General features: G+C 39.2%; 3 protein-coding genes, 1 non-coding gene and 1 pseudogene across 33 annotated transcripts in view; 2 read left to right on the plus strand and 3 right to left on the minus strand.

The window, feature by feature from the left end:
* Positions 1–7,341: 7,341 nt before the first annotated feature.
* On the minus strand, positions 7,342–8,347 carry LOC120862273 (WAS/WASL-interacting protein family member 3-like). Its single transcript, XM_040238376.1, has 2 exons — positions 7,842–8,347; positions 7,342–7,729 (listed from the first exon to the last, which is right to left on the minus strand). Exons 1-2 carry the CDS (start codon positions 8,345–8,347, stop codon positions 7,342–7,344), a joined length of 894 nt encoding a protein of 297 aa, XP_040094310.1.
* CAMK2D (calcium/calmodulin dependent protein kinase II delta) lies at positions 8,065–323,345 on the plus strand. 20 transcript variants are annotated; one of them, XM_040237411.1, is made up of 21 exons: positions 8,175–8,707; positions 10,320–10,414; positions 109,950–110,009; positions 168,683–168,737; positions 241,077–241,142; positions 244,580–244,652; positions 255,059–255,161; positions 262,601–262,684; positions 270,537–270,631; positions 273,279–273,401; positions 273,646–273,729; positions 274,278–274,320; positions 277,660–277,697; positions 281,936–281,995; positions 284,188–284,229; positions 286,668–286,716; positions 312,525–312,600; positions 316,170–316,264; positions 318,124–318,352; positions 320,054–320,149; positions 321,290–323,345. In XM_040237411.1, the coding sequence occupies exons 1-20, from the start codon at positions 8,643–8,645 to the stop codon at positions 320,118–320,120; spliced, it is 1,602 nt and encodes a 533-aa protein (XP_040093345.1). In that variant the 5' UTR covers positions 8,175–8,642; the 3' UTR covers positions 320,121–320,149; positions 321,290–323,345. The 20 variants fall into 20 exon arrangements, with proteins under 20 accessions (XP_040093348.1, XP_040093345.1, XP_040093361.1 ...); XM_040237412.1 differs by having other exon boundaries at positions 8,270–8,707; positions 277,663–277,697; XM_040237414.1 differs by lacking the exon at positions 281,936–281,995 and having other exon boundaries at positions 8,065–8,707; positions 277,663–277,697.
* A 31,008-nt stretch (positions 323,346–354,353) lies between these two features.
* LOC120862274 lies at positions 354,354–356,387 on the plus strand (annotated as a pseudogene).
* Positions 356,388–436,180: 79,793 nt separating this feature from the next.
* ANK2 (ankyrin 2) overlaps positions 436,181–518,540 on the minus strand; it is a 251,354-nt gene continuing 168,994 nt past the window's right edge. For 2 of the 11 annotated variants that reach the window (XM_040237434.1, XM_040237432.1), the window contains 29 exons: positions 517,889–517,961; positions 516,627–516,680; positions 507,296–507,440; positions 500,736–500,838; positions 499,942–500,045; positions 495,695–495,730; positions 488,857–489,081; positions 487,051–487,149; positions 485,893–486,047; positions 481,939–482,150; positions 481,439–481,643; positions 479,063–479,159; positions 475,736–475,964; positions 474,080–474,205; positions 471,799–471,921; positions 469,176–469,208; positions 467,246–467,267; positions 458,085–464,333; positions 456,458–456,532; positions 453,855–453,986; positions 452,767–452,910; positions 449,331–449,613; positions 447,297–447,588; positions 444,847–444,939; positions 444,268–444,351; positions 443,992–444,156; positions 442,793–442,975; positions 441,028–441,119; positions 436,181–438,438 (listed from right to left, as the gene is read on the minus strand). In XM_040237434.1, the coding sequence (XP_040093368.1) occupies positions 438,255–438,438; positions 441,028–441,119; positions 442,793–442,975; positions 443,992–444,156; positions 444,268–444,351; positions 444,847–444,939; positions 447,297–447,588; positions 449,331–449,613; positions 452,767–452,910; positions 453,855–453,986; positions 456,458–456,532; positions 458,085–464,333; positions 467,246–467,267; positions 469,176–469,208; positions 471,799–471,921; positions 474,080–474,205; positions 475,736–475,964; positions 479,063–479,159; positions 481,439–481,643; positions 481,939–482,150; positions 485,893–486,047; positions 487,051–487,149; positions 488,857–489,081; positions 495,695–495,730; positions 499,942–500,045; positions 500,736–500,838; positions 507,296–507,440; positions 516,627–516,680; positions 517,889–517,961 (10,017 nt within the window). In that variant the 3' untranslated portion in view covers positions 436,181–438,254. Of the gene's footprint in view, positions 438,439–441,027; positions 441,120–442,792; positions 442,976–443,991; positions 444,157–444,267; positions 444,352–444,846; positions 444,940–447,296; positions 447,589–449,330; positions 449,614–452,766; positions 452,911–453,854; positions 453,987–456,457; positions 456,533–458,084; positions 464,334–467,245; positions 467,268–469,175; positions 469,209–471,798; positions 471,922–474,079; positions 474,206–475,735; positions 475,965–479,062; positions 479,160–481,438; positions 481,644–481,938; positions 482,151–485,892; positions 486,048–487,050; positions 487,150–488,856; positions 489,082–495,694; positions 495,731–499,941; positions 500,046–500,735; positions 500,839–504,989; positions 505,002–507,295; positions 507,441–516,626; positions 516,681–517,888; positions 517,962–518,540 lie in introns of all 11 variants that reach the window. The other 9 variants (XM_040237437.1, XM_040237442.1, XM_040237433.1 and 6 more) reach the window with 8 other exon arrangements.
* On the minus strand, positions 474,375–474,447 carry TRNAY-AUA. Its single transcript has one exon. It is a non-coding gene; the product is annotated as a tRNA-Tyr (tRNA).

Consider the following 518,540-nt stretch of genomic DNA (forward strand, 5'->3'; position numbering starts at 1 on the left):
CGGTCTTGTTTTTGCTGACTGTATAGAGCTTCTCCATCTTTGGCAGCAAAGAATATAATCAATCTGATTTCGGTGTTGACCATCTGGTGATGTCCATGTGTAGAGTCTTCTCTTGTGCTGTTGGAAGAGGGTGTTCTCTTGGCAAAACTCTATTAGCCTTTGCCCTGCTTCATTCCATGTTCCAAGGCCAAATTTGCCTGTTACTCCAGGTGTTTCTTAACTTCCTACTTTTGCATTCCAGTCCCCTATAATGAAAAGGACATCTTTTTTGGGTGTTAGTTCTAAAAGGTCTTGTAGGTCTTTATAGAACCATTCAACTTCAGCTTCTTCAGTGTTACTGGTTGGGGCATAGACTTGATTTACTGTGATATTGAATGGTTTGCCTTGGAAATGAACAGAGATCATTCTGTCGTTTTTGAGATTGCATCCAAGTGAAGGAGTGAAAAGAATCCACTAATACAGCAACAAAGATGACTCATAATACTATATTAAAGATTGAGGATTTTTAATACCTTGGAAGACAAAGACTACTGATAACATATACTCATTTTTGAAAAGAAAAGTGTTTTTGAGCATCTATTAAGGTACCAGTCCTGTATTAGTGCTGTGGCGAGGAACGGAATAGCTGTTCCTTACCATTACTCTAACTGGCAGAGTGGTAAGTGTTGCAATAGTAGTAAGTGAGTCATTACCAGTGCAGACTGATGCTGAAAGCTTGGCCTCTGTGCACTGGTGCTGAATTAAATCTTGGAGACAGATTTTTGGGCGAAGAAGAAAAGAATAGCTTTATTGTTTTTCCAGAGAAAGGAGCACACAGGCTCCTGCCCTGAAAAATTATGTGTCCCATCCCGGGAGGATTTGATGAGGTATTTCATAGCAATGATTCCAGGGTGGGGATGCTGATATGATGAGGGTGTGTGCAGGGCCTGCACTCCTCTCAGCTATTCTCAGTAATCTTCTCGATTGGGCTTCCCTATTGGCTCAACAGTAAAGAATGGGGTTTGATCCCTGGGTCAGGAAGATCCCCTGGAGAAGGAAATGACAACTTGCTCTGGTATTCTCACCTGGCAAATCCCAGGGATAGAGGAGCCTGAGCAACTAAATAACAACAAATCTTCTTGATGAGCTTCTCTGGTTCCTTTAATGTAGCCTCAGGTGGCTTCTTGGCAACTCCTTCCTTGATCAGCAGTTGTTCGCATCTGCCCTTTGAAACTCAGGGAAAGTCATGGAAGCTGAAGTCCATTCTCTACAAACAAGAAAATGAGGGACAGAAAGGCTCCCGAGTTTAGGAACCCCACAGGGTCCTGCTCTGTTTCAAGAGGAAGACAGCATCTGCTAATTTTTGTTTGTTAATGACTTCACCTTCACCAATGACTCCAGTTATTTCAGTTTACCCATTGTATTTAATACAATTTCTTACTACAATTCTTTTAACAGTGATAGGTATGCATATCTGGAGAAAGCAATGGCACCCCACTCCAATACTCTTGCCTGGAAAATCCCATGGATGGAGGAGGCTGGTAGGCTGCAGTCCATGGGGTCACTAAGAGTCAGACACGACTGAGCGACTTCACTTTCACTTTCCACTTTCATGCATTGGAGAAGGAGATGGCAACCCACTCCAGTGTTCTTGCCTGGAGAATCCCAGGGACAGTGGAGCCTGGTAGGCTGCCGTCTATGGGGTCGCACAGAGTCGGACACGACTGAAGCGACTTAGCAGCAGCAGCAGCAGGTATGCATATATGTTGACAAAGCATCAAGTATACTGGTTAGTATACTTGAAAGTGATGGGAAAGAGCTACTTTTTGGATATTGCTTATTTTCTTGTTTAGTTGCGCATTTATGTTTATTTTTAGTAAAAAAAAAAAAAGCACATTTCTGTTACTATCTTTTGTTTCATAAATAGTTAATTTCATCTGCAAGTTTATCTTGCATAAATGGATGTTAGGGTGAATAGAAAATCCACTCACTTGTAGACTATTTGTGTCTGACTCTATGTGGTTATTGTACCTTAGGAAGACTAACTGAAAAAAGCAGAAGCAGATTGCTTTAACAGAAAAAAAAGCAACAGTGAGTTGCTTTTTCCCCCTTGACTCTAAACCTACTGAGTGGCTTACAATACAGAGCCTGCTAAAATTCTCACAGAAATCTACCTATTACAGATGGATTCTGCTTTTGAGGGAGCTGTGGAAATAGTCATCATTCCATTGTTTCCTACATGCAACTTTGTAGCAAGGGGAAATCAATACCTGTGAATATCCACTTTGCTCATTTAAGTATTAGAAACTTATCCCTTCCTAGTAGGGCTACTGAAGTCTTGCAATGTTTAATTACAAGATTTCTATCCTTTATTCTCATTTTGTATTTGTATATGGTGATCATTTTCAGGTCTTCTATCTCTTTGCTACTGTTCGTCAGCTGATGCTATCACAAAAAAGGGATGGGATACATTTACAGCAAGATTTCCTTTTCCTCTTGGCACTGATATGATTTCATGTGATTGAAGTCTAGCAATCCAGGTAGTGTCAGGGCTCTGCTTACTATTACTTTTCAAACCTACAGTTGTCCAACCATCCACCACCCCATACCCCTTCTCCTTTATTTGCTGTTATTGCCTTTCCAGTATTAATGGGTGAATTTTAAAAGATGATAAAATTATGAATACTTTGCTTCCACCTTAAGCAAAGTAGAAATCTAGAAGCTGGAAGCAATTCACCAAGTGATCTCAATTTTTGTGTGATTAAACCAATTGAGAAACCAAACAAGCTACTATTTAGAAATTTTTTGTCCATTTTGCACATGAAAAGTTCATTTCAAGCCACATTTTTCACTTCTTTACATTGACTTTTGTCTTCACAATGAGATCTAGTTATTTAAAACTTTTGGCACTGACTTTTATTACAATATAAAATTTAGTAAGGCCAATATATTTAAGGAAACACGTTCCTTCTTCCTTGACAAGTAAATTAGTACTACATTCTTTCCCTCGCTGTCAATTATTATTGTATTTTAAAAATCCATTTCTGTGCGTAAACACTTTTAATGATGGGATACTGTGACCACTTTGAAAATGATCACCCTTATAGTAAGAAGTCTTGAATTATCAACTTCTGACCTTAATATAAAACCTGTGATTAATCTGAACCCCCAAATAATTAATTTATCCATTCAACAAAGTTCATCAAGCAGCTATTATGTGCCAGAAACTGTTTTAGTCGCTAGAAATAGTGCCGTGAACAAAACAGCCAGTAATTCATGCCCCTGGGGAGCTTAAATTCTAGTTAGGAAGTATAAACAATTAACAAGAAAAAATGTGTAGTACTGTAGGTGGTAATAAGTATTGAGGGGAAAAATAAAGCAAAGAATGGGACCCGAAATCATGTCTGAAAGAGCCGCAGTAATTGCTAGAACAGCCAGGGAAGGCCACCCCGATAAGACAATATTTGAGAAAATATTGGAAGTAGGTGAAGAAATGAGATAGGACAACTAAGAATGAACATTCTGGGAAGCAGAGAACAGCAAATGCGAAGTCCCTACTCCAGGAACAGTAGTAGGCAGTGTGGCCAGAGGAGAGTGAGCCAGGGCACCAACTGAGGTAAGAAGGCTAGTGGAGTAGGGGTGGAGGAGAGATCCTCTAAGGCCTTATAAGTCATTTTTAGAATTTTGTTTTTCATCCAGTTGAGATGGTGTGAAGCCTTCAGCAGGTTTTGAGCATAAGCATGGTTTGTTTCAAGAGGATCATTCCGGCTCTAGAAGGCGAGGAGGCGAGGGCAGAAGCCAGAGACCAGGAAGGAGGCAAGAGAAGATAATCCATGTGGACTTCAAGTGTAAGAAACCTCAGAAGGATTATTGTTGTAGGTGGTTCAAGCACTAGACATATCCTCAGTTTTTTATTATTCTTGCCTAGAGAATCCTGTGGATAGAGGAGCCTGGTCGGCTGCTGTCCATAGGGTCCCACAAAGTCGGACATGACTGAAGCGACTTATCATGCATGCATGCATTGGAGAAAGACATGGCAACCCACTCCAGTGTTCTTGCCTGGAGAATCCCAGGGACGGGGGGAGCCTGGTGGGCTGCCGTCCATGGGGTCACACCGAGCTGGACATGACTGAAGTGACTTAGCAGCAGCAGCAGCAGCAGCAGCAGCAGTTTTTGATAAATAAGAGATATACTTTAAGTAATACAAAATATAGATCAGGGAACAGTGAAAATATATATTAAGCAGTGTATGCTTTAAAAGCACACTTTTATTGTCTAGTAATGTATCAGTATTAAAACTAGGTTATGTTTGTTTTATTGTATCACAATTATTGTAACCATTTACAATTGTGGGTAGTTTAAATAACTGAGATAAATATAGTAATTACGTAGGCCTATTTACTTGAATATTTAAAAAACAATTTTCTTCTTAAGTTGTAAAATTCTATCTTTATTTATTGTTTTAATTTTACTTCTGTTTAATTTTTAGATTCAGAGAAGAACATTAAATTATTACAGTATAACTTTTGGAACCATGTTGATAAATATTTAAGGTATATATTAAAAATGTTTAGCCTAGACCACATTGATTTTATTCATCATTCTAGCCAAATTTTTAATAGACACCTTGTTTCTTTTCTTCATATAGTTTTTGGTATCATCTTGTATTGCTCATTTTACACAGCATTTGCTTTTTATGATTCAGTTCAGTTCAGTTCAGTCCAGTCCCTCAGTCATGTCCGACTCTTTGCAACCCCATGAATTGCAGCACGCCAGGCCTCCCTGTCCATCACCAACTCCCGGACTTCACTCAGACTCATGTCCATCGAGTCAGTGATGCCATCCAGCCATCTTATCCTCTGTTGTCCCCTTCTCCTCCTGCCCCCAATCCCTCCCAGCATCAGAGTCTTTTCCAATGAGTCAACTCTTCCCATGAGGTGGCCAAAGGACTGGAGTTTCAGCTTTAGCATCATTCCTTCCAAAGAAATCCCAGGGCTGATCTCCTTCAGAATGGACTGGTTGGATCTCCTTGCAGTCCAAGGGACTCTCAAGAGTCTTCTCCAACACCACAGTTCAAAAGCATCAATTCTTCAGCGCTCAGCCTTCTTCACAGTCCAACTCTCACATCCATACATGACCACAGGTAAAACCATAGCCTTGACTAGATGGACCTTAGTCGGCAAAGTAATGTCTCTGCTTTTGAATATACTATCTAGGTTGCTCATAACTTTTCTTCCAAGGAGTAAGTGTCTTTTAATTTCATGGCTGCAGTCACCATCTGCAGTGATTTTGGAGCCCCAAAAAATAAAGTCCGAAACTGTTTCTACTGTTTCCTCATCTATTTCCCATGAAGTGATGGGACCAGATGCCATGATCTTCGTCTTCTGAATATTGAGTTTTAAGCCAACTTTTTCGCTCTCCTCTTTCACTCTCATCAAGAGGCTTTTTAGCTCCTCTTCACTTTCTGCCATAAGGGTGGTGTCATCTGCATATCTGAGGTTATTGATATTTCTCCCAGCAATCTTGATTCCAGCTTGTGTTTCTTCCAGTCCAGCATTTCTCATGATATACTCTGCATAGAAGTTAAATAAGCAGGGTGACAATATACAGCCTTGACGGACTCCTTTTCCTATTTGGAACCAGTCTGCTGTTCCGTGTCCAGTTCTAACTGTTGCTTCCTGACCTGCATACAGATTTCTCAAGAGGCAGGTTAGGTGGTCTGGTATGCCCAATCTCTTTCAGAATTTTCCACAGTTTATTGTGATCCACACAGTCAAAGGCTTTGACATAGTCAATAAAGCAGAAATAGAAGTTTTTCTGGAACTCTCTTGCTTTTTCCATGATTCAGCAGATGTTGGCAATTTGAGCTCTGGTTCCTCTGCTTTTTCTAAAACCAGCTTGAACATCAGGGAGTTCACGGTTCACGTATTGCTGAAGCCTGGCTTGGAGAATTTGGAGCATTACTTTACTAGCATGTGAGATGAGTGCAATTGTGTTGTAGTTTAAGCATTCCTTTGCATTGCCTTTCTTTGGAATTGCAATGAAAACTGAGCTTTTCCAGTCCTGTGGCCACTGCTGAGTTTTCCAAATTTGCTGGCATATTGAGTGCAGCACTTTCACAGCATCATCTTTCAGGAGTTGAAACAGCTCAACTGGAATTCCATCACCTCCACTAGCTTTGTTCATAGTGATGCTTTCTAAGGCCCACTTGACTTCACATTCCAAGATATCTGGCTCTAGATTAATGATCACATTATCATGATTATCTGGGTCGTACAGTTCTTCTGTGTATTCTTGCCACCTCTTCTTAATATCATCTGCTTCTGTTAGGTCCATACCATTTCTGTCCTTTATCAAGCCCATCTTTGCATGAAATGTTCCCTTGGTATCTCTAATTTTCTTGACGAGATCATCAAAATATGTACAAATTTCAATTTTGTTATAAGCATTAAAAACTGTAAACATTTTGAGAACTCTAGTAAAATTTGTTATTGACAGAATAGCATTCCTCAGACCAGGAAATGGATTTAAGATATGTGTGACCGTGGACAAATTCACTAGTTAAAAGCAACCTTTGGGAGCAAGCAGTAAGTAACTCCTTTCAATCTTAGACTCTCTGTACCTCCTAGTTATGGTTCACCTTTCAGCTGTGAAATTTTGAGTTCCTGACATAATGCTGAGGATGAACAAACAGCAATAGAGTTGCAAGGTTTTTAGTTTCCTCATGCTATAAACAAAAAGCAGTAATTTGGAGAAGACTTCTTGTTTTGGTCTGCCCTTTATTAAAGACACAGGACTGGAAGGAAGGCCCATGGGTAGTTTCGGCTATCAGCAATTCATCTATTTTAAATGTAATGGATAATACTTTTGTCGTGTTTACTGTAAACAGTGACAGATATGCTGATGAGTAAGATGTGTTCCTGGACTGCTCCGTGCTTTTTCAAACAGCCATGTACAGAGTATAGCCAGGTGTCACTATCCGATCAGATCTTTGAGCACACAAGCAGAGCACATGCAACCTCTCCTTTCCCTTTTTCCTTTTGCAAAGCGAAAGGTACTAGACTTGTTCACATGATGCGAGTGACGTCAGCCCCTACTAGGTCGCGTGACCGGCATCTAACCTTCCCACTACCCCGCCCCCGCCGCCAGAGCAGGAAATCTCGCGAGAAACCGCCTTACTATCAGAACTTCGGGAGGTTACCGGGGAGTTACTCAGGAGGGAAGGTGTGGCTCGGCGGCGGAGTGCTCGCTTTCGTTCTGTTCACGTTCATGGCCCAAGCAGAGGCTTTTGGGGATTGCCAGAGTCTGAGCAACCCTGTCTAGAAAACGGCGGCGGAGGTGTAGAGTGAGGCGGCCGTCATATCAGAAGTGAAACGTGGCGCGGCGGGCGTCGCCCCTCGCTGAAGAGGCCGCGGGGGAGGGAGGCACCCCGCGCAGAGCGCCCGAGCGCGGGCGCAGTGGCTTCTGCCGGGGCGGGCGCACCATCCTCGGGGCTTGGGGGAGGCCGGGACCCTTCTCTGGAAGCAGCCTTTTGCCCACATCCGGCCCCCACTGTGTCAACACCGACTCAAGCCGAGACGAAGCGCCTGCACCTCTGGCCCTACCAGGGCACCGCGGCTCGGGGGGCGGTCCCTGGTGCCCGGCGTCCACACCCAGCCTGGGGGCCCCCGCGACCCCCGGCCGCAGTTTCCGCAGTCCACGAGTTACCCCGCTTCTTCCCGCTAAATCGGCCCCACGTTCCGGCAGAAGCCTAATTGCGGGTTTAACTGTAATTTTCCTGTCTCGCCTCCTTCACCTACACCCTCTCCAGGCGTCTCCCCCGCACATCCTCCTCCACCCACCTGGTCTCTCCCTAGACGGGCGTGCGCGCGTGTGACACCCGGGGAGGGAGGGAAGGAGGAATCCGCGGAGGGACCGGGTGAGAGTCGCTAGCGGGAGGGATAGGATCGGCACGAGGGGGCTTCGGGAAGGAGGGGGTACTGGCAGGCGGAGGGAGCGGCGGGAGGAGGCGCTGGGGAGGAGGCGGAGGCCCGGGGACGACGGACGAGGCTTCGCCCGAGCGGAGCGCTCTGTCTTTCGCCGCGCAGTCTCCGAGCCGCCGCGGGCTCGTGTGGAGCGCGAGGCCGCCGCGGTGCGGGCGGGAGGGAGGCCGGCTCCGGCGCGCCCCGCGCCCGCGCCCGCTGACAGCTGCAGCTGGGCTCCCGCCGTCCGCTCCCGGCTCCGCGGCCTCCGCCCCCTCGGGCTCCCTCCCCTCCGCCTCTACCCCTCCTGCCCCGGTGCGGATCGTTTCGCAACTGCTCGCCTCTCGCCCCGTGCCCGGCTGTTTTCCATTTCCCGGCCCCTCTTCTTGAGTACTTTGCGCCTGCATCTGGGGAGAGGGTCTAGAAAGGGGTCGGAGGGAGCGTCGGGAGAAGAAGGAAGCGAGGCCCGGAGGAGGAGGAGGATCGGCGGACAGCAGGGAGGAGACCCCACGCCACCCTCTCTGGTCATCTCCCCTCCCGCCCCGCCCCTGCGCACACTCCCTCGCCGGCGAGCTACTTTCGGACGAGGAAAGTGAGGGCGGCCCTGGGTGACAGCGCCGCGGGGCGAGTCCCGGGGAAGCCGCGCGTCTGCTTTCGTCTGGTCCGCCGCGCTCCCAGCCAGGGGGACAGCCCGGACCGAGGATGGCTTCGACTACAACCTGCACCAGGTTCACGGACGAGTATCAGCTTTTCGAGGAGCTCGGAAAGTAAGCGCCTTTGCCTGGTACTCGCACGTCCCATTTCCAGCAGAGGGCGGGTCGCGTTACCCCCGACCCACGGGCCTCCCGCGTGGGGCGAGCGAGTCGGGAGACGGGAGGAGAGGGAGGAGGGCCCCCGGTGTGTCGGCTCGGAGGAAGGTGGTGTCTTAGTAAGAGGAGGGGACGAGGAAGGTGAAAGACCTTCCACCCGGCTGTGGCCCTTTCTGATAATCCTTAGCCCACCTTCTCTCGCTCCCCCACCCTCTTGCACTAGAGACTTAGTGGATTTACGATCCCTGCAGTTGTAGCTGTCATCCTGAGAAGTGTGCGAGCGCGCGCGCGCGTGCGCGTGTGTGTATGAAGAGGAAACAAGAACCCATGTAAAATGCAACATAGATCACGTTTTCTGTAAATAGAGATGCCGCCGGGTTCGCCGGCGAATCAGCCATACGACCCACGTTCAGATGAGAACTCACTGCCCCAGACGGTGCCATATTTATCGATGCCGAAAGTTCAACTTGGCGTAGAGTCTGTTTCGCATCCAGTAGTTGTTCTGTCCAGGAAAAGAGCCTCCCAAAGGAACTCGACCCCCTGTCCCATATCCCCTATTATTCCTTGCACTAGATTAATCGCTTATCATCACCCTTCCTAGGATTTACATGAACATCTTCGAGTTCTCTGGGAGGATTTATTTACACAGGCAGTGGAAAAGCCCTCTGGAGACTGGGAGAGTGCTTCCCAGCGGTAACCTAACGTTGTATGTTGTTTGAAAACGACCTTCTACACCTGACCGACAGGACTACTTGGCAATGTTAAGGAAGGAGACAGGAGACCTACTGAGAACCTGTGCAAAAAGAACCTAGGGGCCGAGCCGTGAACGTTAATTTATGTAGCATCAAACCCAACCCTAGTTCCTCTATCGCTAATGTCGAACATTACTTAGAGGTGCATTTACGTGTATGCTGTTGTTTTCCACAGTTGAATTAAAGGACGCGTAAATATCTTTTAAATGTAATGAAGATCATATCCTTATATATTTATGTTGTCTGCTGTTAAAACATGGAGAATATGTCGGAAGAGCAGCTTAATTCAAATCTCTCCCCTCCCCCAGTCCAAAACAGGGCAGAGAGAAATCACCACAGCAGGATTTGTTAAACCACACACCAATGTTCCTAAGATTTATTTTAATGAAAACAATCGCCATATTTACTTACTTGGAGCCACATTAATTTTTTTTTCCTACCAGAATAAATAGGCAGCAGATTTTTGCTGCTCCTCTTCAGCTCTTTGCAGGATTTTTTCCTCAGAGCATTTGGTGCTGTGTGAGTGTGAATTGTAAAATGTTTTCAAATTTCATGTGCAAACAAGAGTCGTCATTATTGGCAGTTCCTTTCATTTTGTTGATTAATAATGTGTGCTCCCAGTTAAGTAAAATTTATTTTTGTTCTTCAACGTTAAAGAAGGTCTGAGTTTCCAGGAAGAATTGTTCGTTTTCTAGTTATTACTATATGGTGCACTGATATTTGACAGTTCACTAAATTCAATAAAAATACTCAGATGTAAGTTTTTAATAGAATATCAAGCTGATTATATTGATGACCTGCTAATTATTGGTTTTCAGGGGGGCATTCTCAGTGGTGAGAAGATGTATGAAAATCCCTACTGGACAAGAATATGCTGCCAAAATTATCAACACCAAAAAGCTTTCTGCTAGGGGTGGGTATTTTCAACCACATATATGTTACTTGTGCATTCGTCATGTTGGTTATTGGTTCTGTTGTACGTTGGTTGTGTTCTGTGTAAATAAGTCATTTAGTTATAATTGTAGCTGTAGGTATCATATTACCTTTTGAGATTATTTCCTTCCTGAGTGCTTCTTGGTTTGTGCAGTTTAAAAATGTGACAAAATACAATTGTTACTTGATAAATTGTTATTAAAATCTTGCCTTTTCTGTGGGTAATAACATAACTAACTATATTTTAAAGCAAATAAATGTCACTAAATGCAATTTGCCTTTAGCTCCACTGTGAAATAACTTTCAGAAAAACCCTGGAATGGAAAAATGTAAGTCTCACAACTGTCATTATTCCCTTTTGCTTTTGAGAGGAAAAATAGGTCATAACTCAGTTAAATCATATATTTCAATTGTAGTTACACTTGAACTTAATTCATTAAGGTATATTTAACAGTAATGGCTTTGGGAGGAACATTTTATGGTTGCTATATTCCAGGAAATTCAGCTTGATTTTGATGTTTCTGAGTGCAGTTTAGACCTTTACTTGATCATCTGCAGTTAGACTTCTCACTCATGTAATGTATTTTACACATGCTTTATAACTGCAAAGATAATTCATACTCATAAAATAGCTGTTGACATAAGCAAAAAACTTGGAGGGGTCTCATTGCATTCTTTTTATTTTGTTGAACTCATGCAAAAGTACTTATACCAAAAGGTTCGGCATTCCAATTATCGTGAGCACGTGTCTAAGGTATTAATATTTTCATGGGAATTTATGGTTTGATGAAATTAAAATGAAGAAAATGCCATAGTGTAAGCCCCTTTCAGTGACCTGATTTAAGTAATGAGAAAAGAAATCCCATCAGGGTTGCTTTTCCTTCTTTAATTTGTCTTCTAAAAAGTGTTGCTTCCTAGTATCTGGTATCATTGTGTCTGGTCTCTGCCATAATTTTTTTTTTTTTTTCCTCCTCTTTGTTGCAGATTCTGCTTTTACTGTGTAATTTAGGTTGACATTTCAGTTTATTCATTTAAGTGAAACTTTGTATTTCTTTCACCTGATTTTAATGAGTCTGAGGACCATCTTACATGTAAAAGTAACCAGCACCATAGATTCAGGACTGGAGGACTAATAGGATACAGGTTATGCTCAATTATGTTCTCTCTTTCCACTTCTGTCTACTCCACAGGAAGATTTTTAATGGTAAAAAGGAGTTGCTATTGGACATGACAGTTTAGTGTAGAAAAGAAAAATGCAAAAATGTAGTCAGATTCTTTCAGTGCTTATATAATTCTTTCCTGTATGCTTGATACTTTTGGCAAGAGTGGGGTTATCAGTTCTTTTAGAGGTGTTAAAACACCTATCCCCTATCTTTCTGTGGCTTTAACATTTTCTCTTAAAATAAATGTCTTGTGTTTCATTTTTACTAATTTCTTAATTAGAATTGTCCCTTTTCATCCACCACCTTTCATACTGGCTACACCAGGGTGGTAAACACCCCTGTCTCTGCTCACATACGTTTCATTTTACTTTTGCTTCAAACGTATGAAGATAAGTCTTCTCTAGGCTGCTGAAACGCTTTTCTGCTTTTCTGCTGATGTTCCTCACTTGTTCAAATTCTGCTTTCAACAACAATGTACCCCACAGCTACCTTGCCCCTTCTGGATTTAATGATCTTAATTGTTCCAGTTATATTTAGGGAAAATAGTTAGGGCTAAAATACTTGCTTCATGTTCTCCCTTTGCAATTTTCTTGTGACTTTGAGCAAGTTTCTTAACCTGCTGAAGAATGAGGTGAAGAAGGTGACTCTGAAACTAGATGCCCTGGATTTAAGTTAAGATTCCTCTACCTGTGATTTGTGTGATCTTGTGCAGTTTACATACTTTCCATGAGCCTCATTTTTCTCATCTGTAAAATTGAGTAATAGCTCTTTTATAGGGTTTTTGTGACAATTAAGTGACTTAAGATGCATTCCATGAACATTAGCTGCTATTATCTCATTGGGTTGTTGTAAAGATTAAATTAAATTGTGACAATTTAAATTATAAATCTAGTTGGCAGCCTTGATTTAGCTGTGAGAACCCAATTTGAATCTTGGCTCTATTACTAGTGTACTCAGTATGTAAATTTGGTTCTGTCACATAACTTTTTTGACCTCAGGTTGTTCTTCAGTAAAGTGGGCGAAAAAAATCCCCGTATGGTGTCATGGGTGGTTTTGAAGATTCAGTGAATTTTATGAGAATCACTTCTAAAATGCAAAATGCTGTGTCAATTTTACCTGTTACTGCTCACTTATAAGATATTGCTGTACTTTTCCTTCAAAATGTTCAATTTATTTTGTATTGTCATGCTGATTAGAGTAGTTTATAAAATATTTGTACCTATGCATGTATACATTTGTTAAACCTCTACTCAAGCTATAAAGTCTTAATGGAAAAACACTATGCTTTCATTTTTTTTTTTTACTATAACATTTCTACCCCATCGAGGATGTTAGGAGGGGCTCAGTACAGAGTAACTAGAATCACACGTGGCTGTTAGGTGGTTTGTAAAGGAGTTAGATACCTAGTTCATTCCTAAGAATAAGCAAATACAGGATGTAAAGAAGTCTGTAAGGTTGTATACTAAGAGCTCATGGTTAAAAATATGAATTCTCCTTTCAGAGCACTCCCTTCCCAGATTATGATTTTAAAAAATTTCTTTTTCAGAAAAAAAATTTTAATTAAGGGGAAATGTAGAATAAAATGCAAAATAACATTTTCACCCCAAGATAATGAAAAAAAAATTTTTTTGGTTACACATGGCAGATTTTGTGAAGCATGTAAATTTTTTGTACAAATTTTTGTTTGTATTTGAAATGCCATGCCTTTTGTAAATCCCAATTTTACGCCTGTTTGTTTCAAAGACCAAGCAGGTCTTCCAACTCCATGTTCTTTAAGTGTAACATTACAGCTGAAAAAAAAAAAGGCCATTGTCTGTACATCTTAAGACCATTAGAGAATTGCCAAAAATTTGGCTACATTCCTGGACAAATTTGTACCTCCAGCTATACTGTCACTTATGCATTTTTCTGTGCCTTGAACTTAGTGGATTTCGAGCAAACAATTTCAGTCACTTTACCTCCCAGCTGTTAGTCACATACATCGTGTTTGGGAGACTCAGTGTTGAAGAAATTCTTTCCTTTTGCATTAACACATTCAAAGAGCATTCGTTATACAATGGATCAGATAGAGAGGCACATTACAATATAGTTGACTTGTTTTTAAAAGAAAAAATAGTGTAGATATGTTTCAAGCATCTGATATTTTATATGTAACTTCTGTCCTCTAAAATTTTTTGTTAGCTTGCTAACATTTACTAAGAAGACATGCTTAGTAAATAGTGGGTAGTGATAATAGAATTGTCTCATATTATTAGGATGAGAATTAGAAATTATCATTTTGATCAGTTAGGTTAGTAGTTAACAAATGCTAATTTGCCTTGCTGTTTTGATTTTTTTGTCTATGTTAATGTTCTTATAACTAAGTTATTGTCAGATTATGAAAAGTCCATGAAGGACTGTGATCATAGTTCAGAATCCAATGGATTGAAGCTTCTGAACGTTAGATTTTCTTATTTTAAAACTTGTGGTAAACGATTTTTTATGGCACTACTGATTTCTTGCCATTCATCTCCTGATGAATTTTTTGATCTTTAGAAACCATTTCTTATTATATAGTCTGTGATACACTATGTTGTTGTTTTGTAAAATATTAAAAAGTACAGTAGAAGCTTGAAATAATGTTATTACAAGTATATTTTACCTCTATTGCTGAAGTTAAAAAGGGGTTGGTTTCATTTTATATTTATGTAAAATTTCAGATACAATGCAAGTGGATAATTTTGATCTTTGCTGGTTTTGTTAATTCCTAGATTGATATTACTAGAACATGAATCAGGATTTTATGAACTGTTGGATCATGTACACAAAATTAAGTCTCAGCTATGAAATCTGAATTCTGCATTTATGTTCCTAAGTAAGGATATCAACTCAATATAAAAATTAAAATATAGTAATTACTTTGAGTTTTTTCCATAATGAATTATCGTAAAGCACATAATAGGATTTTCTTGGACATTTAACTTATTTTGTTAACTAGAATCTTAATTTGTAAGTCTTTTCCTTAGGCTGATACAGAGGCAGGCCAACTCCTAGTGTCTCTAGGGCTGGGTTGGTGTTTTGTTTTTGTTTTTTTTTTTTAAGATATCTGACCCTTCTCATTTATTAGAGTATGGTGTGTACAGTGTTTTTTTTTTTCATAAATTATTGACAGTTAATTGCCAGTTAGTTAATTGATGGTTTACATGGAAAGCTGTGTTAAAGCTTTTAAGTCATAATAGTATCATTTAGTGAACTGTACGGTGATATATTAAATGGGAGTCTTAGCAAAATATTTTTACTCTGAAATATACCTTTATATTTTATTACTTTTAGATTACTAAGCACCTTCACAAAGGTGACCTCATTTTATGTTTTTATTTGATAAATATTTAATGATTAAAATGGGCAGAATGTTAGGAATAATAAGGCCATCTACACAAATAGACATCATAGAAGACATAAGTGGTGTTTTAAGTCTAGTGTGAATAAAGTGCTGTGGAATTTCCAAGGAGGGAAAGATTGTTTCTGTCAAGGGAGATGAAGGAAGGCTTTTATATAATATAAATTTAAATATTTAAAACCATAATGCAGACGGGTTCAAGTACCAAAGTCTAAATAAACAATTTGGAGAGTGTTCAAAATGGTTTAGATATCTGATTATAATGAAAGTTATTTTATTCATATGGTACTTTTGCTAAAACTATCAGTAAAAAGTTATTTTTGTTGTAGGAAATTTTTAGGTTACGATTTCTAGGTTATAACTGGTTATGATTCCAGTTAAAGTAGGTATCTCAATACTTCTTAAGGTGAACTTGTAGACCTTTCACCTGCTGTAACCTCTTTCTTTAGGATAGGGAAAAAGCTGATAGGTTTGGAGGAGGGAGAACACAGCTCTGTTGTTTGGTTTGATTTTCAAATCAACTATTCTTGTTTATGGGGCTTCCTAGGTGGCGCTAGTGGTAGACAACCCACCTTGCCAATGCAGGAAACGGAAGTGGGTTTGATCCCTGGGTCCTGGAAGATTTCCTCCAATATATTGCATGGCAGCTCACTCCAGTATTGTTGCCTGGAGAGTCCCATGGACAGTGGAGCCTGGCAGGCTACTGTCCATAGGGTTGCAAAGAGTCAGACATGACTGAAGTGACTTAGCACGCATTGTTATTTATACACAATCATGGAACATTATAATTGATTTTTTTTTTTTTTAGTTAGGTGAACCCCTTTTCTAATACTGTCTCATGTTAACAACATATGAGATTGCTTGTTACTACCAAAATCAATAACTAATAATAAACTAATAGAAATGTTATAGCCATTATTTAAAGAACACCTTCTAAGTGACATGTATATATTTATGACATTTTATTGAATCCACACTGCAGCCTTTAGAGAGGCAATATTATCTCCATTTATAAATAGTTACTAAGAGTTACTTTTACTAAATGGCAGAGTCAAGAATTTCAGCCCAGGTTTCTGTCTCTCTAAAGCCTGAATCTTGCCATCACACATCCTGTTCCTTGCTGTTACAGAAAACAACCTTTCTGTATTGATCTGTATGTGCTTGACTCATCTGCCTGCTAAACTTCAGATTCCTTTATAAAAAGGACTATTTCTTTATAAAAAGTCTTACACATTTTACATTTCCAACGCAATGTATGGAATTGATTGTTCGGGTTTCCAACTTGTGAGAGAAGATAGTCTTTTAATTGCTGCAGTAACATAAGATCAAATTGAAATTTCAAAAGGCGTCCCCATGCTAATTTGTGAAAGGAAAACAATGTAGTGAAAAATCTTATTAAAATGGTAGAAAATGATTACAGAAGAATGAGATACTTTGGTGAACTTAATATGTTAACTGATTAAAAATATCTTAATATACAATGAGTTCTTAGGATTACTTCTTCTAAATGATTTACTTGTTGCTCAAAAAAAGCACTCAGCCCTTAACCAAAGCCCAGAGAAACCTGCTGATAAAGGCATTCTCCTTCTCTGGCTCGCTTTGTTTGATCAGTGAAGAATGGAAGACAGATGTTTCTTGCATTGTTTCTTCTTGGACAACACTGTTATGTGTGCCAGTTCGCACGGAAGTGTAGCAAATGAAAGAAAAATACAAAACTGTAAAATTTTTTATTGTTGGAAAAATAACTCTTAGGTATAGCAAGTAGTGCGTGCTAAGTTGCTTCAGTCGTGTTCAACTCTTTGCGACCCCATGGATTATAGCCTGATAGGCAAGATGGGCACAATAAAGGACAGAAATGGTAGGAACTTAACAGAGACAGAAGATATTAAAAAGAGGTGGCAACAATACACAGGAGAACTATACAAAAAGTATCATAATGACCCAGATACCACGATGGTGTAATCACCCATCTAGAGCCAGACATCCTGGAATGTGAAGTCAAGTGGGCCTTAGGAAGCATCACTACAAAGGTAGTGGAAGTGATGGAATTCTAGTTGAGCTATTTCAAATCCTGAAAGATGATGATGTGAAAATGCTGCACTCAATATGCCAGCAAATATGGAAAATTCAACAGTGGCCACAGGATTGGAAAAGGTGAGTTTTCATTCCAATCCCAAAGAAGGGCAATGCTAAAGAATGTTCAAACTACCACACAATTACACTTATCTCACAAGCTAGCAAAGTAATGCTCAAAATTCTCCAAGCCAGGCTTCAACAATATGTGAACTATGAACTTCCAGATATTCAAGCTGGATTTAGAAAAGGTAGAGGAACCAGAGATCAAATTGCCATCATCTGTTGGATCATCAAAAAAGCAAGAGAGTTCCAGAAAAACATGTACTTCTGTTTTATTCACTATGCCAAAGCCTTTGACTGTGTGGATCATGACAAACTGTGGAAAATTCTGAAAGAGATGGGAATACCAGACCACCTTTCCTGCCTCCTGAGAAATCTGTATGCAGGTCAGGAAGCAACAGTTAGAACTGAACATGGAACGACAGACTGGCTCCAAATAGGGAAAGGAGTACATCAAGGCTGTATATTGTCACCCTGCTTATTTAACTTATATGCAGAGTACATCATGAGAAATGCTGGGCTGGATGAAACACAAGCTGGAATTAAGATTGCTGGGAAAAATATCAATAACCTTAGATATGCATATGACACCACCCTTATGGCAGAAAGTGAAGAGGAACTAATTCTCGTGATGAAAGTGAAAAAGTTGGCTTAAAGCCCAACATTCAGAAAACTAAGATCATGGCATCTGGTTCCATCACTTCATGGCAAATAGATGGGAAACAATGGAAACAGAGACTTTATTTTGGGGGGCTCCAAAATTACTGCAGATTGTGACTGCATCCATTAAATTAGAAGATGCTTATTCCTTGGAAGAAAAGTTATGACCAACCTACACAGCATATTACAAAGCAGAGGCAATTCTGCCAACAAAGATCTGTCTAGTCAAAGCTATGGCTTTTTCAGTAGTCCTGTATGGATGCGAGAGTTGGACTGTAAAGAAAGCTGAGCACTGAAGAATTGATGCTTTTGAACTGCGGTGCTGAAGAAGACTCTTGAGAGCCCCTGGGACTGCGAGGAGATACAGCCAGTCCATGCTAAAGGAGATCAGTTCTGAGTGTTCATTGAAAGGACTGATGCTAAAACTGAAGCTCCAATACTTAGGCTACCTATTGTGAAGAACCGACTCATTGAAAAGACCTGATGCTGGGAAAGATTGAAGGCAGGAGGAGAAGCGGGTGACAGAGGATGAGATGCTTGGATGGCATCACCAACTCGATAGACATGAGTTTGAGCAAGCTCTGGGAGTTGGTGATGGACAGGGAAGCCTGGCGTGCTGCAGTCCATGGGGTCACAAAGAGTCGGACACGACTGAGTGACTGAACTGAGCTGAGGCTTCTCTGTCTATGGGATTCTCCAGGCAAGAATACTGGAGTGGGTTGCCAATCCCTTCTCCAGAGGATCTTCCCAACCTAGGGATCAAACACACAAAGAGTATAAAGGTATGAAGGAAATGGAACCAACTCCAATATTCTTGCCTGGGAAATCCCATGGACAGAGGAGCCTGAATCTGATATGATTGATAAATATAGTGCCCGTAGCTTTTAAGGGCTCTACTAGAGATATTCACAGGGCCTTCCGTGTATAAATAGATATGGTATAGACTGGATTTCCTGAAGAGATTTATGGGTGAGATTGTGTTTGGAATGGTAAATGGGCCTGACAGAAGAGGGAGAAATGGTTGGCCAGGTAGAGTAAAGCAGCCTGTTCAAAGGCAGAGAGAAAGTCCTGAGCTACCTTGCAGATGCAGTGAGGACACCTGGTGCTGTTGGAATCCTTTCTCCTTTAAGACCCAGTTCAGGCGTTGCCTCCCCAGTGAAGCTGTCTCTGACTTCTCCACACCTCCTTTGCTTCTTTAGACATATATGATTATTTTTCTCATCCTCTGAATAGCTTCTTCATGTTTCTTTAGGAGCTTGTCACACTTCCCCCCTTATATTATGGTTATTTATGTTGTAACTTTCAAGCATTTTGTGGACATTCTAAAATTTATCTTTGGATCTGTGCCTGGCACAGTAATTACAGTGTTGAATATACTTGTAAATGTTTGTTGAATGGGTAAAAAATAAGATTCTGACTCTTGAAATAGACCTATGATTAACAAAGACTGTGACATATGAAATAAATGAAAATTGACCTGAGGCTTCATGTCAGGTGGCATTCATTAACTGAATGAATTAATTCCCAATTATTCACAATTTTCTAATTATTCCATTAGTTTTCAGATGACAGATTATCCTTTGTTGGAGTTTTGTATAATTCCGTAAATTTGGGGGCAACTGTGTACAAATTCTTACTGCATTTTCTTTTCTTAAAAGTGAAGTGATTCAGTAATACGGGGTAACATTTTCATTGTGTGTCCATCAGTACCTCTTCAGTAATGCCAAATTCATGGCATTATTACATTTAAAAAAAGGGTTTTAAAATTTTCGATTTGTTCTCCAAAGGTAGTTACTTTTTCACTTTTCTTTTAACAGAGCTCACTTTAAAAAGCATTTTGGTGATATTTTATGAGTTTTGGATATGCGAATCATGGGTATTATTTGCTTAGAGTGATTATTGGATATTTTAATAAAAGCAGTTAGAGGCCTCAGCATCTATCAGTTCTGAAACTTGGTAAAAGGACTGGGAAGTTTACTTGTTTCAATATTAGGAAAGGGAACACATCTTAAAGCATATATTTGTGTTTCCTCTTCAGGGACCTTTTTCTTGTGTGATACGTAATAGGAAATTGGGAATTTCACAATTCTGTAACTTTGTAATTTTGTTATATATTTTAGAAAATACGTTCTTTTCATGAAAGCATTTTGATCATATTTTTAAATGGCAGTTTAAAGGTCAGACGTGGCAGAAGTGATTTGTAAAATTCATTCTGGCAATTTTGTAGAAACTATTTATGATGAATTTTTTATTTTAATAGAACAAATTGTATATGCTTTTATATCAAAGATTTACATATATAAAGATTATAAAGGTCATATTTGTTGCAGAGAGACTTGTACACTTTGGATAAACCTCTAAAATCCAGTTCTTATTATTTGTTACCAATTTAGATAAAAATATTTTAAAATATTATAAAAATGTTACCGAATTTGGGAAATACAGAAAAACAGAAAGAAAACACATTCAAAGTTAAGTTACCCCAAACATTACAGTAAAGATTTTGTTTCTTTCTTTCTTAGTTTGTCAGAGTACTGGACATAAATACACAGTTTTTGTCCTGTCTTTTGACTTAATTTTACAGTCTACCTATCTGACTACAAATACTTTGAATTACATTTCACTAAGTAAAACATTAGTTTAGTATTGCTGGGGTTTTTTTGATTATTATTCTTTGCTATGATAAATGACAATAGTAAACATTGTTTTGTAAAACTTTTTCATATTTCTAATTCTTTTCTTCGGGAGTATCCATAAAGGAGAACTAATGAGTTAAAGGGTGGAATTATCAAAATTCTTGATAAATGTTGCCAGATTGCATTTTCCAAGCTTTGTACGTTTCTGCCAATAATACTTAAATTTGCTAGTAAAACTGAACTTTGGGGAACATGATTCTTAATTTCAATGTAGCAAAAGGACAGTTACCTTGTTCTACACCCCTGCTAGATAAACAAAGATACAAAGATAAAGGTCCTTCATTTCAAGGTAAAATAGATATGGAGTCAAATATGTTATCAAGGCATGTTGATAAGTGAGACAGTGCAAATGTTTACTCATTCTGGGGTGTAGGGAGGTAACTGTTGTTTGAAAGGAAAGGGAGAACTTCAGAGGAGGTGATCTTGGAACTGTGTTATGAAAATGACCACTTTTGAATTTAAAGAGAGATAGAAAAGATACAATACTTTTTGTAGTATTGTATTGTATTGTAGTATTGTATTGTAAAAGAAACAAGGACATCAGTAAGTTCTAATAAAGAGAGAACTGGAAAACAGATAAATTTTTTTAACCCTGGGTGATCAACTTACGGTTTATAAAGTTTCGTGAAAGCATGCAAACACTGATGAAAAGAGGTGCAATTTTTTTCTTTCAGTGAATCATTTAAGTGCAACAAAATCTGTGGGAAGGTATTAAGTAAAGTGGGTTTCTGGGATTTTACAGCCCTGAGTCATTAGGTATAAACAGCTGATAAGAGAGAAATAACTACTTCTTATCTACCTTACATTTTGTTTTATGTAGCTTTGGGGCAAATACAAAAAAAAAAAAAAGTGACTAAGTGAAAGAAAAAGGACAGGAGGATAATTAGAGTGGATTTTTTAAAAAGTTAACCAATATTAAAATTGCCCTAAGTAATCCCATTTGTATTTATGAACAAGAAAAGGTAGATAGTTTCTGCAGTTGTGATATTGGATTGATAATTGTTTTTAAAATGTAGGTTTTCGTTTAAAACCAAAGGTAAGTAAGGTGTCTAAAAGTGGTATTGACATTCACTGCCTGAATTTCCAGTGTCTAGAATAGTGCCTGGCACCCTTCACACATATTTATTGAATAAATGTGTGTGTTAGTCGCTCAGTCGTGTGACTCTTTGTGACCCTATGGACTGCAGCCCACCAGGCTCCTCTATCCATGAGATTTTCCAGGCAAGGATATTGGAGTGGGTTACCATTTCCTTCTCCAGGGGATCTTCCCAACCCAGGGATTGAACCCGGGTGTCCTGCACTGCAGGCAGATTCTTTACCGACTGAGCTACAAGGGAAGCAACTCATTTACTGAATAAATGAATGAATAAATAACTTCTAAACCTATATCATATCATGGTAAATGAATGCATATTTAGAGACCCAGAATTTTTTAGATTTGTGTACATTATATTGTTTCAAGTAAAGCTCAAAATTAGCAGATTAATTCTGATATGGTATATAATTCAGCACAAGCTGATGGCTGAAAAATAGTCATTTATTCCCTTCATTTACATAATGGGAAAAAACTCACATTTATCAAGAAGATAACTTGAAGTTAACCTCCCTAGCTATGCTTAACTGTGCAATATTTCCCTCCTATTATTACAGGGAAATGTATTATAGCATCTATAAAACATTTTAATTTGTAAGATCTCTCCAGTTTTGTTTTAAGTACTATATTACTTGCTTAAGGGGGATAATATTGTTTTACTCAATGTGTGTCTATGTGTGTGTATATATATATACACACACATATATATAATTTAGAGTAGAATTTTTTTGTGTTGACATAGGAGCTTTGTCGAGGAGGAAGCCTTCTTTGACTTCAAAAGCAGTGACTCAAGGTTGATATAGTTGTTAGAAAGTAGGGTGGGAAAAATCCGAATTCCAGATTGTCAGCAGGATTTCAAGGTCAAAGTCTACTCCTGTTATCTGAGCATAGAGCTCCTGATTTCTGGCCAGTTTTCATTCTAGTAGAATTAGAGAAGGGAAAAAGTGTCAGGGTATTATTTGACTTCTGTATAAATAGGATTAAGACCTACTTTCACTGATATTTATGTGCTTTGCACATAATTATCTTTAGGAAAAAAATATTCTTTGGATTGACTTTGCCCCCTGCTGCTTATGTATTTATGATCAGGAACAGGGGAAATAAAAATTGTTAACCTTAAGTCTATTTGAACGAAAATATATGTCTCACCTTGACAGAGAACCAATTATTGCAGAACTTACAGCACTGTGTGCTCCATTTGGTGCTCATAGTCACAGTATATGTTATCTGCCAGTGACAGTGTAAAGAGAAAGCACTTCAGACATGGACAGGAATGGCCAAAGTATCACTGAGATACTTGATCTTTTAAAGTAATAATGATTTTATAAGATGAAATAAGTATGTGTTGACCTTTTACAAACTTTGAGAGACTATTTTAGGTAGGAGACTATTTTAGGTAGAGACTTTTATGTTTAACCTAAACCAGCTAAATCCAAATTTAGAGATACCAGGGTTAGAAATACACTGTGAACATACAAAGGGTGAGTTTTAAAAATAGCACTTAGCTTTGAGAGGATAATTTCTCCTCCATCCTGGATGTAAGTGTTTCATTCATACTGTCTGTAGCAAGCTTTGGGGGAGGAAGGGTGGAGGGAAGTGAGAAATGTCTTTTGAAAAATTCCTGTGGCTCATACCAATGCTTATTTAGCATCTCTGCTTCTGGGATTTCAGACATTCCCTAACTAGGTCCCACAGTACTTTTAGGGTGTGCGTACGGGACCCTCGGGATTCTTGTGCCTAGCGCTGTGAGACCTGTTCTCCTGGGTGGCATGTTGCAGCTGTTTCACAGAGCACATCACATTCCCACCCGGGCTAGGGAGTGGGGGAGCCAGCATACCCAGCTGAAATAGCAGAGGGATCTAGGGAGCAAGGCATGAATTACCTGGACTGGTATTTGGCTAGGTCTCTGAGTCAATGGGCTCCCCTGATAGCTCAGCTGCTAACGAATCCGCCTGCAATGCAGGAGACCCCAGTTCAATTCCTGGATTGGGAAGATCTGCTGGAGAAGGGATAGGTTACCCACTCCAGTATTCTTGGGCTTCCCTTGTGGCTCAGCTGGTAAAGAATTCATGTTGCAATGTGGAAGACCTGGGTTTGATCCCTGGGTTGGGAAGATCCCCCTGGAGAAGGGAAAGGCTACTCACTCCAGTTTTCTGGCCTGGAGAATTCTATGGACTGTAAGTCCATGGGATTGCAAAGAATCGGACACGACTGAGAGACTTTCATTTTCTGAGTCAATAGCCCTAATTCCTATAAAAATATTCTACCATTAAAACATTTTATATCCGCTTTGGGCTTCCCTGTCAGACCTCTCCACCATGACCCGCCCGCCTTGGGTTGCCCCGCAGGCATGGCTTAGTTTCATTGAGTTAGACAAGGCTGTGGTCCTAGTGTGATTGGATTGACTAGTTTTCTGTGAGTATGGTTTCAGTGTGTCTGCCCTCTGATGCCCTCTTGCAACACCTACCATCTTACTTGGGTTTCTCTTACCTTGGGCGTGGGGTATCTCTTCACGGCTGCTCCAGCAAAAGCACAGCCGCCGCTCCTTACTTTGGATGAGGGGTATCTCCTCACCGCCGCCCTTCCTGACCTTCAATGTGGGATGGCTCCTCCAGGCCCTCCTGCGCCCACGCAGCCACCACTCCTTGGACTTGGGGTTGCTCCTCCTGGCCACCACCCCTGACCTTAGACACAGGGTAGCTCCTCTCGGCTGTTCCTGCACCGTCACAGCCTGGCATTTTAGGCCGCTGCCCTTGACCTCAGACGTGGGGTAACTCCTCTTGGCTGCTGCCCTTCAGGCATGGGGTCCTCCTGGCTTCTCCCCTGGACCTTGGCCGTGGAGAAATATCAATCACCTCAGATATGCAGATGACACCACCCTTATGGCAGAAAGTGAAGAGGAGCTAAAAAGCCTCTTGATGAAAGTGAAAGAGGAGAGTGAAAAAGTTGGCTTAAAGCTCAACATTAAGAAAACGAAGATCATGGCATCCCGTCCCATCATTTCATGGGAAATAGATGGGGAAACAGTGTCAGACTTTATTTTTTGGGCTCCAAAATCACTGCAGATGGTGACTGCAGCCATGAAATTAAAAGACGCTTACTCCTTGGAAGAAAAGTTATGACCAACCTAGATAGCGTATTCAAAAGCAGAGACATTACTTTGCCGACTAAGGTCTGTCTAGTCAAGGCTATGGTTTTTCCAGTAGTCATGTATGGATGTGAGAGTTGGGCTGTGAAGAAGGCTGAGTGCTGAAGAATTGATGCTTTTGATCTGTGGTGTTGGAGAAGACTCTTGAGCTTCCTTTGGACTGTAAGGAGATCCAACCAGTCCATTCTGAAGGAGATAAGCCCTGGGATTTCTTTGGAAGGAATGATGCTAAAGCTGAAACTCCAGTCCTTTGGCCACCTCATGTGAAGAGTTGACTCATTGGAAAAGACTCTGATGCTGGGAGGGATTGGGGGCAGGAGAAGGGGACAATAGAGGATGAGATGGCTGGATGGCATCACTAACTCGATGGACGTGAATCTGAGTGAACTCCGGGAGATGGTGATGGACAGGGAGGCCTAGCGTGCTGCGATTCATGGGGTCGTAAAGAGTTGGACACGACTGAGCAACTGAACTGAACTGGGCTTCCCTGGTCGCTCAATGGTAAAGAATCTTTCTGCAGTACAGGAGATGCGAGTTCGATCCCTGGGTGGGGAAGATCCCCTCAGGAGGAAATGGCAACCCAGTCCAGTATTCTTGCCTGAAGAATCTCATGGACAGAGGAGCCCGTGTGGTTGCAAAGGGTCAGACACAACTGGGCAACTGAGCACGTACACATACCCTGCTTTATCCCCAGGGAAGTAAAGTCGGCCTCTTTTCCTCTGTAAGGTTTTGTACCTTTGGGAGCTTCACACTTAATAATGAGGAATACTGTGGCCTATATATATTACTGGTGAGGAAGGAAAGCAAGGTTAGCATTTTCCCTAAAAGATGTCAGAGCAGCACCATTTGTTATGCCTGTAAAGAAGCAACCTGTAGGCAGCATGAAAATAACAGAATATGCTCAGTTCCCACAAAAAATAACTTAGAGCTTGGTTTGGAGAATAGGAGATACACATGATTATAGGAGAGAGGAAGATAAGTAGCAGCAGAATGTAGTATACTCATTGGACCTAGTAGAGAGATTTAGTTGTGGAAGCAGGAGTAGTAACGTTGAGGAAGTAAACGTTAAGATGGATGGATGGAAGAAAGGAAGAAGGATAAAGGACACAGATGCAGAAAATCATGTAATGCTTGGGCAAAAGATAGAGGATCTGTGGGATATTAGGGGGAAAAAGTTTGAAAACATGAAGGTCTCTGCCAAGTTGATAACATTGTCTAAAATACAATGGAGACACTTGAAAGAGGGCATGTAAGACATTACTTGGCAGCAGTGAGTAAGCAGGATAGATTAGCATAGAGCGTAAGATATTGAAATTCTGAAACCTTAAGATAATAAAGGATAAGGCTGACTGGGGTTTCAAGTTGAATCGTGGGGAAAATTGTAATTTTCATAAAGCACATTGAGAAATCAAAATCAAGGACTGATTCTGATGAGGGACGATGATGGTTCAGCATGTGTTTAACCTGTGTGTGCTAAATCGCTTCAGTCATATCCAGCTGTGCAACCCTTGGGCTGTATTCTCCAGGCAAGAATACAGGAGTGGGTTTGCCATGCCCTCCTCCAGGGGATCTTCCCAACCCAGAGATGGAACCCGCCTCTCTTCACTCTCCTGCATTGGCAGGTGGGTTCTTTACCACCAGTGTCACCTGTAAGCCCCCAATCTATTTGCAGGTAGAAATACCTAAAGAACCATTGAAAATTGAGTGGAGTCCTTGAGAAAGAGCCACATGAAACAGTGCAGTGTACTCGATAGGTTAAGAGCATCTACTCTGAGAGTTGGACTGTGAAGAAGGCTGAGCGCTGAAGAGTTGATGCTTTTGAACTGTGGTGTTGGAGAAGACTCTTGAGAGTCCCTTGGACTCCAAGGAGATCCAACCAGTCCATTCTGAAGGAGATCAGAATGGGATTTCTTTGGAAGGAATGATGCTAAAGCTGAAACTCCAGTCCTTTGGCCGCCTCATGCGAAGAGTTGACTCATTGGAAAAGACTCTGATGCTGGGAGGGATTGGGGGCAGGCGGAGAAGGGGACGACAGAGGATGAGATGGCTGGATGGCATCACGGACTCGATGGACGTGAGTCTGAGTGAACTCCTGGAGTTGGTGATGGACAGGGAGGCCTGGCGTGCTGCGATTCGTGGGGTTGCAAAGAGTCGGACACAACTGAGCGACTGAACTGAACTGAACTCTGAAATCAGATTTTCAAGGTTCAGGACTTGTCTTTACCACTTCCTAGTTTTGTGATCTTGGGTTAACTTCCTAACCTCTCCAAACCTGTTTTTTGTTTGTTTTTAATCTGTAGTAAACTACAGTAATCAATTTAGCTGCTATTTGTGACTTGTCTGCCCAGAGATGATGATAAAAGATATACTGGTAGAAAAGATCACAAAGGAGAGAAGATAGAAAGGAAAGAGAAGAGAGAATAGGACCGTGGTTGGGGGAATACCTTCATTTTAATAGATGAAAGGAGGAAGTAGACTTAGTTCAAAAGAAGTGAAAGGATATGTCAGAAAAGGAAAATGCAGTGCTTTGAACTCTGAGAGAGTTTTTGCAAAGGAGGGGATGGCTAGTCATGTTCGATGGAAAGAAATGAAGACTGAGAAAAGGCCTTGGTTTTCCAGATGGCAGAATTTCAGTCGTGTGAAAGAAGCAGTCATGAGGATCAGGCTAGTCTGTTATTCATCTTTACCTCCTCCTAAATGAGCATATTGTGTGAAATGCAATTGGTATTTAATAAATATTTCCCAAATGGATAAAGAAAAGGCTATTTCTTTGGATTAAAGAGTAAATGGAGATAACATGTAAAACCTGCTGCTTTAATAAAACAGGAAGATAGACACAGACACATGCTAAGGGGTGATTTCAGGGATTAACCAGGTCAAGGGAATTAACTTTGGTGATAAATAAAACTGAAGCTTATTTGAAGGAAGAGGAAAAAGAATCCCTGGAAAATAATAATATTAGGAAAGAGGGTAAAATGTATGGGGTGGAGTCGTGGAGGGTTTTGGGCGTATGTGGGGTAAGGACATTCTTTCTCAAGGAGCAAGATGTTGGGAGTGGAGAAGACGGCTGCAGTTCAGCTGACAATAGGAGAAATGGAAGCAAGATCGAGAGAACAGATTTGAGATGGCCCTTGGGGGTTGTAGTGAGGGGTCCCCCCAAAGCAGTGTGCAGTAGATCATTAGCAGGTACAGTGAACGTGGCCTTGAATCTAGCCCCAGACTACTTAGGGCTCCACAGGGTCAGGCGACTGAGATGCTGACACTTTTTAAACATTTAAAGGGGAAAGTTTTGCTTCCTTTAAAAAACAAAAAAAAAAGAACCCACATTAATTTGTACAGCCAGTAAGAATAGAATAGCTAGAATTTAAATCCAACCCTGAAAATGAAAGTGTTAAGTCACTCAGTCATGTCTGACTCTTTGTGACCCCATGGACTGTAGCCCACCAGGCTCCTGTGTCCATGGGATTCTCCAGGCAAGAATACTGGAGTGGGTAACCATTTCCTTCTTCAGGGGGTCTTCCAGACCCATGGATCAAACCCAGGTCTCTTACATTGCAGATTCTTTACCATCTGAGCCACCAGAGAACCCTCAGTAAAGCAAAAGCCCTTGTTGTTGTCATTCTGTTCTTTCTAGGATGGATCTGGAAGGACAGAGGAGGTGTGGAGGAAGTCAGAAAGCAGAAAATTGGGAAGAAAATTTTATTCTACAGGAATGACAGCCAGAATTATACCATTTTGGAATGTTTGGTAGCAGATTTCTTTTCCTACCTGAAAGGGAAGCTGGGGAATCTTCAGTTCACAATCTAAATCAGCTATTTCTATCAGTTTTATTCAATTTCTCTAAATAAACAAAACACTCTGCAGGCAGCTTTTACTGTTTGAGATGAATATCATTTCATCAGCAGGAAACCGCTGCTTATGGAGAAAAATTATTATAGATCAGGAATATGAAATATTGTGAAGACATAAGCTAGTTTGCCAGCAAAAACCTTTGCCAACAAAAGTCTGTCTAGTTAAGGCTGTGGTTTTTCTAGTAGTCATGTATGGATGTGAGAGAGTTGGACTATAAAGAAAGCTGAGTGCCAAAGAATTAATGCTTTTGAACTGTGGTGTTGGAGAAGACTCTTGAGCTTCCTTTGGACTGCAAGGAGACCCAACCAGTCCATCGTAAAGGAGATCGGTCCTAAATATTCATTGGAAGGACTGATGTTGAAGCTGAAACTCCAATAGTTTGGCCACCTGATATGAAGAGCTGACTCATTTGAAAAGACCCTGATGCTGGGAAAGATTAAAGGTGGGAGGAGAAGGGGACGACAGAGGATGAGATAGTTGGATGGCATTACGGACTCAATGGACGTGAGTTTGAGTAAACTCTGGGAGTTGGTAATGGACAGGGAGGCCTGACGTGCTGCCGTCCATGGGTCGCAAAGAGTTGGACAAGACTGAGCAACTGAACTGATAAGCTAGTTCATCCTGGCTGTTTTATTGGCAACCTTTAATAAGGTTTATTATCACAAACACTGGATTTTATGTGCCTTTGCTTACTTTCCTATCTGCATACCTCTGGTTCATTGATTGTAATGATGAGGACTTTTGGTTAGATAAGTTGTTTTATTTTAATGGGAGGATAATTGTCACACAACACTGTTGGTTTTTGCCATACACCAACATGAATCAGTCACAGGTATATACTTGTTCCCTCCCTCCTGAACCGCCCCCATCTCCCACCGCCTCCCCCTCCGGGTTAGATAAGATTTCCCTGAAGCATTGACATGCTGCTGCTGCTAAGTCGCTTCAGTCGTGTCCGACTCTGTGCGACCCCATAGACAGCAGCCCATCAGGCTCCCCCGCCCCTGGGATTCTCTAGGCAAGAACACTGGAGTGGGTTGTCATTTCCTTCTCCAATGCATGAAAGTGAAAAGTGAAAGTGAAGTCGCTCAGTCGTGTCTGACCCTTAGCAACCCCATGGACTGCAGCCTCCCAGGCTCCTCTGTCCATGGGATTAGTGACTAATTTTCTTAAAAGTTTGTGTCATGTTTCAGTTTTTCTAAGTTCACTACAGAGGCAGTGAACCCAAAGATTGTTGTAGAGGTAGACGTGATCAGAATGTGTTTCTTTTTTCCTTTTTACAGAAAATATTTTCCCACACCTGTATTCATTCCCTGTTCTTTCTCCCTTTGCTGTTACTATTGATGTTTAGTATCTAATTAGCCCTACTTTTCTCTTCCTTTACCACCTGATTTCCCACAAACAACATTGTGTCTTGAGTTCTCACTTCTGACTTCTAAGCTCTAGAAGCCATCTTTACACCATTCTGGAAATTTGGTATGTTTTATGCTGAATTTTTTGATGCCCTGGATGTTGTTTCTCTAGTTCCCAAGGGGTCTCATGTCTAACTTGACCCCATTATATCAGTCCTCATTCATTTACTCATTTATTGAACACAAATTTGCTGAGCAGCTCCTATGAGTGGGCACAGTTCTAGATTCTAAAAATATAGATGTGAGCAAACTTGGTATGAGAGAGGCTGGAGGAGCCATTTGTATAGATAAGTGCTATGCAGTAAATAAAACAGGGCTGTGTGTTAGACAGTGAGTTCAAGTGGGGTTAGTTTGGAGAGGCCTCTCTGAGGATGTTCACATTTGAGCTGAGACATTAATCATGAGAAGAAGCAAAAGATGAGAAAATACGAGAGAGGGACATTCTAAGTCAAAAGACCAAGGTGACAGTGAGCTTGCATAAGAGTAGGAAGAAAGTCATTACATCTAGAGTGTAGTTAGGAGGAGAGAAGTGCACAGTGATCTTTGGGAGGTGGGCAGAGGGCAGATTGGGTAGAGTCTTTCAGCCAGTATCAAAGAGTTCGAATCTTATTTTAAAGCAGTGGTAACTCAACATTCAGAAAACTAAGATCATGACATTTGGTCCCATCACTTCATGGCAAATAGATGGAGAAACAATGGAAACAGTGAGAGACTTTATTTTGGGGGGCTCCAAAATCACTGCAGATGGTGACTGTGGCCATGAAATTACAAGATGCTTGCTCCTTGGAAGAAAAGCTATGATCAACCTAGACAGCATATTAAAAAGTAGAGACATTACTTTGCCAACAAAGGTCTGTCTAGTCAAAGCTATGGTTTTTCCAGCGGTCATGTATGGATGTGAGAGTTGGACTGTAAAGAAAGCTGAATGCCAAAGAATTGATACATTTGAACTGTGGTGTTGGAGAAGACTCTTGAGAGTCCCTTGGACTGCAAGGAGATCCAACCAGTCCATTCTAAAGGAGATCAGTCCTGGGATTTCTTTGGAAGGAATGATGCTGAAGCTGAAACTTCAATACTTTAGCCACCTAATGTGAAGAACTGACTTCTTGGAAAAGACCCTGATGCTGAGAAAGATTGAAGGCAGGAGGAGAAGGGGACGACAGAGGATGAGATGGCTGGATGGCATCACCGACTCGATGGTCATGAGTTTGAGTGAACTCCGGGAGTTGGTAATGGACAGGGAAGCCTGGCGTGCTGCAGTCCGTGGGGTTGCAAAGAGTCAGACACGACTAAGTGAACTGCACTGACTGACTGACTGAAGCCATATTGAGGATTAGCAGGGAAGTGATATGACTAGATTTTGTCTGAAAAATCTCTCTCTGGCCACCATATGGGAAAAAAAAATTGGATGTGTAAGTGAAAAAAAAGACTAGTTAGAAGACTCTTGAAGCCTATGAGGGAAGGGAAAGTGGCAGTAGATACAGTAAGAAGGATGCATTTTGGAAGGAGAAAATATAGGACTTGTTGATGGAAAGATTATGAAGTGTGAAGGAAAGGGGAGAGACATGGCTACTAGATTTATAGCCAGATCAACTTTCCATGGATGGCGCTGTTAACTGAGATGGGCAGTAGTGGAATAGAATTAGATTGGGGTGGGAAATCGAGAGTTTAGGTTTTTGATACATTAAATGTAAGATTCCTCATCCAGCAGAGAAACCTCTTACCTCTTAGCAACTTATTCCCCATTCCCACCTCCCTTCTTTCCCCTGCCAACTCCAGCCACTAGTCTACTTTCTGTTTCTATAGATTTTTTTTATTTTAGGAACTTTATAAATGTATGCGTGCTCACTTGCTTCAGTTGTGTCCAACTCTTTCCAACCCCATGGACTGTAGCCCGCTAGGCTCCTCTGTCCATGGGATTCTCCAGGCAAGAATACTGGAGTGGGTTGCTATGCTCTCTTCCAGGGGATCTTCCCAACCCAAGAATCGAACCTGCATTTCCTGCACTGCAGGCAGATTCTTTACTGCTGAGCCGCTGGGGAAGCCCAGTAGACATATAGTCATACATTATATAGTCTGTTATGACTGGCTTCTTTCATTTCATGTGATATTTTCAGAGTTCATGTATGTTGTAGCATGTTTTATTGTTGAATAATGTTCTGTTGTTTGGATCTACCACAATATGTTTATCCATTCATCAGTTAATGAGTACTTGGGTTGCTTCCACTTTTTGACTATTAGTATAAGTAATACTTCCTTGAACATTTGTGTTTAAGTTTCCTGTAAACCTGTGTTTTTACTTATCTTCTGTATGTGCCTAGGAGTGGAAAAAATTATACACACACACAGAATACATACATTCAAGGAATAAAAAATAAAGGATTTGTGAAAAAAGCAGTTCCCTAGGGTATAGTATAGAAATTGATTACTAACCTGATAATTTTCATTATAAACTATGTACATGTAACACATGAGTAAGAAAATATTGTAACTTAGACATTTTGATGTGTGAAAAAGAAATAGAGTTTCAAAGGAAGAAAGTGAATTATGACCATCTTCCTTTATGTATGAGGAATAGACATCACACCAAGTAAGATGGTCTTTGTTTTATCATTATTTTAAATTAGCTGTGCCCAGAGTTGAAAGGAACATCTGTTTCATGTCAAAAAATCATCAGTCCAACCTGTCTATTCCTGTATGATCTCCTTACTCACCTCAACTGTTACTAGAAAGAATTTGACATGGGGATCTCTATTTTCATCATGGATTTTTTAGAATATTGATGCAAATATGTATTCTTCTTTTGAATGGGATGGGTGGTAATATTCTTTTACTAGCCCCACCCCTTCTTGTCACCCCTTTGTAGGAAAGAAGTCTGTTTCTGCCCATTACTTGCCAGGCTGTGGTGAATACCCACAGTCTGTGGACAGTGGACAAAATAACTTGCTAGATATTTTGCTTTTGTGGTGGGGAGCTATTTGGGAAAATGATTGGGGGATTGGGGGCTGCTGAGAAGTGGACTGAAGTTATCTTTCACTAAATTTCCAGATTAACTTTGATTTTCAGTGAAAGGTTTCCATTTTCATCTTTTAATTGAAGACTGAATTTAGGATACACTAAAGGCCCAAGAATGTTGCCTTTCTCATGAAATTTGAGTAATGAATTTCAGTTCTTTTTTGCAGCAATGCATTGATATTTTCTTGATCTGGCAACATAAGATTAACCCATTTGCACCTGTATTGTACTTCTAAGTGCTAAAAAAGAACTAAGGAACTTTTTTTTAAGGGCTATTCTAATTCAGTTAATATTTGTTTACAACATTAAAACTCACTTTGTATTAATGTCAAGACATATGTTGAATGGATTCTATATTGTCATGTATGTTTACTATTTGATGGATATTTCCAAGAGAATTGATAAGCATTGTTCTCCACATGACATCTTTCCTAAAATGATTTAATTATTGAGTAGTTTTGGAAACTATAGGTTGGATGAATTGGCTTTCAGATTTGACTATCTTCAATAAATTTTTAGTGACGTGCAGAAATTCATACTGGAAAATCTTGCTTTAATATTTGAAATGGTTAATATCTGCTGATGTTATTTTATTATGTATTTTAGTATTTTCATTCAAACCAGGTAGATAGCCAGCCAGATGGACGGGATTCCCAAGGAAGAAATACAAGGATTGAGTAAGGTACCAGATATATTTGCCAGAATCTAAAGGGGAAGACAACACATAAAAGATTTTTTTTTTTGCATTCACCCATGGTGCAACATTGTATTTTTTATTAAATAAAATCAGGTTGGTAAGTCAACTAGAAATATGAGACTGGTTAACTTTCCCACACATTCTTTTCTCCCTTGTGGGTTTTTATATGGTTATATTTAAACAGCCTCATGAAACCATTATTTATGGAGGATATTGGAAGGGAACATGTACAGACCGTTTTGTATCATATTCAGATCTAATTTAGGAAGAACTATCAGAAAACAAAGTGCAGTAGTTTCATAGATAGTAGTTTAATTCATTGATTCATCTAACTTAATTGTCTGCCTTGCAGTAGTGATTTTCAGAGAGATACTTGATTCTTCACTTGTTTTTATGAGTCTGCAGTATCTGAAAGTTGTGATGTCAGTTCTTTGATAGAGAGTTGGAAACTTTGATTTCTCAATCAGCAAGATAACCTTAGGTAATTTGCTGAACTGTTCATGATTTGAAAGGCTAATCTGGAGTTGTGAAAAATAATGAGGGAACCTACAAGGCACATTGTTGTAGGTATGTATATTCCATATGACTGTAGTTTCTCAGGAGAGGGTACATTGCAACTATGACCCAAAGGTGATCTTCCTTCCACTCTTTCTCAGTGCATGTTCTCATTTATTATTGAGCTAAATGCTTTGTTTTGGACCTATTTCCAAGTTTAATTATTAATGTAAAGAATATATTCATTAACTAGATGACACAAAATGTTTACTAAAGAATTATGGAAATGCTATTAATTCCTTAGCAAAAACATTAAAGAGAGACAAGGACAGATGTAATTAGTAGGTTATTATAAGATATACATAACATGAAATCTACCATTTTAACTATTTTTAATTGTACAGTTCAATGCTGTCAGGAACAGTCATATTGTTGTGCAACCATACCACTATCCATTTCCAGAAATTTATCATCTTCCCTAACTGAAATTCTGTGCCTATTAAATAACTCTCCATTTCCCCTCCCCTTTAGCTCCGGACAACCATTTGATTTTCTGTCCCCATGAATTTGACTCTTCTGTGTATTTCCTTGCAACCCATAGTGAACTAATTCAATACTTGTACCTTTGTGACTGGCTTATGACACTTAGCGTAATGTCCTCAAGGTCCATCCATGTTGTAGCATGTGTCAGAATTTCCTTCCTTTTTACAGCTGAATGATACCCCATTATGGATATATACCACATTTTGTTTAGTCGTTAATCTGTTGAACAGTTAGGTTACTTCCATTTTTTTGGCAGTTGTGAACATAGTAGGGATTTTTAACAGTCTATCCAAAAGGCTATATGACCATTAAATTGAACATCCTAATTGGGTGAAAAACAAAGGAATAGAACGTGTTTATAATTTTGATTTCTGTATTGTACATGGTAATGTGTGGGGTCATTTTATTCAAGGATATTATTTCATAAGCTATTTACCATGAATATTCTACTACATGGAGTGTTGCAGTATATATCATGATGTATATTTATTTACCTGAAGGCAAAAATGTCATTCTTAATAATATATATGTTTGGCATTATGATAGGGTTGGTCAATTCTAAACTCTCATTTCTTTTTTGACTTTTCTAGTGTATGATAATATCATAATGAGTCAAGAGAAGTGAGGGGGATTTTTTGACATTTTTTTTTAACTCTTTACCTTTGCAGTTTATAAAGTTTTTTTCTCTAGCCTTTGACCTGGCTTTTGTAATTAATTTTCATTTGACTAGTTTTATCATATTAAGTTTAGTATGAATGAAGGACCATACTATTTATGTTTTCAAATCTAAATGCCATTATTAATTGTAGTAATACTTTGAAAAATTGTGGTTTATTGAGTACCTCATTGCAGTGATATGGAGTGCTGTCTGTGCCCTAGGCTTGCAAGGTGTCTGCAAACTTTATTAAAAGAAAGTATATGCCATTGTATTGCCTGCTTCTTTTGTTTCACTTGTTTTAAAACAAATACGAAACAAACTTTGATTAAATCCCATTATTAACTTTTGTAGTGAATTGCCTTTCTAAATCAGTATCTTTTAAGTGCTAGGGTGTATTGAAGTATGATATGCAATGTTGTTTTCTGGGACTAATCTAGGTGGAGAGTTTAAGGTTTAAAATACTTTGTTGTACATTTAATGTCTAATACTAGATACAATAAAACTGTATTTAAAATATGTCAGTATCAAGTAGCAGCATCTAAAATTCCTTTGAAATAAATTGGATGACTTGGAAGATCTGATTGCCTGTGAATATTTCAAAGAGACATATTAAGTGGGAAAGAAAGCCTCTTTAAACATGTCAATCTATGCCAAAACCAATACAGAATTGTAAAGTAAAAATTAAAAATAAATTAAAAAAAAGAAAAAAAAAGTATTCTTCAAGTTTGCTATGTTAGTTTTTATTTTTGTATCTTTAAAATGATTTATTGGACCAAATGATCAGATCCTAACTCCATTGCTTCTAAGTGATAGATTTGTTATTAAAAGATATTTTAGTGATGAATCAGTGGACTTTTCATTCAATATAAGATATAAATGAGGAGATACTTTTTCCTAAATGATCTCTCTATATATTCTTGAGTAGTTATATAAAGCTGGTGGAGTCTTTAAAAATCTGTCCTAACAAAGAAAGTAAAAGGATAGTTTGCATTTTTATTATTTCTGATACTCTAAATTTTAGCCATTTTATTTGTAGGAAGTTATGGGAACTCATATTCTGTTGCTGTTAGCAGAGGTGATATGCTAATATATTATGTAAATATACTTTCTTTAATGTCATGCGGTTTTATATGTCTACTTGTCTCCCTTTTGTTTTTCCTCCTAATTGTTTTATCTTCAGTGTAAAAATTTTCTCAGCCACCTTTTTGTTTCTTAGAAAATTGCTGTTTATTAAGTTACTGCAACTATACTTTAACCTTATTGAGCATCTTTACTATTAGAACAGGAATTAATAGCCCTTGTCTTGAGTCTCTCTCAGGGTTATTGTGAAAATCAAACAATTTAATGTGAAACATTCCGCAAATTGTGAAGCACCCCTATACATTTTATTTATGTCTATAAAGGCAGAATTTTAGGTATGTCCCCTGTTATTCTGCCTTAGGCTCCTATATGCTATTGGTGTTACAGTTTCTCTAATAGGCAGGAATTTCATTGTCAAGAGTGTGTGTGTGTGTGTGTGTGTGTGTGTGTGTTCTTATGTGTTGTGGATCATTTTCAGAATCTACTTTATTAATTTGACTGTACATTATAACCTGGAAGTTTGTCATATAAAAGAATAAAAAATCTTGGTTCATTTAAGTTGATTTTTTTCTGCCTTTTTTTTTTTTTTTGAGACATTAAAAAAAAAGTGGGGTGTTCACATTTTATTCTTGTTTTCCCTTTGTATTAACTTGAATGTATATATTGCATTTAGAGAAATATAACTGTGTCCACAGTAAAACATGTTTTCACATTAGCTTTCCAAATTTGTTGTATCTTGTTGATTATAAAGGTGTTGTCACTTTAATAACCAGTCTTTCCAGACTGTCAGCTAGTTCTTGAAATAGTGAAGCTGCTTTGTCATTAATGCTTGGACTTCCCACTCTCTTATTGTCAGTAGGTAAGATTGAACAATTGGAGCTATTTGGTTTGCATACTCATTAAGTGCTTTGTATATATGCTATCTACTTGGAAAACTTATTTTTGAGAAGGTTAAATCTAATAGGTCAATGAAAAAGAGCAATATTCTATATTATATTCTAATTAGTATGCCCTGCAGTATATTAGAATATAGTACAATATTATTCTGGAAATTTGTTAGTTGTGATTTAGTAGGAGGTTCTATGACTTTTCTTTCAGTTATCAAGTCTGAATTAAATCAGGTAAAAATCATCACAGGTTTTCCATGCCCGTATACTGCTCCATTTTAGAAAGAACTAAGACAAAAGAAATAAGGAACTTTAAACAACTGGACTAATCTCTTACAACCAACATCTAGAATAGGGCTTTTATATTACTCTTGATCTTCTGTGTTTCATAGGGATTTTGTGTGTTAAGATTTTTATACCCTCAGCTGAAAGATAAAACACATCAATTACCCTTATTTAAAAAAAAATTGCTAAGCATGAGAATTTCAAACAAAATTCCCATTTTTTCATTCTATTATAGAAGTCAGGTGGAAATGTTATATTTTAAAAATAAAAGTTGTTTTTTCCTTAAATTTTTTTTTTTCTCTTGTCAGTTCTGTTGAAAGGCAGAATGGAAACTTGTTCTCATTTGTACATATTTGGCTTACTCTTTGGCTTACCAGTGGTTGAGTCATGAACACAGTTACTTTGTGCTATGTGTTTTAAAAGGCAGATGTCAAGTAATCACCTTATGAAAAGGCCTATTATAATTATATGTATGCATCAGAGTTTACTCATGAAGAAAATGACACTTATATAATTTCATACTTTAAAAACTACATGCTTGAGCAGAGCGTATATTTCTATATTTAAGAAGTGAAATGGTCCTTTACCTTTAAGTAAAAACATGTTTAGAAACTCTATTTTTTTCCTCTGTCTCTGCTTTTAGAGTGATAGTCGAACTTTCAACAGAGTGGCAAATTAACTTTTGGTAATTTCAACGTTATGGAAATTGTATTTAAATTTATGATTTTCCCTGATCCCTTGACTCTTATTCTCTTTACTTGTGGATTTTTAGCTCATTTAACTCATTTAAAAGTAGCTGAAAAAAGTAGGAATAAAACTGATGTTCAGTTTGGCCATTAAGAAAGATAGATACTTGCTGAGAACAGTTTTTTTTAAACCAGACCAGCATTTAGTGTCCTCTTTGATCTCTTATTTGTGGTGTTCATGCCTAGACGTTTTAAAGCTAACCAAAGAGAAAACGCTTTTGCAGGAGAAAAGACACCGAGGACTGAGACTCCTTTCCATAAATATAGTGAAAGTGAAAGTTGCTCAGTTGTGTCCAACTCTTTGCGACCCCATGGACCCATGTAATTCTCTAGGCCAGAATACTGGAGTGGGTAGCCTAACCCTTCTCCAGTGGATCTTCCTGACCCAGGATCAAACTGGAGTCTCCTGCATTGCTGGCAGATTCTTTACCAACTGAGCTATCAGGGAAGCTCCTCCCATAATGATTAGGCAACCGCTGATACAGGTGTACAAGGGAGAGTTACAAATATTTCTTTTGGAAATGTCCAGAAGCCTCAAGAGATGGTGCTTTTCTTAACGCTGCTTTGCTGAATAACCAGGAGTCATTCACACGCTGCTCTGTCATTTCAGTCTGTCTCTCTGCACATACAACTCTAACGATCTGAAGCCTCTTTCTCATGCCTCTCCCCTAAGCTACCTGTGTTTCCCTTCAAAATTTGTACATGCTTTAGTGGGCATAGCTTTGGTAAATCTGTCCTACATGGGCTCCTTTACTTTATTACCTGTTGTTATCAATTTTGTCCTTTGTTTGAGATTACCTGGAAATTAGGGAATAGCTGCTCATACGTCTTTTTCATGTGTATTGCCTAGTACTTCTCATAGAGCATGATTTCCTGACATGCATTTTTTAACACAGCGTGCTATATGGGCAAGGTACGACTGTTTTAAAGAAATAGGCACGCATACGGGGTTATCGTTACCACCTTTCTAAATTCCATATAGATGTGTTAGTATACTGAATTGGTGTTTTTCTTTCTGGCTTACTTCACTCTGTATAATAGGGTCCAGTTTTGTCCGCCTCATTAGAACTGATTCAAATGTATTCTTTTTTAATGGCTGAGTAATACTCCATTGTATCCAATTAACAGAAATAAATTTATATTAAAAAAAAAGAAATAGGCACGGACTCTTCAAGGAGGAGTCATAGTGACTAATAAAAACTCAAATTTCGTTCCTTTTGCTTGAATATTGTGTAAAAAGTCACATTTGAAAGATGGCCAAAGAAAGCTATAGAAAGAAGCATTTTCAAGTCTTTAAAAAGGGATATATTAAGAAGTATTCAGAAGAGCTAGCATTTGCTTTAACTCATTAACTTACCCTGTAAGTGTTGCTGAAATTTTGGCTGTGAATATAGATAACTGTGTCTTTTAACTTATGTTCCCTCCTTTGTATAGGATCATCACACAGGGCACAGGGCAGGATGGGGGAGTTCTTAAAGGTCTTCTAGTTCAAAAGTTCCCATATCGCAGGCCCAGGGCCCTTGTCATTGAATTACTTCTCGAGGTCTTTGTATCCATGTGTACTGGTTAACCTGTGTGAAGATACGTGAAGTCCCATACTGTGACAACATTGTGAATGAGTGCCATTTTGATTAAAGGCAAATTCATTTAAAAGTCTTACTGAATCCATACAAGCTCACCAATAATACTAGGGCCTCCACCACTGTCACGTGATAGTTGGGTGTTTTGACTTTGGAAGGTGGATGCTGATGCCTCAGGAGCCGAGGCGCCACTGCAGGAGTGCAGTTGCCTGCTTTTACAGATGAGGAAGCTGGGCCCAGGAGGGGAAATGACCCATCTGACAGTACAGTGGAGAGTATCAGGGCTCAGATGGGAGTACAACTCTCGTGTCTGTGGCTCTAGAATCACATAGAACCATGAATTTATTACAGTATCAGGTGGTGTGGTGGTAAAGAATCTGCCTGGCAACGGGTTTGGTCCCTGGGCTGGGAAGATCCCCTGGAGTAGGAAATGACAACCCACTCCAGTATTCTTGCCTGGAAAATCCTGTTGACAGAGGAGCCTGGCAGGCTACAATTCATGGGGTCTCAAAGAGTCCAACATGTCTGAGCACAGCATAACAATAACAATGAGCCTAACAAAGAGGAATGGAATTTGTGAGAAGGAGTGATATAAAGAGAGCAGTAACTTTTTCTTAGATTGCTTTAAATGTTTTGAAGTGTTTTTGTTTTTTACCACTGTAGAGTAAGAGGCAAGGGATAACTTGATTAGGGAAGATACTGTTATATAGTGTTTATGGAAATTGTTTCTGTTACACTGTTAACTTTTTAACTCCTTGGAAACTTACTAGTGATACAAGAATCATCATTTTGATAATACTCAAACTTTTTGAAGTAATTTTTATAAATATAATTTTATATCTTTATAAAGTCTGAGAAACAGACTTTAGGGAGGGTTTGATGAGCTCTTTTAAGACTTGGGAATGCTGTTAAACAGAGAAATGAATGGCCTATGGTCTCTTAGATTTTGAGTCTATATCTCTTAATCTTCAGTTTTATTTTATGTCCATTGTCTATATTTTAATTTTGTGGCATGTTTTTGCTTTCCTGTGTTTCTTCAGTGAGGGAGCATATTTATAGGAAAGAAATTGAAATGCCAGTCAGTCTGTTTTGATTTTTGTAGCATGTCTTAAAGAATCAATTGGTGAATGCATTGAAATTGATGACTTAATGTCCAAGGGTTATATATGTTGTATTTTTTCAAGTCAGTGACTTGAAATATGTGATACCACAGTAGCTGCTAAATACGTGACTTTCTGATAAGACTTTACCAGTTCAGTAGTAACTCTGAAATGTCATGTAAGTTGGCAAGAGAAGGTGTAAATTGGTGCATTCTACATTGTCTGTGTGAGTGGCATAAGATAACATAAGATTAGAAAAAGCTCAGTTATGCATTCACTCTGCAGAAGAAGGGTCAAGTCAGTGAGCTGAATTGGAGACCCAGTAGAGGAAAGTTGCTCTGAGGAAAGTGATTTAAATAGCAGTCCTTTCGATCCTTTCTGTAGCCAGGTAAGGGAATTACAGTAAGGCCCAGAATTCTATGAATTTCAGTAAGGTAATGTCATATAAATAAAAAAGGGACCTCAGTTACAGGCCTGGTTCTGTTAATGTTGCAGTTTTGGTCCCTCTGTAATTGAGTCCTTGATGAACGTATTCAAGGTAACAGTTCCTCTGCAATCTGTGTTTGTACTTTATGGAAGAGGTTTCTATAGTAAATGAAACAAAGGATATGGCCAGTATCACTCGTGAGTGTCTTAGTGAAGTATCTCTAAGAAATAGGAAATACTTTATGCCTTTATATGAAATTCTTTCATTTCAGGAGACCTTGCCTTCATCATTTTAATTCAATTTGTCACTTAGAACAAACTACTACCCAGACAAAAGACATGAGACTAAGAAGTTAACAGAACCTTTAAAAAATGAACTTAGAAAAAAGTTCACAATGAGTGTGTTGTGGAGGTGAATTTGCTGTTAGTACTAGCTGAAAAGTTACGAAAAAATTAGAGTCACCCTTATGGATTCATTAATATATCAATTCTGCATTGAACAGTTACTGCTGTGAGAGACTCAGGATGCTGGGTGAAAATGAGAGTTTCTGTTCTCATGAAGCTTGTAGTCTAGTGGTGAGAGATACCTCCATTGTGTGCAGGAGTTTATAAGTGTTATCAAGGGTCTGTGATAGAAACTGATCCCGGAAAGCCAGCTTTACACAGAGTGGCCAGGAAAGGTTTCTCTGAGGATGAGACCATGGAATTGAGGCTTACAGGAAGAGGAGAAGTTGAGCATAAGTATATGAAGTGAAAGAAATGGCAAGTGAAAAAGCCAGGAGATAAAACAGGATTTGGCATGCTGGAAGGACAGAAAGGTCATTCACATGCAGTTAGGAAGAGTGGAGGGGGCTGACTACAGATGGACAGGTAAGAAAGAATTCCATTGTGGAGGGTCCTTGCGGTCCATGGAGAGTCTTACCGATTTTATTTTGAGAGCATTGCTTAGCCGTTGAAGTAACTTAAGCAGGGGATGACATGGTCTAAATTATGTTTATAAAACAATCACTCTGGCTTCTGTAGGGTAGCAGATTGAGAAAACATCCAAGAATAGAAGCTTCAAGACTAGTTAGAAGACTATTTGAAATAGTGCAGGAAGGGATGATGATTTGAATATGGGTTGAAGGTTTTGGGGTGTTTTCTGTAATCTACAGTTATTATTGCTGCAAATTCAATCCTGTGTTTCTCTATTGTCCATTGGAAAGCAATTTTACAATAATCAGTGTTTTTTAATCAAAACTATAATACCATAAGAGGCTTTTTGTTGTAACTTACTGTGGCAAGAAATTAGTTTTAGATGGAAAACTCTGTATGTCTTTACCTATGATTGTATTAGGCATGCTCTTTGGAAAGTTTTGATTAATAATGAATTAATTACAATTGTGCAGGTTTTTTTAGCCGACTTTTATTTCAGGTACTTCATTAAGTATTTTCTAATCCACTATCTCATTTAATCTTCACAATAATCCTGTGATGGACATAGGTACTTACTGCTGTCATCTGCATATTCAAAGTTAGGAAACCAAGGGATTTAGAAGTTAAGAAACTTTTCCAAGGTCATGCAGAGAAGAAGCGTGCAATTCGAATTTGAACCTAGTTCTCCCTGATACCACAGCTAAAATAGTTTTTTTTTATTAATAAAAAAACTAACATAGTCTGAGTGAACTCCGGGAGTTGGTGATGGACAGGGAGTGCTGCGATTCATGGGGTCACAAAGAACTGGACACGACTGAGCAACTGAACTGAACATACCTTTTATTAAGAAACAATTTAAGCCTAGTAAAATACGCAGATCCTGTGTGTCCTTTGATGAATTTTGGCAGTTGTGTCCATCTGTGTAGACACTTTCCCAAACAAAATACAGATTTCTGTCACTACATAATGTTTCTTATATCCCTTCCAGTCAGTTCCCACCCCCATAAACAACTATTTTTTCTGGCCTCCATCACCATGTATTGTTTTTGCCTCTTCTTGGACTTCGTGTGAATAAACAGACACTGTGTATTGTTTTGTGTCTGGCTTCGTTCACCCAGCATAACATTCTGGAGACTCACGTATGTTGTTGCTCATTCTTTTTTATTGCCAAGGAACACTATATCGACTGTATCAGTGTATGAACCCATTTACTTGTTCAGGGATTTAAGTTTTTCTAGTTCTTTGCTAGTTTGTGAATAAAACTGCTGTGAGCATTTCTGTACAAGAATATCTGTTCATTTCTGTTGTGTAAATACTTAGAAGTAGGGTTGCTGGTTCATAGGTAAGATGTATATTTACCTTTTTAAAAGCTGCCAAACAGTTCTCCGAGGTGGTTGTAGAACTTCGAGTAGAAGAATTCCCTGAGCTATACAGCAGAGTGCCTACTGGCACTCTGTATGAAAATTGCAGTTGCTATATATTCTACATCAATGTTTAGTACTGTCAGTGTTTTAATTTTAGCCATTCTATTCAGTGTGACGGAGAAGGCAATGGCACCCCTCTCCAGTACTCTTACCTGGAAAATCCCATGGACGAAGGAGCCTGGTAGGCTACGGTCCATGGGGTCGCTGAGTCAGACACAATTGAGCGACTTCACTTTCACATTCCTGCACTGGAGAAGGAAATGGCAATACTCCAGTATCCTTGCCTGGAGAATCTCAGGGACGGGGGAGCCTGGTGGGCTGCCGTCTATGGGGTCGCACAGAGTCGGACACAACTGAAGCGACTTAGCAGTGGCAATCAGTGTGAAGTGGTATCTCATGGTTTTAGTGTGTATTTCCCTAATGATTAATGATGTTGAGCACCTTTTGGTGTATCTATTGACCATTTGTACATTTTTTCTGTTGTTGCTTTGAGTGTTTAGGGATTTTGTTCTTTAAATATTTTTGATATTTCTGTTTTCTCCCAGATTGTAGTTTGCTCACTTATTTCCCTAGTAGTCTTTTGATAAGCAGAAATGTTTAATCCTGATGAAAATTTATCAGTTTATCAGTTTTGTCTTTCATAGTTACTGTTCTGTGTCTTATGAAATCTTTGCTTCACAAAGGTGTTTTCTCCTAGAAGATTTATCTTAGCTTTAGAATTCAGTCTCTGATCCCTTTAGAATTTATTTTTGTATATGGTATGTGGTAAAGGGCAGGGTTCATCTTTTTCATGTTTATCTCATTGTTCCAGCACCTTTATTGAAAAGACTTTTCCCCACTGAATTGCCTTGGCACCTTTGTCAAGTCAATTGACCGTATATGTGAGGGTCAGTTCTGGACAGTAGCCTGATTGATTTGTCTGTTTTTATACCAATACCACAATGTCTTGTTTATAGCTTAATTAGATAGTGTATGTTGTCTAAGTTTGTTCTTTTTCAAACTAGTTTTGTTTCTCCTAGGTTCTTTTATTTTTTTACATAGCTTTTAGAAATGACTTGTCAATTTTTCTTACAAAAATAACCCACCAGGATGTTTATTTGAATGGTGTTGAACTTGTATATAAATTTTGTGAGAATTGACCTATTAACATTGTCTTCCAAGCTGCATACATGGTTTTACCATGTATACATGGTTTTACCTCTCCATTTATTTCATAGGACAGACTATATGATCACTTTACTCTAGTAGAGCTAGGGAATTCTCTCTTAAGTCTAATATAACACCAATTCTTAGACAACATACATTTCATGTTAGAAGAGTCTGTCTCACAAAAGACTATGTCTCATTACATCGTGAGGAGTAGTTAAAAATTCCTCATGTATTTGGTTCTGAAGAGACTTTACTTTCCCCCCAAAACTGGTCTTTTACTACTAATTTCTGTTTTGCACTAATGAAAGTATGATCTCTCATGGTTTAATTCAATTACCTAATAAGTTGGTCTGTGATAACTAGTATTCTCATGAAATATTGCAAATGGTGCAATTTATTTTATGTGGAGGCAGTCAGAAAGTCTCTCAAAGTAATGAATATGGCTACATTTTCTAAGTTTAGGAGAAATATGTTTGCCTTATAAATAATGAAAGTAATAGAGCTCTTCCAGTAGAATTCCCTGAGCTATACAGCAGTTTCTCATTAGTTATCTATCTTATACATAGTATCAGTACTGTGTATATATTAATCCCAACTTCCTAATTCCTTATACCCACCCCTTCCTACCTGGACCTAGGGATTGTCAAACTTCTATCTCCTTATTTATATCCTTTTTTTTAATAAATTTTTAAAAATATTTGTTTGGCCGTGTCAGACTTTGGTTGCATTATGCTGGTCTTTTGTTGCAGCACACAGACTCTAGCTGTGGTGTACATATCAGTTGTGGCACACATACTCAGTTGCCCCATGGCATGTGGGATCCTAGTTCCATGACTAGCGATTGAACCCAGGTCCTTTGCGTTGCAGGGTAGACTCAGCCACTGAACTACCAGGGAAGTCCCTCTTTATCTATATCTTGATCCAGGACAAGCTCTAGGTGTAGGCATTCAAACTGTTGAATCTCTTGTGCTTTTGCTTTAGAGTGCTATCATAGATCTTAGAGTTCAGATTCTTTGTAAATGTGCTGCTTTTTTCAAATATTAATTTGGTTTTGGATCTTGCCTGCCAATCAAGTAAACTATACCATTGTTGTCCTTCAGTTGTGACTGGCACTTTGCGATCCCATGGACTTTAGCTCGCCAGGCTCCTCTGTCCTTGGGATTTCCCAGGCAAGAATACTGGAGCGTGTTGCCATTTCCTTTCCAGGGGATCTTCCCAACCCAAGGATCGAACCTATGTCTCCTGCATTGTAGGCAAATTCTTTACCTCTGAGCCATTGGGGGAAGCCTATGAGTGTGTGTGTATGTGTGTGTGTGTATCACTGTCCATTTTATTTGAAGGATTTTTTTTTTTATTGCTAATGTATTGGAATGAAACTCCATCAGTTTTTTTTTGTGTCCAGTGGTAGTGGTTAATTTATGGTCTCATGGCATTTGTTATTACCTTAGCACTAGATATGTATTATTTTTGACTTTTAATTCCTACATAATAGCTGGATTTTACCATATTCATCTGTAAGATATTACATCACATCATCTTTTATGGTGTCATTTGGAATGTGGAGCTAATTGGTATAAGTTAGCTACAGACATAAAAGACTTTAAATGTAGATATTAGCTATCGGTATAAGTCTGAGATGGAATAGGGAGGGTGGAAAGGAGAAAGGAATACATTGGAATATAGTTTAGTGCTTTTTGTCTAATACTTAGGCTAACAGGTGATTTTTAACATTTTTGAAAATGGAATCTCACTAGACTCAGATTTATGAGTCCCTTTTCCCCCCCGTGACTAGGATATGAATGTGTGTCTGTGTGCTGTGAATTTATATCTATATCTCTAAATCTATTTGTATAAATTTAAGTACTATGAAGATTAAATAGGACCTCTCATCTTTGGCAGTGTGCCCAAGAAACTCAGAGACTATCTCCAAATCCTAAATTGACGTTTAAGTGAATATATGTCACACAGTTCAAAGTTGAAAAGATACCTGTGAGGACAGAGATTGTTTCATTTGAAATATTGTTTCCTGATTGGAGTGTTTCATTGCAATACACCCTCCCACCCCAAGGCAGATTGCAGCTGGCCAGAAGGGTGATGTTTCCTATGTCCAGATCAGCTGGCCAGTGATAGAAGTGATCATGTTTTCTAGAGATTTTAATAAATACCTATTTGGAAAAATATGATAGAATTCTAAATTTTAAATATCTTTTAAACAAATAGCTCCATGAAATCTCCTAACAAACATGCCTATTAAAATATTCAACAATCCACTTGAACTCACTTATCCTACTTATTAGTATAATAAATAGGTTTATTTATTATATGTATGTTTATTATTTTATTTATTTATATTTATTAAATATATTTTTATTTATTATATTTATTAACCTACCTAATAAAGTAGGTTCTTTATTTCTTATATTTTTGGTTTTGGCTATGTAAGCATAGCTTAATTTTAATTTTTATAGTTGTTTTAGTATAAAGATTTTAAGAAAACAGTTGGTACAAATAAATTAGATAATAAAATCAGATTCATTACAATTTGAATATTAAAAGCCAGATATGATGGTTCAAGCTCAAAGAACATGTGTAACTTTAGGTATTTCTGAGGAAAATGATCTAAATGAATTGCTTCTTAGCATGCTTAATGTGTTAGGCTCTGATATGAAAATAATTGCATTTTTAAAATGAGCAATAATCAACTTTTCATATTATTACACCTTCCTTGGAGAGTAAAAAGTTCTTGTTAAGGTGATAGTTCGTTATTTCTACCAAATAAAGCTAAGTGATTAAATATATTGATCAACTAAAGCTTTCCCCCCCTTCACTGGAAAATAAAAAGGAAAGGATACTATATATGTGTGTGGGGGGGGGGTATGGTGAGCCTATCTATGTTCATATGTATTACTGAAATTGCTTTGAAATACAGTAAGTGTTCAGAATAAATTCTTCAAGTCTTAAGAAGTAATATGTCACGTTTTCTGCATGTGTGTGTATCAGAACCAAAGCAGTGGGGTGTTTCATCTGAGAATGTGCTATTATTATCAGTAGTATTTGAGAAAACAGAACTCAGTGGACTGAATACAGTTTTCTTTACAAGTTTCTTTGAAGTGTTAGGATTCATTTTATTAATATAAATTGTGAGGCTATATACAAAATTCTGGGAGTGTTGTGTATGATGTTATTGCAGAAAGGCAGTTTTTTAATTTTAAAACCTATCTGTGTCCATAAGATGTATGTTTATTTATCCATCTATTTGTCCACTTTATTTTTTTAGAGCAGTTAGGTTTTCTATATATTTCCTGCCCCAGTGTGGACCTCTCAGCAACCATCAACATGCTGTACCACTTGTACGTTGGTTGCAATTGATGAACCTACACTGACACATCATAGTCACCCAAAGCCCATAGTTTACATGAGGAGTCCCTTTTGGTGATGTACGTTCTGTGGGTATGGACGCATGTATAATGACATGTACTCGTCTTTATGGTTTCCTACAGAGTAGTTTCACTGCCCTAAAAATCTTCTGTGCTCTGCTTATTCATCCCTCCCTCCTCACCGCAAACCCTGGAAACCACTGATCTTTTTACTGTCTCCACAGTTTTGCCTTTTAGACTGTCTTACAGTTGGAATCACACAGTCCGTAACCTTTTCAGATGGGCTTCCCTGGTGGCTCAGGGGGTAAAGAATCTGCCTGCATTGCAGGAGAGCTGGGTTCAGTCCCTTGCTCTGGAAGATCCCCTGGAGAAGGAAATGGCAACCCACTTCAGTATTCTTGCCTGAAGAATTCCATGGACAGAGGAGCCTGGCAGTCCATTGGGCTGGAGTCGGACACGACAGTGACTAAGACACGTGTTTACTCTGTGGCTTTTCCTGGCTTGATAGTTCATTTCATTTTAGCATTGAAGACTCTGGCATTCTCTGGATGAACCATAGTTTGTTTATCCATTCACCTACTGAAGGATGTCTTGATTGCTTCTAGATTTTGGAAATTATTAATAAAGCTGCTATAAAATGTATGTGCAGATTTTTGTTTGGATTTTTCAACTCTTTAAGGAGTACAATTGCTGGATCATGTGGTAAAAGTATGCTTGTTTTTATAAGAAACCACCAAACTAACTTCCAGAGTGGCTGTACTCTTTTGAATCCTCATTTCCAGTGAATGAGAGTTCCTGTTGTTTCACATCCTTACCAGCATTTGGTGGTGTATTTTTGGAGTTTGATCATTCCCATAGGTGCATGGTGTATTTCATTGTTGTTTTCATTTGCAGTTTACTGATGATACCTGATGTTGAGCATCTTTTCATGTTTATTTGCCAGTTGTGTATCTTTTTTGGTGAGATATCTGTTCATATCTTTTGCCCATTTTTAAGTAAGATTGTTCATTTTATTGTTGAATAGTAAGAGTTCTTAGTGTATTTTGGATGTACCGTTTTCTCGTTAGACTATTTGTTTTTTACTCTTGAGTTTGAGAGTTCTTTGTATATTGTACAGTAATTACTAATATTTTGTTAGGTAAAAGTTTGCAAATATATTCTTTTGCCTTTATAGCATGTTTTGTCATCTTTTTAACAGCAGGGAGGGTCTTGTACAGAGTGAAAGTTTTTAATCTGATGAGATTCTATTTATCACTCTTTTATAGGTTATGTATTTGGTATCAAGTCTAAAACATTTTGTTTAGACTTTTTGTCTAGCTTTAGATCCTGAAAATGTTCTCTTAATTTTTGAAGTTTTCGTTTTGAGTTAATTTTTTGTTTAAGAGGTTTAGATTGAGGCTTTTTTTTTTTGCCTTTGTGTATCTAATTGCTCAAGCACCTTTTGTTGAAGAGAGGCTATCCTTCTTCCATGGAATTGCTTTCATACCTTTTTCAAAAATCAGTTGACCATATTGTATGGATCTATTTTTGGGTTATTTATCCTGTTACACTGATTCATATGTCTGACTCTTCTCCAGTACTACATTTTCTGACCTACTGTCCATTTTAATGTCATTTAGAATTATTCTTCCAACTTTATTTTCTTTTTCAAAATTATTTTTGCTAGCCTCCTCCTTTGAATTTCCATATATATTTTAAAATCTCTTGTCTAATATCTACAAAAATAATCTTACTGGAATTTTAATAGGAACTAAATTTGTAGATCAATTTGAGGAGAATTAACGTCTTTTTTGAGTTTTTCAGTCTATGACTATGTCTCTCCCTTTATTTAGATCTGTGACTTCTTTTATCACTGTTTTGTAATTTCAGCATGCCAATCCTATACATGTTTTGTTATATTTGTACTAGGGAATCCACTTTCTTTATTTTTAGCAATTATAAGTGGTATTTTTAAAATTTCAGTTTCTACACCTTCATTGTTGGCATATGGAAATATGGTTGCATTTTGTCTGTTGATCTTGTATCCTATACCTTTTTTTGGTATATTCTCTGGGATTTTCTATGAGCTACATATTTTTAAAAGATCACTCCGGCTATTGTGTGAAACGTAAGTTATACTAGAGAAGAGCATAAACAATCGGCATAGTCAAGAAGTGATCGATATAATCCAAGCAAGAGATAATGCTTTTGTGTAGGATAGTTAGTTATTCAGTAGTGAGAAATGGTTGGATTTTTGATAGACCTGGAAGACAGCACTCATGGGAGTCTTCAGTGAGAGAAAGAGAGAAATTAAATTTTCTCCAACCAACCAAATCAAGGTATACTTATGATTATACAAAATGTCTTCTACAGAGGTGGGAAGACATAGGTGTGTATATACGTTGAAGGATGTAAGGAGATAGTCTTCCCGATGTTTATAATTTGTTTTTGGCTGTGCTGGGTCTTAGTTGCTCACGGGCTTTCCTCTAGTGGCAAGCGAGGGCCATTCTCACGTGGCTGTGCGTGGGCTCCTCGTTGCAGTGGCTGCTCTTGTTGCAGAGCATGGGCTCTAGGGTGCCAGCGCTTCAGCAGCGGTGGCTCGTGGGCTCAGGAGTTGGGGCTTCCAGCCTCTAGAGCACAGGGTCAGTAGTTGCGGTGCACAGGCTTAGCTGCTCCACTGCATGTGGGATCTTCCTGGATCAGGGATCAGCTCTGTGTCTCTTGCATTGGCAGGTGGATTCTTTATTACTAAGCCACCAGGGAAGCCCATCTTTTAGTTTTTTAAGAGTGTTTAGGAAAATCCCATGGACGGAGGAGCATGGGAGGCTGCAGTCCATGGGGTCGCTAGGAGTCAGGCACAATTGAGCAACTTCACTTTCACGAATTGGAGAAGGAAATGGCAACCCACTCCAGTGTTCTTGCCTGGAGAATCCCAGAGACAGTGGGCTCCCGTCTATGGGGTTGCGCAGAGTTGGACACGACTGAAGCGACTTAGCAGCAGCAGCAGCAGCAGGATCACTATAAAAGAATTAAGTTATGCACAGTTAAGGTGGCCAAACTGTATACAGTGCTTTATAGTCACCCCAGATATGTTTGCTGGTGATAAATTTTAAAGTGATTTGTTTTAAGCAAATTAGTCCTATTAGTAGCTACTTGTGAACTATTTAGGGCCAGACTGCTTTACTTCATGTTAGTGGCTTAGAAAGGCATAAAGACTTGTTCCTTTTTAGGCAAAGTAAATTTGATTCAGAGGAAAGAGTTGGCATATACTTATTTTAAAATAGCATTTTATATTATTTAAGTAATTTACCTTTATGAATAAAAACTAAATAGCCAAGAGTTACAGTGAAAACATAGATTCTTCATCAAATTCTGCCTCTGCTTTGCAGAAATGATCCCTGTTTATCTATGAAAGCTTCCAGAAATGTGATGTGCCTTTACCTTCTTAGCCATTCATCTTTCTTAAAAAACGTAGTTAGATTTACATAGGATTTAGGTACTACTCATTTGAGGCTCTTTCTCTCATTTTCTATCTTCAGAATTCTTACCTGCTCTAATTTTCATTTGATATGATTCATTCTTAATCCTACATCTTAAGTTTATTAAAGAGGATTTTGATGCATTTAAAATATCTTTTTTCAGAGATTGATCTTTTGGAAATTAGAAAGCTTGATGAGGAAAACATATATTTTTAAAATGCACAATTGGATCAAATGGGTGGAAAACAGATTTAGCATGTCAAAGTCTGAAAAAGTCAATGTTTTTAACATTTCATTGAAAAGAAAAATAAATTTTAAAACCAGAGGAATTACATCAATAGAAGGATAATACATTGATCAAAGATGTTATAAAAAGAAAAACTCTCATAGTATTAGCTAAATTTAGTATTTGAACTAGATATTTAAAACAAGAACAAGAATATTAGAGATTTCTTTCTCCCTTATTCGTCTCAAGGGTGGCCTTAAAATTTTGGAGTTGGCGTGCTCAATTTTATAAACTCTATTTAGTTCTATATGAGTTGTGTTGCCTTTCATCCCGTTTCAGACTAATGCTGGGAGGATTAATGGATATAATATTCTAGGAGATTAAAAGATGACAGGTGTACAAGGCTGTATAATCATTTTAATTGTTCATAAGCAGTTTGCATTTATCCTGTATTCTGTTATCACGCCGCTTCTTGGACGAGGATAATAGTTTGCATATACTTTTCTTAAATTGTTACCTGTTCTTTTTACTCATTTAGGTCTTTACCAGCTTTTCTTAATGTTTAATGTTATTTAGTTTTCTTTCTAAAATTAAATAATTTGTCATTAAGTGCTTTTGTCTAAAATTGTATTGTGTCTATCTTTTGTCTCCATTTTGCTTGAAAAATAATTCTTACATATTTGCTAAAAGTATGTCTTTTCCAAGTTATGTCCCTTAACAAGTTCATTTTATTGAAGACTTTTGAAAAAAGCTAATGGAAGCTCAAAGGCAAGATATAATATTTAAAGGTTATCAGCTTAAATAACCATGATATATAAGATATAATTCTCTTAGTTTTGCAATATAACTGAGGTCAGTGGTCTGAATATAACTTTAATATTGCCTTATGACTATAAGATGTTATTTAATATTATTCCAGAAGGAAATAATGATAATAATAAGGATATGAATGGTTTTCTATCCAATAATCAAATATTTTAGGAATGCAAATTAAATCCCCCCTCTCACTGCCTTTGTGATTTAAAATTAGAACATGGAAAGTTAATGAAATCATTTCAAGATGCGTTCACACACACACACACACACAATTTTGTTTTATCTCAACACTTAGTTTTAGAGATAAAGATTTGTTTTTCTTTTACTTGTGTGCGTAATAAAAGTAACAATGAAAGAGAATTTTATAGCATCAGTTTCAAGTACTATCAAGTCCTTGAAAATTTTGAGAACTTAATTGAGTACACTCATAAAACTCATTATACTAAATTCTCCAAGAGGTTTCTATAAAATTTTAAAATCATTTATTTTACCATCCTTATTTTTAAAATTCATATTGTATAGAGACTAGCCAAGACAGTTTTTCTGCCAGCAAGGTGGGATTTTTGTCTCTTACATTTTGTTTTTATAAACATTTTTTTTCGTTATTGATACTATTTCTAAGTGATCTTAAAAATGAATAGAAAAGATAGACAGTGCTGGAAACTATGAGCTACTTATAAATTAGAATTTATTGCTTTCTGAGATGTTTGCCTTTCCTTCTTAATTTGTGACAATGAGTGCCATTCTGAGAGAGACGGGGAAGACGTATCCCAGTGGCTTATTCAGCAAAATGCCAGAAGAGAACACTTTTTAAAGTTAGACAAGGTAAAATAGGGTGGAAAAATTTATTCTTTTACAGGAATCCTTTCAAACTTCTAATTCTAGAAAAATGAAAATAATGGGAACTTTATGAACTCTGTTTACTTGTTCACTTTTATGTGTTCATAGCAGTATCATTGGGTTATTTTTCTTTTTGTTCTCAAAATACTTCTAAGTAGAACCAAGCATGAGTTTGTAGGGATTTAGTTTTAGGAACACATGAAACTGAACATTTTGTTCTTTAGTGAGTGTCCTTACTTATTTCACTGGTACACTTTGTTGGATGTCGTTTGTTTTATGCAATCACTTTATTAAATATCTAAAAGGAAAGATTTTAGCTTGGAGGTGAGTTCTTATGATTTGTTCAACATTCATCAAATGACAAGGCAGTGTCAAATAACAGACCATTTCTTCGTGCCATGTAATAGGATGGTATTCTGCCCTTCAAATTCATGTTTTTATTCCTAAAAGCCAAAGACTTAGTTTGAAGTGTAGACTGAGTTTAGTACAACAGGTTCATCTGTGATCCATATTTTCACTATGCCACAGAAAACGACTGAGGCGGAACAATTGCAATACACACTTAGAGGCTTTTTGTCAATACCTGAGGCAATCTGGGAACAAACTCTTTGGTAACTTTAGACTTGTGAGGTGACAAGAGTATGGCCTTTTCTCTGAGCTTTGAGTTTTTCAGAGAAAAATAATGGTGAAAGCTGTGTGTGTGTGTGTGTGTCTGTGTGTCTGTGTGTTTCTATGTGTGTGTGTGTGAAGCTTAATGACTTTCAAAATTACTCCAAAGCAAGATCTCCCAACCAGTGTTTTGGGGTGCAGTGATGCTCTGGAAATCGCAGTCTAAGAAAAGAGAGTTATTTGTCCAGGTGAATTTGGGAAACTTTTGTTAGATATTTAAATATATATATATTTTTTTACTCTAGGATATCTCAGAATCAGTATGTAGGGACATCATTGTGTATTTCTAAGAAGGAGGTGACAGTTCATTTTCCAAAGCCGTTTTATCACGGAAACTACTATAGTGTCTGAGATGGTAGTGCTCCATAGGAATCACGGATAGTTCCTAAGAACATGAATTTCTTTCCTTTCTTGAAGCAAAATATATTGAAAACAAACGTGGCGAAATGTTAATGTTGGTTTAAATGTGTGGGAATGGGTAAAATTTTTTGTTATTATTTTCTATGTAATAGAATTAAAAATTAAAAAGTATTCACAGAGAGTTGAGCTTTTGCAGTTTTAGAATTAGAGAAACATAGAAGGAGGAGCCTTTTGCTATTACTAGAAAGGTAGCTAGTGTCTTAGTGCTACTTGAGTGCACCCTCAAATTGTCTATTATGTTCAAATTGTCTAATTTGAGGTAAAAGAAGTAATGGCATATAGCCTTTGCCAGCAGTTGTATTTAAGAAGCATTGTAGTCTTTAAATAGAAGTGTACTTGTACAGTATCTAGTTTAGCATCCAGTTTAGAAAACACTGTTTTTCTTATCAGCTTTAAAATATAACCCTATGAACTTGAAGCTAACTCTAAAGATAACGAGTAATTTACAATAACGGCTAACGAATGCAGTCCTCCTGGCTTGGTCTTGGGCATGTTTTCAAGTAGGTCAGTTAATTGTTGGCCACCTCATGTGTTACTCATGGTTGCCTCTGTTCCTCAGGAATTGGTGACTGTATCCTTTACTGAAAAGTTTACTGTCATGAGTTGATAAATTCACACACAGTCAAGGGTAAGTGTGTGAGGATGAATAATGAGATTCCTTTCCAGATAATACTTGCGTTTTGAGGATGTTCAAAAACTTAAGCAAAATAATGAATTTATAAAAGTATAATAGAAGTTAAGACTTCCTTCTGTAGAGTGGGGGTAGATATTTTGACAAGGCCTTCAAATGACATCTTAAATCTGTCATACCTAGAAAGTATATGCTATACTTAGGAAATGAAGGAACACTTCTTTTTAAATAGGAAAATAAAATGAGGGAAAAGTATATTTAGTGGAAGTGATAGTTTTTTTAAATTCCAACTAGCAACAAATAAGAAATCACACCTTGAAAAATATTTAATATTCAGATATTCTTCATATGCAAAGAATGAAGTATATATAGGCTAAAGAGATGACATAGTGGAGAGTTAGTGAAGGCCCAGTGATTAGCTTCTAATAAGCTGACTGTAGGGTTCATTTCACTGTGATAGCCATTAAAAATAAATTGCTAGATCGTTTATTTTCATAGATCAACTCAAAGGCTAGTTTCAAGCTGATATGAATCTTTGGGGAATAACCACTACATTGTAAATCAATATTATTATATTATTTCAATTTAGTTTTGCAGTTGCCTTGAGGCCAAACTTTCATCAACTCAGTTTTTAGCTCAAATAGGCCCAAAGTCTTAAGTAGAAATATGTTCACACCTATATAGGTAGATATTTTACCTTGAGCATAGAGTTTGAATTCCTCAGTATTTTAAGTTTGTTACAGCTTCCATTGAAACACTTTATGTAAAAATGGGAGACTTAGTGGCATTATGCATGGGCATGTTAGTGTTTTTAAAGTGTATTGCAAAGGATAAGTTGGGAAACTCTAAAATATATATTCATTATTATACATACATATATATATGTTCAACTTTATATGATACAATAGATAGATATGTATATTTATATATTTATAAATGTTAGATGTAGAAATGTTAACATATATTAAATCAAGTAAAATTTTTGTAAATTCATCAGAGTCTAAAATCTCAAATAGATATTAAGAAGCTAAAACTACTATAAACAAATTACTAAGACTTCCCAGGTGGTGCCAGTGGTAAAGAATCTGCCTGCTTATGCAGAAGCCACAAGAGACAGGGATTCTAACTCTGGGTTGGGAAGATCCTCTGCAGAAGGAAATGGCAACCCACTGCAGTATTCTTGCCTGGGAAATCCCATGGACAGAGGAGCCTGGCGGGCTCTAGTCCCTGGGGTCGCAGAGTCAGACATGACTGAGCGCACACACACACAGAGACATTAAAACTACTATAAACCAAACTTCTGGCCATTCCACAGGATTTAGATCTCAAAGAGTATTTGCTGGAAAGTATTTATATGGAGAGCACACTTCAGAATTAATCCAGAAAAAGACATACATTAGAGAAATGTTCGATCTCTTCCTGTAGGAGTTGTACTCTTGGATCGATAGCCCTACTGCTTATGTGGGCAGTTTCCCATTTCTCAGAATGAATCTAGCATACCTTAAGCCAGCAGTCTTTGATACTGTATTTTCTCTGAAAATAGAACAAATTTGCCTTCCCTGTCTTTTGTCTCCTCATCTAGCTTCTGAAATTATAGTGGCAGCAGCAGCTGAGATGGCAGTGACAGGCAAGTAGAAACAGTCCATGGGGATGGGACTGCAGCCGCCCAAGGCCTTAAGGCTTGCTTCAGCTTTGGTTACTAAGGCACATGCTGTCAAGGCTGTTTGCTGTACCAATTACAATATTTATCCCTTAATTATAAGCCCTCTATTTTCATTTCCCACAATAGATGAAGAAAAGAAATAAGTGACACTTGGGAGTGATGTGTGTGTGTGTTCAGATGTTTTGAATAGTAATTTCAGGTAAGTGCCAAAGAGTAAGGTGTTTCTTGTCTTCTTCAAGTGGAGCAGAAACATACGGCCTCAGAGTCCTGGGAGCTTAGGATATCTCTGTATTTACAGCTTTAGTTCCTTGGCTTTTGTTCCTCCAGCCTTAAAGAACCATTTGCACATCTTGAGTTTGTGCCAGAGGCCTGATGGGAATCAAAACCCAGCCCAGGACTTATGAGTTATCAATGCCCTGTCCTCTTAAGTTCTAGAATTGTCCTCTTTCATCAGTTGAGTTGATGAGTTCCTAGCTTATGTCCTGTATCCTAGTAAATAAATACAGCTTAGTTTATTTCTGCTTTATTGACTATACCAAAGCCTTTGACTGTGTGGATCACAATAAACTGTGGAAAATTCTGAAAGAGATGGGAATACCAGACCGCCTGACCTACCTCTTGAGAAATCTGTATGCAGATCAGGAAGCAACAGTTAGAACTGGACATGGAACAACAGACTGGCTCCAAATAGGAAAAGGAGTACGTCAAGGCTGTATATTGTCACCCTGCTTATTTAACTTCTATGCAGAGTACATCATGAGAAACGCTGGACTGGAAGAAACACAAGCTGGAATCAAGATTGCCAGGAGAAATATCAATAACCTCAGATATGCAGATGACATCACCCTTATGGCAGAAAGTGAAGAGGAACTCAAAAGCCTCTTGATGAAAGTGAAAGAGGAGAGGGAAAAAGTTGGCTTAAAGCTCAACATTAAGAAAACGAAGATCATGGCATCCAGTCCCATCACTTCATGGGAAATAGATGGGGAAACAGTGGAAACAGTGACAGACTTTATTTTGGGGGGCTCCAAAATCATTGCAGATGGTGACTGCAGCCATGAAATTAAAAGACGCTTACTCCTTGGAAGAAAAGTTATGACCAACCTAGATAGTATATTCAAAAGCAGAGACATTACTTTGCCAACTAAGGTCCATCTAGTCAAGGCTGTGGTTTTTCCTGTGGTCATGTATGGATGTGAGAGTTGGACTGTGAAGAAGGCTGAGCACCGAAGAATTGATGCTTTTGAACTGTGGTGTTGGAGAAGACTCTTGAGAGTCCCTTGGACTGCAAGGAGATCCAACCAGTCCATTCAGAAGAAGATCAGCCCTGGGATTTCTTTGGAAGGAATGATGCTAAAGCTGAAACTCCAGTAGTTTGGCCACCTCATGGGAAGAGTTGACTCATTGGAAAAGACTGTGGTGCTGGGAGGGATTGGGGGCAGGAGGAGAAGGGGACAACAGAGGATGAGATGGCTGGATGGCATCACTGACTCGATGGACGTGAGTCTGAGTGAAGTCCGGGAGTTGGTGATGGACAGGGAGGCCTGGCGTGCTGTGATTCATGGGGTTGCAAAGAGTCAGACACGACTGAGCAACTGAACTGAACTGAAATCTGTTTTAGTCTACATATATGTCATTGAAATCTTTTGACCTTTTAAAAGATGACAGATTTATTCACGAATATGTGAATGTGTTGTCAAAGTATACTAATTTTTAAAATATCCTGAAATGTCTCTGCAAATCTGTAATTCTGAGATCTGGTATACCAAAAAAGGTTGGAGCTTTAAACTGTTGCCTTCTGAATACTCTAATTTCTTTCTATATTTTACTTCTCATATCAACATGAGACTATGGAAATAGTTAAAGATAAAAGTGCAGGTTTGCCCTTCTCCCCTCATGGCATTAAAGTAAAAATAAGTGCCATACCAAAACCCATGTGAAAAGTTAATTCCTCTTTATATTCTGGGATGTTTATGTTCATTGATGAGAATTCTCTTGTATATGCCTCTCTCTCATAGCTGTAACTTTTTACTTATATGTCACAGGCAAAGGCCTTCTTGAAAGAGAGCAGGTTGCACTTCATCTATCTATGTAGACAGATACCCTGTGGCATTTGGGTCATTCAGACACTTTGGATCCAGGGTGCAGGACATTTGCAAGACATCAAACCACAGTGATTCTTTGGTGCACTCTACTTAGGTTCATTCAGTCAGCTCCCAGTTAAATCATTCCAACCTGTATCTCTCACCTTTTATCTTTGACCATATCCAGTTTTTCTTCTCTACTAGTTCTTCTGCCTGTCCTGCATTCTAATTGAATTGGAATAGAGAACCAATATTTTAAGCACTTCTTTCAGTTCTGAGCTTGATAAAATTCAGTGAACAATTAATGTATTTAAATGTATAAAAACTGCATTCTTACACTGCATAGAAATGATCACTGATCTTAATTTCTCTGGAATCAAAAAAATATTTTTGACTACATGTAAAATTTTTCTAACAAAAAGCTGGATCATAATACTAGTTGCTTAGAGAAATAAGATGATTTTTGAGAGAATGGAATTTGTTCTACAGATGATGGGATGATTTATTCATAAAAATAGACAGGAAAACAATTTCCTGTGTTTATAGCCAAATCAGCTGACTGTATCAATATTTTCCTGTCCTTAAAATTTTTTGTACTTTGGTTCCATTAAAAAAAAAAAAAAAACCACAAAACCCAAAACTCTTTTTTATTTTGAAGGGAATAAAACATACTCAATTTGATAACATGTTTTTTTATGGGTAGGCTATAGACTCAGAAAGGTTTAACTTTTTAAAAAGATTATCCCTAAAGCTGTGAAGAAAACTTTCTCCCACTCTTGATTTGAAAGTCACCAGGTGAACTGCATGCTCGAATAATTTTACTGTAGCATCTGTGAAGTGATCAGAGTGCAGAAGTAACCCTAGTTACCAAGCAACAAGATAACAAGGCTAAAAGATGTGAGCTGTAATTCTTCTTTTATTTAATTTAAGTAGAGACTCTCCAGTCAGGCAGCATAGGTCCTGCGGTTGTTTGCAGAGTTAGTTGTTCCTGGAGAATCTCTCCAAATTGTGTTTTCTGAATGCTCAAACACCTCAGAAGCCTTCAGATTATACCAGCATTGACCTTGTCATGGACCACTTGAAAAATGAACGGTGAAGGCCTGAAACGGAAAATGTGGATTCCTTTCGGTTTATCACAATTGCCTATACTATAGTAATATGATATTCAAAATAAGACTCAGACCTGTGAACTCCAGAGAAAAAGTGAGAGATAGGAAGAGGAAAGAATAAGAAAAGTTATAGAATGGAGAGAAAGTCTTTTTTGACTGCTGGTACTTGTACTTTGCTACTTTTTGGTTCTGTGACTAACATGAACAACAACAACAAAAATTCAGGTGAGTTTCATGGTATATATGTTTATTCCTTTTGGAAAATCCAAAACTGTATATATTGCATCTAAGGGAGTGAAAGAGAACTAACATAACCTGAGCATCTAATATGTCTAAGAGTTGAATCAGATCAGTTACACGGATTTTTTTTTTTTTTTTAATCAGCACAGTACTTTTACAAGGTGAATACTGTTACAGTCCCTTTCTGGTGATGAATAGTTCCACAAAACTGGAGAATCCTGTGGTTAAAAATCTTGTCCAGTGTCTCACATTACGGTTTAATCCCAAGCGATTTTCATTGCCTTCTATAATTCAGAATATTTGACTGTGTTCAATGATATCTAATAGTTCTGTATGCATTTTAATATGTCTTGATAAAGTTATGTAGAAATTAGCATTTAAAAGAGTCTTGGAAATCAGATTGTAGTTCTCACTCCTCTATGTTAACCACCTTAGGTCATTAAATATCTGTCTAGTTTTAAATAATTCTGGAAAAGACTTCACAATTTCCCTTAGTAACCCAAATCTGTCACTGATTTGATTTAAGCCATTTTCTTCTGGTTTGCCCTAAATAGAGATGGGGAACAGCTGGTTACCATTGTCAATATAATGGTCCTTATATTTCAAGGACATTAAAAAGTATCCCCTCAGCTCTTTCTTCCCAGCCTGCATACTTCTATCCTTTGGGTCTTTCTTCTTTTTCCAACCCTTTCATCATCTGTGTGGGCTTCCTTCCCTTTTATTTCTCTGCATTCCCTTTCAGATGTGGAGATCATAACTGGGCATGGATATCCAGCATGAGTCAAGCAGTGAAGAGTAAAATAAGAAGCTTACCTCAGAGTTTCTAAACTAATTTTCTATTTATGAACCCCTGTAATGTGCCTGCTTAAAACACAGCAAGAATGGTGGCCTGTTATCACATTCCCCTTGTAGGTCTGCTATGGTACAGGATTTTATTTTCCTCTGCTGTATTTTACTTATTTCACGTGGCCCAACTATCTGTGTATGCTGTGTTTTGTATTCCACATCCTGTTGTATGGCAAAACGACAGAAAATACTTGCATAAGTATAAAGACTACTATGATAGAAATTTTTAAAAAAAAATTTTAAGTGTTCAAAGTAATTAAGAATACTTTGAAAAAAAAAAAGAATACTTTGTTCTTTATATTCAATGGGGCCTTGAAACATTTCATACATACCCGAATATACCTTTGCCTCAATCATTTAATAACATATGGGTTTTCTAGTATACCAGCTGCATTTATGAGTTGCATCAAGGTTCTGTCTTTAGTTCTGGCTTATTCTCTGAGAACTCAAGAAGCTTGCTCTCTATTACACTGTTTTACTAAGGAAATATTAAATGCTACTAAATAACAAGCCAAGTTTAAGTCATGCTGTTTTTTTAAACTCACTCTAAGGTATCCATTTTGTTAAAATAGTCAGCCTTTGTCCTTCCCACATAAGAACATTTGTCATTTATAAAAATCACTTTGTTTCTTGGGAGGTGTTATTATTTTAGTGCATTTTCAATTTTTGATTTGCTTATTTTGCTAGGCTTCCCTGTTGGCTCAGTTGGTAAAGAATCTGTCTATAATGCAGAAGACCCAGGTTTGATCCCTGGGTCGGAAAGATCCCCTGGAGAGGGAAATGGCAACCCACTCCAGTACTCTTGCCTGGAGAACTCCATGGATAGAGGGAGCTGGGCAGGGATCAGAAAGAGTCGGACACGACTGTACAACTTTCACTGTTTTGCTCAATTTCATGCTATTACTTCACCTTTCCTCTACATGCTTTATTGAGTTTACTTAAAAGTTTATGTTCACTCAGTGAGTGCTATGTAAAGTGCTTGAGAGGATGTTCATCACTGATTCAGTAACAGTAAATCAATTCTTGGTAAAAGTTAGCTTCTTTCTAGAAAATGCATGCCTATTATAAGCTATTTTGTGTATAAAAAGAGCTTGTGACTCAGTGAAGCTATTGTAAAATCATTTCAACATCACTTAATGTCTTAGCAGTTGATTAGCATCTGCTTTACTTATGAATGACCCATTAAATCTGACAGTTTTTTTCAAACGTAGCAGTTTCTTCTCGTTAGCCTCGATCTTGACAGGAGAGGGGCTGCCTGTGTCTCCCACCGCCACAGGCAGGAGTGGGCCGCATGACACAGCTACACGTGGCCCTTCCTGACAACTCTGCCGGTGCACCTGTGCTGCGAGAATGCTTTGTTCGGAGACTGATAGCATGGTTTCCTTTGAATTCTTTCTTTACTTTTGAAAATATGTTGGGGACTCTCACTTTGAAGCCAGATGTAATATTTCTTTCCTTTAAATCCCATCCACCATCAATTTTTAAGAAAACTCAGTCCCCAGCCTGTGTAGGTCTATGGAGCAAACAAACACTACTACTGAGTAATCTCTCGGAAGAACTCCTTTGTTAGAACTTTTTATTTTGAAATAATCTGACATTTACCAGAGAGTTGCCAAGTTAGTGCAGAATATCCTCATATACCCATCACTTAGTCCAAAGCTGCAACTTTTGAAGGCAGAGCAGCTTACAGTATCTCCTACTTAAAGTCCAGATCCTGGCCACATTTTAAAGGTGCAAAGCCTGCCTTTTAAACAAAGCATCCTTCAGATGGCTGACGGTCTTCCGATGGAGGTAGTGTGGAGTAGCTGCTGGCCCTGACACGAGCAGGAGGGAGAGGAACTGAAGCGTCTGAAAACGCTTTTGAAGCAGAGAGAGCTAGGCTTCATCTACTGCTTTTTAAGAAGGGAGTGGTTATTTCTGGCACTTTCCCTAGGTCTGATCAATACAGCGTGGTAACAATGACTGAGTGTCAGAGAATCTGCTCAGAATCTGCTCATCATCCTTTGTTTTACCTGTTGTGGCTTGATGCCTGCTGTAACTTTTGAACATTCTTCTTTTATTGAGGCAGCTTATTCTTATGCAACATTAACTTGCAGTACTATAAAAAGACTCATCGACGATACTTTCTTGCTTAATTTCAGTACTTTGTTCTTCATCAGTAAATTTGGTCTACTTTTTAATAGAAAGGGTCTTAGCTTGGAGTAAATGAACTTTTATGGATTCCTTATGAGCCTATAGTGTGTATGAAAATTTGAATTTTTCTAAGAAGAGGATTTATAGATTTTATGAGTTTTTTTTTTTAACCAGTGTCTATAACTACTCCCTGCTTTCCCCCAGCTTAGTAACTTTTCTGCTCCATTGTGAGAAAGATAGCATAGGAAATGTCAAGCAAATTAGGCTGACATTCAACATTACAAATAAGATTTTAAAAGTATATTTATTCTCTTTCAGTATGTATTAGAATATTCATGTTTCTATTATGAATAAAATTTAGTTATGAACTTGCTTTAAATATGGTTACTTTAGGTTAATAAAGTTTAAATGCTAACAGGAAAATTAATTACCCCCTTTTCTTATAACAGTGAAGTTCATTTTTTACAGTTAGTCACATATACCAGAATATCCCAGTATAATGAAATAGCTTATAACCATTAAATTTCAGTAGGCACAAAGAATAAAAATTACAGGTTATGTTACTTTCATGCTAGAAGTGTTAAGGACAAAATGCCTGGGAACCTGGTTAGATTATTGGGGGAAAAACTTGATGGGAATGCTTATCTTAGATTTTTATAGAAGTTGAAAGTTATTAGCCGCTCAGTCATGTCTGACTCTTTGTGACCTCAGGGGACTGTAGCCCACCAGGCTCCTCTTATCCATGGAATTCTCTAAGCAATAATACTGGAATGGCTTGCCATTCCCTTCTCCAGGGATTTTCCCGACTCAGGGATCGAACCCGGATCTCCTGCACTGCAAGCATATTCTTTACAATCTGAGCCACCAGGGAATCTGATATTTATAAAAGATATTCAGATTTTATTTTTGTCTGTCTGACTCCTAGGTAAACACCGTAGAGAAAATGGGCCCTATTTTATCTCTTCAGGAATAATACTGTATTTCTAAGGCTTTCTTATATCAATTGTATTTTGGGGGAATAATAAAATTTGATTGCACAAAAATGAGAAGAAAAGCTTTTCAACTATTTGAAATTTCAGAAGGCATAATTTTGCCACTTGAAGTGCCTGGTCCTTTTAAAAAAAAGTTATGAGAAATAGAAAGATGCACCTGTGGTAGAAATTTGAAATATATTTTCAAAAATACATTTTTGAAATAATACATTCCATTTTATGCCTTCTATAAAATGGAATGATCATGAGAGGTTATGTACTTCTTACCCAGCTGTGGTAGAGTTCTGTTGCATACGAAATTAATTTCCCTCTTGAAAGTGAAACTGAAAGTTGCTCAGTTGTCCGACTCTGTGACAGTCCATGGAATTCTCCAGGCCAGAATACTAGAGCGGATAGCCTTTCCCTTCTCCAGGGGATCTTCCCAAGCCAGGGATCTAACCCAAGTCTCCCACATTGCAGGCAGATTCTCTACCACCTGAGCTACCAGGGAAACCCAAATTTCCCTCATACAGAGGGTGTTTAAGGAGAAAAAAATTACTTTTTAAAGTCTGAATTATTTTAACTTAAAAAATTATGATGTTAAAGAATCTATAGTGCATTGAAGAAGTTCTCACAGATTTGGTGCCCAATTGAAATCTAACTCCTTTTCTTTAAATTTGCTGTAGCACTTTCTGTAGACTACTACCATATCACAGTGTTATTTTATCATGTTTTATCCTTCATTGAACTCTGGGCTGTTTAAGGGCAAAAACTGACTCTTATTTAATCTATATTCTCATATTTAGCACAAACCATTCTGTATTCTCAATGGCTAGAACACAGTAAATGCCCTTTAAATAAACCAACTCGCAGTCATCAAAAACACCATCCTTTGTATTGCTTGGTGTTACTGTCCTGTGTGGTAACCACAAGCTTTTTGTGGCTAATGAGCACTTGAAATGTGACTGGTCTGAATTGAAATATGATGTAAATATAAAGTACACACTAGGTTTCAAAGACTTAGAATGTAAAATAGCTCCTTGATATTTTCATGTTGAGTCCATATTGAAATAATATTTTAATATTTTTGATTAAAGCATTAAGTTCACAGATTTCTTTTTGCTTGTTTAATGTAGCATACAATTTAACATTACATATGTGGTTTGCATTTGTGACTTGCATAAAATTGCCGCTTGACAGTATTGTTCTGAAGCAAAAGTTGGTAACTGATACCCTGTGGGCCACATCTGACCTATATATAAATGGCCTATCAGCTGAGAAAGGTTTTTACATTTTTTAAAAGTCATGTTTTTTTTTTTTAAAGTATTCCACAGAGACCATATGTGATGTGCAAAACCTAGAACATTTACTATCTGGCCTTTAATATAAACAATGTGCTTATCCCTGTTCTAAACAAGTTCTCAGGATACATAACTCATGGTTTTTTCCCTCCAGCAACCTGTATAGTTTAGGGAAATACTATTTTTGAAGTATTACATAACACAAAGTTTCATGAAGTGTTCGTAGTATGTGTTCAGGGGCTGTATGATGTAGAATTGGACTAGAGGCGAGCCTTAACAGATGAGATGATTGGGGCAGGGAGAGTGGTGTGTATGGTGAGGTCGCCCTTTCCAGAAGGTCTTACTGTCTCAGCTACTGGGATGTTATCAGCCCTTCAGGGGTCGCCTCTGTAGGGCCACATCACCAGAGGTCACACCCTTCCATGGCGGCCGACATGCAGAGAGTGATCGGGGGAGAATACAAAGGCCTCACCATTTCAGCAAAGCTGAGCCAGCTCCGCAAGGCCACTTTAGCCACAGATATCCTCAGAGTGTTGGCTGAGGCTGCCGGAGCTGTGTCATCGCTCAGCTTCCCCCTCTACCCAGCTCCATATCCTTCCTCTCCTTTCCTCAGGTTTTGATACTAAGGCACTCTCTAATACATGTTTGGATTACTGAACTCCATCTCAGTCGGCTGCCCAGAGAATCCAGCCTGCTTCAGGCAAAAAGGTGAACAGTATTCCACTTGTTATGAGTTGTGGGAACAAAGGAGCAGGAGCAAGAATAGATAAAAGCTCTGTTTGGGGACAGTGAAATTAATTACCTGGTTAGTGTAGAGTGTTTATGTTTGAAATGACAGACAGTAAAATTGCCAAAAGGGCCTTGCCCTAGGGAGAAGAGCAGGGGTGTGACACAAAGAAAACAGTGCAGCAGGGGGATTTGTCTCAAGAGAATTGTGGGTTATAGGAAACAGAATTATTACAGAACGATATATCCATTCCTATGCTGATTTTCCATCAGTGCCTGATCTTGTGAGTGGCCAGTCAGTGCTGATGGAAGACGTCGTTTAACTAGAACCTTATTAATTGAGATTTAAGAACTTGAAATTATGCTGGCAATGTATTCTTTTGGATCTTTTCCGAGGCTAGATCCGGTTTCCTGCCTTTAGTCTATTCCTGAAGAGGGTAGGAAGGGTGCCCTTCTAGAGTGTCCTGGGCTCATCCAAGGGTTGCCTGGCATTTTACCTTCTCCAGTTTTTCCAAATACCAGCTGACACAGCTGAGCCTACTCTTGCCAGTTGAGTTTGCTCTGACTGCTCTCTCTGCTCTTCGACAGGGAAACGTTGCCCACAGCTAGAACCAGGCGAGGAAAGCTGAACTGAGTGGGCTTCCTGGATAGGTAGATGGCCCAGTTTGTTCGGGGCCCCGTGTGTTTCCTTCACAATTTTACATCTCTCTGTTTGGTTTGGAGGGAGGTGTTTTTACTTCTGTGATTGTTTCTTCTGAAGGGGTCAGTTATCTGATGCTATTTAGAGCCAAAGAGAAGAAGCATTTGTTAGCAGGGCTGGGAAGTATGGCATAAGCCTCGGCTTTGGAATTATGCAGACAGAGCCAGTATCCGTGACTGCTCTGGAGTTGAAATAGCTGACTTTCTTTTCAGTGCTGTAGCTCCACCAAGAACCAGGAGGGAAAAGAAATACTATATTCTGTATATAGTAATTTTCTCAACCAAAGGGTTTATCCTCCCTTGGCCTTTATTATGAATTGGTGGAATTTACTTAAACTTCATTGACAAAAACAAAGATGGGCACCATACAATTATGAGCTTATTAAAAATAACCCTTTGACAGGGCAGTGAAATGGCTGCCTGTTTAAAGCTGGCAGAATTTCTCAGGGTGTTTTATAAAAAGTAGTAGCTTCAGTTTTGGCGGTCTTTGGTTAGTACCTCTGAAATCAATTCAGTTTCATTTGCCCTTTGAATATTATATGCTTGTGTTTCCACAGAAACAATTTTGTAAAATTTGATATTCAGAAAGTACCAGATGGAGATGTTATGGACAAGCAGAAATGTAGGATGCTTAAGTACATAGTCATTTGAAATGAAATAAACAAATAGAACTAGTTTCTTAACATGACTCATAATTTCCCAGCAGCATTTGTATTATGAAAGCATCTGATAATTTTAAGACTGTCTCTTCTTCATGAATCTGTTCCTAAAAGTTGGTGCCTTTGGTTTATCAAAACACAAGTTAAGATGTGTATATTTTAGTCAATAGATGCATAGAAAAGAGTTTCTTAATTTAAATTTGTATTGGAACGATTTGGTCTCTAGATTCAAAATATTTTGTGTATACTCTCTGTGTAACTATATTGGCGTTCCCAAAGTGTGGTTTGTTTTATGTAGGGCTAATTTTTTTGTTTCCTATAGGTCTTATTATCTTTGTTGGGGATGGGAATAAGATGATTATGGATTACGTAAATCTCTTTTTAGGCATGAAGGGAGATTGGAATGTGGGGCAGAATGGGAGGGAGAACGAATGTGGTTATGTTACTGTCTCTCCAACTTGTAGACTGTGGATTTAGGTCAGGGTTAACTGCTGGATAAACCTTAGCTTGTATCCTTGAGTATCCAAAACATACTGTTAAAAGGTATTTACACCACCTAAATATGTCAGTGTTTTTCTGAGACTGTGTTGTCTGAAAAGTAGTATCGTGGTAGTGAAATTATGCAAGTGGTGTTATGAACAATAAGACAAAGATAGCAGATAAGCAGAATAAAAGTAGCATTTTACATGATGGTTTTTTTATTTTAATTCCGTGGTGTATAACAGAGTGCTACCTCCAGTATTTCCCAGAAAAGATCTTCTGTGCTTCTGGTCTGTTCAGGCTGATTCCTTAATCTCCTGTAACTACCTGTACCAGTAGATAAGCACAGGGATCAAGCTGCTGGAGTCCATGTATTTCTATCCATATTAGATTAATGTAATCTTTAAGACTTCAAAAGTGTACCACTGAGGTATATAATTTCCTAGAGACAGTCTGGCAGTTGTATAATAAGATATTAACTATATTTCAATTACTAATTGAAATATAAATATAGCCATTAATCCAGCAAATGTACTTCAGATTGATAAAAATCACCAAAATGTGTAACAACACATATAAATATTTATTGAAGCATTGTTTGTTAATAGTAAAAACTGGACACACCTCCATGTCTATCAGTTGGAGACCAATTAAATAAATTGTGGTGCCAAGTGCGTACAAATTAACTGCTGTGTTAAAAAAATACAAACATATAGAATGTGTACAAGATATATCATCAGATGAAAGGAGAACAGATTGCAGAACAGTTTTTGTAATGCGATCTGATATATGTAAATTAAAGTATCCAGGTATATAGTTACATTTCCTGATGCAAAATATGTCTGGAAGGACATACAGACAATGATACTTTTGGAGAGGAGAATTAAGGGAGCCAGAGGTGATAATGACAGGATTTTCATCTTGACTTTTTCTCTTTTGTACTGTTTGAATCATTTTAGCAGCAAATGACATTTGTAAAATATTTTTGAATTTTAAATATAAACCACTGATAGAAAAATAAAGATGTGTACAGTGGTGACAATGATGAAATCTAGTATTTGAGAGTTTACAGTGGGCCAGCATTATTGTACCCATGTGGCATATTTAATCATTAAATGATCCCCAGAAACCCAACCAGGTAGCTCTGTTGTGATTCTGTTTTGTGGATGGTGGATATGAGGCACAGAGATCTGTGGTTATGTGACCAGGTCAGTGTATTAGGAAAGAGTCAAATAAAAGCATTGGGTATAGGTATTGAATGAATATTGACATTTATAAATGATTTTTCCTTTGTGATCTAGTGACTTGCTAGTTTTGTGAGCAGGAAGGAAAGGGAAGGTGGGTTCTTTTACCCTGTGCCTTCTACCATGGTTCTTAGGAGTTTAATTAGAGGAGAAAATGAGTTATTTGATCAATTCCAAGGACTTCTATTTGAGAAAGTCATTTCCGGGGGTGGGAAGGGGGGAGTGGGGAAGAAAACCAGCAATGTTTTGTTATTTTTTGTAGGTATTTCAAAACAGAGAGGTATTATTTATATGAGTCATCTCTCATAAGAACTGGCATAGTATACTAAGAAAAAATCCCTTTCATATTTTCCAGAATTATTAGTGGGTTGAGAGATGCTAACAAATGATTGTCTCTCTTGCAATAGTTGTCCAAGTGCATAAAAGAGAAAAATAGTGACCAGGCCAGGGCTTTGAATGCATTTTACACTTGTGACATTTCATTCAATGGATGTTTATTTTGTATGTCAGAAATCTACAGCTAATATTAATATATTTTTACAACCAAATTCAAACTCCTCTGACCCTCAAAATCCTCCATAATCTCTTCCCTTTTTATCTGCTAACTTCTTCCCTCACTGTTCTCCAGAAAACTCGCTCTGCATCTTCTGGCCTGTTCAGGCTGGCTTTTTAATCGTTCCTCCATAACTGCCTTTGTTAGAAGATGAACTCCTTAAGCACAGGAATCGTCTGTTCCTTGTGTCCCTGATGGGTGTAACAGTGTTCGTAGCACTGGGAGCTTATACTGTTGAACAAATGAGTGAATGAAAGCACTTGTTTCTGTCTCCATGCTCTTGCATATATCTATATTCCATACATAGATTTTTGCCTTCCTTTTCTTTCCTCAGCCTTTTCCAAACCTTTGTTCCAGTCAGTCCCCTTCTGCAGAGACTGTCAGTCAGTATCACCGAGTTCCTGACTCAGGTGCAGTGGGGCCCCCTTGCCTCCCGTACCAGGTCTGACACCTTTGAGGTTGGGAACGTTGTGCTCCCTTGCACATCCAAGTGTCAGCTTTCATTAGGCTGTTTGTTGGACCACCCCAAAGCGCACTCACACGTTACCTTCCCAGTTCTGCACGAGGGGAGCGTCTTTCTGTTAGATGCAGGTGGGGAAAAATGGCATTTGGATGATGCAAACTCAGATCCTTATTCTTTCACTTCCTAGCTATGATAAAATTTGTAAAGCCTCCTTTTTTCCCTTCTTTTCTTCCAATCTTTTTTGAGCTGTGATTGACATATAACATTATGTAAGTGTAAGGTGTACAATGTGAAGATTTGATATATATAGCAAAATGTTTATAATAAATTTTAATATTTCCATCACCTCAGGTAATTACCTTACCTCAGGTAATTACCTTACCTCACCTCAGGTAATTACCTTACCTTTTTTTGTGGTAAGAACACTTAAGATGTACTCTTAGCAACTTTCAGGCATACAAAATGGTATTTTTAACATAGTCACATCTTGTGCATTAGATCCCCAGAGCTTATTCACTTTATAACTAGAAGTTTTACCATTTGACTAAAATCTCCCTCCTTCCCTCCCTCAGCTTCTGGCAACTACTTGTCTACTCGCAGTTTTTATGAATTTGGGATATGAGTGAATATATATCTGTATAGCTCACATTTTCCTTATTCACACATCCATCAGTAGATACTCCAACCTACAACAGTAGGTTGTCTCCATGGTTTGATTATTATAAATAATGCTGCAGTGAACATAGGTGTGAAGCTGTCTCTTCAAGACAATAATTTCATTTCCTTTGAATACCCAGAAGTGAAATTGCTGGATCATATGGTAGTTTAGTTTTTTAAAGTCGCTATGCTTCAGTTTCTTCCTCTAAATAAGAAATATGTGTCTTAGAATACTGTGAGGATTGAATAACGTATTAAAGTGCTTAACACAGTGCCTGCTATATTGTAAGCACTCAATAAGAATTAACTTCTGTGATTGGTTTGCTTATATTTTGTCTCATCTCTGATGGAGATGAGAAGATCACAGCTGCCTCTGGACCACACAAATACAGTTAAACTTAATAGCTGCTCTTAATAGAGAATTAGTGATGGATGGACTACTAGTAATGATGGATGATTATAGTACTCAAGAGTGCAAGGGAGATGACTGCAATCCATCCTGAGCGAGTATGTGGACAGTATTTCTCTCTTGCTTCTTAGCGGTCCACTTATTTATTAAACAAATAATTACTGATTGCTTACCATGTATCAGGTACCTTTCTAGGTCCTGGTGATACAGCAGAAATCAAAATAGAAGAAAATACCTACCTTCATGGAGGTAACATTTTAGTTATAAATCCAAGTATTAATATAATAGTTGGTAATAAGGGCCATGAAAAAAAAATGAAGAGAAGGGGGCTAAGGAGTATGTCTGTATAGGTGTGGGTATGTGTATCTGTTGAGGTGTGTGAAATGTAATTTAAAATAGGATGGTTAGGAAAGACCTCACTTAGTATGGCATATTTATGAAAAGTTCTGAAAGAGGTAATGGAATAAGCACATAAATACCTGTGGGGAGAGCTTTCTGAGCAGAGGAATCAGGAGGTTCAGGGGTCCTGATTCAGTAGCATACCTAATATGTTCAAGGAACAGCAAGGAGGCCGATGTGTTTGGAGCCAGGGAGAGAAAGATGAGATTAAGAGTGTGTGTGTGAGTGGGGAGTTGTTGGAGTGGGAGCTGGGGCACAGATCACGCCGGACAGGGTAAATCATAACAACACCTGTGTCTTTTATGCTGCGTGAGATGGGGAACCTTTGGAAGGTTTTGTGTGCAGGGGGTAATATTTATCTGACTTAGGGATCATTCTGGCTTCTGTGTTGAACATAGATTGACGGGAACCAGGGTAGGAGCAGGAAGACAAACTGGAGGCTATTCTGGTGTTCCAGGTGAGACATAATGTTGGCTTGGACCTGGGTGCTTAGAGTGGCTGGGTTCTGATTATATTTTGAAAGCAGAGCCAGTGGGAGACGCCAACAGTTTGATATAGGATATGTGGGAAAGAGAGATGTCGAGGATAAAACTTTTGGCCTGAGCAATTTAGAAGGCTGGAGGTATTATTTATTGAGATGGGGAAAACTGATTTCTCAGGTGGTGCTAATGGTAAAGAACCCATCCGCCAATGCAGGAGACATAAGAGATGCAAGTTTGATCCCTGGGTCAGGAAGATCTCCTGAAGGAGGGGATGGCAACCCACTCCAGTACTCTTGCCTGAAGAATCCCATGGACAGAGGAGCCTGGTGGGGTTTATAGTCCATAGCGTTGCAAAGAGTCGACTAAAATGACTTAGCATGCAAAAATGGGGAAAGCTGAAGGGACTGTAGGTTGGAAGGGAAAGAACAAGAGCTAAGTTTGGACATGTTAAATGGGCATTTTTCAGATGTGTGAACAGAAATAAGAACTGACCCTTAGCTAACATCTGGAGTTCAGGGGACAGGTCAGGGTTGGAGGTAAAAAGTTGTATTTGTCAATATATAGATGGTAAGTTCCCCCTGACCTCCCCACACCCCTTTTCACTTAGTTTCTCTATTTATTCTACTCATTTTAACCCATCTTCATATCCCCAAAAGTCCAAAATGGCAGTACTATTGACAGTTATCATCCAGCTCTGGGGAGGTGAAGGAATATCTACTTTGCTCATTTTGAGATATAGCCAGAATAAACACTTATTTCAGTAATATGAAGGGCTCTCTTGATGAGTCCACCTATGATCAGATCATGTTCTAAATAGAAAGTTGGACACTTGCTTTCATGTTCCTTTTGTTAGCAATATTCATTTTTGCATCAGCTGTGCTAATCAAGGGCTACCCATCTGTGAATCATCCTATAAACATGTATAGAACACTGGGTACCTGTGCTGTGGATGATAGAAGTGTTGTTAAGAGTTTCTGGCTTTAAGAAATTTGGCAGTCAGTTGAGAGCCTAGACTCACACAGGTGAACCAATTAGAGCACAATGTCAGGCAATATTTAGTCGTACCTTAGGTTGTGTAGTTTAGTAGTAAAATTAAAATTAAGCTTTTGAATCTTTTGATGTTTTTGACAATATTCTGATAAATTGTTTTCATTCCATCATATGTGATGAATTAGAGCACAGGGCAAGAGGGCATGCAGTGTAAAGGGTTCTGTCCTTCTCTGTCTGTCCTGCATCCCACAGACCATGGTGATGCCTGCAAGAAGTATTAAAGAAGTATTAGAGTCAAAGCTGTTTGCCCCTTCTCACTAAGTTAATGAACATGTGACCCACATTCCCAAGTAAATCCCTCTTGTAAACCCAGAAGTTGACTTTTCATTCATAGAAACACTTACTTTTTGAGAGAGACATAAAACATTCTTTCTTGTTCTTTTCTTATTCTTGACTGTTCTCAAAATGTAAACATATGGATGGCACATGGGGAACAGCTTCACTGCAAGAACTAAGAGCATTAGTGAGAGCTTGTATTAATGCCGCATTAATAAGTCAGCAGTGGGTCAGAAACTAGATCTTTCTTTTCCTGAAGACTTTAATGTATGTCCATGCTCCATTAGTCAAGGAGTCAGGAAACTCCTAAAGTTTGAGGTCAGATGATATCATATGGTATTTCCATTCTCTGGACAGATTGGCTGTTTCTTACACCCCTGGATTAATCCATTTACCTCCAGAAAAGCTAGTTGGTTAACATGGATAATGAATGAGTCTTTTATTTTCATAAAAGATATTTAAAGACTGAAAAACAGGAGAGGTTTGTACATGGAGGGGGAAAATTGTGGTTTTTGCTTGGTGATCTACTGTAGCATAAATAAATGAGAGAGAATGGATACATTAAACTCATTTTCATTTAGCTTTGGAATGCTTAAAGAATGGTTTTATAGCAGATAAAGTCTTCTTAGTTGGGTTCATTTTAGTAGATTTTAAAATTAGAAAATATTATTTAGGTAGTATAAGAAAGTCTAAAATGTTTCCTTTAGTTAACCCCCCAAAAGAGATAATCTAGACAAGTGAAAACATTTTTATTGATATCATTTTATTTTTGTAGTTATATTTGTTTATAGCTATATTTGACCTCAGAATTTACAGAAATGTTTTTAAGTTCTTAGGACCTGAACAAAAATTTCCAATAGCGCCCCATTAACCTTTCAAAAATCAAACATTTCCATCCCAGTTGGAATGCAAGGAATATGAGTAACTAATAGACCCAAGGAGAAGGGAAATAGGGCATTAATTCTTTCTGCTCTGCTGCTTGCTGTCTCTACTTGATGTTTCCATTTTCTGTATAACGATCAGCAGAGGAGTATTTGAGTCTAAGGAAATGAGAAGCTGATTTTTAGCAAGGGCTTAACTGAAGCTACCAATGAAAGACAATATTTTATTGGGAAATCTCCAAATACTTTACACTAAAAAAATCTTTAACAGATCTGTTAACATTTTGGAATTTAGCCGAGCTAGCTAAGTCTTTTTTTGGTTTTCTTGACTTGCAGGCTCCTAGGAATTTTTTTATGGGAGTTTTGGTGCCCATAAATTTTATAGATATTGCTTCTGACAACATAATGAAAACCACATCAGAAATTCCAGAATGCTACCTGAGGACGTTATTTAGGATTGGCTTTCTCATCCAACCCCTTACTCAGAATTATTCTTGCCTATCCTAGTGGCTCAGTGGTAAAGACTCTGCCCTCCAATATAGAAGACATGGGTTCAATCTCTGGGTCGGGAAGATCCCCTGGAGAAGGGAATGGTAACTCACTCCAGTATTCTTGCCTGGAGAATCCCATGGACAGAGGAGCCTGTTGGGCTACAGTCCATGGGCTCACAAAGAGTTGGACATGACTAAACAATGACAGTTGTTCTGTTCTGTGGATGGTATCTATCAGGAAGGTTAGCTCAGAGTCAGTTTTTAGCCAGTTTTTTAACCAGTCTGCTACAGACTGGTTTTATTTACTTTTCACATCTCCTGTAGACACGACTGAGCGACTCCACTTTCACTTTTCACTTTCATGCATTGGAGAAGGAAATGGCAACCCACTCCAGTGTTCTTGGCTGGAGAATCCCAGGGACGGGGGAGCCTGGTGGGCTGCTGTCTGTGGGGTCGCCCAGAGTCGGACACGACTGAAGTGACTTAGCAGCAGCAGCAGCAGCACATCTCCTGTGGGTCAGAGGGAGTATAAAGGACTTCCTATGGGTTTGTAATTGAATAAGGAATTAAAAACTTTCATGAATACTGTGCTTTATGAAAGCCATTATAAGCAGTTCTGAAAATTATATTAATAGAACTTGAAAACAAAATTCATCTTAAATGATAGTCAGTAAAGATAATATTCCTAAGAATGATGTAAAATTCATACACCCATGTTCATGAAATATACTATATAACAAAAATATTTTATGCAAGCATGTTTTCTATAAAGGAAAAGGAATTAACTGTATATATAAATCATTTGTTGCAAAAAGAATTAACTCTCTATGTAAATCATCAAAAATAATATTACTCAAAAAGTTCACAAACTGAAGATTATGGATGTACTTTTATTTAGTGAATGATGTTACCAAATTGATATTATACTCATTTTAAATCTATTTTATCAGGAGGAGTGGGGATACCTGTTTTTATCCTCTTCAGATGAATTGGTATTTTCCTGTATGAATGAAAATAAATAAGGCTAGCAGAGAACTCTTGTGCAGGGACAAGGCACCTGGAATTCATGAAGAACTTTTGAGTGCTGGAGATAATCTTTTCTTAGAGAAAAAGAGGTTGAAGATTGAATAATTTGCATCCTTGCTAAGAATCTCAGTGATTTCCTCAGTAGCATTTTAAGTCATGCTTATGGAATTGTTTCATGGCTGACTTTATTTTTCTCATGTATTGCTTATTTTTCTGTCCTTTTCTCAGGAGTAGAAAGAAAATTTCATCAAACACAAAACAGAACCCAAGAGTCATTGTGTGACTTGGCCATTTTCCCACATCACCCATTTAAGCAGTGTGGTGAATGTAATTAGGATTTCCCCTGTCTGATTTTGGGAACATTGATTAATCTTTTAAAATGTAGATGTAGCTATTGAATATAGCCCAGGAAAATCTACGAAACCTGATGCCATTGCTTTTAGTCCCATCATCAGACTGTGTACTTCTTTCAACCAGTTTTCCGATTTAGGATGCATAATTAGCTTTAATATTCTAAAGAGTATATGCTTTCATGTTCCAAATTATTAGTGGAGCAGATATGGTACCTAAGTCTAGGACTCTATGCAGAGCAAGCAGTGTTTTCAGTCTTCCAGTTTTTGAAAATGTTGTGATGGATAATCCTTGTACTTTTAATTTTAATGGAGAGTGTTCCATTTTTTAAGAGTCCTTTTTATGACAGTAATGACAATGAATGCCTTAATGCACTTGGAGTGTTGTGAAGGCAGAAAATTTTATATTAAGGAATACTTTGTGTTGTATATCGCAAGACAATCATGAATTTTAATTATTCTGTGCTTGTGATAATACATTCTCTAGTGTTGTAAAATATTCTTATTTTGTGTCTAAGAATTTTAGGCCTCAGAGCATTCACAAACAAGCCCTTTCATATTTCCTATGTGATTTATTACCAGTATCAGTAGAGCAGTATTCAGAGAGAGAAATTGGCTCAAGATTGAAGAGCAACTAATATCATATATAGAACTGCTGTTCATGAATTTCAGTCTTATAGTAGCTTAGTGCAAAACACAGTGCACAATGAAATCTGAATATGTGTTGAATACGTTTAAAGCCTGCCTAGGATCAATCTGGAAATCATTCAACATTTTAGGAAAATATAGATATTTTAAAGTGGGACAGAGGTCCAGTCATCATCATACATGGCAAAAGGTGAAGGCAGTTGCAGGGAACTGCTTAATAATGTGGAGAAGGCAATGGCACCCCACTCCAGTACTCTTGCCTGGAAAATCCCATGGATGGAGGAGCCTGGTGGGCTGCAGTCCATGGGGTTGCTAAGAGTTGGACACGACTGAGCAACTTCACTTTCACTTTTCACTTTCATGCATTGGAGAAGGAAATGGCAACCCATTCCAGTGTTCTTGCCTGGAGAATCCCAGGGACGGGGGAGCCTGGTGGGCTGCCGTCTATGGGGTCGCACAGAGTCAGACACGACTGAAGCGACTTAGCAGCAGCAGCAGCAGCTTAATAATGTGGAAATCATTCAATAGACATTTTGAAAGATATAACCTTGGTTATTAAAATGAACATCATAACAACATTTCCATTATTTTTTTTCCTTAGTTTCTCCAAGGTAATAATTGTTTACAGACTTATATATAAGACCACAATTAGGATGGGCACAGATCTGCTAGGAGGACCTTTCACATCTTGGAGCTCATTTTGCTTTATTTCATATCACATCCTTAACATTATGGAATCTTTCTCTCTAGATTTCTTGCTGGAAGCCTAAGGAATTAGATGAGATGTTCTTTTGGCCAGGGTGGTAGGGGTTATAGACCTGTGACTTTTTGTTCTCCTCTCACAGTTTTATCAATACCTGCACCAGTGTGAATTCAGGAATGAGCACCCACTATGTGCCTGGCACTTTGCTAGACTTTGGAGAAACACTAATGAACACACAGATCCTTGCCTTCAAGAAGTTAATATTTTAGTGGGAGTGGGAGAATGGTAGGAGATGGAAACAGATTTATTCTAAGGAAGTAATAAACACATATGATCATTTCAGATTGTGTTGAATGTTATGAAGGGAATAAAGAGGGTGATGTGATTCAGATTAATAGGATTAGAGTGGAGCTGCTTGGGAAAGAGTAATAAGAGGTGTGGCAGTAACATTTGAGCAGAGGCCTGAATGATGAGATTGAGCTTCCCATGGAAAAACCCAGAGGAAGAATATTTAAGCCAGAGAGAAAAAAGACAAAAATAAAAGCCACCGAAACAAGAATAAGAAAGACAGATGGAGGAAAAGAAAGGCCATTAGTGTATCTGGACTGTAATGATCAAAACTGAGAGTGGATTGAAATGAGGTTGGAAAGATTGGGAGTGATTGGCTTAGATAGGAACTTAGAGGCCTTATATCTTAGGTTCTCAGGAAACAAACTCTGGGATGGAGATTTACAGGAAGAAAAGTCCCAGGGAAGTTATCTAGTCACACTTGGATCAGCATCTCTGAGGCAGTGAAAACGAAGGACTGGGCAGTGTTAAAACTGGGACTGTAATGCACCCCAGGAAAGGCCTTAGTGTATTCTGCAGTGGAGCCTAGAGTGGGACTGACCCTTCAAAACTGTCCCACGTTAGCTAAGGAGGTTGAATGTTTAAACCTGTCCATGGAGCCTCAGTAGGTGCCATTCACAGTCCCTGGAGAAGGACTCGGCTGAGAGGCAGCCACCTCCAACGATCCCAGCAACTAAGGAATGAGCGCCTGGGTCCCGAAGCGGGGTACCACTGCATTTTATCACATTCAATATTGATGATTCAGCTTGTTATACAAAATAATTTACATATGTCTTAAAATACATTTGACGCTTGAACACTGTGGGGGCTAGGATGGCAGTCCTCTGTGTGCAGTCGAAAATCTGACTATAAATTATAGTTGGCCCATAGTGTCTGCAGTTCCTCTGTATGTGTGGTTCTGTATCCGTGGATTCAGTCAACTATGGATCATGTGGAACTACAGTACTTAGTACTGAAAAACGTGTGCATGTAAGTGCATTCAAACCCATGTGTGTTATCCAAGGGTCAGCTGTACTTCGTAAAAACTGAGATGAAAGCAGACCTAGTTATACACACATGTAGAATTATGCATGTGTATGTGAAGTGCTCTCGTTAACATATACGTACACCTGTGAGTTTTAAGGTCAGAACGCGGAATGGAGGGCATTCAGCAGCAAACAGCTTTGTTCTAGTTCAGAGTGAGGCTGAGCAGGGCAGGAAGAGTGATAGGGATTAAGGAAGAATCTCCCGTCTTCTCCCCTCCCTTCTTGTTCTAGTAGTATAGTGTTCATCGCTCAGTCACGTCCAGCTCTTTGTGACCCCATGGACTGTAGCCCACCAGGCCGCTCTGTCCATGGGATTCTCTAGGCAAGAACAGGAGTAGGTTGCCATTTCCTTCTCCAGGGGATCTTCCCAACCCAGGGATCGAACCTGGGTCTTCTGCATTGGAGGAAGATTCTTTACCATCTGAGCTACATATTCTAGTTTGTTCTAATTTATCCTTTTAACTATTTTTTTTTCCAAATGTGTTCATTCCTCTCTTTGTATGTTAACCTGTTTTTGCTCTTTTTTCTTTCATTGTCACTTTTTGGTATAAGATCAAAAGAAACTGAATGGCAGGGTTATAAACCCAGACAGGAAGCAATGACAATGTGGCTTAGGGCAGTGGAAATGGAACATGAGATGGATATGGGTTGGATTTGACAGTTCAGGGTCAGAAAGTTGACAGCTGAACAGTGGGACTGAATACACTGATGAAGCAAAGTCAGAAGTGAAAGGGGACAAAGCAAGTCTAGGCAACAGGAGCCGGAAGAGGAGGAGTTCCAGTCTGTGAAGGATGTTTCAGAAGCCCCTGGAGGACAGCCTTGTGAAGATGGACACCTGGCAGCTGGAGATGTTTGGGAATCAGAACAGAGACCATGCTAGAGTCACGAATTTCAGAAACATCTACATGGAGAAAGCTGATTGTGTAAATAGATGGTTTACTATGCTGTTTCTAATGGCAAGTACATATAACGGAAACCATGTCATTTAACTGGAAAATAGTGGGAAGATGTTTTATTTTCACATATTTAAAGACTGGGCATGGTTAGAAAAGAGACTCCTTCCTCCTTCTCCACAGGGCATCTAAGCTCTTTTGAACAAGGTTGTTTTAGGGATGCATTTCTGAGAACAGACGTCCTCGTGAAGGGCACGGGTTTGATAGATACATGATATAAAGGAGAAGTTTACTTACTTTGCCTCATGATGCTTTTGGATGGTAAAAGTTTTGGACCCTCATTGCAGTAGACATGGTTTTGATGGCTAACGTTGGAGTGCAGAATCTTCTGGAAGACTTGTCAGCAACTAGAGAAATCAGTCATCATTTAGTAATTAAGAGAGTTGTTTTTCTTTTGCTTAGCCTGATCCACCTAATGGTTTTGTTTGATAAGATGTGAAGCTTTTTTTTTCCTCTTGTGTGTGTGTTTCAGTTTAAAAATGTCAACATTATTCTTTCTATTTTAAGTTTTAATTCATATATAATTTTGTAACAAAGAACTGTTTGAAAATTATAAAATTTGTATGAGATTCTCTGTGATAATTGAACCAAGAAAGGGTGTAGGAAACAGACAAGAGTGCCTGATGATTTACTATTTTATGTTAAGAGTAAAGGGAGAATAAAAATATCTCATTTGTGTTTGGCTACTCTCGTGTTATTGACAAGAACAGTCAAAAGCTACCCGTTTTCAGCTGGTGGGTGGGTGTCTAAGGAATTAAGTTTCTTATTTTTATAAAGTATATGCCAGATAAAAAGCTTTGGAGACTGAAGATTTCCTTGTTTAGCCTAAGACAAACCTGAGGCTTACTTGTAGCAGACAGTTTTATTGTCCTTTGTCTGGCTTTATGGTTAATTCTAAATGCCCATCAGTCCATTTTGGTCATTGGTGCCCCTGATAAAGGGACTCACAGCTTTTTAGGCTATCCATTTTTCCATCCTAGTTGGCTAAACTACTTGAATTGGATTTGATTGATGACCTGACTTGCCCTTAAGAAGATGGTTTGTGACCACAGGCCACGTAAAATGGCATCTAAGACCAGTTGATATTTATATGGTCAATAAACATTTATATTGATATATCACACATTTGTGTGGATATTGTACTGCTAGGGGGTTGTTACTGTTGATCACATCTAAGCAATGATTTATAACTGATTACCTAGGAACATAGGAAATGGTTACTTACTGTGTGCTCTAAAATGTTTTTTCCTCCCCTTCAGTAGCACACAGCTTAAAATTTAACATCAACTTATTTCCCTAAAATGCAGAAAGGGGGAAAAAAATAGGGGAGGATTGTTGATAATTTACTGTGCTCCATTTAGGAAAAGACACAATACACAGATTCAAAGAAGAGAACATAAGTGCTCCTGGCTAGTTCCCAGGTGAATTTTGTGAACTAAGAAACTTGTATCTCCGTTAATATTGAATTTTTGTATTGTGAAACTATTATTTGAGCAATCTAATGTGTTTATATGTGCATACATGTATTTAAAATAAGAAAGGAGTTTACTATGTTGGTATTAAGACCTGTGGGATAAACTTACACTAACCAGGATGGATAAGAATGGTTCTCTTACTGAGAAATCAGGACTGAAAGCTTTTTTTCCCTCAATGATCATATTAAAAATAAATCTTTGTTGTTGTTCGTTTGCTCAGTCGTGTCCTACTCTTTGTGACTCCATAGACTGCAGCATGCCAGGCTTCCCTGTTCTTCACCATATCCTGGAGCTTGCTCAAACTCATGTTCGTTGAGTCAGTGATGCCATCCAACCATCTCATTCTCTCTCATCCGCTTTTCCTCCTGCCTTCAATCTTTCCCAGCATCAGAGTCTTTCTAGTGAGTCAGTTCCTTGCATCAGGTGGCCAAAGTATTGGAGCTTCAGCCTCAGCATCATTCCCTCCATAGAATATTCAAGATTGATTGCCTTTGGGATTGACTTGTTTGATCTCATTGCAGTCCAAGTGATTCTCAAGAGTCTTCTCCAATACCACAGTTCTAAAGCATCAATTACATCCAGAGCATTACAAGACTCCAAATACTTGGCTTGTGGCTGATTTTTTTTTTTTTTGGCAAATTTAATTCCCCAAATTTCTAATTACTTGGGAAAAAAGTGGTTTCAGAACTAAGATGTGTACTTCCTTCTTAAATTTAAAGGTCAGTACATCAAGGGTCTAATAAAAATCCTTCTTTAGCAAGATGAGATCTCCCCAAATGTGCAAATCATGGCATTTAGAAAAATAACTTAAGATTTTGTTGTTGGGAAGATAGGATAAATAAAATGTTCCTTTTAGTACCATTGCTTATGAATATTTTTACAAAGATTTGAGAAAAGGTACAAGGGCTGATGGGATACTACCAGCTACTATCAGCTACCTTAGTGGCTCAGTGGTAAAGAATCCACCTGCCAATGCAGAAGACGTGAGTTCAGTCCCTGAATCAGAAAGATCCTCTGGAGGAGGAAATGGCAACCCACTCCAGTATTCTTGCCTGGGAAATCCCAGAGGAGCCTGGTGGGCTGCAGTGCATGGGGTCTCGAAGAGTTGGACACAACTGAGTGACTAAACAACAACAGAGACTGATACTACAGAGGTGTACCAGAGGGTACTTTTTCATATAAGTACATCTCAATTATTTGGACTTGCTTTTCTGAAAATATTTTGATAAATTCTTCCCATTACCTTTGAGATAAAAATTTATTTAAATTTTAGTGTCAAGGATGTTACTTAGAATCAAGTACATTGTAGTGACTTGCCATTCATTCATTCTTCATTTTTTTTTACTTTATCTTTTAATTGTATTTTTCATGGAAAAGAATTAGGAAATAGTAACTAAATGTTTCTCTCTTCTGGTTCTCAAAAATGCCTATGTATTCTAATAATTTTCGTGATTATATTGACATAAAATTAAAACGTCCCTGAAAAGTGAAAGTGTTAGTTGCTAACTCATGTCCAACTCTTCGTTAACCCGTGTACTGCAGCCCGCCAGGCTCCTCTGTCCATGGAATTCTCCAAGCAATAATATTGGAGTGGGCAGCCATTCTCTTCTCCAGGATCTTCTCGACCCAGGGATTGAACCTGGGTCTCCTGCATTGCAGGCGAATTCTTTACTGTCTGAGCCACAAAGGAAGCCTCACATTGCCTATTTTTGTTTATTTTCATAGTTGATAGATGTATTTTACTGTCCTCTATAAGCTCATGAGTTTCCTTTTTGAAATCTGAATGTAAGTTATATATGTATCTGTTCAAATCATGTAAGATGGTATCAGGGGCTCTTACACAGGATAGCGGGCCCTGGACATTTACAGGATTCTGGGAGATGGGCTCAGTTGCCATTTGGAAAAGCTACTGTATTTGAAGGGTCTGTCCTTTCATTGGTGTGCTCTCTCCGGGTGCGCCTTACTGAAGGCAGTCAAACAGAGTGAAGGACTTGGCTCAGCCTCTGCTGTCTCTGAGGCCTGTCCGGTTCTCTGCTGCTGGTTCTCTGCAGGTGTGTGCATCAGAGACGAGGACGAGCAGGTTTGTCCTTTCAGGGAGCCCACCGCCTCCAGTGGGACGCCGTGGGGCCACAGCTTCTAAAGCTGCTGCAGCACAGTATTTGAAACTGACCTCAAGATTTTGATCTGCTCGGTTTATTTTTAGAAGTAATGACAGTATAGCACTTTGAGGCCTGGATGTTATTTCTAGACTGAAGAGAAATATTATTTTTCTGAGAAGTAGAATTTTGGGATTTTAAATGGATTTTTGGTAAGGATTTCTGAAGCTTTTCCAGTAAATGGGACTTGCTAGCCAAAAAGGATAGTTGGGAACCCATATGTTTACCCTCTTCCTGCTGAATTTCGTCTCCAATCCTGGGCCTGGGAGATGTCTCAGAGAGGATGTGTAATCTTCTTTCCCCTCATTCTTAGCGAATATCAGATGCACAAAGAAAGAAGCATTCATTCTTTTCTGCTTTCCAAGTTACTAAATTTTAAATTACATTTATACATAAAATACCTACTAGGTTGACTATAGGGAGTATATTTATAACTTGTAACATGAAATATCTGTTAGTTTGCCTAGGAATTTGGAGACACACATGCATTTATTTGTGTCTCATTTGGAATGAATGAACAGTAACTTTTTATGTATATGTGTATATATATTTTGGACTGATTATATGTTAATTTATATGATACATGATTATTCTGTTTGGAGAAATGTCTTCATGAATTTTAATTTTTGCAGATACAATATTCATTAGTCTCCTAATTGAAATCCTTGCCTATAATCAATCTTTTTTTCTTTGATTTCAAACTCTATAATACCATCAACTTGATTTTTCTACAATAATACCAGCACTTTGGTACTGCTCACTGTATGCCAGTCACTGTTCTGTTCTTATATAAAAATCTCTCTACAACTGCATGAAGTTGGTACTATTAATATCCTCATTTTTTATAAGAAGAAACTGAGGCACAAAGAGGTCAAAGCACTTACCCCAGGTCACAAACCTTGTGGTAAGTGGATGAGCTGCTATTTGAACCCAGGCAGTCTAACTCTGGAGAAGGCAATGCCACCCCACTCCAGTACTCTTGCCTGGAAAATCCCATGGACGGAGGAGCCTAGTGGGCTGCAGTCCATGGGGTCGCTAAGAGTCCGACGCGACCGTGACTTCACTTTCACTTTCATGCACTGGAGAAGGAAATAGCAACCCACTCCAGTGTTCTTGCCTGGAGAATCCCAGGGACAGGGGAGCCTGGTGGGCTGCCATCTATGGGGTTACGCAGAGTCGAACACCACTGAAGTGACTTAGCAGCAGCAGCAGCAGTCTAACTCTAGAATGTCTGTACATAACCACTGTATTATACTTCCTCGCAAAAAAAAAAAAAAAACCTGTTAGTTCACCCTTGTTAGTTCACCCTTCTAATTAAAGCCCACATTCTCTGCAGCATGGTTCCCATCTTCCCAGTATTGGATTGCAGTTAACCCTTCAACAGCATAAGGGGGTTAGAGACGCCTACCTTGTGTGCATGACAATCTCTGTGTGAGTTACAGTCCTTCTGTGTCTTGAGGTTCCTCCACATCCGTGGATAGAACAAATGGCAAATTGTATATTGCTGTAATATTTACTACTGAGAAAAAAATCAGTATATATAAGTGGACTAATACAGTTCAAACCTGTGTTGTTCAGTGGTCAACTGTAATTTGTCAGCTCTTTAAGGTTCTCCCTCGCTCATGTTTGAGTTCTTTGTTCACAGCAAGTATATTAAACTATTTGCTCTTCTCCAAACATTCCGAATACTTTTTTGCTGACTCTGTAGTGTTAGTCATGCGACGCTTTTTGTCTAGAATCTGCTTCATCATTGTCTCACTGGAAAACCCATACTTATTCTTCGAAGCTCAGATGGGACTTCACCTCTTTTTCTCTCACCTATTGTTCCCACAGTACTTAATGTGTAACTCTGCTTGGGTGCTTCCCTCATGGTATGGTGCTGTTTATCTTTGTTTTTCCTTCTTGACCTGCAGGGCTTCTTGAGGTCTAGGATCCATTTTTCTTGTCTTTGTATCCTCAGCGCACCTAGCATAGAGCCAGATTCATGGGTGGCACTCAAGAAATATTGTCAGTATTTGATGAAATGAAACGTTGAATCAGGTTGCTTCCTAGAATTGCAAGAAGGTCAAGGCAACCAGAATCTGGCAGCAGCCTCTACTAGGAGGAAAACATGTCAGGTGCTGGGAGTACCAGGCCCCCTGCTGATCTCGTGTGACCATCTCCTAAGCAGACTCAGCCCTCAGGCCCACTGCCATGTCCTGGGTACTGCGCTCTCAGAGTTTCCTGTGCAGGTGGTGGAGGATTTTGAAATGCCTGAAACCAAACCATTACACCCACTTAAAATAGTTTCTCTTGTCTGGGTATGATAAGAGGTGGGTGGGAAAAAAATAGTGCACACAGCCCATTTCTTGGGAGTTGAGGTTGCCAATTAAATGTCATGAATGGAATAAAATAGCACATACAAGTTGTGTTTAAAATATTTTGCTTCTTATTTTTCTATTCACTTTAATTTAGAAAGTCAGTTTCCAGATGTTGGATGAGCATTGACTAATTCCTCAGTACCCTCTTTCATTCTGTTTTCTTGATTATAGATCATCTGACTCAAGTACATTTAGAGAAACTGGCAGATGATTAAATATGGTGAAACTAAGAGCCTTTTATTTCTCTAAAGAAGTGAATTCAGTGACGTTTATTACAGTCACAGAGCACCATGTACTTTAACCCTTCTTTGATCCAGCAAAACTTTGATGACTATTTTGACTTTAATTGAAGAATGTTTGAATTGAAACATTTAATAAAAATAGTGGAGGAGCACTTTTCTTTACTAAACATTAAAGATGACATTATTTCTAATTGACAATAAAAGCCAAATTAAAGGTCTTCGCATGGTTTCACTAGAACAGAGGGTTAGAGAGATGGAGATTTTTTGAGAATTCTAGGCATTTGGGATGTAGTAGAGAAGGAAATGGCAACCCACTCCAGTGTTCTTGCCTGGAGAATCCCAGGGATGGCGGAGCCTGGTGGGCTGCCATCTCTGGGGTCACACAGGGTCGGACACGACTGAAGCGACTTAGCATCAGCAGCAGCAGCAGAGAGGGAAAAATTAAGAACAAAAAAGTGGCCTACTCATAATAGTGCTATAATTTTAGTCAGTGTTGGACTAGAAATTAAAGTCTGAATGATGCTGCAATAAGTTAGGGATTTGAATTGTTAAAGACTTACAAATTTTAAAAATGAACCTAAATGAAAATACTTTGCACTTTAGAAAAATTAAGGGACCTAATATTTTTAAATCAATTTATAAAGATCTCTGTAGTTTTCTCATTTACCTATTCTCTTTTTAAAGTAGTTCATATTTAGGAATTATTAAGCAAAGATCTAATGTATTGTTCTTCCCATATCAAAACAGCTAAAACATTGATCTCATGTTCTGTGATGGAAGTTTCCATGCATGCAATCTAATTTAAGTCTCTCAGTTGTCCTATAAAGCATTTTCATCTTCCATCATGTAAGCACAGAAAAGGAAGCTCAGCCATGGCCCCAGAAAGTAAGGGCCGGATTCCAATTCGGGTCCACAGTTCCTGCATCTCCTGCTTCCTTTCACTGGATTGAGCATTTCAGTTTCAGAAATATGCCTTGTCTAGGAAATGGCACCCCACTCCAGTACTCTTGCCTGGAAAATCCCATGGGCGGAGGAGCCTGGTAGGCTGCAGTCCATGGGGTTGCTAAGAGTCAGACACGACTGAGTGACTTCACTTTCACTTTTCACTTTCATGCACTGGAGAAGGAAATGGCAACCCACTCTAGTGTTCTTGCCTGGAGAATACCAGGGACGGGGGAGCCTGGTGGGCAGCTGTCTATGGGGTCACACAGAGTTGGACACCTGTTAGCAGGGAAACAAACATGCTGAAATTACAAAACTAATTGAATAGCAAATTTTAAATGGAAAGGCCATTTTTTTATATGGGGTATATCATTTGGTATATTTTAAATGGAAGCCATCTGTCTAAATATTTCATTTTGCATTTATTTAAATCTTAATATAGGATTTGATTAAATGGTGGACTAACCAGGTATTAACGTATGATTTTTAACTCTTGATATGATCACTCATATGGTCTTCCCTGATAGCTGAGCTGGTGAAGAATCCGCCTGTAATGCAGGAAACTCCAGTTTGATTGCTGGGTTGGGAAGATCCCCTAGAGAAGAGATAGCATACCTACTCCAGCATTCTTGGGCTTCCCTGGTAGCTCAACCGGTAAAGAATTCACCTGCAATGCAGGAGACCTGGGTTCGATCCCTGGGTTGGGAAGATCCCCTGGAGGAGGCCATGGCAACCCACTCCAGTATTCTTGCCTGGAGAATCCCATGGACACAGGAGCCTGGTGGGCTACAGTCCATGAGGTCACAAAGAGCTGGACACAACTGAGCGAATAAGCACACATGATCCTTGTACATGTAGCTTGGAATGAACTTGGGATAAAATTTAAGGTCAGATTTTATTTCTCAGAACAGCTTTGGAGTTTTCTGTGGCTATTGAATGACCTGCTGGGATTGGTCATATCACTATCTTTGCAATGAAAATTGAATGTACAGTTTATCTCGTTTTTCATTTTTTATGTAGAAGTATCATCTATGATAGATGGGAGGAAGGAAAGGAGAAGAAATAGCTTCAACTTAAATACAGCTTGCAGTACAGCTGTTGTATTTGCCTTGGAAAATGTGGTCAGCAGGGAGCTGATACCTGATCTTCCACTGGTGCTTCCTTAATTTACTGGATGATTAAAGGGAAACTACAAGAACCCTTTTTGTATTTCATTCTCAGTGGCTCTTAATTTAGGGTTATGCTCTTTGTAACCTACCTATCTCACAGGGAGATGGTGAAGATTAATTATACCATGCCGGCCAGTTGCCCAGCACTGCTCCAGAGAAAGGGGCAGACCTGTCATTAGAAGGCCTTCCCTTGTCTTACGTCCCGGCACAGGATGGTGCCATCACTCCGTATCCTAAGGGGAGGTCGCCTCCATTCAGGCCAAGGACAGGTTTTCCCACGACACAGAGAACATTTTCCCTTCTGGTTCCGTGTGACCAGGCAGATTGCCATCTCTGCAGACCTCAGTGACCTCATCTGTGAAAGCAGCAGCCCTCAGCCTCGTGACTCCTAAAGGGAATTACCCTGGAGTTGCTCTCATTTTGTCCTTTCGCTTCTCTCGTCTCACCCAGTTTCTTGAACCTATTAAGCTTTTTTTAAGCTCATGTGCTGTTAAGGAAGTATGGCAGATGCTGGGGTAGGCCTTGCTGGAGGGGGGCCTTGCTGGGCGGAGGAAGGGGGCAGGCGTTAGCTTCAGCTGCAGAGATCTCTTGTCCTGGGTCCAGTGAGCCCAGGCCTGTTGGCCTTGCCTAACGGTTTCACGTCTCGCTCTGTCTGGTCTTCCTTCCTTCCCCTTTCTTTTATGAGACTGATCTCTCTAAATAGCTTCTGGTTCCATTTCCACAGAACTTGGTCAGTGAGAAGAACTTAAGCATGTGAAAACAGGACTAGTAGAAGGAATTTCCTCAAGTCACAAATGAATACACTTTTTAATAATAAGCTGTGTCATATTCTGTAATGTATTAATTTGGAAGTAATATTTTCATATTAAATGAAGATACCCAAAAAAGAAAAGTTCAGTCACTATTAGATTTGTGATTTTCATATAGATTAACTGTATAGGATTTTTTTTTTTTACTGGACATGAGCGAAGCCTTTGACAAGTAAAGTCCTTAGTTCTTTTAGTGATATTTGTAGTAAGTCGTAGCTTTAAAATCACCATTCTTTATCCCTAAATACATCTTCATTAAGTTTTTTTTTGTATAATTAACTGTTAGTCCTTGCAAAGAAACAAACAGCAAATATTACAGCTTTTTCCTGTGTGCATTAGAGATATTTAAAGTGTTCTTTAGCTATTCTTCAAATACATCATTTTGGGTATAACTGAGGCCTTCTCTTTTCTCCTTTCTTCCTTCTCTCTTTTTCTTTATTCCTTCCTCAGTGGTTTGGGTATTGTTATCTTTGACTTAAAAACAAAAAACAGTGAGTCTGACAGCTACTATGGAATTGATCTTATTATGAAGAATATGTGCTGGGCATTTTTAAGAAATTCAATTTTATATTGTAATGGGGGAGTTGATGTCTCCTTTCTTGTGCTTTAATTTCAAATTTGCATTTAGAGATTTGTCTTTTTTATATTTTGAATTTTATATTTTTTCATATTTTGAGAGTTGTCAAAACTCAATGTAGCTTTTAAAAAAATTGATTTCTCCCTATCTGTGGTTAAAGGATATGACTCAGTATTTCTGTTTTCTTTCAGGTGTTATTGTTGATTTTTCTTTTCTTTTTTTGTTCACAGTCCACAGCTTGTGGAATCTTAGTTTCCAACCAGGGGTTGAACCTGAGCCCTCAGCCCTGAAAGCGCGGAGTCCTAACCCCTGGACTACCAGGGGATTCCTGATTATTTTTGTTTTTTTAACTTAGAGCAAAGAAGCAGAGACTGAGAAAAATGTAACTAGTCTCCATGGCAGACATATAGAGAAGAGTTTAAAGAAAAGGGGCTTGGAGAAGGAAGCATTTAAATGACAATAGCATGTATCAGAAGAGAAGAGGATAAGAGACTGAATTCTGACATACGTGTGTTTAGTAAATACAAGCTGCTTTTGATTTTGTTCACTATTTATTTATGTTGTGGATAGAAAGTAAATTATGTCAGTGACGTCAGGCCATTGAAAGTTTACCTCTGTAACATTAACTGACCTTCATATTTCCTTATTTGTTTTTGCATCTGCTCATTCATCCATTTTAACAAGCTTTCAGCTCTTAATGGTATTGCTAACATCAGACCCCAGAATAGTATTACATGAATGGAATGTATTCCAGGTGTAAAATACCAAAGCACAATGCATACCATGGTATTCCTTTTATGTAAAGGACAAAAGCACACTAATCTATGTGATTTGAAATCAGGATAGTGGTTACTGTGGTGTGGGAGATGGCGTCTGGGAGTATCAGAGGGTTCTGGGTACTGATTAGGTTCTGTTTTTTTATCTGGATGCTGGTTTCATGGGTGTGTTCATTGTGCGAAACATCATTGTACAATATACTTATGGCATATGTAGTTTTCTGTTTGTATTTTATACTTAAACATATTTTTAAAAATATCAGGCTAGGGAAATTTCCTTGGGCTAGATGTACTTTGCCTCTACCTAGACTTCTAAGAATCACATATCCAAAAAACAAAGAAACAAACTCAAACCACAAACAACAAGAAACAATCCCAGAATTAGTACAGAATCACACAAATGGAAAAAATCTTCATCTAGCCCACCGACATCATGAGACTAAAAGACTTTGGAGTCTTGCATGCGTCCTGTGGTACTGTGATTTCACTTCTTACAGCCAAGGGGACTGGTGTTCAGAGAGGCCCAGTAAGTTGCCCAGGGACCTCCCCCCGCCCCCCACCCCCGCCCAAATCTGCTGGAGAGCACCCTGATCCACCTGCTGCCTCTGCATGAATTGTACTGGTCTGCTGCTAAAAGCAGCTCCTCCGCAGGACTCTATTACAAAAACTTGTAATGACAACTCAAGCAGAAAGCGTTTCTTTCATTTAACCCTCAGGTAACCTGATTTTCAGCTGCCCAGAACTATCAAATTATGAAGGATTCCATTTGTTTGAAAGTTTACCAAGTGATAGCTGTCCTGTCACTTAGCTATTATTTTCATGGTTGTTTTAAAAAAGAGCTTTGGAAGATCTTTGAATCTGAGTCAAGATACTCTTTTATGCATATTTATACATATTTCCCACATAAATAACCTTGTAAGAGATCTCCTTTAGATTTTTGTTTTCTGACACCATGAAAGACACTTTTTTCTCTGTACACATGGGGCTATTTCTACTTGAATGATAACTCTCCTTAATTTATGACATACAATTTGTATATAGATACATATATGTATGTTTGTGTATATATATACATATGTATGTGTGTGTACAGATATATAAACTAAACTCAATCGTAGCTTTCTTATAATCTAATGAGTATCCCCATCTTAATCCAACAAGCATTGCATTTTCTAGACTCTATGTTCATTTCTCACCCCGTGGCCAGTGCTGACACAGGGCTTTCTTACTCAGAGTCTTGTCTGACTCTTCTAACAGCTTCTGGATATACTGACTATGTTATTGTAATATCTCTGTGGCCACCTGGAGAAGGAAGTAAGCCAAGTTGTATCAGGAGCAGTCTCTATTCTTATTTTTATTTCTGTTTTCCTGTTTGTTCTATATTATTTTTCCCTGTTTATTCACAAATTCATTCAGTAAAATTTCATTGCTTATTTTCTATGTGCCAGACACTGTCTTAGATGTAGGGTATAGAATGGTGAACAAAAGTCGACATATCCTGCTTTATTGGATCTTACCGTTTGTTGCAGAGAGATCATTAAAAAAAAAAAAAAAGATCTTACAACTAAATAAAAAATCAACTGTGGCAAATAACTATGAAGTGGAATTTTTGCTATGTGTGAGCAATAATAAGGAATTGCAACCTGTTAGAAAAATGCTTCCTTGAAGAGAAAATACTTGTTTTAGTATGTGGAGAATAACCAAATATAAATCAAACAGAGGTGGAGTGAGTTTCCAGCAGGTGGGATACCTGCGCAAAAATCCTGAGGCAGGAGAATTCATGGCATTTATGAAGAACTCAAAGAAGGTCAGCCCGTATGGCTGGAGTAGAGTGCAGAGGAATATGGAGGAAAGTAAATGACGGATTAGGAAAAGTAGAGGACTTGGTGACCTCGTTTTCCTGATGGTTTGAGAAGAGTTACCTAGGAAACATTGAATGAACATTTTGGAAAGTGAGTAGTTGGTGGTTAGAGATTCGAATTTTTACCTTCCTGATTCCGGAGGAGGATGGCCAAGTTTCAGGGACTGACTGCACGAGTGGCAACCAGACTGGAGTGGAGGTGAAGATCACTGGATGGAGAGGCCAAGGAAACAGAAGCCTGTGACTGGTTGTCCACGTGTGTGTTGAAGTAGCCTGCCATGTTGTGAGGACAGACTCTGGGTGAAGTAGAAGACGGGCTAGGTGCCAAGTCTTTAATAAATAAAATAGACTGAATTATTGGGGCAGGGGGAACCACTTAATTCAAGGAAACATTTCATAAGATCTGAATAATTCATTTTCTTCTGTTTATGTGAGAACTTGACCTTTGATGCAAGTATTGTGTTGGCCAAAAAGGTCATTTGAGCTTTTCCATAACATCTTATGGAAAACCATAACGAACTTTCCTGGCTGACTCAGTATTTTGAGGAGCCAATTAGTCACATCATTTTGACAGATACTGTACAGAGGGGTACACAATGGTCTAGTTGGGATGTATTTTATCTGGAAGGGATATTCCCTCTCCCCAAATTCTGGTTTGTAGGCTTTTATCATTCATCTAACCAGTCAGTCAGTAACACCTCTGTTCTAAAGCAATTGCCTCGGGGGCCAGTCTACAAAAGAACGATTTTTAAATCATCCTTTATACACTACTCTTTTCCTTTGCTTATACATAACTTTAAGTCATATTTAGGTATATGCAAAGGGAAAGAGTTGGAGAAGGAAATGGCAACCCACTCCAGTGTTCTTGCCTGGAGAATCCCAGGGACGGGGGCGAGCCTGGTGGGCTGCCGTCTATGAGGTCACACAGAGTCGGACACGACTGAAGTGACTTAGCAGCAAAAGAAAAGAGTAGCAAGGAGTGCATCAAAATGTAAACAGTGGCATATCTGGGCAGGGTGGAGTTTTTGTTCATTCGTGTTTTGTTTTGGCCGTGCCTCATGGCCCGTGGAATCTCAGTTCCCCAACCAGAGATTGAATCCAGGCTATAAAGTGCCGAATCCTAACCACTAGACCACCCAGAAACTCCCTGGGTAGTAGAATTTTAACAGATTTTGTCCTATAAATATAATTTTCCAAAAAACGAAAAGATACCAAAGTTGCTTAGAGAAATGGCTGACTCCAGGGTTGGAACAGGGAGAGAACAAGAGAACCCTGGAACATTTTGAGAGTCTATCATTTTTATAATAAGATTTTTTAGAAAAATAATATTAGAGTGAAAGAAATGAGGATGGTGACAAGTCAGAAATAATTAGGCTAGGTGGAAAAGAGAAAAGGTTTGTTGTGGAGGAGATGCATGAGTTGGCAAGATTGGGATCTGCAGGGTGGACTGTGGCCGTGTGCTGGCTTCTACCGCAAGAGCTCATGCAGAATGCTCTCTTTTGGCCTCTGGTCACAGCTCTGCATTTCCAGGTCACTTGGCAGAATTCCTGGAGTCTCAGGTTTTAAAGGAGCAATTGGTATGGGTTTCTCCCTAGTGCCTCTGGTGTTTCATTCCCTGAGGAGAGGTTTAGCTGTTGATTTCTTTTAACTGTGATGCAGAAAACCTCAGCAAGCTCCTGGGGTTTCCCCTGCTCCCCTGTATAGCTGTTAGGGAGCTGTGCTTTGATTCTGATAATACCTGTGGATTAACACAGATCAGAAATTGTTTTCAGGGTCACTCTGTCTACAGCAGCTGGGCAGTGGGTCTGTTCATTTACATGGAAGTGGCTGTTAACTTCACATGTCAGCCCAGGACAATTTTTTGCCTGACAGCTTTAAAGTTCACCACACAGAGACCGAAATTTTCCTCTTTCAGAGTTTAGAAGTCACCAGAGTCAGTTGAGGTGGCATTTAATATGCCTCCTTATAAACTGTGGGCATTGGGCCAGGCAGGGTTGCAAAAGCTCTTGCTTTAGAGCTGGCCTGGTTTGTAATGCCATGCCAATGCCAAACCCACGTCCTAAACGATGCAGCACTTACTTGAGACGGAGCATTCTAGGTAAAAGAGAAATGTTCATTCCTGATGGATGACGAAGACTTATATCTAGAATGACGATGGGTTCAGACTGCCTGCCACTCATCTTAAGTCCAGGGAACGCTGTCCTACAAGTTCAGGATCAGAAAGAATAAGATGGTACGTTTTTAAAGTGTACGTTACCTAGAAAAATTTGAGGTAATTGGAAAGTATGCATGAAATGCTGTCATGTAATGAGAACCTAGACTATTCTTCATAACTCTGTTTCCAAAGGAAACTAAACATGGTACTCTGAAAGGAGAGGAGTGGACGATGTGAAGGAAATGACTGTGACAATATTATTAGTAAATTGTAGTAGTTATAGTATATTTATATTATATATATGTGTATGTTGGGCTTCCCTGGTGGCTCAGATGGTAAAGCATCTGCCTACAATGCAGGAGACCTGGGTTCGGGGAATTTCCCCTGGAGAAGGAAATGGCAACCCACTCCAGTACTCTTACCTGGAAAATCCCATGGATGGAGGAGCCTGGTAAGATGTAGTCCATGGGGTTGCAAAGAGTCGGACACGACTGAGCCACTTCACTTCACTTCATAGTATATTTAGTATTATAGTAATATAATATTTATAATATTATAGTAAATCCAAGCTCTGGATGGTTGCAGATTTTTTTAAAGAAAATATTTATAATCTAAATCAGATCATTTGTCTCCCACTGAAACTACCCTTTCTCAGCTCCTGCAAACCCATGTACATATTCACTTTTGTCCTTGATGAACTCTTGGTTAGATTTCAGAGCTTTGCCGTTCCTTTTAGTCACAAGAACAGTCTCATTTCAGAAATGTAGAAGTCCTGACCAGTGTCGTATTTAAAACTTGTCCCCTCTCTCATATTTGGGTTAATGGCTCAGTGGGTGAAAAATCCACCTGCAGTGCAGGAGACACAGGTTCAGTCCCTGGGTCAGTAAGATCTCCTGGAGAAGGAAATGGCAACCCGTTCCAGTATTCTTGCCTGGGAAATCCCATGGACAGAGGAGCATAGCGGGTTACAGTCCAGGGGGCCAATTAAGAGCACACCCACCCACCCACTCTACTTCTCAAGTCAAGCTTGTTTCATACTTGAGAGCCTTCATGGACCAGGGAAGGGGTGTGATACCTAACACTTTTTTTCTTTAACCTTATTTCCCCTTCTAGTCACTGATGGCTGTTTGTGGCCCTTGGGGACAGAGCTGTAAGGAGCCACACAAGTCTCATTCCAGTGGTGCAGTTGTAATATGCATTGCTACTATCTGATGGATGCAAGATTGCCAACTAGCTTTCAAGGCACGTCTTTGTGGGCTTTTGAACAATTCCTCTTAGGGACCTCTGGGAATAGTTATGCTGATGATGGCCATGCTTCCCCTGGCAGGATGTTTGAGTTGTTTTCAGCTGTCTTTCCTGCCTCTGGGCTTCCGGCATTCCACCCCACTGTTAGGATCACAGTGCCTCCCTGGGTAACCTCTTCAGTATCCTCTGTTAGAAAACAATCAGTCCCTCCTATGGGCTCACGATCTGTTTTCATAGAAACAAAGTCTTAGCGTTGTGGAAGTATCACCTGATGATAGACCTCTTTGCTTTACAATTCCAGGGGTAGCTGTTCTTATTTCTCTCAAAATCAAAGGCCCGCGCCTCCTCTGATATTTCTGAGCCACCCTTCTTTCCTTAATCTGGTGCCTTTGGGTAAGCTCCATTCCAGCGTTGGGTAGGAGGAGATGCAAGGTGTTCTGGTGACTCTCTCTGGAGCAGTCCTCCATAGTCATCGTCTTACCTGCTCCAGTTCAGCTGGAAATGAGCAGCGGGCTCCTGACTGAGAATGGCTTCAGCTGACCTCTCATCAAGTCCTGAATATATGCTCAGTGCCCTGTAACCAACAGCTGCCTTTAGCTTTCAGGATTTCAGCTAAAACTGAGACACTTTCATTTTAATATCTTATCATAATAGTGTTTTTAAAACTCTCAGTTAGATGGTTACATTAAAGCTCATATTTGTGCAGTCTAGTAAATAAAGTACCTGTTAGTGGTAAACTAGGAATATCTGATTAAAATATGTAGTGGCAAGATCTTAAGGTGCCTTGAATTTTTTTACTTGGGGTGTACACTAATAAATGATAGTGTCACTTCTCCAATTTGGTGGGTATTTTTATTATTAAAACCAATAATTTCTAGTTTAATTTGAAGTTCATGAGTAGCTAGACTGTAATAAGTTACTTTACCTTCAAAACATCATTCAGAGTCTTGTGTCTGCTTAATAAATATGCTTAAGTACCACATCTGACATAGGGATCTCCCCCCAACTGTAAAGATAAGTTATCTCAAATCTGTGGTATTCTGCTAGGATAGAAAGGAATAAGTATAGCTTTTTACAGATATAAGATGTGCTGAATTTTGCCCTTATTCCTGGCAGAGCCTCTACTGTGAAAGCCATTTTTTTTTTCCTCCTAATTTTCTACTTGGTGATCTTTTCACTGTGGTTTGTCACTCATGATTAATATATATATGACTTTTTAATGACCACTTTTAGTAATAGAAATGAGTTTATACTTATATAAAAGAGAAAGTTCATATACATTTTGTGAAGTATTTTATTTGTGGTTGTTTTACGTTTAGAATTTAAACAATAATTTATCTTCCCTTTTTTTAATAAGTATAAGAAGGAGTGAGGATTCAGGATTAGTAGGGTCTGCAGCTTATGCAGTTTGGAAATTCTCTCTAAGGAAAAGAAAACAAAATTACAAACACAAAATTAAACTCAAAAGAAAATCTATATTTAAAATAAAAATAGTCATAAGAAATTATAAATTTTAAAGCTGACAGGTACTACAAAGCACAACAAAATCTAGAAAAACAGAAAAAAGAAACCTTGCTCTCCCTTCTCTGTGTCCTTACTTGTGGGGTGAATGGCAGTATCATGATGCCTCTTCTGGGGTGTCCCGTCATCTCACGCCCGGCTGGATGCGGATGTATTCCTGGTAGCAGCCCTGCACTGGGATGACTAGCAAGAACATAACTATACCCAGAAGTGACTGGGAACCATGTAAATGTATCATTAAATCCAAATAAAACTATATCTTCAACTCAGCTTCCCCTTAGCTAGATCTCAAAACAGTTCATGCCCATTTCAGTATCACTCAATGCAAGGAGAAGTGTGATGGAGCAGAAGAAGGTGTGGAAAGAAAGAATGATCCTAACTGATGATGTTCAAACATCTTGTTTGGCAAGTTTTATGAAAACATACGATTGCGTTGTTAAGATGCTTTTGGTGGCCAGTGCATCTGCAAGGCTCTGAGGTTTAAGTTTTGTTAGCTTCTGTTACTTCTGAGGGGAAAATGTGAGTAACTGAATATTCCAGATGCTTAAAGGAACCATAAGAATCCATGTTTCTTACATTTTTTTTTACATTCTTCTAAATTACTATCCAAACTCATTCTTTCATGTTTTTAATGTTAACATTAAACTAGATAAAGGAAAAATGTGTAAATATTTTATACTTTTCATGTTTTGAATAAATTGTGTACTTAATTATTAGAAAAACATATTCCAGCTCAGTTCAGTCGTTCAGTCATGTCTGACTCTTTGCAACCCCATGGACTGCAGCACAACAGGCCTCCCTGTCCATCACCAGTTCCCGGAGTTTACTCAAACTCAAATTCATTGAGTCGGTGATGCCATCCAACCATTACATCCTCTGTCGTTCCCTTCTCCCACCTTCAGTCTTTCCCAGCACCAGAGTCTTTTCCAGTGAGTCAGCTCTTTGCATCGGGTGGCCAGAGTATTGGAGTTTCAGCTTCAGCATCAGTCCTTCCAATGAATATCAGGACTGATTTCCTTTAGGATGGACTGGTTGAATCTCTTTGCAGTCTAAGGGACTCTCTAAGTCCTCTCCAACACTATAGTTCAAAAGCATCAATTCTTTGGCACTCAGCTTTCTTTATAGTTCAACTCTCACATCCATACATGACTACTGGAAAACCCATAGCTTTGACTAGACAGACCTTTGTTGGCAAAGTAATGTCTCTACCTTTTAATATGCTGTCTAGGTTGGTCATAACTTTTCTTCCAAGGAGCAAGTGTCTTTTAATTTCATGGCTGCAGTCACCATCTGCCATGATTTTGGAGCCCCCACAAAAATAAAGTCTGTCACTGTTTCCACTTTTTCCCCATCTATTTGCCATGAAGTGATGGGACTAGATGCCATGATCTTAGTTTTCTGAATGTTGAGTTTTAAGCCAACTTTTCACTCTCCTCTTTCACTTTCATCAAAAGACTCTTCAGGTCCTCTTCTCTTTCTGCCATAAGGGTGGTGTCATCTGCATGCTGCTGCTGCTGCTAAGTCACTTCAGTCATATCTGACTCTGTGTGACCCCAGAGATGGCAGCCCATCAGGCTCCCCCATCCCTGGGATTCTCCAGGCAAGAACACTGGAGTGGGTTGCCATTTCCCTCTCCATATCTGAGGTTATTGCTATTTCTCCAAGCAATCTTGATTCCAGCTTGTGTTTCATCCAGTCCAGCATTTCTCATGATGTATTCAGCATATATTTTTTCCTGGGCTCCAGAATCACTGCAGATGGTGACTGCAGCCATGACATTAAAAGACACTTGCTTCTTAGAAGAAAAGTTATGACCAACCTAGACAACATATTAAAAAGCAGAGACATTACTTTGCCAGCAAAGATCTAGCTAGTCAAAGATATGGTTTTTCCAGTAGTTATGTATGGATGTGAGAATTGGTCTATAAAGAAAGCTGAGCACCAAGGAGTTGATGCTTTTGAACTGTGGTGTTGGAGAGAGTCCTTGAGAGTCCCTTGGACTGCAAGGAGATCCAACCAGTCCATCCTAAAGGAAATCAGTCCTGAATATTCATTGGAAGAACTGATGCTGAAGCTGAAACTCCAATACTTTGGCCACCTGATGTAAAGAACTGACTCATTGGAAAAGACCCTGATTCTGGGGAAGATTGAAGGCGGGAGGAAAAGGGTACGACAGAGGATGAGATGGTTGGAGGGCATCACTGACTCAATGGACATGAGTTTGAGTAAACTCCGGGAGTTGGTGATAGACAGGGAGGCCTGGCATGCTGCAGTCCATGGGGTCGCAAAGAGTCGGACATGACTGAGCGACTGAACTGAACTTTGTATATTTAAATAGGCAGGGTGACAATATACAGCCTTGACGTACTCCTTTCCCAATTTGGAACCAGTCTGTTGTTCCATGTCCAGTTCTAACTGTTGCTTCTTGACCTGCCAACAGATTTCTCAGGAGGCAGGTCAGGTGGTCTGGTATTCCCATCTCTTTCAGAATTTTCCACAGTTTGTTGTGATCCACATAGTCAAAGGCTTTGGTGTAGTGAATAAAGCAGATATAGATGTTTTTCTGGAAGTCTCTTGCTTTTTCAGTGATCCAACGGATGTTGGAAAAACATATTTAAGGACAGCAAAATATGTTGACCACAATAAGAAAAGCTAAAAATGAACAGCACATCCATGATGTAAATGCTCTCTTGTTTTACTGTGCATCTGCCTGTAAATCATCTGGGCCAGTGGAAAAAAATGGTACAGTGTGGACTGCATATGTTTTGTTTCCCTTCTGGGTCCATTTAGTCTCTAGGTAGTAAGTTTGAAAGATTTAATGCAACATGTCTCAAGTGATTTAACTGTTTCCTAAACAGGAAATTGGAATTGTGCAGCAACTCCTTCCAAAACAAGTAGAATTGCACCTGGGGCGAGTGCCGTGGTCTCGACCAACTTGTGGAAACTGAAGGCAGAATGACATAGAAAATTTATCTCATTGCCTCTTTCCAGGAGTATAATTAGAATATTTTTTTAAAAAAACTTGGATGGATTAAATTATTGGTGTATAAGTAATATAGAGATACATGAAAATATCTTTAATTATTTATATGTTCTGAATAGTACCCTCATAACTTGTTTCTATAGGGATTCGTCTTTTATATTAACAATCACTTAAGACATAATAGTTTAAAAATGGTACCGTTGACAGGCAGCCGTATGTTGTGTGTGAGCTCTGACACCTCGTGTCCTAAATGTGTCACCTTGGCACATTTTGCTCTCCTCCTGTGGACGAGTCCTGATCGTTGCCTTCTGTGGGGACTTTTCCTGGCTATCTGCCTGTTCTGGATACCACCCTTCTTTTCTTAGGCTTCTGGTTTGCTTTTCCTGATGGACTCCTGGCGACCCTTGCAGTACTAGACCGATGCCCTAGAACACGCGGCGAGTGATACTGCCATTTTAGCAGAACGGTGGACACGCAGGCAGGCAGGGGCTCCCCCTTGAGAGGGAGACGGCAGCGCCATCAGAGCTTGTGGACTTCGGAGGAGAGCTGGCTGAGTTCACTTAGTGCTCTAAGGGCGCCATCGGGGCTTCCTGTCCACCCTCTTATCATCTGGAGGAAATCCACACTCCAGCCACAGTCTCCTGTTTAGAGCCCTGTGTCTGGGTTCTACACAGTTACACTCCCACTTCCCGTCCCAAGGGATAACAGCTCAGTTCAAATTCCTCAGCTGATTGGTTACCCACACCTAGTGAGAGGCTTACTAAGAGACTCCCCTAAGACTTCTGTTAGGTCTGATTGGAGTGTTCCCATCTCCTCACTATATTTTTGGTGGCTATGTAGATATTCTGTATAATCAGATATTAAACATTTATATGAAAATATTTTGTGTAACTTAATGTTTACTATTTGCAATTTTAAAAGTTCTGTAACATTGTATTCTCATTTAAATTGCTGCTGAACAGAAGCCTGATAAGGAATTTTTTCTTGTCTTACATTTGCATAATTTTGTTTAAAGCATTATTTTCATAGCAGATAGAACGTCATGTCTCTGAATGAATGCCATTATTGTGGTGGAAGAGGGAAGTTTCTTTTCCTGCAGGGCAGCATTAGAATGGTTGTATCAGATTTCACTATTTATTCCTTTACAGATATAGCAAATAGGCCAAATATATCATCTACCAACTCCCTCTAAAATAATAATATATGATAAATTATTTATCAGAACAGCATTTATTTTGGATGTGTGAAATGGATGAAAGAATATCATTAGTTTATATGTAACTGGTTAACTTGTTTAAAAGTTTTACATTTATGCAAATAAAAAATTTTCTTTGATTCTTTTTGTTGTTCAGTTGCTCAGTCATGTCTGACTCTTTGCGACCCCGTGAACTGCACATGCCAAGCTTCTCTGTCCTTCACCATCTCTCAGAGGTTGCTCAAGCTCATGTCCATCGAATCAGTGATGCCACTGACTGTATTCTTTATTTTGAGCTATTTAAAGTACACCATGAGATTGAATAACTATGAGTTTTTGTCCATATTTGATTTTGTCTCTGTCTGACCATTGATATCAGTGGTTCTCTCACTATTTCAGTTATCAATGGCCTGAATAGCATAATCATATGATTTTATGGAAAATCAATTTTTATGTTAAAATGCATGTAGAATGAATAATATTGGATGGAATTAGTATACTTTTCATATATCTTTTAGAAATCTAGTTCTTTTAAAGTTGGACAGATTTTTTTTTTAAAATAATGATGCTATAATTTATTGATGTCCTACTTTTTTTTTCCAGATACTGTACCTGATGCTAGATATTTTATGCCCATTTGATAAATTATTTTTTGAGAGGTCTGGGAACTTTGACATCCAGTTGATAATAAGTGAAAGAACCAGAGAGCAATTCTTGTCTGCTCTGCTCTAAAACCTGAGATCTTCCTCTCCCTCCAGGATATTAGTGGGCACAGAACTGATGGAGGGTGACCAATACCTGATGTCAGAAAGAATCTAGGTCAAGTGCAGAGTTTAAAAAATCAGTTTTATGGTGTGGATTAAAAATAGTTCAAAATAAAAGAGTGATGTGGAAGTATAATGTTTAATTATGAGTTTAAAAATCCTTTTGTTGAATGAATATGACAGCTTCAAATCCATATACATCATGTTCAGGTTTTGTAATGAAGTGAACCGTTAAATAGTTCCTTTTAACTTACAGTGCAGTTTTAAATATGACCTACTTAAATGGACAGAATTTATTTTTCTACCAGAGGAAGGCCTCATTTAACGAGAAGTAATCTCTCTAACAAGAAAAATATATTCAGAATGTAATTCCAGAACCTCCAGGAATAAGACTTCTATCTAAGTAACCACATAATAGTGTTCCAGAATCTGATTATTACAGTCCATCTTTTATTCAGAGAAGATCTCTTCACATTCTTACTGCCAGGTTATTTGTGATTACTTTATATTTTCATATCCTTGTTGGAGAAACTCAAAGCAATAAGAAATGGCAACAACAACAACAAAAACTGTGAAGAAATAGAAAAACTATAATAAACAGATGCAGAGGTATACACTGTGCAGTAGTTCACGTAACATGTTTAATCCACCTTCTTCTGAGAATGGATAGCCAGTCAGGTTTCGTTTTAGAAGGAGAATAGGAGAGTCTCTTATTTGAGGCTGTAGTTTCTTACAAACTGAACAAATGTGAAAAAAGTTGAGAATCAGGTTGGGCTGGTTGTAGTGCAGAAGCCAGAGAAGCAGGATTAAATGGACAGATCTGAGGCTCTGGTCTCCCACTGGAGCTCAGGGCCAAGGAAGAACAAGGAAACAGGAGGAGTGCAAGCTGCAGCTTAGGGTGGGAGCCCCGAAGGCCAGCAGAACAGAAAGGAGTGATGGAGCTGGATTTTAAACTTCCCATTTTCCTGGGCTTCAGGGGTGACCCCTGCTTAATTTCCATATAAGGTTGTTTTAAGAGTGATGATCTCTTTGTAAGGAGAACGAACTGGAAGAGTTAAACCTTGGGCGTAGCAGATCCATGCCTTCCTTAGGCTGTAGGTTTACACTCGTATGTGTGTACGTGTGTGTGCCTGTGTGTGGTGGTGGGTGCGTTTGGGGAAGGAGGTGGTAAGTGACTGATGATTAGAGACTGAGCTCAACCCACTGCCCAAACCATCCTTTGGCTTTGCCCATGCTGCAGCATGATTGCACACAGAGGGACCGGGCAGACAAGCATACAGGGCAGCTACCTGTGGCTTCTCACACCTCATCAGGCCTCTGAGGATGTCGCTTAAATACAGCAGAATAATAACTAAAGCTAAAATGGTGACCCTGTGGTGTCAAAGATATTAAATTGTGTATCCTCAGTGTAAAAGACTAACCCCCCCCCAAAAGAGGTTTACCTTTTAAAACTTTGTCATTTTTGTGGGACAGTTACTTTTGAAATTTACTTTCTGATAAAAACTCATTCCCTGATGCTACCAGATAAGTAAGCTGTTGCTCTGTGTAGCTTTAGTAATACTCCTGTTGCTTTGTGAAGGTGATTCAAGGATAGCACTTTAAGTTCACTTGTGATCAGTTATTTTGCATAGAGCTTAAAATTTGATTTGAAACAGGAGTGAAGGATGTATTTCATTAAGTCCAAATTCAAATTTTTGACCTCACTTGAAATAAAATATCTGAAGTCAAAGTATTAAAAAGTACCTTAAAACTGGGAAGAAACAACTACATTTTCTCAAAATTCTCAGAAACTTTTGTAATATCTAGAGTTCTCTGTTCTGGATAATACTAGTCCCCACTTATTCTGTGTCTAAACTGGACAATGTTATATTTTCCTTACGGCATTTTTATGTGATAGGTCTTCAACCATATATTGCTAACAGCATGTACCTTGTCACACCTGACAAGATTGCAGCCTGAAGGGCTGTACGTTTATTCGTATTGTGGACTTGAGCTTCCAAAGAAGAATAAAGCCAAACTATTATAGGTTGAGTACTTTAATAAATATTAAATGATAAATGAAGCTGGTTCTGCACTATCTGCAGGGTGTGTGGATAATAAAAGAAAATCTTCAAATGGTGATATGTAGTATTATGGATATCTTTCTTGCCTTTTTTGATCTGTTTTTGCCTCTTGCCATCGTAGTTGTAATTGCTGGGAATGAGGAGGTAGGGTGTATAATTATTGTTGCCCCCTGAATGAAAAGTAAAGGAAATGTTAAATGTAACACTAATTCTTCTCTTTAGCAGGATGAATACAGAAGTGTGCTTTTGGTAATAATAGGTGCTTAATAACTCCTCCTCACCTACCTACTCCCTCGAAAGTCATGAACTTGATGTTGAATGTGGAGCACGCCAGGCAGTACACATTCCCATTTAATGAAAACTGTAGTTCTGTCATCATGTCTGAGATGTCACAACATCCCCCCACAGAAGAGTGCAGAATGCCTTGTGACTCATGGGAGATCTCTAAGTTATGTGATTGTATGGAAGAAAAAGTACGTGAACCCGGGTATCAGAAAGAGACTCATGAAACCTCAGTCCTCGTAGTCAGAGGTGGCACGCAGCCTCTAAGGTGATCTTGACAATCCTTACTTCCTGCTGTTCCTGCTCTTGTGTAACTATTTCCCCTTAAAAAGTAAGCCAGCTTAGTGACTGACTGCTTTTTTTTTTTTTTTAATTGGAGGCTAATTACTTTACAATATTGTAGTGTTTTTTTTGCCATACATTGACATGGATCTGCCACGGTTGTACACGTGTTCCCCATCCTGAACCCCCCTCCCTCCTCCATCCCCATTTCATCCCTCTGGGTCATCCCAGTGCACCAGCCCCAAGCACCCTGTCTCATGCATTGAACCTGGACTGGTGATCTGTTTCACAAAGGATAATATACACGTTTCAATGCTACCCTCTTAAATCATCCCACACTTGCCTTCTCCCACAGAGTCCAAAAGACTGTTCTTTACATCTGTGTCTTTTTGCTGTTTCACATATAGGGTCATTGTTACCATCTTTCTAAATTCCATATATATGCGTTAGTATACGGTACTGGTATTTTTCTTTCTGGCTTGCTTCACTCTGTAGGCTCCAGTTTCATCCACCTCATTAGAACTGATTCGAATGTATTCTTTTTAATGGCTGAGTAATACTCCATTGTGTATGTGTACCAGAGCTTTCTTATCCATTCATCTGCTGATGGACATCTAGGTTGTTTCCATGTCCTGGCTATTATAAACAGTGCTGCAGTGAACATTGGGGTACATGTGTCTCTTTCAATTCTGATTTCCTCTGTGTGTATGCCCGGAAGTGGAATTGCTGGGGACAGGGAGGCCTGGTGTGCTGCGATTCATGGCCTCGCAAAGAGTCAGACACAACTGAGCGACTGAACTGAACTGAACTGAATGGCAGTTCTATGTCCAGTTTTTTAAGGAATCTCCACACTGTTCTCCATAGTGGCTGTACTAGTTTGCATTCCCACCAACAGTGTAAGAGGGTTCCTTTTTCTACACACCCTCTCTAGCATTTATTGCTTGTAGACTTTTGGATCGCAGCCATTCTGACCGGCGTGAAATGGTACCTCATTGTGGTTTTGATTAGCATTTCTCTGATAATGAGTGATGCTGAGCATCTTTTCATGTGTTTGTTAGCCATCTGTATGTCTTCTTTGGAGAAATGTGTTTAGTTCTTTGGCTCATTTTTTGATTGGGTCATTTATTTTTCTGGAATTGAGTTGCAGGAGCTGCTTGTATATTTTTGAGATTAATTCTTTGTCAGTTGCTCCGTTTGCTATTATTTTCTCCCATTCTGAAGGCTGTCTTTTCACCTTGCTTATAGTTTCCTTCGTTGTGCGAAAGCTTTTAAGTTTAATTAGGTCCCATTTGTTTATTTTTGCTTTTATTTCCATTACTCTGGAAGGTAGGTCATAGAGGATCCTGCTGTGATTTATGTCAGAGAGAGTTTTGCCTATGTTCTCCTCTAGGAGTTTTATAGTTTCTGGTCTTACATTTAGATCTTTAATCCATTTTGAGTTTATTTTTGTGGATGGTGTTAGAAAGTGTTCTAGTTTCATTCTTTTACAAGTGGTTGACCAGTTTTCCCAGCACCACTTGTTAAAGAGAGTGTCTTTTCTCCACTGTGTATTCTTGCCTCCTTTGTCAAAGATAAGGTGCATGGGTTTATCTCTGGGCTTTCGTGGCAAGTGTGGTGGTTGTCACTTCATGATTAGGCTAGACAAATAGGGACTTCCTTTTGCTAGCAGTTTCTTTCCTTTGGTGGCTTTGATGAAGCAAGTTGCCATGTTGGCATGTGGCAAGAAAGTGAGGGCAGCCTCCAGTCAGTGGCCAGCTAGGAAGCTGAGGCCCTCAGCTCAGCAGCTCTTGGGGAACTAAATACTACCCCCAGCTAGGGGCTCAGAAGCAGATCCTGCCCAGTCAAGATTCTCGATGGTACCCCAACCCTGGCTGATACCTTCATGGCATCTTGTGAGAAACCCTAAAACAAAGGGCTCACTTAAAATATGCCCATGTTCCAGATGCACAGAAAATTCAAGATTAAAAATACATATTGTTTTAAGCTTCTAAGTTTGTAGTACTTGGTTTTATAGTGATGGAAAGCTGATACTTCTGTCTGTTAGTTAGCTAGAGGCTGCCATAACAAAGTGCCACAGACTAAGCCTGAATGATAGAAATTTGTTTACTCAAATTATAGAGGCCTCTTTGTGGTTTGTAGATGTCCATCTTCTCCCTGTGACTTCACGTGGTCTTCCCTCTTGGCACATCTGTGTCCTAAACTCCTTTTCCTTTAAGAACACCAGTCATATTGCATTAGGGTCCACCCTTAATTACCTCATTTTAACTTAATTATTCCCTTTAAAAACAATACCTCCAAATACAGTCCCATTCTAAGGTACTAGAGGTTAGGAGTTCAACATAGAAAATTTACAGGGACACAGTCCATAAGAATAGGCTATATAAAATTCTATGTTTATCTCTACAGCTAAAACTTGATACCACTCACTTATTGTCCATAAAGGTCTTTTGCTACCTTCTTGTTCATTTTCACTTAATTGTAGGTGTATCAGATGATGTATAGCTCACATGGTTTAGCATATATGTTTGCATTTTCCTGTCTCCATTACAAAAATTATAATTCCTATAAGTATATGCTTTCCATATGCTTCATGTGTATTACTTCTGCAGTATTTAAGATGGTGTTAGATGCGTCTTTAAAATCTAGTTTAACATTTTGTGTTCGTTTGTATATGCTGGAGTTGGAAAATCAGCACTTAAGCGTCTATTGTTACCAAAAGCACAGCAAATTAAAGATTGGTTCAGGCAAGAGTTATCACTGAATGCTAAATGAAGAGGGAAATTTTTATGAAAAGCAAGATGTTTTCATGATCTTAAAATCATGAAAAAAAGATCTAAAAATTCTTCCCACATACTTTTTAGTTACAAAAGAAAATTAAAAAGATAATTAAAGAAATTCAGCAGCACCTTGACCTGGTTATCATTACTTTTGAGGAGTGGTTGGACAGTGTGTACATACACATGTGAGAGCCTGAGAAGGATAATGTTCTAGCTGAGAACACATAGCCTTAATCATATCATGAGCGATCGTTTGACAAAACCAAAAACCAAAATGAGAAATATTCTCTTTGAAAAATAGACATGATGGTATTCTTCAGAAATGTCAGGTCACAAAAGATAAAGGGAAACTGTGGAAATATTCCAGACTAAAGGAGCTAAAGAGAAATGACAACTAAATGCCGTATTTGACCCTAGACTGGACCTTGCAATAAAGGGAAAAAAATGCTATAAGGGACATCCTTGGGTTAAATCGACAAAATGGGAGTGTGAATGGTAAATTATTGTCTTATTGTTAAATTTGTGGAAGTTGATAACATACTGTGATTGTAAGAGAATATTCACAGTTCTTGGTAATGCACACTGAAATTTTAGGGGTAAAGGACCTTAATGTTTATTAACTTACCTTCAAATGGTTCTTTTGTTTATAAACATACATATATATTTGTATACACATGTGTCAATTAGGTAAATATGTATAGATACACATGATCATATACATGGAGGACACGTAAAATTGTGTAAAAAATGGGTAAAATGTTAATAATATATCTGAATAAACAGTACCTAGGATTTGGGGGAACTATTCTTGGTCCTTCAGTTTTCTGTAAGTTTCAGTTATTTCCTAATAAATGTTTAAAAATTAAACACAGTCACTTATGTTAATATAATAGGTTCATTATTAAGTGAATTTATAAATATCTGTTAAAGTTTATCTCAGTTTTATTTCTAATAAGCATTAATAGATCTAATCGACGTAATCAAAAGCTTTGTTGGGGGGTTCCCAGATACTTTATGAGTGTGAAGGGGTTCTGAGCCCAGAGTGTGAGGACAATTGGCATAAACTGTGTGGGGTGGTTAGGTAGATGGCCCCCTCGGTCTCTTGAGGCCGTGACACTAGTTAGTAAGAGCAGATTGGTAGATGGCAGTAACTAATTTTATGATCTTAACCTTTCTCTGCCTTAGTTTTTGTTCTTGTAAAGTAGGGATAATAAGATTGCCTATCTTAGAGGGCTGTTGTAAGGTTTAAATCAGGTCTTTGATGTAAGGACTTTCAGGTCTTTCAATAAGGAGCACTCTACAACACTATTCTTACTGGCAACATGTGTTTCTGCTATGTTTTTACTTCTCTCTCTGTTACTTGTTTTGTGCTTTGGCTAGTGATTTTGGTTATAATTATGTGCATATGAACTACTATAAAGAAACCAAAGGAGAGTATCAGATAGTTTTTAAAATGCAAGTTTACAGTAATCTCTGTGCCCCTTCAAAGAAATGGTTAGGGATATGGAGAAGGGTGGAGACGAGCAAGCAGTTTCGTGTTTGGAGTCCATGATACATGGAAAAGTATCGTACGCCTAGGAAGCTGAACCAGAAATTGTGTGGAGTAGTTGATAGAAAATATGTCTGGACAGGAAACACTTTGTTGTTAGGAATAAATTGTTACTAACCCTGTTTAGCACTGGTTCCATTGGCATTCTGATTGCTAGATAGATATCCTTTGTTTAAATGTGTATGTCCATATTGGCTAACGTTGTTTTAACAGTATATACCCAGGGTAAACATAAGAAAGAATGTTATCGTTTTGTGCCATTTTTACTGTTTTCCCCAGCTCAAATCTAAATTCAACCCTGTTCTATACTGCAATCAAACTTCAAAAAAATATTTAGATTATTAAATTATTGTGTTCACCTAATTCCCAACTTAAATGACTTAAAAGATAAATACATGTAAAGTCTTCATGTCATTTTAATATGTTGTTTATCATTGCTTCATCTTTTGGCTAAATGTAATTTATTTATTTATTTATTTATTTTAATTAGATCATCAGAAACTGGAAAGGGAAGCTAGAATCTGCCGTCTTTTGAAGCACCCCAATATTGGTAAGGAAATGTTTTCAGCGTGTTTTAAATATTAATTAAAATTTTACATAACATAATTTTACACAACTTAAGATATTTAATAAACTAGAATATTATTTGTAATTATTAACTAATAGGTTCCTAACTTTTGATATTAGTTACATTGATTCTTCAGAGTTTTTGAAAGTTTTTCAAGAGGTAGCAGTTCTTTCTTACAAGCACGTTAGAAATAATATAAGATATCTTAGTGGAATAGTGCTTTTATGTATCTAACGATTCTTCAACTGCTGATACTGAAGTATGGAGAGACAGAACTTAAGCCATTATGTTAGTCAGCTAAGTTACTTTTCACCTGTAGTGTAAAGTGTTTACTTTGTAATCATTGATTCTATTCTAGAAACTACTAGACCTATTTCAGAATATTATCCCTCATGAATATATTAGCATGATAATGTTCAAAATTGAAAAATAATTGTGAATGGAAGAGAAATAGAGGAAAGAAACAAAGGAAAGGAAAAGAAAATGCTACATTCTGTGACAGTAGTTTTGATTATTTTTGAAAAATGTTACTGTCCTACTCTGTTAGTTTTACTGTCAGCCAGAATGTTTCTGATGTAGGCAGAGGGAAAGAGGGAGCGGCAGTGCAGTAAAAATAACAAATCATTCATTGACAGGATCTAAGTTTCTCTATTTTTATGTATAAAGCCATTCTGGTTCTATTCCTTCCTTGAAGTTTTTAGTATCCTTCAATTTGTAGGTACTTCTTAGGTTCTTGAGTCAATAGACACTAACAAGTAAATCTGAAGCATTAACAAATTAGTGGCTGTCTAATAAAAGCCTTCTGGTTACAGAGAGAACAAAACAACTTCTGAAACGTAAATATGCCTCTTTCTAAGTATTTTACCCTGATAAAAGTCTATGGTATTTCTTAATTGGCTGGATTATTTTGCTAGGACTGTCATAACACCAAGTTCCACAGACTGGGTAACTTAAAAGAGAGAAATATCTTTTGTCACAATTCTGGAAACAAAAAGTCTGAGATCAAGGTGTGGGGAGGCATGGATCCTTCTGAGACCTCCCTCCTTGGCTTGTTGGTGGCCATCCTCTTAGGTTTTTACATGATCTTCCTTCTGTATAATGTCTCTATTTTCATTTATTCTTTAAGGGCACTGATCACATTGGATTAAGATTCCTCCTAAAACCTCAATTACTCTTTTAAAGACCCTAGCTCCAAATATCCTCCCATTCTGGGAAACTGGGAGTTGGGACTTCAACATGAATTTTGGAGAGACACAATTCAGCTCATAATATTAACTAAAGAGGACTTATACAGTACAAACTGATTATAGTTCAAAGACTGTTTTTCTCACTCAGGTTTAAGGTAAATGAAATTGTAGTTTACTGAACTTGTTATTCATATGAAAGAAAGTTGTTTTTGCTCATTTGTTTTTAATAGGGATCCTTCTATGAAACTCAGCTTCTGTAGATAATGAAAGCAGATGCCTCCGTTTCCTTTAGCAGACCAAAGTCGAACCAAAGAAACCCAAAGTAAAACAAGAATGATTTTCGTTTTGACTCCCGTACAGAATAGCCTTACCCAAAAAGGGGAAGCTCTACGCTGGGGAAAGTTCTAAAGTCTTGTGACATTGCACCATCAACACGGTCTGACACAAAATAGCGTTTTGTCAAGGGTCCGTGGCAGCCAGTGTCCTTGGTTGCTGCACTTGAGGTTTTCTCTCTCTCAGGTCTTTTGAACTTTCAGACCCATTTCTAACCACAAGAGAGATTTCTAGTAATCCTGTACTTTAGTGTATAAATCATAGGTATATTAAACTTCTAAGACATGATCTCAAATCATTATAGAGTAGCAAATTCACTCATATCATTCAACAAATTAATATTTGGGGAATATAGTGAGAATACAGCAGTCTAATATTCCTCCCTTTGTGGAGCTTGCATTACTGGGGTAGACCGACCACACATAGTGGACGTTAGGCTGTGTTAATTATTGGGAGAGAAAGCAGGGGAAAGGAAATTGGGTATGATGGGGGATTATATTTTAAAGGACTGATCAGGATGACTTTATTGAGAATGAAATTTGAGTGAAAACCTAAGAAACAGGAGGAGGCAAGTCTGCGGGAAGAGACTCTCTGGGGAAAGAAAGCTCTACAGGCAGAGGGAACAAACTGCCTTTGCAAACAGGCCCTGAGGCAGGCACTTGCTCCGTGGACTCCACCAAAGCTTTTTTTCCCCAATTGGAGAAATGAGGATGAGTCGTTTTTACTTTTTCTTAAGCGATGGAGCTCCATGCCATGTAATGTGACAATGTTGTATTTATTCATGTAATGACAAATGATGAAACAACAAGGACCGCAGTAATATAAAATGGTCAGCCACCACAGACAAAGGTGTGCTTGACAGATAGTTGCTACCATGGACATCTGCTGGTGGACGGGCAGGTAGTCCTGTTGAGATCATTAACAGCTTCACAGGGGTCTGTTGCTTACTTCCTACTCATTCAGGAAGGGTTTTGTTTTTTTCTTTTTTTAATGTGTTTATGTATTTCTGTGGTTGTGCTGGGTCATAGTGGCTGTATGCAGGATCTTCATTCTTCATTGTGGCATATGGGATCTCTTTTTAGTTGCAGCCTGTGGAATCTAGTTCCTCTACCAGGGCTTGAACCCAGGCCCCCAGCATTGGGAGCATGGAGTCTTAGCCACTGAACTAACAGGCAAGTCACAGCATTTGGTCTTGATTTCCTTGAAATAATCTGGTATATAAAGAATATGAGATTCTTATCCTCCTCTACTTCCTCTGTTCTATTATTTGCTTGGTTTTCTTAAATCTGTCAGGTTTTTTGAACTTCAAGGAAGGAAATACTATTTCTGACAATTTTTTCCCCTGTGAAAATTGGCTTGGTGCATTTTTATTTTTGTGTATCTTTCTCTTGGCATAGAATCGATAATCTGAGGATTTACAGCAACTGAAATGTTGCTCCCGAAGAAACATATTAAACCAACTAAAAGTGGTCATTCACTAAACCACTTTTTCTTCAGCAGTTTTTTTTTTTTTCAGCAGTTTTTTTTTTTTTCATGTTTTTCTGATTTTCAAAGTAATACACACATTTAGTGGAGAATTTGGAAAATACAATTATATAGGAAGAAGAAACCAGAGAGAACAACTTTTTAGTATTTGTTCATGTCTGCCTTTTTATAATGAATCTTCTGTATATGCTAATTTCCAGCATTCTCTTGTATACATTTTCATTCCCCTTTAGACAAACCATGAAAATATTTTTAATTGTAAACAAAGTTTATTGAGTATGTAGCTATCACCAGCCCATGTTCTAGGCTTAACATACTGGTAATGAAACAGTGATCAAGAAAGATAGTATCCCTGCTTTCCCCCAGCCTTGGAACCTCATGGAAGGAGAAAGGCTGTAAACAAATAAACCTTGGGAATAATGTCATGAGAACTGGTTCTCTGCAGAGAATTAAATTAGGGTAATTTTATACCAGGGCATTGGGTGGCTACTGTCAAAGAGAGACACAGAACACACAGTTAAAGTCAGCAGACAGATTTGATTCAGTATTAACTGCAGTAGAAGAAAGAGCTGAGCTAAATTCTGATTTTAGCAAAGACAGCTGGAGATTTTATGGCCAAGGAGCAGAATGAGGGGTCAATGAGTGGAAAGTTATTAAGAAGAGCTATCAAAAGTAGGGGGGATTCTTGCTAAAATGGCCTAGAATAACAAAATTCTTATTAAAGGCAGAATGAAGACTTAGATATCAAGGTTAGATGGTGAAGAACTTGATCAGATTTCAAGGGTAAGCAAATATCAAAGGTGGGAGGATGACTTCCCGGGATTCTTTGCTAAATCTCACTCAGGTAGTTTGAGAACAGGACCTCAAAGGACATGACCTAGTTGAAAAGATGGCTTGCTGCTGCTGCTAAGTCGCTTCAGTCATGTCTGACTCTGTGCGACTGCAGAGACGGCAGCCCACCAGGCTCCCCCGTCCCTGGGATTCTCCAGGCAAGAACACTGGAGTGGGTGGCCATTTCCTTCTCCAATGCATGAAAGTGAAAAGTGAAAATGAAGTCGCTCAGTCGTGTCTGACTCCTAGTGACCCCATGGACTCCAGCCTACCAGGCTCCTCCGTCCATGGGATTTTCCAGGCAAGAGTACTGGAGTGGGGTGCCATTGCCTTCTCCGGAAAAGAGGGCTTAGATGAGCCTAAAGCTGGGTCGAGGAAAGAGTCTCTGTCATTACTTTAGAGTGGCTTGTCTGGCACAGTATGTATGTGGAGGTCACATTTAAAGTTATATTTCTATGACAGGAAGAAGCCATCATGGAAAAGCTCAGAGAGGAAGGACTATGAGCAGAGGAGCTCTTATTAGGGGGGGAGTCAGGCTCCAGCGTGTGCCCTGCCTTGAGGGAACGGGAGGTACCCTTAGATGAGTCAGGATAGTAGTACCTGGTAGGAGGGCTTTTAAACCAGGTTAGAGGGTTTGGGTTTTATTCTAAGTGCAATGGGAAGCCAAGTGAGAGGAGTCTGTCACAGACCGATCTGCTCTGTCTGCAGTGTGTGAAATGGGTTGTAGTCACCTAAGCAGAGTCAGGAATAATAGTGCTCCTCCAGTTCACCAAAATCCAGTTTTTATCACTCTAATGCCCTTGGCTCCATTGTCTTGGGTAAGAATTGAAATAGCTCCAGTGTGGCGCCCTTCGCTGTGTGGACCGTGTAGTCTCTGAAAAGCACCATGCATGCTTTGACACCACTAATTTGAAAGTAGAGGCAATTTCCTCAGTAGCCCCATCATTTTTCTGTCCTTGGAGCAGCGCATCAGTTTTGTTTGAACAAACTGGAAGGATTATATTGATGGCTAACTCTAAACTGGCACCACAGCGTTGATGAAATTTGGAGAGATTGTCTGACCTCATGCTTCTGTTAATTAGCTTGTTTTCGATTGTTCATCTCTTATTTGAATAAAATGGCTTATTTTCTCTTGAGGTATGAAAAGATTTGTGGTAAGCCAGATAGTTTGAGCTACATGTCAACATATTTACTAAACCAGGGGAAAATGCCATTAAGGTAGTGAAATAAAATATTGATGCTTAAGGTAATAGCTAAATCGTTCTCAAAATGATTCTGTATTTCCATTGCTTTTGTGCTTGATCTTTGATCAGCATTCTTACTGAGAAATTTATTGAAACCTGTAGTGAAGCCCAAATAATTAAAAACAGTAAGGGAAAACTAGGAAGAGAAGCAATATACTCATTAAATTCAGCTATATGAATCTGAAAAGAACTGGACTAGGGAAAGAAAAGAGAAAATATCAAGAGCTTTGATCTGACAGATTTGATGCCCTCAGTGAGAAAATGCCTACTAACAATCCTTTTCCGAGGAGATCAGTATTTGAGACAACTTTGCAGTTAGTGTTATGAAAAGATTTTGTTACTGGGTTATCCCATTCTCTAAGGACTCGAATTTACCCTTTTTGTAGATGTTGGAAAGTGCAAGACAAGTTTTTGAAAGTTTGAAGGAACGTTTCTATTTGTAGAAGATCAGCATCACCTTTTAAGGGGAGCCTTTACTGATGAGGCTTAGCGAAGCCCAGTAGCCAGAGAGTCAATGGAAGGGATATGTGGCCTTTTCCAATCTAGTCTGTAGTAGAGCCCTGGGACCCCACCTACAATGAGTTAACCTTCCTGAGATCATAATCTCTTCATGATTACATCCTTTTTATTATCTCTAGAACACATAAACACAGTCACTCATACGTCGTTATAAAGTGCAATAGAAAATTAAAGATGTAGTATTAATGGAAAACTCTGTAGACTTGTGGACCCCGCTTTATTCTGCTTCTGATGCTGGTCTGTTCTGTGACCTGCCAAAGCACATTCTGTCTGCTCACTAACTTCTAGCTGTTCTCCTTGTAAAGAAGAGAAGATTTTGATCTTTTTATTTCCTTCTGAGAATTATTAGAATTAAATAATGCATCTTGTCATTTTGGTGAGGAGTTAATAAACTTTAGAAGCTATTTAATGTAGATAAACAACTGAATAAATTATTACAGAACATTACTTACCAGAAACTACCTAATCATTTTATTTTTTAATTGAGGTATAGTTTACCATGTTGTTTTAGGTGTACAACGTAGTGATTCACTTTTTAAAGGTTATATTCCATTTATAGTTACAATCATTTCTTAACGTTTAGTAATTTCTTCCTGAGAGGTATATGTACTTAATAGTGGGAAAATATATTTCAGAATCTATTGTGTATTATTTGTATGATATAAACTGTCTGTATATATATATCATATTATATATAATATACATATTATAAATAATATACATATTATAAATAATCAGAATCAGTATTGCAGTGAAAGAGATCTCATAGATTATCTGGTACAAACTTATTTTTATCAACCATTAAGGAAACGTTTTCTGAATCTATATGACTCATCCAAGTCACAGTTCTTTAATGACATTGACAAACCTAAATTGTTAATACCCTCTATGTACAGAGGTATTGGTGTTTAAGAACCTGATTTGTAGAAATATGCTTGAAAAGTCATTGTTATTTGTGTTTTCCTTTATAGGAGAAGTTTGATGATGTTTTTGGTTCAAATAAGTCTTCCTTTCATATAGGGTAAACATTAAGTTTAAAAACTACCAATACTAATACAAGAAAAGAAAATTCTGTAAGTTTTGGTGAATATAAGTTATACCTTATATATATACCCTGGTTGAATCAGAAAGATGCTCTGATTGAATGAGTTTTGTAATTTGACATATATAACAGTACATGAAATTACATTCAATGACAGGTAGAAATTAAAGAATATATATAGACATTTCTTTCTATATAAGCAGTTTTCCCATGCCTGCGAGTGATAATTTATGGCATTGAGGGTATGTATAATTTCCTTTTCCTAAAATATAAAACTGGAAGAGTCCTTAGGAATTATCTAAGCCCAATATAGAGTCTACAGATAGAGAGTGGAAGTTTTAGTAGGGAAATATGCCCAAGGTCACTCACAGCTCTCTAAAGAGATGATAAATATACAACTTGCTTATAACCTCATTGTGCATGTACTATCTCTTCTTTTACTTGATCTTGGAGGTATGGTATCATACTGTAAAAGTAATATGTTAACCTCATTTTTAGATCTCCCTAGTCTTGTCAAAAATTTGTTGGGTCAACTATCATCCTTCTAATTTTTACAAGATAAAATTAATAATTACATGTTCTTATGTTTCTAACAAAATTTTACCTTTATATCTGCATGCAGCTTTCAGGTTTCTATAATTTATAAGAAACCAATACAATCACATTTTGTATAAGGTTAAATTCAGTAAATATTAATCTTTTAAAAAATATTTATTTATTTGTCTGTGGGAGGTCTGGTCTATATGTGGGATCTGGTTCCCTGACCAGGGATCTAACCCCAGCCCCCTGTATTGGGAGCTTGGAGTTTTAGCCACAGGACCACTAGGGAAGTCCCAGCAAATACTAATCGTAGACATTCTCAGTAGTTATCAGATGATTAAATTGCCTTACATGGCTATTGCTACAAGATTTTGGTTTTGAACCCTTTAAAGAGTCACATGGGGAAACAGCTCATGTAAGTAAATGTTCATTGCTGTGCTGAGAAGACAAAATTAATGTTTTTGTGAATGACAGTCAAAAGTTTTCCTCAGTATTGTGAGAAATTCAGGATGTTCCAAGCACATAACACTTAAATAGTTTTTCTCTATGACCTCCTTCATTATTGGCAGTTAGGCCTAATATTCATGTTTGCAGTTACTCAAGAATGTATCATTTGTATTGTGAAACAACTTTCTCCAGTGACTCTCCAATAGATAAAAGGTAATTTCACACTATTCAGTAATAAAAACCAAAGTACTCTTGGTTTATCTTCACCTTTTATTTGATTAGATCTCACTTCTTTTGCTTGATTATTTGGTGTGAAGGCTAAGTTACTTTTTATAATGTCTGCAGAATTGATAATCCTCTTCTAACAAATGTAGCGCAAACTTTTTTTTCTCCCACCCAGTAAATATTTTCAAAAATACTCATTATTTATTAGCTTTTCCTCCATCCTTGCCTCCTTTCCTTCCTTTCTTCCTTTTTGTTTATTTAATATGGCCAGTAATGTACACTGTATAATTTTTGGTTGAAAGTTAAATTCACAATCTCTAAAAGTAGACATCTTATTTAGTAGAAAGGTAAAATACTGGTGTAAAAACTGTAGATTCAAGATAATATTTTAGATTCTCTTTTGATTAGTGAGTTTGGATCTGAGTCCATTTGTTATTGGTTCCTTTGTAAGTTATTTTTCCCATCCATCAAATGAAAAAAACCAGCTCCTGAGTTACACTAGGAGTAGCTGGATTATGTAGGAAATGACAGAAAAGACGGTCCTGTTACCCATGAAGGCCAGTTTGTGATTGAGACTTCCTGGGTAGTACCTGTTGATCTATCAATGCATGTTGTTTACCTGAACTCATCTCCTGATTTTTTTACTAAACCTATTTTGTCTCCTCCTTGTCCCATCTTCCCTAGTTTCAGGGTAGACTCCCCTAACAGAGTGCCAGAAGTTTGTGTTAGTTTCTCAGGCTCAGAACTAGACCCCAAACTAAAACTTGGAAGAAAAATAATTCCAAGTATTACTTGCACCTTTTTCTTTGTTTGTTTTCCTGGGACTTGAGGTGGTTGGAATCGTCTCCTCTCTCTACCCTCACCACAGGCAATAACAGTAGTCAGGAAGCCATGAAAAGAGCTCAGGAATCTTTTAATCACTTAAAAATCATTGCTGTACTCCCTGTCTTCTGATAGCTTCGATAATAAAAATAAATTGAGGTATAGAAAGCTATTGTGTTAAGATTTGAAGATGGGCTGAATGAAAAGAAACATTCCAATAAACTCTGTCACCAGAGTTACTAACAGAACTGTGAGCTGTGCTATCAGACAATGGTCTGAGTACTCTCCATGCTCATAGTCGTTTAATCCACAGTGCAAACACATGCTCTTCTTATCTCCATTTTACAGACCAGGAATCTAAAACCCAAAGAGATTACACAGTTTACCAAAGTTATACAGCTGTAAGTGGTCAAGCTGGAATTCAAGCCTGTAGATGGTACTGATACTTTCACAGTCCATGCTCTAACTTTGGATTACTCAAACTGTTGTTTAATAAGTAGAGAAAAGAAGCTCCAAGTTTTGTGAAGATTGATTAAAATAACAGTAGACTAAGACCCCTTCCTAGAGATATTATGTAACTTTACTATTTATCTTTGTTTCTAACCACAGAGGGGAAATATCATCATGAGATAATTGAAACACTCATAGCAGATACAGATATTATGGAAATAATTTGATTTTCAGTTCAGTTGCTCAGTCATGTCCAACTCTTTGCGACCCCATGAATCACAGCACGCCAGAGCTCCCTGTTCATCACCAACTCCCAGAGTTCACTCAGACTCATGTCCATCGAGTCAGTGATACCATCCAGCCATCTCATCCTCTGTCGTCCCCTTCTCCTCCTGCCCCCAAACCCTCCCAGCATCAGAGTCTTTTCCAGTGAGTCAACTCATCGCATGAGGTGGCCAAAGTACTGGAGTTTCAGCTTTAGCATCATTCCTTCCAAAGAACACCCAGGACTGATCTCCTTTAGAATGGACTGGTTGGATCTCCTTGCAGTCCAAGGGATTCTCGAGTCTTCTCCAAAACCACAGTTCAAAAGCATCAATTCTTTGGCGCTCAGCTTTCTTTATAGTCCAACTCTCACATCCATACCTGACCACAGGAAAAACCATAGCCTTGACTAGATGGACCTTTGTTGGCAAAGTAATGTCTCTGCTTTGAATATGCTATCTAGGTTGGTCATAACTTTCCTTCCAAGGAGTAAGCGTCTTTTAATTTCATGGCTGCAATCACCATCTGCAGTGATTTTGGAGTCCCCAAAATTAAAGTCTGACACTGTTTCCCCATCTATTTCCCCTGAAGTGATGGCACCAGATGCCATGATCTTCATTTTCTGAATATTGAGCTTTAAGCCAACTTTTTCACTCTCCTCTTTTACTTTCATCAAGAGGCTTTCTAGTTCCTCTTCACTTTCTGCCATAAGTGTGGTGTTATCCTCATATCTGAGGTTATTGATATTTCTCCCGGCAGTCTTGATTCCAGCTTGTGCTTCCTCCAGCCCAGCGTTTCTCATGATGTCCTCTGTGTAGAAGTTAAATAAGCAGGGTGACAGTATACATCCCTGACACACTCCTTTTTCTATTTGGAACCAGTCTGTATAGAAAATCTTGTCTTTCATTCATTCTGTTCAGAAAATGAATAATTTTACTTTCAGATATTTAACTGGGAATTTTATGTAACCAGTTACCCTGTAGAGAGAGTCATAATTATGATTCCCTTGAGTATCAGTGGTTTTGCATATTCAAATAACTTTGGGTTAGATTATTTGTAAAAATAAATAAAACAATGCTTTGTTGATCTATTTTGTATTAAAAGCAAAGCTCTTTAAAATCAAAGTGATGGAACAGTATTTTATACTTTGATTAGCTCTGAAAATATTTTAACTTTAAAAATACTATTTAAAGATACTGATTTATATGGCACTTAAAATCCTGAAAGGCAACAGAGATGAATGAGACCTAGTCCTTAAACACAAGGAATTTACAGTTTAGGATGGCAGATAGTGATATATGCAATTAAAATAAAATGTGGTTATATACTATAATGAAGCAATTACTAAGTGCCATGAGAACACTAAGGAATAAGCTAAAACGTTTAACTGAAATACATTGCGTAATGAACAGAATTTTGCCATAAAGAAGTAAGGATCAGACTCTAATAGCATTACAGAAAGGACATCAAAGGCAAAGATCAGATATAAGTGTGATTATCACACTTGAGGAATGATAGAAACTCTGGAATGATTAGAGTGTAACTAAATGAAATCCCTTATGATTATACAGTGGAAGTGAGAAATAGATTTAAGGGCCTAGATCTGATAGATAGAGTGCCTGATGAACTATGGAATGAGGTTCATGGCATTGTACAGGAGACGAGGATCAAGACCATCCCCATGGAAAAGAAATGAAAAAAAGCAAAATGGCTGTCTGGGGAGGCCTTACAAATAGCTGTGAAAAGAAGAGAGGCGAAAAGCAAAGGAGAAAAAGAAAGAGAAAGCATCTGAGTGCAGAGTTCCAGAGAATAGCAAGGAGAGATAAGAAAGCCTTCCTCGGTGATCAATGCAAAGAAATAGAGGAAAACAACAGAATGGGAAAGACTAGAGATCTCTTCAAGAAAATTAGAGATACCAAGGGAACATTTCATGCAAAGATGGGCTCAATAAAGGACAGAAATGGTATGGACCTAACAGAAGCAGAAGATATTAAGAAAAGGTGGTAAGAATACACAGAAGAACTGTACAAAAAAGATTCTTCACGACCAGGATAGTCACGATGGTGTGATCACTCACCTAGAGCCAGACATCCTGGAATGTGAAGTCAAGTGGGTCTTAGAAAGCATCACTACGAACAAAGCTAGTGGGGGTGATGGAATTCCAGTTGAGCTGTTTCAAATCCTGAAAGATGATGCTGTGAAAGTGCTGCACTCAATATGCCAGCAAATTTGGAAAACTCAGCAGTGTCCACAGGACTGGAAAAGGTCAGTTTTCATTCCAATCCCAAAGAAAGGCAATGCAAGAGAATGCTCAAACTTCCGCACAATTGCACTCATCTCATATGCTAGTAAAGTAATGCTCAAAATTCTCCAAGCTAGGCTTAAGCAATACGTGAACTGTGAACTTCCTGATGTTAAAGCTGGTTTTAGGAAAGGCACAGGAACCAGAGATCAAATTGCCAACATCCACTGGATCGTGGAAAAAGCAAGAGAGTTCCAGAAAAACATGTATTTCTGGTTTCTTGACTATGCCAAAGCCTTTGACTGTGTGGATCACAATAAACTGTGGAAAATTCTGAAAGAAATGGGAATACCAGATCACCTGACCTGCCTCTTGAGAAATCTGTATGTAGGTCAGGAAGCAACAGTTGGAACTGGACATGGAACAACAGACTGCTTCCAAATAGGAAAAGGAGTACGTCAAGGCTGTATATTGTCACCCTGCTTATTTAACTTCTATGCAGAGTACATCATGAGAAACGCTAGACTGGAAGAAACCCAAGCTGGAATCAAGATTTCCAGGAGAAATATCAACAACCTCAGATATGCAGATGACACCACCCTTATGGCAGAATGTGAAGAGAAACTAAAAAGCCTCTTGATGAAAGTGAAAGAGGAGAGTGAAAAAGTTGGCTTAAAACTCAACATTAAGAAAACGAAGATCATGGCATCTGGTCCCATCACTTCATGGCCAATAGATGGGGAAACAGTGTCAGACTTTATGTTTTGGGCTCCAAAATCACTGCAGATGGTGATTGCAGCCATGAAATTAAAAGACGCTTACTCCTTGGAAGAAAAGTTATGACCAACCTAGATAGCATATTCAAAAGCAGAGACATTACTTTGCTGACTAAGTTCCATCTAGTCAAGGCTATTGGAGAAGGCAATGGCACCCCACTCCAGTACTCTTGCCTGGAAAATCCTATGGACAGGTGAGCCTGGAAGGCTGCAGTCCATGGGGTCGCTAAGAGTTGGATACGACTGAGCGACTTCACTTTCACTTTTCACTTTCATGCATTGGAGAAGGAAGTGGCAACCCACTCCAGTGTTCTTGCCTGGAGAATCCCAGGGACGGGGGAGCCTGGTGGGCTGCTGTCTATAGGGTCGCACAGAGTCGGACACGACTGAAGTGACTTCGCAGCAGCAGTCAAGGCTCTGGTTTTTCCAGTGGTCATGTGTGGATGTGAGAGTTGGACTGTGAAGAAGGCTGAGCGCCAAAGAATTGATGCTTTTGAACTATGGTGTTGGAGAAGACTCTTGAGAGTCCCTTGGACTGCAAGGAGATCCAACCAGTCCATTCTGAAGGAGATCAGCCCTGGGATTTCTTTGGAAGGAATGATGCTTAAGCTGAAACTCTAGTACTTTGGCCACCTCATGCGAAGAGTTGACTCATTGGAAAAGACTGTGATGCTGGGAGGGATTGGGGGCAGGAGGAGAAGGGGACGACAGAGGATGAGATGGCTGGATGGCATCACTGACTCGATGGACGTTGACTCTGAATGAACTCCGGGAGTTGGTGATGGACAGGGAGGCCTGGTGTGCAGCGATTCATGAGATCACAAAGAGTCGGACATGACTGAGCGACTGAACTGAACTGAACTGTGTGTTGGTTGTAAAGATTGATTGGGAGTAATAATGGAGAGTCTTGACTTTCTATGCCAAGGAATTTAATCACTGATCTATAGAAAATAGGAAATTATTAAAGATTTGTTTAGTGGACACACATGATTATATCAGTTTTCCCCAAAAGACAAATTTGGTAATAATAAACAATTGTTTAGTGTCAGGAGAAATGTGTTGATAAGCATTTAAGAGTCTTTTGAATTAATGTATGTATAAGATATGATGAGTTCCTGAACCATGGTAGAGGGGTCTAGTCTGGGTTACTAGAGAGATGTTGGACCCTTTAATAATAGGGAACAAAGCAAGAAAAGAAAGTTGGGACAGATTAGAAATTTAGTTGAATTTGAGAATATGAAATTATTTTTTTAATGGTTGGAAAGTATCTCCTTTGAGGGACCATGGACCAAAAAAAAAAAAAAAATTGAGACTAGAAAGAGCACACAAGACCACCTAAAACCTGATCCCTTTTTGCCAGAAAGTGTAAGCCTCTCACCACTTGGGCACTCCTCTTCAGGACGGAAGTGATTGACAGTGATTATGATCATCCCGCCTAGAACAGTGCATGACTATAGCTAGATTCTTGGTTTTTGGTCTTTTGTTTTTATGGAGGAAGTCAAACCAGTCAAGCGTTCTCAAAGTGTTCTGAACAAGGAAAATAGTTTCTGTCCACTCTGTCGCTTAACTGTGTGGTTCAGCATTTCTAGGATGTTCTTCGTCCCATATCTCTCAACGAGGCTCATTTCTCACTAGTCCCTCAAGCCTCAGCCAAACACGTATCTTTTATTGACTCAGGACTTTAATTATTTTAATTCGGATATATCTTATCTGACTTACACGTGAGACATGACAGAGGGCTCTAGAAAATGTGAATATGTATTTGGAGACATTTACATGTAGGGAATGGCAACCCACTCCAGTATTCTTGCCTGGAGAATTCCATGGACAGAGGAGCCTGGCGGGCTACAGTCCATGGGGTCACAGAGAGTCGGACATGGCTTTGCCTGCATGTACTGAACTGAACATATAGGGGATAGGCTTTCCAGGAGGCGCTAGTGGTAAAGAACCCTCCTGCCAGTGCAGGAGACATAAGAGATGCGGGTTTGATCCCTGGATTGGGAAGATCCTCTGGAGAAGGAAATGACAACCCACTCAGTATTCTTGCATGGAGAATCCCATGGACAAAGGAGCCTGGCAGGCTACAGTCCATAGGTTTGCAAAGAGTTGGACACAACTGAAGCAACTTAGCATGAACACACATGTAGGGGATAGTGAGAGTGGATAAACACACTCAGTGGTATGAGGATTATGAAGGGGCCAAAGACAGATGATAACAAATCCCTACTTGTAAAGGGCATGAAAAACTTCTTTTCAAAAGAGTTTTAACAGTGACTATCTTTATTCTCAATGTGCTTTAAGAAAATGTTTATATAAAATAACTAAAATTTCCTAAATAAATAAAAGGAAATTATATTTGGGGGCAACATATTTAGAAGTATACAAGAAAGTAATATTGACTTCATTTTTAGCAATAGTAGCTCAAAGGTGTTGATTTTAGGTAGACTTACATCAATTTACTCTTGTGAGTACCAAGACTGTGTTTTATTAACAGGCTTAAATTTATTGAAGCTGTAATGAAGTTACAATATTGAAGATCATATTTTTTTCTTTAGCCAATTTCCATTCCCCAAACAATTTCTCATTTAGAAGCTGGTAATTCCAATTATATATTTAAATTTATTTGTTAGGAACTTTCTAAAAGAACTCTGACAAAACATGGTTTTCAAAACATATGTCATTCTTTTTTTTTTTTAACATATGTCATTCTTATATGTGTAGATTATTTCACTGATTTTTCTTTTGATATTCCTTGTCTAAATCTGCCTTTCAAATTACATCTCCTGGTCACTTTCTAATAACCCATTCATAATATGGGCAAGAGAAATAAAACAAGGCCTTTTCCCCCTCAGAAAGCCAAAGAATCAGTGATTTAAAATCGTTGATTATTAGCCTGGAGTGATTTTGTCCCCTTCTCTCTCTCCTTGTCCTGGAGCTATTTAGCAGTATGTGTTTTGGTTGTCACGGTTGAGGGTGTCCCATATGGCATCAATTGAGTAGAAGTCACAAATGCTGCTAAATATCCCACAGTTCAAAAGACAGCCCCTCATAATAATGGATTATGTGGTCTAAAATGTTAATAGATAGCTAATGGAAATTTGCTGTATGACTCAGGGATCTATGACTGGGGCTATGAAATAACCTAGAGGGGTGGGAGAAGGTGGGAGGTCGGGGGGAGATTCAAGAGGGAGGGGATATATTTTCCTATGATTCATTCATATTAATGTATGACAGAAATCGAACCAATATTGTATATCAGTCTTCAATCAATTAAAAATAAATAAATATTTAATATTTTTAAACTTAAATTGAGTAGATTGGAAAACTCGAGTTTAAAGTAAGAATGACAACATTAACAATAAGGCAAATAGACTAGCTATAACTCTGGATACTTGCAGTTTCCCTACATTAAAAAAGTTTAATCAATGTATCCCCTTAAATAAAGGACAAGTAGGCCATGGTACTTGCCTAGAATATCCTGCAAGCAAAAGTTTCTAAAATATTTCATTTTAACAACAAAGTAGAAAACTAGTTTAAATGTCAATCGTAAATAAGATGAAATACTGATTAGGATTTTGTTTTTTCTAAGTTTTTTTTTTTTTTAAAGAAGGGTATTGTATAATGAAATGTTTATTTAAAACAAAGTGAAAACTATATGTCAGTAGCCCCCAAGAATCAGATAAATGGAGATTAAAAAGAAATATAATTCTCTAGTGAAATAATTTTATCTTCATTGTGAGTCATTTAGAACAGTGGTTCTTACCACTTTTGGATCTTGAACCTCCTTTGGATAAATTTCTATAGGTTATAGATTCTCTTCACAAATTAACATATTGATGTCAAAATTTTCATATAGTTTGGAGTATTTACAGAGATCAATAGAGCCTAAATATGGGCCTTTGGACCATAGATTTCATAAAACAAAATTATTTCGAAGAAATTTCCTTTTATGCTTAAACGTAACTCTCATGTTATTCTTAATGATCTTGTAATTCACATAAAAAGATTTGCACAGTTCTCTCCACCTCAACTCCCATCATAATAAAGCATGCATTTTGAGATGGGGCTGCAGCCCATGAAAAGGAGAAACACCACCCAGTTGATTTGGGAAATAAACCCCTAGACAGGAACTAAGCTGATCTCACATTTATTTATGCCTATTTGTACTTTTACATTATTAATCCCCCCAAAGAATTTGTTAAGAAAATGAATAATGTAAGATTTTAGGTCTGTATCTAGTGAAGAGAATAAACTGCTATTGAAACAATTCAGAAGTATCTAATTAAAGTGAAGCCTAGAACTTGCAATGTAAGCAGAAGCCAATGTACCAGAGACTGGTGCTGACATGTGCTAATTGCAGTCCTTTAAAAATCTGCTCATGAAAACAAGTTTTATTAGGCAACCTTGGCAAACCTGATTCCTTACTTCACATACCAAAGGGTAATGAAATTTGTTTAAATAAAATAGAATAATTCTGCCCTCTAACTAATTTTGACAGGTCCTGTTCCCATTTAATCTGAATCAGTGATGCATTCGGAGAAGGCAATGGCAACCCACTCCAGTACTCTTGCCTGGAAAATCCCATGGGTGGAGGAGCCTAGTAGGCTGTAGTCCATGGGGTCTCGAAGAGTCTGACACGACTGAGCGACTTCACTTTCACTTTTCACTTTCATGCGTTGGAGAAGGAAATGGCAACCCACTCCAGCATTCTTGCCTGGAGAATCCCAGGGACGGGGGAGCCTGGTGGGCTGCTGTCTGTGGGGTCGCACAGAGTTGGACACGACTGAAGCAACTTAGCAGCAGTGATGCATTACTATGATGTAACAGTTGCAAAGCATCTCCCAATAAAACAGAAATAAATGTAACTCTCTCCTGAGGTCTTCCCATAAACTGGAAAATGTTATTGATTTTTTTTTTTTTTTTTTGAGACTAAATGAATGGAATGTTGTGTTGCAGTGAGTTGTTTTTAATTTGGGAACATTTTCATGTTTCAATAGTGAATTTTACCAGGATTACGCTGTCTGCTGTGGGTCTGACCATGTCTGTCCTCTGCTCAGAAACTGCTCAGCAGCTTCTCAGGGAACAAGCCCTAGAGCCCTCTTGATGGCCTGAGCCTCTGCACGGGGATCACCAGCCGCTTTCCCTTCCTCACCATAGCTCAGCTCCACTTGTTGCCCCAACACCTGGGCTGGTCTGCTCCACCCACCTTGGGCTTCTTGGTTCCTCACCTGTGCCCTGTGTTCCTTCTGAGGATGCTGCCTCCACTAGCCCCCCAGTAGTCCTGCAGGCTGCTTCTCTCGGACCTCTGCTCAACCATCACCTCATAAGGAGGCCTTCCCAACAGCTCTGCATAAAAGGGTAGCCTCCTCCCCACATGCCCACCACACACAGGCCTGCCTTCTTTGCTTTCCCTTTTCTCCTTCACACTTAGCACTATACTGTATGCTTAGTTATAGTTTTGATTATTTCCTTCCCATGGCTTCCCTGGTGGCTCAGTAGGTGAAAATTCCGCCTGCAATGCGGGAGCCCTGAGTTCAATCCCTGGGTTGGGAAGATCCCCTGGAGGAGGGCATGGCAACCCACTCCAGTATTCTTGCCTGGAGAATCCCCAAGGACAGAGGAGCCTGGCGGGCTGCAGTCCATGGGGTCACAAAGAGTCGGACACGACTGAGCGACTAAGCACAGCACAGCATTTAAAACCCCACAGAGACAGGGACTTTGCTTTTTAACCATTATATCCCTTTGTACCTAAAATAGCCTCTGACATAGAGTCTGTGCTCAGTAAATGTTGCAGGGATTAAACAATGCATGGGTGCATATATTCTTAAGTTTAGATCATCTAGAGGGGAACACACACCCTTCTATTAATATGGTGGTGGTGGTTTAGTCACTAAGTCATGTACAACTCTTGCGACCCCATGAACTGTAGCCTGCCAGGCTCCTCTGTCCATGGGATTCTCCAGGCAAGAATATTGGAGTGGGTTGCCATTTTCTTCTCCAGGGGATCTTCCCAACCCAGGGATCTAACCCAAATCTCCTGCATTGCAGGCAGATTCTCTACCAACTGAGCTTCGAGGAAGGATTTCTATTAATATAAGAAAAACATAAATTTCAATTTATGATGTAGTTATTTTATTCAAGCACAGAGTTCATCTATAGAATTTTGGAATCCTTCTGGCTAAAGTAATATCAGTGGCTTAGGGCAAGACCACAGCAAGTTCAGTTCAGTCACTCAGTCGTGTCTGACTCTTTGCGACCCCATGAATTGCAGCACGCCAGGCCTTTTTCCAGTGGTCATGTATGGATGTGAGAGTTGGACTGTGAAGAAAGCTGAGCGCCAAAGAATTGATGCTTTTGAACTGTGGTGTTGGAGAAGACTCTTGAGAGTCCCTTGGACTGCAAGGAGATCAGCCCTGGGATTTCTTTGGAGGGAATGCTGCTAAAGCTGAAACTCCAGTACTTTGGCCACCTCATGCGAAGAGTTGACTCATTGGAAAAGACTCTGATGCTGGGAGGGATTGGGGGCAGGAGGAGAAGGGGACGACCGAGGATGAGATGGCTGGATGGCATCACCGACTCGATGGACGCGAGTCTGAGTGAACTCCAGGAGTTGGTGATGGACAGGGAGGTCTGGCGTGCTGCAATCCATGGGGTCGCAAAGAGTCAACAGAGACTTTAAAACCAGAGAGCAAACTTAAGATTTCTATCTCGTTGGGCAGATCAAAACACCGTAAGGCAGCATACCTCTTTTTCCTGCCTTTTCTTCCTAAATAATCCCTTGTCGCTTAGTGTGAAATCCCCACCCTGTGGCCTAGAATCTTGGCCCATACCCCTCTTGGTGACATTTGAAGTATTTCCAGTGCAGCATGGAGAATCTTAGGTATCTTTGTTGGAGTTTCAGGGTCTCCCTGGCAGACCTACAACTGCTGACTGCTTCCCCATCTTCCTGGGGGGGCATTCTGTTGATGCCCCAGGAAGCAGAACTGTTCCAGCAATAAATGCCACCAATGTCCCCCTTTGCCAGACCACATGCTGATCTGGTTGTGAACCTCATTCTTAGACGTGTATGGGCTACCCCTTAATTTGACCACTTCACTCTTCAAAGCAAAAGCCTACTTTTCAGATGGAATTGCCAAACTGCTGTGTAAAGAAAGAGGGTTGGTTGTTTTTCTTACTATTGCTTCTGTAATAGGCTTGTCCTGTCCTCAGTGATTCTTTTGAGGGCCTCTGGGAACCCTTCTCTGGAGCAAGGATTGCCAAACTTTTTCTGTGAAGCACCCAATAGGAAATATTTTAGACTTTGCTGGCCATGCATTCTCTTGTCCTAACTGTTCTGACTTTGCCGTTGTAATGCGAAGCAGCCATTTGTTGTTTTTCAGTATCTAAGTCATGTCCTTATCTTTGCGACCCCATGGACTGTAGCAGGCCAGGCTTCCCTGTCCTTCACCATCTCCCAGAGTTTGCTCAAACTCATGACCATTGAGTCTGTGATGCCATCCAAGCATCTCATCCTGTCACCCCTTCTCCTTTTGCCCTCCGTCTTTCCCAACATCAGGGCCTTTTCCAATAAGTCAGCTCTTCACATCAGTTGGCCAAAATATTGGAGCTTTAGCAGCAGTCCTTCCAATGAATATTCAAGGTTGATTTCATTTAGGATTTACTGGTTTGATCTCCTTGCTGTCCAAGCAGCCATAGATACTTCCTAAATGAATAGGCATGACTGTGCTCCAGTAAAACTTGATTTACAGGCACTGAAAGCTGACATTTATTTTTATATGTCATAAAATTATTCTTCTTTTGACATTTTTTTTGCAACCATTAAAAAAACAAAACAAAAAAACCCTATTTTCGGTTTATAGACCATTCAAAACTAGGCACCGGGCTTGATTTGGTCTCTGGGCTGTAGTTTTCTAAGCCCTACTCTGGAGTCTAGGAGATCTTCCTGGGTGGGTTGCTTGGACTTCAGATATCTGCTTGACTCCCCAGTGCTTTCTTTCCTGGGCCTAGGAAACAGCTTCATCTTGATTTCTTGGCCAGCTTGTATATTCTGAATCTCAGAGGACAGAAGCTAAAACATCTCAGTGCAATAATGACTTGTATGGCTTTCCATATCTGACTTCCTCTAATTCCAGAAAACAGTTGCATTTCAAGTCTGGTCCTTGATGTGGTGCTTTTCCAGACTCTTGGTCTGTCTGTTCTTGAGATAGGAAAAGCCTTGACTCTGTTGCTCAGTTTCTTGTCAGACTTGCTATTGATCTTGCTGTTACCTTTGCCCCTAATTGACTCTTGCCTGGATTTCTTGCCCTGCAGTGAGGTTCTAGATAGTTGTTCACCAATGTCCACCTTGCCCACCAACTATCACACCTAGGTAACCTGTCAGTGCTGGATTTGGTTTAAAGGTTGGGCTGACATAACTCCCAGCTTACCTGTATTCCTTTTTTACTTGAAACATGATTGTCTGTTTCAGATTACCTCTGTATTTACACATACAAGTACTATTTCTGAAACAATTTTGACCCCTCACTTCTTTTTTTCATCTTTCTAAACTTTTGGATTACACAGAACCCAGGCCAGCTTTGTCCGTATTTGACAGATTCACTGCCTTCTCGGATGTGACTCTGACAGGAGATTATTTTTTCTGTTTTTTTCTGTATATTTTTGAGGTGTTTTTCTTTATGAATCTAATCTTTCCCCCATCCTTCCCCAAATATCCTGAGTCTACTAGAATCTGCCTCTTATAAAATGGAAGGAGGAGCAGCCTCAGTGAGAGCTTGCCTTTCTTAATAACACAAAACATATAATGAACTAATTTTGTTAAAATAGAGGACTGCTTCTCTGAGAGTACAGAAGAGAGCATCTTATATTCATCTTCATGTGCAGAGATATCAGGAGGGAATCCCCTGTATCCTTTGGACCTGTATCCTTTGTGAAATGGACCTGCATTCCCCTAAACACTCTGCTAGGTTACTCAGAATGGGGCAGGGTAGCATGAGCGCCAAGAGGGTCTGGTATTGCTCAGGGAGGGAGGGTGATACCTCCTGAACACGCTGGCCTTTCAGGTAGAGCACAAGGGTCCCTGGCAAGGGAAATGAGCAAACCTCGCCTCGGCCCCGAGCCATTCCTGCAGGTTATCAGATGGGCAGTGGACGGGAATTCTGCTGGTTTCTGCTGTGGGAAATACTGACCTGCTCTCCTTGTAAATGCAGACTGCAAGCTGCCAGCAGCGGTCAACAATTCTTTCTTTGTGTGTCGACAACTTATCTGAATTCCCTGACTTATCTGAATTCCCTGGCCTCAAAAGACCATTCGCGCAGTCCCAGACCCTGTTCTGCCTCAGGTGATTGATAACTGCTGCATGGCTCTTGGTTTTGACTCGCTCTTCCTGGGCCCCGGACCATGTGTTCTACACACTTGAAGTCTGGGCTTATGAGCCCCTGGGCATGACTTTGCAGATAGCCCTATTTGTGACCTGAAACTGGGATAACTGTCTCTGGCATCCAGCTTCCATTGTTCCGACTCTCCACACCTTTGTCCTTGTTCCTGTCCCTGCTTGACCTTTCTACCCTGTCTGCCTCTGATATCCTGGGAGACAAAATTATTCATTTCCATTGAAACATCACATTTTAAAGCAGATATTTGAATAGATACAGACTGAAGAAATATAACTAGTTTTCTGAGAAAGATTTTCACTTTTGGGGATTTATCTGGTATTTTGATTACTTTCTAGTTCTTAAGTTATATAACATAGAGATTATTCCTGCTCCGTGTATGTGTGTGTATGTCTGTATAACAATTGATCCTTGAACAACTTAGGTTTGAGCTTTGTGCATCCACTTATAGGCATATCTTTTTCAGTAAGTATGTATTACTTACCCAGTCTGAGGTTGACTGACTGTGCAGATATGAAACGACAGATATGGAGGGCCAACTGTAGAATTATATAGCAATTTTGACTGCAAGAAGGGTTGGTATTCCTTACCCCTGTTCAGTGGGTGAAGTTCAAGGGTCAGTTGTATACATGTGTGCATGTATGTACATATGTATGTATATATGCATTTATATATAGTTTTCTCCTTGTTCTTGATTTAAGTTGTGTGTCTCATTTCAGAGATATATTTTCACCTTTAGCCCTATGTTCATTTTGCAAATTGAGAACTTGAATAATCACCATGAGTGGTCCATTACTTAGCCTAGCACAAATTGTATCATGATTTTTATCAAGTTATCAATAGTGAATTTACTGTGTTTATGTTTTCTACTATTATTCAAGACTCCTGACAGCATTTTATTTCTAAAGATGATACTCTTTCTAAGAGGTATCTTGGGAGAGTATAAAAATCATTCATAGAGTGTTTCAATATCACATGACATTCAAATGGTTATATTGGCAAATGACTGGGTAACTTTGGGGTCTAAAAGGCTACTAATAACTCTCTGAGTGAAGAACTGAAGAAACAGATGCATTTGAACTGTAGTATTGGAGAAGACTCTTGAGAGTCCCTTGGACAGCAAGGAGATCCAACCAGTCCATCCTAAAGGAAATCAGTCCTGAATATTCATCGGAAGGACTGATGCTGAACCTGCTGAAACTCCAGTGCTTTGGCCAGCCACTTGATGTGAAGAACTGACTCATTGGAAAAGACCCTGATGCTGGGAAGGATTGAAGGCGGGAGGAGAAGGGGACGACAGAGGATGAGATGGTTGGATGGCATCACCGATCCAATGGACGTGAGTTTGAGTAGGCTCCAGGAGTTGGTGATAGACAGGGAAGCCTGGCACGCTGCAGTCCATGGGGTCGCAAAGAGTGGGACATGACTGAGCAACTGAACTGAACTGAAAATATACATTCCAATAAGTGATACTTTATTAATCTAATCTTCTAATCTGTATCAGCTAATTAAGTTCCTTTTGCTGCCATGGGTTGTCTCACCAAATGGATGATCCTTTTCATCAGAGATCAGGAAGAGGGATCTGGCTTCCAGCTGTATCTAGGGTCAGGAAATCTTCCCATGCCCTTTGTGAAAGGAAGATCTCTCTTAGCTTCACCAGCTCCCAGAGACAGCTGAGGAAAGTTCTGGTTTCACAACCTCTTTGTGGAAAAGAAAATAAGTCTTTAGCTGAATGGTGAACACTGCACAGAAGAGAAAGATAAATAGGCCCATTCCCTCTGCCACACCTGACCCAGAAAGATTCTGGAGATTCTGAGGGAAGTTCCCTTCTGAGTATGGACATCATCCATTTGGGTTTAATTCAGCCTGAGCTGTTCATTTATCTGCTTCTGATGGTGTTTGCATGTTTGGGAGGCAGGAGAGTGAAGGTTGTGATGATGACCAGATGCTCCTTGATTTGCTGCAACTCCAAAGGTTGTAGTTCTGTGTTCTTCATATCCATCCCTCTACCTCTCACCCCTCTTGAAGATTCTGGCTTCTTTGAGGTAAAAGGAACTCTGTAGAGCTCTACAGAATCCTGGTAGGAATCCTAATGAATAATTCAAAACCACAAAACTGAACTTGTTTCCTGGTATTATTGGAACACAGTGTCAGGGGTGAGCTGGACTGCTAGTGGGTGGTTCTAAAATACTCCTTGGATAAAAGTGCATATTTGTAGGCTTCACTATCACAGATTAACCAGGGGTGGGCTCTTGGAATTTGCCATTTATTTACTTGCTTACTTTTTTGGTTTATTTACTTATTGCTTAAGTCAAGCACCAAGTGTTTCTGATACAGATTTCCAGGGACCACCATTTACAAATGGTATTATTCTAGAGGTGATGTTACAAAGAGCTAAATCCCCAGTAAAACTTTGGGCCAGTAAGCTTGTATTCAACTGGTGAATCACCAGACAGACTGTTTGTCTTCTTTCTTTTCCATATTGAGTCTAGAGAATGCTGTCATTAAGAAAGATTCTTAGGTAGTGATAACCTGAAACCTATTGTGTCTAAACACTTAGTATGCTCACCTTATTTCATTTTTTCAACAGTTGCTCTGCAGGTATTAATATTACCTCCATTGTTTGAGTGACTCTGATAAATACTGAGCACTATATTCCTGAAGAGGTTGAGTATCAAAGGGATTGATTCATTTGCCCGAGGCTACTTAGTTTATGAAGGGTGGAACCAGGATTCAAATACATTTGTTTGATTCCAAAGTTCAGGTTTCTACTGCACAAGCCTTCTGTTCACTTCCTCCTCTGCTTGAAGCCATGAGAGCTCTCTGTGCAGCTCTATTACTTTCTTATTTATTTAAATAAAGCACTAGAGTGTGACCAGTGCGGTACCGAATATTGTTGACATGGAAGGGGTTTCCTACTTGTGCAGGAAGTTGGGACATTTCCACAAGAAAATACTTAACATTTCAAGGGAGCGTGAAATTACGTGCCCAAATTAGATACATAGAGAAGAGAGAGGCTCCCGTGTTGTATGTGAAATGTTTTATGCAGGATATTGGACAGACTTGAATATCTTGAAGGACACATTTAAGGGCCTGGGAGCAATGTTGCCCCCACATCATAGAAGTTGAAATGAGTCCATTCTGGGGGTAATGCTGGGTAATCACCCTTCATATGGTCATCACAAGAAAGGCTGCGTGCGTGCTAAGTACTTCAGTTGTGGCTGACTCTTTGTGACCTCATTGGCTGTACCCCGCCGCTCCTCTGTCCATGGGATTCTCCAGAAAGAATACTGGAACGGGTTGTCATTTCCTTCTCCAGGGGATCTTCCTGACCCAGGGGTCGAAACCATGCCTCTTATGTATCCTGCATTGGCAGGTGGGTTCTTTACAACTAGTGCCACCTGGAAAATCCCTAAAGAAGGATGAGCACCAAAAACTTGATGTTTTCGAATTGTGGTGTTGGAGAAGACCCTTGGGAGTCCCCTTGGACTGCAAGGAGATCAAATCAGTCAATCTTTAAGGAAATCAGCCCTGTCTATTCATTGGAAGGACTGATGCTGAAACTCCAATATTTTTGCTATCTGACGTGAAGAGCCAACTCATTGGAAAAAACCCTGATGCTGGGAAAGATTGAAGGCTAAAGCAGAAGAGAGCAGCAGAGGATGAGATAGTTAGATGGCATCACTGACCCAACTACATGAATTTGAGCAAAGTCCAGGAGATAGTGAAGGACAGAGGAGCCTGGTGTGCTGCAGTCCTTGAGGCTCCAAAAGAGTCAGACATGTTCAGTCTTAGTGACTGAACAATAACAAGAGTCAACCTTCTACAATTTAGAGGTTATTAACACCCATTTATCTGTGTAATTAATTCCCCCTTGTTTCCTTCTCGTTGACTACTTTGTGAAGAAGTAGCACTCTTTCCATTCCATCAGCCTTGTATTCAGGCCTCGTGTGTTCCAATGGAATTGCTCTCATCATGATTATCAGTTGCCTCCTTATTCCCAAGTCCAGTGGAACCTTTGAGTTTCTGGTCTTACTTGATGTCTCTCTACAGTTGAAAGCGTGAGTCACCTGCTTTGGCTTTTGTAACACTAGTGTTCTCTGGATGTCTTCTTTGTCTTTAACAATTCATTCTCAGTTTCCTTCCCGAGTTCCTCCACCTTTGTCTATCCCTTGAATCTGCCCAGGGCATCTCAATCATAGGTGTTTATCCCCAAATCTATTTTTTATAGCCTAGCATTTCTCTCCGAAACACTTCCCACTACATACTGGAATGTTCCCTCGGATGTTGTACTGGTGCCCTACTGGTGAAACACTGCGTCTGAACGGGGCCTTGTTTTCTAGCCCTGCTCCACCTGCCCCCACCCAGACTTGCTCCTCTGCTTACAGCCTCGCCTAATCCAGAAACCTAGTGCCATCTGGTCTACCTCTGTTTCCTTTGCCAACTTACATAATCACCTAGCAGTGCCTCTCACTTCAGCTTCCTTAATGGTTCTTAGGTCTCTCCCCCTCTTTTTACCCACATCCCACGGGCCAAGCTCAAATAAGCATTTCTCTCCTCCATTCTTCACCTTGCTTCTGAGAAAGGTACTTTTAAAATGCAAATCCTATCTATCTGCCATCCCTTTCCTTACAGTCTTTTCATGGCTCCCTAGTTTCTAAGCCTAAATTCTAAAATCCTGACTCTGCCGAAACTGGTATATTTCGGCTCTCTCCGTTGTCCTCTGCTCTCTAGGCACATAGACCACTTCCTCTCGTTCAACCCCAGTTTCTGGTTTTCCATTCTTTCTCTCTCTCTTTTTAAATTTTATTCATCTTTTTGCTGTGCTGAGTCTTCTTTGCGGCGTGGGCTTTTCTGTAGCCGCGGCCAGCAGGGCTGCTCTCCGGCTGAGGTGTGCGGCTTCTCACTGCAGCCGCTTCCCCTGCTGCTGATCACAGGCTGTAGTGTGACAGGGCCCAGTAGCTGTGGCTCACGGGCGTAGTTGCTTTGCAGCATGTGAGATCTTCCTGGACTGGGACTGGACCCATGTTTCCTCTGTTGGCAGGTGGACTCCTTACCACTAAGCCACCAGGGAAGCCTTTCCATTTCTCTTGATGCCTCTTCATTTATCCTCTTGGTGGGAAATGCTCTTTCTTTCTCCTCCTTTGTCCGGATACTTCCCTCCTTTTTCTGCAGGCCTTGTCTCTGAACGGAGCCCTCAAGCCTCCCTTGACCCCTCGCTGATCCTCTGAGGAAGGTCACTCAGTGGACAGAAGTGCCCAGTGGAAGGGGTGCGTTAGGACTGGTGCAAGCCTGCCTTTCCTTAGTGTGCACGGAAGTGCTGTGCTGGCCAGAACAGCTCTGGCTCCATGGTGCCAGTTACCCAGATCCCCATCAGGACAGCTTCTAGGCCTTAGGAACCTCAGTCACATTTCATCTTCAGAGACTAGCACATACATTGTCATTGACCTAGCCAAACTGGGACATGTAATCATGGCTGTTCATGAATATTGCTTTCACAATTTACTGTGGATTTTAAAAATTAATCCATGAATTTTTGATTCACAATAAGCCTGAATCCTTAGCCACCTGGGAAAGGAATGAAGTCAACTAAAATGTTACTTTTTACTTTACCTGGGAAGCCCTGCCCTTACCACCATTCTCTCCCTAACAGCACACTTCGGATCGTCCCTGTGTTTTTCTGAGTCTTTTCTTCCTTGTTGGCTGTATTGAGTTGGGAGCAGATTTGGGAGATGTTTGAATAGTACTTTCTCTAGAGCTGCTCCAGGGTGAACTGGACAGGGGCACAGTCCTGATGTTTGCTTTATGGAAGCAGGTATATGCGTAGCAAACTTTCTTTATTTTCTTACATCTCTCTTGGCTGAGGTCCTAAATTGGTCCAGTTGCCTCCGACCTCTCACAAGCTCCAAACTGTTCTCCTAAATGTGCATCTGAAAAAACTGAGAGAACGTTGTAAACATGCTGAACCTTTCAAGTACTTCACCTTCCCCCCGAGAAAGAGGGCATCTGTAGGAATCACACCTCAGAAGAGAGAAGAGGGTACTTCCTGTTTAGCTCTCTGATCCTCAGTCACATTCTCTGACACCTACCTCATTTTTCTTCTGGTACTCTAGAGGTCCTCACCCTGGCTCTCATAGTCTCTCTCTCTCTCTCTCTCTCTGCTCTTTTTTCTTTATTTTGGTCCACAAACTGCTGCAGAGCCTAGTTGACCAGTTCAGAGACTTGATATCTGACTTGATTTCTGAAGATTTAGGATTTATTATTACTTTAAGAGCATTTCAACTCTGTTTGTCCAGGTAGCCTAGGCTTACATAGTAAAGGCCTAGAAATCAACCTGCAGACAAAGAAATTGCACTTTCGGTTTCTGAAGAAAAGAAAAAAAATTCAGGTTACATCTTACTTGATAGATGTTTTCTAGCAATTTGCCTTCAAATTGTATCCCACAGTAGGTCTGTAGACTAGTTTTCAGAGGAATCTTCTGAATAGCCAGATTATGTCTTGCTTGCTGCTAAAGATTGTTATCTGCCCAAGCGAAAACAAAAGAATGCATTTAGCTTTTTCAGTGAGGATTTCTGAAATCAAACATGAATGAAACCAAAGATAAGGGCTCACAAGTTTATGAAACTTGCTAATGGGATTTTAAATAACTCCCTTTAACACTTTACTCTCCCTCAGCTCTCTTCAGAGAAGGCAAATGGCACCCCACTCCAGTACTCTTGCTTGGAAAATCCCATGGATGGAGAAGCCTGGTAGGCTGTAGTCCATGGGGTTGCTAAGAGTCGGACACGACTGAGTGACTTCACTTTCACTTTTCAGTTTCATGCATTGGAGAAGGAAATGGCAACCCACTCCAGTGTTCTTGCCTGGAGAATCCCAGGGATGGGGGAGCCTGGTGGGCTGCCGTCTATGGAGTCGCACAGAGTCGGACACAACTGAAGCGACTTAGCAGCAGCAGCAGCAGCAGCTCTCTTATTCTGCTTGGTGTACTTTATTTTACGTTCTTTTGAAAAATGAAACACTTGAGAATATACTCGATTTTGGATGTAGAACTATTTCAAGAATTGTAGGGAAATCCTTGTAGCTTTGGAATTATACTTGGCCTGCAGAATCAGCCTCATTCATTTTTTTTTTCATCTATATAGCAGATATTTAAAAAAATATTACAACAGTGAACAAAGCTGACAAAAATCCCTTGCCTACCGCTTATACTCAGGAGCAGGGCTGGGGATAAACAAACAAAGCCTGTGAGTGGTCAGACTGTGATAAGTTGGCCAAGCCCAAGAGGAAATGGGAGAACAGGCTTTGCAACACCCAAAGGAAGAGCCTTTCGGGGCATGTGAGCTGGAAGCGTGCCCGGTGTAGCTGAGAATAACACAGGCCAGTGTGGCATGGCATGACGTGGCGTGAGGGGACGGCGAGTTGTAGCGCCGCCACCAGAAGAGTGATGGGAGCGTGGAGAGCGTGGTGAGGCCTCCACTTTGCCTGCTAGTGAGCACGTGCTGTGGACTGTGTTAGAGCTGACTAAGACTGATGGGAGGTCTGTGAGAGTTCCGAGAAGAGGAGGGAGCTGATCTGACCTGTTTTGAGAGCCTCACTCTGGCTTCCACATCCCTGGAGGACTGCAAGGGCAAAAGCTGAGGCTGGGAGACCTGTGAGGAAGCAGTGACTGTAATCAGTGAGTTGCACAGGGACAACAGAGGTGGAGATGGAATCTTACACCATGGTAAGATTCAGAATTGTTTTGAAGGTGCTGGTTGTTGTTACTCAGTCGCGTCCGACTCCCCATGGAGTCGGATTGCAATCCATGCAACCCCATGGATTGCAGCACGCTAAGCTTCCCTATCCATCACTATCTCCTGGAGTTTGCTCAAACTCATGTCCATCAAGTCGATGATGCCATCCAACCATCTCATCCTCTGTTGCCCTCTTATCTTCCTACCTTCAATCTTTCCCAGCATCAGGGTCTTTTCCGGTGAGTCAGCTCTTTGCATCAGGTAGCCAAAGTATTGGTTTCAACTTCAGCATCAGTCCTTCCAATGAATATTCAGGATTGATTTCCTTAAGGATGGACTGGTGTGATCTCCTTGCAGTATAAGGGACTCTCAGAAGTCTTCTCCAGCACCACATTTTGAAAGCATCAATTCTTTGGTGCTCAGCCTTCTTTATGGTCCAGCTCTCACATCCATACATGACTACTGGAAAAACCATACCTTTGACTATCTGAATATATTGAGGGCTGGATTTGAGTTGTCCCAGGCAGAGGGGTGTCAATGATCAATCCTGAGAAGCTGGAACAATGGAGTTGCCCCAGGTAGAGATGGGCGTGACTCAGGTGGGAACTTGTTATGAAGGAAGATGAGAGGATTAATTATTGGCACGTAGATTTTAAAATGCCTGTGAGACTTCCAAGTGGAGATGTCACATAGTCATTAGATATGAGTCTGAAGTTCAGTGGGAGGTCAGGGCTGGAAATATAAAATCAGGAGTTGCCAGCATGCAACTTGGAATGATACTTAGAACACTTTAACTACTAGTATGAACTGAGTACCAACCAACCAGTTAAGACAGGTGCCAGGCTTAACAATAGACATAGCTATACAGCTCCCTATCAGCAGAATATCAGCCTAACAAATGGTTGCATTTGACAAAGACATACCTTTCCACTTGGCCCTTCTGTCTTTATAGATAAACAATAAACTTTACAGACACCCCATAAATATACATTTCCCATAAAAATAAAAGTATGAGCAGAGTACATTTATTTTCTCACTTCTCCACTCCCTGATTCATATTATATGCATTCTGTTTTCCTTTAGGAATTGGTTAAATAGAAACATTTAATGTATTAACACATTTTTGAAGACTAGTTTGAAAGTACTGGCTTTTGAATACAACCAACCAGTACTTGGAATCCTGTATCTTCTATTCTACAACCTATGTTTGCAGAAACAAGCTCCTTTTCCTTCCTTTTACTGAAAGCAAAATCTGTGAAACTGAAAATAAGATTATCTCACTAAATGTAAAGGACCTATCAGAGTGCCCATTATTTACGATACAGTTTCCTACCGATCTCGTAAGATTTGAAGGGACCTTACCTTCTCTTGTGTTCTTCATGATAACTAGTGCATCGTTATTAGCAATACTCATACCACCAAAGTTGGATTTAGAACCTAACCTACATTCAGAAGTTTTGGGGCTTATATTTACTCACATTTGTCCACCCATATTCACTGAAAGGAAATATCGGTGGTTATCAGAGGAAAGACCTTTATTTTGATTAGTTCTTTCTCATGAATCAGGCTTGAAAAGGTGCTTTCTCTTTCTGTGTAAACTTTCAGTTATAGCTTTATGTAAATATTTGCTTGTCCCAGCATTCGCCCAGTGATTGTAAATGAGTCCCCTTTGCTGATAAACTCCTATGAGGTATAAGAACGTGGATTGTATTTCTTTCTTGCTCTGAGTTTTCAGGGCCCAGTGCAGCGCACCATGCTGCGTGCATGCTCAGCCACTTCAGTTGTGTCTGACTCTGTGCAACCCCAGGGACTGGAGCCCGCCAGGCTCCTCTGTCCTTGGGATTCTCCAGGCCAGAATACTGGAGTGGGCTGCCATGCCCTTCTCCAGGGGATCCTCCCGACCCAGGGGTGGAACACACGTCACGCCTCCTGCGCTGGCAGGCAGGTTCTTTACCACTAGTGCCGCCTGGGAAGCCCTGCAGTACCCCATTGGAGAGGCTAATTACAGGGCCAGGTACATGTGTGTGTTGAGTAGGAGAGGGTCTGGATTTCTAAGTTTCTTAAGATCCTGTGCATTCTAGTCCTTAATGCCACTTTGTTCTGGGGAAAGGTGGGGAGAATGCCTTGGCTGCCTTCCCAGATGGGTGAAATTGATTCCTCAATATCTAGAAAGTTTCCTAACACAAACTGAAGCAAAGCATACAATCAGTAGCTATTGTACCTCACTGTCGTGTGGAATTTTGAGGGAGGCAGGCTCCAAGTGAGTATCTCATTTTTGTGCGTGCAGCTTCTGACTTACAAATGGCATTATTTGGAGCGGTGACTGCCACTGTTGACTGTCTTGTTGCACTGAGTGTTCTGTTTTTTTCCTCTCGTCATTAAGATTATGAACTTTACTTACTTTTCTCCCTCATAAATGAGGTAAAGAAAATACTGTCCTCTCCATTTTATTACTGAGTCACTGTTAATTGTTCAGTTCTCTCTTCTCTTGGAAAGATTTCTCTCCTTGAAGAGACTTATAGGCCCTCTTTAAAGTAGATCTCATTTCTAATTGGTCAGACAAGCCTAAATAAAAATATCAGAGCCCAACAGTGGACATAGCGATGATTGATTCAGACCACCTCTTCTCCACAATATGTATGTGGAAATGTGGACAGATATAGAGCCTCAGAAAAGGGAGAGAAGAACAGAAAAACCTTGGGGGCAGCTGTTTTGCAAATAGCACTCTGGAAGGCTGTGAAGGATTTTCAGTGTTTGTAGGACTCTGTTAGGGATCATAGTATGCCTTCTTCTGTGCATTTTGTCCTGTTTTTAAAAACAAAGGCTTTCTCCAGAAAGGTTTCTTAATAAACTATGTACAATATCCTGGCCTTTCCAACTGTTAGTGATTGTAAATTCTTTGAACCCAATTCTTGAAATCATAACAGCTGTTCGAAATGCATTGAGTGTATGTCATGTGTCAGGCGTTGTGCCAAATACGCTGTATACATTGTCTTGTGTAATACTCATGCTCGATACGTTGGTATGTTATTATGTTCAGTTTTAACAAATGAGGGAAAGTGTTCAGGCCTACAAGCACCTTGTACACACAGTTGCCCAGCAAGTGGTCAAGCCTGGGACTGCAGGCTGGCATTGTGCCTGCAGAGCCCACACTCACCTCTGCACTGGGTCTCTCAGTGGTGGCGGTGGAGGCTTGGGATTACTTTGTTTATCCTGTTGGACGGTTGCAGTAGTAATATACTGTGACATTAATTTCCCTTGGAAGTGTGATTTGATTATGCTTGGTTAAACTGAATGAGCATCTGATTTCTATGAATGCAGCTTTTAATTGATTTACAAGTGACAGTGTTTGGAGCCGTGACTGCTGGTATGGGGCTCGGTGTCCTGTTGCAGTCGATACTCTGGCCTTTTCCCCTCTCCACGTTGGCAATGTTTTCTATGTTCGGCTATTTTAATCATGTCCTTTGAAAGTAGCCTTCATAAGTAACTAAGTAAATGTGGCAACTCTGGTGATAGAGCCTTCAGATGGAAATAGGCAGTACCCACATGCAGTGGGAATTGTATTTTGGTTGTTCCCCTGTGCACGCCAAAAACGGTAGAGATGGACAAATGAATTAGATGACTAGAAAAAATTTATTCTTGTGTATATATAATCTTATAACCATGAAAACTTCTATTGTGGGTACCTTTTACTGCCTAGATTGGGTTTCCTCATACCAGCTTGCTTGTGAAATCCCTAATATCGTCTTCGGTGGAATTTACTTTGTAGTTTTATGGCCAGATTTCCTCACTTTGGTGTTTGCACGAGAAGGCAACAAGTTTTTCCACATAGAGCAGATGGTTGTAGGAAATGAGCTACCTTTTGAAAACTGTATATACCTTACACCTTGGAAAAGATTATTTCCCCGTCCTAAGGAAGTATGCATTGAACATTACTTTGTGATACTTTTCTTTGCCACTCTTGTCACATTCCATCAAAGCTGAGAAGGACCTAGGTATTGGGGCCTGAAATTATCTAGATTTTATTGCTTTTCTTCCTAAAAGCATTTTTCAGTGTTTACAGTGTTTGAAACTGAGACCTAGCAGGAGAAGTACCGTTGAGTGGCCACATTATGGCAGGATGATGACTCACAGCTCATATGAGTATTTTATAGCTCTCTGTACCTCCTGTAGATTTTGGGGGGGGGGCTGTAGGGTGGGGAGTGTATTTGGCTGTCTATTTTCATATTGAAAATATTCCAAAATGTTTTGAAGTTGTACATTTATGATCAGAACCTGTAAATGTGTGAATTAAGTTACTACAAGTTAAAGATTCTAATTCTGAGTCAGGGAGCATGAAAGTTTATGCTAACACAGAGAATAATGGATGATAGATTGTTTCCTTTTTTGCTGTGAGTTGTCTCTATTTAGAAATAAGCCCAGCCTTAATGTCCCATTGGGGTTCATGCTCCAGTTAATAGCGGAGAAAAAGATCTGAGAACCAGAGAGAAACACGAGGATACTTAGTGTCAAGAATGAAAGGGAAGCTGCAAGAAGTTTGATAAGAAATTTATAGGTTTGGGGAAATTTTTCAATTTGCTCAGGAACCTCTTTGTTTACCTCATAGAAATTTTGGATAAAAATGATAACCACTATAGTTATTCCATAACTTACTATGCCAAAGCTCCTGAGAAAGGATCACAAACATATGCTTATTATCCTCCCAGTTGTACATCATAATGCTTCAAACTAACAAAAGTAGGCTTTAGCTGCAGTTTTATCATTGGAGTCCTCTTTGTGCATTTTCCTTAAAAACTTTGAAATTAAATAGAACTCTGTACTGATACTCTCACTTCACCATCATAGGAGGAAACCACGACCACCATCTAGAACACTTGCTGCTTTCCTCACTGTGTGCATATACTCAGTTTTCTAAATTACTTTTCAGATCCTCTTGCTAATGGCAAGCAGGCTCCAGGCACTGCAGTTTCACCTCCATCCTCCCCTGACTCATCTCCCTGAAGCTGCAGCCCAGTTCCAACCTAATGAAAGGCAAATAGATGCCAAAGACAGTATTTACCCAATTAACATATTGTTTTTGTTCCAGACCATCCCTCTGAGTCATTTCACGTGTTGTTTTGTATGTTGGTGAGTAGGGGGAGTAGAAGTATTCCAGGAGGCCTCTAACTCCTCGGCAACAACTCACAAAATCACTGGCTAGCAGAGTCTCTCAGCTGAGGGCCGTGTTAGTTGGATGTTGGAGGTATCAACTGAAACCAGTCTGGATACTGTTTAAAATCAAATATACCACCTTCAACATAATTCCCGGTGTTTTCAGTTGAGCCATGATCTACTCACAGATAGTGCCAGGGGAAAGTAAGAGAAGATTTTTGAATGAAAGTGTTATTTGCTCAGTTGTGTCTGACTTTTTTGTGAACCCATGACTGGGCTCCTTTGTCCATGGGACTCTCCAGGCAAGAATGCTGGAGTGGGTGGCCATTCCCTTCTCCAGGGGATCTTCCCAATCCAGGGATCAAGCCCCAGCCTTCTGCATTGCAGGTAGATTCTTCATCTGAGCCACCAGGGAAGCCCAGATTTTTGAATGGTCAAATGCAGATTTATCATCTGCTTCGGAATAACTGTGTGTGGCTCTGATTTAAATGGATTAAAAAAACACCCTAGACTCCATTTGAACAACAAAGGGCTAGATTCTGGTTGACTTTTAAGGTCTCTGTAAGGTCTAAAATTCTAGGACTTGATTTTTAAAAAATACTTTGTGTTAACAGTATGTTACACAAAATACATGTGTGGTGGACAGCTACCATATCCCGTGGTCTTTTGAGCAGCCTTTCTAAAGTTGTGAAATGACAGCATTATGAGTCCCATCTTACCAATGTGGCAGTCAAAAATCAAATTCCCAGCTTCCCTTGCAACTGGGCTGCAGGCATGACTCCGAGGTATGTCTAATCTGACAGATTTTTGCCATACTGAAATTGGAGGATTGATACTGGAAAACAAACACTGCACACATCTTCCATTTGTCAGTGAGTGTAGTATTAGACAGCTCTGATTTGAGGTGTCAGCTGTGTAATATTTAATTCTTGGTACAGAATCGACATTCATCCTGGAGGCATCCGCAGTTACAGTACATTAGTATGAATGGTGGCAGGTAGAGTGGCAGCTGTCTTCTCATATGAGCCAGTTCTGGAGCCTGGTTTGGGAATTTTTTTCCCCTGGAACCTTAGTCCTGAGCCCTCTCAACAATCCTGGAAGCTACCTTAATAAATTTCTTAGATTGAGCGCATCCAGATGTTTCTAGTTAGTAGTCTTAAGAACCCTAATTGAATAAACGTGTTGTCATTTTTCTTTAAGACCACATATCTTACATCTGATAATTTAGTACTGATCATTTTAGTGTGAATGAATAATGAACAGACTATAAAAGGTGACATAAGTATGTATTTGTGAGACCTCTGACTGAAAGCACTACAGAACATATGTTGATAATGCTTTCCAAGACAGTTTTACACCAACACAAAACTGCCTCTGCTTTGTTCTCTGTCCCCTCCCACCCCAACTCTATGTAAACATTTCTTTCCATTGAAAATAACACTCATTTTTTGCTACCCAACAAATGGCTGTTTAGCACAGTATTTTAAATTAGATGTGAATAGGAAGAAAGATGAAGGTGAGCCTAGGTAAAGTGTTGAATTTATGTCTGAATTGTCTGGATTATAGATAACAAGGGTCTGATTCATCATGCTTCCAGATTAAATTGCTCTTCTAAGTCAATATCCCAAATTTCTACCGAAGAGCTTTTTTAACATGGTGAATTCTACCTAATTTCCTTCATGTAAGTGTGCCTGAGGGAAGTTGCACTTGAACACTATCAAAGTAAAATGGCAGAATGGAGAATTTGTTTCTCCATCCTTTCTGGTTTTTACTAAGAACACAATCTAATTGACAAGGGTAAATTCATATGACATATATTAATATTGCCATCTAAGGAAGTTTGGAAGAGATGAAATTCTTTTTCACTCTTAAGGCAATTTACTACTAGCATTGAGGCTCCAAACAAGGAAAGAGATGACAAATAACGGTTGTCCAGCATGTTTTGAGCAGCACATCACTGACAGCTGTGCTGTGCTGCGATTAGTTGCTCAGTTGTCTCCGACTCTTTGCAATCCCAGTAGCCCGCCAGGCTCCTCTGTCCATGGGATTCTCTAAGCAAGAATACTGGAGTCAGTTGCCACAACCCTCCTCAGGAGTTTTCCCAACCCAGAGATCCAGCCCAGGTCTCCCACATTGTAGGCAGATTCTTGACCATCTGAGCCACCAGGGAAGCAACTGGATGTAATGAAATAAACAGATAATTGACAGCAGAGTGTATTACATACAGTAAGGTTAAGTGTCATTTTGTGTGTAGGAGTATGCATTTCTGTGTATATATGTACTATATAAAATGTAACTTTTTCTGTCATTACTTACTGAAAAAAGTTTAAAAGACCAAAAGCTTACTTTTAATTAGTTAAGATTATCTATATAGTTCCTTTAAAAGCAAAATTATTAAAATTCTTTGAGTTCATTTTTGGTTTTCAAAATTGACCATGGCACAAATGTTCACAACAGAAATTATTACCCTACTAGGTTCTAGGAATTTCTGCTACAAACTTATTTATTCAGATGATTCAGTTACATCAGCAGTATATAAAAGCTTTTCTAGCCTCAGCCCATTGGGTAGCTCTGTTCAGTCTGGCAGTGAGCACAGTTTCTTCCTCACTGTTTTTTGTGTTTACTGAATTATGTAATTGAAAGAATATGTTCGAAATTAAAAACATTAGTCCTTTAATTCCAGTATACTATTGATTTCCAAGATTTTTTTTTTTTTTTTACTATTTAGATTTTTTTTCATCCAGTTCTAGAAATATAGGACTTTTTAGGTTGGTGGATATGGCTTTCCAACCATGCCTGACATTGCTGGATGCCGTTGTGCTTTGTGTTACTCTAACTTGAAGCACGAGGACCAGATACAGCTGCCCTTTTTTTCTGTTCTCAAATTGTGCATATAAGCCTTCAGCCTGGTTTTAAAAGCCTTTCTGTTTAGGAGATAATAAGAATTGTAACTTCTCAAAAATGATGCTGAGATAACATTTTATTTTCTAAGATTTCACTGCCCTTAAAAAAGGAAAAAAATGAAAATAATAAGGCAATTCACCTTTACCAGAATTACCTCCCTTTTTAAAAAATTATATAATATACCTTTCTTTTCTACTCTCTTTATTCATATGCATCCTCTTTAGAGAGTTGTTTTTGCCAGGGAGCCCCAAATATGTCATGAAATGATGAATAATTTTAAAGCTCAAAGGCTTTGTAGCAAGAAAGATAAGTCCTTTGAGAGGGATCAGAGAAGGTGATGGATATCAAGCTCTCTTCAGATGGCACTGTTCTACGGCAGGAATCCAGGAGAAAGGTCACCTAGACTTCTGATTTTACTGCTCTTTTTTAAGTGTAATTTTCACACTTTAGTGTTATTCATAGATCATATTAATCTTAAAGATGGCTTTTTAAAATTAACCAGGCTGTGTATCTTACCCCTTTGCTCTTTCTTCTGTTTCCTGAATGGAAGCCAATCTGTTAGTAGTTTATAAACTGCAGTGTAAGTTGCTAATGTGGCATCTAACAAGCGTCATTATACATAGCCAGTCTTTTGATAGTGTTTATGATTATACATAAAAAAATGAAGTATTTAGGAAGATTCTTTTCTGGAAAATGGAAGCTTATAAAGTAGATTGATCTGATGATAATTGATGTCTAAAAAAGTTTTAATTTATAAATGGTTAACTACATAGGTTTAATGTACTCATAAATAATTGTTTGTATTTATTAATAACACTCAATTATAATGCTAAAGAGCAGATAAATATAATAAAAGAGCTGAGATCCGTGATCGATTAAAGTTGCATAAAGAAATAAACTTCCGTGGTGACTCAGTCGGTGAAGAGTCCTTCAGCAATGTAGGAGATGTGAGTTCAATCCCAGGGTTGGGGAGATCCCCTGGAGAAGGAAATGGCAACCCACTCCAGTATTCTTCCCAGTGAAATCCGGTGGACAGAGGAGCCTGGCAGGCTACAGTCCATGGGGTTGCAAGAGTCGGACACTACTTAGCAACTACACCACCAAGGAAATAAACAAATTGGTTATTTTTGCAGTTTCCGTATCTGTGAATTCACCTCCTTGGTAAAATTTATTTGTAATTTTATCAGTACCTAGGGTGGTTTCATGTTCGTTCTCAGACCTTCACAGATAACCTGAGCAGCAAAGAGTTGGAGCCGCCCAGTGTGCCTGGCAGTCCCAACTGAGGACTCACAGGGGACACTCTGCCTTCTTGTGTTAGTTCTCAGACTGAAGCCAGGAGTCCTTGTCGCCACCTCTGTAGTGCCTGGTTTTGCTGTTTAAAATGGCCTGAAAGGATAGGGCTGAAGGGCTGTCTAGCGTTCCTGAGCTCGGAAAGGCTGTGATGTGCCTTATGGAGAAGAGTTGAGGGAATACATGTCTTAGACAAGCTTTATACAGCAGCTGCTTTAAGGCATGAGTTATAGTGCTGTTGGCCATGAGTTCAATGTTAATAAATCAGAAATATGTACTCAGTAAGATGTCTTTCAATAGAAACATCCATAAGGCAAGGTCCTGTATTAGCTGTCCAAAATGTTGTGACTGGAAGCTTACAGGAAGCTAGGCCTATTATTTCACCTAGGAGCAGTGATTCAGTATTTGCTAACTCAATGTTCGCGATAACTTTGTAGAACACACCTGCCTCAAACAATGAAAACTGACTGTACTAAGCAATCTAAAATTTGTTGTAGTGAAAATTTATGGAAAACTGGTTTGAAATGAAAGAATCACTTTTAAGGGAATGCATTTCTACACAGAACAAACAGCATAATTATTTGAAAAGTATTCTTTTCTACTTCCTTGAGTTTCAAAGAGAGCATCTTTTGGCAATTAATAATTTAAGGAAAATAAGGGAAAGTTTCCAGGTGATAATCTGCTGCCTTATTCATGGGTAGAAATAAGCCTATTATTTTAAAACGTTTAAAAAATAAATTTCCATAGAAAAGCTTAAATCTCCCTTTCTATAATCAGTGTTATGGGAAGTAGTTCTTAAAGTTAGATGCTGGTAGATTGTTCTAGCTGAAGGAAACAGCTCCCCATCTATCCACATATCTGAGGTTGTTGATATTTCTCCTGGCAATCTTGATTCCAGCTTGTAACTCATCCAGCCCAATATTTCATGTGACATGCTCTGAGTATAAGTTAAATAAACAAGGTGACAATAAACAGCCTTGTCATACTCCTTTCTCAATCCTGAACCAGTCAGTTGTTCCATACAGGAGTCTAACTGTTGCTTCTTGACCCACATACATGTTTCTCAGAGATAGGTAAGATGGTCTGGTTTTCCCATCTCTTTAAGAGCTTTCCACATTTTGTTGTGATGCACACAGTCAGAGGCTTTAGTATAGTCAGTGAAACAGAGGTAGATGTTTTTCTGGAATTCCTTGCTTTCTCTTTGATCTAGCAAATGTTGGCAACTTCATACTATACACCAATTAAAGCATTACATGTCTATCTGTAATATCAAAGATTCACTTAACTAATCAGTAAGGGAACTAGCAGGATGTCAAAGATGATAGTTCAAAAACATGTAGAAATAACACAAAATATTTATAGTCATGGAAAGAAAGAATTCTGGAATGAGACCGCTACAGTACTAAAATGATTATTGGTCTACAGGCAATAATACTATAACCTTTGTGAATCCCTTTACATTAATATATCACAACACTCATTTGCATGGCCATCAGATAAGAGTCATTCCTACAGACATCCATTTTGACACGCAAAATACACTAATCCACAGAATGTCAAATTTTCAGTACAGTAGTAAATATTTTAGGCTTTGTGGGCCACATAAGTTCTCCCATATCATCTGGGTTTTGTTTTGTTCTTACAGTCACTTAAAAATGTAAAAACTGTTTTTATCTCGTGGGCTGTACAAAAACAAGCTGCTTGTCCTAGAGTTTACAGACTCTTGATTAAGGCCTTACAAATACTAAATAATAAAACAGAACAAAGATATCGGTACTGTCTTAGAGAGTTAGATAATCCTTGGGTGAGCCAGTTAGACAATGTCCTGTTATATTCAAGGGGATTTGTCCTTTTGGATGGATTTGTCCTTTTGTCTATTTAGAGTATATATATTTTCATGACAGATGTCTGATGCTATGAAAGTATTTCTTAGAGCACATTAATCTAGTCATCTGAGGGGATGACTTTAGCGGAAAAGACAATGTTAGTCAAGGGACCCTGTGATCAAAGATACCATTGCAAGTGTGACCAGTCCCATGAAAGAGAGATGGGCAGTGCTGAGGGCTTCTTTGGGAGCCAGAGGGGACTTTCCTGATAAAGTAATGCTTAAAATACCTTGTGAAGGATAGATAAGGATTTATAACGTAGAGAGGAGGAAAGAGAATGCCAAGCTTCAGAGTTCCCAGTGAAGATGTGAGTTATTACAGGAGGAAACTGAGACGAGTCTGAGCTGAAAGATGACCTCTGTCCCTGGAGGGAAAGAATGAGAGAAGTTGAAGAGGGAGAGGCTTCTGGGTGGGTGACCGGGCTAACCTCTTTTCCAGGGCCGTCCTGGTTTACTGATGTGACAATTAATCACCCTCTTTCATTCTCAAAGTGTCCCAGTTTGGATGATAAATTATATGATAAATGGGTCATGTCAAGAAGTTTGTTCCTTAACATCAAATCAAATGGCTGCGTAGCCATTGAGGAATTTTAAGTTGGGCAAAGATGATATAATCAGATTTGCATTTTGAAATGATGGCTGCCTTGTGGATATGGATTTGGTAAGTCACAGGGGATGTTAAATTGATGTTTACTAGGAAATGTGTCTTTCAGGTTAAATGACTTGTTTTCTCAATAGCAAGGCAATTCAGGGAAAAAGAAAAATCAGGGAGATATGTTTGATGAAATCAATTGGTCACTGGATAAAAAATTGTTGTTCTAGTAGCCTGGTATAGATGGAGACATTCTATAGTGCACTTAGTTAGAGCCCTTGGCCTGTTTAGATGTGTTTGCCACGTAGTAACATGTTGATATGCTGCCATGGGTGTGGGCAATGAGGTGGCCATAAAATGAGACTATTGGGGTATGCTTTAGTTGTGACTCTGATCGTCTAGAATTAGAGTCACAAAATTAGCAAGACAGTTTTGTCCCAAAGACTGAAAATTGTATGAGGGTCAGGCCACCACTGACTTGTTGCCAGTTACATCCCCAGCTTGCAGTTTCAGGAGTCGGCTGAACAGCTGAAGGAATGAACTCCTCCCCTCTACAAAGAACATTGTTTCCTAAAAATCTTAGCTACAACCTTCATAAAACTGCTTGAACATTTATCCCATTGGCTTAGAGTTTCTGAATAAAGACTATGGTCAAGATTATAGAGGTAAAAATATTTATCAATAAATCTGGAAATGTATTGAATGTTTCAAATATATATATATATATATATTTTTGCTCAGGATTAAAGGTCAGTGTGACACAACATTTTGCTTAGGAGAATAGATGACAGCCATGCAGTTTTCATTGAGAACAAATTTAAAGCTGTATCTTCAAATTGCCAGCTTTAATGCCTTTTGTTGGCTTTCCTTTTCCCCTTATTGATAAAATAACAAATCTGTGTTGTAATCTTTGCCAGGTGGCCTCTGGATGCTCATTTCTTCTTGTGCTCACTGTCATCTGGCTTTCTCCTGTGTGTGTTGTGTGCTGGAAAGTGTAGGCTGTTTTCTGTGTCCACCATGTACCTGTGAACCTGGGGGTTCATAGGTGTTCTCTTGCTCTTCACTGCTTTTGCAAAACCACTGTTAATGCCTCCTCCGCTCCAGCACCCCATCATTGAACATGTTTTCTCAGATTACATTTTATACTTCTCAATGCCACGGTTTCCTGCCCTTGTCTGTTCCCCTCCCATCCCCATTTATTGTATCTTATGTGTGTGTGCATGCTCAGTCGTGTATGACTCTTTGTGACTCCATGGACTATAGCCCACCAGGCTCCTCTGTCCATGGGATTTTCCAGGCAAGAATACTGGAGTGGGTGGCCATTTCCTTCTCCAGGGAATTGTATCATATAGAAGCTAACTTACTATGCTCTCTCCTTCCCCACTGCTAACCATCGTTGTTGGCAGCTTTAATTAGTCATGGAGATTGTGCCACACCCTGGCTTCTCACAAGCTATCTTCTCCTTTTCAACATTTTTTTTCCTTCCACTCAGGAATCAGCAGACTGTTTCCTCTAAGGGGCCAAATAGACATATGTTCATTTTCATCGCTATAGGGTCTTTGTTGCAGCTACTAAACATCACGGTCCTAGCTTGAAAACACCTTTGATAATATATAAACAAATGTGTTCCAATGAAACTTTATTTACAAAAACAGGTGAAAAGCTGAATAGGGACTTGAAAGAAGTGGGATAGTGAGCCACAGCTGGGGAGAAAGAGTTCCAGGCCAAGGAAACGGCAACTGCGAAGACTAAGACAGGACTCTGCCCTGAATTCTTTCTGCAAAAGCAACAAAGAGGCCACTGTGGAGGGAGTGCAGTGAGCCCGCGGAGGGGTGGTGGTGCAAATGCCAGACAGATAGTGTGGGAACGGATCTGGACTTTGGGGGACCTTATAGGCTGTAGGATTTTGGCTTTTATTCAGAGGCAGTTGGAGAGCTATTGGAAGATTCTGAGCAGTGGGCAGTTAATCAGATTTAAGCCTTAATAGGTTTATTCTCTGCACACCAGGACCCAGAGATCCCACAGAGACTGAGGCAGGACTGTATTTGAGTGTCTCCTGTGGAGGTCTGGGTCAGCAGTGGCCTGCTGCAGGGGCAGGGGCTCTGGGTGCAGTAGCCCTGGGTATGGCATACGCCCTCTTGGAGGAGGTCGCCATTAACCTCACCATAGATGTGCCAGAACCTACACAGGACTGGGGAAGCAGACTCTTGGAGGGCACAAACAGAACCTTGTGCACACCAGGACCCAGGAGATAGGAGCAGTGACCCCACAAGACACTGACCCAGACTTTCCCATGAGTGGCCAGGAGTCTCCAGCAGAGGTGTGGGTTGGTGGTGGCCTGGTGCAGGGCTGGGGACACTGAGTATAGTAGTGCATGCATGGGACTTTTTCAAAGAGATCTCCATTATCTTCATTACCTCCACCATTGTTTGGCCCCACTTCAAATAACAGGGAAGGAACACAACCCCACCCATCAACAGAAAATTGGATTAAAGATTTATTGAGCATGGCCCCGCCCATCAGAACAAGACCCAGGTTCCCTCTCAGTCAGTCTCTCCCATCAGGAAGCTTCCATAAATTGTTATCCTTCTCCATCAGAGGACAGACAGACTGAAAAACACAGTCACAGAAAACTAATCTGATCACATGGACCACAGCCATGTCTAACTCATTGAAATGGTGTGTAGGGCTATGGTGTGTAGGGCCATACCGTGTAGGGCCACCCAAGACAGACGGGTCATAGTGGAGAGTTCTCACAAAATGTGGCCCACTGGAGAAGGGAATGGCAAACCACTTCAGTGTTCTTGCCTTGAGAATCCCATTAACAGTATGAAAAGGCAAAAAGATAGTATACTGAAAAATGAACTCCCCCAGTCGGTGGGTGCCCAATATGCTACTGGAAATCAGTGGAGAAATAACTCCAGAAAGAATGAAGAGACAGAGCCAAAGCAAAAGCAACACCCAGTTCTGGATGTGATTGGTGATGTAAATAAAGTCTGATGCTGTAAAGAGCAGTATTGCGTGAATATTAGGTCTATGAATCAAGGCAAATTGGAAGTGGTCAAACAGGAGATGGCAAGAGTGAAGATAGACATTTTAGGAATCAGCAAACTAAAATGGACTGGAATGGGTGAATTTAACTCAGATGACCATTATATCTACTACTGTGGGCAGGAATCCCTTAGAAGAAATAGAGTAGCCATCACAGTCAACAAAAGAGTCTGAAATGCAGTACTTGGATGGAATCTCAAAAACAACAGAATGATCTCTGTTCATTTCCAAGGCAAACCATTCAATATCACAGTAATCCAAGGCTGTGCCCCAACCAGTAATGCTGAACAAGCTTAAGTTGAATGGTTCAATGAAGACCTACAAGATCTTTTAGAACTAACACCCCAAAAAAGATGTCCTTTGCATTATAAGGGACTGGATGCAAAAGTAGGAAGTCAAGAAACACCTGGAGTAAACAGGCAAATTTGGCTTTGGAGTAAAGAATGAAGAGGGGCAAAGGCTAATAGAGTTTTGCCAAGAGAACACACTGGTCATAACAAACACCCTCTTCCAACAACACAAGAGAAGACTCTGCATATGGACATCACCAGATGGTCAATACTGAAATCAGATTAATTATATTCTTTGCAGCCAAAGAAGGAGAAGCTCTATACAGTCAACAAAAACAAGACAAGGAGCTGACTGTGGCTCAGATCATGAACTCAGACTCTTTGCGACCCCGTGGACTGTAGCAACCAGGCTCCTCCATCCATGGGATTCTCCAGGCAAGAATACTGGAGTGGGTTGCCATTTCCTTCTCCAGGGAAATCAGACTTAAATTGAAGAAAGTAGGGAAAACCACTAGATCATTCAGGTATGACCTAAATCAAATCCCTTACGATTATACAGTGGAAGTGACAAATAGATTTAAGGGATTAGATCTAATAGAGTGCCTGAAAAACTATGCACAGAGGTTTGTGACATTGTACAGGAGTCAGGGATTGAGACCATCCCCAAGAAAAAGAAATGCAAAAAGGCAAAATGGTTGAGAAAAGTTATAACCAACCTAGATAGTATATTCAAAAGCAGAGACATTACTTTGCTGACTAAGGTCCATCTAGTCAAGGCTATGGTTTTTCCTGTGGTCATGTATGGATGTGAGAGTTGGACTGTGAAGAAGGCTGAGTGCCGAAGAATTGATGCTTTTGAACTGTGGTGTTGGAGAAGACTCTGGAGAGTCCCTTGGACTGCAAGGAGATCAACCCTGGGATTTCTTTGGAAGGAATGATGCTAAAGCTGAAGGTCCAGTACTTTGGCCACCTCATGCGAAGAGTTGATTCATTGGAAAAGACTCTGATGCTGGGAGGGATTGGGGGCAGGAGGAGAAGGGGACGACAGAGGATCAGATGGCTACATGACATCACAGACTCGATGGACGTGAGTCTGAGTGAACTCCGGGAGATGGTGATGGACAGGGAGGCCTGGCGTGCTGTGATTCATGGGGTCGTAAAGAGTCGGACATGACTGAGTGACTGAACTGAACTGAACTGAACTGAGGAGGCCTTACAAATAGCTGTGAGAAGAAGAGAAGTAAAAAGCAAAGGACAGAAGGAAGGATATAAGCATCTGAATGCAGATTTCCAAAGAATAGCAAGGAGAGATAAGAAAGCCTTCCTCATGTCAATCTATGCCAAAACCAATACAGAATTGTAAAGTAAAAATTAAAAATAAATAAATAAATAAGTAAATAAATAAAAAAAAAGAAATAGGAAAACAATAGAATGGGAAAGACTAGAGATCTCTTCAAGAAAATTAGAGATACCAAGGGAACATTTCATGCAAAGATGGGCACAATAAAGGTCAGAAATGGTATGGATCTAACAGAAGCAGAAGATATTAAGAAGAGGTGGCAAGAATACACAGAACTATACAGAAAAGATCTTTACGACCCAGATAATCATGATGGTGTGATCACTCACCTAGAGACAGACATCCTGGAATGTGAAGTCAAGTTGGCCTTAGGAAGCATCACTATGAACAAAGCTAGTGGAGGTGATGGAATTCCAGTTGAGCTGTTTCAAATCCTGAAAGATGATGCTGTGAAAGTGCTGCACTTAATGTGCCAACAAATCTGGAAAACTCAGCAGTGGCCACAGGACTGGAAAAGGTCAGTTTTCATTCCAATCCCAAAGAAAGGCAATTCCAAAGAACGCTCAAACTACCGCACAATTGCACTCATCTCACACGCTAGTAAAGTAATGCTCAAAATTCTCCAAGCCAGACTTCAACAGTCCATGAACTGTGAAATTCCAGATGTTCAAGCTGGATTTAGAAAAGGCAAAGGAACCAGAAATCAAATTGCCAGCATCTGTTGGATCATCAAAAAAGCAAAAACGTTCCAGAAAAACATCTATTTCTGCTTTATTGACTATGCCAAAGTCTTTAACTGTGTAAATCACAATAAACTGTGGGAAATTCTTAAAGAGATGGGAATACCAGACCACCTGGCCTGCCTCCTGAAAAATCTGTATGCAGATCAAGAAGCAGCAGTTAGAACTGGAACATGGAACAACAGACTGGTTCCAAATCAGGGAAGGAGTATGTCAAGGCTGTATATTGTCACCCTGCTTACTTAACTTATATGCAGAGAACATCATGCAAAATGCTGGCTGGATGAAGCACAAGCTGGAATCAAGGTTGGCTGGAGAAATAGCAATAACCTCAGATATGCAGAGGATACCACCCTTATGACAGAAAGCAAAGAACTACAGAGCCTCTTGATGAAAGTGAAAGAGGAGAGTGAAAAAGCTGGCTTAAAACTTAACATTCAGAAAACTAAGATAATGGCATCTGGTCCTATCAATTCATGGCAAATAGATGGGGAAACAATGGAAACAGTGACAGACTTTATTTTGGGGGGCTCCAAAATCACTGCAGATGGTGACTGCAGCCATGAAATTAAAAGGCACTTGCTCCCTGGAAAAAGTTATGACCAACCTGGACAGTATATTGAAAAGCAGAGACATTACTTTGCCAACAAAGGTCTAATGAAAGCTGTGGTTTTTCCAGTAGTCATGTATGGATGTGAGACTTGGACTATACAGAAAGCTGAGCACCGAAGAATGGATGCTTTTGAACTGTGGTATTGAAGAAGACGCTTGAGAGTCCTTGGACAGGAAGGAGATCGAACCAGTCATCCTAAAGGAAATAAATCCTGCATATTCATTGGAAGGACTGATGGTGAAGCTGAAACTCCAGTACTTTGGGCACCTGATGTGAAGAACTGACTCATTTGAAAAGACCCTGATGCTGGGGAAGGTCGAAGGTGGGAAGAGAAGGGGATAACAGAGAATGAGATGGTTGAATGGCATCACCGACTCGATGGACATGAGTTTGAGTAAACTCCAGGAGCTGGTAATGGACAGGGAGGCCTGGCATGCTACAGTCCATGGGGTCACGAAGAGTTGGACATGACTGAGCCACTGAACTGAGCTGAGTTTTCTTCTGGCTGCTGTGCTAAGGACAGTGAGGGGGCAGGACTGAAACCTAGCTTTTTTTTTTTGCTTTTTCCACATATGTTTTGAAGGATTTGCTTTCAGATTGGATATTGGGACTCAGGGAAATGAGTCAAAAATACATTGAGGATTTTTATCCTGAGTAACGGGGAAGATATGGAAGACACTGAATAGAGCAGGATTTAGGGAAAAGATCATGTGTAAGTTCCTTGAGCTTGTTTGATATGAGATGTGTATGAGGCAGGCAAATGCACCAGATGTTTGCGATGTCTGACACTTGTTATAACTTCCTTAATTGTATGATAAAGGGGCAATTTTTTAAAGAAAAAATTATTGACCTAGGTGAACTAGCTGTTCCATTGAATGCTTAACCAAAAATATATTGACAGGTACCTGGTGCTTTTTTAGAAGGGCATGGCAACCCACTCCAGTATTCTTGCCTGGAGAATTCCATAGACAGAGGGAGGAGTCTGGCGGGCTACGTTCCATGGGGTCACAAAGAGGAGGACACGACTGAGCAACTAAACACTTTCACACTTTCACCTGGTGCTTACTGGCACTGATTAGCATACCAGTGCCTGTGGCTATATATATGGATATTCCTTATTATTACGATGATATCTAACTCTTGAGTAAATTCATAAATAATTTTCATGTTTTCCCTCACTTTTGAACCTAAAATTAGAGAATGTTCTTTTTCATGTGCCTTGTGTTTTGCGTATATTATCCAGAGGAGATAGACTGATATCTTTAAGTACTTTCAGCATAAAAGTAGTTATAGAAAAATATTGAAATAACATAATATAGATACAGTTTTACATTGCACTTTTTTATAATTTTAGTAGAATTTTAAACTCATGTATTTCCTGCTTCAGTTCATTTCAGTCGCTCAGTCATGTCCGACTCTTTGAGACTCCATGGATTGTAGCACACCAGGCCTCCCTGTCCATTACCAACTCCCAGAGTTTACTCAAACTCATGTCCATTGAGTCGGTGATGCCATCCAAGTATCTCATCCTCTGTCGTCCCCTTCTCTTCCCATCTTCAATGTCTCCCAGCATCAGGGTCTTTTCAAGTGAGTCAGTTCTTCTTATCAGGTAGCCAAAGTATTGGAGCTTCAGATTCAGCATCAGTCCTTCCAATGAACATTCAGGACTGATTTCCTTTAGGATGGACTGGTTGGATCTCCTTGCAGTCCAAGGGACTCTCAAGGACTCTCTCCAACACCACAGTTCAAAAGCATCATTTCTTCGGCACTCAGCTTTCTTTATAATCCAACTCTCACATCCATACATGACTACTGGAAAAACCATAGCCTTGACTAGACCTTGACTAGACAGACCATTTCCTGCTTATGGAGTGAATAAAATGTGGAAAAATACTTTATTCAAGAAATGAATTTCAGAAAGGGGTTTGAAAGATGAGAGCATTTGGGCTGGTGAATCTCTAGGGAAAAGTCAGTTGCAAGTATTAAGATAATATGGTATTAAGTTGCAAAGAGAGGATGAGTTATAATAGTAAGTTTTCCATTTATTCTGTTCTCCAAGGGATATTATCAGAAAAGCAATGCATCTGCTCAGTACATTTTTGAAAAGGACTTAATTTTAATTGGTTGCAAGAAATGTTTTAAGTTTTTCTCTCTGGTTATTTATTAAAACAGATCTAAAATGTAGTATTTTTAATTTTTTAAAAGTTTTTAATTGGAGGATAATTGCTTTACACGGTTGCCTTGGTTTCTGCCGTGCCGCAAGTGTGTGTATATACGTGTGTGTGTGTGTGTGTGTATATATACTCTGCCTCTTGATCCTCTTTCCCACTGCACCCCTGTCCCACTCCTCCAGGTCGTCACAGAGCACTGAGCTGAGCCCCCTGCGTTCTGTAGCTGCTTCCCGCTAGCCATCTGTTTCAGGTATGGTAGTGTGTGTGTCAGTGCTACTCGCAATTCCTTCAAATTGGAGTATGTTTTGAATTTAAATGTGTTGAATGTTGGAGAAGGAAAAGCCTTAAATGTTGGTGATTGTCTTCAACCTTGTATTGGTAATGAATGTATTGCTTCTTTCCCATATTGTTTATTCACTATAATCATGTTGAGATGGAGACATTTAGGGCTGGAAAGAACCTTATGGGATCCTCCTTTAGGCTCAGGTGCATGCGTGTGCTCGGTCGCTGTCACGTCTGACTCTTTGTGACTCCAAGGACTGTCGCCCACCAGTCTCCTCTGTCCATGGAGTTTTCCAGGCGAGAATGCTGGAGTGGGTTGCCATTTCCTCCTCCAGGGGACCTTCCTGACCCAGGGATCAAACCCATGCCTCCTGTATCTCCTGCATTGGCCGGGGGAAGCCCAATAGAATCATGTAACCCAGTTCTAATCAAGCATCTTTCTGTGACCTGTAGTTATTTTTTAAAGTATATAAAATATATATAACTCAAGCACAAGTTTCCCAAAGCTTAAGTGGTTACCTTTAAATGTGAAACACACTTCAGTATATTTTATTCTTATTTTAAATACTGCCTTGATCTGAACTTTTGAAAAAAAAAAGAGGGGGTGGATCTTTATCTGGTCTATTCTTTGGCATGATGCAGAATCCTTCGAGTGTAATATCCCTAGTTTATCATAAATAGCATAGCTCTTGTTTAATCTTAAATGTAGCTTAGTACTGTAATACTTTAAGAGATTTGATGTGTTGGTGTCTTGCTGATTAAATATGGAGCCCCCTGAGCAGCCTAGTGGGCAGTTACCAGCAATAGGGCTTCTCTTTTTGACCCAGATTATAGCAGGCTGAGAGGTAGCTCAGTACTGGGCTCTGCAATGGGAATTACAGCGATGCTCTTCAGGTACTTAGAACAGAGGAATTGCACATGGCCAATTTTTGTTCTTCACCAGACATTCTTACCCATTTAATACATAGTAGATAGGTGTGTACATTTTGTACAAATCCATCAGAAATACAGTATTAACTCAAGCCTCTGTTAACACCTTATAATTGAAGTGTAATATGAAAGTGCACTATCTTGAGATTTCTTTAATATGCAAGTCATCTGATGACAATAACTTCTTTTCTTTTTAATATTCCTGTTATTTGAAGAGATACATGAATGATCTCATTAGCTTTGCATAAGTATTAGAAGGTGGAATAGCAGAAAAATAAGGCAAGAAGAAAGTGAAGAAAGTTGGAATCACTTATTTAGATGCATAAACTGATAATATTGATGCAGAATTGAAAGAGGGAAGATTTTTTTTAAATACAAGAAATATGAATTGATGACTGACTATTCCAAGAAGTGACTATGTACAACCAGATAATCTCAAGTTATTCTTCAAAGAAAACAAAGAATATTTCCCGATATTACTCAGTTTAACAGTGTCTGTAACTTCTTCTCACATATATAATTTATTTTAAAAATGAGCATGAACCGATATTAAAAGAACTATCCATTTGTCTGTTTCATTAAACATCTCTGAAATTCTGTTCTTTCATGCAAAAGAATTGTTCTCTCTGGCCTTTTGATGTCATGTGATCAGTGTAGCTGGTGACCATATGGTTTATAGTTATTGGTCATTTCTCCTCACTTTTACCATCTTCCCAGACTGTAATTCTTTGACCAGCCAGAAGCTCCTTTGCATAATGTGAGCTTGTAACTTGATCTGAACTCTTAGAAGACACTGTGATTTCCTCTAGTCAGCCCTGAATATTACTAACCTGATCCTATAGATATTGAAGCTAATCTAAACTTGACTTTAGATTAGCTTTGGGAAATCAGATGGGAATTTGAGAATAAGGATGCAGATCATGGTCAACAGAGTTGATATGCTCTGACTCTCAAGGATGGATCTTGTGTTCCAATGGGTTTTTGTGTGTACAAATAGAACACTTTTAAAATTAACATGGATGGCATTCCCCATTGAATTTTCATGTAATAATTATATCTACTTTTCTCAATAAGTCCTTAATTGTAGTTCCTTTGTCTTAAGTATTAGTGATGAATTGCTTTTAAATACAATATAATGTTAATTGTTGTTGTTTAGTCCCTAAGACATGTCTGACTCTTTTGCAACCCTGTAGACTACAGCCTGCATGGCTCCTTTGTCCATGGGATTTCCCAGGCAAGAATACTGGGGTGGGTTGCCATTTCCTTCTCCAGGGGATCTTCTTGACCAAGGGATCAAACCCACATCTCCTGCATTGACAGGCAGATTCTTTACCACTGAACCACCAACGAATCCCTAAATGTTAATTAATGCTAAGTTTACAAAGATTTTCTTGTCACTTCAGAAAAAAAATTGAAATTTTATTAAAATAAATTTTGAGAGACTTCCCCTGGCAGTCCAGTGGCTAAGCCTCTGTGCTCCTAATGTAGCAGGTACTAGTTTGAGCCCTTAGATCCTGCATGCTAATACACAGTAAGCAGCCAAAAAAAATTTTTTTTTAATTTCTGGTTTTAAAGTTATTTTACTTTTGAGTACTGAACAGTGGCTTATTTTGCTTTTATTAAGGAGGCATATTGCTCAGAATATTGTCTAAATATATAACTCAAGCAACCTTAGAAATTTATGTGTCCAGTATCTAAAATTAGAATAAACTGTAGTTTGCGTCTGATCAGTTTGTTTGCCTTTGACAGCTAAATCAAATCTCCAAATGTTTTATAACCAAACTTTTAAAGTTTCTTGTTAAGACAAGTGGAAAAAAAATAAGTTTATGAATGGTATATGACTATTGACTTTGACAATAATAACAAAAGAAATATCTGTATATCTTTATCTGCTTTCCTTTTTTACTTAATTTAAAATAAAATAAACTATATATACATGGATTCATATTTCAAAGAAATAGTGTGTGTATTTTTCAAATCCATACAACCTAAATTAATATTTTTATCCTGGGGCGATTTTTAAAATAATGCTGTTTTCACAAGTGCTGGGGAAGATGCAGAGTAACTGGATCACTCATACATTGTTGGTGGGAATGTAAAGGGGTCCAGCAACTCTGGGAAACAGTTTGGTAGTTTCTTCAGAAATCAAATATGCAACTGTCATATAAACCAACAATTAAAATTATAATCCTGGGCATTTATCCTATAGAACTGAAGATTTAGGGTCACACCAAACATACACACAAATTTTCACAACAGTTCTTCACAAAAAACCAAAAACTTAAGAGGAAAAAAAAGCCCATATGTCCTTCTATGGTTGACTAACCATGGCATATCCATATAATGAGCAGTAAAAAGGGATGAGCTGTGGATGGACAGAGCAACCAGAAAGTGAAAGTGGCTCAGTCGTGTCCGACTCTTTCTGACCCCATGGACTATACAATCCATGGAATTCTCCAGGCCAGAATACTGGAGTAGGTAGCCTTTCCCTTCTTCAGGGGATCTTTGCAACCCAGGGATCGAACCCAGGTCTCCTACATTGCGGGTACATTCTTTACCAGCTGAGCCACAAGGGAAGCCCAAGAATATTAGAGTGGGTAGCCTATCCCTTCTCCAGTGGATCTTCCAGAAACAGGAATCGAACCAGGGGACAACAACCAGAGAATTATGCTAAATGAAAATGACAGTCCCAGAAAGTTACATACATTATTTCACTTTTGTTTCATTCCTGAAATGATTAAACAGTACAAATGGGAAAGAGATTAGTGATTGGCTGGGATTAGAGAAGGCAATGGCACCCCACCCCAGTACTCTTGCCTGGAAAATCCCATGGACAGAGAAGCCTGGTGGGCTGCAGTCCATGGGGTTGCTAAGAGTCCAGCACGACTGAGCGACTTCACTTTCACTTTTCACTTTCATGCATTGGAGAAGGAAATGGCGGCCCACTCCAGTATTCTTGCCTGGAGAATCCCAGGGACGGGGGAGCCTGGTGGGCTGCCGTCTGTGGGTTTGCACAGAGTTGGACACGACTGAAGCGACTTAGCAGCAGCAGCAGGAGGGCCTGAAGAGAGCAACAGGAGTGATCTTTAAAGTTGTTTCTGTATCCTGACTGGATCCATGTCAACATCCTGGGTGTGATATTGTGCTATAGTTTTGCAAAACGTTACCTTTGGTACATAGGAACGAAAGCTAACATAATTTACATGGCAAATTGTCTAAAAGTAAAATTTAATTATAAAATTTAAAAATGGTGTTTTATTAAATGTATTACTCGTGTTATAAGAAAGATTAAGAAAAACAAAGCATTTATGCAGATTTGCCTTCAGTGTTCTAGAAATGTTGCTTTTATTTTGCGTTTGGTTTTCAGTGCTTTGTTTTGTATTTGTGAAGTTGGCTCTCTAGAAATGACAAGCTTTGCCACAAGAGCCAAGAGTAATGGTTGAGCTAAAATTTCCTTCTGGAGTAGTGCCATTTGACTGTTATAATGTCTGAGACTAATAAATATGTTTTAAAATTAACAAATGAGCTAAATATTGGCATCCCTGTTTTTGATAGGGGCTTCCCTGATAGTTCAGTTGGTTAAGAATCCTCCTGCAATCCAGGAGACCTGGGTTTGATCCCTGGGTTGGGAAGATCCCCTGGAGAATGGAAAGACTACTCACTCCAGTATTCTGGCCTGGAGAATTCCATGGACTATACAGTCGGACAGAGTCACAGAGTCGGACATGACTGAGCTACTTTAACTTCAAACTTTCACTTTTTTGAGAAGGCTTGGTGCCTTGCATGGCCGGACTTAGCTAATGCTTGCTCTAGTCATGAAATATATGTAATTAACTGCCAGTGAGACTATAAAAAGTATCTGACTAACAAGCTGTCATTTTTGCACCCCAGTATGTGAGACAAATCTATAACCTCAACCCTCGCAACAGAGAAAACTAAAAATGCAGAACTCCCCTCATTTATAACCAGGACTGTTGCTCAGAACTGACAAACAGTGACTACGAGGATGCAGTGCAGTCTGTTCTGTATGAATGACTCTTTTAGTATTATGGTAACATTGGCAGTATTGCCCTAATATGTTTAGTTTTAATTTAATCTTGAATGATTTATAATATCATTCAAGAGAGAGAGGAAAAGTAATAGGCTTTGGGCCAGCTAAATATGGAAACATTTTAGCCTCAGAAGCACCTTTTCCACCTTTATAGATCTCCTACTTAATGCCTTAGAATTTAAATGTTTATCCTGGATAACTATTACACTTGTTTTTACCTCTGAGCAAACTTCACAAAGGGTTCCCCAGGTGGCTCAGTGGTAAAGAGCCCACTTGCCAGTGCAGGAGATGCAGGTTCAATCCCTGGGTCAGGAGGATGCCCTGGAGGAGGAAATGGCAACCCACTCCAGTGTTCTTGCCAGGACTAAATGCACACACACACTCTCTCTCTGTCAAGGAAAGAAAGACTGCTGAAGGAATGATTATAACCTTTTTTCTCAAATGCTTTTCTCACTAACTTCTTTAAAGTGTCTTTCTAAAGGCATCTTAGGGCTGAGCGTAATTAGGTTAGCTGTGTGCGCCCATCCGTGCCGCCTGTGGCGATAGCGTAGAGCGGTCACAGCAAGAACCTGGGGCAGCTTGCCTCCTCGTGCGGCAGCTGCGGTGCTCTCACGGCTGGCTCTGCAGTCAGTCTGCGTTGCCAGCTGTGGTGAACAGAACATCCCATAATTCCTCTGGTGTGAAAAGGAATTGGGTTATTTATGTAAGCTTTTATAAAAGTAAATACGATTTTCAACCCAAGAGGAAAAAAGGATAAAAGAATGGATACTTTGACCGACAGAGAAGGCTTGAGAGAAAGAGAAATGTCTGACTGTGCAAAACACCATCTCCAGGCTCTCAAACATATCGTCAATAACAAGAGACTAATAGTTGAAGAGCTAGAAGTTTTAAAAGGAGCAAAGCCTTCCTCATAGCAGTTGTACACATATGGCACATCCATGTGAAGACTGTATGACATAGTTTGGTTAATAAATGAAAATTATAATTTCATTTAGTTATGTGTTTTTAATTCTTTATTTTTAAAAGACAGTAGAAGGAAGGAAGGAAAATCATAAGGAAGAAATAAAGGAAGGAATAAAGAAAATGTGTATTTATCCCATGTAAAGATAATGCTAGTTTTTTTTTATGCTGTATCACTAGCAGAAATCATTCACAATTAATCTCACCTGGTCAAATGGCTGGTTAGAAACAGTAGAGATTATTTTAGAGTTGTGTGATGCAAAACGATTAAACTTTATCACATGGTTTATTTTTAACCATTATCATGTGCTTCCTGACAAAATGCTTTGGTGAAACTGGTTTTGACCCTATATAATGTAAGTTTGATGATCAGGCTTGAGCAACTCTTGACTTGTTCAAAAAGTTATTCACTTCCAAATGATAATTATATCCAGGTATTAATAAGGTAGTGGTAATCTAAAATTTTATTCCAGATATAACCAGAAATTAGTATTGCTTCTCCACTTGTACCTGAAATTTCTACCTCTGTAGCCATACCATTATTTGAATGTACCCGTGGAACTCTGTTCAGTGTTATATGACCGCCTGAATGGGGGGGAATTGGGGGGAGAATGGATACATCTATGTGTATGGCTGACTCCCTTTGCTGTTTACTTGAAACTCTCACAACATTGCTAACTGGGCATACCGAAATAAAAAAATTTTGAAAGTTTTTAAAAATTAAATATAAAAAGCCCCACATATTGTGTTATAGCTACTCAATGAGGTATCTATGCAACTGTGTCAAATAAGAAAATCAATGAGTTATCACCCATGGTGTGGCTTTCCTCACTGTGCTGAATGACTGTGAGTGGAAGACTCATCATTGAGCCAAACTTTTGATTTTCTTTGGCAGAATAAATTTAAGCAAAGGTAGCAGGCAAATTAAAAACAGATGACTGAGATGTAAGCACTCAGCAGTCTTCATCTCCTTATCTTTGTCACTCCGAATTTATGGATGAAGCTTGTGATCTCTGATATTGCCAAAGTTACAAGAGAATTGCACATTAGTCGTTTTGTTTCAGACATATATAGGTATACTGAGCTTTGATGATTTTGTTTTAGATACTTATAGGTATACTGAGCTTTGATGAAAATGTTTATCCAAAAAGTGGGAAGAATGCCTAGCATGTGGCATAGTAAATGCTCAAAACCAAGTTTAAGAAAGACCATCTACTATTTGCCAAGTCTGTGCGGGATGCAAAGACTTTTTAAAATATGGTTCCTGTTTGGTAGTGTTGATGAGAAAGAAATTCTGTGTACTAGAGAGAGGACAGATAGTCAAGTTTGTTAACAAAAATAAAATAGGCTGCATCCTTAAATTCAAAGGTGACACTATGAGAAACCAGGTAAGAGGGGCGCTCCAGCGTGTTTACATTCCATGTGCTCGAGAGACAGACAGAGGAGCTGAGCTGAGCTGAAGTGGCCACACTCCCAGGTGCCTGTCATGTGGGCCCCCTTCTCATGTTCGTGATAACAGAAAAATCCACGTTTTACAAATGATAACCCACGATTATGGGGGAATAAATGCCTCTCTTTCTCTACTTTGGAGAAATTTCTGGAGAGGGATTCAGAATAGACTTTAATAGTGGGCCAAGGATGATATCTTCAGGGGATGAAATTGGATTGTAAAGAATGGCTTGGGAGTTTCATGAGTACTCCAGACTCCCTCTGTGGCTTACTGTAGCTTGGGTGACAATGTGTGTCCTACTGAAACCACATTTTCCATATGGCGGTCATCACTGCACCAGGATCATACTAAGGACAAGTCACAATCTTAATAGATGTCCTGATCCTTTTGTGGTGACTTTTGAAAAGCATTGTGTCCTGAGGTGGTTGCTTTTCCTGGCCTCTGTTGCTCTCAGTGAAAGCCAAGCTACCCTAAGTGATTGTATAAATAGGAAGAATTTACCATCTATGGGGGTGAGTTGGGGGAGTCAGGGGGCTTATTTGAAATAAATAGAAGGAAGAACAGTACGGGAGTTTTACATGTGTGGTTATCTTGCAGTAAACAATGAGCACATTTAAATTCAAAAGAGAGAAACTTTGGTTTCTCTCTGAATGTTTAGCTCTCTGAAAAATTTAAAGTATTAATTTGAGGAACTAGTAGATTATCTTATTAAAAGTTCTAGCTGTACATTGTTTTAAAACTTTAAACTTTTCCTTTTGTATTAGAGTATAGGCGATTAACAATGTTGTGGTAGTTTCAGGTGAACAGCGAAGGGACTCGGCCATACATGTACATGTATTCATTCTGCCCCATCTAGCTTTACAATTTTGACTGATGACTTGTTAAATGGATTTTGGTGACTTGACTTTAGAAGTAGCGTAATTTAAAAAAAACTGTTTTGACAGGTTAGCTGGGAGTGCTATATAGAAATTCCCCAGGAAAAAAAAGGGTGAGCAGAGGCAAAGAGACCACCCACTAGTCTTCTGAAGACCTGAACTAGGATGATAGCAAAGGGAATGGCAAGGAAGAGGCTCTCAGAGGTCGAATGGCCTAAAGCCTGTTAACTTTGGACATATGGAGATATAGCAGTTATTAACGTTTAGTTTTCATATGGCAATATGCAAATTGCTTTACCTTTATTTAATATGCTCAACCTTTCTGTAAAGTATAGGTATTGTTATCTTTGCAAGTTGATTAATTTGCTTAAGATCACACAGTTAATAATTTTCAGAATCAGAACTTAAACCTAGGATCTGTATGAATGCAAGCCCTGCTAATAAAGGATTCTGATTCATGAGAGGCTAAAATAGTGTTGCTCACATTTTAATTTAGGAGACAGATGCCTATTCAATGCCTGGCTTAAAGTTGATTGTTGGCATACATATAACACAAACTGTCTTCTCTTTTCCTGTTTTCTTCTGTTTTAGTGCGACTTCATGACAGCATATCAGAAGAGGGCTTCCATTACTTGGTGTTTGATTTGTAAGTACAGCATACTTTGTGTTTGGGTTTTTTTGCTATTTATTTGAAGATTTTGAGTTAAAGATCATTTTTTCTCCAAGTAGGAGTCCAAATTAATGACCTGATAATATTTTCAAATGTAATTCTTTAGAAAAAAGGTGAATACTCAGCATCATTTTTTTTTTAAATTTAAGCTAATCTTCCTAAGGGAAATAGTTATGAGTGTTTGCTTTGGGATTGTTCATTGTGATCTCATAAGTAGTTCTCAGTTTACAATGTACAATATAAGCCAAGTGTACAATGATGCACCTCAGTGTACATAAACATAATTTTCCATTGAATTTTTAAAAGTATTTGTAACTATCTTACATAAAAAGAACACTCAAGAACCCTTGAGATGTGTTACTTCAGGGGTTCAACAACATCATCAAACTCCCATCTTTTACCCCAGCTCACTGTCTTTGTTCTCAGACTGGCATGGTTCAACTTCCTACATGCAGACATGGTAATTTATCCTGGAAGATATTGTACCGTATTTTTTTTTTTTTAGAATGAACAATTCATCTAGTAAACCTTCCATTTTTCACCTCATGGGCCAGGACTAGTTACATGCCTGCCCCTCACCAGTCACTGGCAAGAAGAATGGAAACACCAAAATTTACTTACACTAAGAATTGGAGACCAAGGTTCTATCAATAAGAATAAAGGGAAAACCATGCTCTTGGGGAGCAGTCCATAGCATCCCACCTGGCTGAATGGGATGTAGTGAGACAGGCCACACACAATACTTCTCAGGGTTAAATAAGAACACACTTTCTGAAAATCAGATTGATACTCCAAATCAAAAATGTCCATATTGTATAACTTAGTAATTTTGGTTCTTGGAACAATGTCCATGGAAACTGATACTCTAAATTCAGATAAAGCTTGAAAGATGTTTATGCATTGTTCTTTATAGGAGGCTGGGAGGAGGGGGAAGAAAACCAACTTAAGGATCCAATAATGGAGAATCCGCTTCCTTAATTACAGTGCATTCATATGATGGACTACTCTCTAGCATTTATTGTGATATTTGGGGAATAGATAAGAAAAAAATATTATTTCATCTACAATATGTCTAATGACAGGTTAATACTAGGTTTGGTTAATTCAGTCCTCCAATGATGTCTTTAAGAAACCAAGTTCATTCCATCTTTCAGTCTGTTCCTTGTAGTTTGTGGGTTTATCCTCACTCTCAGATACCTCTTACGTTCTCACATTTGGTGCCTCATTTCAGGTATCATGGTGACTTGCGAAGGCAGGGGAAAAGGAATATTAATCCCATTCATATATTTTTATTTATAGGGAAAACCTTTCCCAGCAGTCCCTCAGAAGATATCTGATAGTGCATTATTGTTTAGAATTGCTTCTGATGCACATATCTGAACCAAGTAGTAGTAAAGGGGATAGAATAACAGCAATTGGCATTGACCAACTAACTGTAAGGTCAGTCCATAGCAGGAAGGGAAGTCTTGCTCATTGGGGATAGGAAACCAGACATGTCTGCTGTTACTATGAAATGTGTTGCAATTATTCTTCAATGTTTAAAGTTTAAGAGGAGAGTTATCAACAATTCCCATCAAAATGCTTTTCCAGTAAGTGAGATTAATAAACTAGTTAAACACAGTCCAGTAAGTAGCATCGAGCTTTAGAGACAATTGGAAAACAATAGTTAAAAGTATAGATGTTCAGTGAGTAAAAAGAGATTATAACAGATATAAATAAATAATCCTCTGTTTAACTGTGGTGGTATTCTAGGGAGAAGAAAAGTAAGTAGCTTTAGAAAAATATACATTTAAAACATAGTTAAGAAAAGTATGATCTTAAAGACATCAATGAAATACTTATGGAAAAAACTGGAAGTTACTTTGCCAATCAGTTCCAAGATAAAATAACTACTTAAATTCCTAAAGATGGAATGTTCTCTGTGTTTGTCCTTTTGATGATGGTTTTGGCAGTGTGGTACTTGTGCATACTTCCTGTGGAATGTCAGCTATTCAGAATCTAATGGGAAGTTCTATTTTTATAGGTGTGTTGAGGCTTCTTCTAGTGGAATACTTTTCTAAAAAGCAGAACAGAAAGGGCCATGAGTTCTTAGTTTCTTTTTGCTATTATTAATTTACATTTTTTATTCAAGTATTTGTCCACAGTTTCCAACTACAAAGTATTAATAGTTCAGTTTTGCAAATAGACTCAGGAATCAGTGGGAAAGGGCTTCATGCAAGTGAAGATATCTTCACAGCAAAAACTTAACTGCTTGATTTTTTTAGAATCATATTCCTCAAGGTCTGTCCCTGGCATGATTTTTAGGCATACCTCAGCAACTCTAGGAGGCAAGAGATGTGGCTTTATCTGAAATCTAAGGGAAGGTAAGACAGTGGAATAATGGAGCTAGAACTCTAGTCCTCAGGGAGAGGCCTACAGGCAGAGCCATCAGCCTTAGGAAATAGAGCAGATCCAGTCCATTTCTAGGACTGATGGCTAATAAGGCTTTGACAAGGGCAGTCATTTGAATATGACTTCTATATTTCAGGGACTGCATGTCAGAAAAGATCTGTATGGTGTGTTTTGTGGGTGAATATACACAATGAAGTATAGAAACATCACACTCTTAAGTAAATATTGCAAGAGAATAATTACATTAAGGCTTACTGGAAAGCCTGCTGACCCAGAATGGAAAGATTTAAGTTTCAGGCTCAGAGCTACCTGGGGCTAAACATTTTACATTCTTTTCTCTAAGCTTCATTTTTCTCAAATAGAATGAGGCCATGGGACCAGATGAAAAACTTGTTAGACATTTCTTAAGTTCTTTTCTATTCTATGAAGCCAGAATGCTTTTTGCATCCATTTGAGATTTCTGGTAGAATTAATGGAACTCCTCATGCCATTTATAAATATTAGAAAGTTTCTTACGAGTCTTAACTATTGGAGAAAAATGGTATCACTGTGTCTTTAAAAAGAACAATTTTTTCCCCTAGCAAACACACATCTTGGTATGTGAAGTACTTTTTTCCCTCTGTTTTAAAGCATTTGTGTTTTTGGCCCCAGATAAGAAATTCTATTTATTAAATATGTGATAGATGCCTGCTAAGAGCAAGATACTTTGTCTAATGCTTTAGAGAGGAAGAAAGCAGTGTTTTTGTGCATTTTAAAATAAATGCCCCATTTAGATAAATTCAAAAAGAAATACTCTGAGAGAATCTGCTGTGCCTCCTCCTCCTGCCCCGTTTTATCATATACGTACTCGTCCGAAGTCCTGGTCAAGTTGCATGTTTTGTGGTTGTTAGGAAAACGTGTATATTTTTCATTTTTACAAATTTCAAATTACAGTGCTAAAATTTTTCAAAGTACACTCCTTATAGTGGGGAGCTGAATGAACGTTTGGTATGTAGTCACTCTGCACCAGGTACTGCAGATGAGCTGATTGAAGGGAAGGTGAATGACCACTTTTCGCCTTCAAAAAGCATAGCTACATATTCTAGCGTTTTATCACAAACTAGAGTATTTTGGTTATATAACCAACAGGTCAGCAGAATTTACAACACACACACAAATATAACGAGTTTTATAGTGTCTGTTAAAACATCTGGTATGTGCTCCTACTCACTGGGTCATTTTTATGGTAATTTGGTAAAATTGTATTATGCTGATAATACTGTCCAGTATTTCACAAGGCGTATATTTTCCATTGATTATTACTTCTTTTGGAAGGTGGAGGGCTAGTTTAAAATTTTTTTTTCTGAATACCTTTTGTTTTTATTCACAGAAAATTGTATCTGCCTTAAAAGCTACTCAGCATAACATTTCCTTTCATTTACATCTCTAGAACACTGTAGATAACAAACAATAGCAGCAAAATAATTTCACACTCAGATCAAAATGTGAAAGCAAACTATGGAAGACTATTTTCTGTTGTAAAACAGTACTTGAGAACAAGTCTCTAGGTTAAAGTCCTGTCAAGATAAAGAAAATAAATCAATAATTATAGCATAGGATGCCTTGTGCCATGATATTGTGCTGTGTACACAGATTGAAGAAAAGAGTGAAAGTGTTGAACCCTGGTCTACTAACATCCAGGTAGATGATAGTAAGTCCCTGAAATATGTAAGGTGTTGGTAGGAATAAAGTAAAAAGGGACTGTGGGCCCTCCATATCCTAAGGTTCAACGTCCACAAATTTAACCAATCTTAGATCAAAAAGCAAAACTTGAATTTATTGCAGCTGGCAACTGTAAGTATTTGCATTTTATTAGGTATTATAAGTAATCAAGAGATGGTTTAAAGTATAACGGGAAATATATGTATATCATGACACTTCCCGGGTGGTGCTATTGGTACAGAATCCGCCTGCCAATGCAGGAGGTAAAAGAGACGTGGGTACACAAGAGACACAGGTTCAGTCTCTGGGTCGGGAAGATCCCCTGGAGTAGGAAATGGCACCCCACTCCAGTGCTCTTGCCTGGAAAATCCCACGGGTAGAGGAGCCGGGCAGGCCACAGTCCACGGGCCGCAAAGAGTCGGATGCGACTGAGCACACGCACCTAGTATAAGATCACTCTGTATCGTTTTATGAGGGGCTTCCCTGGTGGCTCAGACAGGGAAGAAGCGGCCTGCAATTCAGGAGACCTGGGTTTGATCCCTGTGTTGGGAAGATCTCCTGGAGAAGGGCATGGCAACCCACTCCAGTATTCTTGTCTGGGAAATTTCCGTGGACAGAGGAGCCTGGCAGGCTACAGTCCATGGGGTTAGAGTTGGACATGACTGAGCAGCTGACACAAGGAAAAGTAAGATACCATTTTATGTAAGAGACTTGAACATCCTCAGATTTTGGTATCTGCTGGGGATTCCCACAGATCTTGACGATGACTGTAAAATCTGTCTGAAAATATTTTTTAGAACAAAGTTGAGTCTATGGAATTTTGCTTTTAGTTGGCAGTTTATATGCAAGAAACAGTCAGTCAACTTAAAATGGAGGGTATTTTAATGACAAAGAAACTCTGGATGCTGTAAGTTATTGCATTTCTTATTTGTTTTCAAAAACAGAATTGTGTTTAAATCAAAACATATTGGCTATTATTAAAATGAAATTTAATGTCCGTTCCAGCAGAAAGCTATAATTCTAGAACTGTAGAAGTTCAGTGATGGGAAAATACAGGTTTCACAAGGTTATACTAAATAATTTCAGTGTTCTATTTCTTGGAGAATTAATAAAATGGTAATGATTTTGTTCCAAGCATACCCTGCGTTATTACTTTGCTTTATTGTGCTTCACAGAAAGTGCATTTTTTACAAATTGAAGATTTATGTAGCCCTGCATCCAGCAAGTTCATCAGTCCCATTTTTTTCAAACAACATTTGTTTACTTTATATATCTGTGCTACGTTTTGATAATTCTCACAATATTTCAAAACCTTCCACTAGCAAAAAAATTATGTCTTGATGAAGGCTCGGGTTAGCATTTTTAAGCAATAAAGTATTTTTTAACTAAGGTATGCACTTTCTTTTAGGACGTAATGCTGTTGGACACTTAAAAGACTACAGGATAATACAAACATAACTTTTACATGCACTAGAAAACCAAAAAACTCATGTGACTTGCTTTACTGTGATATTCGCATTATCACAGGTGGTCTGAAACAGAGTCTGCAGTATCTCAGGTGGTATGCCTGTGCATTTTTTAGGAAAAAACAAAAAACATTTTAAATGACTGACCTCCTGTACTTTCAATAGAAAGGGGTAGGGACACTCATATCCTTTTGATTCCTTTCTGAATAAAAGGCTAAAAACTAACACTCAACTTTTCTCATGTATTATGGTGCTGCTCCAAGGTGGCAAACTCACCCCTTTCACCACACATCATAATTCTTTAATGTTAGCAGACACTGTGAGTTTGTGTGGGATAAGATGCAACCTCGTTTCATGAGTACTTTTTAGTTGACAACGTACAGGAGGATGGAGGCTCTTCAAATGAATATCATCTGATGCTTCTGTAGAATTATTGTCAGGGATAATTATGTTAAATTCCAAAGGACTAATCGCTGTTTCATTTGTTCGCTGTAGTTAATTTTTATTCTTTAATGTAAATCTGGATTTTCTTGAGACTATATCAATTCCCATATTTGTCTTTATAAAGTAGGAGAAAACATTATGCAATTTAGGACTTTTGGAAACTTTTAACTATTACACTTTTATAAGATGTCTTTTTAGAGGAGTTTTGGATTCAAAGCAGAAATGAGCAGAAGTTTCTGAAAATTCCCAAATACCCCTATCTCCAAACATGTATAACACTGTTGACTTCCCACGCACAGTGGTGTATTTGTTGCAGTTGAGGGCTCTACAGTGACACATCATTATTACCCAAAGTCCATAGTTTTCATTGGGGTTTACTCTTGGTATTGCACGCTGACTGGGTTTTGGTTTTTTTTTTTTTTTGGTAGTTTAATGCAGAATAATTTCATTGTCTTAAAAATCCTTTGTGCTCCAACTATTCATGTCACCCTTCTCTCTGCCTAGAAACAACTAATTGTTATATTGTCTCCATAGTTTTGCCTTGACTAGAAAGTCATAGTTGGAATCATATAGCATGTAACCTTTTCAGATTGGCTTCTTCCACTTAGCTGTATATATTTATGTTTCCTCCATGTTTTTTCATGTCTTGATAGTTCATATCTTTTTAGCACTGAATAATAATTCCCGGGATGAGCTGCAGATTGTTTATCCAGCTCCCTGCTGAAGGACATCTTGGTTGTTTCTGAGTTTTGGCAGTTATGAATAAACTTGCTGTAATCATCCATGCGCAGGTTTTTGTGTGGACTTAAGTTTTCAGCTCCTTTGGGTAAATACCAAGGAAAACAATTACTGGATTATATGGTAAGAATATGTTTAGTTATATACAAAACTGCCAAACTGTCTTTTAAAGTGAATGTATCATTTTGATCAGAGAAGGAAATGACAACCCACTCCAGTATTCTTGCCTAGAGAATCCTGTGGACAGAGGAGCCTGGTGGGCTGCTGTCTATGGGGTCACACAGAGTCGGACATAACTGAAGTGACTTAGCATGCATGAATACATTGGAGAAAGCAAAGGCAACCCACTCCAGTATTCTTGCCTGGAGAATCCCAGGGACAGAGGAGCCTGGTGGGCTGCCGTCTGTGGGGTCACACAGAGTCAGACACGACTGAAGCGACTTAGCGTGCATGAATATATTGGAGAAGGAAATGGCAACCCACTCCAGTGTTCTTGCCTGGAGAATCCCAGGGACAGAGGAGCCTGGTGGGCTGCTGTCTGTGGGGTCGCACAGAGTCGGACACGACTGAAGTGACGCAGCAGCAGCAGTATTAGTTTGCATTCCCATCAGCAATGAATGAAGAGTTCCTGCTGCTCCATATCCTGCCAGAACTTGATGTTGTCATTGTTTTGGACTTTGGCCACACTAATGGATGTGTAGTGGGTATCTTGTTTTAATTTGCAAGTGCCTAGTGACACGTGGTGTGGAGCATCTCTTCATATCTTATTTTCCATCTGCATATCTTCTTTGGTGAGGTGTCCTTCAGATCTTTTGCCAGTTTTTAAGTCAGATTATTCATTTTCTTATTGTTCAGTTTTAAGAATTCTTGGTGTAGTTGGATAACAGTCCTTCGTCAGATGTTTTCATAAATATTTTTCCCAGTCTATAACTTGTCTTCTCATTTCTTGACAGTGTCTTCTGCAGAGCAGAATTTTAAAATTTTTAATCAAGTTCACCTTATCAATTGTTTCTCTCATGGATCATGCCTTTGATGTTGTATCTAAAAGCCATCCCCGTGTCTAAGGTCAGCCAGATATTCTAGGTTATCTTCCAGGATTTTTATAGATTTATTTATGGAGTTACAGTTTTACATTTAGGTCTGTGACTCATTTTGAGTTAATTTTTGTGAAGGGTGTAAGGTCTAGATTTAGGTTTTTCTTTCTTCTTTTTTTTTTAATATGTGTCTGCTCCAGCATCATTTGTTCAAGAGTCTCTTTTCCCTGATGTATTGCCTTTGCTCTTTTGTCAAAGATGAGAGACTACATTTATATATGTTCATTTCTGGGCTTTATTTTCTTATAATCTGTGCTTATTCTTTCATTAATACCACACTTTCTTTATTACGGTAGCTTTATTGTAAGTCTTCAAGTCGGTGGTGTGAGTCCGTCATCTTTGTTCTTCTCTTTAACTATTACATTGATTATGCTTGGTCTTTTGGCTTGCCACATAAACTTTAAAATCAAGTTTTTGATATCAACAAAAGGACTTGCAGGATTAAGTTGGGGAAAACTGTCATCTTGACCTCCTACTCACCTACAAGGAATATCTCTTCATTTATTTATTTATTTTTTCTTTCATTAGAGTTTTGTAGTTTCCTCATAAAAATCTTTTACATATTTTGTTAGACTTATACCAAAGTATTTCACTCTTAGGGAGTATAATGTAAATGCTAAAGTGTTTTTAATATAAATTTCACTTGGTCATTTCTGGCACATAGGAAAGCTATAGATTTTTGCATGTTAACCTTGTATCCTGCTTATATTAGTTCAGGAATTTTGTTGTCAATTCTTTAGGATATTTCTCCATAGACAATCATGTCATCTGTGAATAAAGACCATTTTGTTTCTTCCTTCCCAGTTTGTATACCATTTGTTTCCTTTTCTTATCTGATTATATTAGCGAGAACTTCTACTCTGATGTTGGAAAGGGATGATGAAAGAGGACATCTTTGCCTTGTTCCTGATCTTAGTGGGAAAACTTCATGTTTCACACTGTTAAATATGATGTTGCTGCTGCTGCGTCACCTCAGTCGTGTCTGACTGTGCGACCCCAGAGACGGCAGCCCACCAGGCTTCGCCATCCCTTGGATTCTCCAGGCAAGAACACTGGAGTGGGTTGCCATTTCCTTCTCCAATACATGAAAGTGAAAAGTGAAAGCGAAGGCGCTCAGTCGTGTCCGACTCTTCGTGACCCCATGGACTGCAGCCTACCAGGCTCCTCCATCCATGGGATTTTCCAGGCAAGAGTACTAGAGTGGGGTACCATCACCTTCTCCAAAATATGATGTTAGCTTGTGGTATTTTTAAAATGTTTTTTATGAAGTTGGGGAACTGTTGCTAGTTTACTAATAATTATTGTCATGAATGGATGCTGAATTTTGTCAGATGCTTTTTCTGCATCAACTGATATGATTATGTGATTTTGCTGTTCTTGCCTGTTGATGTGATTGATGGATAACATTGATTTTCGAATGTTAAACCAGCCTTGCATATTTGAAATAAATTTCTTTTGCTTGTGGTGAATAATTCTTTTTATTCATTGTTGTATTAAGTTTGTTAATATTTTGTTGAGGATCTTTATATCTGTGTTCATGAGGGATATCGGTCTAAATTTTTCCTCCTTGTATAAGTTATATCTGATTTTGATATTTAGAGTAATGGTGGCCTTATAGAATGTGTTGCAGTGTGTTCACTCTGCTTCTGTTTTCTGGAACAAATTATAAAGAAATAGTTTCATTTCTTCCTTTAAGTGTTCTGTATAACTTAGCAGTGAATACGTCTGCTTTCTGTTTTGGAAGGTTATTAATTATTAATTCAATTTCCTTATTAGATAAGACTATTCAGATTGTCTATTGTCTATTTCTTCTTGTGCACTTTTGGCTGATTGTGTCTTTCAAAGAATTGATCCATTTCATCTGGGGTATTGAATATGTGGGCATAGAGTTATTCATAATATTCCTTTATTATTCTTTTAATAATTGTGGTATCTATAGTAATGTCTCCTCCTTCATTTCTCATATTAATAATTTATGTCTTCTCTCTTTTGATCATAGTCTGGCTGTAAACTCATCTGTTGCATTGATCTTTTCAAAGAACTAGCTTTTTTGCTATTGTTGATTTCCTCTGTTGAATTCTTACTTTCAAGTCTATTGATTTCTGGTCCAATTTGTATTTTTACTTCATCTTACTTTGGATTTAATTTTCTCTTCTTTGTCTTATTTCCTAGTGGAAGCTTAGAGTATTAATTTTATGTCTTCCCCTCTAAAGTTGCATTCAGTGTTATAAATTCCCCTATATATAGTTCATCCCACAAATTTTGATAAGTTCTATTTTTCATTTGCATTTAATTCAAAATATTTTAAACCCTCTCTTGTGATTTCTTCTTTGACTTATGTGTTTTTTAATCTCCTAGTATTTGGATCATTCAGTTTTCTTTCTGTTACTGTTTTCTAGTTTAATTCCATGTACTCTGAGAACAGACCTTGTGTGCTTACTAACCTTCTAAACTTGTTAAGGTGTGTTTTATGACCCAGGATGTCATCTGTCTTGGTGAATGCTCCATATGGGCTGGAAAAGAATGTGTATTATACTGTTGTTAGATGAAGTAGTCTATACATCTCAATTATATCCAGTTGATTTATGGTGCTCTTGAGTTCAGCTATGATCTTAATGATTTTCTGTCTGCTGGGTCAGTCCATTTCTGATAGACAAGTGTTAAAATCTCCAACTGCAGTAGTGGATTCACCAGTTTTTTCTTACAGTTCTATCAGTGTTTGTCAAAAGCTAAGAGAATTCAGCACCACCAAACCAGCCTTACAACAAAAGCCAAAAGAACTTCTCTAGCAGGAAAAAATAAGAGAAGACCCACAAAAACAAATCCTAAATGATTAAGAAAATGGCAGTAGAAACGTATATATCAATAACTACCTTAAATGTAAATGGATTAAAAGCCCCAACCGAAAGACACAGACTGGCTAAACGGATACAGAGATGAGACCTGTGCATATTCTACCTACAAGTGACACACTTCAAACCTAAGGACACATACATACCGAAAGTTCAGCTCAGTCAGTTCAGTCTCTCAGTCATGTCCGACTCTTTGCTGTCCCATGAACTGCAGCACACCAGGCCTCCCTGACCATTGCCAACTCCTGGAGTCTACTCAGACTCATGTCCATTGAGTTGCTGATGCCATCCAACCATCTCATCCTCTGTTGTCCCCTTCTCCTCCTGCCCTCTATCTTTCCCAGCATCAGGGTATTTTCAGATGAGTCAGCTCTTCGCTCAGGTGGCCAAAGTATTGCAGTTTCAGCTTCCACGTCAGCCCTTCCAATGAATATTCAGGACTGATTTCTTTTAGGATTGACTGGTTGGATCACCTTGCAAAGTTAGGGGATGGAAAAAGATATTCCATGCAAATGGGAAGCAAAAGAAAGCAGGAATAGTAATACTCGTGTAAGTGTTTGTCATATATTTTGGTGTTGTATTGTTAGGCTTATGCACATTAAGAATTGTTACATATTCTTGGAATGTTGACCCCTTTGTCTTTAAGCGATGCCCCTCTTTTTCTCTGATAATTTTCCTTGCCTGAAAGTCTACTCTAATTTTGATATAAATATTCTCACTTTCTTTTGAGTAGTGTTAGCATGACATATAATTCTCCATTGTTTTAGTCATAATCTGTATGTGTCTTTATAATCACAGTGAATTGCTTACTGACTGGATATTTGTGCCTCTTTTTGAACCACTCTGACAGTCTCTTTTCATGTATTTGGAAAGTGATTATTGATATATTTGGATTAATATGTACCATATTGGTTACTGTTTCTTCCCATATTCTTACTGTTATCCTCTATATTTTTTTCTTCTTTTGGAAGTTTCTATTGTCATTTCCCCAAACAGAGAGTCTATCCTCAACTGGGTCCAGTTTACTAATGAGTTCATCAGTGGTATTCTTCATTATTGTTACAATGTTTTCTTTTTTATCCTGGTGTTTCTTTTTTGTTCTCAGAATTTTCATCTCTCTGCTTACATTACCCATATATTCTTGCACGTTGTCTACTTTTTTCCATTAATGTCTTTAACATATGAATTATAGTTTTTAAAATTTCTGGTCTTTTAATTCTAACATTGCTGCCACATCTGATTTTGGCTCTGATTCTTGTTAGCTTTTTGCATGTGTGCATGGTTAGTTGCTTAGTCGTGTCCAGCTCTTAGCAGCCCATGGATTGTAGCCTACCAGTTTCCCCTGTCCATGGGATTCTGCAGGCAAGAATACTGGGGTGGGTAGCCATTCCCTCCTCCAGGGGATCTTCCTGACCCAGGGATTGCACCTGGGTCTCCTGCATTGCAAGCCAATTCTTTTTTTTTTTTTATTAATTTATTTATTTATTTTACTTTACATTATTGTATTGGTTTTGCCATACATTGATTTGAATCTGCCATGAGTGTACATGTGTTCCCCATCCTGAACCCTTCTCCCACCTCCCTCCCCATGCCATCCCTCTGGGTCATCCCAGTGCACCAACCCTGAGCTCCCTGTATCATGCATCAAACCTAGACTGGCAATTCATTTCACATATGATATTTTACATGTTTCAGTGCCATTCTCCCTTATCATCCCACCCTCGCCCTCTCCCACAGAGTCCAAAAGACTGTTCAGTACATCTGTGTCTCTTTTGCTGTCTCGCATACAGGGTTATTGTTACCTTCTTTCTAAATTCCATATATATGTATTAGTATACTGTATTGCTGTTTTTCTTTCTGGGTTACTTCACTCTGTATAATAGGCTCCAGTTTTATCCACTTCATTAGAACTGATTCAAATGTATTCTTTTTAATGGCTGAGTAATACTCCATTGTGTATATGTACCACAGCTTTCTTATCCATTCGTCTGCTGATGGACATCTAGGTTGCTTCCATGTCCTGGCTATTAAAAACAGTGCTGCGATGAACATTGGGGTACACGTGTCTCTTTCGATTCTGGTTTCCTCAGTGTGTATGCCCAGCAGTGGGATTGCTGGGCCATAAGGCAGTTCTATTTCCAGTTTTTTAAGGAATCTCCACCCTGTTCTCCATAGTGGCTGTACTAGTTTGCCTTCCCACCAACAGTGTAAGAGGGTTCCCTTTTCTCCACACCCTCTCCAGCATTTATTGCTTGTAGACTTTTGGATCGCAGCCATTCTGACTGGTGTGAAATGGTACCTCATTGTGGTTTTGATTTGCATTTCTCTGATAATGAGTGATGTTGAGCATCTTTTTGTGTGTTTGTTAGCCATCTGTATGTCTTCTTTGGAGAAATGTCTGTTTAGTTCTTCGGCCCACTTTTTGATTGGATCTTTTATTTTTCTGGAATTGAGCTGCAGGAGTTGCTGCAAGCTGATTCTTTACCATCTGAGCTACTGGGGAAGTTTCTTAAGTGTGCTTTTTGCCCTTTGGTATGTCTTGTAATTTTTTGTTGGGAGATGGATGTGATGTATTGCGTAAAAGGAATTGTGGTTAGTGGACCTTTAGTGATGCATTGGTAAGGTGTTAGGGGAGGGAAAGTGTTCTATAGTCCTGTGATTAGGTCTTAGGTGAGCCTTATCTCTTAGACTGTTAACTTCACCAGTGCTTCTCGGTTTTACTTTATTCCCCTATCCTTTAGAGAATGCTGGAGTTGAATGTCTCCCTTCTTCCATTTGCATTGCTCCCTGAGTCAGTCAGACTCTGGTAAGATCTCCTCATTCAGTTCAGCGTCGCTCAGTCATGTCCAACTCTGTGACCCATGGACTGCAGCACGCCAGGCTTCCCTCACCAGCTCCATCACTAACTCCCAGAGCTCAGACTCATGTCCATCAAGTCGGTGATGCCAGCCTATCTTCTCATCTTCTCGTCCCCTTCTCCCCCTGCCTTCAGTCTTTCCCAGCATCAGGGTCTTTTCAAATGAGTCAGTTATTCACATCAGGTGGCCAAAGTATTGAAGCTTCAACTTCAGCATCAGTCCTTCCAATGAGTATTAAGGACTGGTTTCCTTTAGGATTGACTGGTTTGATCTCCTTGCAGTCCAAGGGATTCTTTTCCAACACCACAGTTCAAAAGCCTCAGTTCTTCGGCACTCAGCCTTCATTAACGGTCCAGCTCTCGCATCCATACATGACTACTGGAAAAACAATAGCTTTGACTAGATGGATATTTGTCGGCAAAATAATGTCTCTGATTTTTAATGTGCTGTCTAAGTTGTCATAGCTTTTCTTCCAAGGAGCGAGTGTCTTTTAATTTCATGGCTGCAGTCACCATCTGCAGTGATTTTGGAGTCCAGGAAAATTAAGGCAGCCCTTATTGAAACGAACAGAATGCTCTGCCATATTTCGAAATGGTTCCTTTTTCCATCTCCCTGCTGGAAGCACAGGAAGATTTTTTCTCCAGTATTCACGGTGACAACCTGATAGAACTCCTCGAGGTCCACCTTTCAATAACTGGGGGCCTCCCATGCCCCTGGTGTTTTATCTTCCAGCCTCATCCACCCTGAGCCATCAGCATTTTGTCAATAATAGTTCAGATTTTCCTACTATGACACTGGTTCCCACAGAGGTTTCTGTTTCAGTAAGTTGTGATTTTCTGTATGTGCCTGTCAGTTTCTTCAGTTTTGGGGGTAGCAGTCTGCCTTGTGACCTTATTTGACAGGTCTATGAAGCATTGTTAATTTTTTTAGTTTTTATAACTTTTTACTTGTTTTCAGAACAAAGTGACAATTTCTGAGTTCTTTACATACCAGACCAGAAACCAGAAAACCCTACACTTAAAAAAAAAAAAAAAAAAAAACCTTGAATATTTTATAAAATTAGTTAAAAACTCCTAAATTGTTTGGAATTGAAATGACAAGCAAGACATAGTCATTTATCAGCTGGAGGTCAGAAATCAAGGCTAGAAATTTTTAGACATGTTTTAAGATTTTTAGAGGTCTGAGCTATGTGTTTCTCATATGCTATAAGCCACCAAGATTTATTATTTATTGATAGAATAAACAACTGAAAACTATTCTTAATCACACTTCATTGGAAATTGTTGCCCAAAGGCATTAAAGAGATTTACTGCCTTTTTTGTTCATCCAGATTTTGAAAGCACAGTTTTCTCAAAAAGTTTGTTAAACAAAAATCTTGGATGCTTATTAAAGTGTTGCCTTCTTAATAAATGCCCTTCAGCTCCTGAGTCAGATGCTTCTCCTTGGACAAAGCTGCAATTGCTATCTTGGGTATTAATTGTCATTTTAAAGACAGCACCTCTGGACTGTCAGTGACATTCTGCTACGTAAGATAATCTGGAAAAGTGACAATTTAAAAGATGTTGGACTAAGTTGAGCAGTCAGCTTCTTCAGGATGTGATGATATTTTCTGCCATGCTCTCATCCAGTCCGTCTCCCAGCCTGGACTCTGTAGGCAGGAAGCCCAGGTCCCACTTGATCCCTGCTTACTTTTCACTTCTGCTTGAGACACCCAGGCGTGGCAGGTGCTGCTGTTGGCTTGCTGTTAGTTTTCCCCCAAGCTTCGGTACATTAGACATTTTCTGTAAATAGATTTGCTATTATCATACATTCATCCAATGACTAGAATACTGATTGGGTGCTAATTATATGCCAAGCACTTTGCTAAATACTAGAGTTAAAACCATGAATAAGACATAGTCCCTGCCCACTAGGAGCTTAGAGCCTAATGAGGAAGAGAGGCAATAAACTACAATGAGCCCTGAGATGCAGTGAGCTCATAGGAAACAGTGGTGCCTAATGATCGCAGGGATGAGAGGAGGTGACTCTGTGCAGAGACTTACAGGATAAAGAGAGTTTAGTCAGCCACAGACTTTGTCTCCTTTCTGCAGTGTCAAGAGGAATGGCATGTGTAGTGCCCCAGAGGGAAGAGACTGTAGACAGCTGTAGATGTGTGCCTCCGTCTGGATGAGCCATTGACCTGAGGGGAGAAAGCTCCATGAGGCTGTGAGACTCAAGAAACAGGCAGAGGCCAGTGCTCAAAGCCCGTTTCTCATTTTCATTCCTTGAACTCAAGCCTGATTTCTAAAAGGGAGAATGAAAGGGAATGACATAATGAGGTATTTTCGGAAAGTCATCCCAGATACAAGTTGGGAAACACTAGCATCCTAACATGAGATACTAGTTTCTGGAGCTAAGTAGTGCAGTGGGAATGCAGAACGTGGAAAGCTGCTTTGAGTGTAATTTAAGAGATAGAAGTAATATATGGTGACTAATTGGACCTGAATCTCTTCTATTGAAGCCTACTGTTGGTTTGAAAATTCCGTTTCTAAAATAATTACAGTAATCTGATTAGAGAAAAGGATATTTTAATCTCTTTAATGCATTGACTAGCTAATTGATAGCTGTATAATTGAGAACAGTTAAAACAATGACCACCTGACCTGCCTCTTGAGAAACCTACATGCAGGTCAGGAAGCAACAGTTAGAACTGGACGTGGAACAACAGACTGGTTCCAAATAGGGAAAGGAGTACGTCAAGGCTGTATATTTTCACTCTGCTTATTTGACTTATATGCAGAGTACATCATGAGAAACGCTGGGCTGGAAGAAACAAGCTGGAATCAAGATTGCCGGGAGAAATATCAATAACCTCAGATATGCAGATGACACCACCCTTATGGCAGAAAGTGAAGAGGAACTAAAAAGCCTCTTGATGAAAGTGAAAGAAGAGAGTGAAAAAGTTGACTTAAAACTCAACATTCAGAAAACGAAGATCATGGCATCCAGTCCCATCACTTCATGGGAAATAGATGGGGAAACAGTGGAAACAGAGTCAGACTTTATTTTGGGGGGCTCCAAAATCAGTGCAGATGTTGATTGCAGCCATGAAATTAAAAGACACTTACTCCTTGGAAGGAAGTTATGACCAACATAGACAGCATATTGAAAAGCGGAAACATTACTTTGCCAACAAAGGTCTGTCTAGTCAAGGCTATGGTTTTTCCAGTGGTCATGTATGGATATGAGAGTTGGACTGTGAAGAAAGCTGAGCACTGAAGAATTGATGCTTTTGAACTGTGGTGTTGAAGAAGACTCTTGAGAGTCCCTTGGACTGCAAGGAGATCCAGCCAGTCCAGTCCTGGGTGATCTGTCCTGGGTGTTCTTTGGAAGGACTGATGCTAAAGCTGAAACTCCAATACTTTGGCTACCTCATACAAAGAGTTGACTCATTGGAAAAGACTCTGATGCTAGGAGGGATTGGGGGCAGGAAGAGAAGGGGATGACTGAGTATGAGATGGCTGGATGGCATCACTGACTCGATGGACATGAGTTTAGGTGAACTCTGGGAGTTGGTGATGGACAGGGAGGCCTGGCATGCTGAGATTCATGGGGTCGCAAAGAGTCGGACACGACTGAGCGACTGAACTGAACTGAAAACAATGACTTTCTGTTAAAAGACACTTAGCAGACTCAGAAATAGTTACCAGTTCAGTGTTTTGGAATTTTGACTATGTAAATAAAATAAGTAAAACATCTAAAAGTATGTAACTTTTGACAAACAAGCACATTTTGAAAAAAAAAAAATCCTGTCTTTACCAACCTAAGCAAGGATATAGACAGTACTGAAACATAGTAGGGACTCAGTAAATGTTTATTGGATAAATGACTTGAATATTTGACATTTTAAGTAAGTAAAAAATATAGAAGCAGTTATCAAATATGTTATTTCAGTTGCATATATTCTTTATTGATGTATACGTATATAGTGGGTTGTACCAGTTCTGTGAAGGGATCAGGGCAGATATCTACTTGAACAGAGTTACTCTTTCTCAGTAGTATGGATAAAGCTTACATAAATTATCAGTTTGCTAATTGATTTAATTTAGAAAAGTAGAACTGAAATATTTAAAATGGCCACTCATGATTTAGTAATAATTCTGTGGATAATATTTGACTAATAATATAATTTCAGTATGAGTATTTAGACATTTATTATGTCTGTGTATCTGTCTGTCTTTCAGCCCAGCTTGCTTCCTGTTTAACCACCAAACTCTCTAGCCATATAGCAAGCCATTTGTTTGTGTGCATCTGTTATGTACAGTATGTATTTCATATGTGTTGGTGTGGCTATTAATTTGTTAAAATGTTGGCAGACAAAAATAATTGTTTCAAGGAAGATATCTCTTTTGTTTAAAAAAAAAATTTAAAAGAGAAATAGTCTGATTTTTCACAAATGCATTTGAATTTTTTGAATTCCAAATCAGTAACCTGACAATTAGGGCCATTATTGAACCCTCAAAAAAAAAATTCAACATAAATTTTGATGAAAATTATTATAATTCATGATCTTGTTCATTTTTCTTCTTTGCTCTTTTAGTGTAGTGATAGGATTTTTGAAAAATTTTATATATGGATTAATATCTTGAATTAAGTTTTTCTGTCCATTGACTTTCACTGTAATTTCTCAAGTATCTTGCTAAAATGGAAAGTAGGGAATCAGATCTTAACAAATATGTTATTTAAAGGGAGATCTCTTATTCCCTTTAAAGAATATACTATTTTTATCCATACCTGATATGTTTATGTTTATTAGCTTTGTGCTGCCCTGGGCAAGAAATTAAACCAGTTTACTATCAACTTAACCCATCTGTCTTCTCTGTCAGACAGGTGTCTATTTACATATCTTTCTTTCTCAGTGTCTTGCTCAATTTCTGAAACTAGAAAGTGTTTGGAAATATTTGTTGAGTTCAACTGAACCGTCAAAATCCTGAATTCACTTATTCATTCAACAAATATGTTTGGTGTTTACTTTATAGTTGATATTGTACTGATCCTTATGGCCCACAATGGGTTAGATTTTGTCCCTCTCCTGAAGGCATTTGAAGCTTTCTTTAGATATTCTTAAAGCAACATGCATGTGTTCAAAACACCTTAGAGGTAATTCAGATGTATCGCATAGGAAATTTTGTTCTGTCCTGTGTCTTCTTTGCTGGTTCTTCCTCATCTCCTAGATAAGTGATCCAAGAACATATTCTTTAGGCATCTTACATTTCTGTTTATACTCTCATTCCGTTTCATGGCTTTCAGTTTCATCTATAAACTAAGCAGCTTAGCCTCGACCTGAATTCCAGACATATGCTGTTACCTAATTATCATCTCCATTTGGATATCTAACTATCATTTCAAATTTAAAATCTCTAAAACTGACTTCCTCATCCTACTGCCAAACTCACTCCTACCAGTTAGTGGCAACTCCATCTTTGCAGTTGCTTAGGCCAAAAGAAGGCAATGGCACCCCACTCCAGTACTCTTGCCTGGAAAATCCCATGGATAGAGGAACCTGGTAGGCTGCAGTCCATGGGTTGCTAAGAGTTGGGCATGACTGAGCGACTTCACTTTCACTTTTCACTCTCATGCATTGGAGAAGGAAATGGCAACCCACTCCAGTGTTCTTGCCTGGAGAATCCCAGGGATGGGAGATCCTGGTGGGCTGCCATCTATGGGGTCACACAGAGTCGGACACGACTGAAGCGACTTAGCAGTAGCAGCGGCAGGCCAAAAGCATTGTAGTAATTATTGACTCATTTCTTTTTCTTAAATATTGTATCTGATTTGTCAGTGACTCCTGTTGGTTTTAAAATTAATTCAGAATTTGGTAACTCATCACCATGTCGGTGGGCCTCACCATGGCTCTGGTACCACCTTGGCCCAAACCACTGTCATCTCTTGCCTGGATCACTGTAAAGGCATCCTGACTAGTCTCCCTGTTTCTGCATCTCCACTCAACACAGCTCAGAGCATTCCGTTGTCCCATGGATTTACCCCTCTCTTCCTGCCTTCTCAGCTCCAGCCACACTGCCTTCATCATAGCCTAGGACAAACTAGCCATTTATTCTTCCTGTTTCCTTGGCTCTGAGTGTTCTTCTTCTAGCATAGCCTACCTCTCCCTCTCTTCAGGACTCTGCTGATAGGTCTCTTTCTCAAGGAGACCTTCCTTGTGTCCCTAAATGTCACCCTTCTTTCTTTACCAACTCTTCCCAACTCCTTGGCTCCCCACCCGCCTTCCTTAACACTCATCACTGCCTAACCTGTCAAAAACTAACCTTAATCTATCTAGTCAAATTTTCTGCATCACCCACAAGAGTGCTCCATGAATACAGGGACTTTTTCTCTTTTTTATTTTACCCCCAATGCTGAGAATAGTTCTTGCACACAGTAGGTATTCAATAATTATCTTTGCATGAGAGCATATGAGGAAGCTTCTGGAAAGAATACCAGATTATTTTGTAAAGAGTTTAGAGAGTTTAAAGTGAATATTTTAGGTTCCCATTCATTTACTTTGCTACTTTGGGTATATATGGTGCCACAGTGCTAGTTATTTGAACATCTTCTTGCCTTAATATGGGCTTCTGTGGTGCCTCAGTGGTAACGAATCTGCCTGCAAGGCAGGAGTTGTGGGTTTGATCCATAGGTAGGAAGATACCCTGGAGGAGGAAATGCCAACCCACTCCAGTATTCTTGCCTGGGAAAGCCCATGGCAGAGGAGCCTGGTGGGCTGCAGTCTAGGGGGTTGCAAAGAGTTGGACACAACTGAGCATGCATGCTCTTGCCTAAATACTAGTTGGCAAACTCAGAATCATAGAGATGGATTTTTAACTAAAACTAAAATTGGAGATTTTGTTTAGCCGAGTATCTACTTTGGAGCAAATGTGACATCACGCACACACGTTTTAAGAAACGTGAAGTAGTTAAGGGTCTGTGATCAAAGTGGATGTAATGTTCTCCAGCATGATGATTATGATGTACTTAACTTTTCTTGATTGTTATGATGCTTAATTAATTGATATTTACCATCTACCTTGACGTTTTCTTGGGAACATTTTGGTTACTTATTTTTAGCCAGCAAGCAAAGTAAGATATTCAGTTATCCTGGGAGCCTGATGTTAGTGGCTGTAATTATTTAGACATTTGAAGTCACTGTCATTCTCTTTCTCAGACCTGCAAGGTGCCGAGAATGAAACATGCAATGTGTTCATGGCCTAACATATTTCTTCAGTGGTCACATTCTTCACTGGAGTCTGAGGAAAGAAAGCCTCTTTTGTTTGCTTTTTTAATCTCTTATTTTGGAATTTGAAAACTCTTTAGTCCTTTCCAGAAACGTTGACCCAACTGGGGCATTTACATGGGCAGTAAGAAATCCTTTTTTCCTTCTCTTACTTAAACAAAGAGGCTACTGATCTGGATGATCTACATCACCAGCATTTGGTTTCTGGTCCTAGAATGAGTGATAATATGGACTTTTACTAAGGGCATGCCTGGCTGACAGTCATAAAACCCGAAACACTTGGGGATTATGAATAGAGTGGAATGATGAATAGATAAGGCATAGTGCCTTAGGACTTGCAATATTTAGACTCTTGAAATTTATCCCTGGAGTTTGCAAAAAACTTGTAAGTGATAGTTGCTGATAGGCTAGAGGAGGAAAAACACATTTCTTATGTGCTCAGACTTAAAGCTTTGCCTCTGTAACTCCGTGCTTCAGCATTAACTTTCTCTTATTGGACACATCAATGTGGAGATTCTCTTTGGTTGTTCATATAATCTCTTTACCTACAGAAGCAAAAAGGGATTTAAAACAAAAGGCACACTTTTCAGTGTTGCAGTGTAAAGAGAGTTGTAGGGACAACTATGATGTTGACTTGGTCTCTGCTGATTTGAAGCATTCATTGTTTATATGAAACAAAGTTACAGAGTGTGTGACTCTGCAACTTCAATTAATAAATATGCAAGTAAAATTTGCCTAAATGAGCATTGTTGAACTGCCCTTATCAATGCATTCTATTACTGGAAAATCATTTGGGTTTTGAAAATGAATGTCTGACTTAATTAGAACTAATATGTGTTGAGCTATATGAACCCCCTTTCCCAAAACGTGTTGTTACATGTTGTCTCCTTTATTCTGCACAGTAAATCTAAGAGGTATATAGTATTATTTACTTCTTTACAGGGAAGGAAATTGGGACATTTACTTCTTTACAGGGAAGGAAATTGGGACACTAAAGATTAATTGCTTTGTCCAAGGTTACAGAGTAAGTGACTATACTATGACTTAAACTCGGATTTTTTGACACTGAAGACAATGTTATGAGCTACTGTGAAATATTGCTCTGTACTTAACAAAGCTTAAATGGTGGAGTATCATATACTTGCACCTGTTTTGGATGATTTGTTTTTATCTTCTCCCCCTTTAGTCCATATATTAATGTGGGACCTTCTGAAGTCTGCTCTACTTGTACACTCCTCTTACACTACATAGATGTGTGCTTTTAACTTCATGCCCTGAACATGGAGCTAAGAGAATGTTTTTCATCCTCAACCCTACCCCTGCTTTTTTTTTTTTTAACTATGACTAGGAAGTGTTCATAGAAAAGAGGATTTTCTGTAAGCTTCTGAATGTTATAACCCTCAATCAATAGTATTAGAGATATTTCATTCATGGAATACAGAGGTAAACCCTAGGTTTATGACAGTTGGACCTATCTGAACTAAATCCAAGTACACATAACTAGAAGATGCCTGAGTAAAGAGGAATTGAGCTGATCCTCACATCCTAAGGTTGTTTTCTGTTGAGAGAAGTGGGAACAAAGCCATGAGAGCTAGGATGGGAGAATTTCACCACAAAGTAATGACAGTAAGTTGTGAAAGTAAATCTGGTTTCAAATGTGGCTCAAAAGTAACCCAAGTTCAGCTAGTCCCAGTTTTTTCTGGTTGATTGTTCAAGCACATTCTCCCAATATGGTGGCCCTCGGAATTCCAGGCTTAGATTTTTCTTATAGTATTAACTCTCATTGGAAATAAAGCCTCTATTTCCGTTTAATTCCAACAGTTGTACCAAAATTGAGTTGTGTTGTACATCCCTGAACCAATTATTCTGACTAAGGTAATGACACAGTAGCCTTTGGAACTGAAAAGGGAGGGTGGTCAAGCCAGATTACTGAAAGGGAAAAGGGGTATAGTTAACAGAGAAGAAATAATAGCAGGTAGGCAAAAAACAAGAGATCCACAGCAGGCAGATAAAGAGAAGAGGTGGACAGGAACCAAACCAAAGAGGGAAATGCCTTTGAAGAAGACAGTGGTCTGGGAGATGAGAGCAAGGCTTGCTCCATGCCAGTTGACATCCTCTTAAACACAGTGGCTTCCAGTTTAATACTGGAGGCAATATTTTAAAAGTTCTCTTTGCAGAACAGGAAATGAATATTTTAAAATTGCTTTTATGTTTTTAGGCGTAAAGGTCTATAGACTAAATCATACTGGGAATTTAAAATCTTTCATATTTAGTTTGAAAGTGAGTTTCTCAGTCTTGTCTGACTCTTTGTGATCCCATGGACTATACAGTCCATGGAATTCTCCAGGCCAGAATACTGGAGTGGGTAGCCTTTCCCTTCTCCAGGGGATCTTCCCAGCCCAGGGATGGAGTCCAGGTTTCCCGGATTGCAGGGAGATTCTTGACCAGCTGAGCCACAAGGGAAGCCCAAGAATACTGGAGTGGGTAGGCTGTCCCTTCTCCAGCAGATCTTCCTGACTCAGGAATCAAACTGGGGTCTCCTGCATTGCAGGCAGATTCTTTACCAACTAAGCTATCAGGGAAGCCCCCATATTTAGTTTACACAGTGTTAGATAAACTAAAATGACTTTATGGATTTCTGCTTAATGCATTTTCCTCTCATCATATGACTTTCTGATTCAAAATGTCAAAGAATGAAGATGTATAAAGTAACATAAAAATTTATGAAATCAGAGAATACCTGTGAATTATCTTGGGTCTGTTGTATACTTTTTATTGTATAGCATATCTGTATACACATATATATGTACATATATGTGCATCTGTATGGGTTCCCCAAGTGGGTCAGTGGTAAGGAGTCTGCCTGCCAGTGCAGGAGACATGGGTTCGATCCCTATGTCGGAAGATCCCATGGAGTAGGAAGTGGCAGCCCACTCCAGTATTCTTACTGGAATAATCCTACGGACAGAGGAGCCTGGCGGCTACAGTCCATGGGGTCGCAAAGAGTCGGACCACTGCGTGAGTGAGCACACATGTGCATCTACATATATACATGTATGCATGTATGTTTGTATGTGCATATATGCACAAAAGGGGGGGTAGAGATTCAGTGAGACATAGGGAAAAAATCACTTTAAAGGTTCATCTTTAAGCCTGAAATTTCATACTGATTATAACAAAATATAGTATGTTTTGTTAATTTTAAATTGTATTCCTCAGTTTGAGTTTGAAATCCAAGCATTTCTTGGTCTTATTTTAATCTATAGATAATTCAGTCAACAAATAGGTCACATTTCTAGCCTGTGTTGTTTCCTCTCCTTGAGTGAAAAAGTTGTGGAGACACTTAAGAAGCTGAAAACATCACATTTAACTAACATGATGCCACTATAATAAGCTAGGAAGTCCCTAGTTATGTTTGATCTACAGTGATGTTGATGAGAAAGGCCTGCAGGCCAGTATGGGACCCAGAAAACCAGCAGCAGTGACTCAGCCTGGGGCTCCATCTTCTGTAGAGACCTGTGAGTAGTGAATAAGGCTGTGGCTCCTTAGGTAATAATGGATAGAGACCTAAAGAACATTTCTTTTTTTTAAGTTAAAAGATGGGCATCATGAATACCTTTTGCTTTTGTTGTGCAGCATCTCTTCTGCCCTTTTTCTTTTCTTTTTCTTTTTTTTTTTTTTGGTAAATACCACAGTTTAACTGTGTGACCAACCCTTCTGCATTATATAGTTATTTCTCAGTATCTATAGGGGGTTGGTTCCAGAATTCTCTTTGAATACCAAAATCCACAGATAGATACTCAGGTCCCTTATATAAGATGGTATGGTTTGCGCATGTAACCTACGCATATTCTCCTGTACACTGCAAATCACCTCTAGATTACTTATAATGCCTGCTGCTGCTGCTGCTGCTGCTAAGTCACTTCAGTCGTGTCCAACTCTGTGCGACCCCAGAGATGGCAGCCCACCAGGCTCCCCTGTCCCTGGGATCCCCCAAGCAAGAACACTGGAGAGTGGGTTGCCATTTCCTTCTCCAATGCATGAGAGTGAAAAGTGAAAGTGAAGTCGGTCAGTCGTGTCCGACTCTTAGCAACCCCATGGACTGCAGCCTACCAGGCCCCTCTGTCCATGGGATTTTCCAGGCAAGAGTACTGGAGTAGGGTGCCATTGCCTTCTCTGCTTATAATGTCTAATACAATGTAAATGCTGTGTAAATAGTTGTAAACAGTGTAAACACTGTGTAAACGCTGCCAGGCACAGTAAATTCAAGGTTTCTTTATGGAACTTTCTGGAATTTTTCTTTTTTCCTGAATATTTTTGAGTCTCCATTGGTTTGAATTTGCAAATGTGGAATCTGTGAGTGTAGAGGGCCAACTGTTTCTAGCCTTGTGGTTCTGTTCTAGAAGGTGTCTTGCTCTCCTTCAGTTAAGGGTGGGGGTGCATGACCTGAGTTAGACTTGTCAGGTGCTTCCCCTTCTCTCTGCAGTCTGAAACCTGGGCCAATAACTAAAAGACAAAAAATGGTTTAGGAGTGGACTTACGATGGTTTAGGAGTGCAGCCTAGGAGAGAAGCTGCAGTTCTGGTGGCCTGGGAAGGGGAAGGCACCCAGGTTCTGGACTCCTGACCCTGCTTCTTCAGGCCTCCCTTTGATTCTGTGAGCTGCTCCATATCCTGCCAGTGGAGCCCTTTCCTGCCTACAGAAGCCAGTTGCTTTCTGTGGCCTTCAACCAGAAGAGCCTAGTTGAAACAGAAGGAAATGCAAAGGGAATAAGATAGAATAGAAAGGAAAAGCAAAGAAGAGAATAATCAAATTGAGAAAAATGAAGAAAAATGATCCCTCAACCTGTCTAGGCTTAAGGAGCTATCTTTCATCTTTTCTTCAGAAATAACACTTTTGCCTCTAGCTCTGTCCTTAGTCCACCAAGCAGACTGTGAATTAAGTACAGGTTAGGTACAGACCTCCAGAGTCTTGGCACCAACTTGACCAGACCCTGGCTCTGCTGGTTACTTCCTGTCTGACTGTGAACAATTTGTTTAACCTCTCAGAGCCTCAGTTGTTACACAGAAATAGCAACACCGTGTGACTTCTGAGACTTCTGTGAGAATCAAATGATTTGATTGATACAAAACTTCCAGAATAGAGCAGAACTTGACAGGGTCTGCACTTAGTAGGCGTTACCTGTGACTGTCAGTCTGAGCTCTGTGTAGGGAAAAGGTTTCTATTGCATCTACCTCATTGTGTCAGTCAGCAAATGTTTATTGAGCACCTAATGCGTGATGTTACTGTGCTCACTGGTGTAGGGAATACAAATGATAGCACTGTTTCTGCCATCAAATTGCGCAGAATATGATTTTGGTAGTAGATGTAGTAATATATCGAAGAAGGCAATGGCACCCCACTCCAGTACTCTTGCCTGGAAAATCCCATGGATGGAGGAGCCTGGTAGGCTGCAGTCCGTGAGGTCACTAAGAGTCAGACAAGACTGAGCGACTTCACTTTCACTCTTCACTTTCATGCATTGGAGAAGGAAATGGCAACCCACTCCAGTGTTCTTGCCTGAAGAATCCCAGGGACGGGGGAGCCTGGTGGGTTGGTGTCTATGGGGTTGCACAGAGTAAGACACGACTGACGTGACTTAGCAGCAGTAGCAGTAGTAATATATAACACATGATAGAAAGATTCCATAAGAAATGTATAAGAGGTGACCATGAAGTTTGGAGAAAACCTTTTTTTAAAACTAGAGGATTAAAAAGCATTACCTATATATGATCTTGAATTCTAGTCAGAGATCAATTTGAGCCAGAGTGAGAATTGATGTGTATTTCATTTGGGTGACAATAAATAGATTTGTCCAAAGAGGCCTTTTAACCCCATTCATCTGGAGTCAGGAGGAGGCCTGCCAGCAAAGACCCCATCATCATCAGGGGTATAGAGGAGGCCCAGGAATCTCCCCTGGCCATATCCTACAATACACACAACCCTGGTGCTTTGAATCCACTTGCACTCACTTTATTATGCCCTTCTTTAGCCCTGCTTTTGGCAACCACTAGACTCCCAGGTTCCTCCTCATCTTCCACACTGTATTCCCCATGAGGTTTTACACAGCCTTACCAAACTGTGATGCTGAGAACATGAAATTCCAGAAGATGCATTCCTCTGAGCTATGAAAGACTATGGCAACTCTTGACCCACTATAGATAAGGAACTCCTTTCTGCTGACCGTGGAGAGAGATTGCTGGAAATACCTGAAATACTCACGTAAACTGCATTCCACTGGACCTTATAATGCAGATACAAGAATCAGATTTCACCATGGCCCAACTTAATGATTAGATTTCACTGACGAATACCTTAGGTTTTTCAAGTCTGTAAAGGCATGTGTTCAGTTCAGTTCAGTTGCTCAGTTATTTCAGATTCTCTGCGACCAAATAGACTGCATCACATCAGGCCTCCCTGTCTTTCACCAAATCTCAGAGCTTGTTCAAACTCATGTCCATTGAGTAGGTGATGCCATCCAACCATCTCATCTTCTGTCATCCCCTTCTCCTGCCTTTAGTCTTTTCCAGCATCAGGGTCTTTTCCAGTGAGTCAGCTCTTCACCTCAGGTTGCCAAAGTATTGGAGTTTCAGCTTCAGCATCAGTCCTTTCAATGAATATTCAGGACTGATTTCCTTTAGGTTGCACTGGTTGGATCTCCTTGCAGTCCAAGGGACTCCCCGAGAGTCTTCTCCAACACCACAGTTCAAAAGCATCTATTCTTTCTCACTCAGCCTTCATTAATGGTCCAACTCTCACATCCGTACATGACTGCTGGAAAAACCATAGCTTTGATTAGACATACCTTTGTTGGGAAAGTAATGTATCTGCTGTTTAATATGCTGTCTAAGTTGGCCATAGCTTTTCTTCCAAGGAGCGAGTGTCTTTTAATTTCATGGCTGCAGTCACCGTCTGCAGTGATTTTGGAGCCCCCAAAATAAAGTCTGTCACTGTTTCCATTGTTTCCCCATCTATTTGCCATGAATTGATGGGACCCGATGCCATGATCTTCGTTTTCTGAATGTTGAGCTTTAAGCCAACTTTTTCACTCTCCTCTTTCACTTTCATCAAGAGGGTCTTTAGTTCACTTTCTGCCATAAGGGTGGTGTCATCTGCATATCTGAGGTTATTGATTTTTCTCCCGGCAGTCTTGATTCCAGCTTGCTCTTCATCCAGCCCGGCATTTTACATGATGTACTCTGCATATAAGTTATATAAGCAGGGTGACAATATACAGCCTTGACATACTCCTTTCCTGATTTAGAACCAGTCTGTTGTTCAATGTCTAGTTCTAACTGTTGCTTCCTGACCTGCATCCAGATTTCTCAGGAAGCAAGTAAAGTGGTCTGGTATGCCCATCTCTTGAAGAATTTTCCACAGTTGATTGTAATCCACACAGTCAAAGGCTTTGGCATAGCCAATAAAGCAGAAATTGATGTTTTCCTGGAACTCTCTTGCTTTTTCGATGATCCAGTAGATGTTGGCAATTTGATTTCTGGTTCCTCTGCCTTTTCTAAAACCAGCTTGAACGTCTGGAAGTTCATGGTTCATATATTGCTGAAGCCTGGCTTGGAGAATTTTGAGCATTACTTTGCTAGTGTATGAAGTGAAGTGAAGTGGCTTAGTTGTGTCCGACTCTTTGTGACCCCATGGACTGTAGCCTATTAGGGTCCTCTGTCCATGGGATTTTCCAGGCAAGAGTGCTGGAGTGGATTGCCATTTCCTTCTCCAGGGGATCTTCCTGACCCAGGAATCAAACCTGGGTCTCCCACATTGCAGGCAGACGCTTTACCATCTGAGCCACCAGGGAAGCTACCAGGATGAGTGCAATTGTGCAGTAGTTTGAGCATTCTTTGGCATTGCCTTTCTGAGAGATTGGAATGAAAACTGACCTTTTCCAGTCCTGTGGGCACTGCCTGGTTTTCCCAGTTTGCTGGCATATTGAGTGCAGCACTTTCACAGCATCATCTTTTAGGATTTGAAATAGCTTAACTGGAATTCCATCACCTCCACTAGCTTTGTTTGTAGTGATGCTTCCTAAGGCCCACCTGACTTCACATTCCAGGATACTTGGCTCTAGGTGAGGAGTCACATCATCATGGATATTCTGGGTCATGAAGATCTTTTTTGTATATTTCTTCTGTGTATTCTTGCCAGCTCGTCTTAATATCTCCCGCTTCTGTTAGGTCCATACCAGGCATGTGTAGCATGCCACCTCAGAGTGATTTTGGCCCTGATTCAGGCATTTTAATTTGTCTACACTGTACACTGAGCCACTGGGAGGTTTGTCCACAATTGGAATAAAATGCATGCTCAAGTGAGGTAAATCTGTGTGCTGGACTCTGAATTCTGTAACATGTGAAAAAAAAATTGGGTAGCTGATTGTATGAACTATGTCTCTTGGACTATATTTTGATTGTACTGTTGTCTTTAGTAAGTTTAGCTGTAGCAAATAAAACTGGAAATTTCATTTTCTCTTAAATGATTCCTTGGTTTCAGGTCATAAATACTTTAATGGTAAGTATCAACTGAATTTTCCCACTGGCAGTAGTACTGGAGACATGTTAGTTCTGAGCAAAGTTATCCTGAGGAATCTTGCAGCCTTGCCTTTTAGAGGGGTTGAGTTTCCTATCATGTGATATTACTCCTTTTTACCAATTGAGTCCAAGTAGCAACCCATAACACTGCTGCAATGCACTTCTAAATAGCATTTAAATAGGACCTCTAATGGACCCCTAGGAAACGGTGGTATTTGTGAATTTCTTCCTAGCGGATTCTCTTATCACAGTGCTATCAGCAGAGGTGAGCATTTTCGTAAGTTAACTTATGTATACTAATGATATATATTCAAAATAGGTATATAAGGCTTTCATTCAAATTCTTAATCATCTTGTATTGCTTTGTATCCCATGCAGGCTGTGCATTAAACAATAAAGACTGAAATCCACAGTCCTGGGAAATTCTTGTCTAAAACCAGGGTTTGATCTGAACAAACTGGGTGGAGACTCAGAGAGATATTCAAGATGAAATTTAGCATGGCAGCAATTTAAAATTAGAAGCCCTTGGTGAAAGATGAGACTTGTTTTAGGTCACTTGGTGAGCCCCACCTTTTAAAGGCAGGATTTGACTCTGCTAAAGGGCTGAGCAGTCACTGGAGGACACACTGTCTCTGTCCCAATAGGGAATGCTTGTCTTCCTGTTTGGTGTGTGATGATGTTAAATAAAGCTATGACCTTTGATTATCTCCCAAGCTTTTCTACCTCTCCACTGGCAGAGTGCCATGGGATAGTGTATATTTGTCAGCAAGCTGTAGTCTAAATTCAGACATTGTCTAAACTTATAACAATAAGTACTATGTATACCAGAGAGAAACTTTACCTGAGAGTCAAGTCAGTCAATCCCCAGAGAGTGGGACCTCCTACACATTGTGTTTCATGAAGTCTTAAGGTAGTTTCTTCAGTATTTATGTAAATAACAGCCTGAAGTAGGCTATGAGTAGAAATAGCCTATGTTTTGTTTTACTTCTGATCCAATCACTTGAGTCCCAGTATCAATATATACAATTTTTATCTCATTCCTTAAAGACTAAATTGTTTGGATGAAAGCCCTAAGTAATAGCTGCTTATTGGCTTGTTTCTTAAAAGGAAGAAAGATTCTTGATTTTGAGAATTTTTAGATAAAAGTGAATGATGGAAACTTTCTCTGTCCAAATCACATGGAATGGTTACAGGACTATATGCGTTTATCAAAAATTATAGAACTGTACACTAAAAAGGATGAATTTTGCCATATGCAAATTATAACTTGATAAATGCAGGTCAGAGAGATAGCTATACTAAATGGAAGCATGTGTCCTAGATTTAAATGCTTTATGTGTTTATATGGTTTATATACAAATTTCCTTCCTACTCTTATCCTATTCTTGGAGAACAAATCCTCCCTATACCTCAGCATCAGCCCCTGTTCATGCCACATGCTTCTGTCTTTTTGGACACAGTTTACTGGAGCTAGGTCAACCTGAATTTGGAGCCAAGACAGACCAGAGTCTGAAAACTGTCAATTTTTATAGATTTGGGGCCAGAGTCAGTATTTGCACTTTAAAAGTCATTGGGCAAGTGGGTGTGCCTAGGAGCAAGGGTGAGTTCTGGTTTTTATATAATGAAGTAAAGTGAGAGTGTTGGTCACTCAGTCATATCTGATTCTCTGTGACCCCATGGACTGTAGCCCACCAGGCTCCTCTGTCCATGGAATTCTCCAGGCAAGAATACTGGAGTGAGTAGCTCTTCCCTTCTCCAGGGGATCTGCCCAACCCCTGGGTCTAATGCATTGCAGGCAGATTCTCTACAGTCTGAGCCACCAGGGAAGTTCCAAGCTTTTTATATAATGAACAGAAAATTACCCAATTACACATGATATTCTCCATCCAAAAGTATAGACAAACACCAGTTTTTGATAAAATACCACTTACAGTTCTGAAATAAATGTCTCTGGTAGTAGGAAAGAAGAATTTTGCATAAGTCTGGGCTGTTTGTGTCAGCTCAGTTTTCATTTGGAAATTTCAAACTTTTTTTTAAGTCAAGTATCTTTTCTTTTCTGGAAAGTTATTTAGATACAAAAATGTAAAAGAGAGTCACAGTGATTGATTTTAGCCGTTTTTAATAAAATTCTCTTTGTGAGAAAACCATTTTACCTCTGCTTTCACACAGGGTTTTTGCTGACTGATATATTTTTTGAAAACAAAAAAGATTAAAAAAAAAAAAAAACTTTTCTGTAGAGATTGGAATGTAGCTTTAACAGTTAATAATAACCAACTTGAGTTAAGTGCCTAATATGTGCTAGCCACTCCACTCAGTGCCTTGAATATATAGATTGCATTTCATTCTCCTAACAGTTTGATGAAGCGGTTGCTGTTATCATTATTTTACAGATAATGAGCCTTAGTGAAGTTAAGTAAGTTATTTATAGCTTTACAGTAGTAAGTTTTAACACCTGAATTTTAGCCCAAACAGATCTTCTTCTAACGTCTTAACCACAACAAAAAGTATGTTAGTGTATTAGAGACAAGGAAGAAATTATCAGGTCATTTAAAATTTTTAATTATTTTTCTGAATCTCTTGTTTAACTAGAGAGAAGGTTATATCCATGTTTAAAAAGATGTATTGTAGTCAGTCTCACAACTAGTAATTATTATAAAACCAGTGCTAAATTTATTATTTTATCTTTTATGGTATGCTGGTATGTTACAGAAATTAATGAACATGCCCTGAAAGACCATTTCTATATATGTTCAACTGTGTTTATAAATTATATTTTTAGATAATATTTATCAACTATGACATTATAGAATATCTCAAATGTTAAAGAATCAAAAAAAAGAGCATTAGATTATTCATTAGGGCATCAAAGATGTCATCCTCTGTTGCTACTGCTGCTGCTAAGTCGCTTCAGTCGTGTCCGACTCAGTGTGACCCCATAGACGGCAGCCCACCAGGCTCCCCCGTCCCTGGGACTCTCCAGGCAAGAACACTGGAGTGGGTTGCCATTTCCTTCTCCAGTGCATGAAAGTGAAAAGTGAAAGTGAAGTCATTCAGTCATATCTGACTCTTAGCGACCCCATGGACTGCAGCCTACCAGGCTCCTCCGTCCATGGGATTTTCCAGGCAAGAGTACTGGAGTGGGGTGCCATTGCCTTCTCCAATGTCATCCTCTACTGCTTTTTAAATTGGCTAAGTATGTCAAATTTGAATGCAAAAAAGTTTAGTAAAGGGTCATGGTATTTGGCCTTGAAATAAAACAAAATGATCAGGAGATTATGCCCTTGTTTTGGAAAATAAAATAGTGTCTTTCATTATGGATCCTGGGACCTAGAGGAAGAGGAAACCCAACAGTTATTTAAGCAGCTCCGTTATCAAGTATGGCCTTAAATGTGTGTGAGGATAAGAAACTTGGGATGAAAAAAAACTCTTCTGTGCTGTCAGCTGGGAGTCTTAGGAAGAGGAACCTAGAGTTTGGGAAGTTGACTTTTTAAAGTATTTTAATGAAATATTTCATTAAATAAATATTTTTCAGTAAATATTTTAATGAAAAATTTTGTTTTCTTTGTTTACATTTGAAAATGTCAGACTGTTTCCAAAATGCTGACTTGATAGCGGCAAAGTAAAAGGGAGAGCTTGATGTTGCTTCGAAAATGGGTGTGCTGACAGAGAAAAGCGCCCCCAGAAGGGCAACGCCGCAGCGGTGCTAGGGCCTGTTGTATGCCACTGTGTAGATTCCTGCCCACAGAGGAGACTCTCTGCAGCACTCCTGTGTCTAGAAACATTCCATAGAATAATATATTTTTTAACTGACCTAGATAAGCAGTTGGCACACAAAACTCAGACCTGTGTTCTAATTTATACAGTGTGCTTTTTGTCCTTTGCTTTCATAGTTAAACCTAAGAGGAGCTCCCTACTTATGAGAGAATGGGAGGTTTGTTTTTGTTTTTTTTGAATTTGTTTATTTGACGGCTCCGGGGCTTAGTTGCCCCGTGCAGGATCTTCCGTCTTCATTGTGGCGGGTGGGCTCTTTGGTTGTGGCCTGTGGGACCTAGTTCCCTGACCAGGAATCTAATCTGGGCCCCCAGCATTGGGAGCATGGAGTCTTAGCCCCCTGGGCCACCAGGGAAGTTCCAGGGAGTTGTTATTTTCTAAGATTTGTTTTTAAAAATTAGTTTTCATCCTTCAGATAAGCTCAGCTTTACTGTATGATGATTGCAGTGCTAACCCAATCATCATTTAACAGTGGTAGCAAACTATAGCTCCATGTTGCTTTCTGTGAAAGGCAAGGACAGACCTCTTCAAATTATTCTTCACTACTTTGGAAGATGTGGATTGACATGAAAATAGCCTTTTAACTCTTATTTCCTTTTAAATTTCTCAGTTAAAAACATAAGCTTTTTTTTTTTTGAACACTAAGAAAAATGAAGAAAAAACAAAACACTTTGGATTCATCTTTCTATTTTTAAATTCTCTCTTTAGCTCTATGAAAAATTCTTCTGTTACATGATTAAATTTTCTAGCCTAAGGTATAGTATTGAAACTACAGCATAAAATCTAACTGCCCCTTCTCCCTCAATACCTATGAAGTAAGCAAAACGAGTTAAACATTTTTTTTTAAACTAACATGAATCAATAACTAATGAGCTGTGTGTGTGTATGTTAGCTGCTCAGTCGTGTCTGACTCTTTGAGACGCCATGGACTGTAGTCCACCAGGCTCCTCTATCCATGGGATTTCCCAGGCAGGAATACTGGAGTGGGGTGCCATTTCCTTCTCCAGGGGATCTTCTGGACCCAGAGGTCGAACCCGGTCTCCCGCATTGTAGGCAGATTCTTTACTGACTGATTTATACCAGGGAAGCCATAATAAGCCATACCTTAAAGCAACTTTTGGAAACTCTTGTCTCCAGTTAAAAAACAAACAGCTCTGAATTGGGGCAGAGAAGTATAGTGCTGCTTAGTTCTTAAACCCGCTCTGTACTTCTAGAGTTGCACCACTGAGTTGACTCAGTTCTGATACTTCTCACAAATACTCGTTTGTAGAGAAATACACTTTGTGGGTCCTTATCTTTCTGTTCTTTTGACTAAGCACTAGAAGCAGAGACCTACTAGAAATGAATGAAAGGGGAGATGTGGATAAGAATTTAATGGGCATTTTACTGCTGGGAAAATAATCCAAAGTATGAGGATATCTTTCCACAGAAACAGAGTATGTTTCCCCAGTGAGGTGGGTGGGACTCTGGTAGAAAGCATCTACTTAGAGTAGAGCCCAAGTATTATTCTACTAAAGAATACCCACCACATAGCCAAACTTCATCCCTCTTCTCCCAAGCTATGGAAAGATGGTAAGATTGTGAGGCACCAAAATCAGCCATCAGTTACTAGCTCAGAGTGGGGGGAAAAGCGTACCAGTCTTATTAATGGTGGTGGTGGTTTAGTCACTAAGTCATGTGTCTGACTCTTGCAACCCCAGGGACTGTAGCCCACCAGGCTCCTCTGTCCATGGGGTTTCCCAGGCAAGAATACTGGAGTGGGTTGCCATTTCCTTCTCCAGGGATCTTCCTGACCCAGAGGATCAAGCCCAGGTCTCCTGCATTTCAGGAAGATTCTTTTTTTTTTTTCCTTCAATTAATTTATTTTAATTGGAGGCTAATTACTTCACAATATTATGGTGGGTTTTGCCATACATTGACATGAATCAGCCACGGGTTTACAGCAGGCAGATTGTCTTAGTGACATAGTAAAATCACTTGTGATAATGATAGTGTATATGAATGAAACAGATGAGAATAAAGTAGCTTTTGAGAATCTTACAACAGGTATGGAACACAGCTAAAGTTAATTCAACATAAGTGTAATTTGTGTCCCTGAATGGAAGACCCAAAATATGGAATAAATAATATAATACAGGAGGAATTCTTTAAAATGAAGCCTTGAATCTGTGTATTTAAAAAAACACGGTATATTTCAGGAAATTTATAATCAGAACATGAATTTGACATGTGTCCTAGATAAGCTGATACACTTGTAAGAAAAATAATTCTTTAGACATTCAGGCAGCAAGATGATATCAAAGGGAAAAGACAGTAATAAAGATTGTCAACATCAAAAATAATCCAAAAATACAAAATTCACTGAACTCTTACTGGGTATGTGTTTAAGGATGTGACGGGGTTTGCAGAGCTGGAGGAATTGCTGAAAAAATTAAAATTCAGTAAATCAATCAAAATGAAGAATTCATGAATGAAAAAACTGTGTAAAAGATGTGGCTGTGAGCGTTAATCCTCTCTGAGATGATGTGAATGGTAAACAATTTGGGGAATAATTGACAACCAAGAGAGTGTAAATATATAAATCCAGACAATTTAAAAATTGTAATATAATTAACAAAATAGCAAAGTTATAGAGGAGAATTTGGAAGAAGCATGAGAATGCTAATACCCTCTTCCCTCACTGAGACCAGGGAGTTAGTTGATGCCAACTAAACTAAACATGTAGTTAGAAATTATTCTAGTCTTAGTTTTTTTCAAAATTTTCTTTTTAAAAAAAATTGATCTTTTAAGAAATATACCTGCTAACAGTTTTTAAGATTCAATTTGAGGAATCTCCACACTGTTCTCCATAGTGGCTGTACTAGTTTGCATTCCCACCAACAGTGCAAGAGGGTTCCCTTTTCTCCACACCCTCTCCAGCATTTATTGCTTGCAGACTTTTGGATCGCAGCCATTCTGACTGGTGTGACATGGTACCTCATTGTGGTCTCGATTTGCATTTCTCTAATAATGAGTGATATTGAGATCTTTTCATGTGTTTGTTAGTCATCTGTATGTCTTCTTTGGAGAAATGTCTATTTAGTTCTTTGGCCCATTTTTTGATTGAGTTGTTTATTTTTCTGGAATTGAGCTGCATAAGTTGCTTGTATATTTTTGAGATTAGTTGTCAGTTGCTTCATTTGCTATTATTTTCTCCCATTCAGAAGGCTGTCTTTTCACTTTGCTTATAGTTTCCTTTGTTGTGCAGAAGCTTTTAATTTTAATTAGATCCCATTTGTTTATTTTTGCTTTTATTTCAAGAATTCTGGGAGGTGGATCATAGAGGATTCTGCTGTGATTTATGTCGGAGAGTGTTTTGCCTATGTTCTCCTCTAGGAGTTTTATAGTTTCTGGTCTTACGTTTAGATCTTTAATCCATTTTGAGTTTATTTTTGTGTGCGGTGTTAGAAAGTGATCTAGTTTCATTCTTTTACAAGTGGTTGACCAGTTTTCCCAGCACCACTTGTTAAAGAGATTGTCTTTACTCCATTGTATATTCTTGCCTTCTTTGTCAAAGATAAGATGTCCATATGTGTGTGGATTTATCTCTGGGCTTTCTATTCTGTTCCATTGGTCTATATTTCTGTCTTTGTGCCAGTGCCATACTGTGGATGAAATGGAGCCGATTATACAGAGTGAAGTAAGCCAGAAAGAAAAACACCAATACAGTATACTAACACATAAATATGGAATTTAGAAAGATGGTAATGATGACCCTGTATGTGAGACAGCAAAAGAGACACAAATGTGTAGAGTGGACTTTTAGACTCTGAAGGAGAGGGAGAGGGTGGGATGATTTGGGAGAATGGCATTGAAACATGTGTACTATCATGTAAGAAACAAATCGCCAGTCTGTGTTTGATGCAGGATACAGGATGCTTGGGGCTGGTGCATGGGGATGATCCAGAGAGATGATATGGGGTGGGAGGTGGGAGGGGAGTTCATGTTTGGGAACTCATGTACACCCGTGGCGGATTCATGTCAATGTATGGCAAAACCAATACAGTATTGTAAAGCTAAATAAAGTAAAAATAAAAATGTAAAAAATAAAATAAATAAAACAAACAAAAAGATTCAATTTGATTACTGCTGTTCATTTCAAATTTAATTAAGTGGTATTCTATAAATTAAGATTAATAAGCAGATGAGTCCCATTTTTTAAAATGTCTTTGTGTTCATCAGTTTATCTTCTTCCACATATACACACGTACATGGCCCTCACACATATGCAATTTCTAGTTTGTGGGTTTGAAATAACTTTTCCTTCTTTTTACTTTTATTTTGTATTTTTCTGCATTGTTTTAATTCTCTGTACTGAGCATATCTAGCTCTTCTGAAAATCAGTTCAGTTCAGTTCAGTTCGGTTCAGTTGCTCCATCACGTCCGACTTTGCAACCCCATGGACTGCAGCATGCCAGGCCTCTCTGTCCATCACCAGCTTACTCAAACCCATTCTGCTGAGTGAGTTCTGAAAATAATCAGCAATTATTATTTTCTTTAAAAAATAAAGACAGAGTGAAAATAGGTTGAAAGCAAATGTGTCAATATGTTAAGGTGTTACCACAATTAAACTTTGGGAAGCTGTGAATGTAGGTTTTTATTCCATTCTGTATATTTTTTTAAGTCAAAAGTTAAAATATTAAAAGGACTTAGTAGCTGATGTCTAGATATCGTCTTACTTTAGTTAGAAGATACTTATTAGAGACCTGCAAGGCTTCTCAGAAATAAAAGCCATAGTTTATGTTTCATATTCCCATGTATTAGGAAGTCAGTAAGCAAGAAAAATATTTAATGTGACCAAAATTTTTGTCAAAAAGCATAGGCACTAAAATGCATGCAGTCTTTTCCTATAACGAATCTTAGATTTTCCATCAGAACATATTGACTTTTATATATTTTAACAGGTTTTATAATGTAATACCCAAATCCTCTGATAATTAAAAGCTAGAAATTGGACGGGAGAAGTACAGACCAAAGAGTAATAGGTGGTAGAGTGACTGCAGTAACGAGAATAAAAAGAGCTGACTGCCTAACTGAGCAAGAAGTAAGCATATTATAAATGAGGAAAAAATAAAAAACAGAGATACAAGAGCCAGAACATCATCATGGTTTGAGAGGACTGAGTGCAGGAGTAAATTTTTCTGCTCACCTCTGTAGTTCTTAAGCACCACATACTGTAGAGAACACAGAATTCCATAATCCTAATTATGATCCTGAGTCATTAAAAGATCATGTGTTATATATTTAAAATAGGGACTTCCCTGGTGGCTCAGTGGTAAAGAATCCACCTGCCAATGTGAGTGACATGGGTTCAGTTCCGATTGGAAAGATCCACTGGAGAAGGAAACGGCTACCCACTCCAGTATTCTTGCCTGGAAAATTCTGTGGACAGAGGAGCCTGGAGGGCTTCAGTCCAGGGGTCACAAAGAGTCAGATATGACTTAGCAGCTGAACAATAACAGAAATATTTAAATTAAGAACTCAGAGATATTTAAATAATCATTTTGGAACTTAAAGGAGTAATTTTTTTTATTATTTGGAAAAATAACTTGAATATCCCCACGCCTAATGATGCTGAATAAATGAGGCATTTCTCTAATTATTGTTTTACATTTTGTTGCATGAAAACAATGCAATTAGCATACAGGCACATAGCATTAGTTTTGTCTATTCTCTTTCTAAGTAATGGATGGTAATCTTCAAATAAATAATTGCCCTTCTTTTTAAGTTCCTTAAGACAGAAAATGTATAGAATATACCCCTTTACTTCATAGTTTAATAACCTACATTCTCCAGAAGGGAAAAATGAGTACATTTATTACCTGAATTTTGTGAGGCTATAAATATTACCGTAGAAAACCTAATTGTCTGTTAAAACTGGAAAAAGTGAGTGCACAGATGCTCCATTTATTTTTTTCTTCAAATCCTTCCACCTATGTATCACGCCATATGCTGTTGACAAAGGAAGACATATCCTGGTAGAACTGGGCTTGTAAAAACCTTTGTGAAGTTCTCAAATCTAATGATGGTGAATGACAGCATCTTTCTGCTGCTTATCAGGTTATTATTTCCATTTACAATGTTCTCTAGCCATTTTTGAATGCAAATTTAACAGAATTTGAGAGCTGGCAAGTAGTCTCAGTGATTTTCCATTGACATCAACGGAGAGAAGAAAGATTGTTCTCAATGAGATTTGTCTAGTGACAACACGTTTGTCAAAACCTTCCTAAGATCCAAGCACTTAACAGTTGGTGCTCAGTCATACCTGACTCTTTTGTGACCCCATGGACTGTAGCCCACCAGGCTTCTCTGTCCGTGGAATTTTCCAGGCAAGAATACTGGAGTAGGTTGCCATTTCCTTCTCCAGGGGATCTTCCCAATCCAGGGATTGAACCCACATCTCTTGAGTCTCCTGCTTGGCAGACGGATTCTTTACCACTGTGCCACCTGATTGCATTCTATTTAAAGTGAGAAAGAAGTGTCTCAACTTATAAACTAAGACTCGGTCTTGGAAATAAGCTTTAATATGTTTGCAGTGAGGAATCAGGATGTTTGAGCTCTAACAGAGATTTCTTAGTGATTAGAAATATTACGCCTCTGTTCTTACTAGAACAGATGATCTCAATAGCCCTTTCTGGACTCTAAAACTTTATAATTTATTCACAGGCAATTCATGGAATCTAACATGGTCATGCTGCTTTTTAAAACAGTTAACTATAACAGAAATGTGGAGAATGTATTTGTAGAAGGTAGAGATGAATTTAGAGATAAAAGGCTGTCTGCTAGTCTGCGTGAGACACAGTGAAGCTGTAACTTTGGGACGGGGTAGAGAGGAGAGGATCAAGTCCAGAGGTGTTTTGGAACTAGAAGTGAGCAGAACATAGTAAACCACTGAATGCTGTGGTAGGAAAGAAACTGGAATTTGGCTTGACTGCAGTGGGGTCTATGTAAATAGTAGGTCCATTATGAGGATGTAGATTAAAATGAATAAATGTATGTACAGTATGAAATGTCCTTGAGACATTGGCTGGAGCTAGTTAAAAGATGAGAGAGTAATAATGGGAGAAAAACTGAGAGTAGACAGATTTGGTTAGAAGACTCATTATAGGTTAATTAGGAGTCAGTGAAGATAGGGATATTGAAGACCAGGAAAAAAGAGGTGAGAATCAAGGGAAACTCAAGAGTAAGATTCAGAAGGAAAAAGTGGGAATAAACTAATACATTTGAAGCCTCTAATTTTGAAAGGAGGGAGACTTCTTTGCCTGAGGGTAGGAGGGAAGAATGAGTTTGGGTTTACATCAGTTCAGAGGTGGGAGTTAGAAAATGTATACAGTTCTACAAAGCCTCTCTATTATCTGGAAGCTTCTGGTTGCTTAAGCGTACAGTGGTTGCTTAAGTGTACAGTGTCTAAAGTTTATACTTGGAATCACTGTCCATTATGTGGCTGAGCCAACGTAATGTTGCCCTGACTCTCACCAGCAGGTTCTTCAGAGTCTTAGTGTGTTTTATTGTAATATCCAAGATATGCCAAGAGGGGAAGAGTTCAGCTGAGGAAATGGTTAGTAACTCCTTCAAGCCCTCATATCCTGTGTTTTTCCGAAAAGAAGAGAATTGAAGTCAATACTAAAATGCTCAGGAAAATCAAGAAACATAATTATAGTTTCTGAACAAATTAGTATTCCAAGCATCACCTCAGACTATCCAGTTCCCTTTTATAAAATCAATTTAATTAGTGTGTGTGCATTTTAATAAAAAATTTATCTCAACCTACCAGATTGAAATTGCTACCAGTAAACATTTTATGCATCCTCTTCTTTGTCTGAGTTACAACCACTTTGCTATGCTTTTTGAATCTTTTAAATGGTTTCAGAGAGCTTTCATTGTAAAAGTAAGCGTTGAAGTTCAACCAGTCCTTGTCAACTAATGATGTGTTTTCAGGCACTTTTTCCTTTACCTGCCAACATTCAGAGTAAAACAGTTCATATATAAACGTATCTGGTTTAGCAAGCCATCCTGTGGAGAGGAAGAAAGCACCATCTCTTAAAGGATACCAGAGCCAAAGATTTTTTAAAATAATAATGGATATTGAGACTGTTACTTATATTTTCTAATTTAAGGACTGTTTGATGGTCCTGGTTTTCACCTGTTTTGAAGTAAAATCATTTTGTTGCAATTGGGGACAACATGTCTCTCCACCTAAGGAAGTTTAATGTGGTCTCTTGAAGTTTTTTGAGTATATATTTTTAGTTAATTGAATTTATTGCATCCAGATGGGTTTTCCCACTTCTTGAGTGCAGCCTGTGTTCTGTTAATAACATTATGAAACTAACATCTCCATAGAAAAAGTGTCATATAGATAACTAGACTGATAGACGCACATAAGTATGTATGTCTACATGCATATCTGGAGAAGGCACTGGCACCCCACTCCAGCACTCTCGCCTGGAAAATCCCATGGACGGAGGAGCCTGGTGGGCTGCAGTCCATGGGGTCGCTGAGGGTCAGACATGACTGAGCGACTTCACTTTCACTTTTCACTTTCACGCATTGGAGAAGAAATGGCAACCCACTCCAGTGTTCTTGTCCGGAGAATCCCAGGGGTTGGGGAGCCTGGTGGGCTGCCGTCTATGGGGTCGCACAGAGTCGGACGCGACTGAAGCGGCTTAGCAGCAGCAGCAGCACATGCATATCACAAGACACCATTACATAGATTTTATGAAAAGAAATCAGAAACCTATCCATAAATAACATTTGAAATATTAAAGTGATTTTTTTTTAAACTTGTCATTTCTGCTTTTGTGACTGCCATTGGGAAACGTAATCATTTGGTTTAACTTCATGTAGTTTCAGGACTTTTTTATTAACTTATTATGAACATGTACAGATTGAGTTTTCTAATTCCCTGTCACTTTAGATGATGAACTGTTAGCAATTTTGAACTCTGTACTTAAAAGAATAAATTTAATAAAGGAAAGGATTTTAGTGTAAATCATAAACTTCTAATGAATGTACTCTTCCTATTATTATGAGCCTTTTTAAAGTTGGTGCTCTTTATGTTAATATTCAGAGGCTAGATCTCAGAACAGTTAGTTTTGTTTGTTCATATGTACAAAAGTGCAAAGTATATCTTTATTTTTATTTCTATAAGGATTTTAATCTGAAATATTTTCAGTTATCTGACGTACTTTCTCCAAGGCAACTTTGAAGCAACCTGACCTACAAGTTTCTTAGGTCTTAAATATGCCTTTCTTTGAAGATCTTAGGGGACTAATACAGGTTGCAGAGAATAAAGACCTGTTGTATGTACAGAGTCACTGGGCCTGAAGCCCCTTTGAAACCTAGATGCTTTCCCAGTCAGAAGGTGGGATGCAGAAGAGATAGTGTTGAAGTGTCAACCTAAGCCTCAAAGGCAAAACACCCATAGTTCAGTCTGAGCAGTCACCTTTACATGTCCATTTATCAAAACTAAATTCCCTCCTGAAACATGAGCAAAGCTATATAGGACTCTTGTTTACAGCAAAACTCTGATAATTACTTTCTGATTTTTCTTCTTCAGACATTGAAATTTTATTTTTGGCATTGGCTCAATCTTTCAAGATAAATGTCTGTTATAATGTCTCTGCCTAATGTTCATTTTAGAGTTCACAATTGTTTCATTTTTATTATTTTATATATTCTTTCTAGTGTCAAATATAACTTATAGTTGATATAAAATAAGTTTTAGATATAATATGGCCCAGATTAAGAACCCATGCCTAGGAATATGGTGAAAACTGAGTAGATTCATAGTAGGATGCAATAAGCATTGGTTATGAGCTTGCTACATAAATTAAGATCCATTTATTGGTCCCAGGTCAGCTATGTCATTTTCTGCAACTTACCTGCACCAGACTTCATGTTTTTTTTATCTCTAAAATAGGTCAAATATTATTTTCTTCATAAGATGCTTGAACAGAGTAAGAAAATGTTCACAAAGTACCCAAGAAAGCCAAGTGTTTAATAAACTTTATCTGTGTCTTTAAATGTTGGCTGTTATGGCAAAATACCCTCAGAGCGTAAAGTCACATTCGATAGTTGGCTACCAGCTCAGTTCCTCACCTGTAGGAGCAGAAGTATGTATATTTCCCATAAGGACACAGAAAGTGGGCCAAAACAAGCAAGTCTAGGCTGGTCTTTCAAAAGACCTCAGGTATTTGGTTGTTTTGAGCCATTCAAGCTGCTTGTCTCTCGGCAGCTGATAGGTCTAACAAAAACAAAAGAACATAATGAGAAAGAGGTATCTAGATACACATATGTAGTTTTGGATACAAAAAATATTGTAGCAATGTTGGGACCAAGGAAAGATGAAATTCTTGTGCTATGAAGTAATGTATTTATAATTACCAAGCTTGGATACCCATTTATAAGTTTCTGTATTGATGGATCTCTGGGGATACAGATATTTGCATTTTAAACTTCTTTTATTGTGATAATCTGACCAGAAAGAGTGAAATTTTGAAATCTTGAGATTATAATAAGTTTGCTTACTATAAATATATAGCCAATTTGTATGTCCTTGGATACACCATCTTTTCTCTGTATCATAGTGTCTCTGGCTAAAGAAGGCAAATGGAATAAATTATAGACCAGGTAAAAGTTCTAAAAATGTATGGTTCTTTGTATTTTTATTTAGAACAAGATATCATATTCTTTTCAAATCTTTCCTTTGCACAAATTTATTCTATTTGGTTTATAAATAAGCTTTTTTATTGTAAATCTCTATTCATGCATCTAGAATAGAAGCAAGAGGTAATGATGGTTGACACAGAAAAAGTCCATGCTTTTCTACATTGTAATAATAATAAAAATAGATAACATTGTTGAGCTCTTACTATATGCAAAGTAGTTTCCTGTGTATATTAATAAGCTTTATCATATGTAAACCCAAAATAACTATTGACCTACAAATGATAGCGTGGTTGAGAACAATAAATGGTAGCGCAAACATTCAACCAACTCTAACTTGCACCCTGTGGATGACAAACTTTTCCGAATGCTACTCAGGGTATCTAAATCTTATTACTGGATTATTTCTAGGTGGTATTCATCTTTATATTTTCTGTTCATTTCTTCCTTATACTTATTTGTGCTCTTCTAAATATGAATGCCTTTCTCCTAGTTGATAGCATTGCTTCTTATAAAACATCTCAAAATGGATTTGATTGTTTTGTCTTTCTATAGGAGGATTATTAATACTTAAAGTCTTTTCATAAAAAAGAATGATATTATTTCCCTAAAATTAATTTGATTATAGTGAATAAAACACCATAGCCGTATTTTTGTAATACTTGAATGTCCTATAGTGATGAATGGATAGAAACTTGAAGATTTCTTAGCACATGTGTGCGTACTCAGTTGTGTCCGACTCTTTGTGACCCCATGCACTGTAACCCGCCAGACTCCTCTGACCGTGGAATTTTCCAGGCAAGAATGCTGGAGTTGGTTACCATTTGCTACTCCAGGGGATCTTCCCAACCCAGGAATTGAACCCACGTCTCCTGCATTGACAGGTGGATTCTTTACCACAGAGCCACCTGAGAATCTTTATAGACATATAAAAATTGTAATCGCCTTTCAATCATTTTCCTATGGCATACCAGAATTATTAGAGCCTATCTAGATATCTACAATGTAAAATAATGAAGTTGGACCCTTACCTTACACTATATATAAAAATGAATTCAAAATGTATCAAGGACTTGATACATTAAGAGCTAAAACAATAAAACACTTAGGAGAAAATATAGGGTAAAATCTTAATGACATTGGATTTAGTATTCCTGGAAGATATACAGGTGGTCAATAATTACATGAAAAGGATGCTCCGCATTTCTAATTTTTAGGGGAAATACAAATCAGAATGCCGTGAGTCACTACTTCATACCAATTAAAATGGCTCTATGAGAAACAACAGACAAGAGAAAATAGCAAGTGTTGTCAGGGCCATTGAGAATTAGGGAGCCTGTGTGTTACTAGCAGAAATGTAAAGTGCTACCACCACTGTGGAAAACGATCTGGTAGTTCCTCAAAAATGAAGCATAGAGTTGCCATATGATCCAGCAGTGAACTTCTCAGTATTTATCCAAAAGAATTAAAAGCAGAGACTCAGATACTGGTTTATAGCAGTATTATTAGCGATAAAATCAAGGTTTATAGCAGTATTATTAGCTATAAAATAGAAAGAACTCAGGTGTCCAACATCAAACAAACAGATGGATAAAGTATGTTATATACTTAAAATGGAATATTATTCAGCCTAAAAAATAAATGAAATTTTGAAGGATGAACTTTGAAAATGTTATTCTAAGTGAAGTAAGCCAGACTCAAAAGGAAAAATAGTTTTCTATATAGTTCCACATACACAAAGTAGCTAAAATAGGCAGATTCATAGGAGGAGAATGTGGACTGGAGGTTGTCGTGGCCCAAAGGAGAGAAGGCAGTAGGGAGATTTTGTTTCATGGATACAGAGTTCCAGTACCCATTAAACAAACAAAAAACAGCATCCCCCCAAAAAAAGCTTCTCCAATGGATGGTAGTGATGGCCACATATTGTGAATGCACTTCATACCAATAGATTGTACCCTTGAAAATACTTGAAAGACTAGCCTTTTTGTTATGCATATTTTATCACCATGAAAAATCACTTTACTGTAAAAAAAAAAAGTTAAGAGACATCTATCCACAATATACGGATATATTCTATTTATAAACCTTGTACTTTAAGTATCAATCTGCTGTTAAGTACTTCTACATTTGAATTTATAAACTTATAATACCCATACAATGATGCCTAGTTATGTGGTTGCTGTATAGTAACCAAAGTGGAACCAGAGATCAAATTCCCAACATGCCTTGGATCATCGAAAAAGCAAGAGAGTTCCAGAAAAACATCTACTTCTGCTTTATGATTACGCCAAAGCCTTTGACTGTGTGGATCACAATCAACTGTGGAAAATTCTTAAAGAGATGGGAATACCAGACCACCTGACCTGCCTCCTGAGAAATCTGTATGCAGGTCAAGAAGCAACAGTTGTTTATACTTTGCATAAAAGTTTGGTTACAAGGCATATTATCTTAACAAAACTAAAGATTTATTCTTTGATTTGACTTGATCCAGATAATTTGTTGCTTAATTCATAGATTAGCAAATTAATGTAATTCTTCTTAAATTATTTTCATTACTGTAATTTACTTCTTTTTTTGTACAAAGTATACTTTGTATAAACAATTATAATAATTATAAGATATTGCTATTAAAGATTATAAGAATTAGAACAAAAAAAAGAATAATGGGGTGAAATTTATTTATGTTGATAATGTCACTTTGAGAGATACAAACTATTGAAGACAATATTTTAAGCAGAAAAAGTGTGTTCTATGAGGCTATAAATTAAATTCTTAAAAATATATAATTTTAAAAAATTAAAAAAAAAAAAAGAAGCAACAGTTAGAACTGGACATGGAACAACAGACTGGTTCCAAATCAGGAAAAGAGTACATCAAGGCTATTATTGTCACCCTGCTTATTTAACTTATGTGTAGAGTACATCATGCAAAATGCCAGACTAGATGAAGCACAAGTGGGAATCAAGATTGCTGGGAGAAATATCAGTAACCTCAGATATGCAGATGACACCACCCTTATGGCAGAAAGTGAAGAAGAACTAAAGAGCCTCTTGATGAAAGTGAAAGAGGAAATTGAAAAAGTTGGCTTAAAATGCAGCCTTCAGAAAACTAAGATCATGGCATCTGGTCACATCACTTCATGGCAAATAGATGGGGAAACAATGGAAACTGAGAGACTTTAATTTCCTTGGGCTCCAAAATCACTGCAGATGGTGACTGCATCCATGAAATAAAAAGATGCTTGCTCCTTGGAAGAAAAGCTGTGACTGACCTAGACAGCATATTGAAACGCAGAGACATTACTTTGCCAAAAGGGTTCGTCTAGTTAAAGCTATGGTTTTTCCAGTTGTCACGTATGGATGTGAGAGTCGGACTATAAAGAAAGCTGAGGGCCAAAGAATTGATGCTTTTGAACTGTGGTGTTGGAGAAGACTCTTGAGAGTCCCTTGGACTGCAAGGAGATCCAACCAGTCCATCCTAAAGGAAATCAGTCCTGAATATTCATTGAAAGGACTGATGGTGAACCTGAAACTCCAATACTTTGGTCACCTGAAGTGAAGACGTGACTCATTGGAAAAGACCCTGATGCTGGGAAAGATTGAAGGTGGGAGGAGAAGGGACGACAGAGGATGAGATGGTTAGATAGTATCACCGACTCGATGGACATGAGTATGAGCAAGCTCCGGAAGTTGGTGATGGACAGGGAATCCTGGCGTGCTGCAGTCCATGGGGTCACAAAGAGTCAGACACAACTGAGCGACTGAACTGAACTGAACAAAAGTGGACATACTATATTGAAATGATAATTATTATAGCTAATGTTCATTGGGTACCTGATACTGTTTGTTTTCTTCAACTACTTTAACTCCTTAATGCTTACATCAGTAGTACTAGGGACTTTTTTTGGTGGGGGGGTCATTTTATAGGTAAAGACACCAAAGCTCAGAGAGGTTAAGTAACTTTCCTAAATCACAGAGATAGCTAAGTAGCAGACCTGCAATTGTAACACAAGATGGCTAGCTTCTAAGCTTGTCATTTTAACCAATTTCAATTCCATCCAGTATTTGCTATAATGTACATTCTTTGGCTCTGATTTTTTTTTCTCATTGACCAATCTTAATGCCAATGAATCTGATTAATCATTAATTAATTCAGTGAAAAGATTTCATACTTGCTATATGTGTATGTTCTTCCTAGCCCTGAAAATACAGTGATGGAAGAGACAGAACCTATGTTGTAGTGGTTGAGGAAAGAGGAAATAGATAATAAGTAAATAAGCAAGTAAAGCCAGTAAGATAATCTTTGTGACCCCATGGACTGCAGCACACCAGGCTTCCCTGTCCTTCACTATCTCCCAGAGCTTGCTCAAACTCATGTCCATTGAGTCGGTGATGCCATCCAACCATCTCGTCCTCTGTCATCCCTTTCTCCTCTTGCCCTCAATCTTTCCGAGCATCAGGGTCTTTTCCAAAGAGTTGGTTCTTCGCATCAGGTGGCCAAAGTGTTGGAGCTTCAGCTTAAGCATCAGTCCTTCCAATGAATATTCAGGGTTGATTTCCTTAAGGATTGACTGGTTTGCTCTCTCTGCTGTCCAAGGGACTCTCAAGAGTCTTCTCCAGCACCACAGTTCAAAGTAGACCCGCTGTTGTGCTGTGTGCTGTGAGAAACCATTGGAAAGCTTAGAGCTGGGATGTTAAGGATCTGTTTCTCTCACAGTAGTGTGGTGAAGCAGTTATAGGAGGCGAGATGGAAGCAGAGGAAATGGATACTGCAGGAGTTCAACAACAGCAATAAAAAGATAGTGATTTAAGTAAGGGCAACGTGAGAAAAAAAAACTTCGGTGTCATCTTGAGAAGGTAAATTGGACTTTTTGGAATGAACTATATATATATATTACTATATATATGTATTTATATAGTAAACGTATAAAGAACATTCAGAGCTTAGAAAAGGACAGGAATTTAAAAGAATGGGATTCCTGCTCCTTTTACTGGGGCAGAACTGCAGAGCAAATTTCTCACTCATAACATAGCATCTTCAGCTCATTTTCCCTGGGGAGAACCTTCCCTTCCATCCATCCTTCCCTCTTCTGACGGAGTCTCTGTCTTAGTCCTAACTGAAGATAAAATTGAAAGGAAAATGTGACCACCTCACAGGATAACTGGAAGAGCTTAAAACATTTTACAATGAGGAAAGTGTATAGAAACTCTGGTATTTCAGAATATCAGATAACACAACACAATCTTCCAGAGGTACATCCAGGAACCCTTACTAGCCTATGTTAAATTTTTCTGTTCTGCAGGAAGTCAAGCTCTTGAGTTCAGAAAAGCTCCTTCTCTACTGTTTGTTCAGCATTCCCAGAAGTGATTCAGATTAAATGAATCTGTTCTCTGGGTGGCAGAGATCATGTCCAGTGGCATTTGTCTCCATGCACACATTCATTTGTTCATCTATCATATCACTTCTGTGTTAAAGGTATTCTGCCAAATACTTGGCAACCAAAAAAAAAACAACAAATTGCATTACCCTTCTAAATTTGAGTAAATTTATCAGACCACGACCCTATCTAATCACCAACCCCGTACCCTGTTGATTCTCCTTTGCCAACCAGCACACTGTGGCACTGGCTGAAAACAGTTTTAATTATAGGCTTATCTGCATCTAGTGACCTAGTGGTAAGATATTTGTGGTCTGATTGGGGAGTGACCACATCCTGTGGTTTAATGTTGTGTGTTTTTTTCTTTTTTTGAAGATTCTAAACTTAACTGTTTTCATTTCATGTTTCCACTGACTTATTTATAGTAATAGCTAAGCATTTATGCTTCAAAAATTTGAATTGATAAATTTTTACATACCACATGGGTGTTTGGTTATATTGTACTTGATGATGTCCTTCTATGTTATATATTTTCTAGTTTTTTAAGGTTAGGGATCATCATATCCATCCACTAGTATATGTCTCATGCATAGACATTTTGTAAATACTTGTTTTAGAAAAATAAATGTGCAAGTGACTGGAAAGACAGAAGTTTTATATCCCCTCTTTAAAGGAAAATTTTAATAACAGAAATTCTCCATACTTCCACTTCTCTGTTTTAAATGATTTCATGTTTGCATTTACTCTTTCCCAGTAATGTTTATTAAGCTACTTCTTTTTCAAGTAATGTTTTTGAGCTACTAATATGTCTCAGGCATTCTGTTAGACCTTGGTGTTACTCTGTGTTTGGGGATATCTCATAGGAGATACAAAAAAAATGAATAAGACATGGTCTTTGCCATTCCTGATCTTGAGATACAGTTAGGGATTTCGGTGTAGAGCAGGTGGTCTCAGTGCCACGTGTAATTTAAATCAAACAAGCACAGTGTGGTGTTGGTGGGTTTTAGGGAAGCCTTCCTGGAAAAGCCTTGGGCTTCTTTCTTGAAGAGTGTAAACTGAAAGAAAACAGAATATAGGCCATCTAGGCATTATCAGCAGGGAATCATTAAAAACACATGGAGATACAATGCATGTAGCTGAAGTCTAAGGCAATTTATGTGAAATAAAAATAACTCTGCAAAAGAGCCACCCCATGAGGTCTGTGTATGCAATGGTAAGGTCTTGAAACTATATGCTACAGATGCTTTTGAACTGTGGTGTTGGAGAAGACTCTTGAGAGTCCCTTGGACTGCAAGGAGATCCAACCAGTCCATCCTAAAGGAAATCAGTCCTGAATATTCACTGGAAGGACTGACGCTGAAGCTGAAACTCCAATACTTTGGCCACCTGATGCGAAGAACTGACTCATTGGAGAAGACCATGATGCTGGGAAAGGTTGAAGGTGGGAGGAGAAGGGGACGACAGAAGATGAGATGGTCGGATGGCATCACTGACATGATGGACATGAGTTTGAATAGGCACCGGGAGTTGGTAATGGACAGGGAGGCCTGGCATGCTGCAGTCCATGGGGTCACAAAGAGCCAGACATGACTGAGTGACTGAACTGAACTGAATAAGTCTTAGCTTTAGGGAAGAAGGTCAGTGATGCCTTGACATAGCTCTTGAGGCCCATATGTGCAAAACGCCCCTAGTAAGAAGACATAGAGAATGGGTAGCCATGGGAGAGCTTGTAGCAGGGAAGTCACAGGATCATATTTGCTTTTTTTGGCAGATCGTGCTGGTTGCAATGTGGGACAAGGTAAAAATGGAAGAGGGTGACCAGTCACAAATCTGATCTGTTTCTTGGGTTCAGAGATTATGTGAGCTTGGCAGCAGTAGGAAGAATGAAAAAATATTAGAGTGAATCAAGAAATATTTAGAAGGCAAAATTAACAGAGCTTATTAACTGATAGAGAAAAAAGGATAAAGTTAGTCAAGCGTAATTAGCCAGGTTGTTGGCTTGGTTAACTTCATTGTACTATTTAATGAGATTTGGGATATGAGAGGAGAAGCAGGTCTTGTTGTAAAGACAATACAGTTAATTGAATTTAAGGTGCTTTGGAGACATCCAAGCTCCATATTCACTGTCATGCATAGCCAGTTTGAATCATAGGAAGTATCATTTTCACAAAAGATCATCTTATTCCATGTCAAAATTTAAAGAGGTGACTGCTAGGAAAACAAAGGAGTGTTTATGAATGAGACAGGAAATTCCTAGAAGCAGACTCTCATGGAAACAAGAAAATATGGAACTATTGGTGAGGAGTGCTAAAAGCAGTGCAGACCCACTGTAAGGTGCCGAGTGACATAAATGAGATGTGAGAGTGCTGATGAGTGTTCTGGCAACACCCCCTCAGTGTGGCCTGGACGACGAGATCACTGAGATCAGGAGGGGGCTTGGAGGAGTCAAGACGCAGGGATGCTTCTTCTTATGTTTTACTGGAGCATAGTTGATTAACAATGTTGTGTTGGTTATGGGTATACAGCAAAGTGATTCTCTTATACATCTACAAATATTTATTCTTTTTCAAATTCTTTTCCCATTTAAGTTATTACAAAATATTGAACAGAGCCCTTGCGCTAAAGAGTAGGTCCTTGTTGGTAATCTATTTTAAATATGTACGTGTCAGTCCAAACTCGCTAATTATCTCTCCCTACCACCATTTCTTCCTGGTAACTGTAAGTTCATCCTTTAAGTCTGTGAGTCTGTTTCTGTTTTGTAAGTAAGTACATTTGTATCTTTTTTTTTTTTTTTTTTAGATTCCCCATAGAAGCGATACCATGGTATTTGTCTTTCTCTGTCTGACTCACTTCACTTAGTATTCAACATGGTCGTCTCCAGGTCCATCCACGTTGCTGCAAATGGCATTATTTCCTTCTTTTCCAAAGGCTGAGTAATATTGTGCTGTATATAGCACCACATCTTCTTTCTCCGTTCATCTGCTGATGAACACTTAGGATGCTTCCACATTTGGCTATTGTAAAACTGCAGTGAACGCTGAGGTGCATGCATCCTTTCCAACCGTGTTTTTCTCTGGATATATAATCAGGGGATTCCTGGATCACATGGTAACTCTATCTTTAGTTTTTTAAGGAACCTCCATTACTGTTCTCCATAGACTCTGTACCAATTTGCATTCCCACCAACAGTGTAGGAGGGTTCCGTTTTCTCCACACCCTCTCTAGCATTTATTGTTTGTAGACTTTTTGATGATGGTGATTATGACTGGTGTGAGCTGATACCTTATTATAGTTTTGATCTTCATTTCTCTGATATAATTAGAGATGTTGAGCATCTTTTCATGTGCCTCTTGGCCATCTGTAGGCCTTCTTTGGAGAAATATCTCTTTAGGTCTTCTGCCCATTTTTTTGATTGGGTTGATTATTTTTTGATAGTGAATCACAAGCATTCTTTGTGAAGTTTGGAGGCTAATTCCATGTCGATCATACTGTTCACAAATATTTTCTCCCATTCTGTGAGTTGTCTTTTTGTTTTGTTTATGGTTTCCTTTGATGTGCAAAAGCTTTTGAGTTTAATTAGGTCCCGTTTGTTTACTTTTATTTTTATTTCCATTGATAAAAGAAATGGATCAAAAAAGATTTATGTCAGAGTTTTCTGCTTATATTCTCCTCTAAGAGTTTTATAATATCTGGTCTTATACTTAGGACTTTACTCCATTTCAAGTTTATTTTTGTGTATAGTATTTAATAAAGAGTGTATGGTATTTAAAGAATGTTCTAATTTCTCTCTTTTTTTTTTTTTTTTGCATGTAGCTTTCCGGTTTTCCGAGCATAATTTGCTGAAGAAACTATTTTCTCCACTGTATATTCTTGCCTCCTTTGTTATAGATAAGGTGACCATAGGAGTATGGATTTATCTCTGGGCTTTCTTTTCTGTTCCATGGATCTGTATTTCTGGTTTTGTGCCAGAGCCATACTGTCTTGATTACTGTAGCTTTGTAGTATAGTCTGAAGTCAGGGAGCCTGATCTGATTCCTCCTGCTATGTTTTTTCTTTCTCATGATTGCTTTGTCTATTTGGGATCGCTGTGTTTCTATACAAAGTGTAAAGTTTTTTGTTACAATTCTGTGAAAAATGCCATTGGTAATTTGATAGGGATTGCATTGAATCTGTAGATCACTGTGGGTAGTATACTCATTTTCACAATATTGGTTCTTCCCATCCAAGAACATGTATATCTTTCTATCTGTTTATGTCATCTTGATTTCTTTCATCAGTATCTTATAGTTTTCTGAGTACAGATCTTTTGCCTCCTTCAGTTCAGTTCCGTCGCTCAGTTGTGTCCGACTTTTTGCGACTCCGTAAATGGCAGCACGCCAGGCCTCCCTGTCCGTCACCAGCTCCCGGAGTTCACTGAAACTCATGTCCATTGACTCGGTGATGCCATCCAGCCATCTCATTCTCTGTCATCCCCTTCTCCTCCTGCCCCCAATCCTTCCCAGCATCACAGTCTTTTCCAATGAGTCAACTCTTCGCATCAGGTGGCCAAAGTACTGGAATTTCAGCTTTAGCATCATTCCTTCCAAAGAAATCCCAGGACTGATCTCCTTCAGAATGGACTGGTTGGAGTTCCTTGCAGCTCAAGGGACTCTCAAGAGTCTTCTCCAACACCACAGCTCAAAAGCATCAATTCTTCAGCGCTCACCCTTCTTCACAGTCCAACTCTCACATCCATACATGACCACTGGAAAAACCATAGCCTTGACTATATGGACCTTAGTTGGCAAAGTAATGTCTCTGCTTTTTAATATGCTATCTAGGTTGGTCATAACTTTCCTTCCAAGGAGTAAGCGTCTTTTAATTTCATGGCAGCAGTCACCATCTTCAGTGATTTTAGAGCCCCCCCAAAATAAAGTCTGACACTGTTTCCACTGTTTCCCCATCTACTTCCCATGAAGTGATGGGACCAGATGCCATGATCTTCGTTTTCTGAATGTTGAGCTTTAAGCCAACCTTTCACTCTCCTCTTTCACTTTCATCAAGAGGCTCTTTAGTTCCTCTTCACTTTCTGCCCTAAGGGTGGTGTCATCTGTATATCTGAAGTGAAGTGAAGTGAAGTTTCTCAGTTGTGTCCGACTCTTTGTGACCCCATTGACTGTAGCCTACCAGGCTGCTCCCTCCATGGGATTCTCCAGGCAAGAGTACTGGAGTGGGTTGCCATTTCCTTCTTCCAGCAATCTTGATTCCAGCTTGTGCTTCTTCCAGCCCAGTGTTTCTCATGATGTGCTTTGCCTCCTTAGATAGATTAATTCCTAGGTATTTTATTCTTTTTGTCTCAGTGGTAAATTGGATTGTTTTCTTAATTTCTCTTTCTGTTCTTTCATTGTTAGTGTATAGGAATCCAAGAGATTTCTTTGCATTAATTTTGTATTCTGGAACTTTACCAATTTCATTGATTAACTCTAGTAGTTTTCTGGTGGTATCTTTAGGGTTTTCTATATAGTAGTATCCTGCCATCTACAGTGGCAGTTGTACTTCTTTTCCAATTTTTATTCCTTTTATTCCGTTTTCTTCTCTAATTACCATGGCTTGGACTTAAAAAACTATGGTGGATAAAAGTTGGGACTAGGATTCTTTTTGAGGAAAAATCACAGGCCATGGTCACAAACTCTGATATGAGTATAGAGTATAAGTTTATACTTTAAACTTATGTTAGCTATTCCGGTCCTTGCCTGCATCTTTGACCTTGTCATACCCAGAATTGCTTCAAGGAGCTCAAAGGGTAGAGTGAGGGAAGGGCTAAGTAGACAGTTAAGTCAATGAAAATAATAAATGGAGGGCATGTGTGGGAGGGGGTGGAGGTGACCATATATAAGTGATATGGGTAACAGTTGAGGGGATGATAGATAGTAATACGGCACATGGCATAAACCCCAGAGGAGTAGGGTTTTCTACAAGTAAATGAAAGAAACATATATATTTACATTTTTACAACAATATGCATGTACTGAGTTATTCTGCTACTTTCCCTGATACTATAAACACATTTTTTGTTCATATATCACCTTCATTGTTATAAATTTAGTGTTAGTGTAATACCATATTGTTGCATGATAATTATTAACCTATTCTTGCAAAGATGGTCCTTTAGGGTGTTTCTATGATTTTGTTGTTAGTGATAATACTACATTAAATAGCTCCTCTTACCTAGTTTTGAAATTCTTAATTTAATTCAGATGCTTCTAAGTTTAATGATTTTGTAGCTTTCAAGCAGCATAAAATGCAAATTCCTAATGGGAGAACCTAGCAGTCACCCAGAATTCCTTTTGTAAATGTAATAGTACTATTTTAATCTAACAAATTATAATCTAAGTATAGTATACCTCAGGTCAAAGACTCAAGGATGATGGCAAGAATAAAGGACACAGAGAAGGAATTATGCCCAGAGTAAATAATTGGAATATTTCAAATTCAAAGAATGAAGGAAAAAAGATATTGTTCTTAAAAGGACAGTGATAATTTATATATATGTAAAAGTCTTCCCATTTGATGCTCATTTATTTCAGTTTGGGTGTCAGGCAGTTATGTAGCTTTAGTGTAAATAATTAATATAAGGTAACATTTTATAAATGGGAAAGTAGATATTTAATAATACAAATGGAAGTTTAAAAGAAGCATGAGTGTTTATTTCATAGATTTCACTAAGAGATTATTAAATTCTAAGGCTAGCTTCCTTTTACACCATCACAGTCTATATTTTTCACTAAATTCTTCCCTCCTCTTTTTCCAAGGACTGCTAATGTTAAAATTTGCTTAAGCAAAACACAAATTTTAACATTGACTAATATTTAGGGGATTTACGACACTATGCTGAATTTCCTTGCTCCTTCTTGTTCTTTTTTTAATTGGAGGATAATTGCTTTGTAATGTTGTGGTGGTCTCTACTGCATATCATCACGAATCAGTCATAATTATATATAAATCCCCACTTACTTGTTCTTTATACAGAGTTGAATATAGGTACACTGCAGACTTGAATTAACTAAAATAGAATTCCATGTGTTAGACTTGAAATCTCGGGTTCAGAGCGTCTGTGGTTTTCATTTGGCATCATGCTAAAGTTGATTAGCATTATGCTTACTTAGCATTTATATTCCAGGGATTATGTGTTATCACTAATAAGTCCTACAAATACAGTGTTTAATATGTACGTAAGAATATATTTCATCTTTAAATCCACATCTAAAGATCATGTTGTCTTCTTAATGACTAGTGATAAAACTACTACTAACTGTGAATTAGGAATTTGTAGTTCTGCAGTAATTAATTAAACCTTATATTCCTGAGAAGCTAATTGTATATTTTAGAAAAAAACCTATTAAACCAAATGATTAAACCAATAAATTAAGCATTAACACAGCAGCTTGTACATAATAAGCAACAAATATTTTTTACTCAGTGAACAACTAATTATTAAATTTAAGCACCTGTCTTACTGAGCTATTGTGATAAAAATGGAGCCAACCTAAGATTGGGTAGATTCTAGTAGGTAGCAATTAAGTACAAATTTGTTACTCCTTTTGTACGTTAGCTTGAATAAGAAACATTAGTACATGCAGTTAGAGTTCAGGTGAGAAAATTTGATAATTTAGGTAATTTGACAGATAATAAGCTGATTTACATCCCTTTTGGAAGGTAGTATAGGTAATACACAAATACACAAATAGGTGATTCATTTTTTTAAATTGACAGTAATTGAATGATCTAGCTCTTTCTATTCTAGATAAACAACATGCTAAGAAAGTAGTTATAAATGAGATTTCAAATAAGTACTTAACACAATAATTTGCCTGTAGCATTTTGATGTAAGATTCTTAGCTATTTCTTAAGGGAATTCTGACAAAGAAGTTACCAGACCAGAGGAGTTGCTTCTCATTTGCAGAGGACAAAGAAGGTTCTATTCCATTTTATCTAAAAGAAATGTAGTTTCCTTTCCTTAGGGGAAAAAAAATCCATATTTTAGAAATGTGGCTATTCAGCTAATTATTCTGAATTCCTATAGCTTTACTATGATTCTCATTTTTTAAAATTCACTGAGCATTGTATAGCCAATACAAAGTTAGATAAAATTACCATAGCAAATGGAACTCTGTGTTTTTCTCACTTATGAAGTAAATGCGTGTGTGTGCAAGTGTGTGCATACTCATGTGCAATAAATCATTGTAGTATTCCAGAGACCCAAATAAAAAATACAAAGTAAAAAAATACGAAATCCATTGTCCAATAATAAGTGCAGTGCATTGGCAATAGAGTCTTCAAGCTGAAACGTGAAGAATAATTTGTGAGGATGAATGCTAAACCTAGAAACAGGTACTAAATTCCTAATTTGCTATTGACTAAATCAAAACATTGGGAATATAACCAAGACTAATTCTTGGTATATTTGTAAAAATAAGATTACTATCCCAGGCATCCCTTCAAGAACCATTATTTCTGTAACCTGTGTGAAAATTAATCCAGCATTATATTTTGAAAAAACACACTATAGATTCTAGTTTGAGTCTTTGTTCATGTATTTGGGGAAATGTTGTGATATTAGAAATTAATTTATGACTAGTTTCCAATGTGAATTCATGACCGCTAGAGCATACCAAAAGGAATGTTGTTAAAAGTAGGAAGTTTTTTAGCATCTGGAAATCCCTTTAATAAGGTATATACGGAGTATTCATTATGACAAAAGATGGAAACAATGTAGAGACCCAATAAGAAGACTGAGATTCCTGTTTCCAATCCTTTTGACCCTTTTCTCTCTCCGTCTTTCTCCAGCTAAACTCCCATCTCTGCCTTGACATTACTGTCCCGTGCTTCCTCCTGGCCTGCTCTTCCTCATTTGTGTGTTAATACATCCCTTCTCCAACAACCTCTCAGTCTTGAAGGTTTCTCTGACCCCCAGGAAGAATTTTAATTCTCTCTTCTGTGACTTGATTACCCCCTCCTGTCGTTCCACTTTTCCTATATACAAAGATTGTGACTTCTTGAATTCATATAGCAGTAGTGTAAAGCCCTCTGTGAAAATGGAGAAAGTGGCAGGAATTGTTTATAAGCTCCATAAGGTGACAGGCTATGAAAGGACCCCCAGTGTTACTGATATTGGGCATCCATCAGTGTATTATTCCAGGGTGGATGGTACTTGTTAATCAGTGAGCTCTTAACAGAGTCCACATTCATGCTAATTTTTCTTCATCACACCAAAAAGATGAGTATTGGATAAAACATTTTTTACTTACAGGTGCACGTGGTTCCTATGTAAATGAGAAGATTTTCTAGTTACTAGGATTTACTAGGTCTTAAGGATTTAAAAACAGACCTATGCTTTTCCACAGAAAGATAATTTTCAATTTATTAGTGTGCTTTTTCCAGTAGAACAAATGCTTGATGATAAAACTTACAGTTTGATTCTTTATATTCCTATCTGTTGGTATGGACAAGCCTCGTACATATCAGGGATACAGTTCAGTAATATTTGTAGAATTAGCTTGTAAAAGATTCTGAGGTATAGGTGACAAGCCTAACTCCTCATAGTTATTTATACTATCAGGAAGAAAAAGTTAGAACACATCTGTCTCTAACTGGAGAACTTAGTGGGGAAATTCCTATTATTCCCTGAATTCACAAAACAATAAACACCTGTAAACAGCTTGCAGCCACATAAGCTTGAGTCCTTCCTTTGTAAACATTTGCACACCCAGAGGCATCAGTGTTTTAGAGCATTGTCTTACAAGGGTGAATCATTGAATCACTAGGCTCCCTCATCTGTCATCTCTAGTCCAGGAGTCTTTCTGGAGTAATGTTGGTCAGAAATATGTTAGAATTTAGGTTTGGGGGTATAAATTCACCCATCATTTGCAGTCGCTTTCCTGCTTTCGTAAGGTGATCCAAGCATTTTGTGGCTAAATATAGGCCCGTTCTTCTGGTGGCTAAAGCCAACTTTTAGATGAATCACTGAGATAAACAAACTGTTTCAGTCCAGTTAACTTGTGAAACCAAACGTAGCTGCAGTAATATTTTCAGTCAAAGGCAGTTGTCTTGGCATTAACAATGAAAATAGGAATTGACAGGAAAATCCAGTAGAACCTCAGAAGCAGTCCTTGGCTGGTTCTGTATATGTAAAAAGATTAATGATTTGTAGTTTATGAGGTGATGATGATCACTTAGTAACATTCATCAGAGTGTTAATGGCAGAATCTTTTTTCTTAAGTGATTATCATTTTTCTCTGGTTATCCAGGCATAATAAATAACAAAATATGGGCAAAAATGGTGGTATTGCAAGAGATTATTTAATGGCAGTGATTTTAATATGAAGCTAAATTTATAATGGGCTTCTCAGGTGGGGCTAGTGGTAAAGAACCCACTTGTCAGTGCAGGAGATGTAAGAGAGAGACATGGGTTTGATCCCTGGGTCAGGAAGATCCCCTGGAGGAGGGCATGGTAACCCACTCCAGTATTCTTGCCTGGAGAATCCCATGGACAGAGGATCCTGGCGGGCTACAATCTGTAGGGTTGCAAAGAGTTGGACATGACTGAAGATTTAGACATCTGCAGATTTAGAGTAATCTTGTCCATGTTGTAGTGCTTGAAACTTAGTCTAGTAAATGACAAGGCATAGCAAAGTATCAAGACTTTAGTTTATCTTTTATGTAGCAGTACTTCTGATAACTTTACTGAATTCCAGTTGTGCAGTTAATAGATAATTTCTCCACAGTACTCAAACTGTTTCTAATCAGGTAGATTTTTACACTCTTCTAAAAACATAAAGTGAAGTGAAGCCGCTCAGTCGTGTCCGACTCTTTGCAGTCCCATGAACTGTAGCCTACCAGGCTCTGAGGAACCTTTCAGTCCATGGAATTTTCCAGGCAGGAGTACTGGAGTGGGTTGCCATTTCCTTCTCCAGAAGATCTTCCCAACCCAGGGATCGAACCCGGGTCTCCTGCATTGCGGGCAGACGTTTTACCGTCTGAGCCATGAGGGAAGCCTTTGTATATTTTCTCTTATGATTCTTCAGAATATCTATAGGATATGTAAATGCATAAATGGTGATTGCTTTCATTCTTGTTTTTGGTTTTTATTTTATGCACATTAGAGTATTGCCTATCAAGTACGTTGTAAATACATCTTGATCATACATGTATGATATGTTAGAAATCTCATTTCTTAAAATGAGAATCTATATATTTTTTTATAAGGGGGACATTATACACATATATGGGCTTCCCTGGTGGCTCAGTGGTAAAGAATCTGCCCACCAGTGCAGAAGTCATGCGTTTGATCCTTAGGTTGGAAAGATCCCCTGGAGAAGGAAATGGCAGCCCACTGTAGTATTCTCGCCTGGGAAATCCCATGAACAGAGGAGCCTTGCAGGCTATAGTCCACAAAGCCACAGAAGAGTCAGACATGACTTAGCAACAAACAGCTAAAATGTGTGTATACATGTGATATATGCAAAACTAATATATATAATTTATAGATTACTAAAAATATTGATGTCATAAAATATCAATGACTATTTTTTTAAAAAAACTTGCTATAAATATATAAATTGACTTCTTTTTAAAATGTGACTAGGATATGCAGTTAGCTTGGATAGGTGAAGCAGAATGGAATTTTTCTCTCTATGATTTATTTATACTGCAAATTACCTGAGTGTTGAAAAACATTTCTCCTTTGCTCTTGTATCTTCAACTGAAGATTATTGTTCCCAAACTGGGGGGTCCAGGCTGTAACCAACTCCCTTCAGCCAGATCCCTCACCTCCAAGAATGTGTTACATATTTGTGTTTGGGCCCAGCTTCAGCTCCAAGGACTGGAAATCTAAGGAACCAGAGCCCCTGCTTGGCAAGGAAGCCTGATGCCTCAGTAGGGCTCTCACCACATCTGCCTGGATGGATTGTCAGTTATGTCAGTTTTTTTTTTCTTTTCTTTTTAGATAGGCACGGGCACTGTGATGTCCATTATTGTGTCTTCTTCTGGAGATGTGAGTGTATTATTATGCAGCTCATCCATCCTCAGAAAATACATTCAGGTGCCAAATGGGATTTTGGTGAACTAAGACTGCACTGGTGCAAATGGTGTAATTGCGAGTCATCAGTTGCCAAAGAGACAGTCTGCCCCTGAGTATGCCAGGGCGCTTCCCTGGTGGCCAGATAGTAGAGAGTCTGCCTACAGTGCAGGAGACCCGGGCTCCATCCCTAGGTCAGGACCCTCAATATACCAACCCCAAGTCAAAAAAGGTATGTTCTATGATAAGACATGAGAGGGGCAAACGGTTCTGCTGATCTCCAAAGACAGCTTGCACAGCCTTAAATTTCAGTTTTAAGATTTCCATTAGGACTTACAAAGGATTGTAGAAACGGCTCACACAGACGTTGAAGAAAGACCATTTACTTTCACATTGGATATTACCAGGATGCAAACACTTTGTGTGCCTCACTGGCTGTCTTTGGGCATTCTAAAGAGGCTCTAGGGTCGTGGTGGTCATGTCTTGATGAGGAGGGGATAATATGAACGGAATTACTCATGGAACTTTGTCAAATATGGAGACTGTTGCTGTTTCTGTGCCATTCGGAGAAAACTCCGGGTACGGGCACTCTGCTTAGAGTAGAAGAAGGCTGGGCCAGAGCTCTCCTTTTGCTCCCTTGGCTTGTGCCTTTGTGTAGAGCACAAATTGTAACAGCCCTTATCTCATGGCTCTGAATAGGGGGAAAAATGCTGTATTTCTCTTTGCATTTTATGAATAGGCAAAATACAGCACACAAAAATCTTGGCCTGACCTGACCTCACACAGTTGGCTAATAACAAGCCAGTTATTATGTTGAATCTGCTTCATTCTCATGAGCATGCTGCCTAAAGTGAAAAGTAACAGTGGAACAAATTATCACTTTTAACAACTAGCTGATACAGAACTTTTCATTAGCACTCAAGATTATGGTATGGATAACTTTCTAAATCTCTCTGGAACTCATAAAGGAATAGGAAATAGCAATATTATTTAGTCTTCATCACATTGTACTTTTTCGTTGTCCTCATATTATTATCATCAAATAATTTGTTTTGATTAAAAATTTTTTTTTGTAAAATACACATAACATAAAAATTGCTGAACCATTTCTGTGTCCAGTTAAGTGGCATTAAGCACATGTACATTGTTGGACAACCATCCATCTGTGGAACTCTTTTTATTGTGCAGGACTGCAACTCTACATCCACTATATAATAACTCCCCATTCTTCCCTCTCCTCTGTTCCTGGCGATCACCATTCTACTTGCTGTCTCTCTGATTTGGACTACTCTAAGTACCTCGTGTAAGTGAAATTATCAGTATCTGGTTTTTTTGACTGACTTATTTCACTTAGCATGATGTCCTCAGGATTCACCCATGTTGTAGCATGTGTCAAAACTTACTTCCTTTTTAGGTTCATTGACGGCATTTACCACATTTTGCTTATCCTCTTATCAGCCAATGAACATGTTTTAACCATTGTGAATAGTACAGTTATGAACATGGGAGTGCAGATATCTTTTCAAGAACCAGTTCTTTTGGGTGCATAATGAAAGGTAGAATTGCTGGCTCATATGGTAATCCTATTTAAACGTTTTTGTAACTGTCTTACTGTTTTCCACAGCACCTGTACCATTTTGGATTTCCACCAATGGTGTACAAGTGTTCAATTTTTCTACATCCTCACCAACACTTATTATTTTCTGTTTTTTTCTTTTTTTGTGTGTGTGGTAACCATACTAGTGGCTGTGAGTTGGTATCTCACATTGTGATTTTAATTTGCATCAAACTTTTTTTTAATGCATAGAATTACAGTCTATTTCTTGCCTTCAGGAAGTATTCATTTTGATATATACATCTTTGCAATACATTGCCTGAGCATTTAATTAGTCTTAGATTAAGGCACCTTATTAAACCACACACACACTAATATAATAAGCTTAGTGGCTGATTTGCTTACTTGAAGAAGTCTGTGATAGTAACAGAACGAAAATAACCTATCTCATTTTTACTTTTGCTTTATTCCATGTGCCCTTAATTGTGGTTAGCAGTGCTGTTTTTCAGAGAAGGCAATGGCACCCCACTCCAGTACTCTTGCCTGGAAAATCCCATGGACAGAGGAGCCTGGTAGGCTACGGTCCATGGGGTCGCGAAGAGTCAGACACAACTGAGCGACTTCCCTTTCACTTTTCACTTTCATGCATTGGAGAAGGAAATGGCAACCCAATCCAGTGTTCTTGCCTGGAGAATCCCAGGGACGGGGGAGCCTGGTGGGCTGCCATCTATGGGGTCACACAGAGTCGGACACGACTGAAGTGACTTAGCAGCAGCAGCAGTAGTGCTGTTTTTATTCATGCTTTTTCTTGTTCATCAAAGAGGAAAAGCAACTTTAAGAATATGAACTTTTTGATTGTGCACCTGCATTTGTGAAAGATGGAATGAGAAGGGGATTGTAAAGTAGAACTGGAATGAGTTTTACAACTGAGAGAGATTTCAGAAATCCAGAATGATATTGAAAGGGTAGATTCAGCCACCAGAGGTTAGACAGAAAATCAGGAGTGAAGGAAGCTCTCCTTTGAAGAGTTTAGGATCCTGCCACTCCACGCCACTTCTCCACTCTGCGTGAGACTTCAGGCTGGACAGTGTCCATGGACGCAGTCCTACTGCTAATATCCCTCATGGGGCCTCCTCCAGCACAGCACCTTTCCTCCTGGCCTGATTTGGGTTTGTATGAAACCCTTCCAATGGCTTGTCTCAGTTTTATCATCTTGATTCTAACTCTTAGTATGACTCAGCAAATCTGTCTCCATCCGAATCAATAAACTCTTTGGACTTTCTATTAAAGCAACTCTCCACCTCTTTTGATTTCTGTAATACAATTTGGAATTCATTCAGAAAAACACTTCTGGACAACCTCAAATAATCTACTACTTAAGAGGTATTATCAAATACTGGGTATTCAGCTAGAAAATAACTTAGAGTAAATTGATCTTAGCTTTAAAAAAAAAAAAAAGATGGATACTAATAATGGCATTAGCAGTGAACCAGAGTTGTGTTTTGTGTCAGCCACCCCCATGCCCACCATTGCCACTCTATCAGAACTGTCTGACACATCTGATTGTGCTTGGTCATGGCCACACCACTCAACTCATCTTAAAACGCATCATTCAGCAAGAATTCTGAACGTTTCTGAGCATATGAGAGAGGCATAATGTCAAATAGAATTTGAACATACAGATGTTCCTGGTCTGTTTACTCAGTTATAGTAAATAAAGACATATACGGGTTCAGTTCTTCAAAAAATGAAATATAAACATAGCTAGTTATCTTGCTCAATCTCTACGATACATGCCACGTACATGCCTTTATAATTAATTCAACAAATACTTCTTGCATTTGTGATCAGACATGATTAGTTCACAGACAAACTCTGTCTTATGGGAAAGATACTATAGGTCCAAACCTGAAATATGTGGTTTCTAGGGAAAAACTGCCTGAGAGATCCCTGCTTTCTTATAAAACGTAATGGTAAGTGATACGATGTCAGGAATATCAACATAATGGCATTGATATGTGATCATCCCACATATCTGGCTGTCCGTGAAATATAAAACTCTGGGCTCATTCACTTAATAAGCATTTAATGTGCTTGTCACAGGCACTGTGAGTCAGCACTTTATGTTTTATAGTGGAAAAGCAGGAGCAAATTTACCCTCCCAGAGCAACCACACAGGTAGAGAGACAAACATTAAACAAAGACAAGCACAAACGAATACATAATGATAAGTATTGGTGATAGGTGTTATGGAGAATAAAACAGGGTTCTCAGGCAATAAGATAACTTAGATGAGTAGAGGCCTGGGGATAAGAAATTTAAGCCAAATTTTGAAGGATAAGAGGAATTTACTCAATGAATATAGAGAGTAAGGGAAAGTTCTAGAAGAGAAACAAGCACATGAAAAGGCTCAGGGGTGAGAAGGAGCTTGGTGTGTTTAAGGAACTGGAGGAAGGCCAGTGTGGTCGGAGCAGCATGGAGAGGGGTGCCAGGGAGGCTCAGGAGACAGGCAGGGTACTGTGAGGAGTTTGCCTGAAGGAGCACTGGGCAGGTATGTAAGAGCATCCTGTAGGCATGAGATAAAATTCAACATGCATTTAAAGCTGCTATCTGGATAACTGATGGCACGGGGGCAAGAGAGGTCATGGTGTGACTTAGGAGGCCGTTGCAGTGGTTGGACCAGTGACCTTGTGGTGGAGATGGAAAGAAATCTTGCTCTGTTTTAGAGATAAAGTCAGCAGGATTTGTCTAGAGATTGGTAGATAAATAACATGAAAGGTACTTGGGCCTCTTCCCCTCAGATCCTACCTTAAGTACAGGTTAAACTGTAAAGTTGTGGACAGCTGCATATGTCTTCATTAATCCATTGGATTATTTAATAGTTTATTTACCCAGCAAAAATTCATGACGCTCTTTCTGTCTGCCAGGCAGTACTTCTGTAAGGCACTGAAGATACATTGTTCCATCATAGATGTCTGCCCAAAAGGCCCTTGAACCATTGATTGGCTTGAAAGGTGAAAGTGACAGTGAAAGTCGCTCAGTCGTGTCCAACTCTTTGCGACCCCATGGACTATACAGTCCATGGAATTCTCCAGGCCAGAATACTGGAGTGGGTAGCCATTCCCTTCTCTGGGGGATACTCCAAACCAGAGATTGAACCCAGGTCTCCCGCATTACAGGCGGATTCTTTACCAGCAGAGCCACCAGGAAAGCCCATTGATTGGCTTGTTTGACTGTATATGTTAGATGTGTTAAGAAGGCCTAACTTTTCAGTTGTATTCCATAGACTTTGTTCCCTTAGCTCAGTGGTTCTCATCAAGGGGGCCTCGGGGGAACCTTGGGTGACTGGTGGAAGCAGTGGGGTCAACACACTGACAAGGTAGTGTCACTGGCACCTGCTGTGTGGCCTGGTGCCAATAGTCTTGGCATTCAAGGGACATTCCACATGGTGAAGGATTGTCTGGCCGAAAAAGCCAGTAACGCTCCTGTAAATAAACCCTGATCAGCTTCACTCTGACCAGCCCTTCCCAGCATCTGGTCTGACTTTAATCCAGGATTTAAGAGAGATATAAGTGGGAATGCCTTTATGTCACTGTGATTCCCAGTCTTTTCACGTGATCCTTTGGGCTCTCCAGACATCTTTGACCTGCCCTCTCCTGCCCTCCAGGTTGTGTCTAAGGGCAACGATTAGGGCAGCACAGTGAGAACTCGCAAACCTTTTTCTCTCATGTTGTGCTCTCGGAAAAAGCCCTTAACCTCCACTGCTTCAGTGTCCTCATGTGTAAAAATGGAAATGCTTGTATCTGCCTCATGAGGTTGTTGGGTTAGAACCCGAAGAGACTTAGAACAGTACTTGGGCACCCAGTGGATGTTTGTTGTTATTGTTCAACAGTGTGAAAAGCAGTGTGCCAGGCACCTTGCGGGTAACACATACAAACACGTCGGCGTCACAGCTTCTACCCTGGAGATCACTGGAGCACACACCCATCACCTAGATGCAAGGGAGCACGTGGAATGTTTTGGGACAGGCAGGCAAACATCTGACCCTGGTGATTCTTTGCTAACATGACTCCTGCCGGCTCTGCTCACAGCCTTGGGTTTCAGGTCTGGTGGCCTCTGCTCATTGGGTTTGTTCTTCAGCTCTATACTTAAGAGTTCCAGAGGGAATTACTCCTTTTTTCCCTTAGAGATACTCCTGGCCCTGCCTTGGAGACATTGCCTCCTCACCGTGCATCTGCCATGCCCTGCTCTGGGCTCCTGTTTCCCAGTGTGACTGCAGCCTGAGCTCCCTAGGTTTTGCCCTGCCACCTCAGGCAACAGTCCCGTCTCTACATCAGTGCTGGCTCCTGACTCAGTGTGGCCCCGTTTTCCCTCCCAAAGCCCAGTCTTGGACATCTTGGACTCCAGCTGCTGCTCAGTGTCATAGTCAAAGCTATAATCCTTGTGAAATTTAATGTTCTATTTAAGATGAAACTACTTTTAAGCATTTCTGATATAACTCACAAATATACTAGGAGCACAAATCATTCTTGCTGGATAACAGAGAATGATTCAGCATCTCAATAAATAACAAAAGCAACAACAAAAATATTCATCTCTAAGATACATGGAGCCTCATCTTTTCATATTTCCAGAATTATCTTTTTTTCCTGTAAGCTCTAATGTTCTGGAGGTTCATAAATGATAGTTAATGATTCAAATATATAATTGATAAACCTCATGTCATACAGATCCCTAACATCAATTTATTTACAAAATCTCTAATTAATTTAACAATTTATTCATCAGACTGATTTAATTTGTGAATTTTATGAAACATGACACACTAAAAATTTCCCAAAATCTGTAATAACTCCTGCTTAATTTTGTGCTCCATTAAACAAGTAATGTGAGTATAGAAAAAAGTATAGTCGTTTCTTTTTAAGGCGTTGTGTTCTATTAGAACTCCATTTTTGCCTTCTCAGACGTTTGTCATACATATAGTCAAAATGATAAAATGGCTTCACTGCACAAGGATATTTTTAAATAATGAGAAAAATGAATGCTAGAAAATGAGAAAGAGTACTCTGAGACAGTTGACTACTTAATCTCCAACTCAATATAGAACTCTATACCCCTTATATTTATGTGTTTAATAGTTATACCAGATTTTTCAGTATTCTTCTTTAGATATGAACCCTCAAGAAATAAAACCTATTATCATGTGTAGCTAAATTTTAGTGGGATTTATTTTTTCTTTTTAAGCTCATGTAAATTCTAAACTTGTAATAGTAGATGGGTAGCATAGTTTTCTGACGTGGTTAATTCCTTTGATCATTATTTCAGTACTCATTAATTGAATTAATGTTATGTCTTAGTTGCTAGGGTAGGTACTAAGGTAACAAAGATCAGTAAGTCCTGATCCTAGTATTAATAATTTAGGATCCAACAGTTCTCATGGAGCAGATAATCTATTTAAGGAGCTGCTATATATACAGCAGCAATTTGATTAATGACAGTAGACTTTTTAATTAATATTTGTTAAGCACGTTAATAATCCAAGATTGTATGTAATATATACAGATTTTCTTGGTACCTGTGGTCAGAAACAAGGATAAATGTGAGTATGCCTCATATTTATGTTGGTCACATTCAAAGAAAGAAATCTCACAAAACTGTTATCATCATTATAGAGACAGTAGATTTGTTGGAAGTACTTTCTCTCTAATATTTAATTACTTTGTATTATAATTTGTCTAGGGCACAAATTATCATAGATTATAACTGGGAGGAAAGCTTAGCTGTGCCAGTAAATGCAGTTTTATGTATATGTAGCCATAGTTTTCATAACAAGCTCCTGTGACGCTTTTTTGTTGTACAGGAATTTTTTTTTCTGTTTTCCTTGTGTTTATTTTTTAATTGGAGGAAACTTGCTTTACAGTGTTGTGTTGGTTTCTGCCCTACGACAATGGCATAGCTATCTATCTATCTATCTCTCTATCTCCCCTCTGTCTCGAGCCCCCCACATCCCCGCCTCTCACCCCTCTGGGTGGCCACAGAGCCCCAGGCTGGGCTCCCTGTGTCATGCAGCAGCTTCCCGCTAGCTGTGCTACACGTGGTAGTGTATATATGTCAGGGCTACTTTCTCAACTCCTGCCACCCTCTCCTTCCCCCACTGGGTCCACAAGTCTGTTTTCTACATTGCACCTATCAAGCTTCAAATAATTGTAGGTGTCCATTTTATATCTAAAAATAATAGAATCAAAAGTTGTAACTTCACCATTAAAGAACTTACAAATATCCATAATGCAATGGAACTGGGGGAAAGTTACATAAACTTGCAAATCTATAGTTTTTAGTATCACATCTTTACATTTAGGAGAGGAAAATACAGAAGAGAATAATAACTGGTGATCTCTAGAAAATGTTTTCATTTGATGTTTCAGAATTTATTAAGAAAAAAAAAAAAGAACAGCGACAAAAAGCCAATTTTAGGGTAATTTTATCTCACACTTGCATACAGCAAGCCTTATACCTTCACCCTATGCTTGACCAAATGACTCATCCCTTCTAAACCTCTGGAAAGATGGACAGTGTGATGACTGGAAAAGCTGTACTGTGTAGTGATGCCGAGTGTGGGCTGTGGCATGGATGGCCCGCCTGTGCCACGCAGGGCTGTGTAAAATTGGGCAAGTTACTTAACTTCTCTGTACTTCCATTTTCTCATCAATAAACTGGGCTAGTAGTAAAACCATCATAAATTATGAGAATTTCTCAATGAATTTAAAGCTTAGCACACTGTGTGGCACATGGTAAGCACGTAACAAATGTTAGCTATTTTAAGATTAAACTCCAAAACACAAATTTTCTTTTAAAATCAAGTCAGATCATAATAAGAAAGGAAGAATAACTGACAAATACATAAGAAAATGATTCATTTCACTCGTAATAAAATTCCTATTAACATGAGCTAACTTTTCCCCAATTAGATAGGCATTTTTTTAATTGACCATAACCATCATTAGTTATATTGGGGGCCTGTCAGTACTTTCACAGTATTGGAGGTGCAACGATTTGGGAGGATAATGTGCCTTCCCAACAAAGTTGGGATAGTTTGTCTTCCCAACAAAAGTTTAAATGTGGCCACTCTTTGACGCAGTAATTTTACTTATAAGAATTTATCTTTTAGAAATACTCTCAAAGATGCACACGGTCATGCACGCATGCACACGCACTGCTTAGTTTAATAGGGGGAAATTGCTTCTGACATGAAAGAGTGCCCATGATTTAATGTAAAATGAAGAACACAATTAACCTAATTTTTGTGATTGCAAAATTGCACTTTAGTGAGATAAGTGTTCCTTGTGTGCGTTTGAAGAGGGAGAAGTATAAATGTCAAAAGACATACAAAAAATTGAAAGGACACCCATAAAGTTAAAATTAGTTTATTCTGGAGAGTGGAATTGGGATCAAGAGATAGGAGAGGACTTGGTATGTTTCCATATATTTTAAATTTTACTACAAAGTTTTGTGACTTTAAACTTTAAAATCATTGTTTAAGCAGGGAGAAAAAAAAAAGTGTAAGACAGAGAATCACCACTTAAGGAATTCTGGCCCCAAATCATTATGTCTGTCAGACCTGGAAAAAAAATGAATCCCAAAGAGAGTTACATCGCCTTCACTAGAGAGCCTGGAAGTCCATGATTTGAATGAACTTCCTAGAGTAACCAAATCCAGTTGCTGAGCTGTGGGAAAGTCTTCACTTTATTAAAGAGGGCAGACAGATAGACTCCTTCCGAGTTGGAAAGGGATCACCGCTGACTCCCAGGACATTGCCAAAGCCTGAGTCTTAGTTTATTGGTGAAGACTTGGACCCTATAAGGAGATCAGGGTGTTTTTACATGGAAAAGTGAGCACTCAGCCCCCGAGTGACATGCATTTTGGAAGGCCACCTCTAGCCCACAAAGACGTGTTCATTGCAGTTTAAAAAAACAATATCCTCCAAAGAAATACAGCCTGCAAATTCACACTTTACATCCATGATATGTATCATCTTCTCTTTCTGTTCAGAATATACTCCTGAATGGTTGCACACACTTTGTCAGACCTTAGTTAATATTTAGAGAATTGATGAATTTCAGAGAAACCACTTTCTATGAGAGATGTGTCTGAATATTTTTATGGTGTATAGAAAAGTGTGTGCCCAGGATCTGGTGATGTGTAAGCAAATAGGAAAATGTTTAGATGAATATAAATCAGCCATTATGGAGTCTTTTGTGTGTGGATCACAATAAACTGTGGAAAATTCTGAAAGAGATGGGAATACCAGACCACCTGACCTGCCTCTTGAGAAACCTATATGCAGGTCAAGAAGCAACAGTTAGAACTGGACATGAAACAACAGACTGGTTCCAAATAGGAAAAGGAGTACATTAAGGCTGTATATTGTCACCCTGCTTATTTAACTTCTATGCAGAGTACATCATGAGAAACGCTGGACTGGAAGAAGCACAAGCTGGAATCAAGATTGCTGGGAGAAATATCAATAACCTCAGATATGCAGATGACACCACCCTTATGGGAGAAAGTGAAGAAGAACTAAAGAGCCTCTTGATGAAAGTAAAAGAGGAGAGTGAAAAAGTTGGCTTAAAGCTCAACATTCAGAAAAAGAAGATCATGGCATCTGGTCCCATCACTTCATGGGAAATAGATGGGGAAACAGTGGAAACAGTGGCAGACTTTATTTTTGGGGTTTCAAAATCACTGCAGATGGTGACTGCAGCCATGAAATAAAATGACACTTACTCCTTGGAAGGAAAGTTATGACCAACCTAGATAGTATATTGAAAAGCAGAGACATTACTTTGCCAACAAAGGTCCGTCTAGTCAAGGCTATGGTTTTTCCTGTGGTCATGTATGGATGTGAGAGTTGGACAATAAAGAAAGCTGAGCACTGAAGAATTGACGCTTTTGAACTGTGGTATTGGAGAAGACTCTTGAGAGTCCCTTGGACTGCAAGGAGATCCAGCTAGTCCATTGTAAAGGAAACCAGTCCTGAATGTTCATTGGAAGGACTGATGTTGAAGCTGAAACTCCAGTATTTTGGCCACCTGATGCAACGAGCTGACTCATTGGAAAAGACCCCGATGCTGGGAAAGATTGAAGGCAAGAGGAGAAGGGGACAACAGAAGATGAGATGGTTGGATAGCATCACTGACTCAATGGACATGAGTTTGAGTAAATTCCGGGAGTTAGTGATGGACAGGAAGGCCTGGTGTGCAGCAATTTATGGTGTTGCAAAGAGTCAGACGCAACTGAGCGACTGAACTGAACTGATGGAGTCTTATTTTAATATACTTTATGTTTTTATAATAATTTATTATACTTTATGCTATATAATATGAAAACCAATATTCTATATGAACATTGGTGCAAATCTATTGATGCCTAGTTTTTTCTTCTTTTTTAATGTAATCTTGTCTTCACAGAGTTACTGGAGGTGAACTGTTTGAAGACATAGTGGCAAGAGAATATTACAGTGAAGCTGATGCCAGGTAAGTGACTTGTCCTGAACAAGACAGAAGACTCAGCACTCATATGATGGTTGTTCAGTATATCTCTACAAACATATCATGGTACTTAGGGTTATGAGAATCTCATAATATCGTCTTGGACTTTTCGCAAGTTCTCTCTCTCATAAGGATTTTCAAGATGGTTCTTTGGGGGAAAAAAAAAACAACTATGAATCTGATGTAAACTTTACTTTTAACTAGTATCTATAGTTAGAATATAATTTATTTTTTTAAAGCCTAACTGGAATGACTTCTGATAAAGAAATATACTTTTTATCAAAGTTATGTGAATAAAAAAGAATTGAAACCCTCTGGTCTCTAGATGCTAGGCTTCCCAGCATGATAACCACTAGTCACATATGACTGTTTTTTAAAAAATTTATTTTATTGAAGTATAGTTGATTTACAGTGTTATATTAATTTCTGCAATACTTTGCAATACAGCAAAGTGATTTTTTGTATTCTTTTCTACCTTAGTTTATTACAAGATATAGTTGGAATGAATATGAATTTTTTAATATTGAATATGGTTAGATAGCATCACTGACTCAATAGACATGAATTTGAGCAGACTCTGGGGATTGTGAAGGACAAAGAAGCCTGGAGTGCTGCAGTCCAAGGGGTTGCAAAGAGTCAGACACGACTTAACAATTGAATAACAGCAGCAATTGAATATAGTTCCTTATGCTATACAATAGGGCTTTGTTGTTTATACATATGACTTTTAATTTCAGATTCAGTTACTTTAAAAAGTTCAGTTCCTCAGTTGCACTAGCCCCATTTCAAGTGCTTAATTACATGAGTGCCTAGTGCCAACTGACTGGATATAGCAAATATAAAGCATTTCCCTCATCACAGAAAATTCCATGAATAGCCCACGTCCAATCAGAGATCATGAACAGCAACAGACTCCAAAATCCCCAGTGGTCTCCTTAAAACATTATGAACTATTTAACTCTTTGGAGATTTCATTAAAGTCCTTGGAACTCTCACTTGAAAAAATAATTACTCAGGTACTTCAGAGGGTTCAAGATTTCCCAATCTTGTTAATTGGCAACATTTTTACAAAAGTTAAAAATGGCTAACATTTTGTCTCATTTGAGACTTCCTAGGCTATACAAAGGCAATGTTTTTGGAGTGAAGTAACATTAATTTACTTGCTGAGACATTACTTAGACTGCATGGTGTTAATTTCCTTGGCATTTCTTATATATTCTGTAGTTAGTACTCATTTTGAAAAATCTGGCCTGAGTGGTTAGCTCCTTACTAGCCATGTAATGAGAGGTTATGTGTATTCAGTTACGGTGGTCTGTGCCTGCCTGTCCTGTCCGTGCTCTCAGAGCTTCCCAAGGCTGCTGCCTCCCTGGTAGCCTGGCCCAGGGCATCAGTCAGCCGGTAGCAGGCCCCCGTCCCTCCAAAGTAACACATGCATACCCAGGCTCTGCTGAACTTCCCATTCACCTTCTTGGTTTAATGTTACTGTTCATGACATTTTGTGAATCTTATCTGTACCTGACTACACTCTTTAATTTTTTTAATGGAATTTCTACTGCCAAAGTCAAATCGAAAGTTCCATGTCACTTAAGATGAGTGAATCATCACTTGTTCAGTTTAAGCCAAATCCTCCCATTAGGCCTCTGAAAAGCACTTCAGAATAGCCTTGGAAGTAACTATTTTCCCACTTGCCAAGAGAATAATGTTTTTTATGAAGGTAATAAAAAAAAAGTTAAGAAATTTCCTTTATTTTGCTTTTCAAAGTTATTTTAAACAGGTTGTTATTGTGTTTCAAAATACTGGTTGAAATTAGAGACTATTTTCAGCCCTAAGATAACAGGGTAGACCCTAAGTCTTGGATCATTTAATATACATGCTTATATTAAATTTTGAAATTTACTATAGGATACAGTTTAGGGTAGGTCTCACACATAATGAAGGAGAAGAAACATTCTCTTGTCAACCATATGCATAAAGAGCAAGTAACTTGTAGAAATCTGTTTAGTACTAGCCCTCAAGAAGTTAAGAATTGAATTCATTCTCACTAGTCACATATGGTGAAGCTTATTTAATATTAATTATTGTTTACTTCTCTATTTTCTGTTATTCATTAGGACTAAAAACTTATACCAATGGCTTGAGATGAAAGAGTAAATTATTCCTAACAAGAAGTATAATGTGAATATTACTATAGAAGGAAGAAAAGCTATATGATTAGCAAATAATTACCAACAGTCCAGGAAGCTGTATAGTCAAAAACAACCAATCTCAAGCTCTTTTAGTGGTACCTTAAATCGAGTGAGAGCTAGAAAATCACAATCATGATCATTGTGACACTTAATTTTAATAAATCAGATAGATGATGATTACTTTTTTTAATTCAGTAATTTACTTTGGAGTAGTAGTATTTTATACATTAAATGATTGAAAATGTCCTCGCTAAAGTGTTTGCTTAATCCTTGACTGAGTGAATGTAGTTCTGTAATACACCTGTGTTTGAATCACACAGTGAACTTGTACAGAATTCATCAGTGTGATATGTCCTATGTTACTGTATGTCAGATGACAGCTCATGGGACCTTATCGATGCCCATCAATGATGTCTCCCCTCTAATTTAGTTAGCAGTCTATTTGCCGTAGCATAAATTGTACATTTTAACATAGGAATAAAAGTTTTCTCTCATTGAGGTGATGGAAATGTGTCAAACAACCACCAGTGCTCCAGGGGATTGAAAATTTTATTTTTACTTTTTAAGTTTTTATTCCTTCCCCAAAGTATGGCTATACTAAAGAGCGGTTTTTTTAATACCATGGATTTACTTTAAATTCTCCTTCTGTTACTGGAGATGTGCATTAGTTTTCCTATTATGTATTATATAAGCAGCACCATTTGTAAGTCAAAATGGTAAATGTCTCCCTCCATTATTTTTAACCCTTGTCTCACCTGCCACTTCATTTGTGTTACCCTCTTGTTTCAACACCTATGTTTAATTGTGACCTCAGATTTTAAACAGTTTAGATGTGTATAAGAAATACCCATAAATTTTATTTCACTAAAGAATTTTCCCAGAACATTGTGGGAATTATTTACAAAATTTCCTAGAATTATTTATAAAAATTTTCTCCCTGAATATGGAAATTTTGACTTCAATAAACAAATGATTAATAGAGTTGCAATGAAAGAAAACACAGCTCAAATTGTTTTGTCTGAACATGTCACAAATTCTGTGTTGGATGTCATTTTTGTTACTGCCAGAATTAGCTTTATCCAGCATTATTTAATTCCAGTGTAAAGCTAAAAAATGTGGAAAATATAATTTTCGTTCATTGTGTGTTTCGTTCAGATTTTCATTTTATTTTGTATTCAGTGTGATTCTGTGCCTTTAAAATGTTCTCCCTTCCATTCTGCCCTTGTATCTTTGCAGTCATTGTATACAGCAGATTCTAGAAAGTGTAAATCATTGTCACCTAAATGGCATAGTGCACAGGGATCTGAAGGTCAGTATATGGAGTCCGTACATCTGAATCAGAGGAAGTGTTTTTTTGTTTTTTTTCTGGGGCAAGGGCAGAGGGTGGGTGCTGTACAATTGTTCCCTTGCCTTTCCCAGTTTTCCCTTAAAATGATTAAATGATGATATTGCATGACGCCTCTTTCAGTTTGCTCATCTACAGGCTAAATATACATCATAGCAAAAAGGGAAGGACAGCACTGGAAACACAGCTCTTAAGGTTCCGAGGAATTAACCACAGAGACGGTTTGGGGGCAGGCTTTCCTGAGATGTCCAGCATTGGCCTGGAAATAACCCTGGCCTGTGATGTATGTCCGCCTGTAGAGCTAAACACCACTTCTGTTCTGAGACCATGGGTTGCTGTAGCAGAACAACTGGTTCCTCATTGCTCCATTTGAGTCTGATGAACCCTCAGGCAAGAGATAATAATTGCCAGCTAAATTAAAGCATGCGAAGTTAATGATTTATCAAAAATTCATTACGTATCCTAATTTAACCTTAATGGAGCCTTGACTGCTAATGTGACAGCTTTCAAATGATACGAGAAAAATGGGAGAGAAGAGGAAACCACTTTTTTTGTGTGGAGTGAAGGTGGAACACAAAATCTATAAAAACTATACTTGTGTTCCAGTTCATTTCCTGTGAGGATTTATCACCAGGAAAAGAGGTCCTGAATTGAATGTTTTTAAGATGGATTTTTCTAGAACAAGTGAACCTACATTTTGGCCCACATCTGGCAAGATCCTGATTGTCCTGAGGTAGTAGTCACTCGACTCGAGCGTATGTTTACGTGACTGAAGATGTTTAAACACAACCCCAGTTGTCTGCTAGTTTTGCACTGTAACCCAGTCTCTCTGAGGGTATACAGACAGTGAGTGTAAGCTTGGAACTAACACACGCCCCCTGGTGTTTGCATGCAGTCATTGCATTCAGCAGATCCTGGAGGCTGTGCTACACTGCCATCAGATGGGCGTAGTCCATCGGGACCTGAAGGTGAGTAATGCCCTCGGAGAAGACAAACCGCCACACGACTCTAATGACTGTTCAGCTGCAGTTACGCCTGTGAAGGCAAAAACATGAGCCATAAAGCTGTGCGGACTCTTTCCAACACATAATGAAAACACTTTCCCTCGCCACAGTTCTCTAATGCACAGTTGAGACTTATACAAATCCCATTTCATCCAGAGAGAAATCATTTCCTAACATTTACAATAAGCAGGTTATATTTTCTTTCTCCAAAGACAGGATACAGCATATAATGTGACTTTGAGCAGGACTGATGATCTCCTCTTCTCTTTAAACTTGTTCTGTGAACGTTTGGCATGTTTGTTGATCAAACTCATACTTTATGTACCTATATTTTGTAAGTGGTTATCAAAATTATAAAGTAAATAGAGATGAATGTATTAGGTAGATTTCTGGCCCATGAGATTGGTGCTAAAGGCCTCCATTATGGGTAGTAAAGTCTTTTTCCCTTAACATTAGTCCCAGGAATTCTGAGGACATTGAGTCTTCCTGTTTTTTATTTATTTATATTTCTAAGGGTCAGGATACTATTGTGTTTTAAAACAGATGGAAAAAGGGTAAAACAAATCTTATTATCAAATAGTATATATGTAACATATAGCTACATACTAGTACTTTTAAGACTTGACTCAGTTTCTGATAACCATTGAGAATGAGAAATGTTTAGATCATTTAGAAATTAAACATTTCAAAGATGACTCTCTTGTTCTTAATTCTCTGACCTCTTCTCTCAGCATTCTAGCTTTACTGATGACATTTCAGAGAAATTGTGAACACTTAGAAATTTAAATGGAGGAAAAATCCTGGGTGGGCAACATAGCGCATGGGATCACCGTGTAGCTGCGATTTTGCATTTGAAACCTCAGCCTTTTCCGGGCTTCAGTACAAAGGTGGCGAAGGGTAAGTCAGAATGTCTTAAACTGTGACGTGTGCAGGACCTAGGCATACTGCCTTTGTCACAGTGCTTTCCACTCATTTTCTGTGTTCCAGAAGACTATTTCTTCAGGGATTCACAGAAAGTTGCTTGAAGATGTGATCTGTAAGCAAAACATTGCCTTTTCTAGAACCTTCCTTTGATTTCAGTTTGAGTCTGAGAGCTTGTTCTTCTGGAGAGCCGAGGTAGAATTGTGTCCATCTGCTAACACTTACCAAATTCACCCATCAGGAAAAAGGAAACATAATGTGTTCCTTTGAAAATTCATATGTATGGCAATCACCTCAAAACCTGCTTAGGAGCCACGTAAAGACAGTGCCTCTTTTTGTTACTTCTTAGAACTCACAGTGCTGCTTTCCTTTTTAAGTGACTGTGTGTAGGCATACAGCTTGTTTGTGCTATTCTTATTGTTTAATAAATTTATCATTTGAGATATTGTACTTCATTTTATGTAATTATAAGTATACTCTAAAAGCCATGAGGAGGACTTTCGAAATATATTTTTTGAGGTCTTGATATTGCACTTCTGTAAATGTCCAAACCCAGCTGAGTCCTTCAAAGACTGGAACTTTTATCAGAGATGGCAGTGAGCCTAGGCTGTGGAATGGGAAGAAAAAGATATTTTCTGACATATGAGCTAAAATCACTAGTTAAAAACTCAGGCAGGTGATTTCCAGAGAGGCTACTACTGAAAGAAATTAGCCTGCTGCATCACCCCACAGATTTCTTTCAAGGGAGAAAAGTGTTTTTGCTTTCCATTCTTACTCTGATTTAAGGAGAGGATAGAGATGGACTTCTGATGAAGCTTGTTATAATTTCTGTAATTGTTGTCTTAGTTTCTGTCAAATTGCTGACTTGGATAAACCTCAGTTGAGTCTAGTTCTTAATAGGCCATGGCATAAACTTACTAACAGAGGCCCGAACCTGTGTGCAAGGGGCAGCTTAAGTGTGTTCTGTCGCTGGCTTTGACTTGTGGCTTTTATACCCACGATGCATAATCTGATAAGTATACCACTTGTAACAGCACATTTACCAATATATTAAAATGAAAAGGATCAGCTGCTGAAATCTATTATCAGGCTTTAAGCAAAAAGGTTGCCCTTACAATTATTAGGCCATATATTTTTGCTTCTGGAGCAAGATTCATATGTTAGTTCATGTCCAATAGACACAGTTTAATTTGTCCACATCAGTGAGATAAAGACACAGGATGTATTATACTTATCATCATCATCGTCATCATAGGCACCTGTGAGCACAGGAGTACTGTACAGGTTGTCTATAAACCCCTCTGAGGATAATAGCCATTTGTGTTCCTTTCCAGTACCTAACGTGGGACCTTGTCCCTAGTTAACACTTGCAGCATAGTCCTTCAATTCAGGAATGAATAAAGTTCAACCCAAAGTACACTTGTCACTTAAAAGCCAATACTGAGTAAAACAGGCTGTTGTGACATATTAATTAATGTTGAATAAAAGAGGAAAAGCATATCCTCTTTGATTCGGTGGTAACATGAAGATCTCTTTTTAATATTTTAATAATTTCCACTTTGAGGGGCTCTTTAGACAGTAGACTCCACCAGATGGAACCTTACCAGGACCTAGAGACAAGGCCAGGGCCCAGCAGGCAACTTGAGGGTGTCCCAGAGACAACAGCAGGTCAGGGTAGTGAGACGCTGGAGGCGCTTCAGGCCGCCCCAGGCAGCATCCGTGGGCCACAAGCTTTTGTCTAAGGTATATTCAGTGTCAGGCCAGTGGATGCAGATCTGCTAGGGAGGTCCAGCAGTGGTGACATAGTTATAGGACTCTAGTTCAGGGATACGAGAGGGTTTGGATCAAGGCAGAACCTTAATAAAAAAATAAAAGGACTGTAGCTGCCATTTATCAAGCAGTTGCTCTATACCCTGCCCTGTATTATCATACGAATATTCAGAGTAACCTCATGAGGAAGGTACCATGATTGTCTCCATGTTACCTAAGAGGAGATTAGCAACCATGAGGTAAAGGACTTGTTCAGATTTGCATAGCTGGTAAGACAGGATTTGTGCCCAAGCAGCTGGGCTCCAGGGTCTGCAAGCTTAATCCCCACCACTTCTCAGTTCAGTTAGATGAATGAGTTGAAAACCCTTATAGAGACCAAAGAAGAGTTCAAACAGTGATGGGAAACTAATTTTACCAGTAACATTCAGAGTTATTTGGGGAAATGGGTCTAAGTTTAGTGAATCAAGAGATTAAAATAATCCCCATCTGTGGCTTTTCAGAACTATACAAAATTTGTATCATTAGGAATAAGAGAATATGGTATAGTTAAGACATAATATAGAGTAGGAGGACAGCATAAATTTTGACAAAAGACTAGTGTAGAAAGTGAAAATGTTCTGTTTAGGAAATCAGTAAGGTGGCATTGTCCACAGCCTTTAGAAAATGAGACACTGAGAAGAATGAAATGGATTTGCCACATTTAATTTAGGCCACATCAAGACAATCAGTTTGGAGTCCTTAAGAAATAGATCATTTATGAAGAGAGGATTACTGTAACGTGGTGGGATATTTGGGTGAACTGATAACTTAAAATTCAGGTATCAGAAGAGAAGAACAAACATTAATCAAGTATTTCTCGAACACTTACTAAGGCCCTGTCTTAGCTTTAGGCATATATTACACAGCAAAACAAACACAAACCTTGTATACGTGGAACATAAGGCCGGTGAGTTAAAGATCACTTAAACATAAGTGGAAGATGTATCAATGCTGCTCCTCACAGAAAGACGGAAGTGCATCAGACAGGCACCGCCTCCAGAAATATACTAGAGCCAAAAGAGGCTGCAGTAAGAAGCGACAGCTCTCGATGTCACAGGAAATAAAGGAATATCAAGTCAGATGCGTTCTCACGTGAGAGCCTGGAGAATACAATGTCTGTGAATCAGTTGACAGAAGGAAGGCAGGCAAAAGAGACAGTTATATAGCTGTACTTTTTCAAATAACCATTTTTCACACAAAGTAGTAAAATTTCTTCAGCTCAAAGTGTATCAGAAGTGGTTGCTAAACTGCCTCATGAGCAGCTCTCTGGATAAGAGGCTGCATACATACAACTGAATCTTTTAGCAACAAATAGGCACTGGTGAATTGCCTTGGTAGAAAGTATTGTCTTCTTAAAGCCTATCTCCTGAAGAACAGTGTTATTTAATGGAAAAATCATTAGATGGGTAGATGAATATAAGATTGGTAGGTAGGTAGATAGATAGAAGGATATATTTTAGTGAAGATAGTAATTCTGGAAATTTGGGAGGATTTTTAAGACTTTCATAGACACAAAATTAAACGTATGAGCAGAAAAGAAAGAAATTCATTTTCTGGAAATGTGACAAGCCTTCAGTAAGTCCTTGTCACCATGGGTAGCTATGTCAAATAGTGATTTCTGCGTTTTCCTTGATTACAAAATCACAAGTATTTCACTTTCCACAGAATCATCTTTAAAAATAAAAGCTTAAAGACTATATCATAGCCGTTAATGTACATCTAGATACATTGCAAACTACATGACAAATTCCATAATTCATTTAGTCATTCCCCCCCGTTCCTTTATGAAGTACTTGGTGTATGTCAGGCTGCAGAGAAACAGTAGGGGATTGGTGACATCCCACTGTGGTTACAGTCTAGTTCTTTCAATCTACTTGAGAGTGTGTGCTGATAATTAATGTTAGAACTACATCAAGAAGCAGGGGTGTAGTACAGAGTAATTCTTTTGAACTTGCTCATATATGCACAGTGATAGAAATAGAACTTCCTCATCACACACTTACAGCGCATTCCTCAGCTAGAAAGTCCCCATGCCTGGGTCCATAAATTCAGGCATCCACCATGTGAAAAAGCAAAGCGGAATCAAAGCAAAAGTTGCTTATACCATATGCACCAAAGGACCTCCACCATATGTGGGAAAAAGCCTGACATGCAGGCTTTTCAGTTCATGCAAGATTTCATTTAGCTGAATTTTAGGAGCTTTGTTCATACCTTCTTTGGGAAAGAAGTGACTGAAAACACACCAAAGCACTGACTGATTAACTTCATATTGGAATATTGATACTTTCCACTAGAGGAAAGAAATTTTAAAAGACTGTTTCACTTCTTAAAAGCCAATATCCAGGGGGGGTGTAAGAATCAAATCATATAGAATAATAAAACTCATAGCTTGCTGTTTTATAATATTCATAAAGAGCAAAACATTTAAAGAAAGTAAAATGCACATGATTTCACTAAACATAAGATCCATGTTTGAGTTTACTGGCTAGTTACCATGTATGTGCACGGATAAATCAGTCTTGTGACTGATGCTGAAGATGATCATCACCTCTGCTGAATCAGGTCTTTAATCAACATCATGCTAATCTAGAAATCCTCGTGGTATGTTTGTGACATTTTTAAGAAGCAAAGATTAAATTACGCCTTTTTCATCAGTTTTCCCATGTTTTATTTGAATATCGGTAGTAAATATTTTTGAGTACTTTAGATTATTCTTAAAAAATAGCTACTGAATGGATTACCATTTGAAAATGAATGATTTTTATAGCTCAGAATCATATCTTTAAAAGCAAGGGATCAGGAAATCTAACCTGAAGCCCTTACTTCATCTTTTTGAACCTCCCTACCTCATTTAGAAAAAGAGCAATTTGAATTAGTTTATCTTCCAAGTCTCTTGCAATTCTGAAAGTGATTCCAGAAACTTGCCTCAGTACTTTGAGATGCTTGAACAGTTTCAAGAAAACCCCAAATCGTGATGAAAGAAGTTGCCATTGTATCCATATGGAAGTACAGAACAAAACTTGCAAACAGTTGCTGCTCATTACAGCTGATATGCTATAAATGGTTGTTGACAGTAAGACCAGATGTCGTGGAAAATCCTGCATCATTAGGAAGCAATGGGGTGGGGAAGGAACCTGTGTGTGAGAATGTCAGTAGAATCTATTTAAAAACCGATCTAAACAGTGATGCATTATAAGAATCTAGGGGTAATCTCAATGTGTAAGTATTAACATAATAGATTGCACTTACTTTAGAAATGCAGACATTTTTCAAGTCATGAGCATTCATTACAGATATTCAGTGTTCTGCACATTTGAAATGGCCAGCTGCACTGGACTGTAATAGCTGATCACTAATGCATATAATGTCCCTTACAGAGGACAAACCCCTGTGATAAAATCCAATGGGGTTTTATAACTTTATACATACTGTTATAAGATTTTAAAATATATATATTTGTAATGTTCATTTGCAAGGTGAAGAACTAGTTAATTAGCTTCAAAGGTCTGACTAGCCCAAATCCACATAGTTAATAAGAATCAGTCCCAGGACATAAATCCATGTCTTCCTTTTCTGTCTAGATCATAGTGCTGTGCCCCCATGTTCAAACATAGTTGTGTTGGAAGACTGGAGTTTCTGATCTCACCTTTCTGATTTGTTTTAGAAGGTCAGAATAGCAGAATATTAGCAATTAATAGTGTAATGGTGACCCTTCCTTAAGGAAGTAGCCACTAATTCGGTGAGAGATTCTATTTCAACTTTTGTGGAATATAACCACAAATTATCTTACTTTCTGTAGACATTCATAATCTAAATTTATCTACTTGCCAATGAACTTTTGTAGTGCAATATGTTCTTAAGTTGGAAGCTATCTGAATGGTAGCAATTAAAATCAGGATAAATGTGTACTGCCCTGGTTTAAATGCTGCTTTAGAAAATCTTGGTGATTAAGTCTCCTGTATCCTTGCAGAACATGATAAAAAGATTATTCAAACAAACATATTCCAAAGAGTTGACTATAAATCAAAAGTATGTGATATTTTTAATGTTTCTTTGATGCTGGCCATTATTGGAAGCAATCTTACGATAAAATATTTTATAAAGCAGTAATAAAGGCAGTAATAATCCTCATTTTTTCAGTTTGTATTCCATAATTCTATATTTTAGGTTTGCCTAAAAGATATGCTTAAACATGAAGTCATTTCAGTCTATTAATATTTGAATCTATACAGTAACCTTGAAATAGCCATGCCTTTTCCTGTGCATAACTGCAGCTGAACAGTCTTCTTGGGTGTAAGGTGAAACACTGATCCAGATGGACTTATTATTTCCTGGATAAGTCACAGGGCACTACAGAGAGGTCTTAGAGATCACCTCTAGGCATGAGTATTTGCCTCAGTCATTCCGAGACTGGGCATCAGGAAACTCCAAGGCGCTCCCTTTCTTCTGCATTGGCAGATACTTGGTGTACAAGGGCACAGTGCACCCAGCACTGCCCAGAACTTTTTGATTTATTGATAAGAATAAAAGCACGTTGAATTGTTTATAAGTTTATTCATTGATGGCACTGGCATTTGGTCAACAAACTTAAATACCACTTGAAATTGAAAAGACCTAAAATGATTGCGATTTCTAAAGCAATTGGAACTCTTTCCCTAAATGAGTCTGTGCTTGACAAATTAAGACAAATGGGTATTAGCAGAGATCTCTGATGTCTCAATGCTTTTGAATATGATGGTCACAGAGAAATAAACTATTACTTATTGTTTGTGTTTTCTTCCAAGGTATTTATTCCATGAATTAATAGCTGGCAATCACTTCTTGATTAAATGAGAAGGTACATAAATGCAGTGACCATATGTTTTAGGTGTGAAAATAAAATGTTAAATATTAATCATATAGCATACTATAGTGTTAAATATTAATCATATAGATACTATAGTGTAGTGACAGATAAACAAGAATTCCAAGTAATTTCGAATGTTAGATTTTATTGAAAGTTATTTTAGCATGGAGATCTTTCATATTCTTAAGACATGTTCATCCCAACATCCAAATTAAGTTTTCATGTTTTTAGCGTTTAGGTAGAAACCCTGTCAGCCCTAAAACATTATAAAGTTTTCCTTAAAATTACCATTTGTCATAACAGTGGTGAATCTGATGGCAGTGAGCAGCAGTAGCCCGAAGAAGTCTGGTACTCGATTAAAACTTACTTGCCTACACTTCAGTTCTTGTAGACTTAAGCTAATTTCTTCTGAGCTCTGGTTATGAGTCTTTGCTAATTTGCATGGCTGGCTTAATTAATAAGTTAAATATTGGTTTAGGCTGTGTTTACACAAGGTCAAAACAACAACAGAATTGACTAATTCAGTAAGGAAAAAAAGTAGCAAATTTCATGAAAAAAAAAACAAATCAGTTGTTTGTTAACATAAAAACAAAATCAATTTGATTAACAGAATGTTTAAATGTTTCAGACAGTTGTTTTGGCATTTGGAGAGTCCATTGTTTCCCAACTTTTTTCAGTCTGAGACACCTCTAAATTTGCTGAGTTTTAGCCCAAGGTTAGAAGATGTTGAACCACTCTCCCAAATACACGTACCAATCCAGACAGACATTCATCCGGATACCTAAGGATCTAAGGATGATAGATTTACATTATGCATTAATCAGCCTCCTTTTTCTGACCAGCTTTTCCCTTCATTTCTTAAAACCCACAAAGGCTGTCCAGGGAAAGTCAAGAATTTGTCATGGTACTTATTTTCAAAGTACCAATGTGTCTCAATGACCCAGTTGGGAAACAGTGGTGTAGACACAGCCTTATTCCAGGATTGAGTTATCAGTCCTTGAGTGTCCTTGAGTAATGATAAATACCTGAGAAAATTAAAATGTGTCTCTCTTATAGTATTCTGAGATGTGAAAATAAATATATAAGTAATATTTTAATCACACTTTGAAGACATATACATTATGTTTTTAAAAACTAGCTTATGAAAAAAAAAGCCAACTATAACATTTGGCACATAAGAGTAGACTCTTTCTGCCTTTAAGAATAAACAGATTCTTAAAGACAGCAATTTTAATACATAATCAGAATAAGACTCCAAAATTTGTACAGAAAATGTTTGGAAACAGTGAGGAATGAAAATCACTACATTTGGGTCCAAACTCTTGAAGTCAACTAGGATTTAATTTGCACAGTTTCATTTGCCAAATGTCTGTAGATTGGTCCAACTCTTGTTATCATTTTGCCAAGTTCCCTTCTGCTGAAAAATGTCTGTGCTCTGAAAGGCTTCTAAGCCAATGTCCGTGGCCAAGTCTGGACCTCAAGCAGCACTTGGAAGCATGTGAGCAGGTCAAGACAGGTGCTCCCATTCATTTGCACTCTCCCCAAGTGTATCCTCTCTTCAACCCAGTATCTCTCCAGGACGTACATGCATCTGTCCGAAGCCTGCACACATGATCGCTTGTAATCATTTTCTAACCGTATTTTCCCTGGGATTTAGGAATGACAGTCTCCGGGAGAGAGGACAGTGCATGACTTTTTTTTTTTTTTCTCCTAATCTTACAAAATGTTAGTTTTGAAGAGTCACTTAAAATAGATTCTCACATCAGTCTCTCTTTTCTTTCTAAATAAAGCCTGAGAATTTGCTTTTAGCTAGCAAATCCAAGGGAGCAGCTGTGAAGCTCGCCGACTTTGGCTTAGCCATAGAAGTCCAAGGAGACCAGCAGGCGTGGTTTGGTGAGTAGGGCCTCTCCCCGTCATGCTGTTTTCACTCTCTGGGCTGCGGTCCCATCCCACTTACAAGCCACAACAAAACGGAAATGTTCATTCTGACAACTTGGCTAGCCTTAAGATAGTGGACTTTTATAAGTACCTAATTTTAGTGACATTAAAAAAGTATAAGTTAAAAAATAAGGGAAAATATAATAGAAGAGCAGTAACACAGACTTTTTTTCTTAAAGAACTGATGAAAAATGGGTGCTGTATTAATTAATAGGAGGATTGTAGTATTCAAAGAGTATTGGAGAGAAAATTGATTGTCCAAATACAGCCTCACTTGATGCTGAAATCTCCTATGTAACTAGGTACATATTTGTACAATATTTTGCATATTTTGTGATTAGCAATATTAAGTTTTAAAAACATTACAAAGTATATAGAGAGAAATTTACATAATACATGGTATTATGTATCTATATATGTGTGTGTGAGTTTCATCAAAGTGCCAGTTTCTGCTCTACAATTTTGAAATTTCTATATGACGAAATTTCTGTTTCCTTGCAAGTAAGGACAAGATTAACTCTAAACAAATTTAAATTATATATAGTATTAAATATTTCTGGATTATAGTATTTCAAGTTTATGAATTGTTTTGATAAATAAATTATTGTACCCACTGAATTTCTCATGCTTCTTTTTCTGCCATTTCCGAGTATTAATCCATTTTTCAGGTGGTGTCCTAAAATATAACCTCTCCACAAGCTTCAACCTTACTTCTGTTCTCACTTCCAGTGTATTGAGATTAGAATTGGAATATAGTTGATGTGGCTCAGAGGGTAAAGTGTCTGCCTGCAATGTAGGAGACACGGGTTCGATCCCTGGGTCAGGAAGATCCCCTGGAGCAGGAAATGACAACCCACTCCAGTACTCTTGCATGGAAAATCACATGGACAGAGAAGCCTTGTAGGCTGCAGTCCATTGGGTCGCAAAGAGTCAGACACTACTGAGTGCCTTTACTTTCACTTTCACTTTCATAGTTGATTTAAAATATTGTATTAGTTTCAGATGTACAGCAAAGTGAACCAACTATACGTATATGTATATCCACTCTTTTTTTAGATGCTCTTCCCCTATAGGCCATTACAGAATATTGAGTAGAGTTCCTTGTGCTATACAGTAGGTCCTTACTAGTTATCTATTTTATAAATAGCAGTGTGTATGTGCGTGCATGCTAAGTCACCTCAGTCAGGTCTGACTCTTTGTGACCCCATGGACTGTAGCCTGCCAGGCTCCTCTGGCCATGGGATTCTCCAGGCAAGAATACTGGAGTGGGTTGCTCTGCCCTCCTCCCGGGGATCTTCCTGACCCAAGGGTCAAACCCCTGTCTCTTATGTCTCCTGCATTTGCAGGCAGATTCTTTACCACTAGCGCCACAGTCGTGTGTATATATCACACTACTTTACCCCCAATTTATGTTTGTTTTCTACGTCTGTGACTCCTCTTTTGTAAAAAAGTTCATTTGTACCTTTTAGACTACACATAGAAGCTATATCATATGATATTTGTCTTTGTCTGACTCACTTCACCCAATATGACAGTCTCTAGGTCCATCGATGTTGTGGCCAGTGGCAAAATGCCCTTCAGTTTGAATTGCTTAGCCTCTAAACAATAACAACAAATAGAAAGAGAGCTCAAGAAATGCTTAATTCTTTTGTTTTCTATACAAGTAGTTTTCTGTATCGCTAAACCTACAGATATACTGCAAAGTACACAGATCTCCCAGGATTCACCATCTCTCTCTCATCTGCCCCAGCCACTTAACGGGAGTGGCTGGTGGGGCAGCCTTATCCACCTCCTCTGAAGGCAGCCTAATTCAGGATGTCATTTTGTGCAGCCGGTCCTGTTTCAGTGGTGCCTGACCATTATCCTTGTCTCTAATACCTCTGTTGAATACTGCCTTTTACATTAAGGTTGTCCTTACTTACCAGGTGAACTTAATACCTCCAAATTTGTCATTTGTTGTGTCATATTTTGTCATATAACTGGACAAAGCTATTCCATTAACTGCAAACTGAAAAGGGGTAGGACCTAGAATTAGTGCTGTAAATTTGAGATTCAGAGACATCATTTTATCCTAGTAAGGAGCGTAATTGACCCTGATAAAGAACATACAGTTACAGGAGTTGGGGTCCAATAGGAAGTAGTGGGGCTATCACAGAGATGGGCAGAGCAAATCACTGGAGATATAGAAATGAATTAGAAGGTCCTGACCTTCAAAATACTCATACTTGCGTATCAATAAGTATTTAGCAGGCAGCATGGGAGCACCTTTAACAGAAGCAAGTGTAAGGGGCTCTGGAGCACAAGAGAAGAAAAATTGTGGAAATTTCAGTGACTGGGACAAGGCTTCCCCCTTTCTGGTGGCTGAATGGGAGTTTTATTCACTGGCATGCAAGGAGATAAAGGCATTCCAGACAGAGGGATCAACACATTCAAAATTTCAGAAGCATAAAACAATTTTTTTTCTATTTCAGGAATAACAATAAGGTTGATTACAGCTAAAGTAGAAGGTATACTAAGATGGGGAGCTGATGAAGTAGGAAAGGATTTTATGTTCTTGTGAAGGATTTAGCATTTATCTTAGAGGTTTCAGGAATCTGGTGAAAATTTTAGAGCAGAGGAGGATATAAGTGGGTTTCTGTTAAGTAAGGATTTGGTAGGAGGGTGGCTTTAAGGATAGCCTTCAGGCAAGGGGCCAGTTAAGATAAGGCAGGCGTTCAAAGTACGCATGAGGACAGCTTGAGCTAAGGAGTGCACAGGAGCAAGCAAGCGCCAGGTGACAAGCAGAAAGGACAGGAACCCTGAATTTTAAGGGAATCTGTGTAGAGGAAGTCAGAATCCTGCAAGTTGGGTTCCAAGACAGAACTCTAGTCATTTCTAGAACAAAGCAGGACCCCACTTTACAAGATACCAAAAAAGGGACTTAGGCTCAGGGATGTGATTGCCAGAACTATGTACAAGATGATAATTGGATATCGGGAATAAGCCAGAAGCCTTATTACGGAGCCAAGGATCAAATTTAACACTGACAACTTGGATGATGCTTATAAAAGTATTGAAGTTGAGCTCCTGAAATCTCACTTGTTTGGGTGAGATTTCATCTCTTCTGCTAGATCACAAGCTGTTTGAAGGACTGTGTGTAGTACAAAGTTTCTGCTTTTTGAATTAAAATACTGCAGCTGATATCCTGGCTCTGATTCTTAACAACTGCATAATATTAGGCAAGTCGCTTTAACTCTGTGAGGTCAGTGTCCTTTTTGCAGATGGAAATAATAAACACTCTTTCATGAGGCTGTTATGAGACGAGTAAAGTAGACCATTGGAATATGCCTGGGTTTTCAAAGCTATTCAGTAAGTTTTCAAAACTGTCTTGGAATGAAACATGTCACAGAACCAGCCTACACAGTAAAAGTTGTTGAGTGAATAACTAAATATCAGGCTAGTGAAAGCAATAGCATCCATATAAAAGTATACAAATTTTCAAATTGTGATAATTCAGTTCTCAAGGCAAGCTGGTCTCAGAGAAACAATGACAGATGGGAAGTAAAATTCCCACTTTTTCTTCAGTATGGTGATAACCAGCTAAGTTCCTACTAAGATGCCTATTAGGGTAATGACTTTTAAAAGATGCATTTTAAGGTCTAAGAAAATCCATCATTTTAAAAGTATAAAAAAACATAGTTTCTAAGCTTGGGAGAATACTTTTTTTTTAGCTTTCTTTTAAAGTTTGTTTGTTTGTTTTTTAATGGGTTGCAAAGAGTCAGCCATAACTGAGCAACTGAACACATTCAACTCAAATTAAGTGAACGACATGTGATGTACTGCCTTTCTTTTGGGGATATTGCCTGATATATTTTAGGTTTTAGGAGGAAAGGCATGTTTTAGTATGAATGATTTGTTTTGATAGTTATTCAGTTTTCTGCCATAGTCTCATGTATTTGACTGATTAATTTTACATTTTAAAAGATGTAAAGGTTTTGAGTAGGGAAACGTTTATTTTAATAAGGAAAAAGCAGAACTCTTTCTTCATTACGTGTAATGCCAGAGTTTTGAGCTTTTACAGAGTTTTGTTTTAATAAGTTTGAGGTCTACTCCAAATAAGAAAAATTATTCAAGCCACTCTAGAAGCTCTCTTGTGTTCGGTTATTTTTTCCCGTATTTTCAAGTTCAGATACCTGTTTTGCCCATGTGACTTCTTCGGTCTTTTTTGTATAGAGCCAAAAAGGCTAGAAGTAGTAGCACCCTGTAACACTCGTGTGAGGTAAACTAGGAGATTTACCAAAGAGAACAATCTGTTTCTCCCGTGGGATTGGAAATGCTGTTTGCAATCCATTTCTTTCTTTTTTTTTCTTTTTTTTTTTTTTGCTACTAGGAAAAAAGGATAACTACCATGATCTATTTCTTATGGAAGAATTATTTTGCTTGGTTGCTATTATGTTATTATGTCTGTTGTTTAAATATTAAGGGTTTTTTAACAGCAGTATGTTGCAGTGGATTCTGTATGTAAGTAATTCTGTTTTCTCTTTGATCCTTTCTGGTATTCCTACTGGTTTTTCAGAATGAGAAACATACCCTGTCTCTAAAGAAGGCAAGCTCCCATTAAATTCCCGTTGATAGTATATATCATAATAAACTAGATTTTTAGGAGTTCAGTCTCATGCTAAAGAAAATCTAGTTTGTCTTACCCTCAGTGTTTCTGTATTCATGAGAACACATTGTAAAGTGCACTGTTTTAACATCTGTGCGTTGTAGATGTAGGCTGCACTATTCTTAAGGGTAAGGACCCCTAACTGCTCAAATGATAGTTGTGCCAAATAGGAGCAAGTGTCTCTTAGCATTTTAGTCTCCAGACGAGGTTTGTAATAATTTACACTTAGGATTATCACTTCATTTCTTGCACAGTGGTTATTTCTTTATCTTTTCTACCTCAATGAAGTGTTAACATTTCCTGCTCCAGGCATGTATTCTACCGAGTTATTTAAGACATACATTAAAGTTTACCAATTCTAGATAGGAGGTTACAGATTGCATATAAAAGGGTAGTCAAAATTCAGAGAAAGAAAGGACCACTGAGAACTGTAGGAGATGGAAGTAATTTAGAGTCACCGTATATTAGAGAAAAAGTACTCCCTCCCACACATACACCAAAAAAATCGAGGGTTCAAGAAACAGAAAAAGCATCGTTAAGGGTGAAAATGGAAAGTTTATTTTCAAGAAATCTTAAAGAGATTTTTTAGGTTAAGCGCTCAGAAGTAGAAAGATATTATGTTGACTGAATGAAGGGGAAGTGGTAGGTAGGACCAGATGACAAAGTATCTTAAAATGCCAGGTGGGACCTCAGTCTTTAATCTGGTCTTTGGAGTCTGTTTCCCACTGGATTCCCCTTGTGTCTCAACATTGGGAGGAGATGGAAAGGAATGGTCAGAATGAGAGAGCAGATATGGCAGTGAGAAACCCTGGAAAGCTCTTGGAAACTAGTGTGCCTGTCTCTACCTTAGGATAGCGACCTTCCACATTACTCCTTCAGGTAATCCTTCAACTTCAGCCAGGGGAACCAGCACTGTTGCTCAATAATTCTTTCCAGCTCACAACTACCAAACAAACATTTCTATCAAATAAAGTTTGAGGTAGAGGTGGATCCACTGTGGTCCATGTACAGTTTAAACTATAACATACAGGTCTTTTCTTGAAGTTCTTTCTCACTGTCCTCCTCATCCTCCTCTAAAGCAAACAGAGGAGAGGACAGGCAGTGAAAATGGGGGGAAAAGTGAAATCCAAAATCCTTTGCCTCAAAATGTAATTTTGTTGTAACTGTGTTATTACATATATGTTTGTTTCTAAGTACAGATTTGTTTTGGAGGTGGGGAAAAGCTCCTTTCTTGGATGCTTTGCATCCCAGTAAATACATAATGTGCTTCATCACTGATTTGTAGTCAGAGGAATTCCTGATTCCATATCCTTTTAAAGAACACTTTCCAATTTCTGTATGCATTTAAAGAAAATTTCCAAATAGCAATAGCTATTTTTGGTAATTTTTAAAGTAAATATTTTTTATTTGAAAACCATTATTTTTATAAATAAGTATTTTACTCTAGATGCTAGCTATTAATTATCATTTAAGTATACCTTCTTGGAAGTACTGATTTATCTAATAGGAAACTTTCTTTAGCCATCTAGTTTTGCATACCTAATCTTTTAAAAATCTAGCTGATACTTGTTCAGTAGTGACTCATCTAAATATTCCTGAGTCTTCTCTTCAGTTGCCACTTATAAGTACACAGTGATTATTTATTAGTACAGAGTGAACTCTTTGATATATTATGAGTGCATTTCTTCTCCTAGTGAGTTCTTCAGTTACTCTCAGCCCCATCCCTCTCCCATAGACTACCTCACTGTCAAAAGTATTTACTGAAAATTTGCTTTAAATTTATCCCCAGGATCTATGTTTTGGGTCCTTATACTTTGTAGATAAGTGTTAGTCACTCAGTCATATCAACTCTTTGCAACCACATGGGCTGTAGCCTACCAGGCTCCTCTGTTCATGGGATTCTCCAGCAAGAATATTGGAGTGAGTAGCCATTCCCTTCTCCAGGGGCTCTTCCTGATCCAGGGATCGGAAATAGGTCTCCTGCATTGCAGGCAGTTTCTTTACCATCTGAGCCACCAGGCAGTCCCCACTTTATAGGTAAATATTCCTCATAATAATGCTTCCCTGGTGGCTTAGCGATAAAGAATCCTCCTGCAATGTGAGAGACACAGGTTCGATCCCTGGGTCAGGAAGAGCCCCTAGAGAAGGAAATGGCAACACACACCAGTATTCTTGCTTGGGAAATCCCATGGACGGAAGAGCCTGGCGGGCTACAGTCTGTGGGGTCTCAAAGAATCAGACATGACTTAGCAACTCAACAACAGCAACAACCTCTCATAATATATTATGTAGGCATCATGATAAGTATCACCTTCTGCAGTTTTCTCCTGATTTCTTCCCAGATATAGGGTAGCATGTTCTGACCCTCTCACAGGTTTAGTTTTAACTTCCACATGAACAGGAATCAGAACTGCTGACCAAGTAGTCTGAAGTATATACACTGACTGTGCAGCACCGTAGAAAGGTTTTTCTATCTGTGTGTGTGTGTGGTGGGGTGGGGGTGGGGGGGGTTGAGGTGGGGGAGGGGAGATGTGTTTCTTCTAATTAGCTACAATGTGGGACAGATTGATGTTAAGACTGCTACAGAGAGAAACTCATCCAGGTTATTTTATTTCCCTCAGAGCCTTGTCTTATCTTGACAAGCAGATCAACAGATACAGAGGCCCAAAGAAGTTTTTCTTCCTTCCTTTGCCATTTCATATTGGTTTTGCCAAGTTGGTTTTCATTCATTAACATCTGTTTTCTGTAGGTTTTGCTGGTACACCTGGATATCTTTCTCCAGAAGTTTTACGTAAAGATCCTTATGGAAAGCCAGTGGATATGTGGGCGTGCGGTAAGGAATCATCTTCATGCAAATTTTGCAGTGCACCACTATTGTTATAATGAAAATAGTATCTGTCAAATCTGAGGTTGATGCTCTCTAGCAATCAACTTAAGAGTTACGTTCTCAGACTTTAGCCTACAACAGAGTCGCCTGGAGAGCCTGTTAGAGCAGATTGCTGTTTTCTGATTCAGTAGGTCTGGGACAGGAGTGTTTGCATGTTTAACAAGTTCCCAGGTGATGCTGAAGCCTGAGGCCCAGGAGGCACTTTGAGATAGCGCCATACAGTGTCCCCCACAGAGGGCGTGGGGTTTATGCTCCCATCCTCTCACCTCCTCCAGGGAGCCCTGACCACCGCTGTCCTGTCTGCAACACAAGGTACTCAGCAGGGACTAGGAGAAAAAGAGTGACTCTTGGAAAAGCGTGAAATTGCCCTGTGGGGACTGGGCTCTGGTTTAGGCCTGGCCTTTAGCAACAAGCTCTAATCAAAACATAGCCTGTGTAGGCTCAAAGAATGGGGAGAGTTTCCACCACAGCTTTTAAAGCAGAATTTCTGTGTCAACACACACTTCAAGTTGGTGGGAGAGTGATATAAAAGGGGTACTTTGGGGTATTCTGAAACATTTTCTGCTGAAGTTACTGGGCAGGAGCTAACCCTCTAGGCTTCTGACACTGTATCATTAGCACAACCAACAACTTGGTGCGTGATCTCCAGCTGGGTGTGTCTTGGCTTTTAGTCACTTCCACGCCTAAGAAGGCAGATGTGAGACAGCACAGCATTTAGAATCACAGTGCCCGAATTCAAGTCTGCTCTGCACTGGCTGACCCTACCTCCTCAGCAGCACTGAGCTGGCTTCTTTACCTGTCCAGTAGAAATATTCACCTTCACAGAACTGTATACTGCCCCAGCACTCTTGCCTGGAGAATCCCAGAGCCAGGGGAGCCTGGTGGTCTGCAGTCCATGGGGTCACACAGAGTCGGACACGACTGAGCGACTTCACTTTCACTTTTCACTTTCAGGCATTGGAGAGGGAAATGGCAACCCACTCCAGTGTTCTTGCCTGGAGAATCCCAGGGATGGAGGAGCCTGGTGGGCTGCCATCTATGGGGTGACACAGAGTCGGACACGACTGAGCGACTTCACTTTCACTTTACTCGGAGAAGGCAATGGCAACCCACTCCAGTACTCTTGCTTGGAGAATCCCATGGATGGAGGAGTCTGGTGGGCTGCAGTCCATGGGGTTGCTAAGAGTCGGACACAACTGAGCAACTTTACTTTCACTGTTCACTTTCATGCATTGGAGAAGGAAATGGCAACCCACTCCAGTGTTCTTGCCTGGAGAATCTCAGGGACAGGGGAGCCTGGTGGGCTGCCGTCTATGGGGTCGCACAGAGTCGGACACAACTGAAGCAACTTAGCAGCAGCACAGAACTGTATGAGGGTCAAATAGGGTTTTTAGAGTTTGTAAAGCAATTTGAAATGCAAACAGCTATTATTACTCTAAAAAGTTGGAATTGTCACTTAAAGGGTAGTATCTTAGGTGAGCTCCAAGCTCTGTCTTCCTCCCTGAGACTGTTTCCTAAGCAGGAGCTCTAAAATCCTTCTGATGAGGGCATTGCCACAAAATGCTGTTGTTCAAGTCTACATGTTAATGGCAGATAACTCAAAATATTTTGTTTGCAAGAAATCAGCCTCCATCACAGATCTGTTAAGAGACTGACAGAGGTGGATGGGTTTTATTGGGGCGGGGGAGCTAGAGCGGCACCCAGCACTGAAGAGAGGGTGTGGTACAGACAGGTCCGGACCAGAGTGAGTCCCGGTATCTCAGCTTCCGCTTTTAAAACGGTGATGATAGTGGTACTTGCCTCCTAGAACTACCAAGAGGAATTTTTACACATACACATCTCATGAATTACTCTAGAAACTCAGAGCCACAGGGCATTTTTCAGATTTCAGCTCGTTTTCCCATGGGTAGAGTTATCTTCCATTTTGCTCAGTTCTCTCCTTACCTTTTCTTTTTACATGTTTTTTTAATTTTTTACTAACAGCCTAATCCCTTTGTGACAAGACTGCCCTATTTAGGGCCACCAACCCTTATTTTTTCTAGAAATTTTGGCATCCTTTAATTGCATGCTGAAAAATGTCCTTGGGATCACATAGTTAACTGCAGAAGTGTCTTAGAGATTATAGTGTCACATGTTTGGGGAAAATTACCCAACCACATACACACACACACACACACTGCTCACTACCTGGAACATAATAAGAGATTTTTATGCCTTTTGTTACATTTCTGGGTCTCTGCTGTTTGGAATAGTTTTATCATTTTATTATATGTCTTGAAGGTTACATTAAATTCACTTTACTTACAAGATGGTACACCTTTTCTCATTCCCATTGTAATAGGCACCAAAGTAATATACACTTTATTTACTGCTTTTAGGTAATGGCGGATCTTGAGAGAATCTCTTTTTCAACCATCTCTGAACACTAGCTCTTAATAACTACTTGTTTGCAAAGGTAGACATTGGATAGTATGGTAAAAAAAAAAAAAATGAGATAACCCAGATAAGAAAGGAAATACAGAATAAGCCATTTAGCAAAATGGCAAGTAATCTTTGTGAATCAAACTCTATAAGTACTCAACCATAGTTGCCTTTGGGCAATTGACATAGAACAGAGTGAAGTACAATTTTGGTATAATGGCTTAAAGAAATCTGTGCATTTTTTTCATTGGAAACTTACAATAATCCATACACAGAAAATTTAAAATACTTATCCCCACTGCTTTAATGATCTCATGCAGAATATAGCCTGACTTGTATCTGGGCTTTGAAAGCTACTAGTCCATTACTGGAGAGTAAATGAGAGACATTAATGAAGCGAGAATATAGTCCTGTGTTCTGCCATTAGCAACAGTAAGTTGATTTAGATCGTTTTCTTGCTTATATAGCTATTCCCATAATTCCATAGTTGGGTGAGCAAATGTTGTTTATAGATATCACTGAATGACTGGTTTTTAACTGAACTTCCTTCTACATCTTAGTTTTAAAAAATAATAAATGTAAGTCTGAAAACATAGTGGAAACACAGCTTGTCTTGTTACTTCTCTACCTGCATTTAGATATCAGAACAGTTATGAGTAGTAACAAACTAGTGGCTGTCCCAGAATATATTGTAACTTGTAACAAACCTTTGAAATCTTAGGAGGATGTGTTCCTTGTTTTCTTTCATGGCCAGATTAGGTCCAGCAGTTGTGTGATTTCTCAGCCTTAGCCTTTCCATATTTCAGCTGGAATAAGTCAGCATCAAGCAATTTCTAAGAAAGTATTTGCCATTTTAAAATCTCAAGCCTGCTGGAGCATGTGTTCCTTTCACCAGTTCTGTGGCTCTTACACTGGACCATCCAGCTGTGCCTCACATTTAGAAGGCTCTTTACCTTCATCCCTTACAACCCACGTCTTCATTAGTCTTCAACCCTTGGAGCTTTCTTCCCATAATCTCTACCTACATTCTCTTATTCTGAACTGACATACTTTCAAATACTTCTCTAGATATAGTATTTATTTATTTCCCTGACTTGACATTTTTCAAACTGTGGATCACAGACCACATGCTTCAAGGTGACCTACCTGAGTGCTTATGAAAAATACAGTTTTCTGGGACCCACCCATGAAACCACTGAATAAGATTCTCTGTGATGAAGTTCAGGAATTTGCATTTCCACAAACTTTCTGGCACACCACCATTGGGCTGCATAACACAGCTAGTTGCGAATTCCTTTAGGGCAGCAGATTTAGGATTCTTACACGGTAGAGCACAAATTGCAAACAGGTGATCTCCAGCTGTATTGGCCAGACACTTGGACCATTTATGGGGGAGTGGGGATTGGCATTTATCTTTAAATTTATACAATAAATAATATAATTATCAGGAGATTTCTTTGGAAATTATCAGTTTCTGGCTTCCCTAAAGTAATTGAAAGAACAAATAGCAAGATGCTTGTGTTCTTACATGGCTGCTGTACTGCCAGACAGATGGACAAAGGCTCTCCCTGGCACCCTCCCTCCCTCCTGCCCGGCAGGCATGGGCATTCACCTTAGCCTGATGCCAGAGAACCTGTCAGTTTGCCAGCCCTACCACATGGTAGAAATAGTTTTCATCATCTGAAAAATAATTTGCTAACTTGTTGGCCTTGATCTTTTAGATCTTTGTTCTACCCATCATTGGCCCCTTAGGTCCCCCCTATTTGAATCGTATTTTGGTTTTGGGTTTGCATAAGGGATAAAAGGAAGCTGTTCTATCCCTCACTAGTTAATTTCCAAACTCCACCTGCATTTTGCACATAAGCTCGTGGTGTGCCCTTTACTTTTTGAGAATTTGAAATGGGTACTTGTTAGACTGCTCCATTAACTTCCCACTGACTTCTCAAGAGTTTCTCAGCATTGCTGCTTCACCTTTTTTTCATAAGAACAGCCTTTAGAATGTTTTGATCATTGATGTGATTATAAGCTGTAGCTTTTATTAAAATCAGTTTTGAATGTTCTTGATAATATAGTCTTTCTACCTAATCAGTAATCAGTGCTTCTCAACTCTTATTAATCAAACATCTCTTAGCATATTCCAAGCACAAACGTGTACGTAAGATAATGAAAACTTGTTTTAACTTTCATTTTTAAAAAATGTTATATGAAGTAGACTGTGTCAAATAGTTTAGCTTTTATGGAAAATTTGTTACAGAAAATTCTCTCTACAAAAGTAGAGAGGATAATAATATACTGAACTGATGGCTAATCTTATTTCATCTTCATCACTTGACTCAGTCTTCCACCCCAAGATTATTTAAGTCACACCCAAACGTCATATCAATATATCTATAAATATTTTAATGAATACCTGTAAAAGAAAATGGCTTTTTAAAAAACTTGTTAATAATAGAAATATTTTAAATGTCATATAATAATAATATTTTAATGAATACCTCTAAAAAATGACTTTTTAAAGAACATGTTAATAATAGACATATTTTTAAATGTCATGTAATACTAATTGCTTAAAATAATCAAATATGTAGTAATTTTGCCATTTGCCCCTTTGTCTCATAATTTCATGATCAGCTTGGTCTCTTAAGTCTCTGTTATTTGTGAGGTCTGCTCCGCTCTCCCCCTCTTCTTCTCACTCCTCTTTCCTTGTTTGTCCATTTATTTGTTGAAGAAACATGTAGTCCCCACAGAGCACACCTCAGACTTCCCAGTCTGGTCTCTGTATACTGTTTGCCACCATAAGAAGTCAAGATTCCTTGTAGAAGTGGCTGATTTCAAGTCTGGATCAGGAAAAGTAATGATCCAAGAGCATCTGGTGAAACCAGAAAGAGCAGAAACTATTAAAGGCTACAGAACTTGTATTAACAGGACTCAGGAGCCACTTGGAAGTGCCTTCAACTGATTAAAGATAGGACAGTTAGAAGATAAATAAGAAAAATAACAATGATGGATTAAAATTTTAAATTTATGTTTGCACTCATAGTAATAGTAGTCAAAATGTAACCTAAATCCTGGCCTTTGGAGGATGTTCGGGGAACCAATGTGTTATTTTGAAAGCTGATTATTAAAGAAGGAAAAAACTAATTACCCTCTCTTTTCTTTATGAGCCAGATCTCAGGGTAGCCAAACAGCTGATGAAATAAGTTATTCTTAGACTAAGGAAGGTGTAATAGAACTATGCTCAGCTGTGTCCGACTCTTTGCAACCAAGTGTTCTGTAGCCCACCAGAGTCCTCTGTCTTGGGATTTTTCAGGCAAGAATACTGGAGCAGGTTGCCATTTCCTACACCAGGGGATCTTCCTGACCCAGGAATCAAACCCGTGTCTCTAATTGACAGTTTCACATCCGTCTGCTCAATAGTGTCTTGTAGCCTGAAAGTATTTTTAAATCTATTATATTTATGCTATTATTTTATTTAAAGTATATTTTTTGTAGACATCCATCAAACAAATCATGAGCATTTATTAACATAGTGGGTGCTGATTCTTAGGGAATGAAATGTCTGTGAGTCTCCCTTCCCAGAAAAGTACCACACCAAGTGTTAAGCAGTAGACGTAACTCACAAGAACAAAGCTTCAGAAGCAGGCCATGCCCAGGTCCGGAATGCTAAATGTTGCAGATGTGGCTCTGTTTTATAATTTCATAACAACCTAACTCCAGATGCTTATTAGAGAAATGAGTATTTTAAAATGAGTATTTTAAAATGACTATAGACTGTTTCCATTGCAAAGCTGATTTTCTTCTTCACCCGCTAAACCATAGAAAAGGGTTAAAGCTACTTAGGTATATCCTCTTTTCTACTTGCATCCAGACACTCATCATCCTAATTTTTATCATCATTAGATGCATCTGTTAAATCAGATAGGAAAAATATGAAAATAAATGAGTGAACATTAAGTCAGTGATATAGTGAAAGATAGAAAAAACATTTTTGTATTGCAAAGTAAGGTGCCAATATTGTATTTGATTTTCTGCACTGTCCCTTTTTTTTTTTTTAATTCCACTGTGGTGAAGTCCCTTTCGATCTTGATTTTAAAGCGTTGTTGGGTTTTTATTTAAGAATATTGTTTAAAATGCTTTATTCTGATCATGATCAGCTTTTTGAAGTGGGTCTTCCTGAAGCAGGTTAGAAAATCCTAGGGTGATTAAACCCTTGTTTAAAGCCATCTCAGCTGCAACAGTGTCTATCATATAAATATGTAGGGTCTGGTGAACAGGAGCAGGGCTAAGTGTCCCTAACAGAGTAAAGGTACAGAAATGAAGAGACCAGCTTCGGGAGACAGGAGATGCAGGCCCACCAGGCAGCATGTCGCCTATCTTAGCACTGCTCCCAGGCTTCCCTGGTGAAGGGGACTCGGCAAGAGAAAAGCAAGCAGGAGACAGCAGCGCAATGGCAGGCTTTCCTCTGGGACAGTGGGCTAGAAATGAAAGATCTTAAGCAGGGTCATAAAATGTTTCAAAAGTAGAAGAAGGGACATATGATGACAAAGAAGATGATCCAAGGATACATGTAAACCTCAGATTCGATTTCAGGGCAAGTTAAAAACTACCAGATACAAGAATTTTGTTTAATTTAAAGATTAAAACAGGTGTTGATCAATTTCTCAATAATTACATATTTATGAAAAAGATATTAAATTGTCTTAAAGCTGAGCATTTAACTCTTTGAATTTTGTGCACAATTTCAGTCTTCTCTTTTCCCTCTTTGTAGTATATACTCCTGTAGTATCACTGGTTTAGTTGTTTTATTGAAGAGGCTATCTTTGAAGACTAAGATCATTAATGAGGAAAGGATTTTCATCTTCTTATATGGTACCCACACTCCCAGGCACCCTGGATATTTAGAGCATGAATCTGTAACCAGGGCACCATTGCTCCACAAGATGTCCTAATTAGCAAAATGACTAAGAGGAAATAACAACCTGTCACGTATTTAAATGTCAACCTCTAAAGTGACTAAAATCACACATATAAGAGCACAGGGAGATGGTGTGTACACAGGGCTCAGGGAGGCCAAGTGCATCACCCACAGCGGCAGGTGATCTTCATAGTCAGGTGTTGCTCTGCTGTGCGTCTTTGCATCAATCCTCTGCTGCGTGCACTGGACTCTCACGTTGTCAGAGTCCTTGGGCAAAGGAGCAACAGCATTCACCCTCCACGGAACACTTCAGAGTGCATCATAACATGTCTCTGAAGTTTACCAACCATCCAGTTCTCTGTCTTTGAATGGATGTGGCTTAATATCATAGTGGATCTGCCCTATTTAACTTCTTGGTTTCTCTGTGGCTTAACATTGTGTTAATATGCTCATTCCCTCCAGGAGTCATCCTCTACATTCTACTGGTTGGATATCCACCATTCTGGGATGAAGACCAACACAGACTCTATCAGCAGATCAAGGCTGGAGCTTATGATGTATGTAATAAATATTCATACAGCTTTATATTAGGGTTTGGTTTTTTATTTACCAAAAACAAATTTTTCATTGCTATTTTAATAATATCCCTTATTATTTTCCTCTCTTTTAGGAAAAAAGAATAAGACATGTAACATATATATTTAGTTTCTATTTCCTTTAGCCCTTTATTTCATAAAATTGAAAGGAAAACAGTTTGAAGTCTCTAAGGAAGTACCTTGCTTGTCAAAGCTTTTAAATCTTACTGCATTTTAAAATACATAAAAATTAAAGTATTTTGCTTTAGAAGTGGTTACTACCTGTTAGCTGAATTATATTTTCAAATGCTTACTGCATAATTATATGTTAACAATATTTTGCAGTGATCCATGTATCAAACAGAACATTGTTCCTTTATGTCAGCTTTGACTGTTTTTGTTTTGTTTATCCATTGAGCTTCTGTGAAAGCTTTCATTTGAAGAATGGTTTTCACAGTTGAAAAATATTAGAAAATCACAGTTCCAATACATTTAATTTACAATTAGAATATTTGAAACTAGACATATGAAAAAAGGTCTGTATTGAAGAGTAAGGCCTTAACTACTTTGTCTTTATGGCTTATCTTTGTGCTCTTTGGTGTAATTTTATCTCCTCTGATAAATACGATTTACCACTTCCTCTGATTTTACCTCACACAGCCCTTGGGAAGTCAGAATGCAGGTCTGGAGATGCTTTTCCTGTGTTATTAAGTGGGCTAACTAAGTGGTAGGCAGTAACGGGTCCACCTTGTGAGCACAAGTTAAGAGTGCAATGTGATAAAGAGAGAAGTTATGAGAAAGCTGTATTATATTGTATCAGGTATCATGGGCTCTCCTGACTAAATGTAACATTTAGAGAGATGGATGTATCACAGATGTTTAAAATCTATAATTTTGAAGCATTCCATTCTAGCCAGACTAATCATAATTAATCCAAATTGTGATTTCCCTGGCCATCTTAGTGCACTCACCATCTTTACAGACTAGAACTAGGAACCCCTCTGGGAAGACAGGGCCTTCGCTTCTTCCCTGGCAGCTCAGACGGTAAAGAAGCTGCCTCAATGCAGGAGGCCTGGGTTCAATCCCTGGGTAGGGAAGATCCCCTGGAGAAGGGGATGACTACCCATCCAATATTCTTGCCTGGAAAATTGCATGGACAGAGGAGCCTGGCAGGCTACAGTCCGTGGGGTCGCAAAGAGTAGGATATGACTGAGTCACTAACATTTTCACTTCTCACCCGAAAAACATACCTCTACACATGCACTGCTTGGTGAATGTAGAGAAATGCCTTTGTGAATAGAAAAATAAGAGAAGGACCCACTTTTATCTAGGTGAATTCAGCCCTCATTTGTTGTCAGAAAATCTCCACATCATGAAGAAGCAGACTTGAGTGTTTCCTCAGTAGTTCCTGATGGTTAGCAAGTTTTTACAACTGGCCAAAGAAAACTTCTGGAATTAAAATGATAGCTATTAAACTGGCAAAAATATGCAGATATTAAAGAGTCAGTATCATTTTTCTCGTGTTTCATTTTGCCAGTGGATCACAAATGCACATGATCACAGACGACAATTGCACATCACAGGTCACACGTGGCTCCTAAAAGTGAACTAACTGAAGTCAATTAGGCCACAGTGACAAAGGCTTTTTTCTCGAGATTGTCTATAAAAATCCATAAGCTGGAAAAGAACCTAATATTTTGTTAGAAACCAATGGGATATACATTCTTCTTAACCCCTCAAGAATAGTGTTTCTACTAAATATGCTTATTAAGTGAATATGAGGTAACAGTTATCAACAAAAAGTTTACACAGAAATTTAAAATAAATCACTTTATGACTATAAATGGTTACTAATAAAAGTTATGAGAGTTGGTTTCTTTCATGAACTTAGTTTTAATGAAATTTATAATTAAGTAACCTTTTTGAGGTATTAAATGAAATCCTGCTGGGCTCTTACAGTCTCAGATTTCATCTCACTGCTGTACTCCAAATAGTGACAATTAATAGGTCCATTTTGGAACAGGAATTGAAGCTGTTTTGTTTTCTTTGCTGTTACTGCTTACGAGATGTGGAAGTATGTAATACATCGTTTTGAACCTTGGCATAGTAGCATGATGGTGTGACAACTTCTCAGCTTTATTGACTTTTGTAAAATTGCATAAGTAGTTATGAGAAAGATTGCATAAAATTGAATTTGCAGATTAAACAAAGGTTTTTTGGAGGACTAGAAGATTCATTTTGTTTTTTCAAATTTAAAAACGTATCACTAGTTATAACATGGAAATTTAATGTACATCTTTGTCCCTTATAGTTACACCCAATATCTTAATATATAGATACATACATAGAAAGGAAATAGATATATATCTACGTCAGTTTGGCTACATGTATACCTATGGCTGAGTCCCTTTGCTGTCCACTTGAAACTATCACACTGTTAATCAGCTATCCTCCAATGTAAACTAAAAAGTTAAAAAGTTTGTCTGCATGTAGATACAATTTAACTTCTACAAAAAGTAAATTTATGAGGAAACACACTACTTAAGGTAATGATTAGTATATTTGGCTCTTCTCTGTTCCACTGAGTATATCTCTTTTCTAAACTCTTTATAAACGTGTGTTTTTAAAGTTTCCATCACCAGAGTGGGACACGGTGACCCCTGAAGCCAAAGACCTCATCAATAAAATGCTTACTATCAATCCCGCCAAGCGCATCACCGCCTCAGAGGCACTGAAACACCCGTGGATCTGTGTAAGTGGCAGTTCCCCAAAGACCCCAAGAGCCGAAGTGAAAAATAGACTCTCCTTTGATTTTTTTTCAACAAGTAGTCTTGGCAAAATCAGTCTTTCATTATTAGGAAACTTGTAATTGAATACTTACAAGTTCATTGGATGGGTGCAGAAATCACTAATAAAAATTTGATGAAGTTGAGGATACTGTTATGCTTAATATCTTTTAAATATCCTCAATTAAGTTTATTTTTCTCCTCTTCCAGCAACGTTCTACTGTTGCTTCCATGATGCACAGACAGGAGACTGTAGACTGCTTGAAGAAATTCAATGCAAGAAGAAAACTAAAGGTAAGAAATTTTACTTTTTTTGTGTGGAGGGAAATTTGGCAGAGTGAGAAGTGGGATTCCATATGAGGAACAGAACTATATTAAAAAAGGGCTTTAGTTTGGGAACGCATGTACACCTGTGGTGGATTCATGTCAATCTATGCCAAAACCAATACAGAATTGTAAAGTAAAAATTAAAAATAAAAAAAAAAAAAAAAAAAATGTGTAAACCTCAAAACTCTTCTTCTTCTGGGTCTTGGGGAAGTGGAATATCACTGGAATTAAAGCTACTCTGAAGAGCTAGGATCCATGGTGATGGGATCCCTCCATTCCGTGAAAACCAGCTGTGCAAATTAATAGTCAGGACCTGGCTGCACCCGCCAGGGTGGTCCCAGCATTATTAGAAGAAACATAGGCCTGCTACTCTGAGGAAACCAAAACCTGAAAAGAAACCAAAATCTCCTGACTGAAAATAAGGTTAGGAGAAGACTTGTTCTCAAAAACACTTACTTGTTAGGTTAAAGATTTGCAAAAGCATCATTAATTTTATATTCTTATTGCTCTGACAGGGTGCCATCTTGACCACTATGCTGGCTACAAGGAATTTTTCAGGTACATGTGTTAAGAACTCTGCTCTTTCTCCTCCTCTCTTCTGTAGTAGCTTTTTTTTGGAATGTAAAATTTTTAGTGATTACATAAAAAATCCCTGTCATTCAGGGATGGCAAAGAGGTGGCATGGGTCCCTTCCACACCTGTTTGCCGAGTGTTTTCCAAGTTGCCGTGTTGGACTTTACGTGGGTGCTGCCTCACAGAGGTGTTAGCTAGCCCAGGACTACACTCTTCCCTCTAGCAAGCCGGCAGCCCCACCACTAGTCAGCGCTGGGGCAGAGCTCAAGACCCAGCTGTCTTCCATGCTGAAGTTGACACAGTTTGTAACTATACTCTCCCAACCTGAAGCTCAGCATTTTGAATGTAGAATTAATTGATATCTCATAAAGTAATAACTATGAATAGTGTCTTTTTGTGTGTGTCTCATTTTCTCAGGGAATCCCAATAAGAAAGATTTTTAGAAGACCATTATTGAGGAACCTAGTTCTCCTAGGCCTAAGTTCTTTTAAAATTACAGTACTGTAGTATGTTGGCATGCTATGAGAATGATTACAACTTACAAAGGTATCTAAACTTAAGAATTTACAAAGAACCTATCCCACAGTAATAAACATTCTTTGAAATGATTTCCTGGCAAACATAAGTTTGTTTAAATAATAGACTGAAAGAAGCTAAACTCTTTCTTTTATTGTAGGTGTGACTCTCCAGAATTGACATAAAGTATATACTATTTCCAGAAATTGAGTTTTGGAGCCCCCCTTCTTTGATGGGTTACCTCAAAGGATCAGGTTTCCAAAACTTAAATTTTGGTAAAAGCTAATCAGTCTTATGTATGGGGAGGGACTGAAGCATTAAGACAGCTGCACTGGTAAAAACTTACTGTTTAGCTATTTAGACTTGGAACCATTGTCAGACAGTTGTACCAAAAATACTACCATTTCTGTTTGCTTACTGTTTATATGAGAGTGCTGTGCAGCGTCCAGTTACCCAGCTATGTCTTAGGTGCTTTATCCCTGCCACACACCTCACCTGCGTGTCATAGTGATCTCAGGTGACAACACATAACGTGATCATGTTTTCCAAGCCGCTCAACCAATTTCTGTTTATTGTTTACCATTTTATTAGGTGGTCACCTTTAATCCCCCATTGTATATAATGTGATTTCGTAGGCTTTTCAAAGACTTCCACTAACCTGTTAAACCACACCGATGGTGATAATGCAATGAGTACTGCTGCAAACGGAGGGACTGTGTTAGTCAGTTGCATGTATTTTGTTCGGTTTGTTTGGTGCAGTAAAACTTGTTACTACTGCTGTCAAGTTACCTGTTTTCTGAACAGTTGATTAATATATTTGACATTTATATGGGTGAATTCAATGTCATCTCATTAAATATTAACTGATATATGCTATATTCAAATAAATTAATACTTCACTGTGGCCCAATAATTACTGAGTCACTAAAAAGTAGGGTGGTATGGTATATATAGTTACTGACAGACTGACGAACAGGGAAAAAAACGTCAGAATTAAGATTGTATATTTTGTTTCAGCTTCAAATACACCATTAGGCATAAATTGGGCCTTTATTAATATATACACCCATGTATGGAAGCTTTTTGTTTACCTCACGTTTTCCTTTCATCATCGTGTAAACTAAAAACTCATGACTAATATGTGGATTTGATATCGTTTCTGAATGTCTTAGCATGAAAAGCAAACTTTTTTTTTTAATCCATCACTTCAAAACCAACTGAATAACATTAGACTCAGTTACACCTTGTGGTTTATCTTGCGTTTTACTTTTGAGTATTCATCGTGTTTCATTACCAAACATGCTCTTTAAAGTAATTTGTCCATGAGTATATGGTTATAAAGTTGTTTTTATTTTTTCTTTTCTCCCTTTATGTGGAATGTATTTCTTGTGAGGTAAGGCAAATAGTAACCAAAAGGGACGTTTCTGCATCTCCCAGGCCAAATCGCTGCTTACCCCAAATCATTGTCTTCTCTTTGCTTGCTATTGCAATTCTAATTATTCTGAGTTTGCTTTCTAACGTATTAACTGCCACAGGATTTACTTAATACTGCTTTTTAGCTCCAGGCACACAGTATTAGTGCTAAGGCTACTATTTCTTACAGTCTCATTAATAATAAATTAATAGCTCTGTTGCTAAAAGCTAAATAAAATTAACATGTTTGTATCTTTAAAGTTAAAATTGTACCAACGTGATAGCAAAATAACGGCCCAAATCAAACAGATGTCAGGAAATTACATGTTCATGCAGTTCTATCATAGCTAGGTATTTCCACTTCAGATACCAAATTCTACTCTGATAGCATTTAAATATATATAATTAACATTAAATTGAAGCATAAATGTGTACTTTATCCTACATATTTGTAAATGTTCTAAACTTGATCTACTAATTGTCATTGACAGTTCTGTTCTCTGTGTATGTACCCATTCATAAGAATATTTTTTGAAAGGACAGCATTGCTCTTTAATATACTCAAGGAGTTCAGTAACAGAAGGAATGCTGAACGCTCCCTCCCAAAAAGTGAAGTCTCATAAAAGACCATGTACTTTAGGAATTCTCTGAAGATTTCATTTTGTTTTCTTTCATGCCTTAACTTTGTGATTCTTAGTTTTTCAACGTAAAAGGCTTTTGTTTATGAAGCCTTTGTATTCTGATTTTGATGCATTAAAAAAATACCTTTTTTTAAAGTTCATACACTAAGTGTGTGAAATATTTGCTCTAGGCCAATAATAAACCATTTCCTTTTAAATACAGTTATTATTAATAATATTTTTATTAAAATGAAGTGATCTGACTTCAAATATACATATTAAAAAGAATGCTATTTAGCCAGAGCAGATTTTCACAAATGAGTTTTAAACCTCTAGGAAGAGGGGCTTAAGTGGCAGAACTGACATGGCCACCATACTTTGGTGTGAATGAACATGTAATACAATCTGTGAGCTGATGTCTGAAGACTTGAAATCAACTTTCTGGATTACAAAAGTATAGTCCAGTTAAAGTTCCAGTATCCTTTTCGCAACCAACTGTGAAATAAAGTCCAGTAATGTAACTGACAAAGTGTCCAATTATTTTCGATGAACTAAATAAGAATTCAGTTCTAAATTTGATGTGACAAGACCAAGAAAAGTGATACTGTATTTCAATGTCCTATAAGCTCGCGCTCATCAATGTGACCTTGATAATCGGGCATATGTTGGCCATAAATAAGTAACGGTAGTAGAAGGAAACAATAACCTGTTTTGTTGCCTGGCTGTGGGTTTCTGTGGATAACTCACTAAACTGATTTTTACCCTCATTTTGCAGCAGCCAAGAGTTTGTTGAAGAAACCAGATGGAGTTAAGGTAAGTTAAACAGGTGCTCCTAAACTCATTTCTGACTTTCAGATGCTGGATCATTTTTAAATGTTAAATATAAGTTATAAATCATTGTAGCTCATACTTTTTATAGTTCCTGATACAGGATGCAGAATGAAATATAAAATAATTTAATATACAGAAATGACTAATATTTATACCAAGAAAAGCTACATCTTTTCTACTTGTTATATATTAAATAATCATGACAAAACAATACTTTATATAGCATTACTTTAGAAATTGAGTGTGTAAATCCTGTCTGCTTTACTATAGCCTCAAACTGTCATGGTGACCTGAAAATTCATGAAAACCAAATATTTTTCCAAATAGTTATGCTGTGTTCTTTTAAAATTCTGGCTGCTAAATTTTATAGACTAAAAAAAAACAAATCAGGTCTAGGAAATCAAAATTCAAGAGTATTTTCTCTGCTTGGACAGTATTTATAAAGGTCTTAATTGTTCCTGTTCTTCTGTCCTAAGATTTTGAGACAGAATTAACATGAATACTCTGAACAAATATTAGAACATTTTCCCAAGAAAGACAGCAGCAGAGTATTTTTACTTTCTAAAAGTTGTGGGTTTCCAAACAAAATAATACAATTTACTTTCTACTGATGCTATTTTTTTTTTCCTGTGGGAATTTACCTTTGATTGAATATAACCTTATACATGAATTGTGTTTGTTATCTTTCCAGAGTATTACCTCAATGTTTTATTTCTTTAATCTTTTTCTTTCTCTTCCAATGGCAGATGCCAACATTCCTCATGAACCCTTCAACGTTCTTGGGAATTAATTAATTTTCCTAACATTTGAACTTGACCCAAAGTCAAGTGGTCAGTTCATTTTGAATATAGAACAGAGAATATCATCTGTCACTTACATTCATGCCCAGTCATTTCTTCACCCACCTGTCTGTGTGTGACCTGGGAATTTCCAGAGCTGTGATGATCATGCACTTGTGATTCCCATTAGGATGGCATTTACCTTTTACTAATTCCTTTCCTCAGTCTAATATTCTCTTCCTTCTGCTTATTCAACATAAGTTTCAGTAATGACTGTTGATGTCTGCTTTTTTCCCAGTGTTACATTGGTGGAAATGTGTTATTTTAAATTTTCCAAATGTTTTATTCGCCTCTGTTTTTCTGTGGTGTTCAGTGATGCAGAGCTCATAGTTTCTATTAAGATATTTATTTTCACTAATATTCTTATATAGAAAGAAACATTTCCAGAACTTTTTTCTTCCAGTCAACTTATAGTTCCTCTTTAAAGACAAATTATTCTGTGCTCCATGCTTTGATACTTTAAAAATTCAACCGGTCATATTTTTTTCTTTTCCTTTCTTTTTGACTGGTCAATTCAGAAAAGGAAGTCCAGTTCGAGTGTTCAGATGATGGTGAGGATCTCTGCCAGATTTCTCCTTCTGTGAAAATTCACACTTAGGAATAGACTAGTCTTGTTTACCTAAGTTAGTGTAAGTGGAGAAAGTATAGGACCATTACAAGTTAATGTTAATTAACTATCAAAACACAGTGCCCATCTTCAATTATTTTTTTCCTTGAAATGGAATTTTTGAAATATGTAAAAAGTTTACACTGTCATCCATATATTATTAAAGGGTCTTTGACATAGACAGTGCAATTTTTTTTTTATAAAACTGAAGACTATGACAGAGTTAATGTCTATAATTATTGTGAAAAGTGAAAAACTACTATAGGATTATCTTTAAATAGTTAATCATGATTACTAAAATAGCAGTGATTCTTAGCTCAGATAAACCATAATGCACCATGGAGTTCTATAAATAGCATGAAAGTGATGTTACCATGGACCCATCCTAGCTAAGCACCTTTTGAAAAAAAATTTATTAACCTCAAAACTAAATGAACTCAGCACCTGAAAAATAGGAATATCTTGCCCCTGCCTCATAAGAATAGCTCACTGTATCATTTAAATATTGGTTTCATTTAATTTTTTAAATAATACTCTGTGCCCATAATACAAAATAAATACATTTCACAGACAAAAGTGCCAGAGCTCTTGTATATTTAAAAGGCAGCTGTGGTTGAGCCCATGCTTGATATTCAACTCTTTAAAAGGAAGTACTCCTAACCTTTTACCTAGGAATTATCTTGTTGTTTTTAATTAATGTTATAAAAACCTTCAAAAGATTTTCTACAGTCAAAAAAAATCATTAAGGTAATCTTTAACAAAAGTTTTTAGTTGTACATTAAACACAAGCAAAAGTGGTGGTTGAGGCATATATTCATTTAACTAACATTTGCCATGCCTGACAATAAAGGATGGCTCATCCAGACAGAATGGCCTTCATTTGGAAGAGATGACAGTGTGTGTATGCTATGTGGGAATGCATGTGTGGGTGTGTGTGTGTTGAGGGATGTGCGTTTGTACGGATAACTCTGTGTGCAGAGGTGTGCACACGGGACATTTCCACTAAAACAAAACAGTTCTTGACAATCATATCCTAGGAAAAAAATCGAGTCTCATATCTCAAAACAGAAAATATCTCATTATACTCCTTTTTCGTTCTTTACAACCACTGATATAAATTAAATGTATATTAAATACACATGTGCTTTAATCGTGAGTGCTTCTGATCATTTGATAAGAAGTTAGCTGTGTTTTGCCAATGCTCTTCCCAAATAGGAAATTATTTGCATGTGTATCCTTCTTCTTTTCTTATATATTCTATACCAAAGTAAATACTAAATTTTGACCCCTCTTTAATAAACTCCATTCTCTCTTATCTCTTTGTTTTGGCTGTTGCACAAATTTTATGTTAAATTCTGTGCACTTTTATTTAAAGAAAAAATTTAAACTCTCCACAAAATATAGATTGATGGTTTCATAGTTTTTCAGTAAAGGGCACCAAGTTTTCTCTCTTCCTGCATGTCACCGAGCACAGTGTTATAGCTTATTTAAATAGTACTGACACCAAATAATCACACACATAGGAATGAATAGAAAAGCAAAAATATTACATACCCAAGTTAATTTTTTGAACCTTCTATCCTCCTCTTGGCATTACCTTAAATATGATCCATAGGTATAAAATATGAAAAAAAAAGGATTCCCAGAAAGTCTAAACAATTAAATTGGTATAACTGATCATAAGTATTCATCTGGTATTATTTTATGCAGAATGTTTTTCTCTTTAAGTCCTTAAGTATATTTATACTACAATCATGGCATGTTTTTTTAGATGATAATATGTAAAGAAAACAGATAATACAGTGTAAGAAATGAATGTTAATTTACATTTGTTTGATAACCACAATGTAAGTTGTCATGCATGAGTTCAAATGAATGTTGATTATTAGTCTTTGATTCTTTAGTACCCAAACTCAATCAAGTACTTGAAACTCAATTTCGAGTTGCCACTTGTCAACAGTCTTCTCTGTGGGCCATTAGAATAATTATTGACCCCCCTGAATTGTTTTCACAGCGTGGCCGTAGTGATAATTATCTTCCTTTAAGGTCAAAACCAGTTATGTTAAAGCAAGGGAATGAATGGTATGGCCAGTGTAGTCTTCAACAATAGCCATAGCATTTGACAGAATACATGGTGTTTCCTCTCAAACGACTGTGAAAATAAAGTCAGCTTGCATCCAGCACATAGTAGAGAGTTCAGTTTGCCCACTTATAATTGAAGATGTATTTTTTAAAGGAGACCCAGACTTATCATTTTAAGAAATTTATTACAAAGCCTGCATTTCCTCAGAAGATCTAAGTTTTTCACTGGATACCTGCTAAACAAAATGACGATGGCTTTCCAGAGAAAGTCTATGTGTGACTTCAGGCTCAAGAATCAAATGCAAAAAAGCAATGTATTCATAACAGAGAACGATTGGAAGCTGGGAAACAGAATCCAACTTGAAGAGTATGAAAATGTTTACATTCATTTCATACTCTGACACTTGATTTGAGCTCTGCTGAAGCAGCTCTTTGTCTGCTAAGGTGACTCAGCCAAGGCAGCCAAGTCCATTTTTTCACTCCACCATCACAGATGTGGTCCTCGCCTGGGTGTCACCATCGGAGACTAGAATTGACCACCATTCCTGTCAGTCATCACAGTGTCTTTCACATTCATCTTCAGTGGCTCTTTATTTCCATGTCTATATCTCCATGTAGACATGCTGCGTACGGAGACATTGGCTACCAAGGGGTTTAAGGCATCTCTGTTTCTATTTTCTGCATACCTACAGATAAACAACAAAGCCAACGTGGTAACCAGCCCCAAAGAAAATATTCCTACCCCGGCGCTGGTATACCTGGACTCTTTGTAACCCTTCTTAAGTTCTTTACTGTTTTTGTTGTTTTCTCTCATTTGCTTTCACTCTATAAATACGTATATATTTTATTTTGGTTTTTTTTTTTTTGGATTTTGTTCTTGTTTTTGCTTTGTAAGATATGAAAAAAAGTTCATTTCTTTTCTTTTTGTTAAGGTAGTTGTCAAGCAGTGTGTTTCTAACATGAGATGATCTCATTTTCTTGTTGACCATTATATGGATGATAGCTGTGGTCTCTGTAGTTACAACTGTTGCATGCTGCCTTAGAAATACAGTAGACTGCACTTTGGTTCTCTCAGCTCTCCTTCTGATGATAGCTGTGATATGCAAGCTGTGGTTTCTTCTCTTCATGATGCAATATGTTGACATCAGGAAGAGCTAAGAGGACTATTGCTAGACAAAAGTAAATGTAGACCTTATTCAGAGTCCCCATTTCTCTCTTATTAAGACAACAGGGCTTTGTAAGACCTCACTTTCTGAGATAAAGAGGCACTGGATAATTTAAAGCTTTTTGTTTGCTGTGTTTTAAATTAAATTATCACTGTTTCACTTTAATCCATAGAATGAAATTGCATAGCTCCGAGCTTTGAATTATCAATGGGCATGAGTTTTGTCCATTTCTATCAAATTCACACTATTAACAACTCAATCAGTGTAATACTGTGAGACCCTATTATGTTAAAATTCAAAGTTTGAATAGCATTCAGTATTCTTAGTTCCATAATATATCCCCCAAACTATTCCATGTTTTGACTGATGAATTTCAGAAATGTTTTTGATTTTTTTTTAACTGTCCTCTGTACCGTTAATTTCAAATGAATGGATAATGTTATGAGATTATTTCACCTAAGGTTAACCAGAAGGCTCAACCTGAAAGCATTTGAAGGAAGGACAGACTCATCAAGATTACTTACTAACAAAAAAACAGGTTGATCACACCTCTAGCCAGGGAAAGGAAGAAAGGAAGCAGTAAATATGCTTTCAAAGTACTGCAGCATAAACTGGTGGCAATGAGATGGTTGAGGGGGCAGAGTGCTTCTGATTGAAGCACATTCTCTGTGGGTTGCAGTAACTCCCAGTTACTAAGGCATCATGTAATGAAAGTGCCAAACATGCCATTGATGTATAGACACTGAATATTTTTTGTACACCAGTTATTTAACTATTATTTTCCACTTGGGAATATTTCTTCAATTTTCTAGTAGAAACAATAGGAAAAATAATAGTATTTTCTTCATGGAAAAGCATGACTTCACAGACAAATCTTCCATGTATATAATCTATAAAGCAGAAATTTCTTGCATGTAAATTAACATGGGATTTAACAGTAATACGAGGCTTCCCTGGTGGCTCAGATGGTAAAGAATCTCCTGCAGTGCGGGAGACCCAGTACAATCCCTGGGTCAGGAAGACCCCCTGGAGAAGGAAATGGCAAACCACTCCAGTATTCCTGCCTGGAGAATTCCATGGACAGAAGAGCCTGACGGGCTACAGTCCATGGGGTTGCAAAGAGTCAGACACGACTGAGCAACTAACAGTTTAACAGGAATACATCTCAAATCATAGTGATTGATATGATTAGTTCTAGAACCCTTTCAGTGTTCCTTATAATTTCTTATAGACTTTTGAAATACATTCCTTACAATAGCCCTTTTTAAAGTGTGATCAATGATTCTAGGTTTTCTAAGAGTATTTTTCTGTGTGTTATGATAGCATGATTGGTTCTCCGATTAACACAGCTGAAAAATGTCTTCACAGACAATTTGAGATCATCTCAGAGAGTTCTGATCTCCAGTGCCAGTTTCCCATGGGACAGATATTACCAGGTCATGAGAGAAGAAAGGAAAGCTCTTTCTGTTAATAGCACTTTGTGAAACAGCAAGTGCCTCTTTAGGTTTCCAAACTTCAAAGCCTTGTCTGTTTGCTGATCACGAATAAGGTCTTTTGCATGCTGCTGCTGCGTACCAAAGCACTGTATCTCGTGGGCTCACCAGGGAGATCTTTCATCAGAGATCTTGTCAGCTGCAGCCTCTGACAGTAGTTAGCATTGCTTAAGCTCTTGTCACTATTTAGTTGTGTCAGCTGGCTCACTCTGCTCTGTCCCTGCGCTAGTTAAGAATGTACTTACCAATGCGAACTGTTTCTTTCTCTATTTTGTTCTCACTCAGGAGCCCCAAACTACTGTAATCCACAACCCTGATGGAAACAAGGTATTCAGAAAGAATCAACATCATCTTGCTTTAACAAGATTACACATCTCATCAAATATTCAAAGCAAAATTAATTCATAACCTCAAATTAGGATAGAAAATCCTTACCCTTTTCTACCTTACTTTCTCTTGGGCCTAATTTATCTGGAACTATACACATACTTCTTTCAAAACAAAAATGAATGACATCGTGAAAGAGAAATGAATGGTACCACTAGTCAGGAAAAGTCCAGTTAATAAGTCTTTATGTCGCGATGACTGTGTATCTTAAGCAGTTCCATCTGTTTTTCCCTCCATGCCTGTCTGTGCATTGTATCTTAAATGTATTCTGCATGAAATTTTAGAATTTCTTGCTATGTCATTCCACTCTCTTCAGAAAAAAATAAACTTGAGTTTACAGTTATTTGTTTAAATTTAATGTTACTTTTGAGTTTAATTTATTCTGTTGTCATAGTGTTTTGTGTTTTTTTCTTTAATTCCCTGTTGTTGGTGGTGTTTTTGTTGTTTGGCACAAATTTAAGGAGAATCAGGGAGTTTCACTTGTGAAATATGTTTGTTTTTGTTGAAGTATGCATTTCAGTAAACAGACATTTAACTCATCGTTTGGCCAAAAAGTTCGTTCGGGTTTCCCATTAAGATGGTATGGGAAGACCCAAATGAATTTTTTGGCTAATCCAAACTTTTCCTGAAAGTGTTTCCTATTCACCGTAAATTGTTTGCACAGCACATTAACTAAATTACACTACTTGTATACACATCTGTAGGATGAAAGGAGACAGTTTCTGAATGTATTCCATCTTTTCACTTTATTACTTCTCATCCGTTATTACATCTCTAAGGGAAGGAAATAAATACTTCATCAGATCTTTCTCAAATGTTAAGTATAGTCACTGGTTACTTTTCCTTACTATTATCAAAAGTGTTAAAGTCTTAGAAAACAGTTCTTCTGATTTAACATTTAGTTGGTTAACATTAAAATCATTAAAGTTAAAAAAAAAATGAAGTGTTATATTCCTTAACATGAGATGTATTTTAGAGTCTTGACACTTAAACTGTTCTAAAGTCCCTGAAAGACTCCAGGTAGTCAGGAGCATCACATATAAGAACAGTTATTTTCAATAAATTAGCAAGTGAAAGACCAAGCATAGCAGCTGGAGTGGACACTTCGATAATTCTAGCTATGTCATTTGTAAGCGCTGTTGCATGATATTTCTTGCTTACATGAATTAGTTTATTTTTACAGTGCATGGGTTTACCCTCATCTTGAGTTTAAATTTGAACGCTAGGTCACATTAAGAAACGCATGAAGACTCTTTGCTTTGGTTCTGTGTGTGTGGAGACTCTGGATATATATTTGATTAGTCTGTCCCTTTGGAGTAAATATTATATATCATAGTTACATAAATCATTTTTTGAATATTGAATCTCTAAAAGTGCACTGAATGTTTGCATCATTCTCCAAAATTTGTTTTTCATCACTGACCATATATCTATTGGTTAGAAGTTTCCAATTTTTTTCAGCAGTAGCCTTTAATCATCCTAAGTAGAAAATTGTTTCTTTCTTATGAATATTACTAAATTTCTTTACTAGAAGTATTTTATTACTACATTATGAGTGAAAAAATTTATCAACCATTTTAAGGAACAGATCTTAATACTGGCAGCTACAGTGTCCATTTAAGTGTGCTTATTAATCTGCAGCTTCATTTGTAGTTTTACAAAGAAATAGCTTTGTCTTTTCATAATGGGAGCACGTTTCTTATCATTAACAGCCAGTTTCTGATTTAGAAATGAATGGGAAAAAAATTAATTTTCCTTGAAAGTAAATTATTCGTATAATTCCATTGTGCTGATCACAAACATGGAAATTCTTCTCAAAAGCACTTTCAGTTTATCTTAGTACTACCCTTAACTTTTTCATCAAATGACTCAATGAAATGCTTTTTCTCTCTACAAAGAAGTCAGGCTGATAAATAGCCTACAGATTTACTGCTTAATGTCGTGCCTTAGACAAAGAGGGGGCTAATTGCTAATTATTTGGGGGAAATAATGTTCCTTTTAAGGTTCAAATTCATTAGGCTGATATATTCAACTTCTAAGTCCTTATGGAAGCACACCTTCCGGGGCACTGTAACACAGCACGTCCTTACACGGCTCTTAAAATAAGTTGCATACTTTGGCTGCTTCTACACATCGCCTCAATTTATCATGCTTCAGGGATTAGGCAACCAGAGTACTCCTTTTTGAAATGTTTGCAGCATTTGGCATTTTAATTTCTGTTAAGATCACGTAACAGATTTGTCCATTTGCATGTCAGCATATGCACACAGCCTGCTGAAGAATTTTGCATGATACATATATCACTTGCCAATTTTGTTTTTAAAGAAAAGTCAAGCTATTCATGATTTGCAACTTTAAATGTGTTTTCTTCTCAACAGGAGTCAACTGAGAGCTCAAATACAACAATTGAGGATGAAGACGTGAAAGGTATGATTAAACCAGAAATAGAAAATCCCAACTCAGTTACATATACATCAGAAGAAAAGTATTTATTTCAAATAACTAATAAGTTTAGGAACTAGGCCTATTCTAAAACACAAAAATAATTGTCTTTTAATAAGTACACTATTTTAATTATATATCCTGATTTTGTCGATTTTCTTCATATTATTTTCTCTATCTTGAAACAATATATAACATGTAGTATATTCAAGAATATTGTGATGTAAAACTAGTAATGAGTGTTTGGGATCATAATATCAAATTGTAAATATATCAGTCTAAAAGGTAATAGAAAATATTTATGCCTGACTAGAAAATAACTTATATTTGAAAATGGAGTATGAGAATAACCATTTTTTCTAAACTTTCAGTGGTCTCAAGTGGGCTTCAGTGAAATTGGCAGCCTTTTAAACCTAGCCTTTCATGCACTTTTCCACTATATTCTCGATCTCCATTCAGTTCACTCGCCATTCACTCCGTTCACAGGTTCTCTTAGCTCCATGTGGGAGTCATTGCCTGTGCCCTTACTAGCATCTTCTCAGTGCCTCTGCACACACATACCAAGCAAACAATGGCAATTAATTTTCTTGTTTGGGGCCTCAGGGTAGTTTTAGAAGTTAATCTTGCAGCAATTGTGTTTTTTCTTTTTAAATTCATTTTTGGCTGCACTGGGTCTTTGCTGCTCCATCTGGGCTCTCCCTGTTGTGGCACGCAGGGAATGCTGCCTAGCTGCGGTGCACAGGCTGTTCATCGCAGTGGGTTTTCCCATTGCAGTGCGTGCGCTCTAGGGCACATGGGCTCAGTAGATGTGGAGCGTGGGCTTAGTTGTCCCACAGCATGTGGAATCTTCCAGGCCAAGGATCAAACCTGTGTTCCCTGCATTGTCGGGCAGATTCTTCCACTGCAATTATTTCTGCAATTTTGTACTCTTTATTTTTTTTTTAATTTCTTGCGTGTAACTGCAGTTTCTACAGGCCACTGTCTAAAAGCAATTCCAGAAAAAGAATGGTAAAAACAGAGATATTTAAAATAGAAGTATTAAAGGAAAAGAAGTGTAAAATACAAAACTAACAGGAATGATTCATCAGATAATTAAATATTACCTGGAAAGATTATTACCTATCACCAAAAGTATCACCATAGGCTTTCATTCTTTAGGTGGCATTGGTAAGATACAATTTTGAAAATTTGTTTTCATGTTGCAGAATAAAGAACCTGGAAATTCTCAGGTCAAGGAGACATATAGGCAATTTGGGAAATTAAAATGGCTATAGACCACGAGTCACCTCTGCTGACTTCTTCCTCTTCGGTCAAACAGAACAGCTGACACTATTGAAGTGTAGTCTCTCTTTATATTACTAGCGCACTGACCTAGCTCTGCTAGAGGTAGTCAGTCATTATTTTTTACAATGGAAAGGTGGATAGCTGTATAAAGGATTTTATTTGGTAGATCTATTCATCTCTCTCTCTTGCCTCTGAGCTAAAATTTGAACTGAAGTAATTTTGTGAATCATTGATGCCAGTCATATTAGATAAAAAGATTTTTTTTAAGCAGATGTGCCAATAAGCTTTCCCAGTGATTCAGAAAGTATCATCTTTATAAGTATCTTGGATTCATTAGCTTTTTCAGTCAAGCAAAGTGTTTATATGACTTTTACATTCTTCTCTTGAGCAAGAATCAAAAGGAAGAAATAGCTTATGCATTATCCGCTGGTGAGACTGAATCTTTAAATAACTAAATCAAATTAGGAAAATACCCAAACCTTACTGTATGCAAGTCATCCTCTAAGGAATATGTTTATTCTTAGGGGATCACAATATGTGGTCTTTCTCACCTGAATCAGACTCTTCACTATGCTGCATATTAGTTTAGGATGATTGCTTTTAATCTGTGAAAATGTTAATATATAAGCAGAGTCCCTGACAGTCTCACTTTCATAGCGTATATTTACTTGGTGAAATGAAATTATGTCAATACTTCTCAGAAAACAGTTCTTCTCTTGAAATCACAATGATATGGGTTTCATCTTTCTTCTGGGATTTCACAAATTGAGACAGTATTTGTCTTTATAGTTAGGCTGAGTCTTCACACACCAAATGTTAGAGAAATTAAGCATAATATTGAGATCAAAAGAAATGTCCTCCTGATAACTGAGCCCAAAATGCTTTGGTTCATTTCTTGAACTCAGTGAATAAATTTACGTGTCTGCTTCATTTTCCTAGGGTGGCTGGGGCCACAGAGCCATAGATGCAACACATTAGGCTTCATTTGTGTTCTCCCTAAGACTCAACAGTCTTTTGGTGGTTAACCTTTTTAATACTGAATGACATCAGAAAACATTAAGTCTCGAAAACCCTTTGGACGATCACTCACTGTCATTTTTACTGTAAGACAAGTGGTATATAAAACTGTCAAATATTTTTAGCATATTTACTATGGTCTATCTAGTCAAGGCTATGGTGTTTCCAGTGGTCATATATGGAGTTGAGAGTTAGACTGTGAAGAAAGCTGAGTGCCGAAGATGCTTTTGAACTGTGGTGTTGGAGAAGACTCTTGAGAGTCCCTTGGACTCCAAGGAGATCCAACCAGCCCATTCTAAAGGAGATCAGTCCTGGGATTTCTTTGGAAGGAATGATGCTAAAGCTGAAACTCCAGTACTTTGGCCACTTGATGCGAAGAGTTGACTCATTGGAAAAGACTCTGATGCTGGGAGGGGTTGGAGGCAGGAGGAGAAGGGGACGACAGAGGATGAGATGGCTGGATGGCATCACGGACTCAATGGACATGAGTCTGAGTGAACTCCGGGAGTTGGTGATGGACAGGGAGGCCTGGCGTGCTGCGATTCATGGGGTCGCGGACACGACTGAGCGACTGAACTGACTGTGGTGATGATACGATTGTGTGAGGATCTCTGCATTTATCGGTGCACTGTCTTTCAGGACAGCCCTAGTATATCTATTCATCTGAAGGACTGTACTCCTTTTCTCTTTACCTCAGAGTTTGCCATAGCTCTGAAGAGCTTGGTAGGCAGTGTGTTTATGGCCCAGCTCTATTAGAGCCCCAAGGTACACAAACAGTGTCCAGGAGCTCACAGAGACTCATCAGGTATATAACCTGAGCAAGATGATACCCTCACTACAAGACTATATCCTGTCCACAAAATTGCGTGTCTTCCAAACACACACTTTTCAGCTCTTTCCTTCCTGTATACAACCTTGTTATCAGGGGGAAGCACCACGCTTTTAACATACCTTCAAGACACAATCCCATAGCACACTCCTCTGTGCAGCCGCATTCTCCATCCCTTCCTTCTGGTTGCCCTACCTAAGGTGGCACCTAGACTTGGCATCTTCCCGTGCTGGTGGCTGATCCTTTGAACACTGTATCACATGCTTCCTGTGCCAGTGGCATCACATTCTGTGCCGTGCCCAAGGACCAACCTGGCAGGGACGCTGTAACAAAAATGGGGTGGGGGACATTAACACAGTATGGCGACCTACTAAAGGAAGAAACCAGGGGAGCCAATGACAGAGTGCCATTTTCTGGCCTCCTCTGGAGGAAGAGAAAGACTAGCAGTTGTGTGTAGCTTTTTGAAAAATTATTTCGTTTTAACTCTCTGCGTCACTACATTACCTGAAGTACATTTAGAGTAATAGGATCTACGGATGTTTGAAAATTCTCATTAGTTGTCATTTTTCACATAGACCTTTTTTAAATATGTTTTTCCATTATGGTTTATCATAGGATTCTTTTTTTAATTGGTGGATGGTTAATGGTCCTTTCCATTTAGTGGAACCTGGAAAGCCAGGATTTGGAACAGACCCATTTTCCTTCAACTCTGCTTGTTAGTTTCCATTTAAAATGGCCTTTGGCTTTCGAGTGGCCTCAGTCCCTGTTACTCTTGATCTGTATTTAGGCTCAGTTTCTTCATTCACTAGGGAGTATTTATTAAATGCCTGCTATTTGTCTGAGCTCCCCCTCTCTTTGTGAGCTAGTTTTATTCAAGAGCTTTCGGCAACTCAGTCAAATTACTCTCTTGTGTGCTTTACATAAATCTGTGCTATAATTTAAGCTATTCCTTACATTTAGTTCAATAAATATCAAGAAAACTTAACTGGAAAAGTGAGGCCCAAGATATGGGCACTTCATATCTAAAAGTCTCTTTATTTTCTTTTTCTTAAAAGCCTTCAGCATTTAGTGATAACCACAACATGTTCCTCCGCAAGCTCATGGTCACCCTAAGGGAACGTGGCATTGCTCTACAGCTCTTGTTTGTAAAAAGCTTCTGGTCCTGTGTTTTCTTTCTCCAACACAACAACTTGACTTCCTAATGTTGACCTTGTGAGCAACTTCCTAATTTTGCCCTGGATTCAAAAACCAAATATTATCTCTAATGCTATGTCAATAAAATGAGTGTAATGGAGAGATATTAATAGTTTAAAAACAAATGAGCATCTTAATGAAGCATATTTATTGCCATAGAAGCACTGTGATAATAACACACCATTATATACTTTAAAGAAGTATAGAATTTTTGATGTTTTCAAAATATGATCTTTTAGGTCCGAAATTATTGAAATAGTCATTCTATTTTGAATATATTTCTAGCAACTCATGAGTTAATTAATTTCCAGTGTTATCAAACAGCTGGCAGCAGCAGCCCTTGATGAGTAAGGGGCAGTGCTGACAATACTGCTCTCCATGGCTGTGGGCGTACCTAAGGCCTGTGATACGGAGCAGTGGCCCTTTCAACTCTATGTACGTGTCAAGACTTATCCTGTGGTTTGTGACCGTCGCCCGAGTGTCCTGGGCCTGTCCTTGTGTGCTCCACCTCCCAGCCTGCACAGCACCATTGCTCAGAGCCAGCTACTTCCTCCTAATAGGGGTGCTGCAGTTTGGTCCACCTGCTGCTCTTTCCCTCAATGCCAGAGCTGTGCGGCACCGGTCGACACTGAGCTCCTCTGCGCCAGTACATGCTCTCTGTCACTCATCCTGCTTCCAGCATCTCACTTCAGCTCACCGTTCAGCAGCTGCCGGGATCTCTTGTTGCATTTCATCTTTGTTACAGCTGTAGGCCAGTGGAGCTCTGTACTACAAGCAGAAATGTATTGTGGTATGTGGAGACTTCAGGCTTGTTTTTCCTCTTTTTCCTTTTGCTGACAAGTAAGTGATGCTGCATAGAATCACAGATCGTGACGCTGCATAGAATGTTTGCATAAGGCCCAGTTTAAGGCACAGGAGCTGACAGCCTTATCTCTTGAGTGGGGCCTGGAATATGATGACACCTGGGTGTTATGGTATCAGCTAATCCACAGAATCACTTGACTACCGAGATGTTTGTGTGTGTCTTTTGTAAATCCGGGCATGAGTAGACAGTGTGATGACTAAATACTCAGATTCAACTGTTTAGTGCAGATCATGGCTTCTGTGTAGGCTTTCCTGGGGCAGAGGCCCTCTTGGTGCCAGTCTCCTTCCCATCCTTATGAAGCCTGTAACTCACTACTTGCTTTCCATGCATTCAAAAGAATCTGCAAATCAAGCGACTCCTGGATATTTTATTTAAAGACTTTGGATAACTATGTTGTTCCATTAGGTTGAAAGTATCTTAGAAGACCTGTAGTGTAGTGTATGTATGTGTTAGTTGCTCAGTTGTGTCCAACTCTTTGCAACCCCATGGACTATAGCCTGCCAGGCTCTTCTTTCCATGGGATTTCCCAGGCAAAATTACTGGAGTGGGTTGCCATTCCCTTCTCCAGGGGATCTTCCTGACCCAGGGATTGAACCTGAGTCTCCTGCATTACAGGCAGATTCTTTAACATCTAAGCCACCAGGGAAGCCCAGAACAGTGTATTAGTAACTCCTTTTAGGTTTCTAATCCGAACTTTGATTTTTAAAAAGATTTGGTAAGAAAAATTTCTGTTTGCAAATTGTGTGTCTACCTGTTTACCTTTTATGTCAGGATCAGTAACTTACAGGACTGATGCAGAATTCATTCCACTCTACCACCAATGTAAAATTACTTCATTTTCTCTTTCTTTCTTCTTTTCCACATTCCGTTTTTTTACCCTCTGTACTCAGTCTGCTTTTTTTTTTTTTTTTTAACTCTTTTGCCTTCTGTGAGATTTGAATCTTAAATTTGTCAGTGATAGCCTCAGGCTTGTTTAGCCCTGCTGACAAAATAGTATGGGGTCAAAAGTGAAGTCACTCAGTCGTGTCCGACTCTGCGACCCTGTGGACTGTAGCCCAACAGGCTCCTCAGGCCATGGGATTCTCCAGGCAAGAGTACTGGAGTGGGTTGCCATTTCCTTCTCCAGGGGATCTTCCCGACCCAGGGATCGAACCCAGGTCTTCCGAGTTGCAAGCAGACGCTTTAACCTCTGAGCCACAAAAGCTCTTGCCAAACCCAGCTTAAAACAAAGTCTGAAATCAAATCAAAACAAATGAAACCAACCAATAAAAACATGTAGCTGCTAATTTTATCATTAGAAAAGCATAAGCTCATTCTATAGTAATACCTTTTCTCAGTTCAAAGTTTCTTTAAATGGCTTTACTTAGCAAGTCTGTAAATATTTGTCTGCACTTTTAGAAAACTAGGAAATAATAGGAGGTAATCAACTCAGTTTATATAATCAAAATTTTAGTGATCAATCAGTTTTAAGTATCTAATTTACATTATAATACAGCTGCATATATTGATTGTAAACTTTTTGTGTTATCTATTTTTTCCATTACCTGCTAAAAATTTAATAAACTGCTAAAGTTAACATGTACAAGTTCTCAAGTATTTTATTACTCCCCTCTGGCTCCTTATCTTGTCAGATAATAACTTAATTACTTTCTTCAACTGATATAAAAAACATCAGAAAAGATCTGATTTTTGCTGGAATTCACCAGTGTAGAACCTGGAGTCTACACTCTGTTTCTAGTTCCAGCTTTTATGCAACTTGCATTAAACAAGTTGCATAACTTCTCTGTGGCTCTGGTTTCCCCAAGTTACAGAATTTAGATGATGAAATCAATAATAAAGAATTGCACTTTTTTTTTCCTATACCACTTTAATGCAGTACTAGTAAGGTCCATATTTTTAAAGTATTTTCAGTTATACATTATAAAATAATATATAGTAAAGTAATATATGTTAATAATATAAACTGTTGAGAATAATTATAGAGAGACATTTAATTCAAAGTTGAATTAAATCACTGGGCTCACAGGAATAAATCACTGCAGTTTTAGGGAATGTTATTAAAATGGGAAAAAAACTGTCTACTGACCTGTATATCCAAAGTTATTATAGTACTAATGGACTATAAAATTAGTACTTTAATTAAATTCCAGTAAGAATTATTATTGGGGGTGTATTTCATGTTTTTAAAATATCTACTATGTAAAATTACTTAATATCTAAAATTATTATTTGACTTATACATTTCTATACAGAATTTAAATAATATTTTTAACTATAAGCTTTATAATTCTGAAATTATTTATTAGAATAAAATAATTGCTTTAGTAAAATAATCACTTTAGAGTCCTTTGCTGAGTTTGTGTTATTCTCTACTAATTAAACATATCTAGAAATTATGTGATGAGATGGCTGGATAGCATCACTGACTCAATGGGCGTGAGTCTGAGTGAACTCTGGGAGTTGGTGATGGACAGAGAGGCCTGGCGTGCTGCGATTCATGGGGTCGCAAAGAGTCGGACACGACTGAGCGACTGAACTGAGCTGAACTGACCTGAGAAATTACATGAAAGTATATGTTTATATTCTTTAGTGATTCTTCTTGTCAGTGAAATGGCCTTTTTTTTTTTTTTAGTATGGATTTCTACAAAAATAATTCCTTCGATTTTTTTTTCAGGAGAAACCAGTTCTAAAGTGGTCAAAGAAACAAATCTCAGTCCTGTGCATTTTTAATCCATTCCACCAGCTTATAAATCCTTCGATTTCAGACCAGTATATTAAATGGAGAATATTACAGGAGAAGCAGAGAAAGCATTACTGAATGAAGATGCTTTATAGAGCAGACTGTCTAGAAGTAAATGGTTTTTACTTATTTGTATTTTGGAATAGTATTTTCATTATTTAATTTAGTGCAATAAATACACCACACTTACAGTATAAGGTGCACTAAGGAGGCACTAGCCACACTTCTTGCCCTCATGAGCAGGCCTAGAACAGATAAAGATGATTCTGCATGATAATATATTTTCTTTGTTTTGGGCTTGTATCCAGATAACTCTGAAACAAGGAATAATATGTTCATTGAAAAATAAACATAAGGACATAGCTACAAATAGTCAATGTGAGGAAGTACAGAAAATTTCAGTTGCATGTAGCACTTACGATTCCTAACAAAATATTTGAAAAATTTGGATTCATGCAGTATTTTTTTTTGAAAAAGATCATTGAACACCTACTATGTACTGGATATGACAGACTACCCTGAGACTAAAAGAAGGCTTACCCTTTGCCTCAAGGAGTTATCAGTCATCTAGTACATTGTTTTGTTTTTGCTTTGACTCTATCCCTTCATTCAGACTTAAATTGAAGAAAGCAGGGAAAACAGCTAGACCATACAGGTATGACCTAAATCAAATCCCTTTGATTATACAGTGGAAGTGAGAAGTAGATTTAAGGGCCTAGATCTGATAGATAGAGTGCCTGATGAACTATGGAATGAGGTTCGTGACATTGTACAGGAGACAGGGATCAAGACCATCCCCATGGAAAAGAAATGCAAAAAAGCAAAATGGCTGTCTGGGGAGGCCTTACAAATAGCTGTGAAAAGAAGAGAAGTGAAAAGCCAAGGAAAAAATGAAAGATATAAGCATCTGAATGCTGAGTTCCAAAGAATAGCAAGAAGAGATAAGAAAGCCTTCTTCAGTGATCAATGCAAAGAAATAGAGGAAAACAACAGAATGGGAAAGACTAGAGAACTCTTCAAGAAAATTAGAGATACCAAGGGAATATTTCATGCAAAGATGGGCTTGATAAAGGATGGAAATGGTATGGACCTAACAGAAGCAGAAGATATTAAGAAGAGGTGGCAAGAATACACAGAAGAACTGTACAAAAAGGATCTTCACGACCCGAATAATCACAATGGTGTGATCACTCATCTAGAACCAGACATCTTGGAATGTGAAGTCAAGTGGGCCTTAGAAAGCATCACTACGAACAAAGCTAGGGGAGGTGATGGAATCCCAGTAGAGCTGTTCCAAATCCTGAAAGATGATGCTGTGAAAGTGCTGCACTCAATATGCCAGCAAATTTGGAAAACTCAGCAGTGGCCCCAGGACTGGAAAAGGTCACTTTTCATTCCAATTCCAAAGAAAGGCAATGACAAAGAATGCTCAAACTACCACACAATTGCACTCATCTCACACACTAGTAAAGTAATGCTCAAAATTCTCTAAGCTAGGCTTCAGCAATACGTGAACCGTGAACTTCCTGATGTTCAAGCTGGTTTTAGAAAAGGCAGAGGAACCAGAGATCAAATTGCCAACATCCGCTGGATCATGGAAAAAGCAAGAGAGTTCCAGAAAAACATGTATTTCTGCTTTCTTGACTATGCCAAAGCCTTTGACTGTGTGGATCACAATAAACTGTGGAAAATTCTGAAACAGATGGGAATACCAGACCACCTAACCTGCCTCTTGAGAAATCTGTATGCAGGCCAAGAAGCAACAGTTAGAACTGGACATGGAACAACAGACTGGTTCCAAAGAGGAAAAGGGGTACGTCAAGGCTGTATATTGTCACCCTGCTTATTTAACTTCTATGCAGAGTACATCATAAGAAATGCTGGACTGGAAGAAACACAAGCTGGAATCAAGATTGCCAGGAGAAATATCAATAACCTCAGATATGCAGATGACACCACTCTTATGGCAGAAAGTGAAGAAGAACTAAAAAGCCTCTTGATGAAAGTGAAAGAGAAGAGTGAAAAAGTTGGCCTAAAGCTCAACATTCAGAAAACGAAGATCATGGCATCTGGTCCCATCGCTCCATGGGAAATAGATGGAGAAACAGTGGAAACAGTGTCAGAGTTTATTTTGGGGGGCTCCAAAATCACTGCAGATGGTGATTGCAGCCATGAAATTAAAAGACGCTCACTCCTTGGGAGAAAAGTTATGACCAACCTAGATAGCATAATCAAAAGCAGAGACATTACTTTGCTGACTAAGGTCCGTCTAGTCAAGGCTATGGTTTTTCCTGTGGTCGTGTATGGATGTGAGAGCTGGACTGTGAAGAAGGCTGAGCGCTGAAGAATTGATGCTTTTGAAGTGTGGTGTTGGAGAAGACTCTTGAGAGTCCCTTGGACTGCAAGGAGATCCAACCAGTCCATTCTAAAGGAGATCAGCCCTGGGATTTCTTTGGAAGGAATGATGCTAAAGCTGAAGCTCCAGTACTTTGGCCACATCATGCTAAGAGTTGACTCATTGGAAAAGACTTTGATGCTGGGAGGGATTGGGGGCAGGAGAAGAAGGGGACAACCGAGGATGAGATGGCTGGATGGCTTCACTGACTTGATGGACATGAGTCTGGGTGAACTCCGGGAGTTGGTGATGGACAGGGAGGCCTGGTGTGCTGCGATTCATGGGGTCGCAAAGAGTCGGACACGACTGAGCGACTGAACTGAACTGAACTGAGTACATTGTTTAATGAAATCATGTCTGCTAATGTATTTCCTTAATGAATGGCTGTTTTGCATTCAAATTTTATTCTGTGTTAAAGAATATTTCTTCCAAGATACATGAATAAGATGTTTGGCCTTAACACTTAGTGAATTAGGTAGTCTGTCTTTATTTCTTTTGATATTTAATAGTGTGACATTTTTCCATTGGTCAGTGTTGTTAAGTTTGCCAGTACATCATGTGAAAAGTAGCATCATATTTAGTAGAAAAAGACAGTTTTACTTACAGGTATTGGTGGATTTTTTGGTCTCCTCAGTTTTGCTTTTACACCCGGTCTATCATATCAGCAAATCCTGTTGGTTTGGCAATCAGTCAATCCTATAGATTTTCCTATTTGTCAAATCAGTATACACTCAGTTCTTTTTTTTTTTTTTTCAATTGACTACTGCTCACTAGATCTGTTTCCATCACCCTGCTCCACAAAAGCATCAACATCATTTGCCTACCTTATTGACATGACTTCTTAGCCAGTCAGCCTGTTTTGGTATTACCTTCCTGTGGTCAGTTCACAAGATAGTAGTCAAAGAGATGCTTTTACAGTATGTCAGATCATGTCTTGTTTCTGGTTTGTATTCTCTAGTGGCTACTAATGCAGTTAGAATGGATTATGGGATGCTCAGAGATCAGGACCTCTTCCAGTCATACCTCTCTTTACTATCTGACTTCACCTCCTATTATGTCTCAGGAACACTATCCTGACACATAGCAAACAGGTTGCTGCCTCAGGGCCTTTGCACTTGCCATTTCCTGCCTGATATGTCCTGATATAGATTCCATGTGCTTGCTGCTGCTTCTCTTTTTTTAGTTTCTGATCAAATGTTGTATCCTCTCAGATCTTCCTGCTGCTGCTGCTGTCCAACTCTGTGCGACCCCATAGACGGCAGCCCACCGGGCTTCCCCATCCCTGGGATTCTCTAGGCAAGAATCCTGGAGTAGGTTGCCATTTCCTTCTCCAATGCATGAAAGTGAAAAGTCAAAGTGAAGTCGCTCAGTCGTGTCTGACTCTTCGCGACCCCATGGACTACAGCCTACCAGGCTCCTCTGTCCATGGGGTTTTCCAGGCAAGAGGACTGGAGTGGGGTGCCATTGCCTTCTCCACTCAGATCTTCCTAGATGACCTTAATTTTAAACTGCTACCCTCCAAATCCAGTGTTCCCATTCTCCTTCTCTGCTTTCCTCCTTTCCTAGATATATTATTATCTGGCTCTTTTCCCCTCAGTTTAGTTCAGTTCAGTCGCTCAGTCGTGTCCAACTCTTTGCGACCCCATGAATCGCAGCACGCAAGGCCTCCCTGTCCATCACCATCTCCCAGAGTTCACTCAAACTCACATCCATCGAATCGGTGATGCCATCTAGCCATCTCATCCTCTGTCGTACCCTTCTCCTCCTGCCCCCAACCCCTCCCAGCATCAGAGTCTTTTCCAATGAGTCAACTCTTCGCATGAGGTGGCCAAAGTATTGGAGTTTCAGCTTCAACTTAAGTCCTTCCAATGAACACCCAGGACTGATCTCCTTCAGAATGGACTGGTTGGATCTCCTTGCAGTCCAAGGGACTCTCAAGAGTCTTCTCCAACACCACAGTTCAAAAGGATCAATTCTACAGTGCTCAGCTTTCTTTATCGTCCAACTCTCACATCCATACGTGACCACAGGAAAAACCATAGCCTTGACTAGACCAACCTTTGTTGGCAAAATAATATCTCTGCTTTTTAATATGCTGTCTAGGTTGGTCATAACTTTCCTTCCAAGGAGTAAGTGTCTTTTAGTTTCATGGCTGCAGTCACCATCTGCAGTGATTTTGGAGCCCCCCCAAAATAAAGTCAGCCACTGTTTCCACTGTTTCCCTATCTATTTACCATGAAGTGATGGGACCAGATGCCATGATCTTTGTTTTCTGAATGTTGAGCTTTTTCACTCTCCTCTTTCACTTGCATCAAGAGGCTCTTTAGTTCTTCACTTTCTGCCATAAGGGTGGTGTCATCTGCATATCTGAGGTTATTGATAGTAGGAATAATAAGTATTTAATTGAAGGAAGAAGGAAACATGATGGACAACCGGCTATGCCATGTCCTAATAGCCACTCAAAAGGCTAGAATTCTCTATCAGTTATGATCACGTCCCAACTTTATTTTCATAGACTTTTGTCTACATGTTCCCTGCCTCTACCCCATAATTTAGGAACTAAAAATATAGAAAATGAAAATTGAAAAAGTAAGTTACAGGATCCTCTTTTCTATTTGGATGGAGCAGGTGTTTTGGTGTCAAATATAGTAGGGTTAAAATACAGCCCAGCCCTTTATCAGCTAAGCAATCCAGCTGCCCATGTAAACCTCTCTGAGTCACACTGTGTACAGTGGTGATAATGATGTCTCAGTACTTAACCATTTTTTACCTTCAAAAGTGCTAATTTCATATGGTTCAAACCTAACAATGATAACAATATCAAAACATGGTCATATTGACTAGAGCAGAAATTTGTTAAATGCCTCACCCATGATAGCAAAATTAATTACATTATTTCTGGCCATTCTTTCCTGTGAATACATGACATAAACCCAGAAGTTCACTATTAAAAGAGTCTGTAAATCTAAAGGGATGTGTGTTTTTTATTGTAGCTTCAGTGTTTCTATATTGTAAGCCATTTATTTTGATAAGTGGGTAAACACCTGTAAATGTTAAGACCCACAGTGTAGAATCCAGCCAGTCTATATATATAAGCAAACATAGAAGTTGCCCAAGTATAGAAAAGAAATTCACTTTTGGGTGAAAACAAAAGCCAATATTTTTAAAAAGCTTTTATTAAGGTAACAGTATTAACTTGTCATGAGTTTTACACAGATTATTTTAATTCACCATTTTTCCCTCAATGATATCATATAGTAGGCACTTAACAAGTTAATGAATTAATTATGAGGGTTTTAGATTAAGTTAATTTTGTTTTAAACTCTTAAAAATTTTGAGAGGCATAGTCTGTTTTTAATTAAACAAGATATTTTAAGTGATGAATGACTCCGTCTTCCCTCATTTAAACTGATTGTTTTATCCCTGAATGTTTTCAGGTGTTTTGAAAAATTGGCTTATTCTGAGTGTGTCTTGATTATCCCTGATGAGAATAAAAGAAAAGTATGTAGACTGATTGTTTTTGACAAAAGTAAAATACATTTTAAAAGGAGCTTGCCTATGCCAAATTACTTCTCAAGCAAACTCTCTGGAGAACTATAACATAAAATATCCCTCTTAGAGACTGATTACCCAAGTCATTGATTCCTCAGAGAGACGCAAACCATCATGACAGAAGTTAACAGCTTAAGTGTAGAAGATCTGTTATTTGTTGGTTCTTGAAATAATTCATTACAGGATTGTTGGTGTCTTTGTTAACATCACTACATGTGGTTATTTACACTATATCTGAAGCAAAACACAGATGGCAAATGTTAGAAGAGAATTTTAGATTTATGGGCAAGTTTGAGTAATAGACAAAAACCCATCATCACTATGTGTTTTCAAATTTTGAAAGAAATTCTGCTCCAAAATGTCATTTGTTTTCAATTTGAACTTGAAAATGTTTTCAGCTGGGGAAAATAATCTTGCTGTGGTGATAGCTATTTTGAGTAGAGTATTTTTACTCTCCACTTAGCCTACTTTACTAAGAATTACAGTATTCTAACCAAATATTGTATTATATAGAGTTAAGGTGAAAAAATGTAAAGATCTTGTTAAAGAATTGCCTCTGAAAAGATTAACAGTCTTCAATGACAGAAAAGATAGCTTACTTCAAAGAGACTCCTGTAATTTTTTTAGAGGTTTTGTGACCAGTGTAGTAACAGTGTGAGCATATGAGACTATGTTTTTAAATCTCTCTTCAAGAAATAGAAGCTCTTCATTTATAACCTTTATAAGTTAAAAAATAAGAGAGACTAAGTCGGAACTTACTAATGCTGTTTTTTAGTTGATTTTTAGTGGAGTGTCATTTCTTTACAATGTTGTATTAGTTCCTACTGTACAGCATATGTATATATCCCCTTTTTTTTTTTGGCTTTCCTTCCCATGTAGGTCACCACAGAGCTCTGAATAGAGTTCCCTGAGCTGTACAATGGATTCTCTTTAGTTATCTATTTTATACATAGTATTAATTGAGCATATATGTCAATCCCAATCTCCCAGTTCATCCCACTCCTCACTTCCCCCTTGGTATCCACACATTTGTTCTCTGTGTCTGTGTCTCTATTTATGTTTTGCAGATAACATCATCTATACCATTTTTCTAGATTTCACTGTGCTTAGTCCCTCAGTTATGTCTCCTTGCAACCCCATGGACCTTAGCCGTATATATGCGTTGTAATAAACAATACTTGTTTTTCTTTTTCTGACTCACTTCACTCTATGACTCTCTAGATCCATGTACATTTCTGCAAATGTTTTGTTCCTTTTTATGGCTGAGTAATATTCCATTGTATATATGTACCACATCTTTATCCATTCCTCTGCTGATGCACATTTAGGTTGCTTCCATGTCCTGGCTATTGTAAATAGTGCTGCAGTGAACATTGGGTTTCATGTGTCTTTTTGAATTATGGTTTTCTTTGGGTATATGCCCAGTAGTGTGGTTGCTGGGTCATATGGTAATTCTATTTTTAGTTTTTAAGGAACCTCCATACTGTTCTCCATAGTGACTGTATCAATTTGCATTCCCACCAACAGTGCAAGAGGGTTCCCTTTTCTCCGTATCCTCTCCAGCATTTATTGTTTGTAGATTTTTTTAATGGTGGCCATTCTGAGGGGTGAGGTGATACTTTATGGTAGGTTTGATTAGCATTTCTCTAATAATTAGTGATCTTTAGACATCTTTTCATGTGTTTGTTGGCTATCTTTATGCCCTCTTTGGAGAAATGTCTATTTAGGTCTTCTATCCATTTTTTGATTGGGTTTGTTTGTTTGTTTGTTTTATTGAGCTGCATGACCCATTGTATATTTTGGAGATTAGTCCTTTGTCAGTTGCTTTATTTGCAAATATTATCTCCTGTTCTGAGGGTTATCTTTTTATCTTGTTTATGGTTTCCTTTGCTGTGGAAAAGCTTTTAAGTTTTATTAGGTCCTGTTTGTTCGTTTTTATTTTTATTTTCATTACTCTAGGAAGTGGGTCAAAAGAGATCCTGCTGTGATTTATGTCAAAGAGTGTTCTGCCTATGTTTTCCTCTAAGAATTTTATAATGTCTGGCCTTACATTCACTTCCTTAATACATTTTGAATTTATTTTTGTGTATGGTATTAGGGAGTGTTCTAATTTCATTCTTTTACATATCACTGTTCAGTTTTCCCAGCACCACTTATTGAAGAGGCTGTCTTTTCTCGTATGTGCTTGCCTCCTTTGTCTTAGATTAGGTGGCCATAGGTGCCTGAATTTATCTCTGAGCTTTATATCCTGGTCCAATCGTCTATATTTCTGTTTTTGTGCCAATATCATACTGTCTTTATTAATGCTATTTAAATATATGAATAGTTAATAAAAATGAAATGTGCTTTTTGTTATGGAGGATAAAACAAATAAAACATTTGTTTGGGATAAATATTCAAGACCCTGTATCTGAGTATTAAGGTCCTTAGAGTCTAAAATTCTAGTACAACTTGAATTTTCTAACATGAGCATGCTATAAACTATTGAAGAATTTCCTCTTTGATGGTTTGTGACATGTTGTATATAATCTGTCTATGCAAGTGCTAAAGATAACCTTTGTAGGCATTCCCAGTGGTCTCTCCCCCTGGAATTTCCAAGTTTATATTTGTGGACTGTTAATTATTCATCAAGTAACCTAAATGGTGTCTTTGATGAGTGTTCTTTTTTTAATCCAACAAATAAAGAAAAAACAGTATTTCATATTCACAAATATGTATTTACTATAAATTACATCTTCAGTTCAGTCACTCAGTCATGTCCAACTCTGCGACCCCATGAATCGCAGCACGCCAGGCCTCCCTGTCCATCACCAACTCCCGGAGTTCACTCAGTGATGCCATCCAGCCATCTCATCCTCGGTCATCCCCTTCTCCTCCTGCCCCCCAATCCCTCCCAGCATCAGAGTCTTTTCCAGTGAGTCAGCTCTTCTCATGAGGTGGCCAAAGTATTGGAGTTTCAGCTTTAGCATCATTCCTTCCAAAGAAATCCCAGGGTTGATCTCCTTCAGAATGGACTGGTTGGATCTCCTTGCAGTTCAAGGGACTCTCAAGAGTCCTCTCCAACACCACAGTTCAAAAGCATCAATTCTTCTTACCATAATTTATATTTAAAATATATCCTAGAATAAATAAAAACAGTCATATGTTGTTAGTTCAGAGATATATGAATCATAAATTTAATTCTTACTGTACTCGCATTGATTAAAACAGTAATTTTACTGGTCCCATAAAATTTGACCATGATAAGTACTTGTTGACTAGATAAATAATGTATAACTTAAAAGCTGAGAGTTAATGTTTTGCTTGAGGACCTTACTGAGGACTGCAGCCTGGGAGGCAACCTCTCAGATAGTGCTGAGGAACTGCTCTCAAAAAGTAAGCAAGGAGGAAGGGTAGCGAGTTTTTGCTGGAAAAGTAAAAGAAATGTGGTGGAACATCAAAAGATTACTGCTAATCATCAAAAAACCCAGACGTCTGAAGTTAATGATTTTAGTGCTTTTCTCTGTATGGGAAGATGCAGGAGTCTGAACTGGGTGAAATTCCCCTTTTGATATGCATCATCATCATCTAGGGTCAGTGTTCTGGTGTTTTCCATCCTGTGTTCCCCTCAGGGTACCTCATGAGGGGTGGCTGCAGTGGCTGATGGCTTGATGGCAGCAACAATTACTCAACAATACTTTACTGAAATGACAGGCAACATTTTGGGTCCACATATTTGAAATGAATTCTCTAAACTGAATTTTGAGCAGAGTATCGCAGAGCTAAACTGGTGACATAGTCCAGTATGAGGTATCACTTTAGTAAAAAAGACATTAGCCATGAGGACTCATTTAAGAACCTCTGGTCTGAAAGGCTGTTTTAACCCTCCCAAATTAAGTTTTGAAAAAATGTAGCAACCAACCATGGACATGACTCTTGGTCCTCAGAGTCTTATCACTGCTCTCTGTCAAATGCCCGGGGACTTCAGAAGAATTACAGGAACTCACATCATTTTGTGAATGTGTGTGTATGTGTTTGTGTGTGTGGTAAAAATGGGAAGTTATTTTCTCCCAAACCTAAGTATATCTTGCAAGTTGCGGTAAGCCATTATAAGTTTATCCAGACTGACTACTGCTGTGCCTTTTCAGTCTATGGTGTGGCATCTCAGAAGGCTATACAATTTTCAGATCATCAGTTATGGCATGTAGGCACATATATTACTTTGGGCCCTGGCCTTTGGATCTACAATGTCATTGACAAACTCATGTTTTTAATAGAGTTGACATATTGAGAGTCTATTATTTTCACATAATTTTGCAAATTGAAAAAAACTGTTTAAATATGTTATTTGTTGCATAAACTTTTTTCATTAGTTGAAATTTACTGTTGATAATTTACTGTTGATTGTAGATGCTGTAGGTCTTTAAAAATGTATGGGTGGGACTGGGTTCTATGACATGTTTTGTGAATTGGCCTCTTTTCTTTCCACCACACTAGACATGATCTGCCCTTGCAATTCCCATTCATTGCTTCAGGAAGCATGAATTGGATAATGATAGACTTTGCAATGAAAGCTGCTGAAGATGAGAAATTTTTAGCAAGAAAGTGTGGGATTACAATGACAGCAGATGCTGCTGAGTTTTCTTGGGTGGTAGTAAAATCTGCTGAGTTATCTTGTCAGTCTTGTCAAGGGAAATGGGTCAAAATGAGATGAATATTATTTTACACAAGAAAGTACAATGCTGTTCTTAAAGTATTTGTGTTATCTGTACAGTGGTGATTGAGAAAACTGCTTAGTTTCAACTTCATTGAGGCACACTGGTGCGAGCAGTGCTGAAATATGATTAGGAACTTGTGTGAACCTGGAAATACAGGGAACAGACCTTTAAAAAATGTCATATGGAACTCAATAAATGTCACAGAGTAACATATTTTTATAACTATAGTTAGCCTGTGCCGTGCTGTGTGCTATGTCACTTCAATCGTGTCTGACTCTGTGACCCCATGGACTGTAGTCCGCCCGGCTCCTCCATCCATGGGATTCTCCAGGCAAGAATACTGGAGTGGGCTGCCATTCCCTCCTCCAGATCTTCCCAAGTCAGTGATCAAATCTCTCACATTGCAGGTGGATTCTTTACTAACTTAGTTCTTTCTTAGAAAAATCCAAAGGTAACCACACTTCAGTTAATTTTGATGGATCTTTTTGTTTGGTTGGTTTTTATTTTTGTCTTTTGCAAAATGAAAAAAGAAGATGGTTGTATAACACAGAGGATTGTGTCTTACATTCCTCCTGCATTTTTGATGCATGGGAGCATTCATGAATCTACCAATTAAATTATTCAGGAAGGTGTAGTTATAAATAAACTTGTCTAAGAATATAGTGAATTCTTTTTCACTGAACTCAGTGTTTGTGTGAACTAATTTTATACTTTTTATAAAAGAATAAGTTATTTAAAAGAAGATTAATTATAAGCTAGGCAACAGCAGTAGAAATCATTGAAAAATACACCTATCCTCATGGCTGCACAGAATTTTAACCCTTCTCAGTATTTGACACTGCTGCATATTCATACTGAAGGACAGAGCATGTTGACCTTAACTTTTGACCTGTTTTGGCTAATATCATGTAAAATTGATTGGAGGGGTTAGTTGGAATCATTATAGTTCCAAGATTTAGGGAAAGCTGTATTTCCTTCATGACAACACACCACCACCAAAAAAAAAAAAAAAAGGCTAAAAAGAACTTTCCACATATTTAAAAATCCTCTCATTGTCTTTTTTATAAATCTGATTTTTTCTTTTGAGACAATAGTTTTGACTGTCACCTTATTTAGTTCTACAGTGGAAGAAAGAAATACCTCCAGAGAATTCTTAATATTTCTCTTGTTATGCAAGTATATAAGCCTGATACTTAAAGAGTACAATTTTACTCTTCAATCTAAGCAGTTGACATGAATCTTTGAACCAGTCAACTCTTAACTGGAAGTGGTGTGACACCAATCTTATTAATAAAACATCTTAATATTTAAAGTACCCAATGGTATTCATAATGTTGTCCTATTTCTAGCTTCCGTAGGGCAGCTGGGCTGGCAGAACTGTTACCCAGTTACTTAAGTGTGGATGCACTGAGTTTTTTCATATCAGCAGACATTCTATTTGGTCTCATACAGCTTCTTTAGACTCTGAAACGTGTATGTAAGCCATTTTTAATGAAAATCCTCATAAATACTTTACAAATACTTTAATCCTTTTTAAAAAGTAGTAAATAGTAACTTTTTTCCATCTTCAGATTCAAACTCATCTTAGGAATGACACAGCCATATTTTGCAACCCAATGATATTGTCACAAACCTTTTTAAAAAATTCTAAACACACTTTCACTTACACCAAATGATTTTAGTGCCATACATTTCTGTTTTTAAATATTTGTTAATCATTTATTATCAGGCCATAGCACTGTAACAGGACTAATAGTACTTCTTCCCCAATTAACAATTTATACTTTGAAACTAAGAGTAGTCTTTTATAGAGCAAAGTACATAGATGATTTGAATAATTTATTTTATCTTTTAAATCTTGAGGATCTCCAGCAATTAAAAGGCTGAAATATTGATGTTATTGAACAGGTGATTTTTGGGTAAGTGAGCTACTTGAAAGCAATCTTGAATAGAAATTTGGTAATTTCCAGCTGTTATATTTGAATAAAATATTATAAATTATTAAACCAATCAACTCCAGAATCCTTGACTTTGATTTTAAAAGCCAAAATAATGGAAATTACTCTCCCAACTCTTACATATAATATATGAAACATATATATAATATATGTTAATAATATATGAAACTAGTGAAATAAAAACAGTGACTAAGAAACAAGCTGTTAATTCCACAGGAAACTCCAAACATAGCTGAGTTGACAGGTACCTTTTTCAATAAAACTACCAAGAGCATGAGAATGATCCTAATTTGTATATTTGCCTAAGATAATAACTATTCCAAATCATTATTTTTGTTAATGGCAGCATGGAAAAAGACAAACCATGGGAGATCCAATTTTTTTGAATTGGTGTAATAATTAACTACAACTCTGGCCCAGTAATTAAGTTGTCAGTCACCTTGCCAGAGAAAGTGTAAAGGCATTTAGGTGGTTCATTTAAGTTTATGACTTCAAAATATTGAATTAGGCACTGTGGGCTGCAAAGGTACATAGATTAGTGAATTAAACAGCAGACAGCACCTCAGCCAAAAAAAGTTCCAGTCCTGGCACAGCTTTTGAATTGATGGGATGACTTGAACAAGTCACTCAATCCCTGTGTCCTTCAAGTCTCCGGCAGGCAAGTACCCAGTAACTGTGAATGCAGAAGTAGTAGTTAAACAGAACAAATATTTGTTCAATTTATTATAGTTGATTTACAGTGTTGTCTTTATTTCTGTTGTACACCAAAGTGATTCAGTTACAATGCGAATACATTCTTTTTCCTGTTCCCTTCCATATAGTTTATCAGAGGATGTTGAATATAAGTTCCCTGTGTTATACAGTAGGACCTTGTTGTTTATCCATTCTATATATAATAGCTTGCATTTGTTAATCCTAAACTCCTGATCCATCCCTCCTGCACCCCTTGGCAACCACAGGTCTTTTCTCTATGTCTGTAGGTCTGTTTCTGTGTCTTAGGTAAGTTCGTTTGTGTTGTATTTTAGATTTCTCATATAAATGATATCATATGGCATTTGTCTTTCTGACTTCACTTTGTGTGATAATCTCCAGGTCCATCCATGTTGCTGCAAATGGCACGATTGTGTCCTTTTTGTGGCTGAGTAGTGTTCCATTGTATGCTTGTATACATTGTGTGTGTATATTTATACATACACATATATACACATGGGCTTCCCTGGTTTAGATTTTACAAGGTTTAATAGTCCCTCTTTAGTCATTTATTCTGGATAAGAAATGATGGTTGGCTGTACCAGAGTGATGAGAAGAAAAGAAGTGGATTAATGTGTAAGGCCTTTAAAAGGCAAACTCAGTATGGCTTGAACTAGTGGATTGGGAGAGGTAGGATGAGGGAATAAAAAATGATTCTCAGGTTTCTTTCTGGCTTGTGTAAATGGATGATGTTGCCATTCACCAGGGTGAGGTCCCTGGAAGAGCAAATAGGTTTGTGGTGACAGAAATTCATATGCTCAGTTTAGGGTATGTTGGGTTCAAGATGCATTTGAGATATCCAAATGGAGATTCCAAAGTAGGCGCTGACATACAGACCTAGAGGAACAGTCTAGAAGTAACGACCTGGGAGTCATGGGATACTCAGTGATTTAAAGCACTGGTATAGACAGAACTGTAGGGATAACAGTATATGGTAAGAGGGCCTCAGACTGTGCCTTTTAAAAGGAATTGAAACATTTAAAGTCCATGTGGCAAATGTGAGTGAGATGCTGTGATCAGATGATTGATAAGAAAAGATGGGAAAAGTGAAAAAAGAGTATCTCAAGATGGTGTATCGGAATAATCAGCAAACTCTGTGGCTTTGGGCAGTACCTGTACTCTCGACTTCATTGTTAACAAGAGGGGTAACATCTGTCTGCGTATCTCGGGAACTACCATGCTCAGATCTCATACTGCTTGAGAAATGTTGAAATCTATCAGTTATTTTATCATATAATCACTCTCAGTTCCCAGGGATGTTTGTTTTGTTTTCTTTTTTTTTTTTTTTGAATACTTGGACCATTCACACTCTTATCTTACTCTTCCAGGCTTCTTTAGAACAATAAAGAGCCAAAAAATATGAATTGGAACATGACACTATTTGCAGTTCTTTTGCAGAATTGCATGGGATGTGATTGTACTCAGGATCTGGAATATTTCTCCCATTTGCTTTTCTCTCCTGCCTTTCCCCTAGGAACCTGGAAGTCTTCTTTAGGACCTGTGGGTATAGGCTTGAGCACCTCAATTCTACCAATAAAACTATTCGGTAATCAGTTCTCTGTGATTAAATGCTTAGCCACAAGGTAGAAGCCTCAGGTATTCAGGGAACACCTTACTGGTACATTCTTCCCTCACCTTAGAGTAGTTAGTGCCACACCCCGGATCTCCCCACTTGGACTTCCGTAGTGGCCATCGCTTACTCTCAGGGAGTAGGAGGGCTAGAAGAGAATGGCCCTCCCCACAGAACGGAGGCACCGAGGCACTTCACCCAGCGAGCACCCCTCAGCCTCACTGTGGAGGAGAAGACACCTGGCTAGTACCAAACCCTCCGTCTTCCTCTAAGTCACTGTGGCAACCCTTCCAACCACAGCAGACTTCTGTATACAAACGATTCATCCCCAGCCTCCTGCTTGCCTTTCAAGAGTCAGCTGTCCTGTGCAGCCCTGACTCGCTCGCCTTTGCTCCGGGGAAATAAGCACTCTGAAGATTCCTGAGTCCAGGCCCCTCCCAAGCCAAGAGCCTCCCGGGGTTTTTATGGTGATGCAGCACAGAGGCATCCTGGCCCCTCCCATCTGCCGTCCTGCCAGCCCCAGCACCACTGTTTCTGAACAGAAGAACTAAGAAGGCAATCTGTGTCACTTTAATTATGCAGGATGAAGATTAAGCCAGTTGTAGGGATGCCAGCTGTTGAAGAACTAGTGAGTATTTGCACAGGAGTTCAGAGTGAGTCAAGGCCACGTATACCCCATGTTTCTAATACCATACTACGCTTGTGAAGGAAGCCAGAGACTTTCAGAGAGGGACTCCGAACTCGTCACACTTTGTAAACTAGCTTGGCCTAATGAAGCTCTTAAAGGGCAGTAATCTTACGTCCGTTTTTTCCTCCTTTTCTTTGTGTTCTAAAAAATTGACGTTGTTTTCTAAACTATAGTTTTTACCAATTAGCCACTCCGTGTCTTAGGGAATCTATTAGTTTTAAATGAGGATTTAATACAAGGAGCAAGTTTTCATAGTCACATTTTCCTAATGTCGTTTTCTGAGCTCCCCCACACCAGTGTCCTGTATATTCTGGAATCGGGTCAGCTGTCATGCCTTTTTGCCAGATGTTCACACTGTTGAGGCCAGAGACAGATGAATCACTTATTGCCTAAATAAATTTAAGCTAAAATGTGCCTCTGGCACCATCCGTGTTATAGAATTATTCCCTGACACTATCTCTGTCAGTATGTTTTCATATTTGGTATATTATAGCTATTCATTCATCAAAAGAGCACGGGCAAGAGATGTTTTAAGTGTGTATAGGAACTAAGAAACTCTGTGTTATTTTTTTTCAATATAAATGAAATAACTGAGGATGGAATCTACCCTATATGGTGATGATTTTTTATACTATCAACCTTGACATTGTTAGTAACCATTTTATCAACAAACCATATTTTATAAGGTAGTCTCATATAGTCTCAATGAAGTCAAGTTAGGTTTTACAGAACATTTATTTTAAATAAGGGATATTTAAACCTAGATAACCTGGAGTTTTGAAAGTGAGTATAAACATTTAAGTTTGTGGTTAAGAATGTACTTTAAAAAGAACAGATTCATTAAAAATGCAAACTGGTTGCCTTTAATCAGTAAGAACTAAAACCAGACTTCAGTTTTTTCTATGATGAACAGCAGCCTTATTACCTCACTATAACTTTGATTTCAGCCTTGTGATAACTTGAAAAGAGGGACCAGGTGTGGCATACAAAATTGTTAATTAATGAATGACTATTTTTCAAGCCAAAAAAATAGAGTGGAAATAACTTTTTGTGATTACCCTGTTTATTTCCAGTGATTTAAGGAAGTACCACAATGTTCTTAAAACAAAATTCAATGAAATTTAATTTTTAAAATACTTCATGCTTTTATTTCGTTAGTAAAAGAATAATGTTCTGAAATCAGAAAAAGGTTTTCGACATCAGTTGACCAAATTCACAAACTTATTGAGCATCTCTTTTATTAAAGACATTGGATAAAGCTTTTTAGAGGATACAAAGAAATAACATGTTCTTTGCCCACAGGGAGCTTTTAATCTAACTAGGAAGACATTAGAGAGTCAACCAAGTTTAGTAACAATTTACAACAATAATTTAACTAAAGAAATTGTCATGGTATATAGCATATCCTTAATTGCCAAATAATACAAAGTAGGCTTTCCAAAAAGGAAAAGAACACTTGAGGCAGATGAAATAGGTGGAATTTGATCCAAGTCAACTATTTTAACAATTTCACCAGTTGTGGGCTAGGAATAGAGGCAAATCATGTTTGATGTCAGTGTTGACAGCTCTACAGGAAGGCTTCTAGCTCCATCCATAGCATTAATTCATACATTGTTTTTCCAATGTACAGTTTACGGAAGGCCATTCATCTACATATGATGGCAATTACAGTGTTAGCGTCCCCTTTCATAGAGTTAGTTGAGCTAAACAGTAAAATAATAATTTTATATAAGTTAAATGTCTCAATGCATTTCAGCAGTACTATGAAGAAAGACATATTAGTAATGTGATACTTTAAGACTGTCTTTTTAAATAACACAGTTGTTAATGGCAAGAGAAAAATGTTCATAAACTCAATCATGTAGAGATAAAGATAATAAAAACTAATTTGTAAAAAAAATACAGCCTTGACCTTCCAAGTGAATGTCGTTTTCTAACAAAGGAGATATAGTGGTGCTTGCCCAACATGAACCTGCTCCCTCAGGGGTCCTGTTAAAGTTCGGCTGTGCGTCTGCAGGTCTGAAGCAGGACCTGAGAACAGTTTCCCGCTGTTTCTGCCAGGCTCTCGGAACAAGGACCTAACATTGATCTGGGAGCTCTGGGCAGCAAGACTGTAGAGGGGAAAACACCACGATTCTGAGAGGGCTGTCTTAAATGGGTGGTACCCTGTTTGAGGAAAATAGCAGTATCATTAGAATAATCTTATATGGCTTCTACCCTTTCTTCTCACCCAACTCTTTCTCTTTGCCTTTAGCACGAAAGCAAGAGATTATCAAAGTCACTGAACAACTGATCGAAGCTATCAACAATGGAGACTTTGAAGCTTACACGTGAGTAGAGGCACATCTGTTTTGCTCTCATGCATATGACTTAAGTGTTCTCTCTATGAACGCATTCTGCAGTGTCCCTGAACTCATGGATATTCAACCCAGGTTTGATACAGTAGCTTCATTTCAAGGTATAAATGACTTAAGTGCCCCAGGAGAGAAACAAGTGTATTTTAGATTGCAGAGAAAGAAGATTAGACTTCTGACAGCAAAACTGGGGACTTCTTTGTCAGAGCTCATCTCCATGTGAGAGAAGGCTTTCCAAGCAGAGCAGTCCATGAGGTTAAAAACACAAGAAACAGGAAAGCACAGAAAAAGTGCATCTGGTTTAGGCGTGTTTTTCCTCACCTTCTGCAGAGGTGATGGGACAGAGAGATCAGGAGGCAACATCCAGTACAGCTGAACTTTATCTTCATCTCTTTTAGGAGTTTGTCTCTTAAATAAAATGTTCTTTGAAGAAAGGGTTTTAATGTTCAATTTAAAGTACACTATAGGTATTAGAGGAAGTCACTTTGAGCAAATAAAAATAAAACTTTCAAATAAATAGGGCATGGAGGATTATCGTGCAAAGAATGTGGGTCTATAAGTTAGCTAGTTGAGTGGAGATAGAAATCAGTTCTCAACTTTCCCTTTATACCATACTATAGGTCCTCTTGAATGAAAGGGTTAAATGTTAAAAAAAATGAGATTGCTGTCTGGTTGGAAGGTGTAAGTTTAAAAGCAGGGGACTCATAGAAATGAGAAAGTAAAATGATTGGGCTACCTAGAGAGAGAACTTACCTATTTTAATTTTTTAAAGCCAAAATAAAACTAACAAAATCTTTGTAAAAATGTACCTAAAATTAATATATATTGAGACGATAAGATTGGAAAATGGAAAAATAGGTAAAGGACCTGAGCTGACCATTAGCAAAAGAGGAAATATAAATGACAAACTAAATGAGACCATATTGATGTCCACTAATCAAGTGCAAATCTGAATGTAGGAGGTTCTCTGCCCCTCAGATGAGCAGGGACAAAACCCTCACTGATCACAGAGGCCAGGACACCAGGGGCTTTCCCCACTGCCTCACGGGGTATAATCAGGACACTTCCATGGTGGTGGCAGCGGCTGGGGCTTGGGTCACAATTAGTTATTATATACCAGAAATTTTATAAAGGTCCAGATTACTGCTTTAACCCTGTTTTTCTAGTTATAAAAATTTAACAGGGGCCTGGATTTTGAATTTTAAACAGGGACAAAAATTGTGAACAAAAGATACTGCCTCTGGGAGATGAAATTGTAGGTTTTTTTTTTGCTTCTTTCCAAGTTTTATATAATAAGATACTGTTTATCAGTTACAAATAGATAACCAAATATAAAGTATGGAAGACAGTAACTGAATATAAGAACTAAATTAATCCCAGGACTCCCTCTTATAAATTTAATGTGTGTGAAAACACGAGTATATACATATATATTTGTGTGTCTGTGTATCAGTTCTTTAACATGACCTAGTAAGAGTATATTTAGAATGAAATAAATAGTAAGAAATGGAGTTTTAAAAATATTGTTTGTTGTTAGAAAATTAAACCATTGAATAATTGTTAAAGAGTTGTTTAGAATCCTGCTCCATAGGACTAGCTCTCTTTTATTCTTTTGGTTGATATAACTTTGTTAGACCCATATGATTCATCAAACATAATACACTTAAAAAAAATATGGCAATAGCTTTCCCCTGTGGAATGGTGGAGTTTGTCCGCCAGGCCAAAATGGCGAAATATAGCACTTGCTATATTCTCAGACACTTTAAAATAGGGTGTTTTAAATAATTCAGTTCCTCAGCTCACTAATTCATTTTCCTACCTTCTGGCTTGATTTTGTATACTCAGGTCCAGTAGTTAATCCAGAGCACCTTCCATTTGGGGATGGTAGGATGTATTGGTAAAGCTGTCAGCTGGTCTTTAGAACACCTGTTTGGAGATGCGCCCCCATGGGTCAAGGAGCAGTTTGTGACTCTCTTATTAATCCAAAGCCTGTGATAGGAGAGAGAGATACATACATTACTTACTTCCATAGAAACAGAGAGAAAGAACACATTAACAGGTTTTCATCTATGTTGACTCAGTGGTTGGGTAAAAAGACCCATCATAGTACAGTGATCCTCAGATGATTTTGGTGCTGATAGAAAGTAGTAAAAATTTTGATTCACTAATGTTGACAGCCAAAAGTCTATTTATAGAGAATATAATAGCCCCTGGCAGAAAACAAGTCCCGTTACCATGGGAACACTGTTCTTGCCATTTTGCTTCTTAGAGATTACAGATATTTAACTTTGAGCTTTAATACCTGTCCACCAGGAAGTCTGAGGTGTTTAAAGTTCAAAATCTCTACCCACTCCCACCCTATCTGCACCTGAGGCTTTCTTTACCACAATGAATAAACCACTGTGATATCTTAAAGAGTATTTTCTACTTTAAAAGTATTCTTTAAAAAAATCAGAATTCTATGAGCTGTACTTTTAAGAACCATAATGATCTTTTAAAAACTTGTATCCTTGTTAAAAACGTTTTAACTTTTCATCTCCCATATGGGGAATTTCTGTAGGGAATTAGATGAAGCCTCACTAAATTAATGGTCCCAAATCCTTTAGTATGCATTCTTTTTATCTAAGTTTGTGAACTACTAAATTCTTCAAATCCAGATTTTAGGTGCCTTCTCTGAGACGCCTACCTCTCCACGTACCTGGAAAACTCTTACTCCAGAAAGTACAACTCAAATTATCTCTCTTACATCTTTCCTTTCTCACATATAATCTGGGTTTTGGGCACTTTGTGTTTATTTCCATTCCAGTATTAATTGTTGTGTTTGTTTCAAAGAATATTTGCTACATAGTAGGTATTTAACAAATTCTTTGTTGAATTTTTTCAAGAAAGCCCATTGGCTTTCCCTGAATATACCATTAAAATGGTATCTTTTTTCTTGAATCATAATTCTAGGATTAAAAAGTAAACTAATGTGCACCTGAATCTCTCAATTATAAAAGTTAATTAAGCTTGTATTTAAAGTTTAAGTCTTGAGGACATTGCCAGAAAATGTAAGATGTGACAATTAACCTTCACATCAGTCTAAATGACTGTTTGACATGAATGTAGATAGTATCAGATTATTCCAAAAATATTTAATTTCCAAGGCAAAGTTTATTTTATAGGACTTAGAGATTGATTCAGACTTGGAGAGCATTTCAAAAATAAACTTATAACAACTAGAAAACTAGGGAATTATAAAAACTGGGGAAGGCCTAGAGAACTCCCCGTGCAAATTAAAAATTAGCAATGTTTCAAAGGAAACTCCTAAAGCATTATAGATCATCAGCTGCTGGAACTGGTTGTATTATCTTGCCCTTATCTGAAGTCACTGCACAACTCTTTTTAGGGTTTTCTCTTCAACCCACCTTGGGAAGGCCTGTGATAGAAATTTCATGTTTCTAGTGTTTTTAAGACTCCTTCCTTCAGTGACTGTTTGAGAAATTAGAAATGGGTATGTATGAAACAACAAAATACATTAACTCATTTTATATTTTTTCCTACAGAAAAATCTGTGACCCAGGCCTTACTGCTTTTGAACCCGAAGCTTTGGGTAATTTAGTGGAAGGGATGGACTTTCATCGATTCTACTTTGAAAATGGTACATTTACTTTATTATCATGCCTTTTTCCAGCTTCTCTGAATTTCTCCAGAATTTCTAGGTTCTTTGGCTCTTTCCTGCAATGAGCATTCTTACTTTAGTCCAGCATCCTACATCATAATTTTGTAATTTGAAATCAAAAAAACACAACAGCCGTAAGCTTTGGTATGTTTTGAAAAATACCTAATTTTATATAAAAAGTGATGGTGATTAAATCCACCCCATAGAAGTCCCAGTAAATATGTAAGCTGTGAAATGTTACCAAAAAGTATTTAATTATTTTAGGTTTTCAAAACATTGTTTATATGAAAAAATAAGAGAAACTACAGCATGCCAGAATATTTGCCATAGAGAGTGCTTTCAAGAATAATAATCAGTGCTCATTGCCAAGGTAAAAAATGTGTATTAAGATGAGTAATGAGGTAAATATTTGTTCAGATTACAAGAATTTTAATGGTATCAGATAAAATAGCCACATTTCAGAGAAAGTGATAAACTCCTGCAGAAATCCTCAAGGTCACCAAAAAAAGTATAAAAGAGAAGTTCCTCTTATCCTGCTCCTAAAGACATTAGGTATAAGGTGTTTGCATGATGCAGGGAGTAAATTTACCTTTTGCAATGAAATTTTTATGAATTAAAGAGGAATCATAGTAATGATTCAGATAATCAGGTTTACATCCAGTGATTATAAGCATTGATAAGAATATTTGCGTTGGCATGCATTTTTACATTCAATGAATTGCTTTTTCTTATATGCACTAGATATTTGCAATGAAACAAAGATAATTATGTGGTAAACTGGCCTTAACGAAACTTCAATAAATGTTTTCATATTCTCTGTTTCGTGCTGTGATTGATAGCATGTCATAATGTTTCCTTCAGTAGGCGGTAGCTTCATACCACCTGATCTGTAGTAAAAGAATAATGAACCCATTAATATTGTAACCTACCTCAACATAACACTGCACTTCATTACTCTCCATAAATACATATTCATAATAATGGGATATTGTTTTTTATCAGACTGTAGCAGTAAGTAATTCAGATCATTCCTAAGAATGAAGGATATGTTTGGATAACAGGTAAAACAGTTCTGCCTGTTTTAGTGATCAAAGAGAGTAGTATCAATCAATATCTGCACTAAATCTTCATCTCTCTTAGTCATTGAACAGTCAGAATAAATAGATGTTGTCAAAACAACAAAGGCTGGAGCCTCATGAGGGCTGCTAAATCAAAGGAGAGAGCTAGAGGATCAGAATCAGGCTATATGGCCAACACCAAATTTTGGATTTTTACTGGCTAACCATAATGGGACTACTAGAATGGACTGTACTAAATAAAGGAGCCACTGGATGAGATGGGGAAACTGATTCACACCATGGCCAGCCTATTTAGAAGACAGCAGTCTCCATGCTTAATACATGATGTATTTCCCTTGCCCCATATACTTTACCAACTGGCCAAAAAAAAAGAAAGACGAACCAGCCCACAGGATATCCTGTCAACTGTCCCAGCGGTTCCTTTATTGGAAAAATAAACTGCTCCGTGCACCTGGGCCAGCCCTTCTCCACGTCTGTTCATTTTATGGCTTGTTCCTAACCACTTCCCATTATAAAGAATTATGTCTCTCCAGCTTTTTCACCCGAAGTTTGAGTGGCGTACAATTTAACCACAAAGAAAATAATGACGGTATCTATTTTTCTTTATACTTTGCACAGTACAGGCACTCAATTATGTGCATTAATGAATAGTTGAATGAATGAATGATATTCAATTTATTGGTCCCAAGGGAAGTCATTATTGGTTTCGGTTTACTTTGCATAGAGCTAAGTTCTCTTTTCCACGTTCTTCTCTTTCAGCTTTGTCCAAAAGCAATAAACCCATCCACACCATCATTCTGAACCCTCATGTACACCTGGTGGGCGATGATGCTGCCTGCATAGCATACATTAGGCTCACCCAGTACATGGATGGCAGTGGAATGCCAAAAACAATGCAGTCGGAAGAGACACGTGTGTGGCACCGCCGTGACGGAAAGTGGCAGAACGTTCATTTTCATCGCTCAGGGTCGCCAACAGTACCCATCAAGTAAATATTTCCAGGCAGTCAGCTTCTTTGTTAATATGCCCATGGTCAGCGTCTTTTACTTATTCCATTGTTAATAGCATGGCATCTGTTATTTAATGCTAGTGGTTAGTTATACTGGTGGGAATCCCTGTTTCATAAGAAGCAGTCTATAATTCTGTGGAAAGATCAGACTAGCTATTTGTTGGTTGAAACTTGTCCTAGAAAGTATACAGTCATTTTAGGTAGGTAAACAGTTTATACAACTTCATTGTCACATATCGGCAGAGGAAGGAGACGTGGAAGGAAAAAGTTTCTAAAATGGCCAAAACAGTCAAACCTCTTTACTCAAAGGTTCCTCACACATAGTTTCAACCAGTCTTGGATCAAAAAATTTCAGGAGTAGAGAAATTCCAGTATGTTTCAAAAAGCAGAACTTAAACTTACCTTGCAGGTAAATGATTTACATAACATTTACATTGTATTAACGATTACAAGTAATCTCTAGAGATTATTTAACGTACCTGAGAGGATGGGTGCCGGTTATATGAAGTTCTACACCATTTTATATAAGGGACTTGAGCATCTGCAGATTTTGGTATCCTTGGGGGCTCTGAAACCAATCTGCCACAGATATTATGGGGTAACTGTATCGTATAAGGAGCTTCATTTCATGGATTTTTCTACTGGTGCTCTATTAAAGATATTAGAAACTCATGAAACATAGCATTTAAAATGCAAGTATTAATATTTCAGCATCTTTCTCACTATACCACTGTACCTCAGAGGTCATGGTTGCTCTTACATTTATACCATCTAGGTGCTTACCTTGTGCCAGATAAAACGCAAGGTGAAAGACATTGCTGTATCACCAATACCAAGGAAAAAACTAAAACTTCATAATCAGCTTCAGAGTAGAAGGGGATGGATAACCCATGCAGCAAAGTGCTTGTAACAAGTTGGAAGTATACCTTGTAGAGAAGACAGAAATTTGAGCAGTCTTAAGTGGGGAGTGGAATTTGGCAAAATAGAAAGAACAAAAGGAACACAGTCCAAGCTCAAGGAGCATCAAGAGGAAAAGGCTCAGCGTCAGCCATCAGCTCCCTGCGGTGTAGGACTGTGGGTGCAGAAGGCTACCTGCAGGTGGCGAAAGGGGGATTATGGTTGTGTGGAGTAAGTGTAGTGAGATGACGACAAGAAGGCGTGTTCAGACTCAGTAGAAGTTCAGCCAGCTGCTGACCTCGTTTCAGATTCTCTCACCTGTTCGTATCTGGGGCCCTTGGGACGGGTAGTCAAAACCACACAAACAGCCATTCAATGCACTCCAGAGAATCAAGATGTCTTAGTTTAATAATGTCCCACCACAGTGGTTTTCAAATGGCCTTCCGTTTAGCCTTATTATGCATCACTGTTGGATTTGTCAAAAGTGGGTTAAGAAGGAAAAAATAGAAAGGTTGAAATTAACTCAAAAATATATATATATATATATGTAATTAAAAGACAGGAGAAATGTAACAATAATGAAGATGCCTTTCTTTGTGCATTTCTGAGTTTTTTACCCCAAAGAGGTACAGTACCAATTGCCAGCTACTACAGAAGGGATTACATTCATTCAATACTAGAAGGTTAGGTTTTTCTACAATTCCCTGCAGTGTTTATGGATAGAGCCTACTTGAGAAAATTTCATTTTATGCCAGGTGGCTTAAGTGAGGCTTCTCTTAATAGGCCACCTTGTATTCCAAATGGGAAAGAAAACTTCTCAGGAAGCACCTCTTTGTGGCAAAACATCTAAGGCCTGAAAACCATTCACATATGGGTCTTGTAAGTAACATCTCGCTCCGTGATACTTTGTGATTGGAGCTAATGACTGAAAAGCTGCATGGCTGTTTTTCCTCTCTTCGAGGATATTTTCTTGCATTATAGTCAATGAAAACCATAAAAGGTCTTTGAGAATCCACAGCATTTCTGCATGAGCTCTTGAGTCTAACGTTTGGCAACATTGTGTAGCATAACCCTTATTTTCAAGGTATTAAGGAAAAGACCCTACCTTCAGCATATAGATCATGGCATTTCAAATATTGTGGAGTTCTTACATCAAAAGTCAATTCTATCTGGGTCAATTCAGACAACTCTCAATTATCCAGATCTAATTTATATCCGGCTCTAGGATCCTTTGATGTGTTTTTCAAGAGGTTACAGTTCCTGTTCAGCACTTAGCTAAGGTTAATAAGTACATTAATTTGCTGTGCCTGGCCAAGTTTAATGGTATTGACCACAAGGAGGAAGTCAGGCTGAAATTTAGAACTCACAAAGTGAGTAATTCCAGAGGATAATTGAAAGTTGACTGTAGTTAAATTCATGCCTGTGTTGTTGTTTAAAGTTGGCTTCTTACCTTGGATTGGAAGGATTCAGATACGTGTGGCAGCGTTGTGACTGTGTTCCCCATTCAAAGCACTGAACTTTGTCCAAGCTTGGAAGAAATGGTGCTCTCAGCTGTTGGTTTAAAGAAAGAAGACCTCTGGTTAAATAAGAATAATCCCATATTCCCTATTCTTGAGGCTGTAAAATTGACTTCTAGGGTTGACATCCAGTGGAGTCTAAGAATAGTGACAAAAGCTAAAAGATGAAGTTAAACTTTTAGTCTCTTTCAACCAAATAATACGATTCATTTATTAATTTATCTGGTAAGCATGAATGCTTAAACTGTATATTTAATCATGTGATTGCAGCCTGAGTATTTTTAGCTTTGCTCTGTGTGAACAAATTGACAGATTAATGCAGGAAATCAGTATTGTCTAACATCATTTATTTTCTCTCTTAATGACCGCAAGCAAAGATCTCTTATACATAGTATTTTCAGTCTGTTACTTAGCTATAAAAATCGTAGCCGCGCCTCATCTTTGGCAAAGCAATCTGATAATGCTTCATAAAACAGTTTATGTCTCCCCTCTCTCTTTGCAGCTAAACATCAACAGTGCCACTTCTGCAGTTCTCTGTTCTCCAGGCACCTGGATGGTAACACTGAGCCGTCCTCCCCTCCTCTTCATGCATGTTTCCGAGTGCATGAAGTTGTGAAGGTCCTCTGTGTAATGCCTGTGTGATGCATCATCTTGTCATAGATTCCTTCCTATACATTGTTTACACTTCAGCTATGGGGATGTTCCATGCAAACTTCAATCGTTGTTGGCAAACAACAGGGGGAGGTGAGCCAAAAAAAAAAAAAAAAATCCACAATATTCTCGAGTACAATCTAGTCATCCAATTTCTCTGTTTATGCCAAGACTTAATAGACTTCAGAATTACCATTCTCTGAATGAGAGTTTGTAAGAGAAAAGTAATTTTTAAAAACTCTTTGCTGTTCATGTGTTTTAGCTTAACAAAAAAAGGCAAAAAACAAAAAATTACCTTCAGTTTCCTGGTGTGATCCTGGCTGCAATGGATGATTTCTCACTGAAAGCTGTGTTGCTGTTAAACAAAGTGGGTTGAATCATTTATGAATGTGGAAGTGAGAATTAGTGGGTTTGCTACGATCTAAAGTCATGTTTTTTTTTTGGTCAAACTACATAAACTGGAAAAACTCACATCACTGACAAGTTTGATCACTTTAGGGTATACGCGCACTGTTCTGGTGAAATTTGCCGAATTGAATTTTCTTGTTCCTTTCTCAAACCTGTGCTTTTTAATTTTTTCACTTTATGCTATTTCTTTATCACTTTCGTTTGCTTCCTTTTGTATCTTTTTTTTTTCATTCTTTACCTTTTTTTTCCTGTTTAGTAGTGTGAAAAAAGTGAAATTTGCATAATGAAGGTAAAATAAAAACTGAGGCCTTTTGGAGGTGGCTGGACTCATACTTTGAGCATCTTCAGGGCCCATAGAGATGAGGTCAAGAAGAGCTCAAAGGTTTGTAATTCTGCTCTAATTTGGACGTAGAGATCCTAACTAAGTTGCAGGTATCAGAACTGTTTGAACATATAGGAAAGCAAGTAGGACCCTCCTGGGCCTGCAGCATGTCTTCCTGAGCGGAGCAGTGGCCAGGACAGCGCCCAGCCGGTCGTGGATCTGGATTTTGTGCAGAGGCACTTTATTCTGCCTCGCCCCTCCTGCGTGATCACTGCTAGGCTTCGGAAGTTCAGAGGATGGGGAACGCTGCAGGCCTCTCTGAGAGTTTTGAACTCGATCTCTGCGACTCGTGGTTTTGTAGCTACTCTCAAGTGTCTGAATAAAATTACGCTTCCCTTCTAGGAGTTAGGATTTTCCTGCTTAAAAAAAAAAAAAAAAAAAGGGAAATGTCCCTGTTTCCTTTGTGCTTCTCATTTTTGCCTTGTTTATTCAATTCCTGTGGGGCTTTTTCTCCTCCCTGAAATGCTTTATAGTGCATGGTATCTTCATCAACCTTATTTTAACAGCAGTAATTCACAATCCTCAGAAGCCTATTTTTAAAGCAGAAGCAAAAAAAATGAAAAAATTTAAAAAAAAAATCAACCCTCCCGCTTTTCTCTCATTTCACATTTCTGTGTTGATTACTAATCACCTTAGGTATTGTTACTAGTGGATGTATGGTAGATGGATTGAAGCTTTTCTGATAATTATTACACAATTTAAAACAATATATATTTAAATATATACAGTAAATGTATTGAGCCATGTTAACCTGCCAATGAGATCTGTGAAAAAGTAATGGCCTCATTTTTCCCTTTTTAATTTCTTTTACCTTTTTGTGAAATGGCTATATGTGGCATACATGTATTTTAGAAAAATATTAGATATAGAGTTTTGTTTTTTTTTACACTTTTAGCATGTGGTGTTGAAGTATTACTGTAGATCAAGTTTGTCTTCCACACTAAGATGTGAGGAAATTGTGATTTGTTATCTCCACCACAACAGAATTACACATTTATTATCTTCTCTCATTTTGAAACACTGCAGTTTACCATGGAACACTGTATATATTTCTTGCCATAATGGTAAATGACTGATTGATATATTTAAGAGTTAATAAATTTGTGATTTCTGCTGACAATGTGTCCACTTTTATTTCTTCAGGGATACTCTATTTATGCATGTGTGAGGCTGGCTAGTGCCAACGGCCACACATCCTATATGGTCTTATTATTACAGAATTCACCTGTGACATTAAGATGAAGTTACTGAACTGAGCCTCCCTCTAAGAATGAACTTGGTGATGATGACAGTTTACTGTGTTATTTGTGTGCACAAAATAACGGTCTCTCCTAGGAAAGGTTTTCTGAGAACAAACCACTTGACACGAGTCCTAAAAATTTCTGAGCTTGCCCTCCTCCTAATGGCTGCTAGCTCACTTCCACTTTTAGCTCAAATCTGACATCTGACGACGTAACTCTTCTGGATCATCATCGCCAATATTCAGGCAAGCACCTTATATCCTGTCACTCCAGCTTACATCTGAGTGTGCGTAACTACTGAACTTTGTTCAGTTTCTTAAACGCCCTACCACACAAGGTTTGTTTCTAACCTAGAATATGCTTCTCCTACTTTTTCAACATAACTCCTACTCATTCTTTGAAATTCAATTTAGAATAACATCCCCTCCAGCAAACCTCCCTAGACCATGCTGTAAGCTCGCTCTCTCTCAATACTTGCACAATAGTTGGTGTTCACCTCTCCTGCCAAGCACCTTGGTTTTGGAAATACATCTTTATTTGTGTCTTCTCTATAGGCAAGAACTGTGTTTGTATCTGTGAACCCATGTGAGATGTTAATAACTATTGAACTGTGGGCAAACCAAAAACGGGGAACTCACAGTGTAGAGTCCTGGATTTAATGTTCAGCTCTGTTGTCTTTGACACTCTGAGCAAGTTGCCTCTTCCCTCTGAACCTTCATTTTCCTATTTATAAAATGAAAAAATACCAGTTAATAAGGATATTGTGAGGGTTTAGAGATAATGGATGGAGTACCTAGAATACTATTTGGTGGATAATATTAAGTAGCAGCAGCTATAATTGTTCCAATCACTGATATTAATATTCCCAATGTTCTGGTTACTCCTTACTTAGAGGTGTATATAAATTATTTTGCTATGAGCTGCCCTGTTTATGTTGGTTTACCGATATTGCTAAGGATATGCTCAAGTGTTGCAGCAAAAAAGTGAGAAATAGTGATGTAGTCATCTAGATGAAAGTAGGGAAAATGAAAGGGAGTAAATCAGTATATTCTGGGGAAATTCTCAAGGAATTTTAGCCTGAAGTAACTGAAGTTTTGAATCTCTGTATAAATAAAAACTATATATAATGTAAGAGTAAACACAGAAAGCACAACCTTTTGAATGAGTGATCTCATTAAATAAAATTATACTGACTTACACAAATATTGCACTGTTTCCATGGTTGTCTGTGTCAGATAAGAGTGCAGAGAGAGAATGGACATCAGCATACTGAACTATATGTCCATGGTCTGAATAATCATCAGCAGTCATAAACCACCTGTCTGAGCAGCAGCATGACGTAATTACGGTACTTCTACCTTTCTGTCAAAACGATTCTCAGAAATAAGCTGGCATATTCTCCGAGGACCCAGCTTCTGCCTCCACAGCAAGAAATGATCTCTGCATTTCTGTCTACACACTGCACCCTGCCTTCTCTCCCGTTGCTGGGGATCAATAGTCATGCACCCTGCAGAGGCTGACAGCCTTCTCCTCCAGCTGACCCTACCCCTGCTGGCCAAGTACTACAAGTCTCCCTCCTCCCGTCCCACCTTGTCATAAATCATTTCCTCTGCACTGGACATTCTACTTAATGCCCCGTTTCGTTTCTTCCCAGCCAGGTACCTTCAAAGGCCTGCATGTGCTTGCTCTCTGCCACCTCTCTCTTTCATGCCCCTTAAGCCCACTCCAGTTTGCCTCACAAATCCACGAAGCAGTTACCCACAGTCACCAATGTCATTAAGTTGAGGGGCCGATGTCTAGTCATCTTACCCAATCTCTCAGCAGCATTTAACACAGCCATCTCCATCTTAGAGAACATTTTCCTCTTTCAGACAATGAAGGCGAAGGTGAAGTCGCTCAGTCATGTCCAACTCTGCGTGTGGACTGTAGCCCACCAGGCTTCTCCATCCATGGGATTCTCCAGGCAAGAATACTGGAGTGGGTTACCATTTCCTTCTCCAGGGGATCTTCCCGACCCAGGGATCGAACCCGTGTCTCCCGCATTGTAGACAGACGCTTTAACCTCTGAGCCACCAGGGAAGCCTCCTACCATTCTCCATACTCCTCCTCAGTCTCTAACTGTTCCCTTTGCCTCAGCCTGGCTTTTACATTTTGGAACTTTTTTTTTTTTTCTATCTTCACTCACTCTCAGAATAATTGGCCCTAATCTCAATGGCTTTAAGTTATTTTAATGACTCTCAAATGTGTATCTCCAGCCCAGATCACTCGTATATTCCAAACATGTAGATCCACCTGCCCACCTGAAATCTACATTGGAGATCTACTAGGCATCTCAGAATTTGCAAAGCTGAGCTTTTAACTGTCTGTGATAAAACTTGCTCCCTTTATGATCTTTCATATCTCAAGAATTGGCAATTCAGTTCTTCCTTCGGTCAGGCCAGAAATCTCAGTGTCTTTATTATGCTAACCATTTGAAATCCCATGATTTTTACCAAGTTACAACCAGAATCTGACTACTTCTGACAACAGCTTCTGCTGCCTCCCTTGGGCCAGATCACCATCATATTCTCTAGACGGAAAGTGAAAGGAAAGGGGACTGGACTGTTGGAACTGTCCCCTCACTGGACTCTCAGTCACTCCCCTTACCTCTCTTCTGTTTACTATTCGTGTGTGTGTGTGCTCTCTCCCTCAGTCGTCTGACCCTTTGTGACCCTTTAGACCGTAGCCCGCCAGGCTCCTCTGTCCATGGGGTTTTTCAGGCAAGAGTACTGGAGTGGGTTGCCATTTCCTCCTCCCGCGGATCTTCCCGACCCAGGAATCGAACCAGAATCTTGCGTCCCCTGCATTGCAGGCAGAGTCTTCACCGTTGAGCCATCAGGAACTAAGTAGCTCGTTAAAACATAAGTCAGAGCACATCGCTTCTCTGCACAAAACCCTCCAGTGGTTCCCCTTACCACTCAGAGTGAAACCCAAAGTCCTGCACGTAGCCTTTGAGGCTAGACCCAACACTGCTCCCTATTACCTTTGTCACCACTCCTCTGCAGACGTGCTAGGCTGCTTCCACCTCAGAGCCGGTGCTGAGACTCTTCCTCGGAGATCCGAGCAACTGTCTCCACTTACTTGTTTGCAAAATTAAGTCACTGTCTCAATAAAGCCTTCCCTGACAATCATCCATAAGATTTCAAACCATCTTATTCAAGACTTTAAACCTAACTCCTTTACAGAACTTCATATCCTCCTTCCTTGATTTTTTTCCTCCTTATGATTACTTTTTGACATGTTGTTTCCTCATATTGTTTATTTTATGAGGGTGGAGATTTTTCTCCCTCTTGTTCATGATGTACTCCAAGCTTCTAGAACAGTGTTTAGAACACAGTGATTAATAACTATAAATAATGTTTAAATAATAAACTAAAATATCTTTAGTTGAACAAATAACGGATTGCTCAGGTCTTTGCAGTTAGAAAAGCTGAGGCTTTTCACTCATATGAGTTCATTCCAATCCCAAAGAAAGGCAATGCCAAAGAATGCACAAAGTACCATACAATTGCCTGGACAATCCCATGGACAGAGGAGCCAGGTAGGCTTCAATCCATGGGGTCGCAAAGAGTCAGACACAACTGAGTGACTTCACTTTCACTTTCTTTCACTTTCACACGCTAGTAAAGTAATGCTCAAAATCCTCCAAGCCAGGCTTCAGCAATACGTGAACTATGAATTTCCAGATGTTCAAGCTGGTTTTAGAAAAGGCAGAGGAACCAGACATCATATTGCCAACATCCGCTGGATCATCAAAAAAGCAAGAGAGTTCCAAAAAAACATCTATTTCTACTTTATTGACTATGCCAAAGCCTTTGACTGTGTGGATCACAATAAACTGTGGAAAATTCTGAAAGAGATGGGAATACCAGACCACCTGACCTGCCTCTTGAGAAACCTATATGCAGGTCAGGAAGCAACAGTTAGAACTGGACTTGGAACAACAGACGGGTTCCAAATAAGAGAAGGAGTACATTAAGGCTGTATATTGTCACCCTGCTTATTTAACTTATATGCAGAGTACATCATGAGAAACTCTGGACTGGAAGAAGCACAAGCTGGAATCAGGATTGCCGGGAGAAATATCAATAACCTCAGATATGCAGATGACATCACCCTTATGGCAGAAAGTGAAGAGGAGCTAAAAAGCCTCTTGATGAAAGTGAAAGAGGAGAGTGGAAAAAGTTGGCTTAAAGCTCAACATTCAGAAAACGAAGATCATGGCATTTGGTCCCATCACTTCATGGGAAATAGATGGGGAAATAGTTGAAACAGTGTCAGACTTTATTTTGGGGGGCTCCAAAATCACTACAGATGGTGATTGCAGCCATGAAATTAAAAGACGCTTACTCCTTAGAAGGAAAGTTATGAGCAAGCTAGATAGCATATTCAAAAGCAGAGACATTACTTTGCCAACAAAGTTCCATCTAGACAAGGCTATGGTTTTTCCTGTGGTCATGTATGGATGTGAGAGCTGGACTGTGAAGAAGGCTGAGCACTGAAGAATTGATGCTTTTGAACTGTGGTGGTGGAGAAAAGACTCTTGAGAGTCCCTTGAACTGCAAGGAGATCCAACCAGTCCATTCTAAAGGAGATCAACCCTGGGATTTCTTTGGAAGGAATGATGCTAAAGCTGAAACTCCAGTACTTTGGCCACCTCATGAGAAGAGTTGACTCATTGGAAAAGACTCTGATGCTGGGAGGGATTGGGGGCAGGAGGAGAAGGGGACGACAGAGGATGAGATGGCTGGATGGCATCACTGACTCAGTGGACATTGTGTCTGAGTGAACTCCGGGAGTTGGTGATGGACAGGGAGGCCTGGCGTGCTGCAATTCATGAGGTTGCAAAGAGTCAGACACAACTGAGTGGCTGAACTGAACTGAACCCCAAGGATTGTAAACTGCCTATATCATAATTACTTAAGGGGGAAAAAAGGAAATATTATTATACAGAATAAATGTTCAGCATCAATACACAAATCTGAAACTTGTTTAAGCTGCAAGAAATAGAAAACTGAAATCCAAATACTTTAACAAGGAAAATACATTATTTCACAGAACAAAAGATGAGTTAGTTCTAGGGTTGATAAACCAGATAAACCACCTGATAAATTCAGTGACTCAACAATATAAACAAGGATCCAGGTTCTTCCCATTTTTCAGCTTGTCCTTCCAAGAATATAAACTTTATCATCTATATTAAAAGACTTCATCATCTAAAATACTACATGACATGGTTCCTAGTGTCATATCTAGACAGGACAGCATCCAATGGAAGGTAAGATTGCTTCCTTTCCTCTACCCCTAACCCCTTACCCCCTCTCCCCAGCAAAGAAACATTTCTTAAGTCACATGCTATATTCCTGTTCAGCTTAGACTGGTAAGGGTGTACCCCAAAGCTAGAGGTGGGCTATTCCCCTTAGAACATGCCTGCCAATGCCGGAGACTTAAGAGACGCAGGTTTGATCCCTGAGTCAGGAAGATGCCCTGGAAGAGGGCATAGCAAGCCACTCCAGTATTGCCTGGAGAATCCCATGGACAGAGGAGCCTGGTGGGCTACAGTCCATGGTGTCACAAAAAGACAGCCATGACTGAAGTGACTTAGCCTGCATATGGGTATTCAGGGAAGGGAAGAGACCTGCTCAGATACTGAGTTGTATTGCTTTTTTTTCAAGAAGTTTAGGAAACAACATTGTCTGATATCATAAGTATACTGGGAAAGTAAAAAAAAAAAAAAATTGTTTTTATTGTCCTCCTTTAAAGCTGCTATGCTATGCGTGTAACAAGAACGCTGAAAAAATAAAGAGTCATTATCTCCTCCAAACTCCGCGTCTCACCCACAAATGTATTGTGTTTTCTCTTGCATTATGTTCCTAATGCACCAGTGAGTTCCACGCTGGAGATTCCTCCCCTCCCTCCTCCTCCCCCCACCCCACACAACAAAACTCCTTGGAACTGGAGAAGTTTAGTCATTTCACTCCATTTGAAGTTCTTCCAAAAACTCCAGCCCCATAAAGGGCCCATTAAGCCAGGATTACATCCTCCCCTTCCAGATGCCCCTTTGCCCTGCCCTAACTTAAATGAAAAGCTTTAAAAAAAAAAAAAAAGGAAGTAAAAGGCACTTGGTGCCTGAAACCACATTTAGCAATCAGTTTTCTTCAGTTCTGCTTTTCTTTTTTATTACTTTAAAAAGTGGGGTGTGGTGCCAGGGGAGTGTAACAACTAAGTAAACACTGGAGATCTCATCCACCATCCACCCACTGGATTCCTCTCACAAGTGAACAAAGGAACAGACAGTTCATCTCCAGACCCTGTTCCTGCAGGGGCTGAAGCAACAACTTGCTGTTGTGTGGGAAGCGGCGCTCAGCTGACTGGTTTGTGGCTCCATGGTGTTATGTGTACAGTGCTCTGTTTTGTATCACTGTCACAAATACAGGGGACTCAGAGGCATCTCCCACTAAAGATGGGCTTGGGGAGTCACCACAGGCCTTCTTCCAAAAGCCTCAATTCCTCAGACTTGACCTTCCACTCATATTTGCTCTTTGAATATTTTCAGGACCTTTTTCACCCCCAAACAAAAGCATTAGATTCCCTATTACTCAAACTATGAGGGAGGGACTCCTCCAGCGAGCAGGGCTAAGAGGACCAATTTGAAAAGTGATAAAATTTGCATCACAGACTCGATGGATGTGAGTCTGAGTGAACTCCGGGAGTTGGTGATGAACAGGGAGGCCTGGCGTGCTGCGATTCATGGGGTCGCAAAGAGTCGGACACGACTGAGCGACTGAACTGAACTGAACTGAAACACATCTTACTTTTGGGAGACGTCAGGAAAAAGGTCTTTCACCACCCAATCTGTTATTCCTTCCCTAAGAGCCATCCCCAAGGTTTCAGACCTTGAGGCTGGAGAAGCATTCTCACCTTGTACAGCTGCCCCCTGAACAAAGTTGAAGGGCATGGGTCTACTACAACAGATATATTTTTTAAAGTAAATACTACATCACTATAGGATACCCACTGCTTGAATACACAGATTCAGAACTACAGATATGGAAGAACTAAGTATATGGGGAAAGCCAATTGTAAATTACACAAGGGTTTTTGACAGCACAGAAATCAGGGTCCTTGATGGCTCAGTGGGTCAAGAATCCGCCTGCAGTGCAGGAGACATTCAATCCCTGGGTTGGAAAGATCCCCTGGAAAAGAGAACTGCTACCCATTCCAGGATTCTTCCCTGGAGAATTCCATGGACAGAGGAGCCTGGTGGGCTACAGTCCATGGAGTCACAAAGAGTCAGACATGACTTAGCGACTAACACTTTAACTTGAATTCAATGGTAACTAAAGTTCCTGTTTGTGGCCTATCAAATTTGCATTGTACATCTGCTTTAATTATTAAAGAAAAAAACATTGACAAGAAACAAAGATTGTGCACGTTTAAAGATTAAATGCCTCTTTCAGGAATGCCAATGCCAGCCCTCCTTTGGGGATATTAACTCGCTTCCCAGGTGCAAGCCCAGACTGACTTGCTATGTACATGCTGGACTGTTCTTTTGAAACCTTGAGAAACCCTGATGTAACCCTGACATGTTTAATGTTCTTTGTTCTGACAAGATACAAAACTGCTGAAAACTGCTTCTCAGAAAGTGCTGAGAGCATTTTCTCAGAGTAATCTGGAAAGCAGGCTTCCAGGCTAGTCCTTAGTTTGGCTCAAATAAAACACTTTCTAATAAGAATAGAAGATTGTTCATTATTTTCACTGACAAAAGAAAATGCTTTGCTGGCTGCCTCATGATCACCAATGGCCGCTCTCATTCTTAACATTTGGTTTCTTTCCTCTTTCCCCTCCCAGCTTACTAGAAACATGATGTGCTCTATTACCCCTAAAGAATATACAGTGGAAGCTGCACATAGATTCAAGGGATTAGATCTGATAGAGTGCCTGAAGAACTATGGACGGAGGTTCATGACATTGTACAGGAGGCAGGGATCAAGATCTTCCCCAAGAAAAAGAAATGCAAAAAGGCAAAATGGTTGTCTGAGGGGACTTACAAATAGCTGAGAAAAGAAGAGAAGCTAGAGGCAAAGGAGAAAAGGAAAGATATACTCATTTGAATGCAGAGCTCCAAAGAATAGCAAGGAGAGATAAGAAAGCCTTTCTCAGTGATCAGTGCAAAGAAATAGAGGAAAACAATAGAATGGTAAAGATTAGAGATCTCTTCAGGAAAATTAGACATACCAAGGGAACATTTCATGCAAAGAGGGGCTCAAGAAAGGACAGAAACGGTATCAGCCTAACAGAAGCAGAAGATATTAAGAAGAGATGGCAAGAATACACAGAAGAACTGTACAAAAAAGATCTTCATGACCCAGATAACTATGATGGTGTGATCACTCACACAGAGCCAGACATCCTGGGACAAAGTCAAGCGGGCCTTAGGAAGCATCACTATGAGCAAAGCTAGTGGAGGTGATGGAATTCCAGTTGAGCTGTTTCAAATCTTAAGATGATGCTGTGAAAGTGCTGCATTCAATATACCAGCAAATTTGGAAAACTCAGCAGGGGCCAGAGGACTGGAAAAGGTCAGTTTTTTGTCGGAAGCTGCGTTAGGCATTACTGACAAAATGGAGGCACAGCTGCAGCCCCCTCTCCTCATTCTGCAGGCATGGACCCAGGATGAAGGAGTTAGCTCTTGTGATTCTGACTTGCTTCTTCCTTTCTTCAGTTGAGTTGGCTGGAAAGAATGTTAAGGTGCTTATTATTCTTGAGAGAAGCATGAGAAAGCACAAAGCCTTCTGCAGTTGTGCCCAGAAAATAATCTATGAAGTAACCATTGACATTTGTTCAAGGATTTTTACAAAGAATGTCCCAGCATGAGCATGCAGGCCTCAGCTTGAGGCCATGGGAAGGATTGTTATCTGAGACCTGTTTGTGAGGGAAATGTTTATGGCAAAGGAAGTTTGCTGAGTTTAGGGTTTAGGAATAATTAAGAATGGTTAGAAGCTTTTTTAGGAGAGCGTGAGCTTAGGATACTAGGGACAAGGAGGATTTTAAAAGATAAGAAATAAACTGAGGAATGTGGTATGCAGCCCAGACATAAGCATGTAATCACAAGTAAACATGATTCTGAGAGAATCACTGAAACAGAAACTCTGTTTGACGGGCAACAAAGAGACAATAAATCTGGGTGAGGGGGAGCTGAAAATGTAAAACTTCTGACCTAATGCTTTTGAAAAAGTATAAAAGACCTGATGCTTGAATTAAACATGTAGTCCTGTACCTCAAGTCAGAGGCTACATCATTTCCCGCCGACACCACTCATCCCTTCAGGCTGATTCCCTGGCTGCTGGAGCTGGACTCCAGCAGTTTTTCTTTCCAATCCCAAAGAAGGGTAATGCCAAAGAATGCTCAAACTACCACACAATTGCACTCATCTCACACGCTAGCAAAGTAATGCTCAAAATTCTCCAAGTCAGGCTTCAACAGTATGTGAACTGCAAACATCCAGATGCTCAAGCTGGATTTAGAATAGACAGAAGAACCAAGATCAAATTGCCAACATCTGCTGGATCATTGACAAAGCAAGAGAGTTCCAGAAAAACATCTACTTCTGCTTCATTGACTATGCCAAAGCCTTTACGGTGTGGATCACACAAACTTTGTACTATTCTGAAAGAGATGGGACTACCAGACCAGCTGACATGCCTCCTGAGAAATCTATATGCAGGTTAAAAAGCAACAGTTAAAACTAGACATGGAACAACAGACTGGTTTCAAATTGGAAAAGGAGTACATCAAGGCTATATATTGTCACCCTCCTTATTTAATTTATACGCAGAGTACATCATGAGAAATGCTGGGCTGGATGATGCACAAGCTGGAATCAAGATTGCCGGGAGAAATATAAAAAACCTCAGATATGCAGATGACACCATCCTTATGATAGAAAACAAAGAAGAACTAAAGAGCCTTTTGATGAAAGTGAAAGAGGAGAGTGAAAAAGTTGGCTTAAAGCTCAACATTCAGAAAATCAAGATCACGGCATCTGGTTCCATCAGTTCACGGCAAATAGATGGGGTAACAGTGGAAACAGTGACAGACTTTATTTTCTGGGGCCCCAAAATCACTGCAGATGGTTACTTGCAGTCACACAATTAAAAGATGCTTGTTCCTTGGATGAAAAGCTATGACCAACCTAGATAGCATATTAAAAAGCAGAGACATTACTTTTGCAACAAACGTCTGTCTAGTCAAAGTTATGGTTTTTCCAGTAGTCACATATGGATGTGAGAGTTGGCCTATAAAGAAAACCAAGTGCCAAAGAATTGATGCTTTTGAACTGTGATGTAGGAGAAGATTCTTGAGAGTCCCTTGGACTGCAAGGAGATCCATTCTAAAGGAAATCAGTCCTGAATATTCATTGGTAAGACTGATGCTGAAGCTCAAATATTTTGGCCACCTGATGTGTAGAACTGACCCACTGGAAAAGACCCTGGTGCTGGGAAAGATTAAAGGCAGGAGAAGGGGATGACAGAGGATGAGATGGTTGGATGACATTACTGACCTGATGGACACGAGTTTGAGCAAGCTCCAGGAGTTGGGGATGGACAGGGAAGCCTGGCGTGCTGCAGTCCACAGGTCACAAAGAGCCAGACATGACTAAGGGACTGAACTGATAGGACCAGATGCCAAGATCTTAGTTTTTCAAATGTGAATTTTAAGCCAGTTTTTTTTCTGAGGAGACAGGCAAAGTGGTCTGGTATTCCCATCACTTCAAGAATTTTCCACAGTTTGTTGTGATCCATAGTCAAAGGCTTTAGCATAGTCAATGAAGCAGAAGTAAATGTTTTTTTGGAATTCCCTTGCTTTCTTTACGATCTAACAATGTTGGCAATTTGATTTCTGTTCCTCTGTCTTTTCTAAATCCAGCTTGTACATCTGAGAGTTCTCTGTCCACATACTGCTGAAGTCTAGCTTGAAGGATTTTGAGTATTACCCTACTAGAATGTGAAATGAGTGCAACTGTGTGGTAGTTTGAACATTCTTTCACATTATCCTTCTTTAGGATTAGAATGAAAACTGACCTTTTCCAGTGCAATGGCCACTGCTGAGTTTTCCAAACTTACTGACACATTTCACTTACTAGCATACAATATATTTCATTTCAGTATGAGTCTATAAACATTACTTTTAGTGACCTCACACTATTTACCTAAATGGTATACCACTTATTTAACCATTTCCCTATTGTTGAACATGTATGCTTCTTTTCATTTTTACTCTATCAACAATAAGTAATGAACTTCTCATAGCTAACTTTTTGCACAGATCCTTGATTATTTCCTTAGGAAAATTACCAGAGAAAAAAATAGTGAGTCATCCATTTAATTTTAGTCTCACAAAGCAGATATAATTTATAGGGCAAAAATCAAACACATTAAATTATATATCCAAGCTCTCTCAGTGGCAAAATTGTATCTAAAATCCAGGTTTCTCATTTCTTGTCTAGTCTATGTTCTACTCTCGAATGATCTAAAGCTCCGTGGTCACCATAGTGGAAGGACAGGTACTGCATAGGTGGGAAATCCCAGAACATTCTTACTAGTGATAGTTTTAGTTTTGAAATACTTGTTCTTTCCACTTAATTACATTCATCTCCAGATATTCCTACATATGGACTTTGCTGTTGGGGTTCCTGTTTGGGTTTTCTGCGTTTTTTTTTTTTTCTCTTCCACTTGTCCTTTAAAATTGACACATTTATCTTTATAATATCATTTAGCTGCTCTTAAGTATTATTAGACTGGCAAGTACACATAGACAGGCCTAGGAAGTCAGCCTAGATTCTCAGTCTGGGAACTACAGATTGGTGAAAGTGACTATAAACACTCAAAAGAACCCATGATCCTTTGAAACTTCTTCTTGTTAATTTTGTTCTATTAAATTGGAGTTTCTAGAGAAATAGAACCAATAGAATATATGCATATTTATATGCAGTTATTACAAAAAATTCAGTTCAGTTCCGTCGCTCAGTCATGTCCGACTCTTGGCGACCCCATGAATCGCAGCACGCCAGGCCTCCCTGGCCATCACCAACTCCCGGAGTTCACTCAGACTCACGTCCATCCAGTCAGTGATGCCATCCAGCCATCTCATCCTGGGTCGTCCCCTTCTCCTCCTGCCCCCAATCCCTCCCAGCATCAAAGTCTTTTCCAATGAGTCAACTCTTCACATGAGGTGGCCGAAGTACTGGAGTCTCAGCTTTAGCATCAGTCCTTCCAAAGAAATCCCAGGGTTGATCTCCTTTAGAATGGACTGGTTGGATCTCCTTGCAGTCCAAGGGACTCTCAAGAGTCTTTTCTCCACCACCACAGTTCAAAAGCATCAATTCTTCAGTGCTCAGCCTTCTTCACAGTCCAACTCTCACATTCACACATGACTACTGGAAAAACCATAGCCTTGACTAGATGGACCTTAGTCGGCAAAGTAATGTCTCTGCTTTTGAATATGCTATCTAGGTTGGTCATAACTTTTCTTCCGAGGAGTAAGCGTCTTTTAATTTCATGGCTGCAATCACCACCTGCAGTGATTTTGGAGCCCCCAAAAATAAAGTCTGACACTGTTTCCACTGTTTCTCCATCTATTTCCCATGGAGTGATAGGACCGGATGCCATGATCTTCGTTTTCTGAATGTTGAGCTTTAAGCCAACTTTTTCACTCTCTTCTTTTACTTTCATCAAGAGGCTTTTTAGTTCTTCTTCACTTTCTGCCATAAGGGTGGTGTCATCTGCATATCTGAGGTTATTGATATTTCTCCCAGCAATCTTGATTCCAGCTTGTGCTTCTTCCAGCCCAGTGTTTCTCATGATGTACTCTGCACATAAGTTAAATAAGCAGGGTGATAATATACAGCCTTGATGTACTCCTTTTCCTCTTTGGAACCAGTCTGTTGTTCCATGTCCAGTTCTAACTGTTGCTTCTTGGCCTGCATACAGATTTCTCAAGAGGCAGGTCAGGTGGTCTGGTATTCCCATCTCTCAGAATCTTCCACAGTTTATTGTGATCCACATAGTCAAAGGCTTTGGCATAGTCAAGAAAGCAGAAATACATGTTTTTCTGGAACTCTCTTGCTTTTTCCATGACCCAAAGGATGTTGGCAATTTGATCTCTGGTTCCTCTGCCTTTTCTAAAACCAGCTTGAACATCAGGAAGTTCACGGTTCATGTATTGCTGAAGCCTGGCTTGGAGAATTTTGAGCATTACTTTACTAGCATGTGAGATCAGTGCAATTGTGCAGTAGTTTGAGCATTCCTTGGCATTGCCTTTCTTTGGGATTGGAATGAAAACTGACCTTACATAATTATGGAAACTGATTAAGGCACACAATCTGCAAGCTGGAGACCCAGAAAAGTCAATGGTTTGGTTCAACTCTGAAAGCCAAGGAATTTGAGACCTATGAAAAGCCATGTTTCCATTCAAGTCAGAAGGCAGGAAAATACCAATTGAAGTCTCAGTGCAAATGCAGTCAGACAACAGGAGTTCCCTCTTACTAGAGGGAGAGTCTGCATTTTTATTCTATTCAGGCCTTCAGTTGGTAGGGGAGACCGACCAACAGGAGGAAGAGCAATCTGCTCTACTCAGTCTACCAATTCAAATGCTCATCTCTTCCAGAAACACCCTCACTACATCCAGAATAACATTAACCAATATCTGGGTACCCCATGGCCCAGTCATGTTGACCTATAAAATTAACCTTCCTATAGTACTACCAATAATAGAGGGGAACAAAAAAATCTATCTCCTTTCCAGGAAGACCAGATAATTGGATACCAGTTTATACCTGGTATCCAATCTAACAGCCAATCCTAAGAGTAATAAATCCCAAGAAATATAATAGCTATTGTCAATTTTAAGTGTAGAATGAAAAGGATGAATTTATGAAACCTACAGAATATTTCTCGAACACTTCAGTCTTTGGATACTTTATACACTTAAAAATAATTGACAACCTCATAAAGGTTATTTTTATGTGGGTATGTTTATTGACATTTACCAAATTGGATATAAAAACCAAAAAGGTTTTCAAACATCATAATATACAAGCATATCATCCATCAAAACAGGACTTCCCTTGCAGCTCACTTGATAAAGAATCTGCCTGCAATGCAGGAGGACCCAGGTGTGATCACTGGGTCAGGAAGATCCCCTGGAGAAGGAAATGGCAACACACTCCAGTATTCTTGCCTGGAGAATCCCATGGACAGAGGAGCCTGGCAGGCTTTAGTCCATGGGGTCACAACAGTTGGACACGACACAGTGACTAAACCACCACCACACCATCCATTAGCCCTTAGAACAATGTCACCATATATCACACAGCCTTTAGAAAACTCTATTGCCATCAAGAGAAAATAGAACAGTTAAGACTTTAATAGTATTATGAAAATAGTTGTAACCTTATACAATCCTTGAAAATGTCTCGGGGATCCCACACATGTTCTTGGGTCTTTCAAAATCAGAAAAAAAGTGTGCACTAACTAATCAGAAATGAAGGCTTCACAAACAAAGCTATTTGGAATCAACTCTCGCCCAATATATTTATGGTGATGAACACAAACTGTGATTAGATACTAAACAGAGAATTAATTAAATGTAGAATGAGAAAGCAATGGCACCCTACTCCAGTACTCTTGCCTGGAAAACTCCATGGACGGAGGACCCTGGTGGGCTGCAGTCCATGGGATTGCTAAGAGTCGGACACGACTGAGCAACTTCACTTTCACTTTTCACTTTCATGCATTCGAGAAGGAAATGGCAACCCACTCCAGTGTTCTTGCCTGGAGAATCCCAGGGACGGGGGAGCCTGGAGGGCTGCCGTCTATAGGGTCACACAGGGTCAGACACGACTGAAGCGACTTAGCAGCAGCAGCAGAATGAGAAAAAGTACAGGTCATCATTTATCAATAAGATCAGATGAAAAATAGATCTGGATAGAATCAAGGAGGAAGAAAATGCAGCCAAACACAAAACTTGACTAGAGGAATATGACATGTGGAGAATGAGAGGAAGGTGGAAAAGAAGTCAAGCATCGGGCTTCCCTGGTCCTACAGCGGGTAGGAATCTGCTTGCCAGTTCAGGGGCTGTGGGGTTGATCCTTGGTCTGGGAGGATCCACACACCATGGAGCAACAAAGCCCATGCACAACCACTGGAGCCAGGCTCTGGAGCCCGTGAGCCACAACTACTGAGCCAGGGCACCTACAGCCTGTGGTCACAGAAGAGCCGCCACCACAGTGAGAGCCCCACGCGCTGCAGCGAAGAGTCGCCCCTGCCCACCACAACTGGAGAAAGCCCCGTGCACAGCAAGGAAGACCTAGCACAACCAAAACATCTATTAATTTTTAAAACGCCAGTATGGTTCTTACTGTTCATGGGGTTCTCAAGGCAAGAATGCTGACGTGGTTTGCCATTCCCTTCTCCAGTGGACCATGTTTTGTCAGACCTCTCCATCTTGGGTGGCCCTAGACAGCCTGGCTCATCATTTCATTGAGTTACGCAAGGCTATGGTCCAAGTGATTGGTTTGGTTAGTCTGCTGTGACTGTGGTTTTCATTCTGTCTGCCCTCTGATGGATGAAGATAAGAGGCATTGTGTAAGCTTCCTGATGGGAAGGATTGGCTTTGGTGAAAACTGGCTCTTGTTCTAGTGGGCGAGGTCATGCTCAGTAAGTCTTTAATTTTCTGCTGATGAGTGGGGCTGTGTTCCCTCCTTGTAGTCTGGCCTGAGGCCAAACTATGGTAGGGGTAATGACAGTAAGAGCAACCTCATTCAAAAGGACTTATGCGAGCAAGTTGGGCCTCCCGAGACTGTTGCAGCCAGGGCTCCTGACCCTCCCCCACCCCGCGTAGGTCACTGTCCACCCACGCCTCTGACAGAGACTCTCAAGCACACACAGGCAAGTCTTGCTCAGTTTCTTGTGAGGTCATTGCTCCTTTCTCCTGGGTCCTGGTAAACACAAGGTTTTGTTTGTGCCCTCCAAGAGTCTCTGCTTCCCCAGTCCTGTGGAAGTTCTGTAATCAAATCCTGCTGACCTTCAAAGTCAGATTCGTTTGGGATACTCAGTCCCTTTGCCAGATCCCCAGGTTGGGAAGTCTATCGTGGGACCTAGAACGTTCACAGCAGTGTGAGAACTTTAGGCTGAGAGCCGAAGAACTGATGCTTTGAACTCTGGTGTCGGAAAAGACCCTTGAGAGTCTGCGGACAGCAAGGAGATCAAACCAGTTAATCCTAAAGGAAATCAGCCCTGAACAGTCATTGGAAGGACTGTTACTGAAACTGAAGCTCCAATACTTTGGCCACCTGATGGGAAGAACTTACTCATTGGAAAAGACGCTGATGCTGGGAAAGATTGAAGGCAGGAGGAGAAGGGGATGACAGAGGATGAGATAGACGGATGGCATCACCGACTCAATGGACGTAAGTTTGAGCAAACTCCAGAAGTGATGAAGGACAGGGAAGCCTGACATGCTGCAATCCATGGGGTCTCAAAGAGTTAGACACAATCAAGTGACTGAACACCAACAAAAAGCCAGTATACACTTTGATATGGTTATGTGTCATTATATTAAAAAAAAATAGTCAAGCATTCAAAATTAAGTATGCCAGGATGTAGTCTGGGGACTAGATTTACCTTCTAGCTGGAAACAATTTTAAAAATAGACAAAATGGCTACAAAACAAACCATGGTTTTCAGACATTGGGTATTAGTTGCCACAGGAAGTGATCTCTGAGAAACTGGAAGAAAAAAGATAAGTCCTATGATTACCCAAGTTCAGTGCCCAGAGAGTTTCCAGCCATAATACAAAGTGGGAGTGAGGGCCCAAGAATTACTCAATAGTCTCCTTGAGAGAAGAAAGCAGGAGAACAGGGTAGCCAAGGCAAGTCCAGTTCACAGGATCAAGTTCCAAGAAGAGAACTGCAGAGTAAATGTGCTGGAAATTTGCAGAGGATACTCCTTGAGTCTTCAGCTGAGTAAGGATTAGCAAGGCTGGGAGAAAATTCCCAAAAGCTAATCATGAGGGGCCACAAAGAGCTGGGAATAGTTTGTGCTTTCACTAGCCAGAGTGAGAAGCCCTTGTGGATTCACCTGTGAATTAGAATACTCTGGTGTCAACAGAGTATTAAAAGTGTGCTTGGCCCTGTAGTGGGAGGAGATTAGCCTAAAGGATTTTCTGATCCCACCTAACAGATCATTAGAAACAAACCTCAGAAAGAATCAAACTCTTTCCAAGTAACTTAACTGAGTCACAGAAAAAAAAAAAAATTTACAGGAGTACAAAATACCCAGCAATACATAAGGTAAAATTCACTGTGTCTGGCATATGATAAAAATCACCAGGCATGCAAAGAAGCAGGAAAACGCAAACCATGATATGGAGAAGAGTCAACAAAAATGAACAGATCAAGAAAGGGCACAAAATAATAAAATGAGTAGAGAAGAGCATTAAAACAGTTACTATACTTCATATGTTCAAGAAAAGAAATATTTGAGCATGTTAAGTGGAAATATTTAAATATATATAGGAAAAGTTCCAAAAAGAACTTCTAGATATAAAAATGACTATATCTGGGAAAGAAATACAGTGGATGGGATTATGAGTACATTAAACACTACAAAATAAATGAATTGACAAATACAAAGTAGTTCAAACTATGCAACATGAAGCAGAGGAAAAAAACTAAAAAACATTGAAAGTGAAAGTCGCTCAGTCATGTCTGAGTCTTTGTGACTCCATTGACTATACAGGCCAGAATACAGGAGTGGGTAGCGTTTCCCTTCTCCAGGGGATCTTCCCAACCCAGGGATCGAACTCAGGTCTCCTGCATTGCAGGCGGATTCTTTACCAGCTGAGCCACAGGGAAGCCCAAGAATACTGGAGTGGATAGCCTATCCCTTATCCAGGGGATCTTCCCAACTCAGGAACTGAACCTTTGTCTCCTGCATTGCAGGCAGATTCTTTACCAACCAGAAAAATCATGAGCAGTAGATTATGTGCTATGAGCAATTTTAGGAAGCCTAAAACATTTGTAATTGAAATCTCCATAAAAGGGGATTTATTTCCATAGAAGGAAATAAAAAAAAATTTGAAGAGATTATTTGAGAGATGTACAGAAATGGTATGGACCTAACAGAAGCAGAAGATATTAAGCAGAGGTGGCAAGAATACACAGAAGAACTATACAAAAAAAATCTTCATGACCCAGATAACCATAATGATGTGATCACTCACCTAGAGCCAGACATCCTGGAATGCAAAGTCAAGTGGGCCTTAGGAAGCATCACTATGAACAAAGCTAGTGGAGGTGATGGAATTCCAGTTGAGCTATTTCAAATCCTGGAAGATGATGCTGTGAAAGTGCTGCACTCAATATGCCAGCAAATATGGAAAACTCAGCAGTGGCCACAGGACTGGAAAAGGTCAGTTTTCATTCCAATCCCAAAGAAAGGCAATGCCAAAGAATGCTCAAACTACCACACAATTGCACTCATCTCACACACTAGCCAAGTAATACTCAAAAGTCTCCAAGCCAGACTTCAACACTCCATGAACTGTGAACTTCCAGATGTTCAAGCTGGATTTGGAAAAGGCAGAGGAACCAGAGATCAAATTGCCAACATCTGCTGGATCATAGGAAAAGCAAGAGAGTTCCACAAAAACATCTACTTCTGCTTCATTGACTATGCCAAAGCCTTTGACTGTGTGGATCACAACAAACTGTGGAACATTCTTCAAGAGATAGGAATACCAGACCACCTGACCTTCCTCCTGAGAAGTCTGTATGCAGGTCAAGAAGCAACAGTTAGAACCATACATGGAAAAACAGACTAGTTCCAAATTGGGAAAGGAGTACATCATCCTGCTTATTTAACTTATATGCAGAGTACATCATGAGAAACGCTGGGCTGGATGAAGCACAAGCTGGAATCAAGATTGCTGGGGAAAATATAAAAAACCTCAGATACACAGATGATACCACCCTTGTGGCAGAAAGCGAAGAAGAACTAAAGAGCCTCTTGATGAAAGTGAAAGAGAAGAGTGAAAAAAGCTGGCTTAAAACTCAACATTCAAAAAATGAAGATCACGGCATCTGGTTCCATCAGTTCATGGCAAATAGATGGGGAAACAGTGGAAACAGTGACAGACTTTATTTTCTGGGGCTCCAAAATCACTGCAGATGGTGAGTGCAGCCATGAAATTAAAAGACACTTTCTCCTTGTAAGAAAAGCTATGACCAACCTAGACAGCATATTAAAAAGCAGAGACATTACTCTGCAAACAAAGGTCTGCCTAGTCAAAGCTATGGTTTTTCCTGTAGTCATGTATGGATGTGAGAGTTGGACTATTAAGAGAGCTGAGTGCCAAAGAATTGATGCTTTTGAACTGTGGTGTTGAAAAAGACTCAAGAGTCCCTTGGACTGTAAGGAGATCCAACCAGTCAATCCCAAAGGAAACCAGTCCTGAACATTCATTGGAAGGACTGATGCTGTAGGTGAAACTCCAATACTTTGGGCCACATAATATGAAGAACTGACTTACTGGAAAAGACCCTGATGCTGGGAAAGATTGAAGGTAGTAGGAGAAGGGGATGACAGAGGATGAGATGGTTGGATGGCATCACTGACTCGATGGACATGAGTTTGCACAAGCTCTGCGAGTTGGTGATGGACAGGGAAGCCTGGTGTGCTGCAGTCCATGGGGTCACAAGACTCGGACAGGACTGAAAGACTGAACTGAAGAGATTATTGCCAAAATTCCCCTAATTTGATTTTAAAAATATAACCATATCAGTCTGGATGTGATGTATATTTCCTTTATGTTTCTCGTGCTCAGGGCTCATGAGCTTCTCAATCTGCAGGTTATATGACAGAGGAGTTCGGGGGAGGAGAGAAATGGCAGGAACAAAGTCACTGAAAGGAGAGAGGTTTCAGTGCCCACAGAAAGGTTGACTCAGATGGGAGCACTGACAGATCTTTCACATAACAGAAGGAAAAGCGGATACCAGTAACTCACTGCATACAGGAAAGTAGGTTTTAGATGGGCGGCATGAAATTCTCTTTGCTTTGTTCCTACCGTTTCAATATATAGAGGAAGCAAAACCCCAGTCTAGTGTGAGGATGGAAGAAGGGATATCAGATTTTGAAAAGAAGAGAAGGTGGGAAATGTTGGGGAAGGGAGGATAAGAAGAGGCCACACACTAGGGAGGTATGGTTGTGTTGACAGGAAGTTCTGAGAGTGCACTAGAGTTTACGGTCACAAAATATGAGACAAGTCAGCAGAGAGAAATGTTTCTCTCCTGTTATGTTCATCTGTGTGGGTGCTGGTATTGAGCAAATCAATAATGGGATTTAGTCAGGCTTATGCAAGGCAATTATCTAAGACTTCAGTTGAGTGGATACATATGTTAAAATCTGAAATATTAATAGAAGCTTTCTAGCAGAACTAAAGAGCTGTTTCAGGTAGATAGAACAACATATGGGGAAACAGTGAGAGACGAAAATGTCAGGAAACATTCAGAAATCGATGTGAAGTTTAGAGCTGCTGAAGCAAAAATTAAAAGAGCAGGGAAAGTATCAGGAAATAATACTAGAGAGACTCATGGTTTAGAATTTTCTCCTGGCAGGTAAGTCTACTAAAAGCAGCAGATAGCAAGTGACATGCATCATCATGTATGGTAAGAATAATGGAACTTACTTATACATAATGGATAGAGAGACATTAAGGAGCTGTGATGGACTTCCCAAGAAACAAATGCCCAGGACCAGTTGCACTGGTGCATTCCACCAAACATTTAAGGAAGAATTAATACCAACCCTTCTCAAATTCTTCTAAAAGACAGAAGACAAGGAAACACTTCCAAACTCACTTTATGAGGCCAGCATCACGCTGATGCCAAAACCAGACAAGGACATTACAAATAAAGAAAAATACAGGCCAATATCCCCAGCGAATGAACATAGATGCAAAAATCCTCGACAAAATGTTAGCAATCAAATTCAATAATACATTGAAAGGATCATAAATTACAATTGAGTGGGATTAATTCCAGGGATGCAAGGAAGGTTTAACATAAGAAAATCAATCAACATGACATACCATATTAATGAAGGATAGAAATTGTACAATCCTTTCAATAGATCAGAAAAAAGCATTTAACAAAATTCAACATATATTAGTGATAAAAACTCTCAATACAGTGAATATAGAGGGGATGTACTTCAACATAATAAAGTTTATATATGGCAAGCCCACAGCTAACATCATATCCAATGATGTATGGGTATGGTATGTATGTATTTTTCCTTAAGATCAGGAAAAATACAAGGATGCCCATCCTCACCACTTCTATTCAACATAATATTGAAAGTCCTATCCAGAGCAATTAGGCAAGAAAAATAAGCCATCCAAATCGAAAATGAAGTGAAACTGTCACTATTTGCAGAGAACATGATATTTTATATATAGAAAACCCAAAAGATGTCAACAAAAAAACTGTTAGAATTAATCAACAACTCAATAAAGTTTCAGAATACAAAATCAATATACAAAAATCTGTTGTGTTTTTATACACCAAAAATGATCAGAAGAAAAATTAAAAACACGATCCCGTTTACAGGTGTATTAGGAGAAAATACTCAAGAATAAATTTAACCAGGAAAGAAAAAGATCTGTATGCTGAAAACTAAGATATTGATGAAAGAAACTGAAAATATAAATAAATGGAAAGATATTCTATACTCAAGAAGTGGAAGAATACTGCTAAAAAGTCCACACTACCCAAAGCAATCTACAGATTCAATGTAATCTCTATGAAAATTCCAATAGCATTTTTCACAAAAATCCTTAAATTGGTATGGAACTATAAAGATTCTGAATGACCAAAGCAAACTTGAGAAAGAAGCAAAGTTGGAAGCATCATGCTTCCTTATTTCAAATTATATTCAAAGCTATGGTAATCAGAACACCATGGTACTGGCATAAAAACAGATATATAAATTCACTGAACAGAAGAGAGCCCAGAAATAAACCCAAACTATATGATCAATTAATGTATGACAAAAGAGCCAAAAATACATAATGTCAAAAGGACAATCTCATCAATAAAGGTTTTGGAAAACCAGATAGACACATGCAAAAGAATGAAATAGTCCACTATCTTACACCAAACACAAAAATTAACTCAAAATGAATTAAACACTTAATTTTAAGACCTGAAACCATAAAAACTCCTAAGAAGAAAACAGGTGATAAGCTCCTTGACGTTGGTATTGGCAAGGATTTTTGGATTTGACACCAAAAGCAAAGGCAACAAAGGCAAAACAAACAGGTGGGACTATATCAACTTCAGAGCAAAAGAAATCATAAAGAAAATGAAAAGGCAGCCTACCAAATGCAAGAAAATAGTTGCAAATCGTCTATCTGATAAGGGATTAATATCCAAAATATATAAAGAACTCATACAACACAATAACAAAAAGCAAACAATCCAGTTAAAAAAATGGGTGGAAGTTCTAAACATGTTTCTCCAAAGAAGACATACAGATGGCAAACAGATATACATGAACAGATGCTCAAGATTACTAATCAGTGAAATACAAATCAAAACCAATATGGGGTATCACTTCAGATGTGTTACAATGGCTATTACCAAAAAGACAAGAAATAATAGGCATTAAGGATGCAGAGAAAAGAGAACTCTTGTACACTGCTGGTGGGAATGTAAATTGGTGCAATCATGGAAAACAGTACAGGGATTCCTCAAAAAATTAAAAAGAGAACATATGATCTAGTCATTTAACTTTTGGGCATTTCCCCAGGGGAAACAAAAACACTAACTCAAAAAGATAGTTACATTCCCATTTTCATTGCAGCACTATTTAAATTGGTCAATATAAGGAAGCAACAAAATGCCCATCAAAGGATAAATGGGTAAAGAAAATGTGGTGTATATACACAATGTTTCTCATCCATAAAAAAAAGAGGAAATCTTGCCGTTTGTAACAAGGATGGACTTGAGGGCATCATGCTAATCATTATATGTAGAATCTTTAAAAAAAAAAAAAACTGAGCTCATAGATACAAATAACAGATTGGTGGTTGCCAGAGGCAACGAATGAAGGTGGAGGGGAGTGGAAGGAGAAATGGGTAAAGAGTCAAAAGGTGCAAACTCCCAGTTATAAAATAAGTCATGGATATAGTAATTAAGACAGTATGGTACCAGTACAAAAACAGACATATAGATCAATGGAACAAGACAGAAAGCCCAGAGATAAACCCACACATCTATGAGCATGTTATCTTTGACAAACGAGGCAAGAACACACAATTGAGGAAAGACAGCCTCTTTAATAGGTAGTGCTGGGAAAACTGGACAGCCACATGTAAAAGAATAACATTAGAACACTTAACATCTTACACAAAAATAAACTCAAAATGGATTAAAGACTTAAATGTAAGTCCAAAAACTATAAAACATTTAGAGGAAAACATGGGCAAAACACTCTGACATAAATCACAGCAATATCCTCTTTGACCCACCTCCTAGAGTAATGGAAATAAAACAAAAACAAACAAGTGGGACCTAGTTAAAAGGTTTGGCACAGCAAAGGAAACTAAACAAGATGAAAAGACAGCTCTCAGAATGGGAGAAAATAATAGCAAATGAAACAACTGACAAAGGATTAATTTTCAAAATATACAAGCAGGTCATGCAGCACAATACCGGAAAAACAACAAACCCAATAAAAAGTAGGCAGAAGACCTAAACAGACATTTTTCCAAAAAAGACAGACAGATGGCCAAGAAGCATATGAAAAGATGCTCAACATTGCTCATTATTAGAGAAATGCAAATCAAAACTACAATGAGGTACTACCTCACACCAGTTAGAATGGCCATTATCAAAAAAATCTACAAACAATAAATGCTGGAGAGGGTGTGGAGAAAAGGGAACCCTCTTGCACTGTTGGTGGGAATGTAAATTGACATAGCCCCTATGGAGAACAGTATGGAGATTCATTTAAAAACTGGGAATAAATATAACCCAGTAATCCCACTACTGGGCATATGCTCTGAGAAAACCATAATTGAAAAAAACACATGTAGCCCTGTGTTCATTGCAGCACTATTTACAATTGCTAGGACACGGACGCAACCTAGACGTCCAGCGACAGATGAATGGATAAAGAAGCTGTAGTACACATATACCAGGGACTACTACTCAGTCATTTGAGTCAATTTTAGTGAGATGGATGAACCTAGAGCCTGTTATACAGAGTGAAGTAAGTCAGAAAGACAGAGTATCATGTATTAATGCATATATATGGAATCTAGAAAAATGGTACTGATGAACCCGTTTGTAGAGCAGGAAGAGAGACCCAGACGTAGAGAACAGACTTTGGACACAGTGTGGGAAGAAGAGGGTGGGACCGATTGAGAGGGTAGCATTGAAACATGTAAAACAGATGGCTCACTGGAAAAGACCCTGCTGCTGGGGAGGACTGGGGGCGGGAGGAGAGGGGACGACAGAGGACGAGATGGCTGCATGGCATCACCGACTCGATGGACGTGGGTCTGAGCGAACTCCGGGAGGTGGTCATGGACAGGGAGGCCTGGCGTGCTGCGATCCATGGGGTCGCAAAGAGTCGGACACGACTGAGCGACTGAACTGAACTGAACGGGAATTTGCTGTATAGCACAGGGAACTCAGCACAGTACTCTGTGACAACGTAGGGGGCTGAGATGGGGTGGGGAGTGGGGGGAAGGTTTGAGAGGGAGGGGACATACATATGTTTGTGGCCGATTCATGTTGTTGTGTGGCAGAGGCCAATACAATATTGTAAAGCAATTATCCTCCAATTAAAAATAAAATAAGCAACATACAGCATGGTGTTTATAGTTAATAAAACAGAACTGCATATTTGAGAGTTGCTAAAAGAATAGTCTTAAATTCTCATTATGAGGAAAAAAATTGTAACTACATGTGATGACGGATGTTAAATAGATATTATGGTGATCATTTTGTAATACATACAAATATCAAATTGCCTTGCTGTTTATCTGACACTAATGTAATTACTCATATTGATTATACTTCATATAAATAATTTTGAATCATGAGTATATAGGACACAATGAAGTAAACTGAGAAATTAAAAATGCTTCTGCTTCTATACCCTATATGCATTTTCTCCAACTGGTGTGATCTTGTTTGACTCTTCACGTTAGGTTTGCTTTGAGAAGTCATTTTCCAAAATTCACAGTCTAGTAATAAAATGTACTACTGAAAAAAAAAGGGGGGGGAATGATTTGGCTAGTTCTGTATTTTAGAGAGATCACTCTGGTAGCAATGTGGAGCATATACTGAAGTGGGTCAAGATTAGAGATGTGGATTCCAGGGTAGGCAAAATAATAACTATCTAAACATGAAACATGCCCATGTCCTAATCCCTAGGACCTGGGAACGTGTTATCTTATATAGCAAAAAAGAGATAGATGTGAGTAAATTAAGGATCTTGAGATGGGGCGGTAACCCTGAATTACTTGGGTGGACCTAGGATAGTCACAAGAGTCCTTATAATGGGAGAAATGCAGGCAGGAAAATTAATGAATATGTGATTACAGAACCAGCTATCAGAGAGAGGGAGAGATTTGAAGACACTATACTTCTGGCTTTGAAAATGGGGGAAGGTATATGAGGCAAGGAACACAATTGGTTTCTAAGAGCTGAGAAAGGCAAGCAAGCAGATACTGTCCGAGAGCCTCAGAAGGTACACACTGATTTCAGTCCAAGGAGAATTCTGACTCTCAGGATTGTAAGAAAATAAATACAAGCTGCTTTAAGCTACTAAGTTTGTGGGAATTTCTTACAGATGCAATAGGAAACTCATACAACTAGGAATTTAAGGCAGTTACCCCAGATGAATGATGGAAACTCCTGAGCCCTGATGATAATAGTACATATGGAAGAAAAAACAATGAATTAACTGGATATTTATTATTTGCAGCCATAGACAGTTACCCCCTTCATGGATCACAGCCTTGCCATGGCAGAGGGGCTTGCATAACACAATGAAGCTATGAGCCATTCTGTGCAGGGCCACCCAAGATGGATGGGTTATCATGTAGAGTTCTAACAAAACGTGACCCACTGGAGGAGGGAATGGCAAACCACCCCAGTGTTCTTGCAGTGAGAACTCCATGAGCAGTATGAAAGGGCAGAAAGATACGACACTGGAAGATGAGCCCCCCAGGTCAGAAGGGGGGCAACATGCTACTGGGGAAGAGCAAAGAGCAATTACAAATAGTTCCAGAAAGAATGAAGCGGCTGGGTCAAAGCAGAAATGACTGTGTTGTGGATGTGTCTGGTGGTGAAAGTCAAGTCTGATGCTGTAAAGAATAGTACTGCATAGGAACCTGGAAAGCTAGGTCCATGAATCAAGGTAAATTGGACATGGTCAAGATAACAAGAATGAACATTGACATCTTAAGAACTGGTGAACTAAAATGGACGAGAAAGGGCAAATTAAATTCAGATGACCCTTATATCCACTACTGTGGGCAAGAATCCCTTATAAGAAATGGAGTAGCTCTCATAGTCAACAAAAGAGTCTAAAATGCAGTACTTGGGTGCAATCTGAAAAATGACAGGAAGATCTCATTTCATTTCCAAGGCAAACAAACCATTCAACATCACAGTAATCCAACTCTATGCTCCAACCACTGATGCTGAAGTTGACCAGTTCTATGAAGACCTACAACACCTTCCAGAATTAACACCAAAAAAGATGTCCTTTTCATCATATGGGGGAAAAGTAGGAAGTCAAGAGATACCTGGACCAACAGCAAGTTTGGCCCTGGAGTACAAAATGAAGGAGGGAAAAGGCTAACAGTTTTGTCAAGAGTACACACGGGTCATAGCAAGCACCCTTTTCCAGCAACAAGAGACATCTCTACACATGGAAATGACCAAATGGTCAATACTGAAATCAGATTGATTATATTCTTTGCAACCAAAGATGGAGAAGCTCTATACAGTCAGCAAAAATGGGACCTGGAACTGACTGTGGCTCAGATTGAATTCCTTATTTAAAAATGCAGGCTTAAATTGAAGAAAGCAGGGAAAACCACTAGGTCATTCAGGTACGACTTAAATCCCTTGTGATTATACAGTGGAGGTAACAAATAGATTTAAGGGATAAGATCTGGTAGACAGAGTATCTGAAGAACTATGGACAGAGATCCACAACATTGTACAGGAAACAGTGCCCAAAACCATTCTCAAGAAAAAGAAATGCAAGCAAGCAAAGTAGTTGCTTGAGGAAGCTTTACAAATAGCTGAGAAAAGAAGAGAAGCGAAAGGCAAAAGAGAAAGGGAAAGATACACCCAACTGAAAGCAGAGTTCCAGAGAATAGCAATAGTCATGTGGGGATGTGAGAACTGGACCATAAAGAAGGCTGAGTGCTAAAGAATTGATGCTTTCTAATTTTGGAGCTGGAGAAGGCTCTTGAGAGTCCCTTGGACAGCAAGGATCAAGCCTGATAAAGGATAGAAATGGTAAGGACTAATGGAAGCAGAAGAGATTACGAAGAGGTGGCAAGAATGCACAGAAAAAGTATACAAAAAAGGATCTTAATGACCCAGATAATTACGAAGGTTTGGTAACTCACCTAGAGCTTGACATCCTGGAATGTGAAGTCAAGTGGACCTTAGGAAGCATTACTATGAACAAAGCTAATGGAGGTGGTGGAACTCCAGCTGAGCTATTTCAAATCCTAAAAGATGATGCTGTTAAAGTGCTGCAGTCAATATGCCAGTAAATTTTGAAAATTCAGCAGTGGCCACAGGACTGGAAGAGGTTAGTTTTTATTCCAATCACAAAGAAGGGCGATGCCAAAGAATGTTCAAACTACCACACAATTGTACTCATTTCACATACTAGCAAAGTAATGCTCAAAATCTTCAATATAGGCTCCAGCAGTATGTGAACTCAGAACTTCTAGATATATAAGCTGGGTTTCAAAAGCAAAGAAACCAGATGAAATTGCTAACATTCGTTGTATCACAGAGAAAGCAAGGGAATTTCAGAAAAACACCTATTTCTGCTTCATTGAATGTGCTAAAGCCTTTGACTCTGTGGACTGCAACAAACTGTAGAAAATTCTTCAATAGACTGGAATATCAGATCACCTTTCTTGCCATCTGAGAAACCTGTATGTCGGTCATGAAGCAACAATTAGAACTGGACATGGAACAACTGACTGGTTCAAAATTGGGAAAGGAGTATATCAGACTGTATACTGTCACCCTGCTCATTTAACTTCTATGCAGAGTATATCATGCAATATGCTGGGCTGGATGAATCACAAGCTGGAATCAAGTAGCCAGGAGAAATATCAACAACCTCAGAAATGTAGATGATACTACCCTAATGGCAGAAAGTGAAGAGGAACTAAAAATCCTTTTGATGAGGGTGAAAGAGCAGAGTAAAAAAGCTGGCTTGAAACTCAACATTCAAAAAAATGAAGATAATAGCATCTTATCCTATCAAATCATGGAAAATAGAAGGGGAAAATATTGAAGTAGTGACAGATTTTTATTTTCTTGGGCTTCAAAATCACTGCAGGCTGTTTAACTGCAGCCATGAAATTTAAAAATGCTTGCTCCTTGGAAGGAAAGCTATGATGCACCTGGACAGCATATTAAAAAGCAGAGATATCACTTTGCCAACAAAGGTCCATATAGTCAAAGCTATGGTTTTTACAGTAGTCATGTACAGATGTGAGAGTTGGAACATTAAGAAGGCTAAACACCATAGAACTGATGTTTTTGACTACAGTGCTAGAGAAGCCTCTTGAGAGTCCCTTGGATAGCACGGAGATTAAACCAGTCAGTCCTAAAGGAAATCAACCCTGAACATTCCTTAGATGGACTGATGCTAAAGCTACAATACTTTGGCCGTCTGATGCAAAGAGCCCACTCACTGGAAAAGACTCTGATGCTGGGAAAGATTAAGGGCAGGAGGAGAAGGGGACTACAGAGGATGAGATGGGTGGAAGGCATCATCGACTCAGTGGACATGAATTTGAACTAACTCTGGCTGATAGTGGAGGACAGGGGAGCCTGGAGTACTACAGTCTACAAGGTCACAAAGAGCTGGACACAACTTAGTGACTGAATCGTAACAGAAAATTAGGATTCTGGTATCCAGATCAGAAAGAAATTTGCCCTAAAAGGGGGAATGTGGTAGATGACCAACTCACCACTGCAAATTGTCCTCCTTCCTAAGTACAATGCTGTCGCTGGAAAGCAGCTGCCTGATCCTTAGGAGGGGTTACACATCTCATCCCCCACCTCACGGGCAGGGAGTGGTCTTGTGACTACTCCTTGCCAACAGAATGTGAACAGAAACACTGGGTGTCACTTCCAAGGCCGAAGACCTGAACTCCAGGTGTGCACTCTGTACTCATCCCGTCTTCTGCTGAGTGAGAATCCCGAGGCTCCGGGTGGCAGGAGAGCAGCAGGCGCAGGGGCACAGTCTGTGTGCTCCCTCGCTTGGGTCCTGTTCGCCTCTTTGCAATGTTATGCGCTGTAGCCCATCAAAAGCTCTTCTGTCCGTGAGATTCTCCAGGCAAGAATGCCGAGCGGGTGGCCATTTCCTTCCCCAGAGGATCTTCCCGACTCATCGATCAAACCCGCACCCCCTGCAGCTCCTCTGTTGACAGGTGGATTGCTTATCACTGAGCCACCTGGGAAGCCCCATAGTATGGCGGTCCTCAACTCTCCACATGAAAGGTCACTTGCTGACACGGAACACCCGCAAAGGTCTGTGTGAGGAGCAGGAAATACACTTGTGTTTTTCAGATCACTTATTTTGAGACATTTATTTTCACCCTAAAAATTGGTCCTGCAACTAGAGTGCTCTTCTAACAGAATCCTGCAACAAATGCCATCATTCAGGGGATGGCAGAAATTGATGGAGGAAATTGGAAAGATGGAGAGCTATTTATGCAGTGGGAACTGATTTGGAAAGAAACTTGGCTGCCAATAACTAAGTACCTGCCAAACTTGCAGCTCTAAATTAGAATGTTGTGTTAGCTCATTACTGGCTGTTTTTAGCACGCTGTTGGAAGAAAGATGGACTCGGGCAAGAATTGACCAGTTTGCTAGCAAACATGAAAGGAAATAGAGAGAATGCAGCTATCCGGGTTTTCTCACAATTGTAAAGTCTGCCTAATTCTAGAACTCAAACACTAATAGGTAACTGAAAAGGTTTTGAACAGCAGAGGTTCTTTATGTTTTCAGTTAAACAACATGAGTTAGTTCTGGAACAAAAATCAGAATAAAGGACATTTCCTTTCCACCTAAGCCTGTTAAGATAGATTTAAGATAGTCATCATTAAGTTAAGAGAAAGATGTGGGGCAAGAAAGCTAAGAAATAAAGCAGACCAGAGAATGAGGTCTGGGATAAATGTTTAGATGTTAAGTCCTCATCTATGAAACTGCCTGGAACAGGAAGCTACTTCAAGTTATGGAGGGAGGAAGTTATACTGTCGAAGAACCCAGAATGCTGAATTAAAATGTTGTTTATGGTACAGCCACTATAGAGAACAGTATGGGGTTTCCTTAAAAAACTAAAAATAGACCTACCATATGATCCAGCAATCCCACTCCTGGGCATAGAACAAGATAAAACCAGAATCTGAAAAGATGCCTGCATCCCAATGTTCATAGGAGCACTATTCGTAGTAGCCGAGACAGGGAAGCAGCCTAGATGTCCTTTGATCGAGGGATGGATACAGGTGCAGTACATATACAATGGACTATTACTCATGCATAAAAAAAGAATGAAATAATGCCATTTGTGGACCTAGAGATTATTATTCTAGTGAAGTCAGGCAGAGAAAAACAAGTATCACTAGATATCACTTACATGTAGAATCTAAAAAAAAAATGATACAAATGAATTTATTTACAAAACAGATTCACAGACTTAGAAAACAAACTTAAGGTTATCAAAAGGGAAAGGTACAGGGGAGGGATAAATTAGGAGGTTGGGATTAACATATACACACTACTATACATAAAATAGATAATTAGCAAAGACCTACTGTATAACACAAGGAACTCTACTCAAAACTCTGTAATAACCTATAGGGGAAAGAATCTGAAAAAGAATAGATACAGTAAGTTCCCCATATATGAACCTTTAAGCTGTAAACTTTCAAAGACACAAAAGTGCGTTCACAAAGTCCAGTCACTTAAGTTAGTTCTCGTTTCTGGCATTATCTGTAGAAGTTTGGTACTTACGAACACACTCTTGGAATGGATCTCATCTGTCTATAGGGGACTTGCTTATGTATACATATAGCTGAATCACTATGTATACATCTGAAACTATCATTATGTAAATCAACTATTCTCCGATATAAAATAAAAATTAAAAAAATAATAGGTCAGTACCCATGAAAAAAAATCCTGCTGAATGTTTAAGCATTATCCTCAAACCCCCAAATTTACACAAACAGCAAGCTGAATAGAGGCAAAGGACATTCTCCAACATTCACTCCATCATGGCTATTTCCACCAGTAGAATTGCTTCCAGAGAGCTGGTTCCATACTCAATCAAGAGACACTTCCTCCACTCCCACCCACCCCCTGGCCAGCACAGAGGGACTTCACAATGTCACAAACTCAGCATGCTTTCAAGTCTGCCAGGGAGCAGAGACTGCTGTGTGACTCCCATTTTTCCTCTGAATCGTTGAAGGCCCCAGGGTTTTTAGGTCTGTTAAAACAAAACTAAAATTTTCAGATCTTATTGCAGTAAAAGAGGTCATCACTGGTGCCATCCTGCCACGCTGGAGTTTGGCTACAGTCACGGAACACCTGGGTGCAGGGCGAGCACCAGGGCTGGGCGTCCTGGACCTTGCCCCAGTGCATTGCACTCTCAGCTGGGAAACTTACGTGTGCATGAGGCCGGAGCTCCACATGGGGCCAGGAAAGGCCAGGCAACCACAACATATCTGTGGGCTAGATGAGAGGCCCAGATGAACTTAAGGACGCTAGCATGGGACTCTTAGTTTTTCAAGATCTATACACTCCAAACCCTTAACCACCCCAGCTCTAGTGTCTGGGCTTTCCCTGGTTTTGTGAGGACTTAATTCTGATGATGGAAAAGCAAAGGACTTAATTACTTGCTTCAGTATCATTTAATATTGACTGAAATGTGAACCAAATGGTATTACAGCCATGGAAGAAAATTCAAGTTTATGGAAGAACCTAACGGATGAACACACCCAGTCTTGGATGAACACACCCAGTCGGCACCAGTATTTTATCTGTACTTCCTTTTCCAGCCTCTGGGGACCTCTTTGCCTGACTTCAGAACTATTGCTATGAGCTCAGAAGTGGTTACTCTGGAAAAGGAGCACTGTTAGGCCATGCCCAGGAAAACTTCCAATGACAAACTCCCTGCTTGTCTCAGGAAGTTCCTGGATTCTCCTGAATGGGATTACTGAAACCCAGAGGAAGGCACTTTTCAGGTAACCCTCACAGCAGAAACCTATGGTTGGTTTGTGTCTTGGAGGAAAAAGGAATCATACTTGCTCTTGGCTCAGCATCGTTATATCTCCCGCCTGTTTTTGGTTTTATTTGGCAGTGACATTGCAGATAAACTCCATTTCTTGAATGACAGGATATATACATAGGAAAAAGATACCATTATGATATTTGGTTACCCAACTTCTTTCAAATGTCAAGTCCAGAAATGTCCAAGTCGTCCCAGACAGACCATTTTCAGAATTCCAGACGATACTGTGATAAATGACATCACAGCTTCAAGCTTTAGAATTATAAAAAAACTCTCATCATTCCCCAAATGAAACAGCAAAATACAGCAAATTGAGCTCACTAATATTTTTATAAATCCAACTCAGAGGAAAGATGCCATTGCCAGCTGTTTTATTCATCTTAACTTGTGCATTGTGAATAAATTTTACAATGTTTTTTCTGTTAAAAAAAAAAAAAAAGATGATTACCTCAATGGAGGTTTTGAGTGTCTCAGGAGGGAGAAGTCAGAAGTGGGATATTGATAGGTTTCAAAGTTTGGGATCAATTGATTTAGGGCAGGTCATTCAAGGTGAAGAAGTACTTGAGACAAGGCAAAGTAGGTGCTAGATCAATCTAGGAGAGGTATATGTAAGTGAAAGGGAAGATCTTGAAGCACATCCTTGATATGTAAGATGTTATAACATTTGAGCTATTTACCCAGGTGACAAGACCATTATATCTTAACAAAAATTCTGTGGGAATTTCCTAAAGCAAACCATAAAATTACTTCTTGATTTACACCCATGTCTTTCCAGGTCAACGTTTTCCTGGAACGGACAACGAAACTGTGGTCCACAATACTTAGTCAAGTCCCATTGACACAAGGTCTCCGTTCTCGCTATCCTAGCTAACCAGTCCCCGCTCTACCACGATATGGGTGCCAGGGAGTGCCTTTTAATTGAAATGTTGCCAAACCAACAGGAACAACATCCAAACTTGTGAAGAAGACATTCCTCATTCAGAGATCTAAGATGTGGGGGACGCCTTGATTGAAAATTCCCTGGGGAGGAAGTGGGGATATTCTGTGTTTAGAAAGAAGTTCGCATATGGATACTGGCCGCCCAGATGGGTGAAACAAGCAGGAAACACTTACCTGATCATCACAAATTTGGGGCTTCCCTTCCATGGCCTAGAATCATCAGTGAAAAGCAGCTGCCCAGCTGGAGGCCACATTGCCCATCTTCCTGCGAGGGTAGGTGGAGCCTTGGGACTGGTCCCAGGAATGTGAGTGCCATGAGACTAGAGGTGAGGCAGCTTACTTTCAAAGTGGAAATCTGTGAAACAGATGTGCATTCTATTTTCTCTTTCTCCTCTGGCACTGAAGGAAAAATATTTTCGAACTCTAGGGAAAGGCCAAGCCACAAGGGGAAGATGCCTAAATGTCTGAATCTACATCTGAAAAGCTGCCCACAGACCAGAGGTTCTCACTGTGGTTTGTTAGGCAATGTAGATATAAGCTTCTCTTGGGTTAAGCCACTGAGATGTGGTAGCATATTTATAATGGTGGTGGTGGTGATTTAGTTGCTAAGTCATGTCCGACTCTTGTGACCCCATGGATGGTAGCCTGCTGGACTCCTCTGTCCATGGGATTCTCCAGGCAAGAATACTGGAGTGGGTTGCCGTTTCCTTCTCCAATATTTATAATAGTGGGTAGTATTGTTCTAACTAATGCATGGGGCTTATTATAAAAGATGGGAAATATGTATCAATAGCAACATCTGATACATTAATCTCAAAAGCAGTGCAAGCACATATGTATGGAATAATCAGGCCATTTGTTGTAACCACCACCATCTATATAAATAGAAGAAACATGGAAGAATATTGATTAAAATATTAATAAACATGTCTGAATACTGGTATTACTGATAATTCCTGTCACAGTTTATGCTTTTCTGAATTTTCCAAATGCTCTATAATAAGATATTTTTGACATAAGGAAAAAGGTTTTTGTTAAGATTTTTTTCCTATTAATAACTAGATGTGAGTATCTCTAAGACATAAACCATTACGTCCTGGCACATGGCAGGTTCTCAACAAATATCTACTTAATAATAATAATGATTAACAATGAGGCTCTCATACAGTAGCTTTTAGTTTCCCAGGGGTTGGTGATAAGTGGAGGGTTACACACGTGCTTTTTCAGAGTTGTGCTTGAAGATGTTCTTTTTTCAATAAAAAGCAACTTTATGAGTGAGTCATTCTTTAAAATAAGAGTGATTGGGAAGTAATACCAAAATGAACTTTAGTCAGGCACAGTTTTAAAAGTGTAAGGCTGAAACAGCAGCTTTCCAGACATGCCTGACCTAATACTGCTGTGACTCACAATTGAGAACCCTCGCCGGCGTAAGCAGTTGGTTCCTGAAACCGCTTGGGATCAGAGTGGAGCTGCTGGCAGCGGTGTTTTCTCCCCAGGGGGATGGTGAAGTGCCATCCAGGTCTGACTCCCTCTGAAAACATGCCTTCCATCACCATAGCAGCAAGACTGATCATCTCATTCTGACTAAAGACGTCTCTGCTCTCAATTCCGGGAGGGTAAAATCAGTGCTTCCAGACAAGGGATGAGTCACTGGTTTGGGCCTCATTAACATGGTATAGCCCTTATGTCTGCTAACAAGCAGGTATTAAATAAAAAGAGAATTCAGTTAAACAAATGAGTAAAATGGGGCAGACAGGCAGTGAGAATTACGGCAAATAACTCCAAATCTCAACTTTGCATTGGATGAAGGAAAGGTCAACTAAAAAACAAGCCAAGAATCCACCACGGGTGTACATGCATTCCCAAACATGAACCCCCCTCCCACCCCCCTCCCCACAACATCTCTCTGGGTCATCCCCGTGTACCAGCCCCAAGCATGCCGTATCCTGCATCGGACATAGACTGGCGATTCGATTCTTACATGATGTTATACATGTTTCAATGCCATTCTCCCAATGGCATTCATGTCAATGTATGGCAAAAACAATACAGAATTGTAAAGTAAAATAAAAAATAAATAAATACATTAAAAATAATAATAATAAAAATAAAAAGAGAATTGGACTTACAAAAAAAAAAACACAAGACAAAACCCACAACTCTAGAAAGCTACATTAACCCTTTAAATACACAATCCAAGCTCTTTAAAGAGGCAGAGGCACCTGGTTGTTAGAAGAAAATGTTGATTTAAACATACACTTATCTCTGAAGGACAAACAAGGTTGTTATCATGAAGGGTTCCCAGTTGAATATGCCTCTTCAGAAGGGATTTGGAGTTAGAAGAGAGACTGTGTCTTGCTGCTGCTGAAATGGAGGGTTGAGTGGACAGGAAATAGGAAGCCCAGTAACAGCTTTGTGAGGAGAGGAGTCAGTTAGGAACATTCAGAAGGAACTTTGTGGCTTTTGGAACAATAGGTATGTTGTTAAATAAAAGAAGATACATGAAAGAGACAGAGCTAGACCATAAGAAAATGCAACTGTTCCGCTCACATTTGACTAAATAAGGATATGTGATCAGACTTTCCCAGGGTTAAATACAGGCACACAGCATAGAAAATACAGAGTTCAAACTAGCAATTTTTTCCACTACCCACCCCCTACAAAAATGTATAGGCAACCTTCAGTACAAGTAGTTAATTGAAGCCCCATTTTTTTTTCTTGCAAAGATGACACTCTAAAATTTTATAATCTCTAATAGAGCAACTGTGCCAGTATTATTATATGGAAGCCCTTCCTAATGATTCTGGTTCCAAAGACACCGTCTTGTGGACTGAGATGGCAGCAGCAAGACTCTTCATTAGGATGAAAGGAGAGGCTAATAACTTGTCAACAGAAGTTATAAAGAGCTAGGAGCACCTTTAAAGAGCTCATGTGAACATGATCTCATTCTTAAAAACGTTACGACATAGAACTATTTGGTAAAAGGACAGAAAAGCTAAGCAAAAGGGATTCCATCCAGGATGGCGCTGAGAGCTGTCATATATACACATGCGAGTGGAGAGCATCTTAGAGGAGGGTTCTCTAAGGTCGAAGACACACTTTGAATAGACAACAGTAAGTTAGTTCCCAGCTGCTTTGACAAAAGTTATCTCAGTGTCTCAAAACAAAGCACTGGAAGAAAGCCAATAAACAAAATAGACTCAGGCTCCAGAGACCTCTAACAAAATGTGGTTACTGAGGAGATAAAACCCAAATGTGAATTGTAAACCAAACAAGTGAAGGAATAAAGAACCAGTTTTGACTATATTTAGTCTGAAATGTACTAGTCAATTGAATTTCACATTTCCTAAAGCAGTCTGACTTTGGTTGAGTTGAATAAATATACAATTTCCCACAGCAGTTAAAAATAAGACTGCATATTAACAAGATGGGATTGATGGCAAAATGCTTGTAAAGATGATAAAATCTGTGGTATCTCAGATATACTAACAGCCCATTGTCCATTTTAAGAGCTACTGGCAACCTCTTACTTCATTTCCTGGGATATCTACCTTGTCTAGGATATTCAGATAGCTAATTGCTCATCTGAATTATTTAGATAAGCATTTAACTTGCCCAATATGCTACTGGTGATGAGATGGTGGGATGGCATCACCAACTCAATGGACATGGGTTTGGGTGGACTCCAGGAGTTGGTGATGGACAGGGAAGCCTGGCGTACTACAGTTCATGTGATTGCAGAGTCAGACATGACTGAGCAACTGAACTGAACTGAACTTATATTTATTTACCTTATATGCAGAGTACATCATGCAAAATGCCAGGCTGCATGAAGCACAAGCTTGGAATCAAGGTTGCCGGGAGAAATATCAATAACCTCAGATACGCAGATGACTCCATCCTTATGGCAGAAAGCGAAGAAGAACTGAAGAGCCTCTTGATGAAAATGAAACAGGAGAATGAAAAAGCTGGCATGAAACCCAATATTCAAAAAATGAAGATCATGGCATCTGGTCCCATCACTTCATGGCAAAAAGATGGGGAAACAATGGAAACAATGACAGGCTTTATCTTCTTGGGCTCCAAAATCACTGCAGATGGTGACTGCAGCCATGAAATTAAAAGATGCTTTCTCCTTGGAAGAAAGACAAACCTAGACAGCATATTAAAAAGCAAAGACATTACTTTGTCAGGAGCAGATGTGAGAGTTGGACCATAAAGAAAGTTGAGCACCGAAGAATTGATGCTTTTGAGCTGTGGTACTAGAGAAGATTCTTGAGAGTCCCTTGGACTGCAAGGAGATCAAACCAGTCAATCCTGAAGGAAATCAGTCCTGAATATTCATTGGAAGGACTGATGCTGAAGCTGAAACTCCAATACTTTGGCCACCTGATGTGAAGAACTGACTCATTGGAAAAGACCCTCACTCTGGGAAAGATTGAAGGCAGGAGGAGAAGGGCACAACAGAGAATGAGATGGTTGGATGGCATCACCAACTCAATGGACATGAGTTTGAGCAAGCTCTGGGAGTTGGTGATGGACAGGGAAACCTGGCGTGCTGCAGTCCATGGGGTCACAAAAAATCAGACATGACTGAGCAACTGAACTGAATGCTTATCAGTGTTTCTCTCTCCCTCGCCCACCTTACATAAGAACTTCAGAGGAGAATAGATGTTCCAACTAAATCAAGGATATGGAGTTTGTTTCATAGATAAAAGCATGTTCACAAAGGCAGGAAGAAATCCCTTTTCATCCATGAGATATATTCAATATCAGATAAACAGTTAGTTGTCTAAAATCTTCATTTTGTTTCTTAACAAACTGAATTGGAAGCCCTATGTGAAGCAGTACAAGACTAAGACAAGTCCAGATAATCTTTACATTTTTCTCTCCTGGTAAATATCTAACTAGCATCATCTGGATCAATAGAACTAAGGTTAGGAAGTTTGAGGAGTCAAGCAGCATTGAATTTGTGAAGGACTGTTCCATAGGATCTGCAAATGTTCAACTAAGATAGTCCATTCTCAGATTTATCCTTTGAATTTTCCAGGGCCTATTTTTGCTTTGTATTTTTTATTTGCATTTTTATTTACATTGCCATTAGATATGTAAGGATCTCTTTATCTGAAATCTCTCATCTACTTTTAACCAAGGATTATAAAATGGCACCATTCAGAGTATCTCAGTTTGATGATTTGAAAGCAATCCTGGAATCAATGGACCAGAGATAGGAAGGACTCATGATCTTCATCATCGAGTGATCACTGTCATGATTTCTCAATAGCATCCCCATCCAGAATCTGCCAGGTTGGACTGCCAAGAAAATGACAATGAGACGGAGCTGGAGCACAAGATATTTATTAGGACCCAACAGCTATGAAGGGAAGGAGAAGACATAGGTCCAGGGATAGGAAGAAGTCAATCTGCAATGGACTGCCAGCAGACCTTGGCCAACCAGACTAGAAACTCTTGAGCAAACATGGCCTGTCAAGATGTCACACGTTGAACTGAAATGCCTAGTCTTTATATGCCTTCTCTGGTCAGTTTTCTATGTGGGCTGCCCTGGGAAGGGCATGGACTTAAGTGAGGAGTTTCTTTGCCAATGAGGCAGACTTTGAAGGATCTGAGAGATTATCAGGTTGTCTGGTAATCACACTTTCCACAGAGTGGCAAATTTTTCTTCAAAAGGCATCTGGACAGTGCTTCTTCACATTTACCAAAGGAAAATTTTGAATTTCCTCTTAAAAAATGGTCATGACTCATATGTCCGCAAAAACATTCATAATAGTACCAAAGAGGAAACAACCCAAATGCCCATCAGCTAATGAGTGGATAAATACAACGTGGTGTACCCATCCAAAGGAATGTCACTTGGCAATGAAAAGGAATTCAGTGCTGATGGATGCTACAACATGGAACCTTGAAAACATAAGGCTAAGTGAAAGAAGCCATTCACAAAAGACCACAGCAGAGCGGTAAGAACAAGACGGCAGAGTAGAAGGACGCGTGCTCGTCTTCTGCAAGAACACCAAAATCACAACTAGCTGCTGAACAGCTATCAACAGGAGAATGTTGGAATCCACCAAAGAAAGACACCCCACGTCCAAGAGCAAAGGAGAAGCCACATCAAGATGGTAGGAGGGGCACAATCACATTTAAAATCAAACTTCATACCCACCAGAGGATGAGATGGTTGAAGGGCATCACTGATTCAAAGGAGAGTTTGAGAAAACTCTAAGAAGACAGTGAAGCCGGGCATGCTACAGTTCATGGGGTCTCAAACAGTTGTACACAACTGAGCAATTAAACAACAACAAAATACCCACCAGAGATGCTTGTAGGGCACAAACAAAATCTTGTGCACACAAGGACCCAGGGAAAGGAGAAACTACCCACCCTCAAAAGACGGAGCCAGACCTGCCTGTAAGTTTTTGAGGGTCTCCTGTGGAGGCACAGGTCAGCAGTGGGCTGCCACAGCAACAGGGACTCTGGGAGAGGCAGCAGGAGGCATACATCCTCTTGAAGAAGGTCACCATTAGCCCCACTATAGGGCTGCCAGGTGGGCGACCCACAAACTGAAGAACAATTATACAAAAGGAGTTCTCACACTGTTGTGAAAGTTCTAGGCCCCCTCAAAGGACTTCCCAACCTGGGGGTTTAGCAAGGGACTGAGAAACCCAGAGAATCTGACTTTGAAGGTCAGTGGGATTTGATTACAGAACTTCCACAAACCTGGGAAACAGAGACTTGGAGGGCACAGACAAAACCTTGTGCACACCAGAACCCAGGACAGAGGAGGGGTGACCCCATAAGAGACTGAGCCAGGCTTGCCTGTGAGCTTTGGGGAGTCTCCAGTGGAGGTGTGGGCCAACAGGGGCCAGCCGAAGGGTCAGGCACAGACAACAGGAGTCCTGGGAGGTACAGCATGCTGACGTAAGTCTTTTGCAGGAGGTGGCCTCAGGCCAAAGTACAAGGAGGCAACATAGCCCCACCCACCAGCAGAAAACTGGAGTAAAGATTTACTGAGTATGAACTTGCCCACCGAGCAAGACCCAGTTTTCCCCACAACCAATCCCTCCCATTAGAAAGCCTGCACAAGCCTCTTATCCTCATCCATCAGAGGGCAGACAGAATGAAAGCCACAATCACAGCAAACTAACCAGTGATCACATGGACCACAGCTTTGTATAACTTAATGAAACTATGAGCCATGCAATATAGGGCCACCCAAGACGGACAGGTCATGATGGAGAGTTCTGACAAAATGTGTTCCATTGGAGAAGAGAATGGCAAACCACTTCAGCATTCTTGCCTTGAGAACCCCATGAAAAGTGTGAAAAGGCAAAAAATTATGACACTGAAAGATGAACTCCCCAGATTGGTAGGTGTCCAACATGCTACTGAAGAAAAGAAACAGCTCCAGAAGAAATAAAGAGTGTGAGCCAAAGTGGAAAAAAGAGTTGTGGATGTGACTGGTGGTGAAAGTCCAGAATAATATCAGAATAATATTTAGAATATTTAAATTCTAAATAGAATAGTTTAGAATAATATTACATAGGAACTTGGAATATTAGGTCCATGAATATTAGGTCCAAGGTAAATCAGACATGGTCAAATGGAAGATGGAAAGAACAAACATCAACCTCTTAGGAAACAGTGAACTCAAATGGATGGGAATGGGCAAATTCAATTCAGATGACCGTTATATCTACTACTGTGGGCAAGAATCCTATAGAAGAACTGGAGTAGCCCTCATAGTCAACAGAAGGGTCCAAAATGCAGTACATGGGTGCAGTCTCAAAAATGACAGAACAATCTCAGTTCATTTCCAAGGCAAACCATTCAACATCACAGTAATCCAACTCTATGCCCCAACCACTAATGCCAAAGAAACTGAAGTTGAACATTTCCGTGAAGACCTACAACACCTTCTAGAACACCAAAGGGGGGGGGAAATTGTCCTTTTCATCATAGGGGACTGGAATGCAAAAGTAGGAAGTCAAGAGATACCTGGAGTAACAAGCAAGTTTGGCCTTGGAGTACAAAATGCTGCTGGGCAAAGGCTAACAGAGTTTTGCCAAGAGTGAACAATGTAAAGAAATAGAGGAAAACAATAGAATGAGAAACTAGATATTTCTTCAAGAAAACTGGAGAAACCAAGGGAAAATTTTATGCAAAGATAAGCACAATGAAGGAAAGAAATGGCAAGGACCTAACAGAAGCAGAAGAGATCAAGAAGGGATGGGAAGAATACACAGAAGAACTATACAAAAAAGATCTTAATGACCTATATAACCATGATGCTGTGGTCACTGAGCTAGAGCCAGACATCCTGGAGTGCAAAGTCAAGTGGGCCTTAGAAAGCATCACTACGAGCAAAGCTAGTGGAGGTGATTGAATTCCAGTTGAGCTATTTCAATTCCTAAAAGATGATGCTGTGAAAGTGCTGCACTCAATATGCCAGCAAATTTGGAAAACTCAGCAGTGGCCACAGGACTGGAAAAGGTCAGTTTTCATTCCAATCCCAAAGAAGAGCAATGCCAAAGAATGCTCAAACTACTGCACAATTGCACTCATCTCACATGCTAGCAAAGTAATGCTCAAAATCCTCCAAGCTAGCCTTCAGCAGTATATGAACCAATAATTTCCAGATGTGCAAACTGCATTTAGAAGAGGCAAAGGAACCAGAGACTACATTGCCAACATCTGGTGGATCATAGAAAAAGCAAGGGAATTCCAGGAAAACATCTACTTCTGCTTCATCAACTACACAAAAGCCTTTGACTATGTGGATCACAACAAACTGTAGACAATTCTGAAAGAGATGGGAATACCAGAGCCCCTGACCAGCCTCCTGAGAAACATGTGTGCAGGTCAGGAAGCAACATGGAACAACGGACTGGTTCCAAATTGGGAAAGGAAGATGTCAAGGCTGTATATTCTCACCCTGATTATTTAACATATGCAGAGTACATCATGTGAAATGCCAGGCTGGATCAATCACAAGCTGGAATCAAGATTGCTGGGAGGAATATCAATAACCTCAGACATGAAGATGACACCACCCTTATGGCAGAAAGTGAAGAGGAACTAGTGAGCCTCTTGATGAAGGTGAAAGAAGAGAGTGAAAAAGCTGGCTTACAACTCAACAGTCAAAAAACTAAGATCATAGTATATGGTCCCATCATGACAAATAGATGGGGAAAAAATGGAAACAGTGACAGACTTTATTTTGGGGGGCTCCAAAATCACTACGGATGGTGACTGTTGCCAAGAAATTAAAAGATGCTTACTCCTTGGTAGAAAAGCTATCAGAAACCTAGATGACATACTAAAAATCAGAGACATCACTTTGCTGACAAAGGTCCATCTGGTAAAGCTATGGTTTTTCCAGTAGTCACGTACGGATGCGAGAGTTGGACCATAAATGCTGAGAGCCTAAACACTTGTGCTTTCAAACTGGTGCTAGAGAAGTCTTTTGAGAGTCCCTTGGACAGCGAGGAGATCAAACCAGTCAATCCAAAGGAAATCCCTCCTTAATATTCATTGGAATACTGATGCTGAAGTTCCAATACTTTGTCCACCTGATGTGAAGAGCCAACTCACTGGAAAAGACCCTGATGCCAGGAAAGATTGAAGGCAGGAGGAAAATGAGGCACAGAGCATGAGATGGTTGGTCACTGGATATGAGTTCGAGCAAATTACCCTGGGAGATAGTGAAGGTCAGGAAAGTCTGGCATGCTGCAGTCCACAGGTTTTAAACAGTCTGACACGACTGAGTGAATGAACAGTAATAACAACAAAAGATCACATATGGTATGATTTCTTTTATATAAATATCTGGAATAGGCAAATCTACATAGACAGAAAGCAGATTGGTGGTTGCTTAGGACTTTGTTTGGGAGGGGGGCAAGGAAAATGACTGCTAATATATATGAAGTTTCTTTTGGGGATGATAAAATATTCTAAACTTAGATGGTTGTGATGCACAACTCTGTAAATACACTAAAACCATCCAATTTACTATTTAAACCAATGAATTTTATAGTCTGCTATGTAGATTTCAATAAGATGTTTTTAAAAGGGTCACCACTAAAGTGTGGTAGGCAAATGTACTTGTTTTTTCTTTGAACATAGTCAATTAATCATCATTACAATCAGCAACATCATCATCATCATGAATATTTATAGACACTCATCTAAAATGGGTTGCATTCATTATTTCTTTTTTTTTCTATTTTTTCCTTTTTTAAATTTAAATTTTTAATTTATTTTGCTTTACAATACTGTATTTGTTTTGCCATACATTGACATGAATCAGCCACACGTATACATGAGTTCCCAATCCTGAACCCCTCTCCCACCTCCCAGCCCATATCATGTCTCTGGATCATCCCCGTGCACCAGCCCCAAGCATCCTGTATCCCACATCAAACATAGACTGGCTATTCGTTTCTTACCTGATAGTATACATGTTTCAATGCCATTCTCCCAAATCATCCCACCCTCTCCCTCTCCCACAGAGTCCAAAAGTCTGTTCTATACATCTGTGTCTCTTTTGCTGTCTCGCATACAGGGTTATCACTACCATCTTTCTAAATTCATTTCTATATCAACCAACACTTATTTGCTTCCCCGCTTTTGAGGAACTGAGGGAAGAGATATTAATAGTTAGGGAGCATGGGATTGACATATACATACTACTGCATTTAAAATAGATAACCAAGGTCCTACCATATATATAGCACAAGGAACTCTGCACAATGTTATGTAGCAGCCTGGCTGGGAGGGGAGTTTGGGGGAGACCTAACACATGTATATGGATGGTGTGGCTGAGCTCCTTTGCTGTCCACCTCAATCTATTACAACATTGTTAATCAGCTATGCTCCAATATAAAGTAAAAAGTTCAAAAAAACCAGACTTTAGTGATATATTAGTTATAGATGTGACAAAGAGGAAGTTGTCATGACTTTAATATTTCTGAAACTGTGTGAGCTTCTACGTTAAGGTAGGGATATTTTTCAGTCTTTTTTTTTTTTTTGGATTGCTCTTTACGTTGGATTTTTTGTTGTTGCTGCTGTCATCATTGATTTTGCTCCACCTATTCTATCTTCTTGGTTTACAGACCAGATCTCTTTTGTCTTTCATCTTCTTGGTTTACAGACCAGATCTCTTGTCTTTCATGTCTGTTATATCTTTTACCTTATAACAAAAATTTCCTTATTCATTAAAATCAATTACTCACTTTACCACTTTATGTATGATAAAATTTAGGTTTAGAGAGAACTGAGTAATTTGTCTAGGACTACAGAGTTACTGATATCAAAACTATGATTCAATCTCTTTCTGATTCCAGACTTGCTTAAGTACATTACCTGTGTTGTAGAAATAGAACAAAACACATGTGTTGATATAGTGGCACTGTCCTGAAATTAACTTTGTATGATGATATGATGATTTCACATTTTACATGTCCTGTCCTCCATGAGCTTTAAGAGAATTTAAATCATATTTTCTAACTATTCATTTTGATTTTATTTGGATAATCAAGTTTTAATATTGTTCTTTACTTTGGGAAGCAAATTATCACCCAACTAGCATAATAAAATAATTATTCACTGAAATCCAAAAATCTGAGGAGAATTAAGGCAGTGGTTCAATGTTTCCAATTGAAGATATTAAATTTTCTTTGCATGTGAGTATAATAAACTTCACAAGTAGAGAAACGGACTTACAAAGGTAAGGTATATGTACCAACACATTGCTGGATTTGTACAAACTTTTAGACTTTTTCTTTAGACAGTTTCAAACATTTTGAGGCATGGCATGGGAAGATATTTTACACTAAGATTTAATATGCCAGAAGGTAGGACTGCAAATGACTTCATGAATATAGGCTAAAAAAAATGCCCTGACACTTTATTAAAAGTGTTAGGGTTATTTGTGATGTTTCTTCAGTTAAGTGGGATTTTAATTTGCTGTAGATTAGAAAGTGTGAGTCTAGAATCCATCTCTGGTGGATGCGCCTTACTCTGGAACAAAATGGTATCTGAAGAACTGTGCATCTCATCAAGAGGTAGCCATTCCAATATAAACCATAAAGAAGCTTATTTTTAAAATAAAGGAAATTTTGACAAGGTGAATAATGATTTCCTGGATAGAAACAAATTTTAAAACTCAGAGATTCTTAGAGCTATTGTTACTAAGGGGGGAAAAAAAAACAAGACACAAATTACTAATATCATAAATGAAAAAGGAGTAATTACTACCAATCTCTGGAGAAGGCAATGGCACCCCACTCCAGTACTCTTGCCTGGAAAATCCCATGGACAGAGGAGCCTGGAAGGCTGCAGTCCATGGGGTCGCTGAGGGTTGGACACAACTGAGCAACTTCACTTTCACTTTTCACTTTCATGCATTGGAGAAGGAAATGGCAACCCACTCCAGTGTTCTTGCCTGGAGAATTCCAGGGATGGGGGAGCCTGGTGGGCTGCCGTCTATGGGGTCGCACAGAGTCGGACACGACTGAAGTGACTTAGCAGCAGCACTACCAATCTCATGGATGTCAAAAGAATGATAAAGGGAAACTATGAACAGCTCTCTGTGCACAAATTTGATAACTAAGATTAAAATGACTTTTCCCTTTAAAGACACAAACTACCAAAACTCACGGAAAGAGAAACAGATCATTTATATAGAGCTGTATGCATTAAAGGAACTGAATTCACAATTCAAAAAGTCACACAAAAAAAGTGCCAGACCCATTTCACTGGTGAATTCTGCCAAACACTTAAGAAAAATATAAATTCTCCATAGTTTCTTCCAGAAAATAGTGCACACATTCTAACACATTCTATGAGGTTAGCATTATCATAATATCAAAGCCAGAACACCATAAGAATGGAAAACTAGAGACCAATATCCTTCATGAATATAAATATAAACATCTTCAATAAAATATTAGCAATTTGAACCCAATGTCTTAGTAAAAATTATTTACTATAATCAAATGGTTTATTTCAAATATGCAAGGTTGGTTCAACATTTGAAAATTAATGTAACCCATCATATCAATGTTTAAAAAATAATTAGTTGCAGAAAAAGCATTTGACAAAAATCAACTCGCATTTATGACAATAAGTCTCAGCAAAGTAGGACGAGAAGTGGCTTTCTTGAGAGATGTCAGAAAGATGATGGAGAAGGACATATAAGCCTTTGCTCCCCCTCCAAACCCAACAATGAGACAGCTATTCATGAATGAAAATAACCCTGGAAGGACTCAAGAGTACAATAAGGACCTGCAGTAACACAGTGCAGAAAGAAAAAGAATAACTGCAAACAAATATCTCTGGGGAGATCAGCATAATTAAGATTTCTGGAATTCTCAGTTCCTGGAATTTGATTTTTAGGAGCAAAAAAGAGATGTGGAGACTGTCAGTATCAGCCATGCATCAGGTGCCACCCTGGTTTCCAGTGGCCCTGGTGACAATTGACAGCTGCAGACACCCTATAGTTTTCACAGCTTAGGGTTCCACGGTGTTCATCAGTGTCAAGCCCAGTGCTCTGCTCCAGCAGCTTTTGCCACTGATGCGATGACAGCCGTCGCTGCGGTGGATCCCTGGAGAGGGAGACATTGCTGCATGCTCACCCACTCCCAAGAAGAAGCCTTTGTTGCAGCACCTCAGGACCAGGCCTGAGCAATCCTGCACATGCCCCAGATCTGGAGCTGCAGCCACTGTGCACGTCCACACTCCAGAGCCCAGCACTGTGGCTGCTCTGCCCGTGCCATAAATGCTGACGCAGCAGCCAGCCAGTCCATGAGTGCCTGTGCCTAGGACACCAGAGCATGAGCTCTGCAGCAAGAGCACGCACACCCTAGCCCTGGAGCTTCGCTGACAGACGGGCATGGAGACTATGCTACCACACCCTCCCCAGTGTTGGACACACCACACCCCACTCAGCCAGTTCCCTCACACCCCCTGGTAGATAAAGGTCGTTCCCTAGTAAAGCCCATTCATAAAGTTTGGAAGAGATAACTGTTCCAGCCAATGTGTGAACAAAAGGGCAAGTCTACATGAAACATGAAAAAAATCAAGGGACATGGTAACACCAAAGGGACAAAATAACTTTCTAGTAATTATCTACAAGGAAATGGAGATTGAAGATCTGCTGGACAAAGAATTCAAAATAACTTAAGGAAGCTTAGGAAGCTACAAGAGAACAGATAGAAAAAAAAAAGAAATAAAATCAGTAAAACAAGACACAAATTCAACAAAGAGATCAAAATTCCCCCAAAAAATGAATGAGTAAAGAAAACATATGGAATTTATTGGGGATTATCCAGTGAAACACATTATGAGAGTCCATAAAGTAAAAGCAAGAAAGGAACAAAGCTTAAAGAAATAATAGCTGAAAGTATCTCAAATCTGAGGATATATGCATGTGATGCTCATAGGTCTCCAAGTTGAATCCAAAGAGGATTTCATGAAGATACATTGTAATAAAACTGTCAAAAATCAAAGAAAAAGAATTTTGAAAGCACCAAGAGAAAAGAAACTTCACATATAAGGAAATCCCATAAAGCTATCACTGCATTTTATTAGTGTATTTTTCAGCAGAAACATTGTAGACCAGTACAGAATACGATGATACATTCAGAAATCTAAAAGGAAAACCTGCCAACCAAGAATACTTACCATTATACAGTGGAAGTGATAGATTCAAAGGATTAGATTTGATGGACCGAGTGCCTGAAGAACTATGGACAGGCGTTAGGTTTGTAACATTGTACAAGAGTCAGTGATCAAGATCATCCCCCCGACCCCTCCAGATAAATGCAAAAAGGCAAAATGGTTGTCTGAGGAAGCCTTACAAATAGCTGACAAAAGAAGAGAAGCTAGAGGCAAAGGAGAAAAGGAAACATATACCCATTTGAATGTAGAGCTCCAAAGAATAGCAAGGAGAGATAAGAAAGCCTTCTTCAGTGATCAATGCAAAGAAATAGAAGAAAACAATAGAATGAGGAAGACTAGAGATCTCTTCAAGAAAATTAGAGATACCAAGGGAACATTTCATGCAAAGATGGGCACAATAAAGGACAGAAACCGCTAACAGAAGCAGAAGAGATTAAAAAGAGGTGTCAAGAATACACAGAACTATACAAAAAAGATCTTCATGACCCAGATAAACACGATGGTGTGATCACTCACCTAGAGCCAGACATCCTGGAATGCAAAGTCAAGTGGGCCTTAGGAAGCATCACTACAAACAGAGCTAGTGGAGGTGATCAAACTCCAGATGAGCTATTTTAAATCCCAAAAGATGATGCTGTAAAAATGCTGCACTCAGTATGCCAGCAAATATGAAAAATTCAGCAGTGGCCACAGGATAGGAAAAGGTCAGTTTTCATTCCAATCCCAAAGAAGGATAATGCCAAAGAAAGTTCAAAATACTGCACAATTGTACTCGTTTCATTTGCTAGCAAAGTAATGCTCAAAATCCTCCAAGCTAGCCTTCAACAGTATGTGAACCAATAGTTTCCAGATGTACAATCTGGATTTAGAAAAGGCAGAGGACCCAGAGGTCACATTGCCAACATCTGATGAATCATAGCAAAAGCAAGGGAATTCCAGAAAAACACCTACTTCTGCTTCATTGACTACACGAAAGCCTTTGACTATGTGGATCACAACAAACTGTAGAAAATTCTTCAAAAGATGGGAATACCAGACCGCCTTACCTGCCTCCTGAGAAACCTGTATGCAGGTCAAAAAGCAACATCTAGAACCGGACATGGGACAAGAGACTGATTCCAAATTGGGGAAGGAGTATGCAGAGAACACCATGCGAAATGCCAGGCTGGATGAAGCACAAGCTGGAATCAAGACTGCCAGGAGAAAGACCAGTAACTTCACATATGCAGATGACTCCACCCTTATGGCAGAAAGCAAAGAGGAATTAAAGAGCCTCTTGATGAAAGTGAAAGAGGAGAGCGAAAAAGCTGGCTTAAAGCTCAATATTCAGAAAATTAAGATCATGGTATCTGGTCCCATCAGTTCATGGCAAATAGATGGGGAAACAATGGAAACAGTGACAGACTTTATATTCTTGGGCTCCAAAATCACTGCAGATGGTGACTGCAGCCATGAAATTAAAAAACACTTGTGCCTTGGAAGAAAAGCTATGACCAACCTAGACAGCATATTAAAAAGCAGAGACATTACTTTGCCAACAAAGATCCATCTAATCAAAGCTATGATTTTTCCAGTAGTCATGTATGGATGTGAGAGTTGGACAATAAAGAAAGCTGAGCGCTGAAGAACTGAACTGTGGTGTTGGAGAAGTCTCTTGTGAGTCCCTTGGACTGCAAGGAGATCCAACCAGTCAATCCTTAAGGAAATCTGTCCTGAATATTCACTGGAAGGAGCTCCAATACTTTGGCCACTTGATGCAAAGAACTGACTGTTATGCCCAGGGTCCGAGCACCAAAACTGAGAGAATAAGACGTCCACAGCAATGCAAAAGCATAAAAGGGGTTTACTGCTAGCTCGAGCTAGGGCTCAAGTCTCATCCAGCACAGTGGAGTCTTGATGAGAGCTAGCTCGAGCTAGAGCTCCCGTCTCATCCAGCACAGTGGAGTCTTGACGAGAGAGAGCCCTGAGCTCTGACTCACAGCTGCTTTTATACAGGCGGTTCTTAGTACAGCTGGCGGGTAATGATTGGCTGAGCCATACACGCTTTCAATTTCCAAATCCCGCATCCCTATCCGGATTGGCTCAGGTTTGGCGCCATCGGGGACTTTCCCAGGGTGTGGTTCCCCGGAATCATGACTCAGGGTTTAATCCGGTTTGGTGCCAGGGGAACTCTGCTAGGTTGGGGCTTCCCGGAATTATGACTCATGCTTACAAGAACCTGAGGCTCAGGCCTAGTGTGGCCAGTTGAGCCTGTCATGGCTCAGGTTAGGTCCCAACACTGACAAATTGGAAAAGACCCTGATGCTGGGAAAGACTGAAGGCAGGAGAAGGGGACGACAGAGGACGACATGGCTGGATGGCATCACTGACTCGATGGCCAAGCTGCTGCTGCTGCTAAGTCACTTCAGTCATGTCCGACTCTGTGTGACCCCATAGACGGCAGCCCACCAGGTTCCCCTGTCCCTGTGGCCATGAGTTTGAGCCAACTCCAGGAGTTGGTGATGGACAGGGAAGCCTGGTGTGCTGCAGGCCATGGGCTTGCAAAGAGTCAGACGTGAGTAAGCGACTGAACTGACTGTAGAATACTTTACCTTCAAAGATGTCCTTCCAAAATGAAGGCGACACCTATGGTCAATTAATCTATGAAAAAGGAGGCAAGAGTATACAGTGGAGAAAATACAGTCTCTTCGAAAAGTGGTGCCGGGAAAACTGGACAGCTACATCTAAACAAATGAAATTAGAATATTCCCTAACACCACACATATAAATAAATTCAAAATGGATTAAAGACCTCAATGTAAGGCCAGATACTATAAAAGTCTTATAGGAAAACAGAGGCAGAACACTCTTTGATATAAATTGTAAGAATATTTTAACCCACCTCCTCGTATAATGGAAATAAAAATAAACAAATGGGATCTAATTAAACTTAAAGCTGTTGCACATCAAAAGAAACTGCAAACAAAAAGACAGTCCACAGAATGAGAGAAAATGTTTGCAAACAAAGCAACTGATAAGGGAGTAATCTCCAAAATATACAAGCCATCATGCAGCTCTAGGTCAAAACAAACAAACAAAGAAACCAATGACTCAAATGAAAAATGGGTGGAAGATCTAAATAGACATTTCTCCAAAGAAGACAGAAGAGGATTCAAAAGCATCTAAAAAGATGCTCAAAATCTCTATCAAAGAAATGCAAATCAAAACTACAGTGAGGTATTACCTCACAACTGTCAGAATGGCCATCATCAAAAAATCTACAAATAAAAGCTGGATAAGGGAACCCTCCTACACTGTTGGTGGGAATGTAATGGTACAGCCAATAGGAAGAACTGTATGGAGATTTCTTTAAATACTAAAAATAGAGCTACCATATGACCCAGCAACCCTACTCCTGGGCATATATCCAGAGAAACCCATAAGTCAAAAAGATACATGCAGCCCAACGTTCATAACAGCACTATTTACAGTAGGCAAGAGAGGGAAGCAACCTAAATGCCCATCGACAGAGGAACAGATAAAGAAGATGTAGTACATATATGCAATGAAATGTTCCTCAGCCATAAAATTAATTAAATAACGCCATTTGCAGCAACATGAATGGACCTAGATAGTATCATACTGAGTAAATTAAGTCAGACAGAGACAAATACATGGTATCACTCATATGTGGAATCTAATTTTTTAAAGGATGCAAATAAACTTATTTATAAAATAAAAACAAACACAGATTTGGGGGAAAAACTATGGTTATCAAAGGGAAAAGATGGGCAGAGGAAAAAATATAAACACAGTATTATACATAAAATAGGTAACCATCAAGGATCTATGGTATAGCACAGGGAACTACTCAATATTCTATAATAACCTGTATGGGTAAAGAATCTGAAAAAGAATGAATATATGTATAACTGAATCATTTTGCTATACAACTGAGTCTAACATAACATTGTAAGTCAACTATATCCCTATAAAATTTTTTAAATAATTTAAAAATTATATTAAAAAATGATGGAGATAGAGCTTTCTTTTAGGGAAACAGAATCTGACGGATTTCATCACCACAAGACGTGCCTTAGAAGCAATGCTAACAGGTGGAGTTTTTCACACTGAAATGAAAAGACAATAACTAACATGCAGCATATGAAAGTATAAAACAACGGTAAAGGTAAATATATAGTCTAATTTAGAATACTGTAACAATGTGTAAATCTCTATTAACTGTAGTATACAGTAAGTATTAAAAATAAGAATAAAAATAAGCATTCAAAAATAATAGCTACAATAATTAGTTATGAATATACAATATAAAAAGAAATTATGACATAAAAAGCATAAAATGTGGGTAGAGGACTAAAAGGGTAGAGTTTTTGTATGCAATAAAGCTACTATTAGCTTAAAATCGTGTTATAGGGGATTCCCTGGCAGTTCATAACTCTGGACTTGCACTGCAGGGCAGCACGGTTTGATCCTTGGTTATGGAACTTAGATCCAACAATCTGCCTGGCAGGGTCAAACCAACAAACAAGCAAAAAGCACTGTTGCGGCTATAAGGTGTTTTATTCAAGCTTTATGGAAACCACAAAGTAAAAACTTATAATAGATACACAAGAGATAAATCAAAGCATCAGGCTCAGGTCCAGGTCAGTCGCTCAGTCGTATCCGACTCTCTGCGACCCCATGAATCGCAGCATGCCAGGCCTCCCTGGCCATCACCAACTCCCAGAGTTCACTCAGACTCACGTCCATCGAGTCAGTGATGCCATCCAGCCATCTCGTCCTCTGTCGTCCCCTTCTCCTCCTGCCCCCAATCCCTCCCAGCATCAGAGTCTTTTCCGATGAGTCAACTCTTCGCATGAGGTGGCCAAAGTACTGGAGCTTCAGCTTTAGCATCATTCCTTCCAAAGAAATCCCAGGGCTGATCTCCTTCAGAATGGACTGGTTGGATCTCCTTGCAGTCCAAGGGCCTCTCAAGAGTCTTCTCCAAAACCACAGTTCAAAAGCATCAATACCACTGCAGAAAATCAAACAATAAAGACAGACAGTAAGAGAGGAAGGAACAAGGAAAGCACTCAAAAAACAGCAATCAGTGACACTCCTATATATTAACATATTAACTGAAAAATAACTTAAACTATCCTATTTACAAGAGTATCAAAAATTTACAGCAATCAGTGACACTCCTATATATTAACAAATTAAGTGAAAAATAAACTATCCTATTTACAAGAGTATCAAAAATTTGGAATAAATTTAACCAAATAGGTGAAAGATCTGTACACTGAAAACTGTAACATATTGATGCAAGAAATTAAAGATACCAATAAATGAAAGAATATCCTGTGTTCATCTGTTGCAAGAATATTATTAAAATGTCCATACTACCCAAAGCAATCCACAGATGTAACGCAGTCCCCATTAAAATTCCAAAGGCATTCTTCTCAGAAAATCCTAAAAGTTTTATGGAATCACAAAAAATCCCTAAAAGGTAAAGTACTCTTGAGAGAGAAAAACAAAGCTGGAGGCATCACACTTTCTGATTTCAAATTATATTGTAAAGCCATAGAAATCAAAACAGTATTGTTCTGGCAAAAAGAGAGACACACAGACTAGTAGAATAGAATAGTTCAGAAATAAACCCATGCATATATGGTTAACTGGGCTTCTGCAGTGGTTCATCAGGTCAAGACACTGCTTGCAATACAGGAGATGCAGGTTTGATCCCTGGGTCAGGAAAATCCTCTGGAAGAGGAAATGGCAACCCACTCCAGTATTGCTTGCCTGAAAAATCCCACGGACAAAGGACCCTGGTAAGTTACAGTCCAAGGGGTCGCAAGGAGTCAGGCACATCATCACAAGCCATCCATCATCCATATGGTTAATTAAACTTCTACAAAGGCACCAAAAGTATACAATGGAGAAAGGATAGCCTTTCCAACAAATGATGTTGGAAACAGGTTATCCACATGGAAAAGAATGAAACTGGACCCCTATCTCACACCATACACAAAAAACCAACTCTAAAATTATTTAAAGATTTGAATATAAGACCTGAAACTGTAAAATCTTCAGAAGAAAACATAGAGCAAATCTCCTTGACATTGGCTGAGGCTTTTTTTTTTTTTGACTTTAACATCAAAAGCACAGGTAACAAAAAATGAGAACAAGTAGTGCTACATCAAAACAAAAAAACTTCTACACAGCAAAGGAAACAATTTTAAAAATAGCAAAACCAAAATAAAAGGTAGATGTTGTGGGGAGGGGGGGTGGGAGGGGGATTCAGGTTTGGGAACGCATGTACACCCGTGGTGGATTCATGTCAATGTATGGCAAAACCAATACAGAATTGTAAAGTAAAAAAAAAAATAAAAACAAACATAGCCCACTAGTAAAACAAAATACAAAATTTATTTTACAAAGAAAATTAACCTGTAAATAAAGTTTAAAAAATAATCTCTAACACTCAGGTTCCTCTAAAAGAGGAGCTAGATGTGGAGTTTTGAATTTTTCCCCCAAATATCTTCATACTTGCAAAAAATTGCTAATCAGGAAGTATGTACATGAACTTTGTGTTCTGATGAGTTCTTATTTTATAGTTACCCTCGAAAAACTTAAGAAACCTATCTTAAAAATATTTTAAACAAAACTGTAAACTTGGAATGTTCTTACACCTATGTAAGTTTTACAACTAAAGTACAGATATAATGGGAGGAAGAAAAGTAAAATTATCACTTCGAATTTCAAACTGGAATATGTATTTCCACCAGAATTTATTATCTGGAATCATATACTAAAAAGTAACTGTGAACAACAGAATTTTAAGTTCTAAACTAGTGAAGTAAAATATTTTGATAATTATTGCAAAAACCACCATCATCTCCTAAAGAAAGTTCAACTTTAAATTCACAAAATTAAAGACATAAAAAAAATGCACAGATTAATAGGATAGACATTTTTCCAGAGAAGACATACAAATAATCAACAGTTATATGAAACAGCCATGAAATTTAAAGATCCTTGCTCTTGGGAAAAAAAGCTATGACCAACCTAGACAGCATATTAAAAAGCAGAGACATTACTTTGCCAACAAAGGTCCATCAAAGCTATGGTTTTTCCAGCAGTCCTGTATGGATGTAAGAGTTGGACTATAAAGAAAGCTGAGTGCTGAAGAATTGATGGTTTTGAACTGTGGTATTGGATAAGACTCTTGAGAGTCTCTTGGAGAGCAAGGAAATTCAACCAGTCAATGCTAAAGGAAATCAGTCCTGAATATTCATTGGAAGAAGCTCCAATACTCTGGCCACCTGATGTGAAGAACTGACTCATTGCAAAAGACCCTGATGCTGGGAAAGGTTGAAGGCAGGAGGGGAAGGGGAAACAGAGGATCACCGACTTGATGGACATGAGTCTGAGAAAGCTCTGGGAGTTGGTGATGGACAGAAAAGCCTGGTGTGCTGCAGTCCATAGGGTCTCAAAGAGTTGGACATGACTGAGTGACTGAACTGAACTGACATGAAAAGATGCTCAACATCAATAATTATAAGGAAAATTAAATAAAACCCACAATGAGTTACCACCTTATCCTTGTTGGCGCAGCTATTACCAAAATGTCAAAAGATAAGTGTTGGTGAGGATGTGGAAAATAGGACCCCTGTATAGTGTTGGTGTTTTTATAGCCATTAAGGAAATGGCAATCCACTCCAGTACTATTGCCTGGAAAATCCCATGGTCAGAAGAGCTTGGTAGGCTACAGTCCATGGGGTCGCAAAGAGTCAGACACGACTGAGCGACTTCACTCACTCATGGAAAACAGAGTGGATTTTCCTCAAAAAATTAAAAATAAAACCATCATATGATTAAGTAATCCCATTTCTGGGTATATATGCAAAGGCAATAAAATCATCATCTCAAAGAGATAACTGCACACCCAGTTGACTGAAGCACTAGTCACAGTAACCAAGATATGGAAACAATCTAAAAATACAGCTACAGATGAATAGACAAAGAATATACACACTCACACAATAGAACATTGTAAAGACCAAAAACGAAAGAAATATTGCCATGTATGACACACAAAGATGACTACTCCTGATCTCACTTATATGTAGCATCTAAGAAAAAAACCAAATTTACAGCAGCAGGGTAGAATGGTTGTTACCAGGGTCAGGGATTAGGAGGAAAAGGGAGATGTGAGTCAGGGGGACAAACTCTGAGTAAGTTCTGGAGACCTAATGGACTTAATGATGACTATTTTAATAATAATGCATTGCACACTTTGCAAACAAAGGTTCATATACTCAAAGCTATGGTTTTTCCAGTAGTCATGTACAGATATGAAAGCTGGACCATAAAGAAGGCTGAGTGCCGAACTGATGCCTATGAACTGTGGTGCGGGAGAAGACTGAGAGTCCCTTGGACTGAAAGATCAAACCTTGCAATCCTAAGGGAAATCAACCCTGAATGTTCAGGAAGTTCTAATTCAGAAAGGACTGATGCTGAAGCTCCAATAATTTGGACAGCTGATGGGAAAATCTCACTCACTGGAAAAGACTCTGATGCCGGGAAAGACTGAAGTCAAAAGGAGAAGGAGGTGGCAGAGAATGAGATACTGAGATAGCATCACTGACTCAGTGGACATGAATTTGAGCAAACTCCAGGAGATAGTGGAGGACAGAGGAGCCTGGTGAGCTACAATCAATGGGGTCCCAAAGAGTGAGACATGACTTAACAACTGAACAACACCATACATTTGATATTTGTTAAGAGAGTAAAGACAAAATATTCTCACCACAAAAAGGGTGCAAGTAACTCTTGGTGAACATGTTAATTAGCTTGATGATGATAGTCATTTACCAATGTATATGAATATCAAAACATATAGTCAACCTAACTATACAACTTTTATATATCATTAAAAAATTGGGAAAAAGAAAAAGCAATTACCTTTCTCAACTTGGTAAAGAAATCTACAGAATACCAACAGCTAACATCATACTTAGTAGTGAAAAACTGAACACACATCCCCTATGATTAGGAACAAGAAAGATGTGCTTTCTCACAACTCCTAGTTGTCATAAAAACTCATACATGAAGAACTCATACAATAACAAAAAGTATACAGATTGGAAAAAGAAAGAGAAAAAATTTTTTAAACAAATGGCAAGATTGCTGATGTCAAAAACCCCCAAATAACTGACAAGAAAACTCCTGGAATAAGTAAGTGAATATTGGAAGGTTGCAGAATACAATGTTCAAGTAATTTAATTGCTTGCCTACCTAGCAGCAATAGACAATGTGAAATGCGAAGTTTAAAAGAATACTATTTATGGTAATGAAAGACTAATAAAATATATGCAAGATCTGTATACAGGAAACTACAAACTCTGATGAAAGAAATCAAGAAAGATATAAATTAACAGAGATACTCCATGTTTATAATAGCTCAGTTGGTAAAGAATCTGCCTGCAGTGCAGGAGACCCAGGTTCCATCCCTGGGTTGGGAAGATCCCCTGGAGAAGGAAATGGAAAAACACTCAAGTATCCTTGCCTGGAAACTCCTAAGGACAGAGGAGCCTGGTGGACTCAAACGGGGTCACAAAGAATCGGGCATGACTGAGCAACTGACACTTTCACACTTTCATGGATGGGAAGCCTTAATACTGTTACAATGTCATTTCTTCTCGACTTGTTCTATAGCTTCAATGCAACCCAGTCAAAACCCCAAGAGGATAGCTTGTAGATAATTGACAAAATGATACTACATTTTATATGAAAAGGCAAAAAACATAGAATAGCCAACATAATACTGAAGAAGAACATAGCTGGACAACTAACACTATCCAATTTCAATACTTATAAAGCTCCAGTAATCAAGTTATCCCTTGGAGTAGGAAATGGCAACCCACTCCAGTATTCTTGCCTGGAAAATTCTACAGATAGAGGAGCCTGGCTGACCACAGTCTACGGGGTCACAAAGAGTCAAACATGACTGAGTACGCACGCACACATACACACACACACACGATCAAGTAATCAATAACAGCGTGGTATTGGTGAAAGAGTAACACACAGATCACTGGACCAGACTAAATAGCCAAAAAACAGACCCAAACAAATACCGTAATGAATCTTTGACAAAGGAGAAAAGGCAATCCAATGGAGAATGGATATTTTTTTTTCAACAAAGGATGTTAAATTTGAAGCAAACTGTATGTCTATATGCAAAAACATGAACTTAACGTAGACCTTATACATTTCATAAAAATTAACTCAAAATGCATCATAACCTGTCCCCCAAACAATGGAAAGCTATAGCATTTGTTCTATAGTTTCCGAGTTTCCTCTAAAAATAAAAAAATTCTAGGAGAAAACGATAGATGTGATTTTGTGTTGGTGACTTTTTTTATTTTAGGTAAAACATGAAAAGATTGTCCATAAAAACTGTCAGTTGAACTTTTGCTTTGTGAAGAACACTGTTAAGAAAATGAAAACACAAGTCAGACTGGAGGAAAAACCTTGAAAAACACATATCTATCAAAGGACTTGGACCCCAAACACACAAAAACTCTTAAAAGTCAACAACAGAAAAACACAACTGTAATTCAAAAAGACACAGAGACCTCAAAGTTCATTGTGGTAACCTAAACGTCCATCAACAGAGGAACACTCATTGTGTATATATACATTGTGATATTATTCAGCAATTAAAAGGAATTAAATTTACAATACTGTAAAGCAACTATGCTCCAATTTTAATAATATTGCAAGAAATTACAGTTGCTGTGCTAAACAGTCACTTTAAATTAGAGGATAATTTTGTAGAACCTATCATAAAATAAACTGTAAGTGCAAAAAAAAATAGGCAAAAAACTGTTGCACACCTCAAAGTATGTATACAGATGGCAAATGAGCATGCGACTAATTATATATCATTCAATTCAGTTCAGTCGCTCAGTCATGTCTAACTCTTTGCGACCCCATGAATCGTAGCACGCCAGGCCTCCCTGTCCACTCCCTCCCGGAGTTCACTCAGACTCACGTCCATCGAGTCAGTGATGCCATCCAGCCATCTCATGCTCTATCATCTCCTTCTCCTCCTGCCCCCAATCCCTCCCAGCATCAAAGTTTTTTCCAATGAGTCAACTCTTCACATGAGGTGACCAAAGTACTGGAGTTTCAGCTTCAGCATCATTCCCTCCAAAGAAATCCCAGGGTTGATCTCTTTCAGAATGGACTGGTTGCATCTCCTTGCAGTCCAAGGGACTCTCAAGAGTCTTCTCCAACACCACAGTTCAAAAGCATCAATTCTTCAGCACTCAGCCATCTTCACAGTCCAACTCTCACATCCATACATGACCACAGGAAAAACCATAGCCTTGACTAGATGGACCTTAGTCAGCAAAGTAATGTCTCTGCTTTTGAATATGCTATCTAGGTTGGTCATAACTTTTCTTCCGAGGAGTAAGCGTCTTTTAATTTCATGGCTGCAGTCACCATCTGCAGTGATATTGGAGCCCCCCAAAATAAAGTCTGACACTGTTTCCACTGTTTCCCCATCTATTTCCCATGAAGTGATGGGACCAGATGCCATGATCTTCGTTTTCTGAATGTTGAGCTTTAAGCCAACTTTTTCACTCTCTTCTTTTACTTTCATCAAGAGGCTTTTTAGTTCCTCTTCACTTTCTGCCATAAGGGTGGTGTCATCTGCATGTCTGAGGTTATTGCTATTTCTCCCAGCAATCTTGATTCCAGCTTGTGCTTCTTCCAGTCCAGCATTTCTCATGATGTACTCTGCATAGAAGTGAAATAAGCAGGGTGACAATATACAGCCTTGACACACTCCTTTTCCTCTTTGGAACCAGTCTGTTGTTCCATGTCCAGTTCTAACTGTTGCTTCCTGGCCTGCATACAGATTTCTCAAGAGGCAGGTCAGGAGGTCTGGTATTCCCATCTCTTTCAGAATTGTCCACAGTTTATTGTGATCCACACAGTCAAAGGCTTTGGCATAGTCAATAAAGCAGAAATAGATGTTTTTTCTGGAACTCTCTTGCTTTTTCCATGATCCAGTGAAAGTTGGCAATTTGATCTCTGGTTCCTCTGCCTTTTCCAAAACCAGCTTGAACATCAGGAAGTTCACGGTTCATGTATTCCTGAAGTCTGGCTTGGAGAATTTTGAGCATTACTTTACTAGCATGTGAGATGAGTGCAATTGTGTGGTAGTTTGAGCATTCTTTGGCATTGCCTTTTTTGGGGATTGGAATGAAAACTGACCTTTTCCAGTCCTGTAGCCACTGCTGAGTTTTCCAAATTTGCTGGCATATTGAGTGCAGCTCTTTCACAGCATCATCTTTCAGGATTTGAAGTAGCTCAACTGGAATTCCATCATTAGGAAAATACAAATTAAAACAGCAAAGTGATAGCACTGCACACTCAATTTGGTTAAAATCTTTAAACAACTGATACTAATTGGTGATGAGAATATGAAACAACAGGAATTCTCATTCTTTGCTGGTGGAAATATAAAATCATGAAACAAATTACAAGAGTGTGTTCTTTTCTCTCAAAGCTATACGTAGTCTTACCATAGGGTCCAGCAATCACACTCCTATATATTTACCCAGATGGATGAAAATGTATGTCCACTCGAAAATCTATATTAGAAGGTTTATAGCAATATTCATACCCCAAACTACAAGCAACCAAGACATCCTCAAAAGGTAAATGAGTAAACAAATTGCTACACTGTTAACAATGGAATGGGTTTTTAGCAGAGGGATTAAAAAGGAGGTACTAAATCACAAAAAATATGTGTAACTCTTAGTTCTATACTGCTAAGTGAAAGAAGCTAGTCTGAAAAGGTACATATGTGCTTCTAATTATAAGATATTCTGGAAAAGATACATTTCTAGCAATGGTGAAAAAAAATCAATGGGTGCCAAAGGTTTAAGGATGAAGGACACACTGAACAGGTGAAACAGAAGACATTTTTTAAGGTTATGAAACAATTCTGTATTGATACTGCAACAATGAATAAATGATACTGAATCTGTCAAAACGTACAGAATTTTACAGTACAGAATGAATCATAAAGCAAATTTTAAAGATTTATCACATAGGATATCAGGAGATCCACGGATGGACTGCAGAATGTTACTACACAATCTAACTCTATTTCAAATATATCAGTTCAGGTCAGTCGCTCAGTCGTGTCCGACTCTTTGCGACCCCATGAATCGCAGCATGCCAGGCCTCCCTGTCCATCACCAACTCCCAGAGTTCACTCAGACTCACGTCCATCGAGTCAGTGATGCCATCCAGCCATCTCATCCTCTGTCGTCCCCTTCTCCTCCTGCCCCCAATCCCTCCCAGCATCAGAGTTTTTTCCAATGAGTCAACTCTTCACATGAGGTGACCAAAGTACTGGAGTTTCAGCTTCAGCATCATTCCTTCCAAAGAAATCCCAGGGCTGATCCCTTCAGAATGGACTGGTTGAATCTCCTTGCAGTCCAAGGGACTCTCAAGAGTCTTCTCCAACACCACGGTTCAAAAGCATCGATTCTTCAGCACTCAGCCTTTTTCACAGTCCAACTCTCACATCCATACATGACCACAGGAAAAAACCATATGTAGCAGTTATTATACACATACATCTCCTTGATCTGTCAGCTGAGAGGGCCTATAAGAATGTTGCAACAACAGTGTGCACCCTTAACGCCCAGATCTTTATACCATTCTCCAATCAAAGGAACTAGCTCAGAGAAATGGCTGGTTCTAGAACTGCAGCAGGAAATATATAAGATGAGCCTAGTAAATCCATGATGCCACTAAGTAAGGAAGCGTTTAAAAAAAAAATAACAATGCACAGTGATAGGTATGTATCAAAGGGAACACTGGAGCCAATGAAAGGGCTTCCAATGGCCAAAGCCGAAACAACTTGATGAACAAAATTAAGTGCTATTGATATAGAAACTCAAGATAATGAAAATATTCCTAAGTCCATCATGATACAATTAAATGACCAAATAAATTAATAAAAGGAGGGGACAGACAAGTCTTCTGTGCCTAAGAGTTAAAAATAATTCATGTCTCCCTCCAGGAAGTGAAGCATAACTATCCACTCCTTATTTGTAGGCTGTGCAGGATGACTTTCTTCCAAAGAGTAGTTCAGAAAGAGAGTGTTTACAGTGGAGAAAACTGAGAAGCTCAACAACCAAGGTGATCAAGGTTTAGCACCAGTAGTGACGTCACAGTGAGATGGGTATTATGTACCCTGAAATATATGATAAAAATAACCCCAATAGATAATATTCTCTGACCTGAATCTCTCAAAAACTGTCCAAGTCATCAAAAATAAGAATGTCTAAGAAACTATCACTGCCAATAAGAGTGTAAGGAAACGTTACAACTAAATGTTTTGTGGTCTCTTGGAATAGAAAAATGACAATAGATAATAGCTTAGGAAACCTGAGTTAGTATGAACTTTGGTTAATATTCAGTTCTGTTCAGGCGCTCAGTCATGTCTGACTCTTTGTGACCCCATGGACCGCAATGCGCAAGGCCTCCCTGTCCATCACCAACTCCTGGAGTTTACTCAGACCCATGTCCACTGAGTCACTGATGCCATCCAACCATCTTATCCTCTGTTGTCCCCTTCTCCTTCTGCCCTCAACCTTTCCCAGCATCAGGGTCTTTTCAAATGAGTCAGTTTTATGCATCGGGTGGCCAAAGTATCAGAATTTCAGCTTCAACATCAGTCCTTCCAATGAATAGCCAGGACTGATTTCTTTTAGGGTGGACTGGTTGGATCTCCTTGCAGTCCACGGGACTCTCAAGAGTCTTCTACAACACCACAGTTCAAAATCACCAATTCTTCAGCATTCAGCTTTCTTTATAGTCCAAATCTCACATCCATACATGACTACTGGAAAAACCATAGCTTTGATTAGACGGACCTTTGTTGGCAAAGTAATGTCTCTGCTTCTTAATATGCTATCTAGGTTGGTTGTAACTTTTCTTCCAAGGAGCAAGCTAATTAGTTCATTGCTACTGCTAAATCACTTCAGTCATGTCCGACTCTGTGCGACCCCATAGACGGCAGCCCACCAGGCTCCCCCATCCCTGGGATTCTCCAAGCAAGAACACTGGAGTGGGCTGCCATTTCCTTCTCCAATGTATGAAAGTGAAAAGTGAAAGTGAAGTCGCTCAGTCGTGTCCGACTCTTGGCGACCCCATGGACTGCAGCCTACCAGGCTCCTCTGTCCATGGGATTTTCCAGGCAAGAGTACTGGAGTGGGGTGCCATTGCCTTCTCCAAATTAGTTAATTAGGTTATATTATATATAATAATTAATATTACTATATCAACATTGTATCATTAATTGTAACAGATGTACCATACTAATGTAAGATGCTAATGACCATAGATAAAATTAGATGTGAAGTATCCAGAAATTCTTTGTACACTTTTTTTCCTATAAATCTTAAATAAAGGGTTTGGTTTTTTTTTTTTTTTTTGGTTTGTTTTTTTAGTTACTGTTACAGGTTTACGAAAGTTTACTCTGACAGAAAAAAGTTGACCAAATTAATGAATCCCTGCCCTAATTCTACACACATATGTGTATAGGAATACCATGATCAGCGGGATAGTCAACCTAAAAAGTATATTTCTTTGAGGCACAGCTCCTAAAAATTAGAACCAAGGGATTAGTTTAGGAAACATCTGATAAATATAAGATTTTGTCAGCATACCCTCACTGGCATACCAGTACAGTTTATGAATACTAGCATTTGTTCAGAAAAGCCACTGCTTCATCAGATTATGATTTTGGCATTCTACATCGATGTGCAACAAGTACTTCCCAACACGGAGACAGGATAAATGGGGCTCACATTCAATTGTAGCATTTGAGACTTCCTATCTCTTTTTTCTGTGTAAAACAGCCATCCTATCTGAGATGTTAGAGATTCTTACACTATGTCCATGAATTTTGGTTGATTCTGAAACAGTTTCTGCTTATCATCTAATGATAAGAAGCGGGGAGGAAGGTAAGGAAGGAGACGTCACCTGATTATCTTCATGCCTCATTCCATGTAAAGCAAATGTGACAACAGAGGTAATAATTACTCCTCTGTCCCTTTGATTTCTTTGCTCCTTTTGGGTGAGTAAATATGGCATATAGCTAATGACTGACTGAAAGTCTCCCAGCAGAAACCTAATACCCTTGCCTCCTAAGCCTGGGCTGGATTCAGAAATCACATGGGCACACGATGACGCCTGCCTGAGTTAATCACTTTGTGTAATAAAGTATATGGAATCGGTTCTGCTGTGTCAAGTTTCTGCTCATATATCCAGCGTGACAGCTTTGTAAGCTAAGAGTTATTTTTTTTGCCAAGTAATTTAACTTCCCCGGGCCTCCATTTCCTCATGTGCAAAGGGGGAGTGTGTGCCAGATTCTAACAGCCATCTCAGTTCTGTCAATACACATCCAGCAGCCTGAGATTTTTACTTGAGACTCGGAGCTTTTGTGCTGTTATTTCAGCACATGGTAATTCTATCTTCATTGCTTTTCAGAATATTTGACTTCAACTTGAGTTACAAACTTGTCTATCAACCTTATTGCCTACTCTCCATTTCTAACAGTCCATTTACCAAACCAGAAAATTTAGAAAATTTTTATGTCCCACAAAGCAAAGGTCTACAATTTGATGACATTTTAATTTATTCTTTTTCATTCTAAATATTTTCAAGAAGTATACTCATTTCCCGGGGCTGCCATGATAAACTACCATGATCTGGCTGGCTTAATCAACAAAAATGTATTGTCTCATAGTTTTACAGGCTGGAAGTCACAAATCAAAGTGTTGGAAGTGCTGGTTCTCTCTTTGGTCTGGAAGAAAGACACTGTTCTCTGTCTCTCCTAGTTTCTGGTAGCTTCAGGCATTCTCCTGCATCTTTAAATTGCTTTCTATCACATTCTATTTCTGTGCCCAAATTTCCTTTTCATAGATATCAGTCATTGAATAGAGCTAACCCTAACGACCTCATCTTAATCTGATCTGCAAAGACCCTATTTTCAAATAAATTCACGTTCACACATACTGAGATTAGGACTTCAACATCTTCAGTGTTGAAACACACAATTCAAACCATGACAAGAAAGGGAAAAACTGTTAGTCCTAATAACAGGTAAAAATATTTCCTCTTCCAAATTTGACCTTTATAAAAGGATAATGTCATTTGATGTCCAGTTGGCATAATCTTGCTTTCATTTCATATTTATATAACTTTTTTTTCTTCGCCTTTTTCCCTTCCTCCACTCTTTCTTCCTTTATAGATGAAAATCCAAGAACTTGATGTAGACTTTTAAGCTTTCTGTGTTTTCTTTTAATTATCTCATTCATCAAGTAAGCTTCAGCCAATGTGGATCAGATGGCTAGAAACATGTAGTGCTTAACCCCTGAAAGAGGGAGAGTTAAGAGCAAGTGAGAGAGGAATCAGCATGAAATGAATAGTGGCCAAGGAAAGCGGAGATTATATACTTGCAAGTCCATTAACCTAGGCTTGGCTAGTTTAAAAAATTGCTTGTAAAGCCACTGATAAAATTTGTACAATTTGGACTTCCCTGGTGGTTTGGTGGTAAAGAATCCACCTGCCAATGCAGGGAACATGAGTTGGATACCTGGTCTGGGAAGATTCCACATGCCAAGAAGCAACTAAGCCCACACACCAGAACTACTGAACCCACACTCCAGAGCTTACACTCTGCAGCTACGGAGCCCACATGCTGCAAATATTGAGTCCTTGTTCTTGAACCTGCACCCCACAGCAAAAGAAGCCACTGCAAGCTCACCCCAGCGAGAGAAAGCCTGCACCCAGGATGAAGACCCAGCACAGCCAAAAAAAAAAAAAAATGTTTTTAAAATTTGTACAATTCTTCTTGGTTATTATGGGACACCCCCCTCACCCCCAGCCTATTATCATGGAATACATTGGCTCTGGTTTGAAATTTGTACTGATAATAAAGTGCTGTGAAATACACCTTGAACTTACCACTAGCAGGATAAACATAGTACAAAAGCCAGTTAAGCTCGCCAGAAAAATCTACTTGAAGTCCCTGGATCTGAGACTGTTAAGCAATTAGCATCTCTGTGCTTAGCACTTATCAGTAAAGAGGATTCTAATGCTGAAGGGTATGTAGTGTATTCAAAATTGTTTGCTCCTCCTTTGAATGGCATGACAGACATGTGGAAGAAGAATTTGTCTCTGTCCTCACCCATGGTAAACCTTCCTCCCACCATGTATGTATGCAATGTGTCTAGAAGTTTCATGCCAAGTGCATGGAACTATTTTATGATCCAGCAAATTCAGTACAGAATGATTTTCAGACTCTTTTCAAGTCCAGCTGAAAGATTTTTTAATACTCTTAGGTCCAAGAAAATCTCTGAAGCATCATTTTGTTTCCTTCATGCATTCCTTCCTGCAATGAGACTTCTCATTGCAGTGGCTTCTTTTGCTGTGGGGTGCAGGTTCTAGAGCAAGGACTCAATATTTGCAGCATGTGGGCTCAGTAGCTGCAGAGCGTAAGCTCTGGAGTGTGGGTTCAGTAGTTGTGGTGTGTGGGCTTAGCTGCTTCTTGGCATATATTGAGCATTTTTGCTCAATATAAATTGTTTCAGTGGTTTCTGGAACTGCTGTATAGTAAGTGTTATTATTTTTATCCACATTTATTATCGTGGGTTAAATATATTCTCTATATTTCTCTTTATGTTCTTACCTTATTGTATATCTATGCCAAGTTGTACTCTAAAATTGTAAACTGCCGTACCAGTACTCCTAAGCTGTGCTGTGCATAAAAATCACCGAATTTTATTTTTAAAATGCATGTTTGGGCCATTATCCAAATGGATTCTTAATAAGTAAATCTAAGAGAGACCCAAGAACCTGTACTTACAACAAGCATCATCTATGGAGCTGATGTAGCTGGTCCTTGGACCTAATATTAGGAAACAAACATGAAGGATAGGGACTAATTCCATTTAAGATGATTTATACCATGCCAAGGGCTGGGGTTTAGACAATAAAGAATCCACCCGCAATGTGGGAGACCTGGGTTCAATCCCTGGGCTGGGAAGAATCCCCTGGAGGAGGGCATGGCAACCCACTCCAGTATTCTTGCCTGGAGAATCCCATGGACAGAGGAGACTGGTGGGCTACAGTCTATGGGGTCCCAAAGAGTTTGACACAACTGAGCGACTAAGCACATACTATGTCAAGAGATGTTTACTTCTAGGTTTTGACTGCTGCTAATTGCCTCCTAAGTATTCCTTATAGCCAACTTGCTGTACAGTAATGGAGTTTTACATGGTTCATTAGCTACTGAGAAACAGACTAAAGGGCTGATGGATTTTCCCCCTTCCTGGGTAGAAGAGATGGCCATTAATTCCTAGACAAGTTACTCAAACCCCCCTTTCCTTTGGTCCATACAACCCCCTTGGCTACAGTTCTTAAGGATGTCTATTCTCTCTATGATTGACAACATATAAATGAAAAAGTGTTTAGAGTTAAAAAGATTGCTCATTTCTCTTTGTTGTTTCTCGGTATGCCACCTGTCTTTACATTTGTCTGATGTCAGTTGTGCGTGCTTGTGCAGCTCAGTCATGTCCGACTCTCTGCGGCCCCATGGACTGGAGCATGTTTGGCCCTTTGGGCATGGATTTTCCAGGCAAGAGTACTGGAGTGGGTTGCCATTTCTTCCTCCAGGGGACCTTCCTAACCCAGGGGTTGAACCTGCATCTCCTGAGTCTCCTGCATCGGCAGGCAGGTTCTTTGCCACTGAGCCATCTGGATGCATTTATTTTATCAGTTGCAAAAATAGTGCACATGACGGAAAGTACCTGGTAGACAGCACCATGATACCAAGGGTGAGGTTTCTGTATGAAGACCTCTTAACTCAGTGCCCCACAGGTACTTCACCTGACCCTATATGTTCCACGTAGCGTCCTCTGCCCCCTCGCTCCTTTCTAGCCCCCTCAATATTGTGTCATTGGCAATCTACTTGTCTGAATCCCACTGTCATTTCTTACTGAGAGTAGGAATTATGTCAAAACCATCTGTGTATCCACAACTGTTGGCAGAATGACTGACTTAAAGGAGATAATGAAAAAAATCAATCGTCTAATGAATGAATCAATAAACCAACCTCCTGAAAAAGGAGAGCCAGTTTCTCCCACAAGCTTCTAGGAAAATTTCTAGTTTTTCCAGCCGTATTAGATCCATACAGAAACCCATGCTTCTGCCCAACTGGTTCATCACATCTCAGCCCTGCATCGCATCAGCTTCACTAGATTTGTTTTGGAAGGATGGGTTAAGGAAAAATTTAGAAAGACATCTAACTTCAACTCTCAAACATGAGATGTTCAAAATAAAGGGCAAGCTTAGACATATGAAGGGGGAATGTGTATGCGTGTGTGTGTGGTAGGAAGGAAGTTAAAAGCATTCTCATAGCTTATAAAAGTTCTAAAACTAACCTTTCACAACTGAATTTACATTTATAAATCTACATATTAGGAATGTGTTCAAGGCCTTAATTTTTAAAAAGCCTTTCCTCAGGAGAAGTTACAATGGATATCACAGAAAAACAAAGGATCATAAGAGACTACAAGCAACTATACACCAATAAAATGGACAACTAGAAGAAATGGACAAATTCTTAGACAAGTACAATCTTCCAAGGATAAACCAGGAAGAAAGAGAAAATATGAACAGATCAATCACGAGTACTGAAATTGATTAAAAATCTTTTAACAAAAGTTCAAGACCAAATGTCTTCACAGGCAAATCCTATTAAACATTTAGAGAAGAGTTAACACATACATTTTGGAATTCTTCCCAAAAATTGCAGAGGTAGGAACACTCCAAAGCTGATTCTATGAGGCCACCATTACCCAGATACCAAAACCGGACAAAAATGTCACAAAAAAAGAAAATTACAGGCCAATATCACTGGTGAACACAGACACAAAAATCCTCAGCAAAATACTACAAAGCAAATACAAGAGCACATTAAAAGGATCATACACCATGATCAAGTGAGATTTATCCCAAGAATACAATGATTTTTCAATATCCACAAATCAATCACTGTGTTCCATCTCACCAACAAACTGAAGACTAAAAGCCATATGATCATCTCAATAGATGCAGAAAAAGCTTTTGACAAAATTCAATACATTTATGATTAAAAAGAATCTCCAAAAAGTGGGCACAGAGAGAACCCACATCAACATATAAAGGCCATATATGACAACCCCACAGTAAACATCATTCTCAATGGTGAAAAATTGAGAGCACTTTCTCTAAAGATCAGGAATAAAACAAGAATGTTCACTCTTGCCACCATCATTCAACACAGTTTTGGAAGTCCTAACCATGAAATCAGAGAAGAAAAAAAAATCAAAGAATCCAACTTGGAAAAGAAGAACTAAAATTATCACTGTTTGCAAATGATGGGATACCATACAAGAAAACCCTAAAGATGTTATCAGAAGACTGCTTGAGCTCAGTGAACTTGGTAAAGTGACAGGACACAAAAGTAATACACAGGGACTTCTGTGGTGGTCCAGTGGTTAAGATTTTGCCTTCCAGTGCAGGAGTTGCAGTTTTGATTCCTGGCGAGGGGGTTAAAATTCTACATGCCTCAAGATGAAAAAAATCAAATCATAAAACAGAAACCATATTGTAACAAATTTCTTTAAAAATTAATATGCAGAATTCTCTTACATTCCTATATACTAACAATGAAAGATGAGAAAATAGAAATCAAGGAACCTATCCCATTTCATCAAAAAAAATAAATACCTAGGAATAAACCTATCTTGGAGAAGGCAATGGCAACCCACTCCAGTACTCTTGTCTGGAAAATTCCATGGATGGAGGACAGGACTGAAAGATGTCACTTTCACTTTTCACTTTCCTGCATTGAAGAAGGAAATGGCAACCCACTCCAGTGTTCTTGCCTGGAGAATCCCAGGGACAGAGGAGCCTGGTGGGCTGCCGTCTATGGGGTCTCACAGAGTCGGACACGACTGAAGTGACTTAGCAGCAGCAGCAAACCTACCTTAGGAGGCAAAAGACCTACCTTAGGAGGCAAAAGTTTCTACTCAGAAAACTGAAGATATTGATGAAAAAAATCAAAGATGACAGATGGAAAGATATACCATGTTTTTGACTCGAAGAATTTATACTGTGAAAATGACTATACTATCCAAAGCAATATACAGATTCAGTGCAATCCATATCAACTCACCGATGGTATTTTTCATAGAATTAGAACAAAAAATTTCACAATTTTTATAGAAACACAAAACACCATGAATAGTCAAAGCAATCTTAAGAAAAACAGAGCTGGAGGAATCAGACTCCCTGACTTCACACTGTGCTGAAAAGCTACAGTCATCGAAAAAGTATGGTTCTGGCACAACAACAGAAACACAGATCAATGGGACAGAACAGAAAGCCCAGAGATAAACTCACACACCTACAGTTGCCTAATAAAGGGGGCAAGAATATACAATGAAGAAAAGGCAGCCTCTTCATGTAAAAGAATGAAATTAGAACACGCCCTAACACCAGTCATTAAAATAAACTCAAAATGAACTTAAGACCTAAATATAAGGCCAGATACTGTAAAATTCTTAGAGGGAAACATAAGCAGAACACTGTGACATAAAATCGAAGCAAGATCTTTTTTGACCCACCGCCTAGAGTAATGAAAATAAAACCAAAAATAAGCAAATGGGACCTAATTAAACTTAAAAGCTTTTGCACATCAAAAGAAATCATAAACAAGTCAAAAAGAAAATCCTCAGAATGGGAGAAAATATTTGCAAATGAAGCAACTGACAAAGGATTAATCTCAAAAACATACAAGTAGATCAAGAAACTCAATATCAAGAAAAGTCTCAATGAAAAAATGGATGGAAGACCTAAATAGACATTTCTCCAAAGAAGATATACAGATGGCCAACAAACATGAAAAGATGCTCAACATCACTAATTACTAGAGAAATGAAATCAAAGCTACAGTGAGGCATCACCTCCCACCTGTCACAGTAGCCATCAGAAAAAATCTACAAACAATAAATGCCGGAGAGGGTACAGAGGAAAGGGAAACCTCTTACACTGTTGATGGGAATGGAAACTGATACAGCCACTATCGAGGCTACTATGGAGGTTCCTTAAAAAAGGAAAAACAGAATTACCATATGACCTAGCAACTCTACTGCTGGCCATAAACCTGGAGTAAACCCTGGGTATAAACCTGGAGTAAACCATAATTTAAAAAATACATGCACTCCCGTGTTCATTTGTACTGAACATTCCCGTGTTCAGTACAATAGCCAAGACATGGAAGCAACCTAAATGTCCGTCAATAGAAGAATAAAGATATGATACATATATACAATGGGATATTATTCAGCCATAAAAGTGACAAATTTGTGCAAATTACAGAGACGTAGATGGACCCAGAGACTGTCATACCAAGTGAATTAAATCAGAAAGAGAAAAATGTATCTAATAATATCCCTTATATGTGGAACCTAGAAAAATAAGACAGATGAATTTACTTGCAAAGCAGAAAGAGAGACAGACAGAGGCACAGAGAATGGATGTATGGATACTAAGTGGGGAAGTGGGGGATAAATTTGGGAAATTGGGATTGACATATTAACACTATTGTGTATAAAATAGATAACTAACCTATGGTAAGAACCTACTGCATAGCACAGGGAACTCTACTCAATACTCTGTAATGCACTGTATGGGAAAAGAATACTGGAGTGGGTAGCTGTTCCATTTTCCAGGGGATCTTGCCAACCCAGGGATTGAACCTAGGTCTCCAGCACTGCAGGTGGATTCTTTACCAGCTAAGCCACCAGGGAAACTTGATAATACTGAGCACCTTCTCCAGCGGATCTTCCCACCCCAGGAATTGAGCTGGGGTCTGCTGCTTGGCAGGCGGATTACCAGCTGAGCCACCAGGGAAGTCCTCTGTAATTGCCTGTATGGGAAAAGAATCTTAAAAAGAATGGTTGTATACACATGTGTAACTGATTCTCTTAACTAACACAATATATTAAATTAACTATACTCCAATAAAAACTAAATTTAAATTAAAAAAATTTTTTGAAACCTTTTCTCTCCTCCATTTTCAGAAAACATTGTGTTCCTTTGTATAATACATCTGTATTTCTATTTTTACAATATGAATTGGATATAAGTTGGAAAAGGAAATATGATGATTTGGGAGAGTTTATCATCCACCATCTCCTAAAATGCTCTTAATGCCCCAGGACCCTGGAATGAAATGAAGACAATCCCACTAGTGTCTCAGAGTGGAAAGAATCTACCTGCAATGCAGGAGACCTGGGTTTGATCTTTGGGTTGGGAAGATCTCCTGGAGAGGGAAATGGCTACCCACTCCAGTATTCTTGTCTGGAGAAGTCCATGGACAGAGGAGCCTGGAGGGCTACAATCCCTGGAGTTGCAAACAGTTGGACACAACTGAGCAACTAACACTTTTACCAAGAAGAGGAAAGGAAAACTTGTTTCCCTAGCATTCTCCTGCCCCATTGCCATCCAACCATAACTCTTGTAGCTGAGCTATGTTACCTACTTTTGATGCATCCTAGATAGAAAAATAAATACTGGCATTTGTAACTGAACCTCTAACTGTAATGCTGTTGAGTCCATAAGACATGTCTGACTCCCATGGACTGTAGCCTGCCAAGCTCCTCTGTCCATGGGATTTCCCAGGTAAGAATACCAGAGTGGGTTGCCATTTCCTTCTCCAGTGGATCTTTCCGACCCAGGGATCAAACTCTGGTCTTCTGAATTAGCAGGCAGATTCTTTACCACTTCACCACCTAGCTGTAATAAAAAAATCTATGGGGTACAGCAGGAAATAGATGATTTCTTTAAAATCTGCAAGACTGACACCTGGTGGTTTTAATGCTCTGATGCAGAAAGAAGAGTAGCCTGAAAAAGAGAAACCCCGTAGAATTTCCTCTGGGGGTAGATTCCTTCTTGATAATACACAAAGCAGAGCCCCCACAAAACTCCCCAGCACCCAGGCTTTCTCCTGCTTTCTGGTCATGAGACAAAAACGGCATAAAGATTCAGGGCAGAAACGTCAGCGTCAGACGCAGCTTAAATGTTGTCTGGCCTCATGAGTTTTTTTAGCTACGGGAACCTCAATTCCTTCATCTCTGAAAGTGAAAAACAAAGCGGCAAGCTATAATGGAAAAGAATATTAAAAAGAATACATATGTGTGGAACTGAATCTCTTTGCTGTACAGCAGAAATTAACACAACATTATAATCCACTATGTGCTGCGCTTAGGTGCTCAGTCGAGTCCAGCTCTTTGCTACCCCATGGACTGTAGCCCAACAGGCTCCTCTGTCCATGAGGATTCTCCAGGCAAGAATGCTGGAGTGGGTTACCATTTCCACCTCTAGGGGATGTCTGAGTCACCAGAAAAGCCCAATTTTTCAAGTAAGAATACTGGAGTGGGTTGCCATTTCCTTCTCCAGGGGATCTCCCCGACCCAGGGATCAAACCCAGGTCTCCGACATTGTAGGCAGACTCTTTACCATCTGAGCCACCAGGGAAGCCCATATATAAATAAGATAAAAATACCTTGGATTATTGACTGTCCTAAAACCTTACAGATTACTGATAGACTGGATCTCTATACAGCAAATGTAGATCCTATAGAGGTTAATTAGCACAGTAACTAGCTCACTATAAATGTTCCACAAAGTCTGAGAGCACTGAACTTTGAACTAATGCAGAAGAGCAGACATTTGGAGACTCAGCTCCTGGTCACCCAATTGCTCTGTATTATTTTTATAGTTCCCATCTCTCTCACTTCTCCAGGTCTTTGAATGCATCAAGCATTGTCCTTTAAAAAAAAAAACCTATCATTTTAAGTCTTCTATAAAATTGGACCTATAAAACTGCTGCCTTTCTACCATTTTTGATCTGCAAAAAATAGTTACCTCATCAGTTAAGAGTCATTTCCCATCATTAGAGACTTTCTCAAGTGAATAAACAGTCTGGAAAAATTACTGTCTACAGGCTGAAATCATAGTATTATAGTTAGTTCATCCACTGAGCTTAAAGGGGCTCTAAGATGTAGGATTTAGCTTACTGAATCTCTCTCCACTACAAGCTTTGTATTAAAGCTCCTGTGATTACTTCCATTAAAAGGCTCTTCTTGTCTTCACAGTAAGAAATTTATAGGAAATCATATGCTGTGTAGCTGAAGATTTTAAAGACAATTTTTCTATGTAGAATCCAAAACTGTTTTCTACCATCCATAAAATCAAGAAACAACAAAAACTGTGGTTACTGAAAATAAAAAGCCTCCTAGGCAACCATCTCATACAATACAAAAATAATCTAATGCTGGCAGAAACGGTCCCTTGGAAATAATGGCTCATTTGTTTAGAGTTCTACTGTTATTAACTTCTGGTGATTGGGGAGTGAGAAATGGAAAGGATGCCACCGAGGATCGTTAAGAACAACACACCAGATAGAGAGAACCATTTAGATGACAAGCCACATAACGCACTTTGGATTAAAAACAAACAAACATAGAAAAACAAAAATTTAAAACCATTGCTGGAGAGCATGAAGTCCCCGAAAATCCGGGCAGATTCTTAACTCTCTACAAAGGAAGAAGCCGTTACAATTTTATTGTCCCCAAACAGTAAGAAATACTGACTGTGTTTAAAAGGAGCTAGAAAAGTAAAAAATAGAAATTCTTATTTGGAAGTTGGCATTGTTTAAATGAGAGATTTTAAATGCCTAGTGGCTCATGACCTTTTGTGACCCTACATGCTCAGATGCTTCAGGGGGCACAGCCTACAAGGTCAGGCCTGATCAGACTGCACAGCCCTATCTGGAACCTTCTTTGCCCTGCCAGAGAGCCTGGATCCCAGTCTTTGGGGTTTTTCCTTTTGTCCTGCACTCTTTGGACTGTCACTCAAAATGACAGAACCAGCCTTTGAACTCGAAGACAAAATTAATCATTGTGTCCACACTGAAAAGTTTCCTGAACACGTGCTGAAGGCAGAAACTGTACTGACCTAACAAGAAGGTGAGGGGGTGATGGACCCTCACAAGCCCAGGTCAGTGGGGATCCTTCTGCAACACCGGGCAGATATGAAGAGTGCTTACCTTCTCTTCCTGGGACTTTGACAATGTCCCCATCAAGCAAAACCAGCTGAAGGCCTAGAGTGCCCTTGCTCTCTTACCATTTCCTTCCCTATAGTTTCTCCTATTGGAAAACTGGATAATAAATGCAGAGGCAATGAAGGACTCCTGTTGTGCTTATTCAGATATGGGGAGGATGGCTAGAATGCTTGCCTCCACACATAAGACAGTTTAGGGATATTCGCCATTAACAGAAGATTCAGCGATATAGATCATATCAGGCTTGCAAAATGAAATACTTTCAAATTATTAGATTTATTTGACTCAAAAATAGAAGCTGGAAAATGAAGTCAGGTTAATTTGCCCTTGAACAAAGACTTTCACCTGAATTCACTTTCTAAAATTTTATTTTACTGGGGTAAAAATCACCGAAGAGCTGACTCATTTGAAAAGACCCTGATGCTGGGAAAGATTGAGGGCAGGAGGAGAAGGGGACAACAGAGGATGAGATGGTTGGATGGCATCACCGACTCAATGGGCATGAGTCTGAGTGAACTCTGGGAGTTGGTGATGGACAGGGAGGCCTGGCGTGCTGCGGTTCATGGGGTCGCAAAGAGTTGGACATGACTGAGTGACTGACCTAAAAAATCACCAAAAACAAGACCAGGAGCTGACTGTGGCTCAGATCATGAACTTATTACAAAATTCAGACTTAAATTGAAGAAAGTAGGGAAAACCACTAGGCCATTCAAGTATGACCTAAATTAAACCTTTTCTGATTATACAGTAGAAGTGACAAATAGATTCAAGGGATTAGATCTTATAGAGTGCCTGAAGAACAATGGACAGAGGTTTGTTACATTGTACAGGAGGCAGTGACCAAAACCATCCCCAAGAAAAAGAAATGCAAGAAGGCAAAATGGTTGTCTGAGGAGGCCTTACAAATAGCTGAGAAAAGAAGAGAAGAGGAAGGCCAAGAAGAAAAGGAAAGATATACCCACCTGAATGTGCAATACAGAGAAATAGAGGAAAACAATAGAATGGAAAGACTAGAGATCTCTTCAAGAAAATTAATGATACCAAGGGAACATGTCATGCAAAGATAGATACAATAAAGGACAGAGCAGTATAGAGCTAACAGAAGCAGAAGATATTAAGAGGTGGCAAGAATACATAGAACTGTACCCAAAAGGTTTTAATGACCCAGACAACCACAGTGGTGTGATCACTCACCTAGCACCATACATCTTGGAGTGTGAAGTCAAGTGGGTCTTAGGAAGCATCACTACAAACAAAGCTAGTGGAGGTGATGGAATTCCAGCTGAGCTATTTCAAATCCTAAAAGATGATGCTGTGAAAGTGCTGCACTCAATATGCCAGCAAATTTGGAAAACTCAGCAGTGGCCCCAGGACTGGAAAGGTCAGTTTTCATTCCAATCCCAAAGAAGGGCAGTGCCAAAGAATATTCAATGTGCCTGCTAAGTTGCTTCAGTCATGTCCAACCCTTTGTGACCCTATGGACTGTTGCCCGCCAGGCTCCTCTGTCCATGGGGATTCTCCAGGCAAGAACACTGGAGTAGGTTGCTGTGCCCTCCTCCAGGGGATCTTCATGAACCAGGGGTCCAACCAGCGTCTCTTGTGCCCTTGCATTGCAGGCACATTCTTTACCACTGAACCACCAGGGAAGCCTGCTGCTGCTGCTGCTGCTAAGTCACTTCAGTCATGTCTGACTCTGTGTGACCCCATAGATGGCAGCCCACCAGGCTCCACCATCCCTGGGATTCTCCAGGCAAGAACACTGGAGTGGGTCCAGGGAAGCCTAAGAACGTTCAAATCACAACAAAATTGCGCTAATTTCACATGCTAGCAAGGTAATGCTCAAAATCCTTCAAGATAGGATTCAACAATACATGAACCAAGAACTTTCAGACATACAAGCTGAATTTAGAAGAGACAGGGGAACCAGAGATCAAATTGCCAATATCTGTTGGCTCATAGAAAAAGCAAAGGAATTCCAGAAAAACATACTCCTGCTTCATTGACTATGCTAAAGCCTTTGACTATATGGACCACAACAAACTGGAAAATTCTTAAAGAGATAGGAATATCAGACCACCTTACCTGCCTCCTGAGAAACCTGTATGCAGGTTAAGAAGCAACAGTTAGAACCGGACGTGTAACGATAGAGTGGTTCAAAATTGGGAAAGGAGTACATCAATGATATATATTGTCACCCTGCTTATTTAATTTATATGCAGAGTGCATCATGAGAAATGCTGGGCTGAATGAAGCACAAGCTGGAATCAAGACTGCTGGGAGAAATATCAATAAATTCAGATAGTAGATGACACCATGCTGATGGCAGAAAGCAAAGAAGAACTAAAGAGCCTCTTGATGAAGGTGAAACCAGAAGTGAAAAAGCTGGCTTAAAATTCAACATACAAAAAACTAAGATCATGGCATCCAGTCCCATCACTTTATGGCAAATAGATAGGTAAAAATGGAAACAGTGAGAGACTTTATTTTGGGGCTAAAAATCACTGCAGATGGTGACTGCAGCCATGAAATTAAAAGACGCTTGCTCCTTGTAAGAAAAGCTATGGTGAACCTTGACAGCGTATTAAAAAGCAGAGACATCACTTTGTAAAGGTCCATATAGTCAAAGTTATGGTTTTTCCAGTAGTCATGTACAGATGTGAGCTGGATCATAAAGAAGGCTAAGTACCAAAGAATTGATGCTTTTGAGCTGTGGTACTAGAGAACATTCTTGAGAGTCCCTTGGAGACTCAAAGAGATCAAACCAGTCACTCCTAAAGGAAATCAACCCTAAATATTCATTGGAAGGACTGATGCTGAAGCTCCAATATTTTGGCCACCTGATGCGAAGAGCTGACTCATTTGAAAAGACCCTGATGTTGAGAAAGATTGAAGGCAGGAAGAGAAAAGGATGACAGATGATGAGATGGCTGGATGGCATCACCGACTTGATGGACATGAGTTTGAGCAAGCTCCAGGAGACAGTGGACAGGCAAACCTGGCATGTTGCAGTACGTGGGGTCACAAAGAGCTGGACATGACTGAGTGACTGAAGTGAAGAATACTCAACATGAGATTTACTCTCTTATTTCACCTGAATTTATTGATCATTGTCTCATGCCTATACTTTTTCTCTCTACAGAGTAGCTTTTCTATTATTTGTCATAAAAAATAATTGCTTCAAAAGGAAATGCAGTTAAATCAGTTATTTGATAAAATAGTGGTTGTCCTGAATTTAACAAAGCCTTGAAATACAACAGTCAAATCTGTTTATATAGCCATTTTAGACCAACACTTCTGAGATTTCTTCACAGTATTTTCACCTTTCCAAACCAATTAGTTAATTATATAGGTGTCTCAGCACTTTTGGGGCTACTATAACAAATTACCATAATCTAGGTAGCTTGTAAACAACAGAAATTCATTTCTTGCAGTTCTTGAGGCTGGAGACCTGAGATCAGGATGTCATCATGGTGCAGTTCCAGGGAAACCTTCCTCCAGGTTACAATCTGCCAACTTCTATTGTATCCGGAGAGGGAAGTAAAGAGCAAGAGAGCTCTCTAGCCTCTTCTTGTAAGGGGACAAATCCCATTCACTAGGGCTCCACCCTCATCACCTAATTACCTCTTAGAGAACCCATTACATTGGGATGTTTCAATGTATGAGTTTGGGGGCCGGGAGGGGGGCACAAAGTCACAGTCCACTGCAACAGGTTTCAATCATAAACACAGCCAATTCTTATGTAACTATTGTCTCCCTTCTCAAAGCATGGGCCAAAGGGAATCAACCCATATATGTAAACAACCACACTGACTCTTCTCTCTGGCCAACCCTTCTCCCCCTCAAGCTGTAAACCACACCCTCTTGCATCTTTCAAATCTGTATCTATTTAGGCTGAGCCAGGTCTTCATGCTGCACACACTTTCTCTATTTTGTCAAGAGGGGGCGACTCCTGATTGCAATGCTCGGGATTCTCCCTGTGGTGGCTTCTCTCTCTCGTTGCTGAGTGCAGGCTCATGAGTATGCGGCTCCAGAGCACAGGCTCAGCAGTTGTGATGCAAGGCTTAGTTGTCCCGTGGCATGAAGGATCTTCCTGACCCAGGGACTGAACTGGAGTCCCCTGCATTGGCAGGCAGACTCATTACTACTGGGCCACCAGGGAAGTCCTCATATCTTTAGGCAAGTGTCACCTTAGTGAGACCTTCTCTGCCCAGTCAATCCAAAATACTGCTATATTCCCAGGATCTAGAAGAATATAGACATATAATATGCAGGAAATAAAGACTTACTGTATGACGGAAGGAGAGACTTGTTTACTGGAAAATGTGCTTTGCAATCATCTTTGAAGTCACTTGACTATGAATGGAATTTACAGATGGTCCCTAACTTAGAATGATTCCATTTAATGCCTCTTAGACTCTACGGTGGTATGAAAGCTGTATGTGTTCAGGAGAAATCGTATGTTAAGTTCTGAATCTGGATCTTTCCCAGGCTAGCAATATGTGTTACCACACTCTCATGATTCTGGGTGGCAGCTGCAGTTTTCCAGTCAACCATGTGACCACGAGGGTAAACTACCAACATACTGAGTCATTCTGGACGCACGCAAACATTTTGTGTCTATCAGCACAGTATTCAACAAATAACCCAAGATATGCAACACTTTATCATAAAATAGTCTTTGTCTTAGATGATTTTGCCCAACTGCAGGCTAATCTAAGTGTTCTGAGCATCGGTAGACTCAGCTAGGATATATACGTAGCTTAGGTGTATTCAATGCATTTTCCACTTAGGATACTTTCAACTTACAAGAGATTTATGAGGACATAACCCCATCGTAAGGTGAAGAATATCTGTATATATTCAGGAAAAATATATCATAAAAAGTTCTTTGCAGGACAAATCAAACAAACTAAAACAAATAGTGATAATAAATGTGATAATGTAATTTTAAAATGTTATAGGAAAGAAGAAAGGGCAAGCTCTGTGGAGGAGAAAAACATACAAATTCTATATTTGAATTTAGAGACTAATTCTCAAAGGGGCGTTACAGTGCTCAGAACTCCACAATAGTGTGCGTGGTTATTATTGTATGAATAAACAGATGAGCTGACTGCGGTTTACTGTGGGTATTCAGTTCCTTCATGGGTGACTGAAGAGGCTGCTAAACCTCATGAACTGAAACCAAAGGAAAGATTTCCCTGAGCTGCTGAGAGGCTCTGCCTGCCAAGAGTCTGATGTTTCGGAGCTGGAGGTGCAGTTGAAGAGCAAGCGAGACTTCCTGTAGCTAATGAGCCTTTCTGCAGGTGCCCTACACTGAGGCTGCCTCACAAAAGTCAACACTGTGTTAGGGATTGCTCAAGGGAACTTTCTGGAGCCTAATTGGGCTTTCCGATGTTGCCATTAGGCACAGCTATTGGCATGCCCCCAGGTGACCCAGGCTGCCTGCTCTGGACTCACTGCGCCTTCCTTCAGTGCCTGCTGGAGAAATGTTTACAATCTGTTGAGTTACAGGAGAGAAAGAGCAGAAAAGGATTTAGTGCGAGGCTCGATGGCAGCCCACAGCTGCCACCTCACCTCTTGGGAGAGCTCCTTCATAAGCTGGATAGACCAGTGAACAGAACTGGCAAGAGCCCTCTCTGTTTTGTCTTTTGTGGGGCACAGGCACATACATAGCGCCGGCCTCCCTCTGCCTGCCGCTGTCGCTTGCTGTGAACTTTCCTCTCCCCCTTATGGTAGGCTGGGCTGTCTAAATTCCAGGACACGGGCATACCTTGGAGAGACTGCGGTTTGATTCAAACCACTAAAATAAAGTGAATATCCCAATAAAGCAAGTCACACAAAATTTTTGATTTTCCAGTGTATATAAAAGCTATATTTACATCACATCTAAAAAAGAAAACAGGGTATACACCTTCATTAAAAAAATACTTCATTACTAATAAATGCTAACCATCATCTGAACCATCAGTGAGTCAGATAGTAACAAAGATCACTCATCACCATAATAAACACAGCAATTTAAAAAAAAGTGTAAAGCATTACCAAAACGTGAAAGAGACAGGAAGTGAGCAAATGCTATTGGAAAAATGGCTCTGAAAGACTTGTTCGACATAGGATTGCCGCAAAGCTTCGATCTATAAACAACATGGTTTCTGCAAAGCACCATGAATTGAACTGTAGTAAAACTCAGTATGCCTGTACTCTATTGTCACTATTTTGATGAAGCCTGTCCAGGGAGTGTTGCTTTAATGACTGCGTTATCAACACAGAAAACAGGAGATTTCAGCTCTTGAGCTATTTCATTCCACTCTCACCTTATGGAGAAAAGATTAATTTCACAGATTAATTCACTTCCTCAAAAGAAAAACATATTCACCATACTTTTTTTTTCTCCCCCTAAAATTAAGCATGCCATGGTTTCCTATGAGTACGGTGGTTTAGTGGCTAAGTCGTGTCCAACTCTTGCAACCTCATGGACAGTAGCCTGCCCAACTGCTCCCTCCACAGGATTTTCCAGGCAAGGATACTGGAGTGAGTTGCCATTTCTTTCTCCAGGGGATCTTTCTAATTCAGGGATCGAACCAGGGCCTCCTGCATTGTGGGTAGACTTTTCACCACTAACCCACCAGGGAAGGCCTATTAGAGTATGGAGGGTAAATAATGCAAAGGTTCAGCTCTTGGGCTTCTGAATCACGTAGCACTGCCTCTTATGAGGTGTGTATGATTTGGCAATAAAAGTATCTACCACTGAGGGTTGTAGTGAGAATTAAATGAAACCACGTACATAAAATAGTCAGGACCATGCTGGACACAGAATTTCTCCATAAACATTTACTGTTAACTGAAATGGAGCAGGACCCTATGGTCCTTGACCCCCAGGTCCTCAGCCTGCCTTTTGCCTGTGAAAAAAATTTAGCCAAAGAATAAATTTTATTGGAGAAGTGAGAAAATGCAGGAACAAAATAGTCAAAGGAAACCAAATAATAATAATTTAGTCATTAACTGTGGTCAAGGAGCTTTAGTTCCTTCTCAAAGGCTACAGTCTTCCTGGTTGGATTGGGGGTTAAAAAAAAAAAATTGCCTTCACTTGAGGAGATGTGGATTCGATCCCAGGATCAGGAAGATCCCCTAGAGGAGGTAATAGCAACCAAATCCAGTATTTCCTGCCTGGGAAATCTTATGGACGGAGGAGCTGGGTGGGCTACAACCCATGAGGTCACAAAGAATTGTTCACAACTGAAGGAAAACAACAGAATGGGAAAGACTAGAGATCTCTTCAAGAAAATTAGAGTTACCAAGGGAACATTTCATGCAAAGATGGGCTCGATAAAGGACAGAAATAGTATGGGCCTTCAGAAAACAAAGATCATGGCATCCGGTCCCATCACTTCATGGCAATAGATGGGGAAACAGTGGAAACAGTGTCAGACTTTATTTTTCTGGGCTCCAAAATCACTGCAGATGGTGATTGCAGCCATGAAATTAAAAGACACTTACTCCTTAGAAGGAAAGTTATGACCAACCTAGATAGCATATTGAAAAGCAGAGACATTACTTTGCTGACTAAGATCCATCTAGTCAAGGCTATGGTTTTTCCAGTGGTCATGTATGGATGTGAGAGTTGGACTGTGAAGAAGGCTGAGCGCCGAAGAATTGATGCTTTTGAACTGTGGTGTTGGAGAAGACTCTTGAGAGTCCCTTGGATTGCAAGGAGATCCAACCAGTCCATTCTGAAGGAGATCAGCCCTGGGATTTCTTTGGAAGGAATGATGCTAAAGCTGAAACTCCAGTACTTTGGCCACCTCATGCGAAGAGTTGACTCATCGGAAAAGACTCTGATGCTGGGAGGGATTGGGGGCAGGAGGAGAAGGGGACGACCCAGGAGGAGATGGCTGGATGGCATCACTGAGTCGATGGACGTGAGTCTGAGTGAACTCCGGGAGTTGGTGATAGACAGGGAGTCCTGGCGTGCTGCAATTCATGGGGTCGCAGAGAGTCCGACATGACTGAGTGACTGAACTGAACAAACAGAAGCAGAAGATATTAAGACGAGGTGGCAAGAATACATAGAAGAACTGTACAAAAAAGAACTTCACAACCAGATAATCACAATGGTGTGATCACTCACCTAGAGCCAGACATCCTGGAATGTGAAGTCAAGTGGGCCTTAGAAAGCAGCACTACGAACAAAGCTAGTGGAAGTGATGGAATTCCAGTTGGCTATTTCAAATCCTGGAAGATGATGCTGTGAAAGTGTTGCACTCAATACGCCAGCAAATTTGGAAAACTCAGCAGTGGCCACAGGACTGGAAAAGGTCAGTTTTCATTCCAATCCAAAGAAAGGAAATGCCAAAGAATGCTCAAACTACTGCACAATTGCACTCATCTCACACACTAGTAAAGTAATGCTCAAAATTCTCCAAGCCAGGCTTCAGCAATACGTGAACTATGAACTTCCAGATGTTCAAGCTGGTTTTAGAAAAGGCAGAGGAACCAGACATCAAGTTGCCAACATCCACTGGATCATGGAAAAAGCAAGAGCGTTCCAGAAAAACATCTACTTCTGCTTTATTGACTATGCCAAAGCCTTGACTGTGTGGATCACAATGCTGCTGCTGCTAAGTCGCTTCAGTCGTGTCCAACTCTGTGTGACCCCCATAAACGCCATCCCTGGGATTCTCCAGGCAAGAATACTGGAGTGGGTTGCCATTTCCTTCTCCAGTGCATGAAAATGAAAAGTGAAAGTGAAGTCGCTCAGTTGTGTCCGATTCTGTGTGACCCCATAGACGGCAGCCCACCAGGGTCCTCCATCCATGGGATTTTCCAAGCAAGAGTACTGGAGTGGGTTGCCATTGCCTTCTCCAGTGGATCACAATAAACTGCGGAAAATTCTGAAAGAGATGGGAATACCACACCACCTACCTGCCTCTTGAGAAACCTATGTGCAGGTCAAGAAGCAACAGTTAGAACTGGACATGGAACAACAGACTGGTTCCAAATAGGAAAAGGAGTGTGTCAAGGCTGTATATTGTCACCCTGCTTATTTAACTTATATGCAGAGTACATCATGAGAAACGCTGGACTGGAAGAAGCACAAGCTGGAATCAAGATTGCCAGGAGAAATATCAATAACCTCAGATATGCAAATGACCCCACCCTTATGGCAGAAAGTGAAGAGGAACTAAAGAGCCTCTTGATGAAAGTGAAAGAAGAGAGTGAAAAAGTTGGCTTAAAGCTCAACATTCAGAAAACGAAGATCATGGCATCTGGTCCCATCACTTCATGGGAAATGGACAGGGAAACAGTGGAAACAGTGTCAAACTTTATTTTTTGGGCTCCAAAATCATTGCAGATGGTGACTGCAGCCATGAAATTAAAAGATGCTTACTCCTTGGAAGAAAAGTTATGACCAACTTAGATAGTGTATTGAAAAGTGGAGATATTACTTTGCCAACAAGGTCCATCTAGTCAAGGCTATGGTTTTTCCAGTGGTCCAGAATGGATGTGAGAGTTGTACTGTGAAGAAAGCTGAGTACCGAAGAATTGATGCTTTTGAACTGTGGTGTTGAAGAAGACTCTTAGAGTCCCTTGGACTGCAAGGAGATCCAACCAGTCCATTCTAAAGGAGATCAGTCCTGGGTGTTCATTGGAAGGAATGATGCTAAAGCTGAAGCTCCAGTACTTTGGCCACCTCATGCGAAGAGTTGACTCATTGGAAAAGACTCTGATGCTGGGAGGGATTGGGGGCAGGAGGAGAAGGGGACGACAGAGCATGAGATGGCTGGATGGCATCACCGACTCAATGGATGTGAGTCTCAGTGAACTCTGGGAGTTGGTGATGGCCAGGGAGGCCTGGCGTGCTGCGATTCATGGGGCTGCAAAGAGTCGGACACGACTGAGCGACTGAACTGAACTGAAGTGACTGAGCACACAGGCAGCACAAGGTCTACGGATAAAACTGAGCCATATCTTTTGAGCGGTCTTAGAGATGCTGAAACCCCCAGCAGGTGGAAGAAGTTAAGGGCATGATGACCAAACTGCAACCATGACATGAGCTGCCACAATTCTGAGACTTGGCCTCAAAGAAATGGGGCCAAACTGACCCTGGAACTGAAAATGAACAATACTTAATTAACATGATGCTGGTCAGACCACAGGTGACCAGTTTCAATATGACGCTCAGAGCTGTCTGTGCTCTTTCTGCACACAGCCCCCCTCTACCCAGCTCTGTCTATAAAAGCTCTTACCCACTGATTGTTCATGGGAAGGAGGTGGCCTCTGGACGGGCCCAACAGGCCCACCAACCCCACAGGCTGCCAGCATCCAAAAAAAGCACGTTTCCCTTTCCACCAGCTTGACCTCTTTATTGACTTGCACAGGGAGTAGCTGCACCCCACTTATGATTTTGTTACAATGATTTCTTGCTATAATTTTAAGAAAAACCTAGAGTTCTTTCCTACAGCATGGGGGTAGGAGGGGGAGTCTTTTCTTCCTATGCCTCTTTCTCTTGTGTTTTTCTTTCCTGTGTATCTCCTTTACTACTCAACAACAAAAAAACCACACTTCACTTCTGACACTTCTCATCACCAAATATCTTGGGGTTTTCCCCACACCACCCATTTCTCCAGCCCAGCTGGGTGTCCTACAGTTTAATTCAACTCTCACACTATGTACTCAAGTACAGCTTCAGATTCCACAGAGTCGGGGCTCAGTCCCACCAGACTGCTGCCCCTCACTGGGATGCTATCTGCAAACCCAGCTGTCACCTGTGCTTCTGACCTAGTAGCAACAGAGCGTCCAAAGACTCCATCCTTGAATTTAGTTTGCCAAAGTAGCACACAGAATTCACAGAAAGACCTACTTACCTTTACTGGACCGTCTTACAGGATGTGAGCAAGGATACAGGTGAACATCCACATAGAAGACTCATAACGCAGGGTTCCACAGCCTCTCCAGGTACCTTGCACCATCCAGGAAGTTCACCCAGCCCTTTTGGGGGTTTTATGGCTGTGATATTACGTAGGCATGATTGACGGGCCCATTGGCCAATGATGATTGACACAACCTCCTGCCTTTCTTTCCTCCCTGGAAGGTAGTGGGTGGGACTGAAAGTTCTAACCTAATTACTTCATTGGCTCCACCCAGCAACTAGCCCTCAACACTAGCGCTTTCCCGAAGGTCAGCTCATTAACATAATAAAAGATATTGTATTCTTCTCATTCTTTAGGAAATTCTAATGGGTTTAGGAGCTCTGAGCAAAACAAAGGGGACCAAGATCTAAAATATACTTATTTTAAATCACAATATCACGATGTGAGAAAAATGCATTAAACTCTTCTTCCCATGAATATGTGATACATTTAGAGCATTAAATAATATCACTGACGCCTCTTAATATGCATGTAGGAGACCAGGAGGCGATAAAGGATGATTCATCCACAGTTCTAACTGCATTTCAACTGCAACTGGTCAACTATTTTCACCAGATTTAAGAAGTAATTAACAGGCTTGTTTACTTCACCATCTCCAGCGCCTCTTCAGCGTTTGGTTCAGGTGCTAATTAGCAGTAAAGCAGTTGAGAGGAAATAGTTGAAAAGAGAAGAAACAGACGAAAGAGGAGAAATCTGGGGTCAGGCTGGTCTTGAACAAGCAAAGGCCCTGAGTTAGTGGGCAGGAGCCCCATGCTGTCAAGGGGCTCATGGGATTTACTCTTTGAATTCAGGATCTTCTGGGAGCAGTGGAGGAAATAAGAACAGCTCTGGGCCTCATGGGCAGTGACACACAGGTCCATGCTGTACCTTTCTACTGTTACAAACCTCAGGACCACTACAAAGGTTTAAATGACGTTAAGTGAATGTGCCTAGAAAATCCTGGGAATTTCAGCACAGCACCAGCAAGAGGCTCCAGTTTAGGTGATGACTGGTTACCGGACGTGGTTTTCTGACTGGTAAAAGATCAGCCTCCCTCATGTCTGCACCCTCCAGAGCAACAGAGCTCCCCACTCTGGGACTTTGGCTGAGACTTGGTCATCTGCCCAAATCCATCCTCGCTTTTCTTCCAAGGTGACAAAACTCTAATGGGCACTTTTCAGAGCAGCAGGGCACCCACCCTCTTTCCCTTCCACTGCTGTCTGAGTATACTGGTAAGGCCCTGTTGTAGCCACGCCTTCCAGGAAACAAATTCACTCAGAAGGACAATGCAAATAGTGAAGTGCGGTTTATTACACCGGCAGGCCCAAGGCAGAGTCTCCTTTTAGCAAAGGACCCCGACCAGCATTTGTGAAAATCTTTTATACCCCATGTGTACGTGTCTGAACCCACCACTCCAAATTCCTTGAGACTTACATAAACCAAGGAAAGTACAATCCCAATAACCCCATCATTCACGTGCTATGTGCTCACATGCTCAAACAGTCAAACAATTAGCCAATAATCAATAAACCCGAGGTTACACTCTGACTGATACAGAAAAATTTATGGCCTGTCTGGAGGAAGGGGTGATTAGAGTATGTTTTCTCTTAGGCGATAAATAACCTAGATACGATCTTCAAGGTTCCCCTGTCTGGAGGGAGTCTTATCCTTCTGTATGGATGTGAGAGTTGGACTGTGAAGAAGGCTGAGCGCTGAAGAATTGATGCTTTTGAATTGTGGTGTTGGAGAAGACTCTTGAGAGTCCCTTGGACTGCAAGGAGATCCAACCAGTCCATTCTGAAGGAGATCAACCCTGTACTTTGGCCACGTCATGCGAAGAGTTGACTCATTGGAAAAGACTGATGCTGGGAGGGATTGGGGGCAGGAGGAGAAGGGGACGACAGAGGATGAGATGGCTGGATGGCATCACTGACTCAATGGACGTGAATCTGAGTGAACTCCGGGAGTTGGTGATGGACAGGGAGGCCTGGCGTGCTGCGATTCATGGGGTCGCAGAGTCGGACCCGACTGAGCGACTGAAATGAACTGAACTGAACTGAAACACAGAGTTCAGAGTCCACTGGAAAGGTGGCTGAGCATGATCAGCATGAACAGGCCTAAGATGGAGTCCAGGCCCTATGAATTCCTTCTTCAGCCCAATGTGTGGGTCTCTGAATCACCATGTGAAGGAAGGCTATCCAGTCGCATCTACACTGAACTGCTGTGTGAACCAGCTGTGAAAAATTCTGTTGTATTTGATCATGTCCATTGGGGTTTAGCTGGTCCCAATTCATACACTACCTTCAGTTCCACTGCTGGAAACAGACTTTGGATTTCAGTTTATTCCATTGTCCAACCCCAATAAAAGACAAATACACCCGGGATATATAAAATAAATGCTTTCTTAGTTATTTTCTCCTTAGTGAGATGAGTGAATCAGAAATTTCCTGAAAAGTGATTATGACATGGATCACAGAGAAGGGGACATAAAAAGGCAGGAAGGGAGGAGAGGTCAGGATGCCAAGACAGTAAGTGAGCGTGACCTTTAAGTCTTTCCCAGCTTTGCATGGACTCGCTCTTGTGATGTGAGGGATTGATTAAGACCAAATCCTATCCTCTCTGTGTGTATTGGAGGAATGGCTTTTCTCCCAGCCTTGCTCAGAAAACCAGCTCTCTGCTGTTCTCTGGGGCATGTGTAAAGGAGTTCTTTTCTATTGACTGAGCACACACTATGTATCAGCTAATGTACATGCAAGGTCCCAAAGAGCTGCTTCCCCCTGCTGGGATTAACAGACCTCAGATTCTTATGGCTGGGATTTCTACAGGGTAAGGTGAAGCTCACACCTCCTATTCAAGGTCACCATGGCTGAGGATCCCCTTGGACAACGTGATGACTGATATCTTTCATAAAGGTGCCTGCTTCCAAAGGAAGCTTTGATCTACTGAACTCATTTTGGCTCCGCTGCTAACCAAATACATATTTCTCATTATAAATCACAGTAACACAGTGTTACACAGAGGAAAAAAAATATTAAACTCTTAATATGAATATGTGATAAAGTCAGAGTGTTACATAATATCGCAGACATCTTTCAAATATCTGTGCTTATGAGACCAGGAGGAGACGAAGAATGATTATCAACAGTTCTAAGCGCATTTTAGCCGCAACTCATCAACTCTGCTTTCAGCAGTCTTAAGCAGTAATTACCGGGCTTGTGTTTATCTTACCATCTCAATCTCCTTTTTTACCTCCTATCATATATCTCATATTATACATCTATATATATCAGATTTTATATATACATACATACATATATATATAATTGTATAATAGTTCATGTGTTAGTCAGCAGTGAATCAGACAAGGGTCCTCCTGACACAAACAGCCATTTCCAAACTACTTCATTTTAGTAGAAGAGCATTTAGTGAATATATACTGTGTGCTAGGGATTCAGTGTTTGTTGGAAAAGGTCAGTTTTCATTCCAATCCCAAAGAAAGGCAATGCCAAAGAATGCTCAAACTACCGCACAATGGCACTCATCTCACACTAGTAAAGTAATGCTCAAAATCCTCCAAGCCAGGCTTCAACAATACGTGAACTGTGAACTTCCAGACGTTCAAGCTGGTTTTAGAAAAGGCAAACCAGAGATCAAATTGCCAACATCTGCTGGATCATCAAAAAAGCAAGAAAGTTCCTGAAAAACATGTACTTCTGCTTTATTGACTATGCCAAAGCCTTGACTGCGTGGATCACAACAAACTGTCGAAAATTCTGAAAGAGATGAGAATACCAGACCACCTGACCTGCCTCCTGAGAAATCTGTATGCAGGTCAGGTAGCAACAGTTAGAACTGGACATGGAACAACAGACTGGTTCCAAATAGGAAAAGGAGTGTGTCAACGCTGTATATAGTCACCCTGCTTATTTAACTTCCATGCAGAGCACATCATGAGAAATGCTGGGCTGGAAGACGCACAAGCTGGAATCAAGATTGCTGGGAGAAATATCAATAACCTTAGATATGCAGATGACACCACCCTTATGGCAGAAAGTGAAGAGGAACTAAAGAGCCTCTTGATGAAAGTGAAAGAGGAGAGTGAAAAAGTTGGCTTAAAACTCAACATTCAGAAAACTAAGCTCATGGCATCTGGTCCCATCACTTCATGGCAAATAGATGGGGAAACAGTGGCAACAGTGGCTGACTTTATTTTGGGGGGCTCCAATATCACTGCAGATGGTGACTGCAGCCATGAAATTAAAAGCCACTTGTGAAAGGAAAGCTATGACCAACCTAAACAGCATATTAAAAAGCAGAGACATTACTTTGCCAATAAAGGTCCATCTAGTCAAGGCTATGGTTTTTCCAGTAGTCATGTATGGATGTGAGAGTTGGACTATAAAGAAAGCTGAGCACAGAAGAATTGATGCTTTTGTACTGTAGTTTTGGAGAAGACTCCTGAGAGTCCCTGGGACTGCAAGGAGATCCAACCAATCAATCATAAAGTCCTAAGTGTTCATTGGAAGGATTGATGTTGAAGCTGAAACTCCAATACTTTGGCCACCTGATGTGAAGAGCTGACTCACTGGAAAAGACCCTGATGCTTAGAAAGGTTGAAGGCGGGAGGAGAAGGGGACGACAGAGGATGAGATGGTTGGATGGCATCACCGACTTGATGGACATGAGCTTGGGTAAACTCCGGGAGTTGGTAATGTACAGGGAGGCCTGGCGTGCTGTGGTTCATGGTGTTGCAGAGTCTGACGCTGAGCGACTAAACTGAACTGAAGGCGTTGACGTTCCTCTTTTTCCTTTAAGATGAGGAGCTTTACCCGTATGTGACATCTGTCCGTGTTCTGGGAGACTGCAGTTCAGAAGGACAAGGTCAGCCTCCACTAGTGTAGGAGCTGAGGGGAAGGGAGGATCCGGGCCATTGTGGACACGGAGGCTGGACAGAGAGCCTTCTTCCTTGTCTCCACTCCCAGCCTTCCTCCCTGATCAAGGCGTCTGACCTTTCCTCAGCTCTTGGCTCTTGATTCAAATTGGCTCCTAACACAAAACCCTGGATCCATACCAAACCTCAGTTCTCTGCCTAAAATCTTGGACCGTTATTGAGGAATCAAGGCCAGAAACAAATAAAACCTCTATTCATCAGCTTCCATTTGTTGCAAGACTCATAGGCTGTTTCAGGAAGAGTTCAGTTACCAGATCTCTCCCTGATAGGGGAGGACATGAGGCCATAATGATCTGTTTACTCCATTCATTCCTAAGCCAAACAGGAAGCCCGATAAACATTGCTGTTAGCTCTTCCTGAAACTGAACTCTTATTTTAAAACTCTTCATGATTTACCTTCTTCACTTTAATGATCATTAAATCCATTTTTTTAATCCAAAGGAAGGAAATATATAAAATCCTAAGTAAGTGCAATTGAAACAAACACCATGGACATTGCATGAGGCAATCCACTGATAAAACCCCATTTCATATACAGAGTCCTATGTTTTTAGGAACAGGAAAAAAGAACTCAGACATGTTCAGTTGTAAGCATGACATTTATTACTGCATTCCTCATATTGTTAATAAGGCAGCTCTAGTCCCTGTGAATGAACAGCTTTTGAAGAAAATGATTGCTTTTCTTCTCACCTTGGTTTGGCAGGTCGTGAAAGGTTGCAGGACACATACCTTGCTGTAACCAAGCAGGACCCTACTGGGCTTTCCCAGGTCAGACCTCACTGCACCCACGTTCCCTACCTGCTTCTTGTCTGTAGTAAAACTCTACCCTCCTAGGCCTTCCTTGCTTCAGGGCCCCCTGGTGACTCAAGATGGCCTTCGCCTACAATGCAGGAGACCTAGGTTTGATTCCAGGCCAGAAAGGTCCCCTGGAGAAGGAAATAGCACCCCACTCCAGTATTCTTGCCTGCAGAATTCCATGGACAGAGGAGCCTGGTGGGCTACAGTCCATGGGGGGTGGGGGTGGGGGGTTCTCAAAAAGTCAGACATGACTGAGTGACTAACACTTTCATTTTCAGGCCTTTCCTGAGTTCCAAAGAATAAATTTAATCAGAGAAGTGTAAAAATCCAGAAACAAAGGAAAATAGTGAAGAAGACAAAATACTAATAGGTTAGTCACTAAACAAAGTCGAGGACCTTTCGTTCCTCCTCAAGGGCTATAGATAATATTCTGAGTCCTATCTTTGAGCTCTTTTGCAGATTCTGAAACCCTCACCAGGTAGGAGAAGTTAGCTGTATGCTGACCACAAATGCACAGACAGACCCCAGACCAGTTGGAACCAGAAGACTGAAGATGTTGACCCCTGGTCACCTCACCACCAGCCAATCAGAAGAAAGTCCATGACATTGCACACCCCACCACCGTCTCCCTTACCCCGTCTTTAAAAACCTTCCCCTGAGAGCCATTGGGGAGTTCAGGCCTTTTAAACATGAGTTGCCTTGACTCCCTTATGGCTCCCTACAATAAACACCACACTCTCCTTCACCACAACCCAATGCCAGTAGATTGGCTTTCCTGGGAGGGGTGAGGGGACCCCAGTTTGGATCAGGAATGCTGCCACCACATGAAAAGGGCGGGCAAAGTCTCTCCACCCACTCATTTACACTAGGTGGAAAAATCAGTAAGGAAAAGTGGAACAGAGTAAGGAAGCCCAATTTTGTCCCAAACCCCTGCCTGCTCCTACCTTATCTTACTGCCAAAGTGCAGCTGATCTTTGCTAAGTCACTTCAGTCGTGTCCAACTCTGTGCGATCCCATAGACAGCAGCCCACCAGGCTCCCCCGTCCCTGGGATTCTCCAGGCAAGAACACTGGAGTGGGTTGCCATTTCCTTCTCCAATGATCTTTACTCCTCAGCTTTTCCCACCTGGTTGAGAACTCAGAGAAGAGCGGATGTGACTCACTGCAAGCAGGAGGGTGGATAATCAAGGAAGAATATTCACTTCCTTATACGTAAACTCAGATATTTGGTTTATGAAAACTGTTTTCAAAAATTCATTTTGAGAGTGGAAATTCCAATATCCTTTGTGAATGGTTTGTTGAGTTTGTTGTTGGCCAAATCCAAGGTCACCTGTGAGTTTCACTGGTGATGACTTGGTGGCTGCCTGTGACATGTGCGGCCCGAATGAGGGGACATTCAGAAACCCCAGTCTGTGTGGAGATAAGCAGGGGTGGGGATGAAGTTCTGCTGACGTCATGTGTGTGATTCTAGGCTCCTACTGTGACTGTTCAAAGGAAAACAGCAATCATGATTTAATCAGATTTTCTAAATAAATATTTATGAGCCACACTCATTTCTAATGCATTCTAAAGCCCCAAGCTGAATTTTCAACCAAATGTGAAATCAGCACCATTGTAAAGTCTTTTTAAAGGTTAATAACTTAAAATATATAAGTATTTCACAGCTCTGTACACTACTTTGTATTACAAAAGTAAGGATTTCTTCAAGATAAGGAATGAAACAGAAGTTTCACAAATAGAAATGAGTCTAATGGCTCATTAAACATACAAGAGGAAATATTCTTTCCCAGAGGAGTTTTGCCAAATTTGAGTGAATTATATAGAATTAATTTTGCCTTTATTTTCTTACATTTTACAATATTTAATATTTTGTTACTTGTGAAATATATTTTCAAGGCGGAAAACTTAAAAAGCACAGAAAAGCAGAAAGAAAAAGAATAAGAATTAATTTTTGTACTCACAGATGACTACTGTCCATCTTGCCATTCCTCATGAGTGTGTGAGGTATGTGTGTAAGTGTGAGAGCCTGCAAGTGTGAGCAAGAGTGTATACCCATGTGTGTGTGAGTGTGTGTGTCTCAGATGCTAAAGGGTCCTTTTCTGCTGACTCAGAGCCTGGAGCCTTTGTGAGCCCAGAAGGCAGGAACTATAGGTACTTGGCCATCTCTCCATCCCAGGACAGGCTGGGCTTGAGAAACCAGTTTGGCAACCCTAAATCTTGCTTTCAGTAATCTAATTTTTAAAAAAGACCTTTTCAGATTTACTTCTCATTGTTCCCCAAAACTAGCTTTCTCTGTCATGAAAACTATTCGTATTCCCTGCAGAGGGCTCACCTGCACCCACCTCCCTGGTCGCGCTTTTACATTCCTCAGGGGCTCCTCTCCACCCACCCAGGATTAGCAGGTAAACATTTGGGCCTTGAGTGTGGAGAGGAAGAGATATGGGATGCACGTGGGGGAATAGTTTAAGCTGAGCTAAGAAAAGCCATAAAGGGACACTGCCAACGCTGTGGAGAGGAGGGTGGGGGGAGGTTGGTTCAGAGACCAGCAGCCACGGCAGTGGACAGATTACAGTGCTCTTCTGGCAACAAAATAGTGCTCAAATAGCAAGGTATGGGGTGCAGCTGCATGGTTATGTGCCTTAGGAAAGCTCCCGAGAAAGTCATTTTCTGTAAAGACAAAACTATGAATTGCCAGCCAGATGCTATTAATAACGTTTTCTTAGACATTTGGGTGTGCCTTTCATTGCACAGGTTCCCTGTGTGATGGAGCACTTGTGATCAATACGGCCTCTGGCATCAGAGCACTCACATCCCAGCCCTACCTCTCCTGGCTGAGAGACTTTGAGCAAGTTACCTCACTTCTTTATACCTCAACTTTCTCTTCTGCAAAATGGGAGCACTTGTGTAGCAGTAAATGGAAGATTGTGTACCAGCAAAGGGCTTAGAACAGTATCTGGTTCATAAAATGCTCTCAATAACTGTTGGCTTTTTTTCCCCCCTAAGGAATAGAATAGTATCTACATAGACTCTGGCTTTATCGGGTTTGTTTATTTAATGGGTAAAGTTTAACAAGGTTAAATTCTAACAGTTGCTACAGTCACTAAGTGAATCTAACTGCGAGTTACAATAACGTCCTGTTAGAGCTGGCAGAGGTCTTATTTCACAGCCCCTCCCCATTTTCCTGGTAAAACTGAGACTGGAAATGTTCGGGAACTTTTCCAGTCGCACAGCTCCTGAGCTGGGAGATTTCCACTCTATTGTGGCCGCCGCCACCTGGCGCAGTCGGGGAAATGACTGATCCTCTGTTGCCCTCTTGTGGCACGTTAGGGAATTTTTCTTAGGTACAATGTGCTTTGCTGAGTCGCTCTCAGTCGTGTCTGACTCTTTGCGACCCCATGGACATATTCTTGCCTGGAGAATCCCAGGGACGGGCAAGCCTGGTGGGCTGCCGTCTATGGGGTCGCACAGAGTCGGACACGACTGAAAGCGACTTAGCAGCAGCAGCAGCCACAAGCAAGGACCAAAGTCTCTATACATGGTCTCTATAATAAAATGAAAGTTACAATTACTAGCTGTTTTATTATGTTTATAAGTAGTTAAAATTCTTCCACACACATAAAAGATTATTCCTCTTTTGTATACAGATTTCCCTCAGCTTACAATGGGGTTACTTGCTGACAAACCCATCGTTAGTTGAAAATATTGTAAGTCAAAAATGTGTTTAATACACACGAGTAAGTAAATGAAAGTTGCTCAGTCATGTCTGACTTTGCAACCCCATGGACTGTGCAGTCAATGGAATTCTCCAGGCCAGAATACTGGAGTGGGTAGTCTTTCCTTTCTCCAGGGGATCTTCCCAACTCAGGGATCAAACCCTGGTCTCCCGCATTGCAGGAAGATTCTTTACCAGCTGAGCCACAAGGGAAGCCGGTCTATTTCTTGCTTGCTTGCTTGCTCGCGAAGTCGCTTCAGTCGTGTCCGACTTTGTGCGACCCCATAGACGGCAGCCCACCAGGCTCCCCTGTCCCTGGGATTCTCCAGGTAAGAACACTGGAGTGGGTTGCCATTTCCTTCTCCAATGCATGAAAGGGAAAAGTGAAAGTGAAGCCCAGTCGTGTCTGACTCTTCGCGACCCCATGGACTGCTACGTGGGCTTAATTCCCTGTAAAGTAACTGGATCCTCTTTCTCAAATAGCATGTGGTTTTTACGAAAAGAAGAAAGAAGTTAAACACAGCCAGAAGCTCGGTTAGTCTCCTGTGCGTACAACCTGGGAAAATACTGCCAATAGATTCACCCGCTCACACCAACACAGATAAGTTAAGTTCTACACAGATGTGGGCATACTATTAACATTTCCCTTCCTCTGGACTTTACTTACTCATGAAAGACATACTTGAAGGTAACAGCTACATACTCTTCCAACATGTATCCTATTATGGATATAAAATTTGTCTCCTTTTTTTTGTTTTTTGAAAAGTATAGTATTTTCCTTTCCCAAGGAGACCATCAATAAATCCCTTAAGGTAACACTGTTGAGTCAAAGGATTTGTACATATTTAATCCTGAAAGGCATTGCTTTGTAAATTATTTTTCATTTCCACTGGCATATAAGAGCCCCATGTTTCCACACTTGGAATACTAGGTCTAATTTTAGGTCTTAAGACCTAGGCTAATACTAGGTCTTAATGAAAATTCTGTGCTGTGGTTATTCACTCAGTCATGTCTGACTCTTTGTGGCCCCCATGGACCCCACCAGGCCCTCTGTCCATGGGGATTCTTCAGGCAAGAATACTGGAGTGGGTTGCCATGCCCTCCTCCAGGGGATCTTCCCTACCCAGGGATCGAACCTAGGTCTCCCGAATTGCAGGCAGATTCCTTACTATCTGAGCCACCAGGGAAGCCCAGTGAAAATTCTAAGTGTGTCCAAATTGGTTTAAAAATACCATCTTATTATTTTAATTTATGATGTCTGATTGTAGGCCAGATGGGGCTTTTTTCTCAGGTAAACAAGTTATTTGAATTTTTTCCTCTGCCTGTGTGAAGTCTCTCCATATTCTTTTCTGTTTTCATATTAGATTGTTCATATGTGTGGTCTCTTTATACATTGAGTGAATCCATACTTTTCCATCTATCTTTTAATTTTGCTTATAATATTTTTCCTGGATAGAAAGTTTAGATATTTATACAATCAAATGTATGGGTTTTGTTTCATCTAGGCTTCTGAGTTTTTTTCTTGTCTACAAAGATGTTTTTTATTTAAGGTGATTTTTGTCTTTTTTTTTGCTATCACTTTCTTTTTATGGTTTCTTTTAAATTTTTTGGCATTTAAATAATTGAGTTATCTCTAATTTGTTTTTGTGAAGCAAACAAATAGGAATTTAGCTTTTTTTCCTCCCCTAAATAATGAGTCATTTGACCTAACACTATATAGATTAATCTGCTCTTTTCTGGCTGATTTGAAAGGCGACATTGATCATATACAAAATTTCAATTTTGGAGGGGATCAATTTCTCTTTCTGGATTCCCCATGCTATTTCATTGCTCTTGCTGTCACTTGCTACACTAATAATAAACTATTTTAGAAGTAGTAGACTATCACCACTTCTAAAAAGACATATTAAAGTATTTTAGACTGTATTAAAATATATTTTAGCATCTAGTAGTTCCACCTTGTTATAGGCATTTCTTTTTTTTTAACCCCTAGAATCTTCTTGGTTAATTTCACATGCTTGATTTCTGTCATACAAACTCAAATTAAAATAAAATTCTACAAGAAATTTTATTGTAATAATATTAGGAAACAAATTAATGGAAAACTGACACCTTTAAAATATTTTATAATTATATACAAGACAGTATATATTTATCCAGTTATTTAAGTAAAGCCTTTAAAACATTTTTAATAGGCTCTGTAGATTTCTTGTTAAATTTATAATTAAGCATTTAAATCATTTTGTTGCTATTATAAATTAAATTTACTATTTCTTTCACTTTTATTTTTAATCTGGAGATTTTCTATGTTAAAGTAATGGACTTTTTTATGTTAATTTTGAAAAAAGTGACAAAATTATTGACTAATTTTTCTTTCAGTTTCTCTCTGCTTTTTTGGTTTCACAAATATATTATCTGCATAAGCTGGTAATGTTTTTTTTCTTCTTTTCCAATTTTTATGTTTTAATTTCTTTGTTTTTCATTTGAATTTCCATTAATACTACCCAGAATTGATCAAGAAGTAATGGAAATAATGGACTTTTTTGTCTTGTTCACAGTTTTAAAATAGGAATACTCCCAGTGTTCAACATTAAACAAGATGAAGTATGGTGTGTCCCCTCCTTTGTGCTCTTAACACATATTTTTTAAAAAAATCAGCTTGTGTGCAATGAAATAAAAGTTATTTTCTATGAGGCACAAATTTTGCTTAAAATTGGAGCATCATTTGTGAAGAACATCTTATAAGTGAGTTCTTCCTATTTGGATTATATACGTAACAAAATTTGCTGCACATTTTTTCTGTTCTTATGCTTTAAATAACTTAATGAATGTATTAATTTTGAAACTTTTACATGTGAGGATTCATAAATATTCCATACATGACATCATCTTACAGAGAGACAAGCTTGGATACAAAGGAAAAATGTATGTTTTCAATGAAATGTTGTCATTTGCAGCAACATGGGTACACTTGGAGGGTATTATGCTGAGTGAAATAAGTCTGACAGAGAAAGACAAAGACTGTATGATATCACTTGTATGTGGAATCTAAAAACATTCACAGTAGTGAATAAAGCAAAATAGAAGCAGATCATAGACATAGAGAACAAACTGCTACGGTGGGGAGAGGAAAGGGAGGAGGGGCAAGATGGGGTAGGGGACTAAGAGGCACAACCATTAGGTATAAGCCTATAGGTCTTAAGGTCTTAATTAAGCTTTAGGTCTTCCCCAGTGGCTCAGCGGTAAAGAATCTGCCTGTCAGTGCAGGAGACATGGGTTCAATCCCTGATCTGGGAAGATCCCACATGCCACAGAGCAGCCAAGCCTGTGCACCACAACCACTGAGCTTTTGCTCTAGAGCCCACGTGCCACAAGTACTGAGCCCATGCACCACAAGCACTGGGCCCACGCACCACAAGCACTGGGCCCATGTGCCACAAATACTGGGCCCAAGCACCCTAGAGCTCATACTCTGCAGCAAGGGAGCCACTGCAATGAGAATCCTGCCCAGGGCAACTAGAGAGTAGCCCCCACTTGCCACAACCCGAGAAAAGCCCCACAGCATCGAAGACTGAACACAGCCCCAAATAAACTTTAAAAAAATTAAGTTACAAGAATATATTGTACAGCATGGAGACTAATGCAATTATTTTATAATAACTAAAATGGAATATAACCTTTAAAATTGTGAATCACTATATTGTACACCTGAAATTTATATAGTATTGTACACCAACAACAGGTCAATTAAAAAAAATCTCATTAAAAAAAAGCCTTGGGGGTTGAGGGGAAGAAAAGAGAAAATAATGCTTTCACTGGTAATAAAGGAAATTTGTACACCGGGACCCACAGAGTGGAGGCTGCCCCAGTGGTCTGAGCCATGTTGCAAATCTCAGTCAGTCCACACTTCCAGGAAACACCTTACTGTCAAGGAAAGCTAATATACCAATCACAACCCTCAAAGTTAGCTTTGGTTTGCTTGCAAGTGGCTCCTCAGGGGGCTTCATGGTAAAGAATCTGCCTGCCGCTGCAGGAGATGTGGGTTCGATCCCTGGGTTGGGAAGATGCCCCTGGTGAAGGGAATGGCTACCAATCACAACCCTCCAACTTGGCTCCCGGTGGCTCACCTGACCCTAGACCTCCTGGCCAGTTAGGCCCTTTTCCTGATTTGCCTCCTGTAATGCTCCATAAAACTTGCTCTTGACCTCAGGACCCTCAAGAAGAGCACTTCACCACTTGGGAAGCACTGTGGTTATTGTTGTTCAGTTTCTAGGTCATATCTGACCCCTGTGACTGCAGCGTGCCAGGCTTCCCTGTCCTTCACTATCTCCCAGGGTTTGCTCAAACTCAGGTCCATTGAGTCAGCAATGCTATCCAACCATCTCAGCCTCCTCTACCCCACTCTCCTTTGCCTTCAATCTTTCCCAGCATCGGGGTCTTTCCCAATAAGTTAGTTCTTCCCAGGGGTGGCCCTAGTGGTAAAGAATCTGCCTGCCAGTGCAGGAGAGATGAGTTCAATCCCTGAGTCGGGAAGATCCCTTGGAGTAGGAAATTGCAATCCACTCCAGTATTCTTACCAGGGAATTCATCAACAGAGGAGCCTGGTGGGCGGCAGCCCATGGGATCACAGAGAGTTAAACATGGCTGAGCACATAGAACATGAGCAATATATTAAGAGCTATTAGCAATGAGCCACTTTTGTCTTGGAATGAAGCCACTTGGTCACAGTCTATTATTTTAAAAAGTGTGTGCCAAATTATGTTTGTTATTTTGTGATTTTTGCATAGTTATTCCTTAGTAAAACTGGTCTATGAGGTTTATTTGTTGTTATTTTGGATTTTTTTTTTTTTTTGGTTGAATTTTGTCCAAAGATATACGTGCTTTGTTTAAAAAAAAAAAAATAATAGTAATGGGAAATTTTCTTTTCTCCCAGGGCCCCGTGGCAGTTAAAATGGTATTGGAATTATCTGTTTACTAAAAATGTAGTATAATCCATCGGGGACAGCACAATGATCTAAAGCTTTCTTGTGGGGTCAGATCTTTGGCTATTTTCTTGATTTCCTTCATGATTATTGGGTGTGTTAATCATGTTCTCCTGAGAAACAGAACCAATTGGATCTATATAAATAGAAATGAGACAGGAGGGAAGGGGGCGGGGTACAACCTTTAAAGAGATGACACTGCCATGGCAGATACGCCATAAGCTGGTTCGAACCAACTGGATTCAAGATGGCGAAAAAGTCAGCTCCCAGTGGATCTTGAGTCTCACTCTATGCTCAGTGTAACGCATTAGTTAGCCTGTAAATGACACACCCACAGGTGCCATGACAGCTCCCAGGTTGACCACAAAAAACCATGAAGTAGGTGGTGGCCCAATCCTTGGAAATCCTCTCCACTTCCCCCAAATAACTGGAATAATCCTCCCACTTTCTAGCCTGTGAAATTACCCAGCCCATTACAACTAAGTGCCCCCTTATCCCAGGCCGCTCTCGCCTTCTGACTTGGACCTCATTCTATCCAAGGAATGTCTATTTCTCTGCACAGACCTGCTTTCACTTCACTCGCTCTTGAATTCAGTCTTGCAAAAGCCCCTCACTGGGCGGCCCACCTGGGGACTCACCTGAGACCTGGGACGTGACCATCCTCTTGGGTCCGATACCTCTGCGACAGAGCAAGATTTACTGTGAGGAATTGATTTACTGTGAGGAATTGACTTACCCAGTTATGGAGGCTGAGGTCTGCTGTCTGCAAGCTGGAAGCCCTTGGAAGCCAGCGGTGGGGCTCCAGTCCAAACCCAAAGGGCCAAGAACCAAGGGGTCCATTGTGTAAGGTATGGCCCAAGTCCCAAAGCCCCAGAGCCGGGAGTATTGACATCTAAGGGCAGAAGGGTCTCTCCCATATACCCACCCTCTCTGCCCCCACGGCAGACACCAGTCAAAAGCTCAAGTTGTTCCCTCTGCTTCTGACCAGCCAGCTATAGAGGCTCCAACAAGCCCCTTGTTGCTTTCGATTAAGTTGCCAGAGTGGCTTACAGAACTCAGATAAAGATTTTACTTTCTCGGCCACCGGTTTACTATAAAAGGACACAACTCAGGCACCACCAGAGGATAGAGCAGCATGGGGTGAGGTGTGGGAAGGGACACAGAGCCTCCATGCCCTCTCTTTCTGGTGCCCACTCTCCCCACATCTGCCGGGGTTCATTCACCCACCAAGAAACTCTCCAAACCCCTTCCTTTGGCTTTTTATGGAGGCTTCACTACACAGGCATGAGTGACTAAATCACTGGCTGTTGGTAACTCATTTAGCCTCCAGCCCCTCGCTTCTCCCTGGAAATCTTAGGGTGGGACTGAATATTCCACCTCTCTACTCAACCCACGGACAGAGCAGCCTGGTGGGCTACAGTCCACGGGGTTGCAAAAGAGTCAGACATGACTTAGCATCTAAGCAACAATATTCACAGTTGGTTCCCCTGACAACCAGCCCCCATCCTTAGGTACTTTGCAAAAGTCACCTCATTAATCTAAACTGAGGTGTGGTGGAAACGGCTTGTTGAGAATAACAAGACATCCATTTCTTGTTAATGGCTCTGTGCCATTTGAGGAACTGAGACCAAATATTATAACAAAAGATGCTCCCGTTGCTCTTGTCCTTCAGGAAATTCCCAAGGTTTGGGGAGCTCTGTGCCAGAAACAGATGAAGATCAAACATATTTCTTACTATAAATCACAGTATCACATTCATCCACTCTCTTTCTTAACATTGCACATTTCTGCTTTTTCTTTGACCTCTTATTTATGTTAGTGGCAATTCTGTATTATTGTTTCAAAAGACAGCTCAGATATATTTTGTATTTTTACTGTTTTCTATTGTAATTAATAAGTTGGCTCTTGAAGGTTTATATTTATCTCAATATATATAACATGTGGCAAACTCTAGGTTTGCCACAGGCCTAACTAGCTTTTTTCTTTGCCCAGACAATCCACATGTTGTTTTCCTATCTGGCAGTTCTAGGCGGAAGAGTTACGTCCCCTAGTTTGAGGCTTTCAGTTTTCCTGTGAGCTCTGCTTAGACACATCACATAGTTTCTCACACATTAAGTCTGTAGAGTTTTTTGTGAAGCCCAACTTGAGGATAATGAAAGAGGAAGCTAGGGAAGCATATGTGGGGAAAGGGAGAAAGAGAATTGGTTGCCGGGGTTGGAGGATGACTTTCAGAAACTGGGAGGCACCTGAGTGTGTGCCTCTGCTTGGACAGAGCGAGCGGAGAGCATGGCTGGGGAGGTCAGTGAGGGCTCGTGTGCAAGTGAGCACGAGTAATTTGGGAGGTAGGAATGGTAAAAGTGTTTGTGATAGTTAACTTTTTGTCAACTTGACCAGGTCCTGGGTGGTAGATACCTGGTCAAGCGTTGTTCTGAGTGTCTGTGAGAGTCCTTTCGGATGCGATTAACCTTTGAATAGGTCGTCAATTTGGGTAAAGCAAACTGCCCTCTCCTGTGTGGGTGGGCCTCACCCACGCAGTTGGAGGCCAGCCCAGAACACAAAGGATGACTCTACCCTGAGTAGGAGAGACTGTCTGCTGCCTGACTGCCTTGAGTTGGGACATTGGTCTTTTCCTGCCTTCAGACTTGGACTGAAACGTTGCCTCTTCGATTTGGAGCCTGTTGGCTCTTGGACTAGAAATACACCATCCTGGATCTCAGCTTGCTGACTGCAGACTGTGAGACTTCTCAGCTTCTAAAGTCATGCGTGCCAACTCATTATAATTAGTTTCTATTTGTGCATACATCTTATAGTTTCTCTTTCTCTGTAGAACCCTATTACAGAATTGAAGTAATGAATGCCCATTCCATCTACTTTCTTATCCACCAGAGTCAAGGTCATCAGCTGAGTGTGAAGTAGATGAGAAAGAGAAAGTAGGCTTTCAGAGGAAGAGAGAGACTTTGCAGAAGAGCAGAAATGAGGATGATACTGAACAGGGCTGATTTCCTTATAAATAAGGAACAAGATATTTCTCTAGAAGAAAATTAATTTTTAATTATTTGTCAAATTAGTGGTTCCATATGTCTCTACTGCAAGATTACAAAGTCAAGGCGTAGAGATTGTCTTTCGAAGATGGAGCATGGTTACCGTTGGAGTCATTGCTTGGATTTTTATCCCAACTTTGCGGTTTTTTAACTGCCTGGTCTTGAGTGAATTACCCAGCCTCCCTGCCCCTCAGTTTCCTCAGCTGTATCTACTTCAAAGGTTTTGCTAGAGATTAAAGAAGTCTCAAAGCAACTTTCAATGGTGACTGTCAATGGAAAAGCTTATGATTGTCTTGGCCTGCATCTATCATGAGGACTTAGCAAAATGCCTGGAACAGAATAGGGCTTGAATGCAGGAATGAGTGGATGGAGGAAGACGATTATTCTGTGGCTCAGCCCCTCTGGTTGTTGCTAACTCAGCATCATTTCCACTCTACAGTCTTCCTTTCAGGCTGGGGGAAGGTCCTCAGAACTCTGTTTCTTGGCACCCCCTTTCTAGTGGTGGTGTGTGATAGATTCTGTCAATGATATGTATTCATCTGATGTCTGAAAGGGAAAGAGAAGGAAAAAGTTTACTTGTCAAGGAGCAGCTGGGCTTTGGCAGAAGACAGAGGAAGGGTTTTCTGCACTCATGTCCAGGCCTTCTCTTAAGCAGCCCACACTTGTTGCTGCAAAGAGCTGAACCTGTCAGTGGCTGAAGTTCTGATTTCTGCACCTACGAATATCTTTAAAGTAGCATCAACTTCACTGCCTTCCAACATTTGTATAAGTAACTAATTCCCTGCATTAAACCCTTTCCTACTAAAATTACCCAATGGACTTTCAGTTCAGTTCAATCTCTCAGTCGTGTCCAACTCTTTGCAACTCCCTGGACTGCAGCACACCAGGCCTCCCTGTCTATCACCAACTCCTGGAGCTTGCTCAGACTCATGTCCATTGAGTCAGTGATGCCATCCAACCGTCTCATCCTCTGTCATCACCTTCTCCTCCTATCTTCAATCTTTCCCAGCATCAGGGTCTTTTCCAATGAGTCAGTTCTTCGCATCAGGTGGCCAAAGTATTGGAGTTTCAGCTTCAGCATTAGGCCTTCCAGTGAATATTCAGGACTGATCTCCTTTAGGATGGACTGGTTGGATCTCCTTGCAGTCCAAGGGACTCTCAAGTCTTCTCCAACACCACAGTTCAAAAGCATCAATTCTTCAGTGCTCAGCTTTCTTTATGGTCCAACTCTCACATCCATACATGACTGTGGGAAAACCATAGCCTTGACTAGACAGACCTTTGTTGGCAAAGTAATGTCTCTGCTTTTTAATATGCTGTCTAGGTTGGTCATAGATTTTCTTCCAAGGCACAAGTGTCTTTTAATTTCATGGCTGCAGTCACCATCTGCAGTGATTTTGGAGCCCAAGAATATAAAGTCTGACACTGTTTCCATTGTTTCCCCATCTATTTGACATGAAGTGATGGGACCGGATGCCATGATCTTCATTTTCTGAATATTGAGTTTTAAGCCATCTTTTTCACTCTTCTCTTTCACTTTCATCAAGAGGTTCTTTAGTTCTTCTTCACTTTCTGCCATAAGGGTAGTATCATCTGTGTATCTGAGGTTATTGATATTTCTCCTGGCAATCTTCATTCCAGCTTGTGCTTCATCCAGCCAGCATTTCACATGATGTTTTCTGCATATAAGTTAAATAAGCAGGGTGACAATATACAGCCTTGATGTATTCCCAATTTGGAACCAGTCTGTTATTCCAGGTCTAGTTCTAACTGTTTTTTCTTGACCTGCATATAGATTTCTCAGGAGGCAGGTAAGTGGTCTGGTATTCCCATCTCTTTAAGAATTTTGCATAGTTGGTTGTGATCCACATAGTCAAATGCTTTAGGGGAGTCAATAAAGCAAAAGGAGATGTTTTTACTTCTAAAGTAGACTAAATCCAATTGTTGTGATTGGAATTGTATGCCCCCAAAATTCACATTGGATTAAGCATTAAGCTCCAGTGCTTCAAAATGTAACTGTAGTTGGAAATAGGGCCTTTAAAGAGGTGACTTGTTTAAAATGAGACCACTATAGTTGGCCCAGCTGAATCCAACTGGTGACATGCGAGGACATTTGGACACACAAAGAGACACCAGGCTACCTACACACAGAAGAAAGAAAATGTGAGGACATAGTGGGAAGGTGGCAAAGAGAAAGAGAAGAGAAACTAGTCTGCTGACATCTTGACCTGATTCCTGCCCTCCAGAGCTGCCAGAAAACACATCTGTTTTTCAAGCCCTCTAATAGGTGGTGTTCTTTTATCACAGTCCTAGGAAATGAACACACCAGTCTAAACAGTAACTGCATCTTTGGAACAACAGATGCTCCAAATTGTTCCTCTGATGCTTTGAGTGACAGACTGTGGTTGGGGAGGTGGTTCTTTAAGGTATCAAACACTTGGGAGTCACTCAGAAAATGCACACAAGGCCAACTCATGCAGAAGTTGCTGCTATACACTAGAGTCATGTCAACCCTGCCTACATCATGGCTTAAAGGAGGTCTGAGTTCAACGCCCGGAAAAAAACTGGCAGGATGAGGATTTCATGCTGATGTTATAATTCCATTGTTTCTGCACAACCACGAAGACAGCTGTTGTGTTCAGACCCGCCTCCAGTCCAGCTCAGGCCCCTGCCAGCACTTCTCTCTACAGCAGCTAAGTTGGACCTAGGAGAGTTTGGGTGGTTTTATCCAATTCTGCAGTTTTGAAAGTTAGAAAAAAAAAAAAAGGAAAGAAAGAAAACCCCCAATAGAATATGTGTGGGAAGTTTGAAAAAGTATTGGAAACTAGAACTGTGCTCTAAGGACCTGATGAGAAGAAAAGAGATCCTGAGGAATCCTTCCTCAGAAGGGAAGTAAATCAAAGGCTTAATTGACAAGCATGTCCTGTGAGTCTCTGGGAGGAAGTGGCTAAACTTATTTGCTTACCTAGCGGGCTCCCACTTTCAGTTCCAAATCAGAGGCTCACTCCTTCCCACAGAGGTGGACGGTCACAAACATGGGTCCATGCCTAATAGCCTCCAAGGACACATAGGACATGGTGGCATTTCTGGATTAAAGGTGACGAGTGGGGCAGGACTTGCTGTCCTTCCCTGCATCTGGTAAAGCGAGAGGATTCTGAGGCAAGTACAGTCAGCCCTTTTTATGTGGGTTCTCCATTTTCGGATTCAACCAACTATGGATCATTTTGTAGCCTACTGAATCCCTGGATGCAGAACCCATGGGTTTGGAGGGCTGACTCCATCAGGCAATTTTATACAAAAGACTTGACCATCCATGGGTTTTGATGTCCATGGGGGGCTTCTGGAACCATTCCTGGAGGATAATGAGGGATAACTGATTATTATCTCTTATTTTCCTCATAAGGGAATTGTGTTCAAGTGGGTAAACCTATTCACAAAGTCACATAAATATTGACATGGCTAGGCTGATTCCAGTCCAGTCTTATTCACGATCATCTGTTTAACCTTCGTGTCATCTATTTAACCTTTGCTTCACAGAAACATTTCAAGGATGTATCAGCTGAACATTTCCAGTGATTGAAGAGATCTGTTGAACCATTACAAATACCACCCTATCCAGAACAGCTGAGCCCAAAGTGTACTGATGTGTATTGACATATAAAGTATATTGATCAATATATTGATGTATATTAATACCATGGAGTAATTCAAAACAAGGGAGTACTTCTTTTTTTCCCCAGGAAGTCTGAATATAATAATAAAGAAAGAATAGTTTAACTTGTGTGCAGGAATTGGATGGGAATGCAGGTTTTTCTTAAGGTCTTTAAAATATTTTCTTAAATATTCTGTTGAGAAAAAGTTGTATTACAGATTTACATAGGTGATTCATTCTAAGATTGTAATTCTAGTTTTAATTAGATCAGAAATAAAAATCATACCTTAACTGAAGGGAGGACAGTGTAGTTTTTCAACAGGGCCTGACGACTGAAGACAGGCTTTCCAGTGCCTTTTTTATAGCATAATGAAAATAAGCAGACCATCTTTACTCTGTGAATCAAGAAAATCTTGTAATGATTTTGGTTCTCATTAAATATTTGTTTACCTTCCCTTTATCTGTTTATTATCTACTTGCCACACCCAGAACTTCCATGGTGGCATAAATGACAAGGGCAACTCAAGTTTAAATTCAAGTCGGTTTCAATGTGTATATGGGTGATCTGCGCTTATCCCTGGTTAATTCAAGTCATTTATGAGATGTGCATAATCTTCCCTGTCTAGGGGGTTCCCCTCCACTTCACGTTCTAAATATTTTTCTGTAAAATGTGATATGAATCACTGCTCATTTTTTATTTGGGGTTGCAAACCACATAAACATGGGAAGACATTGAACATTCTCTGATGCTTTAATCTCCTAATCAAGCTCAAGGAAATGGAAGCTCAGAGTTCCTGTCAATAGAAAGCATAACACATGAAATAAATGGGATGGTCACACAGCTACTCCCACTTAGGAAAAAATTCTTTTAATGTTGATTCTTTTTTCTTTGAAATACTTCAAGTATAATTGGTATCCAATTTTGGAAGAGCTTGCAAATCAACCAGGCAGATAAGCCAGATCCAGTGAGCTTTCTATCCCACACTAGGTGAGCTTTAAGTAGATCTTAGGTTTTTACCTTGCTCCTTCATCTGTATCGTGTTTTTTTTTTGTCATCTCATTTGTGTGTGTGTGTGTGTGTGTGTTCCTGTCTTACTGGATATTTGGCCTGAGGCCTCCAGCACTGGAGTCTGCAGGCAGTTGGGCAGAGCTGTGCTTGGTGCCAAAATGAGGACCCTCAGAAGACTTCACCCCAGTTAATATTCTCTAGGGTCTGAGGTTCTCTGTCAGTCCAGCAGTTTGTACTCAGTGCTCCCACCACAGGAGCTCAGGGGTCATGAACCAAGATTTCCGCAAGCCGCACAGTGTGCCAAACAAAAGGGAGCAGAACAATAACAAAGAGTAAAAACTAAAATTATAAATAACATATATTAGGAAAAATAGAAATGAAAAAATAATTGGAAGGTAAAACAGAACAATAGCAAAAAGAAAAAAAAAAAACAGAGGACCAGAAAAGGCCTTGGCTGTGAGGGTGGGTGTAGGGAGCGGGCGGGGCCCAGGCTCAGGGCCTGGGGTGCGGGGGTGGGACTTAGGGCCCTAGCAGGCTCCCCAGGGCCTGAGTGGGTGGGGGAAACACTAGCAGCATTTCCCTGATTTTCTGAATCCTGGAGGGTCTCTCCCCAGCCCCATTGATCCCCTTGCAGTGAGGGGCCTCTCCAGGTGTGGGAACACCTCTCCTCCCCAAGCCACCCCTCAGGGGTGCCAGTCCTATCCTCCACTCCTCCCCACCCCCAACATTCCACCTGGTCACTCGGGAGTTCCTCTTGTCCTCTTGTGGGTCAAGGTCCCCTACCAGCATCTGGTAGGTGCCCTAAGTTATGAGGAAATGTGAACTCCATGTCCTCCTACTCCTCCATAATAAAAGCCATATACAACAAACCCAAAGCAAACATCATTCTCTATGGAGAAAAGCTGAAAGCATTTCCTCTAATACCAGGAATAAGACAAGATGTCTAGTCTCATTACTCTTTTCAACACAGTTTTGGAAGTCCTAGCCATGGCAATCAGAGAAAAAAGAAACCAAAGGAATCCAAATTGGAAAAGAAGTAAAACTGTCACTATTTGCAGATGACATGATACTATACATAGAAAATCCTAAAGATGCCACCAGAAAATTATTAATACTAAAGCTAATCAGTGAATTCGGTAAAGTTGCAAGATACAAAATTAATGCCCAGAAATCTCTTGCATTCCTATATACTAACAATTAAAGATTAGGATGCAAAAGATCTCTACTCAGATAACTGTAAAACACTGATGAAAGAAATCAAAGATGACAAACATATGGAGAAATATACCACGTTCTTGGATTGGAAGAATCAATATTGTGAAATGATTATATTACCCAAGGCAATCTAGAAATTCAATGCAATCTCTATCAAATTACCAATCACATTCTTTACAGAATTAGAATAAAAAATTTTACAATTTGTACGGAAATACAAAAGATCCTGAATAGGCAAAGCAACCTTGAGAAAGTAAAACAGAGGAATCAGGCTCCCTGACTTCAAACTATACTATAAAACTGCAGTAATCGAGACAGTATGGTACCAGCACAAAAGAAGAAATATAGATCGATTGAATAGAAAGTCTAGAGATAAACCCATACGTCTATGGCCACCTAATCAATGACACAGGAGGCAAGGATATACAGTGGAGAAAAGACAGCCTCTTCAATAAATGGTGCTGGGAAAACTGAACAGCTACGTGTAAAAGAATGAACTAGAACACTACATAACACCACACACACAAATAAACTCAAAATGGATTTCAGATCTAAATGTAAGACCAGACACTATAAAACTCTTAGAAGAAAACATAGGAAAAACACTCTGACATAAACAACAGCAAGATCTTTTTTTAACCTCCTAACGAAAATAAACACAAAAATAAGCAAATGGGACCTAATTAAACTTAAAAGCTTTTGTACAGCAAAGGAAACCATAACAAGATGAAAAACAACCCTCAGAATGGGAGAAAATATTTGCAAATAAAGCAATTAACAAAGGGTTAATTTCCAAAATATACAAACACCTCATGCAGCTCAATATCAAAAAACAGACAGCTCAATCAAAAAAAATGGGTAGATCTAAACAGACATCTCTCTAAAGAAGACATAAAGATGGCTAAGAGGCATGTGAAAAGATGCTCAAGATCACTAATTATTAGAGAAATGCAAATCAAAAGTACAGATATCACCTCAGACCTGTCAGAATGGCCATCATCAAAATAGCTACAAATAATAAATTACTGGAGAGGATGTGGAAAAAAGGGAACTCTCTTGCACTATGTAAAGCTCAAAATTCTCCAAGATAGACTTCAACAGTACGTGAACAGAGACCTTCCAGGTGTTCAAGCTGTATTTAGAAAAGGCAGAGAAGCTGACTCATTAGAAAAGACCCTGATGCTGGGGATGACAGAGAATGAGATGGTTGGATAGCATCATTGACTTGATAGATATGACTCATGGGAGTTGGTGATGGACAGGGAAGCCTGGCATGCTGCAGTCCACAGGGTCACAAAGAGTCAGACTCGACTTAGTAACTGAACTGAACTTGCACTATTGGTGGGAATGTATATTGATAAAGCCACTGTGGAAAACAGTATGGAGTTTCCTTTAAAAACTAAAAATAAAAGTACCATAAGACCCAGCAATCGCCATACCGGGCATATATACTTTGGGGGCATAATCCAAAAAAGACACATGTAACCCCAATGTCACTGCAACACTATTTACAATAGCCAGGACATGGAAACAATCTAAACATCTAACGACAGGTGAATGGATAAGGAAGACATAGTACATATATACAATGAAATATTACTCAACCAGGAAAAGGAATGAAACTGGGTCATTTGTAGAGAAGTGCATGGACCTAGAGTGAAGTCAGAAAGAGAAAAACAAACATTGTATATTAATGCATGCATGTGGAAACTATAAAAATGGTACTGCTGCTGCTGCTGCTACGTCACTTCAGTAGTCCCCGACTCTGTGCGACCCCATAGAAGGCAGCCCACCAGGCTCCCCCGTCCCTGGGATTCTCCAGGCAAGAACACTGGAGTGGGTTGCCATTTCCTTCTCCAATGCATGAAAGTGAAAAGTGAAAGTGAAGTCGCTCAGTCATGTAGGGCACTGAGAATGCCCTACATGAATGGGTTGGAATTAGCCCATTTCCAGGGTAGGAATAGAGCCACTGATGCAGAGAATGAACATGTGGACATGGGGTTAGGGGAAGGGGCGGGTGGGACAAATTGGGAGGCTAGGATTGACATACATACACTACGACGTGTAAGCTAGATAGCTGGTGGGAACTTGCTACAACGTTTAGGAAGCTCGGCTTGGTGGTCTGTGATGACCTAGGTGGGTAGGACCAGGGCTGGGGGATGGTGGCAAGGAGGTGCAAAAAGGAAAGGATACATGTATACACAGAGCTGATTCACTTCACCAGAAAGTAACAGAACATTGTAAAGCAATTATACTTCAATTAAAAAAAAGCATAAAATAAATAAATAAAATGACTCAATTCTTAAGCTGTGTCTTTCTGTTGTTTCTGCAGTAAAAATATTATAGCAGCACTAAAGGGTTTCTTCCAAAAACAAAACCAAAGATACTCTCCAAACACAACTGATTTCAGTTTTGCACATCCCTGCCCTGTTCTTTATTTGCATTAAAGAATCCATTTCATTTCTAACTCTCAGTCGACGAGAGACGAGTAAAGCCCCAGAGCTAAATGCTGCTCCCAAAGGCAGAAGGCGTTCTCTGAGCACCATGACCGCACAGAAGTGAATCATGACCCCTCTTCTCATCTCTTCCAGGCCCCCAAATTCCCATTTCTCATTTACTCGTGATCCCAAAACTAAAAATAAATCAGTTTTTCTCCTTTTGCATAACAATAAAAATTCTTTCAGGACAGAATACAGTCTGTTTTTCCTAGTGCTTAACAGCACTGGGCATGAAGAATATTCAGTTCCCAAACAAGAACAAAAGCAAATTGTGTCTTCCTTCAGGCTTCACATCTATTTCATCTCTTTAATATTAATCTGTAACCTCCTGGAATCAAAGGAGAGTAATAACGAACAACAAATCACTGTTGCCACATTTAACACTTGTACATTTTATTTAATTAAATCAGCCATTGTACACATTGCAGCTATGTATTGTTAGTGTTGTATTTTTTCCGTTAACTAATACATGCCCTCAAAGATATATTCAATTAGTGTTATCACCATGGGAACAAGATGCTGATTCATCAACTGAAAATTCACTTCTTCTCACAGTATTCAAGTTTTTCGATTACACAGCAAAAATCAAAACCAAAAAAAAAAAAAAAAAAAAGGTGAATAACCATTATGTTGTTACACAGACATTATCTGCACTGCAAATAACACAACAGAAATGCTTTTCTTGAGCTCCAGTGAAGGTTTGGACAAGAAGGCCATGGTGTGCTCAAAAAGTTTCACCACTGGCCTCCCTCATTTTGGCTGCCAAAGAATGCTTTATTTCCTATCCAAAAAGTGCTATCATTTGAGGTTTAGGAGATTTGGCTTGTGGGAAACCTCCCTCCCAGGAAATTTTCTCTCTTGGCAACATTACTTGAAACGATGAAGTACCATTGTTTGTCATCTTTGTTTTTGACATTCGGAACAATGAGTCATTTTCGCACAACAGGAAAAGACCAGATAGAATTGGAAAATGTTCAATCCCTGGAGGATAGACTCTAGTTTTTAAAATTTTTAAATTTCATCTTCATTGAATATACTTTTCTTTAACAAATAACTGAGTCAAAATGTATACTGTTTATATGAATATATTTGTGAATATATATATGTTAAAATGCTACACAGCTTCAACCACTAGAGGAATGAGGAGCAGGGCATGGAAATCACTCAGATGATTAAAGTCCCTTCTTTGAAACAGACAGACAGGAACGTGCACAAATGCACTTCAGAGTTTCCAAGGGAGTTCGGATTTCAAATAAATAAACTAAAAATTTTAAACCCAAACCAAAATTTTCAGGATTTCTCAATCTCGTCTGCAAGCTAAAAAACAGACCTAGCAGAAAAGTGAAAAGTGCTTGCTGAGGGTAAAAAGAATGAAAACCATCGATGTGATTAGAAGTGGGGTTTGTGGTTTGATTCTTAAATGCTACATGCAGGTATTAGAGAAGATATAAACCTGGAGAGGAAAAAAAAAAAAAAGAAGAAACCACTTCAACATGGTGAAGGAGTTCAACCATTTGTGTTGGGCAAATCTTGTTTCTGATGAATTATCTACAGTGCAGTGGCCAGGAGAAAGTACCACCAATAAGACAGCATGGTTTGCTAAAGCAGCAATGAAAACTGGAAAACTACAGTAGTTATAGCTTTTTAAAATACCCTGCCAACATGTCCCAAATCTAAAGGACCTGAAGATGCTAGACAGCTGTGGGATGCTGCTGCTGGCTACTGAACACCTCACTGCTTCATGTCATTGCCTCGGCTCCCCGCCTCCCCACCCTCGATGACGGCTGGAGAGTCATAAATCGTGGCTGGCCAGCACCAGCAATAAGTGCTTAGTTAGGACAGTTCTTCAAGGTTATGAACCCATCTTTAACTAGGAGCCAGGGCTACTCTGGAAATTCTAAGGACATGGTAGGTCTGAAGTGCTTCGATTGTGTTAGCAATATCTTAATGAACCATGGTTCAGCAATTCCTCTAGAGGCCTTTTACTCCGTGATGCCCAGTGTAGTCATGATAGGCAGTGGTTTTAATTTTAATACAGTGTTCATCTGAGCATTAGCTATATACATCGTACACGGGTATCTCTTGGAAGGATTCCTATGTGTCATCATTTGAAGAGGTCTGCAGGTGAAGTTCTCCCATTGAATGGGTTTTCATGGAGCTTGTGCAGAAGCCAAGAAGAACAATGGAGGTGGCCAGGTCCCAGGTCAGCACAGACACAACAGAGTAGTGGATACAGCATCCAGAGTGAGGGATGCTATCTTTGGTCACAAATTAGCTTACAGTTAAAGAGGATGGGGGAAAACTCAAACCAAATGCCGCATGTTTCCTAAAAGTGAAATGTCAGGGTATCCCATTAATCAGGCCAGTGAGGTCACTCCTCTAATGAAACGGGACGTTGCATATTGAGTGAAGGTGTGGTTTCTGGTGTGAGAATTGGGCAGCCCCTCACTGGGCCTCTTGCTTCGAGTCCTCCTTGCAGAAATGCCGGAGGAGTTGCTGGAGGTCGTGCTGGAGGTCATCCTGGTCTAGGGCTTCTGGGACATCCTCCAGGTGCTCCAAGTAAATGCGTTTTCCCTGCTGGTCCTTCACCACAGCCCTCTTCTGGGTTCTAGCTTTACTCATTGTTGTCCTGGAGGAAAGCAGACAAGAGAATGTTACATTCTTTCTTTACTGCTAAAGGCAGCCACTACCTGGTATGAGGGGACCCAAGACACGAAGGCAGTACTTATTGTCGACGCCTCTGTACTGGGCGGTTACCAACTACGCCATCCCTGCACTTCTTTCTTTTAAACACGGCTCTCCTATTTAAATGACTCATGAGATTTCTAAAAAGTATTCTGGAACAAGGAGTATTTTTTTTTTAACTTTAAGAAATATTTCAAATAAATTAAATGGTGCTTTCATATGATTCTCTTAAGAACTAACCGTACAATCACGCCTGTTTTGATTAGGGCACTGCTTCATCTCGATGTACGATTATATTGGTATGATTATTTTCCTGCATCCTTGCTGCAAAGTGATCACACTGTGATTTGCTCCCTCTCTACTTGTAAATACAATTTTTCATTCCACAAATAAGTGGTGAACATGTCTTATGGACCAGGTACTATTATCATAATAGCAAGTAAGGAAACTGGATCTCAGAGAATTTAAGCAATGCTCCAAATAAAAAAATAGCTCAGCTACTAGACAGCAGGGCCCAAAATCAAAGATTTCAGGATTTGAATCTATAACCATGAGGCCATAGAGACCAACTTTATACCAGCATTGGAAGTATCAGTTTTTGAAGCTTTACCCAGTATTTTCCTTATAGATTCCTAGTGTTAAGAAGCTGAGGGTTCTGCCCACGGGCTGCACTTAAGCATTATTCTTCCTTCTGACATCTCTACACATCTGTCAAGAACACCTTGATTTTTTAAATGGCTGACTTCAGTCAAAACACTTTCGGCTTACCTTTGGACATCTTGTCTCCTTCCTTCTCTTGTGTTCTCTTATCACCCCTTTCCTCTGAGTCTACCTGAATTACTTTGTATCTGAAAGCAAACTTTCATTTGTTCCTTTTGAGTAAAACGTCAAATTTGGTGCCAGTGGTTGAAATCAGATTGTTTTATAACTATTCAGCATCCATATATATATTTTTTCGCCCGAAATGCAAATTTCTGGCTATTACCACCAAGATCTAGCATAAACCTTTAGGGCGCTGGCGTTGGGGGTTAAGCTTCTATCAGAGGACACTGCTTGGTGTCTTGTGTCCACATACGTCAATCACTGTGTTTATGAATACACTTACATATACAACTCAAACAGTGGGATGAACTGTATGCCTATCAGGGGAGCAGTGGGTATGATCAAATGTCTTCAGCAACATGTAAGATAAAGTGTTGTGGATCACAAATAGACTTCCATGAACTAAGTAGCTGTGGGACTGGACTGAGATGTCTATATTCCCGGCTTTAAATTCACCAGCTGTCACTGACAGTTTTGGATGAACTGGTCTCAATCTAATTCCATCTTAAGATCTCATGATGCTAGGGTATGTGTGGTTTATGTGGTCCCATATGAATAACTGAGTAAAAAGACGTAAAAGTTCAGAGTATAAAAAGCACTATATCCTTAATTCATATAGCATTTTTAAAGTTCTGTGAGCAATTACTCTCTCTTAAATTCCTAGCTGGGGGCTGTTTTTCACATGTGGTTGGAGGGTGGAATTGTGACAGAACCTTTAATTTCACTGCTCTAATTATTATGTTCTATACAGGCTAAAAATAGCCTTGTAGAGTACTATAAATGACAATCTTTCTTTTCTTTTCACTGAAATGAAAAGCACAGCAGTAACTTCAATTTCCACTGTGTCTTCAATGAGAAGCTGAGAACATTTTGTTAATACACACAGCATTGCTAGAAGTCCAGAAAGAAGTGAGGTTAACAGTGCCCAAGTTTACACATCGAACAGGCGATGGGAATGAGGGTAGACCAGAAAGCCTCAGAGTGAATCCTTGTTCATATGCACAGATATGAGCTGCTTACTGCTTTTATAATACTTTCTGAATTTATTACAGCCCCCAGTTTCAGCCTCACTAGGTACATTCAGCTTCATGGGTATCAAATTCATGCTCATGTTTTTTGCCACTTACATGCAGGATCATGAAACAGCTTGTTAAAGACAAAAACCCATCAAAGGAATGATTTACTAAGATTGAGCTGAAGGCAGCTAGATTAATTTGTGAGCAATTTAATTGGATTCCTCTTACTCTGTTCTACAATGGAATATCCCAGATGGTTGGCCCAGCGAAACTGGTGACTTGCTGAAATCTAGGAAGGGACTGTCTAACAGTCATCTATTATCATGTCTTAGTGTTACTTAAAAATTTTTTTATTTGTTCATTTATTTATGGCTGTGCTGGGTCTTCATTTCCATGGTATGTGGGATCTTCCTGGACCAGGGATTGAACCCAGGTCTCCTGCATTGGCAAGCGGATTCTTCACCACTGAGCCACCAGGGAAGCACCTGAGTATTACTTTTAAAGCATCAGGAGAACACTTTAGGAATGACACAGAGACAGATGTGTCACTTGACGGAAGTCTTAAAATGCAGGGTGAGTCTGTAGCTCCCAAAGGGTTTTAGGGTAGATGTGCGGACTCTATTTATCTTTTCTTAAAATTAGAAAACTTTTAAAAAGTGTTAGTTGGCAAAGCATCACCCCATGCTAACCCAAACCTTCTAATTATTGATCCATCCTCTTTCAGGACTTCGTTCTCTACTAAACTGGGGGAGTAGACTTTCATGTGGCTACCTGTGTAACTCAAAGCCTGAAATAAGGAAAAAACAGAACAAGACAAAGTCCATCATAAACCATAGACTTGAACTTAATCTACCACTCTGCTTAATGGATAGTCAATATAAAAATACATGCTTGAAAGGATAAAGAAAAGCAATTCTTAGGAGCAGATCTAAGGATCAGGTTTTATTTAACAGGTCTGTAAAATTTCTTCCATTCATGAAGGAGACTTGTTCAACTACTTTACAGTTGTCCCTGCCTATACTGGTTGATTTCTAACTTCCTCCTTGCCTCACCCTGCTCCTTTCTACAATGCAGACTTTAATGACAAATACAATCAATAATGACCAGAGGCAAAAACAAGCAACAAACAAATAAAGCCCAAAGTGTATAACTCAGGTGATTCTTCTTTTGATAGTTCAAGGTCACCAGTTGTCAAAATGTGAAGAACTAAAAGTATTATAAATAAAGTATGCTCTTAATATCCTAATGCATTCATATATAATCTCAATGCATACTGTGGGTATAAAAGAGGGCATACACATAACATTTTGGAGAAGGCAATGGAACCCCACTCCAGTACTCTTGCCTGGAAAATCCCATGGACAGAGGAGCCTGGTAGGCTGCAGTCCATGGGGTCGCTAAGAGTCAGACACGACTGAGCGACTTCACTTTGACTTTTCACTTTCATGCATTGGAGAAGGAACTGGCAACCCACTACAGTGTTCTTGCCTGGAGAATCCCCGGGATGGGACAGCCTGGTGGGCTGCCATCTATGGGGTCGCACAGGGTCGGATACGACTGAAGTGACCTAGCAGCAGCAGCAGCAACACATAACATTTAACTTCAAAATGTTTCAATAGCAAAGAATGTTTCATAGATGTGTTTTGCACATACCCACCAGCCCTTAGCTGAATCTTTGGGACCAAATGTGTTTCAAATTTCAGGTTTTTGGATTTTAGAAAGGTAATATGAGGTATACACGGTATATTCTAATATCTCAGCTGGGTTAGGGACAGCATCCTGAAATCACATCTATTAATATATCAATAGCAAAACACAAACATTCATTCTTTTGGAATAAAAAAGACTCCAAGTCATTACAATTCCTTGTCAGTTCACACTAAGATTTTCTGCCAAACCAGCTTGTTACTATCTTAAAAAATTTGTTTTGGTTTTCAAAATTTGAGGAGTTTTTGTATTGTAGTAAGTGTTTATGGATATCACTGTGGACCCATTTTGTAATTATTGAAAATCAGAACTTAAATGATAAATGCTTGATTTATTTATGGTTATGAAAGATATCTGAATCTTCTTTAATGCTTATCATTGGAAATATCTGAGAATATCCATTAGCAAAAATAAGGGGCAATATCTAATTCTTTCCCTTACTAATTGGAAGTACAAGTCAGTTCTGAGACTTTTAGGCAAGAGGTACCATCATGCCCCCACTTTGGAGATTCTGATCCAGAATGAGCTGAAGTGGATCCTGGTCTTATGGATTTTTAAAAACTCTTCAGGTGGCTCAAAAGAACACAAGTTGAGGAAAGTTATTTCACTATACACATTATTCAAATAGGAATTCTATGCTCTTGAATTATTCTGCATCCTTCCATGAATACAGGTATGGAATGACACAATGATAAATCATTTTCTTCTCAGACACAAAGCACACATAAAGACAAGGTGATGATGCTTCTATACCTCTTCAAAGTCATCTTTGGCTGAAGGAAGATCAGTGGCTAAACTAGAATCCCCCAGATGTTTCTCCATCCTCTCTCCATGGACCACAGTTGTCTTAACAACTTTGCTGACTCTACGGCCTTCCACTGGTTCAGCCTGAAATTGTGAGGTACTGGACAAAATGCTGGGCTCAGACAAAGTCACCTGATGAATGAAGGACACACAATACACAGTTTCTGATGACCAAAATGTAACAAGGATGAATTTTTCCAGGCCAAAACCCACATACTACAATGGTGTATCTTAAAAACAGCATTTTGTCCACAAGAAGCAGAGAAAAACTACAATCAGTTGGTAACATCTATGTATGACTATGATTATATAGACACAGCACCAAATCAGCTGCTTAATTCATTGCTTGAACAGAGGTTGATCAGGAAGTTTCATGACTGAGGAAGTCAGTTTCATGGCTGCTAAGCGCAATGCAGACACAGTGCCCTGCAGATGAACTCTCTTTTCCCAAGTGTAAATGGGTTGTTCTGACATTACGAAGACAAAATTAACCACCAAAGAAGGAACTTAGAGAGACACGAGCAACTGAAAATGTAGATTTTTAGAGAACCTCGTGTGTATAATAATAAAATTTTGAGGATGTGAATGGATGCAAGATGGTGAGAATGTCCCAAACTACATGTCAAAGAGAGTAAATACGCTTCTGAAAGAGGGAAGTAAAACAGGAAGAAATGCAACTACAAATCAAGGGAGTTTCTGGATCCTGGTTTCAGTGACTGAAATAAAGAAGTTTAGAAATCCAATATTTATCAAAGGTGGCCTAGAGAAGGCTGCAGTGACTGACTGGGCACAGCACCACAGTGCATTTGCACAAGTTTTTTTTCAGAATCTACCACTTGCCAGCTAATAGGATTGCTGTCTTTTAAATTTTGACTTTTGGATGTCTGCTGCTGTCAACTGAATTAGTGCGAGAGTGGAAACGAAAAGGACCAAAGACAATGAGTACAGTGGTTACAAATCTCCCTCGTGGTTATTTAAAATTTTTCCAAATCACAAAGACAAAAAAAAAAATCAATGCGTAACTAAACACAGACTGCCTTATAAAGGGGAGAAGTGAGGCCAACAGGATTAAACTATCTCGTTCATCTCTTGTGAGCTCTATTTTACACCTCTCCATGAAGTCAGTTCTGGAGACGTTATGGGCTCACCTCTGACTGCTCGGTGTCACTCTTCAATACAATGCGTTTTATGACTTTGGAATAGCCATCCCCTTCTTCAACGCTGATAGAATCCTGTGGTGTTCCCTGCATGGTAATCTCTTCTTTCTCTGTGCCATCAGAGGAGATGAACCGCCTAATGATTTTCCTAGTAACCTAGAAGACATTTTATTCATGTAACTTGTTTTTAAGCGACAGTGCCAGGGTACTGATACACGTTTAGACAGAAAACTTGAATCAATCATGTTAAGATACTTAAGATAATACCTTCTTTACCACGGTGTGTCCATGCTCATCAATGTATTCTTCTTCTGTGACTGTTTCCGGGGGTATGTCAGGCATATCATCTCCCTACACAGTTGAGAGAGAAGGGTCACTTCTGTGTTTGACATCAGTGCTGAAGAACTATTCCCAAGTGCTTATAGTGCAAGGAACATTAGAAAATTAAAGGAGCTTTGAGAAGCATTGCTGAGATGCCAAATCCTGTCAAGTAGTAAGTTTAAAAAAAAAAAAAAAGGTGGGTAATAACATGCTAGAAAATCTGACCAAAGTTAGCTCAAACTTAAAAAACAAACAAACAAACAAAAATAGACCAGCCAGAGGTGAGGTGGGTGGAGCTGGAGATGCTAAATCTTGCTCTTGCTGTTCGTTCTCTCAGAGGGAGGCTGTGGATATCATTACTGCTGCATTTCTTTACAAACAGAACTTAGGAGGGTTAAGGATCTGCTTTCTGAAGGCCATGCACTACCTAAGGAGCATGCCAAGCCTTCCACTCCAGGTTGGTCACTCTCAAAGGTTTATGGGGACAGAAGTGTCCTGGACGTGCAGTAACGGAACAACTGGTACCTGAATAATCACTCGTCGGCGGACAACCCTGGTTGTTACCATCGCCTCCTCATCTGAGCTGGCCTCCAGCTCACCTAATTCCTCTGTTAGCTCCTGGTGGAAGCATGGAAGCAGGGTTTCTGTTTATCATGCTAAGGAATGTCTCTTCACTACAGGTTTCTGTTTTAGCTCACACTGGTTTCTACAAGTTCTATTCGTGAAGGCTTCGGTGGAAAAGCCAGGAGGGGTGAAAAAGGCACCTGCTCAGCTCACACTTCAGCGAGAATATAGCCTTTTGTTTACTGAATTTAAAAAAAAAAATCTGAAATTCTGAGAGTGGCCTGAGCACCCATCTGTCAAAGTACATCAGAAGAAAGAAGCAACTTGCCCACTCTTCTTGGACTTCAACTCCTGATGCAGGCACAGATCACAGGCAGCTCAAAAAACACCTGTGAGCTGTTGATTCTTGGGCTCAGGCTTGGAATGACCCACCAAAGGCACAGAAATAGCCTATGCTTGTAGAAGAACTTTCTGCAGGAAGCCAAAATTTCCTGTAGCTATTATCTGGCCAGTAGTGAGTTTCCCTGCCATCAAGGAAGACAGGATATGAATAGTATTAGACTCTGTGTGCAGAGGAGCTGAGGTGCAGAGGCCAATCCAATTTTATGGGTCTGGCCCAAAGCCAGAGCTGGAGCTGAGATCATAACTTTAGATGAAAACATATCTCTTGGGAGCCATATATTGACTCATTCTTTCCTAATGGAATGCTATTTTAAAAAATTCTATTGAAAAATAGAAAAGATTACTCAACTAAATTTTGTCAACATACTTTAAAATTTCACTTATATTTCCATATTCTTTCATGCTGCAGCAAAACATGTAAATTCCAAGCCAAATTATACTTTAAGTACACTTAGGAATCTGCTGCCTAGAAATATGGTCAGTAAGAAAAGTGACTGAACTTGGACTCTTAAGTGAGGGTCATGAGATGAAAAGGGTCAAAACAGGAAGCTTAAGAGAAGGAATTAGAAATTCATCAATAATAAGTAGAATAGCCCCATATAAATAATGTGGAATATAGGGCAATTTATCAAAATTCACTCATATGCATAGGACAGATTTAATATATGAATTATCCAGATAATTTTTCAAGTGTACAGTTCAGTTAGCCTATAGATTCTTAGACTAAAATTGGCAAATTTTAAGTTCAGACAGCATCTATGAAACATTTTTACTAGAAATTCATTTAAGCCAAGAACTTGAGAGATGAATAAAGGCTGTACAAAGGCAAACTTGGAATAAGCATCCATTCATGGGATGAATTCATTATTTAAAATAGCTGCCAAAATTTGGAGCAGTTCTTATCTGCCTGGATCTCCCCTAATTTTAAACTATGATTTTAGATAAATCTTGCCAGCAGACATCACACTCAGAGTGAACAAAAACAAATGTAGACGTTAAGCCCAAAGATATTTTCCCTCCAGAGTCTTAATTCTTTTATAAAACATTCTTTCCTAAAAGATGTACATGCATGCTTTAAAAACACTCTGACATATAAAATGTTTTTAAATCCAGAAAAGGAAAAATATATCTAATTTAATTTATATTAAGTTTAATTCAAAAGATGTTCACACTTGTGTGTGTGTGTATGTGTGTGACTCTTTCAGGGAGCCACTGAAAATGCCGGTTCTTGTCCTTTCCCCTCCCTGGGTTCATTCTGATCCAGGAGTTCTGAGGAGGGAGCGATATGAACCATTCAGACCGTGTTCTGAGAATAAATGGTTCAACTCAGTTTCTTAAGATGGTCTCCACCTCTCTTCACAATATCAAAACCTCACTTAAAAACAAAGAAAAGACAGTGACGCGTCCTCATGCTGCTATTGGTTTTCTGACTTGGAACCAGCCACCAACGTAGGTGTAATGTCCTTTTTCTGGGTCATTCTTAAAATAAATAGGAGCTCTCACTTGGAAGTAATACTTCCTCTAATGAGAAACATTTGCTTTGGGAGGTAAACCCCACTCAGTACCCACAGTTGGTGTGCTGTTATCACCTGACCGCACAGACAGACTTGCCAAGAGGGCAGATTCCAGCACTCTCCCAAGGCTGGCCAGCTTACCTGATGCTCGGTAAATTCCCCTCACTAGTCGTCTTTATTTGTAAGATAACTAATTCTGAAAGGTAATATCAGGTATGTTATTTCACCCCAATGCTCATTTTTCATAGCAAAAGGGTTTCCAACCATAAAACTGGGGCTGATGGTCAAAGAGCTAGAATTAGAACCACGTAGTACTCTTTTTCTAGATTCACGGGTTCTCAGGTTTTAAAAGGGATTGGCGGGCTTCCCATGGCCCAGGTTAATTAATTTGGCAAGCTGTTCTGTGAGAAAAACAGGTCACTGGAGAAATGGACATGGGAGAGGGGTGTGGAGCTTTGTTCCACGTGGGCAAAGAAACAGAGGGGTAGATTTTACCTTTTGAAAAGCAGCATCTTCATCAAGCTTCTCAAAGGCCTGAGGCTGGTCCTCGGCCGACTCCACGATCACGAGGCTGGTTTTCCGAGGTGAACTCTCCTCCCTGCTTTCGGGGGGCTCCTCAGGTTCCTGCACAACTGGAGAGCCTCCCCGCTCACTCGATGTTGGGGTTTGGAGATACAGCCTCTCCTCCTCGGGAGGGGTGACAATTTCCTCGGGTGTCTTGGCGGGGGAGCCCGATGTTCCTGTGGCCTTCTGAGTCTCTGACATTTCTGTCCCTGGGGTTGTCACGCTGAAATGGAAAAGCCCCAGTATACCATGAGAACACAGGCATTTGTGCTCCCACTGAAGGAAGGGAAGATGAAATCTGTCTTCATAGTCCATGGAAGTATAAATATGTTTTCTAAATTTGGCCAAGAAATGAACTGTGAACAAATATTGTATGTAAAATATAGTTATAGCATATTGATGTAGCATTGAGTGGGAAAGATGCATTTTAAAAAGGTAAAAATTATTCTCAAATGTATTACCAGTTCCTAATCTCTACAAAGTAGGGTAATAAATGAGATATTAATAAATAAATAATTTCATCTTTCTTTGATAACTCAAGGTAATATTGATGATCTGAGGAGGTTTATATAAGAAAGATCCATGGACTATAAGGCTTCTGAAGCAAGACCAAAATTTGGCAAAAATTTTAAAAAGCAATATATAAATCCCATGCTAAATATAGTTACCATAATCATAAATAGAGGGAGATTCTTGTTATATCTCTGGAAAATCGTTACTACTTGATAAGATCTTTTGGTATTGAAACTTTTTCTATTGATATAGTTTAAGTAATGCAATGTTTATAATTGCAATTTCTTTTTTAAAAAATTATTTGGTTACACCAGGTCTTAGTTGATCTAGTTTCCTGACCAGAGATTGGGAGCATGGAGTCTTAGCCACTAGACTACCAGGGATGTTCCTATCATCTCAATTTCTAAAAGAAAAAAAAATGTTCCCCTACTTTATTATAATTTTCTGTCACTCAATAGATGTTAAATGCCCCGAGTGCTTTTCTGATAGTCCCTCTTTGCTTCCCATCTTTTCCTTCTTCCTTCTGTCTTTTCCTGACCTCTCCTTTATGCTCTCCCCTACAATCTAAAGGCGGGTGGGTGAGAAGGCGGTGCTCTGTGGAAGGCAAGGTCATCTTAATGCCCATTTTACCCTCTTCTCCAAATCCAGTGATTTCAGCATAAAGCTCACTCAACGACAAAGAACCTCCTGACACACTATTCTCACATTTCAGGGCGGGGACATGCTTGCCTTTCTCATGATCTGGTTGGTTTTCTAGACAAGTGTCATTTAAGAAACTTTCTCTTGCTTTTGCTTTTGCTTCCAGGAAGCCCAGAGCTTGAGTTCTAAGCTCACTGCACTCTGCAGCTTCCTTTATCCAGAAGCTCTCTAGACGACTTCTCTTCATTCCCATTCCAACCTCTAATGGTCTTTCAATCTGTGTGTGTAATTTGTGTGGCATTTCTATATTTATTGTCAGCCATCTCATAGCTTTGTTGAAATACACATGGTGTCTTCTCCTGCACTGGCCCTGTTCACACTCTGCACCAGTCAGAACACAACCGGCAAGCACACACAGAAGTGAGGTGCAGCAGATACATAAGTCATGACTACACGGTCTACAGCGTCAACAATGCCTTCAGAGACACACCCTTGACCTCTGGCCCTGTGAGGTGAATAAAGTGGATATTATTATCATAATCGATAGATGTGGAAACAGAAACTCAAAGGGCTTAGGCATTCACCCAAGGTCACCGAACTGGAAATTGGTTCAAGCAGACTTGTGCCGTGCAATGCTGTCACACGATGTCTATTAAATATCTTGCTTCTTTTCCTCTAGTTCTGGCATTTGTTATCTGTGGGGTCATTTGAGAACTATCTGAAAACGCTTTACGCTTGGATATGGCTGGCACCCTCGCCACGATGGCTGGCATCTCTGGACTGACCCAACACAGCCTTTCTTTTGGAACTCACAAGTATTCTTGCTGTTCAAGAGATGACTCCTTAGGCAGGTCTTGCATTCTCCCTGAGAAATCCTGTTGAACTTGCTCCTTGTGAGTCTGGGGAAGGAGCTCTGTTGCAGAGCCGTCACCCTCAGTTTTGGGGATGCCATCCTGAAAAGTGGAGTAACCAACAGAAATGTCTTCCTCCGAGACGATGGGAGGGTGGTCAGAGGCCTCGTCCTCTTTAGAAGCAGCATGCTCCTCTTTCTGCTTGTGCTGGGCAGTGCATAGCTCCTCTTGGAGTGCTGAGAACCCTAGAGGGGAGAATGATTCAAAGTAAGTGTTTAATTGAAGCTTAACTACATTAAGTGGGTATTTATTAAGTAACTACTACATGCCACGTCTGTGATAGGTTCATGGTTACAAAGTTGATAGAGGCACCGTGTCTGCTTTCCATCTAACACTGACCATCTAGGGAAGCATAGGCAAGTAAGAAATATGAAAATGCACAGTGACTGGGCCACCAGTGCTAGCTGATGAACTACCAGGGAAGTTCATCAACAGGGTTAAAGAATCAGGAAAGGAAATGCAGAGGGTGGGACATCTTTAGGACCTAAAGATAAGCAGGAATCAACTGCAATAGTCAAGGCATAAACCTACGTAGTAAGAAGACGGTTAATAAGAATGGTAATAAAAATACTACTACTACTAGCTAACACATTCTGAATATTTATACTACACATCAGGTACCATTATGGGCTTCCCAGGTGGTGCTAGTGGTAAAGAACCTGTCTGCCAAAGCAGGAGACATAAGAGACGTGGGTTTGGACCCTGGATCTAGAAGATCCCCTGGAGGAGGGCATGGCATCCCACTCCAGTATTCTTGCTTGGCGAATCCCATGGACAGAGGAGCCTGATGGGCTACAGTCCATAGGGTCGCAAAGAACCAGACACGACTGAAGCGACTTAGCACAGCACAGGAACTATTATAGGTGCTGTGCAAGTATGAACGTGTATTAAACAAACACTCTGAGGTTAGTAGTCTTTTTATGAAAGGTCTCTTAGGCCAGGCCACGGAATTTCATTATATCAAAGGCAATAAGGAGTCACTGAAAAATTTTTTGGCAGAGATGTGACTGACATTCATCTATCTCTCTATTCACTCAACAGATATAATATGTTGAGTTTTATATCTAATAGGTGTTGTTTAGATGCTGGATACATAGTAGTAAACAGGACAGGAAAAGTTTCTAGCCTCACTGAACTTGCATTTCTGCGGATATAGATTTATAATAACTTTTACGGGGCAAGGAAGCCAGGGGAAAAGTAGAGTGAAACGGGGCCAGTATTTCAGATAAACTTGTCAGAAAAGGCTCCTTTCAGGAGCTGATACTTGAGCAGAGGCCTGAATAAAGTGAGAGAAAAAGGTACCTGTTGATCTGAGCAAAGAATACCTCAGAACGGAGGAGACAAAAAGCACCAGAGCCTAGAAGCCTGAGAAGATGGAGACGCTCAGGGAGCAGCCCAGAAGTCAGGTGTCTTGGACTTGGAAAGACGGGGAGGGAAGGGAGACAGGACAAGCTATGAGGCTCCCGCTGACAATAATACATGCTACTGTGTGAGTTTACAGAATGTAAACTGCACAAAGACACTGAGGGAGACTACCCTGTGAAACAGGGGAAGAAAAGAAGAGAGGGTATCATTTTAAGAAGGAGAAGAAGGCATTAATTTTCTGTGTCCAATGTTACAAGCGGGGAAAGGAAGATGAAGACTGAGTTGCTCAGTGCGTTTGGTGATGAGGAGAAACTGGTGAATTTTGCAAGATTCTTTTCTGTTGAGTGGTGATGACCACACATGGCCTGTGTGGATTCTAGAGACAGTTCTATAGAGAACAGGAAGAGAAAAAGCAGAGATGGGAAAGTTAGACTCCTCTTTGAAAGAGACTTCCCATGAAATGGCTGGAGAAACAGAACCGTCATATAGGAGGACATGTTGGGTGAAAGAAGATATTTGCTTTGCTTTGTCTTTTAAAGCTGGGATCTATGAAGTACTCTGTAATGCTCTAGAGCATGTTGTAGGAAGACAGAATGGGTCACGGCAGGAGAGAAGCCCATAGCTGGTAAAGGGGATGAAATCCAGTATGAAAGACGAGATGATGGTTTTAGCAAAGCAAGGCCATGTCATCCAGCAGGGAAGGTAGAGTATAAGCACTGAGATGCACTTAAGTTGGGAGATTTTGTGGTGAATGGATATGGACATTTGTTTATAGTTATTTTTTCTAAGGAATGTGCATTATGGTCAGTTTGGAAAAAATGAAAAGAAGAGAAATACTGGAGGCTTGAAAGAAGAGAAAATGCAAAAATAGTGATGAGTCAGACAGAAGGAGAGTCAGTGAGAATGGAAATGAATGAGGGTAAATTAGGGAAATTTTAATATCAAAAATGAGGTAGGAACAATGGCTGGAGGTCCAGTGGGTTTGAAGGATGACTGTGTAGAAGCAAAAGAAGATGCAAGTATAACACCTCAAGTTAGGACTTGGAAGTAGTACAGTCACTGAGGACTCAGTCTGGGGTGCAGGCATAGAAACGGGTTACTAAGGCAGAGTAAAAGACACAAGCAGCAGAAGTACCACCAAGGAGCTGAAGAAAGGGCACTGGGCGATCACCCATGCCGACAGTTGCTATGGACTATTTGTGTCCATGTGTGCACGCTGAGTCGCTTCAGTCCTGTCCAACTGTGTGACCTCATGAACTGTAGTCCACCCGATTTTCTGGTCATGGGATTCTCTAGGCAAGAATACTAGAGTGGGTTGCCATGCCCTTCTCCAGGGGATCTTCCTGACCTGGGAATCAAACTCGCACCTGCCTGTGTCTTCTGCACTGCAGGCAGATTCTTTACCGACTGAGCCACCTGGGAACATTGGTTGGGTCCCCTTCAAATTCATGTGCTGAAACCCTAGTCCCAGTGTGATGGTATCTGGACAATGTATCCCTAGGAGGGGATTAGGTCATGAGGGGAGAGCCCTCAGGAATATGATTAGTGAGTGCCCTTATAAGAAGAGGTTAGAGAGCTGGCTGTCCTTGATGTGAGGACAGAGCAAGAAGACAGCCCATGAACCACCCTGAAGAGGGCCCTCACCAGACCCTGACTATGCTATCACCCAGACCTGGAACTTGCAGTTTTCAGAACCAAGAGAAATAAATTTCTGCTGTTTAAGCTACCATGGTTTTCTGTTGGAGATCATGGTTTTCTGTTGGAGCAGCCCACGATGACTGAGATGGTGAGGAAATATCAAAGTATGAGCAGTATTCGGGTACCTAAAAGTGGGCAAGGAAGTCTCAGGGTAGTGAGGAGAAGAACGTATGACCGAAGACCATAGGCAACCCTCTGAGAAAGGAAGATGGCGGGTCCCATTGCCTGAATTAACCGTACATAACAGACACTCATACACACACAAGCTGTCTGACCTTCACTATGGTCCAGTGTAATGGTCTGCTCAATCTCTGCATAGCTGTGACCAATGCGCTCCTGGAGAGATTCTGTGCTGGTCTCCATGAGATGCACGATATCCATTCGGTTGATCTTGGTGAGACATTCAATGAGACTGGTATCTGGGATATTCAAGAAAAAACATTGATTACATCAGAGGGTTAGTCTCTTAAACCCTTTCCTTTAGTTGTCTTAGTGAATTTTTTTGTTGATACATTTTAAGTATAGGAAAAAATTTACTAAAAATTTGATATCTGTACCCCAAACGGCCAAAGCCCAACTAAGGATCTTTGTAAGCAAACAAACAAGACAAACACAGAAAATGGGTGACACAGCATGGTAATAAGCCCTAACAGCAGTTAGCAGACAACATGTAGAAGGTCCTGTCAAATGAGAACATCTGATAAAAAACAATTTTTTAGGTAAAAGTATAGCCAAAATACTGCATGGGATATATTTCTACTAGAAAAAGTATTTGTTGACTACCTGAAATTTAAATTTAACTGGGTGCTCTCTATTTTTATTTTCTGGCAATCCTGTCGAGAAAAATGGTAAGAGAAGGAAAGACAGATGTGGCCTGGAAGTCTCTAGGTAATATCTCTTCAAAGAGATATTAAAGGGAATAGCAAATTTAGACCAGCTGAAGGATAAGAAGCAGTTACGGCTACTTCCCATTTTATTTGATGTGGTCAGAATATCCACTTGACGTTTTTCCCCCATTTTAGTTATTTAGGAGTAAAGGAAGCAGGAACTGAATGTAATGTACCATCAATAAAACAATGACTAGTAAAACAAGTGTCTGCTCTCAATATTTAGAAAATTTAAGGATTCCTTAAATAAGATTCCTGTTAGCAACCAGTGCTAGGATCACTTTTCACTACTTAATGCTGTTCACAGAAACACAGTACAAGGAGTTTCATGCAACGTGGTTATTTGAGAAGTGTTATCACTTCTTCTCATTTGCGTATAGCAGCTCTTCAGATTGGTGGCACCCGGCATAAAAGGCGTTGGATAAGGCTTATTGCCACCTCCATCCTGCCGCCTTTTAGTTAGAGCTCCCACCTACCTGTAGCATGTTTCCCATCCCTTTCTAGCCAGTACTTCAACAGTGCATGACTCTGATCCTGGAGGGAGTTCGGGTTCTCAATTCGAATTTGATGAATTTGCTCTTCAGTGAAGTCCAGTTCTCTTGCTAACTCTAGAAGAGAAAATACTTCTTTGTAAACACATTAACTTCAAAGTTTGAGTCGCAACACCTTATCTTGTGATTTTGCAAATGATGTGTTCTTTGTACTGCTGTAACAGTTCCTTGATGTTTTCCTATTAGAAAAGACTTTCATATGCCTTTGTTCTTCTAGCACTAATTCCAGGTATTTTCCTTACAACTGGGTTTAGAATTGATCTCTGTCACAGTGGAAAAAGTGAGTTTGACACAATGATTAAAAAATATGTAAATTCAGGCCCATTTAATTCCAAAATTGAGAAGAGACCATTAATACTGGCTTATACTCTTAACCAAGATAATGGAAAATAAATGAGTGAAAACAGAAGAGACCACGTCTCACTTTTAATCATAATTAGGTAATTTTCAAATACTATAAATCCTGTTTCTGAGTACTTGGATAAATATTGGTTGAAGCTGTATTATGGTGGTTGGATAAACTCTTTTCTATAACATTATGTCATATGAATAAAAGGTCTGGGAAGCATTAACTGACCTAGGGAAGAAGCCACAAAGTTCTTATTTAAAGTCTATACCATTAACATTCTGCATGGATGCTAACGTATTCAGGGGTGTGTGTGTGTGTAAATGAGGTGTCCTCTTTAGAGGGTAATTTGCCAATATCTTTCTAAATTAAAAATATACATATCCTTACCCAGCAATTTTCCTTTTAGGGGTATGCCCTACAGTGCGTGCGTGCTCAGTTGTGTCTGACTCTATGCGACCCCATGGACTGTAGCCCGCCAGGCTCCTCTATCCATGGAGTTCTGCAGGTAGAATACTGGAGTGGGTTGCCACTTCTTTTTCCAGAGGATCTTCCTGACCCAGGGATCAAACCCACACTGCTTGCATCTCCTGCATTAGCAGGTGGATTCTTTACCTCTGAGCCACCAGAGAAGCCCATGCCCTGTAGACACAGCCACAAAACTACCAGTGCACAAAGGTATTTACTGCCACTAACAAGAAACAACCTAGGCATCCATCAACAAAGGCCATTGATAAAACGGCCTCCTACACAGTGGAGTTAAATATGTATTTAAAAGAATTACATAGATATTTCTATGCTGATGGATTATGTATGAGAAATACTGTTAACGACACAGCTTTATTTTTTAAATAATAGGCATAGACGTGAGCACTGCAGATTTTGTCTGAATACATGAGAAAGTGTTAGCAGTTACCCTTGAGGGATGGAGCTCAAAGATAAGATGTAGGCAGTGTGAGGGACTTATTTACATTTTATACCACTCCATATGATTTTAAGGTTTGAATTTTCACCAACTATAATAGACACTGCATTTAACATACATGTACATACATACATACTAAAAGGCAAAGTAAATAATTCGGAATGCTACCTATTTAATAAGTCAACTAGGGATATTTTGAGATCCTCCCTTCCTCTAAATTCCTCAATTAAATAAATATGATCAGTATTATTAAATTACTTTAAACTATTTCAGTCATTTATTCTACATTATCAATTATCTTTGTTAAGAGTATTATGACTTCATACTAAATCTTTAAGAAACTTAAAGGAGCTTAATATTAACTTTATAATGTTTCAATTACGTAGTCTGCCAGGTTCCTCTGCCCATGGAATTCTCCAGGCCAGAATACTGGAGTGGGTAGCCATTCCCTTCTCCAGGGTATCTTCCCAACCTAGGGATCGAATCCAGGTCTCCCACAATGCAGGCGGATTCTTTACTATCTGAGCCACCAGGGAAGCGCTTATACTGTTTAAGTTAAGTAGTCACAAATGACATAAAAGTCAGACCAAAAAAAAACCAGGAAAAAGCAAAAAAAATCCTGACAATCTTGCTTTAGTATGTTATATCATAGGAAAGATGAAAGGGTATACCTTTTAAATCCTGATTTATAAATAAGCCACATTGATTTTAGAATTTACTTTGCATCAAAAAAATTATTTAACATATAATTTCTAAACTGAAACATTCCTATTTCTCAGAAAATTAGTGAACATCTCATTTATATGTATTTTAACTTTCATTTGAAGTTACATTTAGTACTGTTTACAATGAAAATATCTGATACAAGGTATCTAAAACAAGAAATTCAAATTGAATTTCCAATTAAATTCTGGTTGAATTTCAAATTAAATTCTATGACAACTGCATCTAACACAGTAATCTCTCCAAAATTTAGATATCCAAAGGAGGGTGGTGGGAGTTGTTTTGTTCTCAATCTAAAGTTCTATTATTCAAAATTCCAGAGACAATAAAAGGCTTGCCCTGGTTCACACAGTGAGTTAATGCAGTCCCTGGATTTTTGAGTTCACAGTTTATCATTCTTTTCACTATTCCATGTGGTCTTCTTCAAAGGGAAAAAAAAACACCTTTTTCACTGTTAATGACACTTGGCTGATGCAAACTATGTCATTCAAACCAAGCAGGTTTTGTTGAAGAAATGGGTCATATGCATTTTACCTGTCCAGCTGAAGCCAAGGTGATCAGCAATATATGCCAGCCTTTCCTCAATCCGTTCCTGCTCATCCTGCTGATCTATAGAAGGTCAAAAACAGAATGGCCAAAAGTTGTCCATGACAGGAGAGGAACCACAGTACTGATCATCCAAAGAAAGACAGTCAATTGTCCAAATATTTGATTACAGCACAAGTTAACTATTACATTTTAAATCATATTAAACTGTGTGTTTGCCTGATTTCTGGAATGGAATGGGGGGATACATTTAATAAAAATCATGGAAACCATCTGCTTCCATATCTCTTTAATCAAGACTAGCCATTGGACATAATTGCATAAGTTACTGATTTCTAGTAATCTTATGACTTTCCTCTTAAATTGTCTGAGAGGATACTGCCCACCCTAAGATAAACATCTTGCTCATCAAACAGCAGAAAAATCATAAATGGGATGGAGAAGTGGAGTAATTGGTTAGGACCTCCTAATATTGCCTGTGGGAGTATAAGATCACTTCTGAGTCACGTAGCAAAAAATCACTTCCAAGATTCAAAAGAGATCTAGATCACCGGTTGATCGGACCATCCCGGTTTTTTTCCGTATGGCCAGAAACAACGTTTATCTTGGTCCTGGTGACCCTGGAAGAAGGAAGAATAAAATGTACATAGTTGTAGTGTACCTTATATTAGTATGTATATACGTTTTTTGGGCAAAGTTTCTGTCTGCTTACCACTAAGTAAACTCAGATAATACTCCCACAGACTAAAATTTTGCCTTTTATTTTTACCTTCCATTAATTGATGGGCAGCATTTTAGGTCATGGTATCATGACATTTTTTATAATCCAAATTTAAGATAATAGTCTTTATTGTAGAGATATTCGAAGACCAGAGGCTTTTTCTCAAAGCCATTTATGGTTTCCTTTTTTCATGATTCAAAGGGTCATCATCCCCTCACAGTCAACTTAAATCATGCAAAGTTTGAGTTTTCGTTGTCTGCTGCATCTAATCAGAGTCCATTCTCTATTCATCTGTCGCATAAATGAAAAGCATGCTTTTACCTTATGATTGCTTAAAGTATTTACCATTGGTATCTGAAATCCAACCTTTCTAAATCAAAAACAAATCCACAACAATTAGAATTTCATGATATGTGAAATCTTCTTGTGCAAACGGTTTCTAATGATCATAAAATGGCAAAGTACTAATTATTTCAAAGTACACAAAGGTAAGAAGAGAAAGCAATGAATCCTCATAATACAAAACCAAACCAAATAAATCCATGTGCTTAACTTGAGGCTAAGCCTGGAAAGTCAGAACAACAAAACTCAAAACTTGCATGGCCTCACGTGCAGCGGCTAGAGAAAAGGCAAGATCCTGGTTGCCTGCCGATCATGTTTATGTTTTCCATAAGCATTCTCATTACTCAATCTTGAGATTGTTTCCACGGACAAGAGTATACAGAGAAAGCACAAAACACAAAGGGCTTACACAAACATAGTAACCACTACAGAAAGCTTAAAGGAAATGAGACACAAATCACCAAATAAAACAGACATACAAAAAAAAAAAAAAAAAACTATATCAAATTTATGACATGCGTAGCCCAGGGAATCCCAGTGGCTGGCAAATACCTTCAGCACGGTCATGGCCATTTTCATCAGGGATGCGTTCAATCAGAGTCTCAATGGACTCATCCCAAATGGGCCTTGTGTCAAAGATGTCCTCAGGAATTGAGTTCTCGGTCTCAACAGGTGGCAGGTTTTCAATTACTGAAACTTCCAGGGCACTACTACTTTCATCATCTGAAACTAAATCTTGCTCCCTTTCTGACTGTGTGAGTCTATCCACTAACTTGGAAGCTTCATCACTAATCTCCTCAAAGAATTCTATGGAGTTCCTGTAAAGATCAAAGAAATGCTCCTTATTATCTTTTGTGGGGCTTGTGGGCCCCCTGCAGGAAGATGTGGTGCTTTTGCTCTTTACTGGCAATCGGGATGCAAATATCTTTGGTCTTGTGGCCCCTTCCTCTGATTCTAACTCAAGCTCCTCTTCCTCACCTGTGCATTCTGTTTCTGTCTCAATGTAACTTCTAGTTTCTACTGGACATTTGGTCTTCACGTCCAAACTGGCATCAGATTCAGATTTGCTTCTATCATCTGGTGCGCTGCTTGTCAAGTCCTGTCCCTGGGGACCATCTGTCTTCTTTAGAGGTGAGTCTAGATGTGAAGGTTGCTGCTCCACTCTTTGGGCAGGTGCTTTCACAGGGATTTTAGACTTTGGTTTTGCTTCATCTTCTTTACTTTCCTCATCCAGGCCGGGTAGAAAATCTTCAGAAAGGGAACTCTCATATTCCGCCGACGGAGGTATTGAGGTTGAAGTGGGGATAGTCCTTACAGGGATTTTGGATTTGCTCTCAGTAGAAGGCACATTCTCCATGGGTGCAGTAGGGATTTCAATGACTGATTTCTGTTCCTCTGGGGAGGAATCGGGAGAATCATCACCCCGATCTGAATATACAGACCCAGTGACTGTGGGAAAATCTAACTGAACTTGTACAACTTGTTCAGGGAAGTCAGGGCAAGCGGTCTGCTTCACGCTGGACAGAGGAAGGGAATCACCCATTTGCCTGGTGGGTAGGTCCTCAAGCCCTGTAGAAGCAGCCTCTTTCATGGATGTTTCTATGGAGGCTGAAATGTCTATCTGGGAGCTAAGTGGGGTATCTGAAGTGTGTATTTCTTCTACCTCCTCACTCAGGTCATCAGGGAGTAACTCTGCTTCATCATCCACTGTTTCTTTGGATTCTGAGAGTGTTAATGACTCAGCTGATGTCTTCACCTGTGGGGCCTCAGGACCTGTACCCCCGTCTTTCATGTCTTGTGAGAGAGTCTCTTCCCTGGATTCTTGCCCAATTTGGAAAAAGTGAAAGCTTTCGTCGGCATAGGATCTTTTGGTCATATCAATGGCACCACTTCGGGTCATCTCAAACAATTTTCCTTCCTGAAAGAGAAATGGATTTTGCTCGCTGGTTGGGGTCCCCTCTTCAGTTGGGGTCCTAGCAGGAGTGGTGTCAGGGGTGGTACCTTGCGACTGTCTGTCTACCATCAAACCAAATATCTTCTGCTCTTCCTCTTTCACTCGAGCCTCAAAGGCTTCGTCATCCTCACGGATTTCACTCCAGGAATCAGAATCCACATCCGTTTTTGTGATAATGACTTTGCTTATCTGTTCACTGACAACTGTTGATGTTTTTGGTACAGTTGGCTCCAAAGATGAGGAGGCTCCATCTGACTGTACTGCCTGCAAGGTACTCTCTTGCTTGGATTCTACTTCCAAGACCTGGTCCTCAAAATTAGCTTCTTTACTTGAAACAGTTTTATCAGAGGAGCTTGTCTCTACTACACCTTCAACAGAGGATGTGATGGTAACAGAATACTCTTCAGAGGAATGAAAACTTGTGTGTCTTGTATCTGTTTGGGTTTTGCTTTCTTCACCAGAGAAAAAAGATTGAGAAGGAACATTTTCATATGGGCTTATGACTTGAGGATCATAGATTTCATCCGTCTCTGTTGGGTCTGACACCGGAACATCCAAGGATGATCTATCAGTTTGAGTAGTAATGAGTGAATCTTGAATGGAACAGTCCTCTGGTAAGCTCTCAAAAGCTTGGTCAGTTTTTGTGACCTCCATTTCTGTAGCAGAAGCTGTAGAGACCATGTCTTCATCTAATTCTTTTGCTTCAGATGCTGGACAAAGAGGTAAAGAGGAGAAAGATGGAGAGCCTTCACTGGGGGGATCTCCTTGTGGAGATTCGACTCCAGGAACATCAAGCTCTTCTTCTAGGTCTTTCTCACCAGCGTCTTGGAGGACTAGTGATTCCTTATGGATAACTAGCTGCTCACTGACATCGTCGTCAGGGGAACTGCGGAGACCTGAAGAGACAGGAGCGGCTGAGTTGACAGGACTCCCAATCTCATACCCAAGGCTATCACAAAGTTTTGGTTGATAAGTATCTCCATCCAGATCATCATAAGATATCTCTGGTCCATCAGTGGGAAGAGCGTGACTGTCTTCAGGTAAGCGAGATTTATAATCTTTTTCTTCTTCTGATTTATCTGAATCTTCCTGAGCATCTCCATTCATCTTAAAAGTGTATTGCTTGGAAACGATGGGCTGGAATTGTATTTCTTCAGGACTGGAATTTGAGTCTATGCTGGATGGAAGTGGGGAAGGAGGCTGCACTCGAATAACTGGCTCTGCCAAGAGACCTGAGTCAGCACCTTTCTTCAGCTGTGTCAACTCAGGTTCACTTTCTGAGGAGGAGGAAGCCTTCCTGCCCTCTGTTGTTACTACCACGGGAGCGTCACTTTCATCCTCAACACTCTCTGTGTGTTTTGGTTCATCCGTGTCTGCTGAACAGTCAACATCTGCATCAGAGGATGAAGAAGATTCTTCCTGCTTGGGTTCCCTTTTGTAGTCCCTTTTCTGCTTTGCTTCTTGCTCAAGTTCATCAAACGTTTTCACTTTGGTTACCATCTTAAACATTTCCTCTTCTGGTGTGAACCTCTTTTTCTCCCCATTTTCTGAGTCGTCCTCCTCCGCACATTCGGGAATCACAGCTGGTTTTGGTGTGTCTGTGGTTTTGGGCGTGACCTCGTAGCTAACTTCTTCGGAGCTGGGGGTGTCTGGGGAAAGGGGGCTCTTCCCGGAGCTCTCCATGAGTGATGTCTGCTCGAGGCTGTCATCCTCAGCACTGCCGTCGGGGTCTCGGAGCAGCCGGGACCGCACAGAGGCCACTTCCGTGAAGAGCTCGGTCTTGGCAACAGCTGAGGGAAGAGGAAAGTGACTTGGGAGAATTCCAGCCTTCATCTTTGGTTCAACGGGGCTGCTTTCAAGAGAGTCACGGCAAGGGGATTCCTTCAGAGGACTCGGTTCCAGAGAATCGGGAGTTTTGTGTGAGGAGTTATCTTCCAGCACAGGGCTGGCCTCCAGGGAGTCTTTGTGGCTCACAGCGAAGGACTCATCAGCCCCGGGGCTGAAAACCTCACTCTCGCGGCTAGGGAGTGCGAGTTCTAACCCTTGTGGACTTCTAATGGCTGCCTGGGGCTTTGATTCAGTCCCTGAGCCTGCCTTTACAGCAGCCTCAGACAACGGCGAGGCCTCTGCCTCCTCTGAGGGCTTGGTGGCTGTGGATTCCTGAGCTTCGGTATCAGTTTGCGGCTCGTGGGATGGACTAATGTGTGCAAGCAGAGCTTCGTCACAGGTCGCTTCCTCAGTCAATCCTTCGGCTGTTTCTTTTGCTAGTGATACACTCTGACCACCAAGGCTGTCGCCTTCTTGTGGGGGGCACATGTCTTTGGAAGGGTCTGGGGTGGTCTCTGTCAGCTGACACTCAGCAGAGGACTCTGCTGCCTGGGTGACTGCAGCGCCTTGCCCTTCAGAACCATCAGCAACATCTTTGGTTGAGGGATGTCCTTTTTCGGAATGACTTTCCGGTGCTGTTTCTAACTGGGTAGTTTCGTGTGTTTCCCCAATCTGCTCCTCACTTTTCTTTGGCGAGAAGGAAAGGCTCTCTGGGCTTGTCTCGGGGGTCTCGGCTAGGCCCTCATGCTTATAGCTTTCCTCTGAACTAATCTGAGGGGTCCCTTCCATCAGGCTGCCACACGGAGAATCTGCCACCCCTTCGGGCTTCAGGCTCTCAGAACTGCCCTGTAAAGCACCACTCTGCAAAGACAGGGCTGGGAGGAACTCATCTTTCATGTAATCTAGTGGAAATGTCGTGTTGAAAGGACTAGTAAGCACTTGGTCTAAGTGAAGCTGTGCCTTCTCAGGCTCCTCACTCATACGGAACTGCTGGTATTTGTCATTGTCTTCCAGTTCTTGCTTAATGACGTCAGAAAAGTCCGTGGAGGTCTTCCGGTCTGGGCTGATCTGGAGGTCCATGTCTCCCTGGCCGTCAGCCAGCTTTTCTTTGGGGACTTCGCTATCTTTATGGCTTTCTTCTTCAGGCACTGGCTGAACAGGTTCGGGTGTTTTGTGGTTCAGAGATTTCTCCTTTTCTCCAGCCCCATCTTCCCTCTTAAACCCTGTGGAGGAAGCACGGACTGCTCTTCTGGGTTCTGAGAGTCCCGTGACCAGGAACCTCTGGCCTCGTTTGATTGTCTGACTCTCCGTTTTCTGCGCTTCTCTTGGGGTTACTATCGGCCCCTTTTCTTTTTCTAGCCGACCTCTGCCTTTTTCTTGTGGCTGTTTTTGTTTTGCAGATTTGTGCTCAAAGAGTCCGGTCTTGTGTTTCGATGGGTCCTGACCTGACTGGAAAGCTTTCATCAGCTCCCGAACAGACATGGTCTCCTCGATTCTTTCTGTTTTTGAGGTGGGGGAGACAGGTGGTTGTCTGTCTGTTTTCCCAGAAGGTGACACTGGCAGGAGCTTCTCAGTTTTCCCGGAGCTTGAGGCAGGAGAATGCTTTTCCACCCTTCCAGCGGGTGCCACCGGCAAGCGTTTCTCTGTTCTGCCAGGAGACACTGGCGGATGTTTCTCGGCTCTCCCAGAGGGAGATCCAGGGGGGCGTTTATCTGTCTTACCTGACGGCGAAACAGGTGGGTGTCTTTCTGTTTTTGCAGAAGAGGACACAGGAGAGTGCCTTTCAGTTTTGGTCGAGGGTGACACGGGGGAGAGTTTCTCAGTTTTACTTGAGGAGGACACAGGAGAGTGCCTTTCAGTTTTCGCGGAGGGTGACACGGGTGAGTGTTTCTCGTTCTTACTCGACGGTGATAGCGGAGGGTGTCTTTCTGTTTTGGCAGAGGAGGAAAGAGAAGTGTGTCTTTCTGTTCTAGAGGAGGCGGATGCTGGCGCATGCCTCTCTGACTTCAGAGAGGGGGATGCAGCCAAATGTGTCCTTTGTGGTAGCTTTTTCGGCACATCCTCTTTGCCTTTGACTCTGACAGGCAACTTGCTTCGACCTTTCTGTTCATCTTCCACTCGTTTCTGAAGGGCCTTCACCTTGTCCTTTATGGAACCAATGGGCGTTTCCTCTATCAAAGGCGACGTAGCTTTTACAGCGGGAAGAGGCTCGGGGGCTGAACCTGTGTCTTCATCTAATGACTCTTCTGAACTCCCTTTTTTAAGTTCTGTTTTTTCTGCACTAGCTTGTGAGCTGTCCTCCTTCTGCTTTTGTTTCTCCTTTAATTTCCTTCTCACCGGCTTCTTTATCCCCAGGCTTGGTTTGGGCTGTTTCTGTGTACTCTCTGTCTCCTCTGAGGGTGCATCCTTGCCTTCGCTTTCTGAGCGGCTGCTGGGACCCTGAGCCTCACGCTTCTCCCCTACCATACCTCGCTCCTTCTGGGGCTGCTCTTCGTGAGGAGGCACGTAGGAATTCAGATCCTCAGTAAGGTAGTTCACTAGCCCCGTTGAGTCTTTCTCTACTTCTGCTTTGGTCTCTTTATCTAGTCTAACTTCTACACATGGGTATTCGGTGATCTCTGAAGATGCTTTTTGCTTAGCCTCCTCTATCTCCTCCTCACTGACAATGACCCACTCCTCCTCCTCTAACTCTTTCTCTGGCTGAGACGTCGGCACACTGCCTTCATCTCCTGTGCAGGTTCCGCTTCGCAGGATTTCATTCACCTTCTCTAAGTCCTCTTTAACTCTTTCAACAATTTCAAAGGGCTCCCCTGGCTCTTCCTCGGCAGCCTTCACCAGCTCCTTCACTTTGATGGAACCTGCCCTATCAGATCCATCTGTGGTCAAGATGGCGGTCATTTTGATCAAATCTTGTTTCATCTCAGAAACTTCAGAGAGCAAGTCCGGACTTGCCAGGACAGGAACTTCATTAACCAGGTGACTTTTCAGGACAGATGTTTCTGTAGATTCTGTCTCATCATCTTTGATGTGAATGGAAAAACATCGAAAGTAAAATGGAAATCAAAAAAGATATTGGCAAATGTAATCAGGACTGAAACGACACAGTGTCTTTTCCTGTCGTGGCGGGAGGGACAACAAAATGGGCTGGGAATGGTGGATCCACAAGGTCTCAGGATACAAAAGCAAAGCAAGGCTAACGGAAAAAAAACTGAAAAGGAAAAATGAGCAGGAAATAACTTGCTTAATTTTCTCACTTGTAGCACATCCACACATATAACAAAGCTTTAACAAATAATCAAGACACACACACACAATCACAAAACAAAGAACGAACGCAGTGAAATTACACAGAGATATCTCAAGATTGTTCAGATGTTACAGATCAATGTCGAAAAAAAATGAATATGGGAAAAAAAGGAAAAAAGCATTAGAAATCGCAGATAGTTGATTTCCTCTAGGAGAAAGCCAGTAGTAGCAAACTCAGAATACGTCCTAATGATGTATATACATTATTTAATCATAGAAAAATCTGGAACGCAGCATGTTTAGTTCTGCCAAGATACAATGACTGTATAAAATATATCTGAATCAGCTGCACACCGGCATTTCATCTAAGGGAAATTCACACCTAACAGTGAAACAGACAGTCTTGTGCTGAGAGGCATGGTCCTTTCCTTGGAGCAACCTCCTTGCTTAGACACATAATGGACAGACCAAGGAGGGAAAGAAAGGAAAGGAAAGAAAAACAACAAAAACGATTGTGATTAAACTTATATGTGAGTCCAAAGTCAAAATGTGATGCATGGCAACCCAAATCAGAGACAGTCACACGGGACACACGCACAGTTTATGTAAGCCAAGTTATTTCCATGCAAAGCAAAGGTGCACTAAAACTGGTGGGAGAGGCAGCCTTGCGGAGATGCACGGGCGGGAAGATGGTGAGAAATTAGAACAAATGCGGAAAACGACTGTGGTGAAGCATAGTTATTTCCTTAAAAGTCCATATGCAAGATGCTCAATGCAGTATGCTTGAGGCATGGGTAGTGGGTGCCTGCATCCATTAAAGCAAGGAGGAAAACTCAAACTCTTTTAGAATTTACTCAGGAAAAGACCTTAGTTCAAAAAGCCCTTTCAACAGAGCTCTTCTTTGAAGATTATTTCATACCTGGATGAAGATTATTTTATGATTGTTTTTACACTAAAAGAAAGTCAAACATGGGATGTCCCTGGCAGTTCAGTGGTTAAGAGCTTCCACTACAGGGGATAAGCATTTGATCCCTGGTTGGGGAACTAAGATCCCACATGCTGCACAGTGTAGCCCCCCGAAAAGGGAGGCCAAGTGTAAGCCTATATTTGAAAATTTTTAAACAGTCACAATACCTTGATTCATTCAGGAGGATTAATGGCACTATATCAATATAGTAACCTTTTTTTTTTAAATGATTGAGCCAGATGGATGAATTTTTAATTCCTATAGGCTTGTATCCAAGGAATAAAGGGTCATTTAAATAAACATTAGTACCAAAGAAAAAAGAGGAATAATAAAATCTCTTTATAAAAAGGAATTAATGAAATCAATAATAATGTAAAATTTTTTATAAACATAAGTGCCTTCTCTTGAGAGAATATTTGTTGAGATATACTCTGTGAAATGCATATATAAAGATACATTTAACTTATATTAATACAGATTTGTTCAGATATAAAACAATGAAAACATCCAAAATTTTAAATATGCTAGTCTTAAACAAAGATTTATGGTGGTTAGTAATAGTGGTTAATAATGGCAACTAGCTTGTATCTTACATCATGATCTTAACCCTTATATTTAAGAGGGTAAGGAGACTCTTAATTAAAAGTATTTCAAAACCTTAGCAGTAAATTACATTGTGCTAGGACTTCAAGAAAGGCAGGGAAAGTCCAAAGATTACTGCATTGGGCCTAAGGACCATATTAAACATACTTCTAAGTTTTCTCCTCTCAGGAATAGTACTCTGAAATACAGTGAATCAAAATAAATCTTTAGATGAATAAACATTAAAAATCAGATTTTTTTTCTAAAGCATTTGGGGCATAAGAGTAAGAAAGAATCCTGAAAAACTCAATTTCTTCCACACAAGAACCTAGTCACCAGAAACAAGCCAACAAACTGAAAATTTAACTGAATGTTACAAACCTAAGATGAGCTCTAAGATAGCTCTCTCAATGTCTATAAAAATCAGTTCTTTCTGTACTATATTATGTTTAGGCTTTGCATCATTATTTAAAATTAGCCCTATTATGACATTATGACATACTGTTATGATTAGTAATTTCATCCAGGAGGTTTCCATTTTTGCTTTTCCTGGTTCTTAATTTTTTCAGAACACTTTTATAAAAGTCCATTAGACCTCAGCCCTAGAGAAGTCAGTTACACTTCACCACAGTAAGAGGTGCAAGGGGTCGGGGGGTGGTGTGAGGGGAACACTAGCTTTAGCTGAGAACTATTAAGACAGTATCACTTTTGCAGGTGTGGCCTACATAAGTAATGAGCTCTCTACTGATGTCAGGGTCGCTTGATATAAAAAGTGATACTGTCACTTCAGAGCTTAAAATATGAGATGGCAATGTTATGCTAACAAATGGACAAAAACGGTATGGTAATTTTCTAAACAAGCATAACAGCAAAAGCAGGGCTAACAGGGATCCAAAAGAAAGTGAATGCTTAGATGAATAATCATTGCATTTTACTGATAATTTGCTCACAAATTAGATATATTCATAATTTAACTGGCCAAGCTGCTTCTCTAAAAATATATTAATGATTAATAAGGATAATATAAAAATATAATTATTATAATGGTTAGTAATGGCAACTAGCTTGCATCTTAATTCATGCTTTTCTTTATTGTAGCCAGCTTTCAAACAAACTCAGTTTTATTTGAAATCTTACTTTTTTCTGATGTCATATCGATCTGAAAGAAAAGATACATAAATTGAATGGTTACAAATAGTGTTGTGCCCCACATCCCCGATGTACACAATAAACTCTATCATAATTATAAACATGGGAGACACCATAAGCTATAGGAAGGTCAGAGTAATTTGCTACAGTACTTCCCCAAGAGTGTCTTTGATTCTTATCCTAACTTTGGAAAAAACAAATCTGCTTTCTAGACTCTATGGGTAGAAAGTCCTTCCCAACATGTTTCTTTGGGAAGATACAACCTAGAGGTGTTTGCTGTTAGAAATACATATTAGAGAAAAGGGCCAGGAAAAAAAAAAAAGTGAAGTAGGTATAAAACAGTAAGTGTCAATTTAGTTGAGAAAAAGCAAAGAACATGCCAGGGTGATATGTTCTATAGAAACAGTTTCATTGTTAGTTACAAGACAGAATTCCAAATCCCCAAAATAACACAAACTAGATCTATTGCACTCCTGAAAATATTCAATAGAAAATCGTAAGCCTAAGACAAAAACTCATTTGGATATAATAACAAAGCTGGTTTCATAATTGTGTTGCTCTCTCAACAAAGTATGTAGGTGTCATTTTGACCAGCCTGGGGATCGAGTCATCAGCTACAGAAGGGAAACTGAATATGTGAGGCAAAGAGTGACTGTACACTTGAGGGTAAGCATGGCTTCAGTCTTGTAAGTTTATTGTGCATCTGGTCATACACGGTAGGACAAGGAGTCTATAATTACCCCTCTCATCCTGCTCCACGGCTGGTATGAATAAAGAAGGGAATTGATGGGTAGTCTCTGAACAGATAAAGGCCTTAAATTTTAAGCTGGTGAGCACAAGGGTATTTATTATGTTTTTCTTTATGGTTTTGTATTTCAAATCCATCAGAATAACATTAAAAAATAAAACTGGTATATTTGAAAACATTTATGTGAAACAAATAACAATTCCATTTGTCTGTCTTAGAGATATGAAGCAATACGTTAATTAAGTATAAGAACTTTTTCAATAATTTCTTTTGTTTCTATAATGCTTAGGCATTTCCAGATCTTTATTAGGAAAACAAACATATACTTTCTTTGACTATCAAAGCAGGTATAATTCAAATGGCTATTTATTCAAGGTAACCGCTCTAAGACTCATTTTTTTCCTCTGTCATATAGCACCTATGGTATGACAACATACATCTTTTAGCATGTCTGTGAGATCACTGTTCATGGGATATGTGGAATACTTAATAAAGTGTCTACCTTATAAGAAGTGCTCATTATTAGTAGAGTTCTGCATTATAATATTAGTATAGTAAAATGGATGAACTATATGCTCCTTTTGATTTCAGTGGTTCTCAAACTTTTTGTTCTTAAGACTCCCTTTATACTCCTAAAAAAATACTGGGGAGTCTGAAGAATTTTTGCTTATGTTTAATATATATAAACATGTATCTGTATTATAAATGAAAGCTGAGAAAATACAAGAACCCAAGTGTAAACAAGCACACGTTCCATAGTGTCGGGGTGATAATGTCATCATATGCAATGCAGCCTCTGGAATACTTCTGTGTAGCTTGTGAGGATATGGGGGCTAAAAGGCAAATGATGACTCAGTACTAAGGAAACAGTTTTAGCCTCCTGGCATCTCCTGACCAACCTTTGAGAACCACTGAGATTGTGGTTTGATTTTCAGTAACTGGTAGAGAAATCTGTATTATTGCACAGACAGGTAATAATTTGTAGAGAAGTCTTAGTGTCCTATGAAATCAGTCCATAACATGAGAAAACAGGCTCAGGGAAGTTAAGTAAAATTGTGACCCTTCAATTACTAAAAACAATTGTCTAACCATTCTCTGTTAATCATGTGCTCTTATCAGTGGTTACAGCAATGACACAGCCATTAACAAGCAACAACACCATATAATTACCTCTTCTTCCTGTTCTTGATCTGACTCTGATTCCTGGCCACCCCAAGATGCCATGCAAGATGGAGAAAGAGAGCAGGAAGAGTAGAGAGTATTTAGAAGAAAAGACAAGACTAAATACCCTGACAATAAACATCAACAGGCAAGCATTCACATATTTTCAGTTAGCATTCACATATTTTTTCTTACTAACAGTTTACAGAAAACAAGCACAAAAATTAAAGAAGATTGATTTAAATGCAAACATCTAGAGATTCAAAAGACAAAAGAACCAAAATTATAAATATACTAATCTATTAGACAAAAGAACTAATATTATAAATGTACTCATTTCAGATATAGGTTACCAGCAGCCACAAAGTGTGACATTTCGTGGATTTGATGGCATATGTCTACAGAAATGGTGATGATAATATTTCAGCATAATATCTTGATGCTTTTGAACTGTGGTATTGGAGAAGACACTTGAGAGTCCCTTGGACAGCAAGGAGATCCAACCAGTCCATCCTAAAGGAAATCAGTCCTGAATATTCATTGGAAGGACTGATGCTGAAACTGAAACTCCAATACTTTGGCCACCTGATGCGAAGAACTGGCTCATTGGAAAAGACCCTCACTCTGGGAAAGATTGAAGGTGGGAGGAGAAGGGGATGACAGAGGATGAGATGGCTGGGTGACATCACCGACTCAATGGACATGAGTTTGAGCAAACTCCGGGAGCTGGTGAAGGACAGGGAAGCCTGGCATGCTGCAGTCCATGGGGTCACAAAGAGTCAGACACAACTAAGCAACGGAACTGACTGAACTGAATATCTCAGCCATTACAGGTATTGATTAAACATGTTAAAAGCCACAAATGAACATGCATTGAAGATATTTTCAATACACAGGCAATACTTAGGAGTTCTCTTGTAATAAAGAGCTACTCTGTTCTAAAATATATCTAAACTCTACCATGTTTGTCAATGTTTTCTTTTTGTTTTAGTTACTAAATGGAGAGCTGTCCTGGACCATCATAGAATTAATAACTGTGCCGGATATATCTTGACTTAGATACAAAAAGGAATAATGAACTAAATGCTTTCTTTTATAGCATAGTGAAAGCTCATTTGAATCAGAGACAAAGCTCATTCATCTTTACACATCACTCAGATGGATTGCCCCAGCATTTACATATTTCTCTGTGGTTCTTATTTGGCATTCTGCTTCAGTGATTCAAAAGTGCTCAGCTTACAACCCCCAAAGTACATTCTTTACCACTGGAATGCTATTAGGTAACAGTTACTTGGATGCATATCCCTACCGCTGTATTTTAATTCTTGTAATAACATGTAATAACATGTAAATTTACATATGCAGATTCTAGTATTTCATTTTGATCATTAAATAAGAACTTAGTGTTAAATACGATGCTACATAGTTTTCTCTATGTGACCGAGTTCTAATTTGTAAGAATAATTAATCATGAAAAATGGTGAATGAAAATAAACATAGAAAATGTTCTGTTTCATGGAGTTAAGATTTAGGATTTTAAATATGTTTCTACCTCTCCTCCTGGGCTTCCCTTGTGGCTCAGTAGATAAAGAATCCCCCTGCAATGAGGGAGACCTGGGTTCGATCCCTGGGTTGGGCAGATCCCCTGAAGGAGAGAAAGGCTACCCACTTCAGTATTCTGGCCTGGAGAATTCCATGGACTGTAGAATCCATGGGGTCGCAAAGAGTCGGACTCGACTGAGCGACATTCACTTTCACTTTTCACCTCTCCTCCAAGTCTCACCTGCTAGAATCCCACTTCTCAGCCTCTAAAATACACTCTGACAACTTGCTATAACCTTCTATAAATTGCCACATGGGAACTTTCCATTAAAAAGGAATACTGGTCAAAATTTTTCAAAAAATAAAAGAAGCTTTTCCCAACATTTAATCTATTCCCTAGTTTTCTTTGATTTTATCAGCGTAATCAAGGAATTCTGTAAAGAGGAGAAGTTTGACGAGAAAGAAAAACTTCTAGTAGATTTGAGTCAAGTATTAATTTTCCTTTCAACAATGTTTCAAATCTATTCCTATAACATGTGAGTATTTTGTATACTAATCATGTTAAAATAGTTGGAAAAATGAATCTGATGCTCCCCAGATAGTACAGGTTACAAAATGAACACATAATTATTTTAGCAACAAGGTAAAATACCCTGAAGTTGCTCTGAATTTCATAATACATAATCCACCTGTGAACTGGCAGTAAACAGAAGCTAACAGACTCATAATGTTTTGGGAGGGCCGAAAGCACTACTAGCATGGTGCCAGGAGGGTGCATAATAACAATAAGGAAGGCAAAGTGAATAATTTCATGTTCAAAATCAGCCCAAAAGGTTACATCTTACATTGAAATCTTCTCTCTTCCATATCCAATACATATTTATAGAAACTTTTCCATCAAAGTGAATTTCATGCAAAATAAGGTAGAGCTACTTTTTTCCTTACTTAAATGGAAAATCACAAATTGGACAGGGTATCAAAAATGACTATTATACATGGTTGCATTCAGCGTCTTTGCCTGTATCTATTCTAAAGGGATTGAAAATCAAATCCTCTATGGCCTGAATTGCACTACAGCAGATTATAATACCTTCGTATAAACTGGCAGGGTGATGTTTAAGTTGCAAATAGCTTGGTGCACCAGGCCTCTTGTAGATTTTGGCTCTTTCATAAATGATAGTCGTCCGCAAGGTTCCTGAGTCGTATCACGTACCTTGAACAAGAAAGGCATACATGCTTCACTCACGTGTGACACACACTGTTTACTTTAGTGAGATGACACTCAAAACAACCAGAGAAAAGTAAAATTCACTTGGTAATGTTAGGTGAGGATTTGGAAGTGTTCCTTTCCCCCTTTCCCATTATCATTTAGAACGATTTAAAAAATCATTCAGCTTTTTAAAAATTGTGGTAAAGTATATGTAACACAAAACTCACCATTTCCATTTCTACTCTTACCATTGTTCTGCATACAACTCAGTGGCATGAAGCTCATTCGCAAAGTTATGTGATTATCACTACTGTGCAGAATTTCCCATCATCCCAAACAGCAACATTACACCATTAAGCAATTACTCCCCATTCTCCTCTCTCTCCAGCACCTAATAGCCTCTACTTAACTTTCTGTCCCTATAAATTTGCTTGTTCTAGGTACCTTGTATAGACAGAGTTATACAATCTTTGTTCATTTGTATCTGTTATTTCAGGTTGCATAATATTATTAAGATTCATTCACATTGCAATATATACCAGAATTTCATTTTTTTAAAAATTGTGTTAAACTGTACATAAAACATCATTTCAACCATTTTTTATGTGTATAGTTTACTAGCATTAAGTACATACACATTGTTGTACATTCATTACCACCATGCATCTTCAGAATGTTTTCACCTTCACAGACTGAAACTGTTTCCATAAAACAATAATTTTCTATTCCTTCCTTCTCCCATATCCTGGTAACCACTATTCTATTTTCTAACTAGTTGACAACTCTAGGTATCTCATGTAAGAGGAAACATACATTTGTCTTTTGGTGTCTGGCTAATTTTACTCATTTTAAGGCTGAATAATATTACATGGTATGCATATATCACATTTTGTATATCCATTCATCTGTTGATGGACACTTAGAATATTTCCACTTTTTGACTATTGGGAATAATGCTGCTATGAACACTGCAAGTAACTGGTTGAGTCCCTGCTTTCAATTTTTGGGGAATTGTTGGATGATATGCTAATTCTATGTTTTAACTTTTTGAGGAACTGCCATACTATTTTCCACAGTATGGAATGGCTACACCATTTTACTTTCCTTCCAGCAAGGCATCAGGGTCCCCATTTCTCCATGTCCTTGCCAATATTTGCTATTTTATTTTGTTTTTGATAATAGCCATCCTAATGAGTACTGAGTGGTATCTCATAGTGGTTTGAATTTGAATTTCTCTGCTGTTAAACATCATTTCATGTGTTTATTGGTCATTTGTACATCTTTAGAGAAATATTTAAGTCATTTTCCTATTTTTGTATTTGAAAACTTTTGCCCACTAACAATATCAAATATTAGCATAATTACATAGCTGTTTATAGTAAATGGATCCAATACCCCTTAGAAGAACCTATCTTTAATCAGGAAAACCACTGAACCAGAAATGGCACAATGAAGGCTTTCAGTAGAGATCTTGAGAAAACAGACACTAAAACTTAAATAGAATTATTATTTCCTTTTATTTCATGAATCTCTCCCTCATACTCATTTTTGTTCTCTTCAGAACTGGTATCTAAAATGCAACTTGCATATGTTAAATTATGATAAATTGCATATGTTAAATATGATAAATTCCTAACCTAGATTAACATTCCTAAACAGGGACACCAAATTCATGGTACATTGAAGTGTCTCCACAAATGTTTATTGAATGAATTTATGAACGTATATCCAGTCTATTGCTCTACCTGGGATAATTTCTTGATAGATTAACTGGGTCTTTTAAGAGCTTTTACTATAAAAATTTGTCACTAAGAACTCTTTTTGGTCTCCACACTTGTGAAGTTCATATATCAAAAATATTTAAGCACAAATATTTAAAAGAAATAACAGTTAAAGAGGCTTCTCTTAAAATTTGGAAAAGAATGACCAGTTTTCCTAATTAATCAGTAGGCAATCTGTCCCTCATTCTTAGCCTATAACTAAAAATCAAGGTTGAATCTGAAATTTTAAAAAATAGTTTTTAGGAGTTTAAAATTTTATAGAAATACTTTAAAAAATCATTAGAAATGATTGAAAAGCAAATATTCTCTTCTACCAAAGGAAATCAAAGCCTTACTTGATGCTGAATAAAACACATCCCCAAATTCCATGTATATATTACCTTGACAAACAGAGGAAGTCTGTTTTCTTTGAAGGCAAAAAAACTGAATATATGATGTTGGCCACTCTTGGTTAATGGCACCAGGTTGCCAAAACAATCAACATAGATGGGTTTTCCTTCTAAGACCTGATGAAAATAGAGAAAAACAAAAAGAATACCATAGCTGAAATTATTACATTACTGGAACATTAAAATTCTTAAAATGTGCATACAATAATCTTTAAAATCCTGACTGACTTTTTGTCTTATCTGTGACAAGCATGGACCTGCACTCCCTCTTCCTTCTCCAGGGGATCTTCCCAACCCAGGGCTTGAACCTGGGTCTCCTGCATTATAGACAGGTGCTCTACCATCTGAGCCACCAGGAAGTTCCTTACTAGTAACAGGAATCTTCAAATGCATGGGGGCAATTAATCTTACTGTACTCATTTCTAACACTGTACCATGTTATTTTCCCAAATTAATGTCTTTAAATCATAAATTTATATTTTTGACATCACAATGAATTGGGTTACTTGAATTCAATATCAAAGATACACACTTATGGAAAATTAAGAAATAAGAAAAAGTAGTGTAGCAAAGCCCTGGATATTGTATTTTTACGCTTACATAAAGGATACACCTCCTGGGCTGTTTCCTTTACTAGTTTTTAAATTCCCTTCAAATCTGCTTATTTTTAATTGGAGGGTAATTGCTCTGCAATATTGTGTTGGTTTCTGCTGTACATCAGCATGAGTCAGCCACAGGAGTCACATGCCTCTTCCTTCCCGAACCTCCATCGCACCCATCCCACCCCTCCAGGTTGTTTTCTTTATGACTAAAGAGTAATAGGGAAAAAAATCCAATAAATAGTCACCTCAAAAAAAAAAAAAAGAACAGAGGGAGAGGGTGGGATGATTTGGGAGAATGGCTTTGAAACATGTAACCTATCATGTAAGAAACGAAGTGCCAGTCTATGTTCGATACAGGATACAGGATGCTTGGGGCTGGTGCATGGGGATGATCCAGAGAGATGATATGGGGTGGGAGGTGGGAGGGGGATTCAGGATTGGGAGCTTGTATACACCCGTGGTGGAGTCATGTCAGTGTATGGCAAAACCAATACAGTATTGTAAAGTAAAATAAAGTAAAAATAAAATTAAAAAAAAAAAAAAGAACAAGGAAGCATAGCAACATGTAAATTGCTATATCCATTTATATACTTATAAGTTATTAATAATGCATAATTTCTCCCTTAATAATCTTTAAAAGAGTCCTTTTATCCCTACTGAACGGGTCCAAATTGGCTAAAAATGGTGCATTTTAGTCACTGGCCTTCTAGCTGATCAAGATGTTGACTGGTCTGTTTCCGATGGCATTATTTATTAGATGGGCTTCCCTGGTGGCTCAGCATTAAGAACCCATCTGCCAGTGCAGGAGACACATGTTCAGTCCCTGGGTTGGGAAGATCCCTTGGAGGAGGAAATGGCAACCCACACCAGTATTCTTGCCTGGGAAATCCCAGGGACAGACGAGCCTGGTGGGCTACAGTTCATGGGATCGCAAAGAGTTGGACACAACTTAGCGACTGAATAACATTTATTAAATATTATTTTAAATATATTAAAAGAGATGTAAACAACATGCTAACATAAATTGGTTTTTAAAACACAGTACCTCCACATCCCTGCTTCTGGCCACCTCAGCAAAGTTTTCTTGTTGTTCCAGGGTCTTATCCACTTTATCATCAGTCATGCAGAAACACCTCAACCTGGCTTCAATGGGGTCATGTGATTTGGCAAACACTACAAATTTGGCCATATATGGTACACAGATAATTTCTCTATACACTTGTGATGCAAAGGTAACAGATTCCTGTATTTGTCGACAATCAATCAGCCAGAACCTATAAAATAAAACAAAGTCAGTTATCTGAAATTTAATTACAGTCATGCCTCAGTATCTTTGGAGGATTGGTTCTGGGAACTCCACAGATATCGCGATCCACAGATGCTCAGGTTCATTTTACAAAAAGGCAGAATACAGTCGGCCCTCTGTATCCATGGACTCCACAACTGTGAAAACGGATAGTCAGTCACATGAAAAGTAAATCAGTTCCTTCAATATGATCAGAGTAATCATTGCATGCCTCTTGGAAAAAGTGAGAAGCGAGAGAGGGAGATAATGAGAGAAAGCAAAAACAAAGGGAAAGAAAGACAGGGAGGGGGAAATGTAGGAGGATGGATGAGAAGGAGGGAGAGACAAGGATGTGCAGGTGTTTCAGCCCGAATATTAAACACTGTGTAACTTTCTTCCTTGGGAAGTCTTCTGAGTATTCAGTCTTCGGAAATACATCTTCAGTGTCTAGAATCCTTTTGTGGTGCACCCTGGTATTATACCAATATCTTGCTGGATGAGTTTCTATTTTCTTTGATCACCCTTGCTGTTCCTCATTTCGTTTCCTAAAACTCTTTTCAACAAAATCTAGCTAACGTTTCTTCATCTCATCATTCTTTTCCAAAGGACTCATAGTCACCAAGGTTGGACCAACCAAACTACTTTTTTAAAAAATCTGCTTTTGCTTCAGAACTCCTAAATACTGCTTAATATAATCCATAGAAGAAATTATTGGCTTTGTAAATAATTTATTATTTCTAGCCTCAGTCAAATCTGTGACGTATTTTGGTAATTTTTTTCCTGAGATATCATTTTATACATTATAGTAATGTTGCTAAACCTTTATGACACCCCTCAGGCCTTCAGAAAGGTAACTTCACAGAAAAAGCAGTAACCATCAGATGCACATTTTTCTCAATTTGCTCTTTATACACATCAAAGATTTTTTCCAGATCCTCTCACTTTGAAACCTTCCTCCATCACTGATCCCTCCTTCCTGACTCATTGCTCATAATCTTTAAACATTTGGAAATTTCCTTATCTTCTTAGCTTTTCTTTCCTTCAAGTTCCTGATCCATCTCTCTTCTTCTACTTTTTAATTGTGATAAAATATAATTTAATTGGCCGCCTCAACTCCAAGAAATGGGTTGTGTGCACTAATGATAATATAAAATTTGTCATTTTAACCATTCTTGAGTGCACAATTCACTGGCAGTAGTACATTTAAAATACTACGCAACCACAGCCACTCTCCATTTCCAGAAATGTTTCATCATCCCAAAGAGAGACACTATACCCATTAGACAGTAACTTTGAACTTTCCTGTTCACCTCAGTCCCTGGTAAACTCTATTAAACTTTGTCTCTATGAACTTGCCTATCCTAGGTACCTCATTTATGTGGAGACATGCAATATTTGTTCTTTTGGGTCTGGCCTATTTCATGTACTGTAATGCTTTGAAGGCAGCCTAGCTCCTGGTTCTTGGCAGGCCCTCAGTATTACCTCCTTCCTCTTTATACTAATTCAACTGTCCTTGACTCACTGCTTCTTCAAGTGTCTGAAAGAATTATATTATTCCTATAATAATATAATAACTCCTGATTTCTTTGTCTCTACTATAAGGCCTGCTGTAAATAATCTTAGCCAACATTCTGGCATTATTTCTGAATTATAGACTCCATTGTCGCCAGCCTCCAATGCCCTTCTGCATCTTGGCTCATGTTACCTTCTTTTCCACTTTTATCCACCTGTTAGGTTTCTGTCTATCTCATGGGCTACCTTCTCTCTGACCACTCTGATGTGAACACCCTTTTTTGAATTCTTTCAGTAACTCTTTTGTACCTTTCCATTTAGAACTTGTCATTTTCTGGCATTAGAGTGGAGATGAGTGAATGGCAGGGCACACAGACACACAGAACCAGAGACTCACAGTTGAGCACTTTGGGTGGCCCCGACTACAAACGGATCACTCCACCCAGCCATTGCTGTGCACTGTTATTCATCCATCTATCGTTTTACCCCCTGAATAAGAATGTAAGCTTTAACTACTCTCAACTTCAGCTTTCTCATCTTTAAAATGGACATATTCTATACATCTGTGTCTCTTTTGCTGTCTCGCATACAGGGTTATCGTTACCATCTTTCTAAATTCCATATATATGTGTTAGTATACTGTATTGGTCTTTTGGACTCTGTGGGAGAGGGAGAGGGTGGGATGATTTGGGAGAATGGCACTGAAACATGTATAATATCATATAAGAAATGAATTGCCAGTCTAGGTTCGATGCAGGATACAGGATGCTTGGGGCTGGTGCACTGGGATGACGAGAGAGATGGTATGGGGAGGGAGGTGGGAGGGGGGTTCAGGATTGGGAACACGTGTACACCCGTGGCAGATTCATGTTGGTGTATGGCAAAACCAATACAGTATTGTAAAGTAAGAAAAATAAAAATAAAATAAAATAAAATGGACATATTGCCTCTTGCTTTTCTTAAGTCGCAAGAGTTTATAGTAATCAAATTAAACAAGTAGGAAAACACTTGGCAACCCATTAAAGATCAAGCAAATGAGAACTAGTGAGTTGGCGTACACACATGCAATAAAAGTAAACAGCTTAAGCTTTTTAAAGATATGTGACACAAAAAGGATAATGTGTAAATATGCTATGGTGCATAGAAGTTACTGAAAACTCTAAACTGTGTAAGCAAACCATGATATGCTCTGTGGTTTGGTTATCATTCTGTTTGAAAAAAAAAAAAAACAGTTCAGGCTATTTTGTTGACAGCAGGAAATTCATCGTTCCTAAGTCCTTCAGGACTGGAAAAATTAGCTGTGGCTGCTAAAACTAGAGTCTGGGTCATACAGTAACAGCTGGCAATAATTTACTTTCTTTAGATTTTAATCTGAATGGCTATAGTTCATACTTCATTAATGCATTATCACTATTACATTTACTGGCGAGTCTGGTTTAAGACACGAAAGTAAATGCAGACCATTTTTAAAACAAACCCTCCAAAAATTACTTTTAAAGAATGTATGAAACAAAGTAAAACAAAAGGCATTTGGGCACACAATTTCAATGGCTGTGCTGTGCAGTATAACCATACCTGGCAGACACATTGGTTGTAAAGGAAACACATTCATTGACAAATGTTAATGGCGTAGTTCCTGTAATATCTTCCCACTGAGCAGGGGTGGTTCCACCTGAAATAACATGATTGTTGAAAAAAAAATTAGGCAGAACTCCAACCTTGGTGCTATAAAATAACGGCTTTGTGGTTTTGGCTTCTGGCTACGTTCATTCACTCTTCAGGATGACACCCTGGAAACAAAGTGACTGAAAACTATGTGCTAAAAAAATGACATACTGAAAACAGACATTAACACCAGATTTCGTGGAACTAAATTTAAGGGAGGTCATTTGAATAACTGCTTCAAATTACTAGGTGCTCTTTTCTCTCCCTGACATTCTAAAGTTTTTTTATTGTAATTGCTAGTTTCTGAAGATAATTTTGAATTGTATTCAGCTGATGATTTTAAAAGATCCTTCGACTAACCAAGGAGCTGAATGCTTTGTTAAAGCAAAAATCCAAATACTCTTTCACTTGATATTTTAGGCAATTATTTTCAAGAAACAAAATTTCCTTTCAATTTGCAATTGAAGGTTGGCAAAAATCCTTGGAAAATATTAAAAGCTGAGTAAATATTGCAAAGTGAAAGAACAAATGAGTGAATGCCTCTGTACACTGACTCATCACTCTGGAGGGTGATGCTGACTTTCACTTCTACTGAGAAATTAAGTTGGCATAAATAAGGACAAAACTGTCTTCAGGCATTGTAGGATAAATATATGTTTGAGAGGAAAACAAATTTTGACTCTAAGGATTGTTAAAGAAGGGAATGAGTTATCAAAATTCCTTATTCTAGGAGGCCCATAAAATATACATTCTAAACAGAATTATATAATAGAGCAAAACACAAAAATCCAAAAGTCTATTAACATATTTGTAAAAATTAACAAGTAAATTTAAGAAGTTGTTTAGAACAAATCCATCCCAAGACAGAGGCCCAGAATAACTAGCCTAGATGGCGTCAAGGCCCAGGTGGTATCTTCATTTGATCATCTAGAAGGGCAGGATGTGCCACAGACATTTTTCAGTCTGACTTGTTTTGTGTCCGCGCTGCTACATAGCATATTATAGGATGATTAATCATATAAACATGACTCAATAAGTATGGGAATGCCATATAATAAGCAGAAATGAATAACTGGGCGAGGCCCTGAGTGAAGCATGAGATTTCTCACTACTCTCATTTTAGGGCATGTATTTCCTTTTATTATTTTGCTTTGTTTTGGTTTTGAGTGTCTGTGTGTGTGTGTGTGTGTGTGTGTGTGTGTGGTCATGCCATGTGGCATGTAGGACCTTGGTTCCCCCAACCATGGATCAAACCTGAGCCCTCTACACTGGGAAGCACAGTCTTAACCACTAGACCACCAGGGAAACCCCCATGTATTTTAAAATTATGTCATACTATTAAACTTATGGGGTAAAGTCTCAATGGTTTGCTATCAAGAGTACAGAAAAAAAAAAAACATTGATAAGAAGGAAGAATGAGAGAGAGGATAAAAGAAGGGTGAACATTCCTGCTAAAATGAGGAGAAATGAAAAAAAAATCCAATAATACTGAAGCAGATATGGTTATTATTCCTACTAAAAACAGTATGAATATTTACTGAATGCGAGTACCATTCAGTTTTTGTTAAATAGGGAAATTCTCCATGATGTAGTTCTAACACAGGTTATTTGTGTGGATTTTTTTCTGTCTCACCATCTGTGGTAGTATTATTGGTCTGCAACAACCAGTGTCCTGGGAATATCTTTCTGGAGTTTGATGGTTAACTGAAAGCTATTGCAACTTCCAACTGAGAAGACTAAATACCCTTCCTTTTCCCAAAGTTAGCCAACAGATTAATGATAAAGTCATAACCAATTCCTGGACAGAAAAGTTTGAAATAGTTGGTATAATTATTCAAGGTATCATTTAGTTTGCCACAGGTACAAGGTGATATCTTCAATGAAGGCTTAAAGCTTGGGTTTAGAGGTACATGGACTTGGCTTTGAATCCCAACTCTGTCAGATATTTACAGTATAATCTCAGGCAAATTGTAAAAAAAAAAACTTCTCTCAGTCTTGGTTTCCTTTCTAGTAAAAGGGGATTAAATTTTTCTCAGAGGGCTACTTTGGAGATAAAAATGATCATGTGTTTGAAGTGTCTAAAAGTCTGGCTGGCATCAGGCTTTATTTAGAAAATATTAGTTCATTTCCTATCCCCTCTCACTTCCCTAGTCAGTGTGCTTTTCCTGAATTAATGCATATTAGTAAGACGCAGGCATCTTAGAACAAAGGTAATTTAGTATTTACAATCTAAGTTTCTTCTTCCAGAACTTTCTATGATTAACACAATAGTCCTAAGTGACTCACCTGTGATGCTGCATAGTAATCTTAAGGTTGGTGCATCTCCCCCAAAACCATTCAACATGACATCACTCGAAGCTTTGGGGACAGGAATGGTCATGGTAATTGGCTTGTGAAATTTTCTTCTTCTAGGTTCCAAAGTGACTATAGGGCTGAAGGTAGCTTTGTTGCCCAGAATCTTCTTAACCAACTCACTGTGCATAGGTTGAGCCTTTTAAAAGAAAGGAAAAATATTAAACAATACATCACTATATTCCATGTCAAATTTCTTAACGCATTTTTATTTCATAAGTCAGTTTTGTATCTTCAAATATGGCAACTGTAATTTCCTACTGTTACCAAACACTCATATAAAACTTTATGACACTGATGACTTCTAAGGGCAGCTTTTGCTCACCCAGGAATAACTGGATTCTTTAGCCATTTAACCCTCTTTTGAAAAGCTGATTTTGAATCACCGGAATAAAATCCATGTTAGGTTAACTTGCATCTTGATGTGGGCGTACCTGTAGGCCAACGCGGATCCGCTTGGTCAGTGCCCCCTCGGGGAACACCGCCTGCACCTGGGGCACCACGGTGCTGCTCAGCACGCCTCCCTCCGGACCAATCAGGTTGCTGTCCTGCTTGATGCGAGACACCACCGCAAAGTACTGTGGGAAGTCACGGGTGATGATGCGGCAGATCCGTTTCTTTTCTAGATCTTCCGGGCTATCCAGCACTGAGATAAGAAATGACCCATCTTCACAGAGCAAGGATTCGCGTTTGAAAACATTCTAGCAAACTCACTGGCATAGGTTAACACTGAACCGATGTGGCAGCAAAAACCTTCTTTTTTAAATAATAGGAAAATTTTAAAAGCAAGGCTATCCTAACAATACCAGAATCTCTCAAGACCTGTCAGCATTTGGTTGGCACATTTTCTCTCTGTGAAAACTACATCTTTCCAGGGCACTGTGAAATAACAGCATGTAGTTCCAGATGTGATACTGCAAGGCTGTCTTTGTAAATGAGGGGGTTTGAGGGCAATGAAACAAACCTGTCCTATTTTTGGCTCAGCGTGATGAAGAGGAAATTGACCACAGGCTTGTTTCTTTACAATATTTGTGGTTTTCAGAAGTAATGTGGTCCTTCTGGTTCTCAGGGGAGTAGTGTGGGAATAAAATCTGTCTTCGAAGGATAAGATTTGTATCAGTATGTTCATTCCAGTGGCATGGTTGTCTCTGAGATAATCACCGTGGATATTTTAAAAAGATCAGTGATTGCAAATTTAGGGTTTCAATATTCCCCTGAAATCATGAACTTACCAAGCAGATAATCTAACATCAGGAGAACGGGATAATGGACTCTTGATAAATTGCATTAGTGTAGATATGTAGGGCAATACAGTAAATCCAACTGGTTTAAAATTTGAAACTTTGAACTAAGTAGATTACTGAATTTTAAGAGATTATGGAAAACTATTCATTTTTGCTGCTGCTACTGCTGCTGCTAAGTCGCTTCAGTCGTGTCCGACTCTGTGCGACCCCATAGACGGCAGCCCACCAGGCTCCCCCGTCCCTGGGATTCTCCAGGCAAGAACACTGGAGTGGCTTGCCATTTCCTTCTCCAAATGCATGAAAGTGAAAATGTGAAAGTGAAGTCGCTCAGTCGTGTCCGACTCTTAGCGACCCCATGGACCGCATCCAGGCTCCTCCATCCATGGGATTTTCCAGGCAAGAGCACTGGAGTGGGGTGCCATTGCCTTCTCCATTCATTTTTAGAAAGCATTTTACAATTCTTACAGAGGCATGAACAGCAACTGCGTTTTTCTTGACTCTTGAATATAACTAGATAGCAAAAGTCAGAAGTCCCAGCATCTGATCATTCATGACTGAAGACTGATACATTGGCAGTTACTAGCATATACTTATGAAAGAACAGGTTTTCACAGAACAGACATAACAAACGTAAAAATATACAAATTCGATTCTGTTTCAAAATGAGCTTTTTATTTATGTAAAAAGTTATAAGAGTGGGTCCCCATCTAAGGACAACATGGCATTGTTAATGACAGGTAAATATACCTGGGGAATATCCTAAACTCAATGCATGCAAAAGAAATGGTTCCCAGTAGCAGAAGCAGCTAAATACAGCACAGAACAAACAAGCTTTATCAGTAAGAATCCTGATCTTTTCATCTTAATTGGAAAATACTGACCCACACGTCTAGAAGGCATAATTTCCTCTTCTGTGGCCTCTCTTCTTACTAACCCTCAGCAGGGTACAGGAAGAAACATTAAAGCAGCTGCTGTCAGGCTACACTTCACTATCCATGAGCCACACATGAAGCTACAGTTAGTGGTCCTGGAAGACTGATAAAATCTGGCAAACAGCCACACAGTTGTGTGCCCAGGTCGATGCAAATTTTGGTATGTTCTTGGCACTTGGGCAGAAAAAAAGTGCCTATTTGTGTAGTCACGTAAAGTGGAACATATCTCTGGTTATCAGGACTGACACCTCATCTCTGTGCAACCTCAGGAGGTCTAAGAAAGAACACCTCCCTCTAGCCAAACTAAGGTATTTCAACCTGAGGCTAAATGGCCTCAACTGGGATTTGAGATTTACAGAGATTAAAGCCGTAATGAAAAACACGATCCTTAACTATATGTGTAAGTGTGCATATGAAATTCGACTGGAGCTAACTCTCTGTTTAAAAAGTGTAAACTGTGAGTGAACTTAATTTTCCTAACTCCTTAACAGAAAGTTAAAAGTATTATTCTAGTGAGAAGTTGCTATATAGCACAGAGAGCCCAGCCTGGTGCTCTGTGATGCTCCAGAGGGATGGGATGGGGCAGGGAAGGGAGGCATAAGAGAGAGGTAAAGGACTTCTCAGGTGGTGCTAGTGGCAAAGAACCTGCCTGCCAATGCAGAAGTAAGAGGTGTGGGTTCAGTTCCTGGGTTGGGAAGATTCCCTGGAGAATGAAATGGCAACCCACTCCAGTATTCTTGCCTGGAGAATCCCACAGAGAGGGGAGTTTGGTTGGTTACCGTGCACAGAGCTGCAGAGAGTCGGACATGACTAAAGCAACTTAGCACACACAGCATGTGCATCATATGGCTGACCTGCACTGTTGCATGGCGGAAAACAATACAACATTGTAAAGCTATTTTCCTCCAATTGAAACATATGTTAATGAAAGAAAAAATTATATTGTCCTATAATGTAGTAGTTATGGGTATATGTAAGTTTTCCTATAGAAAAATTCAGCACTTTTTATCAGTGTCTTAAATATCTAAATGTTCAGGTTAGGTATTTTTTAAAATCATGGACATATTATCCAATATCTATTCATTTTGTTATGAAACAGTATCTGCTGCTGCTGCTAAGTCGCTTCAGTCATGTCCGACTCTGTGCGACCCCATAGACGGCAGCCCACGAGGCTCCCCCATCCCAGGGATTCTCCAGGCAATTACATTGGAGTGGGTTGCCATTTCCTTCTCAAATGCATGAAAGTGGAAAGTGAAAGTGAAGTCACTCAATTGTGTCCAACTCTTAGCAACCCCATGGACTGCAGCCTACTAGGTTGCAGTGGGATTTTCCAGGCAAGAGTACTGGAGTGGGGTGCCATTGCCTTCTCTGGAAACAGCATCTATTCTATTTCTTTTTTTTTTCTTTTTTTTAATCCTGTATCAAACCTAGACTATCGATTCGTTTCTTACATGATAGTATATATGTTTCAATGCCATTCTCCCAAATCATCCCACCCTCTCACTCTCCCACAGTGTCTAAGAGTCTGTTCTTTACATCTGTGTCTCTTTTGCTGTCTCACATATAGGGTTATCATTACCATCTTTCTAAATTCCATATATATGTATTTAGAAAGGTTTGCATGAAAGATACAGACGGGCTGTATTTCTTTATTAATCCAAGATAATTTACTATTAAAAAATTTCATTTTCCTGAATGCAACAAAAATAAGACAAGGCAAATATACTGTGCACTCCAATGCATCACCATGGTAATATACCAGAACACTCTATTGTTTTTAGTCACTAAATCATGTCCAACTCTTTTGTAACCCCATGGACTGTAGCCTGCCAGGCTGCTCTGTCCATGGAATTTCCCAGGCAAGAATACTGGAGTGGGTTGCCATTTCCTTCTCCAGGGGACCTTCCCAACCCAGGGATCAAACCCACATCTCCTGCATTGGCAGATGGATTCTTTACCACTGAGTCACTGGTGCTAAACAAGGGGTCTGGGCAGCTAATGCTCAAAAACCCAGACTTCTTGTTTGGCACCTGCAATAACCTGGTATTATTTCCTTCACCACAACCTCGTGTCAATAGGCAGGCTTTACTGTGCAAGCGCCAGCAGAGAAAATTGGATTAGGTAACACACCCACACCCCCTAGGATATAACCAAATGCATCACTACCATGCCTCCACTTCCGAGTCCTTTTAAAACCTTCCGTATGAAGTACCTTCATCCATGCCATTCAGGATTTCATTCAGCTCCTCCTCCGTGTATTCACAGTAATGCTCTTTCCAGCTGTCCCCATTCTCACTTCGCAGGACCACCAGTTCCCTCTCTTTTCCTCGCAGGGCAGCGAAATGAGGGATCTCCACGATCACAGGCCTGACACAGCAAGGCAGAACATTCAGTGTGGACAGGAGCTAACCACCAGCAAGACAAGCACCTCGACTCGGTCTGTTGCAAAGTGACCTGGAATTCTTCTCTTTCTGGGGACAGGGGCAGAGCGGGGGCCATCCTCCAGAGCCCTGCAGCTAGCAGACTGTGCTAGCCACAGTAGCTAGCACTCCACCTCAGGGGCACCAATCCTCGGGACCATGCTGCTACCTTAAGCCAATGATGGCTCCCTGTGAGTGCATGTGGCATTCTGGAACTTCTCCTTTGATAAACGTAAGGATAACACATTTAACCAAAAGAAACGTACATGCATATCTATGAGGTATGCCAATCTCTTTAAATGTTTTCTACAAGGTGCAAAATGACAAAATGGTTTAAGAGGGAAAATGGCTCATACGCTGCGTAATTTCATGTGCCATAAATGAGGAGATGTCAGAAAAGACAACTGCTTTGGAACTCGAGAGGCATGCACTCAAGGACTCTCTCCGTCTATTTCCTCCATTCAAGGAGACATAGGCATGTACACACAGGGCGGAGCTACAGGAGAGCTCAGCAGGCAGCCAGGTTGTGTCCAGTGCCTATTATATTCAGGATCCAGAACATGCACAGCCCTACTGTGTTTCAGTCACATTCACGCTCGGAATCCAGAGAGGCTTTTGATTTTTTTTTTTTCAGTCCAGGTTGCTTTGATACAGACTCCAAATTTATCATAACAACATCGTAACTAGCACATAGTACAACTAGGCAGATCTCATGCTTTAAAAGAAAATGAAGGTCACAGCACTTAAGGGAAAAGATATAAAAACATCACTCAAAAATAAAAGTCACATACCACAAGGGTCAGAAATGGTCCACTAAAGATAGGTTGTACAGAATTTAAATCATAGAGAGGGACATGTCATGGGCACAATGACAAAAAGAGAAATCATATTGCAGAAGGAGGAGAAGAATGGGGGCCCGCAGCCATCAATTTGTTTTAAGTCACTCCTACCCAAGGAATTTGGTTCCAGGAGGCCCCAGCTGAAGGATGCGGCTGACCAAACTTTCTCCCTCATTAAGTGGGGGAGGAGCCGTTGGCAGGTGAAGTTTACTGAGTACATCCAAAGCAGCAGTGAAAGAAAGAACATAGGTAAGCTTCAGGTGTTGTGTTCCACAGAACCCCAGCGTCACCAGCTGATGAACAGAGTGAAGTTTGGTTTCACACTGCGTTTGGTTCTGCCCCCTCCATTGGTCACAAAGAGCAAGAACAGAGACCCAGAGTGTACAATGGAGGCGCGTGGAAGGAGGGCGCTTGGGGTCGGATCTATTCCTGCTTAGGTTCACCGCCAGGGCATGAGCCAAAAAAAAAAAAAAAATATGCTCCACAGGAAAGACAAAGCTGTTGGGAATACAATAAAAACTCTGACTCTGTAATGAGGCCAGAAGTTTTCACGGGTATTTCTCAACAGATCTGACAATTATTAAAAAGCCTACAACTATCTGTGCATGAGGAAGGAGAAAGGACCTTGTACAGAATATGAAAGGAATCATTGGGGAATTATTCCAACCATAATGGGAGTTTTCTGATGCAACCCAGAACTTCACAGGCTCCTTCTAAATCTCTGGTCTGATTGGAGGACATGGGAGGTAGTTTCCATAACTGGGAAATACATACACACCCCTTTTCAGGTGTGAACATAATTGGGAGCAACCTGTTAACAGTCTGCTCCAAGTTAGGAGGCTTTAGAACAGTTTCCTGAGTTCTAAAGGAAGAAATCCACTTCCCCAGTATGACACTAGCAAAGCAAAAGAGTTCATAATTAATAGGATTTTCTCCCAGTTTTTTAGCACAAAGACATTATATGACACGACTTAAATACAACTGATTTGTTTCAAAATATTTTGAAACTTGTCCCCCTTCAAAACTTTTGTTTTGTCAGTTTTCAGGAGGTGCTACTCATTTCTTGGCATATTGAGATACCAGGTAATATAAGAGCAGCAGTACAAATGGAAGAAAAGCTGATTTCTGCTCAAAATTGCTAAAATGAGTATGGTAAAAGTCATTCTGGATTTTTGTCCTCTTAATGAAATCTATGCCAAATAAAACTGCCAGGATGATTTTTAACTCATGGTAGCAATTTTGATAACAGAAAAGACAAATCACATAAAGTTTTGTATGTTCTATAAAGAACACTGCTCTCCAAAGCGAAGATGATGATTCTGTTTATAGCAACTATACAAGACGTCAAGTTTATGTTCAGAACAGACTAGTACAGTTGACCCTTGAACAACTAGGCAGGTCCATTTGATTTTTTTCAACGGCAAATGGTTCAGAACCACGTGGTCCATCAGTGGTTGTTGGATCCACAGATGCAGTACCTGGGATGTGGAGGAGCCTCTTACAGGCAGAGCCAACCCTCAGGTGTTTGCAAAGTTTTGACTGTGTGAGGGGCGGTCAGCACCTCTAACCCCTGCATTGTCCAAGGGCCAACTGTATTTTTTCTCTACGACTTTCCCACTTAAATCCAGATTAAAAAATACCTACCATCAACCAAAGTATGATTATTCATAGTGGAAGCCTGGTAGCTACTATCACATCCAAAGAGAAAGAGTAATAATCAACCTGAATGCTTAACCCATTAATGCCTTAAAATAAGGGGCATTTAAGTGCGGTCAAACATTGAGGCGTTACCTTCAATTCTTAAAAAATTTCATAGGGGCCAATCTTCTTCAAAAGCTTGACGTACCTTTTTCCACTCCATCCTAGTGATTTCAAGCTCACCGGTGACTAACTGGGAGGTTTAGCAGAAACCCTTACCCAAGGAACTGAGCACCAGAAGGTCCGACTTCAATCAGGCGACTGGCCAGGCCTTCTCCTTCCACCATTGGGGGCATTGTCGCCAGCCTATGGCGTTTGACCAGTCGGCAGGTGACTCGTGTTGGGGCAGTACATTTCCGAGGTGGAATAATGATGCGGAGCCCGTTGTGTCTGCATCCTCGCATAGCACCACCTCGGGCATCCACCATAAAACTAACCAGGAAACTAAAAATTAAAATGGAAGGTTAGGGGGTGTTTTGAAATATCGAAGGCAGATAAACAAGCTTTGTCAAGTTAGCTTTTTTCCCATAATGCTCTGTTCTTAAAACATTTCTTATTTATATGCATGGTGGCCAAAAGCATGCCCTTAAAAAGTAATTTTACTTTATACCAGTGCCTTTACTTCAGTTTGGTTGCTGTTTTAACTTTTTGTATTTTTTGATCTGTTACTAAAGAACAGTTCTGCTCCTAATTTGACAATGGTAATATTAAACATGAACTTGTAAATTAAACATACATCCATCTGACTTAGAAAGTGGAATGAAATTACATAAAGAATATGAGTCTTCTTCTGTTATAAATGCAGAGGCATTTGCTTCGTTCTATATGCGTCCTGAAAAATCCATAGTTTGAAATAATATAAAGATAGAGCAGAGAGGAAAGACTAAACTGTAGCTTTTCTAAGTTAACTCAACTTGACTTTTAAAATTACATCATGTCCAGATCATTTTAGCATAATTCTACGACTTAAGAAAAATTCAAAGGCTTTCTCTCAAGACCAAATCCATGTACATGCATCCTGCTCCAACACTGTCATACCCAGGATGCGGGTTTTTAACTGATTACATTCTAAAAAAGAGGAAAACCAAAACAATCAAATGCTTTGGAAAGAGCCCATTTACCGATTCAAAGGTGCTTTTTCACTTCTTATGTAGAAATATCTCTTCTATACCATTTTAATTGATAGGAGAGAAAGAAAACAAGATTATCAATCCCCTCTGCTCTGGGTTTTGAGGGGGAAATCCTGGGCTCATGCTAATGGAAGACATCTGGGCATCGTGATTTTCCCCAAATTATAATAAATTAAACATGGAAAATCATAGCTAGTAATTCAGAAGTGTAAAGGCATCTCTTCTTTTGCTTCTTTTTTGCCAACCTAACTGTTCATGAATAGGGGAATAATGATCCAAGGTAATTTGGCTTGTTTATTTTAACTGTACCAAGAGACAGGGTTTGTCTCAACTCTGAAGTTGGTTCCTTCAGGATGTTTCTGCAGCTTAGTTTGAGTTCGTCTCACTAGGTTACTGTAAAACTCAAAGTCTGGGAGGCACTCACTTTGTCAAGGAGGAAAAATTAAACCAGGCAATCTGATGGTCGTATACATATACACAAAGACACACACAAATAATCTGCACAACCTCTCACAAATAACATTACTGTCTTTCCCAATTCTCCTTGCACTTGCAAGAATTTTATACCAAAACAGAAAGAGGAAAGCAACACATAGGTGTAGTGAGATCTACTGATAGCTTAACCTGCACAGAACTATACTAGATTCCTCACACTCAGATATTACATCCATGACAAACATGTAAAACATTTGAAAGGCATTTCGTTAAAGTAAGTTACAGGATAGAAACACAATATATTTGTGTTATTTTTAAATACGTGAAGGAAAAATACCTTAGCATCCTCTTCATAGCAGAACACAGAACTCATTAAGCATGCTATTGAACAGAACCCTGCTGCTAGTAATACAGACGTCTGTGAAGGAGCCCAGAGTGCCGATCTGAAGCAAGTCAAGCAGAACGAGACCGAGAGAGGAGGTCTCACTCTTCTTTCCCCATGCAGGAGCCAGTCTAGACCGACCAGTTCCAACCCCGTCCTCTCAGCTTTTAGTACGGGGCACAAACTGGGGAGTATAAGCAACAGGTCAGTTCTGAGGTGTGGATGATTCTGGTCTTTATCAAAATACAATGAGAAAATGTTGGCTGCTTTTCTTATTACTAGTGTTTAAGTAGGAATTCTTATTTTCTATTTGCTTTTTAAAATGCACTATCGCTCAAAAGAATGAAAGAACTGGTAAAACGTCTGCTGCTGCTGCTGCTAAGTAGCTTTAGTCGTGTGTGACTCTGTGCGACCCTATAGATGGCAGCCCACCAGGCTCCCCCGTCCCTGGGATTCCCCAGGCAAGTACATTGGAGTGGGTTGCCATTTCCTTCTCCAATGCATGAAAGTGAAAAGTGAAAAGTGAAGTCGCTCAGTCGTGCCCGGTTTCTTTTCCATTTTATTATTTTCATTTGACTATGATATTTATTTTGATTTTTATAAAAACTAGAAAAAAATGACTGAAGTTTCAACCGGTGCTATTTCGAACTCAATGCTGTATTTCTGACTTTCTCTACTTTCTTTGATTTCTTTTTCATCTTTTGATTACTAGCACCATTGGTGAAGAACAGGGACTCAAAAAAGTAAGAAATTACTATAATACATCTGATTAATATTATCAATATCCAATACTATCTGTATTTTTGGAAAGCATCCAGGGTGTTTCCCCATTCATGGTACATGCTATTATATTTTCACTCCAGTAATGGTTTACAGCCTATATATTCCATTTAGAATATCTTCTAGTGGTGCATTCTGTAAGGAGTGAGTTGAAGTAGCTATATACTTGGCTTTAACAATGTCTAAGCCCCTACATGTTTGATTATTTTCTCTGATTTCTATGTTACTTGCTTTTAAGATTCTCTTTTGTTCTCACGTACCCCATAATTTCCACGCTGCTTTTCATGTCACATTTTGTACACTTCTTCAAAGTGCCAGGTGCTCTGCTAGGAACTTAGCAAGGATACAGAAAGTAAAGACACAGTCATTGCTGCCGAGATGCTCACAGTCTAAGCCCCAAATATCACATGATGATTTCACTTACTCGGAACCAGTTGCTCTCCTGGTCAAGGAGGAACTAAACCACACACAGGTCCACATCAGTGACCCTGGGCTCCGCATTTCTTCCTGTGTGTCCCAAGTGCCTAGTGCAATGTGAATGGGGCTCACAGTAGGCAGTTAATACGTAATTGCTTAATAGTGAATGAATGGAAGAGTGAACAGGGTAAGTTGTGAGAAGCTGTATGTATTTGTTTCTAATTGAGAAGAAGGCTAAAGTAGAAGGTTATTTAATTCTTTGATTCCTGGACAACCAATCCAGTCAGACCTCATTCAAATGACTACACTCAGACATTTCAGTTCATAAAATAGCTATGTCTTCAATATTAAATATTCCTCTACAGGCATTTCCCTTCTTGAAAATGACAGAGTGAACATATTTAATTCCCTTGATAGAGGATTAGTAGAAAATGAGAGTAAGCAGAAAACCAAGAGTTTAGATACACCAAAGTAATGATTTTGTTTGGAGTGAAAACTACATGAAGAAAGACCAAAGACTGGGAAGTAAAAGGACTTAAAGACTGGAGCTGCAATAAATAAATTTAACTATATATGTCTTGGTGTCATCATAGATCTAGAAAATTGTATTTAAGTATCACACCAGAACAGCAAGCAAATTTGAAAAATTAAAGTGGCAATGTGTCTAATTCAGAGAAAATTTCCAAGAAACAAGCTTTTGTGTCTTTACAAAATAACTAAAGGAAGTGCACTAGGCTAATAAAAAACAACAAGCTCTATTGAGGGAATTATTAGATGAGAGAGGGAGAGAGAGATGAAGGAAGAGAGGGGCAGGCAGATAGAGAAGAAAGTAAATCAAAAAGATATCAAAGAAGAAACAAAAGGATGGAAAGTCATGAAAGAGCTAAATATTGATAGTCAAAATGAATAAAAATGTTTACAAATTTAGTAAGAAAATAATCTAAGCAAATCAGACTCAAATAGTGTAACTGTAGATGCTGCTTAATAGTGAATGATGAAAGAGTGAAAAGGGTAAGTTGTGAGAAGCTGTATATATTTATTTCTAATTGAAAAGAAGGCTAAAGTAGAACGTTATTTAATTTTTTGGTCCCTGGACAACCAGGGACCAAACACCAGTCAGACCTCATTAAAGTCAACAACTAATTAAAAAGCTGGCTATGCAGAATTATATATAAAAGTCTTTCCTTCAACTCAAAGAGAATAAGAGAAGTAACCATTCAATTTTTTTTTCTAGGTACTGATGCGAAGTCTTTTGATAAAAGTCAACATGCTAATCAGTGAATCCCAATAGTTCATAATACAAAATTGGCTTAGCATTTGAATATTTTCATTAAAAATATCAGGATATCCAAAGGTGTTACTGCTTGGATGTGTGTGTTAGTCATTCAGTTGTGTCCAACTGTGTGCCACGCTCCTTTCTGTCCATGGGATTCCCACTGGAGTGGGTTGCCATTTCCTTCTCCAGGGGATCTTCCCAACCCAGGGATCGAACCCACGACACCAGTATTGGCAGGCGGGTTGTTAACCACTGAGCCACCAGCGAAGCTGAGGTAATAGATTAGTGGATAGTTATTTTGTGATGTATAACAATTTCAAAAAGCAGATGGTAAGATACCATTATTTTTTTTTTTTGTATCACAGGAAAAAGAGAAAGGTTAGGGTGAATCATGAGAGAAATTAGTTCACATACCAGATTTGATTAAGTAAATTTGATTTTCTCATATTTTCAGGAGATTAAAAATGGGATAAGATAACCCTAAACCTAACATTGGGAGATGAAAAGAACTAAAGTAAAATGTATTGATAAATGGACTGAAGTTCAGTTCCATTGTTTGTGAGCTGTGACTGAAACCTCATCTGTCAATGAGGGATAATCCTATCACCACTTAAGGGTAGAATGAGAATTAAATCATTGTGGGTCAAGCAGATAGAATTCAATAAATGCATATAATTTTATATATTTTGAATGTCTTATAATTAGCATATAATATAAAAAGTTTAAACAGAGAAACTAACATTTATTAAATATCTACAGTGAACCCAGAACTTTGCTAAAGTGGTTTAATATGGAGTTTTGATTAGTTTATGAACTGTACTAAAGAAGATGTAAAAAACACTATTAGTACAGAGCACAAGATAGTTCAACAAGTACCACCTTCTTTCCTGGCTCCAGCTTGGATCTATCACGAGATCTAACCCTGTGTTGAATTTCTGCTGTAACCTCCGGCAAGTCATTTAACATCTTTAGGTTTCAGTTTTCTCATCCCCAAAATGAGAGACTTTGATTAAACTCAAACTCTAATGCGGCATTCTAGTATTAAAATTCTAACTAGGTTAGGCGACCTACTGGAATGTTCCATTTCAGAAGTTCTGGAAGCATTACTATTTGAAAAACAAACTGCTATTCCTCCAAGAAATATATACTATTTTTGCTGTATGGCTAAACCAAACAACAGTAGTTTTGCAGAAAATCTATACACATACTATACTAAACATTGACTTCAGACTGTACAGACAAAAAACCATCACATAACATACTTGGTTTTAATTGTTTATCTTACTCTTCAAAGGAAATTCAGCAGTCATGCAAAGTAGAAATCCTTATTGAAGTTTTCTAAATTGTGAGATACAGTGTTATCACAATTTAAAAGGGATAAAAGCAAAAGCAATCCACCATTATTATGCAGATGACTTGCCTAGGAATATGTAGTTGATTAGCTAGACAGATACATGCTTCAGTGGAGGCAGCAGAAAACAATGATTCTCGTCTTTTGAGGACTATATCCTCCACCCCAAAAGTTATGAATCCTTAGGTTTACATTTAATTCATCCAGGACCATGGGGTAAGGATGGGGAGGAGATTGCAGCATTCAGAGTTAGTTATTGAGTGAAAATAGGAAAAAAAAATCTGTCATCAGGGTGCTTCAGTGATTTACACATACATAGCAAGAGGGCCTTGAATTAAATCTGATTTCTGGGTTACTGTGAGAAAACTGTACCGTGAGCTCCCTGTCCTCTATAATTTCCTTAATTTCTTCCTAATCTTCCAAATTCCATCAACTGAAAAACTGATGAAAATAGCTTTGAAATAAAGTGCTTCAAACCGTTAAAATCACCAAAAATGTATTTATCACTATGTTCATGTATAGACACAAAATATTTAGTGGGTATTGCAGAAAAAGTAAAAAAAAAATGGATATAAATTTGTCAAAATTGAAAATTGTCTGATTTGTAGACAATCTTCAGTATCCTGATCCTGATGGATGACAGTATAATAAAAATACTATAACCAGTAGTCTGATAAGAACTTCTAAAAATAACTTTATCCAAATAACATAGAAGCATAGATATTTTTAGAACACTGGAATCATTCTATAGTACAATTTCCAAAATATCAAAAGTTGCATTTAAAGCAGTACTAGCAAGCAAGTGCACTATTAATAAACTTTCAGCCTTTGGTTCCCCTAGACTATAGCTTTAAAACACTCTGCTAAGTGACACTTAAAATCATAACCTTTACTATAACTTGAAAATAGCTTAACCAATTTGCATAATTGCTGGGAATAACATCTTTCATCTCTGTGTAGCCCTTTTTCTCTCAAAAGAAGCAGAGATACAGAGACTTATGATGAAGACAGCCTCTCACATTAGGTCTACACTCATTTTAGCATAACCCCACCTATCTCCAACAAAATACCAAATACTCGCTGTCCCTGTACCATAATGGGGAATTCAGTAATGGTCGTGATGAGGAGGCCATACATCATTCTCCCTCGTGGGCTCCCTCTCTTGCTCTCTCTGGCTAGGTATGGTCACACTAAAGCATCCCGAGGCAAGGTACAGGGAGAAGGGCATGGAGACAGGAGAAGAGGAGAGGCAACGTGTTCAGAGTAGGAATTATACGCAAGTTCACCTGCTGTTGTCACGATCAAGACATGGAGAGGTGCGGCTGCAACAGAATAGATACTTTAGCACAGATAAGGAATGGATAAAGTGAAATATAAAGAAGGAAATCAGAAGTGACTTTCAAATGAAATATTTATATACCAATACCGTATCCACTGAAAAAAAGCATGCAAATACAAATGAGATACAGCTCTATGAAGAGGCTGAGAGAAGACCCAGATATGGGGGCTATGGAGTAACTCCCAGGTTAGGGCACTGAGATATAAAATCACTGGAGAGGGATTTGTGGCCTTACTCAACACTGGTGTATGTGGGTACTCAAAGTCTAAATATCCAAGAAGCTACACACCATCAAGGGGCAGTATAATGAAAGATTAAAAAGTCTTTGATTTGATAGACATCGTTTTGCCTCCATAGCTTTTCACTCACACTTTTAATACTTTCAAAATAATGGTAATGCCCTTTGGGCTGCTACATAAGAAATGCAAACAGAAAAGGTGTTATTTAAAAATTAGCTCCAATGACAAACAGTAGCATAAACTATAAGGCAGAGTAGGTAACATTAATTACCTACTATAGGTAACAAAAACTATGTGAACGAAGTCTTAGTGCTTTCTCAAGACTTGCATTCCCTGTCTTCCTCACTGGTCACATTGTTTGATCTTGCTTACGGTCCTGTCTTTCAGTCCTCTTCTACTTGAATCTGCTCTTTCTCAAAATGCTCCATACGTTTTCATAGAGTCCACTTGGGTTTTCAACACCTGATGATTTACAAATGGATATGTGTATCCTCTGGACCAGAAACCTAACTTGACAAAGCAGTTGTTTTACTGCTTATGAAACAATTTTCTTCACCCCAAAGAATTTACCTTCATGTACCATTAAAAAAAAGAGTTTGAAATACATAAACAACTAAATTAATTGCCACAGGTACTTAGATAAATATTGATGTCATCAAATGAAAAACAGCTTTAATTTCTATGAATTTCAAATATCAACTTCCACTATATGAGCTAACATTTTTACATTTAAAAAAATAGACTATATTTTTTACAGTAGTTTTAGGTTCACAGCAAAACCATCTTCAACATGTTTTTATGAAAAAGAAGTCCTATAAAAGATTACTTTCCTATTGACTTCTAGTTACTATTCTTATATACGACATCATGAACTGGCATTTATTTGTTGGCACTTGGCTGACATTAAAAAACTATAACAATAAAGACTTTTGAAATAATATTTAAAATGAGTCACAAAACTAGCTATTGATAGGAATTTGTGGCTTACATCTGTTGATTCATTATGCACTTATGAAATGGGGAAGAAATGTAAAATTTAAGCTCTTGTCCAAGCTTGCACTGGATGTGGATACTGGAAACAATAGTCACACTGTGAATCAGTAAGGCAACTTCTTTAAGAACAACAACAACAACAATATAACAGTCAGCCTTTCTTTTGCTAGGTACTGGCTGTATTTATTGGTCAGAACAGATTTTTTAATCACCGAGACCTATTCGCCTATTGTGATGAACACTAGTCCTTGGAAACAGTAGAAGTAAAAGAAAATAATGGTGTTTATTGGTAGAAGTTGTGTCTTCTATTAATCTAAAATCTCCATCTAATCTAATAGATCATTATCCACAAATTAGTGACATATGCTTATAAAAGCTAGCTTTATTATCTTCTCTATCAAAAATTATTTTTTTCTTATGATTTGGGCAGGCTTTGAAGTGGCTTAGGAATTCACCTAATTAATTAAAGAGAAACTCAGCTCCTTGTAAATTACATAAAAACTACTACTCAGGAACCTGGTGTATAGTGAATAAAATTATAAGAAGTCATTTTTATATGATATATTATAAATAGTATTTATATTAATATCACAGTAGCTTTCAAATACCGTCACGTTCAGAAATATTGAATTTTTAGTGGTAACTATCCATTTCTTTGGAGCCATCTTTTGCAGTATTCATTCAAATACTATAGTAGAAACACAACCTTACAATAGATAACCTGATAAAAAATAAGTCAAACACTGCCATTATGAATTGTACCACATTGGTTATTCCCATTTAGAGAATTCAGAATACTTTTGTTTCACTAACTGGAAATTTGCTAAAGATGTGTGTGTGGATTGTATAAATACTAATGGCTAAAATCTATTGAGTACTTATTCTTTCTAGGCAAAATGCTAACTACTTAAGAAGCATCTAATCCTTAAGTCTCCCTTATGGAGTCTATAATATAATATTCATCTTGTAGATAAATAAACTGAAACACTTTACACACAACTTGCCCAGTGGCACATATTGAATGTCAGGGCCAGGATCTGAATTCTGTTTGATATGATTCAAAAGCACACTCTTAACTATCATGTTATTGCTCTTTCAGAGACTGTCTTCCAAATTCAAATAACAACACATCAGCAAGCTTCTTAAAGGTACTGGCTCTGACTTACTCATCTGTTTTCCTTGGTGCCTGGCACAAAATTTGGTGCGTTGCAGAATTCAACAGTGTGTGAAGAGAGAATACTTAAGTAAATGGAACAGACAAAAAGATATTTGAGGTAACTAGTCATATGTTAATTACCTAAGTCAAACTTATAGTCGAAGCTTTATTAGGCAATAGTGTTCCTTTCTAATAGCCTATATAAAACAAATATATTTGACAACTGGTGCTTGTAGAAAATACCAATGGCAAGGCCCCAACCATAGAGACTGTGATAGAACTGGTTTCAGCTGGGGCCTGGGCATCAGTATTTTTAAAGCTCCCAAATGATTCCCATGTACAGCCAGAGTTGAGGATCCGAGTTAGTGATCAGGTTTCATAGTAAAAAAAAAAAAATAAAGATCTTTAAAATCTTGGTCTGCAATAAGACAATTTTTCTATGTCACATTTTGCTTAAAATTATCTTGTCACTGTAGGCTGGACATGGACTTCAAATACTAGATTATGGTTTCTAAATTCTGATCTATTATCCATCAACACTCTAGGCCCAGGGTTTTTTTCTTCTTATTATTGTTGAAAAATTTAGTATGTGATGTGATGCTTTTTGAACCACTTTATAACTGTCAGATTTTAATGATCTCATTTCATACTTAAAATAAGTAGATTTGAATGAGGTTTAATTGGTTTTTATTCCCCTGAATAACACTTACATCAAGAACTAGCTTTTACTTATTTAACATAGAAGAGTATTATAATTATTTTCTATGTAACTAATTTTATATCTATGCAACTAATTTTACGAGCCTTTAACAGATCAGATTAAGAAGTCCCAAATTTTAAACTACAGTATCTTAGAATGCTTTCCTCAAAGGAGAATATTTTAGAATAATAAAAACAAGAAAGGATCCATCACTCAAAATCATTCTGGGGATTATGGATAAGGAGTTTGGGATAATAATTTAAATCAAAATATTATATTTAGTTAGATAAAATATGAGCAGGGTTTAAAAAGTAATTAAAGAAAAACATTTTAAAAGTTTATTCATAATTATGGAATTACTATACAACTTGAAACCATTAAAATGTAAGAAAAAGACCAGTTGTGAAGAGTATTACAATTTAAAGCCCCTTAAGGAATTTATATTCCAAATAATTGAATTCTTCTAACTTAAGATCATCTTTAAGGATATTTAAAATCATTAACTCAAAGTCCTATTTTTTAATGAGATAATATAAATAGGCAGCATTTCTTAAGTAGTGTCATATATATTACCTGAATGACTTTAAAATGATAATTGAGAACCTAACTGGTTGCACTCAAATCTCCCTTTTTAATATATTCCTACTTCAACCATCATGTGAACTCCTCTGTAGATCTGTATGACTCAGACTCCTGTAAACATTATTTTAAATGCATTATATGCAAGGAAAGGCATTTATTAAACTAGTCAATCTTAGTAAACAGAACTTTCAGAAGCAAATGCTCTTGCTCCTCTTTTCAAGGTATCTTAAAGACAAAAATATGAACAATAAGGAGGCCACAGGTATACTCTGGTTAGTTAACAAGCTATTTGACACAGTTCTATGTGTTATTTTAAAACAATGGTCAGTTCTTCTATGCGGAATTCAACCCTTTCTGCTGGTCTGTTTGTGTGGAGAGAGTCCATGGCGGATAAAGCATGACCTTTTTAAAAAAGGTCACTTCCCCTGTAAGCTAGCCATCAGCTAAAGCTACTGGACAAAGCTGTTATTTTCACTCATCTCTTTTTACCTCTTGATCTGGATACATAATATTGATCTACTCACCCTGAATGAATAGGGCTGGAAGAAAGAGCCACGTTGTCCAAGTTTTCAGTGCCCCAGCTTAGACGATAAGAATTCCTTTCTGCCTCCTTGGCTAGAGTTGTCACCTGAACACAGAGAACACTGGATTTAATAAGAAAGACTTTCTTCCAATTAAATTAAAATATAATGAACTTCAATAATTGGAATCACGGAAGGGGTATTACACAGAAAAACATTCATTTAAAAATATGATATGATACTAAGGCATTTAAAATATATTCCGATTTAACTTACATTATTGATGTAGGGTTATACTTGAGTAGCTGTCTTTGAAAAACATAGGTTTCATCTACTTCCTTCCAGAGAACAGTCAAAACTGATAAAATCATATCTAAAATTAAGTTCATGACAAATTCTACACCTTTTCTAATAGAAAACAATTTTAAATATTGAGAGACATATTCTAACCTGTACCTTTTATCTTATACTTTAAAATGCATCCAACCTTACATTTTCCTTTAATAGAGATTTCACAAAGAAACTGAGTTTTATATATAATCTTCACAGAAGAATCCAGTTTAGCTGAAGACACAAGTAGTATATCATTTTAGAAAAACTCTGCTCATTGGGAAATGCAGCAAACATTCTTTATGCTTTTGAAAAACTTGTAAATCTCTTATCCTAGGCTTATCGTCCGAATTAAGACAGTTTTTTTTTTTTTTTAGGTTAAAAATCTTCTTCCAGATATTTCCAACATCAGATAATGTTAAAAAGGCCTCCAGAAAACAGAAACGCAAAGGCCAAAAGTCACATACCTGGTGACTGGGAATCACAACTGCGTCGTCGATCATGGCACTGTCCCTCAGGTACGAGGCATGGCTCAGGGTGTGAGACCTGTCGGAACTGAAGGATCGAAGGCTGGTAGGTTGGCAGGAGGTCATGGTGATATACCAACAGCAGTAGTAGGGTTGGGAGGATGGAATGATGAGCCGAGCAGGAGAGTGAAAAAAGCGTGCTATTAGCTAACAGTGCAACTTCCAGGGGGACATAAATCGCAACTGTGGAAGAAGGAAACCCAGGTCTCTGTGTTGCCACACCTCCCTGTCCAGCAACTAAACTAACACATCTTTTGACTGGTTCCTACCACTCAATGGCCAGGGCACAAGGGAATCCAGAAGATAAAATTTGATCCTCCTAATCTGATTCATTTTCTTCCCAGAAATGTTAAACCGGCAACTGTAGCTTACTGCTAGTATAAGAAATTCACACGGAAAGTAATCCCAGGATAGACTGCTTCAATCTGTGTTAAACGTAAATCTCCCTGCAGCTAGGAAAAATATTAGTAGAGTAGAAGACAGCCCTCGGAGAGAGGTTTCATTTTCACGCATTTTCCTTTCTCTCCACACCTCTTTCTCCTCCTCTCCTGCTGTGAATGACTGACTGTTGGGGCACGCCCCTGGAAGCTACAGAGCGAGATGAATGGTGGCCAGATGCGTGCTTCCTGTGGAAGCAGTGTTTCTCCTGTTTGTCTCTGGTGTTTCCAATAAAGGTATTTCAAAGGACAGCACTGTTCCCGGTGCATGTCCTGTGTGTGGTGAGTGAAGCACCAAAGAATGCTGGCTGCTGTGGCAACAAGATGCAAGAGCACGAAAAACCGTTTCTAAGACCAAGCCACAACACACGCGCGCACACACAGCTGCCAGCATGAAAATGATTTGCCAGCCGACACTGACCAAAACTGAGGTTTGGCTTCAGAATGGGATTTAGGCCTTGATAAGCAATGCTTTACAATTTTGGTAAATCTGAATTTCAAAGTTCTGACTTACATACTCATATGTAATGGGTGAAACTCAATATTTGCATAGATGCAATTTCCTTACTTCCTAGTCAATTTGTATAATCAAATGACAAACACATTGGTATCTTAAATAAACTATATATTATACATGTTAGCCCAAGAATTAAAGATCTGTATTCAAAATACTAGCCCAAAGCCCACAAGGGAAAATAAAGAGATAGACAAATTTTCACCTTATTTATAGAAGCAAGATTTCATTTACTTTTAGCTAGTAGGTATTTGGCCAGTGAAGCGCTATAGAATTATGGACTAAACATCAAGTTAGCAGATCTATTAGTAGAAACTTTTTTCTTTTGCAAATATACCTAAGTTTGTAAGCCATATATTGTCATCTTTGAGAGGTGCCAATATCTCCACCTATCTTTGAGGAAATCATCACTTGGTAGATAATTTATAGTAATTTGGGGCCTTCTCCTATTTTGCTGTAGGATCTGTGCCCCCAAAGTAAATGCTGATAATTAGAGGGTAAGTGACATGAATCAAAAAAGTTAAATTATCTGATCCTATGTTTTTACACCTATATAAGTCTCTGTGTTTATAATACAATTAAATCTAAATAGAATTGTCAATACACTATTTTATGTTCTACAGGCTCTTGGAAAAGATAGAGGCTCCTGACAGCCATGGCAGGAGGAGCCTGGATGTCAAGCAAACTCTTCACAGGGGTTTTAGTTCTGGCACCTGGAAGCAGCTTATATTATAGTTATTTTTACAGCTATGCAGCTAGATTTTGATGGTGCACTTCATAAATAGGCTACTGTGACTAACCTTGGCCTGACTTTGGAATTGAGGATAGGAAAGGGATTAAACTATTGGGGACAGGGGTCTTTAATCTCAGCAAAAGCTTGTCTCAACTGGTGGACTGAGTATTTTTTTTCCCTGCTTTAAACTACAAAGATAGCTAAAGATTCACTTGTATGTGTTTTGTACCAGGCAGCACTACGTCAACAGCTCTTAAATTCTCTTCTCCTTTATTTTGTTTTGAATTGAACCAAGAAGGGAAAAATAGTAGAGAGGTCAACCTCTTGAAATGATATGTTGTCTATGGGCTCATCCATCTTCCCCCATCAAGATCTACTGGGTTTAGATGTATTAATTACATAGTCTCTATCCTTGGCTTTGAAATTCATAGATCCAGATGGTGACTTGATACATTTAAAAGTGCTAGATTTATATTAATGAACAGTACAGAAAGACCAACAGGCACTGGAGTAGAGGAATAAAAATGCCTGCTCATAACAGCAAGTAGAGACTCCATCACTATGCAGACTTTACCCTTAAATGCAGCCGTGGAATAGTAGAAACACAGGTCTCAAAGGGAAAAATGGATATTTAGCTTGGATGGGAAAAACCGAATGGATTAAAAAAAAAGATGCCTCAGTTAAGACCCAGTGACGTGGCTGCCACCACTGTAAACGTATAAACTTGTAGAGAGGGCAGCCAGGTCTCAACTGCCACTCTCAGGGAGGCCCCATAACCGAGTGGAGGTGTGTCTGCTTTAGGAACGAGGCGTTTAAGGGCTCCTTTGGGTGTGAATGGAAAGAGGTATTAATGAGACTTTTAAGAGTTCCTTGGAACGCGAATTTAAAGCCACATCCTGCAATAAGTGTATCAGTAATAAAGGTGGATTACTGATATCCATTGACCTAATACCTGGGTCTACCTTTCAATTGGTTTTGAACCAAGAAGAGAAAAGGGATGTTGGTGCTATTTTTTGTCTTTCCTAGAGCCCAAACACCAAAGAATCACAGAGGGAGAAGACAGGAAAGAAAGAGACAAAATGATCACAAAAAGGAGATTAGGGTAGGGAGAAAATGATATTAGGATCTACAGAGAGTGAGGGAAGTTAGAGACAGAATGAAGAGAATGAGCAAGTTAAAACCATATGTCTGAATATCTCTACCCTTCGATTTTATTTTAGCTCTCTCTGTTTACTGCCTTCTAAAATGCTAATTGGTGTTTAATCAATGTTTACAGTTCTAATTGCTCTTTTTTCTATGATATCAAAGAATCTACTTAAATGAAATTAATGAAGTTAGAATATTCCAAGAGTAAGGAAATTCTTCTCTCTAAAGGACTAATGACTATAATTCAAGTCTCTGCATCAGAAAATGTCTACTCTGATTTAAAACACTGCAAGTAAATTCAAATATTTTGCAACAGAATTGCCACTTTTTAAAAATTAGGTCAGAGGTGGTGCTGTTCAGTTAAATTTGCAATAACATATCTATAGAAGTATAAATTTTTTACTTGCTGTTCAGCTAAAGGATGAGCCAAAAGTTTTTTTATAATCTTAAATTTATACTTTTTCACCATGATACAGCTGCTTTATGGACACATATTAGGTAGTATCAAAGTTTATAATTTCACTGAAAAGTGTAATAATTACTATCTTAGTAAGCTGCAAGATTTATTAGAAATTCAATTAATGGTGCTTTCAAAGCTGTTATAAGTGAATATCCCAAAATTCAATGTGTTTGCTTTAATACATGGGAAAGCTTCTGTGGTTCACTGTTATTTAGTTCTGCACTGACTCTGAATAGCACTTTTTAATTTGTAAGCAATAATAAAATAAATTGGAAACAAAATCCAACTAATCAGATCTTGGTTGTGTTCCTATTCAATGTAATCAAAGTTTAGCTATTTTTATTCCTCTGCATCCATATACATTTTAGGCATCAGAGTAATTTTTTCTATCATCTCCAACTATGAATAGGCTAATTACATTTCTTTTGGAGAAGGAAATGGCAACCCACTCCAGTGTTCTTGCCTCGAGAATCCCATGGAGAAGAGCCTGGTGGGCAGCAGTGCATGGGGTCACAAAGAGTCAGACACGACTGAGTGACTTACAAACACCTTTCTTTGGGGGAAGCCATGCTAATGTATGATCAACCACAAGGTGGCGCTGTGACAGTTAAAGTCAGGTGGGGGCATGTCACAGACTTTCATCCTAGTAAAATATTCCCCCTTCTCTAGCTCAAATATTAATAGATACTCAATTTAATACATAAAAATCCTAATTTGAGAATAAATCCATAATTCTAGAATATAAGCAATCCTTGCCAAAACACATATGCATGTGTGTACGCGCGCACGCGCGCACACACACACACACACACACAGAGACAATACACATATATTGAGCAGTGAGCAGGGAAATGTGGATGTATCCAGGAAGGTCATGTTTTCTTGATATGCAATTAATACCTACCTGGGCATGGTACTATTGAAAGCACACCAAATAAGGAAATGAGAAGGAAAAAATGATTACCAAAAAAGATAACACATTCAATTGGCTAAGCAAAACTAAAAAAAAAAAAAAAGAAAAAAAAAAGCAACCATGAAAATGAAATGCTGACTATAATGCCAACTTGGAAAGGATGAATGCATCTGGTGTTTTACAAATGCAAATGTGGCCCCAGATAACTGATCATGTCTTCTTTGTTTCATATCCCCTGTCTTTACAAGCTGAGAGGTATTCAGTTTAGGTAGTATCCTCAAACCACTGATACTAGTCTTATAGAAAGCATTGTTCTAAATCTTTCTCCGTACTAAGTATTTCAAAGTAGGCAAAAGGATCAAGTTAAGCACTTATTCTTAACAAGAGAAATCAAGCCGAAAAAAAAAAAAAAAGGATTTTTAGATAACAGTAATATGATTATTCACAGATTACTGTGAATTTTTGCAAGGCCATAAATATTTTATTGCAATTTAAAGTCTTTCAAGAATCTCAGATTGTAAGGCTCAAATCAATCAGTATATCAAAATTCAGAATCTAGAACACTGACCCCTCACAAGCTCCCCTTCCCTCACTCTCTGAGCAGCTCCCGCTATATCCTGATCCCAAGGACCCTCTCCATCTAAGTCACTGAAGCCAGCGAGCCAGTTGGGTCTTCTTCCTCTTCCTCATGCACCCCATAAAATCTGTCACCACATCTGGCCAGTTTTGCCTCACTGCTATGTTCTCAAATTTTTCATGTCTAAAATTCTCTCCAGGATTGCTACCACCCAGGTTAAAAGTCCAAGTCTTGCCCTAGCTACTCCAGCGAACATTGCAGCAGGAGTTTCTCAGGTGGTCACTACTGCCAGAGGTGGGTGGCCCTTTGACAAAGCCGCTGGAATTCACCCTCTGTCACTGTCAGAGAGATCCAGCCAAAATGCAGACGAGGCCTCCCCTCCTTCACACTTGCACTCCAGCCGCACTACACAAGCCTTTGCTCACCTCCCTAAAGCCTCAAATGCCCTCCCTGCCTCTCCTCACCGCTACTGCTCATCATTCCTTCTCGATCTAGGCTCATCCGCTCCAGGAAGCCTGTGGTACCACTGGCCTCATCTTTCTCTCGCACCATTAGATTGTGAATTCAGCAATTATATCTTAGTCATCTTTGTACCTCCAGCACCTATCACAAAGCCAGTCCAGAAAGGCACTTATATGCACAATGAATTAAAAAAAAAAAAAAAAAGATAGGAGGGAGGCATTAGTACTCAAGCAAAAAACCCAAGGTAGGCTTGTTTTTGCTAATTATCCCTTTAAAATTGACTAGGCTTTAAGGTATTTATTTCTTACACTCCACATTTGCTGGATATAGCCCAAAATAGAGCCAATATTAAAATGATAAACCTGAGATTATTGATTGGCAAAAGATATTACATTATATGAACAATCACATACAATCTAAATTGGCAGTCATACTTTTGATGAGGCACCATGGAATGTTCTTAGTCAGTTTGTCTCAAAAAATAATAAACACCCGATGTGCTAGTTAGTAATAACCCCAAAAATTGATTCTATATTTCAGAATAAAATGTAAACCTCCCTGGATCTGGTGATAAAACCTGGTCTCCTTCAGATTTTGCTCAGATTGCTCTTGGAGAAGGAAATGGCAACCTACTCCAGTGTTCTTGCCTGGAGAATCCCAGGGAGGGGGGAGCCTGGTAGGCTGCCATCTGTGGGGTGGCACAGAGTCAGACACGACTGAAGCGACTTAGCAGCAGCAGCAGCAGCAGCAGTTCTTGGTATCTAGCCTCTTGGGGGATTCTATTCCAATTCTTTTTCATAAAACAGTCAGTTCCGGGCAACATTTTCTTCTCAATTTGTTATTTTTAAATCCTTCTTCACAATATAGTTTGGTTCACAGAAATGATTCTACTAACAAAAAACCCCAAGGGGGTTTGGGAGTACCTGTAACTGCCACTGAGTAAAGACTGCCCATAAGGCAAAACCATCCTTTTAACTGGCCTCGAGAAGAAGTTGTAGATGATTGAAAGTATCATACTTGAATGGTTCAGAGCTCTTTATTTGTCATGACTCTGCTTTTCTCACAAAGTTAAACTTTCACTAAACGACTTAATCTCTCTAGGCTTCGGTTTCCTTTAAAGTGGACACAAAGTTGTTAGAGAATGCCATAAGATAATACTCTAACTGCTGAGAGGATAGGATACCTCTGAAGTGTCAATGATCGTATCTACTTTTTTTTTTATTACTATCATCACAAAGGGAGTGCTTTCTGTGAATACCTGTCGGAGCGTCCCCCCTCCAAGCTGTATCGCAGGTAATTCATCCCGTCCAGGAACTGACTGCTGGGGAGGGAGTCATCACCCAGTTCCTTTAGGTCCTCAGGTCTAAGGTACTCTCCCCCATCACCCGTCATTGTGTCATCACCTTGAAACACAGAGAGATGGAGACTTATTTGTTGAATGTAATATCAACCACAAAATATGATTATAATTGTGAAAAAATCAGCATAATAGCATTGATATCACTGAAATATTGCATACTGGAAAAAACGGAACACATGCAATTAAAAAGTGCTGAAACTCAGGGGAACAATATTTGACCCATTTTCCTATTACTTAACAAGAAGAAATAATTACCTGAATTGAAATTCTTTTAATATCAGTCAACCTTTACTCATTTTTTATCATAACAGCTGATTTATAGCTTTATATTTAACTTAATAATTAGTACAATATGTACAACTTAGCTTCTGAATGTGGTTTCCATAATTTTATACACAGTAGCCAGCATTAACAGTCTTCTTGTAATCAACAATACGCTAAGAAATATCTACTGCTCTAAAACAAAGAAGAAGTGTACTAAATGGAGTTAATACGGCTTATATACAGATATTAGCAAAATAATGCACATTAGGAAAAGAACACTAGAACGAAGTGGGCAGATTGTGACATTTTAATAAACAACCAGGGATTTAATTTTAAAAACGTTACAGAGCTTAGAAAGGATGCTTTGGGATGGCGTCCCAAAGGTGAAGTACCAGGGAAAAAGTGAGCTAAGTAACGAAGCAGTGGCAGAAAGAGATGATTAAGTGTTGTAGTTGTCATTTGGAAGCACAGATGGCGAGAGTACATTCCCTGCCCATGAACTGGAATAGAACGCTTTCAAAAATACAGATTTCAGGAAATTCAATAAATGATACCTCATTCACACAAATGCTCTCTATATGATTAATGTGCTAGAATGGGGGAATAATTTAGCTAAGAGATACCATTTTTGAAGATCCTTGAAGGGCACTAATCACACAAAGCCTGAAAACCTATGTAAGGGTAAACTTGAAGGAATGTACTTCATTCTTATAAGTTAAATATTATTTTAATTTCTTCCATTTAAAATAACTATTTCAAATCAGCACTAACTTATTTATAAAGACACAGCATCAAAGAACCGTAAGAGGCATGTCTTCAGCATTTCATCACTTCCCTGTATACACGATCCGAAGAGCCCATAATCAAAAGATTATTAGCTTTCTAAATTACTTAAAGCCAAAGACAGCTTGAACAAAAATCTTCCAGTGAATAGAGATGCCATTTATTCACCACTGGAGGTTTTTCTCAGAATCATTACACTTAATATTTGGCAGTTACAAGTCTCATCATTAAAACTACTTTTTATTTTTCCTCAGTGAAATAATTATATTTTTATTTAGTTTTAGTTGAGTGAAGCTACACAGAATAGTGATTAAAAGCTGAGTCTTTAAAATCAGACAGACCTGGTTTAAAATTCTAATTCTGCTACCTACTGGCCAGTTAATCTTCCCATGAGAGTGATACTAATAATCTATCTCACATGCCAGGTATCTGAATTAAATAATACATAAGGACATAACATAGAGTTCTAGGATATAATATTACTAGGTATTATTTTTGTTAATACAAAATGGTCAAAGTGAGGACACTCGGAAATATAAGCTCAAGTTCATTTATACAAAATAATTTTGAAACTATATAAATAAAAATATAATTGCACTGCTTAAATAGTTCATAAATATAACTCTAATGAAAACATGAGTAAATTTTTAAAATTAATTTTGTTGAACTGGATCCCCCTCAACTCTTGCCTATAATCTCTTCTTTAACATGTTCCCTCACAAAACCAGATGCAGCAACAGCAGCTGCTGCTGCTGCTAAGTCGCTTCAGTCGTGTCCGACTCTGTGCAATCCCCATAGACGGCAGCCCACCAGGCTCTGCCATCCCTGGGATTCTCCAGGCAAGAACACTGGAGTGGGTTGCCATTTCCTTCTCCAATAGCAAGAGCAGCAACCCATAGATAAATAACAATACAGAGCCACAAGAAATGCATGATGTTAGTTAACTTTAAGGACCAAAAAGGCCAAAGGAGGGAGAGACCTCTTGTAGTGCAGTGGGTTGAGCAGCATCCCCCCAAATTTCATTTTGTCAACTTGGAGCCCCAGGATGTAGACTTATGTCGAGTCAGGGTCCTAGATGTTAAAGAAGGATTTAGATGAGATCATACAGGATAATTTCAAAAAGAGTGTTTTCACAAGAGACAGAGAAGGACACAAAGAGACTCAGAGGAGAATGCCATGTGAATGCAGATGTTAAAGAGATGCGTCTATAAGCCAAGGAACACCAAGGGCTGCTGACAGGCACTGAGGCTGGAAGAAGTGATCAAGAGTTCTTCCCCACAGGTCTCAGAGGTGAGCATGGTCCCACCATGGACTTCAGCCTCCAGACCTGTGAGGGAATAAATCTGTGGTGATTTTGCTGCAGTCGTCCTAGGAAATTCCAGGGAAGCTGCAAAAGGAATAGCTGAAGAAGGAATGGGAGGTGGTCAATTGCTTGGGGGCAGTTGTGATAGGCGGCTGCTGCTGCTGAGTCGCTTCAGTCGTGTCCGACTCTGTGCGACCCCAGAGACGGCAGCCCACCAGACTCCCCTATCCCTGGGATTCTCCAGGCAAGAATACTGGAGTGGGTTGCCATTTCCTTCTCCAATGCATGAAAGTGAAAAGTGAAAGTGAAGTCACTCAGTCGTGTCCAACTCTTAGCGACCCCATGGACTGCAGCCCACCAGGCTCCTCTGCCCATGGGATTTTCCAGGCAAGAGCACTGGAATGGGTTGTGTGATGGGCAGAGATGAGTGAATTTCAAGTGAGAGGCTGGTGTGTGAGGGGTCATGGAGGGCAGCAAAAACAGTATGAATATAAGAGTAACATGTATTACTTACTGAGAGAATACTAAGTGGAATGACTTAGCATTAGTCAGTGTTCATGTTGGTGAGCAATGGGAAGAATCTACGAAGAAAGTCTGTCTCTGAACACAGCAATGAGATCAGGAAGCTTGGACATTTTATTACAGGACTTGTGGGACTTTCCACTTTCTCCCTCTTGTATAACTGCTAAGTCTTTACACAGGAGTATTTTTATGAGTCAAATAAGTTGGGATTCCCCCTTGGTTTATTTCTGGGAGACAAAAAGTTCTAAGATCAATTCTAAGACTTGGCTAATTAAAACACAAGTATTGATTGGATATAAGCCTAAATTATTTCAGAAAAGAAAATGCAAGTTTTGTTAACCTTTGAGAAAACTAAGCTTTATTTATGAAAAAGTAGAGGGAATGGCTGAATTCACAGTGACATATAAAACAAGCTGTACTTCATGGATCCCTTGAGCAAAAGGCCTACAGAACTATTTAAAACCCAAAAGCGCTTGAATGTACTCTCTCGTTCTTGCTCTATCCCCCACTCTACTACCCCAACCCTCCTCTAAGCTCCAGCAATCAAATAGTTGAGCTTTGCCTTCTAGCATCAAATTCCTAATTTCACCCAGACTGAGGCATCCTACCCATCCCCAGAGTCAACGGTCTTTTGCATTTCATCTTGCTTCTCATAATTTGTCAGCTCTCACCAGTCTCTTAGCAACCAAGATAGTTACAGAGAACAAAGACAAGTCACAATGAGCTTCAATTTCTTCTTAAAATCACTCACAAGTGAAAGCATTAACTGCTCAGTCAGGTCCAACTCTTTGGGACCCCATTGACTGTAGCCCACCAGGCTCCTCTGTCCATGGAATTATCCAGGCAAGAATCCTGGGGTGGGTTGCCATTCCCATCTCCAGGGGATCTTCCTGACCCAGGGATCAAACCTGGGTCTCCTTGCATTGCAGGCAAATTCCTTACCACCTGAACCACCAAGGAAGCCCCCAAATTACTCAAAATTCCTTAATAAGGTAGGGCTTACACTTCAGGTTCTCTGTCTTATTCCTCCCCTTTTTCTTCCCCTCTTGTCATCCCTAAGTGGACAGAAGGTTTACATGGTGAAGGAAAGAGAAGAGAATGCCACTCAGCTGGACTCACTCCCCGTCTGGAGAAGCAAGGCCCAGTGTCAGCAGTTTTACCTTGTAGAAGATGCAAATGAACTTAGCCTTCCCCTCCTGCGCATGTAGTTATATTAAAAGACAGAAAGAAAGCAACTGGAAGAGGACACTTTTAATCAAATATATCAAACTGAGTGACTGTGGTGATACGTCAATGCACAACTGAAAGAGCCCTCATTTCACTGAGTTCATGAGAGAGTGGATCTCCTTTACATTCTCCCACATTTCTGCATTTTGACGGTTTTATTACAATGCTATCTGCCTTAGACAGCTGCTACATTAAAAAAAATTGCCTCCTAGGCTCTGTATTACCAAATGTGAAGTTCAAGGGTTCAGAGACCCCTACGGTGGCCTTGTGTCTATCCTGATGCCCGATTATGTTTCAGAGTCACTCAGTTGAGTCCAACTCGACTCTTTGTGACCCCATGTTCTGTAGCCCGCCTGGTTCCTCTAGCCATGAATTCTCCAGGCAAGAATACTGGAGTGGAGGTCCTACAATTTAGCACACGGAACTCTGCTCAACATTATGTGGCAGTCTGGATGGGAGGGGAGTTTGGGAAAGAATGTACTTGTATATGTACAGCTGGTGGGCTTCCCTGATAGCTCAGTTGGTTAAAGGATCTGCCTGCAATGCTGGAGACCTGGGTTCAATCCCTGGGTTAAGAAGATCCCCTGGAGAAGAGAAAGGCTACCCACTCCAGTATTCTGGCCTGAAGAATTCCATGGACTGTTTACTCCATGGTGTTGCAAAGAGTCAGACACAACTGAGCAACTTTGACTTTCACTTTCATGTACGGCTGAGTCCCTTTGCTGCCCACCTGAAACTATTACAACATTGCTAACTGGCTATACTTCAATATAAAATAAAAAATTTTAATAAAATAATAAAAAAGAGAATACTTGAGTGGGTTATGATTCCCTTCTCCAGGGAATCTTCCTGACCCAGGGATCAAACCCAGGTCTCCTGCATTGCAGATAGACTCTTTACTGTCTGAGCCACCAGGGAACACCTACGTCTCAGAGAGAAATGGTCAAAGACGCAGAATCCCAACACGCTGGTGTCAGTGGCCAGATGCTAACCCAATGTTGGAATTATCTGGAAAGGTACAGACGTAGGTACTATACTCTCCATAAAACTCCTCTCCCAGGACATGTGTGTATAAACCATGCTATTTGATACTGTCTGTAATGTGGGATGCAAAGTAGAAATGTCTATAGAAATTAATGAAAAATAAGTCTGGGGAAAACATGATACAGATAATGCTTTAAATGTTATTACAGTGTCCAAAAAAATAAGACAATCATATTCTTGCCTTTCAACGTGTAAGTAAGATGACTTCTGCAGTCCAAGGCGAGCCTATCCCGGCCTTTAAACCCCTTTCATCTTCCTGAACTCCTTGTCTGCTAGATCCTTTATTCGACCTCTGCTTCTCTGCCAGCCCTTTCTTTCCTCAGAAACGTCCATGTTTCTGCCCTCTTTGGAATACAGTAACCTCTTCCTCCAATGCTTAGGCCTTCTTTATTTCATACTCTGAGTCCTTTTCCTTTCACAAACAGAGGCTTTCTGGTTTTACAAATTAATCAGTGGCCAAGAGGTGACTTCTTTGCAAAACTACCCTCCTTACTTTCTCTGACCATAAATCCTCCCTGGTCTTCCCCCTTACATCTTTGAGTCTTTCTTTCCAGTCTCCACTCTCCTTAAATGTTGATACTTCCCTTCCAAACTTTCTTCTTATTTGATACATAATCATGTGTTTTTAACACTTCAAAGATCTCCTATATTTTGCTTACACACTTTCTGCATCCATCTCAAACCTCTCTCACAAACTCAACGTGCACATTCAAATGTTTCCTGGGCTGCCCCACCTGAACTTGCTATTAGAGTCTTGCGTTCAGCATGATGACCCCCGACTCATCTTCTTCCCCACCTTCCTCTCTATCCATCTGCTTCTCTCTGCAAATTCCCTACGTGAACACACAGTACAACTACTTCCCTACCTTAGCCAAGGTGGGGAAAAGGGATATAGGACTACTTTCAAATAAGATTCTGAATTTAAATACTTAACCCTTATTTGTTCAAGTACAGTTCTACAGGCTTGGAAAGAGTTTATGACAGAGTGGTTATACCCTAGCATTCTTTGTTTTATCAACTTCCTTATTTGTTGTAAAACGAACGAAAAGCAAATTACTAAAGAAAAAAAAATTTTTTTTGCATCATAACAAACCTAAAGTGAACTTCCTTTCTGTTTCTTGTATTTGAACAACCCCTTCCCTGACATTACATATTTACTTACTTAACAGAATTCTACTTACTTCACAGAATTCTGACTTCCAGATTTTAGGAGTTAACTTGTTTTTCATTGTATTCTCCAATTATTCCAAACAACTCCATGAAAACCCTTTCCTACTAATTGTATAGCATTCATGTATGGCTTGCTTTCAAAGTTTCCTGTTTTAATATCCGGAAACTAAAGAGTCCTCAGGGCCTGAGCCACCGTCAGTCTCCAGAGGGCACAGATCACAAGAGTATGGGCACAGATACCTACGCACAGTGGGAAGGGCCCTGGATTCTTCCTCCTGACAACTCTTCACAACGCCAGGAAGGAGATTCTCTGAAATGCTCCTGAGGTCTCTCCCTCTTAAGACTACTTAGCACTTCTGCAGTTAAGTGTGTAAAGAACTGAAATCTGGGGGAGGTGCCATCCTAGGGTCAAGTGTCCATAGTGGAACTGGGTCAAAAGGAAAAGACAGATGTGCCTCTGTATTCATCCCAATACTCAGACACTCTGGAGTTCTCTTGATTATTAGGACACATCATCCCAGAGAACTAGTGGAGAAGTTTGTACAAACCTCCCGCTCACAAATCCCTGAGAATAAGGGATACATGGGTCATATTTCCACAGGTAATTTAGTTACACAGGTTATAATCCCAGAGCCCCATCATAGAATTTATGGCTAAGGAGCTGAGTCAGCAAGGGTAGGAAGCAGCTCACAATCCTATGAAGATGTAAAAGATTACATTGAGAGCTTGGTTTTAGTCTGCACAGTAGAATATTCTTAGACTGAATTCCCATTTCTCTGGCATCTGACTTATTTTACATCCTGACTGAGCTATTAGCAGCTTTCCAAGTGGGTTTAGATTCCACATCTACCACTTAGTAGCTCTGTGTCACTGAACAAACTACTGACTATGTTTAAGCCTTAGTCTCCTCACCTTAGGTGAGTCTTTCTCACCTGAAAAAAAAAAAGTACGGGGAAATCCACAGTTGATCTCATATGGATGCTTTGGGGATGGGATAATGCTCCTAGCACTGTGATGTTTACTGTTTTCTTCTCCCTCAGATACCTGCTTTCCACAGCGAAATCCGTATGTCTTAACGCGTCAGCCACACTGAATGGCTAGATCATTTGCCACTCTGTGTCCCCCTCTGTACTTTCCTATCTCAGGACCTTCCATCCTGTTCCTTTTCCATGCCCTAAAACCTGCACCACCCTCCTATTCATCTCTCAGCTCTCAGCAAGTCCATGAGACTGTGCTGGGTCCTGCTTGTGACGTTCCCAGGCACATATGAAAAGCGGATGACACAGTGCCTTCAGCTGTGCTTCGTGAATTTATACACTGCATCTCCATATATGTTCATCTTTGATTCTGTCACGGTAGCAGTCATAGAGCTTACACACAATAGCATAACTTTCACCATCTGTAGACTGGATTCACGAATGGAAAATTCTGAGTTCACTATAGCGAGTTAGCCTGCTAGGACACCTATACTTGGCTTGAATGCTCTTCTGAGTATTGATACACAGACTATTATTAAAACAGTAGAGTTGTAAAGAAAACAGGGATTAGCTAATACTGTCCAAACACATGCAGCTGTACTTTGCCCATATAAATGATGGTGGGTTCCAAGAAAACATTTGAAACTCACAAAAAATTAAAGGATCGCCAATGTCAACTAGTCAAACTCTTTTGTACTAATTGTACTAAAACGTTACTTCACAATACTTAGCTATATTCTACATGAGAAAATTATTAACTTGAATTTCTTAGTAGGGAAAAATGCTCCCTGGTGGCGCTAGAGGTGAAGAATCTGCCTGCAATGCAAGAGACGACTCAGGTTTGATTCCTGGGTCGGGAGGATCCCCTGGAGAAGGGAATGGCAACCCACTCCAGCATTCTTGCCTGGAGAATCTCATGGACAGAGGAGCCTGATGGGATGTAGTCCATGGGGTCACAAAGAGTCAGACACGACTGAAGCGACTTGGCACACAGGAAGCCACAGAAAGCTTCCTCTCTCACCATGAAAGATATTCTTGATCATTCACCAATATTCCTTCAGAGTTCTTATCACTAATAACTTTAAACATGTAACAGTTTAGCAAAAGTATATAAGATGCTATAACTAGATCTTATGTTATGCAATGCGTACGTTCAAGAGGTTGTTTCACACAAATGAAATTTCTAAAACCTCAGTAAATACTTTGGAAGCATTAGCCATTGGAATTCTTTATCAAATATTTTAGAAATAAGGAACTATTTTTAAATTAAATAATCACTACCTAATTTATCTCATTTATAAATTTAGATTTTCATGTCATAGGTTTCCTTAAAGTGGTACCACATGTATTTTGGAGTCTTCTTGATATAAAGGATATTTTATATTATTCATTTTTCCCTATGTGCCAAAGTCTCCCCTAAATTTTTAAAGATTACTTTATTTCTAGGTAATTTTAAAAAATTAGATTATAATTACTAACCTACTATATTTTTAACTACATCTAAAACATATCTTTATCCAAGAATGGTATGACTACATATTCAAGCAGTCTAATGAAGTTAATATGTTCATGCTAATTCAATGTCAACTTGCCAAAAATTAATTTTTCTCTAAATTTGTATTCTAAGAAGAAACAGTTTCTAAAAATATTTCTATAGTGTCATTAGATAGTGTAATTAGTTAATAGGTCTCAATAATAGTTTCAAATCATTAGTATTATAAGCAATTCATGGCATTAAACTTCCAAGTTAATACAATCCACACACTCAAATGCACATGTAAACAATTCCACTCATATTACACGTGCTATATAAAACAAAAACAAAAACAGATGAGTATTAGGCACCCAGATGTAAATATTAAGCAAGTTGCTTCTAGCTAGTTAAGAAAAATTAAAAGCAAAGACAGGCTTTCACTCCAACAATTTCCTCGAAAGGTACCTGAGTCACTAAGGACTTCCCCATCAATAAAGTGGTCACCAAACTGTTTAAAAGCTGTTTAACATGTAAGTGAAGATAAGAAAGATGATCACACAAAGCAAAATATAGTGTGCAAATGTGAATGCAGAAAATTGGCAAGTTTTAGGATGGAACACAGAATCATCATAATAAATACCTGGAACCATTATTTTTGGCAACATCTTTTCATTTGACCCAATACTTGTCTGTTCTTATATAAGTTCTTACAGAAGTTGAGACAACCCAATGTCTGTCACTGAGAAGTGAATTAATGAATTGGTTTCAAATGAGAGCGTCTCAATGGGAAGTCTGGCCTTACGATTTTATCTTGAAGAACCTAAAGAAATGTCTTTAATATTTCTCCATAAAAGCAATTAGCATGCGGCCTACTACTAGGGCCAGTATGCCAACAGTTTTGCAAACATATACACTGGCTATGTGCATATATATGTACACATATTTTTCAAACGTGTATGCCTGACCAATAGCTGTACTACTGAAACTTGGTTATTCACTTTACTCATTCACAAATTTTTTTAGATTTTTCTTTTTGTTCAAGAAAAGTCAACTACTCTGGTGAAGTACAGTAGTAGAAACCTGCTGGCTGGACCTCAAGCATAATGCCTCTTACCCACCCAGAGAGTCCCTGGTACCACACATAGAGCTCCTCAGAACTTTGAAATCCACTGGCTTAGATCATTTTTATCAACTTTAAAACTATAGCAGGCACATTTTCTGACTTAAAGAATCAAATCTCAGGTTTAATTTCTACGCTATTCTTAACCTTCTCTAAGGCTCTCTTCCTCTGGATTTAAAGTAGATTCTGTGTGACTGAACCAATTAGAAAGCAGAAATTTCTCAATATACCCTCGATAAAACAGGCTTTAAGTTCTTTTACTTTCAGGCATTTTAATAAAGAACATATTTTAGCACAGTTAAAACATACTAACAATTGTATTATCAGGTAGACATTTTAACAGATGGTCAATTTCCAGTTTCTTTGCCTTTTCCCAGTTCTGTTATTTAGCCATTAAAGATAATACCAGTTGAAAATACATTAACAGAATCCTCCCTCCCCCCAAACTGAAAAAGTAAACGTACTGAAACAAAGGTGAAAAAGTGACTTTAAGCGCTAAGATGTTGTCACCTACACCCACTGTACCAGCTTCGTCCCTGAAAAAAAAGATGATTTCCTTCATGTAAGATCATGACAGACGTCATAGGCGATTGAATAAAAGTCTTACCTTCTTCATCAGAAACATCAAGAACCTCAGTCATGGTCTCAGGAACATTTAGCTTGTGTTTTTCAGTGATAGTCTGGAAAGACAAAAATCATTAATGTTCACCTTAAAACAAAGGATTAGAAGAATCCTAGAGGAGAACACAGTCAGTAGCATCAGCAAGTGATTAGGCCCTGAGCACGCCGTCTTCTCCATGTGGACATTCTGGAAACTTACTCTCTTATTCTCCTTTACGGAAGTTCCTTTGTTCTTTCTGAAGATAAATGTCCATTTATTCCAGTGAAGTTGTTAAGAGAAAGTTCATTATTTTGAGTTCCCATTTGCAAGACACATTCTTTAGCAATGGCATTAGAAGCCAGGTGGAGGAAGCAGATTCGTGTTTTCGGGGCTTCCCTAAAATGGACTAAGTTATGTCTCTAGACAATCTTTCAAAAGAAGCAGGGAACACAAATCGATTACAAACAAAACCATTGGTTAGAAGTTGTAAGCGATGTGACAGGCTTGGGCAGAAAATGTGATGCATCTGTTCTGGATCAGAAGATCAACAGTGGACAGCCAACCGTCCTTGCAGTCTTCCACCGGGCTACAATTCTGGCTTGCTGCTTAGCCGCCTTCCACAGTAGCACCCCAGAGCTGCCAAAGTCTCTGCCTGTCG

Source organism: Oryx dammah, unplaced genomic scaffold (genome assembly GCF_014754425.2).
Source record: "Oryx dammah isolate SB20612 unplaced genomic scaffold, SCBI_Odam_1.1 HiC_scaffold_3, whole genome shotgun sequence".
NCBI classification, from domain to species: Eukaryota; Metazoa; Chordata; class Mammalia; order Artiodactyla; family Bovidae; genus Oryx; species Oryx dammah.

Bases quoted from the DNA above. Each gene is read 5' to 3' on its own strand.
- LOC120862273 (XM_040238376.1), bottom strand. From the start codon at position 8,347: ATGCAGGCGCAAAGTACTCAAGAAGAGGGGCCGGGAAATGGAAAACAG. The intron at 7,730-7,841 runs GCCCGTCTAGGG...ACCCGCAATTAG, and splicing joins CGGGTGTCACACGCGCGCAC to GCTTCTGCCGGAACGTGGGG.
- CAMK2D (XM_040237411.1), top strand. From the start codon at position 8,643: ATGGCTTCGACTACAACCTGCACCAGGTTCACGGACGAGTATCAGCTT. The intron at 255,162-262,600 runs GTGAGTAGGGCC...TGTTTTCTGTAG, and splicing joins AGACCAGCAGGCGTGGTTTG to GTTTTGCTGGTACACCTGGA. The intron at 270,632-273,278 runs GTATGTAATAAA...GTGTTTTTAAAG, and splicing joins TCAAGGCTGGAGCTTATGAT to TTTCCATCACCAGAGTGGGA.